At 38.8% G+C, this 574,039-nt stretch overlaps 33 protein-coding genes across 61 annotated transcripts in view; 11 read left to right on the top strand and 22 right to left on the bottom strand.

The window, feature by feature from the left end:
- Window positions 1–20,021: 20,021 nt before the first annotated feature.
- rps15a (ribosomal protein S15a) lies at window positions 20,022–23,000 on the bottom strand. The gene is made up of 5 exons (XM_057346034.1): window positions 22,934–23,000; window positions 22,171–22,308; window positions 21,930–22,009; window positions 21,385–21,470; window positions 20,022–20,154 (listed from the first exon to the last, which is right to left on the bottom strand). The coding sequence occupies exons 2-5, from the start codon at window positions 22,301–22,303 to the stop codon at window positions 20,061–20,063; spliced, it is 393 nt and encodes a 130-aa protein (XP_057202017.1). The 5' UTR covers window positions 22,304–22,308; window positions 22,934–23,000; the 3' UTR covers window positions 20,022–20,060.
- A 1,240-nt stretch (window positions 23,001–24,240) lies between these two features.
- lg11h17orf75 (linkage group 11 C17orf75 homolog) lies at window positions 24,241–30,190 on the top strand. Of its 2 annotated transcripts, XM_057346898.1 has the most exons (10): window positions 24,241–24,564; window positions 25,312–25,386; window positions 25,682–25,807; window positions 25,978–26,108; window positions 26,274–26,329; window positions 26,432–26,551; window positions 26,737–26,801; window positions 26,878–27,017; window positions 27,102–27,205; window positions 27,335–30,190. In XM_057346898.1, exons 1-10 carry the CDS (start codon window positions 24,416–24,418, stop codon window positions 27,548–27,550), a joined length of 1,182 nt encoding a protein of 393 aa, XP_057202881.1. In that variant the 5' UTR covers window positions 24,241–24,415; the 3' UTR covers window positions 27,551–30,190. The 2 variants fall into 2 exon arrangements, with proteins under 2 accessions (XP_057202881.1, XP_057202882.1); XM_057346899.1 differs by lacking the exon at window positions 25,312–25,386.
- Window positions 30,191–30,915: 725 nt separating this feature from the next.
- On the bottom strand, window positions 30,916–35,331 carry LOC130562086 (uncharacterized). Of its 5 annotated transcripts, none has more exons than XR_008963899.1 (8): window positions 35,100–35,324; window positions 34,798–34,864; window positions 34,551–34,628; window positions 34,111–34,143; window positions 33,900–33,986; window positions 33,242–33,339; window positions 33,029–33,144; window positions 30,916–32,657 (listed from the first exon to the last, which is right to left on the bottom strand). XR_008963899.1 is itself a non-coding variant. In XM_057346901.1 (8 exons), coding segments are annotated over exons 1-8 (582 nt in total). In that variant the 5' UTR covers window positions 35,169–35,320; the 3' UTR covers window positions 30,916–32,308. The 5 variants fall into 5 exon arrangements, 2 of the variants coding, with proteins under 2 accessions (XP_057202884.1, XP_057202883.1); XM_057346901.1 differs by lacking the exon at window positions 34,798–34,864 and having other exon boundaries at window positions 30,916–32,310; window positions 32,559–32,657; window positions 35,100–35,320; XR_008963898.1 differs by having other exon boundaries at window positions 34,111–34,628; window positions 35,100–35,331.
- Window positions 35,332–35,418: 87 nt separating this feature from the next.
- Window positions 35,419–46,991, bottom strand: rhot1a (ras homolog family member T1a). The gene is made up of 21 exons (XM_057346330.1): window positions 46,623–46,991; window positions 45,711–45,769; window positions 45,511–45,592; window positions 45,355–45,398; window positions 45,219–45,272; window positions 45,079–45,131; window positions 44,786–44,894; window positions 44,180–44,281; window positions 43,882–43,980; window positions 43,674–43,782; window positions 43,415–43,535; window positions 43,200–43,284; window positions 42,434–42,579; window positions 42,252–42,352; window positions 42,032–42,162; window positions 41,754–41,837; window positions 41,161–41,283; window positions 40,805–41,007; window positions 39,712–39,834; window positions 37,218–37,364; window positions 35,419–36,452 (listed from the first exon to the last, which is right to left on the bottom strand). Exons 1-21 carry the CDS (start codon window positions 46,657–46,659, stop codon window positions 36,335–36,337), a joined length of 2,130 nt encoding a protein of 709 aa, XP_057202313.1. The 5' UTR covers window positions 46,660–46,991; the 3' UTR covers window positions 35,419–36,334.
- Window positions 46,992–47,631: 640 nt separating this feature from the next.
- adap2 (ArfGAP with dual PH domains 2) lies at window positions 47,632–52,309 on the bottom strand. 2 transcript variants are annotated; one of them, XM_057346179.1, is made up of 11 exons: window positions 51,929–52,309; window positions 51,205–51,335; window positions 51,011–51,102; window positions 50,474–50,556; window positions 50,115–50,224; window positions 49,812–49,961; window positions 49,614–49,697; window positions 49,049–49,111; window positions 48,714–48,791; window positions 48,397–48,643; window positions 47,632–48,298 (listed from the first exon to the last, which is right to left on the bottom strand). In XM_057346179.1, exons 1-11 carry the CDS (start codon window positions 52,014–52,016, stop codon window positions 48,270–48,272), a joined length of 1,155 nt encoding a protein of 384 aa, XP_057202162.1. In that variant the 5' UTR covers window positions 52,017–52,309; the 3' UTR covers window positions 47,632–48,269. The 2 variants fall into 2 exon arrangements, with proteins under 2 accessions (XP_057202162.1, XP_057202163.1); XM_057346180.1 differs by having other exon boundaries at window positions 48,397–48,625.
- A 302-nt stretch (window positions 52,310–52,611) lies between these two features.
- On the bottom strand, window positions 52,612–63,839 carry atad5a (ATPase family AAA domain containing 5a). 3 transcript variants are annotated; one of them, XM_057345706.1, is made up of 24 exons: window positions 63,126–63,839; window positions 62,923–63,007; window positions 62,705–62,773; window positions 60,836–62,598; window positions 60,680–60,758; window positions 60,442–60,582; window positions 60,203–60,341; window positions 60,029–60,107; window positions 59,735–59,916; window positions 59,482–59,630; window positions 59,219–59,369; window positions 58,763–59,089; window positions 58,534–58,630; window positions 58,365–58,435; window positions 58,132–58,262; window positions 57,868–58,039; window positions 57,503–57,679; window positions 57,181–57,408; window positions 57,035–57,099; window positions 56,778–56,958; window positions 56,424–56,578; window positions 55,105–55,964; window positions 54,500–54,658; window positions 52,612–53,244 (listed from the first exon to the last, which is right to left on the bottom strand). In XM_057345706.1, the coding sequence occupies exons 3-24, from the start codon at window positions 62,753–62,755 to the stop codon at window positions 53,166–53,168; spliced, it is 5,436 nt and encodes a 1,811-aa protein (XP_057201689.1). In that variant the 5' UTR covers window positions 62,756–62,773; window positions 62,923–63,007; window positions 63,126–63,839; the 3' UTR covers window positions 52,612–53,165. The 3 variants fall into 3 exon arrangements, with proteins under 3 accessions (XP_057201689.1, XP_057201688.1, XP_057201687.1); XM_057345705.1 differs by having other exon boundaries at window positions 62,923–63,003; XM_057345704.1 differs by having other exon boundaries at window positions 62,923–62,969.
- Window positions 63,840–64,029: 190 nt separating this feature from the next.
- On the top strand, window positions 64,030–67,425 carry ppp4ca (protein phosphatase 4, catalytic subunit a). 2 transcript variants are annotated; one of them, XM_057345708.1, is made up of 9 exons: window positions 64,030–64,149; window positions 64,588–64,908; window positions 65,057–65,108; window positions 65,210–65,260; window positions 65,377–65,478; window positions 65,613–65,786; window positions 65,875–66,001; window positions 66,124–66,313; window positions 66,454–67,425. In XM_057345708.1, exons 2-9 carry the CDS (start codon window positions 64,799–64,801, stop codon window positions 66,581–66,583), a joined length of 936 nt encoding a protein of 311 aa, XP_057201691.1. In that variant the 5' UTR covers window positions 64,030–64,149; window positions 64,588–64,798; the 3' UTR covers window positions 66,584–67,425. The 2 variants fall into 2 exon arrangements, with proteins under 2 accessions (XP_057201691.1, XP_057201690.1); XM_057345707.1 differs by having other exon boundaries at window positions 64,049–64,908.
- A 9,200-nt stretch (window positions 67,426–76,625) lies between these two features.
- On the bottom strand, window positions 76,626–79,101 carry nudt9 (nudix (nucleoside diphosphate linked moiety X)-type motif 9). The gene is made up of 8 exons (XM_057346210.1): window positions 78,954–79,101; window positions 78,481–78,714; window positions 78,204–78,293; window positions 78,021–78,107; window positions 77,752–77,863; window positions 77,418–77,564; window positions 77,236–77,320; window positions 76,626–77,142 (listed from the first exon to the last, which is right to left on the bottom strand). The coding sequence occupies exons 1-8, from the start codon at window positions 79,043–79,045 to the stop codon at window positions 76,997–76,999; spliced, it is 993 nt and encodes a 330-aa protein (XP_057202193.1). The 5' UTR covers window positions 79,046–79,101; the 3' UTR covers window positions 76,626–76,996.
- An 882-nt stretch (window positions 79,102–79,983) lies between these two features.
- mapk3 (mitogen-activated protein kinase 3) lies at window positions 79,984–87,590 on the top strand. Its single transcript, XM_057345956.1, has 9 exons — window positions 79,984–80,433; window positions 81,953–82,135; window positions 82,542–82,731; window positions 83,043–83,159; window positions 83,249–83,363; window positions 84,091–84,222; window positions 84,593–84,702; window positions 84,823–84,951; window positions 85,129–87,590. The coding sequence occupies exons 1-8, from the start codon at window positions 80,222–80,224 to the stop codon at window positions 84,940–84,942; spliced, it is 1,179 nt and encodes a 392-aa protein (XP_057201939.1). The 5' UTR covers window positions 79,984–80,221; the 3' UTR covers window positions 84,943–84,951; window positions 85,129–87,590.
- Window positions 87,591–88,914: 1,324 nt separating this feature from the next.
- On the top strand, window positions 88,915–95,393 carry gdpd3a (glycerophosphodiester phosphodiesterase domain containing 3a). Of its 2 annotated transcripts, XM_057346450.1 has the most exons (12): window positions 88,915–89,007; window positions 89,146–89,374; window positions 91,949–92,116; window positions 92,436–92,478; window positions 92,593–92,728; window positions 92,957–93,002; window positions 93,084–93,202; window positions 94,270–94,359; window positions 94,468–94,601; window positions 94,703–94,762; window positions 94,877–94,928; window positions 95,040–95,393. In XM_057346450.1, the coding sequence occupies exons 3-12, from the start codon at window positions 91,969–91,971 to the stop codon at window positions 95,157–95,159; spliced, it is 948 nt and encodes a 315-aa protein (XP_057202433.1). In that variant the 5' UTR covers window positions 88,915–89,007; window positions 89,146–89,374; window positions 91,949–91,968; the 3' UTR covers window positions 95,160–95,393. The 2 variants fall into 2 exon arrangements, with proteins under 2 accessions (XP_057202433.1, XP_057202432.1); XM_057346449.1 differs by having other exon boundaries at window positions 88,929–89,374.
- Window positions 95,394–96,171: 778 nt separating this feature from the next.
- Window positions 96,172–98,901, top strand: ypel3 (yippee-like 3). The gene is made up of 5 exons (XM_057346451.1): window positions 96,172–96,505; window positions 97,286–97,404; window positions 97,494–97,537; window positions 97,632–97,740; window positions 97,823–98,901. Exons 2-5 carry the CDS (start codon window positions 97,288–97,290, stop codon window positions 97,910–97,912), a joined length of 360 nt encoding a protein of 119 aa, XP_057202434.1. The 5' UTR covers window positions 96,172–96,505; window positions 97,286–97,287; the 3' UTR covers window positions 97,913–98,901.
- Window positions 98,902–99,508: 607 nt separating this feature from the next.
- Window positions 99,509–104,841, top strand: si:ch211-11k18.4 (uncharacterized). 4 transcript variants are annotated; one of them, XM_057345908.1, is made up of 14 exons: window positions 99,734–99,850; window positions 100,694–100,804; window positions 100,898–101,031; window positions 101,385–101,496; window positions 101,667–101,760; window positions 101,845–101,899; window positions 101,979–102,119; window positions 102,525–102,685; window positions 102,780–102,878; window positions 102,972–103,117; window positions 103,330–103,501; window positions 103,581–103,693; window positions 103,835–103,919; window positions 104,015–104,841. In XM_057345908.1, the coding sequence occupies exons 3-14, from the start codon at window positions 100,914–100,916 to the stop codon at window positions 104,069–104,071; spliced, it is 1,353 nt and encodes a 450-aa protein (XP_057201891.1). In that variant the 5' UTR covers window positions 99,734–99,850; window positions 100,694–100,804; window positions 100,898–100,913; the 3' UTR covers window positions 104,072–104,841. The 4 variants fall into 4 exon arrangements, with proteins under 4 accessions (XP_057201892.1, XP_057201893.1, XP_057201890.1 ...); XM_057345909.1 differs by lacking the exons at window positions 99,734–99,850; window positions 100,694–100,804 and adding an exon at window positions 99,509–99,672; XM_057345910.1 differs by lacking the exon at window positions 100,694–100,804 and having other exon boundaries at window positions 99,720–99,850.
- Window positions 104,842–105,458: 617 nt separating this feature from the next.
- On the top strand, window positions 105,459–111,090 carry rabep2 (rabaptin, RAB GTPase binding effector protein 2). Of its 4 annotated transcripts, none has more exons than XR_008963833.1 (13): window positions 105,459–105,856; window positions 106,454–106,618; window positions 106,850–106,938; window positions 107,078–107,446; window positions 107,528–107,623; window positions 107,951–108,049; window positions 108,154–108,273; window positions 108,358–108,436; window positions 108,610–108,621; window positions 108,884–108,939; window positions 109,343–109,523; window positions 109,841–109,939; window positions 110,034–110,048. XR_008963833.1 is itself a non-coding variant. In XM_057345853.1 (13 exons), exons 1-13 carry the CDS (start codon window positions 105,811–105,813, stop codon window positions 110,342–110,344), a joined length of 1,452 nt encoding a protein of 483 aa, XP_057201836.1. In that variant the 5' UTR covers window positions 105,545–105,810; the 3' UTR covers window positions 110,345–111,090. The 4 variants fall into 4 exon arrangements, 2 of the variants coding, with proteins under 2 accessions (XP_057201836.1, XP_057201837.1); XM_057345853.1 differs by lacking the exon at window positions 109,343–109,523 and adding an exon at window positions 110,240–111,090 and having other exon boundaries at window positions 105,545–105,856; window positions 110,034–110,150; XM_057345854.1 differs by lacking the exon at window positions 109,343–109,523 and adding an exon at window positions 110,240–111,088 and having other exon boundaries at window positions 105,552–105,856; window positions 106,457–106,618; window positions 110,034–110,150.
- A 54-nt stretch (window positions 111,091–111,144) lies between these two features.
- Window positions 111,145–122,057, bottom strand: atp2a1 (ATPase sarcoplasmic/endoplasmic reticulum Ca2+ transporting 1). Its single transcript, XM_057345852.1, has 24 exons — window positions 121,923–122,057; window positions 121,653–121,792; window positions 120,848–120,865; window positions 120,553–120,635; window positions 119,478–119,582; window positions 118,406–118,544; window positions 117,149–117,229; window positions 116,930–117,015; window positions 116,551–116,848; window positions 116,288–116,454; window positions 116,066–116,154; window positions 115,836–115,938; window positions 115,591–115,722; window positions 115,244–115,369; window positions 114,941–115,159; window positions 114,692–114,803; window positions 114,034–114,257; window positions 113,705–113,925; window positions 113,393–113,595; window positions 113,182–113,267; window positions 112,944–113,077; window positions 112,743–112,860; window positions 112,501–112,618; window positions 111,145–111,407 (listed from the first exon to the last, which is right to left on the bottom strand). Exons 2-24 carry the CDS (start codon window positions 121,768–121,770, stop codon window positions 111,370–111,372), a joined length of 3,018 nt encoding a protein of 1,005 aa, XP_057201835.1. The 5' UTR covers window positions 121,771–121,792; window positions 121,923–122,057; the 3' UTR covers window positions 111,145–111,369.
- An 8,261-nt stretch (window positions 122,058–130,318) lies between these two features.
- On the bottom strand, window positions 130,319–133,046 carry hsp70.3 (heat shock cognate 70-kd protein, tandem duplicate 3). Its single transcript, XM_057345491.1, has 2 exons — window positions 132,915–133,046; window positions 130,319–132,585 (listed from the first exon to the last, which is right to left on the bottom strand). Exon 2 carries the CDS (start codon window positions 132,560–132,562, stop codon window positions 130,634–130,636), a length of 1,929 nt encoding a protein of 642 aa, XP_057201474.1. The 5' UTR covers window positions 132,563–132,585; window positions 132,915–133,046; the 3' UTR covers window positions 130,319–130,633.
- Window positions 133,047–134,298: 1,252 nt separating this feature from the next.
- On the top strand, window positions 134,299–136,805 carry LOC130561288 (heat shock 70 kDa protein-like). The gene is made up of 2 exons (XM_057345506.1): window positions 134,299–134,429; window positions 134,599–136,805. The coding sequence occupies exon 2, from the start codon at window positions 134,614–134,616 to the stop codon at window positions 136,531–136,533; it is 1,920 nt and encodes a 639-aa protein (XP_057201489.1). The 5' UTR covers window positions 134,299–134,429; window positions 134,599–134,613; the 3' UTR covers window positions 136,534–136,805.
- Window positions 136,806–138,706: 1,901 nt separating this feature from the next.
- On the top strand, window positions 138,707–141,118 carry hsd17b1 (hydroxysteroid (17-beta) dehydrogenase 1). Its single transcript, XM_057346420.1, has 5 exons — window positions 138,707–139,357; window positions 139,582–139,761; window positions 139,942–140,035; window positions 140,143–140,323; window positions 140,812–141,118. Exons 1-5 carry the CDS (start codon window positions 139,207–139,209, stop codon window positions 140,983–140,985), a joined length of 780 nt encoding a protein of 259 aa, XP_057202403.1. The 5' UTR covers window positions 138,707–139,206; the 3' UTR covers window positions 140,986–141,118.
- Window positions 141,119–142,408: 1,290 nt separating this feature from the next.
- On the top strand, window positions 142,409–145,605 carry si:ch73-141c7.1 (coenzyme Q-binding protein COQ10 homolog, mitochondrial). The gene is made up of 5 exons (XM_057346185.1): window positions 142,409–142,633; window positions 143,913–144,065; window positions 144,156–144,348; window positions 144,495–144,596; window positions 145,101–145,605. Exons 1-5 carry the CDS (start codon window positions 142,536–142,538, stop codon window positions 145,233–145,235), a joined length of 681 nt encoding a protein of 226 aa, XP_057202168.1. The 5' UTR covers window positions 142,409–142,535; the 3' UTR covers window positions 145,236–145,605.
- A 6,655-nt stretch (window positions 145,606–152,260) lies between these two features.
- aclya (ATP citrate lyase a) lies at window positions 152,261–172,802 on the bottom strand. Its single transcript, XM_057346945.1, has 28 exons — window positions 172,639–172,802; window positions 165,602–165,781; window positions 163,976–164,098; window positions 163,133–163,195; window positions 162,728–162,918; window positions 161,029–161,108; window positions 159,634–159,764; window positions 159,172–159,290; window positions 158,304–158,440; window positions 158,159–158,220; window positions 157,933–158,050; window positions 157,696–157,850; window positions 157,276–157,369; window positions 156,928–157,066; window positions 156,648–156,816; window positions 156,414–156,518; window positions 156,123–156,319; window positions 155,886–155,967; window positions 155,657–155,767; window positions 155,204–155,331; window positions 155,013–155,106; window positions 154,769–154,923; window positions 154,195–154,345; window positions 153,958–154,101; window positions 153,721–153,834; window positions 153,549–153,631; window positions 153,370–153,446; window positions 152,261–153,296 (listed from the first exon to the last, which is right to left on the bottom strand). The coding sequence occupies exons 2-28, from the start codon at window positions 165,758–165,760 to the stop codon at window positions 153,202–153,204; spliced, it is 3,276 nt and encodes a 1,091-aa protein (XP_057202928.1). The 5' UTR covers window positions 165,761–165,781; window positions 172,639–172,802; the 3' UTR covers window positions 152,261–153,201.
- A 1,899-nt stretch (window positions 172,803–174,701) lies between these two features.
- LOC130561267 (outer dynein arm-docking complex subunit 4-like) lies at window positions 174,702–185,335 on the bottom strand. Its single transcript, XM_057345471.1, has 16 exons — window positions 185,204–185,335; window positions 184,946–185,077; window positions 183,918–184,118; window positions 183,780–183,881; window positions 183,529–183,676; window positions 183,199–183,423; window positions 182,833–182,961; window positions 182,604–182,682; window positions 182,412–182,498; window positions 182,121–182,317; window positions 181,823–181,923; window positions 181,511–181,522; window positions 179,598–179,661; window positions 176,753–177,439; window positions 176,546–176,673; window positions 174,702–176,356 (listed from the first exon to the last, which is right to left on the bottom strand). The coding sequence occupies exons 1-16, from the start codon at window positions 185,318–185,320 to the stop codon at window positions 175,889–175,891; spliced, it is 2,877 nt and encodes a 958-aa protein (XP_057201454.1). The 5' UTR covers window positions 185,321–185,335; the 3' UTR covers window positions 174,702–175,888.
- Window positions 185,336–185,581: 246 nt separating this feature from the next.
- Window positions 185,582–197,954, bottom strand: dnajc7 (DnaJ (Hsp40) homolog, subfamily C, member 7). Its single transcript, XM_057346111.1, is given in 15 exon segments — window positions 185,582–187,095; window positions 187,333–187,395; window positions 187,627–187,776; window positions 188,015–188,161; window positions 188,270–188,343; window positions 188,432–188,523; window positions 189,779–189,943; window positions 191,374–191,527; window positions 191,834–191,952; window positions 192,039–192,113; window positions 192,205–192,318; window positions 192,787–192,911; window positions 193,345–193,433; window positions 197,789–197,883; window positions 197,886–197,954. Coding segments are annotated over 15 exon segments (1,569 nt in total). The 3' UTR covers window positions 185,582–187,057.
- Window positions 197,955–198,637: 683 nt separating this feature from the next.
- Window positions 198,638–200,642, top strand: nkiras2 (NFKB inhibitor interacting Ras-like 2). Its single transcript, XM_057346112.1, has 4 exons — window positions 198,638–198,735; window positions 199,248–199,364; window positions 199,448–199,689; window positions 199,760–200,642. The coding sequence occupies exons 2-4, from the start codon at window positions 199,271–199,273 to the stop codon at window positions 200,000–200,002; spliced, it is 579 nt and encodes a 192-aa protein (XP_057202095.1). The 5' UTR covers window positions 198,638–198,735; window positions 199,248–199,270; the 3' UTR covers window positions 200,003–200,642.
- Window positions 200,643–201,945: 1,303 nt separating this feature from the next.
- On the bottom strand, window positions 201,946–272,732 carry znf385c (zinc finger protein 385C). 6 transcript variants are annotated; one of them, XM_057346658.1, is made up of 10 exons: window positions 272,071–272,732; window positions 250,477–250,740; window positions 217,663–217,829; window positions 216,497–216,607; window positions 213,448–213,676; window positions 207,137–207,424; window positions 206,873–207,060; window positions 206,203–206,301; window positions 206,017–206,106; window positions 201,946–205,836 (listed from the first exon to the last, which is right to left on the bottom strand). In XM_057346658.1, the coding sequence occupies exons 1-10, from the start codon at window positions 272,117–272,119 to the stop codon at window positions 205,609–205,611; spliced, it is 1,713 nt and encodes a 570-aa protein (XP_057202641.1). In that variant the 5' UTR covers window positions 272,120–272,732; the 3' UTR covers window positions 201,946–205,608. The 6 variants fall into 6 exon arrangements, with proteins under 6 accessions (XP_057202641.1, XP_057202640.1, XP_057202642.1 ...); XM_057346657.1 differs by having other exon boundaries at window positions 201,947–205,836; window positions 206,017–206,109; XM_057346659.1 differs by having other exon boundaries at window positions 201,947–205,836; window positions 206,017–206,109; window positions 217,687–217,829.
- A 9,200-nt stretch (window positions 272,733–281,932) lies between these two features.
- Window positions 281,933–289,325, bottom strand: dhx58 (DEXH (Asp-Glu-X-His) box polypeptide 58). Its single transcript, XM_057345783.1, has 12 exons — window positions 288,813–289,325; window positions 287,986–288,159; window positions 287,650–287,854; window positions 287,265–287,455; window positions 287,003–287,116; window positions 286,752–286,884; window positions 285,541–285,726; window positions 285,115–285,362; window positions 284,689–285,000; window positions 284,228–284,418; window positions 283,835–283,928; window positions 281,933–283,675 (listed from the first exon to the last, which is right to left on the bottom strand). The coding sequence occupies exons 2-12, from the start codon at window positions 288,157–288,159 to the stop codon at window positions 283,481–283,483; spliced, it is 2,043 nt and encodes a 680-aa protein (XP_057201766.1). The 5' UTR covers window positions 288,813–289,325; the 3' UTR covers window positions 281,933–283,480.
- A 108-nt stretch (window positions 289,326–289,433) lies between these two features.
- On the bottom strand, window positions 289,434–299,512 carry kat2a (K(lysine) acetyltransferase 2A). The gene is made up of 18 exons (XM_057345782.1): window positions 299,212–299,512; window positions 298,508–298,631; window positions 298,061–298,206; window positions 297,841–297,930; window positions 297,552–297,733; window positions 297,250–297,441; window positions 297,056–297,162; window positions 295,938–296,042; window positions 295,700–295,836; window positions 295,390–295,598; window positions 295,109–295,235; window positions 294,770–294,880; window positions 294,543–294,686; window positions 294,347–294,461; window positions 294,219–294,255; window positions 291,369–291,432; window positions 291,163–291,247; window positions 289,434–291,049 (listed from the first exon to the last, which is right to left on the bottom strand). The coding sequence occupies exons 1-18, from the start codon at window positions 299,428–299,430 to the stop codon at window positions 290,856–290,858; spliced, it is 2,388 nt and encodes a 795-aa protein (XP_057201765.1). The 5' UTR covers window positions 299,431–299,512; the 3' UTR covers window positions 289,434–290,855.
- A 533-nt stretch (window positions 299,513–300,045) lies between these two features.
- Window positions 300,046–310,870, bottom strand: rab5c (RAB5C, member RAS oncogene family). Its single transcript, XM_057346155.1, has 6 exons — window positions 310,744–310,870; window positions 306,502–306,856; window positions 303,667–303,818; window positions 302,369–302,491; window positions 302,196–302,289; window positions 300,046–301,984 (listed from the first exon to the last, which is right to left on the bottom strand). The coding sequence occupies exons 2-6, from the start codon at window positions 306,668–306,670 to the stop codon at window positions 301,857–301,859; spliced, it is 666 nt and encodes a 221-aa protein (XP_057202138.1). The 5' UTR covers window positions 306,671–306,856; window positions 310,744–310,870; the 3' UTR covers window positions 300,046–301,856.
- A 718-nt stretch (window positions 310,871–311,588) lies between these two features.
- Window positions 311,589–338,989, bottom strand: kcnh4a (potassium voltage-gated channel, subfamily H (eag-related), member 4a). The gene is made up of 16 exons (XM_057346630.1): window positions 338,252–338,989; window positions 331,768–332,001; window positions 330,811–330,942; window positions 330,229–330,353; window positions 328,596–328,857; window positions 327,664–327,821; window positions 327,348–327,555; window positions 326,342–326,536; window positions 324,583–324,782; window positions 320,022–320,271; window positions 319,578–319,777; window positions 317,080–317,118; window positions 315,940–316,289; window positions 315,773–315,858; window positions 315,046–315,122; window positions 311,589–314,837 (listed from the first exon to the last, which is right to left on the bottom strand). Exons 1-16 carry the CDS (start codon window positions 338,325–338,327, stop codon window positions 313,929–313,931), a joined length of 3,501 nt encoding a protein of 1,166 aa, XP_057202613.1. The 5' UTR covers window positions 338,328–338,989; the 3' UTR covers window positions 311,589–313,928.
- A 1,912-nt stretch (window positions 338,990–340,901) lies between these two features.
- hcrt (hypocretin (orexin) neuropeptide precursor) lies at window positions 340,902–342,686 on the bottom strand. Its single transcript, XM_057346631.1, is given in 3 exon segments — window positions 340,902–341,200; window positions 341,203–341,317; window positions 342,620–342,686. Coding segments are annotated over 3 exon segments (474 nt in total). The 5' UTR covers window positions 342,680–342,686.
- Window positions 342,687–343,405: 719 nt separating this feature from the next.
- Window positions 343,406–478,931, bottom strand: plcl5 (phospholipase C like 5). The gene is made up of 27 exons (XM_057345470.1): window positions 478,299–478,931; window positions 437,741–437,805; window positions 424,312–424,446; window positions 424,061–424,217; window positions 422,877–422,966; window positions 422,433–422,607; window positions 421,765–421,895; window positions 421,249–421,400; window positions 420,927–421,082; window positions 419,698–419,877; window positions 418,544–418,631; window positions 417,664–417,786; window positions 417,199–417,291; window positions 415,124–415,330; window positions 411,324–411,418; window positions 410,460–410,602; window positions 407,919–408,074; window positions 407,724–407,775; window positions 407,013–407,117; window positions 405,595–405,711; window positions 398,178–398,238; window positions 393,713–394,054; window positions 360,181–362,670; window positions 354,334–354,537; window positions 352,215–352,290; window positions 349,140–349,249; window positions 343,406–344,695 (listed from the first exon to the last, which is right to left on the bottom strand). The coding sequence occupies exons 3-27, from the start codon at window positions 424,437–424,439 to the stop codon at window positions 344,501–344,503; spliced, it is 5,826 nt and encodes a 1,941-aa protein (XP_057201453.1). The 5' UTR covers window positions 424,440–424,446; window positions 437,741–437,805; window positions 478,299–478,931; the 3' UTR covers window positions 343,406–344,500.
- A 1,453-nt stretch (window positions 478,932–480,384) lies between these two features.
- On the bottom strand, window positions 480,385–525,252 carry stat3 (signal transducer and activator of transcription 3 (acute-phase response factor)). 4 transcript variants are annotated; one of them, XM_057345748.1, is made up of 24 exons: window positions 525,016–525,252; window positions 505,928–506,061; window positions 501,432–501,675; window positions 501,207–501,299; window positions 500,593–500,674; window positions 500,398–500,498; window positions 500,119–500,270; window positions 499,890–500,048; window positions 499,696–499,788; window positions 499,546–499,605; window positions 499,437–499,466; window positions 496,761–496,854; window positions 496,550–496,597; window positions 496,386–496,469; window positions 495,787–495,885; window positions 495,556–495,691; window positions 495,103–495,155; window positions 494,901–494,995; window positions 494,648–494,787; window positions 494,203–494,421; window positions 492,054–492,096; window positions 491,212–491,271; window positions 482,489–482,589; window positions 480,385–482,333 (listed from the first exon to the last, which is right to left on the bottom strand). In XM_057345748.1, exons 2-24 carry the CDS (start codon window positions 506,053–506,055, stop codon window positions 482,230–482,232), a joined length of 2,418 nt encoding a protein of 805 aa, XP_057201731.1. In that variant the 5' UTR covers window positions 506,056–506,061; window positions 525,016–525,252; the 3' UTR covers window positions 480,385–482,229. The 4 variants fall into 4 exon arrangements, with proteins under 4 accessions (XP_057201731.1, XP_057201730.1, XP_057201732.1 ...); XM_057345747.1 differs by lacking the exon at window positions 525,016–525,252 and adding an exon at window positions 506,934–506,991; XM_057345749.1 differs by lacking the exons at window positions 491,212–491,271; window positions 525,016–525,252 and adding an exon at window positions 506,934–506,991.
- Window positions 525,253–528,209: 2,957 nt separating this feature from the next.
- On the bottom strand, window positions 528,210–540,239 carry cavin1a (caveolae associated protein 1a). Its single transcript, XM_057346199.1, has 2 exons — window positions 539,285–540,239; window positions 528,210–530,396 (listed from the first exon to the last, which is right to left on the bottom strand). The coding sequence occupies exons 1-2, from the start codon at window positions 539,837–539,839 to the stop codon at window positions 529,683–529,685; spliced, it is 1,269 nt and encodes a 422-aa protein (XP_057202182.1). The 5' UTR covers window positions 539,840–540,239; the 3' UTR covers window positions 528,210–529,682.
- Window positions 540,240–540,931: 692 nt separating this feature from the next.
- On the bottom strand, window positions 540,932–559,934 carry atp6v0a1a (ATPase H+ transporting V0 subunit a1a). Of its 4 annotated transcripts, XM_057345862.1 has the most exons (23): window positions 559,812–559,934; window positions 557,746–557,902; window positions 557,484–557,562; window positions 557,228–557,325; window positions 556,997–557,125; window positions 556,713–556,799; window positions 555,825–555,907; window positions 554,203–554,329; window positions 553,962–554,044; window positions 553,715–553,808; window positions 551,068–551,280; window positions 547,325–547,475; window positions 546,960–547,099; window positions 546,634–546,797; window positions 546,379–546,469; window positions 546,174–546,292; window positions 545,871–546,087; window positions 545,662–545,769; window positions 545,426–545,533; window positions 543,135–543,152; window positions 542,605–542,722; window positions 542,297–542,468; window positions 540,932–541,911 (listed from the first exon to the last, which is right to left on the bottom strand). In XM_057345862.1, exons 2-23 carry the CDS (start codon window positions 557,860–557,862, stop codon window positions 541,818–541,820), a joined length of 2,610 nt encoding a protein of 869 aa, XP_057201845.1. In that variant the 5' UTR covers window positions 557,863–557,902; window positions 559,812–559,934; the 3' UTR covers window positions 540,932–541,817. The 4 variants fall into 4 exon arrangements, with proteins under 4 accessions (XP_057201845.1, XP_057201846.1, XP_057201848.1 ...); XM_057345863.1 differs by lacking the exon at window positions 543,135–543,152; XM_057345865.1 differs by lacking the exon at window positions 556,713–556,799.
- A 6,994-nt stretch (window positions 559,935–566,928) lies between these two features.
- stk17al (serine/threonine kinase 17a like) overlaps window positions 566,929–574,039 on the bottom strand; it is a 15,082-nt gene continuing 7,971 nt past the window's right edge. For both annotated transcript variants that reach the window (XM_057346376.1, XM_057346375.1), the window contains 5 exons: window positions 572,087–572,231; window positions 570,621–570,747; window positions 570,008–570,056; window positions 569,205–569,384; window positions 566,929–568,587 (listed from right to left, as the gene is read on the bottom strand). In XM_057346376.1, coding sequence (XP_057202359.1) covers window positions 568,326–568,587; window positions 569,205–569,384; window positions 570,008–570,056; window positions 570,621–570,747; window positions 572,087–572,231 — 763 coding nt within the window. In that variant the 3' untranslated portion in view covers window positions 566,929–568,325. The remainder of the gene's footprint in view (window positions 568,588–569,204; window positions 569,385–570,007; window positions 570,057–570,620; window positions 570,748–572,086; window positions 572,232–574,039) is intronic.

Here is a 574,039-nt window from a genome sequence, read left to right as displayed (position 1 = left end):
GTCCCCCTAGGCTTATCTCAGGACTCCCTGCATCCTTCTATCCAGGATCAAAGGGCCACTTTTAACCCATCGATCTTGTGCTGCATCCACTGACTTGCTGAATAGGAAAAAAGATGGTTTAATTAGCAGCTACGTGGCACACACCTGTGTCACCTGCAGCATGGTATCACAGCTGGCCCCTTAACAGCATCTGGCTCTTACTACTTTGACAATGTGTACTGATGTAATCATGCAAAACTAAATGGCTACCGATATAGACACTTAACTGTTGCCACCTACACTAAATGTGTACAGCTTTAATGTTAGACTTTAAGAGACAGTCATTTTTTCACGCTCATATTTTCAGTGATAATTCCTATTACTATATCTTGTGTTTATCATTTTATTCTTTAAATGTGACACTGGACCACAAAATCTAAATGGTAATTTTTCGAAATTAAGATTTATATAATCTGAAAACTGAATAAATAAGGTTTCCATTGATGTATAGTTTGTTAGGATAGCACAGATTTACATTTGTGCGTTTGTCAGATGCTTCTATCCAAAGCGACTTACACTGCATTGACTATACATTTATTTCTGACTATGTGCAATCCCCTGGGATCCAACCTATGACCTTGGCGTTGATAGCGTCATGCTCCAACCACTGAGCCACAGGAAAGATGATACAACTATTTGAAAATCTGGAATCTGAGGGTGCAAAAAATCAAAATATTAAGAAAACCGGCTTTAAAGTTATCCATCAAAGGCGCTGTAGCAGGCCGTTGCTAAGAAGAAATAGGTTTGTTTTAACGCTCTCTATAGAAGGTATGCACGTGACGTCACTTTCCCACGTGAACGTGTCAAAACACGCTCCCTTGAGTGGCAAAACACTCAGCAAAATGGCTGCTTACAATATCAGGAAACGCAATTCCGCGCAACATATCAGTGTCCAAAACACCTGGTTCCTTTCTAAGTCGTAAGGAACACCGTCGAGTCCAACTGCTTTTAATTTCACCAAATAATTGTGTGTTTTTGTCCCGGTTTCTTTGTTTCTCCATTGAAAGCAGCCATTTTGTTTGTTTTAACTTTTACCACTCAAGAGAACGTGTCCTGGCACTCAAGGGGGCGTGTCCCGGCATGTTCACATGGGAAGTTGATGTCAGTGCATACCCCTCTACAGGCTTACCGCTGTAATGACGTTGTGAAGAGTAGACTTTACATAGATACCAAACTTGAGTGGGTAATTCCCAAAGAGACTGCAGCGTTTGTAGGCGTGTTTCCAGCCATTTTTGTTCACAATTTTGCTGCATCACTCACAAAAAGTTTTGGTATATTTACGGTACGGTTTAGCTTCATTGAAAATGACCTTAATTTAAAAATTAATATAAAGAAAAATATAAATTTTATTTGGACCCATACAATGTAGTGTTGGCTATTGGTCCAGGGTCACAATTGGAGACATTAAGACCAACTTTTTATGACCATGTTTACACTATTTTCACATTACAAAGAAACTGCACAATGCCTCTTCTGGGAACCACCAACTACCATAAAAAGAACAATAACCTTACAATTTGGTTATGGCATTTAAATGTCATCTGAATTGTCGTAATTTTACACAATACTGCTGGAAAAACCCCATAATTTTGCCATTCCTTAATTTCCGTAATTAAATTACCTAGACTCCTATGTTTAGTTAATGAACATAAATGAATTGACTGTAGTTAGGATGTTAAAACACAAACATTTACTGTGAAAATTACTGAAACGAGACAACAGAAACAAACTTGTGTATAGAATAGACTTCTGTATGGATTGACTGGTTGTCGCCATGAATATATTTGTATTTGTATGTAAGTGTTGTATTTGTTGTGTCATTGTGAGGCCGAAGATGAATTTCCACATGTGTGGACAAATTCAAAATATAGCCTGAGAGACTGGAATGGCATTAAGAACGAATAAAACAAACAAACCCCACTCAAGTGTTCATAAGTTCACTAAATTGATTCTTCACAGAAAGCCATTTAGCACAACAGACATCGGCGACGTGTCCCTGACATCCCTCATCCGTAGCTCTTGTCTCCCTCTCCGAGCACTGATGTGCGCCAAGTCGGACACGTCTCTAGACGCCCTGTCATAGCGTTTGCCGCTACAATCCCAAACCTCCATTAGGTTAGGTCGGAGCAGCTGTAACACAGCACACTAATGCACCAGCTCTCAGGAGGCTATTCCAACAGAAAGCCCATTGCTTTCAGCCTGCCATGTAAAAACGAGAAACAGGGGAGTAGACACCACTTTACCCCGCATGTATGTCTGGGTGCAAGGGCCGCTGCTAAATTTACTTGGCCTGATACACGAAGCAAAGCAGTTTTTCAGGTGACTCGGGTACACCCAAGTCCAAACACATTGATGTAGTAACAGTGGCCTCTTTCTCAAGATAAGCGGTGTTTGAAATTTGGGTCTTTTAATAAACACATCACTACATAGACATTTGTTTAGCTTTGAAGGACTGACATCTCTGATCACCTAAGTGACTTTGAAGTGAAGTTCAGAGGATCGACCACAGCGAGATTCACAATCCAGGTTTACGGGCCGGTTCTAAATGAGAGGCTGTTAAGGAGAACAGGCTTTAGGTTTAATCTCTTCGAAAGCAAGTCTGAGCATGTTTAGCTTCAGGTCCTCAACGGTGGTCGCTGGAAAAGAGCACTTCATTCAGACGCCAAGAGGAAGTCAGGGCAACCCCATAATCCCAGTCAACACTTAAAGCAAAGACAATGAGGCGTTCTCAGCCAAAAATCCAAAGACACAGAGCTTTTATCCAGGCCGATGGTGAACACTCAACCTTCAGTATGGCCACGTCTTGGTCTCACTTCAGGGTCTGGATGAAAGTTGAAAGGCGCAGCTCCAGGATGTGTTTCCACAATCCCTAACAATATCATCAGAGAGGCAGCAGACAGTGGGTCTCGGTTCTGGCTGCGTGCTCTGTGGAAGTGTGCGAATAGAGAGATAAAGGCATCGAGAAGATGAGAAGCTGAGCAAACTCCCAGCAGAGCCTTAGAACAACAGTGTCTTCGTGACAAACAATACAAATAAGGTTGACCAGCCATGTACAATCTCAAATCCCTCAGCAGAATGCCTGGCACACACAAACCCAGCTCGAGATAAGGGGGGCGGGTGGGTGAACACTGCTTATTTAACAATTTATCAACAGAGCAAATGTGGCATCACAGCAGCATCAATTAGAACGATATCAGGGTACAGATTGGCGCTTTGGCATAAGTAACAAGGTATTAACCATGATGCCTTGCTCCACCGGTCCAGCCAGTTGACATTGAGAATGGCTGCTTGTTTATGGCAAGGCCCGCTGTGAACTTAAAAGACATGCATTAGTCAGCAAGCTGCCGGGGAAACAGGGCAGATACGTTCCAGAAACAGCAGCTTGTTTTGTGAGGTAATGCAACTTTGTTCACCTTTACATCCGACAACGACACATTTTAAATTATGTGCTGTTTTTCTCGGGTGGCAGTGTACGTTGAACTGCGACTTTCAAACTGAAAGGAAATGTTCATTGCTATAGCAAAACAGGAAAGCTCTGTTGTTTCTGAGTTGAGCCCCTGCGGCATCTCTCCATGGAGTCGCAAAGCTTGAAGCCAAACATCTCTGAAAGCAGTAAAATGTATTTTCCACATATACATTTTCTTGTGTAAATACTTGTAAAGTGCACGGTGCCCCATTTTATGGCATGAGCTCCTCTCGGAAAATGACATTCCACAATGCACATTTAAAAAGGTGCTTCATGATGCCATAGAAAAACCATGATTCATAAGGAACATTAAACATCCAAAGAATCTTTCACAAAAGGTTCTTTGTAGTGGAAAAGAGTTCCAACACCAATACTACATTTCTCCACCGATACCGAGAACTGATTATTCAGAGTAATATCTGCTTAATATTTTTTAACTTTCTGAATGTTATTAATTCATATAATGACTATTAATAGAACATCAAACTTGTAATGTTTCTTAACATTTTCTATATACAGAGCACAAATTCGCTGCGTTTTCCTGTCCTCTTTTGATTGACAGGATATATCAGCCCTGATCATGCTCTGTTTTTAAACTCGGATGATAGATTATTGACTGATATATCGGTGCATCTCTAGTTCTTTAGATTAGGAAAAAGAAATGGTTCTTATAAGACCTTTATTGACACCCATCTATAGCATCTCTATGAAGAATTTTTTTAAGTGTAGTCAGACATTCATATTATTGTGCTTGTTCATATCTCTTAATCTCTTTCACACATTGAATGCATGACTTTGTGCAGTTCAACTTTGTCTTAGATGTTTCTCAAAAATAGACGTATATCTGACAGCTGTTGAATTGAGATAAAAAATACACATAGATGAGTAGAGAAACGTTTGAGGTCATAATAAAATGTGCTATGTGATTGCAGACTTTATTGACTGACGAATCTCAGCACAATTTAAGACGTGAGGCAAAGAGAGCCAGGAGAGAAATCTGAGAAGCAAGAAAATCTTCAATTGCTCTTCATCTATATTAAAATATTAAATATTCAAGAGCTCTCCCTTTGTGATTTTGCCTTGCTGTGTGAGCTAGAATGTCTTAACACGTGCCATCAAACGTTTCAACACATTTCAAATGTGTGATGCCGTGGTCACACTAGACTTTTCGCTCTATTGACTTCCATGTGATTGTGGCAAACCAGAAATCCTCATGTGAGGATGTTTTGCATTTCGGCAAGTACACAAGTGTTCCATTTAAAGGTGCTTTGTGTAATTGTTTTGGAGGATCTATTGACAGAAATGCAATATAATATACATAGCTATGTCTTCAGTCAGAGGTGTATTAAGACCTTGCATAATGAAGTGTTATGTTTTTATTATCTTAAAATGAGCAATTTCTATCTACATACACCGCAGGGTCCCCTTGCATGGAATTCGCCATGTTGTTTCTATAGTAGCCCTAAATGGACAAACTGCTCTACAGTGCACATTTTATAAAGACATGATCTCCTTCGTTAAAGAAGCAAAAACATATGACGACATCTTAGTTCTGTGACAGCCTCCGTAGTGCTTAGAAAGGGAGGTAGAGGGATGGAGTTAGCCATTGGTTGTAATTCGCAACCTCACCGCTAGATGTCGCCAAATTTCATACACTGGACCTTTAATGTGATGAGATCCTTTCAAATTACGTGTAAAATTACATCACACAAAACACTCCTTCATGATGCCAAATGAAACATTTTTTTGACTGAATGGTTCTATAAAGAAAGTTACGACTGATCTTTCCAGAAAATACAAGATGGAGGAAATATTAATAATAGCGATATTGCACACTCCCATATACACAGAGGCCTGCGTAGATGTTTTAAATGCTGAAAGTCTGTGAATGCAGCATAACCCTGTATTTTCTGTATATATATATACTGTGTATATATATATATATATATATATACATCAGTTGCTATTAGGAGACATTACACTCCGAGCTCTAACTGTCGCTCTCTCTCGGTGTGATATCTCTTGTCAGAACCAGTCAGCAGCACAGGCTGTTTTATAACAAACACCAGTGGCCAGGAGCCCAGAACCATACCTCATAACCCAAATGTGAGCGGCACCTCAGCTCCCAGTAATCCATACAGTAATGACACTAGATTTTTATTGAACCGCTGCGGTGCTCAACTGGTAAGCACAGATCCATCAATTCGGTCAGTGTGAAGCCCTCACAACTTATGGCCCTTAATTCAGCCACTGAAGGATTTACTAGACAACACTTGATTCATTGAGCAACGTTGATGCAAGTTTTAATTGAAGGTTCGAAAGCGCTATCATAGGCCGCAGTGCACAACATTACAAGCTGTAGCTGATTGACAGAAAGAACCCTTGATGTTTTGCACGCTGTCCCTTTTATTTCAGAGCGGTCTTTAAACTCATAAAGCAGCTATATAGTCTCTCACTCTCATTGTAGCAAGTAACAGCATTGAGCTAAGACTCTTTAAATGGCAGGAGATGAATGAGGGCTGGGATTGGTCCCCTGCTCCTACCATTATGTAGCAGGATTTATTAGCTTTTATCTATGTGCTTGTAATTAACCCTCCTTGTAGCAATCTGCGGTCCCAGTCCTATATAACCAGTGCTAGCAAATGTTCTAATTCCTCTCAGTCAACCCCGTGTGCCCAAAGTCATTATTCAGAAGGACTCACGGTATTAGCGTGGAGCCCCTGGGGCTCGTACCGAACCTGGATCCACTCTGTCATCCGCCTCTGAGATAGGGGACGTCATCACTACGTACAGACATATACTTGCTCTAAAGCTGTGGAAAACAGCATGGAGATGCAGGCGAGGACACCAACTAGTGTAACTAAAGAGAGTGTTCAAAATCAATACTGGGATACATCTCAGTGTGTGTTTAGTGAATCTGGGTGCTGTAGTCAACAGCAGATCTGGGATTTCGGCCTTGTATTGATTGTATCTTGTATAAATTGTCATCATTTAATCTCTCTCAAGTCATCAAAACCTGTATATGACTCTTTCCTCCGTGAAACACAAAAGAAGCTACTTTTTGGTTTTGTGTCCAATTGAAGTCAATGGGGTCCAATGTTGTTTGGTTACCAGCATTATACAAAATATCTTATGTTGTGTTCTGCAAAAGAAAGAAAGTCATACAGGTTAGGAATGACATGAGGATGAGGGGGTTGAGCTCGAGCTGAGCGTCGGGTTCGAGTCCGCTTTGAGGACAGCAAGCCAAGTTTGCTATCAATTAAGGCTGAATGGCCAGGCGAATACGTGAATAAAAAGAGGGCTTGTTTGGTCTTGAAGGGAAGTTCAAGCGTAAGGATGAGATTAAGTATCCTGAAACCATGATTTTGATCACAACATCGCTTTCAGATAATGGGAGCAAAGCAGTGTGGGCAGGCCTGTGTTATGGCACCATGAAGGGCAAGTGTTAGAGCCTTTAAACGAATCAAGCATTAATCATTAAAGAAAAGGACAAGACACCAATACACAAGGCCCCGGGGAAAGATTCTAGGCCTTTGCTTCTTAAATCACTGAGTTCACCTTTATTCCATAAAGGAAAATATGCACATGGAACAGCGGGCAATCTTGGTGCTCCATCAGAAAATTTAATATGCTGCTCAGAGCAAAGACAGTCACCTTGACAGTCACTTTTATTCAAAAGTAAACAATAATGAGAAAAAGATAGCTTAGGACACTTGATTCTTACACTCGTCCTTGATGGTTAATAACGTTACAATGCAGGCACCTGAATACACAGAGCTTTTCAATTCCTGTGCAATAGATCAGCTTGGCCGGTTTTCCAACCACACCGTCTGCACTTCACAGATATGTGACACGCCGCTTCTCCAAACCAGACAGCAATATCAAGCAGTGCAGGGTAACCACAGTTCCCATTGAATCAGCAGTCTAACACACACACAAAAACACACTGAATCCCTCATTAAGAACAAGGGGCATCTATTCTGCACAGCAAACTGGGTGTGTTTGGAAGGGAGCGTACTGGGACATGGCTGGTGTGGTTGGAGAGGGACGTCAGGGGGCTCAGATCCAGCGGTAATAGCGCTATACTGCGACTGGCCTTGGCCTGGAGCTCCATCAGCACCTGGCAGAGGGAGAACCACCACAGCCATGATCAATACACAACACCAGCAGCAGATGAGTTCATGCCTGGAACCCGTCGAGGTGTTCGCTTGCCTGTATGCCCACAGTGCCAGACAGCAAGAGCCCTGAGACATTTGCGATCAGCTTTCATGTGTCTCTGCTTGTAGACATTGTGTCACAAGACATACTTGATCCAAGAACAACACTTCTTCCAAAGGTATTATTGTGCATAAGCTTTAAAGGATTAGTATTTCATTTAGTTTTGTTTTGCAGATTTCTAGGCCAGTTAAACATCCCAGCATTTTGGGTTGGAACATTCAAGCATAGGTCAAATTACAACCCAATGGTTGGGTTCGGCCCTTTTTGACCCAATATGAAAATAACCCAGAATTGTTTGCTGTTCATTTTCAATAACACTAGTAAGAAAGTATTAAAGGTATTGTTATTTTTGAATTTTTTTTGAAAATATTTATCAATTATTTTGGAGTTTTGTCTGGAAAACACTTGTTTAGCACAGCCAGGATGCACTGTGGCACCTGCCCTGCACTATACCAAAAACATCTGATTCGCACATCCATGCATGCGGATACACAGCGCATCACTGCGGCAATCTGCTACAAGTCACCTGTTATGGCAGCATAATTGCTTGCTACTGTGCCAAGGCCTAATATGAGGCTCCCCTCAGTGCCGTTTTGAGACAGGTGGCTGAGATAACCATGACTCTTCTCTGTCACTCTGACTGACTCAATCATAGACATGCATTAAATGCAGGAACAACCATCCAGGCAGGACTTCACATCAGCATAACACATCAGGAATAAAACCCCTACTGACTGAGATCTCCCTGTTGGGGTTGAAGAGATTTTATTGAAAAAACGGTGTGCCATTTCTTTCTATGATTAAGGAAATGCATGCTTAATAAATAACTTTTTACTGACCTCAGTATGACCCGTGTCGTGATAAATATCATGGCTGTTGAAGTTATTTTCTTTTGGCTGAACGCATTAAAGAAACAGTTCTTCTGAAAATTAAAATTCTACCAGCCTTATTCTTTTGTTATTTAAAATCTTTCCAAATTTCTTTTGTGGAACACAAAAATGAACACTTCTTGTCTGACAGAAGTAAACAAGGGCCGGGGCTTTTAAGCTCTAACATTACATAATAAAAGCACGATAAAGTGTCATGCTCCACATGACCTGTGCATTAATGCACGATTTCTAAAAATTAACGTTAGCTTTGTGTGTGAATAAGACTGAAAATAACTGAAAAAGTAGTAACAATGTCCCATTCATGAGCGAACTATTTGAGCTGCATCTTTTCAATAAATTGGTTGATCTAGTTTAGTCTGGTAAACTAGGATCCAAAAGATGCAGACCAATTTGGTTCTCGAGTTCAAATCACTGACTCAATGATCCGATCACAGCCGTTCACAGCTCACTGGAGTGGAAGATTATCTCTGAATCATTTGATTTCTTACACAAAGCTATCCAGATAACACGGTAAGAATGTAAGAATACATTCATACATTTGACGCTTTTATCCAAAGGGATTAACTTCAATGTATACTTCTTATCAGTATGTGTGTTCCCTATCTTATCATATCTTAACCATAATTTTGCTCTTTTCTCTTTCCCAACCAACTATATGGATGACCTCTCGCTACAATGTGATGATAATAGGTCCTCCACAAGGCCTAACTGTTTGTGTAGCCCGATGCACTGCATTGTTTGCTTACGCATTGTTTTTCCATCAGGTTAAATGAAATTCAATATGGAAGTCAAATATGTGAGGATGCTCAGCCAAGCAAAAAAACACTTCCCATATTTGTTGAGGGAGGCCTATATTTCCCATAAACACACACACACATTTAAAGCTACTGGGTACAGCTGCAGACTCGGGCTGTGGAATGGATACAAATGGACCGGAGGGGAGCATGGCCGGCACAGGAGTGTCTGAGCGCAACGCGTCTGGCAGTGCCTTCAGCAGCTGCTCTTCTACCTCCTCATGTGAAACAGTTCCACGACAATGGCCTCGGTTTCCCAACTCAAGCTAATGATAAACACGCCGGCATCTGGGAGGTTTGATAGCATTTCCTAGCAGTGTCGTCTGCAGAGATGTAGAGATGCCAGTGGCAGCATTGAAGGAAAGAAGGGGAGAGAAATAATAGAACCAGCTGCTAAAACATAGACGCTTCTTGGAGTTCAGCAGGATTATGTACAGAGATGTTAATAAATTGGAACACATGCTCAATTCACAATACAGCACGAGGTGAAAGTACTAAGATCTCAGCAGTCTAAGCAATGTATGTTCCACAGATCATAAAAGTCTAGTTGTTTGTGTACACAATAAAAATCATTGGTGATTGATCATTTGGGCTGATCTTTCATTGTGACCTTGGCCTGTACCTGGATCCATCTCTCTCTTGTTTGCCGACTGCCACAGACACATGTGAATGATGTAATGAAGTCATCTCCCTCAGCCCAGCAGCCAGCCTGTGCTTTAATTAGTAACTAATCAAGTCAATCTGGTAACAACCAACAGGGAGCAGGTCGGTCTACATGCGCAAACCAGTTAGCTTCCCAGCGTTCTTCTGTCCCAGCGATAATATTTACTGACCGCTCTCCTTGCAGCATGGGTTTAGATTACTCTAATTACTTAGGCTTTAGACGGCATTAGTGAAATGCAATCTCCAGTGTATGGGCTGTACAGAACCGCTGGCTTGGAAGTGTAAAACCATAGGATGCAATAAGCTTAGCGCTGCTCTATGATCTAGAACGCAGGGGAACGGATAAAGTAAACACAAATTCACAAACTTCCCCAGGGAGATACAGCTGAGACAAGAACAACATGCTCTTTAATCGTCCAGCTTTTATGAAATTACTTATACTGATAGCATGGAAATATTATATAATAAGCTAAAACCATGGAGACGTTTTAGAAGATTTCTTCAAACAAGACACACAGCTGTAATGCACTCTAACAAAATAAATAAAAAACCTTGCTGGAAAACAAAAGGCAGCTAAAAGCAGCTGTGTACCAGCTTGGCCAAACTGGAAGCCCAGCTTGACCAGTTTAAACCAGCTAAGACCTTCCAACCAGCCCTCAGTCTTCTAATTTCTAACACACCGTTTTGTAGCCTAATATGTAGGCCTAATATATAACCAGGGTGTCATTTTGTTGACCATTATTTATTTATCCACCTAAATCTGAGAGCAGCAGACGGTCTGATAACACGAGCATTTGATCAACACTGAGTAAAGGATTCACTTTGGCCCATTCCGACATTACGATGTTAATACCGCTATCAGCCCGACTAATCTTAATTGGGGTTTTAAGCCTTTCAAACATGGCTAGAGAGCACTGATACATTAAGTTAGGATGGTGTCTTGTGGTATTTCAACAGAAAAAACACTACTGCCCCCAGGCCTTCAGATGAAGAACTGAATCCTATTGATGCATGAAAGGATGTTTATTTTTTTATCTGAAACCAAGGTCAGTATTGTAGATACACTACATGTAGAACTTATACCAACATTTCAGATACATTATTTATTTGTTTGTTCATTTGGAGTAGATACTGCTCATGATGTTTCTCTGTCATTCACTGCTCTCTTTGTTTGAGTTGATGATGCAAGTATAAGCGCTATGATTGCATTTAGCAATAGAAAGAAATAGTATGTAGAAAGAAATAGTATATCCTACTCAACATATATATCCTAATTTTCTTTACGTTATTTCCCAACATCGTTTTTTTTTCTTTAAAGCTCATGATACAAATTATTTTAACAATACTTAATTTGTATTAACCCTGCTGAGAAAATAGAAACCAGCACAGATAGTTTAGTGGTTTCCATTAAAACCATTAAAATGAGCCATTAGCTTTTTCTATTAAAACCATTACAAAATGTCTTTATCCCATCTGCCAGATAACATCCCAACAATAGAATCCATCACATATCAGTATATACCATTATAGTTTTCATTAAAACCAATACAACTCCCATTAACCACTAAATCCATTAAATTCTCTCTGGTGTTTTGAGAAGGGTTCTATTGTTTTTCCAGCAATGAAATGTATCTTTGAAGTCAACTGCACATGAAAAAGTACTGCAGTACCTATTCACTATAGTAGAAGACCTATACTGTACACTCTAAAAAGTGCTGGGTTGTTTTTGACCCATGCTGGGTAAATATTGGATATTGGAATTACCCAGTGCTGTGTTTTTTCAACCAAGCTGATGGGTTGTTTACTCTCATGGTTGGGTAAAGACAACCCAGCAATTGGGTTATTTTAACCCAGCAGTGTGTTGTGTCCAATATTTACCCAGCATGGGTCAAAAACAACTCAGCACTTTGAGTGAAGACCCAGAGTGTGGTGTTTTTAACTTTACCATAAAGTATATTACAGTATTTACTACAGTTTATTAATTTACTAGTTATCTCTACAGACTACTGTGTCACGGTATGGCAGGAAAGAACCCAAGCGCAGGCAGGCAGTGAAGGGGTTAACAGATAATTTATTAAACAAAACAAAGGAACAAAACAAAACACCCACGATGGGGAATAACTGAACTAAGGCAGGGAACAAACAGGATCACACTCGACAAGAACAATACAAAAACAACAAACTGATATAACTCACTTAGACTTGACTTGACTTGACTTGACTTGACTTGACTTGACTTGACTTGACTTGACTTGACTTGACAACACAGAGCACACAACGTCATACACGAGGCACAGAACAGACGTAGTACAATCCACGAGCAACAAGACAAAGAAACATGAGGGTATATATAGGGATTGACAAACGAGGGATAACGACATGGGGCAGGTGTGAGACATTAAACACTTAGGGAAGGATAACGAGGAAACGAGATGGCGGGAACAGAGACGAGACACTGGAAAAACACATGAGAGGCATAAACATCTCATGGTCTTCCCACATAAAACCCAAGAACTCTGCCCCGATCCCACCACACGACTAGAATTTCATAAACAAGACGGTGGGACCGTGACAGAGCCCCCCCCTTAATGAACACCTCCAGGTGTTCACCAAGGGGTGACTAACAAGACCTGACAGACTGGACCAAAGACAGAAACCAGACAAACATGGTGAACAAGACAAGGGGTAGACAGGACAACAAGACTACAGGACTGGGGTGGCATAACAAAAATAACAAACATGGGAGGGGGGGTGGGGCAAAACAAGAGTTCATAGGGGGAGTCCAAAAGGGTTGGGGGGAAAGTCCCAGTCCCCGGCTGCGCTCGAGGGCGCTGAGTCCTGGGGGACTTAGGAGGAGTCCGGGGGGAACAGTCTTGTGACAGGCTTGACGCCGGCTGGAAGGCCGGCTGGACATGGCTTGACGCCGGCTGGAAGGCCGGCTGGACATGGCTTGACGCCGGCTGGAAGGCCGGCTGGACATGGCTTGACGCCGGCTGGAAGGCCGGCTGGACATGGCTTGACGCCGGCTGGAAGGCCGGCTGGACATGGCTTGACGCCGGCTGGAAGGCCGGCTGGACATGGCTTGACGCCGGCTGGAAGGCCGGCTGGACATGGCTTGACGCCGGCTGGAAGGCCGGCTGGACATGGCTTGACGCCGGCTGGAAGGCCGGCTGGACATGGCTTGACGCCGGCTGAAGGCCGGCTGGACAGGCTTGACGCCGGCTGGAAGGCCGGCTGGACAGGGCTTGACGCCGGCTGGACAGGCTTGACGCGGCTGGAGGCCGGCTGGACGGGCTGACGCCGGCTGGAGCCGGCTGGACGGCTGGACGCCGGCGGATCACCGGCTGGACGGGCTGACCCGGCTGGACGCCGGCTGGATCACCGGACTGGACGCCGGCTGGATCACCGGACTGGACGCCGGCTGGACACCGGACTGGACGCCGGCTGGATCACCGGACTGGACGCCGGCTGGATCACCGGACTGGACGCCGGCTGGATCACGGACTGGACGCCGGCTGGATCACCGGACTGGACGCCGGCTGGACGTACCGGTACTGACCGACGCACGCGGCTGGACCTGACCGGACTGGACGCTGCGGCTGGATCGACGCGGACTGGACGCCGGCTGGACTCGACGACGCGGCTGGACACGACTGGACGCCGGCTGGATCACCGACTGGACGCCGGCTGGACACCGACTGGACGCCGGCTGGATCACCGACTGGACGCCGGCTGGATCACCGACTGGACGCCGGCTGGATCACCGACTGGACGCCGGCTGGATCACCGACTGGACGCCGGCTGGATCACCGACTGGACGCCGGCTGGACACCGACTGGACGCCGGCTGGACACCGACTGGACGCCGGCTGGATCACCGACTGGACGCCGGCTGGACACCGACTGGACGCCGGCTGGATCACCGACTGGACGCCGGCTGGATCACCGACTGGACGCCGGCTGGATCACCGACTGGACGCCGGCTGGATCACCGACTGGACGCCGGCTGGATCACCGACTGGACGCCGGCTGGACACCCGACTGGACGCCGGCTGGACACCGACTGGACGCGGCTGGATCACCGGACTGGACGCGGCTGGATCACCGGACTGGACGCCGGCTGCACCGGACTGGACGCCGGCTGATCACCGGCTGGACGCCGGCTGCACCGGCCGGTAAGGACGGACGCTGCCCGCCGTCTGCCTCTTCTTCTTACGCCTAGACCACGGCTGGTGGTCGGGTGATGGAAGGAGGTAAACGGCACGGCTGGCTCCGGCTGGGACTCTCGGAGTGGGTTCCCCAAGACTCCCTCCTTCCTCGCCTACCTCGTAGGCTGACGGGTGGGGAGGCTGCAGGGTTGAGGAGAGCGGTGTGGCATAGCCCACGACTCCGAGCTGCAGGGTCTGGCCCTCCGGGATGTCGCCAGCCCCGTAGAAGACCCCGCCACGGACAGTCCCCTGGACTCCTCGCGATCCATCGCGATCTGGAGCTGGTCTACGAAGCCCAGGGGCCTCAACCTGCGCATCTCCGCAGGCTCAAAGGGTTCGTCGAGGCAGCTGTTGAAGATAACCTTCAACTCCGCCTCGTCGAACCCTGAGTGGCGCGCAGTGGAGAGGAAGTCCATGGCGAAGGTCTTGACGGGGATGCCTTTCTGGCGAAAGCCGAACAAGGTGTGAGCCTGGCGGCTCCTAAACGCCTCGTCAGTCTCCTCCATGCTGCCCGCTGGGTTCGGTGTGGGCTGTTGGATTCTGTCACGGTATGGCAGGAAAGAACCCAAGCGCAGGCAGGCAGTGAAGGGGTTAACAGATAATTTATTAAACAAAACAAAGGAACAAAACAAAACACCCACGATGGGGAATAACTGAACTAAGGCAGGGAACAAACAGGATCACACTCGACAAGAACAATACAAAAACAACAAACTGATATAACTCACTTAGACTTGACTTGACTTGACTTGACTTGACTTGACTTGACTTGACTTGACTTGACTTGACTTGACAACACAGAGCACACTGTCACAACGTCATACACGAGGCACAGAACAGACGTAGTACAATCCACGAGCAACAAGACAAAGAAACATGAGGGTATATATAGGGATTGACAAACGAGGGATAACGACATGGGGCAGGTGTGAGACATTAAACACTTAGGGAAGGATAACGAGGAAACGAGATGGCGGGAACAGAGACGAGACACTGGAAAAACACATGAGAGGCATAAACATCTCATGGTCTTCCCACATAAAACCCAAGAACTCTGCCCCGATCCCACCACACGACTAGAATTTCATAAACAAGACGGTGGGACCGTGACACTACTGTATATAAATAAAGTGAAGAAATGAATATAGTATAAGTATAGTATAGTAGAAATATAATATACTATATACAATTTATTCAAGTAAATACTAACGTGCACTATAGTGTTTTTATGCACTCAAAAAAATCTGGGTTATTTTCAATCTAGCGTTGGCTCAGAAAAGGACAATCCCAACTTTAAATTAACCCAGAAAATGTTTATATTTGACCCAACAATGGGTTTGAGTTTAAACAATCCAGTATGAATATAATAAATCTAATAAATATACAAAATGAACAGTGTTACACATAGCATCGATAATATACATAAATGAAAATGACTACATTGAAATAAAACAGCGCCAGGTCTATAGTCTAGTTTTTTCCTTTCTTAAGTTAATGTGTGATGCGTTTACTGTATTGAGATCATGAGGTGATGCAAGAGCATGGGAATCTTTCAGCCTATTTAAAAAACGGCATCTTGTTACCAGTCCTTTGAAGCCATCAAGATGTTTTCTCGCAACTACAACACACAAATGCCTTTTCAAGACAGAAAGCCGTTTTAAACAAACAGAAAGCGCAGTGCTTGCTTCTTCATAGACGAGAGGCTGTTTATTCACACACACGTCTCAGAAAAACAACGCATTGCAACTCCGGGCCCAAGTTTTCTCAAGTCAACAGAGCACACTCTGTTCAGCTCTCACAGGCTGCCCACGTCCCAAACATCACCTTGGATCCAGACGGGCCCTGTGCCTTAGTAAACAGCTCTATTCCCAGCCAATTCGTTCTCACCTCCAACGTGCGAATGTGCGAGGCTGCGTTAGAAAAAAATCACCTTGCTTCATTCATAAATGATGATGATTAGCTCCTGGTTTGATTTCAGCCTTTCAGAGATGAACAGGAGGGTCGGCTGCCCTTCCACTGCCATTGCGCTAATTGACTCATCAGTGGCGTGCTTGGCCTGGCCAAACCGGCCATTTCAGCTAATGCTGACAATATGGTTCACTGACAGGCGGGAGGGCCAGCCTTCTGTCCGCTGCGTGGTCTCTACGGGGCGTCTGCTCTCTCATCACGCTCGGAGAGAGTCTGGTGGTAGTGCTGTGCTTAAAGAGAATATTGATCTGAGTGAGTGATTTATGACCGGCTTTTAAGCATGTAGGTAAATATGAAGCAACTGCGTATTTCGATATGGGAATACTGTATGCCACAAGACACAAGAGTCGTTTTCCTTAAATTGCCAAGGTTTTGGGACATGATCTGGTCAGGTTCTTTAATGGAGGTTTTCAGCAGCCACGCATTTGATCACAAAACCAGCTCCGTTTTCATGATAGAAAGGTCTGATAAGCTTTCTCGATAAGTTGTAGCTGAAAAGCAACTATTCAGGAAGTCAGAGACAGGGTGCGATTGCAGAGCTATAATAATCTATTTACGGTGACTGTTTGTGCACACGCTGCAGGTTGTCCAACACTTTGCGTCTCTGTCTCTCCTTGTGTTGTTCTAATTACTAGTGTTGTCACTGACAGAGATTGCAATATGTCGGCTAGAATATTATCCCTATTCTAGGCTTACACCGCATTAAACACTCCTGTTTTTCTATAGGGTCATATGCTATAAATATGATTTTTGCAGCACAGGACATACTAACAATGTAGTATAGTATATAGAAGAACATTACTAACGTTACTAATGAATCCGGCTAATTTAGAAAGATTCAAAAGAACAAAAACTTGCACTTCTTAGTTCCTACTCCTAAAATGACTTATTTCACCATCCATACAGTCACAAACCAATACACTTTTACAACATTTGACCAACTATTATAGGCTGCAAACTTCAGAAGCACAAAATGAGGCACTACTAATAGAATTATAATGATAATGATTATGATCATTAGAGTTTTGATTAAACTATTTTTATTATTGTAGCATGACATTGCATAGCCTAATACAGAAGACCTTACCATATGTTAACATTCTGAACTTTATGACAATAGATTATTCCAAAGTTCTGTCCTTTAATAGAGCTCTATGAGATGAATAAGCAGCCCGTGCTAATACGATTTAAATTTTTAAAGAGATAGTTTCCCCAAAATGAACATTCTTCCATTTACTCATCGTCATGCCCTTTCAAATCTGCAGAACGAAGTCATGCAAGTTTGGAACAGAATGAGGGTGAGTAATTGATGACAAATTGTTCTTTTTTGGGTAAACTTAAGCAAGCAATAGCTTGCAGAGAACCATTCAGCACATTTCTATAAGGGATACTATCAACAATGTGCACAGTATCAGTAAATATTTACTTTTTCATGCAAACATTTGCCTGTGCAACAGGCCCCACATTCTATAGTTTTCCCAGAATCTGAATAAGCTTTTTATTACGTAGCTAATGCACGCACAGAGGATATGAATCAGGGAAATTTGAATCATAGAGCATTAAGTTTGATTAATGGTGTAATTATGAGCGTTAAATGGTGACTGACATGTTTCGGGGCGGACCGTTCACCTCCGCATCAGCAGGGCATTGTGAAAAACCATTAAACCATCACCGTGTAGCCCACTCAAAGGAACAGCTGTAGGCCGGTGCTCATTACAGCAGCGGCATCTGCGAGATTCCGAGCAATACCCCATCTGAAAACTGAAAAGGTCCCGTCATGCGGAGACGCACGACCAAATGGACCCGAACAGCCAACATCTACGCTCATCAAATAAGCCCTTAGCCAGCAGGGGCAATGGCCTAGACCTGATTACTTGTCTTCGACAAGGGGCACGTCTGATATTACGGCTTCCATACTCGAAAGAAAAGTTATTATAGATACCCGGGAGGAGGACAGGGTGACTGGATTTCATAAAGAAACTTGTTTTGTTTGTTGCATTACGAATCAGCTCTGAAACATTCCCATTATCATTTGCCACAGTTTTTAGTCATACAGAGCTGAAATGCCTGCCACTAATGCATCCCACCCCGAGAACAATGAAGCGAAGCTGAATCATTCTAAATGAACCATTTTCTAAAAGTATTGTGTCCAAGCGGATGCAGTGAATACAGATGTTGACCTGCTGTATACAGCCGTGGAAAGACCAGTGCAAATTTTATTTTATTTAGCATTTCATTGAATTGTGGCAATTCCAGTCAAGTGTCTGTTGGAGTTTTAACAAAATCAAACGTCAGGAGTGACAAAGTTATCCAACGGCAATGTGAAAGACTGACAACATAAGAATATTAATGTTGTATTGCTTAAAAGTGAATATGAACTTGTTTTCTTGGCAGAATTTGAGGTCTGAAAAAATACAGCGCATCTTTTCTGTTATTTTGACTTGTTTCTCCGGTTTTTATTTTCTGCAAATAAATGCAAAAGTCACAATATTTTTATTTGGGAGAAATTTTGTTAGTAGTTGTATAATGATATAGGCCTAATGAAACAATAATGATCATTTTACCTAAACAGACCCATAAATAGCAAATAAAACAGAAAATAATTTTGAAATTGTCGCTTAATTTTAACGCTGTTGTACTGTATATTACAATTGTTAGGCTTATTTTAAATCTCTGGTTTATATACTCTTGAGGTCAAATGCTTCCTGTGAAAAGACTTCACAGCAAAACCAGGTAAGAGGAAGAATAGAGGAACATAAAGATGTTTCGTCCGAAAACAAAATGGACCTCTCCTACATCATTTACCTACAGCCCTGAACAAGCACAACTTGAAATTTTTCATAGATCATGATCTACCATTATGAAAAAAATTCCAAGCCTCATTTTCAGTGCTCGACGATGGTATCGCCTGTATATTGACAAACATCCTTTATATTGAACAAAATAGTGTGCTATTAACAAAACTGTCAGCTTGCTGCGCAGTCTGAACTATGAAGACGCGAGTCTCATATCACAAAAAAGAAACATAGCGCCTCCTGCTGGTAGATATGGGCACCATCGCTCACCTTAAAGCTGCTTTTCATCAAACGAAGATTGCGATGATAATGCTCAGTCATACGAGTAAAAATATGCAATAGTTTTATCAGCAGTACAGTGAATTCATTAGAGTATATCCTTAGGTCCATCTCCACAGAAACCAATTGAACTAAAAAGCATGATTAGGTTCTCTGGATGTTTTCTCCAACACTTGGGTTCACAAGAAAGGTCTCCACTGAAAACCACTCAAACAATCCCTTGATACCATCTGAATGATTTTGTAACTAAACATTAAGAAATGTGTCAAACACTAACCCAAAGCAATGAACATATTTTTTGGTTTTAGAGCAAAACATCTGAGGGTGTAAAGCATCTGCTAAACCTTTACATAAGTCTTTATCTTCAGCACTGGTTGATTCACATACTTCACCTTAAACAAATCTTAAAGCACAAAAGGAGTTTTCCTCCCTCCTGGACTGGCTCAGAATTTAGCTCATCTGTCCAAACCACAGTCTAGTCAAAATGAGCCATGAATACTGCCCTAAAGAATGTGCAATTCAACATGAACCCCATTAACACACTTATTTCATTCCTCTTGCAGTTCTCAGACACTGAGAAATTACGCTAAGCACCTCAACCAAAATCACCTTTCTGCTGTCATTTCAGTTTCTCATGAATGTGGACAGCGTTATGTATTATGCAAGCGTCGTCTTCAAAAACAAAGCAGACAAACACAAACATGTCTTCCACTGTTTTTATTTTTCGTCAGCTTTACATGTTTAGAAAAAGAACCCAAGGATTTTTCCTCCCGTGTGTTTTCGCCTGGCCTCCTCGTGGTCCATGATGCCAGCTGAGGTTGTCAAAACAATGTATCTGTAGAGAACAAAAAAAAAGGACAAAAAACATGACGAACTGCCCAAGAAGGTGCTGCAATCTGAATGCATTTTATGCTAGGCCTTTCAAGACCGCTCTGGGCTCCATAGCAGACAAAGAAACCATTATCTTTCAGCTAGGGTTCTCATCACACACGTTACTTTCAGGCAAAATTTAAACAAAGTAGTGAAAAGCTGATATTTCAATGACAACACAATACTTCTGCACTGGCAACAAGATTTTAGCCTTTTAAGACAACACCATGGTTAAGAAATGATGCTTCCGGTAATATCTGATCTACATCTGAGAACCAAATTGATATGTAACTTATAAGGCCTTTTGACTGCCCGATTCCAATATCTAGAACATATTTCTCATGTCTGAAATCTACCGCAGATGTACAAATAATTCTTGCATGTCAGACTGTACCAACACGATCCCAACTGTGTCACACTGTGGGATCTCAGTTGTCTTTAATGTCAGACCGCACGCAATCAACCCCCATTAAAAATGGACACAGGTAAAAAGACTCGTCCAGAGTTTTGTGTCATATGTGGCAACTATGCAAAACTATGTCTCAAAACTGGCAGAACTTAAGCAGAGGAAAATGGTTGTTAATCGGCTGTTGGCAAACATTTCAAAGTCAAACTGCATTCAAACACTACAGATCTCGGTCTATAGGATTGTAGGAATCTTTTAGGATTCTCAAAATGTGTCTTAAGACAGCCAAGACGTGGGGGAAATTATACAGCCTGCACTCAGTTTAACAGTTGAACATTAAAAGCTCTTGTCAATAGGTGAATGAACCGAAATTGCAAAGCCAATTACAATTAGTGTTGATGATATTGATGATAGTTTTTTACTAATAAACAGCCATAACTGACATTTGTATCCCAATGAGAATTCATCTAGTAGACAATAGGGTGGATTTAGGTTTAAGTGACAGACTAAAATACATGTTTGAGCTGTTTTAAATAAGAAACAGCTTGCATTGACATCTTAAAATATTTCAGTGCTATTGCTTCGTCTCAGAAGGCACCCCAGCACCATTCTTTTGTAAGGCAGGTTTGTAAAAACACTTAATGTCAATTTAAGACCTTGTTTTAGCTTAATCTGAGACATGTCCATGTTTTATTACACGGTTAGGAAACAATGTTAAAAAGTCGAAGTAAACAACGCAACTGAAAAAAAATCTGGAGTCCAAACGAGTCGACACTGGTAGTCACTTACCCGAACTGTCTGGATGGGAGAAGGTTGTTCTGCCACTTCTCCAGATCCTTCAACTGCACATCAAAGCGTGGGCTGATGACACCACACTACAAAACAGATAACAGATTCAGAAAGTGAGCGTTTAACGCTGTATTAACATTCTCTAATCTTTCAACGTCATTTTAAATGTGCTCGTGAAGTAAACAGCATTTCTGCTATAAAGTACATTCTTACTACATATACAATGTTAACCCATTTATGAGAGACAAGGCATCTCCAAGACAATCTGACCAGACATTTACCTTTTCCGAAATTTTTTAAATGTACACCCAAACAGAATTAGTCTTTATCACTATGTATAACGTAATGCAAGTTTCTTTATAAAATTATGCTCCAGTCCAGCTGATTGACAGAAAGATGAAATTTGCTCAAGTTTTCACAAATGTTTGCCGTTTATAAAGACTGAGACATGATGTCTTGTAAATCACTACACTGTCAATCATGATTTTACCATGCATCTTAAAAATGCTGCACATTGTAGTGAAAGTGTGTCACACCACACTTACCTTGTTAATTCTCCCGTTGAGATTGACTACAATTTTGCCGGCTCTGTGATCATCAATGATCTCAAATTCCCCAATGTAACCTGCAAAGATCATGAGGGGCATGAGGAATTTGTCTTCAGAGATAATAGCCTCCCATCTCATGCGTGCCTCCAGACCAGATAATTTGTAAATATCATAAGAGACAACGGCAGAACGTAAATGGGCAGAAAGACAAACTCATAAACAAGTACTGAAAACTCACCATGCTTCATCATCACAGTAAGAAAGCGCACTATGACTTTGGAGCAGGGCCTGATGAGAACCTGGCGTTTTCCACGTTTCTCAGCATTGTTGATGCTTTTAAGCGCATCTGCGAGTACGTTCATGCGCACCATGATGCCTGTGGACAAAAATCATTTATCCTTTATCCTTCATATTGCAAATATATGCGTTAAGCAACCTTATTAACTGTCCCGCCGAACCAAAACGCTACGTCAAAAGCCAGTTAGGTCCGAGTCATTGGTAAAGTGTTGGAAGCAAGGTACAAAATATGTCTGATTATTAAACCACGTTTTCTCTGGAACGTGGTTAGGATTACATTTAATAGTCACTGGAAACTGTGTATTTTCCCGACAGCCAGTATGAAAGGTTAACGCGCTTGAACTCACTTGACAAGCTAGCAAATTCAGCTAACCGGGCATTTCTTTAACCTACAATTTTCTTCTTAATTTACATGTGAATTTTAAAATTAAACAGCGGACTGCTTGAGCACATTGGTTTGCCTCGAGTTATTTGTGGCTGTCCATAAGTAACACGGGCAAGCACTACTGAATGTTGGAGAGCTTGGGCAGCCGCGAATCTCAGGGAAATATAACTTTCACACAGAGAAGTTTAACCAAATGATTGAAAAGATTGACGATTTGGTTGTTCATACAAACACATTTCGGTCTACATGTAGATGATATACAAGGATGTCCATGATTTGAAACAGATTATTCAGGCATTGAAGGAATCCTGAGACTCACCGGTTCTGCAATATGGCGGAAAGAGGAAGGAAGAGGGTCGCGCGGTGCGATTAGGGAAAAATGTTTTCTCGCGATATTTTCGACGGGCGCTGTGCGTTGTGTCAGCGTGACCGCCCCCTAGCGTCTTGGCATTTCATGAGAAGCAGCAACAATTTTGAGATGACTGATGATTTCGCACACGTAAAACGCGCTGAGAAACGTTATTAATTTGATTAATCCTCGTTTTGTTGGCTTTAGCCGTCTTTATTGTTAATTTAAGTTATTAGTTGTATTACTATTTTCACTGCTTAATTGGATTGTTTATCTCTCTCTCTCTACACACACACGCACAATCAATAAATAAATATAAAAACACAAAAAACCTATGCTATTTTTTATTTATGAGAGGTTAGGGTGCCCCTTAAATTAGCGTTAATGTGTATCAAATAAATTATTTGTAATATTTATGTGTGTGTGTGTGCGCGTGTGTTTAAACGTCAAAACAGACACACAAGTTCAGAAAGTTGTTTATTCTGTCCATCATTTCAGATAATGGGAGATGATTTCAAAAGACTACTAAGGGTAAAGGTTGACAAAAGCATTCAATGCTTTGACGTTAGAAAACAGTCTTAACACAGATGAAGGCATAAGGGGAGCTAACGGATCTAGTCTATGAAGCATGTCCATTTTGCTGGTTCTTAAGCAAGAGATCCATGTAGGCACCCTCAATCAGATCTTCTTCCTTTACTCCCAGGTCTAGCATCAGCTGATTTGCAATGGCCACTCCTTCCTCTGTGCTTTGATGTTCTTTCATCACCACCTCAAGCTCCATGAAATCTCCCAAACCTTCCACAGAATCAACATGCACCCTGGTCTGCCCCACCATATACAGCCTCCTCTCCTTCTTCACTTGCCCCACTTGTCCCAAAGCATCCGTCAAAACGTTGACAAGTCCTTGTGGATCGTCGGTAGGGCTTATAGAGTAGTTTGACAACTTTGGTCCCTCTCTGTCGGGCCTCTCATAGAATATGAGCTGTCCTCTTCCATCCTGAAAGTCTCTGAGTTTCAGTCGTCCTACTGGGATTCTGAAAAACGTGTCCTGCTGGCGAATCACAGTCCCATCGGATCCGCTCAGCTCCTTTGCACGCTCCGTGAGGTGACACAGATCACGCACAACTGCTTTAATCTCTACGTTTGACGGCATGTCTAACAAATATGCATACAACAGTGGAGTACAGTATGTATTAGGTGCGAATGGCACGCGGAGTTTGGCGCCCTTGCGTAAAATACTCGACAGCGCATGCGCAGTGTCATTTGACCCACTGCATGACACATATCAACAATCACTTACTAGCATTTCAATGGGTTCTGTATCTGTAACTAAATAATCGCATAGCTGCAGTGGGTTAACATCTTTCAGTTAACGGACATATAGTTGTTATCGTAGCATATAATCCGTACCAGATACAAGCGTCGACAGTCTGCTTTCGGCTTTACAGAGACATGTTTACATCACAAACATCCTCGTTTCAAGAGTCCATAGACGTGGATGAAAGAGATGGAGACTTCGACAACGAAGAGATCGCCGGATACAGCCAGAAAATACAACAGATTAACAGTTACTATGCTATATATTACTACCAGAGCACAAGGTAAAGTGGCTTTCACTCATATTTAGTTTCCTTGCTGGAGATAATGTAAGATAACGTTTTGCTAAGTAACGTTGAGCCTTCTAGGTGCAGTATTTTGCGTTTTGTGCATGACATTAACTGTTATATCCGTTGAATGTGTGGATAAATGGACATGGCATAAATTACCTCTTGTAATTTAATTCAAAAACGTATTAGACAAATCAATCACGATTCAGTATTGTGCTAAACTGAAATAAATTCGCACTCTGCATTATGGAAGACGAATATGACTTGGGTATGTAATGTTAGGCTATAAATAAATGTAGAAATACAGACATAATACAAACAAAAGATAATGTATGGACATGTAGGAATACATTTAAATCAATAATTTAATTATTCCAAATGTATATACAACATATATCTGTTTATACATTTATTTCTACATTTTTTCTTTTTATTCATTTGTTTATTAATGCATTTCTAGTTATTTATTTCTTAAATCGTTTTTAATCCTCCACCGTGAACAAAGGTCAAACAATAAGTATCTTTCAGTTGTATTTTATTATTGTCTTCATGATTATGTTATTAATAAGTCTTTTTAATGATGTACTATATTCTTCTCTTTTTGATGAATCTATGTACTTGGTTTATGAATACTGTGAACATAGTCTTTATCATGTTTATACATCCACCCTTGTGATAATCCCAGGAGATGATTTTTTTTGCTACGTATTAAAGCATTAAACGCATTATTGAACTACCCAGATCTGAGGCTTCTGGAGAAAGTGTGGCGTGGAACCAGAGGAGGTCAGACTCAACTACAAGTCAGGATGACTTTAGGTAAAGAGGGTCCTTCATCTGTCAGTCATTTGCTGACTTCGGTCTTGGCATTGGTCACTCAGGATACTGTGTCTGTCTTTTCATCGTGTTGGCTTGTTCCATTATGACTTCGCTGATGTGTCTATAATCTCAATTCTCTGATCTTTCCGCTAGTGTGAATCTCTGCAAGGGGCTGCTGGTGATTCTGTGAACATCATTGCTTCATGAACTGCTTATCTGTCTGCTTGCTCGCTTTTGTCCTTCCTTGTTGATATTGTGGTTGGTATACTTTGTAACACATTTTTCACTTTTACAGTCTTACCCTATTGGACTCCAGTTTGGCACCGGAGGCGGAGCCAGAACTGCGGAGCTATATCTCTCGCAGGTTGAGCAAGGGTGCTCTGCTGGGGGGTATGGGCAACATTGCCACTGTGGAACTAAGGTACCTCATATCTAGCTTGCAAACTTTATGTCAAAGTATTAGTGCTCAATTTTGATGGATTCAAATATTTGTAATTTCTTGCTGTGTTACCAATACAGACCAACTGTGCGAAATTAAATGTCTTTTGTATTTTGTTTGTTTTTTGCATGTGTTGTTTTTGTATTTTAAAGCCTCTCTGAGCAAGCAGTGGGCTGCTACTGCTGTCTGTTGGAGCAAGAGAAATCTCCTCAACAGCCTGAGGCGGATGGCAATGGCTGGGTGGTGTGTCTTCTAGGAGGATCAGAGAAGGGCCTGAATACATATCCTTAAATTATAAATGACTGATCGTCAAATGCAGAAACAGCCTAAACTGTTTGGTGATGAAAGTTTTAGATCTGAGTTTAATCTAACAGTTGAAACACTGATGTAATATATAGACTAGCTTTGCAACCCTCCCCATATTATTCTTCCTTAACCCTACAAACATTCAGAATTGAGCTGGACAAGTATGTGCAGGGTCTGCAGGGCAGTTTGACTCCAGAGGTGAGAAAACAACATACATTGTGACCTCAGTCCAGTGCCTAGTTGGTCATATACAGTATGTTGAATAGGTGATGTGACACTGTGGGTAACTCCTGGTTACAGATGGAGAATTTGGAGACCGATTTGAGACCTTACCTGAGCTGCTGGTATGAAGAGGCGGTGATGCATATTCACAGAGTGGTTCAGCTGTTGCAACCAAACATCGGCTACCTTCTGCATGCTGTAAGTGACCGCTACACCACACAAACGATAAAAGTCTGATTTGAAAACAAAATAAACAGTGTGGCATTTCCCCTGGAGGATAATGTTACTTTACCTGGGTTTGCATGGCCGGCTTGGGTTTTGGTCAGCATGACGAATGGGTGTACCATACTAGTCGATCACTGATAAGGAGTATCTGTCTACAGGCTTTGAGTCACAAGCTAGTAGAAGTCACAGGGGCCGATGAGAGGACAAAAGCAGATGTAGCAAGGTAAGTGAAAGCTTTATATTTTCAGTGTTTAAACAGTGATATAGTTTGTAATTGTGATGTCAGTGTTGTGTGTTAGATTTATTAAAGCAGCAAGCCTGCAGGGTCTAGTCCAGGAGGACACCACCACTGCTTCTCTGTGTAAGGCCATGTCAGAGGAATCCCACACCAATCTGATCATCGACTTCTCCACTACCCCACCCGCACTTACCAACGCAGGTCGGCATCATCCACTTCCCCTCATTCCACAGTCTTTCTTTATTTATGTGTTCATGTGATACTGTTGTATTGTGACTTCTGCAGTCAGTAACCGGTTCTGTGATGACTGGATCCAGGCTTTCCTCAATGCTGCTGAGCGCTTTAACCCTTTCCTCCTTCGCCAGATCTTGGAGAACTTCAAACTGAAGGTTGTTGCTTTGCTTGTGTGTTACAGTAACTTCCTGTTTTAAAACAGACTTTCATGGTCGTGGAAAATCTTAAACTGTAGGTAATATTAAAATGAGCATTTTCTGCACCCACCATGTGTATCTATGCAGGCCATTCAGGACATGAACAACCTGAAGCGTTTTATTCGCCAGGCTGAAATGAGTCACTATGCTCTCTTTCGCTGCTGTCTCTTCCTTCAAAACTGTGGAAATGGGAATGTGCTGCTTCAGAACGCACGAGCCGAGCACAGCAGCCTTCCCGAAGCCTGTGGAATCATAAACGTCCTGGAGGAGTTTCTCGGTGAGCAGGCACAGGGCACACTGTAATGACACTTCTAGGCCTGCAGAGGACCAACTGTCTGAGATAATTTTGTAAGCACTCACCCCCTGAATTTCCTAATTCAGCTCCCGTAATTAAAGCTAGCTGTGAGGTCATAGATTTGCAATTTCAATTTAACACTAAATATAGTCCATTTTTATACATTCATGATTATTTATTTATTATTCAAATTATTTTGCTGTGATGTGCTGCTGTATGTTGATTTAGGTGCTTTAATTTCACTGAATTGTGAATAATTAGAAACAGATCCTGTAAAATGGACCAACTAAAATACTATGTGGTCAAGCTTATTTGAAGTTATTTTGTCTTGGTTAATGTGTATGTAAATATAATACTACTGTTTATATGTGATACATGATTCTAATATGTAATAATCATTTGCATAGTGGACTTTTGAAAAACTTGGATATTTGTGCTAAAATAGATTCAGCAGTTCTGCACATTAATCGCATAATCCTGATACTCTGCATGAGCCTATATTAACATTTAACACTTAATGATGAAAACGGCACATTTCAGTGGAAATAACATGCCACAAAGTGTTAGCAAGTGCTAATATTTATAACTTATTTTACTTGATGTCTGAGGCTTCAGATGTATTTTTTAAATGCATTTGTTTACCAAAGACAGACAAGAACTCAGAATCTTTAATCTTATTAATATGCTACCAAATTAATTGCATTAATACTGAAAAAATTGTAAATGTAATGAACAAAATTTTGTGTTGCGTTCAAAAATAAGTTATGGTGAATACTGATAAGGTGTGAAGTACAGTAATGTGTATGTATTTGCTTAAGAAATGTGTTTCCTGAAATTCCCTTATGATTTGGCCTGACTGTGGATCATTTGTTCCAGCATTTAATATAAGAATCTCAAAAACTTGTTTAATACTCTGTGCATTATGTCAGCTCTGTGCATTTATACAGCTAACCTTAATTTATGATGGTAATACAGTAATTAAACTAAATAAGTTTACATTTGGAAGTACTTGTTGCATCCTTGCGCCCAATTTAAGTTTATAAGAGACTTGTGGATGTATGTTTAGCATTTTTGGGCTGTCATATAATGACCACCAGAGGGCAGTGCAGGAGCGATGGGACATAAAAAGGTAGGAGGCTGCTTGAGCTTGGGACTTTTGAGGGTTTTTTTTCACACAAGTTTAGGCCTGTTGTATCGTACACTAGGACAACTCTTTTTTTTTTATTAAATGCAAGTAATTACACACAGACTTTGTATTTATCAAGCTGAAGCAACCCAAATTATGGACGTTTTTTCCACACTAATATACACTAAACACACTAATATACACTAAACATACAATCATATAAAACTAGTTACAATGCATTGATGATCAGCTTGAAAATGAATGATTAAGTAATAGCATAATAATTAAAATTACTCATTTAACTTCCCTCAAAACATTTTCTTAAGACACTAAACAACTTGTTAGCAAAATGTGATTTCAAAGTACCTTTTGTAATTTTCTATATCAACAAAATGAGTGCCTTCCAGCAAGTTGCAATTAAATCTATATTCTTCCTGAATTAACTTGTCTATCTAAACATCCACGTATATCTAAAAATTCCAAGTATCATATGAACAATCACAATATCAAAGTTAACAAAAATAGAATCTAACATACATTTCCAAAACAGGCCTGGTGCAGATATGCTAAACATATTGTTCATATCATAACATAGACAAATGTCTCCCTTTAATAGAAATCAAAATATCACTTTGAAACCTTGATGTCAAAGGCTACAACTCCATGAAAAGAAAACCCCAGCTAGGTGGTCACATTTTCAAAACTTTGCATACACAGCACTTTTCCTTTGGAGCCATTTTTTGGGATTATACTGTATACTTTATCAGGCTCCCCTTCATCTAACTCTTCCTCAGAACTGCGAGTCTGGAACCGAGCAAGATCCTCACAAATGCATTCCAGGGCAATTCTGATGCTGTTGTTCATTCCTTTTAAAAGACAATGAAACTTCTGCCAGTGGTGTAAAGTATTGGAGTAAATGTACTTAGTTACTTTACTTAAGTATCTTTTTGGCTACTTTGTAGTTGTACTGAGTATTAAAGATATTAGCAACTTTTACTCTCTACTTAACTACATTTTTGAACAAGTATATGTACTCTTTACTCCACTACATTTGTAATGACTAATGCAATTACACATTACATTTTGCATGCCACCTATCTTATAATTAATATTGCCATTCACAGGGCATTGAAGGTACTACAATCTTGTGGATTTTGCCATAACTTACAAAAACTTGTCAACATGGCTTCTTTATATGAATATGAGTGCAGTATCAGGTAGATGTCAATCGCTGGCGGTTTATACACGGTTAGCCCTTACCCGCTATTTCTACAGTAATATATTGGCAACACTGTTGCCAGCTAGTTGCTGTAGGTCACACATCTACAAAAGCTCTTATTTTTAAAACTAACTCTTCCTAAATGTGCTCTAAACATGTTTGCTCAAAATTTGACCATGTGGTGGGACTATTGCCATGAAGTGATGTAAACCAGTAAAAAGAATGTATAGTATTTCAATTTTCAAAAGTGCTCTCACACTATATAGACAAAATATTAACCTATAGAATGAGTCGGACACAGAGAAATGAACAATCCACATATGAATCTCAACAATGGTGACAATCAACTGAACAGCTTCATGCTGCAATGCATGCTGGGTACATAGTACAAAACTCATTCATGATTGTTTGTCACCATTGATGAGGTTTGTATGTCAAGTGTCTAACTGTGTCTCAATTGCAAAGAAAGATTTTCTGACAGAGATCTTTCCATTATAACATGTAATCACTTTACCAAACATATCTTAATAAATCTTAAATGCTATATTATTATTATTTAATGATTGAATTCTTTCAGATGTATCTTCAGTTACTAAGCAAACATAAAGTTGCGGTTCCTGTAAAGTCCCTTTCAGTGTTATTGTATAAGTGTACATTTTAAAGCTACAAGAAAGTCAAAGAGTCCAACCAAAGCAAACACTGATCGCCATAATGGTGACTTAAAACATAATTGAACCACTATGAACTAGAGTTAAATCTCAATAAGATCTTACACAGATGACAGAAATAAAGTGAAAGTGGTGTCTGTAATATGTGAAGATGTTATTGATGTTTGTGTTTAATTCTCCTCTGGTGAAATCTTGACAGATTTATTGTGTTCATCTGTTATTTACACTTGTTCATCTAAGACTGTGTGACTTAAGTGCGTTAATAGATTCTTTATTAATGTATCTTCAAACAGCCATTGCAGTAGTTTACTGTAAAACACCTACAGTAACTAGCAGGCAACAGTGTTGCCAATATATTACTGTAGAAATGGCAGGTAAGGGCTAACAGTGTATGTGAAATGAGGACATGACTGCAGCTGGCGATGAGGCCCAAACCAGCATGTCCAGTGCAAAAAGGCTTTGACTTTTTAATTCTACTTAACATTATTTTATTTATCTGTTATATTGAAGAGACCTTTTTGAAGGACTTTGGTTTACTTATGAGCACTTGAGCTTAAATGAGACTTGGGTGTTTGTAATGACGTAGGTTATGGTGTCGACCATGATTTGTTGCATTTTGAGGTGTTCAGTCTTATTATGATTTAAGAAAATAAATGCGATTGCTCTCCTCACAAATCAACTGTTTCTAGTTTTTCACTGACATGTCTCTTAAGTGTTGGGGACTAGTGCTGCTTTGAGCCTACATTCAGTATGAGTAAAATACTCAAGTACTGTTCAAATCAGATACTCGAAGACTTTTACTGAAGTCGTTTTGGAATTGGTAACTTGTAACTTGTAATGGAGTAATTTTCACTGCAAGGTATCTGTACTTTTACTTAAGTATGGTTTTCAGGTACTCTTTACACCTCTGACTTCTGCCAAGGTTTCTGGACTTCCTCGGGTATGTGAGCAGTAAGAAGGTAATCCATTAATTTAGATTTGTCATTAGCAAAAACGTCTACACGTGAAAGGAGCTCAAGCAATCGACATCCAATGTCAACTTCTCCAAAATATGAATTATTTAAGCACTCTGTCTGTGACTCTGGACAGTTTTCCGAGGCTCTAAAAGCATTGATGCCTTTTAGAGCTGTATCAATGATATCAGCAACGTCCTCTGGTTTAATGGGATCCTTTTCAAGAACAATGTCATGTTTGTGATAGAACCACTTTTTGTACACTTGTCCCACTGTGTCAAGTATGTATATGTGTTGTGGGAGATGAGACGTTACACATTCAGCCCATGAGCTTCCTCAAACCTTTTATTTTCATTAAGTCGTGCAAGTTGTTGTGCAACAAAAGCATCCTCTTCAAAACACTCGTAAGCTCCCTTTAAAAGGTCTACAGCTTTCTCTAGAGTCTCTTCCACACATGCTCTATTAAGGGAGAAAACCAACTGTCATTTGAATCCCCCTTGCTTTTTTTGGTCCGCTTGATAAACCGATCTCTGACACACTTTTTAAATTCATCTTGATCAAATCAATACAATACAATCGTATTATATTGTATTGTCATTGTGTTGAATGTCTGTACTAGAAGCTTCCAACACCAAAGAAAATTCCTTGTGTGTGCAAGCACACTTGGCAATAAAGCTCTTCTGATTCTGATCTGTGGTCAAACAGCATTTTGTTTTGAAGCAGGTTCATTGCTATGGCACTCTGGGGCTGATGGCTGGATAGCTGCTTCAGAATCTCCTCAGCCACCAATTGATGAATGATCCTAAACGAGTCAATGTTTGTTTCACTAGATTTGAGCTGAATGAAAAAAAACCAAGCTTGTTCACATAAATAACTTTCAAATGCATGGTTAGGGTTAGCTGGCCAATTGCTAGGTTGTGTGTTATAGAGGGTTTTGTCAGTATCTGCAACCAATCATTAATAAATCATCATCATGCAAAGGCAAAGCAAATCAAATGCAGCTATTTTAACAAACTGTTAATATTCTTAATGAAGAAAAAATATACAGACATTTTCGAGGTGGGAGAATGTCATAGTCTGTCAGTAAAATCTCTTCAGTGCTCATCTCCATTTCATTGTCAGTGTGCAGACTTTCTTTGTCATCAGTATCTGAGAAGAACCCAGTGAGAAATGTATCTATAAACGTTTCATTGAGAACATATCAGGGGAATTTATAGGTATCTGAAAATGTTTTTTTTCTGCTCGGCTTCATTTATTATCAACAGAAAACATTGTGATGTCAAAACAAATTACATACAGTATCACGGTTCACAAAAAAAGCTGCTCCATGAATCACAATGCCAAAGAAGAACCATTTTGACTACCAAAATTACCCTTTAACATCCGAAGAACCTTTCTATTTGCAAAAAGTTCTTTAGATTATACAAATTTAATAAAGAAATGGTTCTTTGGGGAACCAAAATGGTTATTCTAGGCATAACTGTGAAGAACCCAAAGAAAGTGGAATGATGAATACTTACTACTTCTAAAGGAATGGAATGACTCTTGATCAAAAGAGAGACATCTGTTGCCTCTTGCATAAGTGTCTTCAGACAGGCAAGGTTGCGTTTCAGATTTATTATCTGAAATTTGCTCCCTAATCTCAATTATACACACAAACGCACGTCATTTAAAACATTATATCTCACGTAAAAACCCTTATTGAAAAGAATTGTTTTGCAGGAAAGCATTACCCATCAGGTACAGGTCTGGTTCTATTGGGCCCATTGTGTATCATGGCTTTCCACAACTGGTCCATCCACAGCTGTCTAACATCAGCTGTATCTGCAGCCTGTTTAATTGTTCACATGTAGTTTTTTTATCTCAATATATTTTATATATTTATCTCAATTTGTAGAACATTTTGCTAACAACACCAAGGTCATTTTTCTGGTTGATTACCAGGAAAACACATACACATACTGTAAGTGTGCACTGTATGTCTCTTTATATAAAAGCATCTGCCAAATGTGTATATGTTTATGTAAAAATGGTTAAAACAACTGATTTTACCATTGCAATCAGTGCATTTGATCGTGTTTGGTTGTATTCAGATTGCAGAGTAATCTAAAGTGACTCATAACGGATTCAAGCAATACATTTGACCATATGTGCTTCGTGAGAATCAAACAAATGACCTCTAACAACTGAGGTACAAAACAAGCACCCAAATTTTTAAGTACAAAAGGTGAAGGTTTGTGTCATAAGAGCAATGTATGTTCCTTTTTGAAACAGTCATAATTGTTCTTGTGGGGGCTTTAGTTTCAACAAAATAACCTTATTTATTGACCACATCCTCAAACACAAATTACAGTCACTCTATTGATGAAAGTGTCAGGTTGGGAAACTCACCAGCATTTTCTTCTTCCCATTTTTCATTGTCATCTCAAAAAGATAGCGCTTATTCTCTGGCCCGCTTACCTTGTGCACAGACTGCACCTGTTAAACACCATACAAACAACTCTTAAACTGCAATGAAACATTCCCAATTATAGACAATTATTGCTTATCTGCCCAGAAAATAACAAAGATGACAGACAGATGATACACAGATGAGATTTACCTCATATATGTAATACTGTCCCCTGAGATCTAACTGTGGGAGGAAAGAAACAATAGCTTAAAGACCAGGGCTGCGTTTCCCAAAAGCATCGTAACCTCAAGTTGATCTTAGAACAAATAGTCACCAATGGAGCTACGATCAACGTAGGCTTACGATGCTTTTGGGAAACACAGCCCAGAACTACAACACCATTCTTACACAATGAACGGGACAATGGTTCATTGAAGCCCAAATCAAAGCTTTCTAAACAAGATAACTTTTGTTTGAACTAGGAGCTATTTGTATGGGTTTATATTGAGACTCAACACAAAAGTCATTTAGTCTGCCTTGTCATCAGTTGAGCTATAGGAACTAAATATAATAAACATCATATTAACTGATTCATATTATTAATTTATGATATGACAGATTAAGAGATTATCCAACACTGACATACTTACGGCGCATCCATGTTTCTTTGTGTAGAAAAACAGAGTTGTATTGTAAAGTCTGAACCAGTAAGTCACCCACCGAAGCTTCTAAGAAAAAATAAGCAGTCACATATAGACATATTAATGCTGATATATTACCCAAGCATATCCAAGTCAACAAGGTATAGGTATGAACTGTAAAATGAAATACATGGAGTACTAACAGCATTGTTATCATATTTATATTGTACCTGACTATTTTAAAAGGATAGTTCACCTAAAAATGAAAATCCTTCCATCCTCTACTCGCCCTCATGTCATTCCAAACCTGTATGACTTTCTATCTGCAGAACATAAAATATATTTTAAAGACCGTTGTTGGTAACCAAACAACCTTGACTTCCATTGAATGGACATAAAACCACAGAGACATTACTGGAAATATTTTCTTTTGTTGTTCCACATAAGAGTCATATACAGATTTTGAACGACATGAGAGTGAATAAATTACATAATTTTGTTACAAACATTTTGTTGTATGTAAACAAGCCTCGCATTGAAGAGTCAATATGTACGTACCATTTTGTCCTTGCGTTTCTTTAGAAAGCCCTGGCAGATGGGGGTCGGCACCCCCCCTCCAGTCGACATGCTCAGCTCAGATGTCAAAGTGCTCACACTTCACCATAGACAAATTAACATCACAACTTCCTCTGAAACGGTCATATCCTCACTTCTGACTGTTAATGTAATAAAGAAGCATTGTCCTCCATCATTTCAATGGCAAAATAAGGGGGAGGTGTTTGTTTTACAGTTCTCACATTCTTATTCACTAGATAGCCTACACATAACCAACCTATTTACAAGAGTTAAGTCACACAAATCTGACACATTTATTCAACACCATTATTTATTGTAAATGTTTGAAAATTCACAAGTGCAACAGTTCCAGTTTCAACATGGACAATTGCACTGAAAGTTACATATGCATAAGAGCCGAAACATTGGCGCAAAACAGTGTTTTAGTGACTTTGTGTCTACACGATTGTTAGATGGGCAGAAATAATGAGTAGTATATAATGTAGTAAGCAGGTCCTATTGGTCTGATAGCGCATCCATCATATCACTTAATATAACAGAACTGAACTCAATTGTGCGAATTTCTCGTGCATGATCTTAATAAATGCATAAAGTAAACAGGAAAACCATAACTTATCAAAATAAAAACCAAATATTGCATAAAAATAACCCCTTGTTCACGCAATGGCAAAGAAAACATAACTAATAAATTAATACAGCTGTAGGAGGAAAATGACCTTTACATGAGACATGGCTTTGTTTCAGTGCTTCTCTCTAAAGCATGACTGCATTTCTATGCGCACAGTTCAAATATGATTTTTCTCACTAACTACAGGTAATCTTAATATATATACATATATAAACATAGTGTTCAACCATCAGTAAACCCTGCCTTTCTGCTGTGTCTTTCCAATATAGGTCACACCCAACTAATACTGACCTGACATCATTGTGCATAAATTAAAAACTGTCCAAAGAGCAGAGGACCCAGTTACAGCTCCTGTCAGACGGTAAATGTCCCGTTTCACCACATGACTGATGAGGGGAGTTTCTATAACACTTCATGGAAGGAGACACATGGCTTACGGAAGGCAGTTTGCTATTAAACTATACAAAATGTAGCTAACTATAACTATTTAGTATTTTGTCAAGAGGGAAATTATGCAGGAATGGGAGATTATGGGTAATGTAGTTTATCAGGGGTGGACTTGGATGTTGTAGCATGCCGGTTGCGTCGATCATCGCTGCTTGAGTAGAGCTTTGTACATGGCGAAGCCAAGGACAGCGAACACGGTGGCACCAACGCTGGCCCTCAACCAAAATGTAGAGTTCTTCAGGTCAGCTTGGGTCATGTGTCTGTAAAACAATGGGATGTGTTAATATGACAGAACATAATGACAAAACAATGGCATTTCTCTTTGCCAAGAGTAAAGACAGTCTTTTAAAAATGTGCAGGCTTATAGATCACTCTATAGAATTAACTACCAGAGCTAGTGCAGAATGACATAACCAAGACTAAAACATAAGATTTTGAGCAAAACTCAGTTTGTTTTGTCTTTTAGACATCCCATAATATATTGTGCAAAGGTAGATGAACTGAAATAGGACAGCAGGGGGCAGCATGGGAATGTGCAGAGAGAGCAACTTAAGAACAAAATGGTGAACATGTTTAAGACGGTTGCTTTGATGAGCAAGTCATGAATAAAAGAGATGATACAAGAACAAGTGGCCTTAAAACGGATTTCCAGAGAGTGCAACACTACACACAGCATGACAGTGTCCACAGAAATATAAAGCTTCATCAAAGCCATACTGTGACCTTGTCTGTGTCAAACCCATGAGAGATATAATATAGATGAATATGAATTCAAAACATTGGTAAAAGGAAATATGTGATACGGCATTTACAAACTAACAAATAAATGACTTGAGGATATATTGAAGAATTTGTGTCTTGGTTACGCAACACACACCTGTCAGCAGACGTTTGGGTAAGAAAAATAAGAGATGAATAAATTTGTTGAACCATCTTGACCAAAAACCATACAAACAGATTCAATAGACACAAGTCATTTTGCATTTGACTTTCCACTTGTGATACCTGGGGAGGGGGGTCTTTACCTGTCACAAACGGACACAAACGGGTCAACAGATGACTCCATGTAGACCGAGTCCTCTACAAAGCTGACCTCATGAACCTGATGAACGAGGCTGGACTCCTCGTCAGCCAATAGAAACATGCCCACGTCTTGTATAAAGGGTCTCAACCTTACACACATGCACACAGCACGGCAATTAAACCAAACACCCGACAAGATCACACCCCACTGCCCACCACATGCGGTAAACATACGGCTTCCTGATAAATAAAACAACTGCATTTTTAGTGTGAAGTCACTAAAATAATTCTAACTACAAAATTCATTTCATAACGTTTTGAATGCATTATGAGTTTAAACATGAATTCAGAATAATGGATCAATCTTGCACCCTGGATATTCTCTGCTAAATTATGGTTTGGTTAGAACTTGGTGGCATGCCACTTTTCTTAGGATAACCTAAAAAAAACTATTGTAAAATGTGATCAAAATTCCCAAAAGTCCCTTTGAACCGAAGTTGCGATAGTTTTTACTTCCGTATTCTGACGCATTTCGAAGTGAAACGGAATTTCGAATGAGAAAAAATTGTGGGTGCGGCTTGTTTTTTTACTGCGATTTGATTGGATGTCTACATACAGCCGTAGCATTTTAAAATGGAGCTGGGAGCAGACTGACAGCTGAAGGGGCCATATAAACTTACATCATTTGCGATAGATAGTCACAAGAGGGCGGAAGTGCATTTTCAGATTTTAACTGAAGATTATGAGGGCACATGAATTTTTAAAAGAGAATGACTTACACTGACAAGCTATTTACAAAAAACACTGCAATGTTTCATGAACAAATAGGAATTGTAATTTTTAATTTCACTGGGACTTTAAAGACTGACTGGAGCTTCAGTCAACTGTCACTGAGGCTGTCAGTCCATCACACTCGGTTTAACATTTTTTCAGCACAATGTAGATTCTTAATCAACATGAGGGTGACTGAATTTAAATGATATAAACTATCCCTTTAATATTAAGACAATACAGACAATGTCTCAAACTCAGATGTAGAAGTACAAATCATATGAAATGCTATCCATCAAAGCCTCAAACAATAATGTTATGAAAAGCGTGTGCATTTTAGATGAAACACTACTAGCAACAACAGGTTAGACACGTTAGCCCTTCAAACAAAGCCATAAGCCCATACAATTTAAGCCCCTTTGATGTCATATCATTGCATATGACTGGTTAGTGCCAGTTAGTCTGTTTGTGTCATATACGTCATCTAACCCTAAGAAACATAAGCTGGTTACAGATAGAGGGACAGAAATGTCAGACTGTTAACATGATGTAAAGAGATGCAAAGCAAAGACAATAAGGGCCAACCAAACAAATGAAAAGGAACACCTATTGAGGGACAGAACAAAACATGAATTCACATATTAAAATCAATGACTGAACGGATTGATTACAAAATGAAACTTAATTTAATCAAATTACCATGCACTATGAGATAAAAAAATTAGAAATTGACATGCTTTACAGAAAAGTATACAAAATAAAAAGCATATTTCAGGATATTTTAGGTTAATGTCACTCGTTGGTTTAATATATACACCCATGCATTCTTCTGATGTTACATTATGATCAAAAATAGGATTAGAAGGTAAGATTAAAGGGCAAGAATAAGATAAACTGATTAATATGAAAAAAGATTCAGGGAAAAATGTAACCAGAAAGGAGAAGTCCTATAATCCTTACGGCCACATTTGTCCTTGAAGCAGGGATGAGTAAATTAGTGCCGATTTACAGATTGCATATCCACCTCATATCCACCAACCGGCCAATAAAATAAAGGGTTAAACATAACATTACATTCCAAGTACCATAATAAAAAAAATATAGAAAATTCAAAGTGAAGAGTGGATGGTGAATATAAGAGCTCAGATGTTAGAAGGAGCAACATGCAGGTATAAAATAAAACATTTTCAAGCATGACTGAATGACTCCGGAGACAGCCTACTTTGATGTAAGTTGGCAGGGTTGAAGTTTGAGCACAAATGCAGAATTTAGTCAGCGCTTTGCCAAATGGAACCAGTAAGACTGGTTGGATCGATTTGAGATGGAGTGACTGAGGCTAAAATGAAAAGGCACAAGCATTGCCACATTGCAAATGTTAGATTCAAACGCACGCATTAATGAATACAAGCTGTTATTATGCCAAATGTTTGGGAGTTGTGGACAAAGCTTCAGTCAAATGGTACATTTGCCTTTTCAAATATTTTTGAGACAAACCAATTTGAGACAAAATTCAGAAATTTAAAATTCTCTGGTAACATGAAAGAAAAACATGTACACCAAAAGAAATCCACAATATTTCGATACATCCCCTCTGTGGATATGCAACGTAAAACTGTCAGGCCAGGACAACGAGTAAAGAGGAAAGAAAGGCGTGTTAGGAAGCCAAAGTTACAGAATGCCCTGCAGAGAGGGGGAATGGGGGGTAATAGGGCTATACTTAGAAACCTTGTCAGAACAGCACTGTAGAGTTTGGCCTTTACCGAGCGGACCAGCTCAGAGTTGAGGAGGTTGTGACAGATGCAAAAGGTACACCTGTTGCAGGTGCACATGCAGCGTAACTTGGCGTGGCTGCAGAAACACACACAGACAGGAAGAGTGAGTGTCATGTGACGCATTTCCGCAAGAGCTGGATCCCAAACGTTTTGCCATCCCCTCCTCACAGGTGAGGGCAAGGTGGACTTGGAGATGGAGGGGTGCAGGAAGGTAAGCACAACAAATAACATTGAAAACGCTTGCATGTGTGTATGAAACAGTACTGATAACTGCCTCTTTTGGAAAAACTTTACCGACAAGCAGGAAGAGCACATGAAATTGAGAACACGTAAAAGGAAAGATTTAAAGGAAAGATTTAAAGGAAAGATTGCAAAAACCTGGCACAACACAGGAAGCTTGTATGGCACTAAGTTTGCAGTTCTTTCCTAAGAATTGATTTCACAAACTGTATGTTTACCACTAATGCCTATTTACCAAAGGAGCACACAGAGATGACCATGCGAAGTCTTTCTGTAAAGTTTGGCTTCATCTAGTTGAACCACTCAACCCAATGTTTCTACACACAAACCTAGGAAAGAACCCAATCCACTGCTGACATCCTCAATAGCCCGTAAACAAAATATAGGTTACATGAAATTGTTATGCACTTACTACAATGAAGCTTTTTGAAATAACTGAGTGATCTGATTTCCAAGCCGCTGCATTGAACACAATAGCGGCAGCAACTAGACTGACGTGTGTGAAAGAGACAGCCAATCACAATCTAACAGGTGCAGAAGACCAAAGGGCTGATTGGTTATGCAAAAAAGGGCTTTTCACACGGCGTGTAACCCCGGGTTATCTTCATTCTAAACCCTGTTTTTATTGATTTAAACTGGTCATGCGCTGTATTTGTCCAATCAGGACATGACACGTCAGACTACAAACACACACACACTCTCTTACCCTGGCTAAATTTAAAACGTGAAATAGGTAACCCAGGGATTAGAATGTCCAGGGTTAATTATTTTAAGTGCGAAAAGCCCTGAAGTCTGGTTGTACTCACGGATACATGGCCATGGTGGTAAGTTTGGTGTATATGTCTTTGCTGGGTGCATCAGCTGTGTTAGAGGTAAACAGCTGCGGTGGATGAAGTTTGTGTTTCCGGCAGAAATCTAGTGGCGTCAGGCCGTAGTACTGACGGGTTTCGTGCAAGTCTGATTTAGCAGCAATAATCACACATGGTGTCTTGCTGTCGATGAAGTGTTTCTGTGAATGAATACAAAAGCAAATAAACCCTAAACAAGCACAACAGAAACATTTTTTGACTGTCTACCAAAGTGATGTACATACAGTATGCCAATTTCCAACCCTGAATGCAAGTCGTAGTGTACTAATGAATAAGTTAAAAAAATCTCTTACCTTGTAGACTTTAGCACAGTACTCAAAAGAGCGAGGATTGCTGATGTCATACACCAGGCAAACAACATCACATGCCAGATCAGCCTCTGAGAGGAACTCAAAGTCTGGAAGCACCTCATGAAGCTGAGAGAGAGAAAACGGTTATCATCAGTGGCCAGACGTTAAAGGAACGGTTCACCCCAAAATAAAAATTTGTTGTTCCAAATCTGTATAAATGTCTTTATTCTGATGAACACAGAGAAACGTATTTGGAAAAATGCTTATTACCAAACAGTTCTTGGCCACTACCATAGTAGGAACAATTGCTTTCTACATTTATTTGTTCTGTTGAACACAAAAGAAGATTTTTTTTGAGGAATCTAGGAAAGCAAACGTTCTGGAGCTCTAATTTTTCCTACTACGGTTATCAATGGTGGCCAAGAACTGTTTGGTTACAAGCATTCTTCCAAATTTCTTTCTCTGTGTTCATCAGAACAAAGAAGTTCATACAGACTCAAGGGTGAGTAAATGATGACAGAATTTTAATTTTTGGGTGAACCATCCCTTTAAGGCATCTTTACATTTGCTTACAACATAAAAGGGCTTTGACTTACGAGCAAGTACTTTTCTTGTCCATAAACGTAAGTGGTACTGATGGCATAGTAAGACTTGTGGTCTTCTCTTATCCTATTTTGACGCTGGAACATAAATGAGAGATTTCAATCAACATTTCGATGATTAAAAACAAACACTAGCGACGCTAAGGTCATGGGTTTGATCCCCAGGGAAAGCATGTATGCATGTGTTAGGATGTATAACTTGAATGCACTGCAAGCTTTGGATAATCTGTCAAATGCATACATGTAAAAATATATACAAGTAATATGCTCACCGCCAGGTTCCTGCCCAGGAAGGCCTGCAGAAAACCACTTTTACCGCTGCCTCGGGCTCCTACCACGTTGCAGTGGAACACGCTGCGCTGCGTCTGTTTCTTCTGCAGGTCAATGCGTTTATTCCTGGTGACTGCACAAGGGAATGTTGATAACGTTTAACATGCATTACACCCAGAACATACAGCGTGATTGAGAAAAGCAAAGCAAAAACATTCTCACCTGTAATAGCTGATGCTTGTGACTCCTGTTCTTGAATAATGGAATAGCCAAGGTAACCCAGGTACTCTAAGCAGCGCTGCACATCCAGGTAAGTTGTTAATCTAGAAGTACAATTTTTTTGATCATATAGTTGAACATCACATGGCCGATTATTTCCCTGACTGTTTCTATATAGTACTCACGTCCACTGGGACAGGTAGCCTTGGTAAGTGATCCAGCCCTGCTCATTGGTGCACACGGTGTTGTTGACATCAGGCCCCCAGGGCATGTAGGGAAAGACCTTGAACAGATCCTTCAGCTCATCTGGAGACAGGGCACAGTCTCGATCCTAACACAAACACAATTGTATCAGAGAAGATATTAGGAAGAATGCTTGTAAACAAACAGTTCTTGGCCACCATTAACTACCATAGTAGGAAAAACTGCTTTATAAATTTCTTTGTTCTGTTGAACACAAAAGAAGACCTTTTAAGAATGTAGGTAAGCAAACAGTTCTGGGTCACTTTGGACTACCATTGTCATTTTTCCTTCTATGGTAGTCAATGGTGGCCAAGAACTGTTTGGTGACAAGCATTCTCCCAAATCTATTTCCTACGTTCATCAGAACAAAGAAATTTATACAGATTTGGAACAACTCGAGGGTGAGTAAATGATGACAGTAAATGATTTCATTTTCGGGTGAACAGTCCCTTTAACTAATAATACATTATAGTACTATTTGGGCAAAATCATACCTGTTTTTAAACACAAGAACACATCATGTGTGAACAGACACTAATGTGTTCATCTACAGGGCGGTGTTGTAAAACACACCCTCAGATTACGTAACTAAACAAACACCTGTACAAATGGCAGTTCAATTCTCTATTCAAACTACCATAAACTGACTGGAGTTACATAACTATCCAGCAGTCAGCTGTCAGCCGAATAGTGTTTTGCTGAACTCACTTTGTCATGCTTGTCAAAAACGCTCTGGAGAAAGAGGTAGGCGTTGTGGTTCAGTTCTGTGGTGCAGTCCGGAGGTATTTTTAACCTAGGAAAAGAGATTCACCACATTGACCTGGTTAGAATATCGCTATTTTAGACCATGGATTCATATTTCTTGACAAAAACAGGCCAGCACAACAGTGACAAATGTGAAAAAGTTTGGATTTGGGACTAACATTGGAAACAGATATTCTTGGGTGAGCTCCAGGTCATCATCATAACCGAACCGCCTCAGCACGGTCCACGTTGTCTCGTGCCTTCCTCTCTGAATAAACAGTGTATGAAGAAACAAGAAGCCTGGAAAATAAAGAACACACAATAAATCAGAGACACACACACACACAGCCAGCCACATGCAAGCCATCACAGTTCACTCATGAAGTTGCAAAGTCACAGCATCTGAGATACAAGAAATGGCCTCTGTAATCTGCTCACCCTTTAGTGTGAGGCCGTTGTCCTTCACACCATCTGACATGTTTTTCCGCACAACATTCTTCACATCTTCCAGGGCTTGAAGTGCCAGGGGGATGTTAAAACAGGTTCTCTGGAAGGTAGAAGAACCCATGATGTCTGAGCACATTGTCTTTATTAACAAATTGCTTTGGAAGCATTTGAAAAAAACACAACTAGATGCTGCTGTTACCTGGAAGAAATTAAGCTCGTTGTCATTCAGAATTCCATCATTGTCCAGATCTGATATTTTGAAAATGCGAGTAAGTGCTTTGACGCAAGATGGCTTCATCTGAGCAGACAAAAAAGAAACTTGTTACAACCAAAAACGCCACTGCAATCTGGGATTTTGATTCAGAGATCCGAACAATGTTGCAAATCTTCTGCTACAAAAACACACTTTTTAAATCATAATGAAATAATTGGTGGCCAGAATAACAAGTGAAATAGCTTTAGAGTTAACCTGAGGTGACGCGAGCTTCATCTCTTACCTCTTTCTCCTCAGGTGAGTACAGAGGTCCAGTGGGGTGCAGAACAGCTTTCTGGGCGTAGTAGAACAACTCTGAGATGTTCTTCAGGTTTTTGGCTGAACACTAAGAAACAATTAAGTCTTAAAATTAACATCATAAAAACATAGCTGCTGTTGGTCTAATATATAGGTTTCAGGAATACATACTTAACTGTACGTCTTTAACACACTCAAGAACTGACTTTTTCAGCTTTTCTCTTTTACGACTCTTGTATGATAAGGGTTGCATTTTAAAACAAATGTCATTTTTTTCCAATTCTTTTCACTATAAAGGTGGCAAAACTAAAATTTAAACACTGAACCGGTCATTTTAAACTTCACAAGACTGAAGTAACGCACATCAAGTTAATCTTGTTTGTGAACTCAAGATTGATTTGATTTACATTCAACTTGTAGTGGAAGATCTCACTCTCCTTTTAGACTGAAAGCAACGGCACTAGTACAGGTGGAATGGTAGACAGACACATGACCCACTGAGTCACCATGATACTATTACACTTCTGCACACGCTCAGACACTGGAGCACTGAGAGGCATGTACAACACACATCTGCGTCATTATTTCTCACCTCTACACAGGTCTCAATCTCAGAGTACTGGTTCATGATGGGCAGGATGGTCTCCATGCTGCTGTGCTCCACCAGGTCAGATTTATTCCCCACCAGAATCAAAGGTACTCTGTAACATTATTGGGGGAAAGTTAAAATAACTAATAAATAACCGATACAATAATATAATAAATAGACTATATTTCATTTTGCACAAACAGATTACACTGTACATATAATAATACATAAAAGGAAGTTCAAAAGCATCCCACTCTAAAGACCTAAGGCCTCATTGAGCCTGGCAAGCCACACACCTGCTGTCCTTATCTGTTCGCTCATTGATGAGGGGAATCCAGTGACTTGTCACCTACAGGGATGCCAATATAAGACACATCAGAACACCATTCAAACTCAATCTTTGTGTTTGGTATATAGGACCATCTACAAGACCTACCTTCTCGATTGACTTCTTGTTGTTAACTGAATAGACTATGCAAATAACATTAGCCTGTATGAACAGAGAAAATAAGGAGATGAATAAAAAGCAATTGATAAAACTAAGTCACAATGGAGACTAAAATCAGCCCCACCTTTGAAATTTCTTGGTAAAGCTGCTCATCCGTCTGTTCTGCTTCTGTAGAATCAAAAATACACCATTAAAGGGGAAAAGGAGAACTGGGTGTAAATCAGCCCAAGTGATGGTTGCATATTAACCACCTCTCATCCAAGAGAATAAATATCATTACCTGAATAGTCGACGATATGAGTGGGGACTCTCTCAGGCGTAACATCAGCAGGAATGGTGATCTCTTCGGCTCTAAGAGGAACCTGCAATGAAATCACACACAGCGCATGGGGAATTATATGGGCATCGGAAAATCAAGCATGAAAGAAAAAACTAAACACATTAACTGTGTGTATACAAATATTAGGTTGGGAAAGGTACCTCATCGGGGAATTCCTCACTGACAAGTGACATGATCAGGGAAGTCTTCCCCACTTTGGCTGTGAAGAGAAAGCAATCAACCGTGACCGCTGTGATCTAATCCTATTAATAGCACCAAGCAATTTCCAGAAACGAGGCTGGATTTAAGATTTAAGTGGCCACACAAATAGACTAAGACACAAAATATTCGGTATAGCTGTTTTATGACTTAGTGGATGGTATTCTTATCTGAGCCTCCACACTTAAAGGGATAGTTCATCCAAAAATTTGGATGAAAAGCCATCATTTACTCACCCTCATGTAATTTCTAATCATACCTGTACAAATGACTTAGTTCCAATGAAAACAAAGAGAGATATTTGGAAGAATGTTAGCTAATTTCAGTTCCACGACATCATTGACTACCAAAGTAGGAAGAATTAAATGGTAGTCAGAGGTGCTCGAGAACTCTTTGTTTTCCTAAATTCTTCAAAATATCTGGCAGCAGTCTGGAAGCCTGTGAGAGTCTCTCTGTTAAACTGTTATAAAAAAAACTCTGATAAACAGAGGTGAAATTCACTTAACATTAAGACACACCCACACCATTAATGTCTCTAATTTGCTCAGTTATGATTTAAAACAGTAACTAATATACTATTTAGTTCAGTTACACCCGAAGCACAGACTTGCAGATTATAACGTTTGACTTTACGTACAGTGCAGTGCCGTAAAGCTAAGGGTATAAGTTACATGGACTTCTTTGCATAAAAATGGGTGATTGCTTTGTTATGTAGTAATTACACTGGCATTTAATGTAGAAGAGATTTGTATCAATTAACGTAATAAATAAGAAATAAATATTTGATAAATTAGAGGCAGGCAAATCAAGTCGGATACTGCAGCAAACTGGAATCCGTGAATTTATTCACTTACGCTCTCCGACAAGTAATATCCTCACGTCCTTTCTCATCGTTGCCAGTTTAATTTGCTCAGGATAAAAAATGAATCAATCCTTTGGCTTGGATCATTGATATCGTTGCTGATGTATGTAACAGGGCAGGCCTGCGCACTATTGGCGCGCTGTGTAGGACAAAACGGACGGAGAAACTTCAGTCTGTCTCAATCAGAAAAATCACGCGAGTTCACCCATAAATGTGAATTATGCCATTTAAACAAACAGATTCAATGTAGATAAAGGTACCGCTCGTTCTCAGATTCCGTTCATGACATTTCTTGGTTTACATTTCCAGCGCACGCCAGGGGCGGCTGACCTCCAATAACCGGTAACTACGGAACGCAGCGATGGACAATCTCGAATCTACTCGCGCTCGATATCTTGTGTTTACCGCTCGTGTTAAAGGCGCCATACCGCCGCCTGTAGGACTGGAGAAAATATACGCACCTTTTACCTTCTGTAACTTGCATTGGATTGTAATTATAAGATTTGGCAGTCTAATATTTCATTTCTCAGTTGAGCCAGTTTTGCTGCTTAAGTTATAACAAACATTTATTTTACAACTATAAGAATAAAACACTAATAATTCAAGTTTAATACCACTGGCATACTTGAAGTACAGACTTCTTTTGTAAAAGAATGGCATCTGAAATGAAAACTAAAAGACTTTCAAATCAGATTTGAAAGTATTTTAGTTTTCATTTTATTCAATTTAAAAAATGTCCCAACATTTCCGTAATTCGGGTTGTAACTGGTTTACTTTATGTTACGTAATTTGAAATTTTCAATACAAATATTTTAAAATATAAATAATATTTCCACATCTATAAACAGAACTAAAAAACAGAAAGCATTACGTTAATAGTATAGATTATTAGTATACAGTTTAATAAGCTATTTTTAGGTATATGTTATATAAATGAACAATTTATACCAGAATTATGTTAATTTAATAAATCATTAAAAGTTTTACCTTTTTAATTTAAATAGTCAATGTTTATTAAACAAAATGACTAAGTTAGACAACAAAAACAGCCAAACTTAGACACATTTCAGTTATAAGCCCATGTGTTCATATGCATAATTTCCAGAACTCTTACATGTTCTTCCTTTCTCCTTTACCATTAGTGCACATGGTAATGCACAATAATCCTTGCTTATGAACTTTCATTCTGTGTATCGATAAGACACAGTACAGTTCAATCTAAGCAAGTCTTAATCAGTTCTCTCAGGTGTAGATGTCGTGGGCCTAAGATGTGCTTCAGGTCATGGCTTCTTTCAGGATCCCTTGTTATATCAAGAGAGCCAAGATCCATCTTCAGACAGAAGTCCACCTCATCAAGCAGAATCAACCACTTGTTTGTCCCCCAGACCCACTGTTATCTTCTCTGACTTTCTGTCAGTTACAGCAATGTCTTCCCTTTAAATTATTGTCTGTTGTTTTTGATTTTTTTATCCAAAAGTTAGCAGTCATATTCTGCCCAAGGTTCCCTTTGAGTAAATGATGTCTGGGACCATCCAAGATCAACTGTCTAACCCTAGATTTCTAAACAAGGTTGATCAAAATAGATTCAGGGACAGATTCCAATCATACGTTGTGCTCTGAGTCCCATTCATCTTCAAATTCATCTCCGTCTCCGGATATTGGCTTCAGCTGAAAAGTGGTGTTGTAAAAGAGTGTTAGTTTTTTCTTCAACCATGTTTTACAGTCTTCTGTTGTATTTGATTAGTAGATCTGATGTAGAATCTTACTGGTGTAATCCTGTGGCAGCATGGGTTTCGAAATGACTTTTTTCAAGGCCTCCACCCACTCCTTTTGTTCGCGCTCTTGCTCACACATAAAGACGAATTGTCGATCTGGCGTCTCCACAATTACCCCACATTTCCATTTGTTGCCTCTCGTCCCTTTAGGCACACACTCTCTCACTGAATACCCATGATGCTCTGAGCCAATGAAAACAACCCCAAGCTCACCAGCATCCTTTGGAAAGAAAACAAACTGGTAAAAGTGTTTTTATATAATCCCAAATTTATTACACAGTTTTTAGGCAGATCTGTTCGATTCATACCAGCTGTGTTTTAAAATAGAGTAGTTTTCTGTCCAGGTAATCCAAGATAAACCATCTTTTCTTGAATGGCTCTCGTTGCTGTTCAACATATATAAACACACAAAGAGTCATTGTCTTTTCTATTTCTAATCTATTTTCAAGTTTTAAATAATACACATAAACAGAAGGAAATTTACAGAACTACACATGGGTCTCAAAAATATCAACCTTTTTGTAAATATGTTAGAATTGTAGTATTTTTTATTTACTAGAGCTAAACCAGCCCAAGAGAACAAGTAAAACATGAAAAAAGTTTTAGATAGTAAATGTTGCAATTTGTGTTAGAAAACTCTTACCAGTGGGCCAGTCTTTTCCATGTAACCCTCTTTTAGATAGTTTCTGGTGATCCGTGGTTTTATCTTAAAACATCAAAATATTGTTAAAGGATCTTGTAGGTAACAAAAGAGCAAAGAATTTCATACTCTGACAAAAACATATTGTTAAATTTGTAGATTGGTATAGTTTTAGTATTTTGAAGTAAACGCGAGTGGTCGTATACCATGGACAGTACAATATAGTCCTAGACCTTTGACCAGAAAGCTGCACATACCTAACCACTAAAACAAATGTTTTCTAGGTTATAGAATTCAGAAACTCACAAAACCTGTTGTGGTGTTTGTCATTTGTTTGAAGATCCTTTGTTTAAAATGTGAGGGAAGAGAGGCCATAAGCTGTTTATGGTTTTAGGAAGTAAAAGCACTTGGAAAAGGGGAAACTGGTATAACTTCCTTTTTATGTAGCAATGTAGGCACATTTTCAACAGGAGAAGAAGCTTTTTTTCACAAGATAATCATATTCAAAATTGTAAGCATTGAGATGGGGCTATATTAACCAAAAGACAGTAATTCAAAATGTACTTACATCTTCATCACTAGCTGTAGGAAAGGCCGTCTTCAGGTAGGTGTGGCGAATAGCTCTAATTGCATTAAACCAATTGACAATTTCCTTAAATGAAAGAATTACAAAAACAAACAACCTTTTTAGAAAACTGAAAGTAACTGAAAAACTGAAAAGCGTCCAATACTTTGACAAAAACCATAATGGACTAAAGGTGCTCACCTTTCCATTTTTATGGTAAACAAAAAGATTTCGGGTGTGATCGTCCACACAGTAGGTGATTTGAAGGCCATGAGCATGTCCTATCTTCACAGGCTGGAATGTTGCATTGAGGTCCTTCACAGAGATGATGGCCTTTGGCCCTTTAGATTCCTGAAAAGCAGAGATACTAAATGACATTCTAGCTACTGTTTAGCTGTGCACCTAAACATTTATTACATTACTTTATCAATTGTTGTATTATTTAAAGATGCTACAAAAAGAGATTTCCTAGAAGAATTGCTCAAGAAAAGAATTGCTCCTCACATCATCCTTGTAGTACTTCAGGGTAAAATCGTGCACAGAAAGAACAAACTTCCTCTCAAGAAACTGTCCTTTATCCTTCCCCTTCTTCCACAACATGCCCTTATATACACCTAAAATCAAGCAAAATAATGTTATGGAAAGATTCTTATTATCATTAATATTCGCAGAGGAACATTTACAAAGGCCATAAATAAAAATCTTCAAAAGTTAGTTCTGATTCTCCGTTCCGGTGGAGTTGTTATATTGTTTAGTTGTGAGGAAATATGTGGGTTATTTCAGAATTACGTTAGCCGTGCAAAAGTCATGGGTTTGAAACCCAGGGCATATTGTTAAATAATCTAAATATAAAACTGGACTACCTGCTGTGTAGGGTCTTTCTTTATTTTGCTCTGTAAACTCCGTTCTTTCGTATTTGGCCCGAATCCATTGTTCTTTCAGTACCCTACATACACACAGAAAGCAAAAATATAAACTAATAACAAGGTAAATCACACAGCAAATTTGGCAGAGTTAAATTTATGTGGTTGAGGATCCAGGCCTTTAATGTGCAAGCTTGGAAAATGGATGGAAGGTTCAAAGGATAGGTTTAGCAAGTATATAGTCAACTGATGCACGTGCAACACAGACTATTAAGAGGACAATGCATATAATTAAAGGTCTATGCCTTCAATACCAGAAAGCCCTTTGCTTGAATCAGTAGTTCCTCTTACAGTGACCAACAATAGTACATAGCCATTTTCACTGCCAGTGAGATGTTTGCATGATCAGCCCTTTTTATTCAAACTTCCCAAAACATAGATCTGCTCCATTATGTTACAGATGTAGTTTTATGTAAGTGTTTCTGTACTGAAATCAGTTGGTTTAAATGTTCAGTGTGCAGAAGCTGGACTACTTACTCGCAATCTTCTGTCCGGGGTTGATAATAAAAGACTGGGATACATTTCTCATAGAAGTTTTTGGCAGCACCGTTTCCATTGGCCTTCATGAACTTCTCAGGAATTTACATAAGGAGCAAAACATAGAGAGATGAGGGATCATACCCATGAAATAATCATACTTATTAATCATAAATCATTGAATATGCCCAAACCTGCACAAGCTCATCATCCCAGAAGTCTAAGCGTATGGACTTGATACGACTCACACTCGGAAGATTGCGATGAGTTCCTGAACAATTCAGACACACAAATATTCCCAGCGTATATGAAGCCCAGTCTGGATCTTAAAATGGTAACAGGGACAAAGAAACTTACAATTTACAAATGAAAACTCCATCTGAATCAGCTCAAACAATAACCCTATTTGAGTCACATAATGAATAAACTGAAATACTCATTTTACATTTAGGTTTTTTAACATCCCTACAAGGATTGGTTTACAAATGTGCCATAAAATCAATAAGCAATTGCTGAAACTTTGTCATGTTTTCTTATCACTGTACTTACTCTAACTGTACGTGTAGTAATAATCTGGTAGAAATAACTCTAATTGTATTAAAGGAATATAGAAAAACGTGTAATTTAAATTACAGGTGTGGTTGAAAGTTCGTTAAAAAAACTGCCATTGATGTTTAACAGTTACTACGGCCTCACTACAAATAGCTATATAATTATGTATGTAGTTTGATCATCTCATCCCGTCAATGTTTACCAAGATGACAGACCAAATATTTCTCAACCCTCTCAAAATTATTTAGTGAACACACAATTTATAGAAGGACGCTTTGTACGTTGCACTTTTATTTTGCATTTCCCAACAACAGTAAAGACGTATTCACAGTGGATGTTGCTGACAATAGATGTGACTGCACTCACCTGGCGCTCCGCAATCCGCACAGTTGCTGTTCTCTGGAAGCTTTGCCAACTCTAGAAGCGTCTTTTTGTTCTTTTCCCGATTTGCCATAAGCGAAATAGTTTTAGAAACATATATTTAGTACTGTTTCCCGTTTTTACACGTAGTTTTATTACAGAGAAAGTGGTCTCGCTGTATTTTAAGAACAGTCGATCGTCTGTGTGGTGGTTCAGTCCCACTCGAATGCACGTCAGCTCGAACTCGGCGAGTTGCAGCGGTGCCAGAGGATGAAACGACACGATCTTCCGCAAGAATTGAATTACAAACAATTACAGTGTTTACTTCCTGCATAAAACAACAACATCAAGAGCAATACGTATGTTTGAGAACTTCATTAAATAAAATAAAAGTTAGTTTAAACGGGAGTAATCAAGGTAAAAAAAAGCATCCGAGTGCACACGCCCACTGTCATCTATTTTTAAATACGAGGTTGTGCTACATTTCATGACGACTTTCGCAACGGGTTACAATTCACTTCATAGTAATAGTAATAAGTGACACATAGACTTTAGCAGTGAGATAAATTTGGTTGCACTTTTTTTTTTAACAATACATGCATTTACTATACAGTAAGTACTTAATATGGGTTTGGGCTAGCACCTAAAGATTAAGCACATACTAAGTACATATAGAACAGGACTGTAAAATAAAGTGCTACCATAAATTTGCAACAAGTGTTAAACTTCATTGTTCACCCTGTTATCACATACAAAAAAAGAACGTTATGTTGAAAAGTGCGTTTGACTAGGTTATAAAATGTTTATGTACAGTATATACTGTATAATGTCCAGGACTCAAATGAAAACTGCACAATTTAAAAGACTTTGTAAGTGAAAAACTGGATTCATGACTTGTAGTTGCATTTACACCAATGATCAAAACCAATGTAAGCTCCATGTCTTTTGAACCACATAAAGTGATGAAATATACAGGGCACCCAAGTCCACATTTTCATAGGACCATTATGTTTTTCAGCTTCACAGACCAAAATGCTTGCTGGCAAATAGCAAATTTATTACTTAAAACATTCTGAAAATGACAAAACGATTATCTTTATAACGAGCCACAGCAAATTTATTAAAAAAAAGTACAAATGTCCACAAGACAACATAAAACCACACACTTCATCGGAGTATATATTACTGTACAAATGTATATTAACCAGCAGTCCTTAACTGGCCGCTTAAAGAGGTGTGTAATTTAAGGAAACTCTGAGGCCAGACACTCCATGGTGCTTTTAGGAAGAGTGAAGTGAATACTATCCAAATAGTGCAAGAATCTGAAAAAGAGAAAACATGACACATTCAATTTTGACATTAAATATAAACACTCCACGGTCATAGATGTGCAAGCATAAAGAAATACGTTTAGAAAAGGACTAATCCACCATCAGTCATTTCTGACCTCTTCTATATTTAAGCTTTGCAAACCCACATCCTGTCCCTTCAATGCATTGCATGTAGTGCAGTGCACTTTGACCATATTTAGTTTACAACCACAAAGCAGTATCTTTTTAGTGACTCTTTCAACTTAACCCCAAATGCTGTTTCTAATCTGAAATGTGCCCATTGTGCAGATGGTGTTTCCTCATCAGTGTTTTAACTGTGTGGAATCTGAATAACTGGAAGTGATTTCACTTCTACAGGGGTTCTAACAAAGAGCAGACTGTAGATATATATATAGAGCAGGACCTCTGTTCGCAACATGGGTGTGCCCATTTCTTGTTGGTTTGTAAAAGAATGTGGAGTCAACTATTTAAAATCAGCTAGCAATGGAATGCCGTTTAGGTCTGTGAAACCTGTCTAAGGTAAACAAATGTACACGTATTCCTATAAGTAGATTATTTTAGACATGAAAAAGGTTTGTGTCAGAAAACATGCATTTATGCATGGAAGTAGATACATATCTATGTCAGTTTTTTATTCCAAATAAACTAGGAGACTAATAAAAAAACTGAGCTGTTTGATAAAACTGTCATTATTGTTATCATGCATGATTTACTAATTTTTTCGATTTCAAAACGGAATTCTTCTGCCTCAATGTGCCAGTACATATAGCACAATGCAGGTTTGAATAACCTTGTTAGTGCCCCACCTAGTGGACATTTCAAGTCTGATTCTGCTCAGAAAACAAATTATGCCTTCATAATAAAGCAGTCATGTAATTTTTCATATTTGGAAGAATAAGTAGTAACCAAACAGATCTCATCCACTATAAACTCCCACAGTATTCTGATCTGTTTGGTTACTGACATTATTCCAAATATCTTTTTTGGTCTAGCAGAACAAAGAAATTTATACAGGTTTGGAACATTCTGATGGCAAGTAAATGATGACAGAATTTTCAGTTTTGGGTGAACTGTCCCTTTAACACTTTATTGGTTTGATATAAATGGTGACTAATAATAATTATTTATGGCAAAAAGTAAAAATCACGAAATATGGAGATACGAGGTTTCAGAAGGACAGCAGCCATATCTGCATGTAAGCCATATGCATTGCAGATGGTTTGTAAATGTGGTTTCGAAATCTCACCTGCGTTTGATCTTCCCCTGCTCCTTCAGTCTCTCTGACTTACAGATGGCACGTAGAGAGGGCATGTAGTCCAGGGAAACGGCTGTTCGGTTCCCCAGAACTCCAGCCGATCTGCTGGACAGCACTGACCGCATCACCTCACTTCTCCTCTCCATCACCCTGCACCAAACATGATAAACTCATCTTACTAATCATTTAAATGTTGGCTGTCATCATGATGTTATGAAGAAGAATTGAAAACAAGCCCTCTAGTCATTTCAAACCTGTTTGACTTTGTTCCGCAAAAGACAAAATAAGCTATTTTGAAGAAAGCTGGTAACCGAACATCAGCGGCACCCAATGACTTCTATTTTATGGACGCAGAAACCAATGCAAGTGAATGGGGGCCAGTTAACAACATTCTTCAAAATGTATTTTTTGTGTTCTGCGGATGAAAATAAGTCATACAGGTTTAAAAATACAAGACGGTGAGAAACTTATGACAGAATTTCCGTTTTTGGGTGAACTATCACTTAAAAGACCCCAGGTTGAGTATAAATAAGCCAATTGGTCTCTACGATGAACCAGGTCTCTAGGAAATAACTACAGTGAAGCTGTATTCTCACCTTGCTTCGCAGGGTGTGGTTTGAGCAAGGCTGAAACTTTGCCTGTGTGGAGCCACAGGAAGGCTGAGCTCTACCTCTGCCTCTCTTCTGATGTCCTCTTCCAGTTTCTGTGCTTTATCCCATGCTTTAGAGACAGCAGCCCTGCACCGTCTAAAGCTCAAATGCCCGAGCACAGCATGGATTTCCTCTCCACTCACCCCATTCACCTGACTTCCACACTCTAACCGAACATCATCGGTCATCCCACTTTTGACCTCTGCACCGGTCCAGCAAAAGTCCTGTGGTCTGCAGGATCCCTCCGTCTGCAAGGGCTGGCAATGAAGCGACGAGTCCAGAAAGGACATATGGTCCATGTACTCTGCTAAGCTGCCTAAACACTGCAACACTGGCTCGCTCTTCTTTCTCTCAGCTTCAGATAACACAGCGCGCCTCTGTTTCACTGGAACACCTTCAGACACGTGTGACAAAGACTGATCTGCTTGTTTTTTCTTAGTCTTTTGAACAAAAGCTCTGCTGGGTTTCGACAGAGAGAGGAAGTCATCTGAATCCGAGTCGGAATGGAAAACGCCTTTATTGCCCATGCCAAGCTTCTTTCTCCCCTTCATTCTGGAGGACACTTTTAGAGGACTACAGTCATCAGAGCGCTCTTCCAGAACATCTGGTCTCACAGTCTGGGGTAAGTGCTCAGGTTGAGGTTGTGTGTTTGGTGCTGGTTGTGATCTGATGGTGGATGGCAGTAAGGGATGGGTGGGCAGAGGTAGAAGACTCTCCATATTTGAATAAAGAAGATTTACCCCCCTTCTGTGGACCTCTGAGAGAAGATCCCAGCATTTAATGCTTTCAAGTACTGAAGACTCGTTCTGTAAAACAGGAATTGATTGATCAAGAACCAATTCTTGAAATGAACATATTTCAATTTTAATACATTTAAAGGGACAGTTCACCCAAAAATAAAGTTTGTAACCAAACAGTTCTTTGCCACTATTAACTATCATCGTTGGAAAAATGACAATGGTAGTCCAAAGTGCCCCAGAACTGTTTGCTTCCTACATTCTTCAAAATATCTTCTTTTGTGTTCAACAGAACAAAGAAATTTATAAAGCAGTTTTTCCTACTATGGTAGTCAATGATGGCCTATTTGGAACAACTCAAGTCGAGGGGTGAGTAAATGATGACAGAATATTTATTTTTGGGTGAACTGTTCCTTTAAGTGCCCTGGTATCTCAAACAACCTCAATAGATAGATTTATATTAAAATGTTACGTTATACACGTCTATGGAACCATGGATATGTTTATTATAAAGACAAAAACACCTACCTTAAGCAACAATTCTTCAACATTTTCTGTTTCCAAATTCCAGATCCCCAACAAACTTTCTGTGCAAGCACTGTGGCAGGGTGGTAAACCATCCCCACACAGATCCTCACTTTTCACAGACTGATGACTGTCACTCTGAACATTACATATGACATCTATGGGGTGAAATGAGATGCACTTTATGTATATTTGTATTGTGTATTTGCATAATTAAGATAATTTAGACAGCCGAATACACAAAAAAAATCTGCTATATACTAAAAGGGGTTCCCCTTTGATTACGAGCCAAGAACCACTTTTAGTGCTATATAGCAGCTTTTCTTAGAGTTCTCTTTACGCATAAAATGTGTTTACCTGAGGTAGGTAGAGGCTTTTGAATCTGCTTTCCACCACCACTGCAGGCCCAGAACTGCAGGTGCAGGAGGCTTTGACGAATATCACACCTGTTCCAGTCCAGCAGAGAGGATACATCCCTAACATCTGTTCTCATGTTTTCTGCCAGACACAGCAGCTGCAGGTAACTGGACACATCTGCCTGAAAAAGCCCACAGATTAGACCACCATAAACAAGACGTGACAACATGCTCTCTTCTAAAGAGAAAGAAATTTACCACTGAAGGAGCTTTAAAATGGATCTCTTCAAAGTACCCATCAAAAGTAGCACCGAAAGTCAGATCTGCAAGAAAAAGCAAAGGTCTCATGATAACGGATTCATTTTTTACAAACTTATCCTGTCATTTATAGCAACTACACTTACCGCTGGTTGTCAAAATGACTGGTCTCTTGGTCGTGGCATTGAAGGTTTTTATTGCAGCCAGGAACCCAGTGTCTTCGTCGAAAATGATGTCCACCTCCTCGAATAAAATGAGGGATGTGGCAGCCCTCTTGCCCTGGTCTTCAGCAGAGATCTTAGTGCTCGCTGGTGTAGGACAAGAACCCTCTGTGCCTTTTTTGACGGTCTCCTTCTTTGGACATGTTTTTAACCCTAATAAAAGAAACATTGCACGAACCTCAAAAGATTAAAATAAAGCCTTTAAACATTTTCGTATTACCCGATAAATCTAAATTACTATTGTTACCAGTTTGTGCTTTCTTGTCCTGGTTGTTTGCTTCTTTGCTGGCAGGTCTTGCACCTGCTTTAAAGAAACTGGCCAGAGATGTAGGGGCTAATCCTCCTCTCCTCAATGGATTACTTTGAGGAGACTGAGGAGGCTTCCTGGGGGATGATACAACCCTTCTGGGCGAGTTTACCTTTCCTGTGATTCAAAGAGCAATGAGGCAAAAATTCACACCACACATTTTCTACCTAATAAAACATAAAAAGATCTACAACTTTGTTTATCTACAACTTTGAATTTTTTTAATTCTCTGGTTCAGATCAGGGTTGTATCTAAAATCTCCAGAGGATTAGACCCCTGTGTTAAAAAGTAGGAGGAGCAATTACTTGGAGAGGCTCCAGGTTTGGTGTTGATGCTTGTGCTGCTATAATTGCTGAAGTAGGATGGTTTTTGGGAGTTGACACCCTGGATGTCCACTTGGTGGGACTGAGTGGCTTCCTTCAGCTGTGACAAGATCTGGCGGCCACTTCTTTGAGAAGAGGAGTTCACCTCAAAAACCTTGAGAGAGAGAACAGGCTGCTTGAGTAACATACCACTTTTTGGAAGATTGTAGTCTCAAATGTAGTAACGCTAGACTTGATGTATCAGACCTTGAAGCCCAGCTCTTGAGCACAGGCATAGACTGCAGCAGTCTTGCCCACACCAGTGGGTCCAGTGATAAGCAGCGTGTTACACAGAAGATCTTCCATCTCCTCCAATCCCTCACCCATGAGCCAGGACTCTGGATACACACACAACTGGATGGTTAGGACTGCCTCATGCTTTCTGAATGTGTTGTGTATAGCAACTCTACAAATGTGCTGCTACACATTAAACTTTGTACCGTTAGCATCATCATCTTGCTGCTTTCTCTTCTCCTCTCGGTCAGCTCTCAGTTTCCACTCTTTTAGCCAGCTGAAAGCAAAACATTAAACAAACATGTTTATTAGTTAATTGGAATTTTGGAGTAAACGTTTATAACAATAACAATGGTATTCATTTTAAGGCAAGACCTGTGTAGCTTCCGGACGGATTCCATATTTCCAATTACATCACAGGAATGCTGTGGCTGATATTTCTCTGTCCAAAGCACATCCTCCTTTACTGCATCTACAAAACCAAACATGTATAAGATATTCCTTTAGAAAACAAACAAACTATCTAAAGATTGTTTTAAGGTTGCTAACAGTTCACACTTGACTGAAATGACAACTGTCTTTTCTCTTTAAACTAATTTGTCACCTTCTGTGCCGACAGCTCCTGGGGAGACACTCTGGTTCCTCACGGGCGATGTCACCTTTGCAGGCTTGGCTTCTTTATTCTGCTTCTGTCGCTGTAATCGACCTCTTCGACTTCTTCTAGAAAGCAGCGGTTCAGTAACATCCGGTGATGCGCGAGATGCAGAGCTGTCTGGCGAGTCAATGAAGATGTGCTCTTCATCTGTGTGACTGGACTTTGTTTTTTTCCCCACTTTGCCCGTTCCCTCTCCTTCATCTACACGCTTCCGTTTCCTTCCGATGCCATTAGATGACTCGGAGGGACAGAACGGTTTAGCCTGGCCTACAGGATCTACAAGGAATCACAATGCATTCAGTAAACATGCAGGCACTCACTCATAAGAAAAATCTATAAAATATTCAAGTGATAAGCAATCTTTTGTTAATATGGGCAACATTTTTGAATGTGTTCTTCACTTACCTAGGGCTGAGGCCTGGAGCTTGTAGTCTTCACGTCTCTTAACAAAACGCATAAATAACCTTTGGTGAGGAAAAGGGGGATTGGAAAACTTTATCTCCTCCAAAAGTTGCTGTCTGACAGACTCGGGCATCTCTTTCCAACAAAAAGAAACCTAAATGTGACACAGGTAAAAAAACATACTTAAACAAGTTTCAATATATTTGATAAAAAAAATACACAAAAGCAAATGTTAACCTTCAAAACAACATAAACAGGCTACAAACCCGCTGGTCAAATGTTTTCTTAGCAGGAACTGTAGTATAACTCAAGGACCTCTCCACAGACATCAGTGGTATAGATGGCAAATCATAAGACTCCTTTAAACACACCAGGAAGGGATTTGTAGGCCACTGGAGGTTCCAGATAGAACAATCTGATGAGAAAATAGAAATTTATAAATGTTCAAATATAGAGTACAACAATCTCAAACCCACACAAACTTACAACTTAAAATAAGAATGAAACCTTGAATCTTACCTGCAGCCCTCTGTTGGACATGAACCACTGTTAGAAATGAAGCACAGGCCTGACTGTAAGTCTCTCGACTGGCTGCGGTCTTTGCAATCTGCTTTTTGAAAGACTCTGGAAGGCCACTCTTCAAAAACTCTATCTTTGCTCTGAACTGTTCATCATCCTGTGAGGCCTCAGATGCCTCTTGACTGACAGGGTAAAGTTTGAAGACGTTTATGCATTTATTAAAACATTTTAAAACTGCAGATATAATTTGTGGACAAAAGATTTGTCGGCTGTTATTTATTATTATTATAATACCTGCTGTCGTCAAAGATAGAGATGACAGTTGACAGTCTCTGAGCCTTTTTCTCAATACACAGAGGGGCCGGTTTACCACCTAAAAAAAACAAAAAAACATCTAGCATCTTTTTCCACACATCTTTAATGTACTGTTGACTTGATAATTTTCTTATTAGCCAAAACGTCATTCACCTGTAGGTGTCTTGCAAGCTTTGCTCTGAGATGTACCTTTACCCAAAACCTCATTTAAACTACGAAGCTTCTGGCTTTTGCCACTTTCCTGTGTAGTGACTGGAGTGCTTTTACTTTCATCCAAAAATACAACAGAGTCCTGAGAATAAAGCAAAAGTGAGCATCACTTTCATGAATGGAATGGGAGAACAGCTTTCTAGATTAACAGCAGTGTACACAAGACACGTGTGATTTCATACCTCATTCTCACAGTAATTTACACTTCTTGTAGAGCGTCGTAGAGTTTCCTTCTTAGTAGTGTCCTTTTTGCTTTGCTGGAGGGCTTTGGCTTTCTCCACCAGCTTCTTAGCTTGTTTTCTTTTCTTATATGCATTCAGTTCCTAGGAAACATTTTGAGCAAGTAATTTTAACCGGGTATTGTCTGTGGATTACAAAATAAAAATAAATCTTCTTTCCATCACAAAAAGTGTTACTTACCCGTGATGAGAGAGGGCTTGATATTTCAAAGTCTCCAGCTTTAGTGGCAGATGATGGAAACACTCTGGTGATTATCATCCTGTAAGCAGATAAAAGTGAATTACATGAGACAATGAAACACAAAAGAAACATTTCAGGGAGACTGCAGAATTTTACCTGATGGGGCTGCCTTTCATATCTGGTGGGCACAGCATTTCCGCTCTATAAATGCCCTTTTTGTGCCTTTGAACCTTTGGAGTTGAGACCAGGGAGGGTGTATGAGTCACATCATCCTTCACTTTACTTGTTTGCCTTCTGTTCCGGGACGTTGAATTTGTGTTGAGCTCAGCGGCAGACTGCTTATGTGAAAGATCTCTGGTTGACCTCCTCAGCTCTCTGACAGTCTGTTTGTTGCTTTCATCATCAGCTGGGCTACTTTCCTTTTCATCCTCCATCTCTTTGATAAGTTCCTTGGGTTTATCAGTCTCAACTGGTACCTCTTTATCCATCTTAGCTGGTCTCTTTTTCCCTGCCTTCCTAAGTCGCTTATTTTTTTCGCCAGAACAGTTTTTCTGTTCTTCATTCTGCTCGGAGCTGGTCACAGGTTTGTTCTCCAGAGATGTGTCTTCTTGCTCCTTTTCCACTGCCTCAGGAACTGTCTCTTGAGCCTGGTTCTGTTTGCTTTGGCCTTTGTTGGGTTTGCTTTTAAACCCATCAAGGCTAGGTTGTTTGAAAGCATTCATAAACTGTTTTCTCTCTGCCTCAGTGCTTTTCGGATTGGGGGAAGACTCCAATACATCAAGTACCAAATCTTCTTCAAGAAGAACAACATTAGATTTCTTTTTGCGGTCAGGCACTACATCTTGTTTAACTTCTGGGTTAAGAATAGCCAAAGTTTTGTCCTCTTTTGCTTGACTTTTTCTGTTTCTACTAAAAATCCTTGCCACTTTTAAATCCTTGGCAACCTTGACCAACTCATGTTTGGGGGAAATGGAATGCACCTCAGCCTGGACCGTGAGAGTTCGAGGAGAGACCTGTAGAGGAACAACTTCATCTTGTTGTTCCTCTGTAATCTTATCATTACAGAGATTAATTATAGCTGATGCCTCAGGAACAACGCAGTCAGAACTGGAAACGGCGTTTCCCTCAACCTGCTTTTGGCTCTCATTAAACACAAAGTCTTCAAATGATATTGTGACAGTGCTGGTACTATGAGTGGATATCTTATCCGCACATCCCTCAGGTTTTGCATCACATATAGGCTGATCAGAATCCTGAACACTACCTGCACAATGCTTTGCCTCTTCACAGCCACTCTTTGCCTTTCGGTTTCTTCTCAAGCCAGATTTCTTGTTTTTACCCTTCTCCTCCTCAAGAGCTTCAGGAGCAGGATTCCCACAATCTTTCTTCCTGTTTTGGTTTAATAGGTACTTTTGTTCAGAGCTTTCTACTGAATCTTTTGTGGCGTTTGGATCAGTCTTTGCCGGAATTTTCCTTATACCTGATTCTTTATCTGAAGAGACATCATGTCCAGTTTTATCCTGAAGGGCAGAAGCATCACAACCCTTGGTACTTTCCTTTATAGCAGAGTCTTTACGGTCATCTATCAAGATAACATCGTCGGTGGCAGCCACTTTCTCATCCTCATCTTTGGACTTCTTCATCTCCTTGGTCCTCCTGGTTCGCTTCAGACCTTTCGATCGTAAAGGCTTGCCGGGAATTCCATGTCCACCAACTTGCTCTGAAGGTTGCAGGGAATTCTCTTTAGCTACCTGAGAGCAGCTTTTTATTTCTTGAGCAGGTGAGGTCCTCTTAAAGTAGTCCATAATGTTGTTGGTTCGTGGTGGCGAGAAGGGTTTTTCCACCGGCTTGGGCGCAAAGTAACTTGCAATAGTCTTGACAGGTGGTGCTACTGCATCTTTCCTTAATTCCTTGCATGGCTGGAGGCAAAGATCAAAATAAGCAAAGTGTCAAAAATAATTCACCTCCTTCAAATAACTTGCATACAATGCATTGCTATATGAGCGAAATGACAATGACAAATACCTGACTCTCAAAATCCTCCATGACAGCTGCCATAGCAACAGCCCCAGTCATCGTTTTACCCCTAAAAACCTTGAGGCATCAGATAAAAAAACAAGTTTAGAGTATAAATAAGCACAAAAATAGTCACGTAATTCATGGTTATATTTTCATGTTTACATTGGACCAGGCGTGTTTGCACAATGTAAGAGAAAAGGTAAGGAACTCATTCAGGCACTCACCTATTCTTGTGTTTCCTTCGGGGATGCGTTGCAACATAATCCGACAACTTTCAAAGTAAAAAGTGGACAGCGAATTAAAACCTATCTGAGCAGAACAATGGTGTTTAGCAAATACTATCTAACAACACATTTCCTAAACATCGACACACATGCCAAAACAAGCATAACACGTTGCATTAGCCAAACATCAAAACCCGACTTACTTAAAAATATTCTTTTGGTAATCAAACGTTCATTGGAGGAGTTTATTCAAAGTCCATATTCTGTAATAATGTACGTTTCTGTTGAGTTGAATTGTTTTCTGCAAATGGCGCCAAATATCGTCGGTCTTTCGCCGCGCCGGTTCCACCAATCACAGCTCGTGTCGTCATAGACGCTGAAGCAGGAAAAGAGCGTTTTCGGACAACATTGGATTTCAAAATAGTACCGTGCTTTCTGTGATGTTTACTTGCTTTCCGTCAACTTGACTTTTTTGGTTCGGTGATCAAATCAAAGTCAATGAATTTAAAGTCTACAACAAAACATGAAAAAAGTGTAGACATAATAATGGAAAATAAGGAAATAAATGGAAAAAAAAATTATATACAGAAAATTATAAAATAAAAAAGATATGCTCCTCTTTGACTTATTTATGTACATTAATGTTAACATTGTGGTATGTTCCACAATGTCTCTTGATTAACGTGATCTTTTAATAAATACTCAGACTGTCAAAAACGGCAATATCTTGAAATTAAACCGACTAGGTTAAAGTTTCAATGCAAATGATCAAAGTTCGAGATTTTTTGTATTAAGAACAGTTAACGGTGTGGAAAAATGCAGACGGGCTCTGGGAACCCTTATTTTGAAAGCAAGCGAGAACTGCCTATCAGCCGCACTCTAATGAGATTCTTAAGGAAGATAGATTTGTTTAATAGAATTGAGGTGCTGTTTTTTCCTTTCTTTCTTTTCTTTGTTTCTAATTATTTGTATTAGCATTTTTGATAATCACTTTAAATAATCTCTCTGTGTAACCACCCATCAACGGTCCACACTCCAGCCCAGTAGGTGGCGGGAATGCACCGAATGTTTGTTTGCCACCCGCCATAAACGCAAAACGAAGAAGAACAAGAAGCTTCCCATCCGTTTGTATGCGTCTGTGTTCACACTTGCAGGCCGGCGCCTTTTCAATTTACCATCTACAAAAGAAGCAGCCGATGCCCAAAAGAATTACGTATAAAGTGCAAGGTATCTTATATGCATTTACAAATAGATTTCAATATATGAACCATAATCCTGAAATTAGACGTACTCTCATGAGACTCGAGCAAACCCAGCGCAGCATGATTAGCAACTGTGCTAACCGCTTTGTTTGTACACCTTTTAAAAGTCTGTCAGCCATTTAAATGCATGAAATATGCTCGTTTTGCAATGACGTCGTATTATATTCATCATTTGCTCAAGTTAACAAAGTTCGTTAAATTGGTGATTTACTTGCGCCTAAGACTTGGCTAAATTTACCTGATTTCATGTTACCTTAATGTTTGGTATGTAACGTTACAGAACTCCGTACATTCGTAAACCAACCATGATACAGTGATCCTAGATGTATGTTGTATTTAATTCTTATTTTTAACTATTTTTATTTTGTGATCATTTAAAGTTTGTTGTTCCCTTCTTTTGCAGTTTTTTATTTGTCTAGACATTTTTGGGAACCATCTTGGTGTGTGTAAGCATGTGCACGACCTCGTAGCCTTTTCATTTCTTGGGAGAGTGAATGCATGAATGAATGAATGAATGAATGAGTGAGAGTGTGTGGTCTCTGTGAGACTAGCAAAGCCAGTGAGAGGGGTTGGCATCAGCCTCACATTGAGGAGTATTGTTGTGAAGTGTATGCATGTGTGTCATCATGGGGGACGTCATTGACCTGGACAGACAGATCGAGCAACTCAGACGCTGTGAACTTATCAAGGAAAATGAAGTCAAGGCATTATGTGCCAAAGCAAGGTAATACTGATAATACTTGATCCTTAGTCATTCGAGATTAAAGCTACCCCATTATGAAGGTTTTTTGGCTTTACATTTTCACAGAATAGCTATGCATAACCCATGGGTATTGTTAATAGTGGTTATTGTGTATTTGTCTCCATTATAGGGAGATCCTGGTTGAAGAGAGTAATGTTCAGAGGGTAGATTCCCCAGTCACAGTGAGTATTTTTATATAAAGCTATCCACTTATTTCCATGCTGTGTTTTATAGGGTTGTGTTATTTTAAAACCAACCCACAATTTTGTTTGGTGCTTTGCAGGTATGTGGTGATATACATGGCCAGTTCTACGATCTAAAAGAGCTTTTCAGGGTAAGTGAAGTCATGTACAGTACATTACAACTTGCATTTGTGGGGCCAGAAAGACTAACATTTAGAAAACATTACATTGAACTGTATTCCCTGAATATCATCATCTGTTTCTGCAGGTGGGAGGTGAAGTTCCAGAGACAAACTACCTCTTCATGGGAGACTTTGTGGACAGAGGCTTCTACAGTGTGGAGACGTTTCTATTGCTGCTAGCATTAAAGGTGCAGAACTGATTTGTTTTTATCTGGCTACAGCCCTTGGACAATAGAGAATCAGAGATAATCTTGCACTACTAAAATAAATTTAAGTCAACGTTGTTTCCCTTATTCTCAGTCTTTTATATAAATACTTTCAGGTGCGATACCCTGACCGGATAACACTAATAAGAGGGAATCACGAGTCAAGGCAGATCACCCAAGTCTATGGCTTTTATGACGAATGTCTTAGAAAATATGGCTCTGTTACAGTATGGAGGTACTGCACAGAGATCTTTGACTACCTGTCTCTCTCTGCCATTGTTGATGGCAAGGTGAGTTCTCTTGTTTTTCAGTTCATGTCTACTTTAATTTATTAATGGTATAAACTTTGGAAGTACTAACCTGAGTTTTTATTCCTAGGTATTCTGTGTGCATGGTGGCCTTTCCCCATCCATTCAAACTTTGGATCAGATCAGGACCATTGACCGAAAACAAGAAGTACCTCATGATGGACCCATGTGTGACCTACTGTGGTCTGACCCAGAGGGTGAGACTCACTTTTTTTGTCATTCTTAATAAACATATGTATGCATATGATCTCTAGTAATAATCTACTTGTTGAGACATATAAAATATTGTCATACAAAGCTAAGATTTTTTTTTGTCTAGACACCACAGGGTGGGGTGTAAGTCCACGTGGAGCTGGGTATCTGTTTGGTAGTGATGTGGTAGCACAGTTTAATGCAGCCAATGATATCAGCATGATCTGCAGAGCTCATCAGCTGGTTATGGAGGGCTACAAGTGGCATTTCAATGAGACCGTGTTGACAGTGTGGTCTGCTCCCAATTACTGTTATAGGTGGGTTAATTTTTAGTCTTTATTTGGTCACACAACATTTGTGCGTGAAAATGGCAATTTACATGTGAATATGCACATATTTTACAGAAATTGATGTCTACCCAGGTATTTTTGTCATTACATTATTATTATTTTCTTAGGTGTGGTAATGTGGCAGCCATTTTGGAACTTGATGAACATCTCCAGAGGGAGTTTATCATATTTGAAGCTGCTCCTCAGGAAACCAGAGGCATCCCCTCAAAGAAACCAGTGGCAGACTACTTTCTTTGACCTTTCGGATTGGAAGCATCTGAAATAGCTTTTAATTTTTTGAACTAAATTTTATCTGCACAACATTAAGTACTTCTGTGAATGGACCAGTTGCGGCATTTACTGCCTGTTTCTAATTTTCTTTCACATTATTCCTCACAAACTTGTTTCTTACATCTTGTAAAATGTAAGTATTGAGACTCTCCCTATTTGTGTGATAGTTTTGTATTTTTGAACTTTGATATTTTTTCCAACTAAACAATAAAATGTTTGGATTTATATATGTGCATACGAATATCTATGCAAAAATGTGTATACTCATAAACGTACTTCTCAATTTATGGTTGGATAATGATGCAGAAAATAAAGTTCTTTAGATTTAAACATCTGAAAGTGATTATAGTCAGTTCACTATCACTATTATCATTACACATATGTAACAGCACAGCAGAGATCTTAAGTATTTACCTATGGCACTGGACAGCACCACCTTTTAAGATATCAGATGTTTCCTTGGCAAATGACAAACCTGGGGCCCATTCGTCATACCTTGCTTACTACATCCAAGATCAAATGAAACATCCGAGATAGCCTAATCATGATCTGGATAATTTGGTTCGTCGAAAGCACCTGTTGTTGATGATTAGTATATCTGGATTAAATTGTCTGGGATCATTGCAAGCTCACAAACTGTTTGGAAAGGCAGCATACAGTATATCGATAGAAGAACCAGTGATCAGCAGTGCTGCTATTGGCTGGTTGTTACGTCAAAAGACATAGTTACGTCCATATTATTTTTGGAAGATTATGACAAATTTTAAAACTTTTTTTAAAATGTCAGGAACACTTCAAACGATGCACAGACAGATTATTTTCAGAGATATTTATTACATTTTAAAGTTGTAAACTGAAGTTGTTTTTTAGTTGTTTTTATAATCAGTTGTTTTTATAAAAGTTGTTTTTATAAATAAAGTGGTTAATTGCAATGGGATGGTGTTTTCCCCCCACAAAATAACGTGTTTTATACCCAGTACTCGAGTTGATGGGGGATGAGGGGGGATGGCATCCCCTCTGAATTAAAGATGATCAAAATCATCCCCCTTCCCATCCCCTGTTATTTTATTAAAGAATGTGTAAATATTACCAGTGGTAATTTACCACTATTTCAACATTTAGTTTTTGCGAATATTGAATATGCTAAAATACCGTGGAGTTGGGGAACGTGCACATAATGACACGACGATTTGTTTTAAATTGACGTCACACCAGTCAGTGACATAGCAGCGCAGGTGCCGGTGATTTCAGCATCCTGGCCAAGCGACATGGACAGCTTGACCTGAGGGACTTCGGCTTTAAGAGGGCAAGAAGTAGCACTGAAGGTAAGTCAAGAGTCAGGAATACTTTTGATACGTCACCAAAGGCGGAATCTCTGGACAGAGGCGATACAAACAGAGGTTTGGAGTGCTCTAGTACTTATGTCTTTTTTGTTTGTTTTTCCTGTTTTAAGCTACTCTTCTTTAATCACTTTTACCAGGGACGAATTGCTTAACATTAAGCTATGCCCTTCTATCAATCTTTTCCCTAATTTTGAAAATTCAGACGTCTTACTGGACATTTTACTCGGAGGAGCGGCAGCTCTGTACAAACGCTCTAAAAGACGCAAGCGGGGAAAGCGAGCGGGTGCGCTCGTCAGACTCCGACGACGCGGATTTAGGACCCCGCTGCCGAGTATACACCTGGCGAATGTCCGCTCCCTTACCAACAAAACGGACGAAATACTCTTACTCACCAGGACAAACAAAGATTTTTCCAACTCCGCTGCGCTGTGTTTCACAGAAACATGGCTCAATGACACCATACCGGACAGCGCGTTACATCTGCCGGGTTTTCAGCTGTTCAGAGCGGATCGCATTGCCGAGTCAACAGGGAAGACACGTGGTGGTGGATTATGTTTTTATATAAACGAAGGTTGGTGCAGAGATATAACAACACTGAAGAAGATGTGCTTTTCGTACTTAGAAGCGTTCTCTATCAACTGCAAACCTTTTTATTCGCCACGCGAGTTTTCCTCATTTATTCTCGTGAATGTTTACATTCCTCCACATGCTTGTGCGAGCGCGGCGCTGCAACAGCTGGCGGATTACATCACTGACACGGAGCAGCAACACCCGGATTCTCTTATTATTATTATTGGGGACTTTAACAGAGCAAACCTCTCCCGTGAGCTGCCAAAATACAGGCAGCATATCACATGCCCCACCAGAGACAGCAACATTCTGGATCACTGTTACACCACAATACGGGATGCATACCACTCTGTTCCCAGAGCAGCTCTGGGTCTCTCTGATCATTGCCTGGTTCATCTTCTTCCGACCTACAGACAGAAGCTTAAATCTGCCAAGCCTGTAGCAAGAACAGCAAAGAGATGGAGCAGCGAAACAGAGCGGGCCTTACAAGCCTGTTTCGACTGCACGGATTGGAGTGTCTTTGAAGCTGCAGCCACTGATCTGGATGAGTTAACTGACACAGTGACATCCTACATCAGCTTCTGTGAGGACATGTGTATTCCCACCAGGACTCGCTTAACATACAACAATGACAAACCATGGTTTACAATGAAACTGAGACAGCTTCGTCAGGCCAAAGAAGATGCTTACAGAAGTGGGGACAAAGTCTTGTATAATCAGGCCAAAAACACACTGACAAAGGAGATAAGAGCAGCTAAGAGAAGCTACTCTGAAAAGCTGAAGAACCAGTTTTCAGCCAACGACCCTGCATCGGTGTGGAAAGGCCTGAAAGACATTACCAACTACAAGCCATCATCCCCTCAGTCTGTGGGTAATCAACGACTGGCTGACGACCTGAACGACTTCTATTGTCGTTTTGAAATGCAGAGTCTCACCCTTCACACCCGCCCTGACCCTATCTCTGCTATACCATTAACACCTCCTCTTGACATTCAACCTGCACTTAAGATCTGCGAAGAGGATGTTTGCCAGCTTTTCCGCAAACAAAAGATCAGAAAAGCACCAGGCCCAGACAATGTCTCACCCTCCTGCCTGAAAGTCTGTGCGGAGCAGCTGTCGCCCATCTTCACTAATATTTTTAACAGATCTTTGGAGCAGTGTGAAGTCCCTTCATGCTTCAAACGCTCCACCATCATCCCTGTACAGAAGAAACCCAAAATATCTGGACTTAATGACTACAGGCCTGTTGCTTTAACATCTGTGGTCATGAAGTCATTTGAGAGACTTGTACTGGCCCACCTGAAGGACATCACCAGACCACTTCTTGATCCCCTCCAGTTTGCTTACCGAGCAAACAGGTCTGTGGACGATGCAGTAAACATGGGACTGCATTACATCCTACAACACCTAGACAGACCAGGGACTTACGTCAGGATCCTGTTTGTAGACTTCAGCTCGGCCTTCAACACCATAATCCCAGACCTCCTCCTGCCCAAGCTTACCCAGCTCTCTGTGCCAACCTCTACCTGTCAGTGGATTATTAACTTCCTGTCGAACAGGCAGCAGCTAGTGAGGTTGGGAAAATTTAAATCCAGCACATGTACCATCAGCACCGGAGCTCCTCAAGGATGTGTTCTTTCTCCACTGCTATATTCACTCTACACAAACGAATGCACCTCTACAGACCCTTCTGTCAAACTCCTGAAGTTTGCAGATGACACCACAGTCATTGGCCTTATTCAAGACGGTGATGAATCTGCCTACAGAAAGGAGGTTGCTCAGCTGGCTGCCTGGTGTAGTCAAAACAACCTAGAGCTGAATGCATTCAAGACAGTGGAGATGATAGTGGATTTCAGAAGGAACCCTCCATCACTTCCTCCCCTCACCATCCTGGACAGCACTGTGGATACTGTGGAGTCATTCAGGTTCCTGGGCTCCACCATCTCTCAGGACCTGAAGTGGGAGTCCCACATAGACTCCATTGTAAAGAAGGCCCAGCAGAGGTTATACTTCCTCCGTCAATTGAGGAAGTTCAACCTACCACAGGAGCTACTGACCCAGTTCTACTCAGTGGTCATCGAATCTGTTCTGTGCACTTCAATTACTGTTTGGTATGGCTCGGCCACCAAATCAGACCTACGAAGACTACAACGGACAGTTCGTAGTGCTGAGAAAATTATTGGTGCTCCTCTGCCCACACTTCAGGACCTGTACGATTCCAGAGTGAAAAACAGGGCAAGAAAAATCATCATTGACTCCACACACCCAGCACACAAACTCTTTGATCTGCTGCCCTCTGGCCGGCGCTTTAGAGCACCAAACACCAGGACTTCCAGACACAGAAGCAGCTTCTTCCCCCAGGCAATCTCCCTCCTAAACAGATAACTGCTCCTTAAGAGCAATATTCCACTTCCACTACTCCTATAGTGTGCACTATAGTGCCTTATTATATCTACATCTTATGTATACATGTATATAACACTACCTCTACTTACTAAATTATCCATTTGCACAAGTGTACATACAATCTGTTAATATGTTTATTCTACTATATACTACCCTGTACAATGTCTCTTATATGTTATTATCCCCCATTTTCTGTAAAATAGTCTTTATTTTATATATGCACAATTTAGAATGTTTTAGACTGTAAATCGTATTATATTGTATTGTCATTGTGTTGAATGTCTGTACTAGAAGCTTCCAACACCAAAGAAAATTCCTTGTGTGTGCAAGCACACTTGGCAATAAAGCTCTTCTGATTCTGATTCTGATTCTGATAACAACACAGTTAACGATGTTAGTTAGTTTGGAGCTTTTTTTCTTGTTAGTTAACGCCAGCTAGCTAGCTAACGTCAGGTTAGACTTTACGTTCACAAAGTTAATGTTAGATTTGGTTTCTGTTTCACCTGGAATATCTTACTGCAGGGTTTCCCACAGCACTTTACAGCGGCCGCCTAAGCAACACACGCCCGCCTCCTTAACTAGCCTAAGTAGAAAAAAAAATGTTTATTAGCGTTATCCGCCATGTTAATCTGTCATGTCCGATCAGCGGCATGTGGTGGAATGTCATCGCGCTATCTATCATCGTTCGCCAAACATTCTACGACATATAAATGGCAAGTGCAAGGAAAGCCATTACTTTTCCTTGCATGAAACTAAAGACTAACAAAACTAACACATTTTCTGGGGGAAACATTTCTCTAATTGAATATGGGCTAGGTGACTGGGTTCAGAATTGTTGCAATATTCTGAATAAATAAACTATGATCCGCAAATAAATATAGAGAGTTTCACAAACATTTTTTAAATCCACATATGCACAAAAAGCGATATTTGGCACTAAATATAGAAGGAATGCGGTTATAATATAGCAAACCACGCTATTGAATTATAAAAAAGCCAATATCACTGCAAGGAAAATTCCTTCACCGTGACAGCGCTACGTTCCCGACTACATTACAGTACATTACACGTCACATGTCTTTAGGATGTGTGTGAAAGCACGCACAGGTTCCAGAAATTCACTGGCAGTATGAACCAAAATCAACCGATCCCGTCATCCCGGGACACATCTTCCGCATATTTTCCGGGATCTCTGTATGAAAAGGGCTTTACTGAAATGCCATGTAATATCCAGTGCCTTTTGTGCATTTGTATGGAGAACCCATTAATTTGTACAATTAGCTTCAATTCATTTTTATTTGGCAATTTCATATTGTGCTTCATACTTTTTTCATCGAAGAGAAAAGTTGTGTTGCCTCCCTTGCGTTCTTATTGCCCCCGTTGTTTTTTATTTGCCAATAAATAAATGAAATAAACAGTATTTTGAAGATGTCCTATGTGTCATTTAAAAGGCAGCAATATATACATAATTATAACCCAACAATATTGATTTATTTAGCACCAGGAAAAATGGAGACGTATATCGTATAACACGCTATATAAGAGCACTGCCACAACCCTTTTTATTAACTACAGTAAATTGATTACCTGCAGTTGTATACCAATATTTACTATGGTAAGGTTCGAAAACACGCATTTTACTAGGCCTACATCGTTTACTTTTGGGGTTGCTGTGTGAATTTGAGAATATATTGTGTGCACAAGAAAATATTCAAAGGATCGACATCCTTTGTTGTGGCAAGAGTTAAGACCGTATACAGAACAGTTTAACCACAGCAGAGATCATTCAGGAATGGGATAAACAGAGATGACTGATTAAATTACGTTTTATTTTGAATTATGAATGACATAGAAATTTACAGTGCTGATGATTTCCCCCACGTTAATTCTGCCATCGTTATACTGGTAGTAGCCTACACCGACAGCTGCAGTGCGCATTGCAATGCAAACGCTGCGCACCTTGAAACTCCACGCCACGCTGAGTGTGCGGCGCGAACTAGCTGTTTACCCATGCAGTATCTGGGAAACAGATTATATTTTATCGAATGCCAAAATCGGAATTTATCACTTTGGTACATAAAGACAATAAAACGGCTGGCTTGCAGCAGACCAAATCAGTCCTCAGTCACCGGGATTGTCCACCCCAGTCCGTGCACGCTGTTATCAAGTCATAAACATATCAGTCGTTTGTTACTAACATAAGGACAATGCATAGAAACACAAGCAATCATTACTGAGTAGTATAAAGAAGAGGCCATTCACATTTCTTAGTATATCCCGCATTTTAGACCGGCTCTAGCCGCCATGTTAGCTCCCTGAATCTTAGTGCAGAACAAAACGTGATTGGCTGAAGTTAGAACGTGCCCTATTGGACAACGAAAGCGGAAGTTACCCGATTGGCCTGCGTAGATAGTGGGCGGAGTCCACCTATTTGTGGATTGTGTGCACGTCTTGACGTTAGAAATGTTTCAAAATCCACAAATGCACAGAAAGCGATCTACAAATGTGCAGAAAGCGATCCCCAAATGTGCAGAAAGTGATCTACAAATAAATGCCATTGAAATAAAGTTGTAAATATTTTTTATTTGCAAATCTCATTGTATTTATTTGTGAATTCCATTTCTTTTTGTGGAACGTCTAACATGTATTTATGGTTTGCTTTTTGTGCATATGTGGATTTAAAAAATGTTTGTGAAACTCTCTATATTTATTTGCGGATCATAGTTTATTTATTCAGAATATTGCAACAATTCTGATCCCATAGGTGACTGCCCTCTTATTTTATAAAAAAAACCTAACTTGACAGTAGGCTACTTGACTGTCTGCTCATTCTAACAAAACCCCTTTTTTGTCTTTTGTTTGGCCACCTCAAGTTTAAGAAATGTCAGGTGGTGCTATGTATTTGTATTATATGTATTATTTTCAGATTTTGTAAATGGTACATTTGTTTAATCCATTTGTTCTTGCACTTCAATTATAATGGACTTGACTTGAGAGGACTCATGTTCATTTACAATGTTTTGTGAGGTTTTGTTTCAACATTTAATAGATGTATGAAGTTGCATTTGCACCCTGTGGGAAAATGTGTCCTCTGTATTTACCCCAACTATGTAGGAGCAGTGGTAGCCATGCCAGCCTGGGGACCAACTCCAATTCTGAGGTGCCTTGGTCAAGATCAATGACAGGAGTATCTGATATAATATATCAATAGCATGCATGTTGTTTTAGAGTAATATAATATAATAATTATCTTTGTGCTTAAACAATAATCAAAAGGGAACACCGTTGGTCTCCCACCATATGCGCTGTCATCAGCACAAATGATCTGTCCCTAAACAAAGTTAAATCCAATCCACCATCCCCCCTGATTTTTTTTTACAACTCAAGGACTGTTTATACCCATTAGTGTTCACTGCATAGGATACTGAGGAAAGTGTCTGGAGGACTGTCCATTTCTTAAACTCCGTAGCAGTTGCAGGAGTCCACACCATCTGAAAGGCATACATCTGCCAAGTCTGCACAAAGATGGGGAAAATATAATTTTGCTGTGCTATTTTATTGCTTTTAATGTATTGTGAATTATTGATTTCTCTCCACGAAAGGCACAAGGCGCATCCATGTATAACTTTTTTTAAGCCTTTAAAGGTTGAATATATGCAAAAAAGCCAAAACTTCAGTACATTGACCTTAACAATATAAAGAATACAAACCTAAAACTGGAGATTTAGAAATGATTTCTAGATTGTTTACTGACCTAATATCTCTTATTGCAGGTAAAAGATGGCACTGATACCTGCCTATTATCAATGGAGATTAAAAATAAAATGCATGTGGGCCTAAGCATGTTTGTGTTGTTTTTTTTTATTTAAGAATAATAAAGAAATGGTATTCCAAAAGTTACATCTCATGAAGCTCAGTCTAAGTGTAGTGGTTTTTGGATCATCATCAGGCTGCACCTCCATCACAGGTCTCCTCTATTTTCCTCTATATTCTAAATCCTTAATTTCTATCAGTTTCCCAAAGGTCATTTCATGATCCTGTCCTGGCTAGAGCTGCAGTGTGACGGGTTTGGGTCAGGGAATGAGTCTTCAAACATAGTCCTATCGTAAATGTGACTGTTGACTCGTGCAGATTCAGGTCATTTTGCTTCAGTGCTGGTGATACTGTAGGTGCACATTAGGTCACACACCATCTAAGAGATTTAGTCAGTCAGCTTCCTTGTTGATTCAATTCGTTTTTGCTTAATACCATTACTAATATTTAAATTAATATTACCTGTAAATATTATAATTTATTTTCAGAAATTAACCTGAGGCCTATGGTGCAGTCTATGACATCAATCAAGATGCATACAATGCTCCGTGACATGATCATGACTGCAGAATCTTTAGTTCCCTTATATAATATTTATTGGTAGAAAAAACAATGTTACAAGCTGGGGTTTTAAGAGATTGAAATACTGCAAATGGCAGGACAGACTGCATTTTTATAAATTCCCTGCATCATATATATACATGTGCACTGTCTGTGCTTTTATATATATTTAATATGAAGGTCCAACAAATTAATATGGCAAATATCTCCTCCACAAGAAAAAAACCCCTATTTTATTTATTCATTAATTTATTTTATTTTGGTCCTCACTGAACACTTTTCAAAGTAAATAAAAATTGTTCTAAATATATTATATTATATAAATATATTATATATTGTTCTAAAAGCAAAACATTGCGTTAATTACATGTTAAATTTGCAAAGCTCTTTCTATTAATCCTGTACCTTGCGCAACATGTTTGCTTTTGTATGAATGAAGCCAATTTTACTGCGACATGGCCGCGATCTAATCCTGTTTTAAATCAAATCCAGCTAACTGAGTTAGCGAGGTACGAAGAACGGGCCCCAGGTGATCAGAAGCCTTGCTCCATAAAACAATCCAGTTTTTGTTAGTCTGACTCATCAGCTGGTTCTGTTCCATAATACAAATTCAATACAGTTCAGATTCATCTTATGCTGGGAAACTGCCTAGCCCTGGGTAAGCTAAAGCCAGGTGCACACTGGAAAATGTTTGCCATCAGATACATTCTACCTATGACATAAAACTTGCATGTGTCTACTTTTTAAAAGGCTGTACTGACTCATTTAGCACAGTCCGGCAAAAATCCAACAGTGTGCACCCAGCTTAAGCCTAGTTGTTGCTTATCCAGAGTTCCACTAACAGTAATCGCTGGGAATGCAATTGTATTACAGCTGAATCTCTGGCATGCCATAGAATTCTTTGACTATGAACCACGATCAGTACAAAAATGGAAGAATATAAACTGATCAAATAAATGATAGGCTACAGTGTTAATCCAATGTGTGTTTAGTTATGTTATGTGAAATTTCTTTTAAAAAAGCATTTAAATTATTTTTATTGTGATTTAAACTACCTCAATTGAAAATCAAATAATACGTTTGTGTAATTATATTAGGTCACAATTGCTGTTTTAGTTCATCTAATGTGACAACTCGCATTTTGTATTGTCCTCCTCAGATTTCTTTCAGATTTTCATGTGTATACCACTGAGAACCATATTCAGCCACACTGTAACAAAGCACCACTATAACATTTTTCCTCAAAACGTGTAGAGCAAAACATAGTTCTAATTATTAAAGTATGGCAAAATGTAAAACAATACACAGAATGTGTTTAAGAGGGTTTATTCCATTGGTTATTACAACGAGTTTTACTCAGTAGTGTGCATATCGATTTTATTTAACTACTTCAATGTTATTAGTATGCGTTTGTTTCAAGTATTCATGCTTTATAATTTAAGAAAGTGCTCAGAAAAATCAGGTTAACGGTTGTTCTGTTGGAATGCATGTTTTGGCAATGTTGTTACATTTCATGTTAACAAACAGTATGCCTGCACAAGGACATGCTTTGAACAAACTGATTTTCCCACTTTGTCGTGTTCTCCCCACACTTAATTTATTGTATATTCTTGCTGTAATTCTTCATATTGTTCTCCTTTAAAATAAGATTTCTCATCATGAATTAGGACAGAAAGGCACTTTGCTGTTACCAATGGGCATTTCTTTCCTTAGCAACTGTCTCCAAAAAATGTAAGTGACTTGCATAAAGTGTCAGCGAGGAGTCGATGTCAATCCAACTCACTTGACCTGCATCATCTCCTGCCTGCAGTGGCAGCTCACTTACACTATTGCCTGGATGAAGATAAATGAAACATCCAAGTTAGAATGGCATATTTTATTAATCCAACACTATACTATCATCATTATACCATTTTTGATAATTACCCGATTCATCATGAAAGTTGACAGCAACTGTCTCCATCCAAGAGTTGTCTGTGTTTCTTGGATCGTCTACATAACCTTTATATACCTATACAAAAAAGATGTGCGATGATGTTATGACATGGCAGAAATTGATTTTCTCGATTGTCATTTCTCTGAAGTTACCACAATTTACACAGTCTCACTTGAAGACCATCTGAGTCGAACAGCTCTGTAATCCGCTTTTGGATCTTTTCCTTCTCACTTGGAGATGCCTGCAGAGTGTTCAGTGCCTCCTCTGAGAATTCCCGCTGCAATGTTTGAGAAACACGCTCTCCAGGGTCCACCATACCCTAAACACACAGTAACAAAGATAATATTCAATGTACTAGGCATACATATGTGTAAATGTGTACGCTGAGTGTGGTTTTAAAGCTTTATAGACATTGTCAGGTTTTACAATGTATTTTAAAATTTGGTGACTGAAATGATCCCTTTGAAAATGTTGTAGACACTGCAAGAAATCTAGATTATACTCACCCCTGGGATGGCCCATTCCCCACAATCTACCCGCTTGATGGACACAAACTGCAGCACGGGACGTTGAGAGTTGGTGTTGTTGACACACTGTCCAACTGAATCTGTCTTCCATCTGTAGGAAGCCACGGGAAAGAGGTTTTGTGTCTGAAAGTACTTGAATCACATTTTGCAACAAATGCCTTGCATACCCAATTGCACGAAAGATATGGAATTATGTTAAAAGGTGACGTGACAGATATGTTTTCGTTTATTATGACAAGTTTTAGTACCTGGTAACAATAGGGTCAGCAGCATGGTTAGGACCCCACCTGCCTAGTAGTCCTCTGCCTTCTAGGCCAGTCCTTCCATGTGGATTACTGAGGATGATTCATGAGATTTAAAGAAAAAAATAGCAAGCCTTTCAAATTTTATGTGTATATGGAATGATGATCACATTTTAATATCTGCCTTACAGTGGTTTGCCATTCTGTATACGATATGGGTCCTTGTGGCTTCTTCGGTCTACAGATCCATCCAAAGAATTGAACTGTGGGGAAAATTCACTATGGGAGGAGTAAACAGTCTAAATTAAAACTTTATAAATTCATTTTTTAAATAAAAATCAACAAGTCAATCACTGTCATAAATGTCTTATGTACCTCTGGTACAAATGAATCTGAATTCACGCCACAGAAAATAACATTTAAAAAAAGTTAACTGCAGTGTGTTTCCACATAAGTTTTTACTCACACAATCTCTGGGTCAGCCCAAACAGGTTTTTTAAGCACAAATGGGGCGGTATAGTTAACAGGGCTATACTGGGGCCAGTCTGTCTCCCAGTCCACCTTGTCATCAGGGACTGGAAAGCGGGTTGTGTGTGAGCCAGGATATACTGGGCAACGAGCCTTTATGTGCGTGGCAGAAGGCATGTATACAGATCTGTATGCACACAGACTAGGAATGCGACTAATGGGGTTGGTCCGGCTGAAAAGAATAAAATATTACAAATTTAACAAGACAGTGATGCAAGTAATTAAGAAATATACTTTCACAGCTGTCAATAGAAAGTCTCTATCACTTTATCTATAATTAAGATACAGAGAAAAACAAAAACAGCAGGTTTTACTAACGTTAGATCTAGAAGAGGCGCAGATATATTTTGAATACATTTCACGTTGTGATAATTTGAATATTACTAAATTGTAATTTATGTATGTACATACCAGATTCCACTTGTAACAACAGTGTACGGGAGCCCGATGATACTAAGCGCTATATGCACCGATGCAACCCAGTTACGGGAAACTGCTTTCATTACAAATCAATAAGCAGTCCAAAACGGCAGTAACTAGGAAGTGAGCGAAAGCTTCCCTGCCCTCTTCAGTGACGCAATTCATGCGACTTGCTGTGTAGGGAACTCGGAAACTTCCCACCTGAATTCTGGAAATGATGCTGAGTTCAAGACACCTCGGATTTAGGATATTTCCAACCTCAAGCCAGAAATAATTAATGAAACAGCGCTCTACTAATGTTAACAGATGCGTGTCATGTTTTAATGCTACTAAATCATTAGTAAGATTAATGTTTTAATGTTACTAAACATTTTTAATGTTACTAAATCAAGACTTGCATGATTTACTTCCTTGTTTGTGGTGGGAAATATCGCAAGTCTCGAACTGTTCTTTCGAAGACCCGTGGTGCCTCGTAGAGCGCAGGCGCGTACTCGTTTCACTGGTGGTTTCATGCATAGACAAATGTCCATGGTTTTAATGTATCAAGTTGTGTTTTTGTGTCTTGTGCGCTCGCGTGTGCAAACACGCATCTTTCGGTCTCTCAGTTTCACCAATCTGCGATTATACCATATTCTGTAATTAATACAATGACACAAAATATTTTCTAATTTTCCAGTTTTGTATAATTTATATAATCAATAATAATTAATTATTTAATTTATATAATCTATGCAATGCAAACTTGTTAAAAGCATTATAAAAATGTATTTAAATTATTCTAAGATACTGTGATGTTGCTAAAATGATGCAGGTGAAGCTCCATCCACAACAAGGACAGAATCAGCAGCATTTCAACATATTACGCAAGATATAACAAATACACAGCTTGCTCCAACATAAAAACTGTAAATCACACTAGAGGGGCCTGCTACCGTGATCGTGGGAGGAATTCCGCACACCCACTCGAGCGTTTTTCCACTGCCGCGTGAATGCGCCTGCATGCGCGCGCCTCCGCCCCTAAATGTTGTACGGGGGAAATGCGCGTTCGCGCTCGCTATACGTTTACATGCACGCTCGTTCCGCACTTCTTGCGTCCTACCTAAGGGGGCCTTGACAGACTCCTCTTCGATTGTCAGGAAAGCGCAACGTCCAACAGCAGTTTTTGCTATTTGATAAACCTGTAGTTCAACTAAAGGCAAACACAAACCCCGTCCTCCCTGAACAATTGTGCAGAAACGACTGATCTGAGGACAGAAACGATGGCGGAATCGGGCAGCAGCGCGGTAGCGGCCGGAGCCGCGAGCTCGATTAGCAGCGCCGCCGGTGCTGGAGTAGCCGTCGCGCCCGCGGGAGCGAATGGAGCCGCGGGATCCAAGCCTGGCCTTGAATCGGTTAAGGGACAAAATTTTGACGTTGGCCCCCGTTACACCGATCTTCAGTACATCGGAGAGGGGGCCTACGGGATGGTCTGGTAAGAGGAAACGGGTCGTTTTTGCGAGCGCACACTTTGGTGGAGATGCTGTTGAATTAGGGCGAGATTTAGTGAACTGTTAATGATCAGATCTTCGTACTAAAGCAAAAATGGGTGTCAATTCACTGAAAGGTTTTGTCATTACGCATTCCTTATTCAAACACAGAAGAGAAAATATGTTTTACGTTTCAAAAGCAACAGAATGATTTGCCATGATCAACAAGTTTCCTTCTTGCATATCCTTGAATCAGGGTTGGCAGCAGACTGCGAGTAATATATTGGATTAAATCCCATTTCTCCAGCACTGGCTGTGTCTCAAAACCTAGTGAGCTGCCTGAAAAGAATAGTATTTTTGCGCTTCATACGTACGTTTTATTTAACGTTACCCAACAATGTTGTTTAGGTAGCAGTTCACGTTGGTTTTAAAAGACAGACGCTGCCTTTAAAATACACCGATCCATAAACCGAGAAAACTCGCTTGGTTCAGAGAGATCAGATCGTGATTTTTGCAGTGTGCTTATGTTTGTTTTGTTAAATTTGTGGGCTGAAACGGCATGCTAGGACTGGTAGCTTTAACGCTAGTTAAATCTCAAATCCTGACATCTCACTCTGGGCTCGTAAAACAGGCGTGGTTACGTTGCGGCCAAATGTAGATTAGGCAGAGCGGCAAAATAATGCGTGCTTTTGTAGAGACCCGTGCTTTAAGATATCAATGCCAACTGCTAACGACATGTGAAAATGGGCGTTTAAATAATGGTAAACAGAGTATGTAATGTGCTTCAGACCCGAGATCACCGGGCTCTGTCCATCCCCATAATGACTGTCAAGTTTTGTTGGAGGATGTAAACAATCCGCCCGAATAATATAAATTTCGGCCTTCTATGGATATCGTTGCTTTGGGAAAGCAGACACCTCAAAAATCCTGTGCATTATTATTATTATTTATATTCATTAAATATTTTATATATTTAAAATATTTTTAAATATATATTGTTTTGGTCATGTTTTGTTTATTGCACGTCATTATTTTATTGGACATTTAAAATTCATCGGACCAACATTATAAAAGAGGTGCTAAGACGAAAGATTTGATTTTGTATCATGAAGTATTTTATTGTTTTACCTAGAGAAAAATGTTACAGACATTATACCACTAAGTGCATCCATGCATGTAAATATAAGCTATCTGTTTGTTATAGCTGATATGTCCATGGTTTTACGTTGATTCAAAATTCACTGATACATCAGTGCATCTCTAAACAAATAAAGAATGAGATATTGCATTTTGCATTAATTATTGTCATTAGTATTCAGTCTTCTTTTTATTGTTATCTTTGACCGCTTAAAGCAGGTGCAGATAAATGTCTGAGAAAAACAAAGCTGTTTGGAATGTCTCTGACCTGTTTTTATTATTGTTAATAGCCTTTTTGCATTTGTCAGTATTTCACAGTCTTCAAGAATTTTCATTTTTATACTTTACTCAATCTTCTTACTGTCTCTCTTTTTTTGCTGCCTGCAGCTCAGCTTTTGATAATGTGAATAAGATTCGAGTGGCTATTAAGAAGATCAGTCCATTTGAACACCAGACTTACTGTCAGCGCACCCTGAGGGAGATCAAAATCCTGCTGCGGTTCCGTCATGAGAACATCATCGGCATCAATGACATCCTGAGAGCACGGCACATTGACTGTATGAGGGATGTGTATCCTTAAACCACATTGGGCTGGATTATTGCATATGTAGTTTGGAGAACTAGCTGTGAACCTATGACATTTGTAAACGGTCAATATCTAAAATTTACAGATGATGAAATATAATTTAATTATAACATAATATAAATGTAAAATTGTCAAAACAGGAACTTTGCATTATCACAAAATTTGAAAGGGTGGTATCACTTGTGTTTATCAGCCAAACAGATGTTTAGTGATCAACATAGCCATAACATTGATATCAATGTTTCTATTATTATTACTATGGACTATAGACATCCTGCACAGGTGGCCAGTGTGATTCTGTCTTTTCCAAGTTGATTTGTTTATACAAACACATTTCTTACTTAGTTGGTTTATTCTGTGAGTTGCTGTAGTTCTTTAACTGCGTTTCAGCTATATCGTACAGGACCTGATGGAGACGGACCTTTACAAATTGCTGAAGACACAGCAACTCAGCAACGATCATATCTGCTACTTTTTGTACCAGATCTTACGAGGGCTGAAATACATTCATTCTGCCAATGTGCTGCACAGAGACCTGAAGCCCTCCAACCTTCTCATCAACACCACCTGTGACCTCAAGGTCAGAATCGCAGCTTGATTTTTCCCAGGAATGTATCCAAATTGGGACTAAACTCTATCCAAACCGTGTAATGAGAGGTTGAAAGTCTATAACAGATTAAATGTGATTTTGTTAAACAGCACTAAAACAAATCTCACATATTTCAATATTGCAAACCAAGCATCAGTACTGCACTGCACTTAGTTCATATGGTCTTCTGACAGATTATAGTAATTTAAGGATAGAAAAGTGAAGCTATTTAGACTTGATAAAGAGATTAAGGTATTTCTATACTGTGTGTCTTTGTAAAATAAATTCTTTCTCATTCTTAGATCTGTGACTTTGGGCTGGCACGGATAGCCGACCCTGAGCATGACCATACCGGGTTTCTTACAGAATATGTGGCTACTCGCTGGTACCGTGCCCCTGAGATCATGCTCAACTCCAAGGTATGTTTACTATTGTGTTTGTGCATCTTCAGCATTTAAAAAATCCTCTTTGTGTGTATTTTAATGTGTGCTTTGTGTCTTGCTTATAGGGTTACACTAAGTCCATTGATATTTGGTCAGTGGGTTGCATCTTGGCTGAGATGTTGTCAAACAGACCCATCTTCCCTGGCAAGCACTATCTGGACCAGCTTAACCACATATTGGGTAAGAATGTATCTTAGTCATGCCCTCATGTTCCCAGAACTGGACATTGCTGTGTTGAACTTGTTCTGCCATCCCTGTTTTATATGATCTGCTCTGTGAATGGCTGGATCAGTTTACCCTATGTGATATTATGAGTATGTGCTGATAATATCAAACATGCTGAAGACTCTGATCGTGATATTGTACTGCTCATACTCAATTAGAGAGGTCTTTTTTTTGGCTGCAATATCATAGCTTAGACATTGACAGTACTTCTAGCCGTGGTGCAGGTTTAATCCAACCTACATGAATTCCTAGAATGTAGTCTAGCATAAAAAGGACACTGAACCATGTAAATAATTTCAGAAATTGCCTTCAGCGAGGAAGGTCTTGTATTATGACCCAGCAGCGCAGTGTAAACTAAGAGGAACAACTCTTTGAAAATAACCTTCATCTGCAATGCCATTATCAGCTACCAGCCTTGAGTCTAAAGTTCAGAAATAATATCACATAGTATACTTTTAACATGGTTGTCTGATATTTCAAAATTGCTGGTGGTTAGCCTGTGCGCTCCCATTATACTCAATGATATACGTATAATAATAAAACATTCTCCATCCATCCATTCATTTAAATAAATGATGAGAACATGAGTACCGTCTCCTTTAAAGCAAACAGGGCTGATTTTTTGTGCATCTTGACCTGATGCATAGTTTGAATATTCTGTTACTCTTCCACGACTTGCCAGGTATTTTGGGCTCTCCCTCTCAAGAGGATCTGAACTGCATCATCAACATGAAGGCCAGGAACTACCTCCAGTCTTTACCCCAGAAACCGAAGATCCCATGGAACAAGCTATTCCCCAAAGCGGACAACAAAGGTGAACACTCACGTTAGGATGTTTAGTGTTACTGAAGTGAAATGACATGCATGTATGTAAGGTCTGACAGTAGCTGTCTCAAGTGTGCGCACATGCAGGCGTGTGGGTGTATTGTGGGTGTGAGCAAATGGTCTTGCTGCATTGTGCAAGGGTGTTTAAATGAAACATGAAGCCTGAACAAAATGAAATTACTACTGTATTTTGTCTTATTATACTCTTTGGCTTATACTCTACTGCTCTGTTTCTGTGTCTATGGATTAGAGTTTTGTATCGTGCTCGTTTCATCGGTTACATGCCTGTATAGGTGAATAAGCTTGTAATTTATTTTCAGCATGGTAGTTTAAAACTTCTGTGTTTGTTGCCTTTTTAGCTCTGGATTTGTTGGACCGCATGTTAACCTTTAACCCGAACAAACGTATAACTGTGGAAGAAGCACTGGCCCACCCTTACCTGGAGCAGTACTATGACCCCTCTGATGAGGTATCTCTCCCTTTCAAACTCCAATCTCTTGACTTTATCGGTCTCACACCCCACCAATCGGTCATCTGTACAATGCCATAACTGTCAGTTAACAGCATTTCACATTGTTTGCACATTTAGCCGGTGGCTGAGGAACCCTTCAATTTCAAAACGGAGCTGGATGACCTTCCTAAAGAAAAGCTCAAAGAGCTAATCTTCGAGGAGACTGCACGCTTCCAAGCCAACTACCAGGGCTCCTGAGAGGGGCAGGTAAGAATCACGTACAGCAGTCATAACAAAAATGGATGTAATGCTTGTTGCTGAATGTACATTTACTTAGTCATGATTCCTGTTGTAAATTTTTATACATATTTTCTAATAGATAATGACATTATCTGGTTTTAAAAAGTGATGCAAATTTTTTTTAAATAAAACTTGTTTTTTCAGCCTTCACACAGAACGATCAAGCAGAGCGGAGTCTCAGATAAAGACAACTCTAGACAACCTGCGAACACATATACATACATATAAACATTAAAAAAAAATCAAGATAAAAAGAGGAAAAATGTACATGTAAAACTTTCAGCTTTCTTTCACCTGTACATCTCTTGCTGGGAAGCTGTGCGCTATTTCAGGCATATAACCTCTTATCATAATGCCATTAATGGGGCTGTCAGGCTCACTATTGTTATTGCATACTGCACACAGCTCCTACTCTCTCAAACAATTGCATCTTTCACTCTTTCTATCAGTACTCGGCTTCTCCTTAGTTCGTTGTCTTTGTTTCTATCCGTCTCTTTCTCTTCATGTCTCTCTAGAGGGTGTCTTTTTACTGGGCTGTGTTGTTCTGGGTGTTTCTCATTCAAACAGAGAGAGAGAGAGAGAGAGAGAAAATCTTGACGATGGGCACTGGACTGGTGTGTGTATATAAGTGATTTTGAATTTCTTTGGAGTATTGTAAGTTGGACATCTGTTTGTACACTGTAATTTGAACGTTACGATTGGTTGCGAAATGTGTTTTGTAATGTTGGGAATTTATATTTGAATATCTTATACAGTCATTACTCGTGTTTTTTTTATTCATTCCCTGACAGGTGTTGTTGCATTTAATGAGCTTGGATGTTTCCTTTTACCTTCTTTTTTTCTATTGAGAGAAAGAAGTCTTGGTATGATCCTAGGTGATAAGTGTGTTGGCGATGAGAGGAAAGTGAGCAAGATATGGATTAATAACCCCGTTATCATCTGCTGTAAAATATCATATTCTACTGTGGAAAATGTAAACTTTCTTGCCAATGTTTTTGGAAAATTAAGCCATCAGTATCATTTTTTTAAGCTGGCTTTCTCTTTCATCTGTTCAATTTTCTCTCGTACATCTGATGGAGGATCTTTGGTGTGCAGACCTTCATCACGTATTCTTTTTCCTTTTATGGATTTCTTTGTGAATGACATTAGTTGTCATTGGTTACCATGTTCCAAGGCTACTGTTGCCATGATTCCTTTTTGATAAGTCACACATGGTTCCCCTCGATCTGGCTTAGTGCAACGTCCCCTACGCTATGTTGAGACTGTTCTTTCTTCAACCTCTTGTTCTGAATTGTGGAATCATAGCCAACGCTTTCAGAGCCATAGCACATGTTTTCCTCATTCCTGCCCTGTGATGTCAGAAATTTTCAAAGGGCTTTTCCGCAGGGCTTGCTGACCTCATGCCTCTCTTGCTTGTGATTGGCTATCCTTGTTTATTTAGTCTCTTGATTGGCTGACTTTGCATGCAATGCATCACATGTAAAATCTGATTTGCTACATTTACCTCGGTTCCCTCCACATCCTTTATCATACTCACTTTTCCTTCTTAAAAGTTTTTGGCCAATCGTGGAATAAGAAAGCATGTTGAAGTGAGAAGACTTAAAATGGCACAGTGTGCTGCTTTTTTGCATAAATGCAGGGTGTGAGTTGCATAAATTTATACCCCCCCTCAGTGTAAAACTCAATTGACACAAGACACAAGGTTCACCTCCATTACGTTACTTTAGCCAATCAGTGCACCTGCACTTTGTGTCTCATGACCAAACATTTTGTTTCCGCTTTCAGTTTGATCTATTCCTGTATCCAGTTTCCTCCTTTCTTTCTATTTCTTACTACGCTTTCATCTTTCTTGATCTTAGTTTCCCATACAACTAAATAGGGTGAAGTGTAACAGGCAATGGTGGTTGGTTTCATGCCATGTCTACATCTGCTTTTTCCAACCAGAAGCTGCTTCTCTCTGCTCCCTCAAGGAAGGGAGATCATCCAATTCTGTGACCTGAGGGAAACATTTCATTACCAAGGAAAGGGTTATTATTTATATTACTGTATTGTCAATGGCAATGATATGCTCATTATGAATGGGACCATTGGGACTGTCAGCAGTCTCTCACAGAAATACACTCACACACAGACACATACATTGAACTGATATGCACTCAACACATTTGTATTTTTCAGATATATATATATACCTGCACGCATACAGTATATGATTTAAAAAGCCTACAAAGGAGGCAGATATCATAATGTCCTTTTTAATGGCTGTTATTATGATTTTTGTTGGTGTTATATTGGTGAGGTTTTTTATTTTAAAAACTAAAAAGGGATTTAAAACATTTGTCCTTTTTAAAGTATATTTTGCATTTCTTTTGTTTTTTGCTTTGGGTGTGAAAAATAATTGGCTGTTCACTCTTTCTGAAGTCTATTTTTCCCTGAATCTTGTAAGGAGTTATTTTAAGTGATGATTAAACAATATGAGTAGATTCTCAAGAGAAATGAGCTATGGATGGTTATAGTCTATGTATATGCTTATGGGTATAATAAATTAAACGATTAACAAAAACAGAATTATATACATATATTAAATAAAATTCCTGATACTGTAAGTCTTTAATGTGTGGTCATTCTTTTTTCTTGTTGCCTGCTTTTGCTTTTTTAGCAAGAATAAAAAATAAAAGGTTCTAAAATAAAATTGTCTGCATGTCAAATTGAAATAAAATGTCTCGTTCACAAGTGTTTTTCATCTTACTGCATAACTGTGCATATGGTAAAAAAACCTGCCGAAATTTTAGTTTAAATTTTAATATATGATCGTCATAAGCTTCGTCTTTTTATATGTAATCCTATTAACTAGTTGTGACATTGTTCCAAACTAGTAAATAGCTAAGAGGGCTCATTTCCATTTGTGCCTTTTGGCAAACCTGTAAGCTTACACTTGCAGTAACACTTGCCTTCAGTCATATTCTCATGATTTAGTTATTGCAACACTCTCTTATGATTGAATGTTGTTTCATATAAAGGGAGCGGTAATGACAAAACCTACTTCATTTGTCTTGGCAATAGAAAAACAAAACATTCGTGACAAGCATAAGCATAGCCTTGGCAACCTTTCCAGGAAATTGATCGTCAGTTATTTTATGGCTAGTGATTTGACTTTCCAGACTCAATTACACAACTAACTTTTCCAAAATTTCCAGAACTCTTGCTTTATATGAACTATTACCTTCTCTCTCCTCTCAAACGAGTTGTCTGTCGGACCACTCCCCGATTCCAAAAACAAGTTCCAGCATGTGTTTAGAAATCTTCTGCGACGCATTCCACTCTTAAAGACATAATGAACTGAGTAGGTTTCAAGTGTGCTTGCATAGTTATAATTTACGTGCAAAACAAAAAAATTATGTTAATTGTACCATTAGTAATTAATTCATTTTAGTGAGATTAACTGGATGCGGTGTGATAAAACCATTTAACCAAGACTATACGAATTAAAGGGAATATCTGACTCTTGCTTTTATTCCTCATCTGACTCTGTTCTCTTTGTTTGTTAGATAACACGCTTTCAGCAATTCTATACAAAACAAGAACAATAGGATGGAAAAATGTGCTGCTGACAGGCTGAACTGACACTGTTGCTGTTGTTTCATGCACATGTGCTACAGTGGGTTTATATTTCTCCCATCACAACCTTTTGTGAAACATTAAAATGTGTGAGAACATGAATACATGCCAAACATGAACTCACATTCAACAAAAACATTTGCTGTCTCCATGGTGTAGCCTGTTCTATGTCTCCCCTCTAGACACGCACAAGTTGTTTCATGTAAACAAAACATCTGTACTGAGTTACAGTATTGTACAAGTTATCTTGAAAAAGGTGTTAAGGTGTCAGTTGCAAGGTATGTTAAACACCCTCACTGACTTCGACAAAAGGGAGGGCAAAGTTTGTGTCACAGAGAGAACAGCTACCAATGACTAACTGACTGTCCAAACTTAGTAATATGTACACATGAGAGCAAGAAAGAGGTAATTCTTGTTTTTTCACATGTATCTTCATTGGATTTGCTTTGAGGTTATATGATTTTGCAACGTGTTTCTCATTTCAGTCAATGTACTTTTTCTTTTGAATTACATGATCATTGCAACATTTCTTACTATAAAAAGGTGATATGAGGCTAAGTCAAAGAGAGGAAAGGGAGTGGCTGAGTTATAGGCTAAGGTAAACTGCAGAGGTGTGAAATAGAAGTGAAGAGGAAAATATAGGGGATTGTCATATATGGTTGAAGAAGCATTCGGAGGACAGGTGCTTTGGAAGTCAACTTAGATCTGCTTCTGGATCCAAACCTAAATTACATTTCTCAAGACAGCAGGAAGGTGACGGAACACTATACTGGTAAGTTTAATCATTTACTTTTATTCAGAAATCATACTTTGCAGAAACAGAGAAAATGCTAAGGGGGATACTCATGATATCGAGTTGAAAAATAAACCGTACATGTGTCTGATGTGAGAGCAAAAATGTAGAAAACAAAGTGTTAATAATATATTATTAATATTTGTAATATAAATTAGCATAAGATATACAGTGCCTTCCTTGCAAAAGTATTCATCCCCCTTCATTTTATTCACATTTTGTTATGTTGCTGCCTTATCTTAAACTACTTTTAAAAATATATATATATATTAATCTACACTCCATGCACAATAATGCCAAAACAAAAAACAGATTTGTGACTTAGAACTTTGCAAATGTATTAAAAATAAAAAAAAGTAAAGTACGTTGCATAAGTACCCTTAACTCAATAGTTGGTTAAAGCACCTTTACAGACTCAAATCTTTTTGGGTATATGTGACAAGCTTTACACATCTGCATTTGGCAATTTTCTGTCATTCTTCTCCTCAGATCCTCTCAAACTCTGTCAGGTTGCATGTAGATCATCAGTAGACTGGCATTTTCAGATTTATACAGAGATGTTAAGTTGGGTTCAAGCCCAAGCACTAGCTGGACCACTCAAGGACATAGACAGAGTTGTCCATAAGCCACTCTTGCATTGTTTTAGCTGTGTGCTTAGGATCATTGTGATGTTGGGAAATGAACCTTCTGCCCCGTCCGAGGTTCTGAATGTTCTGGGCTAGGTTTTCATGATCATTATCTCTGTATTTTGTGCCGTTAAGCTTTTCTTCTACTCTGACAAATGCAACAGTCCCTGTAGCTGAAAAACACCTCCACATCATGATGCCGTTTCCACCACACTTTACTGTTGAGATGGTATTGTACAGGTGTTGAGCAGTGCCTGGTTTTCTCCAGACATGATGCATGAATCTGAGATTCATCAGACCAGAATATATTGTTTCTGACAGTTTGAAAGATTCGTTGAAAGGTACGTTTTTGCATATTTCAAGTTTCCATGTGTCTTCACTGAGCAAAGGCTTCATGGCCACTAAGCCATAAAGCCCAGATCAGTGGAGTGTTGCAGTGATGTTTGTCCTTAAGTTTCTCCCATCTCCATATATGATCATGGAGCTCAACCAGAGAAATATTGCTCGTTTACGTCCTTCGTTGTCCTTCTCAGTTGCTGAAAGGTTGATAAATTGTTTTGTTTTCTCACGTATTGATTATTGTAATGCACTTCTTGCTGGAGTATCTAAAACCTCAATTAGCAAACTACAATATGTAAAAAACTCTGCGGCTAGAATTCTATCTGGGGCCAAGTCCGGTGATCATATTTCCCCTGTTTTAGAGTTTTTACACTGGCTCCCTGTCAAATACCGTATTGATTTTAAAATCCTTATGTTAACTTTTAAGGCATTGCATGACCTGGCTCCTCAAGTCTGATCTGTTAATTCCTTACAAACCATGTCCAAATCTACGCTCTTCTCAGTGTGGTCTTTTAGATGTTCCCAAGACACAGCTCGGCTCCATGGGTGATAGAGCATTTTCTGCTTATGCTCCTAAGATCTGGAACTCTCTCCCGATTAACATCAGGGAGGCAAACTCACTAGCCACTTTCAAATCTCTTCTTAAAACATTTTATTTCAATACTGCTTTTACTTGACTGGATCTTTTGTTTGTTTTATACAGTATTTTATTGTGCTGTTTTATTAATGTGTGATGTATTGTTTTGATTTTTGTGAAGCGCTTTGAGAAAGAAACTTTTAATGGCGCTATATAAAATAAATGTATTATTATTATTATTATTCTTGGTCACCGCTCTAACCAAGACCCTTCTCCATCGATGGCTCAGTTTGGACAGGAGGTCAGCACAAGTAAGAGATCTGGTGGTTTCAAACCTCTTTTATTAAGGATAAATGGAGGCTACATGCTTCTGTGAACCTTCAATACAGCAGATTTTTTTCAGAAGTCTTCCCCAGATCTGTGCCTTGATACAATCCTGTCTCAGAGCTCTACTGGCCGTTCTTTTGACCTCATGTCTTGGTTTTAACTTTGATATGCATTTTCAGCTGTTGCACCTTTTATTGAGAGGTACAGTATGTGCCATTCCAAATCATACTTATTCAATTGAATTTGCCACAGGTTAACTCCACTCGAAGTGTAGAAAGATCAATAAGCAAAACGAATGCTTCTGAGCTAAATTTCAAGTGTCCCAGAAAAGGGTATGAATACTTATGCAATGTACTTATTTCAGTTTTTAATTTTTAATAAATTTGCAAAGTTATCCCAAATCTGTTTTTTGTTTTGTCATCATTGTGCATGGAGTGTAGATTAAAGTATTTTTTTTATTTAAAGTAGTTTAAGATAAGGCAGCAACATAACAAAATGTGAATAAAATGAAGGGGGATGAATACTTTTGCAAGGCGCTGTATTTATCTTCATTTTTCAAATTTTTGTTGTCACACCATAGGACACATGGTTTATTTGTCAACTACCCATATGTTTGTATTACTGGGTATATGCATACATCATTATACTTGTAATCCTCAATATATTTTTTTTCTGTTTTGGCAGTCATCTGCTGCACTCAGTCTATGGGAATCATGGCAAGTTACTTGTACTACCTGCTCCCAGCAGTAGGGGGCTATGCTCTCACGTCACTCTACTTTCTGGCGAACCCTCATATTCTTCATAAGAAAAAGAAGACGGCTTTCTACAGTACCCACATTTCTCATAGAGGAGGTACGGTATCAGGTCTTTGGTTTCAATACACAAATTTACAAAAATTTCAAAAACTATTTATCACCTTTGAAAGTTTGAAATGATCATTGAGTTTGGTTACTTGATATAATTGATAACAACTGCAGGCTTTAATAATATGTTTAGGACCAGGTCAGAAATGTGTTACTTTGTTTGCATGTTGCATGATTGTGGGTTATATCCATTCATAAACATGTCAGTGCAAACCAATAGATGATTATGGAATGTTTATGACAGCGAGTTTGAATGCTTTTCTCTTTATGTTTGTATATTAAGTGTTAAGTTTGCTCTGTGTCCTCAGGCTGTGGTGAAAGGATTGAGAACACTATGGAGGCCTTTACACAGTGAGTGGGAAGCTGTTCTTGAATCAGAGCTCATCTCTCAGTGCTTCTGGACCAAACAGATCAATATCATACTCTGTTTTGTTTATGATTTTCTGTTTAAAATGTTTCTCTCAGTGCTGTTGACATGGGCACCGAGATGCTGGAGCTGGACTGTCACTTGACGAAAGATGGTCATGTGGTGGTGTCACATGATGAAGAACTCCTGAGGCAGACTGGGCACGACGTTTCCATCTCCTCCTTAAACCTGGAGGTAAGAGGTCAAGGTTAACATACTCTCCTGCAGTTCTACCTACTCTTTAAGAAAACTTTTGTAATTATAATTCTTGCTAAGTTGATTATGCATCCTGCTTCCTTCCTACTTTTACCTCTATTTTACCACATTCAAATCTATTCAGTTGTATTTCACAGATTTTCCCATATAAGCGTTTTGATTTAAGGATGTTTTTAGTTTTCAAAAATGTTATTATTCTTTTTTCAGGACTTGCCACTTTATAAAGAGACACTCGAGGTTACCTTCAGGACAGGTATGCCAATACAAATGACACTGCAAAATAATGTTTTTATTCATTAAAAAACAAAGATGCCATTGTAACCCTCTTCTACAGGTCACTACAGCACTGGGTCAGAGAGAAACATTGCTTTATTAGAGGATGTGTTCCGCAGATTTCCTCACATGCCTGTGAACATTGAAGTGAAAGAGGATAACTGTGCACTAATTGGGAAGGTATAGGAGCACACATCATACCATCATCTTTCTTCTAAGTGTGTTTATATTAAAGATGCAGTTTGTAATTTTTTTGCAGTAAAATATCCAAAAAAAACACTAGGCTAGTGTTATATATTTTGTTCATTTGAGTACTTACAATCTCAAATGTTTCCAATTATTTGTAAATCGTGAGAAAATTGTCATTTTAACCAGTGACACGGGGGTGTGTCTGGCAGTCGCCTATCAATGGCGTCACATCTGCGTTACCAATGACACTAGATGGTAAGTCTGCAACCTTTAGTCAAAAAAATCGCGGAATGCAGGAAGCAGACTAGAGGCTGTTACATGATTGGCTGAGATGCCTCACATGATTCATATAAGCCGTTATGCTTTCTCCAGACCTGGCATCTCCCTAATAACCCAGTCTATGGCATTACCCTCGGTTTCCGCTTTTACTGCCGTAGAAACCATGGCAACACAGTCTCGTGGACAAATGTGAAAGTATTAGTTTGTAGCGTCTATCAAGCAACTATCTTGTCGGTCTATCAGTCGTTATGGAGCACAATTATTCTTCACTTTTTGCAGCTGGTTCTGTCAACAAAGACATTTTTACTAGACAGAGACGCTGATCTTGCATGTGTTTTACTAGACAGATGAGCAACTGTTTAGATTCCTTTACTGACAGAAAACGTGTGATTATTATTTCGATCAACAGGGTTAGTCTTATTGTTTGAATGTCTTTTTATTAATTTAGCACGAGTGTCATGTGTATATTTACTGAACAAGCAGTAATCGTTTTTAGATCATATGAATAAATTGTAATACATTAATTTTATGAATTACATCTAATTCATTATAATGAAATAAAATCACGTCATCAAACGCAACATTTATTGCGTGATTTCTTATTCACGTCTGATTGATTATTAGCAGTGGAGTTGAAGACGACAGTTCCCATTATTACACATTCCTTCACAGCGTCATCAAGCTACGCCGTTGTTGTTGTTTTGAACATATCTGTTTTGAATGTGCGCTCTCTAGCGGCGGATTTTACAAATTGTGCCTTTAAATTCACTGTGTCTCAGATTTCTGATCTTGTGAAGAAATACAACAGAGAAGGCCTCTCAGTTTGGGCGTCTATGGAATCCACCATCATAGCCCACTGTCGCAAAGTGGTGTGTGAATTTACCTTTCTTGATTCAAGCAGTAACATCAGACAGGTATACTTGTTATCTAACTATTTTCCTTTCCTAATACTTGGCTATTTCATTGTGCTTTGGTAGAACCCCTCCATGCCCTATGTGTTCACTCTAAAGCGAGGTTTACTGCTGCTATTCTTGTATTTTACCGGCCTTCTACCATTTGTCCCACTGGGAGAAAGTTTTGTGCAGTTCTACTTGCCACAAATCATTAACAGGTCTGTGTGTTCCACCTTATGTCATTTTGTGTTATTTGTATGTTAATGACACAGATAATTAAAACACTGCTGTCTCACTAAATTGACATCCTTCCATGCAGAACATTCACACCAGACATGTGGATTCTGAAAAACAGTTTTGTGGTCTTCTTAATTGACAGGTAATTTAAGCAATTTTAACAATTAACAGTACTTAATAGTGCTATCAAACTAAAACAACGTTTCAGTTTATTACAGTTTTTAGTACTTTATTGTGTTCTTTCTGTTTGTGGCAGACTGACTATGCGAAAAGGGATGTTCAAGCACCTTAGAGAAAGAGGAATTCAGGTTTGTGGCCATATGATAGGCTACAACCTTTCGTTTTTAGGTGTGAAACTACCCTCACGGGCAGAATGTTAAATGTAGTAGCCTATAAACAATGTGTCCGTCTCTCTTTAGATTCATCTCTTTGTGTGTAATGAAGAACAGGATATTGAGGCTGCATTTTCTCTGGGAGCAACAGGAGTCATGAGCGACTATCCCTCCCTGTTGTCAAACTATATTAAAACGCGAAAATAAGCCACGTGATGAAAGTACAACAGCATACAGAGCATATACTCCACCCTTTTAGTCAAACACTCAAATACTGTTTGCCTTTAAACATGAGGTCGTTTCTTACTTACAATGCCTACAATACTTAGCGATAAATCAAACCATGGTCTACTAACACAAGATTTACTGCATTCCTCATACAGTATGAGAGTTATATATAAGTGGGAACACATGAAAAATAAATAGACAATATAAAAAACGATTGTTGTGAGTTTTTCTTTGGTCCTAGCTTGATGACTCCAGCATTGCATGTTTATTATGGTTTTCAATCAGTAGGTGTCATTTTAGTTCCTCCCGTCTCATGCTTGAAAACAAACACAATCCTTGTTTTCTAAAGCTGTGCAAAGTCCAAATGTGGCCATCAGCTGTACCAAACTGGAATATTCAGGAAGTTAGTGACAATTAAACGCTATATTATACAATGCAACTCACTACATGGCTTAACTATCCCTGTGTTTAGACGTATGATTTAAAGCAATACAATATATTTTAATGTAAACCTTTCATGCAGGATGACAACAGTTTTGTGATGTTTTAGATACCCAAATTGGGTATCTAATTTACATGTAAAACGTCAAGGGGCGCAAAATCACCAACCCTTTTTAATCAAGTGATAAGACTGAGAAAACCAAGACACGATGCCTTTTTTGTTTTTAATCTGAAACGTTAACGGAACCATAAACGTCAAGGTAACGTAAAGCACAATTTTATTAGGATTGTTCGACTTGATGCGGCGCCGCAAGATCCGATAGGCGGATGACATCAAAGAACCGCGAGATCGATTCGAAAGCAATTTTTTTTATCGCTCTCGCGGTACTTTGATGTCATCAGTTCTTGCGGCGCTGCATCAAGTCGAACAAGCCTAATGGGTGACCTATTTCCAGAAGTCGCTTTCTATATTCTGATTGGTGGGCCGTGGTTTGTTTTGAACCACGTGATGTTTAAGAAACTTCCTCGCAAAATACTGTAAACAAATCTACGAATATTTTTTCGGTTGCGACATATCCTGAACTGAGTGGTCTGCTTAAATTAGGAAAAATTACGAAGTCTTAGCTCGAGATTGCACGTATTTACATTAGTGCAGAGCAGCTGGACGGACAAAAGGAGGACGGAAGTGTTGGAAAAGCGCAACGTGCCGCGCGTTTGTTTGTTTGTTTGAGAGGTCTAGATTATTTAGTGAATGCTCAGGCGCGTGTGAAAGCGGGATAGTGACAAACGGTTAGAGGTTTTCTCATGCCTTTGCGTTGACCACGCTTCTCTTCTGGTGACAATACTGCGGTTGCATTTGTCTCGGAGAAATAATTTGTGTTTAGGTAAGTCCGTTTTCATTCCCTCGGTATTTCTACATATTGCGTGAATGAACACGTTTGAAACATCTGATCTCGGCGCTGGCTGCAAAGAATAAACTGCGGTGAACAAGTCAGTACTATTTGCGAACATAAAATGTCCGTGTAGTGTTGGCTAATGTAAAGCGTTATTTTCATGTTACCAGCAGCATTTGGTGTTAATTTGTAGCTGCTTTGTGGGCCGCAGTTGTTGTATTCCATATGAACTAAACGAATCGTAAGAAAATCTGTGTAGATAATTTACGTTTATCCTAATATTTCACATTCAAATTTTTAATGACGGCATGACTTAGTTATCAATTATATCTCACCCTTGTTTACTCTCGTGCCAGTCGTGCCATATATGGGAGTTAACTACAGTCTGGGCAGCCAAGCAAAGTAGGTCATTTGAATGTTTCCTTTTCCTGGTAGATCACAGAAGCAAGAATGAGAACTCTTAAATGCGACATTATAAAACGCAAGTAGATCACGCGCAACATAAACATCAGCGCATTTAACCTGCTATGAAGTTCATGCAACATTATTTGCAGACGGTGTCAACGCCATTTCTTTTCCATGTAAACTATGCGTGACGATTTGGCAACCCTGCTGTGGGCTCTTTTGGTTGTCGATGCTGCTTCAACGTTAGCCTTGTGATTTCATGATTTTCTGGTCAAATTTAAACAGGAGTCGGGGAGGTGGGAGGGCAAGGTTTGTTATTCTTGCTGATATGGTCGGACACTGATTTTTTTTGTGTCATTTTCAAAGACATGGTGAAGCAAACCAAGGCCAAAACTTTCCAAGCCTATCTGGATTCCTGTCATCGGCGCTATAGCTGTGTCCACTGCCGTGCACACCTGGCTAACCATGATGACCTCATTTCTAAGGTGAAAGCATCTTGTTTGATACTGATAGATTTGTGAACATCATGCTTTTTGCGTTAAAGGCTCAAAAATGGTTCTTGCTCTTTTTTCAGTCCTTCCAGGGGAGTCAGGGACGTGCATATCTCTTCAATTCTGTGTATGTAGCACACCTTGTATGTAAAATGTATCCCAGAAATCAGATTTAATTTCCTTAAATAAAAAGATGTTTAACTGTCATTTTGTGATTTTAGGGTTAACGTAGGTTGTGGCCCAGCAGAGGAAAGGTTGTTGCTGACTGGACTTCATGCTGTGGCTGATATTTACTGTGAGAATTGCCACACCACGCTGGGCTGGAAATATGTAAGCAGCAAAAAATACAACAGGATACCAAAATTACTTTATTTGTACTGTTACTATATGTAATCTTTTTTTCTCCCTATAGGAGCAGGCATTTGAGTTAAGTCAGAAGTATAAGGAGGGGAAGTTTATAATTGAATTGTCTCACATGATTAAGGATAATGGATGGGACTGAAGCCCTTAGCCTTTGCTTTAATTTACTGCCACCTGCTTGCAGCTTCTCCGAGAACAGCATGAGATATGCTTCCTTTTAAATGTCCATCTATGTCTACATTACTATTGCGAGCGCCTTCCTTCATGCGGATATCCCAATGCACCAGGTTTTCACAGGGGATGGGGAGCCTGCCCTGGGGTGTGTGTGTGTGTGTGTGTTAGTCTATTTGGAAGTTTGAGAAAAAAAACTGCTTGAATTATCCACCACTTAAATCCTGTTTCAAAGAACTCTTTAATTTTGTTGGGATTTGGACATAAACCCTCAAACTCCTGATTAAGTGCAATTCACAAGGTATGGATCAAATATGATCAAAACGATAAGGTCCAATACCTTTTTATTCAGTTCATTTTTACTTTACAGAACGAGGTCTTTGTGTACAAAGTCGAACGAGAGCCAAATTTAGAGTTAAATTATTTTACTGTTGTTTGTAAATGATGTACTGGGTTTTATATGTGAGAACTTTGTTTAAAGAGGATTATGTGCAATATACGTGTTGGAGAGCAAGAGTTTGCAAAAAAGGATGATTATTCATGCCTCCAAATTCTGTCATTTTGGTTGAATTCATCTTTTAATTTACCAAGCCATTGACAAAATCCCAACAAATGAACATCTGCTGTGTGTGAGTGTGAGTGTGAACTGCAGGCTGTAGAGATAGTCCACGGCTAACTTGACATTGACACTTCAAATACAGCTTGTAAACGCATTTAAGATGTAATGGGATATTCTTTTTTATATGTCTGTCTTGTTTTGTTGCATTTCGTCCATGATAAATGTTGTAAATATAATCTAACATTGAGCAGCATGTACAGAGACATTTATCTGATCATGTTAGAGCAGGCATAAAAATGTGTTTGATTATGTAGCAAAATATTTCTTTGAATGCTAAACTGTTAAGTGTATTACATTAACCTGAATTCTTTACATTAAAGTATATGGGGTAAATAAAAACAGTGACACTGTGTTTAGTTTTTTTCTAAATGTTTTTAGATTGGTTAATCATTTTTACTTAGTATTTTTTTAATTTGTCAACATTAAAGTGATAGTTCACCCAAAAATAAAAAAATCTGTGATCATTTACTCACCCTCTTGTCATTTCAAACCTGTATGACTTACAATAGAAGTGAATGGGTTCCAGTGCTGTTCGGTTACCAACTTTCTTCAAAATATATTCTTTTGTGCTGTTGTGCGAAAGAACGAAATCCAAAGGTTTGAAATGGCAAGAGGGTGAGTAAATGATGACAGTTTTGGGTGAACTATTACTTGTTTAACATTGTCGTTACCAGTGTTGGGCAGTAAAGCGTTACTGTAGGTTGATTCCTTTTTTGGTAACGGAGTAATTAACGCGTTATAATTCCTAAAATATTAATTAGATTCTAGTTCCAAGCCCAGGTAACTATACATTACAGCTGCATTACATCGTTGCCGTTGTATTGTTTTATCATTTAAATTGTAAAAAGCGAAATAGCTTTTTCAAAGTCTGGATGCCTGCCTGTCGCACCCGCGACGTCATAAAACTGAAACGCGCCTGCGCGGAAAGTACTACCAAAGCCACTCCATGGAAAGCACTACCAAAGCCACTCCATGGAAAGCCTGCCACCTTAAGCTAAAAACTCGCAACGGACGATGCTATCGCCGCGCGGAACACAGGCAAGGAGACTAGACACCAGATATGATTGGCTGAGGTGCCTCTCGTGATCGATGTTAGCCTTTATGCTCCAATTGTAAGTATTGCAGACCCATACATCTCCCTATCACAAGACAATCTTGGTACTACCAGTGAAAACAAACTCAGCATGGAGAGAGAAACGTATGCGTTCTGTAGCTGGAAATACAATCGTTATTTTGAGTTTATTTCTGTCAAAGGCAAGAACATTGTTGTGCATTGTCGGTCATGTGGAGGTAAGCAAAACCCTCTCTCCCGCGAAAAACAACCTGAAAGGGCAGTACAGCACGGTTAAACTTCTGGAGAAAGTAACGTCACCGGGCACGGAGAGCAATGAATCAACTTCTACTGTCGAGTGCCAGGCTGCTATTAGCAACATGTTATGTTTTGTCAGACTAGTTTTTACTGCTCTAACGCTGTTATATTTGGTAAATGACGAAGAAATCATCAAAGAAATATGCAGAAGCACTAGTTAAGATATACACGTTATAAGAAACTAAGGCGAGACTTTTTACATTATGGAGTATGCAGGTTTACAAATACTAGTTAACATGAAAAAATGTTTTAAGTAAAAATGTCACAGAGTTGAATTATTATTATTATTTATGACAGGCTTTAGTATGGAATAAGCAGAATGTATTAAAATAATTAAAGACGAGATAGAGTAGAGTATGCACTTCCCAATAAAGTTTAGTCTTGAGAAGGCTAAAGAGGTTATTTTGTGTTTTTGAGGGGTGGCGGGTAGTAATGTAACGAGTGATGTAACGAGTAGTGTAACTAATTACTTTTGAAATAAAGAAATCAGACCAGGAACTTGATTACTTTTAAAAGGAGTAATCAGTAATTTAATTACATTTCCAGAGTAACTTGCCCTACACTGGTCGTTACATAAGAAAAAAAATGGACAACACAACTAACGTTAGCATATCTAACGTTAATTGTGGTGAGGATTAGTCTGCATATTATGTTGTGAGATTTCCACCAAAACAAACTAAAGATATGGTAAAGATAAAACAAACGTTTGTTTAAACAAGCCGGAAATAAGCAACAGCCTTCCTTTTAACAATTTAACGCTTCAGCGCTAGATTGTCAGGGCATGAAAAAGACTACAACTCCCACGACACTTTGCGGCACGGGTGACGTGGCCAGCGTTTCTCAACAGACCGGGGCGATTTGAACTTCATTTAGATGTGAGCGATACTCCAAATTCACCGTTTCTGGTTCATTTTTGAGTTGATTTTTGTACGTGATACATACTTAAATAACACGCTTCTTTATTACAGTCCGTAATTTTACACGATGTCCGGGAAAATCAAAAGCAGGAATGCTGCAAATGCCGACTCAATAGCGGGCAGTGTGTCGTGCGACGAGCGCATCTTACGGGACTGCCATCAAATGTACATTGATACTGACAGCGGTAAGAGACAGGATACAGTTTATTTTATGTTAATGAGATGCTGTTTATTTATATAAGTAAAATGTGTAATTGTTCTGCCTCTATCAGTGGGCTTGAGGTGCTAACTGTAGCCGTCAAGCTAAATTGCCTACCGGTTGATAGGTCAACTATTTACTTCAGGAGGCCAGAGGCAAAATCACATTTTTTTCGCATATAATGTGCCATAGTGTCTAATCAATTAAAAAGTCACGTGTGCTATTAAACCTAACGCACAAAGGAGTGTATGTCAGTTATGTATAAAGATGTGTTTAAAATTAGCTACACTTTTCGTCCAGTCAAGTATGTCTAAAAACACTCATCGCTTTGTCATTTAGGACTCATAGCAATCGCTCAGTCGGTTGGAGTGACCCTGCTGCCTCCCCGCAAAAAAATAAATGTGATGTTGATGGGCAATCACTCAGCTGGCAAGAGCAGCTTTATCAACTGGTAAGCGAATATACATAAATTACGAGAGAGAGAGCGAGATTGTTAAATCAGTATTGTCCATTAGAACAGTTCAGTAAAGTCATATGACTCCATTCATCCAGGCTTTGAAGTGTTTTCACAATGCATTCATTCAAACGGTTTTCCAAAAAAAAAGAAATGATGCTTTGCAGGTATGTAGAGGAGCATATCCAAAGGACAGGGGTTGCTATAGAGACACAGGGCTTCAGCTTTGTTACAAGTGGGCGAAAGAGAGAATCGCTCACGGTAAATCTATAGGAAAATATAAATATTTTGTGTGGTGTTTTAATTTATTTTGCAATATTTATAAAACAACTGTTTTGTGTTTAGGGAAATGCAACGCTCCATCTTTACCCTCACTTCAAACCACTACAGGAATTTAAAGGTTTGTTCTGCCTGTTCTGCAGATTTGTATGATAAACTTTCTTGTATAAGTGTCTGAAACGTGTCCATCTCCTTTTCAGGAGTGTCAGAGTATCTTAGCACTGAGATTTGTACTTCGCGACAGAAACGTTTCAGCTTGGTGACTTTTGTTGATACTCCTGGACTGGTGGATGGAGATATGAAGTACCCATTTGATGTGGACCAAGCTATCCTGTGGCTCGGTGTGTATGTTCTTAAAGGGATACTTCACCCAAAAAAGATTGTTCCAAACCTGTATAAATGTCTTTGTTTTGCTGAACACACAGGAAGAAATTTGGAAGAATGTCAGATCTCATCCACCATTTACTGCCATAGTAGGGAAAATAAATACTATGGGAGTCGATGGGGGATGAGATTGGACAATATTCCAGATATCTTCCTGTGTGTTCAGGTCATGGCCATGCACTTTTTAAGCATGTTGCATTATATTAAGTCATCCATTTTATTTAGTATTTATGTGTTCACAATACATATTCTAAGCGATCATGAACATAGTGTTTTCTTGGCTATGCATTTCACAGTATTGCAGATGTTCCCCTAAAATCATGAAATTCACACGTACATTTAAGAATACATCCTTATTCCAGGTGAACTGTGTGACCTGATCCTGGTCTTCTTTGACCCGATGGGACAGGCTTTATGCAAGCGCACACTCAACATTGTAGAGAATCTGAATGAGCAGCAAGGCGACCGTCTTCGTTTTTATCTTAGTAAAGCTGATGAGGCTGGTGGAGAGTCTGATCGACAAGTAAAACTATTTCTGTTCTATTTCTATTGGCTTGACCTCTTGTATACATTCACATGCCATAATTAACCAATTTCTTTGTAACTGGTTATTTCAGAGAGTAATGATGCAGATTGTACAGGAGCTTTGCAAGCGTCCGGGACTCAACAAGTGTGGTTTTGACATGCCGACCATCTATGTGCCCAACCCAAATAAGGTACAACCACAAACCACTTAGCCTGCAGTGTCCTTGAATTTGTTCAACTTTCCACCCTTGGTCTACTTTCTAACATGCTTTCTCTTATAACAGCCCAGCCGGTGTGTCAATCAGATTGAGGAGGCATGTCGCACTATAGAGAAGACCATTAACCAGACAGTGCAAAACACACTTAACTCACTGGAAAAGGACTGTAAACTTATTACTGAGGCCATCACAGACACGCTTTATAATGACAGGTAGTGCAAACTAGCTACTTTGTTAGTATTTCTTTATAGATAAATCAAGATAGAGTTCTTATTGGGAAAATTAAACATAATTAATAAAGTAAACATTTGTTGGTGATATGTTTCCATTCAACAAGGCCTTAATCCATTGATACTTGTGGATGGACTGGTATCTATGGTGTGCATATAATATACTTTTTTCCTTTCTTTCTTTCTAACTCTAGGCAATGCAGTATAGAAAACCGCCGGGCACGTTTTAAGGGCTGTGTGTGGGGGATGCTTGGTTTCACCGTGCCCCTGCTACTGCTTATTTTCCTGGTGCTTGGCACCCTCTCCAGAGAAATCTTGGAGCTCATGCTGGGTGATAAAGGCACAGAGGCTCTCTCTTTATATGTGGTAAGTGCGCATCTGCAGAGATACATGCACATGTGCCATTGTCTGTAGATACTGATGTAATGTGTATTTGTATCTTCAGGCTCCTGCAGTGAAAGTGTTTGAGTCGCTGTCAGCGCAAGTTCAGTTGTACAGCTGTGTTGCACTGGTGCTGTTGTCCTTTATCTTCCTTCTCCTTGCCCGCTTCTCTTTCAGGTGAAATGAACAGATTGTTATGAATTCATACATGTACACACTTGCAGCTTAAAGGGATCTATTTGCTTATGTCATTGGTAAGATGCCTTTCATCACAATTTTCCTTGTGGTTTTCTTCTTATTTATCTTTTCTAAACTTAGGACTAAACCTACACTCTCTGGCAAACAAAAAAGACAGCTTCAAGAAAAACTGGAATATGTCCAGGAAGTAGTCAAGACCAAAAAGGTAGGGTGTGAATTTGGGTTGAGAGGCCTATTTAAAGACTGCTGTTGATGATTCACTGATGGTTTATGAAGTGATTGCTTTTGGTGTTTTTACAGAAAAATCTCTATGAGGAGTACCTGCGCCAGAGTGTGGGTGATCAGGACATGAACTGAGACAGCAGAAGACTTCAGACATGTGGATAGAAGGAACAATACAAGATCCAAAAGTACACCACTAAACTGCCTTTAACCTTTCCTATACTGTAGAGGACACACCTAAGATATCATATTTGCACTTAGTTACAAGCAACAGCGTGTACCTCCTAGCTCTTAGAATTCTTCTCACATTTCGCACTAAACTATGGAACTGTGGACCAATACTGTTTTATTCTTAGTCTTGTCATTGCAATATAATAATGGTGGTGTACTGGTAAATTGAAGGAGCAGATTATGACATCAGACCTAATGCTCTGCATCGTCCTCTTGTTGGGCACTAGCAGTTTTTAAAGTTATCCAAACATTTTTCTACTTGGTACCTGAAATGTTCCATGTTGTGTGGTAAATTACCACAATGATTGAGGAGTGAGGATCTTTTTGTATTTGACATGACTAATGACTCAACGCTATGTATTTAAAGGAGTTGTTCACCTTCTAAATGAAAATTCTCATCATTTACCGCTTGTCATTTCAAACCTTCTGCAAAACACAAAACATATTTAAAAAAAATTAAAAACATTCTTCAAAATGTCTTGTGTTCTGCGGAAGAAAGAAAGTCATACAGGTTTGAAATGACAAGAGGGTGAGTAAATGATGACAGAATTTTGCTTTAGAAGGTGAACTACTCCTTTAGAACATTAGACATTAGAAATATTGTTACTGCTTTGTGTACCATGGTTTCCTACGTATTTTTTTTTTGTCAACTGTTATAATAAAATATAAATGTATGTTTGCCTCATGGTTTTACTTGATTCAGAAAGTGTCTTGGATTAAGCCAAAGGGCATGACAGATTCTTATCTAGGCCATAGTTAACATCTAAATCCTCACTGGAAGTTTATCTGAAATCATTGTACTGATCTGGAGGAAATGCTTTCACTGCAGCTCTATGACAAAATGCTGAATTGTTTTACTGTAGTGCATTTTCTTTTTTCCTTTGAGTTGGGTAGTGTTGTCTTACCCTTTGTTGAGTATTTCCTATATCTTTTATAAAAACTTAAGACCACTTGTGGATCCTCTTTTGTGAGGCTATGCAGATTTGCTGCATGTAATTTACCTCCGTAAATCCTCACCAAAGCTGAGCTTCAACTGCACAACAAATGCGTGCTAAAATATCAATACATGTTAAAATAATGTGTTTGAATAAAGAACAAAGACATGGGTTTTCGGACATTACTTCTGGCTACTACTTTCATTCAATAAAATGACCACTAGGCCGCAGTATGGTGACGAATATCCGGTTCGGTCTTTACTTCATTAATATGACAATCAAATAAATAAACGTGACGCATCAAAAAGTACCATATAATGGTAACAGTTGTAACGTAGAAATAATTGTTAACAATGGGATTTTTAGTAGAAAAATCTTTAAAACCATCTATTTGCATTCCGCTACCGAAATAATCAATGGACGAAAGATCGTTCTCATCACTCAGTCGGCATTTATACATGCTGTCTAGGTAGGTGGCTCGCTAGGTTTCGTGACACAGACTCTGTGTATGTGGCTCTCTCTCGAGAGTGGTTAGGTAACATCCTCTGGATTAAACCGGGGAAAGTTGTTTCCTGAACTCTTGGTGCAGTTTGTAGGTTTGTTGAAGGCCAACCCTGCTGCGGCTCAGACAGGAAAAGGAAGACGGATGCGGGCGAAGGGAAGAATACCGAAACGAAAGGATCTCATCGAGCCAAATGACGTTAAGCCATGGAAGTGTCGGAGACGCCAGCATCGCGCTGCGAAGACAACAACGGTATGAACAACGAACAGATGTTAAACTGCACATTGTTTTGTTTAAATATCGAGGTCTGTGTAGATATAACTAACACATTTGAGCAGTCAGTCCGAGATCGTTTCGATTAACGTGAAAATAAAACGTGAGGTAAACTGAGCTAAGCTAAATACGACCAAGTTGCTCCCAAAACAGCCACAATCAACAGACAGCATTTAATCGTGGAAACGATGACTAATCAAGAATTATTACGGGCATGCTTTAACGCTTTATTGCTAACTTCTGATGTTAAAAGACAAAAACAAAATGCAACACAAGCGATCAACAGCTGTCGTTTCTACCTCTGTGATTAATACTTCGTTTTGTAATGTCATGTGTCCGTTTTTGCAGTCTGACACATGCACAGAACAAGTACTCCTATTTCTGACCCTTCTTCAGACTTTAATGGAGAATTTCATAAAGCAGAGAGTTATTCTTGATCTAATCTGTCATGCACCTTATTATATTAAAATGGTTCATTTATGTGTTAAAGAAAGTGAATTAGAAAGCAAACAGGATTATGAAAGAGTTTGAGAGGTCCTTCTGTTTCGTTTGAGAAGTCCTTCTGTTTCCCCTCAGCAGGATCTGAAGAAGATCTCCAGACCCAACTAATCGAGTGCAGAGCTCAGCTGGAACACTGGCAGGGTGTGGCCAGGATCTGCGAGCTCAGCAAAGAGGAGGAGTTGCAGGAACTGCAGAAACAATGTGACCAGGAGATTCAGTCATTGCAGGAGGCCCTGAGAGGTAAGACGAGAGAAAGGGAGAGGTCAAAGGTGTAATGTACAGTGAACTAAGATCAAGACTAATGGTGATGGTCCAGTCTTGTTTGGAGGGGCCACAAGCATCATGCAACCTGTTTTACATACATAATGTGAGAAAATGATTTGTGACAATGCAAAAAAAGTTATCAGTGCCCTGATAAATTATTCACATTCTGCACAGTAAAGCCAGGAACATGTATTTTTACCATTTCAGAAACCGCTGCTCAGTATGAAGCCAGGATATCTGTTCTTCAGTCTGAGCGTGCCCAGTGGAGAAAAGCTGCTCTGCTCCATGACAGCAAGGTTTGTAGGCATTGAGTGTTTTTGTGTTATGAATCATTGTTTTCATTTTGAATGTAGTTCATTTGAAGGTTATATGGTTAAGTTCCTCTCTCACTTTTCCTCTCTCTTAATTCACATCCTCATTTCTTCGTGCATGTAGGGTGGCTTTAAAAAGGGCAAAGGGGAGGCTTCCTTTCCCCCCAATGAAGCACTACAGGGCGGCTCTTCACCTCCACGGGGCAGTGACCCTGAGAGCGCGGGCTCAGACTCTGATCCACTGGAGCTGCTGTCAGAGATATCAGATACAGAGACAACTGGATTCATGATGGACTATTTCCCCCCTCACTGTGACTCTGCCTCCCTCTCATCGTTCTCACTGGACACACCCTCTTTGCCCAGGCATCCGCCCCCTCAGGATGACACCGCCTCTATTGTTTCCACAGGAACGCTGGTGCCTGAAGCGATCTACCTGCCACCACCAGGGCACAGGCTGGTCTCGCATGTGGACTGGGACAAACTGCAAGCACAGGTCAGTATGTTTCATACTTCAACTGTTGTATGTTGTGAGTAGATAGAGGTCATTGACATCAATGCAACGTGGTGTTTTCAGCTTGAAGAGCTCAACGAGGAGGTGACAGAGCTTAGAAAGCAGAAAGCTGAGCTGGAGAGAGAACTCGGTGTGCAAAGCGTAGAGACCCAAAAACAGGTACAGAAACTGTCTTAAAGCAAAAACCCTGCTCCCAGTCAGCTCGAGGTTCAGAGCTCTTTGTAAGAAGAAACACTGTACTTTATGCACTTTTACATTTACATTTATTCATTTGGCAGACGCTTTTATCCAAAGCGACTTATAAGTAGGAGAGCATATAAACATTTTGTCAACACGACAACACTTTTGAGCAGTTGTCAGTGGATAGTTAACCTGAAAATTCAAGGAGATTCTCCAGTATGACTTCATGTTCTTCTAAATGCCTGAACATGCAAGAAAAGCATTGCTATACTGTTACCCCTTACATGTGTTTGTGTTTGCTTTCAGTTGTCAGTGCTTCAGTCTCAGGTGCAAACATCTGAAGCCCTCCTCCAAGACCTACAGAAATCTTTTAGCCAGTCGCAAAGTGCCGTTCAGAGCAGATTGGTGAGTAGCAGATGAACGGTCCAATCACAGATCAGCATTAGCTGATAATATTAGACTTGATTATGACCACGTATAATTTGCATTATTGCTTTTTCACCTCCTAGGCAGAGCTGTCTTACTCTCAGAAGAGAGTTTGTAATGAGCTCTCCAAGTTGAAAGGTGAAGATAGTGAGATTGATGAAAGTACTGAAGATACCCTGTCCTCCCTCAGTCCAACATTACAGGTACAACCCACTATGAGTGTATGTTTACTAGTGGATTCCACTAAAGAGTGCACGAGTGGACTGAGTTTGCGTTTCTATATGCAGGCGGCTCACTGTGAGGAGAGGCTTCGTATTGAAATCGTGAACCTACAGGAACAGCTGGAGACACGCACGGAAGAGAGTGGTCTGTCAATATCTTACCAATATTATTCTCACGTTACTCACTGTATACAGATGGAATAAATTCTACTTTAAGTTCTTGTAGACAATATAGCCTTGTATTGTTTTGTCTCTGCAATGACCATGTGCTTCTTACGTCTTTATCCTTTTTTTTTTACTCCATGTTTGTTCCTCCAGATGTTGTAGAAGGTAAGTCATTTATACTTTTGTACATGTATACAATGCATCTAATAATCTGGTTATTAGGTGCATGTAATGTAAGGGGTTGAGGTACTTTGGAGGTCAGCAATCTTTTTGCCATACCCAAAAAAGCTTTGTGATGTAATAAATCATACAGATTATCACTTCAGTGTTTACTTTCGTTAGTGTACCAGCTTTTCCAACTATATTGCATCTAATGAATATTATGCCATAAATGTTGATGTTTAAAATCAGTCTCTCTGTCCGTCAGTCAAGCTTGCAAGTCTGAAAGTAGAGACGGACCGCATTCAGAGCCAAAAAGAAAAGGTATGCGTGCTTTTATTTATCTTTTTTTTTACATTTTTGCTTGTGGAACTAGCTGGCTTTGTACAAGTCTCTTTTGCTAGTTCTAAGTTCTTGAGTAAGGTGCTCAAAATAAAAAAAAAATGTTATATGAATTTTTGCAATTGTACCGATGGCTTTTTCAGCTTTCTTATTGATGAAATATATGCAAATAAATGAAATAAAAAACAATACTTCTTATAAGATGATAAATGGACAGAGCTTGTAGAATGTAGCTTGATGCAGTTTAAAATGTTAAAGGGGTCATTTTACGCAGCTAAAACGAATATTATTGTTTGCTTTAGATGTATTACAATGTGTATACACGATTTAAGGTTAAAAAACGCTGTATTTTCCACATACCGTGCATGTTTGTATCTCCTCTTAGCCCCGCCTCTCTGAAACGCGAGGATATTTTACAAAGCTCATCGCTCTGAAAAGCGAGGTGTGCTATGATTGGCCAGTTCACTACTGCGTAGTGATTGGTGGAATACTGCAATTGTGTGACGGAAATGTAACGCCTCTTACCATATTCGGAACATCAGGTTTCAAAGCAATTGTGCTGACAGGTACGCCCACATTACTTGCATGTAGATTTGGGCGGTTTTAGTCAAATCACTCCACGAGCTGACGTCAAGTTGTGGGGGTGTGGTTACACGAGGTGTTTCAGGCAGGTCTGGGTGAGCATTCGCTTCTAGATAAAATACATCTTTTGTTCCGACACTTAAATGTTTGCAATTTCATGTGTCTAATACATGCATGGGCAACTTATAACACACAAAAGACAAAGAAAAACACGTACTTCCGGCGAATGACTCTTTAACTGTGTAGTATGCATTAGTTAATATTTGATTTAAAACACAGCCATTGTTGCATCTGTCTGTAGTTGGATGCTGAGCTGCAGGAGTGTCGCATAGAGGTACAAGGTCTGCGGGTGGCGCTCTCTCACCTTCAGAAAGAAAATAAAACACTCATCCATGAGAAGGTAAATGTGTGGTGGGGTATACGTCTTTGAAATTGTTTGTGTAGTTCATGATATTTGTTCATGTTATTTATCGTCATTTCCCTCTATCTTTCAGACTGTGTTGCAACAGCAGTGTTTAGAGTTGCGCAGTCAGGTGATCAGTCTGCGCACTCAGCTAGACACCAGTCAGACTGTACAGAAGGATTTTGTCCAGCTGTCGCAGTCACTGCAGGTACTGCACTGATCTAGGATCGGCAATAAATTCCTAAATAAAAAAAGCTGTATGTAGTTTTTTTACTTCCTTTTTCTTTGAATTCTCAGGTGAAACTGGAGCAGATTCGTCAAGCCGAGTCATTGAACCAGGTCAAGTACATTTTAGGGGAGGTGATTGAAGAAGATACGGATTCAAATACAGATGCCACATGAAACGATAAAAGAACAGGTGACTTTTTGCAGACCAAAGTGAAGAGACTGGTGGGTAGATAGGAGGTCATCAGAAACGACTAAGCTGAGATGGGCTACCCTCACAGTGAAATGATGAACTAAAAGGCCAGTCCTGCGCTCCTGGGTCAACAAAAGCTTCTAATGAACTCAAACCATGTTGAATCTGGTTTTGCTAATACCTGAATAGTGTGAAATGTTAATACACTGACTACTGTCTATACTAGACTTAATGATATTGCAGTGTCATTTTTATCACCATGATATAATGTTGGCTTTCCTAAAGCACACGGACTGATATATTACTTATAGTCAGCTTTCACCAGCAAAATGAAGAAAGAAAATACTGTAATGGTTGTCCATTCAGTTATTGGTATGAGCCAGTGAGCAGTATAAGATCATTTTTATGTTAATGAGCTAATAAAACAGTAAGGGGTGGTTTCCCGGACAGGGTTTAAGCGTAGTCCCAGACTAATTTAAATGTTAAAGGTGTCTTGATCAAAAACAACTTGCTCTGACATATCTTAAAATATATCAGTGGGATTGTTTTGTCTCAAGATGCACATCAGTAATGTTTTTTTGTAAAGTATGTTTTTAAAAATGACTTAAATATTCTAATTTAACTAAGGCCTAGTCCTGGTTTAAAATAATCCCGGAAACCGCCCTTATGTGTGTTTGACTGGTCGTAATACATTTTAATACATGTAATGAATGAAACAAACCTGAGTGTTGTGTGTGATTGAAATAGCATAAGAAGAAATAACAAAGAAATGTAAAAGACCACACTCTTAAATACACATCTTTATTTTAAGAATAGCATTATCATTAGAATATACTGTTCATCACAATATTTATTAAATTAAGCCTTAATACATATACATAACACTTAAATATTTTTTTCCTTTCTTTTGTAATGTTGCACATTTATATGCGTGGTTTTCACTGATTCACTCCTGGCATTTTTCTTTTTCTTTTGGAGTGTTGATGTACTTCCTCATATCTTCTGTTTTTCAGTCCCACTTTTTGGACACTAGATTATCGTCTTTCTCTGTTGAAGAAAGTAGGTGAAATGAGATGGGATCTGTTCATATAATTCCTAAAATAAAAGTTTACAAAGGTAAAACAATCCAGGTAACACAATGACAGGACTTTCAAATGTAACTAAATAGAAATATTTTAAAACACTGATAGTGAATATTTTTCTAAACACTCTGTGTAAACCAAATCTAGTCAGTCTCTTTAAAATCATCGAAATCTGATAAGTACTGTTTGTGTTTTTTTAAATCATGGTATCAGATGTTTTTGATCAGTCAGGTTATCTGATATCAGTCTTGCTGTCAGGCAGCATAAGCATCAGGCGCTATTGTAGTATTTACACACCCATGCATATGTGTTTGAAACCACTTGCTCATATACAATTCTATATACTAATTTAATAAATGCAGTGAATTCAGATGCAGCTCCTATTCTATATTTGTGATGTGACCGTCACATAACATCCCATATCATACAAATACCATTTGAAAATGATCTGACTATTCAAACTGCAAATTTCCGCATTTCCAAAAACCGGTTCTAATGATCTATAATTTCAAACCACATATGATTGAAACAACTACTCAAATTAGAATCGTGTGCAGAAATGAACATTTGTTTTCTTTCTAAACACAATGTCAATCAGTTTTCTTCAGTGTCAAAGAACAGCACAGTTTTCAGACAGACAAACATGAAAGGGAGACGGGCCAGGACAGACAGTTAGGATTGTGGGATACCTGGTTTTGTTACAGGAATATGGAAGGGTGCAGAATTAGGCTGGAATGAGATAAAGAGGGGTTGAGCAAGGGGTTGATTAAGGAGTGAGCAGAGGGACTATTAAGGAAGATGAATATTTAAAATAGGAAAATACAGTATAAGGAAATATAAAAAGAGAGGAGGTCAACAAAAGAGAACAGCAAAGGGAAATTGGAATTAATAACGTGCTATAAAAATTAAGTGTTTTAAATTTGTTACTTTACCAAAACAATGTTTTAATATAGTTAATATACTTTAATAAATTGCTGTTAAAAATACAAATGGTAAAAGAAACGAAAAGAAAATTTGAAATTGGGCATTTATGTGTATGAAGTTAAAGAGTTTCTTACGCTCCAGGTAGTTGCGAGCGACAAACTTGAGCAGCTCGTCAATTAAGATGACAGGAAGGGAAAGCTTTAGTACAACGATCCACTGGTCCACGTTGAGATGGGTTAGCTTGAAGATCATCTATTTGAGAGGAAGACACCAAAAACAGATTAGCAGTGTGTTAAGAACTGAGGTAAAAAATACAAAATTAAAGCTCTTCATGTAACAAATAAAGCTCTGGTTGCTGGATGGATGTGGTACTTACGGGCAGAGGGTCAACGTAGATGATCATGAAGTGCAAAGACATGGAGAGAGTCATGGCTCCCACCAGCCACAGGTTGCTCCATGGAGGCATACGCAGCAGAGATTGATTCTCGGACAAGCTGCACACACGTTACCATAAGCAATATCAAACAGCTATTTGCATATTTTTAGATGTTGAATTATATGGAGCACAGGTACCCACCTGTTGAGGGCATTGCACATCTCGATGGTGACCAGCACAGACAGAGCCATGGTCATGGGTGGAGCGGCTTCAAACACATGACATTCAATGCCGGCAAAGTCTTCATTGTCTTCTGTGCACTGCATGAAGTGGGACTGAGAGACAGAGAATTGTTTATAACATTATTGCCTTATTGCGGCATATATTGAATTGTAGCATAAGCTACACTCGGATGCATTAGCAGATGTTAAATTCTAACCAGCTGGTAGAAGGAGACCATTGGGCCTTCGTCACAGTACAGGAACCACCAGGCAGCAGCGCCAACGGTTGCAGCTCCAACATAACCTAAGAAACAGAGATGTCTTTGCCGATGTGAACTAAATTTGGATAATCTTATAGTGTTAACTAAACCTATGTATATAAAGAATATACATTGTTTCTGGAGTTTTATATCAGATGAGTTAGCATACCTCCAATGGCCATGTATCTGAAGAAGAGCCATCCAGAGATGAGGGGTTCCTTAGGAGAGCGAGGAGCCTTGCCCATGATGTCCAGATCGGGTGGGTTGAAGCCCAGAGCAGTGGCAGGGAGACCATCAGTTACCAAGTTTACCCAGAGCAGCTGAACTGGGATCAGAGCCTCAGGCAGGCCAAGAGCAGCAGTCAGGAAGATACTGAAGAAGACGGAGAAAATCTAGTTTAGGGGTAAACTAGATTCCCTAAAGGCAGAGCTACGTAAGATTTAAGAATTTATGTGTGTGTGTGAGGGACCGATTGTCTCACCACACAACCTCGCCGACGTTGGATGAAATGAGGTAGCGGATGAACTGCTTCATGTTGTTGTAAATGGCTCTTCCCTCCTCGACAGCGGCCACAATGGAGGAGAAGTTGTCATCAGCCAGGACCATCTCAGAGGCTGACTTGGCAACAGCAGTGCCAGAGCCCATGGCAATGCCAATCTCTGCCTTCTTCAGAGCAGGAGCATCATTCACACCATCACCAGTCTGATGGAGGTCAAGAAAAAGGAAGGATTTTTACACATAAAATGGTAAGCATTAAGGTTACATTTGGTCTACATTTGGTTCTCGTGTCATCTGCTCTGTTTCTCTTACCATGGCAGTGATCTCATCAAATCCCTGAAGGAACTCGACAATCTTGCTCTTGTGTGAGGGCTCAACACGGGCATAACAACAGGCCTTACGCACAGCTTCTCTCTGCTGGGGCAATGGCAGGTCATCAAACTCACGGCCTGTGAAGGCACGGCCAGTCACGTCCTCATCGTCACTGAAGATGCCAATACGACGGCAGATAGCCACGGCGGTTCCCTTGTTGTCACCTGTTGGAAAGCAGTTTCGATTATACTACGTAAGGTTTACAAGCTTTGTGCCAGCCGAGTAACATTGTGTACATGTAGGTAAAGCTAACTCTACAGTTACAGACCACTTCGCAAAATGTAAAACCTGGTGACTTTTAACACTGGTTCATTTAACATTTTGATTTAGTTAAAAATTCTGTTGGTTATATTTTGCTCAAGCCTTTGTGTAGTGTTAAAAACTGAAATAGGAAGTTATTCTGGACCAGTGTTGGACCAGTGTTTTTACATCTTCTGAAGTGGTTTATAAAATACAGAGCTGAAAGTATAATATCATGACTACTGACACTATGTAGTGTGTCCATATACAAACACTGAATAATGCAAGTGCGAGTGTCAAGAATAAGATTAAAAAGAGTGTGTATGATAGTTTGGAGTTGGAGATGAACATGACTTACCAGTGATCATGATCACACGGATACCAGCAGCCCTGCAGAGCTCAATGGAGCCAACAACCTCTTTACGAGGGGGATCCAACATACCAACACAACCCACAAAGGTGAGGTCAGTCTGTGAATAAAGAAGAAAAAGTAAATGAGTAATGTTTTATCTTTGTGCAGCGCCTCTGTCATTGTTCACTTTAAAATACTAATAACTGCTTATCTTGATGATGTCAAGTTAGTTGGGTTCTTTCACATTTTAAATACCTCATAGTCAGCAAACTTGGTGGCGTCTTCCAGATTCATCTCCTCTGGTTTCAGAGGGTTGTCACAGGTTGCCAGAGCCAGACAACGCAGGGTATCACGGCCAGTTCCCCATTCCTTGATGACAGACATGATCTTATCCTTAACTGGTCCAGTCAGGGGGACACGGGTGGTGCCAACACGCACATAGGCACACCTGTCAATCACACCCTCAGGAGCACCCTACAACAGAATAGTGATTTTGTGCTTTAGATTCTATTTAAAGGGATCTTATTTTTCTTAGGAAGCTTTTAGGGTGGTCCTGACCTTGATAAACATCTTGTTTCCAACAGGGGCCTTGGAGGCCTTGGCGGGGGAGCAGTAGACGGACATGGACTTCCTGTCACGGGAGAATTCAAGAGTGAATTCTTTCTTCATCAGATGCTTGACGACCTAGGAAACCAAAAGAAGGTGAATATGCTAAAATGTCCAACACGGAATTATAAAATTGTAACCAAAAGGACAGAGCTATTGCAAAGTATCCAACCAAAATCTTTCCTTTAAAGAATGGTCTCTATTTACATTGGAGATTTCTTATGGCATTGCAATTAATTTCAAGGATTGCAATGAAATTGACCCACATGAACTTACCGGTGAAACACTGAGATACTTACAGAGCAGCATGCGTTGGCCCTCTCCACCTTGGACAGACCACGGACATCGGTGTTGAACACGTTCATCTTTTCAACCAGGCAGCACAGGGCAGTCTCTGTGGCCTCACCGACCTTCTCATAGATTCCTTTAGACTGAACAAGTCGTCATAATGAAAACCAAGAGAGAACAATTAGTTATTTCTCCACAGACTGAGAAACTAGGACAATGAGGGCTTGAGATAGAAACAGATGAAAGATTTGTTTACCTCATTGTAGTCCAAAGAGGAGTCATTGCACAAGGCGCAAATGGTTGCCAGTTCAACAAGGCCGTCGTACTGGCCGCACTTGACAGGAAGTCCACCCTTAGTACTACAAGGCGAACATAAAAGTTTTGGTTTAGTTTGCTTTATATAAAAACATCATAAAAGTCTGTGGTAGGTGCTTATTTATATACTGTGGTGAGTGTGTATTATGTGTTTAGTATGGCTTTACTTACACGTCTCCCTCTGGGGTGTACTTGGAGCCAGAGATGTCATACTGGTCAAGGGTCACAGACTCACCTTCCACCCTCTCAATGACAAACATCTAGAAATGAAGAGAGTGATGCTTAAACCAGTGTAGAATGGTTGTAGTGAAAGACTGCAATACATTTGTCTTGAAATGTGTCTTAAAAATTTGTCCATGTGACTGTGTGTAACTCCGTGACCGTCTCACAAACCTTTGTAACACACATCTGGTTGGTGGTGAGGGTGCCAGTCTTGTCTGAGCAGATGACAGAAGTGCAGCCCAGAGTTTCTACAGAGGGGAGAGAGCGGACAATGGCGTTTTTCTTAGCCATGCGGCGGGTTCCCAGGGCCAGGCAGGTAGTGATGACAGCAGGCAGACCTGTTCAGAAAGAAAAGACAGAAACTGAGGTTAGTTTAAAAAAAAAAAAAGTTTAGGCATCTGCCAAAAGCAGACATGTAATTTTTGAATTCTCACCCTCAGGGATGGCAGCCACAGCGAGGGCCACAGCGATCTTGAAGTAGTACACGGCACCGCGGATCCAAGAGCCTCCGTGGACGGGGTCATTGAAGTGTCCGATGTTGATGAGCCAGACAGCCACGCAGATGAGGGAGATGACTTTGGAGAGCTGCTCGCTGAACTCATCCAGCTTCTGCTGCAGGGGGGTTTTTTCCTGCTCGGTGGCAGCCATCTGGTCACGGATCTTACCAATCTCAGTGGAGACGCTGGTGGCGACCACAACTCCGATGGCTTTGCCAGCAGCGATGTTTGTGCCCTGGAAAAGAGAGAGGTTGGTTCACTCTTTTTCGTACTTTTGAGACAGTGGAGGCAAAAGTAAATATAAAATAAAACTCACAGAGAAAAGCATGTTCTTCTTGTCCTGGTTGACAGCCCTGAGGTCAGGAACGGCGTCTGTGTGTTTGATTACGCTTACGGACTCACCTGAAATAAACAGAATATAGAGATTGAGTAAATGAAAGTTACTGAGATATTTTCTTATCTTTTTTAAGAAAACTAAGACATAAAATATATGTCTGAATTTGTGGTAATTGCCAGTATTAGTTCAGAGACTAACCAGTGAGGATAGACTGGTCCACACGCAGGGTTGTGGAGCGGATGGCAGTGATTCTGATATCAGCAGGGACTTTATCACCAACTACACACAAAAAACAGTGTTAAACAGGCATACATCTAACATACACAAAAGATTTCAAACTTTCAAAGAGACACTAAGAATTGACAATATTGATACTAAATATTTTTTTAAATATTAAAAATATTGTTTTTGACTGGTTAAAATGAATCAAAAGTCTTAAAAGAGCACATTTATCATTCTTAATGTGTTTTTTTTATATATAATTTATCATTTTCAAATCTCTTAAAGGGATAGTTTACCCAAAAAATGAACATTTTGTCATCATTTACTCACCCTTGTCATATCAAACATTTTCAACTTCAAATTCTTTCTGTTCCGCAGAACACAAAAGAAGATATTTTGAAGAAAGTTGGTAACTGAAAAGCACCGGCACCCATTCACTTCCTTTGTATGGACACAAAGCCAATGCCAATGGGTGTCAGTTAACAACGTTCTTCAAAATATCTTCTTTCGTGTTCTGCGGAACAAAGAAAGTATAAAAAAGTGGGTGACAGATGATGACAGAATTTCAATTTTTTTTAAATGATGACAGAATTTCCATTTTTGGGTGAACTATGAAATGGTATTTTTTTAGTTTTTATAATGTGATAATTCACCAATCCACTCAATAATGTGTATTAGTATTTCAATAAAAAAATGAAGAGACGGCTCATGAAACGCATGCATGTAAAAGAATACACAGAGAGCAAGGACAAGTTGCCCTCCAGCAAGCTGTAAACAAGTGGCTCGGAAAGAAAAAATTAGTGATGAGGAAGGAACAGGTGGAAGAGTAGAGAAATAGAAAGAGCGAGGGGGAGAGCAAGTAGAAGACAGGTGCTGGGTTGTATTTATATACAAGCTTTTCTTTGCCTGCGCTCTCTCGGGTTCTTTGGGCTTTTCTGATCCTATTACTCCATATTCTTGCTCCAACTGTAACGCACAGCTCATCGTTTCCTTAAAAGGACGCTCACACGTCCTCAAGGTCAGAAGACCCATATAGTCCCGTCCTGTCACACGCAACACGTGTCTTGTTACTTATTTCGCTTGGACATTGTGTCCACACAGTTTAACAGTTGGCTTGAAGGTTTCGCTTACTCTGCATTTCTGTTCTCTGAGCATTGTGCTATTCTGGTGTCCTAGAGCATTATGGGATTGTTCAGTGCTACAAATGTTCTACTGACACACTTTAATCATCACCTGACACTTCCACAATGTCTCCAGGAACGATCTCTCTGGCTTTAATCATCTGTACGCTCTTTCTGTCAGAGCGGTAGACTTTTCCCATCTCGGGCTCGTATTCCTTCAGAGCCTCGATGGCACTCTCTGCATTGCGCTCCTGTGGAAACAAATGTCTACATCAGTGTCCGTTCCCCATAGGACTTTACACCTTGTAGACCCTCTCCTTCAAAGGGTCTGCATACTTTCCAAATGACTGCTGTCCCGCGGACCCTCGATGAAACCTGATCAGCCTCTCATATTTTTGCTCACGGGTCGCATAACATGTCTGTGCTCTGCATCTTTTGAGGCCCTTGGGGTCAATAACCTTTAACCTCTGATGTAGTTTCCACTGCGCTGGTATGAGTTCTACTCATTGTTCATTTTTATAGTTGCCTCAAGAAATGTGTTCGTTGGTACACATTTGAAATTGTATGTGGTTTCCCCTCCCGATCCCATGCAACAACAGACATAGAAAGACTGAGACATAGAAAACATTTGAATTTTGAACTGTTTTTATTAGGTGTGTCAAAATATACCAGTATTGACAATAACTATGATACTATATAACACAATATTGTGTTAATTCTTCACATAATAATTGTAAATAACTGTTTAAAGTTTTGCCTTAAAGGAATAGTTCACCCAATGACTTGACTGTAGTCATTTTTATTCCTACTATGGAAAGTCAATGAGGAACATTTTTTGGGTGAACTATTCTTTTAAGAGACACTATGAGGCATTGGCCAAGAAAAAAGGGTAAACCCAAAATAAATATTATTAAAGATTAAATTCACTGATAATATTATTTATTTATTAAAAACCATAGATCTTGCGATAATATCGTTATCCTGAATTCTTTTGGGCACGTGTAGTAAAAAATGTATATCACGACAGCCCTAATTTATATATTGTTTTATTGTTTGTGAAATGTTTTGCTTCTGTGAAATTTGTGTTTTTGTTCTGCATATTCAATTATACTGAATATGAGTTTAATATAATATAAAATTCACATAATTCTTTTAATGTATAATAATATAATGTTTATATTCACCTGCCACACTCCGACCACAGCGTTGGCAATAAGGATAAGAAGGATGACAAAAGGCTCGACAAAGGCAGTGATGGTTTCCTCGCCTTCCTCAAACCAGGCCAGAACCTGATGGACAGAGAGAGCCAAGTGAGTTAGAGTCATAAAGATACACATAAGTCAATAAAGAATAGGTTTATTAAAAATTCTAATCCACTGATTATGAAACAGATTGTTTTATAGACAATAAATCAGCGTGTGTGTGTTTTCTCTTGTCATATTTTATAAAGTGCCTCCCTTCTTCATCTGGACATGAGTTATGGTACAGCTGATCCTCTTCTAGTAATTCTCACATGTGTGCACACATCTCTCGATTAATGGCACGTTAACACCCGCTGTTTGTCATTCTCTCCTTCACCTTCTCTGTCACTCCACTGAACTGTATTTCATTCCATCCATCTCTGACCTTTGTGTGGATTCGGTTTCTTGGACTGGCTTAAGACCACCTTAAAATAACACTCTTCCTCTCTCTGTCTCACTCTCTTGTTCTTTCACTCTTTCTTTCCTTGTCCTTGCTCCTCTTCAGAGCTTTTTTCCTGGCCTTCTATGGCCATAATGGCAGGTGTGATGTCACAGGGCTGAACAAAACAGCTGAACTAATGCCGTCTGCTTCATTTTTTTCCAAAACGGATTTAAAAAGCAAAGAAAGAAGGAAAGAAAGAGATAAAGAGATTCATGCATTATGCAAGTGGTGTGTACTCAAGTTTCAAGAGCTACATTTCGGTATCATTTTTTGCAAACACTGTTCAGAGTATGTTCCATACTTCCCGGCATAGTTAACAGCTGGAGTATACCCCTTATATACCCTAAAGGGTTACTGAAGGGTAAATGTTTAACTTGATTGACAGGGACGGATGGGAATGTGGAAAATGTGGCCCTGTCCTTCACATTCGTGTTATTAAGCACTGTATGCACCCTCAAACGAAACCATGTACCCTTTAGAGAATATCACAGCTATTACGGGTCAACCTTTGACCTGCGGCCTTGTGCCCGTCTTACGCTTCAGATAAAAAAAATAGTGCATTGAGCATCTACTTACAAAAGAGATGCAGGCAGCTAACAGCAGGATCCTGACCAAGAGATCTTCAAACTGCTCTACCACCAGCTCCCAGATGCTTTTACCTGAGAAATAAAGAGTTTTTTAAGAGTTCATGGGTGCCCTTGTTTTTTTTAGTTCAGTCAACCCACGTAACCGTTCAGCAAACATGGCCATTCAAGAAATTAAAGTAACTACATAAAGATTTGAATGCTTCTTAAGTCATTTTTCATTATTTGTAAAGTAATTCTAGATGTCTTTATACAATGAGCTATGAAGCAGTAAATTGAAAACTCACCCTCCTCGGCGGGCAGCTCTGTGATTGGTCAGTTGGGTCCCATTGGCAAGATCATTAGAGAAGATGAGGGCAAACAGAACTGTTAGAATCATCCATCAATACTTTCGTCACAATCATCATGACACCAATTTACACTGATAAAGACAGATTTTATGAAATAAAACTTTTATTATTAGTCAATGACTGTACAATATTTTACAAACTAAAATGAGCTGAATTTATGTATGTGTACTTAAGTGATTAGACAGTAATGCAATCTACAGATTTTCTGTTTGACCTTGTAGGTTAAAAATGGCCCCTGTTTGTCAGCTGTTACATTTTGTTGTACTTTCTCTTCTACTAATTTTATATCCCTTTCTTTTTATATCCCTTTCTCTTCAATGTTCTACTTCTGCATTCACAACTTCATGTCATTGTCAGTTTGCAGTTTTGCAGAGTGCTGTAACTGCTTAATATGTGCAATATGAACAATATGCTTGGTTTACACGCAAGTATTAAACACATACCGGGAGTGTTTAACATTGTGCTGCTCTCCTCTGTGCACAAATATGCAAATACTCCATCTTTTCGAATAAATCTGAATTCATTAATCTTGTCATCTAAATCTGTTTTTCAAAAATATTTGACAACATTTACTTTCTAAACACTTGTTTGACAAAATATGTCACTATATTTGTATGTATATATGCATGTAATTCATCCACCCATTCTATCATTGTAATAACATATATATCTATTAGCTAAGTCTCTCCATCTTTCCACCAGTCCTGTTCAAGCCTCCGTCCGTGCGTCCAGGTTTCCTCACCATTGAATCCGTACTTGGCCTGGTTTTTCTTCACCTGGTCTGGGCTAAGGCCTGTGCTCTCACTCACGCTGAAATAGGCCAGGCATTCCGCCGGCTCCTTAGAGTGTGCGTTCTCCATTCTGCCTGCTCAACAGGGGAGGCTTCAAGAAAACAACAAAACGAATGTAGGTAAGTCGAATTCCCAGGGAAAATCCTCTTTTAAGGTTTTTCAAATGAAACTGTGAAACCTATGATCCCGTTAAACTACAAAAAAGTAAAGGAAGTACCTACCAACACTTTTTAAAAGTGTAGGATAGGGACTTAACAGATCGTCCCCTGATTATCTCTCCCCTCTCGCTGCCTCTCTCTCTCTCCTCTCTCTGGAGCGCAGGGCTGACAAAAAGTGCAAACTTCCACCCATCACCGTAGAGTTTTATAAAGACACCGGAGAGACCATCGCCTAGGTCACACCCCGGGGAGGCCCCCTATTGGCTGAGAATAGACGAATATAGTAAGGAAGGGGCGTGGCCTCGTGAGAGAGGAAGGGGTGTGATTGGAGCAATTGGACAACAACTGCAGTGGGGGTGAACAGCCTTGAAAGCCGGGTTGAAATTGGGGGCTGTTTTTGGAACATAACATGCACCAACAGGAGGACGGAGGTGGTGAATGGGGAATTGGGGTGTTGGTATGGTGGGGGGGGTGTTTGGTTGAATGATAGCTCAAATTGTTTAGGGATGTTGCTGATGTAAGGGATGGCCAAGTGGTTGGGTTTTTAGAAGGATTAAAAACTTTTCGGATTTTATATTTTATATATTTTTATTTTGTATACACTCCATTAAAAGGGTCTTTATGATGTGAATGTATAGAATATGAGAATATAGACTATAAGTGTCTCAGTCTTCATTCCTCGGAGAGGATTAGCACCAGGATGAGCAGCTATGGAAAACGTGTGTGAGGGTAAGACAGTACTTCAAACACGGTAGATGTGCTGTAAAATAGTCAGAGGATTAATTATCTAGAGACTGTAAAGAAGAAGAGAGAGAGAGTGAGAGAAAGAAGGCTAAGTTAAGGTAGAGATGGTGAGAAATAGAGACAAATGTAATAGCATACTGATAAAAGTATTAAAAGAGTCTGCAGAGCGTTTATAGATATTTATCTTCTTGACAGAGTTTGAATAAATGGACGGAGATTAATATTTATTGCCCCTCCAAATCATGGAAGAAAACCAGCCTAATGTTTACTCCAGCATCACGAGTTTGCAAACGTCAAGAAAAATAATAAGCAAATGATACATTAAGAATCATTCTATATGCCGATAATGCCTTTTTTTACACAAACATTCATTTCGTCGCTGTCCTTGCAAAACCCGAATGTCCAAATTCACTGCTTTTTCAAGAAAGGGAAAAACACTGGACTTTTTAACTGATTAAATACTGTGTTGTCAAAGTTGACAAGCACCTTAATACTTTTTATTGGTTAAATATTGGCAAAACCCAGTGACAAACATAAAGGGTGACTAATAATAATGATTTATGGCAAAAAAGAAAAATCACAAAATATGGAGATACAAGGTTTCAGAAGGACAGCAGTGATGTTTTGTTTTTAGTACTATAAAATGTCGTATCCGATATAGTTTTGCTGCTTGTTTTTTGGTCCTTTTTATGTCCAGGATACCTCTCAGGATTGCCACTGTTGCCCTCTCAAAAAACAACAAAACAAGTGTATGATGCCCTTGTGCTTATTCTTGTTGTAAGATGTCGCAAAATATATAGAAATGTACTAAACATAACGTGCTATCAGACGAGAGATACACTAAGTAAATACCCAGTAACATTATTTTCCTTCAGCCACTCCTCTTATTCACATCTCATGTTCATTAATTTCTTACATGATGTGCCACCCCGTTTTACTTCTCATTGCCTTGTGTTTTTTTTTCAGATGCTGTTTTGTACTTTGCCCTTTGACCTTTGGATTATGTGTGTTGGCCTATCACAGTAAATCCTCTGACAGCAGTAACATTAACAACGGCCCATCAGATATTCTGCTAATCCATCCATTACACACTGCAATATTTTCTCACATTCATACTTTTATGTTCAACACATTTTATCATATTAAAATCATTATTAAGCACTCCACAGTAAAGAATGACTTTCTACCTATAGTTCAGTTGTACTCGATTTACCTGACCCATCACAAAATATTTTCAACCGATGTTCTCTGTTTACCATTTTCTGCGCCTTCTAGCAAAATGTACGCACATTTTCACACTTTCCACGCTTGCGCTATTGTTATCTAGATGTTACAATAGCACTACTCCCGGTTATAAATTTCTGTGGGGGGGGGCTAGTGGTCCTTTTAGTTCTTGTGTAACTGTAGATTGAGCAGCAGTTGTGGGTGTCTTGTATAAATAGATTGGTGTGACGCAGACCAGCAGCGGCTCAACCCGATTGTTGGATTTTTGTGTTTATTTCAGGGATGGTTGACAGGAGGTGACCCTCACAGGATTACTGCACATATTTAGTCATTCCAACACGTTGTAAGTTGTACGGTCACAACTGACACCCAGGCTCCAGAACTCCTGTTTTTGCCTTGGTCTCAATGTCATTTTTTAGATATTTTCCACTTCTGACTCTGAATTGAACTCTGACCTTCTGCCCACTTTTTGACCTCAGCTCTTTCAGGTGGCATTGTGTGTCACGGGCCTGTCACTGAGCAGACTGTCTCCCGATGCTGCTGGCATATCTGCACTCATGTTGCAGTGCAGTTCACATTGCTGCAGAGCATTGGGGCACAAAAATGCGGTGGATGATTTCTTACCCATCACAGATATTGGTTTGCGCTTCTCTGCTTGTTACGCATGACATTGCAAATTATTTATATTTAAGAAGTTCCAAGAGTGTGATTGATGGGGTATTGACATGTGAATAATCTCTTTAAATCTAACTAAAGATCTAAGTAATTTGATCAATGCTCAGTGCATCATTAAAAAATATACAGTATGTGAAAGAATATTTAATTTTGCTACTTTATTATTTAAAGGGACTCTGTGATAATTTAGTTGCACTCGAGTTGTTCCAAATCTGAATAAAATTCTTTGTTCTGATGAACACAGAGAAAGATATTTGGAAGAATGCTTGTAACCGTACAGTTCCTGGCCACCATTGACTACCATTGTAGGACAAATTACAATGGTAGTCAAAAGTGCCCCAGAACTACTATATTCTTCAAAGTATCTTCTTTTGTGTTGAACAGAACAAAGAAATCCTATTATGGTAGTCAATAGTGGCCAAGAACTGTTTGGTTACAAAAATGTTTGATTTGAAAAATAAGGTAAGGCTATTTTTCCAGACACTCCTTAGAACAGAGGTGGGGAACCTTGATCCTGGAGGGCCACTGTCCTGCAGAGTTTAGCTCCAACCAGCTCAAACACACACCTGTGGTGAAGTTTCTAGTTATCCTGAAGACTTTAATGAGCTGGTTCAGGTGTGTTTGATTAGGTTGGAGATAAACACTGCAGGACAGTGGCCCTCCAGGATCAAGGTTCCCCACCCCTGCTTTAGAACGTCTGACGTTGGGCTATGAGGAGATAGGACACGTGGAACTGACAGCTTTGTGCAGGAAGACGGAAGAAATAACATTCCTCAGTTTTGTGAGGATATTTATCCTATAGGTGAAGAGAACAGAGAGAAGAATGAAAGTAGTAAAAGAAATATGAAGAGACAGAGCAGGAGTAAAAAAAATAATTTAAGGTAAAACAGATAATAGACACCAATAAAGGGGGTATTTAGGAAGAGGAAAAAAGCTTGGCAATATTTGACAGGGGTTCTGGATGGTCAAATTATTACTTGGACCATTCTTTCTCTCCTGTGCATTCGTCCACTTATGGAAAGATTTAATCACACGAATGACCCCGTCATAAACACATTTCATACGCATCCTCAAACACAGAGACAGATTTGATTTTAAGTTGCATATGCACATTTACAGTATGTCACGTTTGTGTGCGTGTGCTAAACAAGTGTGTGACAGGTGTTGAAGGAATGGTGTTAAACTTTCAACACTGTCCCTATTCTTAGGTATTTGAATTTGTGGCACCAAAGTAACGCATGCTCCTGTGTTCCAGTCTATAATGACTTTAATGACACCTCTACGTACAAATTCACGCAGCATGTGAATACATACTGGGTTATCTGTTACAATCATAAAAAAGTAAACATCTGCAGTGTTTACTTCAGTCATGCGAGGATATCCTCCCACCCCTTTTGTCCCTTGTATATAATTATTATTAAATGTAAAGTCCAAGTAGTCCACAGATAGTGAATGAGCCTGGAGCTTCAGTCCTTCTTCGTTATTCACGATCAGCCAAATCTGTTGACAATCGATATTACTGAAGAATCATATTAGCAATTGAACTTATGAAATACATTCATTCATATATAATACAATTATATATAAATGAATCAACCTAATGTCATTTCATAAGATTAAAATGAGCAACTATACAGTTCTGGTAATATTTAAATGTAATATTAAGTAATCCTTGGTGTAAAGAACATTTTTATATAAGCCATTTTGAACCCATTTTATTTCATATATTTTCAGACTTCACCAATTGTTGTAACAGATACAAACATTATTTATTCAGCCTGAAGATGTCCGTTAAGAAAACACTTATCAGCTTTTGCAGTCAAGAAACATTTCTGAGATGACCGCTTCTAGCAGCCACTAATAGCAAGGATTGTCCTTGGGTATTCTTGAAGTAAAGACGGGCAGAGGATACCCCAAAGAAAGCCCCACTGCCACTAACACTCCGACTGACTCTCTCTCTCTCTTTCAAGTTATTTTTAGATGAGCTTTTTTGCTCTGCTTCAGGCTTTAGCCTTACAAGGCCCATCCGATAGTACAGTTGCTGAGCAACTCTTCATGTTTTTGTCGAAGTGAAGGGGTCCATCGAATCAACCCCAGTGCTTCCGTAGCAACTAATCGTGATGATCATCCCATAAGCATCAGTTTGATCATCAGCAGTATAAGTAACACCTTCAGTGTCGTATAGATGATGCACCTGTTAGTAGATGTGATGTCACATAGACACCGTAATGATTTTTAAAGGGATACTTCACCCCAAAATTTAAATTGTGTCACCATTTACTCACCTTCGAGTTGTTCCAAATCTATATAAATTTCTTTGTTCTGAAGACCACAGAGAAAGATATTTGGAAGAATGCTTATAACCAAACAGTTCTTGCCCCCCATTGACTCCCATAGTAGGAATTAAAACTACTTGTTCTGTTGAACACAAAATAAGACATTTTGAAGAATGTAGGACAGCAAACGGTTCTGGGGCACTTTTGACTACCATTGTATTTTTTCCTACTATGATAGTCAATGAGGGGCAAAATCTGTCTGGTAATAAGCAATCTTCCAAATATCTTTCTCTGTGCTCATCAGAAGAAAGAAATTTATACAGCTTTGGAACAATTTGAAGGTGAGTAAATTATGACAGAATTTTCATTTTTGGGTGAAGTATCCCTTTAATATTGTACATTTAAAAATGTATACATTTTACTGCTTTGACTCTGTTTTTCAGAAACTTTCAACATTTCACAAAACTAAGAAAAAACTATTTTCTTTATGGTCAAATGTGATGCTACCTGAATTCTTGGAGTAATTTTGGCATGTAAGAGAAGAAATCTGACAGACGGGGGTCTTAGTGGCAGCTGTCACAGGCTTTTTTACAGTAACACTGTTGATTGGTTGGTAGGTATGAAGTCACACACTCACACATACACGCAGCTTTATCTCTCATCGACACAATCCTTTTAGACTATAAAGGCAATTTTTCTTTTATCTTTGCAGAAATTAAAATATATTCTCTGTAACTGTTACCATTTTGTAGCCGGGAAAAAAAATGAGTAGAAGCGAGAGTAGAACAGTGTATTCAAGGACATCATGTGAATTCATTTTTATCACTATGTTCCCTGGGTGTCGAAACCATGAAATTGCTGTAGTTAGTGCATTGCTCTGTTAAACCTGTTAGCCCTCAGCTGCAATCACTTTCACCACAGATGAATCTTTGTGAGAGAGTTTGTAGAAATAGAAGCCATTTGTTGTTGTGCACACGGTCATAGGGATGTGCAGGATGTCATGTGTGCTATTTGGGTACAAGATTGGGTAAATTCATTATATAGTTTGAGGGACATGTTTTTGATTGCCTCACAGCACAGTGGAGATGCATGTGCCTGATATCAACATAATTGCCTTGATGAACATCTTACTCATTATATCTCAGCAGTAGCTGTTAGAACAACAGTGATGGGATTAGAGAATGCGTTATTAATTATGTTGTTTTTATTAAATGAATGAATGATTTTATTTAATGTCTTATTACAATATTGACAACATTCATTAAATGATTTTCCAAAATGATTTAAAAAAAAATCTCATGAATTTGGAAGCTTAAAAAAGGTAATTCACACCAGGCTAATTTTAGTGTTGAAGATCTTTGTCCATTTATTGTTCATTTATTGTATTGGCACATTGCCATGGTGGGCAGTTTCACCTGTGCCCTCTGTTTTGTCTTAATCTAGGGATGTATTCAAGGTCAAACAAATTTACCACTAGAGGACCATGCAGAAAAAAATATTTCCCGTGCCACTCTCTGACACTTGATCAGTGAAATGCGATATGAGCAGCAAAGCAGCGGCCACCTCATGCGATTCTGTAGGTCTTTGCAATGTGTGCTGAAATCTCTCAACATTCAATATCCCCTAAGTAAGTGCAGATGATGTACTCTGTTCTCTGTATGTGTGTGTTGTATAATGGTGTGTTCCAAATAAAGAAGCCAGATAATTAGTGATGGTGGAGTGATAGGATGGAATGTCTGTTTATCGAAAGCTGAAGAAGATTATGATGTCACAGTGTCTTTTTTCAATGGACTCACGCCAGCCCCCCAAAACAACAACAGACAGAAGAGTCTGGCACTTGTGGTTGCCTGTTTTACACTGTTGTGGTGAACCCTGCTGTTTGTGTCAAGAACTACACTCCAAATGCATAGGATTTAAAGCCCAAGCCATTAGTGCTATACACACTTGTCTCTAAAACCCACTGTATTGACACGGCCAGAAACCTGGGACCCCTTTATCTTCACTCGCGAATACAGACTTATGTACCCGCCAGATCCCTACGCTCTGCAAATGAAAGACGTCTTGTAGTGCCATCCCAAAAAGGGAAAAAATCACTCTCACATGATCTGTTCCGCATTTGTGGTATGATCTGCCCGCTGCTACAAGATCAGCAGATTCTGTATGCATCTTTAAGAATCGGCTGAAAACACATCTGTTCCGTCAGCACCTGACCAATTAGTTCTGACTTCTATCTTTTTTCTACTCTTTCAATCCATAAAAAACCTCAGCTTTGTATACTGTGGTAGGCTAAATGAGACTAGTTTTACTGCGCTCATGCTTTTTGTTGTTCCAATTGCTTCCATTGTTTACCTCATTTGTAAGGCGCTTTGGACCAACAGTCCTTAATAAAAGTTTATAGGGAAATAAGATGTTAAATTGCAGAATAAAGAACAATGTTCTCATTGCCATATTACTGTAGAAAAACAAAAGTATGGGTTTGGTGAAAGGCTAGTCTTTATTTACTTTTTGTGCAGTTTATCGTTTACTCGTGTCCAATGTACAGTATAGGTACGTATATGTAAAATAACACAATGGAAGATTTAGCTGGTTTCCGGAAGGTGAAGGTTCCCTGAGGTTTTCATGTCCCTCCATCCAGGGGTCTCTGTAAATAACCTTTCTACATGTACTTAATTTACTCTTTGGTGTTCTTTTGACAGCGTCGGGGAAACTCTCTCCGTTAAAGAATTTTCTGAAAATTATATAGTGAATATCAACATTTAAAATGAAAACATGTTCTTTGCTCTCCTGCTTACTAGCTGGAACAGTGTAACATTCAAGCGTGTGTCGCTGCAAAACAAAGCCCTCAGTAAAATGACGTGACCCTTTGAGTCTTGCTGCGTGTGGATGGGTTTTTCTGCATGGTGTTTCATTTTGTGTGCCAAATTGCGAAAGAGTGGTTCAAGGAGCATGACATCATTTTCACACATGGATTGGCCACCACAGAGTCCAGACCTTAACCCCATAGAGAATCTTTGGGATGTGCTGGAGAAGACTGCGCAGCGGTCCGACTCTCCCATCATCAATACAAGATCTTGGCGAAACATTAATGCAACTCTGGACGGGAATAAATATTGTGACATTGCAGAAGCTTATCGAAATGATGCCACGGCGAATGCGTGCCGTAATCAAAGCTAAAGGCGATCCAACGAAATATTATAGTGTGTGACTTCTTTTTACACGGGCAGTGTATATGTCCAATATATACTACTTGAAAAATGGTAGAAGATAGTGGATTCTTCTTTCTATTAATCTTAATGGTTAAAGGCTTATGCTTTTTAGTTTGTGCCTACATGAATTCTTTAAAAAAAACCTTTTTAATGGATAAGTTGGAACCGCCAAACATGTAGAAAAAGCAGCCAACAAGTTGGCCAGTTGTTTTGCTATTATTTTATGAACGTGGAAAATTGAGAAGATCAGGTTGATTATACGCAGTTAAATGTTTATTAAAGTAGAACTGTGTGCAGTACAGTTTTGTTAAATTAAAAAAACAGCACAACTACATAATTTAAAATGTATATTTACTTTATTTACATCACCTTGCAAGGACAGTTATCAACATGTAACTGTAACAAAATATAAAAAAAACATCACATTAACAAGATTTAACATTACAAATTCCAAAGGTTAGAGTTACATAATTTTACATTTTAAAAATATCGTAAACTTAAATCTTAAAATACTTATCATTAAATAATACATTTCAATATTAGGTTTGATCCAAAAAAAATTTGGTGAACATTGGAAAAAAAAGTAAACCTGCAACACAATGAGAACTATAAAAAAGCCAAGGAGATTTTAGTCTTTCATTCACTTTTTTTAATCCACCTCTTCAATAGTTGGCCCCTGGGAACCGGCCCCTGAACCGGCCTGTGCCTGAGCTCCACAGCCTCCAGCTGGCATTCCTCCCTGGTATAGTTTAGCAATGATTGGGTTGCAGACTTTCTCCAGCTCTTTCAACTGATGTTCATACTCCTCTTTATCAGCCAGCTGGTTGTTCTCTAGCCAGGTGATGGTTTCGTTGCATTTCTCAATGACTTTCTTCTTGTCATCCTCACTGATTTTGCCTTTGAGGTTCTCATCCTCCACACTTTTCTTCATGTTGAAGGCATAAGACTCCAGCGAGTTCTTGGCAGCAATCTTCTCTCTTTGCAGATCATCTTCAGCTTTGTATTTGTCAGCTTCCTGCACCATTCTCTCAATCTCTTCTTTGCTCAGTCGGCCCTTGTCATTGGTGATGGTGATCTTGTTCTCTTTGCCGGTGCTTTTGTCCACAGCTGACACATTCAGGATTCCATTAGCATCTATGTCGAAGGTCACTTCAATCTGAGGGACTCCACGTGGTGCAGGTGGAATTCCTGTCAGCTCAAACTTCCCCAGCAGGTTGTTGTCTTTTGTCATGGCTCTCTCTCCCTCATACACCTGGATCAGGACACCGGGCTGATTATCTGAGTAGGTGGTGAAGGTCTGAGTTTGTTTGGTGGGGATGGTGGTGTTGCGTTTGATGAGGGCAGTCATGACTCCTCCTGCTGTTTCAATACCCAGAGATAGAGGAGCAACATCCAGCAGCAACAGATCTTGAACATTTCCTGATGTGTCACCCATAAGGATGGCGGCTTGCACAGCAGCACCATAAGCCACAGCCTCATCTGGGTTGATGCTTTTGTTCAGTTCTCTTCCATTGAAGAAATCTTGCAGAAGTTTCTGGATTTTAGGAATTCTTGTTGAGCCCCCAACTAGAACGATGTCATGAATCTGAGACTTGTCCATCTTGGCATCTCTCAGAGCTTTCTCCACGGGATCCAGAGTTCCCCTGAAGAGGTCTGAGCACAGCTCTTCAAACCTTGCTCTGGTGATGGATGTGTAGAAGTCAATGCCCTCATACAGGGAGTCGATCTCAATGCTGGCCTGAGAGCTGGAGGACACGGTTCTCTTGGCTCTCTCACAAGCTGTACGGAGCCTCCTCAGCGCTCTCTTATTCTGACTGATGTCCTTCTTGTGTTTTCTCTTGAATTCTTCCACAAAGTGATTCACCATGCGGTTATCAAAGTCCTCCCCACCCAGGTGTGTGTCTCCAGCTGTGGCTTTCACTTCAAAGATGCCATCTTCAATGGTCAGGATGGACACATCAAATGTGCCTCCACCCAGGTCGAAGATCAGGACGTTGCGCTCTGCACCTTTGCCTTTATCCAGCCCGTAGGCAATGGCAGCAGCTGTGGGCTCGTTGATGATTCGGAGAACATTCAGGCCAGCGATTACTCCGGCATCTTTAGTGGCCTGCCTCTGGGAGTCATTGAAGTAGGCAGGAACTGTGACAACCGCATTGGTCACCTTCTGTCCCAGGTAAGCCTCTGCAATCTCCTTCATCTTCACCAGCACCATAGAGGAAATTTCTTCAGGATTAAATGTTTTGTTTTCTGCCTTGTATTCAACTTGAACCTTTGGCTTTCCTCCATCGTTGACGACTTGGAAGGACCAATGCTTCATGTCAGACTGCACAACTGGATCGTCAAACTTTCTGCCGATCAGCCTCTTCGCATCAAACACTGTGTTGTTTGGGTTCATGGCCACCTGGTTTTTAGCTGCATCTCCAATGAGCCTCTCTGTGTCTGTGAAGGCAACATAGCTGGGTGTTGTTCTGTTGCCCTGGTCATTGGCGATGATCTCCACTTTTCCATGCTGAAACACCCCCACACAGGAGTAAGTGGTGCCCAGGTCAATTCCAATAGCAACTCCTTTTGCAGACATGTTTGATTCTAATTTATGGTAACCTGTAATCACCAAAATAAATACAAAATCACTACAACGTATAACATTCATTCTGCCAAAAAGGGAATATTTGATTTAGGCTATTTATTTATATCATATTCATCATCACACACAATTAGGCACGTTTTATGTGTCAGATTGAAGCTTTGCATGTTTTCTGGTTGCTACACAAATAGAAAATAGACTAAACTAATTGATTCATTATTAATTCATTATAATAACATTTAAGAAATATTATTGAAAACAATACATTTACTAAATAATACATTTAAACTGATAAAACGTTTAGTTTAAATTATTTCAGTTAAATATTTAGTATTATTCAACTTACCTTAAATGAATTATTTCTCTTCTAATTTGGAAATTGTGTCTCGTTGAACGCTTGCGCTCTCTCTTCTACTGCGAGTTAGAAATATACCAAACTAGAGCCCCGGGTGCACTTTATATTCCCCAGCTTGGCGCTCTTGAAGTTTCTCGAAAGCTCTGGCGAGTCAAACCAATCATAACGAGGAACAGTCCAGCGGCTCCTCCCACAAGGCAGCCTCATCTTGTAGTAGGCAACTTCCAGATGGAAATTTCTCGCGTTTTCTTTAATACGGAGACCTTTTGACTTGTAAACCAGTAAACATCTAAATAGGTTATAGGGTGCTTTTAAACGTTCAGAAAATATGTGATCCTGCATGTGAAAACCCAGATAAAGCAGGCTTATTTTTTGCGATTTACTGTTTTGTACATAAAAGCATCCTATAGGCTACAATGTAGAAAATATAACCTAGACATTTCATATTGATTCAGTAAGGCCATGTCAAAAGTCTGAAATTATAGTGAAAATAGTGGTTGAAATCAAACTTTGATGCTCTTAATCGTAATAAGATTATAAGACTTTAGCCTGGTTTCACAGACAGGGCCGCACATTTTTCAGTATTCGTTTGTAATCTTTATAAATTGTAATGATTCCCATTTAAAATCAACATTGATACAAATAGGCTACTAAAAAATCCTTCTTTGGATATTACTTGTGTTAAACTTCTGTGTTTTATTAATATCTCATTGTCATTATACCAAGGCAGAGATTATAATAAAAATAATATTATAATATTTGTCATTTAAAAGAAATGAAAACAAATCAGAGGGGAAAAAAAACAGGAAAACGCCTCTTGTTTACACTTTATATACATTCAGTGTCACTGCTAAAATATGTTTTGGTAGAATGTGAGGTTTCCTTTTTATAACTTCATTTCTGTTCGTCGAATTTTTTCCATTCTGTTATATATGCATACTTTATAAATATTTACAATATGTAGGAATGGGTTTCCCCTAACATTAACAAATAAGTAGACGATTCTGGAACACTGGAGACGTTTCAAGTATGTCGTTTTTCTGCCCCATTGCCAGTAGGGGTCGCTGTTACGTGCATTATGATAAAGGGACTATTTTCTTCCATTGTAGTCATCATTACCCAGAACTTCTTAAATGTTTTTCACGCCATTTATACCGCGCCTTTTAAGTTCAGGTTGTGCCCATAAATGTGTTTTAATAATGCAAATGTAAAATCAGAACAGCACCGAGAAGCGCCTAGAATGTTCTCGCAGATGCTTTGGCGGTGACGGGCCGGCTGACGTAGGCGCGTAAGTTCGGAGTCTTCTGATTGGTCAGATTCTCAGGACGTTTCTAGAATTTAGGAGAGTTTGAATGGGAGAGCGCTGCGCTGTATTTAAAAGCCACTGATGTGTGGTCGATGTTAAACCACAGAACACGAGCCTGCCTGACAAGAAGAAAAAGTTTACTATTAGTCTGACCTTTTATCGCGACAAGATTTATTTTATTATTTTCAAGAATCTGTTTGGTAAGTTTACCAATATTTATTCTCACTTAGCCTACACTAAGACATAAATGGAATTACTTAACGATGTGTCGATATTACATTTATTTGGATGACATTAACAGAAACACTTCATTTGTCATTGATAATTTATATCAGAATAAGAGCTAAATCTCACTCTTATTTCATACAGAAAACTCTGATTAAAATGGCATCCACAAAAGGAGTTGCTATTGGAATTGACCTGGGCACCACTTACTCCTGTGTGGGGGTGTTTCAGCATGGAAAAGTGGAGATCATCGCCAATGACCAGGGCAACAGAACAACACCCAGCTATGTTGCCTTCACAGACACAGAGAGGCTCATTGGAGATGCAGCTAAAAACCAGGTGGCCATGAACCCAAACAACACAGTGTTTGATGCGAAGAGGCTGATCGGCAGAAAGTTTGACGATCCAGTTGTGCAGTCTGACATGAAGCATTGGTCCTTCCAAGTCGTCAACGATGGAGGAAAGCCAAAGGTTCAAGTTGAATACAAGGCAGAAAACAAAACATTTAATCCTGAAGAAATTTCCTCTATGGTGCTGGTGAAGATGAAGGAGATTGCAGAGGCTTACCTGGGACAGAAGGTGACCAATGCGGTTGTCACAGTTCCTGCCTACTTCAATGACTCCCAGAGGCAGGCCACTAAAGATGCCGGAGTAATCGCTGGCCTGAATGTTCTCCGAATCATCAACGAGCCCACAGCTGCTGCCATTGCCTACGGGCTGGATAAAGGCAAAGGTGCAGAGCGCAACGTCCTGATCTTCGACCTGGGTGGAGGCACATTTGATGTGTCCATCCTGACCATTGAAGATGGCATCTTTGAAGTGAAAGCCACAGCTGGAGACACACACCTGGGTGGGGAGGACTTTGATAACCGCATGGTGAATCACTTTGTGGAAGAATTCAAGAGAAAACACAAGAAGGACATCAGTCAGAATAAGAGAGCGCTGAGGAGGCTCCGTACAGCTTGTGAGAGAGCCAAGAGAACCGTGTCCTCCAGCTCTCAGGCCAGCATTGAGATCGACTCCCTGTATGAGGGCATTGACTTCTACACATCCATCACCAGAGCAAGGTTTGAAGAGCTGTGCTCAGACCTCTTCAGGGGAACTCTGGATCCCGTGGAGAAAGCTCTGAGAGATGCCAAGATGGACAAGTCTCAGATTCATGACATCGTTCTAGTTGGGGGCTCAACAAGAATTCCTAAAATCCAGAAACTTCTGCAAGATTTCTTCAATGGAAGAGAACTGAACAAAAGCATCAACCCAGATGAGGCTGTGGCTTATGGTGCTGCTGTGCAAGCCGCCATCCTTATGGGTGACACATCAGGAAATGTTCAAGATCTGTTGCTGCTGGATGTTGCTCCTCTATCTCTGGGTATTGAAACAGCAGGAGGAGTCATGACTGCCCTCATCAAACGCAACACCACCATCCCCACCAAACAAACTCAGACCTTCACCACCTACTCAGATAATCAGCCCGGTGTCCTGATCCAGGTGTATGAGGGAGAGAGAGCCATGACAAAAGACAACAACCTGCTGGGGAAGTTTGAGCTGACAGGAATTCCACCTGCACCACGTGGAGTCCCTCAGATTGAAGTGACCTTCGACATAGATGCTAATGGAATCCTGAATGTGTCAGCTGTGGACAAAAGCACCGGCAAAGAGAACAAGATCACCATCACCAATGACAAGGGCCGACTGAGCAAAGAAGAGATTGAGAGAATGGTGCAGGAAGCTGACAAATACAAAGCTGAAGATGATCTGCAAAGAGAGAAGATTGCTGCCAAGAACTCGCTGGAGTCTTATGCCTTCAACATGAAGAAAAGTGTGGAGGATGAGAACCTCAAAGGCAAAATCAGTGAGGATGACAAGAAGAAAGTCATTGAGAAATGCAACGAAACCATCACCTGGCTAGAGAACAACCAGCTGGCTGATAAAGAGGAGTATGAACATCAGTTGAAAGAGCTGGAGAAAGTCTGCAACCCAATCATTGCTAAACTATACCAGGGAGGAATGCCAGCTGGAGGCTGTGGAGCTCAGGCACAGGCCGGTTCCCAGGGGCCAACTATTGAAGAGGTGGATTAAGTGAGAACATGACTTGTTACGTTTTTGAGACCCAAATTAAAAAAGTATTTTTTTAAAGACCTATGTGGAATGATTAACATTTAATGATTTATATTCACAACCTTTGAAAAAAGAACTTTTAATTTGTCAGTGCTACTTAGTTTTATTTTTCCCTTTCTTTTTTTATTTACTCTTAAATCACTGTGATTTATTTATTAAAATAATTTGTGTATTGTTTTATATACAAATATTGTTTGTGCATTTAATGAATGCTGTTAATAAAGGTTTTTAAATAAAATCTGAATGGCACTTGGTCTCATTCATAAGTTATCATTATGCTCTTTTGTCAAAAATAAATTGTAGTGACCTCAATTTTAAAGGGATAGTTCACCCCAAAATGAAAATTCTTTAATGAATTACTCACTCTCTAGTTGTTCCAAACCTGTAAACATTTCTTTGTTTGGTTGAACACTGAGAAAGATATTTGGATGAATGCTTGTAACCAAACTGTTCTTGAACTGCATTGACTATAGTAGGAAAAATTGCAATGGTAGTCAAAAGTTCTCCAGAACATTTTGGTGTCTTACATTCTTCAAAATATCAAACAGAAGAAAGTAATTTTTCCTTCTATGGTAGTCAATGGGATCCAAGAACTGTTTGGTTACTGACATTCTTCCAAATATCTTTCTCTGTGTTTATAAGAACAAAGAAATGTATACAGATTTGCAACAACGTAAAGGTGAGTAAATGATGACAGAATTTTTATTTCTGGGTGAAATTCCCTTTAAGGTGTGTCCCTTTAAGCACATGCTACAATATAAACTTGTCAGTCCCTCGTAGTCTGGTACAACATTTTCCTAATGGTTTATTAATAAAATCTTATTACACAGGTCATTTGAATGCTTGATTCTGATTCGCCAGTCGCGACATTCCAAGGGTTGTTATTTTCAAATAACACATCAGACACATTTTCAAATAACATATTTCAAATAACAACCGCTCAAAACTATAATAACACCCTGTAACCCGGATGCTGCAAATCATTTTGAGAGGGGCAGTTTAATATTACAAAAAAATTAATTATAAATATGTCTTTTAATAACATATATGACATTATATTTACAAATGATTAAACCAATTTACCTGTTCGTGACGTTTGAACGTCTTTTCTTACTTTAAAACCGAAACTAAACGGCTTTTCCTCGCGGAAGGTCTGCATTCGGTAAAAATGAGCTAATAAAATATTTCAAATTCACATTTTATGTCCAGTTTTTTTCTCATGTGGCAAGTAGCCGTGTAATAAGCGGGATAATGTACAAGCAGCCGGTTGTTATCGCGAAATGAGCCCCTTGTGTGATACAACCTGATCACACTGTCGGGGCTTAATTCTGCCATAACCACCGGCTGCCTGTACATTATCCCTTACTTAAAAATCTCTTAAACATTATTAATTAAAAAAACAAATGCCCAAATAAAGTGTTAACACCCTGAATAAATGTTACTTTTGTAGTGTTGGAAAAGTTATGTTAATGAAGACAAATTATAAAATTGGTTTTAAGTACAGAAACATCTTTTTGAAAATCTTCTTGATGTTACAGCATCAATGAAGTAGTGAAATGACCCTCTTCAAAATCACTATTTCACAAATCAGAAACTTGAAAGTTTCTGTAAGTTTCTAGCATTTTCTAGATGTTTTAAGCCTAGAGTCCAAAACCCCAATTTCTACAAACTCTTTTTGTGCAAATTATAATATTGCGTAGTCTTAAAGCTCGTAACAAGAGCAATATCAAGCAATGGAGGAGGGTCATTGATTTTTCTAAATTGTAGTAACAACTTAGTTTTAGGCTATAGAGAAATTGTATAGGCCAATATAAACTTTATGTTTACTTCTGCAGTAATATTAAACAATCTCTGTTAATATGTTTTATTTAAAAAAGTGAATTACACAAAAACATGTTAATTGTAAGCAGTACTACTGTAATGTCACAGTTTATCTATCCGTTAATATATGTTGTTCTTTGATGTTAAACTGTAAACTGAACATTAGGCAGTGCAACAGTCGCCTGCCTTTGTATCTTCAACTTTCAACTATTTTTCTTTTTAAATAGATTTTCTCTATTATATGTCAAATAAATCATAAAAATTATTTTACTAGACATTTCTGTCATATATTTACATTTACATTTATGCATTTGGCAGATATATTGGTTAATATTTGCTTCAAAAGTGCGTACCATGTGCATTCCACTTTGGTGAAGCCACACCTGCAGAGTAAAAATCTGTGTGAAACCAGAATGTTTACCTCTAGCTGGCCTTGTGATAATGAAAAAGCTAAAACATTCATTTAAGTCTGAGACACAGCAGGTTAGAACTACATAACTTTTAACTCTACAGCAGCAACACAGCACATATCTCTTTAGGGTTGAGGACTGTTGCTTTACAGCCCCAATGGAACCAAAAGTAGTTCTCATAACTGGTTGCTCCTCGGGTATTGGACTCAGCCTTGCTGTGCACCTTGCATCCAATCCTTCCAAAGAATTCAAAGGTAATTGATACAACAGAAATGTTTAGCACATATTTGAATTGCATGTATTTCTGAAAATTGTGAATGTGGAAAGTATGTTCAATCATATACTGTACGCAAGTATTTATATTATTCTATGATCATTTTTGTGTTATTTAGTCTATGCTACAATGCGGAACCTGGACAAAAAGCAGCGTCTGTTGGAGACTGTGAGAGGACTTCATAAAGACACTATGGTCATACTACAGATGGACGTGACAGATCAGCAGTCCATACTTGATGCTAAGAGGAAAGTTACAGAGGACAGAATCGACGTACTGGGTAAAAAAAGACACAGAATGTAAACATCAGAACAGACATTGGAATAAAGATTAAAATTCATGCTACTGCAACCCATGTGCATGGTTTCTGTCACAGAGGTCTTTTGGCTCCTTATAAATGAAAAGTATAATTATACACCCAGACATTCTGACCCAACTGTTTGTTGAAACATTCCTGTTTAATGTATTTAACAATACACTTCTTTTCGGATGTCTTGGTGATAGTTTGCAATGCAGGTGTAGGTTTGATGGGACCCCTGGAGACCCACTCAATAGACACTATACGTGGAGTCCTGGAGGTCAACCTGCTGGGCACCATTCGCACCATACAGACCTTCCTACCAGACATGAAAAGAAGAAGACATGGGAGAATCCTTGTGACTGGTAGCATGGGAGGACTACAGGGTATGTGAGAACAGACAGAGGTTTTAATTAAGACATGGTTTAGGACATGCATACACAGTTCTTTTAACATCTAAGTTTATAAGAAATATTGTGCATTGTTATTGTGTTAGTTTAGTGGTTTAAGCTTTGGGCTGGGAGCTACAGTAATGCTGACCTATATTATCTACATACTGTACTCAGGTTTGCCATTCAACGATGTCTACTGTGCTAGTAAATTTGCAGTAGAGGGCGCTTGTGAGAGCCTGGCCATTCTGCTTCAACATTTCAATATTCAGTGAGTATTTTTATGTGTGTGAGGACACCCCATGTGGCATGTTTTATTATTTTTTTATGCCCTTTGAACCACAAAATACTCCTACTAAAACATGTCCTGTTATGCAGTGTGAGCCTCATTGAATGTGGACCAGTCAACACAGACTTCTACACGAACCTGAGGAGAACAGAGCTCAGTGATGATGAGCTGGAGATTGATGCATACACACGCAGCCTGTATGAGGAGTATCTGAAGCACTGCCAGTCTGTGTTCCAGAATGCTGCTCAGGACACTGATGACATCATACAGGTGCACTACAAGTTAACACTGGCATTAGGCCTGCATGTCCTTTTAGCTGAGAGTGAATGAGATTAAAAGAGTCCAATCAGAAAAAGATATCAAACCAAGGTATCAAACCAAATAAGTGATGTAGTTTTTTTCTGTCTCCTTCAGACTATTATATATTTTTGCAAATTATTGTTGCAACTTTTAAACAACAAAGGTTGTTATCACAATTATGAACTACAGTATTTTGACAACAAAAAGGTTTCCAAATACTTGAATTTTAAACAATTTATTGTTTTGTAAGATCTTATTTAATGAACTAAGATTCATAGATATGCAAGTCATTTGTAAGTATGGTCCAGTGTTTTGGGGGCCACTGTATAAATTAATTTATCATTATTCTTCATTAATCATTATTCCTCTTAGTTGCTATTATCTCAAATATTTTAATTTAAGTACTTTAAAATAATGAATATTGTGCATGTATAATAAATACTATGTACTGTTTTTAGGTGTATCTGGAGGCAATCCAAGCACAGACTCCATTGCTCAGATATTACACTAACACAGCCCTGTTACCCATGAGCAACCTGAAACTCTCGTCCTTGGATGGCTCGCAGTACATCAGAGCAATGAGCAAGGTCATCTTTTCTCCACCTAATCCAAATACTGATGCACAGATATAAAGTGTCATGGAGAACAATTATATTTGAAAGTAATTGGCAAAATAAGTCATAATCTGAAAGATGTGTACTGGATATCAAACACACTCAATGAAAAAATGAAATAAAAGCTGTGGTATTTTACCTACTATACTGAGACAGTATGACTCATTATTGAACTCTGTACAGAATTTAATCTCAAGGACTGTGGACTGAATGTCCCTTCACCCGCCATAACCATCAGGGTTTCACATTTTGTCCTATTTGTTCACTACAACCACAGAACAGTGAGGACAGAGCACTATGCAAGGTCATTTTTCTGAGTGCTTGATGTTGGGACACTGTGAGAGGCAAATGCAAGTTACTGATGTCGCAGGTTTGACATATATTTGCGTGCAATACAGTATGTACAGTATATGTCTGGTTTTAGTTAACTACGCTTATTAGGAAGTGTTCAATGGGATAAACTCTTACAAGACTTTGTAAAGACAATCACATAACCAACTTAAGCCACTTAACACAAGCTCCAGTCAACTAGTTACAGGTGTGTCATTGACTGTGACCATGAGGCATGTGTTCGCCATCCTAATTTTATCCTCCCTGCATACTGTGTACCACACCTCCAACTCATCTGTATTTGTGGACTATCATCTAACTGTGAGAGATTTTCTCCATTCAGACCATATTGACCATTGAAAGTTTATGGCTGTGAAGTTTTAGACATTACACAACAGAAGCAAATAATTCTCCCTTTGACCCAGTAAAGCCTTTTGCAATCCTGTTCTGTCCTTAACCAGGTGATATCATTTTAATTTCAACATTTCCCATACTAATATAACTTTAATTCTGTATTTTATTATTTTAATATTCCTGTATCTAGACATTGACACTGTTGACTCAGGTTCAAGAAGCACAATTGTGCTCTGTTTTCCCTCCTGCTGAGTTAAAAAATGTCCCTGAAGACAACAATAATGTATACAATAATATGTATATAAACACACCGTGATTTCAGTTTTGTATATGAGCAAAAAGAAAAGGGAGGGTATATTTATAACTTTTGAGGTTTGTTGAAGAACTTTGTACAATAATGTACAATTGTCTGTACAATAGGCCCTAAATGTTGTTGCTAAATCACTTTCTCTTCTCAGAACATAAATCACATAATTTACATTTATGCATTTGGCAGACAACTTACATCGCATTATACTGTACATTTGTTTTCTAAGCATGTGCAACCCCTGGGATCGAACCCATGACCTTGGCGTTGCTAGCGCCATGCTCTAAACACTGAGGTACAGGAAAGGATTTCCCAGTTCCCGATGAGAAACTGAAATCCTTTGGTGAAACCTTTGCTCGTGACGTCAAATTTGTAATGTTAAGGGTGAGGCACCTGCCCTGGAGCCGGTGTCTAAACCCCGCCCCTCAAGCAATGCGTCACTACAGCTCCCGCTCTAGTAGGCAACCGCTTTACTATCGTTCACAGTTAAAGCCGAGCCGCCGGTTACAGTCAAAGACCTGTGTAAAGATCATTTTTGGAGAAGCTTTAGTGGTTTTACAAGCTTGGAAGAGCACAAATGGCAAAGAAGGCGACTTCGCTTTTCCTCCGGGCGCTGGAGATGTCGGAGGGACAGTCGTGTAATATTATGAGGAGAAACTCTAATGCCACTATCAGGTATGAGCGCATCAGTAGATTCATTCGAAGTAACGTTAGTGTTCTGTAGTTTAGTTTAGCGATTATAGTTAAATGGGCCATATTTAGGAGTAACTGGGAGTTTGGTACGTTTTTCCTTTTAATATCTATTAGGCCTAACATCTAAAATTTAAATTACTTTTACTTTTGGTTTCTCATTTGATAACTAACAATTATGCATGGTGTTAATTTAAAATAACTCAAACAGGTTGCCATGGTAATACCATGACTGTTGTGTTGTTTTGTGGGTAGTTGTAAACTGTGTAAATGGTAAACAAAAGCAGAAAAGCTGATGCTGGAGTAAAATACATTAACACGGCAGTGAGAAGTCACGAGACGGAGAAGAATGCAGCTGCGCAAACGCAGCACATTTCTTCACTTCTTCCAGAGTGTTAAAACTCTCTCTCATGATGCTGTAACTTCACTAGAGCACAAACTTTATCAAGTAATTTTATTTATAGAGCTTTTTCTAAACTATCGCGTTATAGTCTTCTGCGTTTGAATAATGCAGTGCCCCCGCGCATGCCCGGCTGGCAGTGTGCCATACAACTGGGTATAATGACAAGACCTCTTGATCGATTCTTCACTGTTTACTAGAAAAGACGTCATTTTATTGATCGATTCTTCACTGTTTACTAGAAAAGACGTCATTTTATCGGGTCAACACTCAGATATGGCGAAAACAAGTGTGTCATAAACAGTGTTGGGCAAGTTACTCTGAAAAAGTAATTAACTACTAATTACATATTCAACAGTGTAAATAGATTACTGTACAGATTACTCTCTCCGAAAAGTATTTAATTACTTATTACTAATTACTTTCTATATCCTACATCAACCTTGATTTGTTAAGTGATTCAAGGATAGACATGAAACGGCTCTTTTAATTCATTCAAATAAATAATATAAAACTACATAAAGTAGTATTATTAACTGACCAAAGTATTACAAACGTGAGAATAATACATTAAAGCACGGATTTTAAAGTTAGACTTTGAATTTTGATGTCAATTCCACTATTGCACACACAAATATTACACAAAGTATTTAGATTAATTACATCAGAAGTAACTGTAATTAAATTACAGGAAAAAATAGAGTAATCCCTTACTTTACCTTTTCCAAAGGAAAAGTAATTTAATTACAGTAACTAATTACTTAGTAACTAGTTACACCCAACACTGGTCATAAATGTGGTTATAATCTAAAGTAATTCTGCCATTGATAAATTAATAACAGAACTTCTGTATGTTTTCTTCAGACATTTGAGCTCTTGTGGTATCTTGGATACAAGGCGGGCAAGCTTACCTCCTCCCACAGCATCTTCTCAGGTGGTGCCCACCCGAAACTTCATTAATTTATCAGCCCCTCTCATAACACGGAGGATGGATTACTCAGAGAGCCGGAACCTTGGGTATGTACACACTATAGAAAAATACAAAGCTCAAACTCAATTATATTCTCATCCAACAGTATCATAAACGTAAGAATATTGTCCTACTAGCTACTCGCCTGAGCAGATGTACAACGTTGTAGCCAATGTAGACCAGTACCAGCAGTTTGTACCTTGGTGCAAGAAGTCAAAGGTCACGAGGGGAAGAAACGGTGACATACGAGCTCAGCTTGAAATTGGGTTCCCCCCAATAGTGGAACGCTACACCTCTGAGGTCACAGTTATCCCGAACCACCAAGTCAGAGTAAGTCTGTAAACCATTAAAAAATGTAAATAAAATGGTGTATTTTGTCATATTTGCCTGTTCTAAGCTTTTACATCATGCTTTAAGATTAATTTTGATCAAGTGTGCTGTCTATGCCCTCTGTCTAAAATGTGTATGTGTTTCAGGCGGTGTGCACAGACGGGACGCTCTTCAGTCACCTTGAGACATTATGGCGATTCACTCCTGGTGCTGCAGGCCAAGCTGACTCCTGCAATGTGGAGTTCTTTGTAAGTACTTTACCCAAATAGTTGGCAAGTTCTGTCATAAACCAGTAATTAACCTTTTGTACACTTCACATGTGTATTCACCCTGAACTTCTTACTCTGTTTGGGATTAATACCCTGTTCAAAGGTAGCACAGGTATTACACCAGATTAGTGGCTATTTTTACCACATGGTGGTTGTCTTCCGGTCTTTAAATAGCCGGTAACAGAGACAGACATGATAACCTTTTATAGTTTTGAAAGGAACTTCATGACCTAAATGTCACAGGATTAGAGATGGAGACTGGCAACAGGGATTTGGGGAGATTAATGGACTCATTGATTTAAAAAAAAGGGAAAAAAAAGAGGAAGTCAATACAAAACCCTTGCTGAACTAAAAATGTAAATATTTTGTACGTTAGTACATAAGGTACATAAGAACTTTTTTCACAACATATTAGATTCAAAAAATGTTTTATTGAAACATGCTCATGCTCATTTTACCATAATTGTGTGTTCTCCATTACAGGTGACATTTGAGTTCAAATCACTGCTCCACTCACAGTTAGCAACAATATTTTTCGATGAGGTGGTCAAACAGATGGTCAATGCTTTTGGGGCACGAGCAGCCAAGCTCTATGGCACCAGCTCCCATCGACTGTAGACCACATGCAAGAGAGCAACCTGAGAACTGTCTTCAGATCCTTTGTTTAAATAGACACATCGCATTCATAGCAACCACATACATTGTTACAATGTATGAGCTCTGGAGATGAGCAAATTCCTTTTTAATCCAGTTTCTTGGATTGTGGACTTTTAAAACCAGCACCTATACCAGTTGCATATTTATTGAAATCATGATATAGTTTATTAACATAAATGTATATATAATTTTTTATATTTGCGGAATGATATAAGTAAATACATGAGCATGTATGATGATATTATGGAATGATGAATGTATTATTTTTTGACCAAAGGTAAAAAACAGTTTTAAATTAAGGATGCATTTTTCAAACTTGTAATAAAGGAAATAATATATTTTCTTATCATCTACCATTGATGTATTTGTTTACTAAATGTGTATGATAAACTGTCATATAGATGTTTCAGCGGCAACAACATAAACGTTATGTGGCCCAAACTTAACTTCGGTAGACCTCCACAAATAATCAATAACTGTTGAGTATTTTAAATTTAATACAATTAATATACAAGTAAAATAGTCATATAAATTAATTATAAAATGTTATATAACCAAACACAGACCGTAAGTTAACTTCTGGCCAGGCGCGTGTCAAAAAAACCCATATATAATCTAAGTAGAATGAAATATCATTTATTACATGCATCAAAAGGCCAGTCCATCATACAGTTACGTAATTCTAATTTTTAGCATATTTTGATTGTTTTTCATTATTAAACATTTTCTTCTAAATATATCTACCTCAGGTGCTAAGGGTTCAAACATTTTACACTTTACATTGGCAATACATTTCACCGCCTCACCATCATGCTCAAACTTCTTTAGTGTGAAGTCTTGAAGCTGCATGTTCCAAGAAGCCCACATGATTTCAGGATCTCTAACATAAATCCTGACTGAGTGCCAAAGACCACACCTCTATTTCTCTAAACAGCCAATCCCTCTCCATTACTTCAGTTCACCACCAATCACAGATGAGCTGAGGGCACCTCAGTGAAGAAACACATTTTTTTCTCCCCAGCAGCCTCAAGTGCAAAAGCGTCTAACAAGATCCAGAGCAGCAGTTTGTTGTATAGCACTATTTAAAATCTGTCTTAAAGTTTATTTGACACAATGATAAAAGTCTAGCTAAAGCTGCTGATATGATCTGTGCAGAGTTTTAATCTATATAATTTGCATTATGTTTTCCCCTAATATCCATGATTTATAATTAAAGGCAAAGATGCTATTCAGTTCCAGCATTAAATAACAATACACAAAGAATGCTAAAAAGTATATTATTTGCTCATGTGATTACGTTTGCTGGCAAAGACTGCAGAGAAATCCCAGCACATGATAGCTGAGCCTGTAACTCACAACCTCATTCAAGCTGGCATTTAACTGATGCTATTTCTGTGCGTTAAAAGTAACACTTTGAAAAAGTAGATAAGGTGACCAGTCTGTCACCACTACTAAATGAAACACTGACAAATGTCTGGTTTTGTAGATATAATAATGAACACTTCCACGACGATGCTTTTATTTGGTTTTTAAAGCCAAAGTTGGTAATGCTTTATAAGGACAACATAAATAATGTGAATGATGCTGATGTTGTGGGTGGTTACCAGGTTATTGGCATGCCAGTGCAAAGATGTGGAGGGACATCTATGTCATTGCTAAGGGCTGATTGCCTGCTGGCAAGTCTAAAAAGGGCACCCATGCGTCACCTGTAGATTGCTCGGAGTGTTTGCAAATGGCAAATGACTTCCTCTATCATTAATTTGTAGTGGGTCTGTGAATGACGCGACTCAGCGCTGCCCTCTGACGGTCTGGTAGAGCACATACTCGTACTGCGCATGTGTCGAACTCGGACGTCCGCGCGTAATCCGTGATGAGTATGCTCAAGAAGCTGTGCGTTTGTGCGCGAGACGGACACGGATGCGGAAAGTCAAGTATACCTGGGGTATAGCTTTCGATACTGAAAAATATTGTCAAATGATATTCTGTAAAACTGGCCAAAGAAAAAATGGTATACCAACTTTTACTTGCAAGCAGTAAGGATGCTCTAAATGCGGTCTGTAGACTTAGACTGTTTCTCAATTCCAAGAAAGCAAAGAACGGAATGTGTTCTCGTGGAGACCGGTCTTGCGAGGCAGCCTCGGAAGAACGAATTTGGATGGACGCGCCGCAGTGACTTCAAGCGGGTTAATCGCGAGATTGCGATTTTTTCCTAGTATGGCGAGGGAAATGACAACGGACCGATTGGCGTCAGACCGGTTATATCAATTAACACTAATAACAGAAACGCTAGTTTTGCCTTTTTATATTGGACCTAAATTGGATAATAAAACAAGCAGACTGACTAGGAGACATTTAAGCAGGACTTCAAAGGACGTTTCATAGAAGCGTTTCACGCACGCACACACACGTCTGGTTTACTATCCCCGTGGGGACAGTCCATAGGCGTAATGTTTTTTATACGGTACAAACTGTATATTCTATCCCCTATCCCTAAACCTAAAGATCATAGAAAACGTTTAGCATTTTTAGATTTTTAAAAAATATTGTTCTGTACAATTTATTAGCTTTTTTGCCCATGAGGACCTCAATTTTGGTCCCCACGGTGACACGAGTCCCCATGTGTTGGTGTGCATTCAGGTTTAGGTCCCCACCGGGATATACAAACATGAACACACACACACGCACGCACACACAATATCAGTGTGTTACACAGAACAGCTTTCACAGCCGATGTTAAAGTTATGGAAGCTGTTATTTGACCGTTGGTTATCTTAGAATGTGTGTAGCTGAATTCTTATTACCAGCTGTGATGAAAGTGAAAGTAAATAATCACGCAGCTCAGTCAAATGTTTACAATCTCTGATAACCAAACACTACTCCAGCGGCTCTTCCTCTTCTCTAAGGAAGTCCTCGCCCCTTTTTTGGCATATAGAGGGTATGCACGTGTCGTCACTTTCCCACGTGAGTACGCCGGGCCTGCTTGAGTGGTAAAACACTGGGCAAAATGAATGGTTACAATATCATTAAACGCAATTCCGCGCAACATTTCAGTGTCTAAGAACACCTGATTCCTTTGTAATTAATAAGGTAGTCGTAAGGATCACCGTCGAGTCCAGCTGCTTGTAGTTTCAGCAAATAATTGCGTGTTTTAGTTTTAGCTCAACAACTCGGAATAGTGACATCATTTATCTGGGAAGTATAGGACTGTAGTCTGATTCCAGCCGTTCTCTGTAGTCCGTGAAAAGCGAATTCTATTAAAGCCAATATCTCGCTTGGCATTGAACTTTGAGCTTTATCATTTTGCAGATATTGTTTATGCTCTAACAGCAACATTACACACTAACTAAAGTTTGAAAATTGGCATCACTGGGAATGGCCGCTTTAAATGCTGCCTTCGGAGTCATTGGAATTGGAATCCAATGTTTGCTTTATTTCCTGTCTCCTGAGATACGTCCATCAGGTCGATTTTTGAAGGCAGCATAGATGTATCCTTCGCTGCCTTCAATGTCCCACAATTCTATGCATGTGCTCACTTGGGGAATGTGATTGGTCGAGCAGGGTTGAGTTAAAAAAAATAAAATGGTGGCCAAGAAAGGGGCTAGAGCAAAGTTTTTTGTGTAAATAAAGTTCTATTTTCTCTTTTTACAACCTTTGATTGCTTTTCTAGTGAGAAATTAGTATTGTAGTTTTAAAATATTCGATTAGTTATCACAAAGGCGTGCCGCCCTCGGTTTATATTTCAAACAGAACTCCGTTACGCTGCCTCTGAAGGCTGTCCGAATGTTTTTTCTGAGCTGCCTTCATGCCTAAACGCTGCCTCCGAAGGCATTGCCTCATGAGACAGCGAGGCAACAAGTCAGCAAGTTTAGTCAACAAGTCAACAAGCAGTCAACAAGCAGCATGCATCCGAAATATAGAGCAGCTTTTGCCAGAGGGGAACTGGAATCCCCTGGTTGGGCCTGGGTTCTCCTGAGTTTTTTTTTTCTCCATTTGAGTTTTGGGTTCCTCGCCACCGTTTGCATACTGTTTTGCACTATTTGCCTGGCTGGGGGGGCTGCTTTAGAATTTTAAAGTTTTACTTAATATTGCATATAGGAATTTATAGTCTCTTTAATATTTGACCTGTGTTTCTCTTTCCTTTATTTTAAATGTGTGCTTTTCACTGTGCATGTGTGTGCGTGCATGTCTGTGTGTGAGTGTGTGTGTGTGCGTCCATGTGTGTGCGCATTTGTGCGTGTGTCTATGTCTATGTGTGTTAGTACGTGTGCATATTGTGTGTGTGGAGTGTTTTTTATATGTGGGTGTGTCTGTCTTCTGTGTTTTCACATTTTTCTTGTTTTTACATGTATAACTTTAAATGTTTTGCTTATAGTCAATATGTCTCATGTACAGCTGCTTTGTAACAATGAAAACTGTAAAAAGCGCTATATAAATAAAGTTGAGTTGACATAGAGCTTGTTAATCGACTTCACGCCACGTTGAATGTTGCGCCATATTGGGAGGATGGCTGGTTGTGCGTTCAATGCAGTGTTTTGTTTTTCTTGTTTGATTAGGAAATATAACTATGGTAGGTCAATCTTGCCATGTTAAAAACTGCAATAGCATTACGCAGAGTCATTCAGGAAAAGCCCATGGTTCTTTCACTTTCGATTTCTCCATATATCAAACAAAACAAGTAACGGTACATATTAAAACAATAATAGCAGTGGAGTATTAACCTTCCAAGATGGCGTCGCCACTGCAACATGCAACATAGGGCGTGACGTCAGCTTCACATTCTCTATAGGCAAAAAACAAAAAGTGCTAATATAAGCTCATGGCGAACTATAAAACTAGCAGAAAACCACGACCCTAACCTTTATCTTCTTAACGAAATCCCACATGGCCAGTCAGTGATTCATTTTTCATAATTTACTCAAATATTGATGTCGGAGATTCCGTAAGCCTGGAGACTGTAGTGTATACTGTGAGTTAATAAATCCTCCATTTAAATATGCGATGTGAGTAAAGAGTGTTCATTACCAGCTGTTTAAGCTGTAGCCCCGCTTGAAATGAATAGATGCTTGGACCCGGAAACGGTATTCCTTACGTCACCACTTAACAACCGAATTGGAACGGACTTGACATTTTCTTGATGACGTAGAGTGAGAACACGAGGACACAAGACCGCTGAAGAACGCAATCGGCCTAACTTGCAATATACTGTACCTGGTCAACACTTACTGTAGTACCTGCACTTACTGTAGACCAGAATGATGAGCCATCCAATCCTAAAAATTCATATAGGCCTACAAAAATTTAGTTCAGTGACGCATATATTTTCAGTTTTTACCATGCTTTAGAACAGCTGTCAAGTCTTTAAAACAGTCAGAACTTGAGCACAATATGCTGTGAAGCTTACAATGATACATAAATGGCAAAATATAGATAGATATGACTATATCATAATGTTATAGTTCAGATTCATATAATATATCTCAGATATAGGAAAATCTGGTTAACAAACGAATGCACGAAAAAATACTAAAGAGCACTAAACTCCAAAAAATACTGACCACAAATAGTTGGGGAGAGTGGGGTAAGATGAGCCAGTGGGTAAGTCGATCCACCCACTGTATCTCAGTGACTGAACACTTTTGTTGTCATTTGACCACACATTTTGGAATCACCCGTTATTTCTGCCAGAATGTGAAGCACATGGGCGAGTTGGACAGCATAAATTGACTTAAAAACTTTTTTTGGCTTGTCAAAGTAAAATTTTTGCATATCAGCTGTAATGGCTGGTACATCAAAGCAAATATATCCAGGGCTAAAAACATTTATGATGCATGTTGGTGATATACCAACATATAAAACCATGCAAATAATTTGGCTAAATAGTAGCCTGAATTTGTAATCTAGCTAGTTTCTTCCAAAGTGGCAGCTATGGGGCAAAGTGAGCACATGCTGGGTTAAATTGAACCAATGTCGACACATAGTTAACTTCAATTTCTCATTTTTAAACCCCGTCTAATTTCAATGAAACTTAAGTCACAAATGGCCTTGCATATTTGGCATTAAAAAGCACTGTATAATGCCAAGAATCTACAAAAACAGACATAGTGAGGGCAGAAATTCATTTATTTTTAATCAACAAACTCTCTGTTTAGTCTGTTTTTGGAAGGTTACAACTTTGGTGTTTCACAAGACAAGTTATTTCAGAAATGCAAACCGAAAGATATTGCTAATTAAAGATATTGAAATGTAAAGTTGTATTTGGTTATTTTTATTTAAGTTAGCTTAAAATAACTATTAGTATTTGTAAGGGAAAATAATGATTGACTTAATTTTTTAGAAGGTAAATCTCTGAAAACATGGTCTTTATTCAAATTCAGTTGCATGCTTTTCAGCAGTAGCCTAGCGATTCCAAAAATAACAGAATCGCAAACTTAGCCTATGTCACACCAAATAAGAGATAAGGGAAATTATAGACAAGCAGATTTACTATTAGCTTCAACTTAGCATCGTATTTAGAAATAAATCACAAATAAAAGCAATTCCTTCTACTGACTGAAAAATAACTGCAAAACTTTTATAAAAATCTGACATTTAGTAACTAAAAAAGACATTTGAAAAGGATAAATACCTTTTAAATGTTATCATCCGTTCATGTTCAACTGTAGCAGAGAATGAACACAAAAAAACGTGTGTTTTTCTTACAGCTGAGGAGCAATGATGCAAGAATGGCGACGATGGTTATGACATCACATAACAAAAACTGTCAATTGTCACAAGTTTTTGTTATTTGTAAACACCGCCAATGTGAATTCTGTTTCACAGACCTTGTCTTATATCTATGTGTCAGTTTTAGGGATGATTTTTAACAGATACAGTGTGTAACGCATTGAAATACATTGATGTGTGCTCACGTCTCTTTTCACCACGGGTGTGTTTGCATCCCTGTTTTTGTTGCATATATACATCAAGCCAACATTAAAAGAGTTAGCCAATATTGAATTTAGTCTTTATTATCATTAACTACATGAAACAATACACAACTAATGAATATGACTTATACAATAGCCTTCAGTTTATTAGTCATCACAGCTGAGCTTGGGTGAAATATAAATGTGAAAAAAAGAAAATAAATAAGAGTAATCAAATTTTGGTTTTAACTAACAAATTAAAAACTGTGCTGCATTGTTAAACAGCAGATGGACTGTAAACATTGCTGAACGTCATGGCACTCTGCACTTTTACAAATAGTGTTAATGTCCAAAATATGTGTCTGATTTGTATACATTAAAAATAGATATATTTCTATCCTGCATATTAATTTGATAAAATACGTAAATCACATGAAGCTGTTGCTTGCTATTATGCAAAGCAAGTCATTATTGCACTATTTTTAGATGGCACTATTCACAAAATATTAGTCAAAATAGCCTGGCTATTATATAGTTACTTTAGTGTTATATGATTCTGTAAGTTATGAGATTGTGTAAGTACTTATATTTATTAACTTGGTTACATACATGTCTGAGTAAAAGACAAGGCTGTACGTTTTTTTTTAGCCACCAGGCGTTTAATATCTAATTTAGTTTCCCTTTAAAGCTTACAAAGTAGGCAGGCTAACATGAAAATTCGATTGTGTCTGTTTTTTAAATATACATGAGACACATTTATTACAGAGATGTGGAATGTATTAGAGCGATTTCACAGTTAAATGACTTTGCAAGAGAAAATCAATGCTATGTAATTTATGTTATTGGCAAGCTTCAGTTAATAGCAAGACAGTAATTCAGTTTGCCACACTTTCAGACACAACAAACATTCTGACACATTCACAGGACTACATATACACATTTACACACGTAAAAATGATTTAAGTTCAAGAGTGACTTCATTTTATGACACTAAGTGAGATGAACCGCAATGCTTTCCATCATTACATGGTCATATGCTCCGGAAGAACATAAGAAATGTCATCCCAAGGATGGCGGTACAAACCCTGTTTCAACCTCTTCTGGTCTAGATAATGACCTGCAGACAAAAATAAATGGTTAAATTATTTATTCATACACCTGCCTGAGAGATGTAATGAACAAACACAGACCTATGAATCCCATGCTGCGGCCCAGGACAAAGATTCCATTCAGTGCCCCGATCTCCACAAACTCATCCGCCTCATCGCTGTTCAAAGGAGGAAGCAAGAGTTGTTAACATTGACAGTTAAGGATTTCTCTTATAATGTTTGTTTTAAGTCCAAAAATAATGTTTCCCTGTTTTACTGACCGAGTGAAGCCACCACAGTTCCTCAACAAATCCACGAAAGCCACTCCAATAAAACCATCCACGTTCAGGATGAGGTTTGGTTTCTGATTGAGATACAGACATAGACATTTTACTACAGTAGTAGTGCAGTAGTACCTGATGCACAGATGTAGAGACATAGAGGTGATTGTACCTTTGAGGTGGTGATCTTCTCGACCTCCAAAGCATAATCCAGCACCTGAGTGGCGGGGAAATGCTGCTTCACAAAGTCTTTGAGGATCTGCACTCGCATGTCAGGATTATTGATCTGAAAATCAGATCAGATGGTAAAACTATTAAACCAACATTGCAAAATATGTTGTCAAACTATGTCTTGAAAGATTTAAGAACAATCCCACCAGCTATAACGGAGGTGCGATTATCCACTTACAGATTTCACTCGGTGTCCGATGCCCATAATGAGTTTGCCGTCTTTCTTCATTTTGTTGACAAATTCCATCGGCAACATGCCACTGTCAAACGCCTTGCTGAACTGCTTAGCAGCTGCGTCCAGGGCACCTCCAAAACGATCACCCTAGAAAAAACCCCAAAGCCACAGATACAGTGGTTTTCACTGACACCCTTCTGATGTTAACACTGTTAGGCCATGAGTGTGTAGTAATCTTACGATTGTGAGGAGTCCTGAGGTAAGGCTGGAGATCAAGTCTTTACCCGCACGAGCACACACTATGGTGTTATGAGCTCCGGAGACAGCAGGGCCGTGATCGGCCGTCACCATCAGACACATCTCAATGAACTGACATGCGTAGCGCGGCAGCCTGCAAACACACACATGAAAATATAAAAAAAGACTCAAGAATAAGAGGTGTAATAAATTGGTAATCTCATATCAAGAGCATGTCTGGGTCTCATATGTAAATTATATTTTTCATAAAGATAATGAAGCTTCCGTTTGAAAAAAGATTTTTAGTTACATGACTTCATGATCCTTATTACATAATTACACGACATGTTATAATTATGATAATTATTAAAATATAATTATATTTGCATAATACTGGTCAAATATTTAACCCATGAAAAGTATTAAAACAGCTTGCTAACTTTGACAACACAGCATTTAATTATTTAAACAATACTGTATTTTCTTCTATTTCCTAAAAAAATTGCAGTTTTGGAAATACAATGTTTACACTCGACAGCAATAATAACGGCGAGTCACCCAATAAATGAACACGCACCTCCTCTGGAACCAGAGCAGGCCGAGAGTTCCACCCAGCCCAATCTCAGATTTAAAGACCTCAGTAATGGGCATGCCTGCGTAAATGAGTTCCTGTCCTCTTTCATCACAGATACTGGTCATGAAGGATGCTGGTTTACGGATCAGACCCAGCTCCTGCAGACAAAAGAAGATGCAGATAATGTTTAGGCACAAGCCGGAATCTTGCAAGATGTCTTCCACACGCATGATGTTCATATACTCACACGAGCCCAAGAGTAATCCATCGGCACTGTAGGGGGCGGCAACTCTTTAGCAGGCACAATCACACCCTTGGCCACCAGATTATCATACACGGATCTACAGGGTAGACACACATGTGGTTATAAAGGCCACATGATGTTTGTCAATTCAGGTACACAAACAAAGCTACAGTTCTATAGTATAATTCACATACTTGATGACATCGCCCAGCTTATCAAAGCTCCTAGGCACAAAAGCTCCTGCTTCTTCCAGTGCTTTGTTCTTGGCCACTGCAGTCTCAGACTCCTGGTTAGCACAAGCTCCAGCGTGGCCAAACTGAACCTAAAGGCACGAACAAACCTTCAATTACATGTATTCATTTAGAAGACACTTTTATCCAAAGCGACTTAAAACTAAGGGAGCATTTAACATTTGAAATTAGGAGTCAACAATAAGTGCAGCACACAAAGCTACATTTACAAGTAGGAGTAGCACTGAAGCTAACATCATAAAATGTTAAATAATGGAAAGTTAAGGGTTAAGTACATAAAAACCAGAGAGGAACAGAATGGGTGAATTGAGTGATTTGGTGCCTCGTAGTGATCAAAAGGTCAAACTTATTTGCTTGTCTAAACAAATTAAGATGTTATTAGAGAGTGAAACACACCTCAGATGAGAAAAGGGTGGCACAGGTCCCGATGCACCAGCAGACCACAGGTTTGGTGATCCTGCCCTCTATAATGCTATTACAAATCTTGTACTCCTCGGTTCCTCCAATCTACAATCAAAGAGAAGATTAACTAAGAGGATACATTTATGCATGTGGCAGAAACTTCAGAAAAATCACACTAGGAAATTTGATCCGGACTAAGAACAGATTAATGGACTTTACGCACCTCTCCAAGAACAACGATCATCTTCACTCCTGGTGTGTCCTGATACCTTAATACGTGATCCATGAACACAGAGCCTGGATACCTACACAAAGCACATTTAGATTAAAAATAGCTTGACTTTTTTATTACATGCAAAAATCACTGAATAGACATTACACAAAGTTGTCTATATTGTGTGTATTACTGTATCACTTAAAAGCAATAAATCAGCATCTCTAGTTTATAACACACACACACCTGTCTCCTCCTATGGCGACTCCTTCATACACTCCATCCGTAGTTCGTGAGATGATGTTGTTGAGCTCATTGGACATTCCACCAGAGCGAGAGACGTAGGCCACACTGCCTGGCCTGTACAGCCTAGATGCCAGGATGTTATCCAGCATTCCTCCAGTGTTACCAATCTTAAAACAGCCTGGTTTAATACCGCCAACCTACATAAACACACACATTCAAGTTACAGATGCAGGGCATTTACCATCCCTCATTCGCTATATCATCCTAGTCAATAAACACACACACACATACCGTGGCAGGACCAATGATGGTGACTCCCTTCTCATCAGCCGTTTTGATGATCTTGCGAGTCAAGGCCTCTGGGATACCCTCAGCTATGATGGCTATGGTGTGGATCTGTATGAAAAACACACAATTACATCATCACAATAGATTAACAACCAGACAACTTTGGGTTCTGAAGATTAATCTGAAGTTTACGGCATGGTAAAGGTATATAAGCATCCTCCATGACTGATCTCAGACCTGTGGGTACTGCATGGTCTCCAAGGTGCTGTCATAGGCAGAGCGGAGAGAGGCAAAGTTGATGAGCACGTCCACCTCTGGATGTTTCTTCATGGCGTCAGACATGTTCTTATAGACTGGCAACAGGATCTCCTTATGACCCCAGTAAAACTTCTGTTTGTGGTCTCCTCTGATTGTAAAGATATGCATTGTTAATATAGTATACAGTACGTAGGTCATAGTATACTGCACATGCGCATTGCATATAGTGGCTCCTGATTAAACAACTAAAATGACTCACGTAAAGGGGTAAACCATAGCTGCCACAGATGGCTCCTCCCGTGAGCACACGTAATCGAAGTCCAGCATGCCTTGCACCGCCCTTGTCTGCATCCCCCACACTATGGTCTTGGTGAGCTTACTGAACAGAGTGCTTTTGGCTAGATGATCCAAATGAAAGACAGAAGAACATAGAGAAGTCAAATAAGATATATAAAAACATAAATAAGTGATAAAACACCTTTTTTTGTTTAGTATAACAAACTGATTTTGTGTAGACTGTAGTTCCACTACACTCATTGGCCTGCAGGGGGCACCCCAAAGAACAGGTATCAACTCTTACTGCAATTTTACAATATGTGTTGTTTACCTGGTGCAAGTCCTGCTTGTTTTTTCTGAGATGGTGAGACTTCTGCTCCAGAATTGGCCTCGGAAAAAGAGGCGGATCTGCTGGATGCGGGAGTCTGAAAGGATGAGATAAAAAAGAAATCAAGAGAGAAAGTGAGAAAAGGAAAGACACACCATAGATCAATCCAAGAGTTAACCTTAGGGATTAACATTATGTTGCATTAAATATTATATTTGAATGTGTCAGTCGTACCTGAGCATTTTGCAGGAATTTATTATTTATGATCTGTCAACAAGATAATAACTTTATGACCTGATCTCTACACACTATAGCAAAGGACTCAACAGACATTCTGGATCATCTCTTATAACGGAAGCTTAAGGCGACGAGTGGTTTAATGCAAGTGCACTCAGAATATCACACACACACACAATGACTTACAGTGGTGTTGGCACTCGAGTTGAGCAGGAAGTTGGCCGTGTGGGCGGCAGCACGAGGTTGTGTATCGATTGGCCGTTGACCTAGCGCCATTCCAACAATAGCTGTCATGTGGGTCTCAGTGCCAAAGACGTGAATAGGAATACCGGTGGTCTTTCCTGCCATGCAAACACATACAGTACATAAGAGAGTTATTTGTCAAGGATTTGATTTCTCATACATGAACGTGCACACACTCACCAACTTCCCCCATGACTCGCAAACCTTCCTGGTAGTTCGGACCACCGCGCCGGACAAATATAGTCACCTCATGCTCTTTCAGTGGATCCTGATAATCTTTGATGGCCCTGACGATACCCTAATATGCACAGAAAGAGCCACACAAACACACAACAGAACTGTTACAAAACAAATGCTAATGCAGATATCAAACACAGATGGACATGTCAAACTGACTGACTCCAACCTTGAATGTTGCCGCCACATTAGTGAAGTTAGCGATGCTCCCTCCAATGATCAGAACTTTACCTACACAGAAATAAACAACACATCAGAATCATCAGTACAGTACATACAGGCATAGAGGGACGGAAAAAAGTTCTTGGACGTACCATCAAGGTGTTTCTCACGGGTCATGAGTGACAGGATGGTTTTGGCATAGTCGTAGGTCTGCTGTTCACTAGGAGCGCCTGAATATTCGCCGTAGTTGGCCAGTTCATTGACTCCGCCCAGATCACAGATTGTGTCACTATGAAAGAATAATAATAATCCATGTTATTCAACGTTAAACTGCTGGGCGACTCCTAAAATTATATTGTATTAATACCAACTATATTTCTAAATATTGCTTTGACTTTATTAAATTATACTTGATTTTATTGATTTAAAACGCTTCCAGGACAAGAAATTACATTTTTAACATTTCTTAAAATGTTCCAAGTTTTTTTTATTTGTTTGAACCTTCCACCAGGTACATTCCACCAGGAAAGTGCATGACTATGAAATACCAATGAAATTGTATTAGAGTAAACCGAGCACAGCAAATGATCCATTAAATCTAAAATCTGTTTGATTTGAGTTTACAATTTGTGCATCAAAGAGAAAAATGTTGGACTTCTGGATTCTTTTTATTACTCTCAAAGGAAAGCACCACATGCACACACATTCTAATTAGTCTCCCAATGTTTTCTCTCGCTCCATCTCCTCCCTCCATCCAGAAAGAGGGATGGAGACAGACAGATGCAGTAGTGGTAGATAACAGTCATCGGGGAGGGATGGCTAATGCCGTCACAGGGATTATGACTTAAACAAGAATCTGCTTCATCTTCCAGCCCATAAAGCCAAACACTTTCCTTTTTAATGGCTTCTCTAAGATTTAGTATATGCTAAGCTTCATAAACCTCTCAGTGTATTAAGTCTTCATTTTAACACACTGAAATCACAAACTTCATATGCAAACTAGAGAATGCTGATTGGTACCTGTACACGACAGAAGCCCCGCCCCCTGCCACCATGGTCCAGATTCTTCCACGTGGATTGAGGAGAGTGAGTTTGAGGCTGGCACCGCTCTTAGCATCCAAATCCGCTATGTACGCTTCCTAAAAGGTGGTTACAAAAACGTTTATGTATGATAGTAAACGTAAGACAAAAATCCACCATGCTGTTCAAACCACACACACAAAACACAATGTCATAAATGAATCATAAAGGCCCGTCTCCAAATAATTATTTTTGAAGGGGAAATGTAAGTATGACAACACAGCAGAATCAGAGACACAAGCTTCCTCTGATGAGTCAGCAAAAACAAAACAAGAGGACAGATATTCTTTTAAGAAAGTAAGAAAATAAGCACTTGGCATGCATTAGCATGACTATTTCTGTATTGTAAATGTACAAGATAACGTGAGTCTTTATGTGTGAGATATTGATTGGTCCATTTACCTCCGGATAAGCTTCTCTGCCAAAGGGAGGAGGAAACTCCACATCACCCCATTTGGCCTTACACAAGTAATCAGCGGTAGCATCGATTTTAGCAGCCATGTCCAGCACATACACACCATCCTTAGTGACAACTAGAAGGAAAAAGATCACATGTTCATACTACAGAATAAAGCAATATGCCACAGAACAACATGCGATCAGACTATGGATGATTAATGTTTTTAAACACAACATGAAGCAGAACTCCCAAAACTCCCTTAAACGCTTTTATAAATCAGTTGATATAATAATATTTATTATGCAAGCAATAAGGTACGAAAGACAAAGTTTCCATTAGGGGTATAGCTAACAGGCCCTATTTTTACAATACAGTGCAAATACACTGTAAGGATTCTGCATGTTCACACTGGGATCGCCTAGCAAGAGGTCTGTGCACCTGGGTTTGTGAACGTGTATGCAGAAAATTGTAAGAAACACAGTTGACACAGAAGCAGATGCTGTAGAGCACACAGAGACTTTTAATTAATGTCATGTGAAACACTTCCTGCCACCATCAAACAGCATGTGAAATCATGTTCATTCATTAGAAACTGAAAGGAAATAGTTTCATAATTTACTCATCTCTATGCCATCCCAGATGTAAGATTTGCATTCTTCAGTTTCACTTTTCACTTTATATACTATATAGGTCCCAAAATGTTGAAGGTCCAAAAATCACATACATTCATAATAAACAGCATTATTAAAGTATTTCAAATCTGACATATCTTTTGTAAGTGTATAATATATAAAATATGACGTTATCAGTGTGCCATCATAACGGAATGTGGTGCTTGTTTTGGTTTCAATTTAGGGAAATATCAAAATATTGTTTCTCACACACCCATCGTTTTGCTTTAAAAGACATTTATTAACACTCTTGAGTTATCACTATTGTGAGATATGTACAGAATGTGCTTTTTTGGGACAGATCATTTTTATATAATAAATAAATTGTGTTTAACTGAAGATATTTCATATACATCTGGGATGGAAATGAGGCCAAGTAAATTATGATATATTTGTTTGGGTAAACTAATCCTTTAATAATCCAACAATTATAATAATAATTTCCTTAAAGAAACATTAGTTTATCTGACATCTAGTTGAATTTGAGCTAAGTCTTATATAGTATAGATATATAATACAGAAAACAAACCCATGAGCTAATAAATCCTGGAAAATCATTTTAATGCAGGATTAGTCATTCAAGTCTAATGAGAGGGTAAAACATTTATGGGCTTAAACATTTGTCAAAGTTTCCCTGTGCCGTGAAAAGAAGTGAGTCAGAAGTTTTGGTGAACTTAAAACTACCACATAACAGCTGAGGTGGGATGGGCTGGTTTTGAAACTTACCAAGAGGGTTGATTTCCAAGTATGTAAAATACAAGTCCTCGTACAGGTTGAACAAGCCCACCAAGAAACTAGACAACATCCTGAAGAGAAAAAAAAACTTTCAGCTGCATATTCTCACAATCAGTATATGAAGGTTTTTTATTTAGAAAAAAATAGGTATTTTCTTTATTATATTATTAGTATAAGTGTATTACGAAATGCAATGACAATGCATATTTTTCCTGTGTGCTACTATAAATAGCTTTACCCAGGCCTAATGTCATTATAAACTGACAAAACCACATTCCACAATACAGAACAAGCTAAATAATCCTGTCATGCAAGATCATCACTGTCTGCACACACCCAAAAGGTGATGGTGCGTTGAAATTAAACCAAACAAACGAAAACAATAAAACTGGACTGCAGATTAAATAGACTGTGTGGTAATGACAGCCAATTTAGCAGCAGAATCTGTCACGGTTCAAGTTTCAACAGCTGGTATTTGGAGCACTGAGGGAAGACAGAGAGACGGAAGGGAGGAGAGACTGAGAGCACATCATCTGTCATCTGCGCCATAAAAAAATAGAAATAAATAAACAGTGATGGCTCACAGTCCAGAGCACACCAATTACCCACGAGAAACCACGAGCGGTCTCCAGTGAATCAGTCTGACAGCTTCAACTTGTGGGAGGACAGTGAATCAGTAAATTCACTCGCAAACAAACATTTATCTTGTGCTGTTTTTCCACACTTTCTAATGATGTGTGTGTGTCTGACTAAGAAAATGAAATAAAAAGACAAGGAAGGTAGGTATGAAATGAGAGAGAAGGAGAGAGAGAAATACTGGCCACAATGTGCTGCCAAACAATCTCCAAGTCAATCTCAATGTCAGCCAAGACTGTGTGTGTGTGTGTGTGTGTGTGTGTGTGTGTGTGTGTGTGTGTGTGTGTGTCTCCCGTCAAAAAGACAGATAGGTGTTTATATGCGTGATCTGAATAATACTGAGGGTGGAGAGCGAGGAAGAGAAAAGATTGAATTAGTGTAATGGACCAAAGAGCCTTTAGCTGCATGCTTCCAGCAAAATGCATAACTAGGAGCGTCTAGCTTGTTTGTCCACTATCTCTCTCTTGAGCTCTACTATTCAGTGTCATTATGAACGTAATATGTTGAAAGAAGAATATTCCACAAAGACTACTTCTAACAAGTTCTTAAAACATCAAAAATACAACACACCGAAAGAATGATTCTCAAACAAATGAGTCTTACGATTCTTTGTAATAGAAACATCAAAAAGAGTCATCTAAAGCCGATGAGTTATACGTTTTAACTCAGTGAATCAGTCTGAATGACTCCATCTCCAACGAACACAGTTGTATTATGTATGAGTTTAACATGCCAGTGAAAAATTGTTCCATCATCTACAGGTTTATAAACTGAGATAGATGAAAGATCTTTATGGAAATAGAATTAAGTGCCATCAGAATCAAAAACTGAATAATTAATGTCCTTACGATTCCTATTCTTACATATACCAAGACCAAAATATTTGACAAGCTGTCACCTCCATATACACTCCTTTTCTAACGGTCCGTAAGAAATGCTTCTCTGAGAAGTTGGCAGCATTCATACAGAAACATCAGGTATACAGTATTAGATCAAATTAACACACAACACCACCACTATTTTGTCAAATCTCAGTCCGATTCATCTCACTCACTCTTTCTTGTCTGCAGGAGCGTGTTTGAGGAGTTCACTCTTTACTGCGTCAGGGCTGATTTTCTCATCCACTCCCACCAGGAGTTTCAGGGCCTTGGAGTCCACATCTCCCACATCCACACCCCCCTCGTGATGGAAGAGCATGTAATCGCCCTCACGTGTGGCGTAGATGCACATGTAAAACTCCTCCTCCTGCCAAGACATATGTTCATTCAGAGTTATTTTTCTGTTCAGTTATGAAAACTATACACTTTTCAGATGAACAATATCATAATAAAAAGATTAAATCATGTAAATAATAAGCAATGTATTTCTCCTGAAGAGAGAACTAACATTTAACCTTCTTTTGAAGTAATGTGTCTATAGACTGAACAAAAGAGATTGTTTTATACACATTTATACTCACTTGCTTATGGGGAACAAAAGGCTCAATCAGGAAGTTCTTCAGAATGCCTTTAGCCTTCCCCACCTGCGAGACACAGAGATTTTGAAAGCTTGTATGTTGTGTTTGTACTGTATGATGTCCTTAAAAGCAAAACTTCAGAAACTGCCTTCAGTCTAGAAGCTTTCAATGAGAAACACACAATGAAAAGCAGAATTATATAAGAGACATAAGAAAAGGAGGCTAGAGGACGGAAAATGTTCAGCCAGTGGAAATGCTTTGTGTTGAGAAGTGACTGGCCCCGCGCGCTGCTCAGGAACCCTCTAAGAATATCAAAAGATTTGACATGCATCGCCACAACCAAATACACAAACACACACATACACAGCAATCTCATTTGTGGTGCAGTCACAACAGTGGGCCAATAGGCCAGATGACAGAAATCAAGTAGAGAGAAGAAAGGCGAGGTGACATTTCTGCGCGGAAAAGAAAAACAGAGAATAATGACAAGGTGAAGCATTACTGTGGTGGAGGCCCTGCAGACAGACAGCAACAATATAAATAAATAAAAATGACGACAGAAGAATAGTGTGTGACTATAACTAAGCCTTTAATGGAACAATGCAATCTTGTTTTTGCCTGCTAGGTCACAGGAGGTCTGAAGTCTGGTTGCATTTTTCTCTCTCACTTTCTCTCAGCAATAGCTTGTTAAATGTGTTTAGGCCCGGAGGCAACAAATGTGTACTGGAGTATTAGATGAATGGATGAATTGTACACACACCAGATAAATGTGTTCGCTCGTTTCCACAGGGACAACCATGTCAGCAAAATAGAAAGCTAGTGCTGAAGAAGCGTGTGTGTCCTCACCGTTGTCTCCTTCATAAGGCGAGGTTTAAGCCATTCCTTCACACCATTCAGATCCAGGTTCACACCGACCAAGCCCAGCTTCCCTCTGCGTTTGATCAGCTGATCGGGCTTTACAACCAATTTCTGGATGGAAACATGATAAACAACACAATTTTATCTTTTATAACTTTAAGTATTGTACAGTATTACAGTCAAGACACAAATGAACAGCTGGCAAATTTTAGTCATTTTAATTAAAAGTGTGTAACAAAAGTTTAGAACATAGACTGGTCCAAAGTTCTTCTTTAATGTAGAACATTGGAGATTAGATACAAAAAAAACAGGATTTAGATAAGGATTTGCTCATTTTAATGAATGCCTTCCTAAAATAATACATACTCTAAAATTTGAAGTCACTTATTCATTTAGTAGAATCTTAGAATAATATTGACCTCATTAGTAAGTTAAAATAACTATAAATTGGCATCTTTATTTAGCCACCCTTTGCCTAAAATTTGCAAAAATACTCCTGGCTATTTATCAACTAGTTCTCTTAACCATTTTATTAACTAGGTCTCTAGGGTCTTATTGGCTGTTTTTTCTTTAATAATCGTATTAATAACCTAAACAGAACTATATAAGGCAGTGTATGAGAGAGAGAGAGAGAGAGAGAGAGAGAGAGAGAGAACGAGAGAGAACGAGAGAGAACGAGAGAGAACGAGAGAGAACGAGAACGACAGAGAGAGAGAGAGAGAGAGAGAGAGAGAGAAAGAGAACAAGAGAGAGAGAGAGAGAGAACGAAAGAGAGTGCAAAAGAGAGAAAGAGAGTGCAAAAGAGAGAAAGAGAGTGCAAAAGAGAGAGAACGAGAGAGAGACAGAGAGAGCGAGAGAGAGAACGAGAGAACGAGAGAGAGAGAGAACGAGAGAGAGAGAGAACGAGAGAGAGAGAGAACGAGAGAGAGAGAGAACGAGAGAGAGAGAGAACGAGAGAACGAGAGAGAACGAGAGAACGAGAGAGAACGAGAGAGAGAGAGAAAGAGAGAGAGAGAGAGAGAGAGAGAGAGAGAGAGAGAGAGAGAGAGAGAGAGAGAGAGACACGAGGCGGAGGAGACGAGCAAATGGGAGAGAGATGGAGGAGATGACGAGAACGGGATGACGAGAGAGAGATCGAAAGAACCATGAGAGAGACGAAGCAGAGAGTTGAGGAACGAACGAGAGAGAGACGAGAACGAGAGATGCAGATTGCGGCCTCGGGAGCATAGAGAACGGTCAACGAGAGAGATATAGAGCCTCGATTCGCTGTGAGAGAGAGAGAGAGAGAGAGAGAGAGAGAGAGAGAGAGAGAGAGAGAGAGAGAGAACGAGAGAGAGAGAGAACGAGAGAGAGAGAGAGATGAGTCATATCTAATATCATTACCCTTTGGGCTCCTCCATAAAGGTGATTAAGAGTGCTTTTACAGCAGATGCTGAGAGACGGAACTGTCCCTGTACTGTCATTGGAGAAATTCTGATCTCCTCACTTCAGCCCTTTAATTAAACGTCTAGTAAAGCATTCTCTGCCCTCAATATCTCTCCATGTGATTACCTGTATTCATTTATACAGTATATAAAAATAACTGAGGGTTGGCTCTAGAACTGTTATTGTTACCTCTGTCAGAAGCCAGGGATGATCCTGAACCAGACGCTGCCAGTCGGTTTCTGCCGTCACATTGGCATAGCGGAACCGGTTCTGTACAGTGGCTGTTGTGCAAATGTGCTTGTAGAGGAACTCCTTCCCCGTCTGCTCTGAGATGGCTTTCGCTGACATGGTGCTAGATCACACAAATCACTGCAGAAAAAGAGAGACAGTGACGTTCTATTACCATAGGCCATAGGAGACCTCAGATGAAAGAATGAAGGACAGCATTATACATTTTTACAGGTGTGTGCAAAATCTTAATAAAAATAAATAGGAGTCGTGTTTTATGTTGTCCATTTTTAAAACATCCTGACAGTCTCACAGCTCGAAAGGCCACATAAAGCTGATTTACAACTCACTGATATATTCTCAAAATGCAAATTGGTGGAATGCTATATACGGGCTGTATAAACAATAAAAAGGTCAAATGAAAGAACATGTAGTCAAGTTTTTTCATCTCTTTTTCTTTTTTGTTTAAAGACATCAGCATTAGCACAGACATCAGTGAATTACTGCTAACTGGCGAATTAATGTTTACAAATCTGCACAACCAATCATTTACCCTCGGCTTATTACATTTGTCCTTTAGTTTACCCCTTGTCTCCTTGCCGTTACTTGAATCAGGGAAGGCGGCTAAAAATAGAGTCGATGCTTTGATTTGATTAGCACTAGACTTTGTGCTCTGCTAGAGGCCAATGACTCTTCTAGTCTGATTGATAAATGACATATGTGACCAGCAGTGCTCAGCCGTGGTCACGTGACACGTCTGAATATATTTATTTCATAACAACACAATCAAACTTATAAAACTTCCACAATCCCAAAAACTGTATGAAGGAATAAAAGCAGTCTTCATATCCATCAACAAGACCTGCTCCTATACAGCACACGAGTGCTTTTGTGACTGACAGGCTGAGGCCTCACTCTGAGCCGTGTCGGGATGTGCAATACAAGTGAAGTACCGTGCTGTCAGAGGGGTCACTGAACAACCTTATAAACCAGCCTTCAAAGAATAGAGAGAAACCTGAATGCAAAAGAAGATATTTTGAAGAATGTTGTTAACTGGCCACCATTCACTTCAATTGGTTTTGTGTCAATGCAATTGAAGTGAATGGGGGCCAGCGCTGTTCGGTTACCAAATTTCATCAAAATATCTTCCTTTGTGTTCTGTGGAAGAAAGTAAGTCACACATGTTTGAAATGACAAGACGGTAAACAAATAAATGACAGAATTTATGGGTGAATCATCATTTTAAATTAGACTAGCATTAAGGGGCGGTTTCCCGGACAGGGATTATTTTAAATCACGACTAGGCCTTAGTTAAATTAGGATACTTAAGTCATTGTAAAAACATAATTTACAAAAAAAAACATTACTGTGTGCACTGTAACTATGCTGATATATTTTAAGATGTGTCAGTGTAAGTTGTTTTTGATCAAGACACCTCTGATGTTTAAATTAGTCTAGGACTAGGTTTAAGACTTGTCCGGGAAACTGCCCCTTAGTGACCACGTTTACATGGACAACAATAATCCGATATTAACACGATTAAGACAATACTCTGATTAAGAATGGACCATGCAAACAGAGCTTTTTGTTTAGCTTAATCCGTCTAAACTCATAATCGTAGTAAGCACAAATCGAATTAAGACCGGTGGAGTACTCCTATTTTAGTCGCATTATCGAAGTGCGGTATAGACATGTAACTGTTACACAGCTTAATCGCACTATACGCCCTTTTCACATGACGTCACGCATCTTCCGTTCTGCCACGAAGCAGTGTATCATTTCTTCCGTTAGCACTCCAGTTCATAAGGTGGCGGTAATGCACCTATAAACTGGTTTGCCAACCGCCAGTAAAACTCAAGAAGAAGAAGTTACTTCCGCTAGCGCCTCAGAATGGAGTTTACCAGGTGGGTAGTAACGCGCTACATTTACTTCGTTACATTTACTTGAGTAACATTTTGGAAAATATGTACTTTTTAAGTAAAATTAAAAGTGTGTAATTTTACTCTTACTTGAGTAAATTTGTAATCGAAAATCTGTACTTTTACTTCGTTACATAACTTACATTGCGTGACGTTCCTTCGTTCCTTCATTTTAAAATATGATTTTTAAAACGCGTTGTTTATTTCAAGGTTGTCGTCTCTTTTTACGGGCATTCCCGAGTGATCGATTCTTTTGAGTCGATTCTTTTGAAAGCATTAATTGAACAATGGGCAAAACCACTTGAATAGGCTAATGAATCAGTTCAAATGATTTGTTCAGTTCGCAGCACGATCTGAATCATCTGAAGCAGGATTACGCACTCCTCGTAGCGCGAAATTTAAGAACACGCAGAACACAAAGAGCGTTGGATGAAGTGGATATGAATCTATATCTATACAATCAAAACTGCAAATGTGTCATATTGTTTGCCAGCAATGATAAATGCCCGCCATATGCGCGCACCCGCGCGACCTGTTCGTCAGACACCGCAACATGCGCGTTACCTGTCAGACACAGAGACGCGGGCTTGCAGAAATATACATTTGAAGAACAGAAGGAAGAAAACGTGTTGATGGGCGTGTGGTTCACTGTTTACTGTTTGTTTACAAGTAAGAGCGTTTCACAACACACACGTGACACAACACGAGAAAACATGAGCTTTGTTCAAAAATGTGTATTTCATTTAAGAGAGCACTGCAGATGATCTAGATCATCTTAGGAAATGCTCTGAGTTTAGTTCATGCTTTAGTTTGACATGGTCTATTATTCTAAATAAGTTGTGTAAACTACATTGACATCAGGACTAGATGAAATTTACAGAAATGCTTGTCTCTTCTGTGTTTGTCTATTCTTTAGAATGTCTCTCTAGTATATTGCAAAGATATCTGCTTATGATAATTAAAAATATTGATTAAAATGTAATATTAAAATATTGGCGTTAATATTAATTTTATGTAGTAGACCTATATAATCAGATACAAAGTAACTAAGTAACTAGCTACTTGAGTAGTTTTTTCATTGCATACTTTTTTACTTTTACTCAAGTAAAAGTAAAAGTCACTATTAAAATTTACTTGAGTAACAATTTCTCTAGTTACTTGTACTTTTACTTGAGTAAAGATTTTGGCTACTCTACCCACCTCTGGTGGCTTGCACATCTGCCACAAATACGTCTAGATGATGTACAACGTCTTGCAGACAAATTTTCGCTAACGACAAGATCAAAGCTAGAGAAAGGATACAAATTCTTCGTTGAACAGTACCTGTTTGATTATGAAGGTAAGTGTTTTGTTTTCTTTTTGTGTTAGTGAAGGTGCTAGGATAAGTACTTGAATACGTGTTCTGTCCATTTTTTTCTCACTGTTGTTAAATTCCAGCGCGACGGCAAAACGGAAGTTCTTCTTCTTTTTCTTCTTGTTTGTTGCAAGACGGATGTTATGATACACTGCTTTGCAAAAAGGCGGAAGTTAAGTAACGTCATTGTGAAAAGGGCGTATTACCGGCATGTAGGAACTTTCGCGGCACTTTGCGACAGGTTACACATAGGGATGCACCAGCTCATGTACTCGTACTCGTAATGACACACCGATACCAAAGGCCGATACCTCACGTGACATACATAGAGCCCTATGATTTCCGCAATGCGGAAAACGCGGACGGAATCGAGGAATCCAGGCATTTCCTAACAAGAAATTAGCGCTTACCAGCTAACGTAACAGTTAACGAAATATTCAGATACTGTTTAAATATGTATTCTGCTTGTTTTGCGTTACCGTGTGTGAAAGAGTGGTGCGGTTGCGTGTACTGAACGCATTGTGCTTGTGGAGCTCTCAGCGCTAGCGTTTCACTGCACGAGGACACGAACACATAAACAAACACCATTTGCGGCGATCCGTCAAAATAAAAGTCCGGTTGACTTGAACAAGTTATAATACACTCACATTTTACCACACCACCCCCCTTATTTTTTTTAAATAATTTGACCACAGAGTATATTGTTTACTTTAGTAAACTGAAGTAAACGTGCTAGTAAAATTGTGCTACTTATCATAAAAAATGGAACTTGATTAAAAAAAAGTACTTAAATTTAAGTAGACCTAAAAACAAAAGAAAAAAGAAAATGTACCAGTAAGATACTGGTTTATTAACATTATTGTACATTATACAGGCATCGGTTATAGGTATCGGCGAGTACCAGAAAAAAATATCGGTAATCATACTTTAAAAAATGGTATCGGTGCATCCCTAGTTACACACATGCACGGCAGTGGACAGCCATTTCGTTTTACGGCAAACAACATGGCTTCAAGCAAGAAAGCACATTTTTGGTCCGAATGGGAAACAAGAAAGAAACACCAAAAACTGTATGTGGTACCATGGCGAAGACGAACTGTTTGTTGATACATAAAATTATGGAGGGAACGTCGAACAGCGTCACTTAGGGACGTAATGACGTATGCCATTAATTGAACTATGTAGTGTAACATGTAAAACGGGAACATTGAAGGTATATTCTTAAAGCAACTCATGTAAACACCTTCATCATAATATTATTTTACTCAGAATAAGGCAAATAATTTTATTACTGACGTCCATGTAAACGTGGTCAGTGTCTAAAATGCCTTAGTGTTTCCCCCCATTTTCCTTCTCTAATTAAAATTGATGTGGAACGGTGTGTGGACACGTACAGAATATTCACCCGAGCAATTTACTAATGAACAGAGAGGACGGCTCCAACCCCCAAACCCTTCCTCCACATTTTCTATTCACCTTAAGATTTTTTCAGTTTTCTATTGAATACATTTTTGTTTAAGCTAAAATAATTTGACTGTTTCATGAAAGGTGGCCAAACTAACCACGTACTAAGGTGGGGTGTTGTCACCAGCATTCTTTAGGCATATTGCATTGTTTTAACAAAAGGCAAGCTCCTTTTGAACTTAGGCCATTTAAAACTGTTTGCTGAAAGAAAGCAATACTTGAGCATCCAGTTCAGCAGAACCAGAAAATCATATAAGTATAGAAAAAACACTGTAAATACAAACTAGAACACAAAGATGTTTTCTACACTTAGCACTGTCTGAGTTTTATTCCAAATTAAATGTATAAAGTTGAGACTCGCAGCCAAACTCCCATTCTCCGTCACACACTTTATCATTCAACATGTAGACATCTACAATTCACATCTCACTGATCTTCAGCATCACAGCAAACATTCACACAAAAAAGATGAGTCACTGATTAGGCTCCAATGGTCTTACATGCCAGCAGGACGAAACACTGATGCAACACTATAATAGACATATAACTGGACTTGTGAAATCAGCAATAAAGCCAAATAGAGATAATAGTACATCTACTAAAATAAACAGATATTCAAAGTGCAGAATAAATGCATCATAAAGCATTTTAAGTGGTTACACGCATATCCACAATTTCCATTTTTAACCTCAATTACACAACAGTTTATTTTCATCCTTTAATCTGATACGGGCCATTTCAAGAGTGCAAATATTTAGTAATACAGCACTGAGACAGTTCACGGTTTGGTTAACTTAATCTAAAATCTAAAGACTAAAATCACATTCATCCTCGTATTGAGTATGACAGCTGTTTAGTTTGTGTGATGGCGATCTTTCAAATTAGATAGTTAAACAGTTCTCCATCACACTTAATGGCCTGTGTAGACATCTACATTTGCATCCCAGTCCTTACAAAACATAATATGGGGTAAACTAAACGTATCTTGGTTTATCCACTAACGTCATAAAAAAAAACTAAAACCACAAAAGCTTTAAAAGACTTTAAAAATGAATAATAATTCATTATACTTTTACAGTGGTAACAATAGCTAGTAGCATTTGTCTAGTAGCCAAAGACAAATGATGGGGGAAGAACAAGGTGGTTTGTGAACACTAACAAGGGACGGTCATTTCATTTTTTCGATTACGGAGAGCACTGCTTAGTGTTTTAGTATTGATCTTACTGCCATACAAAGCGACAACCCTGATCTCAGGACAGTACACACGAGCGGCTGGTACAATGGTTTGCGTCACAACAGTGAAACAGCTGATTTATTTCTGCGTTTCCCTGACTCCCATAAGAGTAGCAGTATTTGAGCATGAGAGCATCCATCACTTCAGACTGATGCTGTGATGGGCGGGGTCCAAACTAAACATATCGATCTTATAACACTGTGTGCAAGAAAGCAACACATTTATCGGGCACATCGACTGCTTCAATCTTTCCGTTTCCTTTCTCTGATGATGCTGATATGATAACACCAGCTGTAAAGGACACGATGGTCCCAAAATCGCTATTAGCCTCATATCCCACTAAAGTTTAGGAAGCGCAGGGTGATGACGTCATACATGCTGATCTCCATCCTTATTGATTATGCTGGTTTATTTAAAAATCAGCACCAAATTACTTTCATATTAATATCCATCATCTTTCATTTAACGTGATTTGAGTCTAGTAGTTAGTCACATTAAAAACTGAATCTAAAGCTGTTTTGTAGTGAAAGATGCAGAATAATAATAAAATGCTTTGCCTCAACAAAGCAACAACAAACAACAGGAAAGCACCAAGAAATGCAAATGTTATAATAAAATATTAAATTCATGCGTTTTCTTGCTGTGTTTTGTTTTTTAAAACGTAAACATGCACCTTAATGTTACACTTCCGTATACGTGAAAGGTGTTAAGTTAAACAGAACCAGTCATTCGTTCACATCGTATGTAACGTTAAGGACCGGTAGAACCTGTCTCCATGCAAGAGATCTGTCACGGGCAACCGATTTAATAATTAAAAGAACAATTAATAACAACATGTTTACACAATCTACGTCACGATTCGTTAACGTACATACAACAAAAGAGTAATGTACTTTTCATATGTTTTCTTAATACGCGCAATGCTAAACTGACTACCGTAACCCGAGAGACTGTTCAGAATTTTCTTTAATTCACTCTTTATTTAGTAACGTTACTAATAAACTGAACGTCACAAAGGGTGCTTACCAGTGTATGAAGTGATTCAGAAGAACGAGTATTCTTCTCTCACAAGCCGCTTTCAATGTGTTGACAGCTGAGATGTGGTTGCGAGAGACACTTTTTCCTCCACGCAGCGTGCTCGTTCACTATATTGACTAATTTTTGCGGTCGTTCCTGTTTTCTCTGCGTCGACATCTGACGATGGCCTTGGCTGATCTCTTCCATCTCTGATTGGCTCTCGCCATCCGATGTTTTTCGTGACCACGCCTACTCCAACGGTGGACGATTCATCGCATTAGAGTTTGATTGGTTCGTTTCGTTGGTTTGGCCAATCAGACGGCACCTTTAGACTGTTTCTAGTCCGTTTATAAACGAAAATATCGTCCCATAATAAAGTACAGAGACTGACCTGAATGTGCTATGTGGACCTAGTTTTGAAAGCGTTGATTTCTAAAAATGAATTGCTACAATCTTTGTACAATGTTGCCAGACAAGTAAACAATCAGAGATAATAATTACATCACAGTGCACTTACCATACTTCAATTGTAGTAGGCCTATACAAATCTAATATACATGTTTTCTTTATTCAATGGCGTTATAACCTAAAAACAAGAAAAGACAAGCCTAAAACAAATTATAAGCAGCAACCCTTTTCATAAAATAAGATTTACATCTGCAAGCAAAGACAGAAAGATTAATCAGTCATACCCAAATTCAAAGGCTTTCTAAACAAGGTTATTCTCTCCCTCCGGTGCAAGAGTTCTTTTGCACAAGACATTTAAAATTAAATTAGCGCTTTACAATCTAGCCAGATAAAATCAGAGGGATGTTACATGCTTTCTGTCTCTCGCTTATGAAATATCATGCGGATGGAAGTCTTGGCCTTTGAAAAGGGCATTGCAGCTCTGTCTATTGCTAATGCACTGGCTGGCTCCTCTATCCACAGCAGCATCAGTTAATGGGTGTAGGGAACTGCAGCCAAGAGACATGACTCAACCTGAATTTAGAAAAAAGACAGTATAGGCTTCAAACAGAAGCACTGGCATCGTTCCACTGATAACTAAATGAGACCAGTAGTTGAAGTGTAGGCCATAGGGACATTTTTTCAGTTAATGGTAAAAAAGCAAGAACATTTATGTATAGTGTAAAACATTATGAAATATTTAATTTACAACACAAGCTTCCATACACTCCCTTAAGCACATGTGAAAGTATGAGATTTCATCATCTTGGCTCAAAATGATTGCCTGAAAACATTAAAGCAAGGTGACACAAACGCAGTTCACCTTCAACATGAAAATTCTGTCATCATTTACATTTACACATGTCCTCTTGTCTTTTCAAACCTGTATGACTTGTCTTGACTGATTCTTCTGCAGAACATAAAAGAAGATATTTTGAAGAATGTTGTTAACAGCGACTCATTCGCTTGTGTTCTGTAGAAGAAATAAAGTCATACAGGTTTGAAATGACAAGAGAACATGAAGGCTAAATGATGACAGAATTTTCATTTTGAAGGTGAACTACTCCTTTAACATGCCACAGTCTGCTCTTGTCAAAGACTGATAAATGTTTTTGGGAGTATATTTAACTGAGACTCAAGCAAAATACAAAAATCTTCATTGCTTAGTCATTTCCGATATCAGTAGACGGGTTGAAAAACGATTTCACAATTGTTAGTGGTGACAGTCGCCCCCTTCTGGCCAAGAGGAACAATGATTCAAGCATCCTTGAGTGCCTGGGAATAGTTCACCCACAAATAAAAACTCTGGCATCATTTACTCACCCTCAAGTTGTTACAAACCTGCATAAATGTATTTGTTCTGTTGAACACAAAAGAAGATATTTTAAAGAATGTGGGGAAACTACACAGTTTTACTTTCTGTAAATAAGAAAACAGGAAAGAGCCAAGAAATCAATGATCTGTAGTTAAACTCTTAGATTGTGAATGTTTTCACATTAGGAGTAAGCATGCAATCACCTATTTGAAACTAATGTGATTACTCCCCTACCGGATGAATAAATTCAAAAGTGTGAAAAAAAATCAACTCGACACTCCAAAAAAAATAAACACAAAAGACATGGTCATCAGAGCCAAGCACATTCTTTATTAAGTGTACAAAAACAAATGAAAAACATGGCAAGTGCAAAAATATAGCGCCTTGATATCAGAGACCCAAGATAAGCATGGCTTCAGCCATCTACAAAGCTACAGATAAGGAAGGCACCAGATCGATGCTTGTCACAGTATTTAGAGCGCACATTTTGCAGAACTGATATGAAAGAGAGAGAGTAAATGTACTAGCGCATGTGAATACACTTGTTTTATGAAGGAGCTGATTGTATCAACTAATCCACTAATCTAATCAGAAATATGGGCTACACTGGTTTGACAACACTGTAAATTGGAAGAAAGCTCAGAGAGAGAACATTCAGACACAAAACCATCCCACAGAATGTATGCAGCATTATTTGATTAGAAAAAAACCTTGGTGAATTTTATGTGATTGCAAAGAAGAAAACAATGTAAAAATGTTGGCATGCACGCACAGACTCGGAAAAGACAATCAGAACAGACAATATCAGTGATTCGAGATAACAACGGTGCAGCGTGTATTTTTTATTTTTCATCGTACCAGCCCCACAAAAGCAGAAGAGAGTGGGGGACAGTGAAAAATAACACGCTAAACTAACAGAGTCACACTCTAAACCCTAGCAAAGTCCCTTTGATGAACAATCAAAACTACCGATTGTTTTTCCTCAGAGTTAGAAGATCTAAAAGGTGTCTAAATCTTCTAATATTACAAAGAAAGTCTCAAACCGAGTCTGAATACAAGAATCGACTACAAGCAGTTTATTTAAACCAGCAAAGTTGTGCTAAATCTAAGTGCTCTATAATAATGTCAAGTGTAGGGAAGACCATTCGTGAATGCACTTGTGTAAAGGGAACACGGGGATGGTGTGGTGGCCAAAGCCACATGAACTAGCACCTAACGCAGAGTGAATCCAGCAAAGTGATCCGTAACCTTAAGGCAGATACAAAGGCCTCTGAGCTCGTGTTGCCAGGCAAAGGAAAAGGCACCAGCAGGCTGCTTTGGAACGTCTGGTGTCACACCGCTGGCCAAATCATCTCAAGCCATCCCCGTGCATACACTAAAGCTGCAAAACCCACACGCATTTCACCTACACGCATGCAAAAATTGACATCATTCACAGCTAGGGCCCTCAGGAAATGTCTCTTCCTCTTCCCCTCTCTTCTCTTCTCTTCGCTTCGCTCACAGAATGGTACACTTTTTCTTCTTCTTGTCTCCGTCCTTTTTGCCCTGGTCATTGGTAGGTTTGTCTTCGGAGAAGCTAGAGAATTTGGTGTCTGCTGTAATTGCTTCCCTCAGGGCGAGGAACCAACGGCCCTCACCGAGGTAAGACAATGTACCCAGCTCCATCTCAACTTGGGTGCCCTCCTTACCCTCTTTCTGCAGAGCCAGGATCTCCAGCAGATCGATACCGGTCTGAACGGCTTCCACACCTGCTGAGCAGCCTAACGTGACGTGGGCGCGGCTGCCGGCTGGGAGAGCCTCAATGCTGGGCAGAAGGGCTTCGGGAGCCCCGGTTTTGTCTCCCCCTTCAGGCCACAGCTTCATCTGCGTTTCGGTCAATGCCACACGCGCCCCAAACGTGCGAGGGGTCACTATGAGAGCAGTGACGGAAATCTCATCAGACTTATCGAAAGAATCTTTGACCACCTAGGGGAAATAAAATAAAAGCAAATGTAGGGATGTACAATTTATCAGAATTGGACGATATTAGCGTTTCGCCATCTGTTTAAATTGGTCAACCATCCAAGCAAATAATATAATAAAAGTCTTTAAAAATAAGTCTGCCAAATGTGAAAGAAAATAATGTGTATGATTTAAAAAATGAGGAAAACAGACCTGTAGCTCTGCATATTCCTCTGCCCCCTCAGCCTTGCCGTAGTCACAAAACTTTGTAGTGCAATGGAGAGGAGCTGTAGTCTGAAAGTACTGCTCAAGATCAACTTCTTTCTCTGCCTCGCCAGTAACTAGAAAAAAACAAATAAACATTGTATTTACAAAAACACAAACACTGTAGACAAGCATGCGTTTACACAGTCCACTCACATTCACTGATGTGTTGTTTGAAGGCGTCCAGAGTGTCCAGTGTCTTGAGAAAGTCCATGGTGGCACACTTTATCCGCTCCTCTTCCTCTGGAAGCAGAAACCAGCCAAAGAACAGAGGCAGCCCTTGTTCTTTCTGCTCAATCTCTGCCTCTTTTGGAACCTCAGCTTCAGCTCCCTCTGATGCTTGTACCTTTTCTTCCTCTTTCTTCGTCTCCCCACCTTTATCAAGCTCTTCATCCACAGCAGCGGGTTTGGATTGTGCCTCTTTAGCAGGCTCCTCCTTTTGCTTAGCTTCCACCTCTTTCACGGCTTCTTCCTCCTGTTTCTCAGGTTCAGAATTCACTTGTGGTTCTGCATTAGATACCTGCTTTTCTGGCTCGGGTGATTTCGGTGCAGATTCTTCCACCTCAGGTTTCCCAGCAGCTGGAGTTTTCTCTGGAGCCACTTCAAGTTTCACTTCAGATTCTGTCACTTTGTCCTTTTCTGGCACGTCTGCAGCACAATGCTCTATCGCTGGGGTCTTCTCTGGCGCCTCCTGCTCAGGGGCTGTTTCTAAAGGTGCCGCAGCCATTTCTTCAGATTTAGGCTCCTCTTTCTTTTGCTCTGTCGCCACTTCCTGTGTCTCAGCAACAGCCGCTGGAACTTCCTGATTCTGTTCGGCTTCCATTGCTATACAGCAGGCTGTTTCTGAAAAACAAACCAATTCAAGAGTGAGAGTCTGAATGCATTTTATAAGAGACTTCCGCCAGTTTTAAAACTAAACCTTTCATGCCATGTCAACTTTGTGTATAAAAAATAAAGATGCAATTTTCAACTATCAAGATATCAATTATCAACATATTAGATAAAAATGCTAAAAACATTTTAGTATATTAAAAAAACAAACATTTTTTAAAAAGACTGATCGAAAAAGACTTATTCGTCAGGTGAAATTGTAATAGCGCAATTTGAAGCTGCATTGAAACTGTATGACCATCAACACAATAGTCACTGTTGAACTGCATTATATGGGGAAAAAATGATTGAATGTTAATTTATTTTGGGAAAAAAGACAGGCCTTGTTTTGACAGTGGGGTGAGTGAATAATTCAGAAATGTTTCTTTTTTTTGGTGAAGTAATCTTTTAAATTACAGACTGCTCCAGTCCATTTAAAGTAAATATAGTTTCAAAGAAGCTGATTTGCATGTCTATTACAGAAGGCAAAGCAAGCAACACCTTAAGCATACGTCAGTTCGAAAAACATTTCCACTTCGGCTGTTGAAAATGTAAAAAATACCCACAATACTTACAAGGAATTTTTTTTACAGTCCACAGCTGCATATTTCACTTTCACTCTAATTTAAAAACCACTGCTCCGTTTAAACCAATAGAGACCTAAATTCATGTGAAATAAAATGCCACTGTGCAATCCCAGAGAAATCTGAGAAGCCATTTATCTGCCAATGTAAGAGCGGTTTCTCTCTGGCTCACACATTACTCCCTTATTTTTAGTGGTCAAGCCCCAAAGCGACAAAGACTCCTATTGTATCTATTAGTAACCCAAAGAAAATCGGCATAACTCATGACTTCAAGATCTTCTGATATAGTATCTTTCAGATTTCCTAACGATAAGCAGAAGCTGTTTAAATAAATGTTAGGAGTCATAAGATGTGTCTTGTAAATAATACGATGTCAAAGGCAATGCATTTATTGCGAAACCAACTACACGCTGTCATCTCTTCATCGACCCACCTCTGTTCCCCATTTTAACAGCACTATGCAAATCTTTACAGCTTAATCAAATAAAAAAAAGACTTCACATCACAGAGGCAAAAGAATTCAGGTTACAATTTAACCACATGGGTTAAAAAGTGACCTAACCAATAACCATATGAAAAATAACAACACTAAATAACAAAATTCACTGCTCAGTAATTTGATTTCAGAATAACAAGCACGGTACTCATTTAAACTTGGAGACAGTCCAGACTCTTGAAAAAGTGTGAAAAAGCAGAAGTGGAGCTCAGCAGGAAGGTCAATAACAGTAGTCGTGGGACAGCAGCACCTGCACATCATTTGGGCCACTTCTTCGAGGCTCTGTCTCAAAGCCATGGCAGCTGCCTACCTAGGCAGCATTTATGCATCGTGCAGAATCTTAAGAATCAAACTCGTTTCGAGTCGGGTCAACACCTCTCTAGGTAGGCAGCCCATTAGGTTTTGGGATGTAACGTTGGCCTTTGTATGACCAAATAAGATTCGGACACGCCATCTAATCTATGAAGACAAAGGAAACCCAAAACGAGCAATGTATTCACTCTGACAGCGATAACAGTGAAGAGCTATAATAAAGCAGAAGCTGCGATGGGCCGCATTTTTTACACGCGTACTTTATTTAAATACATTATATACACAAATTCAGTAAAATTCTAAGCGCTGATGTAACGTAAACTGAAATGGGGCCTTGTAACAACGGATATAAAAACGCTCGAGCCCGTGAAGTCCGTTGAAAATCGTCTGATCGTGAACTCCGTTAATTACGGCTAACAATGCAAAGGCAGGGATCCGGGGAGTGGCAGTGCCCAGCCACGCTGCATGCAGACAAAACAAATCAGCGTGGCAATGCCATGCATAGCGGGGAAAGGAAACACATACCAGAAATACAACCGTTTATGTTCAAAATAAATATTTTTTCTCGTAAAGTCAGATCAAGATTATTCGCACAACCAAACCTATTGATTCTAAACGTGCTTTACAAGATTAAAAGTATTAAAGGAAAAAACTCACAATGTGAATGAAACTTACTTGGTTACAACGTTAGCAGATGTTTGTAAAGCTGTCACCGATCGGGGCTGAGGTTCAAACAGACGTCCAGCCAAATTCCACGTTTCTCCTGAGCTGCGCAGAAACCCCGCCTGACCGAGCAGTGAGCACTAGCAGTAATCAGGAAACAAAACGGAAACCACTGGCACTTGAACACGCTCACTGCGTGCACGAGTGCGCGGGCACTGAAGGGAGAAGGGAGAGGCAGACAGTACAGAACCGAGGCAAATTTTAAGCGCGCTCCCGTTACTCGTTGTGCACGTCAGACACCGGAATGTGACCACACTATAACGTTAACCCGTGTGGCTGGATGATAATAGTTACAAAAGTTCCTACATTATGGCAGTAATTACTTTGTTACTTAAAAATACATATTTAAAAAATCTGTATTTTTAAATCAGGAAGACCTGGTAACAAACACATAGGCCTAATGAATTGTTTTCAACATGATTGGGATGCATTACAGGAATACGTGCAGAGTTATCAAAATGATTGACTCCACTAAAATAAAATAAAAAACAGTTTTGAATAGACTGTGATGCCAGATTAAATTGAAGATTTTAATACTTCACACAAATGGACGTCTCTGTCATGTTTTAAAGGATACATGAAAATAAACAAATTATTCATTGCTAAAGTATAAAATAGAGGATCTGTAGAACCCCTTTATTTTTCTGATTATATTTTTACAGGTCTGTTTTATAAGAGCATACCAAGACAGATTTTTAACAGCTGCAGTAAGCAGGTTGTATCTTGTTGGTATCTGTGAGGCACACGTGAAGTGTATGGGGGGTTTTTATGCATCCTGAGACATTGCACTAACAAGTTCTACAGATAAAATTAACTGTTTCAGAGTATCTGCTTAGAGTTCAGCTCAAATGCAGGTTTACTGCAGCTGTTTTCTCACATTTACTGGTGGTGAGTTTGTGTAATTGGCAAATACAACCCACACAAACACACTGTGACACACAAATTGGCAGTTCTTCGTGGTTACATAACCTGTCACGACACATACTGGTGTCGAATTTTGTTCCTAATTTGACCGATTGTTACTTTATAATCTATAACTTTAAAATGTGTGTAAATCTAACTGAAGATGAACGTATGCGGGATATTGTTTTTGAATCCATGTTTGGATTATAAATTATACTTCTCTATATCAACACAAGGCCTGCTGTGTTCACAGCGTGTGTGTTTATTGCAAAACATTAAACGGTGTCAGGGCAACATCCTTTGTACACTGGCATCACAAATATCAAGCATAATTTGTTTTAACTCCTGTGACAGTTTATTTATGTAAAACTATGCAAAACATTTATATTGAAACTCCTTAAAGGTAAAGTGTAACTTTATTAGCAAGATACTTTCTGCTATCTCAACGCAGTAACAAAATAAGACACACGTGGGTTTACCTTCAGCAAAAGTGTAAACATTGTGGCTATGTTCAAATTAGCCAAACAACATGTCACCATCCAGTTCAACAAATAAGTTTGGGGTGGAAACAATATGCTTTTATAGTTAACTAAAAGTAAGGCCAAATCACAAAAGGCATCACACTTCTTACAAGCGGAATTATTTTGAGGGTACATATCATCTTGAATATATATATTCACAGTTAGTATAACACTTCCTTCCTCTAACACACTTTCTGATCAGGTCATGAGAAGGCGGTAGGGGGTGTGGGCCAAAGTTATATATTTATATAAGTTATATAAATATTTTTTATTTTTGCTAATCACCTTGATGCCGCGGAAGTCACACAAATGACACAATTCACCTTTCAACAGTGATAACCAACTTGGATCCAACACAAAATTCCTTAAGCAGACTGGCTGGATATACAGTATGTGTGCTAGTAAGTATGCATTAGTCCTGACTTGTCTTGGGAGTGAATTTATTTGATTGTAGCCTTATTATTCAGTGGGGTTTCTCGTCTTAATGAGCCATTTTAAGTCTTGCCTCCCGGAGAGCCTGCAGGGCCAGAAATTGAGGAATTGATTAAAGTGAATCAATATAATATCACATGAGGCACACAAGGACATAAGACATCTGATGAAAGAAAGGAAACGCCCAGGAATCAAGTGGCAGACAGAGAAATTAAAATAATAAATAGATGAATGTTTTGCTCAGGCATCTACACAGAAACAACAGCATACATCACATATTTTAGAAACTAATTATATTGCAGTTTAAACAAAACTACAGAAAGCAAGAGGCAGAAGAATAGTGAGATAGATATTAAGAGGGATGAACAGGAATGTCTGTGTTGACCTTCTGGATGGCTTCTCTGGCAGAGTCATCCTGCAGCAGTTTTGCCCGGTCTAGTGCCTTCTCGAAGTTTACAACACTAGCCTTGTAATTACCCAGCTTTACTGTGAGAGAGAGAGAGATATATTCCCAAATGATCTAATCGTAGAGTGCAGCATAGATCAGATTTACAAAATGAACGCATCAACTCTTATTGATTCTGAGCATTGTGGGAAATGAGATTACTCATCGTCACGTCACAGAGTGCTTTAAACCCTTTTCTTCCTGGGTTTCTGTAGTTTCTAGTGTAGTTCAAACTCACATTCTGCCTGTGCCACGAGCACACTCGCGTTGAGCTGCCATTTCTCATCGCCGATGTCATCAGCGGCCTCAAAAGAGTGCAATCCATAGCATCTCGCCTCAGTGTAACGCTTCAGCTCCAGGTAACAGCGGCCGATCTCATGAAACAACCAGGCTTTCTCCAATCCACCACACGCTAGAGGTACCTTCTTCTCCCAGCTACATGCACACATACATAAACAGGCACATACATTATACCCAATGACCATTACAATAAGACCATTAAAAATTAATTAACATAAGATGTACTTACACCTCTATGGCCTGCTCAAACTTGCCAATGCGTGCGTATACACGCCCGATGTTGTCCAGAGCTCTGGATTTGCTGTCCGTCAGGTCGCTATAAAACAAAACACAATCCAAACACCAGGGTGTGATGTATGGATGTTATTAACAAATAAAAAATGCCAGACATGCTTATTTCCTGCTCTCAATGGTATCTCACCCTTGCCTTGCCAGCTCCAGGTCCTTCTTATGATGATTCAAAGCCTTGTCCATATTCCCAAGATCCATCAGGGCATTGCCTGAATGAAGCATGAGAGAGAGAGAGAGAGAGAGAGAGAGAGAGAGAGAGAGAGAGAGATGGAAAGACATTAAGTTTATAATTTGCAACTGTAGTTATAGGTTAAATGATATTTTATGCAATAGGAAGATCTGATTCAAGATCAGTTTACCAATGCAGCTGTGCAGATTCCCAAGCACTTCTCTTTTATTGGGCAGGACCTCTTCTGACCACCCGTGCACTGCCTTTAATACCTCACGGGACTTTTTCAGGCTCTTCTCTGGATTGCCTGCACTTAAGCCTATGAACAATTCCATTTAAATACCAACAATTATGATCATAATTCTGCCTCTACAGGTTGTTCCGGATTCACTTTTTTTCTATAATAAGAGTACAATGTGTCACTTGAGATGAGAAATGTTTGATACATGCGGTTAATATCCATATATTGTTTGCATGTATAAACAGTATCATGCTAAATGTTTCAGGAACTTTAAGCTATGAACTTTGACCTCTCTAAGACTCTGTGAGGGTTCACCTGCATCGATCTCCTCCAGGCTGGCAAGGACATAGTAGGTGGGGTCCGAGGGGGGCTTGTGCAGGGCACTGTTCCATTGTTGCTGCATCAGTTTTCTCTCCCGCTGGCGTGCGTAGATGGGCTTCTGCTGCCTCCAGAACTCCGTCCGGGTGTCCAGATATGAGATACAACCTTCGATCAGATCCTGCACGTGCTCTCCAGTGCGTATCTTACCTTTAATGAGATCTATATGGGAACAGACAACAATACACTGTGAATATACATCAAAACATACGCAAATTAGCATCTTAATTTTGATCTGAAATATCTTTTTTTTTTGAAGACACACACCCTCATCCTGGAGAAGTTTTTCTAAGTATTCTTTGTCGCTGTACAGCTCTCCCAAAAGCTGCTTGGTTGTTTTTTCACTTTTGGCTATTTTCCAGCCATGCGGTTTGGGTTCCTTCTTACGAGGATTAATCTGATGTATGGGATGAACCTTTAGGAGCATATCAAACAAACAAATACACATTATTAACTATATATATTTACCTAACTGAACACAGCAGTCAAAATGGTGGGGTAAGAGAGACCCAACTCACCCCATTATGCTTGTCTCCTTTAGTCTGTAGCTTCACAGAGGAAGGACCTTTTGGGTTATCGTGAGAGAGATTGTTGATGTATTTTGAAATCAAGAAGTAATTCTTAGATAAGAAAATGACTTTGCTGATTTATCAGACCTCTGCAGTTTTCGAGCATGTTGTGTGTGGTTTTTCTAAAGACTTACTGCCCACTGAATTGTAAATGGCCTCTTGAGCTTTCTGGATTCCCAGCCTGAACTCTTGCAGATCTGGTCGTAACTTATGGCCTCTGTGATAGTAGACCAAAGCAAACTCAAAATCACCCATAGTATACAGGGCCACTGCCTTCTGATACAGACCCTGCAGGAAACACATAGTCTTAAAGGGACAGTTCACCTAACCTAAAGATGAAAACTCCTTCATCATTTATTAACGCTCATGTCTTTTCAAATCTGTATTCTTTCTTCTGCAGAACACAAAAGAATATATTGAAGAAGGTTCAACAACCAAACAATTTTGGACCCCTTTAGCTTTGTATCGTATGGACACAAAATCACTTTTTGGGAAATTATTATCTTTTGTGTTTCACAGAATAAGGGCTAATATGCATGTTTTGAACAACATGAGGGTGAATAACTGATGAGATTTTTTTTATTAAACAATCCCTTTAAGTTACCAGCCACAAAAACTATTTAATCTGATGATGGAGAGGACAGAATCCGTGAGGCAACCACAAAAAGAACCGAGCATCCACATTTTTTTTTACTAAATAATAAACGTATAGATTTCATAATAAAGGCTCTCAAGTGGCTCTCAACCTTTTTGACTTCAATATTTATAGTAAAAAAAGTTGAGATCCAGTGCCTGGCATGACTAGAAAACTATATATTCATTATAAAAACAAAGACTACATATTTTGATATTTAGTTGTTTTAACTTATTTTAGGACCCCCTGGCTGAGAAACACTGCTTTAGACCATGATAAACCTAGTACAGATCAATGTTATTGGTAACTGACAGGAATGAGAGGGCAGATTGTAATCAGACAAGGTACTATGACGCCACCTACAGGACATTTAGCTGAATGGCACCAAAAAGTATTTCAGATCTTTCGGTTAAGGTAAGGTAATATCAGATCTATATAAAAAACAGTTTTACCTTTGTATAACAGAAAAAGTAAGTCGCACCTTAAAAAAGTCTTTGTTATCTTTGAGTGAAGTCTCGGCATCTCTCAGCGCGTTCTCTGCATCGCCTAGTTTCACATAACACCTGGACCTGGCGACCAGACAGGTCTTATCATCCGGCTGCAAACTCAAAGCCTAGCGAAAAACACAGTCGACTATCACGCAGTCTGATGGACATAACGGTCTCATTTATGATGGCTGGCAATAAACCAACCATTAGATAATCGTGTTGAACAGAGCGACCCCGGTAGGTTAACTTACCGTAGAAAAGCTCTCAATGGCTTTGGCATTCTGTCCCTTATGAAACAGCTGCTCTCCTTCTGCCATATAGGTGGTGAATGAACTCTTCGGTCCTTCTCGATCACCGTTTTCGGACATTTTTGTCGTACTTTTATTCTAGAGTCTGAACCGTTCAGTACACATCGACTTTCTAGTTTAGGACCGTCCCGTCCTCTGTATCCTAGCAACGGGCCTAACAAATCCCAGAGGAACCAATGAACTGCGAGGCAATTACAGAAATGAAAATTTTCATGTATATTACTTTGAATTAGTTTAGCATTTTAAAAAATATATAAAAAATATGGCCTTTTGTCAAAATCGTTTTTGTGTATTAAAGAGATACAGGGAGTAAACATCCGGTGAAGGGGAAACAAAGAGGCTTACTTTATTTACATGGCTTTAAAAACGGTCCATAGTCAAGACTGTTCTTGCAGAGTGAGCAATGTAAGCATGGACATGTCTTTTCAATACACCGGAGAGCTTTCAAAATAAAGGTAATCCAGAACAAAGGCTCAATCATTACACGTGGCTACACAGTAAACTGTCATGCCAAATACAGCACGAGAATGTTCCATGTTCGAAGAACATTAAAGGCTTTAGTTGAAATGGTAGAGATCACCGAACATGGCTCACTGACCGCACCTGAAATTTACACACATCCATATTACACACACACTGTGGAAATTAAGCCACATATAACCAGATCAAATTAGTACTCTTAACTGAGAAATGAATTCAAGATTTTTGTCACTGGGGTTAAATCATGGGAGTGCTGATCCTGGTGTATTTAAAGATCATCCATCCGTCCAAAGCTCACGTCAGCAAATTTACAATAAATATACATATCAAAAAAGTGAATGTATCTCCGTTAAAAAAAGTCAAAGTATCAACACAAAAGAAACACTTACATTCCAGTAAAATGTACAACGCAGCGAGGGGTTGAATGGCAACATTTAACAAATGAACTTTACAGAGAAGGGTGTGGCCAACAGGTGCTCGAATGCCAAAACTCCACCCTTCTCTCGCTTAACCTTTGTATGCAGTAGTCAAACTATTCATTTGTGTGCCCGAATCAATGAAACAGAACAGGGAACAACGAACCAGCATTATTATTCTTATGAGCCTCAGCATGACGCGCTGCATTTACATAGTAATTGTTTGCTGAAGTCTTTAAGTAAATTGTTTTACAATGTTGCATAAATATAATCTGTTGAATTATTACTTTATACAGGTTTTAACAATCCACATGTCTCTAGCAGTAATCATTTCCTGTATTACTCCATGGTTTTAACCAACATGCTTTGGATACAGATGGACCAGTTTGTGATCAGTAAGCTTGAGGGATTGAGTGAGAGTAAAATGAGATCTGAGTCTTCTCAGAATGCTCAAAATACTCAGTTTTAAGAAGAAACGATGGATTTGTCGAAGACAGGTTTGCACCTTAATAAAACACTTCACCTACACTCACCCCGCCCCACCCCACCCAACAAATCATCTTATTTTGTGGTCAAGGCTTTTCAAAACAAATATATTGGCATCTTCATTTCTTTTGAATGTGGAAAAAGGGGTTAATTTTGGATGATACAGTGTTAAAAAAAAAACAGTTTTACAAGGGCCAAAACAGACACAGTGCATCATGTTTGTCTGGTACAGAATGGTTATGCCCCTGCCGTTGCTGTCTTTGTGCAAAAGCAGTAAAACAAGTCAATGGCACAGATGCAGTCGAACTGTGGGGCCGAAGGCCTGTTGCACCAGAGAGCAGGGATGAAGATGAGTAAACCGGTTTCTGGGGGATTCGGTTGTGGAACTACTGCATACATACTGGAAGTTGCCAAGTTAACCAAACTGGAAGAAGAAATTCCCAGGTCCAGATGCTGCAAGAAAGACAAAAAAGAAAAATTACACTGAAGAAATGTATTAAACATAGTAATAAAAAATGCTGTGAACTTTGTGAAGCCATGCACGTTTAAATAAGTGAGGTAATGTACAGTCAGCTCAACCTGTTATTTCGCAATAAAGGTCAGCTGACTGTACACTATCCCTTGTGCGGTGTTAATGTGAATAAAGGATGATTGAATAAAAAATAAGAATTGTTGCCTTACATGAATTACCTTCAAAGCTAAAGCCACCAGGACTTCCAAAGAATGCTTTGAAGATGTTGTTGGCATCAAGGTCTGGAAGAGACGCACAGAAAGACAGATGATTGATTACCGGATTAAAATGATTAATTAGATGTTGACTATATTTATTATTATTATCTGTACACAGGCTTACGTAGTACAAAATTACATCTGCAAACCCGAATTACAGTAAAAAACCTGTATCATCAATCTAGGCAAAGCCTTAATACAGGGTGAAATGCTGTTCTGAATGTATGAGAAACTGAATGTGTGCAGTAAACAAACCCATGTTCATGTCATCATCCTCCAGATCATGACCGCTGTCATAGCGAGATTTCTTCTTGGGGTCGGACAGCACGGTAAAGGCCTCCCCAACCTCCTTAAACTTCTTCTCCTCCTCCTTCTGCACCTCAGCACTCGCTCCGCTGTGTCGGTCTGTAAAAAGCAGACATCGTTCTAGTGAACCATGCGTCAGACACACCTATGAACTGACATGTTCGTGACATCATCGTGCATTATGTCAGCCTTCAAGATGAATGTTACGGGAATGTGAGGACATGAATCATGACTGATTCATGAACGAAAATAAGTTTTTGACTTGTCAACAAAGCCAAAAGGACAAAGCACCAAAATTACAATTTTAGAAACACTGCTGATAAACGCTATTTCTGACCTGGATGGTGCATAAGGGCACGTTTACGGTAAGCCTTCTTGATTGCATCTTCTGTGGCATTTTTATCCACCCCTAGAACTTTGTAATAATCTTTCCTCTTGCTTTTCTTCAGCTCTAACTGAGCGTTCTTCAACAGGTTCTTGTGTTCTGCAACACACCGCAGATGAAAGATTTGACACATTAAAATGTTCCAGGTTCAATATGATGTTATTAGACACAGAGATATGAATAGAATGTGTCGGGTGTATTACGCACCTTTAGTCTTTTCTGTTTGATAAACCTTCTCATAGTCTCTGACGGCCTCTTCATACTGCTCCGTGTCCATGTAACTAAGGTAACAAGCATCCCATGGTTTAACACTTCGACCAAAGACAAATGATTCTTGAATCATATGTACCGTGTGTAATGCACACTTACCACTGGGCTCTTCTCAAATAAGCCTTAATATAGGACTCGTCCAGTTTAATAGCCTTTGTACAGTCTTCAATGGCCTGATCCAGTTTATGTAACTGAAGACACATGTGAGAGAGCAAGACATCATGCAAAAGTGCCAAATGACAAAAATAAGATATTAACACATCAGTTTCAGAACTACCGCGGTTACATCCCAAACTTACTCTATACACGTACACTATGTACATCTGGTGAATAAAGTATAGGTGCAGATGTAAATAGGGATAAAACTTATCTACACTATCCACCAAATAGTGTAAGGGTAAACTCTGCTTCGTCTTCCCTATCATTACCAACACAGGAGCCCCTCAGGGAAGTACTATCTCCCCAGTTTTATTCACTCTCTATACAAATGAATGTATGGGTATATCATCTGATGTTTTCACAGTTAAATATGCAGATGATACAGCAATTGTTGGTTTGATCACTGAAGATGAAGTGGAGTATGGTAGATGTGTGGATGAGTTTGTTGATTGGAGTCAATCCAGTGTCCTTCAGTTAAACACCAGTAAAACCAACCAGATATTTGATTTCAGAACAGGCGGTGATACATACCAACATATAACTGTCAATGGTGAGCGCATTGAAGTAGTAGATGAATACAAATATTTGGGGACAGTAATTGATGCAAAATTGACATGGGGTGCAAATACAGGGGCCATTTATAAGAAAGTGCTGCAATGATTATACTGTATTTCATGCGTAAGCTTCGGCAGTTTGGTGTGGATACACATATACTGGTTCTTTTCTATCGCTCATTGTGGAGAGTATTTCGACTTCATTGCTTGGTATTTTTCATTGTCTGTAGTAAATAAAAACAAATTGAATAAGATTGTAAATATGGCAAGTAAATTGCAGGATTGCAACAACAACATGCTATGACAATATTATGTGAATCTCAGGTCGGGAGGAAAAGCCATATAATTCTCTTTATGGTGAATACGAGTTGTTACCATATGGTCGAAGATGTAGGGTACCGTTGCTACAGACTGCCCGTGCACAAAGATCTTTTATATTCTCCAGTATAGCCTTGTTAAATAAATCTCTGTGATGCCACAGGTGTCTCTGTACTCCTGTGTGATTTTGCTGTTGTGAATGGGATGTTTGGTGTTTAATGTTGGTTGTATTTGTAATGTGTTGTTATATGTTAGCCTGTAGTTGACAATTGTTGTTGTTGACTGCAGGGCAACACAGATACACGATTTTTCGAGAGGACAACTAACAATTATGTTTCTTTATCTACCATGACATAATTAAACATGAATTACTGTAAATACAGAAATCCAACATATTTGAAACCTTGCATCTAACCTTGGATCCAACAGTGGCTCGGTTGCAGTAGAGCTTAGCGTTGGTTTTAATGTTGTTTGGGTCGATGGTCAGGGCTTCAGAGTAGAGGTTATAAGCTTCTTCATAGCTGCCCTCTTTAAACGCCTTGTTCCCTTCTTCTTTCTTTGCCTTCAGAGCTTTAGCATTCTATAAAAGAGAAGCAATCAGTCAGAAAAATTAAAATTACACTGTATAAAAAAACTGAAATAAAAAAGCCTGTATAATCTATTTATATACAGAAAGTGTCAAATCTGCTAAGGGGTAGTTAACGGAAAGTCATATAAAAATGTATTGTCTTTTAAAAGGAAAAATGAAACATTTCATCAAACTTTGATTACTGCTTTTATCTTTTAAACAACTAATGCCAAGTTCACGCTACATGATTTAAAGCCCGATTTGCAAGACGTTGAGCTCGCCGACAGGTCGGGCTGTGATCGGGGGCAAAACAGCGTACGATTAATGTTTGCCAATTATGTAGTGTGAACGCGCCACTGATGCCTCGCAGACGTCAGACAAATATCTAGCATGATAAATATCTGGAGCTGTCGTCTGACTCGACATCATGTGATGTCAAGTGACGCGACGAGCCACAGCCAATGACAGCAAGCCATGGGTTGAGGTCACCAGAACTGCCCCTGTATGCTGATCCATTCTTTCACCCATATCCTTTGTTTTTTCCTTTTTCTAGGTTTTTACGAGCGGATCATCAAGCAAACAGCTTGAAGCGCAAATTTCTTTCCGACGTCCATTTTCACATAAACAATTCCCGCATTGCATGTTTTCCATTCCACTTCTCGCATTTTATCTTGACAAAATGTGGTTCGGGGACCGGATTGAGTCGCTGGGTGACAGAATTGTTCACAGCTCGTGTAGTGTGTCACATCCTGTTGCAGATCATTTACGTAGTGTGAACAGGTTAACAACTTAAAGACTCCAGACTTCACAGAGAGCAAGTCATGTTGTCTGAACAGCTCAGCGATCGGCCGACGTTTAAAGTTGTGTAATGTGAACTTTGCTTAAGATAGCGCTCAAGATCATCCAGGAAATGCATGCACTCCCTGGACCTCGGCTGCTCGTAAATGTATTGTGCGTGTTCATTTTTGACAGAAGTCGGCGTTGTAATATTCAATTTACGTTGATTTGAAAACAGATTGATCATGAATTTTTTTCTTAGTTGGCAAGTATTCAGTGAAGAGATTAATGCCATAAATCTGCTATTTTGATATTTTTAGCTTTAATATTCTAACCATAAGCCAGCTTTTAACATTTAGAGGTGATTCAGACGTGACGTGTTTGATTTTTGGGTAATTATAAAATGCTTTTTTACTTTCTTGACAGAATTACGTTATTTTTGGAAATAATGCTCATATATGTATATGCAATAAAGTTACTCAAAGATGGACACGGTTGTGACATTCAGCCATCACAAATTGGTTTTGATGCACCAAGTTGTTTTGGCCCCTTTAAATTTAAACCCATGAAAATACACTTGCTATTTAAACAGTGTGAAATCTAGTACATTTTGTTCCATCTACCCTTAGCAGATCTTCATTCTCTTTATATTTGTTCAATCTTACTCTGCAGGCTAGACGGGCTTTTTCATGGTCTGGTGCCATGCGGAGTGCTTGAATGAAGAACTGCACAGCTTTATCGATACAATCTTCATAGTACAGACATAATCCCCGCACATACAGGGCATCACCGTTTGTGGAGTCCATCCGCAAAATGTCACTAAAGGTAAAGAGCAAGAGTGAGACGTATATGGATTTTTCATTGGTCAATACTGATCAAAGAACAGTGGTCAAAAGCTAAAATATTACTAAAATGTAAAAGTTCCAGGCAGTTATACCAACAAAGTAACCAATAATGCATAAACAATTACTTGGCTATACTAATAAAGCCAATAACAACTGAGTTTCCTTATATAGAAGAGAAAATTAACAATACTGACATTTACTATCGATTATGTTCAAATGGAATACATATAAGTAGAATTTTGGTTGAGTAACAGTTCCCATAATAGTGTGGCGCGGTTACCTAGCAACAGATTGGGCCTCTGGATAACGTCCTAGCAGTGCCAGACATTCAGCTTTAAGCACCTTGAACCTGTGACATGCAGATGCAGACTCCAGTGCCCGATCCATACAGAAAACCACCTGCACAGAGACAAACAGTTGCAAGTCCGATCTGTACAGATCTGTCTGATCTTCAGATCGTTTTTATGGGTCTTGAAGATACTCACCATCCTAAAGTCTCGCTTTTCAAAGCTAATCTCAGCCATTCGCTCGAACTCCAGGATGGATTCTGCATTCTTCATCTGCAACAGACACGGGAGGTCAATCGGATGTTTTTCAAGAATTTACAGGCAATTATTCATGCCTGCCATAGTTTATTTATGCTATCTGTACCTCCTGTTGGGCCTGGCTGTTGTCTGGTTCCAGGTCTAGAATCTTCTGGAAGCAGCGGCCGGCGGCCATTGCGTTGCCGAGCAGCAGGTGGCATTTGCCCTCACGCATGTGACCCTGCGGATCAAAACGATCATGAGCGACTGACACAAACGCCTAAAAAAAAATGTGTGATTACGAAGATCCGTGATTTCACTTCCAACATCAATAATAAACAAATCCAGATGTATAAGATGGCTGGCACCAGGCATGGGTACAGTCAGAGAATCAATGCTGCAAGTGGAGGCATGTTTTAAAAACACTACAGCTAGCTTTTGTCCTGCGATGCAAATGTTGTGGTAATGCAGGTCTCATTGCACAGAGATATTTTACCCTGATTACAAGGTGTGCAGAATCTAGCATGTCACCCATGCAAATTTAGGTCGAACAAAGAATAAGACAAGCTGGACCCCTTCAGTTGTATTTGGAAGACAACATTTCAGAACAGGTGCACTACTTTGACGCTAGAGACAATTTTATAAAAAGGTGGTGTTTTTTTGTCATTTGTAACATCAAAAGTACTTGATCATTCGCTTGAGGTCTAACCTTCATGAAGGTGTTGTCTAGTCGCACGGCCAGCTGGGAGTCCTCCAATGCCTCTCTGTAGCGGCTCAGCATCATCAATGTGGCTGCACGGTTGCCATAGTAGCTGACATTTTTTGGACACAGGTCTGGTAAAAGGACATAAACAAAAGGTGACAACAGACGTAATGCCACACAGATGTAAAAAGAAAAGAGGAACTCTGGGAAGAACGCAGAAAGCCTTTTATTAATGGTTATTTTTATCACTGCCGGAATAGAAAAAGGTCACCAAAACCTTTTTAAAGCATGGTCACCGTGACAAAAGCTTATTTTAGATACTTCAAGAAAACTCTGTAGGGAAAGGGTGCTCTGGAGCGAAAATTTCTCCAACATGACTATTCAATTTCTCAGGGCAATATATGATTCAGAGGATCGTAGGAACAAACCAGTGACAAAGGAAATCCAAAAGACTTCTATAGAGAGGCAGAGATAGAGCGCAAACCAGACAGAAAGATTGTGTGGGAAGGGACAGAAAGGCACAAACTACATCAACAGTCTAACAGACTTTTAAGGGGTTCTTACCGATGGCTTTGGTGTAGAAGTTGAATGCTTCAGCATAGTCCTTCTTGACATAGTAGGCATTACCCTGTTCTTTAAAGCCTTCAGCTTCCCTACAGATTCATAACACAAACACACAAAAATGATACATCTCGATATAGAAGAACAGAAACATCGTGAAAAAGTTTACATGTGACAAGGCTCAAAAATCAAACTAAAGAGACAGTTCAACCAAAAACTAAATCTGTCATCATTTACTCACTCTCGAGTTGGTACAAATCTGTATACATTTCTTTGTTCTTATGACGCTCTGAACAGTTCTTGGCCACCATTACCTACCATAGTAGGAAAATGACAATGGTAGTAAGTACCCCAGAACTGTTTGCGTTCCTACATTCTTCAAAATATATTTTGTGCTCTTCAGATCAAAAAGAAATTTGTCCTACTATGGTAGTCTTTCTTCCAAAGATGCCTACCTTTTGGAACAGCTCTAACATCTGGAACCTGCCTGCCTACCGTGCCTCAAAATGCTGCCTACGTACGGTTTGGATCAGAGAACTTGAATCAAACGCTGCTCCCACACACAACTACCTTCTGTGCTAGTTCACATATGGCACAACATCTTTTTTATGTCTTCACAAAAATAGCCCATAGCCTGTAGATTAGAAGATGTTGCTAGACTGCAGTTCTGCATGTGCAGCTCATATTTCAAAACTCCAAATCATCCCACTCAAGAACTGGACCCACAACTCAGGAAGAAACCGTGTCTACATAGGTGTAAACAATTTTCCAACACACAACATGTCCGTTAAGGTGTCTGGGGGAAGGGTATACCGGCAGTACAGGCTGCTAAACATAGAACGTTCACTACCACCAGTGCGGGTCAAATTTAAAACAACCATACGTACTGTAACTCCACCACACACATGTGGATCAGAAGACAGCTCGCAGACATACAGGGTCATTTGGGATTGTGTATTGTGGGAAACAACGAAGGGCAGCAAATGTTTAGAAAGTGACAGCCAAGCGTCCCATTATTAACTTTAGTCATTTATTATTTTCATCATGTTATCTATTTATTCATTCATTCGTTATCATTTTACATGGAAACACATGTACCAACCAAGATGCACATGGCAAAAAATTACATGAAAATAGAATGACATTACAACAAAAGTAGAACGGGCCAACTTCAACTCTGAGGGTTCTGGGTATAACAAGATTTTGGGTAATGAGTAAAACTACAGCACTGATTCTGATTGGCCGATCAAAGCATCCTGCAGTCCCCAGATTCACATTGTTTTCAGTAACTTCTAAACAATATGCTGTTTCCCCAGTCTCAAAAGCCTTTGTCCCACAAAATAAGCTGAGGTAGATGAGATACCAACATTATATAGCATGAAAAACCTTTAAATTGTTATACAATGTCCACCATGTTGATGTTAAGCTACAAGCCAGTATGCAAAATACATGTTCTGCATGTCTTTTATTTACTGTAATACATTCGTGTTATATGAGCCATAAAAAAAAACATACTGGACATCCACTACACAAACCTGAAAATTCTCACATTCAGTCACAGTTAAGGCATGTCAGGATCAGCAACTCTGCATGATCCAGTTTTATTCCACAACACAGCCACTGAGGTCATCACACAAACTCCTATTAAAGGTCTCGAAATCCCGCCTAAAGTCAAGAGGAGACTGTGCCTTTTCGGTTGCAGCACCCCATCTCTGGAAAGACCTGCCACTGGAAATCAGATGTTGTGCATCACTAGATCATTTTAAAGTACTTTTAAGAGGACATCTACTTGCTTGGGCATTTGGTGTGAGTTTGTTTTAAATGAACCGAACCCAGTTCACTTAAAGGGATACTTCAGGAAAGAAACAAAATTTCCCCATATTTTACTCACCCCTCAAGGCATCCTCACTGAATATGACTTTCTTCTTGGAAAATAATGCAGTGCAGTTGAAGTTATAATACCACGAATCATTTTACTTCCAAGCGGTAGAATGGGATTGAATGGTGGTCAATTTTTTGAAGCTCAAAAAAGTGCATCCAGCGATCAAAGAACTGCTCGACACGGCTCTGTGGTCTTAACAAAGGTCTTCTGAAGCGAATCGATGCATTTGTTTAAAAGAAATATCCATATTGACAGCGCTATTAACGTTAACGTCTAGCTTCCGTATTTTTGCGTGTGATCTTATTGCGCTTCACCAAATAAATTAAAGCGGTCATATGACACAGCTAAAACAATTATTATTGTTTGTTTTAGATGTAATGCAATGTGAATACACAATTTAAGGTTGAAAAACGCTGTACTTCCACATACCGTGCATGTTTGTATTAGGGCTGCACGATATAGCGAAAAATTATCGTTACCTTGATAATAGTATGCGATATCCATATCGCAGAGAGTTGCGATAAATTAAATTTGTTTCATGTGTCAATCATTTGTGTGTTGCATGCTTAGATTGTCCAAATTGGACCAATCAGAAGGGGCATTACTATCTTTATACCCGCCAAGTAGGTGCTATTATACTATTGGCTAGATCGCAGGCCCAAAGGTGAACCTAGCAGCTCAAAGCAGAGAGCGGAGAATAAATATGGCAGGAATAGAGACGAGCGAGGAAAATGACGGCGCCTGCTGCACTATATTAAGTGCACTATGGGCAGCATAATATTATTTAAGTATGCAGATGCACTACAGCTCCCCCTAGTGTCTTCTATAGAGATGTGCAATAATTGCGATGATCTGAAACCATCGTGATGAGACGATTATTTAATAATCGTGACAGCCCTAGCGAACACAACCGTATTAAGGACTCAAATACAGGATTGACAACAGTATTCTGGTGCTGTATGAACGTGGCCTTGGATTGTTCACATATACACGCTGAACTGCTCCGAGAGCGTTTGGAGGGCTCAAACAAACTAGGTGTGAAACACCCTTAGTGCTTTGTCATGTTGTTTTATGCCGTCTTAATTTTGGTCATTCTATTTTATATGTTGTCTTTCTGGAAAGCACTTTGGTCAACATGAGTTGTTTTTATATATGCTATATAAATAAACAAACAAACAAATAAATATCACACGGCTGGTGATGGCGTCTTTATCTCTGGAACATTCCCCATCTGTGTGGTTATGCAAATATAGAATTTTGCTCAGTTCTATGCAATGACGTCACACACACCCTCCTTAGAGTGAAGAAGGCTGGTTTGTTCTGATGGGAACGGGATTTGAATGGTGTGAATCACACAGAGAGCAGGTAAATGAGTCATGACCTGACACAGATTGTCTAGATCAATGTCCAGCCTGAAGATGTTTCTATGAGTTATACTAATTATGCCTAAATTACACACATTTACAGTATTTAGTTCCTGTTGGTGTTAGTGGCGCAAAGGTCATGGGTTTCAATCCCAGGGAACAAGCAAACTGATAAAACGTATACACCGCCTGCCCTGAAAGTCACTTTGTTTAAATGCGCGTGTAAATAAAGACACAGGGGTATTTTGGCATAGAGCGAGTCTGTAACATTACAGTAGTGTGAGTGACAGGTAATACAGTAATTAAACTTTACACGAGGTGAGAAAAGTCAAGTCAGACACGCGGGTCACATCCTCGCGAGTCCGTTTACAGTTCGGTAACCGGACGCGACGAGTCAACGTGGATGAACGTTTTACGTCATGTACTCGCCTACAGAAACTGAATATAAACTGAAAGTTCCAGAAGGGGACTACACAACCAAATAGTTAACTCAGTTTTACATATTGCCCATGCGTTAAAAGGGGAACCCCTCACTCGAATGACATCTAATTTTGACGCTTTACGTTTTCCATAGCTTGCAAGTATTACAAATACCTGCCCCACTTTAGAGGTAGCGGTCCCAAATACAAGATATATAGGCGACCAACCCTAACAGCACGTCATTTCCCCTATAGACCATTTCTCTTTATGCGTGTGCGCGCGCTACATTGTAGTCACTGCGCATTCGTATCAAGCGAAACGATACCAATGTTTCTATTCCTCGGCGCAACAAAGCATCACCGGTGTGAAACCGGATGGTTCGGTTGTCACGCGCGTATATGGAACCGTATCACGTCTATGAACTAAGCGCGCTGATGTCACACTTCAACCTAATTCTCACCATAAAACTGTGTCACGGCAAACAGCACAGCTGTCGTAAGAGCACGAGGCACGACACCCTTGAACATCACATTATAAGGTCAGCGCTAACGTAATGTGTATACGAATAAAAACCATGTTCACCGAAAGGCACCTCAGTAGCAAATAAACGGCTGCATGGCACACTAGGCCATCGACACCCCTTGATTTTCAAGTTATGCGGCAATCACCATACCGAGGGTCCTTAGACGTTCATAAGACCATTTGGAGCTTCCCTAAAACGCAGCTGGGATACGGGTGGGTCAGTCGGTTTAAGATTAAGGTGCTTTCTGTTTTCAGTTACCTCTCTAACTCCTCGTCACTGGTTACGTCCATCTCTTGATCCACGGAGGAGTCGTAGTCAACAGTCGCCATTTTGCTGTAGAGAGGCGGAGGATGAGAAACGAGGCATGTGAGCCTTTCATACTGCCCTCAGCTCCGCCTTCCGCGGGCGTGCGCAACATGCCCATTTTAGGTTAACGGATGCGAGACCCTACAAAAGAGTGTGCAGAAAGACTATGCAGTTTAAACTAAACCATATTTTATAGTTAAATTAAACCTTCCAGTTAATTACACGTTCATATCGCTATGAATACTACCGTTTTAATACAATGCGACAGTATTATTTTTACATTAAGTAATGTTAATATGCATCATGGCAGCAAATTATTTGTGTATTTTATAACGTCCCTGTTTTTTTAATAGTTTCTCTAATGTTGTGTTAAATGCATTTTCTGTCATGCTTGTTTATTTACTGCTTTTTATGTCTCTACTGTTTGTGCTATTTTTTCGGTAAAGCTGCTTTGCAACTATGCAAAATTGTGAAAAGCGCTATAGAAAGGAATTGAATTTTTATCTGAATCTGTATTAATTGAATCTGACTTAATTAACACATTACATCAAACCCTTTTTAATGTAAAAATGTTTTATTTATGGGTCAATATGATACATTTTTGAAGACTTCACATTCTCTCACGCTCTTCATTTTTTTATTTTAGACTACAGCGTAATTTGGTATTCATATATTGGCTTTGATATATAGCCCATTGTGTTACGCCGGTCTATTGTATGTTTAGATTTATTTGTTTTAATAAAATATGAAATTGTTAGACATGGCTTGAAATTGAAACTGAACTTGTTTTGCATGGGCTTGTCCTCCCGTTAGATGAGGGCGCACTGAAGCTCAGCGGAAACGGTGTCGTGTTTCGTCGAAGGCTGATGGCATTTGCCATAAACAGGAAGTGCGTTTGGGTGAGTACATCTTAGCTTCTTTAAACGTTTTCTTGAATTATTTTTGTTTTAAAATGGTTTTTAACATACAAATTCTATAAAATATGACTAAGTCAATGTATAGTAGTTTGACGATCTCTGACAGTAATGACAGGGTGATAAAATAATGCTTTAAAGACGCTGCAGGTGTATGCAAACCAGTAGCCCGTCATGTGATTTTATTATTATAGTTTACCAAAACTGTGACAATGATGAATGAATAATGCCTTTTTGTTAAAAGAGAGAAGTCCAGGGCTTTTATAGTCTTAAAACATCATATAACGTTACTATGTTGAATAAAGACACATTTTATACGTTATGTTACTGATTTATGCCTTATTGTCACACGTAACTGACGTTGTTGATGTGTTATGTTAGTTTCAATGTGAGAGCCTTATACAGGCTCATATATTTGTTAAAAATATGTATGCTTTCTTCAGACTGTGTTTTCTTTAAACCCACGTTTTGTCCCTGTGTGTGTTTATTTTATGAAGACTGTGAGCGGTTGTTCCTGATCATGGGCAAGAGCTGTAAGGTGGTAGTGTGCGGCCAAGGGTCAGTGGGTAAAACTGCTGTTTTAGAGCAGTTACTGTATGCCAACCATGTTGTAGGTAAGTATTTTGACAGCACGTACCTGAAAGAAGTTTCAAAGTGTCCCACAACTGATTAAATTTACATACCACTTTATTTTCAGGTTCTGAAACCATGGAGACGCTGGAGGACATTTACATAGGGTCTGTGGAGACGGACCGCGGCACCCGAGAGCAGGTGCGGTTTTATGACACGCGAGGGCTGCGTGATGGTCAGGAGTTCCCGCGGCAATACTTCAGCTTCGCAGACGGATTCGTGCTCGTCTACAGCATTGACAGCAAAGAGTCCTTCAAACGCATGGAGCTCTTGAAGAAAGAGATCGACCGCTGCCGTGACAAAAAAGAGGTTTGTTTCCTTGTTAAAGTTACTCGCAAGGTTAAACCATGCATGTAAATATATGTTTATCTCGTCACAGGTGACGATTGTTGTTCTGGGTAATAAGTTTGACCTGCAAGATCAGAGGAGAGTGGACAGTGAGGCGGCTCAGCAGTGGGCACGGCAGGAGAAGGTCAGGCTGTGGGAGGTGTCAGTGACCGACAGACGAACACTTATTGAGCCTTTCGTTCATTTGGCCAGTAAAATGACCCAACCTCAGAGCAAATCCACCTTCCCTCTCAGCCGCAACAAGAACAAGGGCAGTGGCTCCCAGGACAGCTAGAGATGGAGAATGAAATAAACAGGAGTGGGGAGAAGCAAATATTAGACGAAAGAGATCCGAGTGAAAATATGGAGCAAGAAAGATCTCTAAAGAGAGAAATATTAATGGAAGAAGACACAGAATCTTTAAAAAAATATTTGTTTCAATGTGGACTGCCACAATATTAAAAGAAAGATACACATGTTTGGAACAATGTATAAAGTTACTGCAATTATTTACAATTATCAAGTTGTTTATGAACATATGGCTTAGGTTTTTTTGTGTAATAATTATACCACACTGAAATATGTACCTCTGCAGTTACATAGTTGTTACGTTTTATGTAAAAAGCAGCAAGGGTCACTTAAATTCATTGCAGACAATGTATTTTGCATGATGTTGCCATTATGACTGCTACTGTTAAGTCTTAAGTTGCAATCTGTGTGAATGTGAGTTTTTCTTCATTTCTAGGATTTTATATTTTTACTTATTCAAAACAGACATTCCAATCAACAAAATGTTTACTGTTTTATATCACAAGAACATATTTCTGTGTCAAAACGAGTCTGTGAGATTCTAAGTATCACCACTGTGCCATTGTACTGTTTGCCCTCATGACACTGCATTTCAGTTACATCTTTATAAAGCTTGTGTCATCATATTCTAGAATGTTATTTTGCAAAATGTTATTTTAAAGCTAACTCGCACTGCTCCAACAAACACAAAGCCTACAGTTGTTGCATTGTACCCTTTTAATACTTGGTGGTGTTTTTTGGGAAGTGTGAGCATGGCAGTTTGTAAACTTTGGAAAGATTGTTGGTGTATGTTTAACTTAGCTTTTATAATGATACATATTATCTCATCCTTTTGAAATGTAAATTATTTACGTACGTTTAGCCGTTGATGCTACAGTTGCTATTATTTCTGCTTGAAAAAGTTGTGATTTATTGCTTTAAATATTTAGCTGATATGGGTTGGCACTGGTTTGCGTAGACTTTTGTTTTAATGCATTAATGTATTTTCCCTACAAAGCATTATTTACTGTATGATTGTCATATTATTAAAGATTTTTGTCTGGCATTGCACATTTCTTTTATAATTTATTTAATTATCCCTATGACCTCTGTTTGTTACAACAAAGTGCCAGGAAATTATCTGTTAATTTTACAGACATTTCTGTTCATTCTAAAACAATGTCATGCTAAATTCAAAATCCAGATAAAACAGCTGCAATCTATCAATATGGAGAATTCCTTCATATTATTACAGATTTATCAAAAATCATTTTAATGTTCTATAAGGACAACATACACGGTTCATACACAGCACAGAGCTTGTCTTACAAGTAGATGAGGACATGACAGCAGGGGCAGAAGTGGCTTTATTTGCCATTTATCTCTCTTTTCACGGTGTGGATATTTCATTTAGTTCATGGCTAAATCTACAGTGACCTTATAATAGAGGGTGATCCGCTTCTGTCAGGCAGAGAATGTGTCTCTGTATGTGATTAACAATTTGTCTGAAGTTAATGGTTAGTTTAAGCTATCCTAATCCTCCCTTTAAAAATGGTTCATTTATTGCATTGCCGAAAAAAGCACTAGACTAGACTAGACACCAGCACCTATTATTGGTTTAGTTGCTAGTAATATGTTTTTTTAACAACTTGTGTGATATTTGACAACTCATAAAAAGTAAGCGACTAGAAATTTTAAAATGTTTAGTAATAGTCAACATATTAACAACAGAGCCCCACAGCATTCAAAATTGTAATTTGTTAAACATATTCTAGTAAAATGTTAGTGACAAAAAATAAATACGTATATATTACTTTTATAAAGCTATTTGTAGGTTTTCAAGAAGGCGAAAATAGCCATTCATCATTTGTGAAAATAGCCAAAATAAATTGAGTGTGCACCTGTTTGCTCGCTTCAGCCTTCTTGCAGTACTCTTTATAAACACAGGGTGGCACCCGATCATTAATATCGCGCGACATAATAAAAACGACTAAACCTAAACTACCGTGTGTGTATCATCGAGTGTGTCGGACAGACAGCTTTACAAATTATGGACTGTAGCACGTTTGGTGAGTTTACAAGTTTACGTGAGTTTCGACGTGTTTGTAATTAAGCAATACGCCATTGCAAGCTGTCAAGCTCCCGTCAATAAGCAGCACCACAATCCCATAAAAGAAAAGCCAGAGCGCTGAGGTGGAAGATCTAATCGATTTATTTCTCTCTCTCATTCTCTGCTTTATTTCGTTTTCACGCATTCATACACACCCTGTACAGAGAAATAGCAAATGAGTCAGAAAACAAAAACCCTATGAAAATACGTTTCTCTTTGTGTCAGATGACAGTTCGGTGCAGTCACAAACAAACAAAAAATGCATCGAGTACAGCGAACAAGTATGATGTCTGTCAATATTTAAATTACGGAATACTGGCCATGTCCCTTTTTAGAAGCATTATTTAAATGTTCTCATTTTGGTTCATGCCTTTAAAACATCTAGCTGGATTTGACACAATTTACATATTTTTCTGTAGAACAGTCACGCGCGCGCACGCTCACACACACTTGCACACGCGGCTCCATGAGTTTGTAACAGATGCATATTTATGGGAGAAATACTTGTGTGCTTTTTGATCACGATGTGTTTCTATGATTGTATGTTTTTCCGTGTAAGAAAAAAATACTATTGAAAAAATAATATGGCATTTAGGCATTATCATAGTAGAGTTTGGCACAAAGCAGAAAGAAAGATGTGTGTGTCTGTGTGTGAATGGTCAAATTGTCCTGAAGCACAGTGGACGTATGTGGAAGAAATTAAAAATGCCATCCACTTGTCTTGTCACCACTGGCAACGGATGTTTCCAGGAGTGCCCTGTGACACAGCAAATGTTCCATTACATCAGATGCCCAAGAAAAAAAGTCAAATGAAGCCGTTTCCAGTGTTATTGTGATTGTGAGAAGAACTCGCCAAACAATAAGAGGAAAAACGTACAAGACAGACTGAGGGAGAGAAACTAAGTTATCTTCCTATTTTCTTAAAAATGCTCCAGTATCCGCAATTATTGCTTAAAGACTGAATTTCACTACACTGAAACAAACAAAGCCCCTAACAAACAAAATAATATAAAGATATTTTTGAACTGTTACGTTATGAACGATGTGAAACTACTAACTTGCCAGTCACACTTATATCGTAACCAAACATATGGACCTCATGACACATCTAGAAATGGAATAATTGTGTCAGTGGTGCCTCAAGAAACCAATATTCACTGAGATAATGTTATTTGTCATTCACATTTTGTCTTTCTATGGATCTTCTAGCTATGGAGGATGGATTGGTGTGATGTTCAGGAGTTATCAAAACGCACGTCCACACAAACAAACAAATCATGGAGTCCACGCAAAGTCTCTGTTTTAAAGTGTCCTCAGGAAAAGTCAGAATTTGTCCATGTTGTGCCTCTTGCAGCTTGGTTTCAATATGGCTGTTGTTGGTTAGCTCTGTTCAAGGCCCCAGGCTTCATTCCCGAAGGGCGATTCCTCGTCTGGAAAGCAAGAGCCCTGAGTGGGCATGAGACTCACCCATGACCAAGACTGTGACGCCCTTATCTGGGTGTTTAGGGTCTCAAACGGCCCGTTTTTAGCATTATATTCCGTCCCCTCAAAATCCTCTCAAAGCACTTACAATTTGACATGAAAACTACATAAACTTATCTACTTCAGATTAGATTATCTGCTTATTTCTGTTGAAATGGCAACAAAAGTATTAACTTCATCAAGAAGAGATCGTTCTTATCATCACATTAATTACAATAACCAGATAAAGCATCTACATTAAACATTTCATAAAATTCTACATATTTACTCTAATTCTTAGTGAATATATTATAAATGTTATTGACTCATAGATCACTTTTAAAAGATGTATTCATAAAATATTTACAAAAAAAGCTCTGTGGACACATTGAAAGAAAAACAGACGAACGATGGCTTTAGTGAAACAACATAGACTCAACATCAACACCTATTTGCTATTATAAGGTCTGGAGATCCACCCAAGACCATCAGATGACCATCCTGGGTCAATAATCTGTTCTTGACAGATTTGTAACAGTTTGTATGCTTGTAGTCAGTTTTCGATTAGGGCTGTTATTAGTTTAAAACATTTAATTGCATATAGGCCTATCAATATTTGCTGGAAACCAGAAGTAAATAAAGATGATTCAAAGACACAGCGGCAGACATTGCAAAAAGTGCCTTAGAAAGTCAATGTTTTGATCGTTTCATTTCCCTATCGTTGAATATAAGCCTGTCGCACGTTTTCATTTTGATATTTTTATACACAATACACTGTGTATTCTTGTAACATTATTGCACCAAAAATCCCTTTCTATAGTATTAATATATTCACCAACCGCTATTAAAGTCATTATGTGTTGGCAATGGCTCATCTCAGCCACTAAACCGGTGAACGCTTCCAGAAACAAACCCCTAATGTTTTCCTTCTGTTGAATAGAAACAAAGGAGCAATGAACTCATGACAGGTTCAGGATCATTTACACACACATACAACAAACAAATAACATGCTGTGGCTTTAGATCTCAATCGAGATGGAACACGGAGATTTTGACAGGCACGCTGACCTTTGTCAGGCCGTAATGAGGGACTACTGAGGACGAAATATGCAGACATAAAAGGCCACGTCAAATTGTGACTCGACCATAATCATCTCATCTGAAACTGTGTGTGTAAGTGTGTGAGCATCTGCAATCTCGAATCATCTAATCTATGCATCAACACTGAGAAAATTGGGACTGATTGAGAGCGAGCGAAGAATTAGAGCGTTGCTGTGCTACAAAATTGTCACCTTCTCCTATTAGACTCACACTCGGTATTACTGTGTGATTACCCATGACAGTGAGCTTTAGCAGCTGTAAACCGACAGACCGATGAGGTTTGTGTTTGTAAGGAAAGCCGGTCAGATGAGGTTACTCGAAACGTGTGAACACAGACCAAGGACATGTGGAATGCCGTGAAAACAGACATTTGAAAAAGAATTAAAAAAATGCATCAAGTAAAGGGATGTTTGCATTTCCTCACTAAACGTACAGCTAGAGCAGTTATAGGTCTCTAACATTGGCTTTCTCTACTAAATTATAGAAGAAAAACCTGATTAATATCTGTATAATGATAAATATCTAAAGCAAAGCTAAATATCCATTTCATAGAGATTCTTTTTCATCGCCTTAGCAGCCGTTCCTAGGACAGCGTGTCCTGTCAATCAAACGTTTATCTGCATAGTGGGCTGGTGTTTGCGCTGAAGCCCCTCCCAATAACGGGTCTTGCTTCCGTCTATAATATCTCATGCGTTCCCTCTCTCTCTCTTTCTATATATCACACACTCTCTCCCTTTGCTGCATAGTTCAAGAGTGACCCATATAGGGCACAGTCTTTGAGGGTTATAGGGAACATTAATGGAGTGTGTTTTTTTTTTTAATCTGCGTGTGTATCTTGGAGAGAGTAGGGGCACGAGATTGTACAGAGACTGTCGGTGCTGTGAATAGATCGTAAGACTAAGATCGTAAGATCTTAATAAGATCGTAAGAAGCTTGGGTACTCAATAAGGTGAAAAAATAATGGGAGTGTGCGTGGCTCTCAGAGGTCCAGGCGCCGGTCGAAAGAGGGCGGGGCCGAGGATTGGCGTCTGAATGAAAGCCGTGCCCGCTGGGTGACGGAGAGCGAGCGGATTGGCTGCGACGGTGCAGATGGTGGGCGGAGTTAAGTGGGTGGGCAAAAAGTTGGCGGTTAGATTTTTTGTCAAGTGCTTCTGTAGAATCAGCTTAGTCTGAGAGAAAGATAGAGAAAGACAGAGAGATGATCAATTACAATGCATGACAAAAAAGCCACAACGTTTTATTTAAGCGAAAGCATGAAAAAAGAAATTCTGAAATTCTCCAAACAGGAAGCTAACGTAACACACATTGCAACCGTGAGCTGCTGATTGGCCTAAAGGTCTGTCACTCACCTGTGAGGTCAGAGAGGACAGATTGCATTGGGTGATGACTTTCTTCATTGCAGACACTGCACTGCTCGCATAACCATTCCACCTGATGCTCTGCTGTGAGAGATCAACAGTGCTCAGTTGCTATAATTCAGTGTGTGCGTGTGCGTGTATGTGTGTGTGTGTGTGTATTTGTTTGTGTGTGTTCACCGATGCTGCTGAGGAAGGCTGGCTCTTGGCGTGAGGGTTGAACTTGGGCTTAGGGGGCTTCCCAGCCAGTCTATCCTTATGCCTTCGACTGTTCATGTGCTAGACAGAACAAATAAATACAGAGATTATTATATAATGATTTAAAATGAGTTTTTCAATCCTGATATCATGACAAGTTTGTTACACAATGTCCTTCTACAAGTTTTAACGAGACAATTCATACATCAGCATTTTCTCTCTTTTTAGTCTCTCAACAGGCTGTTCTTGTTCACTTTACACTGTAGCGGGTTAAGGGAAGCATGAAATACCATTAAATGTCATGTTCTGCAGGCCTGAGTGGACACAAGACCACCAACACACATGCACAGTCTCACTCATCAAACTATACATATAGACCAATTTGCAAGCTGTAAACACTGGTCCAGAAGCACTTTTGGTTTTTCAAAAATCATGTTTTTTTATTGTGTTATGTTTTTATTGTGTTTTATTGGGTTAGTTAGCTGTATTATTACTTACTTTATTATTATAAAAAACATGATTTTTGAATATAAAGAAACTTCATTTGTTTTTGCAAATGAAGTCTTCATATATAATTAAATGTTAATTTAATTTATAATAATTATTCTATTGTGTCATGTGTATGCAGGTGTAAATGTTTGTTGATTGTTACCTGGCTCAGCTGAGTCTCAGAGTTCACATGAATCTCGCAAACTTCACAGTAGAAGCTCTTGCTGGCTACGCCCACACTTCCCTTACTGGCCAATCGCTTGCTTTTACATGAGGTACGGGATGACATTGCTTTTCCTCGCCGTCTTGGCAAAACACTTTGTCCTTCCATCATCAGTTTATGCTTGGTGCCTAGCAAACAAGTAGAACGTTATTCACGATATGTCAACACACACAAACACACACACGCACGCATACAGATACACACCACTGTTATGAGCCTCCATCTGAGTGGTGGAATTGACTGTAACTTTGCAGATGGGACAGTGCAGGTGTTGTTTGGTCTTTTTGGGGTCCTTCTCAGCCTGTGTTTCTCCTGTAGGGCTGTCCTGCTCGCTGGTGACAACAGAGGCATCCGGCGGGCTATCTGTATGCTGCGATTGAGGGGAAGAGTCGGACAGGTCTGCAGATGACACCTCTGATGTAGGCGTTAAGACCACGGAACTGGAGTGAGCATTGTCCACCCTTATGACAGAGTCTGAGTCAAAGACCGCAGCTGCAGAGAGAGAGAGAGAGAGAGAGAGAGAGAAGAGAGAGAGAGAGAGAGAGAGAGAGAGAGAGAGAGAGAGAGAGAGAGAGTCAATCTGCTATATATACTGTATGTATATAGAGTGATATTTTTAGTGGTTGAGCTTTATTTAACTTTCAGACACTAAACTCTAAGCCTTTTGAGTGTCTTTTCAGTGTACAGTGGTACAAAAATGCAACTTCACAACTTCAGTACACACAGGCAAAAAAGCTTACAACGGACTATCTAGGACAGTGGTTCTCAAACTTTTTTGTTGTAAGGCCCCCTTTGTGTAGAGTGCATTGCTTTGCGGCCCCCCAAATAAAGACTTATAATCTTGAACTTAAAATATTCAGTTAAACAATGCTAAAACATCAGTTCTTTTGGTTGGTGGCGTTGTTTTTCTGATGTTTGATTGCACAAAATTTATGATAAATATCTATATTTCTAAAATGCCACAAAATCTGTGGCCCCCCTGGAACCATCTTGGGCCCCCAGTTTGAGAACCAGTGATCTAGGAGACAGCTGCAACTAGTAAGCCAACAGTGGAGCACCATTATTACGTAAGCATTAAACCATCCTTTCCGCCCAAACATCTGAACGTCTGCTGGCTGTAATTTAGCAACAGGCTCAACTCCAAATTGATAGAAATGTGCAGCACACAGGAATACAAACACACACACATACACGTTCAAACTGTTGTTGTCAATGTAACATTATTCAGACTGAGATTTTTATAGACTGATGTTCATGTTTTGAACCTCTAACCCTTTATTTATATCTGCCTTTGAAACTTAAGTGCTGTGTCCTTCTCTTTGATCTGTTAAAACAGAAGAGCAGGGCCGTAGCAGCCTGGGCAGAAAAAAATTATATGAAGAGCTCCATCAGTTTCTGTAAACACAAAGAAATAAACAAGTCTGGGAAAAGGCATTTAAAGAGCAAGTTTACCCAAAAACAAAAATTCGGTCATCATTTACTCATTCTTAATTTGTTCCAAATCTGCATACATTTCTTTGTTCTGATGAACACAGAGAAAGATATTTGGAAGAATGCTTGCAACCAACCAACCATTGACTTCCATAGTAGGAAAAATGACAATGGTAGTCAAAAGTGCCACAGAACTATTTGCTTCCCTACATTCTGCCAAATATCTTCTTTTGTGTTTAACAGAACTTTAAAGAAATATATAAAGCAAATTTCCCTACTGCTTTTAAACTCAGATTGTTCTAAGATGATTGTACCAGTAAGTTTACTGTAAATCAGTCTGCATAAAAGCAGCAGCCAAATGACAAATTAGTAGCAAACAAGCATAGCCTGGACCACTGATGGCATTTTGCAGTCAAATCTAATTTTTTATGTTCTATATGTCTAGAGGCAAACATGAGCGGGATTCACTTCTACATGACATGTAATGTACGCAATAGCTGTGAATTTATGAAGCATCTGAGAGAACTGAACTGACCTTTACACTGACTGTATTGTTTCTAATGTCATAGCTTTGTTTGAGTAATTTAACAGGGTTTTAACATGTGAAATGGCTTTGTGTGCGTGTCTGTGTAGAGCAAAGCCCAAATCATATTCACAATCTTTTTACATGTGTGTGATCATGTTGAATTCCCTTCTCCGGAGACACTAGTAAACTGATCCTTGTGTGCCTCATTGAGATTTACATTATACCAATTTCCCTAAAAGGGGATTTCTTAAGGGATACAAGTGCATTAAACCAAACTGAAACGTGTGTAGATCAGAGATGTGTGTGAGTGCGAGCACATGTGTGTTTGTGAGTGTGGGAGGTTTTGCTTCACACCAAAAAATGTGCGAAAGTTAATGAAATGGAGAGAATTGCCTTGGGTAACAGCCATCTCTCTGTGGAGTGTGTGTGTCTTGTATTGGGCTCATATAACTGATCCTTATGGACTAATGTGATCCAGGCAAGGGTGTCATATACGGATGGGATGGGTCATTGCCATGGCTCATTTTGCCTATAATTCTTCATTTCAAGGCAACCTGTTTCCCACATCTTTCATTGTCGATCATGGCATTTTGTAGATCAGTGAATAAATGCATGAATTAACAATTCATGTATGAATTGGTGGTCTACAGGTTACTGTAGTGTATACAGGTGTGTATACACGATTTAAGGTTCAAAAACGCTGTATTTTCCACATACCGTGCATGTTTGTATCTCCTCTTTGCTCCGCCTCTCTGAACACGCAGATTTTTTACAAAGCTCATCGCTCTGAAAAGCGAGGTGTGCTATGATTGGCCAGTTAACCAGTGCGTAGTGATTGGTCGAATACTGCAAGCGTGTGATGGAAATGTAACGCCTCTTACCATATTTGGAGCATCAGGTTCCAAAGCAATTGTACTGACAGGTACGCCCACCTTACTTGCGTAAACATTTGGGCGGTCTTAGTCAACTCATACCACGAACTGACGTAGATTTGTGGGGGTGTGGTTACACGAGGCGTTTCAGGCAGGTCTGGGTGAGCATTCGCTTTTAGATAGAATGCATCTTTTGTTCCTACACTTTCATTTTTGCAATTTTACGTGTCTAATACATGCATGGGCAACTTATAACACACCAAAGACACAGAAAAACATGTATTCGCACCATATGACCCCTTTAAGTCTGACCACCATATATGGAAGGTCATATACTGTTTCCGGGTTCAAACGCTCAATAAGATGCGATAGGCAAACGACAAAAAATGTTAATATACGCTCAAGGCGAGCTGTAAAACTAGCAGAAAACCACGATCCTAACCTTTATCTTCATAACGAAATCCCACATGGCCAGTCAGTGATTCATTTTTCATAATTTACTCAAATATTGATGTCGGAGATTCCGTAAGCCTGGAGACTGTAGTGTATACTGTGAGTTAATAAATCCTCCATTTAAATATGCGATGTGAGTAAAGAGTGTTCATTACCAGCTGTTTAAGCTGTAGCCCCACTTGAAATGAATAGATGCTTGGACCCGGAAACGGTATTCCTTACGTCACCACTTAACAACCGAATAAGGCAAAGGTTAGGGATTGCATCTTTATACTTTTTCTTCTGCTTGTATTTTGCCTTCATAAATGATTTTAGATCTGCTAAAGCATCTAATAAATGATGAAATGTTAATGATCTGAACATTGCCTAATTAATATTCATAAGCTTTAGTTTTTGCCAATTTGTGATGTCACAACCAGTACATATGCATCCAAGTTCAATTCTCCCCACCTCTTCTCAAACAAAAGTGATGCCTATGAATCACACTTTTGAAATTCTTCCGTTTTGGACAGCTCACTTACAGAAAGGAGGACAGGATTGAACATGCTGGCTATTTTCATACACCAGACTGAGTCATAATATCATTAAAATGCAGAAAATGTTTGTTCATACTAGATCTACGAGCTCATGATGAAAACCATTCGTGACACCGAGAGCATTTAAAGCATGTTTCAACAGCAGCTATACAAAGGACACCTCTAGAAATTTCCAGACCCCCTCCCATCTCCCCCTGTCCATTTTCTGCATCTCATGACTGTTAACAACAGCTGACAAGCTTGTAGAGTTGTGATTGGCCCCTGCAGCTGTGAGCTTAATAACGGTACAGTGCTAATTTCATCATGCAATCAGCTCAAATTGTGTGTGTGCGCTTTAGCATGAGAGGATTTCAAAATCCATCGAGTGATTAGCTCTGACTCTCGTGTGTGAATGTGTATGAGATGAGAGTGGCTTCGAGAGTGTGTTATCTATTAAATGACAGCGTTAACCCATCGGCGAGCAAAATCCCACAATGTGTCTGACTGATGCACTGAATGTATGCATGAATTAGACATTATTTACCTTAGCTCGCTAGTCAGGTGGGCAACCAACAAACTATACTACCATAAACAATAAGTGAGGTTTACTAGCTTATGTGGAATGTTTTCTATAAACCAGGTCCAGGGGTTCTCAACCTTTTTGACTCCAAGGTCCCCCCATTATATTCAAAAAGGCCCCCCTCCCACTCTCAAAAACTCATTTTTTTTACCCAATAAAATATTTTAGAGCTTGTCATTAACTGGAAATTGTACATGTTTATTCATTATGAAAATGGCCAAATAATAAGAAATATCTTTATTTTTTATTTTTTTAAATTGTTTAAAATACATGTAAAACATTAGTATTTTGTTGTTTAAACATGAGTATGAACGTTTTCTTTGCAGTATTCAACATCTCCAAAAATTGTAGCTTTTGTTATTGTGAGGTTTTAATTTTCTGTAAATAAATGCAAATAAAAACTATTTTCTTTTGGAATTGGGGATAAATGTTGTGACTAGTTCACTAATAAAACGAAAATTATAATTTTACTTAAACATGCACCTAGAAATAGTAAATACATTTTTTTAAACAGCTACAGTTTATGGTTATATACCACCATTGTAAAATTTATTTCCACATCTTAGAATAACAGTAAACTCATATAGGGAATAACACAAATAAAACTTAAAAATTAAGAATATTGCATAAAAATATTGAATATTTCATTTTATCACATAACTCCGTGAATTTGGTTGATATCTCTTTATTATTCAGCCAAAGCCATCCATTTCCAAACCATTTTTTAAAATATTTTAGATTTATAACGAAATAAATTAATATGTTGGTACAAGTTTTGTCCACAAACCTAATTTCAGACATTTAAGTATACACCTTCAAATGAAAAGATTTCTAAGGTCGAGAGAAACATTTTACTCAAGTGACCCTTAACTTTTAAAGGGTAATATATTACATATTTTACATATTATAACGTACAAGTATCTCTAGTATGAAGAGCGTGCTGGCATGTGCGAGCGCTAATTCAAACACAAAAACTTTGAGACAAAATTGCAACGGCTAATCTTCTCACTCTCCATCTCTGTAGCTTTTTAAAAATCTCTCTCTTATCTAATCTCTTTTCTTCCTCTCTTATTCGGCACTCTCTCTGTTGTGTCGCTATGAATGGGGGCCGAATATTAAAATGCAATTTGATGAGCTTGGCGTTCTCTCTCTCTCTTTTTGCCTTCTCTGTTCACTTTCATTTGTTCTCTCTCTCTCTTTCACGTTATCACTCTAGGTCTCGTTCCATGAGGATGGGAAGTCTCCTTTTCTCCCTCTCTCTATTTTTTTATTTCATATCCTTTGGGCCCACATTCTGTTTGCCTTTCAAATCATATTCTATAGAGTTTGGGCAGAAGAGAAGAATAGACAGTTTCAAATGATGAAATGGTAAGATTATTGGAGACCGAAGGCTCCGAGCTCTCGGGTGCATGGCTTGTTGTTCAGTACTCTGTTTCAATGCAGCACTTTCCTGTGACAAGTCCTCCACTCAGAACTAAAATCGTGTCAATCCACAGGATGAATGGATTTTTGAACTCTACAAATAGCTTAGCCAGGTGAGCCAAAAAATGTGCTTTGCAGGGCACGTCTACATTACCTGTGTTAAAGGAGCAATGTGGAGATTTAGCGGCATCTAATGGTGAGGTTGTAAATTGCAACCAATGGCTCATTCCACCTCTCCCCCTGCCTTTCGAAGCACTACGGTGGCTGCACAGAACTAACGAACTTACGAAAAGAGGCACATCCATCAGCGCTCGAATCAGTTTGATGAAATTCGACCATCTGTAGTAATAGTTCATAGTTTATGTATAACAACAAGTAAAGTAATGAGTAAATAGCTATAAAATAATATTATGTTAGACTGTGCTCTTTTGTGTTGTCATTATGCGCGTTTGGGTAGAATAGGTGCATGTGCGCATTTGCAACGTTTGTATACTTTAACCACCTCTGAGGATAGTGGGGGTCTCGAGTCACTGGCACTATTATTTTGGGGGTCGCGGGCTGAAAAGTTTGGCAACTTCTGTTCTAAGGTAATAAAAATATAACGCTTCATTAGGTCTTTATACACCTCTGAAGACATAGTTACGTAGATTTGCATTTCTGTCCACATATACGCATTACAGATCACTTGCACACTTATCATCTGTGAGTTCACTTACATCCCTCCGCAGCGCTGTCATTGGGCTGGACAGGAAGTGCGTCCTGACCACTTGTTTTCAGTCTGTCGCTGTCTCTCTCCCTGTCCCTCTCTCGATCCTTCTCTCGCTCTCTTTCTCGGTTATGATGTGCACTGTCGAGTTGTCGTCTCTGCTGTTTGTTCTTATGAGCCTCTAAAGCCTTCAGCTTACGAGCATGTTTATGGCCTTTATAATGAGCTTCAGCCTGATTCTAAAGAGAGAAATGACGAGACAGAGTGATTTACAGGTAAACACAAACATGCAGACATATACACTGGCAGTCAAAGATCTGGATACATTCTCATGACCTTTATAAAAAGTTCTTTACAAACCAAAGAATTAAATGATATGTTATTTTAAGAATAAAGGCTAAATGCTGTACAATATATATTTAGTAATAAAAAGGTTTTGATATGCTTAACATTTTATTGGTCTGTATACAAATAGCCGATTGTTCCATTTGTGTGATTTCATAGTTTTGGCAACTGTTTTTTAAAAAACATGCAAAACAGTAATAATAAAGAATGACAAGGTGTAGTACAGTTACACAGCAGAGAGATAGTGATTGTATTGTATTAAATGATTTAAAAATAACACACACACAGACTAATCTTGTAGTTTAACACAACACCTCCTCATAGTTAAAAACATAAAAGTTTGTCAACTTCAGCAATCCTCTGAAGCTCTAATCCAGATTTTTGCACAACACTATTAATTCAGCGTGTAATTAATGTGAACATAAGTTGATGACACGCTGCGCTGTGAATCCCTCACTGCACATTGAGGTCATTAAAAAAGCGATTTGATTGAAAAAAACGACACCGACACATTCTGTTGAAAAGCATACAGGCATGATTTAAAAAACTGAACTGAAAAAGTTAAAAACACAGTTTTCAGCTCACGAGTCAAATCTGAGGTTCAGTTCATCAAGCAAATATCAGGCTAATATCAGAAGAAATAAATGAGTTTGTGGGCTGGCGGGGAGTGATCAACCCGCTCAAATCCTCTTAAGTGCTTAGCAAATGACCCTCATTCAGGGCTGAGGGGACAACACTGTGTCTGCTTCAAACTGCTGCGGTGGAGGGCTGTTTACACAAACCCCTACCCACACATACATATTATTCGCACATACAGTATTCACACATGAGCACGTTGATATGTTTCTGAAACTTTCCTGGTGTTGCTGTTGGACTGTGTTACTTCGCACCATTTGGTGTCGCATTCCAAGAAATAATATTATTATTCTTCCGTTTGAAACCAAATTTTTTAAGAGTCACTGTACACCTCCATTAGAAAAAGCCCTCGGATTCACACACAGAGTTTCCCCTCCACTATAAAATGTGAATCAAAGATAAAATTCAATTCATTCAAATGGTACATTTCACTAGCTTATAAATCAAATCTGTAGAGAGAGAGACAGAGACGAGAAAGAGAGACAGAGTGAGAGAGATACAGACATAAAAATAGAGACTTGTATGGTGAACCACGAGCAGTAGGGAATTAATGAGAAATTGATAGACTTTCAGATGTCTTACTGAGCAAACGCTGTTGGGTTTCTTTCTGCAACATATCTGGGCTAAAAATGCCCTGAACAGCAGTAAAAACTCAAAAGCGGAGCTAGAAACGACATCCTTATTCAATAGTTTTCCTCTAGTTTGTCAATAGGCTACAGCAGGAGGACAAATGCACAATGATTAGGTGCATTACACATGTTTATTTTTGTGGATAAAATATGGTAAAATGGTTTTAGGGATGTATACTGTTTCTGAAATATGACCTTGTTTGTACTTTATGTGTTAATGTTTTGCAGCTAAATGTGGAATAAAAGCATTTGGGGCATGCTAAAATACACAACATAGTAACTATGATGCAAAACACCTACAACAACACATTGTATTACTGCACAACACTCAAAAAAGATCAATTATTAAACATAGTTTACATGACAGACATTTGTCTATCTTATACCAGGTTCTCTTTTTTTGTTAGAACAGCCTTTGAAACAACAATTCTGATCATTTATGACAGTTACCAGGCACATAAAACTAATGAATAATGAATAACGCAAATTAAAATATTTTTTAGCGGAATAGGAAAAAAACTAAGTAAAAAACATGAACCCTATTTATTATTTTGTGGAGTAATAAAAACAAGTCAACTTTTATTATTGAAAAGAAATACACTTAATGAAATTTTTGCTTGAATTGTTATATGCTAGTGTAGCAAAAAAAATATACAGTATATATATTTTAGATATTGTATTTTTAATTTGTTTCAACAAGATTGAATGAACAGTTTCCTCAAAATGTAATTTCTGTTACATATTACATTTTTGTACACATTAAATAGGACGCACATGCCATGCATATATAAGCTTGCTCTGATTTCTCAAACATATCACCTTGGTAGTGCAAATACACTCCTTATTCACACTCACTTCTTAAGCTGTATGTTGAATAATTTACATAAAGTAACCATTGAACTGCCAACTAACTACACTACTTCTTTGGGAAGGCTACTTTGTACAAGTAAAAATGTATAACCATGAAAGCAGTATAAACTTTTGTCTAAAAGACAAGACGAGACAGTAGTCTTTTGCTTCGTGGTAGAGACTATTGCTTCCGTCGTCTTGCTTCCATCTTCTGCAGTCAAACAGGAGGTTTTGGTAAACAACGGAATTAAATTATGACAGAATTTATGCTTCACTTATACATCACTGATTCTGACATGTGGTGTTAGTGTATTGCTTAATTTTAGGGTTTGGGTTAAAGTTAGTCTGGAGTAATTCTACCTTGCAATAGACATCAATGGGAAGTCCCTCTTTAGATAGCTACGTACTGTTTAGCGTGTTGACAAAAATGTTATATGCTCTCCTACTTGTAAGTCGCTTTGGATAAAAGCGGCTACCAAATGAATAAATGTGTGTGAGAAAATGAGAAAGAAAGAAGAAAGGGCCAAACTAGAGTGTGATGCTCGCTGTCTATCATCACAACTGCACACGTACGTACACACACACTCCGTACACACTAACCGTGGAGTTGAAGCGCAGGTGGCAGATATTGCACGAGATGACCTGTTTTTTCTTTAAGGACTGAGGAACACCAAACGTGTGGTTTATCACTGCCTTCTGCACAGGGTCCATCTGATGGAAGGGGAGGGAGAACGTCATGTTCAAACGGTTACCACAATAGTCATTTATACAAATGGCAAGTTCTTACTATCCTATTTAATTGACTTCCTCTCATTCAAACACCAGGCCGTCTGCACATTCCTTCCAGAGCAACCCTAAACCCTGACGCCCGGTTACTTTCCCATGACACCCTTCGCCAAGGGAACCAACGCCACATCACAATGACTCTGCAGCTGGCCGCACGTCTATTTGTTTTAGGGCCTCAAGAATGTTCTTGTTGTTCATCCGCAGTCATCCCTGACCAGCTGGGACACTGCCAGGTCAATATGTGTGTGTGTCTGTGCCTGATAAAGTCACCCATTGTTTAGCATTGGTACCGGAGTAGATCAAAAGATAAGTGTGATATTACAGCAGGAATGTAGAAGAGGCAAGAGGAGATGAGAAAAGAGAAGAAAGAGATGTGAATAGAATAGAAGAAATGTAGATGAGAGAAGAAAGAAGAATAGCAGTAAGGAAAGATTGGAGGTAGAGAACGGTCACTGACTTTGCTAAAGAGACAGTTGCATTTATCACTCCAGTGCAAACACACACACACGCACACAGATCATATCACAGAAGAAACCTGTATCCGCTTGTAAATCTATCAACAGACGTATATACTGTACATGATAAAATTTCACCCACAGTGTCTGGGATATCTTATGTTATTATGAACAGCCGAGCAGTAAACAAACACAATAAACAAAATGGTACATATACTGTATGTGTGTGTGTGTGTCAGTAATGCAGATATGAGAAGAAAGAGAACTCTGTTACACCTGATGCTTCTAAAACTATATCCTCAGAGTCTGAAACTAAATCTAGATTCTAATCTCAACCAATGCTTGAGTTACTTGATACTCCTCTGTTGTGCACTCCTCTGCACAACGTTTCAAAGTACCTGCACTGTTCTTAGCATTTACAGCTGACATTTGCGACCCAACATAATGGCTTTCAAATGATCAGAGTCAACCTTTAATGATGGCACATCTGGGAAAGTGAGGTTTGGAAAAGTTTTGGAAACTCACTGTGTTAAAGTTGGGGAAACTCACTGTGTTAAAGTTGGGGAAGAGGCTGAGAGGGGAGGAGCCACTGAGCCGGAAGGGCAGGAAGTGTTTCAGGTCCAGAGGTGACTGGAATGGGCGACCCTGAACCGGTAATGAGGCCAGCAGGGGGCTTCCCTGAGCAGCCGTACCTGAGGGCACAAACAACCAATCACATATAAGAGAATGATGCATAAAAAAACAAATGCCTAAGACAAAACAGTAGTCCATCACATTATAATCTACGAGGAGAAGGTAGATGCTTAAATAGTCAATTCATTCAGGTACTGCAATAGGATTTAATGAGATTAAAGTCATCATTATTCTGAAAAAGCATTGATTCAGTACATTCAGATCAGTACATCACTTATTCAGAATCAATGAAAGTTAACACAGCATGAAATTGAGTTCTAAACAAAGCTTTGGGAAGCTTCTCATTCATCCAGTCCTGTCATTAATAACCAGGGCTGGAAACGGGGGAGCGTGGGGTTTGTTGCGTTCATGCACATTCAACACATTACCTTTGTACAAAATAACACCTTTATGACATGATAATTATTTACCAAAATAATCAGATTTAAAGTGGAAGTTCACCCAGAAAAGTACTAAGCACTTCTTCGTCTCCTGCATGTAAACACAGAGTTGCACTTCTGCGTTGTGAGTCAGAGCGCCGGCATCCAATAGGGGCAAACCCCATGCGGCGTTCGGCGCACAAACCTGTCTACTTTTGAAGTGCTCTCATCCAAGAAGAAGACGAAGAAGAAGTGCTCTCGTGAACGCGCGCCATACACTGACAAGATAGAGGAGAATATATTGATTAAAGTCGGTATTTTGGTTTGTTTTTCGCACATAAAGCATTCTCGTCGCTTCAAAAAAATTCAACTGAGCCACTATGCGCGGGTAGACCAATTTAACGATGTCTTCAGTCCTTTTCTGGACCTTGGCAAAAACTGACACCATGATGTCTATGAGGAGGCCTGGAAATCTCTCGGATGTCACCTAAATATCTCGCCGGAGGTTCTCTAAACATGTTTAACGTCATGTGGGTGAGTAAAAAATCACACAGTTGATTTTTGGGTGAACTTCCACTTTAAGGTCTTTGCACATACAGTCGTTATTTCGTATTCGTTATCCTAAAAATTTGTGGCGCACAGAAACCTTGCACACTGAGTCCGATGCGTATTAATTAATCAGTTTCGAAAAAAATCGCAAAACAATACAGCCTGACCCTGCGTTCGCTCTGCCTCTCTCCTTATCTCTCCTTTCATCCCTTGCTTCTCTCCATTGACAGTACCTCGCTATAGGTTGTCCTCACTCTCTCTGCCTGCATTTTCTTGCATACCTGTCAACACTCCCGTTTTTCACATCCATCTGCTGCCATCCATGCGTTTTGTTATTTCTCCTGTGAAACGCCAGTATTTTAGTTTCTCCCGTGAACGCAATGTTATCAAGCTGTTCCGCAATCATATGCTCACCTGCCACTTTGTAATCCGCACTTTGTTTCTCATACAGTACTAAGGTGTTGCAAGACAAAGGGGATTCAGACGCCATCCTGGATTTTGGCGCTCGCTTGTACGGTGTCTCTGAATTGTCAAAACACCTTTCAATATGCTTGCTACGGATACGAAAAATGCAGATAATCGAACCCGGTCCTAATTTTTTTATGACGGACAAAAATATTGGAGGCAGTGTGTAAATGTGATTGACACAACGTGAGGTCATATTTATTTTTTAACGTGCGAAAATTTCGGACGCAAATTTCGGGCTCAATGTGCGATGACCTTAACTCTGTATTAATTCATTCATTTTGTGCGGATTTCATTCTCTGCAGTGGAGATATATCTGTTGCTATCATAGCTGCTGTCCTACTGAAACCTCGTATCAACATATTTCGTGATATTTATTCCTTCTCAACTTTGACAACACAGTATATATTCATTTTAAAAGTACAGTGTTTTTTTTTCCATTTCCTGAAAAACAGCGAATTTGGACATACAAGGTTTTAGAAGGACACTCTCACTGGCTCGTTGGCCAATAATTGGTATCGGTCGATTTTCACACTATCTGCCGATAGTTTAAAAACAGCCGATGATCAGGGCTGATATATCCTGTCAATCCAAAACCTTGGATGTCCAAATTTGCTGTTTTTCGGGGAAATGGAAAAAAACGCTGTTCTTTTAAAATGATTCAAAACTGTGTTGTCAAAGTTGTCAAGCACTTTTTGATACTTTTTATTGGTTAAATATTTGCTAAACCCAGTGACAAACATAAAGAGTGACTAAAAATAATGATTTATGGCAAAAAATAAAAATCACAAAATATGGCGATACAAGGTTTCAGAAGGACAGCAGTGATATAGAAAATTTTAAGAAACATAAAAAATCTGCAGATATCACTCTGAATAACTGGTATCGGTGGAGAAATTTAGAATTAGTGCATCTCTAGTTATTCATAATTTGTTATTTGTAAACAGCCTAAACTTCACTATTGTTTATTTTCAAAATGGTGTACACTGAAACTGAAACACACCGTAATGCTACAGGTCAGTAACCTACATTCATTTAAATTAGGCTATTACTTTTATCATCTTTGATGAAACTTGTCCTACTGACCTCTAGTTGAGTCATTACTCTAACCACAAGAGTGCTGATATGGATAGATAATGATAAAGATGGTGAGCAAAGGGTATTGATCACAACATTAATAATATACTGTACACACACAAACATACTCTTGATCTCAGAATTATTGGCTCTTAACTGGACCATATCAGCCTTGTACAAAATAATAGACACCATGGGATACGGGATTTTTAATGGTGTGTGTGTCTGCAGGGATATCATGTTTCTAATGGAGCAGGGATGTAGAGGTTTCTCATTTTCCAGTTGGCTGAATCTGAAATCCGGGAGCGTATAGATACTTACCCTACCACAAAGATCAATCAGTGTAGTGTGTACACACAGATGTGCACACACACACGCACGCAGGTCTGATATCAGTCATTTAACTCTATGTCAAACTGTCACATTTCTCTGTGTGTGTGTGATAGAAAGAGTAGACGGAAACCAGACAATTTATTAGATAGAGAAAACACACAACCAGCACCGTAAAGGAACAGTTGACCCAAAAATGAAAGTTCTGTCATCATTTACTCGCCCTTGAGTTCCAAATCTGTGTAAATGTCTTTGTTTAGATGAACACAGAGAATTATAATATTTTTGGAAGAATGCTTGTAACAAAACCAGTTCTTGGCCACCATTGACTACCATAGTAAGAAAAATTGCTTTGTAAATGTCTTTGTTCTGTTGAACACAAAATAAGATATTTTAAGGAATGTAGGAAAGCAAACAGTTCTGGGGCATTTTTGACTACCATTGTCATTTTTTCCTACTATGAAATTTATCCAGATTTGGAAGAACTCGAGGGTGAGTAAATGAAGACAGAATTTTTATTATTGGGTGAACTGTCCCTTTAATACACACCAATGCACAGACATGCTAAAAACAGTTAGGACTGGGTCCTGTTCGAGCATAAAGGTGTATATAAGAAAATACAGTACAGGAGATGTGTATAAGAAATGCAAGCTAATTACGTGAACTGTTCCTTTATATTCTTTTTTTATGGTTAAAAAACCAACCTATTTTGAAGGTATACACAGCTGTGCTGACGTACCAAATAAATTATTGTGTGCAAGTGTGCAATCTGTCTAACCAAAAATGGCAATCATAAAAAAAAACACATTCACGTACAGAATGTGACAAGCATTTGTTCAGCCTAAAACACAAAGCATTGACTTGAGGTGGCACAGGGTATTTGACTGTAGTGGACCACAACACACTGAGCAAAGATCTTTTTTCAATCTCCTTCCTGACAACATTTGAAAGGCGTAATTATGATTTCCAGAGAGCTGTAATTAACAGAATCCACAGCTCTTGCGTCTGTGTCTATCTCTCGCCATGTTTCTCTTGCCCTCAAACACACAAACACTGCTGTGTCCAGCTGGCCTCTCTTTTTATATTTCTGTCACATCACATATTTCTTTCTCTTTTGCTCTTTTGTTTCAAACCCCACCATCCTGTAAACTCCAGTATGTGTATATACTCTTATACTGTACATGTTTGAATATAAATATAAATGAGTCGAAAAGTCTGAGATCACCAAAAAAGTTTCTGTTTAGCAATTTCCAAATTTTTACAATTTGTTGATATTCTTAGCATGAGATTTATAGACCACTTCGGAAAATGTAAACAACGCTGGTCCAACGCTGGCTTCGTGTTTCAGTTTTTTAGCACTGCACAAACTTTTGAACAGAATACAGCCAACAGAATATTTATAACCAAATCAAAATGTTACCAGTATTTACATCTTGAGAAGTCGTCTATAAGAGATGAGATGTCTTTATTATCTCAATTATTTCTCCTAGACATCAATGAGATTTGGAGAGCAATATGTAAACTCTTCCCTAAGTCTCCTGTGTCTCAGGTATTTCTCCAGAGAAAAAGACAAAAAAATCTCACAACTGTCTTCATTTGAGTTTTAGAAAAGATCTCAACAATGTCCTAAACTCACAGCTCAGATTTGCTAAGTCTATAGTCAAATGTCAACATTATTATATATTTCTATATCAAAAATATGAACATTTTTCAATCTTATCAAATTTACCAAAATCCAAATTTATGTTAATATTGTACCCATAGTTAATTATCCTTTTTTAAACTTCTCAGCAATTTCTTTAGAAACAACTAAGTTGACGCTAAAATGCACTGATAACTGATCTCTGATCTGTAAAAGAGCACCTTCTAAGCATTAAAAATTTTCCTCTAGGAATATTTAGCACATTTTTGGCACAGAATTGAAAAACGACAGGCATTTTAAAATGTACCTTAGTTTTTGTCCTCTTTTTGCTATAATGACAGCATGCACTCGAGCTTGCCATGGGCTTTTGTGCAAACTGTGATGCACATTATCACAGCACGATCTGACAACGTTCTACAGAGCATCCCATGTGCTTCAGTGCAACCAAGAAAAAGGAGTTAATAGGGTCATTATTTGATAAGAGACCAAAAAACAGTACAGAACCATAAATATTTCTTCATTTTACGTCAGGTTTAAATAAGAAGAATCACAAATTTCCATGGAACCATTTATTTTGAATACATGCTTGTATGGGAGTGTGTGTGTTTACAGGGTTGGATGGAGGCATTGTCGATTGTCGCTCTTTCCATTTACATAACAGACATGCCCACAGCATGTACCACACACACACACACACACACGCACACACACATACACACACACACACACACACACACACACACACACACACACACACACACACGCACACGCACACACACACAACCTAAGCTCAGTGTCACACACACAAACGTACAAACAAGCCCTGTGGCAGTGGTGCCCTGCCTGAGTCCATCTTGAGATGAAACAGAGTGTGACAGCCAAGTCTGTGTGTTTGTGTGTGCGTATGCCCATGTATATATCTTTTTATTTCTGCTTGCGTATCCTTATGTGTGTGTGATGCGAGATGTGAGATGATGTGACAGAGAGAAAGCTGCATTTTGCGCTGTTGAGATGAAGAACACGCACGCGATGATGGTGGTAAGCTGCAGTGTGGCCATCAGCTCTCGCTGGATCTTTTTAAAAGCTCATAAAAATTCAGTTCAAGCCTGTTCAGCCAATCAGTTCAGAGAGAGTTTTGAACTGGACCAGCTCTGTTCACGTTTGATGTCTCAGTGGTGGACCGGAGGAACTATCAGATGCTACAAAACAGTTTGAAAAATAACCACTTTTAAAGGACATCTTTGTGACATTTTTAATTTTTGGTGTTCCTAATCTGTATACATTTCTTTGTTCTGATGAACACAGAAATAGATATTTGGAAGAATGCTTGGAGCCAAACAGTTCTTGGCCACCATTGAATACCATACATGACAATGGTAGTCAAAAGTGCCCCAGAACTGTTTGCTTATATATATTCTTTAAAATATCTTCTTTTGTGTTCAACAGAACAAAGACATTTATACAGTAATATAGCAGTTTTTCCTACTATGGTAGTCAATGGTGGCCAAGAAATGCTTGGTTACCTGGTTTATACAGATTTGAAACAACTTGGTGAGTAAATGAAGACAGAATTTTACTTTTGGGGTGAACTGTTCCTTTAATTAACAATATGCAGATTGACTGTTTGCTGTATTCAGATACAATGACAGAGTATCTGACAGAGTGCATGAGTTTAACACACTAAATGACAGAGAGTGCCAATCATTGCATTCCTCAGGTCCCTCTGATTCTCCCTTTAAAGTCCCCATGAACTGGAAGTTGCTATAGTTTTTACTTCCGTATTTTGACGCATTTCCAAGTGAAATGGAATTTCGAATGAGAAAAATAGTGTCCGTGGCTTTCGTATTTGTCTGCGATTTGATTAGATGTATAAAAATAGCGGTTGCATTTTGAAATGGAGCTGGCAGCAGACTGACAGTTGAAGGGGAGGAGTTAACGGATGCTCCGCCCAAGGCGTCTAACTTATGTAATTTATGGATAGTCATTAGAGGACCGAAGTGCATTTTCAGATTTTAACTGAAGTTTATGAGTGCACATGAATTTTAAAAAGAGAATGACCCACATTGATAAACTAAACTAAACTATTTACAATAAATGCTGCAATATTTCATGAAAAAAACCATTGTAATTTTTTATTTCACTGGGACTTTAAAGAGTAAAAATAAAAAAACTGCAGTTAGGTCCTCCATCTTGCAGTAAGGTTTCACAAAAAACACATTTCAATCAAGTCCTCAGCATCTCTTTTTCATCTCTACACCAAAAAAAAAACACATTTCGAAACCTCGAAACTGTCGAAACCTCTTCAACTCACTCTTTTTATTATTTCCTTTCATTCTGATATGTACCTATTTACCTACCTCTTTTGTTTGCTCTCTATTTTCTTCTCCCTGTTCTTTTTAAGAGAACAATCCTAAAGGAGGAGTGTGTCGTTTTTGATTAGACGTAACAGCGCATGAAGAACATAATGATTGAGGAAATGATGGAATGATTGTAGGCTCCACTGCAGCCGTGTGTGTCAGATGGACAGAAATAAGCAGAATTAATTAGTTGGAGCAGGAGGAGTCTTCCAGAACGCTGAGGTCACCCAACATTGACCTTTAAAAAATCAGGACATCTGATTGGCTGATGATGCAGATGAAATATAATTAACTTAATATGCACAAATCATATTAGGTGAAGAAAAAGTAAAAATGAAGGAGATATTATTTCATCCTCCTTGTCTTGTCTTTTGTTTTGTCTATTGTTATTTAGTGTATTTTGTCTGTTATTTTTCAGTTCACCTGCCAACTTATGGAATCAAGTGTGTAAATGGGCAATTCTTAAAATATGCTAAAAATGGCTATTTTTTAGAAAGAAAAATCCTTACTATTAAACCCAGTTTTAAAGGCTCCAAGAAAGAGAGATGGACTGTTCCACATCAAAAATAAAAGTCACAATATTTTTTTTACAAAAATAAGAAACACATTTACTATACAATCTTTTATATTTTTAACCAAACATCACACAAACCAATGTTTTGACATTTGTTATAATGTCTTGATTTTTTTCTAAATATGCTTTGGATATTATCTTCTTTCAATAACTTTTTTTTTCTTCTACATAGGTAAATGCATTTTAGTATGGTTGTAGGAATGCCAAGGTCATGGGCCAAGGTCATGGGTTTGAATCCCATGTCAAAACGTATACCTTGACTGTACTGTATATTGGATTAAAACATCTGTCAAGTGCATTGACTGTAACTATAGTATACAATCATACTAGCATAATTTTATTGCCTTACAGTAACAAGCGTTCTCTTCAACCTCCTTCAGTCAAAATTTTCCAGAAAGATTTTGCTTGGTAATTAAACAAGGCAGGCGGATATTATTTGTGTTGCCTGCATTGTGAATGTACTGCTGATGTAACGCTGGACGGGCTGCTACTGAATCAGAATCGAAAAAGTGTTAGCAGGCCCAAAGAAGACAATAAACGACGTGATTAAATGATAAGATCAGAAGGCGGAGCGTCTGAGCGTGACTAGGAACCTAAAGCAAAGAGAGCTGTGCAGCCCCGAAAAATATTTAGCCTTTCTGAATAACAGACATCATAAACTCTACATACAATTTAAAATCATATAAATATGAGTAATATGAACACCAACGTGATTACAGTCATGGTAGAAATGCACATTAGCACATGCAGATACAAACACACTCCTGTATGCTGCAGTAAGTGCAGTTAGATACAGAACGGTGGGGCAAAAATACTCCCAATCAAACAAGTAAAAAAATAAAAATAAAGTAAGGAACTTTCTATATGGAGAGTTCATTTACTTCCATCCACTCCATTCAATAACTGCAGCCTATCAACAACTAACATATTTTACACCTATAATGTCAAATAAAGGCTCTTAACTAGGTGTGTAAGTGTGTGCATTCCAGAAAGAGAGAGGGAGGGAGAGAGAGCATCATCAAAACCAATGGTGCAAAGCGGGTAACCCATCTGCCACAAAGGAACAATAAAGCCTAAGGCTTCTCTGTGTGTTTGTGTGTGTGTGTGTGTGTGTGTGTGTGTGTGCGTGTGTGAGAGAGTGTGTGTGTGTGTGTGTGTGTGTGTGTGTGTGTGTGTGTGTTAAACACCCTGAGGGTGCACAATGATAAATTACTCCTTTTTTCTTTCCCCCCCAGAGATGCAGGCTGAAAGAAGGAGGGTGGGAGGTTTGGAACACGACCGCAGATTGATAAAGAGCAGGAATTGCAGGACATTATTATAAAATCAAAGCATCACACAGATTCAATTCGTCTGTTACGCTTCTGTGAGGCACAGCAGCACGTGGAACAAGCCACCATGCAGATGAGGAAAAACACAAGGAAAGCGAAAGTAGAGGAAGTGTGTTTTTATTTGACTACAGGCTGAATATATGCAGAAAGAGAGAAAGAGAGAGAGAGAGAGAGAGAGAGAGAGCACTTGCTGTTTTCTTATCTCAATCAGACCGCGTGTTTGTGTGTGTGCTGGGAGAGAGTGGAACTGATAGTGACAGTTAAATCTTGCCAAAGGCTGTGCAGTTGTTACACTGATAAGACAATGTTTCTTTAAAATGAGTTTTGCTCTTTTGAACAGCAGAAAATCTTCAAAAAAATCTGTATACTCGGGAAAATATGCCAATTGCATCAGTACAAATTGTAATTAATAAGCCAATCGTTATCCATAGATGATTATTTAATAATGATTATTATTGATATGAATAATTATGATCAAATATTGTATTATTAGAAAATATTTATTATTATTAGCATTAATAAAACAAATGTAGTTGTTTGGGTGTTGTTAATGTCAATGTTTTGATGTTGTTTTATTATTTAATTTTTACAGATTCTTTTGTTATTTAGTGGGGTCCAAATGTCTGGGACCACCAGTAAAAATTTGTACATGGGATTTTTTTATCAGCATTACAATTTAAGTGAATAGATAAAATGGACAACTTTTTCTGCCACCCCTTTTTAATGACTGTATGTTGTTGTCATTGTTTGACTGTACATGGAAATCTGACCATTTGTACAAGAAAAGTTAAATATTCAAAGTTAAACACACTTATATAATTTTTTTGACACATCTTTCTATCTTTCAACACACGCACGCCAGGCCCGGCTCCAGACATGAGATGAAAGGTGGGCCAAGTGATTTTCCAGGTGGGCGGAGGGGGGGGGGTAACTTTCAGCATTAACTTTCTGCTCATTTTAGAGAATTCTGTCACAAACTCACCCATGTCCAGTCCATGTGTTATTGATTTTTCATGAGCTAAAAGTACAAGTTTTTTTTCTCACGCAACAAGTAACAAAATATTACGAATTCCTGGTTAATGCATTTTTAAACATGTAGTAACTAAATATGGCAGAGTTTCAGGAGAGACAACCAAGAGTGAATCCACAATACACATTTTTGTCAAACGGGTAGGGTCGGGTACGAAATTAAATTAGTGGTGCTGTCGGATGTCGGGACGGGTGTTCTTTTAATTACTGCGGGTGCGGGTTTATCAAACAGGACCTGTGCTGGACTCTGTCGCAGAGTGGCTGAGAGAGAGAGAGAGTCGCACCAAGTCCGTTCACTGCAATGGAACAGTTTTTTCACAGCAACAGCAGTTCACAGATCCTCTCTCTCAACGACTCTGGATGGAGACAGGGTGGGCAAAGCTTCTAATAAGGTGGGCAAAGCCCACCCTGGCCCCCCCGTGGAGCCAGGCCTGACGCACACATGCACGCAAATCCACAACACAGATAATGACAGCTCAATCAGGGCCACTTATGAAGTGATGCAGAGTGACAGATGCTTAGTGGAGTTCATTTCCTGTTTAAATGAAGTCATTTCCTGTGTCAGTAGCTACTTCAGAGCAGTGACCTCAAAATAAACATCACTTATTACACGCATAAACACCAAAGAAAAGAAAAGTGTACGCATGCACGTCTTTTACTCTGAGAGAGAGAGATTAGACACGTCTGCCATTAATTCAGACAGAGACTGCAGCGGTGAGATAAGGCAAAGTGGTTTTAAAATCTCATTATTCAACCCGCATACGTCTGTTACTAAGAATGTGACTGCGAAACGCATAAATGTACATTCTAATGTAAGCCGAAAATGGCGGCACATATATCAGGCAGACAGAGGGCTAAGAAATATAGCGATTGTTATATGTATCTCTTGTCCTTTCTGTCTCGAACAGCATCGAGCCTCATTACTAAGCAGGTGCTCTTTATCTTTTTGCATATCTATTTATCGGATGAATAGGCGCAGCACCTCTTGAAGGGCATAGTGTCATTGAAATGTCCCTTCCCACTCTCCCCGTTTCCTGTGAGCGTGTGAATGTGCTTTTAGAGGCTGCTTTCGCATTTTATCAGAGACTCTGGCAAACAATTTGGGTGCAGTATTTGGCAGCAGTGGTCTGTAATTGTTTTAAATAAGCCTCATGCGTCATGCCAAATAATGGCAGCTCAATGAAGACATTAATCTACATAAGCACATCTTTGCGACTTCATTTGCCGTCCCCCCCTGTGACATCAGCCGCCCGCCACTACAAATGGTCCCTGTGGTCCCTCTGCTAACTGAAGACGCGTCGAGTTATTAACTGCTTTGGGGAGTTAACTGAGGATCGGCAAAAGGATAACACTTTTGACATTAATTCCTTCATCGTTCTCTCCTTTCTTCTGTTCTGATCTCTGGAACTGTGGTGAATGCAAAAAAAAAGCTTCTTTTTTCCGGTCTGAGCTGCATAAATGGGTAAAATTACAGTGATGATGATGGGTGCGCGCGGCTGTATTCGCTGCCTGGCCTGTCAGTGCTGTGGTGTCATTCGGTGCGTAGATACTGCATTATGCAGGATTCATCCAGACAAATACGTAAAAGACCTCAGCAGGACAACAAAACAGCCGTGAGGAATTCAAAACAAGGCCGATACACACAAGTATGGCTGTATCAACTGATTTAATTGGTATTTGTCTCTTTTTAAGAATAAGGTAGACTTTGGTGTCACAATTACCTTTTAAAAAAGCATCAGATGCCCAAAATATCATACTTTTTTTGTTGTATATTAGGAACTAACTGTTATCTAACATTAACACGAATTAAAAGTCTGTCTCTCCCTATGCTAATAATGATGATTCTGACACCTCAGAGGTCCTGACTGTATCTTGACAAAATAAAATCATAGTTTACAAAAAAATATAAAAATATTTTTATAAAAATATAACACCTGAAAAATAACATTATTTTGATATATTCTTCAGTATGATGATAAGACAAATAATCTAATTTCTTATTTCCCCATTGCATTCATCAAGCTCAACCCATGGTATTAAAAATATGAAATAAATACCAGGTTTTTAAACTGTAAATCGGTAGTTGACAAATAGACCGTAAGCTACCATGTGTCCTAAAGTGTAACATTGCAAAAATGTTCAAAACAAAGCGTTAACAATATATTATTTTATTTAATATTATTCATATTTATATTTACAATATAAAATAGCATAAAAGAGATTTATCTTCATTGCTAGTTTTTTTCTGCTGTCACACCATTTATTTGTCTACCCATGTCCCAAAAATTTTTCACAAAATGGAGAAAAGCTGCAAACATCAAATAAACTAAATACATAAAAAACACAATAATACTACTATGAAGGTATTCTGAAGGTCAAGTGCCTCCTTTCACTGACCATTTTTTCCACTTCATTTCTTATAGTTTCAGGCCCTTTTTTGTAGTATCCTATTGGTGGCAAGCGACGTTTGAGTAATTTACATTTACATTACATTTCATTTTGATGATTAATCGGCAAGTAATCACGACAGCCCTTCTCAAACAGTTATGCATGTACATAGATCTATAGAAACACACATGCATATGTGCAAACACACAAACACACTGTCAAGGTGATGCATGGACTTCACCTTCAGGCAGTAGATTTAGGCCGACAGAGCACATCAGAGCCAATACAATGCACACACACACACACGCACGCACGCACGCACGCACGCACGCACGCACGCACGCACGCACGCACGCGCACGCACGCACGCACACACACACACACACACACACACACACACACACACACACACACACACACACACACACTCAACATCAGTTTCCTTTTCATTCTCTCTATTGTTCTGTAGCCTTGGTGTATCTCAGAGGAAACATATTCCCCACGGTGTTAAGTGAAATGACCTTATGTGTAACAGAGTCTCGCTCTAAGCAGTAATATTCTTTATCTTTTCACTTGCTCTCTGTAACACATATACATGCTTTAAAACACATCAACCATTGATAAGATTTGATTGCATAACTAGCACACATTGATCTTTATTTGCTTTATCAATACAGAAATAAGCCAATCAACCGATCTACAGACAAAGAGGCTAATGGGCTTATCTGACTTAAACCACAGAAAATACACTAGACAATATCATCAATATACAGTATATATATTTATCAATATCTTAAAGCCATATTCTAACAGCTGTAAACTTCATAAAGAAAGGCTAACCAATTAACCTTTAAAGAAACAGTTCACGCATAAATTAACATTCATTCATAGCTTATTTAACCCTAAACCGTTCCAAACCGTTCTCTCATATACTTTCTCATATGAAAAATAACAAGCAAAAGCATAGTAGTCCATACTAAGGCTTGGTGATACACCAATAAAAATGTTTTAAATATACTACACAGATTTCCAGATCTGATGTATTTGCTCTAATAAATTTTAAACAGATCAATTTATTTTATTTTTTTTACAAAAAATTTTAAATGCCACAAAGAGACAATTTTTTTATTGGCAGCAATATCACTGCAGTATATTGACTAGTCCTGGTGTTACATACTTCAACTCCCCTAAAGTCATATAAAAATGATGCAAGAGGGACGTGTATCACTCTTTGCTAAATCTTAATATTCCAAACGTGGCTCACAAATCTAATTTACATAACCACAATGAATTTTTATCAAGTGGGTAACATGTAAATTGGAACTTTTTATATTTAGTAACTAGACATAAAGAGCCCATCATTGACCTGATAAGAGGAGAGTTTAACAGCTCATAGGAGAGAAGAGGAGAGGAGGCGAGAGAAGAGGTAGAGAGAACAAAGTTGAACAGTCCAGAAGAGAGCAGGAAAAGAGGAGAGAGGAGCAGAGGAGAGCAAAGGAGAAGCCCATGGGCAGCACTGACCTTCTCTGTGTTAGCCTAAAGACAGGATTACCTCCCCAGACTCCTGTTTCCCTCCGTTAGAAACCATGGGTGTGATGCTGTTTCTAGGCCACCGAACACACCTCCAGCATCCCACAGTGCACCCATGTATCAGAGAGTCCAACACAACAAAACAATGCTGTGTGTGTGTATGTGTGCGCGTGTGTGTGTGCGCGAACATATGACAAAGTGTGAGAGTCTGCCTTACCATTGTTTCCCCCCCTCATTTTTTCTCTCTGGGGACATTTGTAGTCGAAATAGCTGGCCTTCCAAAATCCCCAAATTACCCCCAATCAACCCTGCCCTTTTTCTTTCAGATCCATCTGTGTGTGTGTCAGAGGAGGGGGGGTGTCAGGTTTTGCCAACAGTACATCATAGAAAACCCCAAAATCCTTTGCTAGTAGAATATAAGCTAAAACATTTTTTTTACACATGTAAGTTTAGGGAATAGAAAAACACACAGATCTGATTGGACACAACATCTCTTTAAAAGAGCCCTGCTGGGAACATTAACACCAGCACGAGTCACATTAAAACCTGCTTCTGCCCCTAATGACCTCCCCTAATGTCTCACTCTCTGATCACTTTCAGTCAATACAAAGTAGAGATAGTGCTCACATGCCAAAGTGACCTTCCCAGCAGTGACGGGGGAACTGAATGACCAGTCGGCCTGGAGGACAAGGAGCGGGGTACCTATTTTTGTCATGTGGGCATAAGCTGGTCCTGCGGTTTCTCTGTTGCCTCCTTTGGGCTCAGTTCCCACAGTGAAACTGTGGTACCAAAATGGCTTCCACAGCAGAGAGGATGTGAGAGGAAAAAAACAATTTGGTGCTGCTGTGAAGATTTGCTTCACAGCGAGAAAGAACTGACTGAAGAAAAAAGAGAAATAACTAACAAAGAAGTACTGGCAGCAACGTCTCTAAATGTACTAAAAATCACCAATGTAATTGTGAACAGCTCTATATGACTTCTAGGCTGACAAAGTAACATTTCATACAATAATGTGTTTTTGCTCTGTAAGATTAACAGATTTCATGTTTACTGCTAAGAAACATGAAATCTACATTCTTATTGTAAGGAGGGGGGAAATTATATTAAAGATTTTTTTCAATACCATAAATGTTCACACTGCATGACAAATAACACTGCAATGTTGTCGTGTGAAATCACAGCGTAAACAGCTCTAGACTCTAATAACAGCAGACACGGAACAGCCCGTGCTTTTTGGCCAAACAAAAAGGCTCTCTATCTGTGAGTCATTTAGTGTGTTTAAGTTCACTGACATCAGGTTTTCATGTTTTTTGGAGGGCAGAGTTTTGAAAAAAGGGCATGTGTTAAATTCATAAAAGGTTAAATCTTTTTTCAACTACCCTAAATATTCTATGTACTTATGTGTATATTCATATGGCCTTTTCGTCTTAAACATTTTTCCAAAAAAAGCCTTTTCAGCTTTTATAACAGTGAAGAGATGGCGAGAAACCATACAGGGCAAGAGAGGGAAAAGACCATGGGCTAAAACTCGAACTCAGGTCACCCAAAGCGCTACTGTGTAATATGTCAACACGCACCCCACTTGACTTTGCCAACTTGAACGTCTTACTGTCAACTTTAATTTATCCACTCCATTCTAAAATGTGATCACTCTAGCAAGGAAAAGTTACATCTTCGCTGTAGCAGAACACAATTACTCTACTTCAGCAGGTGTGTGAGAGTCTAGACACAAACACACAAAGACATACAAGGCAGACACTATTGTTGTGGTAGAGGTAGAGGAAAAACTTAAATCACAAAATCGCTTGTTTGTGCGCACATGGGCGTATACACACACACACATTCTCTTAAGCTGAAAAAAGCCAATCTACTGCGGATGAAAGACATTCCTTATCAACTCCCTCATAAAAGAACAGGAATAGAAGGTATTTACCCAGAAAAGGAGACTAAAGAAAAAGAAAAGCAAGTTGTGTGGGTAGAAAGATTAAGGGGGGGTTGCAGAAGCACTGAGCTGCTTCAAAGAGCTCAACTGTCACTGTCTAATCAGAGAAAGAGAGAGAGAGAGTTTCCAATATATGTACAGAACATTACATTATTATATCCCTTTATTCTGCTACTTAAATGTATTAACTGTTTCTATATATTTACATACATTATAAACCACTTTAATGTTGCACTACATACAACACACTTTATTTTATTTTATTACTATAATTATCTTTCTTTTCGTTTGTATACATACTTGCACTATTTGTATGCAGCCCAGCAGCAAATGCTTTGGCAACATGAATGTACACTTTGTCATGCCAATAAAGCACACTTAAATTGAAAAATTTAAATTGAGAGAGAGAGAGAGAGAGAGAGAGAGAGAGAGAGAGAGAGAGGAGAACATTGACCATCATCAGTTTTCTGTCCCTTTCAGGTAAATACAAACACAAACAAAAATCTCTGCTCATCCTGTATCCCCCCACCCCATGGGTCATGGAGTCAAGTGCAAGGTGAGTTGGTGCTTAACAACATAAAAGCTCAGCGTATTGACAAAGACCCTCTTCAATGTACACACAGTCACTCACAAGCAGTTTTCATAAACATTTTAACACACCTACTGTAGTTGGTCATTTTTTTGTCTCTGTAACCCCTGCAGAGAGCATATGCATTACCTCTTGTCAATGTCACACAAACACGCACATACACACAAACGCATCAGATGTACTGACAGGCCAATCAAGCTCATGCCGTCATTTCATTTGAATGATTTACCCTGTCACTCATTTGCTGTTCTACAGGGAGCCGACACACACACTCTCATTTACACACACACACTGCGTCACTAAATACACGAGAGCTCAAAATGAATATAACCTCCATTAATGAGGGGGAGGCTCAAAACCCAAAATGTTACTAATGGAGAAGGCTTTCAGATGGTTTGTTGTGGGCGCCAGTATAATATGATGCTTCAGTGCACCGCATCATGTGTTCATGGGCTGATAAATGTGGCGGTAAATATATGTGTCACGAAGGCCATGCTGCAGGAGACAGAGAATACGTTTTCAACGGAGCATGGACGAAAAATGAAAGAGTGACGTGGTGTTCGAATTTCTAAGGCGCCGATGTTGATGAGAAATGAAACGGCGTAATGTCTGCGGCAAAACATCCGTTATGGAAGCTCTGCAGGTTTTTATGGCATGGTGCAGGAATTTGGTGCAGAGCATTCACACATCTCTATCTAAACACCGAAAATGATCAAATGTTTAGTAATTAATACAATTCCATTAACTTACAAAAAAAGGACTCATTTTAGATGAGTAAATATAAACATTTTCTTGATATCTGAGTCATCAAGAACATTCATGAAAATGGAATTACAAACATTTCCATTGCAGCAAGATTCCTAGTAAGAAAGCATGTTTGCGAATAAAATGTGTCTTACTTTCTGCAGTGTTTTAGTGGAGTCTTCCTAGAGAGTGCCGTAGTAATACGCAACTGGCAAAGAGCATTTCTTTAAAAGGATGGCATTACCGCATTCCCCGCACTTACAAACACACAGGCTGGGGCGCTGCCACGACAACTGAAACCATGACAGTGAGAAGGGGGTTGAGAAAACAGTGCCAAAAAAGCCATTGAGCACGGTCTGACATCGGTCCAGAGAGGACACATGCAAATTCAAGCCCCTTTATAATTACAAATGAGAATGTACAAGACAAAAATATGTTTTTAATTAGCAGCTTGAAGCAATGGGCATTTAAAACACACACACACATACACACATAAATGTTGCATCCTACGCCCAAAAAGAACAGAAATGAAGTACTGACCAGTCACATTAACACTGTTAAATTAAAGTCAAAGTGTAGTCAATTCAAGTTAAAGGGCAATTTAAATAATTAGGTTAAAACTTCATGGCTCAAGGGCATGACCTCAGACCCAGCCACTCCTGTACCCATATAAGCAAGTTACTCAACATGAGTGTTGAGTAATGCACAATTAACATGCAGACAAATACAATTGATGATAATTGTGTGATGCTTTTAGACAAGCTGTGAGTGAAGGAGGAGACATTTCATGCTGCAGAAAGCGTTTGGTCCTTTTTTCCTGTCCTCTTTGTCTTTCTGGGAAATGCACGATTTATCATGGATTCTGTGTAACTGTATTTGTGTAACGGAGTGTTCTTTAGCCTAGTCTGTGTTGCTAAGCCGACAGAGCATTGGTATTCAGCTAATATTCAGAGAAATTAAAAACGAGGAGGAGAGAAAAAGATTAAAAATTTCTTGCTTCTGTTTAATTGACTTTTTTTTATATAGGCTTAAATCGGGCAAAATATTCTAACTATAAGCCTCTAAAATTGAAAAATACTTTTCGAACAAAGAGACAATAAATGTAGCCTAATATAAAGACAAATTTTGATTTAAAAATTACAAACGGTAAGTCACACAGTAAATGTATAATTTCGTTAATACACTACAATTAAAAACAAAACATTTAGGCTAATTAAAAAGCACAAATCAGAAACGACTCGAAGCAAAAAGGACACCCTAAAATGGAAAATGCAGCGTGATGAAATAGCCTACAAAAACAAACATTTTCGATCCTAACGAAATTCATGAGCTAAGAAAAATAGAAAACTCAAACGATTTCCTTAAATGAGCTGCGATATTGATAAAGCATTTTCAGAGCGAGCAGAATCAATCCTTTATCATTTTTAATTTTCCGCTCCGCTGCCTGTGAAGAACATCAGGTGCTTCGAAAGAGAACATGCCCTCAAAAAGGAAGAATTTTTAAAGAATAAATTCTTTAAAATATTATTATTGTTTTTACAAATTTTGCAATAATAATTTAAAAATAAGATAAATTGTGCTTTTTATTTGTGCACATTTAAAAACAGCGGTGGTGTATAGTGACCTCGTTTACACCCTTCTTTATTGCCAAAAATCTATCCTCACACAATAAAATGTGCATAATAAAATACCACGTATTTTACAAGTCCTAAAATGATGAAACGTCTGCAATGATATATGAAATGCGTCTATCTGTCAAAGAGTAACAGTGAGATAGAGAGGAGGAGAGAAAAAGAGAGAGAAAGTTTTTTTAAATGTCATTCCAGTGCGCTCGTCCGTGAGATCAGCAAAAATAAACACAATTCTCTGTATTTTATCTCTTTTTCTCCTCGTGTATTGTCTCTGTGCATCGGTCTATCACACTACAGGGGTCAACGGTGTTAAAATGATGTTTTGATGACTACGGCACCTGCTACTGATTAAACTCACAGAACGTTTCCCCAAAACAAACAAAAAAACATGCAGAACTTGAAAGTGATTTTTAAAAGGGGTTTCTGCAGGTGTTGCCTGGACCAAACGCCATTCTGGTTAACTGGCAGACATGTTCAAGGCCCTTTGATGGCACGCGTACAACAGTCGCACGCGCATCTGGCAGCGTCTCCCGCCACCAAATCTGACATCCACCTCTGTAACGATGCGCGCTCATCTGCTTCTGGAAACCTCTACATTGTGCGCAGTTAATTTGTATGGTGAGTTTTGTTCATCGTCACAAATATTTAAATTAAGCAACACAAATGCTCCCAGACTTAAATCTTTGCGCGTGCCGGTGCGAAGACCTGGAGGACTTTGGGCACGAGACGCAACCTCAGTCTTCTGAGCAAATCCAGCGCGTCCATATTAACGCATTTAAAAATATATCACACACACGGTGCCACAATACAAACAAATAAAAAATATATCCATCCTGTATGACTTACCGATCAGCATGCTGTGAAATGGTATCCTCGGTTCCAAAGAAAAAACCAACCAGCAAAAAAACACCGCAGGTTAACCAAAAGGTTTAATGAATACCCTCCGACACTTGGATACGTATTTTTACCCTCAAACTGGTCACTCTTCGATGTGTCTCACTCTTTTTTGTCCAAGAGTTAAGTGATGTGTCAGGTGTCTGCGGCGCGAAGGAACGCAAAATACGCTCGCCACTCACGCGCTCAGTGCTCCGCTGATCTGCGCGCCCCCGTCAGGGAAAGGAAAGAAGGCGGGAGAGTGCGACCGTCAGTCTTTTACCCCGTCTACTCCCCCCACCACCACCACCACCTCATCCCTCTCGCTCTTTTCGCTGCCTGCCGCTTAACCTCAACGAACGGCACAGATGGGAAAATTAGCTGGTGCTATTTTCTCCTTTCATGGTCCTTGATTTCGACTAAATAATTCTGTGTGCGCGCGCGTATGAGGGGGTTCATCTCCGACAATGCTAGATAATTTAGCAGACAATGAAGCCTTTACTGAAACGGCTAAGGGAAACCATAATATATAAACAGAACAGAGTGGTTTTAAAAATTTCAGGACGCTCGAAATGTTTCGTTTTATTAGGGTCGTGGGGTCAGCATTACTGAATATCACCCAACTTCCTGACCAGGAGTGAAGAGAACATAACAATTAAGCAGTGTGGTCTGTGAAAGAGCTAGTGTGGAACAGACACATTTAGATAACAAAATAGTTTTTTAAGATATCTGCTAGGTTGCACTTATTACAGCATAGCATCTCTGTCAATGTTCTGGGCCATTAGGACCCCCATCTGAGCACCACCTACTGGTGCCATAAACACTTCTCCCACTTCTAGCGTGCGTTTCCTCTGGAGCTTTCTCAGCATCAGTGGGGGGTTGCAGTGGTCACTTGCTGTACCGCAGAGCGCCCAGTACTGCATGATGTGACAGACAATTGCCATATGAAGAAAAAAACAACATTTTTTTAACACCTTTGAAATGTGTCATTTACTTCAGCACAATGTTACTAACATTTGTTACATCATTCACAGACAAGGATAATTTAAGCATGTACTGTGATAATTCCTCTCATAACATATGTTATGTAATATTGTAAATATGGCACAAACAGGGATGAAATGAATGCCAGTTCTGTGTGCATATGTGTACGTGTTAGAGTTTTCTCAGCCTGAAGCTCTAAACACTGAGACATCAGCAGATACAGCAGAGACAGCTGTGCCCTCTTCCTGTCAAAATACTTCCGCCATTCATCCACACAAACCACTCAGGGTAATCAGTGTTTGTACGTGTAGGTAAGTGAAAAATATAGTCAAATCAAATTAATAATTAAAACACTGATAACAGTATTAGTTGAATAGTTAATCCAAAATATGACACAGATTTCACATCATGGCATTTGGTATGGAGACAGTCGTGAACCAATTAAATTTGTTCAAAAATGAACATTCTGTCATCATTTACTAAATTTCCAGTTGTTCCAAATCTGTATCAATTTCTTTGTTCTGATGAACACAAAGAAAGATATTTGGAATAATGCTTATAACCAAACAGAGCTTGCCCCCCATTGACTCCCATAGTGGAAAAATACAATGAGTCAAAAGTGCCCCAGAACGGTTTGCTAAAAAAAATGATAAAGTAATTGTTCCTGGGGCAAGATCTGTTTGGCTACAAGCATTCTTCCAAATATCTTTCTCTGTGTTCATCAGAACAAAAGAAATTAATACAGATTTGGAACAACTCGAAGTTTGGGCATAAGAGCAAATAATGAAAAAAATAGTTTTGGGTAAAAAAACGTCTTTACATTACAAAATAATGTATTAGCCTCGTTGGACCTGTAGCTACAAAAACAAATTAAAGGGGTCATATGGCGCGAATACGTGTTTTTCTGTGTCTTTGGTGTGTTATAAGTTGCCCATGCATGTATTAGACAAGTAAAATTGCAAAAATGAAAGTGTCAGAACAAAAGATGCATTCTATCTAAAAGCGAATGCTCACCAGACCTGCCTGAAACGCCTCGTGTAACCACATCCCCACAAATCTACATCAGTTCGTGGTATGATTAGACAAAGACCGCCCAAATGTATACAAAGGTGACAGACAATTGCCTGTCAGTTGTCAGACACACTTGTCAGTACAATTGCTTTGGAACCTGACGTTCCAAATATGGTAAGAGGCGTTACATTTCCGTCACACGCTTGCAGTATTCCACCAATCACTACACACTGGTTAACTGGCCAATCATAGCACACCTCGCTTTTCAGAGCGATGAGCTTTGTAAAAAATCTGCGCGTTTCAGAGAGGCGGGGCAAAGAGGAGGTACAAACATACACGGTATGTGGAAATACAGCATTTTTTAACCTTAAATCATGTATACACATTGCATTACATTTAAAACCGCCGTGTAATATGACCCCTTTAAATAAAGAAAGTATAGAAGTCTAAACTGCTCCTGAATCATTTGAATAATTCAGCAATTAGTCTATAACCCTTCAGTATCCCAGAGTGCAACGGGGCGTATTACAGGAGATGATGGGCAGGTGAGGAAGGATGTGATTTACTCCTCCAGTAACGTTGAGAGTCTATTACAGCTTCAGCATCATGACCTCAGCGCGACACTCCGTGAAAATCCTTTCAGCAGAAAACATAGCTAATGTAAATAATGCAGCCTGTCAGTCAACTCTGTCATTCAGCACAAAGCATGTGTGTTATATGAGCTATTTTGAATGTATTTAAATAGTATTTACCGCTGTGAGCGAGCCTTTGTTATCTCGCTTCCTTTCCTAATATACCTATTAATCCAGATGGCTCATATGAGCACATGGGTGCGTCGCAGTGCCTGGTCATGCTAGTTCTCCATCTGCCTAATTCCACCACAAACATGCGTGCATGGGTTCGAGCATATAATCGATATAATATCTGATTATATTGGACAGAAAGAAAGGCAGCTTGAATTTTTGCTTGATAATATCTTGAAATGAAGTACAGCAAATGATTATATTGAAATTAGCAGCAGATTTGAATGACAACTAATATAAAACATGTTTAAGTAATGGAGTGAATGTGCACAGACAGAAGTGACAGATTTAGAAATGCAGAAAATGTGGAGACAAACGCCATAAGAAAAGAAAAAGAATAATGGAAAGAATATGCGTGAGAAAGAATTTTCACACACCTAACCTGGAAAATCAAACTACAAAACTTACTAGCAACCTAAAGCAACATCAGCCCACACTACTGGCAGTCTTGCTGCATGACATTATGGAATAAGGACAGGGGACTGGAGGGTGGGGGATTACAAAAGAGAGAGTGAAGAAATATGTGTTCACGGAGACAGAATGGAAAGAATGGAGTTTGAGTCTTAAGCCCATTGCACATTGAGTCCGAAATTTGCGTCCGAAATTTCCGCACGTTAAAATATAAATACGACTTTACGTTGTGTCAATCACATTTACACACTGCCTCCGATATTTTCGTCCGTCATAAAAACATTCGGACCGGGTTCGATTTTATGCGTTTTTCGCATCCGTCAAGCATTTTGAGTGGCCTTTTTTAACAATTCAGAGACACCGTACAAACAAGAGCCAAATACGAAAAACGCATACGAAAATTTCGGACTGTATGTGCAAAGACCTTTACACACCTTGTAAGGAGAAAAGGAGAGGAAAATAGACTGGAAAATTTGTAGAAATAAAAAAGGACATAAAGCAAAGGAAACACTGAGCGCAAAGGTGGGACAGAGAAAGCATGATATAAATTATGCTATAACTTCTGAAAGAGATAGACTTTGTGTGTGTGTGCGTGTGTGTGTGTGTGTGTGTGTGTGTGTGTGCGTGTAAGTGCGTTCATGTTTGTATATCCCGGGGGGGACCTAAACCTCAATGCACACCAACTCAATGAGGACTTGTGTCACCGTGGGGACCAAAATTGAGGTCCCCATGGGCAAAAAAGCTTATAAATTGTACAGAACAATATTTTTTTTAAATATAAAAATGCAAAAAGTTGTCTATGATCTTTAGGTTTAGGGGTTGGGTTAGGGATAGGGGATAAAATATACAGTTTGTACAGTATAAAAAACATTACGCCTATGGACTGTCCCCACGGAGATAATAAACCAGACTGATGTGTGTGTGTGTGTGTGTGTGTGTGTGTGTGTGTGTGTGTGTGTGTGTGTGTGTGTGTGTGTGTGTGTGTGTGTGTGCGACGGCGTGCATGTTTGAATGAGAGAGATTTGTCACAGTCATGCGCAACATTACCCCACTTTGATTAGACTCTAAGATACACACATACACATACAGTACACAAGCACACACAGATAGGCTTGTCTGCCAACACAGTGTCATACGGTGCTCGAGGTTGCTTCCTGCACATCATTTCCTGTGCCGGGCTGTCACTGCCAATCAGAGCACTGAAGGGATCTGATACTGACAAGACCTGACAGAGGAAACACACACACACACACTGACACAAACACACGCACATCAACAACAACGACACACTCAAAATCATCACAAACACTCTTGGACACAAACAAATACACATCAACAATACACTCAAACAGCCAACAAACACACACCAGCAAAAACATACTCAAAATGACAGAAATGACCTCTTAACACATACAAACATTCATAAGAGAACACACTTATTACTAATACAACACAAATATCAAAACACATTTAAAATAAAAGTAAATTGTTTTTATTTTGCCGCAGACAGATGCATTTGTGTGTGTTGGGATGGAAAATAAATACACAGCCTGATTTTTAGTCGGACTGTTAAAAAAAAATATTATATAGATATAAAATATTTTTAAAATACATCTTATTGGATGTACATTATATATAGAGATTTTAATATTATTTGATAAAGCAATATAAGATAACACATGATGAGTATTGTGTGCTGTTGCGTAGATCTGTTTTCTAGCATTCAAATGTACATCCCATAATACGAGTGTCACAATTAATCTGAAATGATTTGCTGAGAGGGTTAAAACTGAATATCTCACTGCAGCATATTAGCAAACACATATACTCCAGTGACCTGCGCTCAATGTCACACACACACACACTGGACCCCTCTTTGTTCTGGGGCAGCATCTGTTTGGTCTGATAAAGGGATTAGAACATCCATTCCCCTGACCAGCCAATAGGGTTGAACCACACTGAGAATACGTTTGTGTGTGTGTGAGGCCATCAGAGGAAACTACAAGTGTGCGGTACACAAAATTGTTTTCCTTCCGTTTTGTGTGTGTGTATAAATCCAGATCGTTCTGTTTTTCGCCTGAATGAGAGAAATTATGAAATCCTAATTACACGCTACAGACATCACCCCAAGCAAGGCCTCAGTCACACAAACGCTGCTTAAAAAACAGCCGACCATCAAAACACACACTTTCTCAACATGACTCAACTATAATTCTCTCTCTGGTCTTCTCTCTTCATCAGCATGAAAAGAGTTGTTGCAAAGTTACAACAGGACACTGTGTAATTGGGAAAATAATTCAATGTCAAGACACGCACACACACACAAACAAACTCTAGCACTGATGCGTAATAGAGTGGCGTGAGGGGGTTGTTTGTGATTTGCTCCCTGTCAGTTCAGGCCATTGTGGGAAGGGTTGCTGACACGACACATTATGCCCCTGTGATTTAAAACACTGATGATGACGATGATGTTGATGATAACGGCCATATTGCTGATGATGTCAGAGCCTGCTTAACGATACAATACCCCTGTGTTTAAAGTGGCCGAATATGCTTTCGGATCTGATTTTTGGTAATAAATACTCATCCTCGCTCTCTTTCTATTTTACTCTCGGCTCCTGTCGTTCTGCCATATTTTATCATTAACAGCAGCTACCGGAGCAGCCAACCGGAAAATTTCCATCATGAAACACTAACTCATCTGCATATTACAGCCCCATTCGCTCACCAACCGTGAATAAATTAATTCATGAATAGCAATGAAAGTCCTGCCGTCTTTCGCTTCCTGAACTGAACGGTTCCGTTAGTGAAGTGTTACGCTGTTATATGACCTCATGCTTGAATGTGCTCGAAGGTTGGATCTATTCACTTACAGTGTGTGTGTCTTAGAGGTTAACATGTCAGACTTCTTGTTTTACATATCGGATGGCATAAGCATGATGTTAGTCATTTTTGTTAGGTTGTCAAAATGTTTTTGTTTTTTTTGTGCAGAGAACATTATGCACGTTGATTACAGGGATAAATGAAAATTCTGTCATCATTTACTCACCCTCAAGATGTTCCAAACCTGTGTAAATTACTTTGTTCTGCTGAACACAAAGGAAGATATTTGGAAGAATGTTAGTCATTTTCAGTTCTGGGACATCATTGACTACCATAGTAGGAAAAATTACAATGGCAATCAAAGGTGCCCCAGAACTGTTTGCTTTCCTACATTCTTCAAAATATCTTCTTTTGTGTTCAACAGAAAAAAATGTATACAGTGTTTTTCTACTGTGGTAGTGAAACTGAAACTGAACTGGAAATTACTAACATTCTTCCAAATATCTTCCTTTGTGTTGAACAGAACAAAGAAATGTATACAGGTTTGGAACAACTTGGAACGGCGAGTAAATGGTGACAGGCTTTTTTAACATAGCTCTGTCATTTTTGATGATGTCAGCGGTATACATTTTTAACAACAGTTCACACTTAAAAGACTGAGGTAAATTGACAAGCAACTATGGCAAAGAATAGATTTCAGAGAACTAACAAAAGAACATGTGAAGGGTAAAATGATCAAAAAATGGTGACCTGGTAAGTTGGTAGGAAAGAGAAAAGAGAAAGAAAGGAGAGAGAGAGAGAGAGAGAGAGAGAGAAAGAAAGAGAGAGAAAGAGAGAAAGAGGGAGAGAGAAAGAAAGAGAGAGAGAGAGAGAGAGAGAGAGAAAGAGAGAGAGAGAGAGAGAGAGAGAGAGAGAGAGAGAGAGAGAGAGAGAGAGAGAGAGAGAGAGAGAGAGAGNAAGAGAGAGAGAGAGAGAGAAAGAAAGAGAGAGAGAGAGAGAGAGAGAGAAAGAAAGAAAGAGAGAGAGAGAGAGAGAAAGAAAGAGAGAGAGAGAGAGAGAGAGAGAGAGTATGTTGGAATGGCAGAAAAAAAACGCAGCTGTGGAGACACACTCAAGCAGAAAATGTTAGCCTTTAATACATCACACACACGCACACACACTATAATCCAATACCTCACGCTACATTAGAGGAGACCAGAGAGAAAGAGCATGAAAGACAGAGAAAGACAAACACAGGAGGGCAACAAACATGCAAAAATCAAATACACAACACAAGAGATGAAGCATTGTACCAAAAAGACCAGCAAGTGTTGACACATCACAGGTGCAATTATGTGAAATTGTTTTCTGACAACAGACGACATGGACCATAATGATGGTGAGATCACATCTCTGACTCTGACTCTGAATACACTAAAGCAACTAGAAATAAACATCTTTAAAAAAATGTTTTAGTGTAGGATTTAATAAAACTTTTACACGGTAACTGCAAAAAAAGAGACCTTTTATCTAAAATACATTTACAACACAACACAACACCACTAACATGCATCAAGAACAACATTTATATATTAAAGGAAAATTGCTAAAATGAAAAGAACGCTTGCACAGCAGATGTACTATGTAGCACTATTTAACGTGTGTGTTTCTATCTGTCTGCTTTCAGGGCAGCCTGAGGGAAGACTGCTAATCTCAGCAGGCATATTACCTAGAATACCCATGATGCACCTGTCTGGGGCTGGAGGGGGGGGGGGTGTTGAGATAAGGGGAATGACAGATAAGAATGAGGTAAAATGAAGAAAAAGAGCAGTTGAAAAAGAAAAGAGGAAATACGTTTCTGAAGAGAGATGAGGTGAGATGGTCTGTTGGCTAAATTGGACCGTTAATGACTGCGGACACAGGCAGATGCTCGGAGGGCCACACAAACATGTATACACACAGTACATTTTTTTATAGCAAATGTTCATATGCACACAGTCCCGAAACAGACCCACTGAAATTAGCCAGATGGAACAAAAATGAAAGATTGACATGATATTCCTGCATGAGTACATTCATTTTACGCTCCTCATGGGTTGGGAGTGTGTGTGTGTGCGCAGCCATGCTGATTTTCAGAGTTTGAGGACAGGGGCCTAGAGGAGTTAACAGAAGGTGAGCAGTGATAAGACTATGTGTGTGTGTGGGAAGGGTAAACCCTACGGTATGGGGACAAAATGTCCCCACAAAGATGGCAATATCCAAAACCCTTGTCCTTGTGGGGACATTTTTTTTGTCCCCATGAGGAAACAATCTTATAAATCATACAGAATTAACTTTTTTGAAAATCTAAAAGAGCAGAAACTTGTGTGTGATTGTTAGGTTTAGGGGGTGGGTTAGGGGTAGGGAATACGATATACAGTTTGTACAGTATAAAAACCATTGCGTCTATGGAATGTCCCCATAAAACATGGAAACCCAACATGTGTGCGCGCGTGTGTGTGTGTGTTGCGGTAAATTAAGTTCCAGGCTTTTGCATTTCCATCCTGACATGAAATACACACCTAACACAGGTGTACACACACATTAATCATTTTATTTCTTCTAAAATAGATTTTCAGGCCATAGGTGTTTTAAAATGTTATATCTTAATTCTACAATGTTTTGTCTGTTATTAAAGCTGCTGTGCATAATATTGCACTAACAGCATCCTAAAGATATCAAACAAATACTGACAGTTTCCAAATGGCTTTCCTAAAAATACCTACAGCCCCACCACCTGTATTTTATTGGTGTGACAAACAGGAAGTCTTGCCCCAAGGTCATGCCATTGGTTGAGCCAGAGGACCACTCAAGCAAACAAAGCAACGTTTAAAGCGCTTCAGAGCCACAGTGCTTGAAGTCTTTGAAGAAGCCATTTGTTTTATTAAACAAATCTGAGGTATAGCTGTATCTATTTATATGGTTGTGTGTACTGTAAATAATGTGTAATAAAAATGGAAATTTATAGCATGCTTGATTTTAGGAATAACTGCAAATACATTTGTATATATTTATATTTAATTTTAAAACAATGAACATCATTCTGTAAAATAAAAGATTGAATACCAGTTCTCTGTTTCTATAGTATTGTGGACAGAGAGAAAACGACAAATTAATATCAGGCGAAACTGAAAAGACAAAGCCTACGTGAGAGAGAGAGAGAGAGAGAGAGAGAGAGAGAGAGAGAGAGAGAGAGAGAGAGAGAGAGAGAGAGAGAGAGGGAGAGAGAGAGAGAGAGAGAGAGAGAGAGAGAGAGAGAGAGAGAGAGAGAGAGAGAGAGAGAGAGAGAGAGAGAGAGAGAGAGAGAGAGAGAAAGAGAGAAAGAGAGAGAGAGAGAGAGAAAGAAAGAGAGAGAGAGAGAGAGAGAGAGAAAGAAAGAAAGAGAGAGAGAGAGAGAGAAAGAAAGAGAGAGAGAGAGAGAGAGAGAGAGAGTATGTTGGAATGGCAGAAAAAAAACGCAGCTGTGGAGACACACTCAAGCAGAAAATGTTAGCCTTTAATACATCACACACACGCACACACACTATAATCCAATACCTCACGCTACATTAGAGGAGACCAGAGAGAAAGAGCATGAAAGACAGAGAAAGACAAACACAGGAGGGCAACAAACATGCAAAAATCAAATACACAACACAAGAGATGAAGCATTGTACCAAAAAGACCAGCAAGTGTTGACACATCACAGGTGCAATTATGTGAAATTGTTTTCTGACAACAGACGACATGGACCATAATGATGGTGAGATCACATCTCTGACTCTGACTCTGAATACACTAAAGCAACTAGAAATAAACATCTTTAAAAAAATGTTTTAGTGTAGGATTTAATAAAACTTTTACACGGTAACTGCAAAAAAAGAGACCTTTTATCTAAAATACATTTACAACACAACACAACACCACTAACATGCATCAAGAACAACATTTATATATTAAAGGAAAATTGCTAAAATGAAAAGAACGCTTGCACAGCAGATGTACTATGTAGCACTATTTAACGTGTGTGTTTCTATCTGTCTGCTTTCAGGGCAGCCTGAGGGAAGACTGCTAATCTCAGCAGGCATATTACCTAGAATACCCATGATGCACCTGTCTGGGGCTGGAGGGGGGGGGGGTGTTGAGATAAGGGGAATGACAGATAAGAATGAGGTAAAATGAAGAAAAAGAGCAGTTGAAAAAGAAAAGAGGAAATACGTTTCTGAAGAGAGATGAGGTGAGATGGTCTGTTGGCTAAATTGGACCGTTAATGACTGCGGACACAGGCAGATGCTCGGAGGGCCACACAAACATGTATACACACAGTACATTTTTTTATAGCAAATGTTCATATGCACACAGTCCCGAAACAGACCCACTGAAATTAGCCAGATGGAACAAAAATGAAAGATTGACATGATATTCCTGCATGAGTACATTCATTTTACGCTCCTCATGGGTTGGGAGTGTGTGTGTGTGCGCAGCCATGCTGATTTTCAGAGTTTGAGGACAGGGGCCTAGAGGAGTTAACAGAAGGTGAGCAGTGATAAGACTATGTGTGTGTGTGGGAAGGGTAAACCCTACGGTATGGGGACAAAATGTCCCCACAAAGATGGCAATATCCAAAACCCTTGTCCTTGTGGGGACATTTTTTTTGTCCCCATGAGGAAACAATCTTATAAATCATACAGAATTAACTTTTTTGAAAATCTAAAAGAGCAGAAACTTGTGTGTGATTGTTAGGTTTAGGGGGTGGGTTAGGGGTAGGGAATACGATATACAGTTTGTACAGTATAAAAACCATTGCGTCTATGGAATGTCCCCATAAAAAATGGAAACCCAACATGTGTGCGCGCGTGTGTGTGTGTGTTGCGGTAAATTAAGTTCCAGGCTTTTGCATTTCCATCCTGACATGAAATACACACCTAACACAGGTGTACACACACATTAATCATTTTATTTCTTCTAAAATAGATTTTCAGGCCATAGGTGTTTTAAAATGTTATATCTTAATTCTACAATGTTTTGTCTGTTATTAAAGCTGCTGTGCATAATATTGCACTAACAGCATCCTAAAGATATCAAACAAATACTGACAGTTTCCAAATGGCTTTCCTAAAAATACCTACAGCCCCACCACCTGTATTTTATTGGTGTGACAAACAGGAAGTCTTGCCCCAAGGTCATGCCATTGGTTGAGCCAGAGGACCACTCAAGCAAACAAAGCAACGTTTAAAGCGCTTCAGAGCCACAGTGCTTGAAGTCTTTGAAGAAGCCATTTGTTTTATTAAACAAATCTGAGGTATAGCTGTATCTATTTATATGGTTGTGTGTACTGTAAATAATGTGTAATAAAAATGGAAATTTATAGCATGCTTGATTTTAGGAATAACTGCAAATACATTTGTATATATTTATATTTAATTTTAAAACAATGAACATCATTCTGTAAAATAAAAGATTGAATACCAGTTCTCTGTTTCTATAGTATTGTGGACAGAGAGAAAACGACAAATTAATATCAGGCGAAACTGAAAAGACAAAGCCTACGTATGAGGATGCATATGTGTGTGCTTTTTGTTACTAATGCTTCAGGCATTGTCGTCCGCTCATGGGAAAGGTTGTCCAGTCTAATTTGACTTCTATTATACTGTCAAACACCAGCGGAATGGCTAATCAATGAGCTTTTATATCTTTGTGTTTGAACGCAAACACAGATAGCCCCTCGCTCACAAACGACTTACACAAAAGGCATCTGCATAGAGCTATGCCATTTAGACTCCTGCTTTAAGCCTGACACTTACACAAACAGAGCACAAAATCTGCTTTGAGACTGTAAGTGGCTGTACCCCCGTTGCTGAAGGGGGCGTCACCATGTCGAGCATTTCCATGGTGAACATGTTCGGTTGCTATGTAATTATGGTCTATTTGTATGAGAGCCTGCACCTGAAGTGGATCTGACTGCTGCTCATATGATTGGACATGCATGCGCGTGTCTTTATGTCTAAGAATCAACAGCATGGAAGTTAGCTTTAATTTTGCATTTGCATTAGAAGAGAAAATTGTGTATGGGGGGATGGATTTGTGTGTGTGTGGCTAAGCATGCATGTGAAAATAAATAAACTATGGTAATATTTAAATATTGCCCACATTAATAATAATTTATTTGTTCAGCCACCCCTAATCACATGATTCAACCCGACTCCGTCCATGTCTGAATTTGTCATGTGTTTTGCGAGATAACATAACACAATACCATCCAACAGACCCCCGCAGCTAGCTGACGTCTTGAAATTCTCCTGTAATTATCCCAAGCCCGCTGTCTAGACGCACAGCCCTGTCTTTACCTCCATCACTACAACAATCAGCATCACACGGGCCTCTAAAATGCTCCTTCCTGACCTATCAGCTGGGCTTAAAAGCTGCATCTCCATGGTAACATAAAAGCGAGTAGAGTCAAAAAAGATATTAACTGCAGATGGACACAATGAGGTCTAAGGGTATGAATTACACGACAATGTCTATCAGACCCCTGCTGACAACATGAAGGTGGTCGACTGTGCCTTTGAAGGTCCTTTTAATACGAAATTTGTGTGTTTTGTACACGCATGTACATTCGGCAACACTCTTGCCATGTCAAGGTTTTCTGTGTTTTTTGTTGTGTGACAAGATACAAACTTTGAATTTTTTGGATGATAATTTCTACAAATGTAACACTAATAATAGAAAATAGTAGTGTTTTGCGTTTCTAAACAAGGTGGGTGGTGTGATTTAGCCAAGTAGGACATGAACATGCATGAAAATCCTTTATTTGCTTTGAGGCAACATTCATATTAAACAATCAATCAAAAACAATCCTTTAACCTTAAATCAAAAGGAAATGATCTGAAATTTGATAGGCTCATATGAATGTTGTCCTACTTCTGTAAATCACGTAAGTAAAATGCACAAGAACATAAGGATCCCAGAAGAACATGCTCTTGGATTTACATCCTATTGCTGGTCTATGCACAACCCTGCATCAACCAATCAGTATCTTTAAATTGCTGCAAACCACGCCCATAAAATCAAATGGCACTGATTATTAGTTGATAAAGCCAGGTTGGCCCAGATCAGGTTGATGCTGTTGGCCATGAAAAGATGCTGATTCAAGAACATAGCCTTTGGGCTAAATTTTAAAGCAACACCAGAGAGCGACACATAATCATACCTGTATTACTGTTGTTTATGTGTTTGAGCCGCTTCTGGTGTGTTTTGCCATTGTAGTGTATCTGTGCTTGTGCTGCGGAGTTCAGCTGAATGTTGCACACTTCACAGAGCGTGTACGACCTGTGTTTGCGCTCCCGCTTTGGACGATGGTTAGCAGGTGGGGCATCCTGTCTCGTAAACTCCACCCCATCAGAGGACACGCCCCTATGTCCGGTCTGTTCAGTTAGTGTTTCTTCTTCAGTGGGGCTAAATGGCCGTTTCATTCCTAGAGAGACAGAAAAAGAGAAAAATACTGATAAAATGAAATAAAAGACATGTATGGACTGAAAGCCCTGTAGTCTGTAAGGATGAAAGTGTCTGTCAAATGCATAGATGTAAATGTAAATAGAGAAGTGTTTTATTTAAAATATTTCAGGCAAGCAGACATAAAAGCTGAAACATCTTAAATGATACACTTTCAACATTTTAAAAAATGATAAAATAATAGATCGTTTCTGATAAAATCTATTACCATTTGTCTAATAATTATTGTATAACTCTTAAGCATGCATGATATTACAGTATGTATCATGGCAGTATGGAATTTGTTCTTTACATTTTTTTTAGAAGAATAGAAACTGAAAATAAAATAAATAAAAGATACAACAACAAAATCTAAAAGATTTCTGGCCTTATAAATATTAATATAGTTGAAAACAAAACAAATTTGTGTATCATAAGCATAAGCATCGTAAGCATCTCTTCGGACTTCCACTAGGAGGCGATATTTAACAACAATGTCCTCACACAACAGAACTCCTGCATGTGAATGCAGGTCAAAAAAATCTTCTTTTCTCTGTGAAAACAATATTTTTGTTTCCTTAAAAATGAAATTTTCTTTACATCAATGTATTTTATAAATAGGTTTGATGACAACAAGCGTAGTCTACCTAAGAATACTCCATCTGGACTTGTCCATCAAACACAAACATACACTAGAGCTTTTATAAACACATAATATGAATGAACAGAGTCACACGGGCTCTATTGATCCTGCAACACGTTCTTTAAACACCCCTCCCTATAACCAGAACACAAATACACATCTGTCTCTGCTGTATGAACTCACCTCATCTAACTCACCACACCCACAAACTATGATTGGTTAAAAGTGAAATAAAAACAATTAAGCAAAAATGTTAAATATCACTCCCTAGTCAGCAAGCTTAAAAAATACTCACTGCACCGACTGTGCAACGGCTTTTTCTTCTAAATGTGATTCAAAAATAGCTTGTTACAGTAATAGTGAGTTTCATAGTTATTCATAACTATTATTCATAAGTTGAGTTAGTTGAGCTCTTTACTGTACTATTGACATCATGGAACAAGGAACTCCTGTTGGTCTAAGTTCAGCAGCTGAAAAGAGCTCTGAAGTAACGCTGTCCTCTCGACACACAGCTGAAGGTGTGGCTGGGGAGACACGCTGCTCGTGTCCTGTTACACATATACACACTTCTGTCTTCCATCCGAGCCTCCCCAGGAGACCATATCAATCAGTGCACTGATATCCTGCCGAAAGACTCTGATGTACAGACACGCGTGTGTATTTCCGTCACATACACATTGACAAAGGCACAAACAGCGGGACAGATGAGAGTGGACCCAACTGAGAGCGTGGTGAAGAAACAAATGAGAAGTGGGAGAAACTGATATACGTGGAGGAAGTCTGGAAGTTGTTTAGAGCACCAAAAATATTCTGTCCAGCTAAAACTTAAAGTGATCTCATCACCAGAGCCGAGTGACCTCTTGGGCCCGATGGCGCTGCTATTTAAATCGCTATTTGTTTTTCACATCGGCACATTCGCATTGCAATTGAAAGTGATTTACATTTTAGAATATAAAACCTTTCCTTGATGTGGCAACAGAGGAGATAAACAGGACAATAATGAATCCAAATTAAAAAGGAAGGTGAAAGAGGAAAAATATTAAGTAATTCCTAAAGAGTAACATTTTTGTTATATAGCATATACATTTACTATAGTTATACTATAGAGCTTGTTAATCGACGTCACGCCGCGTTGACTGTTGCGCCATCTTGGGAGGATGGCTTTTAGTGCGTTCAATTCAGTGTTTTGTTTTTCTTGTTTGATTAGGAAATATAACTATGGTAGGTCGGTTTTGCTGTGTTAAAAACTGCAAGAGTCGTTCAGGAAAAGCCCATGGATCTTTCACTTTCGATTTCTCCATATATCAAACAAAACAAGTAACGGTGCATATCAAAACAATAATATCGAGTGGAGTATTATCCTTCCAAGATGGCGGCGCCACCGCAACATGCAACATAGGGGGTGACGTCAGCTTCACATTCTCTATAGATGGTTTCAAAGCAACAACACAAACAAATGTTACTGCGCATGCACGCTTTTGTGGCCCAAACTTAACATTAAAAAAATTGTTCTTTTTTCTGAAAACAAGCAAAATAAAAAACAAGTAAATTACATAAAATAGCAAGTTAAAAGTATGTCTTGTCAGGATTATTTTGGATTACCAGTAGAAGAACCGTTACTTGGCTAAATTTAAATGCGACAAAGTTACATGATCCATTCAACAAATTGTTTATTTAATAAAATCAACATACAATAAAATTAAACAAATTGTTAAGCCTATTGAATACAATTATTATACAATAAAAAAGTAATATAAGTTAATATTAATATAAATTGATTAAAATATAATAGTTATATTACTAGCCACTAATCAGACCGATAAACAAATACAAACTGGAAGTTAACTTCGGGCCAGGTGCATGCGTCCAATGAAGCCGTCTATATAATAATATATATTTATAATATAAAGTATATATGCTCTCCTGATGTAGGCTATACATTACATTGTGGTTTACATTACAATGTTAATAAATATATAATATAATATAAAAAAATAAAAAATGAATGAATGACCTCAAACAATAATATGGAACACAAATGGGTGACGCCTCATCATATTTCCTGGTTGTTTCCCTGCCTTTTCCACATCATTTCCTGTTCTCTTTCTTCACTCAACACAAATACTGTACAATCACAAAAGACATCAAAACACATAAATCATTAAGTCTCTCATCTTCCTTCTCTGTATTTTCACGTCTTATTCCTTCAGTTGATTTTTAGATTCCATTGTCACATCAAACTCTGAAAGGTTTGTCTGACTTCAGCCGTAAACACCACTTTCATTTCAGCCAAATCAAACGTAAGTGCTCAGAATTGGTGAAAAACAAAACCAGATTGAGCCTTTAGAGTACAGCCGTAATGTTCTACTATCAGACAAAATGAAAACATGTCAGCTAAAATGCAATCTCTGTCAACTGTTCTGGACTCTTATGTTTATGTTCTGACATTGCTAGCTACTGGCTTTGTATGTTCACCGGAATCTGTAATTGGCAGGCAAGAGTACTGGAATAATGAGTTTTCTGTGGGTTTTCCAATAAAGTGTTTCGAGACAACCCTCAGGACCGGGATCACCAGACGCACTCTTGCTAATAAGTTTGCTGAGGGGGCCGCGAGCACCACGAAAGAAGCTGTGTGTGTGTTTGCTCAGGCCATGCTGTGTGTGTCTGTGTGTAAAAACATGTGTATGTTCAACATCTGCTCATAACTCTGATTCAGTTAATCACTTATATATTATGAGAATACTGTATGTTTAACCTAATATAGCTTATGTATTGCTTTCTATTTTAAACCATAGTTGTAGGTCTAAATCTGATTTGTCAACCAGGTTCAACATGTTTACGAATTATTTATGAGGAAGAGATGTGTTGATGTTTTTATCAACCTGTGCATTCCCTAGGAATCAAACCCATGACCCTGGAGTCACAATACCAGTTGAGCTACAGGAACGCAACAGGAGAGCAAGTTATTTCATTTTGATGAAAGAACACGATCCAGCGTGAGACACTCGGTTCCAGTTATTCTAACAGATGCTGTGTAGATCACAGAGGTTCATAACAGCACGATCTGTCCAGGTCTCCTTTCCCTGAGCATTACAGCACCTCAGAACATCATTATAAATTCAGAATTATGCAGGTGAAGTCAAATCACAGCGGATAGCAAACTCACACTGAAGGAGACGGCCGGCTGATGGTATGCATTAGCATAACTAAACATCAACTCGCTCTCTTTCTCATACTTTCTCACTGACAGCGACATTGCTTTCTAAAACAGTGCCATATTTTCAAGAGGGGAAAGAGTTGGGGCTGTGCTTCATGTGTCTCAGTGATAAGTGAGTCTCCATGAGGGTGAGGACATCAGGAGACTGCTAAAACAAATGTGAGCATTATGAATAGTGCTGGGGAACTGTTGTACAAATGATTTTTATGAAATACAGTTTGATTTAATGCAACACATTTATTGTTATAACGTGAAATGAAATCCCTTATTATGACAAAGTCAATTAACATTCAGATACCACTCTAGAAACGAACATTAAACTAGCCTTAGTGAAACCTCAGTTCTCCTTAAGTTGAACCTCACGCAAACATTGGAATACTTTTTCCTTTAAAACCTCACAGAGAGGTGATATGTACTGTCAACACCTGTAAAATGGCACAAGGCATCATACTCGTCGAAAACAATGCACCAACTGACTTGGACCATCTGCTTAGGTGTAAAACTGTTGACAATCACCCAATGAACACATATGCACGCAGACACACACACACACACACACACACTTAGCAGGTCAATCAGGTCATCGATATGTGTCCGTGTTCAAACCAGCTGAAGTCTGAATATATATGAGAAAAGAAAGCTTTACACACACATACACACAAAAAATACTCTCTCATTCATGCATACACCCCCGATGATACATATTATGCACACACTTTGAAAGCAGGTTAATAACAGAAAAAGCACATGAAAACCATCATTACACGGCCATTAACCAATTATTCTAGCTTGGGAACAGTGAAGAGCAAAGAGAGCACAACGGTTATGACGTCTAGAGTTGTGATGGACACTCAATACAGAGCAACACACACAGCCCAACATGGAAAAACTACCAGGTAACACACATGCTGATACTGATTTTTGGTGTCAGGTTTGAATCTATCCTGCATCATCTTGACTTATTAATTGTTATTTTAAACATATACTTCACAGATCAGGTGGAGTGAATGGAGCCTGACAGAATCGGTCTTACACAAAATCTATTTTTGTCAAATAACACTTTATCCTCTGATGTTCTCTGTTCTTCAAATGCACCACAACAGAGCAGGTATTTGAAACCCAATTTTACTTTTTAGAAAAGGGGCTACATTTCCTACAGTCCCTTCAAAGGTCACCAAAATACAAGTGATTGAGACACGCAATTCAATACAACATGACATTTGCAAAACGTTGCAACTCTGAAGTTGAGGGTCCAGGCCAGTTTGATGCTCAAATCCCAAGTGACATTACAGTTTAGAGGAAGAGGAATCATGAATGTGATAGGGTTCAAAGAGGGCCCGACCACCTTATTTTAACTTGAACTTCTATTAGGGACATTTAAGTAGGTGTTTTGGCTTAACAAGTAGATCCCAAGAGATCTATCAACTCATCCCTCTAAAGTCCACCTTAAATGTCTTATCCATTAAATGTCTTAGACATTTGTCATTACTGCATAAGTGATTCCAAGTTTTTCATGCCTGGGGAAAGGTGTGTAATAGTCTCAACTCCATTAAGTGGAGGGATTGAAATGGATTTTGTGGCTCACCAGCTTTCCACAATGATTCCACAGCAACGACATCAGTTTAAAAATATAACCATCAAACAAAGCAGTACACTTACTCAGTAGCACAATTCTCTGTAGATGGTTTAAATGTTACCTTCAATATAGTATATGAACTCAAGCGATGCTTTATTAAAAAGTCCTATGTTGGCAGGACAGGCAGGCTATTTGCAGCCACACACACATACATACGCAGACACACACAAACATAACAAAGCGCTTCCAAGACAAGCATATACGTTGGTTTGATGGTTGCTAACTCTACGGGCAAACTAAAGAGGCCCTTTCAATAACCTCTTACTACTGTTACTCCATCCATCTGTACATCAATGCATGTGTGTGTGGAGGGCAAGAGGGTTAGATGAGAAACCCGGGGGCTTAGTGAGTAACTAAAAACGTTTTCCATCACATTTGTACTTACTTTAGCTCTAATCCATTCCGATTTACCCTGTCAATCATGACAAAAATACACCTGACAAGCTACAGCACACACACACTGACCAATAAAATGATATGTTAGGTGAACTACATCATTTAAAGATATATTTTTGGAGTTTTTTTGAGAGACAGTTGTTGTAGAGAGGACAGGAAGCGAAGTGGATGAGAGAGAGGGGGTAGGGTCAGGAAAGGACCACGAGGCGGGATTCGAGCTCGGGTCGCCCAGGACGCACCGGCACCATTTGTCGGAGCACAAACCTCTCGACCACCTGGCTCCGATGAACTACATCATTTTATAAATATATAATTTTTATTTCTCAAATATACAGTGTCAACTTTGGATGTATAAAAGGCAGCCATGTTGATCTTCCTGTTCGTAGTCCTGTGTGATGACACATTTTGAATCAACTTTATTTAAAGCCTTTATAGTTGCAGCGAGGATCAAAGCTCAGAGACCAAACGCACATTCCAGGAATGACGGACCACATTTCCAGGCACAGTTAGTCCAGCCGACAGGTCAAAGACAACAACGCCAGTCATCTCTTAAATAGCTGTCCATTTATTTTATGTGCATGTATTAAGATGCATTTAATAAACAATGCGTGCCAACATACAAATCTTTAGATTACTTTCACTGCCAGAGACTACAGTACAGTAGAGTATTCTTATTAAAAGTACTCCACAGAAAGTAAAGCTAACGAAAATAAAATGATTACTTAAATTTGACTAGTTATTTAAAACTTAATCCATGTGTAATTCACTAACAAATTTCCAACTACTCCAAAATACAACTGTATTTAGTTAAATTAAAAGTACTAAAGTGTGTTTTGTTAGCAAAGAATGAATGAGCAATCTGCTGAGCAAGTCTCAATCTTTCCACTTACACACAGAAGCAGCATTCTGATATACAGAGGTGTAATTGTGAGCTGTATGCCAGGTGTTTGTATAGTAAAATTGAGCTGGCTGTATAAACATGCGTGACTGAAAACACTCCCTGTGTATGTGTACCCATTTAACTATATTTTGGAGACACATTTGTACTACATTTACCCCAAACTAAATTTTGGAGACAAGTGTTCTCACAAATATAGTAATTAGGCTGTGTATTGGCAAGTGCCTCCCGATACGATACATCACGATAGATGGGTCACGATACAATATATTGCTAAGTATATCGATACGATACACATTTGCGATATATTGCAATACTTTAAATAGAAAATGTAAAAAGTAGAGCTAGAAATACAACATGCTGTGCACCACCGGGGGTTTTCTAGGATTAGTGTAAAAACGTCCGTTACCTCTGCAGAGTGGCCATGATGTGCGATGCATGGACCTTTAGATCAGAGGTTTGGGTTCTCAAACTGTGGCTTGCGCCCCTCAAGTGGGTAGCACAGGGGAATAAGGTGGCTCACGCAAGTCACTTGGCTGTTGTGGTGCATTACAGTTAAAACACTGAACATGGGCAGTATAAAACCTCTGGTTCATCCGTGCTGTAAATGCGCTGGTGTCACATCCGTGAAAGCACAATAAATGTCATTGTTACTTTTCTTAATAAACTTTTTGTCTAATGCACTGCAGTAGCCAAGTGACTTGTGTCATGACTTGCGAAGCCTACAAACAGCATTATTTTATATAACTCATTACTCCATGACTTATTTTTGAAAACCAAAGCACACCCACACATCAGCTCTGAGAGCTCGAAGCGTTCGCCATGCTCGCATCCACTTACTTTTGGCCGTATGTATATGACATGATTTTAAAAAATGTATAGATAGTAGAGGCATCACTATCGAAGAAAAAAAATATTGCGATAGTTACATGTATCGATATTTTTGCACAGCCCTAATAGTATTAGACATATGAAAAACATTCTTGTACTGTCATACTGAAGTGTTCCTCGCAATTGAAAAGGCTCATACAATGTAAATAGACTAAATCATGGTTTGCTTACAACAGGTTTACATGAGGGTTAGGTTTAGGTGCACAGTACAGTAAATGTAATTATCGTAATAACTATTGGGATGATAAGAGGTCCTCACTAATATAAATCAGGTCTCTCTCTGTGACCATTCTGAAGGGGTTATGGGGGTATAGACCACTTTGCAAGATGTACACAAAAGTCCAGATCCACTTCCAGTTTCGTTTTTATTAATCTTAAATATATAATGCAATTATGATTAAAGATATTTGTATAAGGAATTTCTTTTGGAACAGCGTTGGACCAGCATTGTCTACGTTTCCCAAAGTGGTATATTAAACCTAGTTTGTGCTATGCTAAGCTTGTCTGTCTCTCCACCAGTTTCTGTGCCCAGTTTGTTCTCCTTATTGTTAGCACTTTGTAAGCTTGTTTGCTCTTCAAAATAATGTTGTACAGATTGTAAGCAAGAGTCACCTTAGATCTGTGTGCGTGTGTGTTTATGTTTTCAAGCGTTGATACGTACGGGATAAAGTCTGGGTAAAACCATGGGGTGTTAATTAGACCCAGAGGGCAAAAGTAACTGTTGTCACACTCTAAAAGCACACCACACATGCACACACACACACGCACGCACACGCACGCACGCACACACACACACACACACACACACACACACACACACACACACACACACACACACACACACACGCACACGCACACACGCACGCGCACACGCACACACACACACACACACACACACACACACACACACACACACACACACACAAAGCAGTACAACATCCAATCTAAAAGAAAGTAAATCAATTGAAGTAGCAAACTGCAGAAAAAAGGACTGAATAATTGTCTGCTGAGTGCAGAGGGCCACATTTGTCCACATTCCTGCGGCCCATAAACACTGTGAGGACGAACAGAGCTCCCAGAGGAGCCTTGGCAACCCAAAACAGTTTAAGAGCAAACAGGTGCCAGGATGAGACGTGCTCGACGAGAGGACACAAGTCACCCCGACACACAAAACAACACAGACTTGTCACGACTGCCCACCTGCTTGCATTTTCCACAACACTGAGCTCCTCAGAATATTTTAATGAACCTATATTTATGACATGCTCTCTCTCACACACATACACTTAGCGAGGGTGAATCCTTACAGCTTTGAATAATTTTGGGCCATTTCACATGCAGGGACCCTCTTAGCATGTGTTTACGTGCTCTTTCACACGTTACATATTCATCAGTGCACTTTACACACACTCGCACCACCCGAGCACTCAGACAGTGAGAAGCAAGGGTGATGATGTGCTACCGCGGAGGAAACAAAACTGCACTCTATGTGACAGATGTGCAATGTATTTGAAGAAAAACACGAATATACAGAATGAGAGATGACGTTGGTAGGTATTTAAGGTCACTCGATCACACTGGATACTGTGATACATGTGTGGTTCACACATGACCTCTTATTACAGGAAAGCCTACATGTGTGAATGTGAAGAAACTGGACGACTAAGTGAACAGTCACGTATTCGGGTCAGTTTCACAGAGGATGTGCAATGGTTAAAGGAATTTACTAAGAACACTCATAATCACACACAAACATTGCAGCTACTTTCACTATGTGTGTGTAAGGGTCACAGCTACGTCTGGCATAGTTTCGAACCTGAATGTCAGTAATGAGAAATGGTGGAGCAGTGTGTGTGTGTGTGTGTGTGTGTGTGTGTGTGTGTGTGTGTGTGTGTGTGTTGTGTGTGATGTGTGTGTGTGTGTGTGTGTGTGTGTGTGTGTGTGTGTGTGTGTGTGTGTGTGTGTGTGTGTGTGTGTGATATTACCCTTCAGGTAGAGCAGTGGGGGGTAAACAGCCAAAGCGACTCACTTGCCAGGTTAAAGAGAACATTAGAGAGAGAGAGAGAGAGAAGTGAGAGAGAGAGAGAGCACTGGAGGGCCGGAGAAATCTCTAGAGGTTACAGAACCTTTCTACACTGTTCTCTGCCATTAGACAGCAGTGACAATCTGGGAATGACTGTTTCCATGTGTCTGTGTATTCAAACAACACCCACTCGGCGTGTGCTTACATCATCCGTATTCAGAGTAAGCTGAAGAGCTCAATCTTCTCATCAGCTGTATCTGAAGTGAATCACACGTCACATTTCACTGAAGGAGATTATGTGTGCCAAGGTCAAAGACAAGCAGAAAGAATAATTAAAAGAGCATTTAATAGGACATTCTGATGCTATTTAAGGATGACGAAAAAAGAAAGAGTGAGAGAAAGAGAGGGAAGAGGTAAAAAGTGTGTGTAGGTGGGTGGGTTTACAAAACCTAAAAATCTAGACGCTAGCTAAATCTGTCACAGATGCTGACGTGTGACATTCAAATCAAACACATACAAATCGTCTACTAAAAAGAAAGACTTTTAGTAACTATAGTGCATCTTTTAAAGGGGTCAAATGACACGGATAAAATGAATTTTATCGTATGTTTTACATGTAATGCAATGTGTATACACGATTTAAGGTTAAAAAAATGCTGTATTTTCCACATACCATGCATGTTTGTATCTCCTCTTTGCCCCGCCTGTCTGAAACGCGCAGATTTGTTACAAAGCTCATCGCTCTGAAAAGCGAGGTGTGCTATGATTGGCCAGTTAACCAGTGCGTAGTGATTGGTCGAGTACTGCAAGCGTGTGACGTTAATGTAACGCCTCTTACCATGTTCGGAACATCATGTTCCCCAGCAATTGTACTGACAGGTGATAAAATGTCATCGGTACTTTCCTTATCAATTCGAGCCCGAATCTGATCCGGAAAATGAAGATGATCAAGCCGATACATCAACTTTGCCAGCGCGACTTGAGCAGGATGTAAAGGACTGGTAAAGTTTTTAAGAAATATATTATGTTAAATAGTTAAAAACTATAGTGAACTGTTTTACCTTTTATATATGACATTATAAAGATTTGCCGTTAGTGATCAACCAGTGTTACGCCATGTCTCGTTGCGACTCAACAAAGACAATAAACCCCATTATAAACACGACAAGACACCCTAGTCCATCAGCTGGTGTCGCGTTTAGCCATTTAAAGCTGTGAAGAAACGGAAATTTTGACCTTAAATTAGGTTGCCCCCCATTAACTCCATTATGGAGGAAGATCCGGAAATGTTTTCCTCAACAACCTTGGATTAGTTTCTACAGAAAAAATAAAGACATGGACGTCTTGGATGACATGAGTGTGAGTGAATAATGTAAAGTGAACTTCTACTTGAATTTGTCCATTACCACCACAGTGGTAAAAAACTGCCACCATCACAACCCTATTGGTACATGATTTTCAGGGAAAAAGAGAACTAATGGTTGCCTTGAATATTTTCAAATAAAAGCAGTTGACCACTTTTTGCCTTTTGTTTCAGTCTCTGACGATTTTATATTAATATTTAAATATCGGCCAATATATCGTTTATCGGCTTCCATTGTTAAAGAATTATCGTTATCGGCTAAAATTTACATATCGGTGCATCCCTAATTTACATGATGTTTTGTTTTTTAGGTTGTGAACATTTTGGGACTTCTTTTAGAAAACAAAAAAGGTTCTATCCACAAAGTCAAATAGAATTTGGAAGCTCAATTTCTCAAACCTGCTCTGAATGCAGAAAGAGCCTTTTTAATTCAAGGGTAGCGAAATATAAAATGTATATATAAAAACTGTGACAGAATTCATAAAATAAAAGTTTAATAATTTGTTTAGATATTATAATTGCAAAGTTTTCAGTTAGGGAATGGCATAAAAATAGCATGAGGCCTATCCTGTTATTTGGTATGAAAACCATTAAGTGTATGAGAGAGGTGTGTGAGTGTATGAGTTTGGGTTGGTAAAGTGCTTTACTGTATGTAATAAAGCTCAATAAAACGAAAGGAAGGAGGCGGGAATCGGCGAAGATTCAAAACATTTAATCAAAAATAAATACACCAAAAATACAAAAGTAACAAGCCAGCAGTCGTCCGCGAGGGGACATAAACAAAACTTAACTAATGTCCGGGCCCGGTCCTCTCTCGCCGTATTCTCCTGCCGTTCGCATGCTCTCGTTTATTTGATTTGTTTAGTAATATGCCAGTCATTTTATTTTTCATTTAAAGATTGTTCATTGGTCTAGCATGATTTAATAGTGCCGCCTTTTGTAAGGAACAATGTCGTTTAATTGGCTAAACTATCCGTCAGTCATGTTGGTGTTTCATGATTGGTTATTGGTGGATCCTTCCTATCTGTGACGTTTACCGCTGTTGAAATAGCTGATAAGCGCTATCGCAGTGCCGTGCTAAAAAGAAAACAAAAAAACTGAGAGACAATAACACAAAAGAAAAGCGTTTAGTAAAATGAAAATAACGACTAGATTTCTTACACTGTGGCACCAAAGCCTGATTTTCAGGCAGAGAATCCAGAGGACAACCACCTGCTGGAGGCATAAAGTAAGTTACCTGTCAACACTCCTGTTTTGGCCGTGAGTCTACCGTTCTTCAAGCCCACCCTGCCGTTTTATTATTTCTCCCGTGAAAATACAGTTTTTCAGTTATTTCCCCCAGAAAGTGGTCGTGAACGGACTGACGGGAACCGGAAAGCGTTGGGGAATGGCCCCAGGGAACCCCCGGGATGCGATCGCGGGTCTCCCATATTTTGGTACCCAAATGTTGACAGGTGAAACAGCTGGAGCTGTGTGCGACATTTAAGTATTTTTTAATGTATACTGTTTAAACGGCAATAATGGTTTTTAATAGTTTTACATGCTTGTCATGTTCGTTTAAATATTACTGTAGTCTTTATCTTATGTTTCACATTAGGTTTACAGTATATTTTCTAACACACAATATTAAACGTGCAACAATGTTACCCTACATTTTTGGAATGTACTTACATTAAGTGCAAATATCCCGTCTTGATAGCCATTAATGACCATACAGTATCTATCCATCAAAGAATGTAATGTTGTAGTTAATATTAAACATTCTAGCTAAAAAAATGTCCAACAATACTTCGCCGTTTGTTAATCTTTGTTATTTTCAGCATTTACCTAATATTTTTTAAAACATTGAACATGCACCATGGACTAACATGAACAACTGTATTTGTCATTAACTAACAATAAACAAGTTTAATAAACGCTGAAAACTGTATTGCTCATTGTTGGTTTCATGTTAAAGCGGGGGTTCCCAAATTTCCAATTCGACAGGTATAATCTCTCAAGATCCACCAGAAATATAGAGAAAACACACACACACATTCGCTCTTTTTTAGTAAGAATGCCTCCACTGTCAAAGCAAGAACTATAAACGTGTAAACCAAGTCACTCGAAAAAAAAAGCGTTTCCTAATGATAACAAACACATGTAGCAAATTATTCTATTTAAACAGTAGGGGGGCCCGAAATCGACTCAAGCCCAGGGGCCCCCACCTCCCTAAGTCCGGCCCTGCCCAGCACCCATACCTCCTCCGCACCAAACTCGGCTTGCCATCTACAAACACACACAGCGTGGTCTTGTTCTGAGCGTTGGCTCTAAGTGTGTGCTATAGGCATCAGGAATATTATTCATCAGGTTAAGGGAAAATTTCACTCGTTGACCAAACACACACAGACACACATACACCACAAAGGCAGAAACGTCCACACAAGCATCTATTCATCCTCTCATGGGCTGATGTGTACATTCATAGCAGCTCTCCCGCTCAGAGTATGAATCACTCAGTGTTGCCATGTGTCCAGGGCTCAATCTTTAGACACCCACTGCGGATTCTTCTCGGCTGTGTACCGACATCGCTAAACCACCCAAAAAAGGCTGATGGAAAACACAATTCACCTTCCTAAGAAAATCATCTTTGACTCAAGACTGACAAATAGATCAGGAGAGAAAAGTAAAAATAGACAGCAAGAAGAAGAGACAAGGCGAGATAAGGGGATATAAAATCAAGAGTCTGCCTCCTCAGTGTGAGTCAGCCTGGTCCCGACGTCACAATCTCCTCCAGATCCATTCAGAGCTCCAGAACACCGGAGGGGCTCTCGCTCTCTGCGTACCCGCCACACAGGCACGCTGCCCGAGGAGAAAGGAGTGGGTCACACGAGGAGACCCGGAGCAGAAACTTGACGTGGGTGAGGGGATTGTGGATGTCTGTGTATGTTTTTGTCCTTGAAAGACTCATTACTGTTCTGCAACACACACAGACAAACACGCAAAGAGAAGGAAAGGAACTTTGATGTTTTCTATGACACTATGGTGACGGTCTATTCATCCATCCTTTTAACTGTCCATTCATTCATTTACTAGCAGGTATGCATCCATGTGCGTGCAAATACAGATATAGACGTAAAGAGTTTGAATGCACATGTATGGCAGAATAGTGAGAGTAACATTCAGAGAAAGCGTGTGCAGAGATTAGTGTGAGTGCAAAACACTCAGCCCTAATCTCATCTTTAATCAGAGAAACCAGGAGGAGAGATGCTGTGTGTGAGCCATTAGAGAAAGCGAGAGAAACACAACGAGGATGGTCTGAAGGGTTCATACAGGAGACCTGAAGATGGAAGCGGGCAACAAAACTACAGCAAATTGGAAGGTTCAAGATGCTCTTTGATCATGACACAACTAAATAACCTTTATAACAATCATTCTCTGCTTTTCTATCTCTCTCTCAAAGGCACAGTGCTTCAACATGCTAACACAGTTGATTCTGAAGTTCGTGTGACAGCCTCTTAACCATGAAAAAGCATCTTGGATCAAGAATCCAAAATGACTGTTGTGTGCAAGTGTGATAAAAATAATCCAACACCTATCATTTCTCTCAGTCCACAGGGATGCTGGGTTGTCGTGCCAGTTTCAATGACCGTGATGCATTCCCTCTCTCACACAACACATATACATACACACAAGCATGATAATGGCTGTTTTAAGAAGCTCTTTAGTCTTTATACTAAGACAGAGTTCAAATGAAGGCTGGCCTTTCAGCTCAGCGTCTGCTTCTTGTGTCTCAACAGCACAATAAAGCTCATTAAACCTCATCAGACAATGCATGGCTGCGGCTATAGGTTGCTAATACCAGATCTGAAAATTTGTGAGTCATGGTGAGATTTGAAGAGTTGACTTAAATTGACAAATAAATGAGTGATTCTTCCGATTCAACAACCTTTACAAGAATTCTATTCAAATGACTAGAATCAAGTAGAGTACAGAGTAAATTTGTATTTTCTGAAAGATATTAGTTTTTGCAAGGCAATAAAATACACTAATAGTGCAAATGTTTGGGACAATTTATGTTTTAGATCTGTGCAAATTAAAAGCACATAAGAGTAACTTTAAAATGTGTCATTTTGAATATATACCAATAAATAGCAGCAAGTAAACAATAGATCAATCACAAATGTACACTTTTATCTTTATAAAAGCGGTTGAAAGCAGACTGCAGAAATGATCTTAAAAATGAATTGAACAGTTGTGTGTAGATCAGGCTAAATTAACAGCAAAAACTGTGCCGAATAAGAAAAGTGGAATGTTTGAGGCAAATGAATACAGTGCTGCCACGCAAGCTCTAATAAAAGACTATTAAATCAAAAACTATGGACTAGAATTTCTTCATGATGCATTTTTTTTTCAAATGCTTCGAGCTCATGAAGCATTTGAATTCTGTCATCAAGCAAAGTGTTTAGGTGACCATGTGACATCCCTCAGCATCACGCTAGTTTCAAGAAAAAACTTAGGAATCATTTGATCATTGCTGCTACAGGAAACAGCTTGCCTTTTTTTTAGCTTTAAAATACGGTAATGCACCATATGCCCCAAACATGATTATCAATATTGTAAATTACATTACATTACATTTTAAAACACATTTCAGTTGCAGCTAATGAGGATAGCACTTCTTTTCTCCAGATAAACATCTGTGGTGTCTTCTTGGCATTTACAGGCTCGCACACAAACATACACATTACACAGCTCACCTTGAAACACTTTGTGAGGAGTTCTTGCTTAACACTTCACTTTCCTTGAAAGCAAGGAAAGCTAAAAAAGCTGGTTCTCACACACGCAAATACTGTAGGTAGGCCTATAACTACTTCTTGCTAAAAGGCAAACAGTGCCCTCATTTATGTTGAGGAACCCTGGGAAGCAAATTTCCAGTCTGTTCCTGAATGTACACTCCACCTCTGTGTGTGTCTGTACAGTGTGAGCCTACACAGAATCTCTGTGTAGTCCTGAGAAGGCCATTAAAGCACATGAATCACTCTGAGTACAGTACAGTAGTGACCAAAAGTGATGTCCGGAGGACATATTTAAAATATGAGTTTTACACAAAATGGTGAAAATATATGCCCAAGGTAGCCTCCTTAAATTCTTCTCAGTGTTATGCTGGAACTCTACAGCAAAATCGCCAGTGTTAAAAAAGGTCAAATTAACACTCACAGTGTATATATAATCCACATTGTTAAAAAAAGTCAAATTAACACTCACAGTGTATATATAATCCACATTGTTAAAAAAGGTCAAATTAACACTCACAGTGTATATATAATCCACACTCTCATAGTGTGGATTATACTGTATATACACTGTGAGAGTTAATTTGACATTTTTTAACACTGGCGATTTTGCGGACACAACGTTTAATTTATGTTTAATAATATAATAGAAACATTTAAGGACAAAAAGGCTTTACAAAACTGGACATAATTTTTGGCCACTATTTTGCTGTGTGTTTGTCATTGTCAGATCTCTTGTACAATGAAAATATACTGGCCACACCTTCTGACACTCAACATACATTCAATGTGAAATGGAAAAGAAACTGTATGCTGGCAACAGCTCGGCAATATTTTATAATCTTGACATTTTTACTCAATCATTTTAATAAATAAAAAAAACTATTTTTATACACTTATTTTATAAAAAATTTGAACAAAGTCAAACTCTAAAACCACATTTTTCTACTAACGATAAAATCTAAGATGCTATTAAAATACGCATGAGTCAACACTGTTATACTTTTATTTTAAAACAAGGAAAGATCACAACACTAGACTAACAACACACTCTTTAGCAAACTTAAAATCAAATGTAAAGCACATTAAAATATTCATTTTGACAAATTTGCTTAAACTTATAGGGTAAAATGAATCATCTCGTATAAAATGTAAGTATTTAATACATCACACAGTGCATTTTTAAATCATCATATAACACACTGTTTGATTTGTGTCTGATATGTGTGTGCGTTATACAATAGGAACGAGAAAGGCAGCGCTAGTCACCGGCTGTCAGGTGAAGAGAAACGGGAGAGGTCACAGTGCTGAAACATTAACCCTCCAGACCCCCGGGGACCCGCTGAGGAGAGGCAAGACCCCGCTGACCGTGGCCCAGAGTCGAGCGCTCACTGCGGGGAACACCGACAGTGTGATGAGAGCCCCAGAGGCGCACTTCAGAAGAGGGCAGGTTGCATGCCCTTGGGGCCCTAGACAGCTGTCAGACACCATAACATACACAGTACCGAAGCACATATACCAGGACACGCTTATACACAGGGGAAAAGTGTAGCAGGGAGTATCATAGGTGGAGCTACAGAGAGAGCGAGATGACAGGGGTTGTCTCACTTGACCGTTCTGTCACCTATAGTGAGGAAAGCCACCAAGACAGACTGGAATGTAGAGATACAGGCGTGAACATATTATAGAGACATATATCAGGTCATTCAAACATAATTACCCTACTTATCTAAATTCACCTAAGGAAATAAATAAAAATCGCTCTTTTGTTTCTAAAACACATTACAGCTGAGCTAAGTGGAGTCTGTATAGATCAATAGAGCTCAGACTGACAATAAACTTCTTGCATTAAACTCTGCGCAAACAGCTGAGCAGATTTACTGATGCTATTTGAAATGTGTTAAAACAAAAATAGTAAGAGTAACGACATTGTAAAGATTCACATGTAAAAGCCATCCTAAATTACATACCAAGATGTTTAAACTAGCAAAAAGCCAAAGTGTAAAGGGATCATAAGCACATTCAAAATCTGTCATAATGCATTTTTACATGGCCATTTCCATCCAGCCTCTGACCTTCTGATATTTTTTAGGGTGTTTTGTGTGCTTTAACTTTAAGATACATGTAAATGATCTCTATTATAGGCTAAGCTTCACGTACAGATTTTAATGCTTCACACTATTATTTATCTATGGCCAAGTTGATGAATACTAAATTGGCATTGGTGGCCTATTTTTGTAGCTTAGTTTCCATTAATGAGTTAGGTGGTTCTGAACGTTAGATTACATTGACACAGTACACCTAATCCAAATAAAACAACAGTAAACAATTTCTATATAATTTGGAATATACCCTTCATGAATAGGCATCGAAACTGTACAGCACAACAAAAGCTCTCTCCTCTCCTTCACACCTCTCGTATCTCTCCGTCACCAGCTTTCTCACTGCCATGAAAATAGAATGATTGAAGAGGTATTGAATGATCAGGAGAGAGTGATGAGCTGAGAAGAGCAAATGACAAAACAGAAAAAATCCTATATATAAAAGCAAAGCATTCTGCTGTAACAGTTTACATACCAATACAGCTATTATCCAACACAACAGGTGTCTTCTCATGCCCTTCAAAATGAAACAGACACTCACGACTAAACTAAACACATCAAACCTTACTATTGGATTATTAAGCTTTCCAATTTAGGTTCTTTTTTACATAAATTCATTCGATTTAACCCACAATACACAATTCACCATTGCGCAGGCTGTCCTTCATTTTGAATCCCGTTTACACATATATTCAAGCACTGTCCATCTGTAATCGGATCGCTCGAGATGAATCTTGATACCAGGTGTAAACAGGGTCACACACAGACAAAGCTTAATAATAAGGACAACACCCGACATAGCAACAATACCGTAAAATCGTGAAGGCTTGCGTCTCTCACCTTCCCACCAACACAAACAGAGTAAGAAGCACATCATTGAAAAATAACACATTTAAAAACATTTTCTTACCTACTGAGAAAGTAAATGTTCACACAGAGGTACTGGCAACCTTCCCAGTCTAGATGTTAGACTCTTACAACTGTAACTGGTTTATTAGACTTTGTTTATAATAAGATAACAAATATGTAAAAAATGACTTGAGTGTGTGAATATGAAAAAGTTAAAACAATTACCTGTGTTAAATATATAAAATCGCACGATGTCTAAATAGGCCTAAATGTGAATTTAAATGTTTTCTTCAACCATTCATCAAAACAGCTTTTGTTGGGAAGAAGCCAATGAAACTCTGTGGTGATTTACTATTTCAGGAAGCAACAGAACGATCAGTTTAGACTGTGATAGTTTTTGATACATTGCCACTTTCAGTATTGTTTGAATGAAGATAAAGAAGCATCCCATATAAAGAAACACAGGCAGAATGTCTTAACATAAACAAGCATGTCAATGATATATTACAAAAATAGATGGGTTGCTATATGTTTTTGGGTGTAGTTAAACATTGACTGGAGGAGAATATAAGAAATTTAAGCATTGGAAACAGAATTACCTATTGTAATGTACCGCCTTTCCGTTCTATAGTCTAAAATCTGGCATACAACACACAGCATCCCTTATGTACAAGTGCCAACTTAATAAAAGGACATTTACAATTTCTTGCCAGAAAAAAAATCACATTGAAGGAACTACAGGAACATTTATTTATAAATCATTTCAGTGCAAGTTCTGATGAAATGGGTGTTATCCGAAGAGGAAAAACGAAGTGCAATTATAGTTCAGAACACAAGAACATGGGCAGGATGTAACTGCAAGTAACGCAACATTGCTAGCCAAGGAGTAAGGAGTTCAAGCGAAAAAGCTATTCAATAAACACAGATTGTTTGAATAAAGATTTGAGAATCAACACAAGAAACCTCTGAAGTAAAAAAGCTCATAATTTGGGTTATATGCTCCACTATAATTCTGAGCAAAGATCATATTATTGGCCTTTATCCTGAAGCTACGGTCTTGGGAGTACAGAGCAAATCACTTCCCCTCTTAGATCACATTATAGTATTTATTATGAGTCACAAAGCTCTAGCGGAAGAGGTGTTTTATATTATTTAGAGTTATTGTGAGACAGTACTTTGAGTCTGTGCCAAAGGCCACACTTTAAACTATACAGTTTTCTTGATGTGTAACAAGGCTTTTCAAATAGACTTTTATTCAACAACATGCGTTACATGAAACAATCCTAAGGCTTAGTATGTATAACGAAAGCCGGAAGAAAAACAGACATTAAAGATGTCAGGTAGGCTATTAAAAATGTCTTAAAATTGACTCAGACTCAGCGAGGATGAATGTCTGTGCATCATCTCTCAGCTGGCCTAGAGACAAGCAGCGTGGGAACACAAGTCAAAACCCTACTCCTGTGGGTGAGCATCTTAGATTTGCTCACCTGCACTGTTATGCAGTACAACATTTACCTCTCCCACTGTAAAAGGTGGCAAATCCCTATTAGGGAATGTGTAAAGGAACAGTTCATAACAAAAACGGCACTTTAAAGACACTAATAATGATGATGATTTCTTAAAAGGTGTGGGGTTATGCATAATATCATGTGTATTTAAATTATGCAAATAAAAGAGCATTTAAAGCGAGAAAGATAATTGCAAATGAGAGCATCAGTCTTGATCCTCAACAGCTGACAGCCCAAAGGTTTCCTGCATTTACCAGATGCCACTTCCTCCCGAAAAACAGAAAACAAACGCTTAAACGATGCTTAGATAACATTACTGGAATCAAATAATTGATATGATAGCAGTTTTTCGTTGTTCTATGGTTAAATGATTAAAATTAATTTTAAAAATACCAAATAAAACCTTAAAAGGTGGATAATAAAATAAAATAATTATTTAACTATGCTTATTTTTCTCATGTAATGATGTGGTGCTGAAGTCCTCCAATGGGCTATACTTGTTCTAAACTACATAAAAAGAAAAAAACGTCAACTTTGGGGTACATTCATCATAGCGGGCAGCACTTTGTCTGAGGCAATGAGATTGTGTGCGCGCTCACAGTGCGTTTCATTCAGCTTTCATCCATTTTTAGGATGCCAGCGGAGTATTTCATATTTGACAGCAAAGTAAACATGATAAACCGCAAGAGCCATAGCAGCAATGCTTTATCACACAACTCGGTGTCCTTGCATACTGAATCAATTTTCGCTTTCATCCGAAATCATTTCTTTCACCAACATCCCTGTTATCCATTTTCCCCATTTTTCTCTTCGGAACTGATAGCGAGTTCCTGCGAGATAACTTCACGGGTCGTGAGCAGGTATTTGATCGATTACACAATTTGACTGATGTGTTAGCCTGACAGATGACTTCAACACGCCAAAGCCGCATCCAAACTTATATAGACAAACACCTGCGCGTTTTCATCTAAAATGAGGGTCACCATGAAAGTATATTGAACGGGTTACTTACCGGTAGCGTTTCTTTTGTTAGTCTCTCCGTGGTCCTCTGAGCCCAACATTACAACAGTACCTTACGCTCCCCGGTGTGCACGAGCTGCACTGAACTGATACTGAGCACCTCGCGCAGCGGAATGGTCACCGGTGCGTCAGTGCACGCGCTGGCTAACCACTCAACGCTCCTCTCATTCACTAATAAGACTTTCCTTCAGAGGAGAACTTTTCAGACTTTTCTTCTTTCTTAAAGACTAAAACACAACATTAGTTGCAACACAGAAAAAAAACTTTCCCTGAGTCATATCTTAAAGCGTACGCAAAACAATGAGAAGCATTCAAGTATTGTTCATTTTCAGGTTTTGCTGCGTGTTTCACCCGTTAAAGAGGAGGTCAAGCTATAGCTCAATTAACCGAACGTACGGCAGGACTATAAATTACCGACCCATCAAATCTGTCAGCCCCCAGACAGATAACTCCTCCCGCACAGCGGTCTGTTCCCATAAATAAAAGCGCATTAAATAGGAGTCCTATCAACACGACCTATGTGCCTGGCGTCCGAACCACACAGTTTCTTCAAAGTTCCCACTTCAAGGACAGCAAGACAAGCGCGAAGTGTGCGTTAATCCCACAAACTATATCCTAGTCCACTCCGCGGATACACACCATGCTTCCCCTGCAACAGCGTCATGAGCCGACTGTATCTGATGACCGGAGTGACAGCGGCTTCACATAGAGCTGCCAGAAACTTTCACGACTGCCAGTCATCACAATGTCAACATTGTTGTTAACTAGAATCTGATCCTGTTGGATCAGGTCTGCTAAGTTAACCATTATTGTTTCGTGATTTTGTTGATCGGTTAGCTACGACACATTTAAAATTTGTTATTGCTTGGTCAATGAACTAATTCATTCAGGTTTGAAAACTTTCAAAGCTTGCGTTACACCACTCCAGCTCGTTGCGTTAAATGCTGCCAATGTTCTCTTTACTTCCTGTCTCCCGAGAAACCTCCATCAGGTCCATTTTGGAAGGCCGCATGGATCCGTGCGGGGTATGTGATTGGTCGAGCAGGGTCGAGTTCGATGGCGGTCAAGAAAGCGGCTGGAGCAGTTTTTGTGTAAATACAATTCTATTTTCTCTTTTTACAACTTTGGGATTGCATTAGTATTGTAGTTTTAACATTCGATATGTTATCACAAAGGTGCCCTCTGTTTATATTTCAAATAGAATTCTGTTACGCGGCCTCTGAAGGCTGTCCGAATGTGCCCAAACACTGCCCCCGAAGTCATTGCCTGCAACAAGTCGCATGCCTTTCGGACGCAGCGTACAGCTAGCCTTCGATCTAACGCACAACCTAACAAGTAGCAAACGCTACAGGTATTAAATCACACATTTATTTAGCCACCCAAATGAGGACATACCATTATGTCCAATAACACTAATCCAAATCGTAACCCTGACATATAACTTTTTGATTATTTACTTTTTTATATTGTGTTTTACAAAAATTGCCATGCCCTCATAGGACATATTTGTCTGATTTAGATCACATCTGGGAATAAAATTGTCCCCAAAGGTATGGGCCATATACACCCACACACTTTTTGCTTTTATATGCTGCTAGCACTTTACTGACACACACACAGACACACACACACAACAACATATACACACAGATACACCGTCAGCAAAATCAAAACATATCCAATCAGTCTTGGCTTTCAAAGCCAATTCACAGTTTCCATTTGAATCACCTGGTTTCCATGGTAACAGGCAGTAAAGTGCACATCATGCTTTCAAACAGTAGGGACTTTCAAATTTAGTGTTGAATGGAGCTTTTTAAGGGACTGTGAAAAGATTAAATTTAATATATTGAGAGCAGTGAAAGAATGAATGAAAAACAATAGCAGCTGAAGTCCAGCGCTGTGTGGGTTGAACAAGACTTTGTACCGGTCTGATATAAAAGAGGTCTGTTAAATAGTTTGATGAGAAAGATAGAGTGTTTTGGTTGCCTTTCTAAAAGTTACTTTTGCAAAACAAGAACACTTATATTCTGTTCCATCTTTATTCTCAGTGCATAAAACTGTATAGTCTACACACACTCCATAAAAACTTCATTATTTTATGTTCAGTTAGAATATTACAGGAAATGATTACATTTATTCACTATTCAGTAAGTCATTTCATACGTCCATTGGTCTTGATTGAACACATCATTTACCACAGACATATGCAAAACTCTAATTGAGACTTCATCAAATATATGCATCCCCTCTGGCTTTCCTTCATTCTTTCCTTTCAATTTCATTGTTGTTTTTACTATCCTTCACTCTTATGTCATTTCTCAGTGTCCTTTTCCGAGAGGAGTAATCAGCAAGAGAGCAAACTGATGCCATGTTTTTTCCTGCATACACTCCATTTCATCTCTTAGGAAAAGAGGGGCGAGAGGCATGATTTATTTTCCTCATACTGTAAGCTCGAAGTATCACTATCCCCCCCGAACTCAAGCCACTAACTGGTTGATTCAGTGGACCAGAATTAATGTAAACACTTATGACCCAAGACATCATTAAACCACTCAAGTCAAGAGGAATCCTACACAGTAAAATCGCCAGTGTAAAAAAGGTCAAATTAACTCTCACAGTGTATATATAATCCACACTTTGCACAGTGTATATATAATCCACACTCTCAAAGTGTGGATTATATATACACTGTGAGTGTTAATTTGATTTTTTTTAACACTGGCGATTTTACTGTGTATCATGCAGACGTATGTTCTACAGTACACTGTAAGATATTGCCAGCAATTAATTTCTTACTATAAAACATTATATTAATATTCTACATGAACACAGCAGATTTCAATTGACAAAAACTGTAATTTTTTTACCATTGCCATTACGGTGATTAGTATTATATAATAGTTTTTCAATAATTAAGAGAGAGGCTTGCATTTGTTGTTTTGGTGAGTTTACTGGATGTTGTGTCTGGTGAGTCAGTCTGGCATGCACAAACACCAACATTCACAAAACGCAACAATGGTGGTAGCTAAATTGTTTAGATAAATAAAAAAGTAGACTAAAATGACCCCACAAAAAAAGTGTCCAGCACTTTTTTGCCCTTCAAATATTTTTGCTTAAATTATTTGACTGAATGTAACCTATAATCGGACATGTACAAATGTTGTCTTGTCTGTATAAAAGTGTCATGTCTATTAATGCGTTGGCAGCGTAAACACATGTTTTCATGCCAATAAAGTTTTTTTTTTAATTGGAACCTGCAGGGATCTATTTCCCAGGTGTGAGAGATCGTAGGCAGAACACACTTCAAACACATTTGACTCTGTTAATGAAGTAGATGAAGAGTATTTGATTAATAATTTGTTCTGGGGAGCTGTCCTCCAGCCCAATAGACTGCAGACCATTCATTTCATTGAGTGTGAGCCTCTTAATTATTTTGAATTTAATCAATAAACCATTAAGGTGTACAGAGTGTAATCGAAAGACCCGGGTCACCTTCACACCCGACTGATCGTCTCATGAATGAATATGCCGGTCCTGTTCAGGCGTTAATAAACCAAAGATATCGCTTTCAAAAATCACTTCATTATTTCGTTGATCGGTACGAGATACAAGGTGCAGTGCGTGTCAAAACAGTATGAAAATGAATCGATATTATGATAATGTCAGCAGCCTTTCTCGAAAACACATTGTAGTTGCCATGATTATTTCTTCACTTGTGCGATGTTTATTTCACCAAATGCACTATTATTTCTGAATAGATTTTTCAGTCAGGTCACTAATTGAATAGAGGTGACTGACCCGTTTGAGGTACAAAAGGGCCCTCTGTTATCATTTAGGTGTTTCAGCATCTTAATTAGGCAACTGTTTAATTAATGCAACGATCAGTTTGATAATGCATGCTTTTTATTCTCTAAAGCTAACCAGACCCAAGAGACATTTTCAGTAAGCAAGGATCTTGTTTATCGTTAAACAAGTTGTATCCAGCATATTATGACCGTGACGTTGTTATTTTGACTTTCAGAATGGCAAATTGTAGTTATTGTAGAAGGGATGCCAGTAGTGACATCAGCACATTAAATCAATCTCTCTGGATGCTTTTACCAACTGCCTACACAAAAAAAGCCAAAAAGGGTCTTGACTGATGACAGGATTTTTTAATGTAATGGAAATTGAAATATTTAAATTTGTTAACCACTCTGACACTATTGCTTATATTATAAATTACAGACCAAACCCCTGTAGTTTTCTACAATCAGTGTTGTACCAACACTACGGTTGAATTGCCCGTGTCTTTGTGTGTGTGTGTGAGAAGGAAGTGAGTCACTGGTGAGCGCTTATACGGGTGTGGGAGTAAGTGCAGTGAGAACAACTTAATTCCACTTGTCGACACACACACATACGCCCATTTATTTAAAGCCATTATTAGACTATTTCTCCAGCTTTATATTCAGTGTCAATAATAAATAATTCCTAAAACTACAACATAAAATATCCACCCATGTGCCCTGCTGTAACATACGAACTCTCAGAATGTCTCACTTATGTGTGTATGAATTATTTGCTCATTGTATCCACAACTATCTGAACACTATAATAAGAAACAACTTTGCAACGGTTACAGCATATGCTATTCATTCCATTATTTCTTTTCGTTTGACGGCGGTTATATACTTAGAAACAAGATCCATTGGACACTATCCTACATCCGCAGTTCATGCAGATAACATGCATGTACAGGTAGTAAAATGTCTGTTCAAAGAAATGGGTGTTGATCCTGATGTCTCTTCAGGGTCATTACAAGTGAAGTTTCTGAAAGATGTGATGGTGGAGAGGCTCTTCAAATGACCCAGACCAGAGGAGGGAGGCTGAATGTCACCCAGAGATGATGTGCTTTTTGCAAGATACTCAAATGGTAAGAGCCCTTGACAAGAGGCCTGAAGAGGTGTAGCCGAGTGGCTTTACCTAATCCACCCACACAAAGCACATTTCAACTTTACAGCACCCCGAAAGAAAACAAACTCACATTTATGTACACGTATACTGTACTGTATTATATTTGACATACGTGCACACAAGCACAATTACAAACTTCCATTGCACCACAAATATCATATACATGCACGAGATGTCCCATAAATGCTTTGCCAACCTGTAAACAGACATGTCTACAAACATCAATCATTATTCTTTTTGAAAATGTGTACTTTTCAATTTAAAGTTTTTCTCAATTACAGTCTTTTTGAAGGTCTGCTTTGCATCTTGCAACCACCACTTCCCAGTTAATGTAATGTAAAACTAAGTGAATCTTTTCATACAATGTTTATACATTTAGACCAATCATAGAAATGTGATAAATCAGCACACATTCAGGCATATGCATATAATTATGTCAGCTCAATCTTTTTCTTCATACACGTCTGCCAGAAAGACTCTGGAGACAATTAAAAATTTATTAAAAAAAAAAAAAAAAAAAATCTATTAGACAACTGATCGGCACAGCCAACCCCCCTGGGGTTAATGGACAGGGACCACACTGGCGGTGGTGGGAGGACGGGGGTGAATATCAGTGACTTCAACTGCAAAGCAGACAAAGAGTAAGTGGTGATCTTATATACTCCGAGTGTTAGATGATGATTGGTTAGATGATGTTTGGTTAGGTCTATACCTAGTAAGTGACGTGATATTAGAGTCTTGACTTGCGCTGAAGCTTACATTTCTCTGATACTGACTTTTTATATAGTCAACAAAACACACAAAGCATTCATAGGAAATGAGCCGGGTCCTAATTTTGGCACTCTGAACTTTGGGTTGATACAATCTGGGGCAGGCAAAAACCACATCCTTTCGCAATGCTCCAATCACGGTGACCACTCCCCACAGCCAGGAATTTAAGGAATAATATCAGGGCTGGATCCTCTAAGCACCCTGACTGCCAAGACATTAGGAAGTGTGCCAGTATGAGGGTCTGTCATTACCTCTAAACAATGAACTGTCCCAATCCACCTGCAGCACTTTTAACCCTTTGCGCTGCTTCTGTTGCCAAAGACCCAAGATCCAAGATTACAACTATAGTTCATCACCCAAGCATTTCAATTTATTGCCTCAAAAGGCACATTTCCAACTGCAGTAGTCACATGCACCAAGAAACTAGTCATCTAAACCTAATTTCATCCTTTAATCCCCCATCATCATTCTCTCAGGTTTTCATTTTCAATCTAAACGGCCCAGAAAAGCTTTAATCCTCCACCGCTCTGCTGATTGAAAAGCAGCGGCGGCACATTGACGTTAATGGTATGTTGACATAAGCGACTGCTCGCATTAAACTCTGGTCGTAAGAGGTGGAGCAAGTCCTTTAATGCCACGACAAATACGTCAGTAAACAAACCCGAGAGAATGACACTTTAATACAAAAACGTGCAGTTTTTTCTGGCAGGAAGAAATGGCTTGGATCGCGTCTCTTAAAGCGGTGTGGTGACTGGGGTGGGGTGGAAGTGGCCACTTTAAGCTTCGACTGAAACAGTGGGTCACTTGTTTGATACAAGAGTGCTCAGTTAAAATGTTTCAGTCTTTAAACTAAATGACTGTTTAACGAGGGAAAAACTCTGTTTGTTTCCACCTCTTCTATGTCCGTACAACCCCTGCACACATTCCTCCACCCATGTCACCTGCTTCACACTTCTATCCTGCCCTTTTATTGGCTTACATTGGTTAGTGAAGGTTACCTGTGCCTGCAGGGCAGTGTGTGTTATGTGTCGAAGTGTGTAAGACAGACAGAAAAAGTGTGTGTCTCACTCCATTTGCAGCTACATAAATAGCCATTTCCCGCCAGAGCAAACCCACTTTCCCACCACCCACCTTACACACGGGTCCCAACAGGCACACCATCGTGCACACACTCTGGAAAACTAGACTGTAGCAGACAAAAAAGTTATTATTAAACATTATCACAGATTCACACAGGGTCTAAGGTGGCCTGCTGAAAAGTATGTCATTCAAACCACATACACATAAAAGCATTACGCCATGACAAGTTTCATCAAAGCAAAATGAAACATACCTGATGCGTACATTTACAGAGACAAAAGGAACAGACGAGTGAGACAAACTGGAAAATTATAAGCATCTTGTCTAAGCGTACGGCGTTTAGACTGTTTTTTCGTATTTGTAATGACGAAACAGTTCGTTTCGATCTCAGCTGACATCAAGACATTTTATTTTTCAGCCCCTCCCCTCCAGGCACCTAGCTGGCCCCACTTTGAGACACCCATTTCATACAATGTCATTAATTCCTGATGGATAAAATCTTCTTCTTTACACTGAATGAATCGTGTATCCGTATGTCAAATTACAAAAGAAATATAGGTTAGGAATAACACTTCGTATTGCCTTTCCTCACAGCCAACAAAGCGTAATTTAACCAATGTGACGTGTGTAAATGTGCATGTAGATTGGAATATATTGTCCAAACATATATAAACATGTCTTTGTTTCCAATATTTTTTTCATGTGTATCATTCATTGAATTACATCCTTTCTACACGCATATTTCTGTGTTTTCTCACACACGCACAGACTGTAACACACATGCTAACACACCCCATCACACCTGCCTGTTTGTCAAGAGCTGGCCTGCACAAAAGCCAGATCGAGGTTGATTGAACACCGCAGATGTGAAATTACCCATACCCCATTTGGGCCAATTTCCTTGTCTTTTACTGGCTATCTGAAGAGAGTCAACACATCCATTCAGTTTCATCTTTACACACACACACACACACTCTCATACACTGTTGTGTCTCTCTCTCTCGCTGACGACTGTCTCTCCATTGTAGAAACAGGCCAGTCTACCTGATCATTAACACGCAGCGTCTTATCAAAGAAAATTGGAAGCCTATTAACTATAGAATAGAGAGAATAAAAGAAAACAAGATTGACAGGGTGTTTTTCATACCGGGCGGACAAAAGGAGAAGAGAGAGGGGGAGCGAGACAAAGAGATGCTGGACAGACAGATGGCGCGAAGGAAAGATGGATAGAGAGTATGACTGAACCGGTAATGACGGAAGCAGACGAATGAGTGACAGAGAGTGACGGCGTCCGAGTTGATTCTTTTCTCGTCCAACCTTGTTTACAACACTACACTACACTACATACTATCCCGCAGCATGTCGTTAGTGTGATATATATATGGACTTCAAATATTTGTCTTTACAAGCTGGACACAAACAGCAAAGCACACGCGTCCCAGAATAGTTCAGCTTCTGGGTATCCGTAATTAAAAGACGGTCTTCAGCCCCGACGAGTACAAGAATTTCAGAATTTCAAATTTGCTTTATGAGGCGATTCTGTATTTCTATCCGAAGTTGTTTTATAAATAAATTTTGAACTGACCATAAGCACTGGGTAAGACGCTTGGTTTCTATTACAGACTCTTTGTTGGACTAAAAGGAATGCCTCACAGTTTCTATATGCGTGCCGAGTCATTTTAACAGACAGCAGTTTTAGTTTTATCTCCATTTTTAGTTTTGTCTCCTTGGCAGAGTCCATTTATCCATCTCGATTCCTCCATCATCTCTTTCGCACCTGGGTCTCTACAGACACACATGCACATACAGATGAGGAAGAGTTACACATACAGACAGACCCAAACACCCCTACTGTCTGAACCCTGGACTGATTAATCCTGTCTGATAAGGCCAGTCCAGAGCTTACAACAACAACAACATCTGTGCTACGTGCGAGTATTGTGTGTAAGTACTTGTCTGTGTAGGTTTAGGTTTGACACAAAAGTGCCCCTTTATTTAGCCCCCCTGAGAATCTTTGATTATGTGATCTGTCTTTGTTTCTGATGAATAGAGTGGCAATTTCACATTGAATCGCTCTTTAACAGCTATTAAAAATGTCCACTCGGCATTATGTTTGATGTGAGTGCTGCAGCTGCAGTTTTGGTGTGTTCCTCAAAGCTATTGTATCTTTCAGTGTACAATATAACAAAAAACGGGTTGGAAATGACACATGTAATAAATGACAAAATACACAGGCAGTATTCATGTAGTTTAAGGGATAATTCATCCAAAAAAACAAAATCCTGCTAAAAATTATATTAACCTTTACATGCTTTAAAACCTTTTTAAATGTGATACTGTATATGAAACACAAAAGCAGATATTTTGAGAAATGTCTACAAAGCCATTGTGTCCATACAATGGAAGTCAGTGGGGGCCAATGTTGTTTCTTCAAAATATCTTCTTTTGTGTTCTGCAGAAAGAAAGTCATACAGGTTTGGTTTCATGTTTGGGTAAGCTATCTCTTTAATCTATATTTAATATGGTATAGAATCGCCATAACAATGCCAGGGTCACGTTTGATTCCCAGTGAATGCAAAATGCAAAAAAAATTCTGACGTCATTTAAAAACATCAAAAAATGTCTGACCCATTAAGATTCCCAAATTCATTCATAAAAATTCATTCATAAAGTGATGTTCTCACACACTAACAGGAAAATACACTCAGAGACATAACTGAAATAATAGCCTAAGATACATAAAGGAGAACGTGTTGCAGAGGTTAAGGCATATTTAGGCGAGTATGTGCGTTTCAACTCCTTCTCTGATGGAATTTTAACAATGACTTTGAATGTCCTTGCTAAGGCCTGTCTGTGTACATGAGCAAGCATGTGTATGTGTGTGTGTTTTGTTCTGCGGGTATTGTGCGTGCTGTGGGCGTTGAGGCAGTGATCCATGCAAAACCACACTGGCACAACATTCCTCTTTATGTCAAGTCCCTGTCTGCCTCTTTTGCTCTGATTACATGAAATATTACATTTACACAAGAATATTTGGTCAGAGGGAAATTGGTGGTTATCTAGTTTGCAGAAACTGATTCTCTACAGAGTAACGTCTTATTTATTTAATAACTGTATAAAGAGCAAAGATTTCCACTGATAATATCCACAATTCCATTATTAAGGCCAAATTTACATATAACCCAAACGGATGTATTTTGTGCCTTGAAGACCGTGACACAATCCTAATCCAAATGCATGAATTAAATTATATGCATTATGCAGACATATGTATGATTTTTATCATTTCAGGTCACATTTCGGTTATGGGTCACCATAAATGACAAATAGGTCACTTTCACTTTCACTTTCACTTCACTATCACTATATGGCATTCACAAATGCTGTGATTGTTCAACACATCAATTTTATACAATTATATGCATATGCTGAATTTATATGCTGTCGTTGGTAAACACATAAATATTGACATGTAATATAATTTGAAAAAAGTTAAAAAATGACGTTTCTGAAATGAAATCATTTAAAAAGTCTCAAACGCAATGTCTGAATTGAAGAAAAATGGTCCAATAGTACACAAATAATAATAAACGAAAGCTAAATTTAAATGGGGGAAAAACAGAGATGAACACGTACATTAACTCGAGTGAACGAGAGTCAATTAACATTGAAGAAAACCAGGACTGCATGGCGCCATCTAGCGACCAATACACTGTACTGACTCATACAAATAAATAAAACACACGCATATGTATACCACCTGTAAAACTGCCACACATACTCAATTAACGTCGTTAATTGTATTTTATTTGATAGATTTCACACATGTTTATAATATGACTGTAATAAACATGGCATTCTTAATATTAAAAGGTTTAAAAATACATTTTCTTCGGTAAGATTTTTTTCATAATGCGACCTAAAAGCTGTGATAAGACAGACATATATTATATATTTTTTTTTTAAATAGGCTTCAAAGTTTTTATCTTTCCATTACATAAAAGCTTTCAGAAATATATGAAAATTTTCACACAATCTCAGGCCGATGGGCAAGAGCTCAAAAAGTGTCATGAGGTGTCTGAAATGCACATTCCATGCATAAACAAAAATGTAAACAATAATGAATAATCAAAGTGCATCACTGCCCTGATCCCAGAAATGGACACAACAATAAGCATGATGAAACGGATAATAAGACTACCTTCAAGCGTTAATACACATGCACAAACAAACACGTAACTACTATACCGACTTTAAAAACAGTTTTAAAATTGCAGATATATCTATAGACAATGTTCAAAATGGAAATAAGAATACATGATTTAAAATGTCGCCAGTCCACAAACCTTCAAGAAACAACTGAAAACACCTGTTCCCTACTCACTTGACTAACACCTAATTGACAATTTTGAGTCTAAGTTTAATAAAAAAAACTTCTATATTGTTTATTGTCCTAGCTACAGCTGCTGTTTAATTGAAAACATGGCTTTGTAATCTACTATTGTTCTGTCCTCAGACAAAACGTTAAAGGCTCTCTCATTTGTAAGTGGCTTTGGTTAAAACGCTCTCTTAAATAAATAAATAAATGTAATGACGTGTCAGTCGTCTAGGTCCAGGTCAGATAAATGGTCTTCCACGTACTTAGTAAAGTCAAACTCTTCCACTTTGAACTCAACTTTACTCCACTTCTTCTTGGGTGAGCATTTGCCTTGAGGAGTGCTCATGGAAAAACTCTGTATTTTCAAACAAGGGAGTATTGCCCCTTTCTTGAATTTAATCTCCATTCCCCAGTGCTGAGAGAGAGAGAGAGAGAGAGAGAGAGAGAGAGAGAGAGAGAGAGAGAGAGAGAGTAGTAAAGTAGGACAGTGTGCCTAAAGACTTACCACTGTTTTTAGCTGAATACACTTACAAGCACAATGTGTAATGTTTTAGCATAAGAAGATAATCTGTACCTCTCCACAACGTCTGCATTCAATAACCCTTCCAGGCTCCCAATCTTCAAACTGTCTCTCCAGATGCACCGGCCCACCTACTTTATAATACCTCCTATATAACACAAAGACACACACAAAGTTATGAAACTTCCCAATGTTCTGTCATTAACATCCGGTAAATGGCACAAAAGGAAATTGCTAATTATGTTTCAGTAGTTCTAGTAAGCAAGTGTCTAAGAGCAAAGTAACAAAATATGTACTGTATTTACTTATTTACTCCAAGCTGACTTTCCTCTAAATTGATTGAACAAACAGGCCAAGCTATTGCAAGAAGTCAAGTTTTTTTAAAAACATTTCTGGATCTATATTACAGACTTTAGATACTTTTCTTCCTGAGAAAGGATAACTCACTCAAAATGAGGATTGGTGTTAACACGGTGTGAATTCTCTATTTGTCTGATATCTTTTCCGTAGCAAACAGGAGTAAAGCACCCTTTACACTGAAACTGCACTTCAGCAGGATTGTAGCGCTGCTCTTTTTTCCCCCTGTTCTTCTCAGCCTGCATCCGAGCCAAAACATCCGTTTTTTGAATCTCAAAGATCTGACAACAAAAAAGCGTTCAGACAAGCCAAAGCATATAGTTTTAATGCATGTACACATCTGCAAAGAGATTAATGATGAACACAGAGAAAGATATTTGGAAGAATGCTTGTAACAGTTCTTGGCCACCATTGACTAACCATAGTATTGTATTATACAGATTTGGAGCAACTCGAAGGTGAGTAAATGTTGACAGAATTTTCATTTTTGGGTGAAGTATCCCTTTAAGTGTTTGAAAGAATGAAAAAAAAACAAAATTTAAAGTGCACACCTTTATTCTGAACTCCCTGGGATTCATGCTTTGCACTTGGTTAATAGCTTTTCCGGTCAGTTCTTCTAGGTACTCATTGGTGAGTTCCCTGCGTAGTTCACGCCCCCCTTCTGTAGCCACCACAGAGTAGACGCTGTTCTCAGCACGGGCCCGCCCACTGGCCTGCTGCTGAGCGATTTCATTGGTCAACAGCCCGTAACGTACAACCACGTTACATTCTTTGATGTCAAGTCCTTCTTCAGCTACACTGGTGGATACTAGGAGGTTGAGTTCTCCATCTCGAAATGCTTTGATTGTCTCCTTTTGTTTCCTCTAAGTCATACACAGGACACAAACACACAAAAATGTTATGTACAACCTTTTCATTTTATATGTAAAAAACATATTCCAACTGTATTTTCTGGCATAAAGTGCGTCTAAAACTACCTGGGTCATGTGGTTTGCCCCTACGCCCGCTCCGGTAAGAATGCCAGCACAGATGTTTGCCCTCCGCAGCTCAGGGTTACAGCTCACCCACTCATGAAGACAGTGGGTTCCCTTGCGGGTCTTTGAGAAGATGATACCGCGAGAACTTTGGTCCTTAAACTGTTCTAGCAGCGTGTGCTCCAACTTGGCCAGTTTGGGGTTTTCGTAGAGAGGGGTTGATGCCAGCTGCTTTAGTTCTACACGGTTTTCTGCACGGAAACAAAGGAACTGTCAGGTTACGTTTCTCGTATCATTTATGATCATCACAAATTAATGACATCATCCATTTCATCATATCATTTCTTTTTCCACAAAAAGTGTTATTTTTGGTTAAACTATTCCTTTAAGAGCATCATTATAATGAGTATCACGGTAAAGAATGCACACCTTCAAAAAGTCCCATGAGAAAATAGTAAGTGACATCCAGCAAGTTGTTTTCTCTTGACTTGTAGTAGTCATCTAGAAGCCGGAACGCATCCACCATGCGAACAGTGTCATTGATGAGGAGAGCATCATTGTATTGCCGCAAATGCAGAGCACACTGAGCTATCAGCCTGTTCTCCTGATGTACACCTAAAACAAAAAAACAACACAGTCACGCGATTGTCACCTTTATATAGATACTTACACAATGAGAACCAAAAATCAAGCATTCTGCATTAGTTCAGGCAGGCCTTGTAGTCAAGCTCTGCTATCAGCTGATTCAAACCAGCTGATCTGCTACGCACTCAATCGGGCACCCTACTTAAATACAGCTTCACTCAAGTTCACTCTGTTTGCCACCCACCACCTCCCCAGCTCCTCCTTTAACTTCTGTTTAAAGGGATACTTCACCCAAAAATGAAAATTCTGTCATCATTTACTCACATTCGAGTTGTTCCAAATCAGTGTAAATTTATTTGTTCTGATGAACACAGAGAAAGATATTTGGAAGAATGCTTATAACCAGACAGATTTTGTCCCCCATTGACTTCCATAGTAGGAAAAATTACAATGGTAGTCAAAAGTGCCCCAGAATTGTTTGCTGTCCTACATTCTTCAAAATATCTTCTTTTGTGGTCAACAGAACAAAAAAAAGATAAAGTAAGTTTTCCTACTATGGGAGTCAATGGGGGGCAAGATCTGTTTGGTTATCAGCATTCTTCCAAATATCTTTCTTTGTGTTCATTAGAACAAAGAAATGTATACATATTTGGAACAACTCGAAGGTGAGTAAATGATGACACAGTTTTCATTTTTGGGTGAAGTATCCCTTTAACTGAATGTCATTCTGCTCTGTTCTCACAGGGTTTTTTTGAGCTGCTCTCCCAGTCTTAAACCCGGAGGGTCGCCCCAGTAGCTGCCGCTGCTTCCCTGTCATAACTTTTCATGGAGCTCATGAAAAGAATGGTGAACTTAGAACAGAGCCATACCACCAAATGTAAATTTAGCAAATCATGCCAATAAAAGTTTATTCTGCCTTAAATTTGTCGTTGTAATTTTTGACTTAAAAGGTCCTAACTGATATTTACATTTTATGAACACACTGAATATTAATTCATGTTTTCTTAGTAATGCAAAGTTATATTGTGATCTTTGTATTGCTAATGACCTCTAACCTGTTTGGTGTAGATCCACCACATCATTTTCATATTCCTGGGTGCCCTTCTCACGCAGACCCGCACTCGCCGTTGACGGCATGAACTCGTGAATCATTGACATCATTGACTTCAGATGGTCCCCAAACGGGTCCTGACGCACATAAACAAACATACTGAATACTACATGTGTGCAGCGAAACCATATACTGTAGTACTGCAGTATCAGATTAAGAGTAAAGTCAAATCTAAATGCACACAGAAGACAGTACCAGAGCTCTTTTTTCAACAATGTCATATTGCTTCATGGGTCTGGGGACGACTTTTTGCAGCACTGGTTTGTAATTCTTGGTGGACACAATGACAGAATCCAGATTGGCACAGATCTGAAAACAACAGAGTGAAAATAAATTACATTTTGAATGTTATACAAAGTTGTTGTTTATATTTACGTGTGCATGCAGACAGACAAGCACACACACACACACACACACACACACACACACACACACACACACACACACACACACACACCTGCTGGACATGTTCCACAGCTTTATCCAGTGTCCTATTTCCTCCAGTACCAGGTGATGCTGTAAGACCCAAAACCTGAGGCAAATTTCCCCCCTTTCTCAATTTCTTTTCGACATAGCGGCCCATGATTTTGTTATAAACGGCATCCTTATGTGTGTGGTGGCATTCGTCTATGACCAGCAGGGTGAAGTCTGGAGACAAATGGAGACTACTGTTTAAACCTGGGATCTGCATTCAAGCCGATAAGTTTTAGTTTCATTCATTTATAAAAACATTAAAAGATATCCACATTCAGGCACATTTAATCACTGATGGCGTTTCCTATTACATTTATGTGCCTATGTGTACAGTATGTCATGAGGTGCCAGGCAAAAACTGGCGGTACCTGTGAGCTCCACGTGTTTCTCCTCATCCTTGTTGGTCAGGGCATTCTCCAGGATCTGAGCAGTGCAGATCACAACATCTGATTTCTTGACCACATGTCCGAAGAAGTCTTTCTCATCGCTGTCCCCGCTAATGGCCATGATCCTATAATCTTTCCCAAGATAAGGACTGAATTCTTTCTCAAAGTGCTGGTCTACCAGGTGCACCTGGGAACATGTACAATAGTATACAGTAATAGAAACTTGAAAACATGAAATAACAGAATATAGGGTGAGAAAGATAAAAATGTCCAGCAGTATTATTCACAGACCCAGTGTGATAACTAATCCAGCTTTACCTTGTTGACAAGCACCGCCACTTTAGCATTGGCTTTGGTCTCGAGGTGTTTCTTGGTGACGTAGACCGCAGCCCGGGTTTTCCCTCCACCTGTAGGGAGCCAGATGATGCTGTTCTCTCCTCTCAGAGCCGTCTGCACCACCTCATCCTGATACACTCGTAGCTTAATCTCCATCTACATTACACACAGTCAGAAGAAACAGTTGTTATTAAAGACAGCTGAAAAACATTAAAGGGATAGTTCACCCAAAATATGGACAGATATTTGGGAGTTTTTCAGTTCTGGAACATCACTGACTACCATTGCATGAAAAACTTGTCAAAGGTGCCCCAGAACCGAGAAAATTGTGTTCAACAGAACAAAATATATATATTTTTTCTACTATGGTTGTGGATGATGTCCCAGAACTGAAAACTGCTAACATTCTTCCAAATATCTTTCTTTGTGTTCAACAGAACAAAGAAATGTATACAGGTTTGAAACAACCTGAGGGGGAGTAAATGATGACAGAATTTTCATTTTGGGTGAACTTCCCCTTTAACAATGCGTATTCAGTCTCCATTGAGATGTGCATGATGAGCACCTTATTAACTAGATCTTTTTATTTTACACATTTTAGAAATATATGTGAAGTGCTCATTTAACCAATAATCGGTGTTTTTACGACACAATACACCTTAACACGAGATTGACTGTAGTTGATTTACAGGTCAACAAATAATTACGGCACAATTACAACACTTGAAAAGCTTAAATAAACTAAGATAGGCTACTATTTATACTAGGTACTATATATACTATTTACTATGTATTCTGTATTTACTCACCTGTGCTGCTGTCACTCGACTGCTGAAGATCAGTATGTTACTTTCGAGTGGTGCTCTTTAAAGCCTTCGCATGACCAGCCCTCCGTTCAGAAAACCGAAAGCGAAAACGGAGAAAGGGCCCAATAGGAGAAGATTAGCAACATACGGCAATAGCTGAACTAGATTCAACGACAGCGGATGTAAATAGGACTGCGGAAAATAAAACGATTTCTCAAACTTTTTGCATCAACATCAGAATAAGGGAATGTGCTCTACATTTGCATCAGGTCTTTGATCGATCAACTGAACAGCAGTGTGGACAGATTAGATAAACTTTGACTCATGAGGGGAACGCATACACGCAAGGGGAGAGACCTTAGTGGGGCCCCACTTCACAATGTCAGTGACGTTAGGAAATCAAAACTTAAAAGACTGCTGTGTAATAAACCAGCAGGTCACGTTCGGGTTTGTCAATATGAAAAAAGTAGAAACTTAACTGACAACTACACTCCAGTTTTTGACCCCCTTTAAGTTTTGCTCTTTATAAATGACAGTTAATTAAGGTTTCAATTCTATTTCATGCTATATGATAATAACCAAAGCTGTTTAAATCAACATAATTCCACACAATACCAGACCAAATATAAATAAAAACTTTATTTCCAAAAAACATTAACAGAACTATAGAAACAAAGTAGTTTACATGCATTTAATGTAACCACATTAACTCACGCACACCTGCCTGTCCCCAAATGAGAAGTGTCCCATAGTATACAAAGAACATGAAACAAAGCAAGCAAAAATCAAGAACCCTGATAATACAACATTGCATCAGTTTCTCCAAGTCATGGTCCAAGTATGTGGCCAAAACATAACTTGCTGTCATCTGCATGAACAGTAAACTTGCAGAAAACACACAGTACTGGAAAAATACTACACAGTTCAACATAAAGGTTTGTGTAACTGTCCCCTCTGAGTATGTCAGGTAGTAGCAGATACTTTATATGTCTGTAAAACTATCGTGATTATGGGTAAATCAATATTGAATTGTGTGACTTTGCTTCATAATGCCTGAGAAAGCTATAAATGAATTGGAACGAGTTTGTTGGTCCCAGATGGGATGTTCACTGGTTACAAAAATGACACTGAATTTCAAACCAAAGAACACCTTTATAAATTCACAACCACAGAAAACATCAACAGATGTTTACGCCTGCTGTCAAGACACTGCAAATTCTCAAATAAGAAAAATATGTTTTGCAAACAAAGATGAACACTTCACCAACAGCACTAACAAACTGGCAGACAGAAGCAACTGCCAAGAGGAATAAAGTACTGACTACTTTTACTTAAAAGCCATCTGTCACGGAAGGAGCTATAAAACACTTCAGCAAGAAACAGTGTCATTTCTCCCTCCAAAAAAGCTGGAGCTTTCACTTCAACGATGAAAGAAACTAAAAGAAACTAAAAGTTTAAGTAAATATTGTCCTCATGTTTTCAGACATGTACTGAATAGGCACATCATGTATGATGACCAACCGGCTATTTCGAATAAACAGCTTTGGCTGAGAATGGTGGCATCACAGTGACATGTCAACTGTAACATCATCAATGGCCAAATCTTGTCCGTCTTTGGCTGCAGCATCTCGGGTGAGGAGAGTTGTGCGAAGCGAAACGTGTTATGCAATGAAACCATGCAAAACTCGTGATGTGCATGAGTCATGTGTTGTTGAGGAAAACTGGCTACAGTTACTTCTACCTAAGCGTAACACCCACATCAAACACATTTTCAGTTTCCATTCTCCCTCAAAGCATTGGCACTGCAGAGTCCAACCATACACACACGCTAACGTAACCTCGAGTTTTAAAACGTTACTGTAGGGAAAGAACGTCACTGTTGGGAAAGAACATCAAAGATACAAAAGGAAACCGAAATTGAAAGCAGCACATTTGAACAGGTTTGGATGAGTAAAGGTGTGAAAAATTGTTTATAAGCGTGTCCGTGTGTAAAATCACATTCTCTACTGTTCCTAACTGGTCCCTTATTGTTGGATCGGAGGCCTGTCACTTATCAATAAGCCCTGCTTCCTTTAGTTTGAAGTAGAAAAATTTCTCCAGCGTGTTGGCACACTTGCAGTACTCGCTGTCTGGAGGGTTGTACTCTCTGCAGTTTGTGATCACTCTCTGCAGGTCGGCGATAAACAGCTTTTTCGTCACATAATATCGGTTCTTTAGACGCTCGGTCATGGTTTTCAGGTCTGAGGAGGAAAGGTTTATTCAAATGTTAAGTTACAACTTTATAAAGTTCTACTGATAACTTCAGAATATTTACATATGGAGTACCAAATATGCAAATTACATGAAAACCCACCAATGGGAAAGCGGATGACCTCGTAATAGTCAGGGGCTTCAGATTTCTTCACAGGCTCCATGAAGGGCCAAGCATCAGGATGTGTCTGTTAAACACACACACAAACACACACACACACACACACAGTTAAGGACATGATGAATGTATAAACTAAGAAATTATTCAGTGTGTAAATTAGCATTTGTGTGTGACAAAACAATTCTTACTTTAATCTGTGCAAGTAGATTCTTCAGCATATTGTAGAGCAGGTCTGGATCTTTCAGTTCTTTACTGCAGAAGGACCACACGCATACCCATACACAACATTAGGATACACTAGAACATGTCAACAATGAGATCATACACACACACTCCTAACCAGCAACTGCGCAAGTCCTCTAGTTCACAAGACACAAAACTGCATTAGCAGTGCAAAGGTCATGGGATTAAATCTGAGGAAACACATACACTATTAAGTTGCACATCTCTCATCAGTATAAGTCACATTGAATAAGTGTCTGACAAAACCATAAATGTAAATATCCACATCATGGACCATACGAAAAGATATTGTGGAGGTTTTGAATTGTACAGTCAAACCTACATTTATTCAGACACCTTCAACATTTCTCGCATTATCAGTTTATTCACTATAGTTTCGAAAATGGTAATAAAATGTGACAAGAACTTCGTTAAACTGTCAGAAAAAAATTAATCTTGGTAAGTGTCAGATAACGTTGATAGAACTGTATGTAATGGATTAGGTTGAATAGCCGTCAGCTGTTAAATTTAAGTACACTCCAATTTTGGGCAACCAGTTACCAAGCAATGCTTAATTTTGTTCAGTATGTGGTGTAAAAAGGTCGAATTAGAGATTGAAGAAAAAACACTTAAAGATCGGGTAACAGGCTATTTCATACATTCGGACTTCTTTACACACTGTTAAACGTGCTGGCTTCTCATGCTTAACATGGTCAATTTGTTCAAAAACGAGTTGGACGTATGAAGTAGTATTTCTGTGCTTGATACACTCCCCCAGCACTCAAACTTGTTTCAGAAAGTTTTTTATAAGTCCCTGTTTCGTAACAGGTATTTTATACCTTTTATTGGGCAATTCTCCTGGAAAAGCACGGCCACGGCAAGGCGAAAGAAATAGACCGCCCACACGCCAACCGATGAGCGATAGGAAGACCCGCTTATCACGATTGGCTGTGCTGTGTCAAGATTGGCTGCACTGTGGGCCTGCAGCTGCAGCTCGTTACTCTTGCGATAGTGAGAGAAGTTGAGGTGTGTTTGTTTGTTCATGGTATTTCAATGATGCATGTTATATAAACGGTGGATATTAGGGCTGCAGCTATCGATTATTTTAGTAATCGAGTATTCTACTGATTTTTCCATCGATTAATCGGGTATTCGGATAATAAGTACTTTTTCTTTATTAAAGAGCAATACTAAATATACAAGAGAAAATAAGACGGGTCTATTAAAATGAACAACTCATTTGTTTCCTTTTTAGAAAAATTAACATATTTATTGCTGAAATTGCATACATTCATATCTGTGAAATCTAAACCCATTTAGTACATTCCATTGCCATATTACATTCAAAATGCAATATAGGCCTAATACAAATGTATAAATAAGAAACATTAATAAAAATAGAAAGAATAATTTCAAAGGGAAACAACTAACTTCAGCTTATGCGTGATGCATTTAGTTTATCTAAATTAGTTTTAGTTTATTTTTTACTATTAAATGGTAATATATTTGTCCACATAAAAATACCGGACTTTTATTTTGGCAGGTCGTCGGAAGACGCTTATTTTTTAGTGTGTTAGCTTCACTCAGTAAAATGTTCTGAAATAAACTCCCAGAGCAACTCTGAAGATGAAGTTCATGTCCTCATAAAGTTCATTCACTCAGACACGCAGAACAGACAGATGAAATGTGTAAATAACAGGATTCAGCATCCACTAACGTTAGTCCGCATCTAGTTTAATGGACTCAATGCAGCCGGAAAACAAGTTTCACTCGCAAAATAGACTAAAACTAAGTAAAATAGCAGTTCACCATTTCAATAAGCTATCACTTATTCATCAGCATGAGACATACGTGTGAGCGTGTGAACAGACTAAAATGCGTGTGTCTCACGGTGAATGCGGGAGACTTGAGAGGCCTGTAACATAAATAGAGTTTAGCGGGCTGTGCGTCAGTAATAACGGTCCGTGGGGAAACGCAGCGCTCCGTGTGTACTGTAGTTAAATGGATTAAACGAGGCTTCGAGGCAACAAAAATTGCCTCGATGATTTTTTGTATTCGAATTACTCGAGTTACTCAAGGAATCGTTTCAGCCCTAGTGGATATAACGCTGGATTTGGAGATCGTTTGAAACTGATAGATGGTGCGGTCCCAGTGCTAAAAGATGCCGGACATGAACTGCAAACGCTAAGTCAAACTAAGTCACATGTCTGTGTTTTGTTGGCAATCGGCGTGTACGTGCATAATGTAAAAAACGCAAAGGGATTAATGTGATGATGTATTGTTTGCTCGTGCTGTAGTTCCATCCCCCTGTCTGCCTCCAGCAGCTCGTCTTTTTCCAGAAATAATCGTACAGCTGTATCTGTCTTTTTATAAAATTGATCAAACTAAATACTCTTGAAGTATGCAATACTACTGTATAGGTTCTCAAGATTTATATGAGATTGGCAGAAACTGCGTGTTACCAGATCTTTAAGCAAAACATGGTCAGGTCAAGTGACTGAATAATTTTTTGTCCCAAATATTTACCAATTTCACTGGTAGTCCACGGTATGAAGAATTTTTGGGTATAATATGTCACAGTCTACATTATTTTGCTATCCTCACTTTCATAAATGAACTACGATGTCCTGCACCCACTAGTAAAAAAAATCAAAAAATGATGGTGTCTGAATAATTTTTGGTTTGACTGTATAGTTTAAGACATCTGGTAAGGCATCACGGTCACATCGTGCAGCATTTTCGCATTCATAGTTGCGTCTCATCTGGTTAGAACTTGGAGTAAGGTTTCATAATAAGTATTTAAAATCCCTCCTGACCTTTTCTCCTTAGCACTGGGTTTCCAACCAGTCTCTCCTAAAACAAAATGAATGAGACTGTGAGTGACAAGAGAATAAAGAAATTTTGTGGTTGAATTATTTGTATATATACACACACTCAGACTTACTGATGCCTGGTATACTCTCCACAGGAATCTGTCGCACTCCTTCTTTAAAGCAGGTGAGTCCCGGATAAACCTTCCTGATCTGATTCTGTTTCCTCTCAATGAGTTTTTTGATTATCTATAGCAGAGAAGCACAGATACAGATACCATTGCATAATTCTTACTCGACATGTTTCCTAGTAAATTTGTGCGCTCTTACTTCTTTCTGCCTCTTTATGATGTGTGAGAGTTCTGTGTAAGGAATTCTGGGATTGAGCTCGCACTCCATCAGCGTGGCTCCCTCGTAGTCTTTGATGTAACCGAGATAACGAGTCTTCGGCACTTTGATGTCTTTGGAGAAGCCCTGCCAGCCACACAGGTTTGAACAGATGATGTGCAATGGAAAAAATGGACAGGAGAGGTTTATGGAGGGGATAGACTCTGTACCTGTTTCTTGAAGTAACCGATGGCGTATTCATCAGCATAGGTGAGAAAGTACAGGATGCCATGTTTAATGTGATACTCCTTAAGATGATTCATCAAGTGTGTGCCATAGCCCTAAACACACAAACACACCAAAAATAATAAAGCACATCACATAAATGAAAACAATATATGTGCTATACAAATAATATTTGTAAACAGTCTTGCACATGAGAAACACTCAAAGTTGATAGTCAACCACAATAATAACCACAAAAATACATTGCGTACATATTCTGTGACAGTCTACCCTTTGCAAGAGAATCAAAGTGGTCATGTAGCTTCGATTGTGTGTCTCCATACCTTGACCTGCTCATTTGAAGTGACCGCACAGAAGACAATCTCTGTGAATCCCTGAGTGGGGAACATCCTGAAGCAGACGCCTCCGATCACACGGCCGTCTTTAATCAGAGCCAAAGTCTTGTGCTTTCTGCGGCCACACAGAGGTCATGAGATCAACAGAGCACATCATTACACAGAATCTACAACCTGTCTCCTTTTAACAATGATGAACAGGCAGCTACGGTTTGGGGAATACAGTGGAATAAAAGGGAGGGAGAGGTCAAAGGTCGCTGCGAACTTACGGGTCAAATACAAGTCGCGTGATGTACTCTTTGGGCATGCGGGGAAGTTGGTGGGAGAAAACATTCTGAAGGCCCACGAGCCACATTAGAATCTTCTTATTGGACTTCTGAGAGAGAGAGTTACCAATGACATGGAACTCAATGATGCCTCGCCTCTCCTCCAGACGGGCCGTCTCATCACGAGCTGCGTTGGCTGACAAAAGACTGGTCTGAAAAAACAAACCAAAATACAGAATTTGTACCTAAATCATTTTAGTATGATACATTTGTAAATTAAGTAGTCCATTAGAACGAAGGGATGAAATCTGACCTCTGGTCCCAGCATTGCAGCGGGGTCTGTTATGGTCTTCATGACCTCATTGACCAGCTCCATGGGAATGTCGCCCATCACTCGGATCCGCTTGGCATCCTCCAGAGTCAAAGCTTCTGGAAGCTTGCGCTTCTCTCCTAAGACATCAATGAAGATTTGATTTGAGATCATGCAACATAATGTTATGGCAAATTACATTCTTAATCATTTGCAATTAATTTCAATCAAATGATCTCACCTGTTATGGGTTCAGAGGAGGTCGAGTCCAATCCAGACCCTGCATGAGCAGAACCACTGCTGCACTTACTGAGAGGAGAACCAGACACTGCCACAGGACTGAGCACTGAGAGAGAGAGAGATCATTGATCTAACTAGATCTTCTGCAAAACCAAATCCATTCCAATCCATTAGTCACCAGGATCTGGTTAGTGTGAAAGCATTTTTATGATCTGATATGCGGTTCATCCTTTTAAAGCTGTGGGTTGGGTTACCAGTGTGGTTCTGTCTTAGTCTTTTCATAGAAAGTGAACTGCTATTGACAGCTACAGTTACCACTCGTATTCACATCAGCACTTATGTAAATGACACCAACAAACAGTTCAATACAATCAGAGCAAGTGTGAACATGCACCCAATCTCCCCGTCCTTGCAGTGATAGCTCACCCCCCAAAAAATCATTATTTACTCACCCTCTTGTCATTTCAAACCTTTATGACTTTCTTTTTTCCGCAGAACACAAAAGAAGATATTTCGAAGAATGTTGTAAACTGGCCCCATTCACTTGCATTGGTTTTGTGTCCATACAATAGAAGTGAACGGGGGCCAGTGCTGTTTAGTTACCAACTTTCTTCAAAATATCTTCATTTCGTGTTCTGCGGAAGAAGTAGGGCTGTCGCGATAAACCGTGATTTATGCACAGCTTTTGAGTGAAGTACGGGAAAATGTTGCTGCATCCGAAAGCCAGAGGGCGCTCTCGTGCGGAAACTCCAAATACGCACTGCAGAAGAAGACATCTGGACATCTTTTTATCACTGTTACTCAAGCCTGATCAGGTATTTTTATGATAATAAAGTATATTTATAATGATCATGTTTGACGGGTGTTGCTTTTTCAAATGCACATTATAAGCGACTCAAACTCGCACTGCTTTTAGCTCGAGCAGCATTTCCTACTGATCCCAGAGCCGTGCTTCACGGACAAGCTATGCATTAAAAAAAATATCGACACATTGCATATCGCAGCCAGCTTGATTTCAATAGGATTTAGTGGTATCGCGATAAATTATCGTGCAGCCCTAGGAAGAAGTCATACAGGTTTGAAATGACAAAAGGGTGAACTGACCCTTTAAAATCATACCAGTCTGATGGCCCAGCTGCGTCCCCTCTGATGCCGGCATGGTGAAATCAGCCTCCCAAATAGGTGAATTCTCTCCATAGATCTCTTCTTCCAACATGGAGAGAAACCTTATACACATACACACAATTAAGCCATGTGAAAGTGAGGAAGTGATGACGAGGGGCGTGCGACATTGAGACAGTCAAGTATCTCACTTGGGGAAGTGTGTGAGGATCAGGGTGCGCTTCTCTGGTGGCAGCTTGTCTTTCTCCACTCTGAATTTCTCCAGTAACTGTCTTCGCGTGATGGTGAAGATGGACTTGAGCAGACTGCGGCCGAACACCTGACACGTCTCATACCGCGGCAAACTGTCATTACTCTGAGGAACATGACAGTAACACAGCCACCTGCAACACGCACATGCAAATTTGCACGCCACAATTATACGAAAAAATCCATATTAATTCAAACATACAGTTCGTTCCCAGAAATCACAATAGAAAACAAAGTCGCACACCTGGTATAATCCACTTTGTAAGCGGCGGCATCCTCTTTCTGAGCTCTCTGACGGAACTGTGACGGCGTCTCCAGCTTCCAGTAGTTCAGACAGAGCAGAAACATCTTACTGAGCTCATACATCGTCTGTCTCTCTTTAGGAGCCAAATGACTAAATTTATACTGAACGAAGTTCAACACCCCCTGAGAGAAACAAGAGCGGAAATAATTTTAGGTTTACAGAGTGAAGCATCAATCACACATAAATAATGACCTGATGTTATTGACTATGCCCTCTCATCCTCCCCCACCTGTTCTATGTTGGGTTTTTCAAAAGGAGGGCTACCAAGAGATCCTTCTACCACCGGCTTCCCCATCTGCAGGATACACTTCCTCAGCAACTAATGAACAAATTGAAAACAGTCAACAAACGCAGCCACAATGTTACCAAATAATTCACCAAAAGAGCTAAAACCAAGATCCACTGATGAAGAAAAGGAGGAGACGGCATGAGGGCTAGTGTTTGCCTACCTTGAACAAATAAAAGTAGACTTGCTTGGTGTCTGTGTCTTCCTCTTTATGAACAGACATGAAAAGATTCTCCACGTCCACCACCATCCCCAACAACCTGTTGATCTCCTCTTCAGACACGTTCTCTAGATGAGACACGTGTTCCGCTACAGACACAAGCATGCATGAGAAAAATGTAAACGTCACATAAAGCAATGGTAAAAATAAACTATGGAAATATCTAATGTCATTTATCCGTCCAACTATACTGGTGCTTATACAGCACTTCTCAAGTTCACATGCAAGCTACATTACATGCACACTATACTTTTAGGGATTAGGTGACATGTTTTCATATTATATTAGGACTTGCATATTTATTAGGCACACCTAGTTTAAAAAAATACACCGTTCTGCATCCACGATAGTGTGTTGGTAACAGAACAGGTGTAGATTTATTTCTCTTACCCAAGGAGTGGCCACAGCTTCGACAGATCTCTGTCAGACTGGCCGCATGCTGCTGGAGCTCCATACGAGCGGCGGTGGGTGGATTAGGGTTCTTCCACCCATTACACTTGCAAGAATCATTAGCCTGAAGTCAGATAACACAGCTGAGATGTAACATCCAGACCACAGTTAACCTCGAGTAGTGATTATCATCAAAACACGACATTTATTGATTTAATAGTTCAGTGATTTACGCCACACAGAATCTGTCTCTTCCCTTTAATAAAATACATACATTCTAATGGACTTGCATTAGTTTTAACAAAAACTATAATGGTGGGGTCTGGGGGGGGTCTTGGTAATGTGTTGGGTTTTTTATTGCTGGGACAACTCTATTAAATATTGCAAGAATAATGCCACAGACAAATGAATTTTGAAATGGTTTAATAGTACACAGCTAATGGTTCAAAATGGTACTTGCAATGAATATTCGATTTGTATTTTTTAGCAGTGCACAAAATACTGCCCTGATATCCAGCTCTATTCTACAAAACAGAATCTCCTTTAATCGTAAACATTCAACCATCTCGTACTAATTCGTTCAAATTAAGACGTGCATGTCACGTGTGATTGCAACGTTAATAGTTGACAGGTTGTTATTAACGCAATGGGACGTGACAGGCCCGGATACTCGCTCTATTGTGATGGGTCGAGCCCTAGTTTACCTTGCAGGAAGAAAACACTCCGAGTTTCTCCAGCTTCTTCGCCCTCGGAAACGCACGGACTTGCGCTTTCTTCTGGCTGGACCACTGTTGTTGACTCAGGCCCGGTCGGGCTGGGTCACTGCTCCCGGCTCCGGGATTCGAGTTGGACCCTGCCGGCCCGCTGGTCTGGGCTTGATGAAGCCGGGGCTGCGCGGAGGTTTGTGCCGCCGGGTCCGCCATATCAGCAGCCTCGCGTTCCCGTAATGATCACAGCAGCGCTTACTTCCACCCCGCGAGACGAATCAATAAAGTTTTTTGACGGGTTTCGGTGCGCATGCGCGTTGTCAGAGAATGCTGGGAGATGAAGTACTACACGCAATAGAACAGACTTCAGTGTTGTTGAATTACTATTGTTTCCACCAGTGGGCATTAAACACTACAGATATTTAATGTCACATTAAAACAACTGTTTACAAACTAGCTAATGATAAAAACCGTTTAGAGTTATTTAAAAAGGGCTTTTGATCTGTAGATAACCAAAGGGCTAGCGAAACATCCCTTACGAAAACTTTACTACAGTTAAAATTGAAAAACCATGGTTTTACAACAGTTAAAACCAAAAAAACATGGTAACTGTAGTAAAACAATGGTTATCACAAAATAACCATGGTTTTGAAAACCATGTTTTTTGTAAAAACGATAGTTCACCATGGTTTTGCTTAAGTAATCAATGCACCAAAAACCCATGGTTACTACACTTGTACCACAAAAAAAACCATGGTTAATTTTCGTAAGGGATGCAATATCCCCAACACAATTTTCTGTTGTTAAACATATATTATGCACATTTGCAAAGACAACACAATAAACATGATGTATACCTTCCCCTCCTTTATTGGTAAAATTACAAGGTCTATTAGGTTTGTGTATTTTTTCATTGATTTGTCCATTTTCTCCCTCATTCTTCAGACCCCGCTTTGGACAACTGTCTCACTGTTCACATTTGTTGTACTAGGTCACAGGTGATGCTGAAAATGCCTGTTGTAAGAGAGTCCTTCAACATGAAACAAGAAGGAATGGACAGAAAAATATTGACTGACAGGACAAAGACCCAGTGCACTCAAGCAGACCATATGTGACCCTGGATCACAAAACCAGTCTTAAGTAGCACGGGAACATTTTTTGTAAAAGACAAAAATACATTGTGTGGGTCAAAATTATCAATTTTTCTTTTATGCCAAAAATCATTAGGATATTAAGTAAAGATCATGTTCCATGAAGATATTTTGTAAATTTCCTACCTTAAATATATAAAAACTTTATTTTTGTGAGTGGATGGTCTGCCACAGTGCCCCTGATTAACAACTTCAAAAGCCAATTTTCTCAATATTTTGATTTTTTTGCGCTCTCAGATTCCTCAGTTTTAAACGGTTGTATCTCAGCCAGATATTGTCCTATTCTAACAACTCATATATCTACAGAAAGTTTATTTATTCAGCTTTCAGATTATGTAAAAATCTCAATTTCGAAAAATTGACCCATAAGACTGGTTTTGTTGTCCAGGGTCACATATGTACAAGAAAACAAATTCTTACAAAGGTGCTGAATTGAAATGGCTAATGATTGGGGTCTTATTTGCAGAAAACAATTATAAAAAAAACATACAAATACAGCAACATTATCCTTTTCCCCCTTTAATAATTGTGTCAATAAACATGATTTTGGTAGGTGGCGTCCAATTTTGCCTTAATGTCATTCATATGCATTTAATCCATATCGCAATGATTCAAGAATGTTTTCATTAATGCAAAGGACAAAAAACAAACAAGACAATGGAATTATACCACCTGTTAATGCACTATAGATATACAAGTTGATATATGTAACTGATTAGAAAAGAAGTCTAGCCTATCAAATCATACACTTGTTTCATTTGTGCTGTAGTAGTGGATGTCTGAGAGACTAATACAATAAAAATAATACAGAATCTATAGAAGAGCTGGACACAGATGGAAAATAATAGCCTTTTCTCTCGTTCTCCAATCTTTCCTTCTTTATCTGACATGGTTACACTAGGAAGGAAGGATGTGATCAAGAGAAGCCAGAGAACGATGAGGTGTAACTCAATACTGGCAGTATGCATCCACCGAACGGAAGTGCAAGTTTAAATAGCGGACTGACCACTAAATTTTTCATACAAACATGAGCGAATTTCAGGATAGGGAATTCAAGAGCTTGGACTTGCAGACTTGTTTCCCCTCCAGCAGCAGTTTGGATCTTCTCTCATGAAGAGAGACTACCAAAGCTTTTGTTTAAGTGCGATCGGTTGGAACTGATCAGTTGTTTTTTTCATATTTCGTCCGAAATTCTATACAAGACAAAACGAATGGCTCTGAAAATCATAGATGGCAGAAACATGTCATGTGTTTGTGTGTCTGTATGAACTGCTAAGAGGGAAAACTTGTCAAAACATTAAGAGTATCAATGGGTATCAATGGCCCCTTTTCCATTTCCGAAGCAGAAACTGCTGGCCTGTCTGTTGCAGTCTAACGGGCCATAGTTTAGAGCTTGGTCATAAGTGAGTGGATTTCGCACTATGGGTTCATACTGTGTTTGTGTGCCTGTATCAGTCCTTGGGTGCATCTGCCAGCTAATTGGTCCAATGTTTAGTTCCCGCCTCCACAGCACTGGCCAGTTCTGCCCTGAGGTGCTGTCTCCTGTAAGTCAACACCTCCCCTAGCACGTCCGCCACTCCCTGCTCCACCCTGTGGTTCGTTCTTCGGGAGCTTCTTGGCTAAACACAGAAAATTGAGACGTAAACAAAAAGAATCACATAAGCATCAGTCACACATATATCTGTATACATCTGTATAAACAAATAAAGAAAATTGTGACCATAGCCGTAAATCAAGGTTTTACGTAAATAATGACTTGAATTTAAAGACTTAAAACTAAAAGCAGCATTTGCTTGAGAGGGCGTGACCATGCGGCAGCACCGATCGTACCGATAGCCATGAAGATCTCGTTCACGTTCATGGCGGTCTTCGCTGAGGTCTCCATGAACAGTAGGCTGTTGTCATCTGCGTATGATTGTGCCTCCTATAAAAGCATACAGATGTGTTAGAAACATTCAGGAGCTGTTAAACAGAGGCCATCTCACATTCACACACACATGTACCTGAAAGTCAACAGCTCTCTTGTTGGCCAGATCTGCCTTGTTACCAGCCAAAGCAATGACAATGTTTGGGCTTGCCTGACGCTGCAGTTCCTTCACCCAGTTTTTTGCTCTAGTGAATGTGTCCTAAAGAGAAAACAGTAGTAGAGTAATTGAATAAACAAAAGACCTGGGGCTGGATTCACAAAACATTCTTAAGAAGAAAAATCTTCGTAACTCCCATATTTTTTCTTCAATTCCAATTTAAGAATAAAGTTAAGAATGTTTTGTATTCCCGAAAAAACTTCTTAAGACCGTTCTTAATTTTTTTTCTCAAGATTGATTTACAAAGCATATGTCATTTTATTAATATATTAAAAATGAAAACTTCTTAAGATGGAAAATTCTTACACACTTCCTATAAATTATCTTTAAGAGGAATCTTATATGTTGTCTTAAGAACAGTTTTGTGAATACAGCCCCTGGCTTACAGTAGATCAACTAAAGCTACTGATCTTTAAAGGTTTTAAAAATTATGGACACAACTGATTTATAACAGGAACAATACACTGTAACATACAGTTTATTGTTCACTACGCTTTTTATACAAGCAATTAAACATTTATATTTAGTTTCTCTTGTGCTTTAAATATTAGAAGAAATATAGGAAGAGTTGCAAGAATTTTGAAAGCGTAAAGGGACAGTTCACCAAAAAAAAACATCCTGTCATCAAAATTCTGTTAACAGAACAAAGAAATTTATAAAGCAATTTTTCCTACAATGGTAGTCAATGGTGAACTGTTTGGTTACAAGCATTCTTCCAAATATCTTTCTTTGTTTTCATCACAACAAAGAAATGTATACAGATTTGGAACAACTTAAGAGTGAGTAAATGAATACAGTGAATACCAAAAATGAAAAAAATTTCATTTTTGGGTGAACTGTTGCTTTAAACCAAAAAATGCTTAAACTCTATGTTGGTGGTTCTAAAGCTTGAAGAGAAAGAAATGCATCCCCACTAAGCCGCATGACTTTGAGCAAAAGTCTGACTGCATCCGGCAGAATAATAATTAACCTCAGCAGTCAGTCAGGTGAAACCTTATTATTCAGACCTTACCCTTCTGCCGAACACAGCCTGTGATGTCAGCCTTTATTAGTGCATGTGCGCATGATGCAGTACTGGCAAAAGTCACATTGCAGCTAAGGCTTATATAGCTCTCATGGTGAATGATTGCCTCTTCAACTTTTCACAACTCTACAACTGCTTTATCTGCAGTCTTTGAGTTAACAGCTCTAATTTAGTTCAAATTCATGATGCTTACTGTGTTAGTAATGTCATAGACGACGATGGCTGCTTGGGCACCTCTGTAGTACATAGGGGCCAGGCTGTGGTATCGCTCCTGTCCGGCTGTGTCCCAAATCTCAAACTTTACTGTTGTATCATCCAGGCAGACTGTCTGTGTGAGGAAAGCAGCTAGAAAGGAAAGAGAAACAAAGAAATGTTTATGACATAATGATAAGGTGTATCAATTACGTTAAACATTACACTTTAAGCACTTCCTTAATTCTGGGTGTTATAAATCTCAGCGGAACATGTGGAGGAAGAATGAGAAGAAAGATGCAACAAGAAAACTACAAAGTGAAAGGAATGGAGAGAAATGGCGAAAAATATGTATTGATTGGAAAATGTGAAACATCTGCATGTTTAGTCAGCAGTGCTTGCTAAGAATAAGTGTCATCATTACTATTGCTCATATTGCTAATGCAGTTTTTCCAAAACTCATTCGCATTGCATCATGTGCTCCAATCTTTCAGCTTCTTGGGCATAGATGTGCTTTTACTAAGAGATCAGACTGATGGATGCTGAAACATGTAAATAAAAATTCAACAGGCCTTTATTGCAAAAGGTCTCTTGGCAACCTAGCATTGTGGCATCAACATCTGCATTTAATACAGCAAAAATGTACAAATCCAGCAGACATATTAGGGCTCACACAAAGGAAGTGTGTGAAAATTCAAAAAAGGAAAAACCAAGCAAGTTTCTAATCCCTGTGTGCCGAGTCAGATCCCCAGGTCACATGTTTGAAGCTCACATAAATTTTTCCAGTGCATCGAGCACAGTGACCTTTCACCAGCTCGCTGATGACAGGATGATGGCATCAGAAGAAAAAAGCTACCGGGATAAAAAGTGCTGAGGATTTCCTTATTCTCAGACCTGTGTAAGCATGTTGTATCCTGCCTGTACCAAATGTCCCCTGCAGCATTTTCCTTTCACTCTTGTGTTATTCTAGAAACTCCAAATTCTTACTTAAATTAATAGTTCTTTCATCATTTACTGACCCCCATGTCATTCCAAACCTGTATGACTTTCTTTCTTCGGCAGAACACAAAAGATATTTTAAAGAACGTTGGTAACCAAACCTTCATTGGACCCCACTGACTTCCATTGTATGGACACAAAACCACTAAGCCATTTCTCAGAAATATCTTCTTTTGTGTCATACAAAAGGTTTTAAATTAAACCAATCCTATTCACTAAAAATCTCTAAAATGGATCACAACACACACAGGAAACCCCATTGTTGATCATTTCCCTTTCCTTAGACGCCAAACTGCTTCCTCTTCCTTAGTCCTAAATCCATATTTAAAACTGCGTAATGTTTCTAGCTGTACTTGATGCGTAGGTATATAGTGTGTGTGTGCACGTGTTTGATTATGAGATCTGTGCACACGTGACCTTGCGTTTTACAGAGCAGTACAACCCATGTGGTAGTCAGGTGATTACAGTAAGAACCTGCTTTTCCTCTTTTGATTTGGCGCAGCACTCAAACCATAGAACACAAACTGAGATAAAATATTGTCTAGACCTTGGAGCACGATCAATGTCACTACAATTTGATAATGTAGCCTTATTTTTAGGAGCCTTATTGTACAATTCTGAATCCCTTTTTTCTATATGACGTAGCCATGGTTCCTATCACCAAAAATGTTTGTGATATTTTTTGCTACTATACGTTTTTAAGACATCCTCTGTAAATGATGTATGCATGTCAGTACTGTTACAGAACATTCAACAGTCATTCATATGTATTTGTGGGAGGCGATATGTTAATAAAATACACATAGTGCAGTAGATATGACTGCTCTATTCTGGGATCAACGTGAGACACAGACACACCATATCTTTAGAGGCATTAGCGGAGGCTAGGTTTGGGCGATGTCTACCAAAGTGGCATTGGACAATGCCTACAGTGAAACATCGCGATGGACGATGACATCGGGGGAGGTATATCGTATATCAGTTTGCTAGATGTCCATCTTCCAAAACATTAAAGAGAATTGTATCAGAGCTCCAGGCTGCGACCAAATCGCATTTTGCGACCAGTTTTCAAGACAGCGTGAGCATTTTTACAAGTACTCGCGCATGTACGACCTGCAAATTTTGAATTTCTTCCAGTTGTTATTTAATGTGGAAAGACCACATTAAATGAGGTCTTGAGCCCACCAGTGTAGGCTGTGTGTGTGTGTGATTAGTCACTGATGTTTCCTGCTGCCATTGCAGACGTGACCAGTTCAGGTCGTCATTGACAAGTTCACACACACACACACACACACACACACACACACACACACACACACACACACACACACACACACACACACACACACGCGCACACACACACACGCACGCACACACACGCACACACACACGCGCACACACACGCGCACACACGCGCACACACGCGCACACACGCGCACACACACACACACACAGCGTGAGCACTTTCTACGTCAGTCTCACAAGCACATGCGCTGCGCAGCTACCAAATCATACTCGACCACGGATAAATGCAAATGGCCGAGCTTGATGTGCTATACGCGTACGTAAATGGATGTGCGGACAACCGCAGACCCTCCTGATGACGAAACTTGCATCATGCAGGGGAATCACGATGCCGGCCCAACATCGTGATGGCTGTGAGCCATCGGCGATGGCCAATGTCATCGTCTAAAGGTCCAACCCTAGAGGAGCCATGCCTTTTTTTGTTTTCTTTAAAAAAACATAGTCATTACAGATGCGTTGATAAACCACGGTGCCAATGCATGCCAAACCGAACGTTTCATCTTTTTACTGAAAATCGCACACTCTTTCTCACCTCCAATGGTGCTCTCCTGGTACTCGTGAAACTGGCCCTTGACAAAGCGCAGCACCAGACTGGACTTGCCCACGGCAGACTCTCCAAGCAAGACCAGCTTAAACTGGCAGATTTTGTTCCCGACGGGGGCGGCACCGTTGGTCCGCGCTGGTCCACCTCGCCCCGCCATGCCGACAGGCCGGACACAGTAGAGATGAGGGCTGTATGAGGGACTGGATCTGAGAAGGTAGAAGGTCCTGAACCAGGTTCAACTGAGCTCAGAGGATGACAGGATGAAGAGGGATAAAAGCGAGAGAGAATCAGGCTGAGAAAGGGAGAGAACGACAAAGAGATGACCCCCGGTGGATGAATAAACCTGGAGAAAAAGCAGAGAAAAAAAAGTTAAAAACACATTGAACAGATAAAAATAGACATTATAGGTTGTCAAAGGAGACGAAACAAACAAACAAAAAAAAAGGCCATCATACCACACTGCCCATTAACCAGCCATCCCACGATGCACCAGAACCAGTAGCCGCATCAAATTCAGCAATTACAGATAAAAGCATCAAAACGAAACATACCCAATAAATATCAGTGTCATCATGTCACACACACACTAACCTACATCCTAAATAACCAGCACTTATCAGTGATGCCTAACTACCTCTACAATATCGACCGATAAGATGCCGTAAACAGGTCAGGACCCAAGTTGTAATTTCAGCCTGTTGTTTTTTTGATAAGTGAATATTTGTTTGTGACACACAAACCCACATTCAGATCTGCAAAACAAGCTCTGGATGTCAGACTGTAGCTGCACATGTTTGTTATACTTTCACACCAAAAGAAGGGAAACCGTATTAACCGCACACTTATTTTTGTCTAGAAATGGTACAGTAATTAAGTTCATTAGAAACATTTGTGGGCTCTTTAAAGTCAAATACTGACAGCAGACTTACAAAAGGTCATCAACATAACAGAGCAATAATGTAACTGCTAAAAATGAAGACAGAAGAACAATAGATAGAAAAACAAAACTCATGCTGAGGTCATTATTTCAGCTTATTAAAGATGGAGGAAGATTTCCTTCCAGCAGTAGCAGACAGTGGGAGTACGGAAAAATAGATGCTTCTAAACGGATGGATGGAGCTCCATTCTCAGCAGGAGAAGGTATTGAGGCCTCTAAAATTAGGGATGGGAATCAAAAACATTGCTTTAAAAAACAGAATACCTTCACTTCCATCCTTTCCATTTATTCAGAGTAAAATGACTAAAACACAATAACAACATGTGGGCAACATCTACACAACATTTAACAGTGTGAAGGGCCTAAAGGTCAATCAGAGCAGTAGTAAAGAAGTATTTATGGGGTTGGAGATGTCACTGCCAACATCAGGTCTTGAGGTCTAAGCCGAAGCATGTGACAGGGGTTAACTTAACAATGTCTCACACACAGCATTTCTGCAAACTTTATAGATTCAACACACCTTTTACTTAAAATGGGTAAAACCTAACTAGAAATGTGCAAATGTCTGCAAGAGAGATTCATGCACTTACTCTCGCAATGAGGCCAGGATAAGATCCAACTTTGGGATAATGGCAACAGACAGGAAGAGCGGAAAGAGAGAGCATGTTTATGAAATATTAATGTAATATTCATACGTGGTGCCTCACCGCTTCTTACATTGGCCTGGTTTTAATAAAAAACAACATTAACAAAATTAAGGCTCTATATTAAAACAAATTTGTTGTAGCATTTTACTGAATAAGACTTCGTATTTGCCTGGCATAGCACCAGTTTATTCTGAAACTATGAGCAAACTGAATTCCAAAAAACCTCTCCAAAGAATGCTGCTGTAATCTCACCTACCGCTCTTACAATATTCTCATTACTATCAGAATTAACGCGATTCATTTCCTGTCTGACATGTGTCGTTCTGAAGTGCTGGCAGCAGCATTCCAATTATTGTGGCTCACTTCCTTTTTATGTAAAATGGCATCATTCTCCAGGAGGGAAAAGGGAAATACTTTCCAGAAAAAAGGAAATCACACACATCAACATGAGACTGTACTCAGATCGTTCAATAAAAGACAGGGTATGAGTGTGTGCGTACAGTCTGTATATCTAAGAAGTCGTTGTCCTTTTGAAGAGCAAATATATAGATAGGACACACCCATGCCCTGCCCAGAAGCCTGCCGGGGGTTAACTGATGCCTTCAACAGCTGCCTTCATTAATAATACAACCTAACAGACGCTATTATGTGCATCTTACAACAATAATAAAAACCTCATTACATTTATGTGCACGTAATTCGTAAGTCAACGGCTTTTGCAAACTCTCTGTCTGTTTGCGCAGGCAAATGATCATTATAGTAATCCATTTGTGCTCCAATTGTTCCTGTTCATTAGAGCTGCTTCATTTTCTAAGCAGCATCAATTCAAACATTTCATCTTTAGTTCAGCAGGTCTGGGTTATTCAGACACAGTAGGCGGTTCGTACTTTCCACTAAACGTTTCCACCTATCGCCGGGGTCATAAACATTCCTGTAAGCGTTTGGTCATGTAGCAGATAGGGTTCTTTCAGACAGGCAGGGAACATGATCAGTTTATAACAACATAAAGGTCATAATCATAAACAGAGAACAGAAGTAGAAAGAGATCACATATTTGATTGTGGAAGTATCCTCGATCACAAGACACTCTTGGTATGAGTGAGTCATTAAGCAATATTTAGTTATTATATTTGACGTTGGGCATTAGAATCTAATAAACATTTTAATTTGAGTGTTTTAATACACATTCTTAATGAAATACAAGGCCTCAAGCTGTTGCAAGGCATGCTGGGAAAAGACACTATGCTCTTCGGAGCAGAACCAGGAGAGGAAAGCAATACTCTGTACTTGTTTGCTTGCCTCCGGTGACAGCCAAAACAAGAAAGCACAATTGATTAAGTGAAATTCGATAAAAGTTCAATGCAGTTTGAACGATAAGCGACATGTTCACCTATACTGAGCAATGCGTTTATTGTACCACTACAAAATGTACGTATAGATAACCCAACTACAAAGATAGAATATAGCTATGTCTATGTGCTCTATCATATACAGTACAATCATGACATTGTAAAACAGCTTGAAGAACGCAGGTTTCAATGGTCATGTGTGTCTCTAGTGAACAAAAGTTCACTATATTTTGCACAGGACAGTGAATAGGAGTACACTTAAAAACGTCAGCATATCAAAGGTTAACATTCAGTCATGACAATAACACTGAACCAGTGCACGATGAGTGTGTGAAAAAAAGGAAGATCACATTGTCAACAATAGAGATAATATGTTTTTACTCTAAGTTACTCTAAACGTTTTTTTTAACCGTCAGCTCTTGAGAGACTATGCATATGTAATATTGCCATTCTTATAATTCATCAGCAAGTTCACATATCAGCATATGCGCGCTCATAACTCATCGAGCTGACCTGTCAATCAAACCTTAAGTTACCACCAGCTGAACTACAGGGGAAAGAAACGCCTTTGACGTCCAACCTTTGACCTTAGAGTATGTACTGGATTCAATTTAGATTCACAGATAAAGTCCGTCACAAACGATTGACCCCCAATGGAACAATTGGTCTCGTCATCGTTTTATTTCTGGGCTGCGGTCAAGACCGAAATCCACGCAGGCATGTATTGACTTCCTGAGAAGTCTGAAGTCTTTCACTTCTAATTTGTCCCACCCACGAGCTTTGACCACAAGCATTCTACTGAAAGTCGGTTAACCTGCTGCATTGACATTAACGGACATAGTGCTACATACTTGTATAAACACGTAGATTAACGTTTGGAGAAGTAACACAACCGGCGATGCGCATCACGACTAAAGTTATCAGTTTTGAAAAAGCCACGACAACTACGAAGCTCCGCTGTTGATGATAAAACTTCAGAGCTGCTGATCGGGAATCAGATCAAAGACTCGAAAACAGACCTTCATTGACACATACTGTATTGTATAATGTAGCGTGCACACGCACACTGAAGCCTCTTTGATCAACGTTTTGATGTAAGATACGTATCTTAAATTACATACAAAGTGAAACATATAGACAAAGAGGCCTGAATTATTCAATTATTATGTCGTCCAGAGGAGCGGCTCAGGCAGCATCAGCTAACGTTAACAGCCCTGACAGTTCGTCCGTATCAGTAAACAACGACAAACTGACAATAACCTCAGTCAGATCGACACCAGCATCAGACAGCGGTTACCTTGAGATGGGAGTGCTGCTTGCTCTCTCCTTGAAATCCCTGGGTGACAGTCTGAGAGAAAATTCACCTCCTTCAGCCTGAAACGTCTCCCGTCGACGGGCCTTGGCCTTCACTTCCGCTTTGAGGAATTAACTTCCGTAATCCGCCTTCTTCTGACGGGGCTGGGCTTGTTTTTAACAGACGTTTTGGTGACCAATAAAATAGGCGATTTCTGCAGTTAGGGAATTATTTTTTTATTAAAAACGTTTAAATGATACATAATAGCGTATAGTGTCTCCGCATAACGTTATATTGTATTTTTAATTACGCAGTTTTTTGTAAAAGGCAAGGAATATAACATTAAACTTGAACTTTTTCATTTAACGTTATGTATTTATAACAAAAAGATGCTGTCAGCAACACTGCTCCAATAAATGTTCACGTTTTTACATCATGATCTGAGAGTAAGTCTATCAGCTGTAATTACCAAATTGGATATGTTTTAAGTATGTCGTCCAGCTAAATAATTATTATAATAATTAAGTATTATATAAATACAATTTATAAAATATTTTAAATACATTTGCTGTAAATATTTAATAATTTATAAAGAAAAAGTGGCCCCCATTGAAGAATCACCCATATATGCCTTTATTTGTACATATACACTTATCAAAAACGTTATTCACTTAATGAATTATAAAAAGAAATATTCCGTTTTTTCTCTTTGTCTATATTAACTACTATAAATAAAAAAACTAAATATAGATCATTCTTATATTTATGATAGCCTAAATATTAAACAAGATATAAGATAATAAATATATATAAGATAATAAATAAGATAATACAATTTAGTTGTTATGGGGTACTCTGTAAAATTGTCATGGAAAATAACTGACTCTTGTTCGTTGTCAAACCAAATAACAGGCTCTAAGTGTAAAATCAGCACTGCATGTGCCTCAAAGTCATGTAGTAAACAATTATCGCCAAGCCGGGGCGCTACAGGCTAGCCGCTAGTCAATTAAACATTAAATGGTTTATATTTCATTTCGGTGTGTTAACGTGGTTTTCATCTGTCAGCAGTAGTATGAACTATATAAGACCCACAGAATAGTTTAATTACGATTAATTTTGTCTGCGCTTCAAAGAGGCCGTAAACGTTTTCATCCAATGTCATTTTTCTTTATTTAGCTCGTAGTCGCATACTGGTATTTAAATCTGATATTTTCTACAATGCTTTAGATTCAACAAAACCTGCTAATTATCGCAGCGGTATATGTGCAGCAATCAGTGAGCAGCGTGTCATTAAGGTTGTGTGGAGGCGGAGAGCGCACATATTCTGCTTTAATAACTGCGCAAAAGTTACACACCGACAACCGTTTCCACTCATTATCTAGGAAATATTAAGTTTATAATAATAAAGTTTAAAGCTTAGGACCACATTCTATATTTTAGGTCTTCTAGAACTAATTATTAGAAGCCCTAGTTTTCAGTCCTGATGGACTGTCTATCTCTATAAATGTACCTTTGGGCTGTTATTTCCCCTCAATAATAGGCTATACTTTATGTCTGGATCTTTGCCTGTGATAGATTTTTAATCATTTTTAATAATAAATTAATCTGAGATATTTGAGCAGGCCAAATCAACGCCCACTGACTGCCCCATCCGCCAACAACATTATATAAAAACACCATAAGAGATGCAGAGATATACTGTAGATACTTCATAATTTGTTGACATACATCAGAGCGTCCTGGGGAGGGACTGAGAGATAACAGGTTGTTAGTATTAAGATTATCCCTCAATCGAGCAGTGTGTGGGTAGCCTCCTGCGGCTAATGATGTGTCTGGAGCCCTGATGTAGACAGAAAGAGAGAGGGCGAGAGAAAGAGAGAGATATAGTGGGCGTACAGAGATAAAGAGAGCCTAAGAGAGATCTGTGCAACACAGCAGTATTAGTATATGTTGTATAAACTTGTTTGGACTGTGTCTTTGGAGGTTGAGCATGTGAACTGTATATTTATCACGTTGACATCGTACAGTTTCTGTGATGAACTTTTTAGCAAACAAACAATATCAACAAGCTCTTTACGTGGTATTTTGTAGCCTAAAGATTTATTGTTTAACCTTTGAATAGCCCACGGGAGAGAAACTATATGGATTTCTTTCGTGAGGAATCAATAAGTAATTCCTCCTGAAGTTCTGGTTTCAGTAGTACATCTTAAAAATCGCAGCTACAGTAGCCTATCTGCCGCAAAGGAGCCTAATTAACTGCCAATACAATCTGTTATGTTATTTAAGTCCAGACAGCCTGCTTCTCAAGTAATTGGCCAATCAAATCTACTCCATTAAATAAGCAATGGCTGGCAAACAAGTTTATGGTTTATTCTCCGAGGATGACATTGTCAACAGGCAAATGTTTTCTTCTTTTTTTTTTTACAATTGCATGGCTTTTCATTTAGGCTCAGATGAGAGATTTATTTAACAATACCAGTATAAAAGAGGCCCATTTTGCAAGAGAAAGTCTTTAAAAATGATATTTGAAGTGAGAGAACTAAATGAATATAAATCATGTGCATGAATCAATATATTTTTTCAGACGCTCAGCCACAAAAATAAATCCATATCATTATCATTACATATTTTACACATGCTTTTAAACATATAAACTGAGATCAAAGTAATGCACTTTTGAAATGTGTCTGGGTAATAAAGATACATTTATCTGTTTCAAGTTTTTTAAACGTAGAGCTTCAAAATCGGGCTCTGACAAAAACGCAGCGTGACAACAGAGCCTGGAAATTCTGGCACTTTGTGATGCATGACTCAGTCCCGGGGGACAGTGTACAAAACCTACACAGTGAAATTGCCAATGTAAAACCAAGCCCTGTGGAGCAACATAAAACTAACAGTTGGAACAGACTGCACGCGTAGCCTAAATACAAACAGGGGTAATGACTCATTCAGACAAGTTCCACTGTAATTGTGGAGTTTTCATTTATCTTAAAACAATAGTCTTGGTCAAAACTCAGAACCCACAGCCGCAAACCACCAATTTGCCACTGCAATATATCTAATATAACCCATATACACAGCATGGCAAATGCGCTGTATTTGTCCTAAGCGAAGGCAGTAACCATGCAGTAGACAAAGACACTGTTAACGTTAGCATGTACATGCATCTTCATCCAGGATTAGCTACGTCACTCCTTAGCAGGTCCATGTTCTGATTTTTCCTTTTCTCCAGTAGATGCTAAAATGGGATTAAGTACGTGAAAAGGACTTGACCCCACCAGGTCATTCTGTCTGGGTCCCGTGGGGAAATGCAGCATATTTGTACTACAAATCCCAGCATGCATAAGTGAACTGACAGCTATGAGAGGTTGTGATGGGCCTGTTGGTGTAATGGATGAATGGATCGGCGTGGGAGCTCTGGAATGCTGGCACGTTAGGTCAGAGGTCATCTGTAAACTCAGAGAAGGATGAGATTGACTCTGGACGCTATAGCTGCATAGAGGCAACGTGTTGCTAGGGGTAACAGTGGAACCTCCACTTCTAACCTGAGGAACCAATCCACTGGCGGGAAAAGCTGAAGCCAAGCCCAGGAGAGACCCTCCAGTACGGGGACCCTGATGTCTTAGATATGGTGAATTGGGTGTGGTCTTAGAAGTCTGACAGGGGATTGGCTGACTCTCTACGCCCAGGGTGGCAACCCTTTCCTGGTCAGGGCAGCATGGAAAATGGGTGTAGGTTGAGTGGGGATTAGGCGTTTGATGAAGGAGTTCAATGTCCCCTTCCTGCCCCAAAACAGAGCCTCTTTCCTGGGCATGGCTTTCACCGCAAGTGCACGTGTGCCTGGATCCTAAAGAATCTCTCAGAGAGGTGTCCGGTTGTAAACAGGCACCAGCAGACATGTTATAGCCCAGCCGAGATGACCAGTCGGTTGTAGAGGAGGCCACGTTGGTAAAGTTGGATGACGTGTGACAGCTGTAAGAGCTGAAGGGGGCAAGAGAGGAAGTGAAGTGAGATGGGGTCACGTGGCTGTGCAGGAACTGCATCATTTCATGAAGCTCCTTGGTCAGCGAGGACACTTCCTGGTTCAGGTGGTTCATCTGCAAAGCAAGAAATAAGATTAAATCGAATACTTAAATAAATGTATAATATACGTATAAATAATAAATCAACCAAAATATGATTATAAATTAAAGTAATAAATTATAATAGCCTATAATAAATTATAAGATTTAATAAGAATGATTAACAACTGAAATGATATGGCTATAATGTGTTGTGATATTTTTAGTGTGTGTGTCCTGATACCTCTGCATTGAGCTGACGGAGACTCTGTCTGACTTCCTCTGTCTCAAGCAGCAAGTTTGCGCCCACCTGAAATGGGTCTAAAAGGACAAAAAAAGTAGTAAACTCACGTAAGTCCCCTATGTGGAAAATAATATTAACATATGGGCAGATTCTTATTTCTTATTATGGTCATCATTTACTAACCCCCGAGTTGTTCCAAATCTGTATTTTGAATCTATTTTGAACAAAGCTTGTAACCAAACAATTCTTGGCCACCACTGACTACCATAGTAGGAAATATTACAATGGGTAGTCAAAAGTGCCGCAGAACTGTTTGCTTTCCTACATTCTTCAAAATATCTTCAAAGAACAAATAATTTTTCCTACTATGGTAGTCAATGGTGGCCAAGATCTGTTTGATTACAAGCATTCTTCCAAATATCTCTATTTGTGCTCATCAGAACAAAAAAACAATAATACAGATTTGGAACAACTTGAGGGTGAGTAAATGATGACAGAATTTCCGTTTTTGGGTGAACTGTTCCTTTAATGTAATTGTAGCCACTAAATGTGCAATGTGTGTTTACATTTTTAGATATTTCAGAAACCATGAAAATTTAATTTGCTTTGATAATTGTTTTTGCAAGCTCACTATCAATTGACTATTTCTATCAACCAAAAACACACATTTGATTTAAAACAAGTCTAGTTTGCACTAAGTCTCATATTAAACAACCATTCCCCTCACCTTTGACCTCTGTGTTAGGAGACTGGTCACTATGCTCAACGTTGAAATGAAACGCATGTTCATTATCCTCAATGCCATCAACAACCCTACAGGACGGACATGAGGACATTAGCTTTTCAATGATCAATATCTGCCCTATAACATATGAAGTTCTAGTTTCTCATTACCTTGGGCTCAGGTCCAGTGGACTGACACAGTTCAGAGCAGGAATAAGAAGTTTGGCTGGCCTGTGGCAGGAGTTCTTTTCTGTTCGAGGAGCGGGCACAGTGCCAACAGACAGGTCCTCATTGAGTGGCATCTGAGGAGAGGGGCTTTGTACCCGGGAGCTCTGAATGGGGGACCTGCAGAGCCGGAGCATACTGAGGTTTCGAAATTCCTCCCCCAGCATGGCACTAAGATTAGGTTGTGATGAAGGACCACCAAACCCAGAGAGCAGGGGTTTCCGGCCCATGTCCTGTCCGGATTCTTCTTGCTCAGTCTCCACAATGAACGGCAGCTTTGAATCGTCAAAGCGTTCCTAGCGGGAGAGACAAGGACACAGAGAAAAGATAAATGTCACTCTTTTAAAATGACTAAAGCCAGTGGTGGAAATGAGTTAGATTCAGCAGGGGTCATTCACTAGTTGGGGACATTTTTCATATTTTTTAACCATAGATGCATAAATTCTCTAAGGCCAAATGATCTGAGTCACGCTACCCACATTAATTTTATAACAATATATTCTTACTGTATGTCAATGGTTTATTTGTGTTTCTTTTCATTTCCCCTGTAATATTTTTAAGGAGAAACATCTGAAAAAGTCCCTACATAAATAAACCATAACTCAGACTTCTAAACTTTCACACTTCTCAGCAACCTCTGAGCACTAAAATGTCTTCCGTGCTGCCTCGTAATCCCACTGAGACCCGTTGCTCCCTTCCTCTGCTTGCGTGATGTAAGAACACAATTATTAACGAGTCATTGTTCCGTGTCATTATGTTCTTCAGAGTTTTTGTGTCCGTGTATGTGTTCTGTGTGACTGTACTGATCATTAGGACAGCTGGCAATGCATTCAGGCGCTGGGGTCAGTGCCACAAACAGATTGCTAATTCACCTGTTAAAGACACATCCAGATGAGCTTCCGTCTGCCAGCTCTGATGTCTCTCACACACAGCGGCGGGCAGTGACGCTAATAATTGGGAGCTTATGTAACATGGCTTTTTGATCAATACGGGCATTTCGGTTCATGCGTGTGTGTGATGTTAAGGGATTATACGAACAAAAACATGAAAATAACAGATAGCACAAAAAGTGTTCAATGGTGTTACCTGTGGGAGTCGTGTTGAGCGTGTAAATCTGGCTTGGCCCTGTTGAGAAACAAGAAAATCGTATTACTGTAAATAATTCAAGCTCAAAAAGCTCATTGAGCATCTTGTATTAAACAATTGGAGTATGTGGCCATTGCAAAATTAAAGGGGCAGTTCACCTAAAAATTAAAATCATTTAATCACCCTCGTGATGTTCTAAATCTGTATACATTTCTGATTTCTGATGAACACAGAGAAAGATATTTGGAAGAATGCTTGTAACCAAACAGTTCTTGGCCACCATTGACTACCATAGTAGGAAAAATGACAATGGTAGTCAAAAGTGCCCCAGAACGGTTTGCTCTTCTACATTATTCAATATCATTTGTGTTCAACAGGACAAAGTATTGTTACCTACTATGGTAGTCAATGGTGGCCAAGAACTCTTTGGTGACAAGCATTCTTCTAAATATCTTTCTCTGTGTTTATCAGAAAAAAGAAATTGATATAGATTTGGAATAACTTGAGGGTGAGTAAATGATGACAGAATTTTCATTTTAGGGTGAACTGTTCCTTTAAATATTTACTGTGAATATGTGTATCAATATGTGCTACCTCTATGTACAATAAAACATTGTTGCTGTCCTTCTGAAACCTTGTTTCTTCTTGTACCTTGTATCTGTATTTCGATTTTTATTTTACCATAAATCATTATGTTAGTCATGTTTTTCTTATGTTTTTCACTGGGTTTTGCAAATATCTAACCAATAAAAAGTATTAAAAAGTGCTTGTCAACTTTGACAACATATTTCGTTTTTCAGTATTTAATCATTTAAAAGTACAGTGTTTTTTTTTTTCAAAAACAGCGAATTTGGACATCCAAGGTTTTGGAAGGACAGCAACAATATATTACAAATCAAGAAAGTAACATAGGCAATAATAATCCAAGTTCAAATTAATTTAAAGATTGGGTAACACACGCAGTTTCTGCCAATCTCATAACAATCTTGAGTACCTATACAGTAGTATTGCATAAGTCGTATCTTCGAAGAGTATTTAATTTGATCAAATTTATAAAAGAGAGATACAGCTGTACGATTATTTCTGGAAAAAGACGAGCTGCTGGAGGCAGGCAGGGGGACGGAACTACAGCACGAGCACACAATACATCATCACATTAATCCCTTCGTGTTTTTTACATTATGCATATACGCCGATTGACTTGCTGCGTGCAGTTCATGTCTGGCATCTTTTACCACTGGGACCGCGCCATCTATCAGTTTCAAACGATCTCCAAATCCAGCTTTATATCAAACGTTTATATGATACCCATCACTGAAATGCCATGAACAAACAAACACACCTAAACTTCTCTCACTATTGCAAGAGTAACGAGCTGCAGCTGCAGGCCCACAGTGCAGCCAATCTTGACACAGCGCAGCCACACTGCAAAAAATGACTTTCTTACTTAGTCTTTTTTTCTTGTTTTCCAGTAAAAATGTCTAAACATTCTTGAATCAAGAAGCATTTTCTTGATGAGCAAAATGACCTAAGAAAATAAGTCTAGTTTTTAGTAAAAAAAATTAAATTTCAGTGAATTTGTGCTTAAAACGAGCAAAAAAATCTGCCAATGGGGAAAGAAAAATAATCTTGAATTAAGGTTTACCTTTTTGTTAGTCACTCAATTCAAGATTATTTTTCTTACCCCATTGGCAGATTTTTTTGCTTGTAATTTCATACTTTTTGACTAAAAACAAGACTTATTTTCTTAGGTCATTTTGCTCATCAAGAAAATGCTTCTTGATTCAAGAATGTTTTTACTGGAAAACAAGAAAAAAAGACTAAGTAAGAAAGTCATTTTTTGCAGTGCAATCTTGATAAGCGGGTCTTCCTATAGCTCGTCGGTTGGCACGTGGGCGGGCTATTTCTTTCGCCTTGCCGTGGGAGTGCTTTTCCGGGAGAATTGCCCAATAAAACGAATCAGTTACGAAACAGGGATCCAGACTTATAAAAAACGTTCCGAAACAAGTTTGAGTGCTGAGGGAGTGTATCAAGCACAGAAATACTACATCACACGTCCAACTTGTTTTTTAACAAGTTGACCATGTCAAGCATGAGAAGCCAGCACTTTTAACAGTGTAAAAAAGTCAGAATGCATGAAACAGCATGTTACCCCATCTTAAAAATGAGAAGAAGAATATCACAAAGTGCTATAAGAGATATTGGTTGCCTGAAAGGACAGTCAGTTGCAGTTTAGGGGTCATTATACAGTACAAATAATTCTAAACTCAGAATGCGGCAAATGGCTGGTCAGAATCAAGTAGTTTAGTATCTATTTTTCATACTTGAATTTGAATATTTGACAGATATGAAATGTATACATGTGACTGAGTGCTTCACATATATGATGTAGAATTGCATAATATACTGCATAAACTTGTACTGAACAGGCAAATCTTGTACAACTGTGTGTGCTATGGTTACACTTTATTTTCTGCCAGTCTTGAAAGACAGTTTACCTCTCTGAGGTTGTAGGTGAGATTGTGATGTATATCCTCATTGAAGCGGCTGCTGTATTCTGGGTAGAGTTCGAGAACCTCCTGAAGAGCTCTTACACTGATGTACTGTAGGTCACAGTAGGTCAGAGCTTTCACATCTGCATTAGCCTTGATCACCTGATCCTTCCCCGGCAGGTCTGCACCAATCAGGTCTCCTTTACCTTTAAGCCAATCATATCAGGTGCATCTATGTCAACTCTCTTGTTGTCTAGGTGTTTTAAAAAACATTTAAATGAATTCCCTATTTTACCCTTAAAGTCACACAGCCCTTTTTTCAATCAATTTGAGTGCTTTGTCAGTCTGAGCTGATACTGACTAATATATCAAGTTTATTAAAAGGAAAGGCTCAGATTGTCTGCAGGAAGTTGGTTGGATTTGAAGTCTGACAAGATGAGAAGAACATACCCAGTATGGCCAGCACCATGCCGTCCTTCAACACTTCTAGAGACCCCGAGCAGACAAAGTGTTGAGCATGCAGGGCGTCTCCATGGCGAATAAGATACTCGCCAGGCGCACAGAACGACGTCTTAATGTGCAGAGATAGGGAACGTAGACACCCCCTACTGGCTGAGGAGAAGAGGGGAAGCTGCAGAATATCTTTGTTGAGGTGCATGGCGATGTCTGCACGCAGCTCGTCTGGGAAGTCATGTAAAAGCTAAGGGCGAAAAGATAAACAAATGGACCACATTATTAAAAACCATCTTCATAATCAAATTAGATTTTTCAATTGAATTGAACTAAATGTTCTATGCTCCATTCCCCTAACACCATGTCTACACCGGACGCGCCAAGTCCGGTGTGGACAAAATTTAAAATTATAATGGGTTCTAATGCGTTCTATTGTATCTTGTCGCATCGGGCCACATTAGGTGTATACACGGTGTTACATCAATAGCAAGTAGCATATCATGGTTCATATCTGCACACTAAAAGCTTTTGACATAAAAAAAAGAGGGATAATTTCTTTAATATGCCTCACCCCAATTTTGCTGTTTCATTGGAAAATACTGAATACATAAATAAATCAACACGAAAGAGAAAAAAGAGAAAAGATTTCATTTTCTTAGATGAAGAACTAGATGAGGTAATCCCCCTAAAGAGATAAGATTATCTCTATCAATATGCCGTACCAGCAACTGCTGTCTAAAGGGTGTAAGAGTTCCTGTGAACCGTGCTTTTAGTGTTTCACAATCACTGCATAAATTAAATAAATTAAAAGCGTGACAGAGTGCAAATGAGCTAGGTCCCACTAGTCACTCGTTGTTTTTCTCTGCACACCTAAGATTTTCCCACTGCTGTTTTTATCAAATATGGGTCTCTCCATTGTGAGCCATCCAGTGGCGGAGCCAGAGGGGGTCCAAGGTGGCACTGACACCCCTGACATCCAATTGGCCACCCTGGGTGCCACCCCAAAATTTGATTCGCTACTTACTGTATGTTGATTGACATCTGATTTCACCTCTCGTTGAACAAAGCTTTTATTTTGGCGGCAGTGCTTGCACATGACATCACTGAACACGAAAGTCAAGCGAGTCGGCATTTATCGCTATCTTTACTTTGTTTCGAACAGAAAAAAATAAAGACTGACGAAAGATAGAAAAGAAGCAAATGGTTCGCTGCAATTTGCTAAACAAATGTAATATTAAAACGTACACGCTTTTGCTTGCTAGCCATTTCAAGTCAAACTCAGCCAGGTATGTTTTTTTGTTGAACCATACCATTAATGTGCTATATACCTACTTTCTAACCTTACACTTTTAAATGTTGAATAAATGTAAAGTTTTCACAGCGTTTTCTAACCTTAGATAAATATAAACAGTGTTGGGAGAGATCCCCTTTTTCCTTTAACATTCTAAACAGGTGTACTTCATACAAACTTTAGAAATACACAAGAAGGAAGCATCGTGTTTTAAATAAGTTTCACTGTTTAGCCTTGGATTTAGGATTCCTAAACAACTTCTCATTGTGTAAATTAACGTTAGGCTCCATTAAAGCGGTAGTCCGCAAGTTTTTTGGAGTAAAAATTAGCTAAAACCAATTATTGAGCTAGTACATGAAAGAACGGTGTTTAAAACTGTGTCACTACCCTTGCTGGATTCACCACGGAACGCTTGTAATAATGGTTTGTAATTTGCCCTGTCGGGTCGACTTTTCCGGAGATCCTTATATGGTGTCTTTCGTCTGCGCGTCATTTCGTCACATTCGTACACAGAACGAAGAGGATCCGGCTGCTAGCCAGCTCGTGGATGCTGCGAGTGACAGGCGATTTGTAGCGTGTACTCACAACCGCTGGGTAGGATTTCATACAACGTTTAGTATTATTTATGGCGGCGTTTAGTACTTTTACTTTTAAACGCCAAGCAGTGTTGACATCTGGGGATTCATCATTTGTGAAAAACAAGAACGAACGAACTGAAGACGGTTTACAAAGAAACAGGGAATGTGATCGGACTCGTGCGAAAAGTAATATGGGCAAGGCATTTCAAAGGTGACGGGAACTCCGTGATCTGAAAGGATTGTAAACGGATGTAGACATCGCTTTATGTCTTCTGAACAGGTAAGACAAATTTTTAATATTTCAATAGATAACACAAAAACCGTAGCGCACTTGTTGTGTTAATATAGACGGGTACAGTTTCATCGGTTGTTCTTTCTCTCTTTATGTTCATTATGATAAATGTAATTTAAGACCTATTCGCCCGGGATTAGTATTATCTGGGGACCTCGTGTGATTTAGAAATTACCTCCCCACATCTGTATTTCATTAGCACGGACAAGTGAAGCCTGTTTAAATTTTACTCAAATTTACGGACTTATATCCCGGATATGATGGCAAGGCTTTGCATATAGTATATAATATAGTTGTATGGTGCACAATGATTTATGACCGTGCCTGTCAGCATTTGAGAGCCGCGTTCGGGGATCTTCTGTCCGGTTCGCGTTACGGGAGCTTCCATAAGAAATAACAAAATGACCCAGCACCCGAAATAATATCAAAACACTTCAACACAGCCTCCATTTGCGCTATTTGTGTCTGTTTATGTTCTTATTTGTTTCGTGTTATATCATCTTCCATGTTATCTGTGTTTATTATGCGCTACTGATGTACAGTGAAGATTCTCACCGCTGCACTGTCACAGGCCACGACTCAAAACATCAGACTCATCCGCGCAGTTGAGCAGCGCCGAATCACAACTCACGCAAAGAAATATCTCCGCACATCACCTGCAGTAGCAATTACAAACTGAGATGGCGACAAAGAGGCCAAAGAGGCTTTTACCTCTGTTAAAGCGCCACGGACTGCCGCTTTAACAGAGGTTCCCAACATACATTGTTTACATCAGGGTCGGAAATGAACAGAGGCTTTGGAATAAAATGACAACAAGGTGAAAAAAACTGCTCTCCAAATTCAAGATAAAAGAGGAAAAGCAGTCCCTGCATAATTAAAAACTAGCGAAGACAGTCGCAATCTAAATTAGATGAGGGGAAAATGAACGAATGTGGATGACAGCGTTTTTGCTATGCTACAACTTTGAGCATTTTTCATACTTGAATTTGAATATTTGACAGATATGAAATGTATGTGACTGAGTGCTTCTATCACATATATAATGTAAAATTGCATAATATACTGCATAAGCTTGTACTGAACATGCAAATCTTGTACAACTGTGTGTGCTATGGTTACACTTTATTTTCTGCCTGTCCTGTAAAACAGATGTGATGTTGATGTTGAAGCGGCTGCTGTATTCTGGGTAGAGTTCGAAAACCTCCTGAAGAGCTCTTACACTGATGTACTGTAGGTCACAGCAGGTCAGAGCTTTCACATCTGCATTAGCCTTGATCACCTGATCCTTCCCCTAATTCATTGTATGAATATACTGGCCAATCAGAGGCGTTTAAATGACGGTGAAGAAGAGCTGTGTTGAAGTGCGCCATGCTCAAAAAGTTTATGATTAACAACCGCGTACAGATGCGATGTAAGAAAGAGATTCATTAGAGTAGTCAGACTCTTTACTGTATTACCTGAAGCCATTGAGTGTTTTAGTGATGTTGGATGTTCTTTGTTTGTTTTCTATATAGTATATTTCCCATTTGAGAATAACTGATTTTTATGTTCCTTACAGAATCAAAACAGCGATAAAATAATTCATAAACGCTTCTCAGCTTGTTTTGAAGCGTGTATTCTAATATCTGAAAGTAATAATCAAGATTACAACATCAAGGGCAATAATCAGCATCAATGATTTTGTTTTAATCTTGTAGTCCTATGGAATGAGTGTATGTTTTATCAGATATATGCTGCTCTGATCCACATCAGTTTAAAGACACATCTGGTGCTGCTTTGTTTCTGTTTAAATTAAACAAGTTATCAGGGTTAAACTATGTTTTCAACAATTTCATTATTTATATATTTTATAATTCATTTCATCTACATACTTTTAGAATTACTTTAATCTCATTACTTTTTGCAATTGTTTTGTATACATTTGTCACATTTGTGACAAACTCTGGGAAGTTAATTGTCACTTGTACCTCTTATCAGAAATCCTAGGATTTATTTATATATAATTCGATGCCAGGTCAGGGTTACATACACATTTTATGAAGTAGCCTTGGCCGCCCGATATATAAAACTCTAGCTCCGCCACTGGAGCCATCCAATTTCTATTGCTACATTGACTTAATAATGACAGTGTTCAGTAACAGTGCTATAATTATGCCATTAAAAGATGTGACCCAGATTTGTGCTTATGGATTGTGCTCCATCTGATAATGGTGGTGTGTTATCAAACTGTGATTAGAGCTTTTATTCAGAGAAGTCTACGTATGTTTTTGTTTTGTGAAAACATACATTTTATTCAACTAAAGCATGAGCCACAAAAAGTTTAAATTATTTGAAAATGGTCTCCCAACTTTATAAAGTTGTCAGGTTGGGCAGCTGGTTCTGTTCAAAGGGTCTCACCTCATTGGCATTGATGCCGTTGTTGACAGACCAGGTGGTCTGGAAGTACTCCAGCATGCGCTGTTTCAGCTGCTGGGGCAGGCGGTGCACGCGGATGAAGTCTTTCAGATCCTTCATGCGCGTGTGGTAGAGGGAACGGCGAGAGTACATGCGCTGGATGATGGCTGTCACATTCCCAAACACCACCGCATGCATCAGCGCTGTGGGTGATAACAAGATAGATGACTGCTTATTAAACAGCATGAAAGTGCTAACCAGTGTTCTCTCAACTCTTTGCGTTGTGTAGCAATTTTATAAAATATAAAAATGATATATACTTATATTTATAAATAAATATAACTGGGGGCTTCCAAATGTGGCAATATGAACTTAAATTCTCTATATTTTCATGGATACGCTCTAGGAGTGTAACGGTTCTCGGTAAATAATTGAACCGCACGGTTCTCCACCAACGGTTCAGCACACGGTCCAACGCGCTTGGACCGCGGTTCATCTTAAATCTGACGACGCATTTATAATGTGGTTCGTTAAAAATGATAATGCATAAAACAGACTGACAAAGTTCAGCTAATGTATGTTTGTCGATGGATACACATTTAATACCTAAAACAAATAAAATAACGTAGACAAATTTCAATTGACGTATGCTGTAATATGACCAGTCATTTATGCTTTCATCACCCGGTGTTGTGAGCGCGCGAGTGCAGGTGAGACCTGAACAGCACATGTTGCTGTTTAAACTAAACTCATTCAAGCCTTGCCAATTTAAACATTTAAGTGCAAGATGATGCAGAAGAAAACTCACTTGCGCGCTGTGAGAAGATCCGAAGCGCGCATAAGGAAAGTCTCAGACATGGCGCAAATATTGAGTTGTCTTTGAAGCGCTTAAACGGACAAATTCACACACGAAGTAGGTCAACATGCCTATCTTGTCGAGTATCTTAACAAACATAATAGGTTATGTCCTAAGTGAACGGACGAAACGGACAAAAAACAATGCATGTGTACAGTATCAGTGTTCTGGATGTGTTTCATTCCTCTTAAAGCGACAGCAGCATATTCCTGCTGTCTGTTAAAAGTCAAGGAAATCACTCACTGCTTGTGACTCAATAGCTTCTGTAATTTCAATTATGATTCGTCTTTATTTAATTTGTACATATGCAATGTTATGTTTTATTTGATTACTTTAATCCATTTCTACCTTAAAAGGTATATACAGTATCTTATTTAATTTTCTGCTTTGCTCTGTTGTTTTATTGGTGCTGTTACTTGTAGCTTGATTATTTGTTCTTATTTTTATTTGTCTGTAGTCCCTTTTCCCTGAACATAGCACAAATCGAACCGAACCGAAACCGTGACTCTAAAACCGTGACACAGACCGAACCGTGAGTAATTTGAACCGTTTCACCCCTAATACGCTCTCACAAATGAGTCAAATGCCGACAAATAAAATGCTGCAGATTCATTTAGCCCCCTGACTGAAGATATCTCTTGCTTGTTTCAGAGATTTTTGAGTCTGCTGAAAGTTTTTTTCTGTGAGGAACATAATAAATGCACAGCTCGGAGGGAACAATAGTGTCACGTATAATTAGCCCGTCTGAATCATCTCAGTAAACAATATGTTCTACATACTGAAATTGGAAACCAAACTTTCCTAAACAAGACATTTATTTCAAATGGATGCAAAGTTTCCAAAAACAGGCGACCTCAAAACAAGCTAATTATACATTAGGTCTGAAATATGAGCCGTTGAACACACCCCCGATAAGCATGGTGCAGATGGAGAAGATCTTCTCAGCGTCTGTGTTGGCACAGACGTTTCCGAATCCAACGCTAGTCAGACTGCTCAACGTGAAGTACAGAGAAGCAATGTAGGCGCTGCGCAACGAAGGGCCACCAACTGTACCATTGGTGTACGGAGTCTCCAGACGCTTCCCCAACTCTTGCAGCCAACCTAAAAAAAAAAAACAGAAAACGAGAACGAGAAAGGAAAGATATTAATTTAGGGGACTAAAATTGTATTTGCTTCTGAGAGAAGCTACAGTAATGAATTATGGATGGCGATGATTGCTGGCAGTAGGCCAATATGCATGCAATGTCTGCATTGATTTTGTAATCAATTCACAGATGCAAATGAGGTATTAAGGGGACATATGGCGCGAATACTTGTTTTTATGTGTCTTTGTTGTGTTATAAGTTGCCCGCCCATGCATGTATTAGACACGTAAAATTGCAAATATTAAAGTGTCGGAACAAAAGATGCATCTCAAAGCGAATGCTCACCCAGACCTGCCTGAAATGCCTCGTGTAACCACACCCCCACAAATCCACGTCAGTTCGTGGTATGAGTTGATTAAGACCGCCCAAATGTATACGCAAGTAAGGTGGGCGTACCTGTCAGTACAATTGCTTTGGAACCTGATGTTCCAAATATGGTAAGAGGCGTTACATTTCCGTCACACGATTGCAGTATTCGACCAATCACTACGCACTGGTTAACTGGCCAATCATAGCACACCTCGCTTTTCAGACTGATGAGCTTTGTAAAAAATCTGCGCGTTTCAGAGAGGCGGGGCAAAGAGGAGATACAAACATGCAAGGTATGTGGAAAATACAGCGTTTTTGAACCTTAAATCGTGTATACACATTGCATTACATCTACAACAAACGATAATATTCGTTTTAGCCGTGTCATATGACCCCTTTAAAGTAAAATACCAGTTTCATCATCTTGCATCTTGTCTTTACACCAAACATTCACTCACCGATGTCCCAGGTTAGGGGGTCATTGCTGGCAAGCTCTTTGCGACCAATGACGTACCAAACGCAGGCCAGCCAGTGTGCCAGCAGGGCAAACACAGACATTAACAAAGTAAGAACCACGGCGCTGTACTGAGAATAACCATCCAACTTTTGCAGCAAGCGCAGCAGACGGAGTAATCGCACAGTTTTCAATAAGTGGACGAGGGAAGTCTGTAAAACACACCCGTACAAAGGGTCCAAATTGAACATTTACCAAGCATCCAGCACAGTTTGTATAGCATAAAGTTGTAAGTGCACAGATTTAATGTGACTTCTCACCACTGAGATGTTGAATAAATAGAGCAGGTCAAATGGCAGGGCAGCTATGAGATCCAGAATGAACCAGGTGGTGCAGTAGTGAAGACAGATGGAGCGAGAATCATAAACCACCTGACCCGCGGGCCCAACGTAGGTGGTTCTGAAATTCAGGACGATGTCTATGGAAATAAAAAAAAACACTTACAGTCTTTTATTGCACACGCACAACACATGCAAAAAAAAAAGCATAGAGCCATTTTACAAATATGATGTGTCGGCAACCAACATCAGAAATAAAAAAAATCTTCGAAACATCTTTTCCCTAATCAAAAACGAATATTGACTATGCACGTACGAATATTACAAACATGCTAATTGGTGTGATGGAGTACATACTGGACTTCCATAAATATTCATGCCACCTGTTGTCCTAATCCTCAATAATTATTACACGGTACATTTAGTCCCATCATCCAGTTATTTTACAACCTCTGTGCGGCGCATGTGGTTTATTAAATTACTGTCACAGTGGGGCGTCTGCACCTTTTTATCGAAAAGAGATTTCCTTTTTTCAAGCATGTATAAAATCCAGATTACACTGGGAGTGTGTACACGGAAGGGATTTAAAGGGCGGTGCGAGTAGAAGGAGGTCTTCACCCCACTAACATGTTTAAAAAGAGAAAGCTTTTTGAACTCCGACAGATGCTAAGAAGTTAACACTATTTAAAAACAGAACAGCAAAAAAGGTGAAAATAAAGCAAAAAGCGACAAAAAGGGGAATGAAAATGGGTTCTTTGGCCATCCAGGTAATTTTCCAATTCACATTCTACACTGGTGCTTGCTGTTCAAAGGTCGTGAGTTCAATCTTCAGGAAAAATGTTTACTGATGAACTGTGAACCATGAGTGCAAATTGCGATGGATGAAATTGACATTTTGTAACTGTTGCACACACCGAGGATGAAAAGCATCTCCACAGCTATGTCGCTGGCGAGGGTGGTTCTGGAGGCGGAGTTACAGTCTGGGTTGTCATGTTCGCTGTCGTCAGGAGCGGAGAAGCAGACGTTGTAGGGGACGGTCACAGCCACGTAAAATGTTGCAAGGAGGATCAACCAATCCCACAAGGCTTTGCACACACTGTAATGGAGCAAGATGAAACGAGACTTCTGAACCGACGCCACCTTGTACTCCGGTAGGGTTGGCTGTGAAAAAACATGCTGTAAAAGAAATAAAAAGATACCAGATCCTGAAATGATCAACCCAAATTATAGAACAGAAGTCTGTATTACTAAAGTCACTTGTTTTCGCATGCAAGCAAGTCACTTCTCAGCGGTTTTTAAGTGCTGTTTACTTGAGTGCAATTTTCCTCCGTAATTCGTCTTTTTAGTCTGTAGTATTCCGACTGATTCTCATCATAGTTGATCCAAAAATCTTTCACCGAATCTTTAGTGTGAATATGGGGCACGCTGTGCTCTGCCTTTGTGACTGGGGTTTTAAATTAACTGTCGACCCGCAGGCCCAATGTGCACACGCATGCAGTCACCTCATTAAATGGAAGACTTTGCAGATTATCACGTGAACAAATCTCCTAGAACGTGAGGTTAATTAAAATGAACAGATGCAGGCGAGCACCACTCGCTACGAGTCACATAAACCAATCTCTCCAGCTCCTGTCTTCAAAGAAACAACATGAATTTTAAAGGTGAATGGAGCTTTGGAAGCAAATCCTGTGAAGTCACCATCACTTTGCAATTCAAAGAAGCGTGCACTTGAAGTCGTGCTCCACATCTGCAGGAGTGAAAATTTAAATGTGTGCTTAGTCATTTGCGTTAAAGACATTTAAAACACCTGCAACAAATCAAAAGGTTTCATTTATTTTCCCTATGGCTTTTTAATTGCTGCAGATAGGAATGCTCATTGACTCTCCACCTGTAGCATTCAAAATGAAAAATTTGTAAAAATGAGTGAGACATTCTGAGAAGGTGAAGCCACAGCCCATAATGTCGCGGAACAAGAACATTTAACATTTGCTTTGAAATGGCACAGCTACTCTGAATGGTAGAATGTGCTAAAAATATAATTGTCTTAATTTTGTCAGGTCAGAATGAATTTTGTTTTTGATGCAAATATTAAATCTGAATTTTGTCAGGTCAGATATCAGTGAAGCACAGGTGACTTCATTTGCAAACCTGTTTACAAACAACTTAGTAAAAGTTTTGAAAATCAGTTGTAGCTTAAGAGGCTTAAAATCAAATCATGGTTTTCCATGTGTGAAACATACTTTTTCTATACAAATTTAAAAAATGGCATATTCTTTAAACTTACACGAGTAACAAGAATAAAATATTGTCGCTGTTGCACTGAAACTTTGTATCAACATTTTTTATGTTTGTCTATGGGTTTGAAAATGTGTAACCAATTAAAAGTTTTAAATAGAACTTTGCCAAGACAATGTTTAATGCTTGAAAAAATGTGTGTTGAAAAAAGTGGTCATTTTGGAGATGAGTTATCAGTCCGACAGCGACAACATTCTGATTTACTATACAGAAAAACAAGTGAGAATGACTTTGGGTTTCATTTTTACTTACATTAGGCAGCTTCCTTTTGCTCCTATTGGTGAACTGACAGGTCAGGTGGTACAGAACGCTACGGCCTCGCTCACGAGCTTGACTCAGATGGGTTCCACCAGACTTCCTGCTTTGAGTGCCATCCTCTGACACATCAAATTAACATATTATTTAAGAATCTGGCTATAAACTCTCAAAATAACATGTCAAACCTTGAAGAAAAGATCATTTGAATCTAGGGATGTAACAATATCAAAATCTCACTGTACGATAATACCTCGGTATAAAGTTCATGATGATGACTTGGAAACGTGCCATAAGCATCCTCTTTTCTTTATCCTCTTATCATAACTGTTGCTTAGAGGTACGAGTTATAGTATGAGATAAGATAAAATAAAATAATTGCACCAGATGGACCTTGCCAAAGGTAACATCTATTCTTTTTTCTAACATTCTCTATGTTAGGCCCGGAAGACTTATCGTTTCATACAGTCATGTGACCATGATAATATTCAGACAATTGTGCTATAGCGATAACACGATATCGATAATATTGTTACATCCCCATTAGAATCAAACAATGGCTCACTGCCATCCATTTACCTTCTGTGTTAGAGCAGGGATGTGATTTGCCGTACGAGTCAGTGATATTTTTAAAGGACAAGAGAAACAGAACCACTTCTCCTTTCTCATTTTTAATAGGCACGATGTCCAACAGACACCAGAACGACGTTCCTGGAGTCAAAGAAGTTATACCATGAGTGCTTTTATACACGGGCAGCCCACTCTCTAAATGAGAGGTCGCTGAGTAACTTCATAATGCAGTGCTGAGTATGTGTCACATGAGTACAAATAACCTATTCGTTTCTTTTCAGTCTCAAGTTTAGAAATCTAACTCGAATAGGTGACCAAGTAAATGTATGAAGACCGCAATGTGACCAAACTGACACATTAAAGGAAAAGTTAACCAAAAAATGACCATTCTGTCATGATTTACCCTCGTGCTGTGTCATGATTTTCTTTCTTCTGTGGAACACAATAGGAGAAATTTAGCAGAAAGGACTGAGGTGCTCTTTGCTTGACAGTCACCATTTATTTTCATTGTACAGGAATGAACAACTAGGATGTTCTGCTATACAGTAAAAAGCTAATTTTGTTTTACACACAAAGCAAGTCATATGAGTTTTGAAAAGACATGAGGGTAAGTAAATGTCAGAATTTCACATTGCATCCAATATACATTAGAAGGCAAAGTGATGTCCAACATTGAAATATTGACATCTTTGTTCAAATATATGATTTAGGAAGTAATAAAATAGTTTTTTGTGTATGTTTGGAGTTAGAGTTCAAGAAAATGGCTACAAAATATTACTACAAGCCAGAATCAACGAAATATCGTTAACGGATATTGCACTTTTTAGCATAAAGCTTTATTTAAAAAACATTCTATGCCATTTTTGTATATTCGAATAAAACCCTGATATTAATTACATTACAATTAAAAATATTTTCAAGGATCAGTGTGCCTTTAACCAAATTATTTATTTTAACCGTCTTTACCGTGCTTCCTGTAATATTGAACCTCCGTCTGGAACTCCCTCTGTCCCTCTAAAGTTTTCTCCACCTGTTGGGTCACTCTCTCACTTGTTTCCGGTCCGTGCAGGAAGTGACACGTGCATGTCTTCTTCATGACTTCGGTGCGTGCAAACCCGGTGAGGTCACAGAACCCATCTGAACAGTACACAATAGGGTACCCTCGACTTCCCTGAGCATTGCCCAGCAGGAAGTTACTGTCTGTAGACACCAAACATAGACACACAAAAGTAAGCAAATTAAAAAAGAATAGTGTTACAATTCATTAAAACGGTATTACCATCATCCTATGGAAGGCTGTATGTCACAATACAGTACTCTACCTCCCTCCCTCCCTCTTTCTTTTGGTAAGACTCATTATCATGGTAATTATAGGCTTCCTGTTTTATTCCCAATGCTTTGGATCGGTGGCTGAAAACTAAAGGAACTGTGTATTGTTTCCATAGTAACGCTGCTATCCATTTCACCTAAATTGTGCAGATTATATAAGAATTGATTGACTGTGGGTGTCTGTGTACTGTATGTGTGAAAGAGTCTTAGGATGGCCTTTGGCTCTCAATGCTAAATATATCAATCGCAGCTAATTATCTTGGACCCCAAGCTGGCAGACCCCTTTCCCACAATACACCAGTCAATTGGTGAATACAGGAGCTATCAATACACCAAAACCTAGTATACTAGAAAATAACCTCTTAAAACACAAATTAATGTTTTTCCAGCGACCCCACACACCCTTCGGTCAACCATGCAGATTAACCGTATTGAATAAAGCTTTATGAAAATCAATCACTGAACAAGGCAAAACAGACAAGTGACTAGTATCATGTTACATATTACATATCTTTCATAATTATTGTTTTGGGGAATATATTTCATCCATCCATCAATTGTTCAATTAACCCCCATTTTCACTTGTTTGTGGAAGAATCAATAGGGTGCAGTGGCGCAGCAAAACTAAATAAAGTGATTCCTGATCCACCGGTCTGGACATCAACCTCAGTACACAAAACACCCCCCATAGTGAGCCGGTTTCTGTGCTACTCACTTAATGAATAAACAGATGAATGACTGTATAATAGAGAATGAAGCGATTTATGTTCCCAAAATGAGCAAATAAAACAGTTGAGGGGTTCATGTTTCATACACTCAGTGAATACCATACATTTAACAAAGGAACTTTTAGTTTAGAGTTTAGATCTGTTGATGTTATTTTTGAAATAACAATATTGCGTGTATGCTTTCAAGGTGCATTTTATTAATTTCGTGTTCTCTGGGAATCAAAATCAGACCTGCAATAAAGCTAAATATTCAGGTCAATTTGTATGTGCTCTTGTCTGACCATTTTTAGTGTTCATCATTATCACAGGCTGAAATCTGTCTACGGTATCAGATAAGCTGGAAAGAATGTTGTGCATTATAGTCATCTCGAAGTAAAAACAAAAGTATGCCTAATATCACCCTGTAGATCTACATCAAGCCCAAAAAAGGCCATACTCAAACACAGCAGAATAAAAATCTGGTGTTTTGTGGTTTGTGCATTCTAGAAAGAAGGAGTGGTGATACTAAAACTATTCAGGCTCATATGATTTCCATACGTACACAAAAACATCCTTTGCTAATTACATTTCAAATGAAAACTTGTATTTTTATACACCAATACTACAATAAACTATACGAGAAAAATTAAATTGAATAGATGTTGATACCTGGCATCAAATACCTATTTTGGTCCTTGGGAATTACGCTGGATTAACGTTTTATTGACAATTGGATGAAATAAAAAATAAACATGTAAAGTATATACATACAAAGAATATCTAAAAGCACTTTTGGTAACAAAACTGTAAAAATAAACAGTATCATAAAACGATCGAGCTTTACACTCTGAAAAATAGACTTCAGGTGATTTGGATTATGCATTTAACAACAACTAGTCACATTTTTCATAATTCTACAAAGGAAAAGTGGAATAAAAACCCAAAATAAATAAAGAAGTTCATGAACTGTGTGTGTGTGTGTGTGTGTGTGTGTGTGTGTGCGTGTGTGTGTGTGTGTTTAAAAATGCATATCTACCCAATTAAATGCCCATGACTGTTAATGTCACGACACGTGACAGTTTTAAAAGTTATAGATATTGATATTTTTATCACTGTATGCTGTGGTTTTAAGACAAGATGTTCTCAGTATCAGTTGCTATGGAAATATATAAAAAGATAATAAAAAAATATATGTCAATGTGCCTATTTCTGCTGCTGAGGTAACCAGGAGACAGTGCCTACAGTTTATTTTTAAAATGAACTGTGAAAGCAAGTTCATATCAACGCAAACTAGACAAAACACTCAGAAAGAAATAGGTTTTTAGATATATTTAATGTTGCATTTATTTTCAGAGCATCTTGTACCAGAGTGACTAATGTGCACAAATCACATTACTGCCAAACACCTGAACAGAAAAAATACAACACTGCCAGATGAAAGCTGCTAAAAACAGCAGACAAAATATGGCGAAGAATTCTGTTGCTAAGGTAATATGCAACATGCTACTGTACATACACTGTATAGTGCATACAAGAATACATGAGTTGAGGTGAAGCTATGTACAAATGTGTGTCACATTCATATTAATCCATATTCATGAGTAAAATACTTTCTCAGGGATTGAATGCAACTATACGAGTATTCACCAAAAGCCTTCAAACCCTTGAAAAGCCTCGACAAATTTGCCATTTGGTTTATGTCTGCATTTAGGTTTATGAACCCTAGTATTGACTTATTGAAAGGTCCAAATGCCGCAATGCACGTGCACACTTCCATACAATCTTTAATAACATGCTAAAAGGGCGATTAAGACTTAAAATGAATGCTTATGTTCATTCTAAGGCGAGAGGCTGAAAAACAACCTTAGTTTCTCGCAACACGACAACTAGACACACGGCTGGAGGCCAAATCACAGCCAGGCTGACATTCAGACTACAGCACAATCTCTTTGTAAATTATAAAACAACCGTTTTAATAAGACTGAAAAAAGCACATTCCATTCTATTAAAATCTGGTTCAGGCAATTAAAATTATTATGATGAAGAGGGAGACACACATAGAGAGAGAGAGAGAGACACACGTCACGTCTGTCACTCACACATGCACATACTGTCACTGATTTAAGCGATGATGGGGATGGTGTGACACGATATTAAGAGGTCATTTATTAAAGTGATAGAGCAAATGGTCAGCGTGACATTTCATGGTGTGAAAATCTGTCCCTGACAACAGCAGAAAGAATGATTCATGTGACTGGCTGTGCTGAGAGTTGTGAACATTGATTTGTTGAAGAGCATTCACACAGGCTGAGATTTTAATTTCACGTTCGATCCCAGTGAAAAACTTTATTGCTTAGGGTTTTCTTTTATTCCACAGATGTTTCTCCAACATAAAAATATTACAATTGTTGACAGTAGAGAGCTATAAAAAGTAACACTGATAATACTGTAGTTGTGGTCTTTTATAAATAAGATTCAATTTGTTTTGAGCTCATATTGATTGAAATCTCTGGTTTTTCAATTTATTTCTACTTTCAGATTTTTTGTTTTAGTGTCTGAGCTATTCAGATATTTTTGAAATGTCTTATGAAACCCCAGGAGACAAATTTGTAATGTGAACTAAGAAAAAAATCTGAGAAGCAACAGACCTCAGCAAGTGCGCGTTTAATCCCATTGTTGTCCAAATCTGCCAGCGACAGCAGCGACATGATCTCATTCATTTTTAATGGGAGCTTGGCACCTTCCAGGATGTGAACGTGTCCATCAAGGCAACGTTTAAAACGAATCTAACTTCACAAACAATGAGCGACTTTCAGAGCTCACATCATCCATCTCACCAGTTACTTCAGCGGACAGAATATTAGGTAACTTTCTTGTTGTGGGTGAGTTTCTGATTTTATACGACCAGTCTCAGATCATATAAAAGGATGATGTTAAAAAAGATGATACTCATTCCTAATTGATATGACGTAGTTTATATTAAACATTTGAAGTGATATAAAGCTGATTTAAGGTCAATATAAAATGAAACAACATCCAACAGCGGCGACAGTTTTATCTGTTACTATGACAACCAGAATGCCTCCTTATGACCTCATAGAAGACATGAGCATCCTGTTGCTGCTGGTGTGAACGCAGCTTAAGAGAAACAATTGAGAGAAGCAACCGATTCATCAACGGATCAAAAAGACCTTGTGTTTAGAATCCTTACGATGAAACTTATTGTTGTGAATAAAAGCGCACAGAAAGTGAAAGCTTTTTGCTTATTTCACATGATGTAGTTACAAATATTTGTTATAAGTTGTTGTGTTGATGCTGTCATTTAGGGCTGTCACGATTATTAAATAATCGTCTCATCGCGATTGTTTGACCTCATCGCGATGATTTCGGATCATCGCAATTATCGCACATCTCTATAGAAGACGCTAGGGGGAGCTGTAGTGCATCTGCATATTGCATATTTTAGTGTATATATTGTTATTAAAGCATGGTAATACTTGTAAAATGTACCACCACAACACAATCACTTAAAAAAAAAACTAAAACATATACAAATTACCTGCAGTACAATTTAATATTATTTAAGCAAATCTCAGTGTGAAAACCAGTCTACCAAAATTTCATTAACACACAAGTAAAATTTTACTGTAGTCTTGCAAGTGAGAAAAAAACAGACTAGAAGCTTTTCTATGACTGATAGTATTTTAATGGTGGCTTCAATTCACACCTGATCAATTTACTTCATTTACAAGTATTTGGTGGTTGTATTATTGACAGGTAAAAGCCTAAACCTTAAATATATGATGACCCAATTTTTTCCGATGTATTTCCAAGAAAAAAACATAGTCTTGTATTCAGAACAATATGGTCGTTTCAATCGCTGAATCAAAAATGAATGAGAATTAAATGTCAAAGCTCAAAAACAGACAATTAATCGTCATAATCGCCGAAGGCCCAAAACAGACAATTAATCGTCATAATCGCAATGATTTATTAGACAATTAATCGTCAATCAAATTTAATAATCGTGACAGCCCTACTGTCATTATCTTGTATTTATTGGTTTGTTTTATTAGCCTGATCACAGAGCAGTAGTGAAAAGGTGAAAAGCAAACTCTCCAGAGATCCAATTAGCAGACTCCTTACAGACCGACCAGGAAGCAGACTGACACCAGATGCTCGGTTTCACATGTGATATGAGGGTGGCTGAGAGGCTTTGAGCTCTCATTAGGGAAGTACAGGGAGCTTGCGGACTGTCTGAAGGTAAAATAATGTGTGCGGTTCCTATAGCTCAAAGGGTGAATCATACTGCTAGCAACGCAAAGATTATGGGTTTGATCTTAGGAAACAAGCAAAACGGATTAGATGTAAACCTTACACTGTCACGTTGGAAAAAACAGAACCTAATGTGCTGTATTGATGGATTACCCTCTTCCTGCTAAAAACATACTGACTTTTTGACACAGTACAGGTTGAACACTCGCACACTGTCAATGACAAATACTCATGGTTTAGTCATCGCGGCACTCTGTGTTTTCTAAGCAGATATCAAGGCTGTAAAAGGTCAGAAAAGGTGGACCACTTATATAAAACAATCCCTCTCCATCTTTTGTTTTCTGAGTTTGAACCATATTATACAGTGAAACTCCCACGCTACTGAGCAGTGTTCCTATAATGAATAACACTTCTTGATTTTTTTACAAGAAGCTTTTGTGCACATGCACAAACACTCAAATTCAGCAGTTGAACTATAATTTACATGCACAGCAAGAGGTCTCCATGAGTTCCGGAACAACACAAGATGTTATGATACACATATTTAAGCAGAATATTTGTGATAAGAGGAAACAAACAGCTCAGCATCGCTCATCTGAACCACAGACACTAAAATGACAGAATTTCAACTTTTTCAATCAGAGCAACATTTCAGATAGATTTACTGGCTTCATAAAGTATAGTATTTATGGTAAATCAACAGCAATTATATTTTCAAAACAAGCATCAAATAATATAACTTCCATGATTAGTCATTAGAAGAGCTATATTGTTTTTATATGCATATTAAAATATTCTTTAGAAGTGTTACTCCTAAATTAAATATTACACTATTACGTCACAAAAACTTTAACAGTCAGTGTTGCAGGCAAAAGGTATAAAGAAGAATATGTAGACAAAAAGTACATCTTTTTTTGTATACACGAAAAGTATCTTAATAACACAAACTCTTATAATTATGCATATTAAAACAATTATCAGCAAATTACCCCTGTCACTATATACTGTATATAAATATATATATTTATTTACAGTATAATATATATATATATATATATATATTAGAGAGATAGAGGCAGATAGATAGATTTCTGTTATACAGTCTAAAACCTGCAGAACAAACCATGACAAGTACTCACGTGTGCCATCAAAACGCTTGGCAATGGTGTCGAGAAAGGTGTTTTGAGGGGCCAAGAGCCCTTTCATCACTGGCATGGTGACTGATCCTTAGATATCCATCACATAAAGCAATAAAGAGAGTGCCAGAGAAAGTAGAGATCAATGCAATAAAAGACCCCCCAGAGGAGGAGATTTCTGGAAGAGAAGTAAGGCGTGTTGGTTCAGATGAGTTGAAAAACGCTTTTTGTTAAGAACCGTAACTGGAATGCCTTTTGCAAAATTCACATTATTTACTTGAATCCTCCGTTTCTCAGCTCTAAAGACCATTGCATGTTCAACAGCAATCGGATGCTACAACTGTAGTTTGGAAGGATGCATTCTTGTCGATGCAGTTTTTGTCCAGGTGCTTAAGTTTGGTGCTCACGCTCTACAGCCCATCAATTTGTGATGTCACCCTGCACTGTCACGGCTCTTCTGCGCTCTCTTTCTCAACAGCGGTTCAATATACAGGCTTCATTTCTTTTCTTCATTGCTTGGGATCCTATTCTGTCCATCCTATTCAATGTCTTCTATCAATTCTTCAGCCTGTCCACACCTTTTCTTTTAAAATTCCTTTTCTTTGTTTGGTTTTTGGGTTGTCCTAATATAAGGTCAAAAGATGCTCTGCATTCTTCCATGTCCTCTCTCAGTCAGGTGCACAATCTCTACTACATCTCTCCTCTTACGGTTACTCCACTGTCCCTCCCTCTTTCTCTCTGTTCCCATTTCCATCCTCTCTCTTTCTGTCTGTGCCTCTCTCCCACTCTCTTTCAAAACCCAGAAGCACGGGAGAACAATGAAAACAAAATCTACAGATGTACATTTGAGAGCGTTGTGACCATACACATTGTTTTTTTTAAGATAAAAAACAGTATCTTTCATAATCCCAAATGAGAATTTTCACTTTTTTAATAATCTGTGTTTAGCCTCAGAATGCAAAAATTGTGAATGTGGTTAAATATGTGTTTGTGACATGACAATCTGTCCGTAAGCCTGTAGAAACATCTTCTGCAAGTAACCATAGTCCTAATATAGCACATGTAGCACTCTAGTGACTGAGAGACAGTTATAGAGATTGCAATGGGAGCATTACTTTGTGCTAAAGCCACAAATAAAAAAGACTTTAAGGGCTGAAGTGGGTTTAAAGGGAAAGTTGCATTACCAGAAGCATGAAAAGAACGTGGAGAGAGAGAAATGGTGTGAAAGGGAGAGCAGACCAGCCATCTGTGCTCGACAGATATTTACATATATTACCAGACAAAGGCAACCTCTCACACAACAGACACACAGTGGAATCTCTATAGAGGTAAAATCTGAAAGGAAACATCTCTGGGTCAATGCTTATTGGCAGGGGTGTATGAACAATGCGAAAATGTGTTTTTCCAAAGGCAGCGGGGGTGGGAGCATTAAGGCACGAGTCATGAAAAGCACTTATTATCTCCAAAAAGTGGGTTAGGTTGGGTTAGGTTGTCACATATGAATTGTAAATGTTGGCCAAAACAATTGTATGATTTTGGTTACGTTGTGAATTACATTATTTCATAACAAAATCCATAATATTACTGTCTGAAAATCTAGCATAGTCTAAAATAGGTCTGCAATAGTCTGTGTAATACATCCAGAGACTGTGTTTAATTTATATCCATTTATTTTTTCCTTATTTCTAGATTTAGTTTTTGTCTAATGTCTCCAAAGTTTGTGCTAAAATGTATTTTAATAATAAAATACAATGCTAATAAATAATATGATATAATTACTCAATTAGTCAATATTGTATAATAAATAACACTTTGAAATAAAATCGCCCTAGAAACAAATGTATTGCATGATATAAAATATTACACTATAGGCTATATATACAGTAATACCTTTAAAGAGTATTGCATTTTTCAGTTTGCTGTTAATAAATTGCAGGTTCCCATTTTGAAACATTCAATGTGTGAAACTATATTTTCCTTATTTAAAGAGATAGTTCATTATTAAGCTATGACCTCTTGTCATTTCAAACCTGTATGACTTTCTTTCTTCTGCAGAACACAAAAGAAGATATTTTCAAGAATGTCGGTAACTGAACAACGGTGGTACCCATTGACTTGCATTGGTTTTGTGTCCATACAATAGAAGTGAATGGGTACCGCCTTTGTAGTTTGTTCGGTTACCAACATTCTTCAAAATCTTTTATTTTTATTTTTGGGTGAGCTATCCCTTCAATTGTTTAGTTAGTCTATTCAACACTTCAAAACCATGTATCGACAAACTGAGCATTTTTTGACAAATTTTTACTGGAAGAGAAACTATACCGGTTTCCTCTCAACCTTATATAGCAGTTTATTTTTTACCTTTCATATAGTCTCAAATATTTCCTGACCCCAAAAAACTTTATTATCAGGTCAATGTAATTTTACTATATTTATATCGCCTGCCCTCTGCTGACCACATAAGACACTACACACAACTGAAACCTCCAGTTACTTTTTATAAACTAAGATAATGATACTGCCCTCTCCATGAATATAATAAAATGCCCAACGTTATCAATTGAGTTATTTTTCTTGTCCATTTATTAGTGAGAAAACTAATCACATGTCATTATTATTATAAACATAATTTTGGTGAAAACCCCGACAAGTGTCATCGCTTCTCATTTGCGTCCACATAAACTGTGTCTTCTCGTACCGTGGGGATCAGATATTTCAGAGGGCGCTCCAGGCCGAGGCTCACGGGCGTGCTCGCCGTCACTCCGGCGTGCAAGAGCGACCTGTGCTCGTCGTCCCCGAACCTCTTTCCCATAGTCAGGATTCCCGCCGCTTGATTCCGCGAACCATGCAGGAGCTGCTGCAGGCGGGCTTGGACGCGTCTCTCGCCCACCTTGCGTTTACCGAGTGTAAGAATCCCGGCAGCGGCGTCGTTGTTTAAACGGCTGAAATTTGTCCCGCGCGGCATAACAGCTCGTAGAGTTTACACGACCTGGACCCTCGCGCACAACAGGTGGCCACGCCCCCCGCTTCACGCGCCAGCAGCGCTATGAGCAGCAGTAGCTGAAATTTCTGTTATAGAGAGGAATAAAATGGTGAAAGTTGATACATGACTATGAGACATAAAATCTTTCAATAATTACGAAGCATAATGACGCAACTGTTTGTTTGTGTTCGTTTATATTATTTTATAAATTCCTACATTCGTATTGTTCCTTTAGCAAGTGACTTACAAATAGGATTTAAAGGGATAGTTCACACAAAAATGAAAATTCTGTCATGAATTACTCTCTCTCTAGTGGTTCCAAACTTGTTTACATTTCTTTGTTTGGTTGAACAAAGAGAAAAATATTTGGATGAATGCTTGTAACCAAACAGTTCTTGGCTACCCCATTGACTACCATAGAGGGAAAATGACAAAAGTGCCCCAGAACTGTTTGCTGTCCTACATTCTTAAACATATCTTATTTTGTGTTCAACAGAACAAGAAAATTATAAAGTAATTTTTCCCACTATTGCAGTCAATGGGATCCAAGAACTGTTTGGTTACACGCATTCTTCCAAATATCTTTCTCTGTTTATACAGATTTGGAACAACTCGAAGGTGGGTAAATGATTACAGAATTGTTATTTTTGGGTGAACTATCCCTTTAAAATTTTGTCCTAGGACAATGATAACACTAATCTACACTAATCTTCCTGTGGCTTAGTGGTAACAGCATGGCACTAACAATGCAAAGGTCATGGGTTCGATCCCAGGGGATTTCACATAGTCAGAAACAAAATGTATAATACAATGCAATGTAAGTCGCTTTGGATAAAAGCGTCTGCCAAATGCGTAAATGTAAATGTTATCCCTGCATGAGATACAATGAAAAATACAAAATATTTAGTCAACCTTGTTTATTTCAAAAGTTCTGAGTAATAATCATTACGAGCCAACAGATGTTGAACCAATACTAACTTGGATAATAGTAAGTATTTTTAGAAAAATAAATGTTTTTCTGACTTTCACAGTTAACCTTTAATTAAATTTGCTTTCTGTTTAGTTTACTGACAGTTTGAAGCAATTTTGAAAGGTTAATTTATGAATAAAGCTAAACACCTGATTGTATAATTTTGTGTTAAAATTCATTATAATTGCAAATCAGATTGTATTGCCAGATGCACCCTTAATACCATTACATTTAGCCTATGCTTTTATCCAAAGCGACTTACAAGAATTAGAAAACGATAGTGTAATACATCATAGGGAGGCAATAATACAATAAGTATTTCTGCCAGGTGGCGAAGCTTACATGATTTTTGTCTCACAAAATTGTTTACAATTATTGCTAAAGAGAAAACTACCTGACAGTCTCTTATTGGTCTTACCTTGGCTGTGCAGTCCATGCGCTTGACTTCTGTCCCAGTCTTGTTGTAGACAAATGGCATATGGCTGGTGGACTTACTCCTCTTACTCCAGTGAGCTCGGATCACTGTTTTTATACTCTCCTCTTTACTCTAAGGTTAATTATAACCATGAAATGACTGACAAAGGAGACCCACATGACCCAAAAAACCACGTTTCTCATGAGGCTGGATTATGATATTATCATTAACGGTATCTAGGATTGCCGTATCCAGGTATTTGAATAGAGTTCTTCAAGACTATTGTGAATGGCCAGACAAAGCTTCATTAGCAAATGCCAACAGAATGAGTGTATGAGAAGGCCTCAATGTAACTTGCCGAAAAGATGACGACGGAGCGCAAAAAGACTGAATGGGACAAGATGGCTTTATTTGAAGGTCACCGTGCAGTCGGAGTTAATGATGGCCCAGTTTACACCACAAGATGGGCTCATTAATGCGGCTTGCATTATGTGTTATGGATTGCGTGAATAATGAGTAATTCTCATCGCATTACAAAAATAATATGTTTGGTGGTTGTGAACGGGTCACAGGAAATGGAAGTACATCTTGCAAAGACAACTACAAGAGACTTCCAATAGCCTACATGGAGGAATTTAAAACTTAATAAAAAACATACATCTGGCATGTCAACGCAAATATAAGTGCTATCATAAAACTCCCTGTAGTTGTTTTTGCCCTCAAAACTAAATATGACTTATAACAAAACAGATGCAGTGTATAAAAATGACTTGGACACATTTCTGATGTCATTCGGCTTTTATGTAACATCCAAATGTTATTTGACAATAATATGACAGTAAATACCCAAACAATATTTCCCACCCTCATCCCCAAGCATTCACATTTCCTGTTCCTATGAACAACGTCTACAGAATGACACCTGTCGATGGAATCTGCAAATATAAAATAACCTCCATTTTACTGAACACCTACCCACAATATTAACAGCAGTAATAACAATATTCGGAATATTCATAAACAGTGTGTATTATTGGGTGTGAGGTGTTCGTAATGAGATGGTAAAGTGTCCTTTACAGTTTTTAAACGATTCTTTACTTATTGAAATATTTATTTGCTTGAAAGATCAGCTGAGATCTATGTATTCCCAGAGGTTCTCCCAGTTGAGTTGGTCTAAATGGGACATTCCAGTTTCCAGTTTAGCAACAAGATACATATTTTCCTTATTCCAAATACATCATGTACGCATCACACATACATACGCGCACGCACGCACGCACACACTAGATACCCCTAGACAACTGCCCCTTTCAAGACAAAGCTGATGGATTTTAGATGAGCCAGATCTAAAATAATAAAATGTGCAGAGGGGCCAGCAGGGGGAGTAAGAGAGCTCACCAAGTCTTGAGATCAATTATGTTTATCTATTGTTGCCTGTCTTTATTAATGCCTTTCTTCACATTTACATTGTTTTTCTTTATTTTGTTTCCTGAAGTTTTAACTGAGAGCTCAAAGTGCTTTACTTATCAGTGAAGTATTACTTTATGTCTGGCAAGGTTAAAAACTACTCAATTGTTGAATATAATTGAGTTTGGGCCTTGTATTTGACTAGCAGATGTCTGATCTGATAGCCTGACGCATTCACAGTTTCTAGAGCAGCCGGACCCCTACAATCCATCACAATCCTAAAAACTTCATGGTGGGGAAGCAAATTTAAGACCTGATGCATCACACAGCTGGGAAGCAGCAAAGCACACAGAATGAGACCATCTCCCGTGTCATTAAACATCTTGACCCACCTGACTCTCTTAACCTGAGACCACCTGCTTCCCAAATACAGATAAACAGAGAAAACCACACATACACTCTCTCTCTTTCTGTGTCTCAGTGCAGGGTGGTGTTGTCGGTCTCATTCTCATGGATGGTGTGGAGGGGGCGTGGGTGGGGCGGCAGCAGGGGCGAGGCAGGGGAAGTTGAGGCTCCGTTCTTGGCTAGGCCACACGAGTGAGCAGCACAGTGAATCTGTCGCAAAGTGTCCAGTGCTTCTCCTTTCGCGTGCTTTAAAAGGTCCGCTTGGCCCTAAGAGAAGGAAGAAGAGAGGTTTAACTAACATCAATGCTCTCAGCTAGGTGCACGTTAAGAAAGTCATGCAACTCGCAAGAATTCCAGTTGTTTCTGCAAAAACCGAAAAAGCCAGACTATTTATGACTTATTATGTCAAGTTGATAAAGTCATGAAATGTAAGTTGCTATCGTCTTTTTTCCTATCTTGATGTATATTTGAGTGAAACGGCTTCTGAAATGAGAAGAAACGTAGGCAGGACTAGATTGGACATTTGCTAACAAAATGGAGGCAGATTTGAATCTTTTCAGCGACATGTTGCTATAGGGGAGGGGCAGAAATGAGTCCCTGATAGCTCCGCCCCACGTTAAACTCATGACAGGAAGAGAAGTTATTTCAAGGGGGATTTACGTTTTTTGATTAAAGATCATGAATACACATGAATTAAAAAAAATCAACTGCACAGATAAATCACTTATCACAAAATGCAATATTCCATGGAAAAACATTTTGATTTCACGGTGACTTTTTTAAAATCAAAATGAACAGCGATTGTAATTCTAATGTAACTTAATAATGATAAAAAAATGACACGAGGATGAGTAAATGATGACAGAATTTTCATTTTGGGCTGAACTAATAATCCAGTCTAGAGGTCACAAATGCATACAGTAAACTACCTTTTCTGCATCAGGAATGGATGGAAAATCAGGAGGGGCACTGACCAAACTGGCAGGACGAGATGTGCCAATAAATTTGAAACAAATATTTCATAACCCCCTTTAAGACTGCAGTACGATTAAAAATAAAATAATGAGGATTAGTCTGTTTCTTTTACCACAACATGCAGTGCATTAATCCAGCCTGCAGGGTTCAGTCTAACACAAGATAACAGACTGCACAGAACTGGCAGCACTGCATGTACAACCACAGGATTGGGTAGATCAGGCAGCCATAAATCACCACACTCTCCTTCATCTCGCACTCTCTCTCTATCTGGAAACATCCCATAGGAAAACATATGAAGGGGACAGTCGAGTGGTAGAGGACGGGAGGAGGGAGAGGTATCGGTCAGTGTCCCTGAAAAGAGTGCCAGGAAATGTAAAATCGTTTTATGTACAGTATATGTGTTGAAGGTACATTTTGAAGGTAACTTGTATACGCTAATACAAAAGCCGCATAATTTCCAAATCACACACACACATCTGTTTCTATTGTGATGGGGACTTTCCACTGACCTCCTTTCTTTCTATACTGAGCTAATGATATTTTTTAACCTTGTTTCTTGATTGCTGTAAATCTGAACTTTATACATTCATTCTCTTCTCTTTGTGTACTTGCTATAGCCAAAACATTAAAGAATTCAATTTTATTTTCTTACAAACTCAAAACAAGTTCGTTCACACAAAGCCACTGCTTGTCAGCATCATTTATGATGCATACATACAGGCAGGCATGGTGGAGAACTGCGTCATGTGGTCACTGAGCGTTCCTAATGGAAGACAAGAGTGAAACAGACAAACTAATTTAACTCAATGTGACGACAACTCCCAAGGTGAGCCCTGCAGCATCAGCTGCACTGCGTTATTCCTGCTCAGACTGCAGTCATGCACCTTAACCTGCCTGATCTGAAATAGACAGATGTGAGGAATTTTGGCAACTGGATGATTTTTCTGCATCCACTCCAGAACGTGCATCCTTTGAGAACACCTGCAGAGCCAGAGAAACTCCTTGACCTGGATAGAGGAGTCTTTTGCCATAAATAAATGATATATTTTCAAATGGATGAATTATGCATATGGGCATGACGCATATAGACTCTTAGGCTGAGGGTAGATGAGAGGCCATGACAACTGCAGAGAGACATGGTGGAACATACTTTATACAGTTTGGATGAAGTGTTTCCGCGTATCGGCCGGGTGAGAGTTTGATGTCATTTCCTGGATTGAGTCGGGACCATAGACTGTATAAAATATGGACGTATAGTGTCCGTGACGTCACCCGTAGGTTTGTGAAGAGTAAAAATGAAGCCTAAAGTAGGCGGAGCCGGTCGTCGCCATCTTGGCATCCTGTCATCGCACGTCACTCCCGGATAATCGTAAATGGGCAAAGAGGCGGGACGTGGTTGGAACTGAGGCGCCCGGTTGGCTGAAACCACTTGTCACTCAAGTGGCCACGCAACTATTTTGCAGAATTTTAAGGCTTAATATAAGTTAAACGGGTGAGTTATAAAAAAAAATCACCCTCCTCACAGTTGTCATGAAGGGTAAAATGACCTATATAGACCAAAATAATTTTTTGTACCAGGCTGTAAACATGTTTTTTTTGTGCTGTAAAGTTGGCCATTTTAACATGGGGCTCAATGAGATTCTGCTCTGTTTTGGAGCCAGCCTCTAGCGGCCAGTCGATGAATTGCAGTTTTAGTCACTTCTGTGTTGGTTTCACGAGAGAGACCGGAAGATTGCCCCTTGGTCGGGACTTGTCAAACTCGGCCAAATGTGTTCAAGCTGTAGATGGGCCAAACTGCTCTCCCAGTACAATGAAAGCACTGAAAAAGACCTTTGAAAGGGCATGTGCTCAAGACTTTCTGATCGGCCGTGAACGCCTTGGGCATCAAAAAAGGGCACTTTGGGCAGGGGAAGTTGCTCGAGCACCCTCCAGCCCCCTCTTTGTACGTGCCTGGTATTCATGTTTTAGTCTGAAATTGATCGCTTTAGTATTTTCAAGTAAATGAACCCATGCACACTGGCCACACAAATAGGTCTGTGTAAGATACACTTTCCATGGCGTTTTAGGCCTCTTTAGTGCTTTAGTCTTGAGTCATCTGATTTAATTAAGACTTAATACAACCCACACCCCCCCCCACACACCTGTGCTGCGTACCTGATCTTCAGTGACACACAAACCTGCTTTCAAAATAAGAGTCGATTCTAAACTGACCCCCAACACACAACAATCTACACAAAGATCTTCAATCCTCGTCCTGTAAACATTCATCAAGAACAAATCACCACTGACACCAGTCTGTAATGTTGTTCAGCAATATCCCACAAGACAAAATACTATAGTACATACTGTAGTACATACTTCAGTTTTTAACACTACACTAAACGTTTGATCAGAATACACCCAACAGAACATTTAAAACAATCAAAATGTTAAGCGAATATCTTTAATATTTTATTATATATGTAAGATTAAAAACAATAATAGTACTAAATAAATTAGAAAGTGGAAGTGCTCTGGACCACTGTTTACACCTTGCGAAGTGGTCTATAGTATACTGTACCAATTATAGTATACCATAGTATCATTTCTATAATACTCTATAGTACACTACAGTATGCTACAGTTTACTATAGAACTGAAAATACAATATCTATTTTTTTCATGTCAGATGATGCTTTAACACCATGAGATCTCCTAATCTTGGTTAGTCTTCCCTCTGTGAGCTTTTTATCTTTGTTTACATTAGTACGGACACAAATCAATCTGTTACAAAACATGGCAGTTTAGCGAATCTTATCTGATCATAAACACCATAAATATACGTGCCTCCAGAGAGAGAGAGAGAGAGAGAGAGAGAGAGAAAGAGTGAGATAAAAGTTAGAGACTTTACTGTATGGGGAAAGAGATGCAAAAAAAGAAAGAAAAGCGAGATCTTTTATGTCATAACAAGTTAACAAGACTACACATCAAATTATCTGATGATGTTGTTAGCAACCTGCACAAATTAATTACCATAGTATTGAGAGGTAAATGGGGCCGGCTTGAAGGCCTCTGGGCGTCACTGCTGATTAATTCCCTCCTTTACCTGCTATATATTAGCTGACAGCTGTTATTGAGAAGCTTCCAAATGCTGCATACTAAACCACGCTTGGTACCAATCTATGAGCACTTTTCCACCATCGCGCCGAACCGTTCTAAGCACAGTCTGAAATGGTTACAGTTATGTTTCCACGTGAGCCTAGTTCGACACGGCACGATTACAAACTGTTCTCGGCTCGGAATCGCGTTAATGAATGCTCGCAGAGGCGTTTTAGCTCAGTCTCTTTTGTTACCAAGGCAGCGCGTGATGCGTTTGTGTTTAAATGTAAAAAAATTCCGTTATCAGCCCTGCGTTGGAAAATGAAACCATTTACGTACGGCTGGCATGGATCGGCATGGAGTGGAATGATTAAGCAACACGAACGATTTGGAACGATGGTGGAAAAGCGCTCTGTGAGGTAAAAAAGCACAGGTAATAAAGATCCAATACTGAGAACTATACCATATTTGGCAACACATTTTTTATGCATTTGTCCACATTCAACATCTTCAAATTCCTCAAAAAATGATTGCTGAATGTATTACCAAATAAGGCTGGCGTTTCAGCGTCACCCTCATGATTCATGTTTAGCATGAAGACATGTCATGTTGTAAGAAGCCAATCTATTTCTGGCTAGATGGGTGACATACAAACCTTCAGCACAGTGATGTTCCAAGCGTAACTCTCCATGGCTTTCTGCAACTTTCTTCCTTTCAGGCCTTCTCTTGCCCCGATCCGATGCAGATCCTCGTGAAAGTCCAACCCTGTGGAAACAGCCACTGTTAAAGCCACATTTCACTCCTAGCCAGTGCAACATGAACCTGAAGATGGTTGTTTTTTATATTAAAAAGCGGTTTTATTCTGACAAGTTGCCACGGGGCAATCAAATCAAAATGGTGTGACTCACTCAATATATGATTCAGAACAGACATTCACAGAGATTAGAATATATGGATGGACAGATAAGATGGACGGATGAGAGAGTACAGATAGATGAATAAATGGAAAAGCAGCATGTGCGTGTGGATGTTTGGATATATAAATGAACACGAAGCCATAATTTGTACAGTAGTCCTTGAGTCACTAAAGTAGAACAGCGTGTATCATGCTGCAATCCATCAAATCGATGTTTTCAAAGCACAAAATATACATAAATAAGTGCAAAAGCAGTCAATCCCTCACTGAAATAGCACTGTGCCAATACAATAATGCATCAGATGACAATGTACTGTGTGTACCAATGTATTTAGATGCTTAAATTGTTCTTCAATGAACCCATTGGTACTACCATGTTACATGTTGACAACACCATGATACTTATAGGGAACATTTCCAAAAACATCAGCGTTCACCGTGTATGTCCATAAACACTGGTGTGCTGTCTAAACGTTGGTGCCATTTTTATTAGCAACTTTCCAACAAATATCTAAATCTAATGTGTTTACCTTAAAGGGATAGTTCACCCAAAATCAAAATTCTTTCATTATGTACTCACCTTCCTGTCAATCCAAACCTGTATGACTTTCTTCTGCAGAACACAAAATATGTTTTGAAGAATGCTGGTAACCAAACATCACTGGCTTCTATTGACTTATATGGGCAAAAAACGCTTGCGACATTTCTCAAAATATCTTTTGTGGTCCACAGATGAAAGAGTCATGTACAGGTGTTGAACGACAAGATGAAGAATAAATAATGACTTTTTTAATTGAATGATGCCATTTAATAAAAAAGCAAAACACTTTTAATCTGTGTCACAATGGTCTCTCTGTAAACCGTAAAACTAGTTTCCCACATTCTGTTTCCTTTGACCTTTAACTCATTTTCACACTCCCTCTAAAAAAAACACCCACATGTGACACAGGAATGTGTCCTAAACTCAATGCTCGATGTGTGCCTCAACTGGACAGAGCTATGCTGGTTCTCAACAATTCAGACATATGGTGTCTGGGCACTAAAGTCTGGAGGTGTCAAAATGTTCACAACCCCTGCCCTCTTCACCCCTCTCCCAGCTGGGATTCAGTCCAAGTCTTCTGATCTCCACAGCCGAAGCCAATATGTACCAAGTGCCAACAGACACTGCACCCTCAAAGCATGCAGCTCATACACACACTTATATCATCTGTAGTTACTCAACACTTGCATTATTTTCTTCAGTCCCTGTGGCTTCGGCGGCAAATGAGGACAGTTGTACTTACTCCAAGTTTATCGGCTTACTGTGTCACTTCTGACAGCACGGTTATCAAAATAAGTTCATCGGAAACTGCACATCTTCAAGGTCATGCGAAATTAGGAGCCCAAGGAGGGGACAGAACAGAAAACTAGCCTAATGAAAAAAGCAATATGGATGCAAATAACAACAGATGCATGCATCAATTCCACACAGTTCCTTAATGTGGTTGCTATGGCGATGTAAACATATGATGAATGACTGGCTCCTGAATGGATGATTGGATGTGACATGTTGTCGTGTGGAGCGGAGTCTGAGGTGTTATGATGAGGGCAGAGAAAAAAACAGGGATAAAAAATAGGATTAGGAGAAACAAGGATTAAAGGATGAAAGAAACAGGATTGAGTGACTGTGAGTTACACAAGTATTCAAAAGCTCGCTCAAAGAGCAAATGATACAATATGTGACTCATTCCAAACTATTAACTGCATGCAGAAGATTTTAATGAATATCAACTGAATGGATGTATTCAGTTATATATACATATGAGGATTTATGTGACTATACTCTGTAACCCTGTTTTGAGGGTTAAAGGAGTAGTTCACCTCAAAAAGAAAATTCTGTCACCATTTACGCACCTCCTTGTCATTTCAAACCTGTATGACTTCTTTTCTTCAGCAAAACACAAAAGAAGCTGTTTAAAAAAATATTGGTAACCAAAAACCGTTGGCCCCCATTCACTTCTATTGTATGGACAGCCATACAATATGTTTCCATGCTTACAAAACCATGGGACACAAGAATCATGTGAGCAAAAATGGTTATTTGTACTTCTCGGTTCTTCCTTTCTGTCTTTCACTCCATCACAATGATCATAATCACATTTAATTAGCAGAGCCGGACCGAAGTGTTTATTAGAATGGAGAGGAGCTGGACAAGCCTACCGGCACTTTTAACTCTCTCTCTCTCTCTCTCTGTGTCAAAGAGCTGCCCCCTCCCTTCACCCTGTTAATTAAGGGTCCGATCAACAGCTGTGACACTCAGCTGGACAAGTCCAGATCTGAATGAGGGAAAGACGGAGAGAATGTGAGAGACTGTGAGTGAAACGTGTTTATTTTTGAGTGAAAACCAGTGAGAGCGAGAAGGTCATTAGCAGAGGCATGATTCAACAGCGCAAAATAGATGGACAGAGGTGGAAGAACAGAAGATGAGAAAGAGGAGTGGGCGAGGAGACGGCGCTATAGCAAAGCCAACCTTGGTTATTTACTGATACTCTCTCTCACTCTATAGCTGAATTCTCAGTTAAATGGACAGTTCATACAAAAATTAACCTGACAGTGAAAGGTCAAGACAATGTTCATTAAGTAAAAAAAGCACTGCGGTCAGATTTTTTACTCGCTCGCTCCCTCGCATGCCTTCCTTTATTAATCAATCCTTCTTCCAAAACATACATCAAAACACAACCATGCAGTATGTAGCTCCAATTAACTTCAGCTACCAAAATCATTTGAAACAAGTTTGCAGAGTGTACAGTACACGGTATGGTAGTATAGCTGTACCTGCTCGCTGTGCTTGTGTGAGTTTGGAGTACACGCCATCGGCTGATTCGATCAGCGTGCGACTCGTCTGGATCATCTGTAACCAACAACAGGAAACAGGAAGTCAGGTCTCAACAGGAAGTAAGACTTCCAGATCAGGCATGCCCTCCCCAGAGAAACTCAATCTCACAAGCATATACAGTACGTGCACTAAGTAATAAGCTGTATCGACTGAAGAGCGATTGAGTTTCATTACATTGGCTAGACAAGACAGTAAATGTACATCCCGCTATAAAGACATGCGCATGGAAGCCGTTGCTCATTCTGTTATTGCTAATAGGACAAACACACTATATGAAAAGTTTGGTTCCAAAAATTCAGTTTTTAAAAATTTTCAAAAATCATGTTTTTATTGTGTTAGTTAGCTGTATTTTTTGAGTTATTATGGCTTAAATCAAAACAAACCAACTGCAGTTTGATTAATTTGATGAAACAGTTTTTGATTAATTGGAGTGCATAATAAAAAAAACATGATTTTTGAAAAATGTTAGTACCAAATATTAATATATAGTTATATAGGATATGCAAATGTTAAAGGAACAGTTCACCCCAAAAAATACATCGACTCACCATTCCAAACCTGTATGAAAATAGTTTTTAATGGGTATCGGTTTGCTTTGTTGGTAAAGTTCAATATACTATTTCTAGGTACGTGTTTAGGGATAGTTCACCCAAAAATATAAATTCTGTCATCATTGACTCACCTTCGAGTTGTTCCAAATTTGTATAAATTCCTTTGTTATGATGAACACAGAGAAAGATAATTGGAAGAATGCTTGTAACTAAACAGTTCTTGGACCCCATTGACTACCATAGTAGGAACAATTACTTTATATTTCTTTGATCTGTTGAACACAAAAGAAGATATTTTGTAGAAAGTAGGAAAGCAAACAGTTCTGAGGCACTTTTCACTACCATTGTCATTTTTCCTACTATGGTAGTCAATGGTGTACAAGCATTCGTCCAAATATCTTTCTCTGTGTTGAACCAAACAAATTTATTTAACATTTACATAACATTTATACAGGTTTGGAACAACTAGAGAGTGAGTAATTCATGCCAGAATTTTCATTTTTGGGGGAACTATCCCTTTAAGTAAAATTATCAGTTTTGTTTCATTCTGTGAACTAGCAACAACATTTTTCCCAAATTCCAAATGAAAATTTTATTTGCATGTTTTTAAAACGAGACAAACTGGTCAACATAACAAAAAGATGCAATGTTTGCAGCTCTTCAATACTGCAAAGAAAACAAGTTCATCTTCATGTTTAAACTACACATATGATGGAACAAGCCAAAATTTTTCATAAATTTCGTGTGCCTTGGTATTCTCTCAGTCTTTCACATTGCTGTAAGTTGACTTATGTCATTCCTGAGGTTTGCGTCTGTTGAAATTCAAGAGACACTGGAAAGTTTCAAAAGTGGAAAATCTAAGATATCTTTTCTGGGCTTGGGAAGCTGACATTAAAACACATTAAGACACAAAACACACCCACTCATCCTCCCAGTACATCATGCACTCATTATATATGAGCATGTCTACTCAAATCAAAACGCAATAGAGCGATGAAGAGCAAAAGCCACGGCAAGGTCTGACAGAGCAGCTTTAGAGGGCATGATGCCACTCCAAACACACAATAATCATTCACAAAATCATTCACTACATCTGTTGAGTAAAGATTCATTATATGGAAAGAAAAAAAAAACAAGAAAGAGCTGAGCATGTTCTATAGACAGTTTCATTGGATGCACGCATATGGCCCTAAGTTAACTTCCGGTATGCGTTTGGTTATAATATAACAATTTATATGTAATTTCTATTTCTATTCATATTAATATATTTTTATTAAAATTAATAGAACAATTTATTGTATATGTAATTTTTATTAATAGTAATTCATATTCATATTTTATTGAAAATGAATTGTGTCAAATCAAAATCAAAACTACTCAACAACAGTTATTGATTTTTTGCGGAGGTCTACCGGAAAGTAAGTTTGGGCCACATAACGTTTATGTTGTTACCATTAAAACCATCTATAATATACCGATAGCACTGCGCTACAGAATGTTACCATACCGTGTCATAAGCGGTGAGCACTTTACGCAGCAGCTCTGGAACGGGGCCCTGAGCTTCCATGATGGGGTAGGCCTCGCTCAGATCTAACGTCACGTGTAGCGTTCGCTCGCTGTTCATCAACCAGGACGACACCGTCAAGATACACTGCTTCATGTTAGCTGCCGGAGTCAAGCCGCAAAGCTCCTTGAAAGACACCATTGCATTCTGTGAAAAATATTAACAGAGGAATTTAGCTCAGGTGAAGTGACCTTTGTGAAGAGTGTAGGTTGGTTTTGATTGGATGCACATTCAATATAAATGCGAGGCACGTATCAAGTCTAGCTGACTTTTTGCTTCTTACTGCTAACCTTCCTGAAGACTGGTAACAGTGGTACAATAATAGCATCAGGAGAATTGTGCCGACTTTTGCCAATAAAGTGCAAACTAAAAGCCTGACATAGAAAAGATGAACAAATTACACTGATTTAAATATGCTTAATACAGAGAAGTTTAGCTGTCCCATAACATTTTTAAACTCTCACAAAACTTGTTTTTGGGCATGATGAAGTCTGATGTTGTGTTTGTGTATTTGCATCACAAGCTTATAAAGTAAACACCTGAGGGGATTTGATTCATGAGTAAGAGGGTGGAAATTAAATTTACATGTAGTGCCATTACAAATCTATTTTTCGGTTTGGGGACGTCCCCACTAGACGCAATATGATTTGCTATTCTCTTGGGACATTTTGAAAGTATCAAAACATGCCACCCCACACATATACACACTCCCACTTATCTTATAGGTAAGATGAGCTGCTTGACTTGCTTAAACATAAAAGCTGTTTAAGAACCAACCTGGACAATTTGTTCATATAAGAATGCTACCGCTACAGAGACACAAATAAACTGCGGCCTCTCTATTATTTTGTCCAATACACTTTCTTTTTTCTCTATTCATCATTCATTTTCTAGTTTAATGACCTCTTCGCTCCATGATCTAAATACCATAATTGAATTCACACAGAAGCGGCGATGCCGAGGCCAGGAGAGCGCGGGAATGAGCTGCTTCCGGCACGCGCTCAGATAATGTGTTCCAGACACTTCGTCCTGTGTTTGTGAAAGGGCTGTTTGAGATAGATCAGGAAGAGAAGGGTCATGCTAACTGAGGACTAATAGGACTAATCCCCAAAACAGTAAAAAATAGCAAAATGTGATACTAGATTTGGATACTAGTAAATCATTGAAAATAACAGATTTCCCTAATTCCACTGACAGACATCCACAAAGCTCTACAGTATACTTTTATTGTCAACAATTATCTACTTTGCTTTCAGTGTTATTTTTCTAAAACGTTTAGTAGAAACATTGGTGAGCTATAATGGTGCGTTCTCTGAGTAATAAACAGCTCTTCAGGGAGAGCACCTGTAAGTTAGAAGCAGAAGTACATTATCATGAAACCCTACAGATGCTTTTACACAGAGTCAGCATTGATTTATTACTCTTGTTCAGTCATAAATCTGTCGCAGTCCAGCCATGAAACACTCATATTTACCCATTAAATATTGCCATACGAAACTAATTCATCCACTTATACACATTGCTGTTTAGACAGAATTATGTAGCTCTTTCTACAAGAGGCATGTTATGTTTGTCCAAAGTGCTAAGTTATGTTTTAAAGTGTGCATGTCTTACTTTCTGAAAGATCACCTGCTTGTGATAGCATTAAATATTAAGAATTAAACATTTAGCATTTGCACACGAGCCACAATTTTAACTGGCTTTGTGAGACTAAAGTAGTTCATGATCCGATTTAATCCATGATCTAATTATCTGCTTGTTGTGTGTGTGTGTGTTAAAGTTCTTTCTTTAGTGTGACATTGCGGCTGCAGCGGGGTGACAGATCACTCTACACGACTGCACTTCCTGTGGGATTTCTGTGACACCATGGAGACTATAAAGACCATTCTGTTTGACTATATGAAGGAGGGTGGGGGTGAGAAAGTGACAAATACAAGAGTGAAAGAAAGCAGCAGAAATGTAGATGTTGTAAAAACATCAATTTGTGTGATTATTTCTCGTACATAATGAACTTTTAAAAAAAAGTTAAAGTTGGAAATAAAAAATCAATATAAAACACACACACACACGTTTAATCTCTTCAGCTCTGGTGTATTTCGCATTTTTACATGGATTTAAAAGAGTGCCCTCCCACAAACATTGGAGCAAATAGATAGATTTTACAGAAAACCCTTGAAATTTGATCAATTTTACATTTATTCTGTGTTGTGTTACTCTAAAGTGTTAGATTGGTGAAATATACAGTGATATTCTTGAGTGAGAGATCTCATTTCATCAATGTTTTGTGAGTTTGTGAGGAAGGGGGTTTTGGGAAGATGAATTCAGACCTTATGTCCTTTGATGCAAATTAGTTGGGACTGGTAAGAAAGCTGGTATTTACTTTCATCATTTTATTTTCATGTATAAAACTAGCTACATTTTATGCTAGTTTATTTGATTTCAGATAATAGTTTAGCAAATCTCAAATCTCAGTCACAACGAAAAACTTATTTTTGTGTCTAGTGCTTCAAAACAATATCATACTACCCCATTGTTCACAAGTGGTAAAATGTTACACATGTATAAAATCACCTCATGCTGTATACATTAAGCTGCTCTGCTCTCCTCATTGTCAAATTCAACATGAGGTAAAAAAACATAACACATAACGCATTAAAAACCTACACACACTCTGGAGTGTCTCAACGGCTTTCTTTATGCATTTCCTGTTTACAAGCTTTAGGGTAAAGCCCATTGCACATTGAGTCCGAAATTTGCATCCGAAATTTCCGCATGTTAAAAAATAAATACGACCTCACGTTGTGTCAATCACATTTACACACTGCCTCCGATATTTTCGTCCGTCATAAAAAAATTCGGACCGGGTTCGATTTTCTGCGTTTTTCGCATCCGTCAAGCATTTTGAGTGGCCTTTTTTCAGAACAAACAAGAGCCAAATACAAAAAAATGCATACGAAAATTTCGGACTGTATGTGCAAAGACCTTTAAAAGAGTGTTTTTCTGCACCTCTGCTGCCCTCCTCCTCAGTGCATAATATAGGCCTAAATCAGTTTCTTTTTTACTCTAATCAGGAATCAGTGCTGCAGACACATGTACATCATATCACATTCTATTCACCTTGTATAAACGTTTATCCCTCAAACTGTGCAAATAATACAATGGCAAAATTGGCAATTAACAATTATCCATAAACTGTAAATTGGCAGCACTAACACAGTTAGCTAAAGACTTAACACCAAAGTTTTCTGTGATGTATTTATCATATGTAAATCCATAATGAAATGACTGTTGTTATGGTTACCATCTCGAGTAAAAATAAACTACTGGGCCCGTATTCTTAAAGCTTCTAAGAATCCTCTCAGAAAGCTCTTAATTTAGCATTAAAACTTCTACGTAGGAGTCTTAGCTTAAAAGTGATTCAGGACCAATCTGAGAGCAACTCTGCGCAAGGAAAAGACAAAAACGTTTATCTCAGTGAGGAGGCGGGGATGACCCCGTTGCTATGTATGACACAGTCTTTTAAAGACTGTGATTGGTTGGTTGGCCAAGAAGGAAAGAGCGCTTTTAAGTATAGGGTCATTAGTTTGAATTGCACATGTATTTTTTCCTGTTTTAAGGTACTCAAGCACACACACACACACACACACACACACACACACACACACACACACATGCACGCACTATATATATATACAGTATATAATTTATATATTTTTTTACCATGCTGTTAATGTCAACGTATTTGATAGAAAATGAACAGTGACACAATAAGTTTCTGTAAGTGTGTGTGTGATCACTATAGAAGGTTGTGACAGAACCAAATCATCTCTGCTGCATACCTGCATTTCTCCAGTTGCTAAATATGTTAATGTAGTTATTTTTTCTATTTCGGGTGCTATTTCATTTCTGTTAGCGTGTCTCTACTAGAATCGGTCACAAACATGAACCCTGCACGATCTAATGTGTTGTGTCTTATTAACTCACTGCCATTCAATTCAATGTAATTTATTTTATAGCGCTTTTACAATTTGTATTGCATCAAAGCAGCTATACAAGAAAACCAAAACCAAGATAATCAAAAGTTGAACACACAAAAAACAATAAAAAATCAGATAAACCTTAAAAGTAATATGGAAATTGTCATGCATTGCAACACATTTCTCACTTTTCGTTTTTCATCCATTTTCTCTGCTGCTAAAGAAACTCTTAAGTCTCTTAAAAGTCCTCCTCGCTACTCCTAAAATTTTGGACCTTAAGAGCTCTTTTAAGGGTTAAGATGCTTTATGAATTACTTTTTTCTTTACTATGACCTTTTCTGTCATTTTAAGGGGAATCGCCCACATAGAATTCTGTCACTAGGAGCAACTCTTTGCGCTAAGATTTTTCATGAATACGGGCCCTGGCTTTTACTTTATGGTGGATGAAACTTTTGAAAAGCGGGTTTAGATCTCAACAGATTTCCAATAAATGGTCTGTTGTTTTGCATTCGCAGAGCCGAGAAAAGAAACAAAACAAGACAATCGCAGTACGCAAACGTAGATGTGTGAACTATAGCAGAAAAGCAATTCTGGCAAATGAATTTAACACAATTACACACACTAACAAACACATTTCAGGATAAGAGGAGAGATAAAGAGCAGTAGGAAAGCTCAAGCAGGCCATATGTCTTCTGTCTCTAATTATCTAATGGGATGTCCTTTGAGGCTTTAGTCTTCTTAAATTAGGACCATGTGCTAGAGGACGTTACATCTGCTAAGCAAGAGTCATTTGAAATCAATATAGCAGCTTGCACTCATCTTTCATGTCATGAATTGGATTGATGTATTGTCCTCCTAATCTCATAATTTTACCCTTTTACTAGCATTCAATGACAAAGTGCGGTTGGTTTGAATACTAGAAACTTCTGTGCAGATAAGAACAAACAAAAAATATATTTTTTTGTAAATAATTTCAAAGTTCTTCTAAATTGAAAGTTTATATACCTGGTTTTGCTGATCTTAAGGCATTTCGACACTGACAAGTTAAGGTGGGGATGCTGTCAATTGTAGTAAACAGCAACTACATGCGACTCTTACTATGGTATTTGGAAGTAAGACTATAGTAACCACAAATGTACCATTCATCAGTTGTATAATTTAGCCATGACATTTTAGAAAAACTACAGTAATACAAATGGTAATCAATCCACCAACTACACAAATGACTACACTTTTACTATAATAAAAGCATGGCTAATTTTCCTAAAAAAAATTGGGCCTTCAAAATGTGAAACGCTGCATTTTTACTTTTACTTTGTTTTCAGGACATTTCTAAGGTAATGTTTAGAGTGTCAATGTTAAGTCTGTATATAGTGTTGCTATAATCTTCATTACATCCCCCTTACCTGTATTGAACTGCATACAGGGCCACGGCAGCTTACAAGACTAAAAGTGGCAGCTGACCTTCACATGACATTGCAAGCAAATTTCCCATTTAATCCAAAACACACACCTTGCTTCAACACTAAAAACAAGAGAGATGCTACTGTATGCTACTGTATGCCACTGTAAGTTTGATCAGAATGCAAATACAGCATCTACAGTTTGTACACTAACTAATATAATAAACATATTTTGTTTTTAACAGGGGGACAGCTATAGCACGTAATGCACTTTGTCACAAACACTAAATATTGTCCGTCCTAACATGCATAATAATATAATTCATTCAGCATATAAGCAGCACATACTCTAAAGTGCTCAAAAATTGTATTTCTCACATCAAAAGCACTGACCCTTGTGAAGTCCATACCTGTACGTTTTCCCGTACGTCTGTTGCTTCCCGCAGAGGTTGCGTTGATGCCCTGAAGAGCTCATCCACCACTTTGATCCCTGTGGTCTTAGTAGAGGTGTATTCCCTTGCCTTGCGGCCCTTTCTCACAGAGAGACCCTTCTTATGAGCCTTGCCCCCACCTCGTCTGTTTGTAATGGCGACGTGAACAAACAGTGTAGTATTGGGCAGAAACTCCCCCGTAAGTGACTGCAGTGGAACGTGTCTGTAACCAGGAAGCAGACACTCAAAAGGAATGGTGTACTGGCCAATAAATTCATCGCCGATGTAGTCGTCATCAAGGACGACGAAACGCAAAGCAGCCAATTCCGGAAGGTTGATCTGGAACTCAAAGCTTTCATCAAAGATGGGATTGTCACCATTTTGTGAGACAGTTTTAGTGCGTTGCTCTGCGCAGTCTGCAGGAATCCCATGGATCTCCACGTATATGTACGGCTCTACCACGTCGCCTTTAGCAGCAGAACCACGTGGCTTTGGTAGGTTTTGACCGCTGATAACCTTGATGTGGAGGAGCTGGGCTGAGACTCCAGGAAGCGAGTCACGGGCATTGGCACTGAAATATGACACTTCCTCTCGCATTATGGCCGGACGCAGGACGTAGCCGCAGTTGCCGTTTTGCCTAAACCAGCCGAGGTTCAAATCCATCATCAGCCCTGGAGTCTGATAATTCATGGCCACAATTTGGCAACCGCACTTCCAAAAATCTTGAGGATTCATGTTGCTGGCATCGATGCGCATAGGCGTGGGGTACACCCGTGACAGAAATCGTTTATTATAAGCCACAAAGTCTTCAGGAAACTCATTGGCAAAGCGGTTGGCATCAACCTCATTGAAAGAGCAGATCTCCCAATGCTTCTGTTCCCGTTTAGACGTCTCGAAATCGCGGAACTGTACAGACTTGCAAAGGCTCACCAGATCCGACAGTTCCTTACAGAGCCGTAATCGTTTGCAGCCAATTCCGTTGAGCTGGTCTCTATTGTCTACACCCAGCATTCTCCTCGACATCTCAAATCCTTCTTCTTCATCTGTCACCTCCCCCTCAGAGTCTTGCGAGCCTGGAGGCAGACGCTTCCCTTTGATAAGAATTTTTCCTTTGAGTTTCTCCGGGGAGGGCCAGTAGAGGTCTTCTACATTGGGAGGCTCTGAGTGCAGTTTGTCCCCAAGGATCTTCTTCATGTGTTGAGCCATGACCCTCTGCTGGGGGACGCTGCAGTGTGTCACAAGACAGAGGATCAGCGGAAACTCTGAGCTCTCAAAGGCGTACTGGTTAATGACATCCAGAACTTGACAGAATGCCAGCTGGGAGGCAACCGAACTACCGACGTAGACCACGGGCTCACAGTCTGGCCCGTCCCAGACGACCACCTCCAGGCTTCGACAGCCCATGCGTAGCACGCGTACATAACTGCTGAGGTCTGACGAGCCCCAATAGTGGTCCTCCAAAAGTGAGGCATTATGGGAAGAGTTGATATAGTAGTGTGAAAGGGGCTGCGTCATGTCCTGACAAACATGTTTGTGCTGCGGGTCAAAAATGTGGCACTCGGATGACAGGAGGTAGTGTGTAAAGCCATCTATGGACAAGTAGCCGTTGTTACGTCCTTCAATGGAGGGTTCGTACCTACGCACAATCTCCCGACACATTTCCTCTGTGACTCCCTCCACTCCCTGCTCCACCTCCACAAATAACATCAAGTCCTTAGAGTCCAGGTACTCTTTGTTGCTGGAAAACTGTACCAACAAGAAAAATATCTCAGAGCGTGTGCACAGTTCACAGTAGGCCTCTACAAACGTGTCTAAATCTATTCCTTCACCATAGCAGTCCTTGGCCTTTTGTATCTCTTTGAACTTAAGCTCAATGCGAGACTCCCGCATGCCAGGATTGAGACCCTTGATGATTTGCGTGGCTCGGAAGAGATCAATGTGTCCTTGCCTTTCTGGATCAGCCAACTCAAACACTGAACCGATCCAGGACGTTCTTACACTGGGTTGACTGGGCTCAACCACACCCACCATGTGTCGCCCATACGAGACCAGGTACCGCAGTCCCATCACCCAGGTGCAAACCACGTCTGCTGTGCTTGCGACCAGATCCAGGGATTCATAGTTGTCTCCGTATATTATTGAGAACGCGCACTCATCAGGGAACTGATCAGAGAGTCCGTTACTGCGTAGGACAGGTGTTTTCTTTCCCAGTCTAACCTCTTTGATGGTTTTGATCTCGAGCTTGGCCTTCTCAGAGTCTTTCTTCGATGGTTCCCAGCGAAGCCAGTGCATATCTGGGTCCAACAGGAAGTAACGATTGTACATGCGAGAATTGGAGCGAACTTTCTTCATCTCGCAGCCTTCCATCATGAAAGCCATGCAGGCAGCTGTGCTGTTCATCTTACGGTCGTTTGGCATAGAGCTGAAGGAGACCGTCTTCTTTCTTGCCTCTCTCTGCTTAGAGCCATCCTGCAGAAAAAATCACAAAGTATGATGAGTATACATAGGTACATAATCATAAAAACAAATATTACGTACATACAGTATAGTGATTTCTCAATTATAAAAGCTTAATGAAGAAAATAAATTAGAGTTTTGGGATTCAATTTTTATTAGCAATTTAAAAAAAGACAAGTGTTAAAATATACACATTCAATCATTCCTTTTGTTTCGAGAAAGACAAATGTAGACATTATCAATCCCTAAGGGGGAAGTCAAATTTAAACCTCACAACCACAAATACACATTAGTGCAAACAAATAGCGTGTTGTGAGGCAGTAAGTATGGAAAGCATGAACCAAAGTGAATTTTAACAGCTAACAGCTATGGAATAAATGTAAGAAAACATGCATAGCTAAAATGCTAACTACCTTAGCTGTATGACAACTAAAGTGCCCATATTACCACAGGTCAGTGTAATCCATCACACAGCAATCAATATAAACAGACAGGAGAGAGTAGCCAATGGCAGATAAGCCACTTAAATCAAGCTTTTAACATATAGCCTCTGATAAAGACAATTCTGTGACCTTTTGTAAGAACTAATTAAAGAGACAACACAGCAGTTATTTTCAAATGATCAAAGGCTGATTTACATTTATGCAGTAGACAGATGCTTTTTTTTCAAAGTGATTTTAGTCTACAAGGTTACCTTGTACATGATGTAAAAACAGGTTACATGATGTAAAAACGTATGCCTTTAATGCACTAAAGGTATCTTGGTACTCCACAATACTATAGTTGAACCACAGGAACTGTACTCTCTGGATTTGTTCCTTGTTACCACACTTATACCAGTGAAAGCAGCATGCACAGACACAAGATCTGAGATGTGAAGATGTTCACTGCCAAAGAAAACATCAAAACAGATCTGATTACTTGATCTAAATATGAACTCCTGCTCTGAAGCCTCTCCAAGTCAAGCCCACATTTGCACATGTAGAGAGAAATATTGTACCAAGGGAGTCTTCAGCCAAATCAAAACTATATCAAGCGCATATGTACCCACATTGAATGGAGAGAGATCTATTATGACACCTGGGTCTTGAGTATACACACATGCGGATTAAGAAAATCGTAGATATTTTCTGCTGACCGAAAATATAGAAACTCTAAAACGAGTCCTTCATTTTATACATCTGCATCTGACATGTAATAGCAAAGAGAAAATCAAGTTCATGGCTGTGAAAATAAAGAAAAGGCTACTCGCTATTCATAAAAAATTTTTAGTAACAAAAAATACCGTTGGCTAAGCGACCTACAAATATCAAACTTACAGTCATCTCTGAATATTAAGCTTAGATAGAAGAAAGTATTTTATGACATATTGAAAATGATAATAAGATTTAACAACGATGTGCGCACATGACCTCAAACAAAATACACAGTGAATGGACAAGATGTTTTTTAGGTGACATCCTGTAAAAGGTGCTTTTCATTTCCTGTAATTTGGATTATTGGATGGGCATTGCTGAACAGGAAGCCGTGTGAACATTATTGGAAGCGGATCTTGAGGGTCGTCTTTGTATAAGCCGTGTGTTTCATAACACAGCTGTATTTGCACAGAACCGCTGAAGGCTGTCGACATTCAGACTGCTCCTGAACGACAGTGTCAGGGTGTTAAAGAGTGTCACCATGTGAGGAGGATGATGGGGAGAGAGAGAGAGAGAGAGAGAGGTCTTGGGTGAGAGTGCATAAATTGACAGAGAATATTTACAGAGTGACCTTTGTCATTCACAAGGATAACAGAACACATCTCAGCACAAACCAACACACACGACACATGAGGAGGAGTATGACTGGCCTCACTTACAGTTAGTAACGGTGTGTGTGTGTGTGTGTGTGTGTGTGTGTGTGTGTGTGTGTGTGTGTGTGTGTGTGCGTGCGTGCGTGCGTGTGTGTGTGTGTCTGTGTGCTACAATATCAAACAAGCTGATCTGTGCCCATCACAAAAAAACGTCTAGTTTTCCTCAGCAATTTTATTTAAAGGAGTCATATGGCGCGAATATGTGTTTTTCTGTGTCTTTGGTGTGTTATAAGTTGCCCATGCATGTATTAGACACGTAAAATTGCACAAATGAAAGTGTGGGAACAAAAGATGCATTCTATCTTAAAGCGAATGCTCACCCAGACCTGCCTGAAACGCCTCGTGTAACCACACTTCACTTCGTAATATGACTTGACTTAAGACCGCCCAAATCTAAATGCAAGTAAGGTGGGCGTACCTGTAAATCTCATTGTATCGTCACTGTCGCAGTCATGTCGCTGAGATGCTGTGTGTTTCGTTGCGAAAAGAAAGACTCTTTGTTTGCCCTGCCAAAAGATGAGACAACTAAAAACTAATGCTTGTTTCTATCTCACACAAACTCTGTATGATGTATATGGTTGTTTGTTTATAGTCTTTATAACCTCGTATATAAAAGGTAAAACAGTTAGATATATTTTTTAACTATTTAACATAATATTTTTTTAATAAAACCTTACCAGTCCTTTACATCCTGCTCAAGTCGCGCTGGCAAAGTTGATGTATCGGCTTGATCATCATTTTCCGTATCAGATTCGGGCTCGAATTGATAAGGAAAGTACCGATGACATTTTATCACCTGTCAGTACAATTGCTTTGGAACCTGATGTTCCAAATATGGTAAGAGGCGTAACATTTCCGTCAACGCTTGCAGTATTCGACCAATCACTACGCACTGGTTAACTGGCCAATCATAGCACACCTCGCTTTTCAGAGCGAAGAGCTTTGTAAAAAATCAGCGCGTTTCAGAGAGGAGGGGCAAAGAGGAGATACAAACATGCACGGTATGTGGAAAATACAGTGTTTTTGAACCTTAAATCGTGTATACACATTGCATTACATCTAAAACAAACGATAATATTCATTTTAGCCGTATCATTTGACCGCTTTAAGTGTCTTTTAAAGTAGGGATGCACCGAATGTTCGGCCACCGAATATATTCGGCCGAAAATAGCAAAAAACGCATGTTCGGTATTCGGCCGAATATGTGAAATGGCCGAATAATTTTACCGAACATGACTCGAGAAACGATCAACTAGCAACCAGCGCAGAGAGAGAGAGAGAGAGAGAGAGAGAGAGAGACGTGCGCTTTATTAATGCCGCAAACATTTTGGCAGTGTGTGTGTGGAGCATTTTAAGGTGTCAGAGAAAGACAAGCACGGGACTTGCCGCACGGAAGTAAATTTCCGAATGAAAGCGTCTTTACCGGTCGGTAACTTGTGGCTATTTCAGACGGGAGCGGGCTGTCTGACAGTAGCCCCGCCGCTCGCGACATCCTTTGACATCATACAGTGGTCGCGCGCACACAGTTCCCTGTACTAAACAACTTGTCAAAGTATGTTCTGTGCATCCCGGCCACGAGTGCACCAGAGAACAGTCAGCTTTTGTGGGCGGAGTTTGCAGGAGAGACGTGAACTGATTGGTTGTCAGTCAGCATCAGTCAGAATAGCTTGCGTTCGATGTTTTTTTTTCTTACAATCATTTTGCAACGTAGCCTATAATAATCCAACAGTTTTAGTTTATTCGTATTTTTAGTTTATAGGCCTAATGTGGAATGACACTTTTTAATGAAGTGTTTTGTTGTAGGGGTACAGAGTAACTTACATTACATTCTTTTACCAGTCAGTTATAGGCCTAATTAATATAGGCTATTAAATTTTTTGTTTTAATGTATTTTGTTTTGCTCAATTTTATATTAAGTTGTATTGTATTTTATTGAAAAGCAAGACAAATTTTTAAAAGCAAATTTTGACTATTCAGTTTGTGCAATAGTGAAAAAATAGCTTAATAAATAGAAGAAATGCAAAAACCATATTCGGTGTTCGGTATTATTCGGCCTTCGGCCAAGTGTTTCACATCATGTTCGGCTTCGGCCAAGAATGTTAGATTCGGTGCATCCCTATTTAAATGTATATAAATTATGTATCAATTTAAATGAACCACCAACAAAAAGTTGAATTGAAAAGTTTGAGAACCACTGTTGTAATTTTAAGCCTTATAAGTTCATTACAATTCTGTTTAGTGATATGACCTGAACATTTGACATGACCAAATGTATGGAATAAATGTTGACTAACAGACAGGATGGCTCCTAGTGCCTCGTATTCTATGTCTTTGTTTGTTTTTCCTGTTTTAAGCTACTCTTCTTTAATCACTTTTACCAGGGACGAATTGCTTAACATTAAGCAATGCCCTTCTATCAATCTTTTCCCTAATTTTGAAAATTCAGACGTCTTACTGGACATTTTACTCGGAGGAGCGGCAGCTCTGTACAAACGCTCTAAAAGACGCAAGCGGGGAAAGCGAGCGGGTGCGCTCGTCAGACTCCGACGACGCGGATTTAGGACCCCGCTGCCGAGTATACACCTGGCGAATGTCCGCTCCCTTACCAACAAAACGGACGAAATACTCTTACTCACCAGGACAAACAAAGATTTTTCCAACTCCGCTGCGCTGTGTTTCACAGAAACATGGCTCAATGACACCATACCGGACAGCGCGTTACATCTGCCGGGTTTTCAGCTGTTCAGAGCGGATCGCATTGCCGAGTCAACAGGGAAGACCGTGGTGGTGGATTATGTTTTTATATAAACGAAGGTTGGTGCAGAGATATAACAACACTGAAGAAGATGTGCTTTTCGTACTTAGAAGCGTTCTCTATCAACTGCAAACCTTTTTATTCGCCACGCGAGTTTTCCTCATTTATTCTCGTGAATGTTTACATTCCTCCACATGCTTGTGCGAGCGCGGCGCTGCAACAGCTGGCGGATTACATCACTGACACGGAGCAGCAACACCCGGATTCTCTTATTATTATTATTGGGGACTTTAACAGAGCAAACCTCTCCCGTGAGCTGCCAAAATACAGGCAGCATATCACATGCCCCACCAGAGACAGCAACATTCTGGATCACTGTTACACCACAATACGGGATGCATACCACTCTGTTCCCAGAGCAGCTCTGGGTCTCTCTGATCATTGCCTGGTTCATCTTCTTCCGACCTACAGACAGAAGCTTAAATCTGCCAAGCCTGTAGCAAGAACAGCAAAGAGATGGAGCAGCGAAACAGAGCGGGCCTTACAAGCCTGTTTCGACTGCACGGATTGGAGTGTCTTTGAAGCTGCAGCCACTGATCTGGATGAGTTAACTGACACAGTGACATCCTACATCAGCTTCTGTGAGGACATGTGTATTCCCACCAGGACTCGCTTAACATACAACAATGACAAACCATGGTTTACAATGAAACTGAGACAGCTTCGTCAGGCCAAAGAAGATGCTTACAGAAGTGGGGACAAAGTCTTGTATAATCAGGCCAAAAACACACTGACAAAGGAGATAAGAGCAGCTAAGAGAAGCTACTCTGAAAAGCTGAAGAACCAGTTTTCAGCCAACGACCCTGCATCGGTGTGGAAAGGCCTGAAAGACATTACCAACTACAAGCCATCATCCCCTCAGTCTATGGGTAATCAACGACTGGCTGACGACCTGAACGACTTCTATTGTCGTTTTGAAATGCAGAGTCTCACCCTTCACACCCGCCCTGACCCTATCTCTGCTATACCATTAACACCTCCTCTTGACACTCAACCTGCACTTAAGATCTGCGAAGAGGATGTTTGCCAGCTTTTCCGCAAACAAAAGATCAGAAAAGCACCAGGCCCAGACAATGTCTCACCCTCCTGCCTGAAAGTCTGTGCGGAGCAGCTGTCGCCCATCTTCACTAATATTTTTAACAGATCTTTGGAGCAGTGTGAAGTCCCTTCATGCTTCAAACGCTCCACCATCATCCCTGTACAGAAGAAACCCAAAATATCTGGACTTAATGACTACAGGCCTGTTGCTTTAACATCTGTGGTCATGAAGTCATTTGAGAGACTTGTACTGGCCCACCTGAAGGACATCACCAGACCACTTCTTGATCCCCTCCAGTTTGCTTACCGAGCAAACAGGTCTGTGGACGATGCAGTAAACATGGGACTGCATTACATCCTACAACACCTAGACAGACCAGGGACTTACGTCAGGATCCTGTTTGTAGACTTCAGCTCGGCCTTCAACACCATAATCCCAGACCTCCTCCTGCCCAAGCTTACCCAGCTCTCTGTGCCAACCTCTACCTGTCAGTGGATTATTAACTTCCTGTCGAACAGGCAGCAGCTAGTGAGGTTGGGAAAATTTAAATCCAGCACATGTACCATCAGCACCGGAGCTCCTCAAGGATGTGTTCTTTCTCCACTGCTATATTCACTCTACACAAACGAATGCACCTCTACAGACCCTTCTGTCAAACTCCTGAAGTTTGCAGATGACACCACAGTCATTGGCCTTATTCAAGACGGTGATGAATCTGCCTACAGAAAGGAGGTTGCTCAGCTGGCTGCCTGGTGTAGTCAAAACAACCTAGAGCTGAATGCATTCAAGACAGTGGAGATGATAGTGGATTTCAGAAGGAACCCTCCATCACTTCCTCCCCTCACCATCCTGGACAGCACTGTGGATACTGTGGAGTCATTCAGGTTCCTGGGCTCCACCATCTCTCAGGACCTGAAGTGGGAGTCCCACATAGACTCCATTGTAAAGAAGGCCCAGCAGAGGTTATACTTCCTCCGTCAATTGAGGAAGTTCAACCTACCACAGGAGCTACTGACCCAGTTCTACTCAGTGGTCATCGAATCTGTTCTGTGCACTTCAATTACTGTTTGGTATGGCTCGGCCACCAAATCAGACCTACGAAGACTACAACGGACAGTTCGTAGTGCTGAGAAAATTATTGGTGCTCCTCTGCCCACACTTCAGGACCTGTACGATTCCAGAGTGAAAAACAGGGCAAGAAAAATCATCATTGACTCCACACACCCAGCACACAAACTCTTTGATCTGCTGCCCTCTGGCCGGCGCTTTAGAGCACAACACCAGGACTTCCAGACACAGAAGCAGCTTCTTCCCCCAGGCAATCTCCCTCCTAAACAGATAACTGCTCCTTAAGAGCAATATTCCACTTCCACTACTCCTATAGTGTGCACTATAGTGCCTTATTATATCTACATCTTATGTATACATGTATATAACACTACCTCTACTTACTAAATTATCCATTTGCACAAGTGTACATACAATCTGTTAATATGTTTATTCTACTATATACTACCCTGTACAATGTCTCTTATATGTTATTATCCCCCATTTTCTGTAAAATAGTCTTTATTTTATATATGCACAATTTAGAATGTTTTAGACTGTAAATCGTATTATATTGTATTGTCATTGTGTTAAATGTCTGTACTAGAAGCTTCCAACACCAAAGAAAATTCCTTGTGTGTGCAAGCACACTTGGCAATAAAGCTCTTCTGATTCTGATTCTGATATCTCGGCATTGATTTGATATGACAAAAAAAATAAGAAGAAAAATAAGCGTTTCTGCATTTATAGCTTTATATCTGCGCTTTGAAAAACATGGCAATGATAAAAAATCAACAATTTAATAGAATTACTTTGTATGAATATTATTTTGTGTGTGTGTGTGTGTGTGTGCATTTGCCATTGAATTATTTAATTAAAACCAGATATTGCTCTCGAATCAAAAGTTCAAAAATGTTAATTTATCATGCCTTCCCATCCTAAAGGACATTAAAAACAGCAAATATAAGCCCAAGTTATTGATGTCTGCACTTTGAAATGACATTGATAATGTTGCAGTCACACACATACACAACAGCAAAGTGAGAAGACACACAACTGACCCTCGCACAGGAGCTGCTTAGATTGAAAAACTTTTGAAACGATTAAACACACAGACAGATGCCCATACATGTGACCACCCACTCATAAAACACTGAATGTAAAGTGTTCATAGAATGAAGTGATGTGTGCATGCTGGAGCAAGAGGGCTCTTTCTGGTGTTATCCAATACTCACTCACATTCTTGGCTCACGTTTTAGGAAATATTTTAATATTTTTCCAGCTTGGGCACGTCCTTTCTCCACAGAGACCAATTAGAGCATCGCCTGTGAGGTCTTTGAAGCTCAATCACATGTATTGTGTCTGTGTGCATTAATGTATGTGCATAACGCTTATCAATATGTGCAAAATCTTTCAGTTTCTCATTAGGTGTCTGTAAATGTTCAAGCTCTGGTGTGAATCTTTTCTAGACTGCAATGGGTATTATTTATCCATTCCATAATACACACGCTAGCAGTTTCTCTCGCTCTCTCTCTTCTCTCTCTCTCTCTCTCTCTCTCTCTCCCTCTTTCATTGTGTGTTTTAACTGTTTTTCCTATTGTTTGTTGGAAATCTTTGTGCTGCTGCAGCTTTTATCCTCCATTAGAGGCAGATGCTGTTTCTTTGTTGAAACTAAAATGTTTTGCCAAGCCAACCGATAACTTACAGGACATATATGTGAATTGTGAACTGCTTTCCACAACATTATGAGCAATTTGTCTTCTTGTTACCAATAAAAAAGGCACTTGTTACAGATGTTTTACCTGTGCATACTGGAATAGAAACCTGAGAGTGAAAATAATATTTTATAAAAAGTTGCACCTGTAAATCTTTTCAAAGCCTTTGTACACTGGCCCACATACAGACATGCACATCACATCACACCACACGAAAATGTAACATAAATGTGCCAAATTTCTATGTTGTAACACTAAAAAAGAGGGAAACTAGAGAAACATATTACTAGATTTAACAGTTGTTTATTATAAATAATATGTAAAAGATATGTACAGGTTAGTTACATTTACATTCATTTAGCAGATGTTTTTATTCAAAGCCACCTGCCAATGAGAGATCATTTAACATTCTGTCTATATTTAGTCTGATTAGGATCTTGTATCATCGTGAAGGAGTTTATGTAAAGATAATGACTAGCTCTGAGTGTACATTATCCCACTTATCACACAACTAAATAGATATAAAGAGATAAATTGGCATGAACTACTGATTTGTGACTCACTTCTGCAATTGATCAGAATCACAAGAGAATTCCGGAGAGATGTGCAATTATTTATAATGTTATAATAAATATCTATCCGTGTGTGCTAGTATTATTATTAATGATTAAAAAGTTAAAATGTTACAGCAAACTTAATCAACTACAATTAGACTGAGGAAACGAAACACGATCCGAGACTGCGGACCAACTGAAAGCAAGAGAGGAAGAGAGAGCTAGAAACAAAGAGACGAAAGGGAGAGAGCTTGTGTTCAGTAGCCTATACTTTTTAAAACAGACAATGTGATTTTTTTAGAAATGTCACAATCTGTAGTTCACCTTAAATATTTCAGATCATGTGTTACAGTATATCGAAGATAAGCTCTGCTTTTCTTTCAGTATATTCTACAGTTTCAACCACCGCCTGAACATGGCGTTCGCATAGCAATCTTTGAATTTCAATGTTGCTGAGTTCTTGTATCCAGGTGAGTGAAAATCAAGAGCCAGTGCTTGAAATGAGACAGAAACTCAATCTATACATAAGACTGATCTCATGCACCACGGCCCATTTTTCATCTGATTCTCTGCTTAAAGTTGCAGATCCATTCTGGTTAGAGGAAAACAGCTGTACAGGTCAGACGCTATTTAATTCCTCATATATCATCTGACTGCAGCTGACAAGCAAAATACAAACCAATTTGCCTGCCGGCAGACAAACTTCTAATACACTGCTACGTGTGTGTGTGTGTGTGTGTGTGTGTTCATGTTTGTATATCCCGGTGGGGACCTAAACCTGAATACACACCAACACATGGGGACTCGTGTCACCGTGGGGACCAAAATTGAGGTCCCCAGGGGCAACAAAGCTAATAAATTGTACAGAACAATATTTTTTACAAATCTAAAAATACAAAAAGTGTTCTATGATCTTTAGGTTTAGGGATAGGGTTAGGGATAGGGGATAAAATATACAGTTTGTACAGTATAAAAACATTACGCCTATGGACTGTCCCCACGGGGATAGTCAACCAAAGCCTGTGTGTGCCTGTGTGTGTGTGTGTGTGTGTGTGTGTGTGTGTGTGTGTGTGTGTGTGTGTGCGTATTGGCTTAGAGACAAATAATAGCCTTGTCTATCTATTTCCCACCTCTATGCATAGTTCTCAGTATCTCTGATTTTATTATTAATAATAATTAGGCCCGGTTTCACAGACACGGTTTAGCTTAAGCCAGCACTATGCCTTAGTTGAATTAAGATATTTATGTTGCTTGTAAAAAAATGCATTAGAAGAATACATTACTGGTGTGCATCTTGAGACAAAACAATGGCACTAACACATTTTAAGATATTTCTGGGCAAGTTATATTCAGTTATGACAGGTCAAACATTCATTTAAGTCTGGGACTAGCCTTAAGCCTTGTCTGTGAAACCGGGCCTTAGTGTTTTAAGCAGGTTTTGAATGTTGTCTTACATTTTAACCTTGTCTTTAATATCTGTAATGCTGTTTGAGTAAACTACGCTCCTAAATCGCTGTTGAAACACACACACAAACACATAACCTGAGTGTGGGGGAGCCGGAGCGTGGGATAATTGACAGCTGTGGCTTGCAGGCACCTGAGTGGGAGTACTGAAGTGGGATTTTACGGTGAGAACTACTTTGTTTTCAAAAGTAGAAAAATGAAAGTAAAAAAAAAGAAAAATGAAAGCATCTGTGCTTTATTTAGCACAAGACTCTTGATTTGTTTCTAGTACGTGAGGGTTCCTCTGGCGCGTGACGCAGACCGCCCCTGCAATGGCATAACCCACGCAATTCTATTAATACTCCCAATACGGGTGCGCTGCCATAAGGCTGTTCACTAGATAAGCACCCCAAGACTTTGGATCTCTCCTGACGCTCCAGCAGACCAGAACTTCCGACCTCAAAGCAAAATCCTTTGTCTTTTTGCATATGCTGCCAAAATCCCTCTAGGGTATGCTTCATATTGTTTCTCACCACGCAGTGCACAATACATGGCAATAAACTGACTTTGATTTAAATTTAACTGATAGACTGAGTAAACCGGCATTTGAGCTGTCTGTTGTGGTCCTTTGCATTTGCACTCAAGATATCAAATGTTTATGAAACACTGAAATCACCAACAATTGAATGACTGGTCTAAATGGAGTTTAGTATCTCAGTTTAAAGAGATACTGTACCATACAGTTTTATGTGTGTCATGTCTTTAAACAGCACAGCGTCCGCATACAGTAAAGGTGACCTTCCTATTACCCAGAATGAACAGTGGCTGTGTATCAAGGCCACCTACCCAGTGGAAGTAGGGCGCTGGGCAGCCCTTTGACCCATTTGCACTTCCTTCAGGAGAAGACTGAGAGGAGACCCGGTAAGTACCTTTGCAGGCGCAGAAACAGCCCCTCACCTTGTTTCCCATGGGGTCGACACTAGAGAACAAACAGCACAAAGTCTATCTGTCCTGAATTCCGTTTTGCAGTTTCCATTACAGCGGTGTATGCGAGCGGAGATCCCAGGTTCAGATTAATGAATCATGGATACCCACAGTAACATTTGGGATACAGAGAACACAATCCACCACTCATTTATATACAGGGGGGTATAAAAGTCTGTGACCACACTGAAATTCTAGATTTTAATTTAAAACACATATTTCCTAACTTCCTTTGAAGCACTTTTTGGAACATAGCACAAGCATAGATCATCATCATTTAAAGGGATAGTTCACCCAAAAATGTTAATTCTTTCATAGTTTATTCATTCAAGTAATTTCAAACCTACATGACTTTCTTTCCTCTGCAGAACACGAAAGACGATCTTTTGAAGAATGATGGTAATCAAACAACATTGGCCCCTATTGACTTCCACTGTATGGACACAAAACCACTGAGACATTTCTCAAAATATCTGCTTTTGTGTTCCACAGAAGAAAGAGTCACATACAGGTTTTGGATGACATATGGGTGATTAAATGAGAATTAAATGTTTTAACAACCCCTTTAAAGAACAAATGATGCATAAGAAATATTAAGAATGACTCCTGTTATTTTTAACTTTTAACGTAAATAGTTATTACATTAATATGTATGGACCCCTGAGTGTATGTGTGTGTATGGCTACACACAGCTTCTGTGTATCCCTATGCATGGGTTACATAGAATGGGGTTTTCCAGCCTCTCATTTAGACAGCACGCTAACAGCTGTGTTTGTGAAAAAAATCACAATTGAAATAAACAGGTCCTCAACAAGGCCTTTGTTTAACAGAGTCAAAAGCAGCAATTTCCCTTCCACTCAGTATAACAACAAAATCACACACACACACACACGCACGCACGCACGCATGCACACACACACACACACACACACAATATGAATCATATGGCACAGAGAGCAGAGCAAAGCTCTCTTGCAACACTAAAGCCAAAGAAACACTGTGTGAGTTGCATCAGTTAGCAGGTCTCATTGTCAAAACAAGATTCCACTCTGTGAAAAAAACACACAAAAACACACAGAAATAGAGAGGGACCGCAAAGAGAAAGAAACGCTGGTATAACGCTAAGAGCCAGAGACGAACCCGAACAAAGGACTCTCTCCCATTCACACGGGCTCACACAGTGAAGCACAGCATTAGTTAGAGCTCTCTAGGGACCTGTTTGTGCTTGAAAAGATAAACGGCCGTACGTGACTAATAAACAGCAGAAGTGGATGGGTTTAGAATGTTTATGATGAGGTGTGTGTCGAGTGGAGAGCTGCGTTCAGAGAGGCTGTACAAAATTAGCAAACGCAAACTTGTGCACCCCTCTGCCGCCACCATCATTCTTCTCAATTGAATGAAGAGTGAGGATGAGTAGAAAACATGTTCTGGAACATTCCACTATTCAACCTAACACTTCATCACGTAAGGGATAATGTACAGGCAGCCGGTTGTTATCACAGAAATAAGCCCTGACAGAGTGATCTTGTATCACACAAGGGGCTTATTTCGCGATACCAGCTGCTTGTACATTATCCCGCTTATTACACGGCTCGGCTACTTGCCACATGAGAAAAAAACTGGACATGAAATGTGAATTTAAAATATTTTATGAGCTCATTTTTACCGAATGCAGACCTTCCGCAAGGAAAAGCCGTTTACTTTAGAAACGACGTTCAAATGTCACGAACATTCAATTTGGTTGAATTATTTGTAAATATAATGTCATATATGTTATTAAAAGACATACTTATATTTCATTTTGTGTAATATTAAACTGCACCTGTCAAAATGATTTGCAGCATCCGGGTTACTGGGTGTTATTATCTGAGAATAACAACCCTTGGAATGTCGCAACTTGCCAATCAGAATCAAGCATTCCAGAGCGCCGTGTAATAACTGGGAATAACGAACCTGCAAATGTCGTGACTGGCCAATCAGAATCAAGCATAACGAACCGTGTAATACTGCAATATTAATGTGTCGATAAAATATAATTGTACGCTACAACACACACACTGCTACAGTAGTTGAGTTACAAAAATGTTTTAGCCCCAAAGACAGGCTTGAAATTGTCGAAATAATGCAAATGTGCACATTGCAATGAATGGGTTGCTGAATGATTTTCCAAAAGTTTTGTGGAGTCAAAGTTTTAGGTCGATAAATAGAGGAGTGACTGAAATGTGAATGCTACTTGGGATATGTTGTAGCGAAGATGTTCAGAAGTGATGCCTTCTTTTCCCAAAAAGAATTTGAAACCTTCTTTCTCTGTCTTTTTTCATTATCATCTCATTTAAAACGTATATGTGGAACACAAAAGAAGCTTTGAGAAATGTCTCAGTGGTTTTGTGTCCGTACAACGGAAGTCAATGGGGGCCCAAATTGTTTGGCCACATTCTTTAAATATCTTCTTTAGTGTCCTGCAGAAGAAAGAAACTCATACAGATTTGAAATAACATGAGGGTGGAAAAATAGAAATAGATTTGAAAATAAAATAGATTTGACAAATTTAAAGCGTTATCGTTATTATATATTCCACATCACATTATTTAGCAAGTTATATAATAGAGACCATGAACACTTGATGTTCTTTTATTGGATATTCCCTGTAGCACAAAAGTAACAAGTATGTGCCAAAACAAACTTTAATACCAACCCTCAAGTTTTTTTTTGCTCAGAGTACACAGACTGTATTTATATTACCGTCAGAGTTTATCCAGGGAAAGCATTGAAGGAGGAGACAGAAAGAGACAAGTGAGTGTGGGAGATGGTTGTGGGTGATTGTGTGGAGGTGTTGTATTCTAAAGCTTTGAGTTGCTGCCAGGCTTGCACTGAAAACAAATGCACTCTTCTCTTTCTCCACACGGATCGACCTCTTCTCTCTACACCACAGACAAAACTGCCTACAGCTGCGAGCTCTCACCCTCTCCCACATACACACACTCACACACACACATCAGAGTAATGCTGTAGAAATCATATCACTTGCTCTATTTGCTTATTTATTTGCCAGAGGTCTTTTTCTGTCAGGACTCTGGGGGGGGGGCTGTGGGTATTTTTAAATGGACAGGTTTGGTCCAATAACTGCACACAAACCCTCCCATTAGTTTCTTTGCTTTAATTACACAAATTTTAGTAGAAAATACACAAACGCTACTACGTTTTTATTCATAACTGGAATAAATGTATGTATATTAAATCGCATTATCGCCAATCAGGGACGTAGCTACATGGTGGCCATGGGTGGCCACGGCTACCCCTGAATGATGGATGGCCACCTATCTGGCCACCTCTGTTGTGCGAAGCAGTTTTAAGATGTGTGTCGGAGTTTACGGAGTGCTGCGCAGATCATTTAGTGTATGCACTGAAAGTAACGTGAGAACATTACTCTCGCGTTAATATGATGTCATACGCTGACGCACTGAGGCAAACAGTCTGAGCGCTATAGCTGAACAGCGGCTAACCGCTTTGTGACAGTGTACTGTCTGTGTACCATGGAAGTTCATCGCGAGCAGACAATAGGGGCTGGCTGAATGATCAGATCAGTAAAATCAGTCTTTTTTAACTGGATTTCATTAATTAATTACATTTTCGTGAAAGTTTAAGTTGGGGTACTGCAATGTTTATTTTCTATAAAAAAATGCTAACTTATAGCTGACAGCTAGCAAATTATTTTAAAATAATGTTAGCACATGAAAGAATTGCGTTCTTTGTGTATGTTTTTGACCAGCAAACTATGTGTAATGAAGAATTGGTGTAAATTACAGTACAGGATTTTTTGGTCACCCTAATAAAATCACTGGGTCTTACCTGGCCACCTCTAAAAAAAAAGTTCTGGCTACACCCCTGTCGCCAATAACCAAGTGGGTTGTGTGTCAACATGCAACAGCACTGGCCCCCATTCACTTCTATTGTATAGACACAAAACCAACGCAAGTGAATGGGTGCCGGTTTACAACATTCTTCAAAATATCTTCTTTTGTGTTCTGCGGAAGAAAGAAAGTCAAACAGGTTTGAAATGACAAGAGGGTGAGTAAATGACGACAGAAACTATCACTTTAACCTTTCTTTAGGAATCCTGCTGTCCTGTATCAGAACTGTTTCTATATCTTTCTGTCATATTTTCCACACATGGTCATCTGTGAATTTGCAGGTGGATGCAGGAAGACTCATCTGTAATGTTTTAAAACCGGACCTGGCTGAGGTTTATTTGAGTAGAACAGTAGCATTGATTAATGGCAGGAAGATGCTCCGCACTAATGTTCTCCAAACATTCCAATAGCTTCCCCTCTAATGTCCTCCAAACGTTTAAGTGACATTCAAGTGAAGCAGTAATAAAAGAAAAGATAAAAAAAGGAATCAGAGAATGGATGATAAATCAATGCAGGAGTAATGGCGAAGCCTCCTAAATTCCTCTTGCGATCCCTAAATATTGCTCTTTCTTTCACCTATATCACAAACCAACAACAGTGTGATGTTAATCTCTAATCTGCACCCAATGGCTTTATGACAACTATGAAAACAATTCCAAAACATGCACAAATGCAAATGTCCATCTCTGCACTGACATTTCACGCATCTCTTTCTGGTTTTGCCAGTAATCAGTCATAATCAACAATCTGTTCATCTTTGTTGGGAACCATCTGCCATTACATCCAAATGACTAAAATGAGTGCAACCTTAGGCTTTCGTTATGAACGTTTCTATGAGTGACGACGACATGCACATAGAGTAAACATGCACATAAATCCTATAAGGACGTGTGACTAGGATTAAATTAAGGGAATGTTTCAGTATGGCCTTGGCATTACTTTTAAAAGCAATTCACATACTATATATTATTACTACAAATTCTAAACCACCGGCCAACAGACCGTACTAGGGACGCAACCATATTTAATTGTTTACAGATTAAAGCAAGGCTGTGATTAAGTGCTAAAGTCAACACATCTAATTTCCACCACCCATCGAAATTCCACCAATTTCCATGTTTTTGTCACAAATGCATCTGAAAAGACATATTTTCAACACTGCGGCTAACAGAATACCAACATTACAATCCACTGAGCTGTTCTGAATTGTATGTCTGTCCCTCACATTAAAAGACATAAATGACTGAAAAGGACAGAACACTTGAAGGCTAAATTAAAGAAAATCTGTCCCTGTCTCTGTTGACAAAAAATGGAGGTTGGACATATTGCTAGAAGAACACATTTTAAACTAAATCACCTTACTAGTTTACAACGACAAATTTTATCCTTAAACTCTGAGATGCTCACACATAAACATGACACTCATGGTTACTTTGCCATCTAAATGAGGACATATGCGGCCATTTAACGCTTTTACACCACAGGTGAACCCTAACTAGATAACAGGCTTCTAACAGAAAACATTTTTGCATCTTTACAATAAAACAGTAAAAACATTATTTGTTTTATTTATGGATCAGTTGTCCCAATGAGAATTTCCACTAAGGTCCTCAAAAGGAGGCTGTGTGAGATTAAGTACATCTAAGTAAAAACACACACACTTAAAGTCCCAGTGAAATGAAAAATTCTTATTTTTTCATGAAATATTGCAGCGTTTATAGTAAATAGCTTATCAATGTGGGTCATTTTCTTTTTTAAATTCATGTACCCTCATAATCTTCAGTTAAAATCTGAAAATGCACTTCCGCACTGAAATGACTATCCATCTCAAATGACGTTAACTACGGCTTGGCCGGAGAGCATCCGTTAACTCCTCCCCTTCAACTGTCAGTCTGCTGCCAGTTTCATTTCAAAATCAATGCAACAGCTGTTTTTACACATCCAATCCATTCGCAGTGAAAAACGCAAGCCACGCCCACTAATTTTCTCCTTTGAAATTCCTTTTCACTCGGAAATGTGTCAGAATACGGACGTAAAAACGATCGCAACTTCCGGTCCACGGGGACTTTAATTACCACATCGGCACACTAAATGACTCCAGGAGTCAGACAGTAGTCTCTCTGCTAATTGTGCATGCTGGTATTGACACTCAGTTGGGTTATTAACCGTTTGACATTGGCAACTAGCAAACCAAACGAATGCTGAACTCTTTACAAAAACAAATCAAGCACTTGATTATCTCATAATACCAGTGTCAAGTATTGTTAATATCAGCATACTTGTGTTTTGTTTACTAACACAATCTTTACAATGGTCTGACTCTGCACACAGCAGCTACATCATTACAGCCAGTACTGTACTTTATAATAACATACATTTACTTACATAAGATTTCATTAGTAAACATTTTACTTTAACAACCAATAAGGCAGTATTACAATTTGATACAAGATGAAGCAAACAACCTAGGATCAATTTGTATTTCATGTTGACTTGAATTGACAAGGTTCTTGAAGACATTCACTCTTCAGGCATTGATCAGGTACAAAAGGACACTGACTTCATTCTAGTAAGAGCAGAGGCTTCATTGTCCTGCAATAAATTACCCACTGACAAAAAGAGGCCATGGAGAGAAGGGACACAGGAAATCCTCATCAGCTCTCAATCTCATTAAAGTGTTAAGCACTAATCAGGAATGCCAGGCAAGAATGCTTTAGAACGGGACGAGTGATGGATGGAAGACTACAGACACTGCCTCTCTCTCTCTCTCTCTCTCTCTCTCTCTCTCTCTCTCACACACACACTCAGTCTTAGCAAGCTGCCTACCAAGACTGCATTTCTGACTTTTACTTTTGGAGCGTTTATATGACGTATGCCTATGATGTAATGTAGTAGCCTACTTTCACTAACTAAAATGAAAAACACGGAACTAAAAGGATAACTTGAACGTACTGTTGATTTGGATAAAAAAACATCTGCCAAATGCATACATGTAAATGAATAAAAACTAAAACGGTCACAGCATCTCTACCCAACATCTACAGGAGCAAATGATTTGCCTTCAAAATGAGCTGAGTTAAGTTATTTCTTAAAAACGCATTAATAAATCCTGATCAACTAAATGAATTTGGTATTCAGTCATTTCTTTTATATTTTACACATTATCCGTGTATTTCTTTTATAGGGCATCAAAGATAGACTGCAAGGTAAACTGATGTCAGTCTTTCAAACAGATTGTGTAGCCTTCTTTCTATTATTCACGCAACAGCGTGCAGAGGAAGTACAGGAAAGGCCGGTTGCTAGGCAATATGATGATGCCTTTAAAAAAGCGGTTGGCATGGCAAGGTCAAGGACTCCTCCCTCAGACTTTCCCCTTGTTCCTCCCAGCTTTACAAGTACAAAGGCAAAGTGCAACAGAACCAGACTTCACCTACGTGCACAGCACAGGATATTCTGCACTTGATCACTTCCGACTTTGCGCATCTAGATTAACTATAGACCCAGTTATTGATATTGAAGATGTATTTTTCCTTCTTTAAAAGTGTCATAGGAAACAATGTAATTAGGCGATTCTTGACTTTACAAAAAGGCAACGGTTGGAACAGATACCATCTTATCGTTCCTCTTAACAATGGCAGATGTGAAGGTGGTTTAGTGAACCTGTTTTCTGAAAGCAATCAAAGCAGAAGTGACACACTTCATCTATAAGTTTTGATTTCACTGTGCATTGTGCAGGACATCCTGAAATACCCTAAAGGTGAAAAAAATTATACTGTGAGCATGCATATTTGTGCATGAATGTATTTATATGTGCATGTGTGAGTTTATCTAATAAGTGTAGACGGTTTCATCAGACGCACTTCTGGTCTGTGTTTGTTGATCGGTCTGGCTATTTTTTTATTTATATTATAATTTATATTAATATTAATGTATAATAATATGTTATTGTATAATAATTGTATTAAATAAACAATTTGTTGAATAGGTTGTGTAACTTTGTTGCATTAAAGTTTAGCTAACAAAGCATTTAAGTAAGCCAAGTAATAATGGCTAGATATTCTTTTAACTTGCTAGCTAATGTAATTTACTAGTTATTTCTTTTGCTTGTTATCAGAAATGATCTACAGGGAGTCTATTCTTTGCGGATGTTTCCCAGAAGTTAAGTTTGGGTCACAAAACCATCTCTTAGACTGTAAATCGTATTATATTGTATTGTCATTGTGTTAAATGTCTGTACTAGAAGCTTCCAACACCAAAGAAAATTCCTTGTGTGTGCAAGCACACTTGGCAATAAAGCTCTTCTGATTCTGATTCTGATTCTGATTCTATGTGATCTACTCGCACTGCAACCGTTTACCGCATCTTGTCTGATTTCCTGTGTCTTCTGTTCATCTTTCATATCAAATACACTCTCTCACATGCCACATCTATTATTGGCTCCTATTAGAGCCATGGGTACTTTGCTAAAAAAAAAAAAAAAAAAAAATTTTTTTTTCGCAAAATCATTTATGATCGATGGAAATCAAAGTTGACGTGTGAGGTGTCTCTCTAATCTGATTTAACTGTATTTATTATCGAATGACCATTTGCAAATCCTCATTTGTTGAAGTGACAAACTCTTTCTCCCTCTCTGTTTTCTCATCTTCTCTCCTGCTCAATTCTCTCCATGTACAAATGACATCTGTCCGAACGTGAATATTCATCACTTACAAACTAAGGAGAAGATTAAACAGATGGTGCGTTTGTGTGCCAAAGGAGGGCCTTGTAACAGGTCACCATTATTATTTTCATTCCACACACTACAGATAAATCATTGGGATAAATGAAAGCAAATTTATAACAAATGAGGTGGGTGTGCGTATACAAGTTTGACCACACTTTCATATTTTTTATAACGTCCTCACATACAGTGGCATATGCCAAACATCGACTCGTGAGGACCGCTCAGCCACGTTTTTCAGGTCAGAAGTATAACAGGCTGCTGTGGGGCCATGACACTGACATAATATACAGTATATACAGTGGCAAAACAAAAAAGATTGGTAACACTTCAGTATAGGGGGCAATTCTCACTACTAGTTGTTATTAGCATGCCTATTATTGGCATATTGGCTGTTTATTAGTACTTATAAAGCACATGTTCTGCAAGACCATACTCTACATCCCTAATCCTACCCAATCCCTAAACCTAATAACTACCTTACTAACTATTAATAAACCACAAATTAAGAGTTAATGGTTTGTTAATAGCGAGAATTGCCCCCTATACTGAAGTGTGACCAAAAGATTAAATGGAAATTAAAAACTAAGAAAGGGACCATATTAAAATAAATATAAAAAGCGCAGATAAATAAACATACACAATTTGGTTATGTTCTCTCTCAGGGACCCTCTTTATAAAAATTGCAGTCATTTTCAGAAGAGATGGGATGGTGTCATACATCTTTTGCTTTATAAATTGTCATTCAGCTGCTTGTGCCTCAGAGAATCTATTTCAAACACCCACAAAATGTGTGAGTGCGTGCGTGTGTGTGCATGCGTGCGCCTGTGCGTGTGTGTGTGTGTGTGTGTGTACAAGCACTAGATCAGTGGTTCTCAAACTGGGGGCCGTGGCCTCCTGGGGGGCCCCAAGATGGATCCAGGGGGCCACAGATTTTGTGGCATTTTATGAAATATAGAAATTTATCATAGATTTTATGCAATCAAACATCAGAAAAATGACACCACCAACCAAAAGAATTGAGGTTCCAGCATTGTATAACTGAATGTTTTTGGTTTAATTAAAATTCTAAGGTTATACGTCTTTATATGGGGGGCCGCAAAGCGGTGAACTTAACACAAAGGGGGCCTTACAACGAAAAAGTTTGAGAACCACTGCACTAGATACAATTCAAGCGGGTCTGTATGACTGTTGTTCACTCCAGTGAGATCACAAAATAACAAACACATTATCAACAAGCATAAACACAGCACACAATCACATACACAAATATGCCTGCGGTCATCATCCCCATCAACAAAACCTCAACTTCTCCACTTTTCACACAAAAACACACTACAGAACGAGCTGTTTGGATATGCAACGGAATGCAGCAAAGATGCCCAAGGATACCACTACACTACACACACACACACACACACACACACACACACACACACACACACACACACACACACACACACACACATTCCCTACAGAAGCTTGACAGGGGGCCGATGAGGCGAGGCTGTTCTGACTCATGCAACAAACAGAGAAAAACAAAACAACAAACTGTCTCATTCAGAAATAAGAGGCAGGACAGGCCAGCTGAAATAATCAGTTCCATTTCGTACTGCTTCCTTTCTTCAATTATTTTCTGTTCTTTTTATTGTGACAAAACAATTGCCTTGCACAATATCTGTCATCCAAAAAACCTCCTTTTGTCAGGTTAATATTTTGCGTGTTACCGTGTGGCGGGGACATTTGAGAGCCAGTCCAATTAGCTTCAATGATTCAACTTTTGAACCAATCACGATACTCATTCCACTCTATTCGAAATGTGTAGATAAATGAGAGCAATGGCCTTTTTCAAAGTGAGAGAATATACTGTAAGAATGAACAAATCGTTGCTGTCCTTCTGACTGTCCAAAATCGCTGTTTTTCAGGAAATGGCAGAAACACTGTACTTTTTAAATGATTAAATACTGTGTTGTCAAAGTTGACAAGCACTTTTTAATACGTTTTAAGAGCTCGATATTTGAAAAACCCAGTGACACATCAAGGGTGAGAATAATAATGATTAAAAAAACATGTTTCAAAGGTTTCAGGAAGCAAGGGGAGACATCGCATTACCACATAAAGGTGGTAGCATCTCCAAAGTCACATACGCTCATCAACATTACACAGAGGATTGATGTGGTTGATGTTCAGTATGACGTTAACATTACATGCTCAAATGCTTAGTTTGTGTTGTGTGTGCATGTGTGCGTGCGTGTCATTCTCATTAAGGGCAATGTTTTGGAAATGGAAATAAAAGCACTAATGGAATGGTGACCAATCACTGCCCTCTCCCTCTCTCGCTCTCTCTCAGTGAACGGTTCTGTAGATTCAAATGCAAGTCTTTAAAGATCTCATGAATCCCATTGGGGTCTCGTGGGTGGCTTTTAGTCCCTATCTATCAGCTTTGAGGCCATGTGATATGGGACTGTTGTTGGTCTCAATGATGTAGGCAAAACCTGACCCAAAAGATAGAGGTGATAGGATGCAGAAGTTTCAATACAGAGTGGATATGGATAGCTGACAAATATACCATGTGTTTAGAATATAAAATAACATAGGAAAGATTTATCTTCATTGTTTGTTTTTTCTCTAAAGTTTTGATGTCATACCATAGGACACATTACAGTATATTTGTCAACTACCCATATACAGTATACTGTTAAAAAGCAAGTGTTTTCTCTGAGCACTCAAAGCCACACAGTTAACCAAAGACTGTATGCTTCAGTGTGTTCAATATTAATGTCCTGCCTCTAAAATACATCTCCGATTTGTAAAATCATAAAACATATCATATTTGTAATTCATAGCAAATATCCTTAAATGAGTGCAAATGAATCCCTGAATCTAAAATTGGAATAATTGATATAAACACACCACCAAAGACCTAGCAGAGTGGTGTGCTGTCAGAAAATTTCAGACACCTGCCTCTGATCTGCCAAAACAGCATCTTGTTCCTGCATCGCATCTTACTGTGGCACAGAAGTATGGGGATTTTTAGAACCGTCCTGAGATCAGAACCGGGACAGTTCAGTTTTAGACTCCAAGGCTACAGTGAAATGATTTTACTGAACTGCTGGAGAGAAGCACACATATGTAAACATGGCTCATAGCGCAGCGATTTCTCCAAAAACCCTAAGCAACAGATTGAATCAACATGACAGCCAAAAACAAGGATGCTATTTTTATTCGCACAAGACCAAATCCTACGCACACAAATGCGTGCGCACATGGCCGAATACACACCGTACACACCTCCTCCACTTTCATGGCACAAGTTGCCATAGTATCAAAGCCATCTGTGTACCACCAGTACTGGCACCTCGCGTAAAGAGACAGAGGGAGAGATGGGAAAAAGTTGGCTCTACCATGTCAGAAAAGCACGGAGCTTATCTACAGCACATTACAATACTCATTTAAAACTTTAATGCAGATGACTTATCGGAAAGCTGACAGGTTTATGAGATCATTTTGTTTATTTAGATTATTTGTCAAGATTTTTGACAAGCTGATCATCATGATGATTGATTTGTGAGGTTAAACACTGGGACTCTTGGCCTTGGCAAATGACGCATAACAACTGCTTCTAGAGTATTTTTCTAATAAAAATATACACTATTGAAATATTTTGCAACACTTTTTCATCAGGTGAATATTTTGACTTCATTATTCTGTATGGTTGCATGCTCCCTTGCTATGAGACGTTTGAACATCCTACAGGTGTTTTTTAATCTCATTAGTTGTTAAGGTTGATTTCTGTTTTTACTTCAACAGATGAGGGAACTGAAAAGTCTAATATGATCATATGATCAGTTGTTATATGAAAATTCTTGTCATCATGTCTTGTCATTTCAAACCTTTCTTTTCTCCGCAGAACACACAAAATTTTTTTTTGAAGAAAGTTGGTATCCCGCACCTATTCACTTTTATGGTATGGAGTTGGACACAAACCCAATGCAAGTGAATGGGTGCCACTTAACACCATTCTTCTAAATATCTCCTATTGTGTTCTGCAGAAGAAAATCATGCAGGTTTGGAATGCACATTTGAGTTAAGGATGACATGCCTTTTTTTTGTTATGTAAACTACGCACGATAATATGACTTCCATAACGCAAAAAAGCACTACCTCAAATGCAAACGAAGCTATAAACAGACATTAAAGAGATCTACAGGTAGCCTACAGGCAAGGATAAACTGTTTTCCCAAGCATGCAAAAACCACAAACACATAATGCATTAACACAAACTGCAATGTGCTGATAACTACTCTCATTTCCTGTTTTTTTTCTTCGTTTTTGAGACCCAGCCAACTTCCTCAACGCCTCATGCGCTCATCCAGGCGAGACTTTGTCATGTGACAGAAGCATGGGGACAAAATGCAGAAGCACTGAGCTGTCAAAGTAAACAAACCAATCAGTCAGAATATTAGCTGGGGTTTTAATAAAAGAGGATACATCTGTTCTTTACAGGGACTTTCTCGCTCTCTCTTTCATGCTGTTTATTTACTAAAACCTTACTTTCCTTTCACTTTTTCTGTTAAAACTTTGAACTGGATGAACAGATACAATTATGAACGCATGTTAGAACCATTAGACTGATTAATAATTTACAAAGATTAAAAACGATTTAAAACACTTGCAGAGGCAAAAGTCTAACTTTATTAGCTACATTAAAGGGATAGTTCACCCAAAAAAATAGATAAATAAAAAAGAGATATTGATAATTGTTGGTAGCGTCATTAATTTTAATCAGTTACTAATCCAACACTGGCACAAAAAAGCAACTGAGAAAAGATACTGAAGATGCAAAATCTATTTTGGCTAAATGTATAAATTTACCTGCTCGAAATAATCCTGATCAGCCGCATCATTCAAACAACCAATCAGCTTCGAGTATCTAATCTAGTGATCTGCTCCATTAACGGCCCACTATATTTGAATGTCTATTATCAGAATAGTACCATGTTGTTCTATAGTGGATTCCCACTGTGTCCATCATAAACTCAACATTCATCACCTCACACTGCTGGTGGAGGAGATGACAGATGTGTGCTCAGCCTGACAACAATGGCTGTAAACAGCTCCTGCCTCTTCAGTGAAGTCATAGTGGTGATTTGAAGTGTGTGATGTACTCGGATTTAGACAGAGGGTCTCTCGAAGACAGCGCCAGAAACTGGGCCTGCCGCCAACTGCCCTACCTGCTGCCAGGAGGGGTTTGGAAAGAAAGAGAAAACTGGTTTCTTGAATTACCTTCCATTCTTGCTGGTAACAAATAGTGTAAGGGCACAATGATCAGACATTTCAATGGAAAGAGGTGATATCTCATCTACTTCTATCCTGATAAAAAGATAGGAACACAGACAAGAGCAAAAAGACTGCAGTACTGGAGGTGTAAACCAAGTGAATTTATTTCTATGGCACTTCTCATAACGTGTTCTTAAAAATTTAAGCGAGGCTTAAATTTAGGCTTTTTCCGTTAGTCATTTCAACTACCTATTTTAAATTTGCTGTAAAATTACTTATTTGCTCATTTTGATGAGGTGGAGTAAAAACATAAAAAATAAAACAGTAAGGTGAAATGACTTGCAAAGCCAATTTGTCTGTACCTTTCTTAACATTTTATTGAAATATATTATACAATTTTTTTTATAAAATATGCAAACATGCAAATAAATATATCAGCAAAAAGACCAAATCTAAGTGCTCAGACTGTTAATAACCCCTAAGGGCCATCACAAACTTAGGTTTGCCCACAATAACGATTAGGGATGTAACGATTCACCGTGAGCCGGTTGAAAATCGGTTATAATGTGTGACGATTCAAATCGGTTGAGGTGTGAACTGAATCGCAATACATTTTTTGAACAGCAGGGGCCGCTATTTTCACTGCAAATCTAAACGTGGACATGCTGATATTTCTTAAATGCAAAAATATCCAAGAAAAGCTCAGACAGTATTAGTTTGTTAATATTAAAGAGACTTTTTCTATTATTAATTTGTTATAAAATTGCAATTTAGTTTTGTTATTTGAAATAAAACATTATTTTATTATACAAAGAAACGTGAAGCATTTAAGAAATAATGCAAGGGAATTTGTTCATTTCTAATTTGTTTCAACTCATTTTGTAAAAATAAATCGTGAGTAAATCGTGAATAAATCGCATCGCTCCCAAAACTAATAGTAAGCCAAACCTTCATCCCCTGGCTCCAATAATGGTCTACTTACACTTAAAATGTACTTCTCCAATACCAGCAAAATATGCATTTAATACGAATTGCAGCTAAAAGTTTCATGCTAATGTGAGTTCTTTCGGACAACATCCAGCTAACACACACCAGATGCAGGCAGCATGAGTGAGAAAAACAGTGTCATTGGAACACTGTCTCATGCTTCAGCTGCAGCCAAAGTATCCCATTTCATCACAGCCGCTCGGACTTCTGGATATCAGACTGAACGTAGAAGTTTCTGGATGACAGAACCGTTTCCTGGGGGGGGTTAGGGGTTGCGAGGAAACACTTCGATGGGGGTTGAGGAGGGGGGCTGAGAGGAAAAAGAGAGAGAGAGAGAAAGAAGGGTCCCAACTGCAATCTGGGACACATGAGGTCATTTCTGGGAAGAGGAGAGACATCATGCCCAGATTTCACACTATTCACAACAACTCAACTCAACTCAACTTTATTTATATAGCGCTTTTTACAATTTTCATTGTTACAAAGCAGCTGTACATAAGACATATTGACTATAAGCAAACCAATTAAAGTTGTACCTGCAAAAACAAGAACAAGGTGAAAACAAAGAAGACAGACACACCCACATACAAAACACTCCACACACACAATATGCACATGTACTAACACACATGTCTGGTTTACTATCTCCGTGGGGACAGTCCATAGGCGTAATGAGTTGTATACTGTACAAACTGTATATTTTATCCCCTATCCCTAAACCTAAAGATCATAGAACACTTTTTGCATTTTTAGGTTTAAAAAAAATATTGTTCTGTACAATTTATAAGCTTTTTTGCTGATGGTGACACGAGTCCCCATGTGTTGGTGTGCATTCAGGTTTAGGTCCCCACCGGGATATACAAACATGAACACACACACACACACACACGCACAGTGAGAGCACACATTTAAGATAAAGGAGAGAGAAGCACAGGTCAAATATAACAGACTATAAATTTCTATATGCAATATTAATTAAGTAAAACTTTAAAATTCTAAAGCAGCCCCCCCGGCCAGGCAGATGCAAAACAGTATGCAAACGGTGGCAAGGAACCCAAAACTCTAATAGAGAAAAAAAAACTCAGGAAAACCCAGGCCCAACCAGGGGATTCCAGTTCCCCTCTGGCAAAAGCTACTGCCTTTGCACAAGCTCCAGAGAGCTTGCACAAGGCTAAATAAAATAAATAAATTTACTAATAAGGTAAATTATAGTTTAAGATTATCATTAATAATCTAATAGCATTTGAAAATCTTTTTTACAACACACATAGATGCACTCTCTCTCTCTCCCTCTATGAATATAAGAAAACTGGTGTGCTGATGATGCATAAATGGGAAGATGTGAGAAAAAAGTGTAATATATAATGTATGTTTGTGTAATAAATATAAACCAATGAGTATTTTTAACTTGTCTATCTACTGTAATCATTGTTTAATTTAGGTTACTCCTAATTTAACACCTATATATCCTGGCCAGTACATTTTTAAAGTTCCATCAGTGTGAGAATTGATTTCTTTTAAAGTACAAAGAATTCTATATGATCCAATATAACAGTATGCATAATAATCGGAAAATAACACAAAAGTAAATTCCAGGCTATCCATTCAAAACGTTTCATTTAACATACACACAAACACACATATGTAAAAACAATTATGTACAAATACCCCACACAAAAATATCACACACACAGATACAAAACATGTGAATTGATTATAAAACTATGATTATTTTGAGACCCATCAAACAACACATCTGTTTGGTCATAAAAAACTCCATGACTAAACAAAACTTCAGACGTCTCTGCAAGGCGTATGTGTGAACTCCAGAGAGCAGTGACCCAGATTCCCATCATAGTCTATGTGTGTCTTCCAAATGTCACTTTCGTATGAAATTTTTACTCAAGTTGTACATGGACTGAGACGCTTTACAATGTTGAAGCCAAACCTCATTACATGTAGAGCAGGTGAGGTGACGCTCTGGATAAATAGCGCAGTCCTATGACTGAAGTTCATGTCACGTTTATCAGAGGCTGATACACACATACTCCTCTAATAATTCTAATCTAAAACTAATCACGACCCGTAGAAAAACACAAGACAAGACTGACAACGAAGAAATATCTACTAGCACCATCTTTCTGTCTGCTGCTCCTGAGGCTTTTTAATGAAATTATAAAATCCTCAAATACATTTTTGCTATAAACAGTTGCCATCCAAACTGTATTATTATATTATGATACTAATGGAACTACTTACATTTAATATTGTAACATCCCAGAGGAAATTTGTATTGTTCAGAGGTTACTCTCTCATAGCTCAGGAAAGTTAATGGATTTATGATTCATTTCGGTATCGACTTTATCTCAGATGTTTCTCTTAAAACCTCTTTAGTAGAAAATAATAGACACATAAGACACCATTTTTGATTGTTGTGGAATAATACAATGAATGTGGACAGAGTTGCTGTCCTGGAGAAAGAAAAAAATGATTTCCTATGAAAGGAGATGTAATAAAAATATAGCCTATACAGCCATTATCCTGTCACTTCTCAATGTCATAATTAACATCTGATCAACACCAACTCAATCATAAACATCAGTTTTGCTATTGGTAATGGCACAATCAGCAAATGTCACATTTGTTTGTATCCCCGGGCTGACTTCACCTCTATTAGTTTGCCAATATACAGATGAGTATACTTTGCTACAATCCGAATATTTTTTTTCCATTTGTCGTTTGACATTTGCACAGTTTAACAGCATTTGATTTGATTAAATGCTCCTGTGTTCACGCAACCAAACAAACAACAACCCTCAGTCCCACATGCAAACATTTTTGTTCAATTTCTCTCTCTGTCATCGAATTATGGATAAAAACCACCCATCGCTATTCACTGGGTAAAAAAATGGTGAACTGATTACAAACATAATTGTGACAAAAAATTCTCCCCTCTTTTCTTCTAATATGTATTTTACAAATGTTTAAACTTTGTATCAGTACTTTACATGCTTTTGCATCGCTGTACTCACCTTTTTAAGTCACTTTGGATGAAAGCATCTGCTAAACGTCATTTGTTTTTCAAGCATACATGCCACTAATGCAGGCTTGTTTTTAGTGTGATGTCAGAATCAGAAGCATGACACATTCATGATGACAGACATCTCTGAGGGTACCGCTGTCAATCATAATTCCTGCAGCCTGCTGCTGTCTGTCACCTCTCTGAACACATTACAGCGATGGGTCAAGCTGGTTGATTAATCATCCAACAACCAACTAGCCCTTTAGTGAGGATCACTATTTAGTGTGCTGACCATTAAATCCTCTTTGAATGTTGCACTTTAAATTCATCTGCACATTTGATGGACTACTACGGCTGTTGCATCGTGTCTCGGGCCTTTTTCGAAGGATGCTCAAAAAAAAAACACATAAGAAGAGGTGAGAAGAAGTAAAGCAAGACAGATTCTGCTCTCCTGTGCTATGGCCCTAGGCACTTTGTGTTGAGGATCTGTCGTAGCAAGTCAAACTATGTTGACTGCCATTACTAGTCTTAAAATGAGGTCACCTACCCACAAACTACACGACGCGACACGACAGCACCTGGCAAAACTCTAATCCAGAGTGGGAAATCATCCTTAAATCGGGATACGATATATAAATGGGACTCGCCATATGATTACACTTGAAGAGTAAATTTGTGTTTACAGAATTACAGATGTACGTGTGTTTACTTCTGAGCTGCTGAACCTATCACAAAAGAAAAAAAATCCACAGATTATCCTCAAATGCTGTTTTTTTGTCACACCGGCCCTTGTATGGCTGCCAAGACACCTACACAGTCACATAGGAATTTAATAAAGCGAGGGAACGGGAGAGTACCACGGTGTTTTGTGTCAGTTGCTAAGCAAAAGGAATCAACCCAAAGACAATTCAACATTCAACTCCTCATTAATCTCAAAAAGCTGCAATAACACACAACAACACATCAACTAAATCCACCCCCACTCCAGCTGAGGTTTGTTTTGTGTCTTCACCTCATCAGAGGGCGATTCGGACATGTTGTCCTCAAACTGTCACCGTTTTTTCTCTTTTCCTTCTTCATCCAAAAATTGACGTTACAAGTTCTGCGATTTCAAACGCTGTTTTGTTTTGACATGTTAGCCGCTTCATGACATATTGTTTACTTCACTGTCAGATGTCAACTAATCGAATACATGGGTTTATTGATCCAACGCAAAGATCATGTGCCTGGTGTTGACGTCTGTTAAAATCCATCAATTTCCTGGGGTCAGACTCAAATGAGCCTATTCTGCAACCTTTAATGAATAACTTTTTCAAATTATGAAACAATTGGACAGCTGTCCTTCAGTCAGTCGATTGATGTGCACTTTGCTATTCAGCTATCCTTTATTAACGAGGGAATTTATGATTCAAGCAGAATGTGGGTCATATGGGCACCCCCGACAAACATTTGCCCCCTGTCTGTGTTCTTAAACGGTACGACTGTGCCTCAAAACCTAGTCCTGAGCACTCCTAGACAGCATTGTTAGTCAGGATGTCCATTGACATTGCACATAATGTTCAAACATCAACAACAAAAAAGAATCAATTTTGTTTCTACAGCAGTGATTGGTTGCATTGGGAAGCATGCGGGATTTAAATCGCTGCAGTGCTCTAGAAGTCAATCACGAAGTGATAACACTCACTAACCTTCATAATACCGCAAGGTGGATTCCCGGTGCCCGGGCACCTCTCTGCAGAACTGTCACGACTCCGTGTACCGATCCGTGGACTGCTGTGTTCCCTGTACCGTCCGTTAGAGTACAATCCCTCGGCCCCGTACACCGGGTGGCCGGCGGCGAAGGCAGCCGCGGAAACGTCCAGGTATGTGCGCGTCCTCGTGGTGTAGGTGTCGCCGATGCTCAGCGATGCCGCCGCCGCTGCCGCCGTCTCCGCCGCCACGTCCCGGGTCGGAGTGGTCGCGAGCTCGTACAAGGGTCCCGCCAAAGATTCAGAAGCCTGGGGCTTAGCCATCGTCAACTCTCCCGGTAGCTACGCCGAACAACTCACCATTAAAGTGAGTGAGTCTGTGATTTTAGGAGCCCGCCGTGAGGCAAACAGCCATTTGAGCCCCGTACGTGCCCGTGGGCGCGAGAGAAACCGTAAGATCCATGAAAGGAGACGGCACCGCGCGTGCTCTACCAGCCGGGGTGTTGAATAGATTGTGCGGGCGGATGGATTCAAACTCCCTTCTCCTCCCTCCCCCTCTCTCTCTCTCTCTCTCTCTCTCTCTCTCTCTCTCTCTCTCTCTCTCTCTCTCTCTCCTCCACCCCCCTCTCTCTCTCTCCTCCACTGGCTCGGGTTCTAGCAGAAAATAAAGCACACAGATGGCGCTCGCACCGTGTTCCGCCGGCTGTCAGCAGTGGGCGTCCGTAACTACCGAGAAAATGCAGGCTTATGAGGGCCAATTAGCCTCGTTCTGTCCGATGATCGCCAGACGCCCGGTAAGCAGCGAGAGAAGGATTTCCGCTCTCTCACTTCATTGTCTGTATGCGTTCACTCGTGTACCAGCCCTCCAAGCGACTGTCCCATCACAGATGACTGAAGATGTTTTGTGACCGGATAAAAGGCTCGTTTGGAAAGTCAAGTCTTGCCACCTGATTTGCAAACTTTCTACATCTCACATAACCAGAAGCCATAGACAAAATCATATTTACATAACCATGTCAAGCCGTGTCTTGCTGAAACCTGATGAAGAACAAATGCATGTGTGCTTGCAAATAACAAAGAAAAACATAATTGCATATATAAATCATTTAAGTACTGCAACATTTTATCAGAGCCATATAAGGGATAGTTCACCCAAAAATATAAATTCTTTCATCATTTAATCATCCTAAAGTTGTTTCAAATCTGTATTTCTTGTTCTGATGAACACAGAAAAAGATTTGGAAGAATGCTTGTAACCAAACAGTTTTGCCCGCCATTACCTAGGTATGGTAGTCAAAAGTGCCCCAGAACTGTTTACTTTCCTACATTCTTCAAAATATCTTCTTTTGTGTTCAACAGAACAAAGAAATTTATAAAGCAAATTTTTCCCGCTATGTAGGGAATCAATGGTGGTTAAGGATTTTTTGGTTATAATTGAATTCTTCCAAATATCTTTCTCTGTGTTCATCAGAGCAAAGACATTTATACAGATTTGCAACAGCTCCAAGGTGAGTAATTGATGACAGAATTTTTGTTTATAAAGTTGGTCAACTTTAAGCCTGTTTTATCAGTGGGTTTGTCTCTTCCATAAAAAAGTTGTACCGGGCCTCTGCCATATTCTGAGATCAATGAAATGCCTCTGAAAATTATAGGTCATTTTGACTACATGATAGATTTTCTTGCACAAGATTGTATGCATTGCATATTGGCAGTTTGTCAGAATCAAAAAACAAACACAGCTATCATCCACACACAAGCTAATGTCGGTACGAACCCACAGAAGGGGGAAATATTATACTGTCAAATTATATCCCCCCAGAAAAGCCAAATCACATTAGCTGGTGATGGCATGATAGAAATCATATGCTGCTCTGCCCAAACAGCCATTAGCATGATTCATCATTTCCAGACTGCAGCAATCAAATGCCAAGCTGGGACATTAAAACCAGACAAGAGTAACAGCCCAGAACCGGGCCATTAACAGCCGTCCGGAGTTGACCGGACCTCTGCTGCAGCTTGTGCCCTGCCATACTGCATGCTAATCGTGCCACCAGCTTTCACCATTCAGAGAGATCTGATGCTGGTGTGCTTTAGATGATACGAGTATTTATATCATTTATAATATAGTTTTTGGTGTATCATCTATATTTTGCAAAAACACAATCTGTTTCCAGAGCTTCACATATGATGTTTTTTCGTAATCCTTTGGCAAGACCTCATTCTGACTGTACTGTCGAAACTTTCTTGAAAACTGTGTGACCGATGAGGAAACGCCTCAAAAACTGAAGCCCTTAATTCTCTCAGCAAGATCAGCAGATGCCATCAAAACACTGCCTGGAAGCAGTTTCGTGAGAATCTGTTTGCTGGCCTGAGTTGCTGTAATGGTTCTTTTCACAATGAAGCCCTTCTTTTCAAATAAGGATAAAAAATGCTTCAGTTTCATCCACTTTTTTCTTTTTTGTGTTGATTGAGGACAAGTAGCCTTGCCGCAACCCCAAATGTCCTTGGAGATGCCCCGCCCCAGTTGGTCATGAGCAGAGCACTGATTCGTTAGTTCTCTGGAAAATACATGATTTATTGAATGGTATTGTGGTCTGTGTGTGTTTGACAGAGCAACACAGAGAGAATCCTGAATAGGGATTAAAACAAGGAGATGGGGGGGACCTTCCCGTATCTCAGAGAGAAATGGTGAATGAAAAAAGTAAAATAATATATTTCCCATTAGAGATTCCTCCAGCCGCAGTTCAGGAGTGTAGGAGAGAGAGAGGACAAACAGGGGATGAGAGGCTTTTATGAGCATAACTTTATGTCAACTGCTACTTAAAATACATTATTCAGAAAAGAGAGAAAGAGAGAGATTTAATTCAAAACCCATCAGAATGAATTCGTTGAAACATGGTAAAAAGTAAGATAGCAGACGCTGATTGCTTTGATCTCTTGTTTGGTAAATCATGGGTTTTTAATTATTCACCATCCATCCTCTGATTCAAAAACACATCTCATACTGTCTCCACCCTGAGCCCAGCATGCAAAGATTCATTCAAAACATAATACTAAAGATTTACATATGAAAATATTGCGATCAAAAGCATTATTACTTTACAAATTCATTCCACAGGCTGCAAATAAGATTACGTGGCAATCATAAGAATACTTTAAAAATCAAGCTAATGGGTTTTTATAGAAAACTTTATAGTCAAAAGAGATTAAAAAGACAATTACTGCCTTTTCAAAAGTTATTAGTATATAATCTCATACTATGAATTGTAAGTATAGTAGCTACAACAGTGGTTCTTAACCTGGGTGGGGGGGCCCAAGATGGTTCCAGGGGGCCACAGATTTTGTGGCATTTTATGAAATATAGAAATTTGTCATATATTTTATGCAAACAAACATCAGAAAAATAACACCAGCAACCAAAAGAATTGATGTCCCAGCATTGTATAACTGAATATGTTTTTGGTTTAATTAAAATTCTAAGTTTATGATTTTTTAAGTCTTTATTTGGGGGGCCGCAAAGCGGTGCACTCTACACAAAGGGGACCTTACAGCGAAAATGTTTGAGAACCACTGAGCTACAGTATACTGTGGGCCACTAATGAAAAGCAAAAGTGTAAAACAGAAAGATGAAAAGGAAAACGTGTGTTGTTTCCTGTAAGCAACTGCTTTTCTTGTAAGCCTGTCATCCATTCATCACAGAATGAGGAATCGAAAGCCACTTCAGACTCTTACAAAAAAAAGAATTCAGAAAAAAATAGCTCGTGAACGCATATATGTTATCTTTTTAAACGTTATAAAGAAAATTGTGAAAAGTTGCCTACACGAATATAACATAAGGGATGAGAACAATGACGGCGCAATACAGGTCAGTGCGGACTGCTGGAGAAACCCAATAAATATGATAAAATTGCTGTCAGCTAGTGATCAGCGCCATCTTGTGGTAAAAAATGAAATTGCAGACCTGCCAACCTGTACTCATTTTGCGTAGCCGGTACGCATTTTGACCTCAAAGTACGCTGGTACGATTTGTCACTCTAAACTACGCAAAAACCTGATGACGCCTCTGCTGCGTGCAGTACTCAAAACAAGCAACAGAAAAAAGAAGAATATGTCCAATCATAGCACTGAGTTCTTCCCCCAAATGGAAAGCTGCGATGATTGACACGTCCTATGGCCTATCAATCAATAACAAGAGTCAGCAAATCGGCAGAACCACAAAATCCCGCGTGATCCCCTTCCACACACACGTTCTGACGCATTGTTTTAAACGAAGAGTCAAGACGTCTTCTGAGCTCTAAGGTAAACGGATCGGGTGGATGTGGAAAGTTGAAATATTGAATTAGCTTAATCCTATGCAGTCGATGATCTCGCGGGCTCATTTGATAACGTGCACTTGCCCGCAAGATGCGCTAACATTATTTCTGATTTATAAATGAGCGCTCACGAAAAGTTACCATGATTTTACCAAGTACCATAGGCGCCGATTGCGCTGGTGGATTCTCACACTCAATAACGTGCACTTATATCTGCGAGAGAGCATCAAGTTTTGGTCACATAAAAACGGCGTGCCGGCGCCGTTCTCTTTCAGTAAAGCGAATCCGCGTGACAGCGGAGCGGATTGAATGCGCTCTGCAAAATCGAGCTCTCGATAATTGTCAATAAAATAAAACGTCATATGCAAACTTTTGAGATTAATAATTATAAACGTGAATAAATAAGTAAAGTAAATTATGGCAGGCTGGCAAAAAATGTAAGTGCATGTGTGCAGCATAGAAAGTTACCAAGAGGTGTTTGTTTGTGCGTGTGCGTGTGCGTGCGCGTGGCTGGAATGGGGACTAACTGCCACATGGAAAACTTTGCTGATGCTCTGCTCAGAAAGGCCAAATCAGCGACCTATGAAACAAAGCAGTCAAGAGCAAGTGCCACTGCAAGTAAATGTGATTGATATACATCAAGGGTATCTCACTGAAGATTATTTACACACACAATATACACAAATGTTTCCTAAATTTAAATACATGTGTTCAATAAGAAAAGTTATTTTCAAAAATGTGACTGATGCATTTTTCACAACCAATATGTTATATGTTAAAAACCTGTGTTCTGTCTCTTCGGCTGATGGTACTCAAAAAAATATTCCAAGGTTGGCAGGTCTGAAATTGTGTGCGGGCGTGTAAAAATGATACGACTTACGTATTGAGCGTCAAACTTAAAAACGCACTAGTAAAGCTGAATTCAGTTTTGTTTAAAACGTACTTAATGTGCATTGTTTTAGGCAACTTTACAAAAAAAAACATTTAGAGAAAATCTTGAGAAAATTTTAGTCCCTGATACTTGTCAAGTGTATAGAATATAATGTAAAATATAAACCTGTGTCTGAGCAAAATAATTTTTTCTTGTATATTTTTAATCTAACCTAAAGTGAAATCCATCCATGGGGTCTTAACAAAAGCATTAAAATCACACTAGTAATTACGTTTCACAATGCACTGGGAACTAAAAATAAATATAACCCTATCACAGGTAAATGTCTTGTCTCCCGTGATTGAATTTTGCGAGTCACTGAATTTATTTGCTTATTTGCCTCACAATAAATTAGCCCTCCATTAGGTCCGGCAGCGGATCACCTGACTAACCAAACTTACGCTCCATTCATTAGTGCAGTGAACACTTGACATACGGCTTTCCTATACACGGGTTTATTAAGCACAGGTTTCTGTCTCCAAGCAACAGATGAGCTGTTTCCTCGAGCAATTTTCTTTTCACAATTAGACACATAAAACATCTGACGGTCAATTTGAATGAATTATAGACATTTCTCTGGGAGGACAGATTGTACAGAATACTGCAGTGCTTTACGCTGTTCATTTTGGTCAATAATTCATTCGCTTAATGGTGCTGCGGATCAAAAGCCATAGAAATGCTTTAACAAACTTTCACCAAAAGAGGGAGGAAATGCACTTCACGTCTGTAGCCTACTGTCTGAAACGAAAACAAAACGTCAGGAAGTAAAATGAACCATGCCCACATAAAATAGTGAACCTATAGCGATGATTCTAGGTCCGTGTAACGCTTTGCAGTTCTTTTTTCAATTTTCACCATCAAAATTAATCAAATGAAAATTGGTTTCAAACTTTCATTTTCATGGGTACTTCACAAATAGATAATTGTCTCTCAGTTTCATTTTCAATTATACGTGTTTGGGTAATTGCTTCAGAATTTCAGATTTTCGAACAAACACAAAAATTACCTGTTTTTCTAATTTTACATGTATGTGCTTGCGGTTGCCGCTGGATCGTACCATTATCGCCGGTGGTAGGGGTTTACAGTGCGTACTACTGTTTATATCAGATCACCGTTACCTTTGCACGTTAACCACATTGTCTGGACAATGAGAGAGTGGAGTGCGCTTGATTGATATGAAAGTGTGATCCGTCGGTTGGTAGAATGTCCATGTAGAAAACATGTCGCTTTCACGGTTAATGTGTAATTATTATGAGACGTCATATTATCCCTTTATAACAAGAAAATATATCATTTAAATGCCATATTATCTCAGGGATGTCATTTCCACTGGGGACATGTCCCCCTCACTTTTCAAAATCCCGTTCGTGTTCCTCTCACTTTCAAATGTGTTTGTAATGATTTTTTAACCACACGTCATCGCCATGGAGACGTATCGGAACGAGCAGGACACAGAGAGTCTGCCAATAGCATCCAAAGTTGCGAATTTAGCTTATGCGCAAAATTGGAATATCGCATAAAACATTTTCAAATAAGCACCGTTTCCATCCAAATAGTCAACCGCCACTTCCTAATAAACTGCCACTAAATATCAGTAAGAAAAGTAAGAGAAGCCACTGAATATAATGATTTTCATATAGAATAATACTTGCGCAAGCAGACGATTACGAAACACAATAAATGCGGTGCTTTTGTGGATGCCTGCTGTTTGGGAAACACAGTCGTGACAGTTCTAAGAGGCAATTACAGGCCTACTTTGACGACTTTGCTCAGGCATTTAAGAATGACCGTAACAACATTTCTCATGCTGTGTAACAAGATCAGTTCTCTGGTTAGTCAGGTTACGCCGTCTCATAGTGCAGTTACGTGGCTTTTTGGAGGAATTTATTCGGCAAATGCGTTTCCTTCTCCCATTATTCGCATTAACCCTTTTTCGCAAAACTGAAAAACCCCCTCAAGCGAGCGTAAAAACATTTTGCGAATTAAGGGTTTTTAATTCGAAATTTGGCGTTTCCATCACTCGTTTCTGATGCGAAACTTCAAAATGCGAATAAAACCAGAGTGATGGAAACCCGCGTTGCGTGCTTCGCGTGCACACTCTAAAAAAAGATCACTGAAAGATTGTTTTCATTCACGTGGTTTTGATTTGAATTGAATAGAAACCTGTTTTTGCATGGTCGTTGTTTCGGTAGGCTATAAGCTGTTTCCTTATAATGGACGTCTGTGGGGAAGAAACGCGCAACGCATCATTCATTACTTTTTTTGTTTAATAAGGACTCGTTCTTTTAACAGCAGTGTTTATGACAAGGCTTGACAGAAACGTGGGGTTCCCTGGTCGTTTTTTAGGTACGTTAAACCTTGTTAATAAGCATTTTAGAAAGTCATCCTCGTCTCATTCCGACCGCAGATTCAGGTTTACAAGCAAAGTTTTCCTCCGTTTCTCAGTCAATACTCGCATTTGTCCCTTCATGAACATCCACTTTTGCTACACAATAAAAACACATTTTGGTTTAATCAATTTAAACAATCAAAAAAATAGGTATTTTAAACGCAAAACATAGGTATTTTGAATTTGTGATGGGATTCAAATCAAAAACATTTCCCTCCATTTTGTGTCCCCCCACTTCTCAAACCAAGGTTACACTTGTATTATTCCGTCAAAACGAGAAAATATATTGTTTTAACGACATATGATCTCGTTATTATGACACAATTGAGTGGAAAAAAATGTATTTGGCAGCAATACGCCACCCTACGTAATATCTCGGGCTGCGACTGATACAAGTTATCCATCACTTAAGCCGTGTGTCCACCGAAGCGTTTACGCCTGCGGCCGGCGTGTTTTTTCAATTGTTTTCAACGGTAACGCCGCGCTTTTAAAAAAAGCCATCAGTTGACGTTTTTTTTTCCGCTCAGCGCAGGTGCTATGCGTTTTTCCCACGATCAGCGCCGTTCGACTGGGCGACCAGAGTTGAAAAATGCTCAACTTTGGGCAGAACGCTGCGACTGCGGCGGGCGTTTACAGACGAGTTGCTGCCTCGGTGGACACAACCCCTTATACTTTTTGTGCGTGCACTCACTGCACTTGCTGCCCGGCCGTTCCCATGACATACAGATCAGCAGCATTGCCATCTACTGACTAAAACCAAAACGGCAACCGATGTCGAATAGATGAATGATTACAGACCAGACTGTAGTGTTAGTAAAACTATATTTAATACATGTGTAATACATAAGGGAGATAAATATGATTAGATAAACCGTAGGCCTTTCATAACGCGACAGCGCTGTGGGTCCGTGGGCGGCTGTAGACTACACCCCTATCACCGGCGATAATGGTAAGATCCAGCGGCAAGCGCAAGCATTAAATGTAAAATTAGAAAAACAAGTAATTTTTGTGTTTGTTCGAAAATTAAAAATTCTGAAGCAATTACCCAAACACGTATAATTACAAATGAAACTGAGAGACAATTATCCATTTGTGAAGTACTCATGAAAATTGAAAATAAAAGTTTGAAACCAATTTTCATTTGATTAATTTTGATGGTGAAAATTGAAAAAAGAACTGCAAAGACATGGACCATTCTACAGTAGTATAGCATATTAGCCTACCCTAGTAGCCTAGTCTGTAGTTAGTACATTAATAAAACACTACTCTACTTTAGAATTTTATTCTACTTTAGGAAATCCGGTATACTACTTTCATGTGAATATTATTCTAGCAGAAGGGTATAAGCCAGAATTGATTACCATTTCTATTACCATTCAATGATTAATTCAATGTTGAATTGAATACGTTTTTTTTACTACAAAGTACAAACATCGTGTGAGACCATGGTAAATTTGTGATGGTTACTATGTTTTAGCCCTACTACAAATACTGCAGTCAACATGGTTTATATCCTTAAAGAAAAATACACGAGTATTATATTGTGACTCTTTATACACAGCAGTATTTGTGAATCACCATCTCTCTCACACACACACACACACGCTAATTATTGTGCCTGTCATTACCTGTCAATTTTTAAAAACTGTCTACTTGATTTTGTGAGTGTTCCCATATGAGAACATGAACAATAACAAACAGTCCTATGATGTGGTTTTGGCACTGAAACGAACATAACATGTATAACAATCATCAAACCAATTATTAATGGTTTTGTGACCCTATGGGAATTTTTGGTATGAACGTATAATTGGCAGTTGTCATGCTGACAAAAATAGTTTCATAACATTCCGAATTATCCAGAGGCGTGTTACTTTTATATACAGAATGAACTGCATATCTGACTTGGGTTTGTTACTGTATATTGAAAAAACATTACAGTAAGGGAACCTTAAACATCTTAAAAAAAAAACAGCTCAGAGAACTGCTTCACAGCTTTAACTGTCCAAAACTTGGACACCACGGGATTTGGTTTTCAGTTAAAAAGGCATAATTTGTGCTTCACGGACTTGAAGATGTCTGTTTCACAAACCGCTAAAAAGATCATACCGAGAAACTATAATGGCAAATGGTTAGTTTTTTAAATATCAAGATGCAAGGAAGGAGATTCTCAAAGGAGAAAATAAACTTGCTCATACAAATTCCCATTGGAGCCCAAATTATAAAAAAACCTTTATTGTCAATTCCATTTTTCTTTTCTACAGCCAAACCAAAAAACAGAGGACGAACACAAAACAAGCTCACACGCACACATTGACACCAACAGTGTGACAAAGTTTACACAACATGACAGATCATTTAGAAAAAAGGGACAATAAAAATCACACAACTTCCTATTGTTTGTGTTTCTGCTGTCCGTTTCTGCAAAGAAAGAGAAGAGCGAGAGAGGACAAAAGGAAACTTAAGAAACCAAGATCCAACCAAACCACTGATTATGATACAGGCCTATTTCATTCATAGATTTGCAGGTAACAAATTAAAGTTCACCATAACACTCACATGATATTCCAAATCTTCAAGCCATACAAGATCTTTGTGTGAAAAACAGACACACATTGAGTCTTTATTCACTGAAATCCTGTTCCACCGAATGCTAAAAATAACCCATTTTGCTTTCCATGAAAAAAAAAGAAACGGTTTTGGGTTTTGAAAGACATGAGGGTGAGTGAATGATGACAGAATTTTATTTCTGGCTTAACAGTTCCTTTAAGCACACATTGTCACTTTTAGTTTCAATGTGAAAGCTCGGATGAGAAAGACAACGAAACTACAGCGCGACAAAATGTACGTCCTATTGCTTTCCCCTCTGATTAATGGCTGAAGTTTTTGGGCATAGCAGAAACTGATTTCAGGTTATAAGGGCCTTCAACTACCGACATGAGACACAGAAAAGCTACACATCGCATTAAGCTTCCACAATAATAAAATAGAAATATGTTAACTAAAAATAAATTCATATATACTGATATATGCACTTTTGCTGGTTAGTTTTAATAAGAATTTGTATTTTACATCAAGTGTGTGTCAATGTCCTGAGTGGGCAAGGCTTCATGTAAGGAAATGTGTGAACATGCACGTCGATAACAAGTAACATCAAGAAAGGCCAGCATAGGAGCAGCATGTGTAACCATGACAACGGGGGCTCTTGTTTTGCACGTTCAGAGAGAAGCACGAGGACAGATGAGGTCAATGCACCTGTTGTATTGACGAGAGACGTACAGAGAAAGAAAGAGAACGTAATGGTCAGACCTGCAGAAAAACGCCAACAAATGTCTCCAAGCCTGGGCAACCCTTCTAAAACCAGCACAGGCTGGACTGAGATGCTTATTTTTTTGCAGGATGTGTAGTGTAGCGTAATCGGAGAGGGCGATTTGGTTAGCTGACCTCTCTTTGCCTCCTGTGTGTTTCTGTTGCATTTAAACCTTTACAGCGCTCCCCAATGCAGGGGATGAATGAGAGCAGACGTGTATGTGTTTCTCAGAATCTCTGAGTGACAGGTCGTGTGTTGCTGGTTTAGGGGATGTGTGCGTTTCGGGCTAAAAACAGACAGTAAGGATTTAACAAGACCCATTCAACCTGGGGATGCCCGCATGGGTGCACCGAATATTTTCAGCCTTGCAACCTAAACACTCTTTAGTGTACAGAAGCATTACATTGCAAATGACGTTGTAACAATGATGCCATCTTCTGCAAGAAAGCATTTGTGTAAGAGAGCAAAGGACAATACGCATTTACTTTAGATGCTATCCTTGTATATCTTTAGACAGATATCTGAACACCTCCCAAATAAAATGACAGTTTTTTCAAAACAATAAGTTCCTTACAGTAGTACATTTCGTTTCGAGGGTCTTGCAGATTTGCCTGCGAAAGTTACATTTGGAGAAAAAAAGAAATGATTACATGCATTTGCTGCTTTTTTCTACAATACTGTTTGGTGGTATTTTATTATAGGAAGGCTCACAGTATATCATTATTTCATTAGCTTCTTTCTCTTTTTGTAAAAACAACGTAACAAAGAGGTAAACTGAAAAAAAGAGACAAGAAACAAAAATAACAGACGGAGAGAAAAAAGCGAAAGTCACAAAGACCCACATAAAAACAAGACAAAGGAGGAGAAAGTGTGTCGAATTAAAACAGACAACATTATTTAGAGATAGAAGTCACAGAGTGAAGGTCAAGAGGTCATGACTGCTGGCCACTCCACTGGCCCTCCATTGGTCGACGGAGCAGTTCCTCCACGTGTCTCGCTACATCCATGGTGTCATCCAGATCGAAATCGCCATCAGCGTCCAGCATGGGGTCACCACTGAGAGAGACGATGAGTTAGGTCACATGTGACTTTAAACACCCCATTTTATCACTTTTATAGTAGGGGAGACCGGGGCAAGTTGTCACACATATGAATATGAACGTGCATTTCTGTATGGACACAAACCTTGAAGGCTTGGCTTTAGAAAAGCTATTAAACATCTCCACCATTATCACCCCCAAAAAAGAACATTTTTTGACAAGTTGTCACACGGGGATCATGTGTTTCTTTTTAAGCAAAATTTACAGTACTCAAGATCACAGAAAAACATCCATCCATTAGCCAGCAAGTAGTTGCATTTATAAATTGTATTGATAGTATTTAAGCCACATGACACAACTTGTATAAAATGTGACAACTGGCCCCAACCTGAGATACAGTATGAAAGATACCATTGTCCTATAACACCGCTTAATCTTTGAGTCTCCCTTCATTATACAGTTGACCCTTACCTTAATGTGTGCGAGTGTAGTTTTATTGTGTTCACTTGTCTACCCAACAGCTAAAGTAAAACATATAATAATATTGGAATTTTAGTTTTAAGGACAGAATTCACAAAATATTTAATGACATGGGTTTAAGACCAACATTGGACATTGGACTAAAAATCTTTATCATTAAAATGCAGAGGTGTACAGTACTTAAGTATTTTACTCTCAGGGATCAAGTACCTTTACTTTTTTTACTTTGGAAATAATTTACTTCCATACATTGTAAAGCATGGCATATATCATGTTTTTTACTCAACTACATTTGACAAATACATGACAATTTTAACATTAAAAAAGTACATTAATTCAAAGTACTTACTTTTACTCAAGTAATTTACTCAAAAATCGTTTCACTTGAGTAAAAGTAAGATAGTATATTTGTAATGCTCTTAAGTATTAAAGGTAAAAAAGCATGTAAAAATGTATTTTTTGAAATACAATAGTAGTGGAGTAAACTATATATGTATGCTTCGTAATGTAGTGAAGTAAAATTTTCCCAAAGTAAAAACACTCTGATAAATGTACTCAAGTAAAATATAATCCCTTGTGACAACTAGCCCCGGTCTCCCCAATACAGCAGATTTAAAATGCTTGTGTAGTTTATGTATGATCAAATATGGTGACTTCGCATTTTCTGTGCCGGCTCGGGGGCAAAGCCTTGATTCTAAATGTATAAAAACATGTTAAAACGTGTTAGAATGCTACACAAAGACTGATCACTGTAACCATAATCCAGTAAGCCATACATTTAATAAACAAACCCACATGTGCAGAAGACGGATCATAAACACAAGTCTGTGTACTCACATGGGAGGATAGAGACTGTAGTTCGGCTGGTGATTGACAGCTGGAGATGCCGCATGGTCCATGTAGGTGGGATTTGCTGCGGGGTCGGGATTAGGTGTTGCAAACCTGTAGGTACACAAAACAAATAGCCAATCAGTTCATATCACTTATGTTTATGGCAGATGTGTAAATATGGGATCAAGGTCTAAATGTTGTCAGACCCTCCTCCCTGTGTCATGTCTTGTCATCCATTCCAAATAAAAAAAAATGGAAAGGACAAAAAAGGCGTTTAACCTCACCGACACGAATTCGATCAGCTCTTCAGGGTATTACAAAAGCTCTTAAAATGAAGAACGAGTTTGATAATCGCTCTTGTAAATGCTGCTGAGAAGAACTAAATGATCAGACTCTGATGATGTATAACTCCCTGCTGAGTCTGACCGGAGCGGACTCCGTGCTAATAAAACTGACGGGTCGTCCACCTATGGACAATAATGCGGCTAATGAGGCTAACAGAGCTGAGTATATGCTGAAGGGTGGAATGAGACCAACGAGTCTAAGGTTTCAGTGGCAACCCATCACTTCTTGCTGAGCCGGTCCAGTGCTAATATGCTAGCATGCAATTAAGTTCACAGCTCGGAGATGATGGGTTATTTCCCTGCATATAATCAAAGATGTAAAGACCTCCACCGAGAGGTCGAGAAACCTCAGTGTGTGTGCACGTCTACTTACTCGGGTACTACTTGTTTGATCTGTGGTTTCACGTATCCATCCACCGCTTTAGCTAAAGGGGTAGAAGAAATAAACAGATTGGTAAGTGAGTTTAGATTACTCCTAAACTATTCCTCATTGCACAGCTTGAATATGTTTGTCAGTAGTGGCGTTTAGACATTCAGACATAGAAGCATGGAGAGAAATGGAGCTTACACAGTGGAGGGGTGTAGTATTTGGAGAAGACCTCGTCTTTGGGCCGGTCAGGAAAGAGGAACAGCAGATGGTTCAGGTCGCTGATGCGATCGGCCAACGAGCGGATGGAGAAGTCTTTGGTTGTGTACGGCATGAGGTTCCACACCATTCTTTCCCCTGCGAAAAATACACACACAGACATTTTCGGAAGTTTTGGAATAGTTTTAAAGGACCAGCGGATACAAAGTTATTTACTCCTCATGCCGCTTCAAACCTAACATGACTTTCTCTCGTTCCAAGGAACGAAAAAGGAGAAATTTGAATGAATAAGCAATTAAAATGAATAAGGAATGGGGCTTGAAAGCTTAACAGAATTTCAAAGCGCTATTACAGCGTTGAAAAGACTTGTGTGCTACATTCCAGGCTTTCTAAAGCTTTTTTGTCCAACAGAAAAAAATCACTCGTATTTAGAAGAAAATGAGGGTCAGCATATGACAAAACATGGTTTTTGGATGAACTACTGTATTTTTCTAAAGTGCTGTAATGTTTTTTAAAAACATTTAAAAAGCATAAAAAGCGCAACAAATTTAAGAAATATCAGTTCTACAGGGATGCTTCAGATTCAATTCAGGTTACGCTCTATTTACAGCTTTTCTGACAAAATAGGTCAAATATTTTTTGACTAAATAATACATTTATTTGCAAAACAGTAATTTATTCCACCTTCCAACATGATGATAAAAAAAAGTCGGTAACCGAACAGCGCCGGCACCCAATCACTTCTATTGTATGGACACCAAGTGAATTTAACAACTTAACAACATTCTTTAAAATATTTTCTCTTGTGTTTTGCCGAAGTAAGAAAGTCATACAGGTTTTTAATGACAAAAGGATGAGTAAATGATGACAGAATTTTTCACTTTAATGTGCTTACTGAACCTGAAATTCTCCTCTTAGTATACGAATATCCCAAATCATCAAGATCTGGGCCCGTATTTATCAAGCTTCTGATAATTACTCTGCTAAGAATTGACTAAATCTTAAGTGTCAGGCTTAGAGATGATTTACGAAGCTTTGCTGTGCCGCAAAAGGGATATTGGATGACGACATTGGCATGGACCAATCACTGAATAGATTTCCTTATTTAAGAATATTCTCTGATACATTCACGTTGCATGGTGAAATTCCTAAAAGGAGGTTATATTTAACACACATATGACAATAAAGACTTTTCAAGAGAATACATTATGATATAGACATTGGAAATGAAAGTTAAACACGCTTCCACCATTTCCACCATTGCCCATTTTAAACCGGTGCTGAAATTTGTTTTTATTTGCTTTAGTCAAGTGGTTTTGCATTAAATACAATGCTATTTTCGGTATAAATCTTTCTTGCGTGTGAAATCACATGCACATACCATTGAGAACAAAATACAGCATAACGAGAACGCGCAACATGATGATCCATAGAGCAAAACTCGAATGCGTGCAGCATGTTTTGCTCTTTGTGCGCCTTTTATCTTGCACACAAAGAAGTTTGTTAAATACAGTATATAAATCTGATTATGAAAAATGATGTGGAGATGTTGTTTCATTAATAAATGCCTTTCGCAAATTCATACTTTAAAAAAGTGCCACCCGCAATTACGCCTATCCAGGGGAGTACCGAATTTATGCGTGTATAATGTGGAATGATAAAGTTCCTCAGTGCCATCACAAGCCCCTAGTGGCAACTCCTAAGCACTTGAGAGATCTCTCGAGCTGTCGTAAATATCTAGGCGAGTAAGAGTGATTCTTAGCTTTAAGAAATTTGATAACTTGCTTTTATACTTAAATTTAGAAGTAGGAGTAAATTTGTGACCCTGGGTCTTATGGGTCAATTTTTCGAAATTAAGATTTTTACATAATCTTAAAGCTGAATAAATAAACTTTCTATAGATATATGAGTTGTTAGAATAGGACAATATCTGGATGAGATACAACCGTTTAAAACTCTGGAATCTGAGAGCGCAAAAAAATCAAAATATTGAGAAAATTGCCTTTGAAATTGTTAATCAGGGGCACTGTGGCAGACCATCCACTCACAAAAATAAAGTTTTTAAATATTTAAGGTAGGAAATTTACAAAATAACTTCATGGAACATGATCTTTACTTAATATCCTAATGATTTTTGGCATAAAAGAAAAATCGATAATTTTGACCCACACAATGTATTTTTGTCTTTTACTAAAAATGTTCCCGTGCTACTTAAGACTGGTTTTGTGATCCAGGGTCACATTTCATGAATTCTCAGCACTTAAGACTAAAATGGCACTTTGAGAAGCTTGATAAATACGGGCCCGGAAATGTGCATTTAATCGAAATTAATCCTACAGTGCTGCGATTCATGTTGTAGTACAGTGTGGATGCATGCAACTACTTCATGCAAACTAACAGTTATTACTGCATCCACTAGAAAGCAACAGGATAGCTTTTTTGACTAAGACAAAATATTGTGAAGTGAAATTATGCTACTGCTGTGCGCCAACTAACAGCAGTGAAGTGACAAAAACATTTTACCTGCTTTGTTTGGGTTCTCCGCCACCCAGGCTATGGTGATGCCACCTATTTCTGAGTCACTGAAGCGCAACAGGAAGGTTCCGTTGGGTTTGGACATCAGCATGTCCTGAGCCTGCTGCTTATTCACAAAACCAAGAATCGCCCTGCCGTGCACACATGACCACAAACACACAAAGGCAAAGAAGCTGTTAACTAAGTGTACTGTACAGTTTTTCAGTAATTTGTAGAAAGACTCCAGCAAAGAATCCAACTAAATCCAACAATATGTGTTTAATGTAGTGGTTTATTTCTCGGATCCGAAGGAGACACGTTCAAAAGAGAGACTTGACTCTAGAGTGTTAGGGTTGCCTTTTAAAAAGGCTCCTTAACTAAAAGCTCATGTAACTTTGATGGACTCTAGCAGCCTTTGTAAGCAGTTGCCAGTCACTGGGAACTCTTATAAAAAGCTTTTCAACTGGAAACAATAGGAAACGCTTTTATACGTTTATCAAAAGAACATTTCATTCTTTAGAAAACCATCTCTGCTGGTGCTTTCTGTGTATTTTGGGAATTGCAGGTTGCAGGGGATTCATAATTTTTTGTTGTTGAGCATAAAACAGATGTCATGAATGAAAATAAAACACATTATGGCTTTCAGAAGATTATAACAAATAAAAATACTATTAGAATAATTACTAATATTCATGAAATGTCATTTTTTTCTTCTATTGCGGTTGAGTGTAAAAATAAATGGTTTCTTTTCTTTCTTATGAATTGATTTTTAAAGAGATATAAACATGTGGCATTAATGGCATTAGTGTAAGATACGTGTTTGTGGATGACGTTTATATGTGTACGTATTTCTGCACATGGCAATCATCTTACCCATCATTCCAGTGAGGCTTCAGATGTTTTTTAGTGAGCTCCATGACACCATCAAACCACTGCCAAAATGTGAAGTTTCGTCCTGGTAAACTCTCCTAGAATGACAAGCAATAATACAGGTTTTACATGTTATATTTTCGCTGCTTATTGTTTTTTTAACAACTTCAAAGTTCTAAAAACCTGCAGCCTTCAAAAACAAATCAGCTTTTCTTTTTAATTATTTATTAGTGGCTCTTCCCAGCATGCACTGGGGCATTAATCATTACTACGGTTGCAATGTCTGGCCATTTGCCAGTTTCAGTTAGGCTGTTTTACATGATGTTGTTGTCAGGTTTAATAACTTGTTGACAGACGCAAAGGTTAAGATCAGAAGGTGTGAGGAAACGCACTGGGTAAAGAGAAGGTTGAGGGCTTATGAAACGTCTGAAGGAGAGCTTGATCTTAGTCCATTCAGTTTTTAATCACTGAGCCAGAAGCAAAGTCACAGTACTCGGGAGTGAAGATAGCAAGCGTTCCTCTCAACTGCTTTCTCTAATTACTCTCGCTTTGAACAGGGTGTACTTTATCCTGACCATAACATCGCTTTCAACACTTGACGTAAACACAGATAGACACTCACGAACACCATTTGTTGGATCTACACATTATATACCAGAACCAAATGTTCACAGACAGATGCATTGATGAGTCTATCCACAAACAGCCAACCATTTACATGTGTTGAATAAGAAAACACAGGTAAGTATCTCTTAAGCTGTCAAGAACTCGTTACGTCACATTTATTGTGCATGAAGGCTATTCTTAAGACTCACAAGTACTTTTTGCATTGCATTGAGACATTATGATGATGAATCTAAACCGTCTCAACTGTTTGGTAGAACATCATTTAGGAATTTATTATTTGTGAATACATGGCACCAGTTTAGAGGAGGTCGATATATTTTTGTGCTAGAATCTGTTATTCTACGTATTGAAATAAAAAGATAAAATAAAAATAGTAATTTAAATACATACAATTATTTTAATTATCCAAAATAAAATATGCATAAATTTAGTGCAACTACCATGACATATGGTACAATAATTATTATTATAACTTTTTGAATTGTATAAATAAAATATTTTTTTAATACACTGCAGTAATTTTAATAATAAGTTGGTAATACATTTAAAGCAATAAATAATTTGAAAACTAAAAATATAAAAATTTTAACTAAAAATGAAAAATGTATTTTTTTATTTAATAAAAACAGTCATTTTAATAACCCCAAATTATTTTAATTATCTAAAATAAAATTTGCATATATTTCGTGCAACTACCTCTGAGTATGTATGTTACAGAGCCCTTTTAGGGACATGGGGTGGAAAAGTATGAAAGGGAAGAGAAAAATATTTTTTAAAGCTTTTGCGTTCTCTCGCAAACATATTTGCGTTATCTCGCAAAACTTTAGCGTTCTCTCGCAAACATATTTGCGTTATCTCGCAAAACATTAGGGCTGCAACAACTGATCGATAAAATCGATAATAATCGATAATGAAATTCGTTGTCAACGAATTTCATTATCGATTAGTTGGTCTGTGATGTCACGCAGTTATAAATCAAGCGCGTCTTCTCCCTTTTAAAATGACCATTTTAGATGTGTCTCTCCGTGGATGCGTCTCTCCGTGCTGCGCGAGGTGCACAGTTTTAAAGTCACATGTGTCTCTCAGTGCAGCGCGAGGTGCGCAGTTTTAAAGTCAGACGTGTATCTCCATGGTTGCGTCTCTCCGTGCGGCACAAGTTGCGCAGTTTTAAAGTCAGACGTGTCTCTCGGTGCATGCGTCTCTCCATGCAGCGCAAGGTGCGCAGTTTTAAAGTCAGAAGTGTTTTGCATGCATCTCTTCAAGCTGCGCAGTTTTAAAGTTTAAAAGGGAGAGGTGTTTAAATGACAAAATTAAAGATTATATTAGTAAAACCCAATTTGTGGCGTTTGCACTTTGCAAAGTACATATTAGGCTAAATACACTGATTTGGTGGTTTATTTAGTTCAGAGGTAAGTAACGAAGTACATTTACTTGAGAACTGTACTTAAGTACACTTTTTGAGTATTTGTATTTAAGTATTACTTTTTACTGTACTTCACTACATTTGAATGACAAATATCTCACTTTTCATGGCACAAAAAATGATTTCCTTGGCCGACCCTCCCATCGCTCCCACGTTTGGGAGAGACTATTGTCAGTTGCTTCTAATATGACACCTGAATCAACTCACCAGGTGTGTTAATTATGGAGACATTCACAACATTTTGGGAGAAGGCTAATGAGTTCAGTTGTGTATACTTTTCCCATATCTGATTTACTTATCATAAGCAAAAGATGTAATTACATTTACATCCGATTAATCGATTAATCGGAAAAACAAAACAATCGCCCAACTAATCGAATATCAAAATAATCGTTAGTTGCAGCCCTACAAAATATTCAAAAGTCCTGTTGTCCCGCTCAGTACATTAACAATGGAGCGGTTCAGAGTAGATTCCCGGACAAATAACTCGTGAGCTAAACGTTGTTATAACACAAATAACACATAATTCCTTAGACAATGATCTACAACCTAGTCTTCCTCAAAACGAGAATATAAATTGATCTCTATATGAGCAGGCGACATGGACAAGTCCAAAGAAACCGTCTGCAAAGTGACTGTAAATCCGAAAAGCGTTACTACAAAGTTTACACATTAATGCTCTCCTGCTGAATTTAAACTGGTTTTAGTTATACTACAGTATGTAGCACTGAAGTTAATGACTATTTTTCGTAGCCTAATGATCTTCGGGTTTTGCACTTTACAGACGATCCCTTTGGTCTTGTCTCAGCCAGCTCCCACCTGAGATCAATACAAGGCTCGATTTGTGAAAAAAATTAAGTTAAAATTCATTGTTTACGTTACATAGAATGAGGTGTCATTTGTGTTATAAGAACGTTTAGCTCAAGAGTTATTGGTCCGGGAATCTGTGACTATAGACCAATGTTTATGTACGGAGCTAGTCTTAAATTCTGCCAGCAGGACATTAAACATGAAGTGTTTGCGAGGGATGCAAAAGTTTTGCGAGATAATGCAAACATGTTTGCGAGAGAACGCAAAAGTTTTGCGAGATAACGCAAAACCTTTAAAAAAATATTTTCTCTTCCCTCTCATATTTTTTCCACCCCATGTCTCTAAAGGGGCTCCGTAGTATGTGACTATTGTTATAAATGAGTTTTAAAGTATAAATAAACTAAACCTGAATTCCAAAGGCTTTAGTTGTGTACACACAAGCTTTATGCTCAATGTACCAGATCCGCACAGGGCCGTTTCAAAGGCAGCCACAGCCTTAGGCTTGCACATCAAAAGCTCTCTGATCAAACCTCACTTCCTGAATAACCATTAACTAATGCAATAGACGAGAAACGATGTCGATCGCTACGCATTCCGCCCCAGGTTAACGGGATCACTATATGATATTAAGGCAACAAAGTCGGAGCGATGAGCGGCTGGTTAGGATTTAACCAATCTTGTAAGACCATTGTTCGACTGGCTGTTGGGTGACCAGCCAGAGGTCACAGGCAAGGTCAAAACCATTGTTACAAACTAACAGGCCATGTTGCGTTCAGCATTACGGCACTAAAATGATTACCTGAAAAAAAATACAAGCTGAACTAAAAATCATCTAAATATAAGACTACTGTATATAAAAAAAATAAAAAGCTTCAAAATATTTAAAATAATTAAACTGAAAAAAAAACTTGAATAACCTATGATGAGTAGTGGATTGTCTCACCCTGTTAAACTGTGACCAGGTCATGGTCATGTTGCGGTAGTCCTCAGGGTTGATGCCGGAGTTGCTAAAGGCTTTCTGAGCAAGGAAGACCAGGTTCTCCTCAGACAGACCTCGGTTTGATTGTACCTCCGCTTTGTACTTCATATTCAGAGCTTCACACAGCTGCGGCCACAACACTTTGTCAGGCACAATGAAGGGCACCCGTCCCTAAAAGAGGACAAGAAAATTAGGACCACCTTACGAAAACTCTGTCCATTAACCTTTTCGAGACTTGAATGCTGGGCCAGTTTCACTTTGGTTCATGAGTTTTTACAGAAAGAATAAAGAGGATTTTATGAAACTTTAGAGTGAGATTACATCAGCTCTTGGCTAGGACTCCTTCACCTGTCAAGAACCAACACATCTCGACACATTGAAGTCACCCAGAAAACTCACTATGCCAATTCATTTATGACTCATAATGATGGCTAAAGGAATCATAAAGGCATAATTCAACTGAAATGAAAATGATGTTCTTTGTGCACTCATGTCTACAGAAACCCCTAAGACTTTCTTTATGTGAAACATAAAAAGAGTTACTTAAAACAGAACATTCAGCTCTTTTCCATACAATGAAAGTGAATGTTCAGTAAATGAATAGCTTTTGAATAGCTTCAGACGACTCGGTTGGATCTTAGGAAAAGGTTTTAACCTATTAAAGACCTTCAGACATTCTGCAAAACAACTCCTTTGGTGTTGAGAACAGGCTTGCGAGTCAATGACAGTGACATGGGAGTCAATGACAGAATTTTCATTTTTGCAAGTTTTTGCTGATTTGACCATTTAATTTTGACTTGTGGAAAAGCACTTTGGGCATTTTTTCTTTTTCTTTTCTCAAAGTGACTCCAAAGACACCATGTCTATGTTTTTTGCAACAACAACTCCGTAGCAAAAATCTGACAGATGTTCAGAAACATGAGTCATATGCCACCTGCCATCCAATCAACACCCACGCTAATAAACATGACAGTTTTATTTGTTTGTTGTGAGGAGATGTGCTGGTGAGTGAGCAGAATTAAGCAGATGTACATGCATATTTTGAAAAATTAGTGTTGTTTGGGCTTTATCAAATCTTTACTGTATGTGTCGCCACATGATCAGGTTCACAGGAATTTGTTCCTGTGACTTTCATGTGATATTGCTATAAAACGCTGCCGTGATCTTATTACAGGGTCACCCCGGAGCGACCGGGATTAAGTGCTTTGCTCATACAGAAGGCACAATGGTGATAGCTCATGACTAGAGCCACACAGTTTAAAACCTGCCCTGACACCTGCGCATTTACATTTACATTTACATTTGGCGGATGCTTTTATCCAAAGCGACTTACACTGCATTATACTATTCATTTGTTTCTGAGTATGTGCAATCCCTGGGATCGCACCCATGACCTTGGCGTTGCTAGCGCCATGCTCTAACCACTGAGCTACAGGTAAGCTGTATTAAATATAGTTAAATATTTCAAAAAGTTGTATTATGCTTTCAGCTGCCCATAAAACAAATAAGCAGACACTTTGAATACACTTTGCATTTAAGAGTGCATTTAAAGGGACAGTTCACCCAAAACCACCATTGACTACCATAGTAGGAAAAATGACAATGGTAGTCAAAAGTGCCCCAGAACTGTTTGCTTTCCTACATTCTTCAATATATCTTATTTTGTGTTTAACAGAACAAAGAAATTTATAAAGCAAGTTTTCCTACTATTGTAGTCAATGGTGGCCAAGAACTGTTTGGTTACAAGCATTCTTCCAAATATCTTTCTCTGTGTTCATCAGAACAAAGAAATGTATACAGATTTGGAACAACTCGAGGATGAGAAAATGAAGACAGAATTTTCATTTTTAGGCAAAGTGTTCCTGGGGTTGAACCCGTGACCCTGGTGTTGCAAGTGCGCTCTGACAGTTACAAGTTAAAAGTTCAATATTTCACACAGATTTGTCTAAAGATTTGCAAGATCTGCCCTGCTCCTTGCCAGAATCAAACCAGTTGGCTACTTGCCCACCCAAAACACACAGATGCTATCTGAAACTAACCGGTTCAGCAAATGCATTGTCCCACAGAACGGTGGCTGTTGCATTGTTGTCTTGACTTCCATGGACGATCACCACTACAGGCAAAGACAGAGTCTGGGAACAAGACATGCAGGTTAGAAAAACCAATGAAAGGCGTAATTGGCCGATACTTTAAGAAAAGTAATGTCATCATAAATAACTATAATTATTTATCTGAGTACTGTCAAAAGTACAAAACATTCCTTTCAACAGAATAGACTGGAAACAACACTAGTTGCATATTATGCACATTTCTCACATTGCTAACATGTCTTGTGCTTTGGTGGATCAGTGTGTTTAATGTAAATGTGTGTACGTGTGTTATGGATGAGTGCCAAGGACATAGTCGTATTAAAAAGGGGGGGCACCTTTTTATGTGGTTATAAACAAATATCGTTGTGTGTTCAATAGTAAGTAGCTTATATGCTAAACAAATCCATCTCTCACCTTAACCTGAAATACCAGCTCATTTCCCCCAACGCTAAACTGTGACTCAAATAAAATGGTGAATTTCTCTTCGGTAACAGACTCCGCCCCTCGCCGGTCTGAGCGCCTGATCCGCTTCAGAGACTACAGGATAAATGATAAAGTCAGAGAAAGAAATTGGCTTTAACAGGCTTTAATTTGTTACTTCAGATGTGTCATGACTGCACGTACAGTATCTAAAGTTTGTCGATTCTTAAACCAAGCCAAGTTTATTTGCATAGTGCTTCACAGTACAAAGGGTTTCAAAGGAGATTAGAGAACTGCGCGGTGTGTCACAATGTTTTCAAGGGGGCTTAAAAACTTTCCTACTACGGTGAGAGACAAAGAGTCGTGTGGCAAAGAAATGGCGAAGAACATAAATAAAAAACCTTGAGAAAAACCAGACCCAGTTGTGGAGCCAAACCTCATGTAGGAGGTGAATGAATAGCAAAATATCAATTGGAATTCGTTGCAAAGAGATAAGTAATCCAAATAAAACGAAAAATGGCTCTGTAAAGTTAGAGAAAAGCACATTTTCAATTCTCCCCAAACCCTCTTTGGTGCTACTTTTATTGTCGTGTCTGTAATAAAAATGCACCATTTTGCACCACAAAATGACAATTTGACATTACAGAATGTGAAACCACCACATTCATTGACCGTGCTAACAAATGCTTCTAAGTAATGGCGGACCTGTTGCTCGGCTATGCAGAGAGTGAACTGTGAATAAATGTACTGTAAATGGTGTCTGACAGCGTACTTCCATATAATTTACTCCACTCGGCACAATGCACAGTGGTCTTGCTCCTAAAAGACCTCCAGTCTAAAGTGAGAAGCTCTCAGACGGACACACGCCGCTTACCATGTTTCTAAAGTGTGCGCTAAGGGTGCCTGTGGTCTGGTGGTACTCCATCACACAGTTGTTATTTAAGATCTCTCCGCTGCTGTCACTGTAAAACAGAGGAGGTTACATGAAATGATATGATTTATAGAAGTGCATTGCAATTGGTAAAACATGAAAAACATACAATGTAAACAAACAAACAAAAAAAAACGATGCACACTTACATCTGTTATTAACGTCAAAGGTCGTGCATTCAGTTAAACTCAGACACAGATTAAGGTAAGTATAAGTTTTACAAATATGGCAGATAGACCTTGGGCATGTTGCGTAACATATAGAAACAAATATAAATATGCAACGTGAAAAAATGGATCCAGACTACACTACTTGTTCACTTGACAATTGCCAATGATTTGGCATCCTGCTGGACTTCTGCAGTTCAAGATAATATTGATAAGTTTCAATGTTTGGTTACGCTTGTTTTAGTCACAATTTTCATTTGGGTCGTGAAAACCAAATGATAACTACAGTACGAATTAATAGCCGTGAACATCGATCAAAGGATCTACACTATCGGTCCAGTTTTACTCAATCATATTTTTTCCACATTTCAGAAAAAAGCTCTGAGAATCATGCTGCGACTAAAAAATCTCAACAAAAAATTATTTTATATTTTAGCATCTTCAGTGTAGTCACCTTTTGCTTAGAATTTGCAGAAATGTTCTCTTTCTGTTCTCTTCTCATTGAGGTTTCACCCTGAGATGCATTTTATACAGTATTGAAGGCATTCTAATTTATTCTGTGACTACTCTTTCTTCATTATTCAGTCAAAGTCATCCATTTCAAAAACATTTTTATGAAATACAATTTTAGTTTGTAATGAAAAGTTGCACAATTATACGTTTGCCAACGAAACTAATTTCTGACATTCAATCATACACCTTCAGATCAAAACCTTAAGAAGACAATAAGAAACATGTGCTTGTAAACATGGGTGAGTGAATGAATGTGTGTGTGATGTGATGTCAGAGGTGTAGCCTGTTCAGTACCTGATGAAACATGTGCTTTGTGAATCGAGTCCTGTTTGCACATCCAGATTTAGTAATTCAATGAATCATCAACACAGGGCTTCCTAAACATAACCTGTATGTGTCTGCGCCGGTTCCACTCACTTTCTGGTGTTCTCGTTCTTCAGCAGGGCTTTGGCCTGCTGCTCGCTGATGATGGTGGCTTTGACCTGTGGCGGGTTCATGTGTACGTTGAGTTTGCCGCCCACCAGCAAACGCACAGTCGCCGCAAATTTCGTTTGCGTTTTCAGCACCTGGGGAGGCTGATTCTCAATAATGAAGGTACTGGAGAAACAACACGAACATATAAACTCAATGCTTGCCAACGTAAAAAACACCAACACCTTTTCATAGAAGCTCTCCACACACATTAAAAAAACGTATTCCTAATTTTTATTTTGAAGATGCACAGTGGGTTTGAGTAATATTAGTTAAAGACATAATCCGTTTAGAAAGCTTGGTAAATACAGTACACACACACATCATCCAGTTATACATGTAAGAGTGATGAAAATAAATTCAGGCACTGATGGTTTTTAAAAGCAGCACAGCTCCCATTAAGCTCAATGTTCCAGTGACTACATGGCCTGAGGCACCACGCACACTTGAATGAACCCCTGCGTTCTTCCCCTGTGGTAAAAGAGAGAAGTTTGTGGACATTCCCTTGTGTATCACATTAGATGAATCTCTCAGACACGGCCTCTGTTGAAATTGCTCACAAATTCAGACAAGCAGGGTGAGTAATGCATCACCCCTCATTTATTTAGCACTGGGAGATGTTTGTCATTGGCTTGTGATGTTCATCGTTCTCACAAATTGTGAAACACTGTAACGTTAACATTTGTTTTGTGTTTTTTAAGTGGCAGATTCTTTTTATTGTGAATACATATTGAAAATTTATAGAAACACAAAAACACACATAAAAGGACGGCATTGTATTTCTTTATATGTACTGTGTGGCTGGAGATGCACTATGAGGTCATCAATGAAATTCTAACAATGTCTAGAAATGGACAGCACTTATACGCACATACACAGCAAGGGCGTTGGTTGCGTCTCTGCCCTTTGCAACCACCAATCTCTGTAGCCGTCTTGTAAATCACTCCCATTAACTGTCAACCAACAGTGTTGTCCGAATTCTGAGTGGACAATTTTTCAGAGTGCATAGTGGGTAAAATAGTGCGCTAATGTACATTTGCCATTGCTACAGTACCCATAATCCCATGTGAAAAGGACTGAAAATATAATCATTGAGTTCTTATATTCCTGCTGAGCACTTCCCAGCACCACTCTCTCTCTCTCGAACACACACACACACACACACACACACACACCTGGTGACTAAAGCTGAGATGATATCAGTGATGGTGCTGTTGAGTTCGGTGAGCAGCTCTTCGATGGGGCCTGGAATGGGCAGCTGCTGTCTCAGGTGCTCCGCCCTCCGGATCTGCTGACGATTCTGCCAAATGGTTTCAGCTAGCTTCTCGCACCTGTGCATGTGGACACACACACATACTCTGAAATAACAAAAGCAGAAAGATCTGCTCCCTGCATTTGTTGTGTGTGGGTGTGTGATGTAAACGCGCATGTTTTGTGCAAAACGCACATGCTTATCATCGTTTACATAACTGTCTTAGCGTGCGTGTGTGTGTGTACCATGACTGTAGTATGTCCAGTCCTCCCTCGGGGGGCCCGCCGTTGCCAGCCAACTGTTGACGTCTCTTCCACTGAATCAGCTCATCGTCAAGAATCACCGTCTGCTGTTTCCGTAGCAATGACAACGTCTTCTGGTGTTTCTCTGCCAGGCCCTGAGCGCACACAAACGCGTGTAAGCTCATATAACATCACACAGACATGACACATATGACCTTGACTTAGTAAAAGAACTGCATTCTTCTCGAGTCCTAAATCAGGTCTGTGCATACTGTGAGCTTAAAATAAACTTGCTTTGATCAATTATAAAGCGCTAAGGAGAAGTGAGCTACTGAATATGACTTGACTCTTGTTCAAGCTGTTTTACATAAGGAAGTGGATCATATCATGCAGATTTGTATTGAAAAGAACTTTGTTTTTGTGCTTTGTGTGGATCATATTGAGGCTCTATCGAGAAACTCTTTCTTTTCAAAAACTTTTTTATTGAAGGTATTGTGCGTGTTGTTGGCATGCATGTACCAGTCTGTATTTCTGCAGGGTATTGGCCTCTCGGGTCAGCCAGGCCTCTACTGTGGCTCTCTTGCTGAGCAGACTGGGCTCTCGTAACTGTCGGTCTGCTGGGGGCAGCGTGGCCAGGCTCGATAACTGGGCTGCATGTAACACAGAAGAAATTTTCGTCCACAAACATGAGCTTTACTAATAAAACATCAATATTCCTGTATATTTACTGGTTCAAGAGCCGTCTGTGCAAATTGGGGTGTGATGCTATCTACCAGCTATCTAGGATTTTCTTGCCAACTTTTTTTGAATATAAAAATCTTTGTAAAGAAGTTACAAGCACGCCAAGGCTAAGAAAAAAAGCAAATAGCTAGTGACTCATTTTAACGAGCTATTAGTAATATCAAATAAATGACAACTCCCAAACATTTAGCTTACAGCCAAACAAAGAATCAAGAATTATTATATAGGTATTACTGGCCCAGAATTGTGCAAAACAATTTAATAAAACAAATTGATCATTGGTTTACTGTTTGTGCAAAAGTAAAAGGTGACTTGACCTGAACGCTAGGAGGCAAAATTAGACTTGCTATCGACTTTAATCCATGTATGTTTAGTATAAAGCTGTGCCTATATTTTTGCTATATGATGACTTTGTGTTTCGTGTCACTGGTTAAGTGTGTACATACCCTGTATTCTGAGGCTCTCCTGGTACTGTATAATGAAGTACTCTTGGTTGTGCTGTAGTTTTCGGAGGTCATTCTCTGTGTCCTGCGTCAATATTCGGAGCTCCTCAAACACCTGATTTATCTGATGGTACTTCTGAGACATGCTGTCCATCAGCCCGCCTACTGGTGAGCTCGACTGCTAATCACAACCACAGACACATACTGTATGAATGACAACCAGTCTGGCACCTCACGGTCAAGAGTTTCACTGAAATGTGTTTTCTTTTTAATATTCTCGACCGCAAATGCTTAGTTAAAAAAAACAAAAGCTCTCATACTGGCATATTGTCAAAAAACTGCGAGGACATCTGGATGATGATGACTCTGATGAATATTTTTTCATAGTTAATTCAAATGAACTGTCAATTGACTCAAGCTTTCCAACAACACTGTGGGTTCACTTACATTCGTAGCCTCTCTCACAAGCCTTTGCTCTGTGTACAGAATGTGTTTGATGCATCTCACCAGCTCGAGGGGGCAGCGATCATATGCGCTCTGCAAACACACACGCAATCAGGTTTAGATAAACACACGCCTCTATCTACCATCTTTTGTTTTAATTGAACACATGCTAGTACATCCCACGACACTAATGACAGTAAACACAGAGGCTGCGTCTGTATTTTCCTGACTGTCCTGTTCTCTTTAAAACACTTTTTTTATTATGAATTGATATGTCCCACAAACACATGTAATTTGTGTCGAACACAAGCATTCATTTTATAAGGTCTCTTTACAATCTACAGTATTCTACAGTGATGTGCCTGTGGGCCATCCCTCTTCAGCTGGCGGAGGGAGTGGAACTTTTTGTACTGATAATTCAAGACACCTGTTAAGAACTTTAAAAGGTTGGAGCTTCCTGAAGAATGGGGCTCATTTTGTCTTTGTTTTGTTTTGGGTTGTCCCTTCGTTTCGTTTATTTATTTTGTTTATGGATTAGTTTACTTATGTGCTTGCTTATTTTTGGTTTGTGATAATTATGTCCTTTATTTATCTTATTTCGAATGGAACCTTTTTTATTTAATTATGTCTTTTAATGTTTATTTCGTTAATAAATACTTTCTGCTTTAAATTGTGCTCGTAGTCTCCATCATTTGCCACGGCTTTGAGCCGGCCGTGACAATATGTATCATATAGAACCCATATCTTAATAGGAAATTGACTGTAGTATAACCAGTGTATGCCATTTATTTTATTACTGGAATAATGCAGATTTTTTCAAATTATTTTATTAAAAATGGTGAGAGTTTCACCTGTTACAAGTTCAGATCATGTGTTATTCGCTCTTTGGTATATTTTCTATGTGATCATTTTCTTATGTATGTTCTTTTGGAGTGTACTGTTGCTATTTCAAGAGGTAACATATTGTCATAAAGTTCAAAAGAAATGGCTTAGCAATACAATTTTCCACTGGGTGGGTCTTCACACATATTTCTATGTGTGTGCGTAAAAACCTTTATACAGAAGCTTATAGGCGTGTTTAAATGAAGAATCTGGCATGTTAATCAAGCAATTATTTTTTATTTTGAACTTGTCCAACCTGAATTGCACACAAGAACCAGTAGAACCACAATGTATGTGCGTGTAACCTTTAGCTGTGAAGCATAATGTCCTAATTTGATCTTTAGCAAGAATCCGTCTTCCCCCACTTGATGCTCAGCTTTCTTTTGTAGTTCCTGGATCAGGCTGTCCAATAAACGCTTTGCTTTAATCTCCTCCTGAGGGTTCTCTAAATCTATTGCATCCCTGAGAGTGAAAACACATACACCCATAATAGCACTGATAAATTACACAAATGGCAAAATGACAGGGGTAGTTCAAATTCAGTGACGTCACATACCAGAGTTGGCTCTCTATCCACTGGGACAGGTAGTGTCGCACTTCTATGGGGAAGTGTTGTCCGTAGAGAGACTGCATCTGGTGCAGAGCATCTCCCTGCAGCTGCTGGGCCTGGATCCATACTGCCATATTCTCTCTGAGTGTGTGAGACAGAGAGAGAGAGCGAGAAATGGGTGAATATAAGCAATGTCAATAACAAGAATTTTTAGCATTGTAATATTATTCATCACTTTATCACATTATATTCAATCAACTGAATCGCAAACAAATATATTTTTAAACGTTCTCATGTTATCATCCACATACATTCATCATTAAAGTAATCCAAATGGGTTAATATAAATATATACAGTATATATATTCTGAACCAAAACAATACTTTGTGAGAGAAACTGATTAATATTTTGAGCTACAGTATATGTGGGTTGACATGAGGATGAGTAAACTATGAATGAAACATTTTGTTATTTCAGAATTATTCCTTTAAGCGCAAATCTCTCTCTACATATCAATACCATAATGCAAAAAAACTCAAATATAAAACATCAGGCTCCATTATGGTAAAAATGTGCAATGGGAGCTTAATATTATTTCAGCAAAATATTTATTAATAAAAAACATTCTTTTTTTCGATTATCTGTGATGAACCCATATTGACAGTCTAACACGACCCATATCATGCGTGCGGTTTTCAGTTTGAGAACTTTGAAAACTTCCTGAACAATACAGATGATGGTGGGAAACAAATCTCTGTGGGCTGTTATGTCACATTAACTCTTTTCACTCTTCATGGGTTTCCAAGAAAGCATCTGTACACATTTAATGGACTTGTTATGTCAACAGAGCCAATTTTTTGGCACTGTCTGTACGTGTGCATGTGAGATGACAGAAGAAAGAGGAAGGAAACCAATTAGGGGATGCTCATTTCAGTAAATTTCCCTTACCGAGAACCGACGCTCGTAACCGAACATTAACCGTTAACTGATAAGAATTAATATTAAATTGGAATTAAATAAAAATACCTGCTGCGTCTCATTTCAAAGGCTGCGTCCTCCGGAGGTCGTGTTTTTCGGCCGCATACGCCTTCGCATGCGACATCCGGAGGACGCAGACTTCGAAATCAGGCACAGTCAGCTACAGTCGATATGGGTCTGTGACGTCAACAAGAAATACAAAAAAAAATTCATAGATTTATTTGTACATGCAAACAGCAGCATAACGAAGGCTGAATGCTCTGTGTCGTGCATTACAGACATATATGACCAGGACCAGTGCTTTCCGGAAGAGCGACCAGCTCTTTATTTCATGGGCGCCCCCTCACATTGGCTTGTGGACGCTATAGCATTGGCATATGAATCGTAGGGAGTGCAGCCCCCAGGAAACATCAGAGCTATTTTGAGCAGGGGGTGCTGTGATTCTTTTTTTGCCAGGGCAGAAGTTATGACTGTGCCATGGGCAAGCCGCTTAAGTTTAATGTTAATAAATAACGGAGGCAAAAATTAACGTTAGTTGCTGCCGAGAATAAAGAAGGATGCAAGTGTACATAAACGCATGTTATATGTATGCCTATAGCCAAAGCACATTCTGTTGAACGAAACTAGCTGCGCGGCGGCAGCTTAACCACCCAAACATCAACCTATAATAAACCATGGGTAAACGCGATTAAACAACTGCATGCTGCACGGCGACAGCACATAGAAATCAACCAGTAACGTTACACATTCTGTCTGTAGACCTATTAGCCACAAAGAAAAAACTGTCTTACATTACTGCTGTCCTGCACACAAAACTCCGAAAGTGGCCTTTCTTTCTGTGTTGACGCTGATGTAGTATTGCATGAGGACATTAATGTTGGGTAAAAAAAGTCTGAAATTCGTTTTTGCGCCATTTGGACAAGACCGCTCGTGACACTTGACTTTCACTAACGCCGTGATGTCATGAGACACTTGTGTTGTCACTGTAACAGTAACGTTATTAATGTTTTCAATGGATATAAGTGAAAAGACACATTAATATTTATTTTGATAAAACATTTTTTGTGTCTATTTACACGGAGTACAAATAGCCCGCCCAAGGCAGCAATTTTACACTAACCGAAAATAGCTGTATTTTCTTTGGATTAAGTAGAAATAGTAGTTAGATGCTATTGATACTTATTCATAGTGACACATAACGTTACTATTTGCACCTCAGTATTGTTGTGCATTAAACATTATGCAATAACAACAGAGCGTAAATCATTATATTTATAAAAATTATTAAAATGATGGCAACTTATTGACATATTAAAGCCCTACACCCCTAACATTACCCTAAACATAAACTTTATGAATAAAAAGGAAGTTTAAGTCTTAAATAAATTTTATTGAAAACAAATGCCTTTATGATCTGTAATGTGATAGAAAAAGATATAAGAGCGATTTCAGCAAGAGTTGGACTAGAAGACCTGTTTCCCGTGCCACGCTATACAGATTCGACACCTTACGCCACTGAAATCGCTGTTTGAAATGGCGTCGTTCTTACACTTTCTCTATTCCAATCACATATTGGTGGGCGGACCTAGTGCAAATACTCTCTGCCTTTATTTATTTATTTTTCACACTGTTTCAGTTTTTAGTTCGCTCGACGCCATGGGGTGCTGCAGCCAGACTTGGTGCATTTGGATGCTTCTGCAGAGGTCAGGTACGGATGCCCTTCCCATAGGTTGATCTCTCCACTCGATGTTTCGGAGAACCGGGCTCATGAGAGTAACCTATTGTTTGCGTGATCGGATTTTAATAGGTCTCAAAAACGTTTCGGAGGCTGTCTGCACGCTCCGTGAGGTAACATGTGTGCCATATTTTTCTTTCACCATACAGAAAACAAAAAAACATGTATGATTTAATAGTTATTTAACAACGTATTATTGAATAATTATTATTATTACTACTACTATTTAAAAAATATTATCAATATTATTTAACTTAAAAAATAATAAACATATCTTTTAAATGTAGAAAGGCAGAGCGCAAATGGAAGACAGATAAATCTCACATCTCATTTCAGTTATTTAAAGATAGTTTGTCATCTTATCAGTCTGCTGCAAAATCTGCAAAGGCTTCTTATTTCTCTGACTTAATTTTAAAATACCAATCCACTCCTTAAGTGCTTTTTTCAACTATTAACTCTGTTATTACTGAAAACATGTAAAATCTAAAATTTGAGACCCAAAGTAAACTCTCTCCATACTGTACTTTCTCAGCTCTCTCTGCATCCTGTCTCTTGGGATGTATTTGAACCCATTGGTAATATCAAACTGTCTTTTTTCCCTTATGACACTACACATCCTAAATTTTTAAAATGAATCGCTGACACTGTTGGGCCAGGCCTGTTGTCTTTTGTCAATAAGTGTCTTTCAACTGGCTCTGTTCCTGCTACTCTTAAAGTAGCTACTGTCACTCCACTTCTCAAGAAGCCTTCACTAGACACTTCTATTCTTAACAACTTTCGTCCCATTTCTGTCCTGCCTTTTATTTCAAGGTTTTGTAAAAAATTGTGTTTGACCAACTGCAGTTCTTTCTAAAACATAACTGTATTACGGAAAATGTTCAGTCTGGTTTTAAGCCTGCTCATAGTACGGAAACAGCCCTTCTCAGAGTATGAAATGATATTCTTTTAGCTACAGATTCTGGGGATTCTGTGGTCCTGGTTCTGTTAGATCTTTCAGCAGCTTTCGATACCGTGGACCACTCTATTTTAATATCTCGACTAGAGTCTGATTTGGGCATAAAAGGGACGGTCCAAAGTGGTTTCAGTCATTTTTATCTGACAGAAAATTCTCTGTCAAACTAGGCAACTTCTCTTCCTCCACTGCTCAACTCACATGTGGCCTTCCTCAAGGCTCGATATTGGCGCCCTCCCTATTCTCTCTCTGGGCTCCATTTTTAGACGGCATGGGGTGTCCTTTCATTTTTATGCTGACGATACCCAGATTTATCTACCTATTAACAGGAACGATCCTTCAGCTCTGAGTACCCTACTACGGTGCATAGATGAGGTTAAAATCTGGCTAGGTCAATTTTTTTTACGTTAAATGAAGATAAACAGAGGTGATTGTTTTTAGCCCATCTGCTCATTCTCAGGCTTCCATCCTAGATCTGGGCAGCTTATCATCCTTCAGATCTTCTCGTGTGCGCAATATGGGTGTCCACTTTGAAGAGTCATTAAAATTAGACGAGCATATCTCGCTTGAAAACTTGTTTGATTTGGCCTACCAATAACCCACTTTTATTAAATTTTATTTTGTATTTTTATGCTTATTTTCTGCGCTCTCTGAATGCTGATCTGTTTTCCTCTGGTCTGTAATTTAATTGTTTTATTTTTCTTTCAGTTTATGTGTTTTTTAGGGGTGTCCCCGACTAAGAATTTACATAGTCGAATCAGAATTGTCACGTCTCGACTATAGTCGACTGATAGTCGAATCAGACGTCTGCGTGTGTTTGTGTGTGTGCGCGTGCCCATGCATGTGTGGATGACACCAGGTGGTTAAGGGTACAGCGCAACATTGATGCACCAAAAAACAATCAAACATTAATTTACAGAAATTGTTTAGAACAGAATATACCTTTATAATAAATAAACGAAATAAGCCAGAATCAAGTCACAATGTGCAAAATAAATGTGTTTAGGCAAAATTTCTGAAATGCAGGGGAACATAATTTTGAAAACACAAGCCACAAATACTAAAATTAATTTTCCTTAAACATCACGTAACAATGAGGTGCCATACAATACTAGACCAGATCTTGCCTCAAAACTATTTTTAAAACTAGACCTACTCGATAATAATTAATTATTTTTTACAAACGGGAATACATTACCAATGAACTACCAATAAAGTTACTTTATTTACCGCATGTAAAAGAGGAATGCAATAAAGCATCTTACCATTTAAACAGTCAAAAAGTCCCTTTCACCTTATTTCCTGCGAACTCTTTGTCTGTCCCCCTGACACGCACGATTGCTTTCAGTTCCAAAAGTTTGCGTACTTACTATATATGCAGGGTTTTTCCTGCATAGAGAAATTGGAGGCGGCCGACTCCGTCAAATGTCGTGCCGCCTCAGGCTCTCGCCTGAGAGCCAAGAGATGCTGCGTGCATTTATCAGACTGTCATTTGTAACTGCAGTTGCGACATTACGCCACAATGGAGGCGCTGTATGGAGTTATAATGGACCCAAAACTCACGCGCATGGAATCCACGCGCATAATGATAACCACGCGCGGAAAGCTGCCCCGCGAGGGCACATTTAAACTCCGCGAGTGAGCAGAACAGTATCCGCAAGCGGAAAAGAATCCTCGCGCGGGCGCATTTCTGCTCCGCGAGCAAAAACTCAGTCAGCGAGCAGAGGCTTTGACGAGCGCGCACGCGATTCTCTCTATGCTCTCGCAACTGCTCAACACTTGCTCGCTCGTTGAGTTGACTTCTGAGACTTTGGAGGTAGGACAATGCATGTTAAAAGTTACCAATCACTCCGCTCATTTGATTGGTAACTTTTAACATGCACTCACCTACATGCAGTCACCTAAAGATTACATGTCTTACTACCGAATGATTAGTGTATTACCTTGCCTTAGCTATGTGTTAGTATTTTAAGAAGTGACATTTTGATTTCTTACATCTGTCAACAAAAATTATGCTATATAATATAGCAGTTAAACTTACATGTCATGTGTGACCTATTTAAAACATACTATAATAATATAATTAAATGTCTCCTGTAGTCATTAAATTTGAGTTATCTAATATCTGTTTACTGGCATAGCCCGTTTTAATATTTTCAAAACAAATAAAGCAAAACAAATAAATTATTTAAATTAAATTTTAGAGAGTACATCATATTGTAATTAATAATAACTTGTGCTTTGAGTTATACTGTTGTAGCCATTTATTAATTCTCATTTTAGAACAATTTCATGAAAATTATTAACAATACAAAAGCAATTATGAATACACATACCAAACTATTTATTTCTAACTTCCTGTCAAGATGCCAAATATGTAGATCCAAAGCCAAGGGCACACATAACACTGTAACCCAAGTTTAAAAACGGAAAAAAGTATCGTGTTATGCCAAATTAAGACGCCTGTACAACGGGTAAGATACATGTCGGAGACTGTAGGTGAGTGCATGTTAAAAGTGACCAATCAAAGGATCGGAGAAGTCTGCCATTGTCCAGCCTCCAAAGTCTCAGAAGTCAACTCAACGAGCGAGCAAGTGTTGAGCAGTTGCGAGAGCATAGAGAGAATCGCGCGCGCGCTCGTCACAGCCTCTGCTTTGAATTTTTGCTCGCGGAGCAGAAATGCGCTCGCGCGAGGATTCTTTTCCGATTGCGGATACTGTTCTGCTCGCTCGCGGAGTTTAAATGAGCCCTCGCGGAGCAGCTTTCCGCGCGTGGTTATCATTATGCGCGTTTGCATCGAGCGTGCATGCGCGGATTCCATGCGCGTGAGTTTTGGGTCCATTTAAACTCCATAGCGCTGTTTCATTATCAGCACACAGTCTTGTGGCTGTTTTAAATTGTGCTCTATAAATGAATGAACTTGAAATTAACTTGAACTAAATTGTTTGACTGATAGTATTAACCCATTTACGGTTAAACGGTCAATATGAACATCCCTAAAACCGATGAGTCGGAATCTCATGCTCACATGTCAGACAAACGGAGACACTCGCAGATGCCCTCATGTTTTACAGATTCAAGCTCACTTCGACATGTTCTGAAGTTTTGTTTCAGAGGCCAGATTATAAAATGGATTTCATGTTGCAAGACAACCCAGTAACAAAAATTGAGCATAAAGTAAATAAAAATGTCCTTAAAATAAAATAATAAAATGTATTGTTAGTAATACAACAATAAACTTCAAATACATGCTACATTATTAACGTATTTTGATTTCATAGTTTTAGTCTTTTAAACGTTACATATTTCTTTCATTATTTTGGGTCCTTCTGTTGTTTTCCATGTGTACTGAAAGCTTCTGTAACCAAAGACAGATTAGGTACGCGTGAGCATACTTAGCTATACTTGATTCTGAAAGTGAATAATTGAATCTGCAGTCGTATGATCCCACCAGTTTAAGCTTACCAAATACTGTGTCTTCTCAGATATCCATTTCATGCTTTGGTAAAAATAATACGTATCAGGACGTAAATCTAAGCATATACAGTACTAATACAGACTTCAATTGATATTAATTTGAAGGTGTTAAGGAGAGTTGTCACTTCAAACGGAAGACAAGTGAGTTTACAGCTCGCCACTTCCTGACCTGTTGCATTGTTTGTGTGTGTGTGCTCGTACGTATGAGCGTGTGTACTTCCAAGCAGGGAAACAGACATACATAAGAAGGCTACACATCTACACAGACACACCAAAACCACAGACTTCTAGTTAGCGTACCACACACATACACGACAATACACTCAAAAGGGCAGACACAAAGCCACTCATTGCCAGTCAACTAACCGCAAAGACAAACACTTGATTTCCAGTTGATGTGATGAATTGAAAAAAATGGTGTGATTTGGTGAACTGCAGAAATCAGGTCACAAACGTCTTGTTCATGTTATGAATTATAATTCACCCCAGCAGACCTCTGTAACCAGCTTTACACATCTCATGCTGACTAGCCAAAATTCAAGGCAATATTTTAAGAATTTTCTAGAAGTACAATGTACTTATAATGTAGCAGCGGGCAAGTACATAACTATGTAAATCAAAACATGATTTTACAGTAGTCTATAATAGGTTGTACAATTTATTGTCTATTCCCAACACAAAGCTTTTTGAATTGTTACTAGGGATGCAACGATTATAGATTTTGTTGGTACGATTATAGTCTGAGGAATAATCACGGTTGTACGATTATGATGATTATTATATACAGTATATACTTTCCCGCCACAAAAATTAATAAATAAATAATAATGTCTAGTTATTAGTTTGTTTTATTTATGCAATCTTAATAAATAAGCTCATAATACCATAAAACTATAAGTCTAACTCTAATAATAATAATGGAGAGTTTGTGATGCGTGCAGCTCTGGCTTTTCCTCGCACCGGAGAGATTTTGTAATGTGCGGGCTTTGAGTTTTCCGCACACGAGAGAGATTGTGATGCTCGCGGCTCTGGCTGTTCCTCGCGCCAGAGAGAGTTTGTAATGTGCGGGCTATGAGTTTTACGCGCACTAGAGCGACTGTGATGCATGCGGCTCGGGCTTTTCCTGCGCGTGAGGATTTAAAACCAGCGCACGAGTTGTTCCCTTTTGGCAGTTAAGTAATAACAGCGCTATTATATATAATAAAAGCCCAACTGTCACCGCTACAGCCTTGATTGTGAATGTAGAGTACCCCAAAGAGTACCCCAAAATTTCCCAAATTTTCTGTCGTGGTACGTGACACAGAGCGGGAGCAGAAAGACGCTTGTAAGTCTCTCACTCTCTCTGCTGTAGGGTCCTCCGGTCTGCTGCACTACAGTTCCCATACCAGACAGCGATGCAGCTGATCAGCACGCTCTCAATGGTTCCCCTGTAGAAAGTGGTGAGGATGGGTGGAGGGAGACTTGCTCTTTTCAGCCGGAGGAGAAAGTGTAGGTGCTGTTGTGCCTTCTTAGAGAGTGACATGGTGTTGGTGGTCCAGGTAAGATCCTCTGTGATGTGCACCCACAGGAATTTAGTGCTGCTGACTCTCTTCACAGTTGAGCTGTCGATGGTCAGTGGGGGGTGGTCAACAGAGTTTCTCCTGAAGTCCATCACAACCTCCTTTGTCTTCCCCACATTGAGGGACAGGTTGTTATTTCCACACCATTCAGCCAGCGGTGCCACATCCTCTCTGTAGTGCATTTCATCGTTGTTGCTGATGAGACTTACCACCGTTGTGTCATCAGCGAACTTGATGATGTGGTTGGAGCTGAACTTGGCAGTGCAGTCATGGGTCAGCAGCGTGAAGAGCAGCGGGCTGAGCACACAGCCCTGTGGGGCACCTGTGCTCAGTGTGGTAGTGCTCGAGGTGTTGTGGCCGACACGAACTGACTGAGGTCTTCCGGTTAGAAAGTCCAGGATCCAATTACAGAGGGAGTTGTTAAGGCCCAGCACGTTTAGGTTGTTGAAGAGCTGTTGTGGGATTATTGTGTTGAATGCTAAACTGAAGTCAATGAACAGCATTCAAACATAGGAGTCTTTATTTTCTAGGTGGGTAAAATGCCAGGTGAAGGGTGGAGGAAATTGCATAATCCGTAGAGCGGTTTGGATGGTATGCAAACTGGAGCGGATCGAGTGTGTTAGGGAGGCTGGTTTTCATGTTGTGCATGACTAACCTCTCAAAGCACTTCATTATGATTGGAGTCAGTGCTATGGGACGGTAGTCATTTAGACAGGACACAGGTGATTTCTTTGGTACCGGTATGATTGTTGTGGATTTGAAACATGTGGGGACGATTGCCTGGCTCAGCGACGTGTTGAAGATATCTGTTAGGACATCTGTCAGCTGTGCAGCATATAGTCTCTCAGTACACGGCCAGGTATGTTGTCAGAACCCGCAGCCTTGCGTGGGTTAATCCTAGATAGGGTCTTCCATACATCGGCTGGGGACAGACAGAGCGCCTGGTCGTAGGGAGGTGTCGGCAGTTTTTGTGCAGGTGTGTCATTCTGCATTTCAAACCATGAATAAAAGTGGTTGAGTGCATCTGGGAGGGATGTGTCATTGTCACAGGCCTGTGGCGGGGGCTTGGGGCTTGTAGTCGGTGATGGTCTGAAAGGCTTGCCACAGGCTCCGTGTGTCTCTGCTGTCTGTGAAGTGGTTGTTGATTTTTTGAGCATATGACCGTTTTGCATTTTTGATGTCACAGGACAGATTGGCTCTTGCTGTTTTGAGGGCTGCTTTATCTCCTGATCTGAATGTTTCATTCCTGGTCTTTAGCAGCCCATGAACCTCTGCTGTCATCCACGGCTTCTGGTTTGCATGTGTGGTGATGGTCTTGGTGACCAATCACCAGTTCATCAAGAGAACAGCTGGATATAATAAATCCCCCAAATAAGTAATTTACAGAGCCCTCTTTACAGTGCACTACAGAAAAGTGTTTTGTGTCCACTATTACTGCTAACTTGAAAAACATGGAAAAACATGTTCTTTAGTTTGAAAACAGCTGGTAAATAAAACGTTTTTGTATTAGGCTGGATTAGAATTGGAGGACGAGGTGTAAAGACAAATATTCACAGCTCTATTAATTTGAGTGTTTTTTCATATGATTTTCTATGGTGGTCATTAAGTGGTACTTGGAACAACTAATTTTGTTAAAGGTTGTACTTGATCTAAAAAATTTGAGAACCTTTGATCTAGTGTGTGTCGTGCTCTGATAAGCACGGCTCTTCAAGCTGGTGCAATGCTGGTGCGTTCCATTTGGCAGTAAGTGGACTGCGAAGTGAACTTCACAGGGTGTTCGCCATCTTAGGTGAGATTCCAATCCGAAGGGTGCGAACATGCTCAGTTCGAAGGGCACTGCGAATGTCGCAGGGAATCAGGGAACATTGATCCATCACTTCGCCGGAAATGGAAAATCACACAACTGCCATTGCGTGCCATGTCACGAGTCAGAAAAACAATGGACGAGTTTACGTATGCCTTTTGTGCATTGTGAAAGTTTATTTAATTATTGTTAATTATATAAAATACTGTGGTTGGCTTCACGTAAATATGTTATTTTACTTTTTGTAGCATTGCTATTATGTAGGCTACACACTCGAGATATTTATACTTTATAGTGCAATTATAAAAAGTTTTCCAAAGCATCCATTTTGCTATTATTATACAAACTAATGTAAAAGTAGTAAGCAGCAGCAGTTATTTTTTTATGGTATGTTTTTTACCTCAGGAATATTTACGGCTGTACCACATAGGGAAAAAAGCGAAATGAGACCGACGCGACCATGGATTAAAAACACATCTTCACATAGCTGACCAAATTAAAATTTATTTCTATATTGCATAACAGTAGAGTTTCAAATAATCAAAGCTGCATCAGTCAAATAATACATACAAGCATAAACAAAAGTTAAGATTATATTGATTAGATACATAATGTGTGTTACGTTTATGTATATTTCTTTTAAATTTAAAAGTAAAGTTACAATATTTATTTATAATATAATCTATGTAACCGTGCTGTTGCCTTTCTTTGATGACGTTGCAGAGCATTCCAATTAAGCGTTTTTTTTTGTCAGTGAAGTCCATTTCATCGGATATCCAATGCTCAGGGAGTAGGGAGCAGTGAACACTGCATGGGAACCCTATCAAATGGAACTCAGCTCAAGTTTTCATTTTGTGCAAGTTGCAACATTTCCGTACTGTGCAACAGAAACACGTGGTGTAACGGAGCCTTTACGGTTCGTTTTTAAGCACGGTTAATAGTGAAAGACTGTAATCGCTGCATACCTAATTGTTACCCAGGAATACATGGACTGATACTGCTTTGGAAAATTGTCCTTTTACAAGAGGACACTTATCCCTGCTTCCCATTTACATTTAACTACCTTGTTCTCATGGGACGAAACTGCAGATTAAGCTGTGATTCCATCACAATGTGAATTCTCCAGAATCCACAAAGTCTATCTAAACTTGTTTCTCCAAGGTCTCATTAAGAAATACACATAACTAGGGATGCACCGATATGTAAATTTTGGCCGATAACGATTACCGATAATTCATGAACATTGGAAATTTTGGCCGATATACAGTACACCTAAATATTAATATAACATTTTCTGAGACTGAGACATTCTTTTTTTCCCCTGAAAATCATGTACCAAGCCTACTTTACACTAATTCAAGATTCTTTAACTTTTAAACTTTTCTGGTATAATGTTTATTTAATAAACAAACGAAAGATGTTCTTCCAGAGCAACCCAGAAAGGTGTTCTCAATAGCCACAAGTCCAACAGGTCTCAAGACAGAAAGCATTCAGACAGCAGTCGGCTTCAAACAAATTGCTTTTGTACCTATAATTTACACATTTATAAATATCTACATACTACATGAGCAATGTTTTGCTGAAATGTTGCCACTGACAGTTGATGCATGAAATGTGTTCAATCTTGATCTACAGGTGCCGAGAACATACACTGCCTACAGCCACTGAATGAGGTCCAGAGAGTTCACACGCAAACAGTTCATCTCGCTGCACAAATAATCCGATGAAATCCTTTGATGAATTGTTTCATAAACTGTGATTCATACATAGAAAAGGTTTGATAAAACAGTGCTGAGATTCAATGTATTTTGGTCATCAAGGTTTGAAATGACAAGACGGAGAATAAATTATCACAGAATGTTCATTTTTGGGTGAACTTTAAATGCATTAAAATCACTTTAAATGCATTGTGATTTACTAATTCATGCATTTTCTGTCCTTTTCCTTTTTTTTATTAAACATTTATATTTAATTTGTTTTGATTCTATTCCTTTACAGCGTTACCTTTCATTCTTTATTTTCAAATGTTCTTTAAATTGAGCTTTGTGTCTTATACTCTTTCCTTTCTGTTTATAGTGGTTTTGAAATACTCTGATATGAAATGTGCTATATAAATAATTTAAATGATTATAAAATAAATTATTATAGCTATAATATACATATAGTTGAACGGATACAGCTTATAGATACAGATTACTTCAAAGCTAATAAACATACACTACAACCCACAACAATTTGATTTCATATGGACACGAACTGCCTGGTGTCTGCCATGAATAAGTCCTTGAGCAGGACTGTGGGCCACAGACCCATGAGGGCGACTAAAAAATGATCAATTATCTTACATACAGTATACAGTATTTCTCAAACACTTAAACGTCCCCCTCTAGGGAGAAGATATATAATCCTCTTACTAAATCAAAATTGTATGTTTTATTGCCACAGCTGTAAGCATTGAAAGAAGGAAAATGCCTGATTAAAAGAGGGAAGAGGTGGATTGTGGGAGTATTTGTATTTAAGCATTTTTAATTACAGTATGTGTTGTCTAGGTCTGTGAATCTGTGTGAGTTTATTGTAGGTTACAATGTGTGCCATTATAAAAAGAAAAGAATAGAATAGTGGGGAACTATTGCAATTGATAAAAGGGTTAAAAATGAATTAGCTACTTGCCAAACCAGCCAATAACAGGTGAACATTTACCAGCCAAAATAATTAGTAGTGATTTTGATTAAATAAATAAGTTTTTCCAAGGACAACCCAGACAACTCTACTCAGCTCTACTAAACCCGTCATCATGTTTAAAAAACAACCTAATTATATTTACACCACCAGCTAATGGTTATGAGACAATATATAGAATCACAACACAATACTCAACACATCAGATTAAACAAGATAACACACACATGCAGATGTCCTTAAAGTTTACCTCTTATTTCAAGCTCTCTGTTACCATCTAAGAACAGGAACGTCTGGAGAGGAAACCCAGGAAACCTGCAAGTATGACAGAGAGAGAATAGCAATATCAGTGGCATTAATATACACACAAATTGCATTTAAACAATGGCATGAAGCCTTTGTCTCAATTAAATGACTTTTTCAAGTAATACTACTACAACTAAATAAACAATAAATAAATAAATCAAAGAAATAAGCAGTGAAGAAGTTCCTGTTTATTTACAATGTTTATCAGGAGATGTAATATACAGACATTTTTAGTATCTGAACATTGCTAGCATGAATACGAGTTTTTATAACTTGAAATTTTTAGCGGTACAAACTGATCATGTGTGGTAAGAAGAATGCAAGTGTTTGTTAAGGTCAGCAAGATTAAAACTTCCCTTCAGTCTGCCGTTACATTCACAGAGAGTGGATGTAACAGTGGGGAGGGAAGTGAGAGAGAGAAAGAGAGAGAGAGAGAGAGAGAGAGAGGAATATCACTCCACTGACAGTTGAAGCATGAAATGTGTTCAGTCTTGATCTACGAGTGCTGAGCACAGCCCACAGCCACCAAATGAGGAACCAGAGAGTCCAGAGAGTTCAGTCTCTCACACACGTGCACGCCACACACACGCGAGCTAAATGAGGACATGCTGTATCATAGACCTCTTTGTTGTATATAAAGCAAAAATTGCTATTATCTAACCAACACCCTAGTAAAGCTAAAGTACAAAAACAAACCCACACACATATTCGGGCTATAAAGTATGGACACAGCAGTTTTCCATGATTTGCAACTGTCTAGTCAGTTGCAGGTGGTGTTAGGGGAGGGACATTCTTATTCAAGAGAGTATCTAATGTTGCGCAATGAGAGTCATCAAAAGAGAAAAATGCACATTTTAAATGTGAATATCTACTGATAGTACTGATATCTACATTATATTTGTATTTATAGTTATTCATTCTTGGTGTGGACATGCCCACTTTTGCAACCAATCTGAGGTACAATAGCATACAGAAGGCTTCAAAGCTACTGTGAAAGATATAGGCCTATGACTCAAATTTGAAGTTATAGGTTTTTAATATATGTCTTTTTTAGATGTTTGGCTTTAGAATCAGAAATTTGCTTTGGTTTGGTTTTAGAACGTTTACTATTAAGTAAGACTATGACTAAATTAAAATGAAAAAAAAAAGTACTCCGTAATAAATATGGTACCTTTAAAAAATGATGATTAAAGAAAAACTCCAGCAAAACACAAGCTCGTTGCATCGAGTATAAAACAACAGATTTGCAACACAACCGACTTCAGAAAACCAGGATTACACCCCACGGGGAGGATTACGTAATCTCACAGGGACCACTCTCTGTTTTGACAGAGGTCATGGTAAAATAAGAGGGAATTCATGTTGAAAAGCATGCGCGGCAGATGTTAATGAGGCGAGCAGGGGAAGTATGTGTATGATCTGATGCGATAGCGCTGAGAGGAAAAGACAAATAAAAACATTTGTGTGTGTGAATGTTAAAGATCATACAAACATCAATTTAGATTTGTATGCAATCTTATATGGTGGCATGTTTATGATGAGTGAACTGGCATAAAAACTAATAAAAATAGGCTGCTAGATCAGACAGAAATACTTTTCTATTCTAATATACTGTACAATAACAAATAAAGAAATAATGATATTTTAATTTAGTAGAGAACTGATTTAAATAAACTGCATATAGATGTGTAATGTACATTAGAAAAATAATGCTAGAATCAATTTCCAACATGTCAGGCGGAAACTAGATTTTTGTGCATTCATTTAAGACCAAACCTGGACAGAATCGGCAGCCTTTTTTGAATTTCTTGCTCTTGCAGTCTATTTAAGGGTGAAGATATATCAATGTTTGTACACGTCTGCAGTTAGTCCATTTATGTAGAAGCCTATGTATCTGAAAATACAAGAATTTATAATTCTTGTGACAAAATGTTAAAGAAATGTGTTGCATCACCTCATTTGAATGTAACTACACTGAACAAGCCGCAAAAATCCTTTTTTGAGAGAATTTTTATTAGAGGGCAATGTTCAAGTGGACACACACACCGTCTGGGTGTGTGTAGTTGTGTTTATTTGTGGCCGCACAAAGACAACCCCTGGGCTGTCAGTCACACTATACAAACACTTTTAAGCAGATATCCAAAAGCACATTCCAAACTCTCTCAATCCCTCCAGCTATAAAGGCCAATATGATGAACTGACGCCAGATGAATCCTCCCTCCATTTCCCCGCAGGCTCGCACTAGCTTTTACTTTAGGGGATGAATAAAAGCATATTTATGGCAGGTGAGGACATAAGAGTACCGACAGCAGGGAGGAACTGGTGTTAGCTGACCTTACACAACACAAACAACCTACTAAACTAATACTAAACAGCTAAACTGTTTGCCTTCTGAAACCATTGAGAAAAATTAATAGTGACTAATAGTGAGTAAGAATAGAACAATGGGGAATCAATAAAAGAACTTCTGCATGCTTAAAATATTATTGGTGTTCATCGACAAAACAAAGACACTGATACGCTGTCTGTGATCTGTGAAATTTGTTTTCAGCTAAAACATGCATTTTAGTCGTGGAATTCCCCATGTTGTTTCTACAGTAGCCCTAAATGGACAAACCGCACTACAGAGCGCTTTTCGTAAATACAATATCTCCTTCGGCAAAGAAGCGAAAACGTGACATCTTATTTCTGTGTCAGTCGCCATAGTGATTCAAACGGGATGGGTGGAGTAAACCGCTGGTTGCAATGCGCAACCTCACCACTAGATGCCGCTAAATTCTATACATTAGACCTTTATTATGAAACTGTTACAATACAACATTCTCTGATGAATTTAAATCGCATTTACACGTATAATCCATTCTGCGCTATCGTGCCTCTGGACCAGAACAAATCAGACTTGTGTTGCACACAATAGAAAGCATATTTATAATGTCTAAATCGTTCCCTATCCCATACATAGTGCACTATGTGCCATTCACCATATAGGAAATAGTAAATGTGCATCTCATTTCAGGAGCAGTTTCTTTTATACAAGGGGACAGGATGCTTCAGATTCTAAAGAGCATTTGATTAGACAGATTTGATGAGAAGCTGAAGTGCAAAATGATGTCATCAAACTTTTAGAGAGACTGTAAGTTTTGAAAGCTTATCTTGTCAGTTTAATTGTTGTCATTGTCTTGAAGCACAATAGCTTATCGATAAACGTAATATACTCGCATACTAAGTCACAAAAAATGTATTTTGATATCACAGTGACTTTACATTTATGACATTTACATTTAAGCACTCTGTCCAGCTGTCATGACTCGTCCTGTGTGAATGTCCCTTATGCTTCTTGTACTGTAGCAGCTTGCTACACAGCATCTCTACCCACACAAACTGAACCGAGCGAGTGTGACCAGCTGGTTTAACCTTGGATTGCAGACAAGAGAGTGAAAATACAGAGGAACTTAGCTCATGGACACAGAACGTACATTTTGCTTACAGTTGGGAAAACTCATCAAAACTCTGTATTCTTCAGAATGTCTGCATAGGGAGTTCAGTATTATTATTAATCTAAATCCTGATTAAAAGGTCAGTCTATCTGAGCAAACAGAGGCTGTGACTCAATGCTGTGTGAGTTCATGTGTGTGTGCTTGCATACCATCTGCCATTACATATCTGATCAAGTTAGACAAATGCTCTTCAGAGGCCCTCACCACATCTATAAATACCGCCGCCTCTAAATTCCACAAAACAATACATCCCGGATTGTATAATAGATTGATAACATGAAGATAATACGGGCATTTAACTCATTTCAGTGCATGTAACAACTGCAACCGACTTGCTCATCATAATCGGCATGCCTACCGCTAACCTTTAGTTGCCATGGTGACGAAGCATTTGAGAAAAGTGCATTAGGCCTAGAGGCTATCTGCCATTCACATTCACTAAGATGACACACTCACAAACAGAACGTTTATGTCTTTCTTTGTTCGGTTTGTTTACTTGTAATGATGTGCATTTTATTATACACTACACACGGTAGTGATGCGCGGGTCTTCTCATAACCCGCGAGTCGGGTTGGGGCGGGTAGAGAAATTGTCACTTTATTTGCGGGGCGGGTCATTAAAAACAAAATAAAAGAAACATGTATGTTGCGTGCAATTCCCTATAGCCTATATTTGGAATATATAGTTTCATATTTTATTAGGTTCTTTGATAAGGTTACAATACGTAGGCCTACGTAGCAACGTAACTTCCGCGATGTCCCCAAACCAAACACGTCACGAAAGCGCCAAGCAGTCTCCGCCGCCAGCCACAACAACAAAACAAACGGATAAATAAAAGTGAAGATGGAAGACGAGGAGCGGGAGAAATTGAGGTTGGGAATTTACATCATTAAGAGAAAAGAAGGTCAAGCTGCTAAATCGAATTTTTGGGGCCGGTTCTCAGAAATAGTTGCAGCAGGAGACAACAGTAGTAATGTTATATCGGCTACGTGAAGTGCAAGTTTCTATGGTTCATAAGCCTATGTTGTTGCCAGTTTACAGGGCGATGTAATCTAATGGCTGTTTCCAAGCACTTTTAAGTCTGAAATAAAGTCTGTTTTCATTTACGTTACAATGCCTAGTATGTCTATGTAATGGTCGCGGGTGCGGGGCGGGTTGTAAAAATAGATACAGTGGGGGGGCAAATAATTTCATGAAAGCGGGAGCCGCGGGTTGGAAAAAATCCTGACCCACGCATCACGTTTAACACAAATGCAAGGACACAATCTGACACAAATGCTTGCCGACACAAATGCTGGGCTGCTTTGAGCGAGGGAGAGAATAATTTTTGTTGGCTCATTAATCAAATGAGTAGAAAAATTCACTGAGAATTAAACACATTGACTATTTAGAACACAAAATTGTGACGGTGCAAATCCACTTAAAAAAAGTAAATCACAGTTATTCTTCAGGAAATGTTTAACATGAAAATGCTTAACATTAGATTTAGCTTGTTGCATTTATATTTTGAGTTCATCAAGTCACATGTTATGGTTTACGTTAAGCATTTCAAATTCTCCACCATGATCAAGACACCTATTGCAGTTTATTAAAGTGCAGCACCACGTGTCTGGATATAAACCCGGTTACATTGGCTCTTTATCATTTGGCAATCCTGTGAATTATCATTTGGCTTTCTGTGAATAAAAATAGCAACCTATTAATTGTGACAGACAAACAGCACATATTTTTCTATTATAAGTCACATCAACACTGAAAAGAAAGGTGTCTGCACTAACAATAACCAAAACCTAAATGTACCTATACACAGTGTATCAAGATTCCAGGGCAGATGGCATCTGGTGCGTGTATTATGAGGAGTCTTGCATGCTAAAACAAGGTACACAAATGCTAATAAAATGTTAATTTTGTGTGTGGGTGTATGGGCTTGTACATAGTCTGTGTGCTTGTGTGTGTGTGCGTAAAGCATTCATGCAGTAAACATGCTTTCCTTTCAGTCAAGCTTTATATATCATTTTAATCAAATAGCTCAGGGAAAAGCACTTTTTTGGTAACACACAAATGTATACAAACACACAAAGGATTTGTTGTGGTAAAAAGGTAAAATACCAGGAACGTGGCAGTGCAAAGGTTAAATGTTTGAGCTCCATGAATTCTAGGCCAGACAGACAGCACACACACACATTTTCTGCTATGTTTGAATGGCTTAGAATATTCTATGAAGTGATTACATCAAAGCAAACAAGACAACAAGTAAACAGAAGTGTCATTCGCTTTTTTTGTAAGTGCAGTTCGATGACATTTTTTCAGTCCCTATTACACAGACAGTAATGAAATTACTTTTAAATAAGGAAACTATAAGCGCATTATTCTAAATCACTTTAAGACATTCTTATAAATCTTGTTGGCTTATTGATTCCCGTGTGCTGTTCCCTAATTCATTAATGTCTTACTCTTTAGAGAGAACATGCACAATACGCTACACATGTGGGCGGCTCTCTTGAGCCCTATTATGACCAGGACCAAAGTGGCTGTAATGAGAACGTTCTGTCGTTCATTTAATTAGGATGAACTGTTTTCTAAAGACTTTGAAAAGAAGCTCTCTTAGACAGATTATCTTTGGGTATTAGCTTTAACTTTACATTTACATTTAGCAGACGCTTTTATCCAAAGCGACTTACAGAGAGTTCAGGGAGCAATAAGCGATATGTCATACAGGAATAATAATACAATAGGTGCTAATACAAAGTTACTAGTTTCAACAAAGGCCAGACCAATACCTGTTTTTTAAAAATATTTTTTATAACTTTAAACATAGGGCTGGGGTAAACGATTATTTATTAAATGATTAATCTGGCGATTATTATATCGATTAGTCGACTAATCTAACGACTAGTTGGTCGATTAATCTAACACTTATTTTCTGTTGCTTGATTAATAAAAACCATAATGTATCTCAAATAAATACCAAAAAAATCTATATAAATATCAAAAATCAATCTACTAATTGATCAATAATGATCAAATCAATCTATCAATCTAATAATGATCAAAAATCAATCTACTCTTAACCTCATTGCAGTGCTATGCTATGATTAGTTTATTTGAATGCTAACATGGCTATCTAGCAGCTGTGCACTTTGGTGGTGCTAGACTAACCAAGTAACCAAAGCATCTTAGCTCTCTGTGCAGTTTGTTCGTGCTAGGTTAGTAGCTAACGTTCACGTTAGCTAACGTCAGCTACTATAGATAGCTGTGTTCTGCAGCCGTAAGCTAGCTTCCATTCAAGCCAACATTAGATGATAACTAACGTTAGCTAAACACAGCTGTCTAGGCGCCAGTAGCTACCTAGCAAGAACAAACTGCACGGAGAGCTAAGATAGTTAGCTAGCACCACCGAAGTGCGCAGAGCTCAAGCTACACAACACACTACACAAACATGAAATTAATTTAGCCAACGTTAGTACTTACTTGTTATTGTCTCCTTCAAGAGTGACAATGGGGTGCCTCCGTTTCAGATGCTCCAACATTGCCGTTGTGCTGGTGTGGTATGCCAACACCATTTGGCAAAGAGCGCAAATAACGACACCTTTACGTTTGGGACTAAATTTGAAGTATTCCCATACCTTCGAAGATTTAGGGCGAGCTGTTTTTTTTAGGATTTTTTCTTTTATTGGGGCTTTGTTCGGAATTATGTGAGGAGGTTGCTGTTTCGTCCTCCATTCTGCAATGTTTTGGTGAGCTGTGGCGAAGCGTCGACGCAAAAATATTACGTCGCTGAATTTTTCTCTCATGGTACAAAAGACAAAGTGCTATGCGTTGGCTATTTAAAGGTCCAATGTGTAATTTTTAGAAAATCTATTGACAGAAATGCAATATAATATACATAATGTCTTCAGAGGTGTATAAAGACCTTTCATAATGAAGCGTTATGTTTTTATTACTTTAGAATGAGCTTTTAATATCTACATACACCACGGGTCCCCTTGCATGGAATTCACCATGTTGGTTCTACAAAAGCCCTAAACAGAGACACTGCACAGAGCATGTTTTGTAAATATGTTATCTCTTTCGGCAAAGAAACGAAAAAAATGAAGACATCTTAGCCCTGTGTCAGCCACTGTTGTGCTTCGAAAAGGAGGGGTGAGAGGTGGAGTCAGCCGTTTAAGTCGATGACCACTGCTACACTACTACTCTCTTTAGTCTTTATATTGTATGCAGTGCTTGTTGAGTAAAGAAAACGCACTACATATTCAAAGAATCAGTTCTTTATTTACCCAGTTGAATTGCAGCACTTAGTGATGGGAATTTTGATTAATTTGAGTGATTCGTTCTTTTTCAGTTCGTTCACCAAAATGATTCATTCAGACTCATTCACTGATTCGTTCAGTGACCATTTCGTCATATATTACATACATACGCCAGTAGTTGGCGAAAATGAGTGTCTTATATGTAGTACAAGTCATTTTAATAACTTGTTTGTTATAATTGTAATGTATATTACGCTACAGTATATCATACTCTTTTGTTTTGTATATTCATTGTTGCGAACGAGAGTGACTCACGTGCTGTATTGAGCGACTGACATGCTTTCTCTAATTCATTCGGTCAGCAGCTGATCAATGCCCGAAAATACATCACTAATTGTTCAATTTTTTTCACAATAGTTACTGTCAAAAACGACTTCTGCGTTAAAACGTTTTCATAATAAAAATACCTTTTGCCTCCCAAAAAAAAGTTTTTTTTATTAAGTAGAAAGATTTCCAAAAGCACGTTTCATAATAATAGGCTGAATTTCCGAATGACTCATATTAGAGAAAATGCGTATTTCCAAAGACCGATTTCACCACAGTTTTCATAATTAAAGAGAATATTTCACAAACATCAATCAACCGGGACTTGGGCGGGACTTCGCTAATTGGTTAATCCTTTCAGATCGATTACTCAGGTCTGGCGCTGTGACGTTTGTGTAAGAAATTAAACTTTTACATGCAGTCATGCATGACATTTTATGAAAAACTTAAACTTTCTACTTAAAAAAAACTTTTTTGGGGGAGGCAAAAAGTATTTTTTTCATGAAAACGTTTTAAAGCGGCCCTAACACACGCGGTTTCTGCCAATCTCATATTAATCTTGAGTACCTACAGTATAGAGTAGTTGCATACTTCGTATCTTCGAAGAGTATTTAGTTTGATCACATATGTAAAAGATCTTGTCTGAAGTTTAAAATCATTGGTGTACCCGTAAGCCAATCACATAACGTTTGGTTATGAAGTATGTTATGCGCCGGCTCAGCCGCCTCGAACTTCCGCTGTAAACACAGGTATGCGGCGAAAACAAAACCATCGAGCAAAATACCGGAGTGAAGATGGCTGTGAATGACTTTTGCAGATTATGTGAAGTAAATCTACGCATCCACGGTACAATGAGTGCATCTAAACTAATATTTGACAGTAGAGACAAACAAGAAAATATTTGCAGCCAACTGTCAAAGTTAGGTTTATTTCTGTTAAACACAGATCTTCGTTCATTTCGAGTCTGTTGGAAATTCTGCAACTTAATTGCAAGATTACAGCATGACATGGCAATATTCAAAGACTGAAAAAGGAGACACTGACCTGTCAGAAGGGTGCCAGTTCGAGCTCGACAGATAAAAGAGACCGAGATACACCCTCTAAAACTCCAAGGACCATAAAAAAGCTGAGGAAATCACCTCCATTCAAAATGTGAACCAAACACTCTTCTTGTTCAGACTTCAGTTGGCAAATGCCGGGAATATTCTCCACAACAGAGCGAATAGCATCCCGTGTCTCCATGTCCGCTGTCGTTTAAGATTTTGGTCCGTGTATCATCTGATCATATGATTATTCCATTCAATATAACAAACGGGGGAAAAAAACAGTCGATATTTCATTTTTCTGTATGCACAAAAATAAAAAAAAACTATGTTTTTCTTCTTATTTCAGCTTGAAACGGGAAATCCAATAAATAAATAAACCAAAACGAAATAATGACCATAATTAAAAAGTTTTTCTCATTTTTGGGTAATTTTGCACGGATTTCTGCGCGCGCTGTGGCACGGCAGTGCGCCTAGAGCTCTTCACGAATCTCGCGATTGATCAGTTATCATTTACAATGGCTTCACTCGAGCTGTACATGTTTCATATTCATCAAATGTTTATTAATAATATGACATATCACGAGATGTCGGAAAAGAGGCCATGCTCTCTGGGGAACACTGCAACATTATAATGGTCCCTCCGTGAGGTACAGGCTCTGGGCCCGGTTGCATAAAGCACCTTAAGTGTAATTTTCCCTTAAGTATACCTTAAGTTTTACTTAAGTTATTCTCCTATTGTCTTTGGTAAAGGAAAATCACCCCTTAAGTGTCATACTTAAGGGAAAAACTTAAGGTGCTTTATGCAACCGGGCCCTGGCATGTTACCTAAAAACAGTAGACTAATGCAAATAATCTACATAATGGAAATTATTCCCTAGGTAGACATATGCACATGACTACAATCATTTGGCAGTTTACTTGGTCAATTTAGCTAAAACTGATGTAATGTAATAGTGCAAATGACTACATAAAAACCTCACAGTTTCAACACAAACTGAACATCTTTTATGAATTACTCTATAGCAGGACAGTAGTTTTAGCTGGGGGAACCTAATGAACTCGGTTGAGTAAGGTTACTTAATTGTTTACTTAAATGTCACATATTAAAAGCAATAATGCTAACAAACTTCGACTGTAAGCTCTGGAAAGTATTGTATGTGAACGTTAGGCATTGTTCAATATATATTTTTGAAATATTTTCCACCGTCATGTCCTCCTCTCTCAGTGTGACTCTTTTAGTGGGAGTGAAAAGTACAAACAAGGCATATGCAAATGCATTCATTTCCATTTCGAGCTTCGCAAGTTCGCATGCACTTGATCCCGGTAAGCGGCTGCGCGCGCAGAAGACCCACATGTAAATGGTGCGTAAAACCGCACGTAATATTCTATATTCTTTTAGACTAACTGATGACACTGCATTTTGATGCACTCTGTATCATCATGATATTTCACGAGTTCTTTTGCCCTGTCTTTTATTGTTTTTAACTTTGGGTAAACGAAGAGCTCGTCACTGTTCGATTTTACACAGCTGTCCAATCACAGTGGAGAAGAGGCATGACAAACACTACATTGACCAACCATCATACACGGCATTTTCATATTCACTAATATTCTTTATTACTTTATTGCTCGAGGGAGAGATTTCAGTGAACGAGAAATATGAGTCAATGCATTTCGTGAACGAGAACGATTCGTTCACTTCAAAGATTCGTTCAAAAAGAACGATCCGTTCAGGAACGTAACATACTAGGCCAGCACTTAATTCTCAATGGCTTGGCTGGGGTTATGATGTTTTATTGACAGTTTGAGGATCCAATGAGGTTTAGTCATAAGCCTACTTTTTGGGGGGGGGTTGCAAAACCCACAGACGTGAAAGGTGACCAATGCATGGTAATGATTTACATAAACACACCCACAAACACACACATACATATCTCTGTATCTCTCTAGGAGGCTCATATTTAGAAGGACAATTTTGTTTTTGTAAACCACACTGAGTCTATTTTAATCTGGCAACCCAGCTGGTCTTTAGAGCAGCCGTAGCATGATTACATCAGTGAGGAATGCTGGTCAGGCGCTTGGAAAGGACATCAGTAATTTCAGGGATACACCTGTGAAACATTTTTGATCAGCTGAGACGTAATGAGGCCGAGATCTGGTTCAGGCGGTTCATCAGTGCACATTTCCTCTCAACAAAGAACTAACAGCACGTAATCTAACACTTGCAGTGGTTGTAGAGTGTGGCCTGCATGCCAATAATTACAGGCTCATGCCTCAGTTAGAGCAGGTCACTGCTGACTGGCCTCTAGCACCCGTGACTGCTGCAACGAGAGAAATGAGAGAGACATACATTCCTAGATTTAGAGCAGCTAATGCAGTAGGAAGATCAATATAAGGTGATAATATGGGCTAATAATCAGATGAGGGATAAGTAATCTACTCGGCTGTTAATCTTTACTGTTAATGTAAACCCGTTCAAGGGGAAATAAGACCTGATCAACCACTTGGGGTTTATTTTGCGTTATACCACGGGGCTGTGAAATGCTTGATTCTGATTGGCTCACGAAGGTTCTACAGGTGTGCATTATTTTTCAGTCAAACGCACACCTATGAAGTAGTTCCAGATCTGTCGACCGAATTACAGTTCGATATCACTGCGCCAAGTTTTAACCGTTATAACGGATTTATACTGTAGCTTAGTCCACCACAAACAACATGGAAGACGATTTAAATTTACCAGAAATAACTTTTAATATTTATGGAAAGTACGAAAATTTCGACAATTGGGCGAAAGCTGAACTTGACAGAACAGAAGATGAAAAAAAAAAGAAAGCGAACATCAAAGGAAGCCAGCATTAGCAAACGTCATAAAACGGTCACTGAAGAACAACTAGACGAGATTGAAGGTGAAAAACACAAAGAAAACACCAAAAAGACAACAGCTTGGGCAGTAAATGTTTTCAACGATTGGCTTAAAACAAAAAAATACGTCTGCTGAAGAGGTAGAAAGAGTGGGGGCAAACGCTTTAAACAACCACCTGCGAGCTTTCTATGCAACTGTGAGAACTGCGGCTGGCACGGAATACTCTGTATCAAGTTTTCTTGCTTTAAGGGGTGGTCTGAACCGTCATATTTCCACATACAACATCATTAGACAACCGGAATTCAAATCATCCAACGATGTATTCAAGGCCATCCTCAAAAAGTTTCGCAAGGCTGGGAAAGACTAGAGCTCTCATCATCCTCCCATCACCACTGCCGAAATAGAGCTCATTCGCAACTCTCCGCATCTGTCACCAGACACAGCAGCCGGGCTAGTTCGAAAAGTCTGGTTCGACATACAACTGAACCTGGCAAGGAGAGGTCGTGAAGGAAATCGAGACTTAACAACGCATTCATTCGTCATAAAAAAAGATGAAGATGGCATTGAATACGTTTGCTTGTCTCAACGCAGAAACAAAAAACCACAAAAATCCCACTGATCCTAACAAGGACTGCTTCAGAGGATTCATGTTTTCCAACCCCAGAAATCCACTTTGCCCCGTTAAAAGTTTTAAAAAGTACATCACAAAGTGCCCACCTGACGCCACGTCCTTCTACCTTCACCCACTGAGAGTCCCACAGGAAGAGCTTGACGGGAGAGAGTGCTGGTACTCCCATGAACCGATGGGTGTGAACTATCTCGGGAACATGCTGCCACGCATTAGCGAGTTAGTCGGCTTACCCAAAAGGTACACAAACCATCCCCTAAGAAGCACCGCAGTTCAAATGCTGTCAGAGGCAGGGCTGGAGAGCAGGCAGATCATGTCTGTCACAGGGCACAAGTGCGAAACAAGCCTAAGAAGCTACTGGGCACCTTCAGCAAAGGAACGAAAGAAATGGAGCTTGATCCTGTCGGATAACATTTCAGATGACACCAAAAACAAAGCCACAGATCACAGATCAGAAGCAACAAACATCACTGATCAGCACCCTGCGTTTGATCTGCCGTTTTCTATGTCCAACTTCACAATTAATGTAAACGTGCAGTTTAACCTTAACAAATAAAACAGAAATAAATAAACAAACTGAAAAGAATAAATAAACAATTGAACAGAAACCAGAACAATTAAATACCACATGAATTTATTTGTAGCCTAAATAAACATTGATTGCCTACATGTTCTGCTTTTTTCACCTCATGCAAAGAAATACTAAATTAATAAATAAACATAGATTGAATACTTGTTCCGTTTTTTTTACATCATGCTTATAACTATAAAAAACCAACAAAGTAATTGATACATTTTGACAAGCCTGCTTCTTCACAGGGTTTTGTCATTACTGCAAACACATGTGCATGCGCGCTCTCTCTCAAGCCTTTAAAATGACGTCTTGGAATTACCGGCAGCTTCGGATGAGAAAATAGTCCCCCACTCACAGTAGCATTATAAGCGCGGCAAACATAACAAATCTCTTGAAATAAAACACCTGAAAAATTACTTGTAATGTGGTAACCGTGGTATAAGCGGAATAATTGACTCCGGTCCGTTCAATTATCGAAAGTTAATGCACACCCGAGGTGTAACGGCCACTCCGCTTCGCATCGTGGCCGCATTACCACCTCGGGGTGTCCATTAACTTTCGATAATTGAATGGCCCGTCGTCAATTATTCCTTACATAACCAGTTAACTGTCCATTACGCCCCATATTTTGGCCTGTCGCGATCACAACTTTTTGTTTGCCGATATATTGTCTCCGAAATAATTGCGATAATCAATATTATTGTCATTTCATGACTATTTTAGGCCACTGATTACATAATTAATAAATAAAGAACACTTAGACATTGAACTTTGAATGTAAATAATAAGTGTAAATAGATATAAAAAAATGAAAAATAAATGGTAATTATAAAAAGTTTGCATCCTTGATTATGATTGGTTGATTTGTGTAATATGAGGTTATGATTTACGCATTAACGTTCATTTTAATGTAAACAAATAATCATACAAACACAATGGCAATATATCGCATTAGCAATAATGTGCTCATATTTCGCCGGCTAAGTAAATAAATTGACTATCACAACAGGCCTACCCATATTACATGAAATATCACAGAGTAAGTGGATTATGTGTCAAAAAGTTCACAAATGTTATGACACAATCTCACAGGAATTTGTAACTATTTTACAAGGTGGATAATTCGTAGGAATTCTTACAATCTCTTTTTTAATAATCAAACGTTTTGTATGATTCACATTGCACAAAATAGCCACGAATTCTCGGTCCATACTATAGACGTACAGCTGTTAAAAGTGAATAGAATATGATTGATTAATTAGTTGTATTTGCATTTTTCTTTATTTGTAATTCACAAATCTGCTAAGTGAATAAATGTAATCCAACAGTAATTAAAATTAAGACTTTTCTCTGGCTTTTTCAGTAAAACCACATATTGCTGTAATAAAAACATCCACAAAACTAAGTTTTACAGTACACTTCATCTAAATTCAGACAGGGGATTGAAAAGATTATCTAAAGTGTAGTATCTATACAAATCTAAGGCAAGGCAAGTTTATTTATATAGCACATTTCATACACAAGGGCAATTCAAAGTGCTTTACATAAAATGATTGACAAAGAGAAATAAGACGTATCTTTAAAATGCAAATTATTTAAGATCACAAATACAACTTTAGATTTTAAGAAACAATAAAACAGCAATACAATTGATTAAAAATGTGAGTGTATATATAAAAAGAATAAGAATAACAACAAAAAAATTAGAAATAGAAGTGCAGTTGATGTAAACCAGCACAGTGCTCAGGTTGTAAATGCACAGCTAAACAAGTGTGTTTTTAATCTGGATTTAAAAGTAGCTACTGTTGGTGAACATATGATGTCTTCTGGAAGCAGATTCCAGCTACGGGTGGCGTAATGGCTAAACGCTGACTCACCTTGTTTTGAGTGAACCCTTGTTATCTCTAACTGACTTGATCCTAATGATCTGAGAAGTCTGTTTGGTTTATATTCAATAAGCATATCTGATATGTATTTAGGTCCTAAGCTTTCAGTTTTAATGTTGCGAGTAACTGCATAAATCCAGCCTAGTTTGTTCGGTACCACTACTCATCTGCAAACACTGTTAAGACAAAGAAAAACAAAACGTAATGTTCACATAGCTGAGGTGTTAGTGTGTTAAACTAGCAACGGGAAGGTCATGAGTTCAGTTGAATGCATTTGCTAATAAGTGAACTCGATTGCTTGAATGCACTATAAACAGTTTTGGATAAAGGCATCTGCTAAATGCAAATAAGTAAAACTGACTGAGAGGTTTAGTTCTAGGCCTAAATAATAAAAAATCACAGTGTAAATAAAAAAATCTCATTGAATTTCAATTAATTCAAAACCCAGCATGCCGAGGTCTCCCTCTTCTTCTACGCTCTGAACAGGCTAAAGCAGCGAGAGACATCCTGCAGCTGAACCCTGACTGGTTTAACATAGGTCATGTATCACACTGCTGCCCTGATGTACGGACTGCCTGCCACCATATGCCCAGTCATCAAATTCCAGTCGCCCTTTAATCCAGCTACACTGAGACCCGTGATCCATTGGTACATCTATCACCCTGTAAATCACCCAGAATGCAACACCACCAACTGAGGACAGTGTACAGTGTGAAAGAACCTAGCATTCCAACTGCACGAAGCTAAAGACACATAATATCCTCCCTAAAATATTATTTAATTGAGGAATCTTTTATAATGAGTAAATTCATTTGAGGTTAAATAAATATGCCACAGGATTTTTACATTAAAAAACCCCATGCAATATCTGACCCTTTCTGTAAAAACCAGGCTGAAGTCTCAATCTATTAATAAAATGCCACTAATTTAACTATGTTTTCGATCTTTACTCAGTCAATAATATCAAGGTTATATTTTCACAGCATGTACAGGATGTTTTATGCAGAAAGTAATAAATCACAAAAAAAATGACTTCAGCTGGGTTTTCAGACAGGGTCACATGTATGTTTTCAACTGTGCCAAGAAATCCCTTGGATATACTGTACAGTGATATGTTTCTTAGGATAAATTTAGAAAACATTGCATTACAAGTTGTATAAATCCTTGACTGTGGCAAAAACTGGGCAATGCAGTTGTCACTCTGTAATTTTAGTTCAAAATGGTACAATTTTAGAGCTGTGCCAGATTCTGTGATGAAACAGATGCTCCTAGAGAATATAAGGGGTTTGTCCTTTTTGCAACAATCCATTTTACATGACGGTCACAATATTATGACTGTTTGTGTGAGCCCTTGGCATCATATCTTCCTCGGTCCAACACATAAGATTTAGACTGATAATTCCCCCATGTTAGAAAGGACAATGTTTTATATGTTTTTCTCAACAAAAAATAAACTCATGTCTAAACACGCAAACATCAGCTACATACATCACCCACTGAAAAACCTTGAAAATGGGACTTCCTTTCGCATTCCTCCTTAAAACTGTGAATATTCCCATGAATTCCTTGGATTACATGGATACTTAGAAGGTCATGGCACTATGACAAAAAAATCATGAGACAACATCTGCCAGCATTTTACAACCACACATTCAAATTCAGAGGCAGCTATTTAGTCATCTTCCACTATTTGTGGGACCATCACGTGGACTGATACTGATTTTTCAGGAATCCAATAGTGTGATAGTACTAAGATGAAACTTGGTAACTATGACTACATTAAAAGCATGTTTTGTGCAAAAATTATTTTATCATTTATTCGCCCTCATGTAATTTCAAACATGTTTGACTTTCTTTCATCTGCAGAACACAAGACATTTTAAGGAATGTCGAAAACCAAACAACACTGGCCCCTGCTGCCTTCCTCAAAGAGACATTTTTTAAAATATCTTCTTTTGTGTTCCAGATACAGGGTTTTGAACAACATAAGGGTGATAAAAGATGACTGAATTTTCATTTTTGGGTGAAGTCATTTCTCATGCTTAGTCAATAGATATAACTACCAAGAACATGTCAACAAAATCCCTAAAAAAATCTAATTTTAAATGTTACAGTGTGTCTACATCACTTTCATTAGAATCGCAAATATAATGCAGATTTTCCATCAGACTTCTTGTACATTGTTGGACCTGTCATTGGTAGGACAAATAGGCAGTCTCAGCCCAAACTCATTCCATTGTTTGGGTCAGTGTTGGTGTGTTAGAGATGTACAAACAAACAGATCAGTGTTTTGAAAGCACACATCCACTGTGTTTACACTTTACAAGGATATCAACCTAAAAATGGCTTACTTAGTCATCTCTACATAGGCTGATAAATGAGAAAGTAACATTACACACCTTGCCTTTAAATTTTTTAGACTGTGCAAGAGGAGCAAGCCAAAACCAAAGACACTTTGTCATATCAAGCTGATGTGCAATAATACGTTTGAGAGGGGTACTGTGTAATGGTATAGCTCGGCCAAACAAGTACATGAATTGCCCAATTTCCTTTGGGCAACAGATATTATACAAACGATCCTGCATTTCCCAATAAGTTCCTGACAGATCATTTGTTGAAGAAGACTCTTCTGCACTCAAGGCATGCAACACTACTACTGCTGCTCATAACAGGGAAACACCCACAACCCCCTAGTTACAACCTAGCAGTGCTTTATTAACCTGACAACGGTGGTACCAATTGACTTGCTTTGACAGTACAAGTCAGTTACCAACGTTCTTCAAAATATCTTTTTTGTGTTCTGCAGAAAAAGGAAATTCATACAGGTTTGAATTTACAAGAGAGTGAGTAAATGATGACAAAAATTTCATTTTAGGGTGAACTTACTTGTCTTAGAAGAACTTTGATTACATTTTCTTTAGAACGTGTAAAAATCTAGTGGCATCATCATAACACTTTCTTTATCTTTGCACTGTTAGAAAAGAACCACACTATAAAAATGCAGGGTTGTTTTTAACACATAGTTGGGTAAAGCACAGACAAAACCATATACCTATATACGGACAAGCATATGCTGGGTTGTTTTCAACCCATGGTTGGATAACAACAACCCATTATAGATTATACCGCACAAAAAAAGATAAGTAATTACAAAAACATACAATTTCCAAAGTTATGATTTCAAATCAATGCAAGCAATCTGTCCTTAGGCAGCATGCGAATGACATGAAGCATTCTCAAAACAACTTGCGTAAGATTCTTATTTTCACATGACCCTGCTCACTGCAAATAAAAAGCCCTTTTTTAGTAGGAACAAGGCACTGTTGCTCTCTGATCTAAACGAATATTAAAGGGGGGATGCAACGGTGTTTCATGCATTCTGACTTCTTTACATTGTTAAACATGCATACTTCTCATGCTTAACATGGTCAACGTATGACGTAGTATTTCTGTTCTTGATACACTCCCCCAGCACTCCAACTTGTTTCGGAAAGTTTTTTTAAAGTCAGGGATCCAATTCCTTTTATTGGGCAATTCTCCAGGAAAGTACGCCCACGGCAAGGCGAAAGAAATAGCCCGCCCACGCGCCAACCGCCGAGCGAGACCCGATTACCATCAAGACTGTCTGCGCTGCGTCAAGATTGGCTGCGCTGTGGGCCTGCAGCTGCAGCTCGTTTATCTTGCGATAGTGAAGTTTAGGTGCGCCTGTCTGTTCACGGCATTTCAGTGATGCCGGAAATAATCGTACAGCTGTATCTATCTTTTATAAATGTGATCCAACCAAATACTCTTCGAAGATACGAAGTATGCAAGATTAATATGAAATTGGCAGAAACTGCATGTGTTATGGCAACTTTAAGCATAAGCAAATGTTCTCAACAGAAGGAGCAAACCATTATTTCATAAAATAATATGACCATAGGATGTTATATTTAGCCAACCAAAAGAATCTGAGGTGCTCTTGTCATTTTGAACAATCAGGGTTTTTGCCAGCCTTTAGAGGAAGGATTTTGTAAACAGATGGTGGTCTAAATCAGCAGCTAAGTCTGGTGAAACAGCAGTTAACCTTACTTACAGCACCTCGATCTATATATTGATTACATTGCTTTGGTTCTACATTTATTGATTGTCGGCAATAGATTCCTGTTTTTTATTTGACCTGAATGGTCATCAGCAGAGTAAATCCTCCAAAGCTTTTTATATTTTCATTTGTAAAAAAAATGTACGTTTATATGTATATGTTATTGTGTGTACATTTATAACACTATGCTTTGTATTATATCACCTTAAAAAATAGTTAACGCTAATAGTTAGCGAGGGTGTTTCTTATAGCGTCTATGGAAGTCAAGGTAAATTTGACATCATTCTCTCTTTTGACTGCCGTTATCAGACAGTATTGTTGAACGTAATGAAAACACTACCGTTTAAATTTTCTCTTGCTATATGAGCAAATGAGAATGCAAAAAATATGCACAACAAACTATGACAACTTCCGCTGCTAAGAGAAACCCGAAAACGTGAAAAGGTCGATTGCCACTTTAAATCCCTTTGACACACACACATGGACACACATGAACACACACCTTGTTCTGATTACTCAGAGTTGATGTCAGGGTACTCGACAATATGCCTTCCAAGACCATCTGGCCAGGCTGCTGTTCCCAGGAATTTACACTGGAAAACCACTCACTAAGAACTTTAGAACAGAACATTTAGGTTCTGTTATGATTTTCATCATAAACCTTACTAAATAAAAAAATAAAATAAACATGTATGAAACTGAAGATTCATATACTGTTGTGTTTTTTTATTTCTAGTTGGTAGAGTTCTTGGGATCTAGATATCTTGTTGCCCTGCAAGTCTATTTACTCCACTTTATTCATCTTGCAAGATACATATACAGTATGGGTAGTTGACAAATAAACTGTATTTGTCCTATGGTGTGACAGCAAAATATTTGAAAACAAACTGTTAATAATATGTTATTTTATATGATTAAAAGAGATTGATCTTCATTGTTAGTATTTTTTTCTAAATCTTTGCTATGTCACACCGTAAGACACATGCGGTTTATTTGTCAACTACCCATATATAGAAACATGGCAGATATGCATAAATGAGCTTTGTCTGATAGAAAAAGGGGGTCCCAGGTCACTTCCTTTCCTTTCTCACCTGAAATGAACCTTATTAGAACACACACACAAGAGAATACGCTGACCGTTTAGCTACACCTAAAAAACACCCGTAGGATGTGGTAATAAGGGCCCATGACGTGATCCAATGTATACAAATCATGTCAAACTATTCATGCTTGCATAAATAGGCCAACAAGGACCTTCAAGAATACACTTCCTCTCTCTCCCACACACGCACAAATGCATCTGGTAACAAGGACCCATGAGGGTGAGGTGCTGGAGAGGATGTGGAGCTAACAGAGAAAGACATAATTAAGACTAATGAACAATGTTGTCTGGTCTCCTGCCTGGAGCTCTGCACAAAACGTAGTTAGAGCAAGAGCAATCTAAGCTTTCTTTCTCAAATACTTGCTTAACTGTTTAAACTCTTAAATTAAATGTCTGTTTAGCAAATTCTGAAGTAAAAAAGCATCCGTCAAACCTTGTGAACTGTATCTGACCTTCAACAAATTTAACTCCTGTCTTCGTGTTGTTGCCTAGTTGTAACTAGACCTAGTGTGACATTGCAATTGCATTTACTATTTATTTTGTGCGATGCTATTTAATTGTAAAAGATTTTGCCAAAGAGGTAACACATTCACCCTATTGGTAAATACATAAGTTGACATGATAGGCTGTTTGAAGATATCAAATGCCACACAGTTTACACAAGTTGAAATACTCTTTCCCTAGATTTAGCGACTTTTCCGACTCCTTTGGCGACTTTTGTTCAGAAGACGCATATAACGACAAACCTAGCATCTTTTTGGATAAACCGTTGCTTTCATTCAGTGGGAAAATGTCGTCAGTACTGCCCCGCTAGCACAAGGTCTCGCTTTCCTGGTGCAGGGAACGCCTCTCTCTGCGTCTGTGAGTGAGCGGCAGGGAGAAGCCAAAGACACTAGATGGAAAGCCTACAACCTTAAGCTAAAAAAGCGTAATGCCCCGTTCAGAGTACAATCGACAAAGCGACATGATTCCATTCATTTCAAAGGAGAGCTGGTGACTTCCGGCGACACGAGCAGTAGCAACCGTTGGCGACCGGACGGGGACACGACAAAGTTGAGAAATGTTTAACTGTATGCAAATGAGAAGCCATTTAAGGTGTGTGTGTGTGTGGTGATTTTATCAGACAATGTGTCTTGGTTATAAAACAGAACTGACAACAGAAACAGAAAATATGTAAATGACAACGGCTTTATTGGGCAATAAGCTGTATGTAATGTTAATAGAGAGTAGAATCGAATACGGGTCTGAAGTTGCAACTTTTGCTGCCTTCAGGCGCTCTCGGAAATTTGATAATTTCACCCCAGAAATAATTTATGGAACAGTGTTCTTTTGATGTAAAAAGATACTTGTGATGTTTTGATGCTAATAAATCATAATAAATCAATAAATCACGATTGCGGAAGTAACGAATGGATTTACTAACATTTAAAGTATTTAGTAATATTATTGTTACTAAATACTTTTAATGTTAGTAAATACATTTGTTACTTCTGCAATCGTGGTGGGAAATATCCCACTTCCGTGGTGTCTTGAACACAGTATTAAAACTACGTGATGACGTCACAAATATGTTAATTAGCGTGTGACTTCATCCATCGCCACAGTTTCACAAAATCCTTGCAGCAACACTGTAATTTTTTTTTTTTTTAAAGGTATACATTCCTAACACACTATTTAAGGGTGAAGAACATTATCATATATATAAGAACATATTTGCACACTATGTGTGAAATATTGAGGTTACAGTATCTACACTGTTGAGTGTTACCATTTTATTTAGAAATCGAACCCATTTACACTGCTAAACTACTTTTAGGGAAAAGATTTTGTGATTGAATATACTGCCATTTACCAGTCATTATATTTATTACAGTGACATACCGCACATTATTCCGAATATTAATACTAATACTGACAGCAAGACCACACATTCCAACCAGGTGTAACTTGTGCTCATTTAACACCATAAATTCAGTTATTCAAATCTGAATTTTCCCCCCAAAACACAAACACTACAGTTTTTTGTTTTTTTAACATGCATTCACATACAGTATTGAACACATACATGCACACACACACATGACCGTAAGCACAGATACAGAGATATACAGTACATGACCAGCACAGGTTATTCTGGTTTATCTGAAAGTAACTGTGAAAGCTAGATGGCACTTACACTTCAAGAATTCTCACTTGAATCCACTATATGTCCAAATGTCCTTTATTTTGAGTTAGAAAAGATAAAGATATATAGATTAAATACTAAGTTCAATATGCACGCATGAATAAACAAGCCCATATTATTATGATAGCACTGGTTCTTCAGGTTTGTCTTATAGTAAAAATTAGATGGATCCAGACTGATAATGTCATCTAAGTGCTAAAACAACATGTTTTTTAAACAATTCAATTCAATTTTATTTATATAGCGCATTTCACAATGTGGATTGTTCCAAAGCAGCTTTACAGGAGAAAAACAGAAAAATGTAAAACACAGCACATGGTGTTTATAGAGCAAGCAAGATCATTCTGGTATATAATATCTAATAAATACACACATGCAATTACAAAATAACAATGCGCACAATTTTTGTGAGCGTTCCCATGCTCAAGATAATACATATTTTTAAGAGTACAGGGTCCGTATTTATGAAAAATCTTGGCGCAAAGAGTTGCTCCTAGAGACAAAATTCTAAGAAAATTCTCAGAAATGTGGGCGTTTCCCCTTAAAATTACAGAAAAAAGTCATTCATAAAGCATCTTAACCCTTAAAAGAGCTCTTAAGGTCAAAAAGTTTAGGAGTTGCGAGGAGGACTTTTAAGAGACTTAAGAGTTTCTTTAGCAGCAGAGAAAATGGATGAAACACGAAAAGTAATGTTGCAATGAATGACAATTTCCGTATTACTTTCAAGGTTTATCAGATTTTTTATTGTTTTTGTGTGCGTGTTCAACTTTTGTTTTTCTTGGTTTTGGTTTTCTTGTACAGCTGCTATGATGCAATGCAAATTGTTAAAGCGCTATATTAAATTGAATTGAATGGCAGTGAGTTAATAAGACACAACACATTAGATCGTGCAGGGTTCATGTTTGTGACCGATCCTAGTAGAGACACGCTAACATCTCCAAGACAGTGCAGAAATGCCATAGCTCCAGAAATAGAAGTAATCATATTAACATACTTGGCAACTGGAGAAATGCAACTATGCAGCAGAGATGATTTGGTTCTGTCACAACGGTCACAATCTGATCACACAAACAATTACAGCACGTACAGAAACTTACTGTGTCACTGTTCATTTTCTATCAAATACGTTGGTATTAACAGCATGGAAAAATACAGTATATATATAATATATACATACACACGCCCACACATATACTGTGTACAGTATATATAGTGCATGTGTGTGCGTGAGTATAGTAAAACTGAAAAAAAGTATTTAAGCAATTTCAAATTAACGACCCCATACTTAACAGCGCCTTTTTTCTTCTTCTTGGCCAACCAACCAATCACAGTCTTTAAAAGACTGTGTCACACCCTTTCTCTATGTGCTTGGTGTGAGTCTGTGTGCGAGCTCTCGCCCTCCCTACGGTGCGGTGTGCATGCGTGAGTATTCTGTAGTTTTAACTCTATGTAACAGCAACAGTGTATTTTCTCATATTTCTGAATTGACGCCGAATTGTCTGCGCTATACGCAATCTACAATAAAACTATCACTAGCATTTAAAATAAAAAAAGCACTCATAACACCATATTGATGAGAAGAGCAACAGCCGTATAGGCTGCACGCTGCATGAGACAAACAAGTAAGCTCATATAGCCAAAATCACCTTACATATCCGCTCTTCAATGTAAATGTATGGTGATTTTGTCAGAAGATGTCGCGTTTATAAATCAGGATTTTAGCATTAGTTAAAGTAACAGCTGGTTGGATTAAACACAAGATGTTATTGCGTGTGCTTCTTTAGTCACTATTTTATACTCGTTTTATATATAATATGTGAAAATAGCATTCAGTTGTGTTAAAATACAATATAATGTGATCAGAGAGTAGAAGCGAAACAGATTTGAAGTGCCAAAATTAGACCAAACGAAACACTGCGTGATGACATCACAAATATGCTAATACGTCATCAGCGTCTCTCAAAGTGGGAAACACTGCACAGCCTCACTCCATCACTAAGCAGCTACTGACTACATTGAGCATCTGGATATACCAGCTTGTGTATGAACTACTCATTACAATATACAGTACATAATCACCTCTACACTGACACTTACACTGACTTGAGCGATGTGAAATCTATAATGTGCCTATTTTATATGAAATGGAGGCGTGTTTGTGCTGCAAAAAGTGACAGGGACTTTAAATAAGCACAAGGAAGAATATATCAAGTCACATAGCACCTGTTTAAACTCAAGATTGCTTAGTGATTGAGACGAAATATCACGTGCAAAAATGCCGCAACTGTTTTATGAATCCGTCCCACAATCCCACGTGTCACCATTAAATGTTTTTATGATTTCACACCCTCATGTGTCGGCTTAACACTGCACCACTATGTTAAAACAGTGCCGGATGAATCTCATTGGTCTTCATTTGATTTGGAAATTTCGAGGACTTTTGCTTTATTTTTGTCTCTTCCATTCCGATCTCAGCTCTCAGATAAACATAAAGGCATTTTTAACCATGAACCTTAACCTTTAGCAGTTTGTGATGTGCCAGGGGTCAGATAGCTGCTGATTCTCAGTTACCATCGCTGTCTCGCATCATAACCAGATCCCATATCAGACACACATTCCAGATTATTGGGTTCCGCCTGGTCTTTAAGGCCTGTACATGATCCGTAATGGAATCGAATCGACCACATGGGTCTCGAGACGTTTCAACTTTTTCATTTTATTAGACAGCACAGTGGAACACAAACAGGAAGTAACAGGAAGAGAGAAGACAACAGGATTGGGAAAGAGCATTGAGTGAGGACTCGAACTCTGTTCACTTTTAACAACACTAGTTGCTTTTACATGGACCAATGTAATCCGATTAAAAATCCAATCTGAATAAAAACGCTCCATATAAACACGTCAATCAGATTAAAAATGCCCAAACCGATTGAAATTTCAGTCGGATTGTAATGGGTGGTTTATGCAGTTTGTAATCCGCTTGATAGGACATGTAAACACTTGATCAGATTAAAAACCGAAGTAGGAAGTTGTGCGCATGTGCAAAGACGACGCTGGCTCATGCAGACGTAAGGGCGTATGACGCACAGAAAGGAGCAGCTGTTGCTAAAGAAACCAAAAATCATAAATCTGACAAAGCGGTACAAATATCCATATACTTGTCATCTCTAAATGAACATATTAATGTTTCTATGCATTTAAAATGTCTTTACTGTTTCCCTGAAGTGAGTTTTTAACCGCAATTTCTGAGTTCCTTTTTAAAACACGATACATTTGCAGATGTACAAACATACTGTAAGCTAAAATATCTAATCATAAAATTTCATTTATATTCGTAGTAGGCTACCGAACATTTCTTTTATTTATCATTTACTTACATGTGCTTTGGAAGGATTAACTGTTTTTACCATGGTAAGTCGCTGTAAAGACCTTGTTTCATTGATATGTAGACATTATTTTACGTTTATGAATTGTACATTATTATGCTGGTGTCTGTGACATAAAATAAACACATCTGTGCTTACAACATTGTTTGAGTAGCCGTTTTGTGAATATTACGATGATACCCACGTCCACCGCGCCCGTCTCTGTTTACCGTTAATGCTGATATATGAATCCGCATATTATCACTTCTAAAGTTCGGTACTAGCTGTTGCTAAACATTTATTTTAATTATTGTTTGCCTGCAGACGCTCTGGTGGGTCTTGGTAGTTTTGTCATGGTTTTATACCATGGTAAAACCGCATCGGATGTGCTCGTGCTTCATTGGCACGAGACATTACTCTGCCTTTATAAACTGTATATTTTTTTGTGCCATTTGTAAAATAAAAATATAGACAACATGTGCTTTAAAACACTGTTTTAGTGGGTATTTAGGTGAACACTTGTGCAGTGTGCGCATGTCAGCAGATTATATCGGATTTAAAGCTTGTCATGTAAACACGCACATCAATCAGATCACTTAATTTACATTTCATGTAAACACTACATTCAGATTGCGCAATCTGATTCAATTCAATCCGATGTGTCCATGTAAACGCAGCTAATGTGATACGTCAGAGTGGTATTACCTGGTATCACCTCACTAACCACTTCTGTTTCCAGCACACGCACAGCAGATTAAATCTAATACTGTAGAAATTAGTTCAATAAAACAACCCAGTTCCCTGATGGCCACCTATAAAGACCATGATATGTGTCTTGGCTCAAAAATCTTTTCAGTCAGGTTTGAGAATTTGACAATTACGGTCTGAAAAAGCAGAGGTTAATTTTATTGGTCGAAAGGTTTTAAGACTATTGTGACATCACAAACTCTCATCATTTACTCACCCTCAAGCTAGGGTTGGGCCAATAGACGAGTCCATCGCTGATGGCTGACAAACATCACGATTAGGGCTGAAACGATTCCTTGAGTAACTCGAGTTATTCAAATACAAAAAATCAGAGGCAATTTTTGTTGCTTCGAAGCTTTGTTTAATCCATTTAACTACAGTACACACGGAGCACTGCGTTTCCCCACGGACCATTATTACTAACGCACAGCCCGCTAAACTCTGTTCATGTTACAGGGCTCTCAAGTCTCACGCATTGTTTGAGTGAAGAAACAGACGTGCTAAAAACTAAGCGTCTTCCGACAACCTGCCAAAATAAAAGTCATAGGCTATATATTACTATTTAATAGTAAAAAAAGAAACTAAAACTAATTTAGATAAACTAAATGCATCATGCATAAGTGATATAGTTTTTCATGAATACTGTACATTAGAATTTGTGAAATTTTAAAGTAAACTTAAGTGTTCCACTGAAGGAACAGTGACATTTAAAAAGGTTAAAATGCTGCCATGCTATCTTATTAGATAATAGTGAAGCTCCAGATGAATGTCACTAAATACACTCAAAATGTTAATGGTTTTGTCTCACAAATGTGTCATTTGACTCCAAAAGTAATTTATTAATCTAACTGACTCATTTGGATAACTTTCATAAGTAGTGTACTGTATGTGGTTTTACAAGCTTTTTAAGTCCCATATAATGTAAGATGTTAACATAATGGCATTTTAATATAAAATTATTATTTTGTGTTCAGCTGAAGTCATCTGGGATGGCATCTGGGTGAGTGAATTTTTGAAAGTTATTTCATATTTGAGTGAACTTTTCCTTTAATTAGCCTATCAAGAGCTAGCATAGTAGACTCAAGAGCTGTGTCGGAATTCGCCCCCTATCTCCTATATAATGCACTATATCGGGTGTCAGCCATTTTGTAGTGTTGTTCGAATTCTGAGTAAAAAACTCATTCCCTACATTTGTTCACTACTTTTTACCCACAATGCATTCTGATTTTGAGTGTACATTCGATGTACACTCAATCACTCATATTTCCCATGATACAATGCGAATCAACCGTCTGATTGGAATCAGCTGGAGGAGAGTGACCGTTAATGCCACGAATGTACGTTTATGCACTTGTGTTTGTTCTTGTTGACAGTTATTTTCTACATTTGAGATTAAATGAATATTATATATAGCAGTGTTGTATTTTAAAAATATTAAGTAATGTTTTAAACGTAATAAATGTAATAGTAAATAAACGTGGCAAACATTTGTTTTTATTCCGAAATTGTTCACTCATTTTCATTCACTTCTACCCCATATAGTGGACTATTTAGCATTCGCTACATAGGGAACAGTGAATGAGTGAACAAGTGAGCGAATTCAGACGCAGCTAAGTAATCTTAATCAATAGTGCTAAACGCTAACACTCAGAGAAGGCTAGCTTGAGCCTTAGCAAGCAATCCGAGTACATTTTGAAGACATATAGTGTGTTGTTGCAAAGCTATGCAACTTCTTGATCAACGGTTCTTCACTGTTATGGGATAAACAGCAAAACTGCTTGCTATGTCGTTCCGCGAATCAATCAATAGCATGACTGAATGCAGGCCCCTGAAAACTGACAAGACCCTTGGATTGTGTGTGTGTCACAATTAAGAGTATCAGTATATACACACACCCACTATAACCCTCATGCAAATCATTTACCCAATTACCTGAGAAATGTATATTAGATTCCAACATTCCCACAAAACAAAAACACCACAAAACTGCACTACTTTAGAGAGTAATAATACAAGCTATCGGACAAAAACACAGTAAATATGCTCTACAGTGCCCCTGAAAGTAGTTCCATGGTCAGTTTGAACAAAAAACAAACAGTTTTAATCAGGACTGAGGACAGGGCAAACAAGCAAGCAAACAGCACCACTGCAAAGTCCTTCAATTAGGGGCAATAACACATTTGTTCTACCACTGATATCAGGTTTAGTGTATACATAAGCTAAATCACATTGAAAATATGTTTTCATTTAAAATTGTATTTAGAGCCATATGAGCCAGGGGCGAGTATAAACAAGACTATGACGGCCCACCACCGTCTAATTTGTTTCACCATAGTTTCAAATCGAACTGAAAACTTTTTGCACTTTTTATAATAACACAGCGATCTCTAACGTTGTTTGTGGCGTTGTTTCTGGATCTGATTCTGCAAAGCGTGCATCTGTCATTCAATAAGACCCTCTCGTCGCGTGCTCTCTCACACACACAGGCGCGCAAAAACCAGTGGTGTGGTGTTAGACTTTTTTCCTTCAGAATGCGATAGGACTAGCATCATTTTGGATAAACCTTAACTTTCAGTGAGTGGAAAACTTTCCCTGAGTCTTCTCCTTTCATGACCTAACAGCAGCTTAAAGTGTAAGTGAATAAATGAATTATTACAAAACAGCGTGTACAAGCACCTGCCATTGTTACTGACTGGACATGAACATTTGTCTGTAATTAGTATTTTATGTCTGACAACAGAAAAATTAAATATGTAAACGACTTCGGCTTTATTGGGTATTAAAATACAGTAAGTTCAAAGAACGCATGTAAGTCGCGATGACGTCACAAACATGCTAATTGCCACGTAATATCACCTAGCACCATAGTGATAGGTAAAAATAGATTATGACAGATTTTTTACGAGCAGCGCAACCTCTGTTTGCACATGTACATTAAGTGCACTTTTATAGTAAACACACATGGCCACACCCTGCCCACACTTTAAACTAAGACAGCGTTACATTTTTAATTGGTGGCTGATACTCTATCTATGTATTATGCAAAGTGACACAGTGTGTGATCTAAAGAACAGGTGCAACACACAAACATCCACCTACTGTCTACACAATCTGTTTAACCTGCTGTCTGCCGAATACAACATTCCTATGCGAGTTTAGTGCTTTAATGCATTTCGTTAATCAGACATGAGATACTTTACTGTGTTAAATAATTTATGTTTGATACTGCATGAACTCCTGCGTCTTATTCCTAAACATTCATTTTTAATGTCCACTTTTAATCTGAATAAAAGACAGGGATGAGACCACCACTCAACCCAGAGGTAAATCCGTCGTCTGACCAATCAGAGTTTGCGCAAGGTGGATGTCAATACAAAAGAGCTGATTGGCTGAGCCACAGAGTCACACAAAATACTGATTGGCTGCACAGAACAAAACTGTACTGTTTGTTGACTTGTTAATAGCAAGCAGAGAGAAAAAGTGACAGAGAAAAAGAGAGACAGAGTAAGATGTAGAAAAAAGATTAAACAATATGGGGTGGTTCGCAGACAGGGCTTAAAGTCCCTGTGAACCGGAAGTTGCGATCGTTTTATACTTCCATATTTTGACGCATTTCCGAGCGAAATGGAATTTCAAATGAGAAAAATAGCGGGCGTGGCTTTCGTCTTTCTCTGAGATTTGATTGGATGTATAAAAACAGCCATTGCATTTTGAAATGGAATTGGCAGCATAAGAATTGCACGATATATCATCCCAGCCATAATAAAGGGTTCCGTAAGCCAAGTACATACAGTAGATATAATTAAAGTAAAGCCAACAGTACAACGTTTGCTGTATTTTTGTGTATCCAGATTTGTGGCCTGGCCCTTTTTGCAGCTTAAACCAGCCAAGAACCATCTATTAAAAACTAGTCTGAATATTTTTTTAGTTTACATATTACATTAGGAATATTTACATCTCCATTTTTGATGAAACTTTTCCCAGTCCTCAAATACACACTCTTGATAGAAAGAAACCTTTTTCTCTTTTGAAATGGGATGCTAAATTCGTCTTGAGGTAACTCTGCCAAGCATGTGACTGCTTAATTCATATGTTTTACACTCAAGTCCCTGTAGGAGACACTCAAGACCATTCAACTTTAATACTTCTAGACAGAATCCTAGACAGTTCAGTTCTTCATTTTTATATGTAATAAGTGAAAAGTCAAAAATCTGTATCATTAGATTATAGGGCTGTGCAAAAATATCGATACATGTAACTATCGCAATATTTTTTTTTTCAATAGTGTATCGATAGTGATACCTCTACTATCGATATTTTTTTAAAATCATGTCATATACATACATACGGCCAAAAGTAAGTGGAAGCGAGCATGGCGAAAAATATAAGAACGCTTCAAGCTCTCAGAGCAGATGTGTGGGTGTGCTCTGGTTTTCAAAATAAGTCATGGAGTAATGAGTTCTATCAAATAATGCTGTTTGTAGGCTTCGCAAGTCATGACACAAGTCACTTGGCTACTGCAGTGCATTAGACAAAAAGTTTATTAAGAAAAGTAACAATGACATTTATTGTGCTTTCACGGATGTGACACCAGCACATTTACAGCACGGATGAAGCAGGGGTTTTATTCTGACCATGTTCAGTGTTTTAACTGTAATCAGGGCTCGACATTAACGCTTGTCCGGGACAAGTAAATGTTTTGTATGTGCAAGTGAGAGATAATTTTACTTGCCCGACCGGACAAGTAACTTGAAAAATGAACAGTGCGACATATATGTAGAATAATAAGAATATATGCATTAGCAGAGCTGCGTGTTTGTCGTGGTTGTGCTTGTTTGTGTGTGTGTTACAATAATCAATGGCGCACCGCACTGAGTCCACGCGGACGCGGAATCCTGTTTTAAATGTCATCTGGCTGTTCTGGTGTCTGAGTGAATTATGTGCACAGTTTAACATACAACACGAGTGATGGTCGAGTATTTATCTGTGCTGCACTGTATGAGGATATGAACACATGAACTTCATCTCCAGAGTTGCTCTGATAGTTTATTTTACGAGCGTTTTAGTGTTTGAGTGAAGCTATCTGCAAACAGTGTTGGGTGTAACTAGTTACTAAGTAATTAGTTACTGTAATTTAATTACTTTCCCCTTGAAAAGTAAAGTAAGGGATTACTCTTATTTTTTCTGTAATTTAATTAGTTACTTCTGATGTAATTAAACTAAATACTTTGTGTAATATGTGTGTGTGGAGAAGAGGAATTGACATCAAAATAAAGTCTAACTTTAAAATCCGTGCTTTAATGTATAATTCTCACATTTGTAATTAATAATAATACTTTATGTAGTTTTATATTATTTATTTGAATGAATTAAAAGAGCCGTTTCATGTCTATCCTTGAATCACTTAACTAATCAAGGTTGATGTAGGATATAGAAAGTAATTAGTAATAAGTAATTAAATACTTTTTGAAGAGAGTAACTTGTACAGTAATCTAATTACATTATCGAATGTGTAATTAGTAACTAGTAATTAATTACTTTTACAGAGTAACTTACCCAACACTGTCTGCAAACAAGCGTCTTCCCAAAGATCCGTCAAAATAAAAGTCCCGTTAAATTGAACACTCAGACAAAAAATACTGTAGTGTACTATTGAAAATTGAAGTGCCCTTGTAGTAAATTGATAAACACTGTATACTATAGTAAAGTTCAAAAGTTCAACGGCCCTAATTTATCCATCTGTATGTAACATTAATGTCTTTTGTCAGTTACCTGTCTATTCATGATGAACTACACTTGCACATTTCTGCCTGTGCTACCAAACTTTAAACCTCTCTAGCACCAGTGCTATGTGCAAAAAAAGTTAATTTTCAGCCTTAACACTAATAATAATTACTGCTTGCCTTTGTTTTATAGCAGTCACGGAGAGTAGGCCTATAACCAAATTCAGGCAGCCAAAGCGGACACTAGTTAATATGCTTAGAAGCAAACTTGACCAATATAAATCCGAAACAATTATATTGATTGTATTATATTATAATTCAAATGAAATATCATTTTTTTAAATCTTTGGACAAGTAATTTTTGTACTCGGACAAGTGAATGTCAAATTTACTTGTCCGAAGGACAACCACATGACAATGCTTAATGTCAAGCCCTGTGTAATGCACCACAACAGCCAAGTGACTTGCGTGAGCCACCTTATTCCCCTGTGCAACCCACTTGAGGGGCGCAATCCACAGTTTGAGAAGCCAAACCTCTGATCTAAAGGTCCATGCATCACACATCATGGCCACTCTGCAGAGGTAAGGGATGTTTTTACACTTATCCTTACAGAAAACCCCCGGTGGTGCACAGCATGTTGCATTTCTAGCTCTACTTTTGACATTTTCTATTGAAAGTATTGCAATATATCGCAAATGTGTATCATATCGTATAGAAATACACAGCAATATATTGTATCGTGACCCATCTATCGTGATATGTATCGTATCGGGAGGCACTTGCCAATACACAGCCCTATTAGATCATGAAATGCTCACCGCATGAGTATGAGGTTCGATCTGTGTTTCAGCCTGCTTATTACAAAAGCCTGTGGATCATCGCCTAGTCCACAGCTTTCATCGTCATCCTCAGCAGTTGTAAAAATTGTCTTGCGTTAAGTAAATCTCTTAAAGGCTCAAATGTTTTTTTTAAGTGACAGCCCACCAAAAAAATAGTGGCTGAGTCTCTATGTAAACACCTGCATTGATGTCAATTAAAGTACGTATGCAGTTGACATAATAATTACTTTTATTCCTATTAAATTATTACTAATAATAATTTTCCAAGGTAAATAATTTATTTTAGACATTTAAAAAGTGCATTCAAATAAAATTGTGGGATTATTCAGGTTGCTTGTGTGAAGCTATTTGTTGATTATGAATAAGTATGCCGAGCTCTGAACGGTTATCGGTTTGCTACCGTACTGTTAATTTCTTATACCTCTTCAATACATCTGCCTCGTGCTGCATTTCTCTCTCTTTCTACATGCTTGACGGGCACTGCTGGGTTTGGTAAGCCTGTAATAGGTTTAAGCTGGACAGAAACAAACCCCTTGCGGCTCCCGCACAAGCTTTATGGTCTGCCTCTCTATCAGTGATTTACTCTCCGAGAGAAGAGAGATAGAAGCAGAAACAAACAGACACAGCATGGTGGACGGTAAGCAGTCAGTAGAGATTTACTCATTCAAAACAAGTCTGAAACCGATCTACATGGCACACAGTGATGGCTGCAGCAGCATAAACAAACCAAAACAAGAATAGATAAAGATGGTGTGATAAAGAGGTGCACTGTTGCTAAGGATAAATGGCATCATATTTAAATGTTCTAGATGACATGCAAATATTCAAAGTAGCTAAAATGGGTCATCTGCAGTTGAGTAAACTGCACCCTTTCAACCAAAGTCAGACAATCTTATCACAGTTTGACTAATAACTTTGAGCCCCAACCCCAAATGATGTGTGTACGGCACAAGAAAGTAAGCACCAGAACACAAACCAATTGTATTATTCGCCTACAACATGCTTCATGCTTCGCCCTTCTCCAACTCAAAATAACATTGAGAATGCCTTGAGTAACCATAGTGACAGATAATGACAGCAGGCTAAATAAGACTTTACATTTCAGGGCTTGACATAAAGGACTGCCCAATGGCCCGGGGTCAGCATGGGAGATCCTCGGGACAGAGAACTGTCACTTGCCCGATCGGGCCAATGCTGTATCATCATGGGAAATTAAAATTTGTACGTTTTTAAGACTTGCCTATTTAAATATTTCCTAGAAGATGCAAAAGTAGACTGGATTTGGTTCTCACGTGCTGTTTGAGATACGAGAGCGGCCAGAATGCCGCATCAGACAACGTGCAAAATACTGAAATGAGGTCTCTTTTACGTCTTCTTGCTCTTAATCAGACATATCGACACAAAATTATGCCAAAATTACCAAGTATCCTTGTAAAAAGTAATCAATTATGTCTTACGGGAACAAAACGCGTGTTACATTATATAAGATCCGTGCATCTCTTAAAGGGGCAGCAGCATAATAAACGTCGCAGTTTTGTTCATAAAACAACAAAGAACAAAGACGAAAAACACTCACTGCTCTTCACTGATTACATTTTAACTTTAGTAAGGTTAAATCAATATTATATTTAATACAGTGAAGACTATAAAGTATTTACATAATTTTATTTCTGTACCTGATAACTACTATTATTTGACCAAACTAAAACAACTGAAATGCACTGGTTATTTGTATGTTTGCTTTACTACATTTATCTGTGCTATTGCACATACTTTGATTACTTGATCTTATTTTATTACTTACTGATTAGTTGTCTTCAACAATATTTGAAATTTTGAGTTATAGGCTAATAGTCTTATGGTGTCATACACATAATTATTAAGATTACATAGGTCAAAAAACAACAAACAAATAACTAGATATTATTGAATGCTTTTTTGTGGTGGGGCCAGTGAAAATTTTGGCAGGGCCAGTAAAAATTGGAATCACTTGCCCGACCGGGCCAGTAGAAAAAATCCTTAGCGTTGAGCCCTTCATTTATTTCTATCATACAACTGAGGCAACTCTCCTGCCTCTCTCTGATATTGCATATGAGTCAGTAAACCTTTTTATCCCATTCAAGTTCTCTCTGATCACACAATGGGCCTCATGTATAAAACTCAGCAAAGATCTCATCCTTAAGATGTGTGTACTGTGCAGTCAAAAGTGTCTGTACGGTGTGCACAAATTTATGTACATATTTCATATTTCAATTTATGAATGAAGGTTGACAGGTGTTGTTTACATGCTTTTGCCATACCTTGAGAGACATTGTGTACACTGAACTCATCCTCACAGTACACCATTTTCATTATGAATAGAGTTATCATTGAACATAACTGTTAAAAATATTATATGCAAATTCATTTATACATTTATATTATTAATACTTGTTTTTTAATGGGCTTACGAAAGCACAGACTGAGAACATCTAACAAACCAGAAATGCAGTGGGTGGGGACAACTTCACTAGAAATTACGTGAGCATTAGCATTAAAGATGAAACGCTTACCTCTTTTACAATAAACAGCTCTCATTTGAACGATGGCTAACATGCTTACGTAAACCACAACAGTTTCTCTCTTGCTCATCTAATGCTCAGTTATCTTTCTGTCTACCCAAGCAGTGCAGAGAGCTAGACTAGCAAGACTGGGAGGGACTCAAGGTCAGTGGCAAGATCGTGCGAAACACAAAACAAACAACTCATCAGATAATGTGTAACACGCATAAAGGGTCGAGTAAAAGGTAAAATTAGGAAGAGATCAGCGAAGAAGTCAAGAACAGAGTAAGACAATGGAGACGAGACAGAAAGTGAAAGTGCTATTTAAATATAGATTTAGAGGAAGTCAACAAGTAGAACACACACATGAAATCTTCTGATGCTGGTCAACGCAAAATATACCGTCAACACTTACGTTTTCAGTGTCTTACATCCTTAACAGTGGCATCAGTAAGGGTTTAGTTTCCCTTTGTTGACACAAACAACTTTTTTTCGTTTTTTTGCTTAATAAAAGTTTACTAAAATATAAAAAAACTTCACTGGTCGTTGTTAGCTAATATTTTTAACAATGTCATCAACTACAATCTTGTAAGTGTTATCAATATAATTAAAGTAGCCATTTTACCCATTATTTCCTTTTAAACCAAAAATGAAAGTTTTGTCATCATTTACTCACCCTCTTGTTTAGTTTAAACCGGTATGGCTTTCTTTCTTCTGCAGAACACAAAAGAAGATATTTTGAAGAAAGTTGGTAACCAAACAGCACTGGCCCCCATTCACTTCTATTGTATGGACACAAAACCAATGCAAAGTAAATGGGGGCCAGTTAACAACATTCTTTAAAATATCTTTTTTTTGTGTTTTGCACAAGAAAGTTAGTCATACAGGTTTGAAATGACAAGAGGGTGAGTAAATGATGACAGAATTTGTATTTTTGGGTGAACTATCACTTTAAACCCATTCAATGGATAGGACAACAGCCTATATGGGTGAAATGTCTAAACAACATCTTTCCTTAACTGTATGTATTATACATTAGTGATTCAATCAAATTCATTTAATCTGCTCAAATATGCCCACTTTGGGAATCACTGATGAGTTGATACACATTTCATAAGCAGTTCCGCAAAGACCCTTTCACGTCAGTTCATTCTGTGGCTCTTGACAGCATGTTTGCCAAACTCCTAAAATAAAACATATTTAATTTAACAATAAAATAAATTTTAAACTGTATCCAACAGCAATAGCTGTCATAAAGACTAAAGAAAGGACATTCAGGACTGGTTATTGGACACTCAAATATCTTTATCCATGTCTCTCATTTATAAAACACGTCTGGATACACTTAAAACACGTAACATGTAAATGTAAAGCTCCCTTATTAATGCACATGACTTACCAAGAAGAATACGTTTCTGAATTATCAGAGTCTCAAGAAACCACTCATCCACCTCCAGATGTCTCCTGCTTTCATTTCTGAATGAGAGGTTTGAACTTACCTAACAAACAATCTACAGTACGTGCACATTAGCCTATAGTTTACTCACTCACACACACACACACACCAATGAATAGCTTAGAATACAGAATTCCGGTTCAGATCAGGATTCCATGGCAAGGTGGATAATTCAATCTAGGATAACCTGCATTTAGGAGTGGTGTCATCTGGTGGATTATGTATAGCAGCCAAAAGATTTCCTTTAACAGCCATTCAAAAAGGAAGCTTTACTATTGTTAGACATTGCAATATTAGCTCAGTCTTGGTTAAATTATGCTTACATTAAAATAAAGCAAAACAAACCAAATGTTCTGACCTAGCTGTAAAGACCTTTGATTCCCCCTCACGAGGAAATCTTTCCAGGAAAGCACACAAATACACAACTACATTTAACCGACTAAAACACACAACACTGCCCTTTACTTCGATTTACCAGCTCCCTCTACTTTTGCTCTCTGTCAGTACACTGTGTGCTGGTCAAAATGTTGAATGTATGCCACGTATAGCAATCGCATCCCAGTCAACGCCCCCACATGCCATGTCAACTCAGACAAGGGAACATCAACCGCACAAACTTTGGCAGTGTAGGTCAAACTGGGTTATACACTTCAGCTAAACAAGAGTACAGTGTGCCAACTGACCTGAAGGTTTAAATTCACCTCTAGTTCATTTAAACGAATACTGATATTTCAAGTGATGTGAGATTCCCTTTTAATAGCCCACCATAATGCACATGCTCCTGATTTTTTTACAGGCTGAGCTGTCCAAACAAACTTGCCAAAATCAGGAACCAGATGACAGGTATTTGCAGTCACACAAACATTACACGACAAAGACCTTTTTGCTAGCACATTAGACATAATTACACACAATTCAGTATATACAGCAGGTCTGGCAATTAGCAATCAAAAAAGTTAACGTTCATACATTAAAACATACATTTTAATATAGGCCTATCCTGATAACAAAAAATAGGTCCGCTTAAGTCATATACAAATTCGTCTGTGCAAACAAATAGTGACAAAAGGCTATTTGTTTGCCCATTCATTGCCCACCAGTTTGTTTGTTTACTTTTAGTTTTTGTTGTTTACATGACCCAGCAGGTGTTTCAAAACTTGTGTGGTCTGAAGTAAACACATGCTAAATTACTGCCAACTGAAAACACATAATAAAATACAGGGTAAAATCAATGAATGACTGACGATGGTCAAGTGCATAAACGCTCTTCTTAAACAACTCTGGAGAACTGCATTTCTCCAGCCTGGACTGCAAACACAAACAGCCGTGTAGCTAACACAGAATGCAGGATCTGAGTGACACAGTGTACACCACCAAAGCTGCATTTAGACTGCTTCACTACAAATACTGTATATACAACTTATGACATCACAGTCTGATACAGTGTGCTGTGGCACTGGTAACATTTATACCATGGCGTTGATGTATAGATTTCAAGAGAATAATGTTTTACCGCAACAAACTGTGACTACGCAGATGGGCACCTCCTTGGCACACATTAATGAACAAACAGGAATGGGAAGTCAAGAGTCAAACGCCTTCCAGAAATCATGTAATGACTCATATCGCATTAATATATCTGTTAAACAGCATTGGTAATTAGTCGTGATACTTGCATTCAATTATTTCTGTGCTGATGCAGACAATGACTTTAATTCATTTTCCTGAGCGACTGCTTGAATGCATTAGAAAACATAACTGTAATTTGTCAGTAGAGTAAAGATTGGCTGTCGTGTTCAATATGTAACTTTTTATATTTGGTACATCTGACCAGTATACTTTATGGACCATTCAATTTGACCAATACAGTTATGTCTATACATGACTTCACAAAGTGCAACTGACATCTATCTCAGCAGTAGCGTTTTCGGCTCTGCGCATGCGAGCGAAAATTTCTATACGATTATAAATCAAGCAGAGCAGCACGATACATTAAAATGCATTAGTTGTGTACAACTTTACACAATCTCTAGTCTTGATTGTTGATAAAACGGGGGAGTTCATATTTACAACTAATTTTCACCTTGCTATCAAATGAAACCTGTGATTCATTCCCAAAAAGCTGACGCAAATCTTTAACAAATGAATGGCTTTAAATTAATATTAATATAACTGACCTATCATAAATAAACAAACATGTAATTGAAAGAAACCTCCTTTGCAAGCGCATATAACAAACCTGTATGCGCCACGTGCGCGCGCGAACAAACAGCCAAAACGAAAACACAAATATCTCGCATATATATTTGAACGCAAAAAAGCGCACGCACGCACACTGCTGAACGGAAACTAAACAGTGCATGCTGGGAGATAAAAGATTCTGCTGTGGAAGATAATATCAAAGGAGAGAACATGCCTTTAACTTTCTCACAAGGGCGATGTGTCGGATGTGCAACTGTCGTGTGTCAGGAACTAATAAAAAGATTTACGTAACGTTAGTTGCGGTATGTTAAAACGGGAGGTGCAAAAAGGTTCACATGCAATTCGCATAACGGTTAAAGCTCATCGAAATGTGAGCACGCACGCACATATTTATTGTTCTTGTTTATCTCGTTTTGTTTTTCATGGCTAACTGAATGAGACACCTCAAACGGAAGGACAGTTCATCATTCAACAAGAAGCATGACTTAAGTTTAATTTAAACCATCAGATGTGCATCGTGTCAATTATAAAACCCCACGACCGAGCTATTGTTGTGATTTCAATCATTAACTCTTCTAACGCATAAACTTTCACCCACTTTTACCATTTGACTCTCCTACGAAGAGCCCGAAAAACCCTACAGACAGCTCTGTGTCAACTCTGTGTACTATTGCACAAGTTATCTCCTCATAACGGTAAATTCAACAGCATGCTGAAAACTTTCGCTCGGATCGTGGATTTGTTTTCCTCTAAGCGATAAATATGTCAGAGTTAACTAACAAATGCGGACTGGTCAAACGTAAGACGACGAGCACACAGTAATGGAAGTATATGTGAGCTGGACTGTCCGTGAGTCTTGACAGCCGTTCTGAAGGGGGCTGGACTCTCTTGCCTGTTGATCCGATAAAAAACAGTGTGCGAGAGCTAGGGGCTTGCGAAACACCGGTGCCAAATGCGCACTGTGCGAACTAAAACAGGAACCCTCAAAATAAGATGTTCTGCCCCGTGTCACGAGATTCTAACATCAAGAGCATCGATAAAAAGCTATTACTCAACGCGAAAAGTGAAGGTTTCAACGCCGTGGACGTTTGTTTACTAAACTGTAGATAACTGTGCACTTCACACAACAACATTTGGCATCGACAAACTACACGTTAAGGCGCGCTGAAAGCCCTTAGATGCATGCAACGTACCTTGACCAGTCGTTAAAATCCGCTGTCGTTGCGCATAAAAGTAGAGCAAAGCTCCAGATAGCGTCCACGACCCAGAAAGGCAACCTTAGTGCCCCGTTAATCTCCAGCAGCAGTGGGCTACGCAGTTTTTCATGTGCTTCTACCCCTCCTCTCTCTCACTCTCAGCTCTCACTCACTCGCTTTAACCGCCCGCTTCCGGTGTTGTTTCGCTGGTGGGAGAGTCACGCCGTTTGTGCGAGGAAATGCATAAATTAAGATTGTTGGCTGTAGTCTTAGAAGAGTCTGCTTCCCTCGGCGTACTTTAATGGATGGATAATTATTCGTCGTCAGTAAACGGTTTTATTTGATAGGGGGTGGGACTGTAGAATATGAGGCCGTTAGCGGAGCGCGAGGACTGCTGATTGGGTTGACGAACGGTTGCGCGTGACTGTCGCTTGGATCGAGGAGATTCAACTCATGGACATAAAAGTTTTGTTTTTTATTGAAATAGTTTTGAATGAGTGTATTTACTCATTCAATGTTAATAACTGAGAAAATTACTTTTATTAATAACAAGCAGGGTTGTCTGGGCCCAAATGCATTAGAGCTTGCCAAATATGGATGTACGCTGGATACAGTTTCGATCTAGAATGAAGATGGGCGCAGCGCAGGTAACAATGTGGGCGTTTGCTTCTGTTTACGAAGATAACGTTAGTGGGTTTAGCCCAACACTTGACTCGGTGCAGTGCAGGAGCTGGAAAAGAGTAAAAGTACAGAAAAACGGCAGAATCCTCAGGGAGATCAACTTTTGACAGAGTGACGACCTCAGTTTCTCCCGAGCCACGTCATTCGTCATACTGTAATTGAAAATGTGTTAGCGGAGACAGCTTTGAAGAGCAGCGGTGAAAGCGCTAGATCTGGACACGAAGATAGCGAGAAAACAAAGATTAAATTATCAGCTACAGGACATCTGATTGGTCACTAACAAACAGCGTTACATAGCTTTATGCATACCTTACGAATTGAACGCATAGCCTATACATGACATTAAACATGGGTATTTGAATAAACTGAGCCAGTAGAATATTCATTAGCAGTAGGGTTAATCTTCCTGAACTTTAATGTAACAGGTGCATAAGTGCATTAGCTGCTAAACACATGCTAATTAAATGAGTATTTAATGCAGTCGCATCAATAGGACAATACTGACCCCTGCTGGTTAACTATGTACATTAAGGTACGGTTGTGGTAATTAAAATAACTTCTAAAGGGACATTTAAACCAAAAATAAAATAACAATTGGAACGATTTATTCACACTCATGTGGTTCAAAACCTGTCTGTCTGTGTAACACACAAAAAATATTTTGAGAAATGTCACAGTAGTTTTGTGTTCATAAAATGGAAGTCAATGAGGGTTGGTTGCAAACACTCTTTAGAATGTTCTTTTGTGTTCTGCAGAAGAAGGAACGTCATACGGGTTTGGAATGACACAAGAGTGAGTAAACGGCGAGAGAATTTTCATTTTTGTAATGTCAAGTGTTCTACAATTCTTTGTACCTCCCTTTAAAATAGAATATGATAAGCCCTAATGATATTTTAGGCCAGGGGGTCAATAATTGCTTATTGTCAAAATTATTTTGTAATGAAATTGTTTTGCAGGAAAACTACTGAGCAGAGAGAAAATAGCGGAAACAGATGCAGTGCAGATCCATCACAGCTCTTTAGGTGGAGCTGATTAACAACCCGCATTGGCAGACCTCCATCTGGCCAGGTGAAATCCCTGATTCAGCATATTCTCTCTCATTCCCAGAGAGACAGAAACGGGGGTGAGGGGATTCGTAGAATTGGAGGGCACAGTTTTAGTTGAGGTTAAATGGATATGTTTATCCACATTGATTAAAGTTTAAGAGGATTGAATAGAGTGTATGTCAAGATTCTGAGAACATCCACCTGTATAATGCGTGTTTTTACTGCCATAAAAATAATTTATTAGAATTAAAATTAAGCATCAGAGCAGTTAACCAGACAGGTGGAACAATGTACTAAAATGTACTACTAACGAAACAAAAACAAAGAAAAAAAGTCTCTCTTGTTTTCCACCATAATGAAAATATAATTAAAGGTGATTTATTCCCAGACTCTTCACTCACTCACAGTGTAAACATTTAAAAACATCATCACTCTAAACCTAACAAACAGCATGACGTCTCATCAAACAAACCCAGAAAAAGGAAAATGTGTAATGTCCACCGCACATTCTCTCTCTCACTGTTTGGTAACCTTTTGAGCAGAATAACTGGGGTGCGAGTAAAGACAGTTAGCCGAAGGCAGATAAACACTGTAATTACCCTATCAATAAAAGCAGATGCGATTTATTTGCGGGAATGACCTTTAAATATCCACTAAACTATAATCACTTAATTGTGTTCCACCGGCTCTCATACGGGTACTGTCTGTCCATTAATTCACAGTTACAGGAAACCATGGCAACCACAAGTTCTGATTTCTGTGTATGGTCAGTGTTGTCCTCGTCTTAATCATTTAATTATGATTCTCCACAGCAGAATCCCTTACATGACTCACCGTATGAATTCTGAAGCAAAAACTGCATGAAGAAGACAGAGCTAATAATTGTTTTTCATCAAGAATTCATTTTACAGTTAAGAGATATGCATAGTGCAGTATATTGATATAATAATATACACACTATAGTGGAAAGACGGATACAGAGAGTGAGAAACTTAGACAAACTGAGACATTAAAAAAACATAGTTATACAATGAGGAAACAGTCATTTTCATCATATTCCAGTTTGCAGCGCTACTTCGCTGGACAAAAATCACAGATCAGCAAGTGAAACAAAATTTGGAAAATCGCATGTGTACATGTGTGCGTAATTTTATTACAGTATAAGTCCTATTGGCTCAACGCAAAATTCGTCTTGCCATGTAATTTAGCATTAAAAAGGGAATATGGTGGAAAATCATATTTGCTCATCGGTGTAAAATATATAGTTATCTTCAACTCACTCCCCAATAACATCCAATAACAGAGTAAAAGTTTTTTTGCAGCATTAAAATACAGTATATTCATGTAAACCAGATAGAAGCTTAGAGAGAAACTTGACAGATGTGCATGCACAAACTTTACAAATGCTGATCTCACAGTACAGTAAGTCATACTGTACTTCCATAACAAGCCATTCTTTACTGAACATGTTCCAAGATCATGCCAAGTTGGCAGCTTTATATACTGCTTAACTGCAAAGTTTACTACCCTTTACACTAAATCCTCAAAATTAACGTAAAGAATGAAGAATTCACTTGTTTTATGCTATGCTTACAGCTCAAAAATATATTTTTTTGTTTACCAACACCAGTTATTCTCACTGCAATCCAAGTGAAAGTCTATTCCTATTAGCAATCATCTGGAAAATGATACACCTAATATACAGTCATGGCCAAATGTTTGCAAGCTATTTTATAATTGTTAAAATAGTCTTAAAAGAATTCACATTTACATTGAATACTAACATACTGGCAGGACTTATTTATCATCGACCCATCTGCATGATCACACAGCAGTAGGAATTTTTTACAAAAACACTTGCAAACTTACACCAAACAAATTTACAGGAAATTGTCTAACACAAAAGTTGCTGTTTAACAGATTTAAGAGAGAAAACACGTTTGTGTTGAATGCCTATAACATTTCGTTATTAAAACAGCCAATCACAACAATCCCAAAATATAAATCTGATTCAAAATAAAATCAACACTGATCAAATAAAACACCCTAAAATTGTTGATGTTTTGCACATATTTGGCTATGACTGTAAATACCAAAAAGAAACATAACTGGCATGGAGACAGGAAGCAGCTATAGCACATAAGCATATTATGTACACAACAATAATTTTTTTTAGATGAAAAAACTAAAATGTTGAAAAGCTAGACATTCCGACAGGTGTCCATTTCTGAGACTGAGGCCGGAAACGCTTCTCTCATGGGTGAAGGATGATCTGAGCTCAACTCCATGTCCAGAGTGAGGGATTCTGGGAAAAAATAACCCATATTCTAAAATGTATATTAACCCAAACAAATCAGTCACATGACCATAAAAATGTCTGGATGTGCAAAAAAAAGATTTTTATACACAAGTGTAGTAACTTTATGGCCTTTATTTACATATTATATACATGCATCTTACCAAGAGGTCCAGGGTTGGCCTCGGCCGCTTCATTGTGCATGAGAGAGTCAAGCGTGCGTGGGGACATTGGGAACAAATCACTTGTGTTGCCAGAGTTAGTCCTGAAAAAGAAAGCAACTGCACATTAGAAATGCCATACAAGCAAAAGATGACCAAACATCTTCAGAACATCCACCACCAAACCGATATCATGCGACAACACATGACTGTGCATCTGGCCACATGAGAAATGAACCCACACTCCAGGACACATGATTTGTCAAAACACAACACACCCAAAACGATGCACACAAACATTCCTTGCATGCAATAAATGTTCTCGGTAGGGGAATGATTTACCAGGGGGCAAAGTTGTTTCATGTACATTGCTTGATACTACAAATAACCATTTACGAAATTTGATCTGGTGAAGCAGGTTCACACTGTATTAGGACACGAAAACAAGCACTCAAAGTAGTTCTTGATTGCCAGAGTTGTTCTTGATGCTATTAAATCAGACACTCATGGAATAGAACTGTCCTTGTTCCACCTGTTTGTTAAGATGAGCTACTCTACAAACACTTTACCAAACTTTCATTTGCAAGCTTCACTGTTACAGTAATATGTAATATGCTAAATATTTTCCTATACAGTCAATCAGAATGCTCTCTACCGCCACGTTGAGTGCCGCCGTTGGGGAAGGGCGGCAGTTAAAAAAACATTTACAAGTGAAACTAGTTCGCGAAATTTCCGCCAGGAGGTGCAAAGGGAGAGTTTGCGCCTTCAGTACTTTACCACATGTACTGTGAAACAGTGAAATTCAATGTGATAAATTCATTAATACATGACAGGAGGCAACACATTAAAGATTAAAACAAGAGTTATTCACGTTAATAATATAACAAAAAAAGCGATATAGGCAGAGAATTGAGCCAAATGCAGGACATGTAGTAAAGTAATCATTAAATCATTAGAACAAAAATCATTAGAACAAACGTGTTATGATCACAGAGTTTCATATAAGGATCTTTTTTTCTGCCAGTCTAAAGCGACTGCATATGCCTGATAGTTATAAGAACACACTATTATAATTAAAAAAAAGAGTCTTTTCTGTCCTTATACGAGCAAACTCTTGAACCGTTTGATTGTTTTTAAAAAGTTCCATAACCACAGTTTAATACGTCCCTATTCGCGGGTAAGCTTTTATAATAAATGTATCTTTATTTAAGGATAATCTCGTTTCCACAACAGCACAAACGCAATGAAGTTCAATATTAAATTTTATAACATTAAACAGTCTTCATTTAACATATCACCAAGTAAAACAAAACAGTAAACATTTTGAACGTGCAACAGCGTATTTAAAGCCAATGTGGGCAGAACCTTTAATGTAGGACTAATATTCGTTTTCAAAGTGTACAATTGTCACCGGTGTGGACCAGAGGTGGACGAAGTACACAACTTCCTTACTTGAGTGAAAGTACAGATACTACTGGTCAAATATTACTCCACTACAAGTAAAAGTTGTAAAGACAGATTCTTACTTGAGTAAAAGTACAGAAGTACGTGCTTTTAAAAGTACTCAAGTATTAAAAGTAAATTTCCTTTATGTCAGTTGTGCATTGTTTTATTGTCGTATACCTTATGCCTCTGAAGCAACCTACTGAATACACTGAGTAGCTCACAGTATCAGTTGTATTAAAGGAGTAGTTCACTTCAAAATTTGCCCCCATTGACTTTCCATAGTAGTTTTTATTCCTACTATGGAAAGTCAATGGGGGCAAATTTTGCAGTGAGCAACTCCTTTAAGAGCTTTATATGTTTAGCACACATATGTTTAGTTTAGATATAATCCTGTATGATCATTTAGCCTAATTATCCTCATTAGCCCCCTAGGCCTATATGTATTTATGAGCAGTGTTCTTTTATTTTGTATATTCCCTTTACCAGTTTTAGCAGCAATTTACCAGTAAGTAGTAAGGTTCTTGTAAATAGTAAAGTGTAGAAGCCATGTGTTTGTTGGACTTATTACCATAATTTAACTACAAACATAAACTATAGCTAGTATAATAATGAATATAATGAAACTATGGTATGTTTAGTTGCTGTGGTTTTACTAAAGATTATTAATTGGAGTATGGTTCCTATATTTAGAAAATGGTAAATTTGTGGATACTGTGGTTTTAATGCAAATACCATCCCTGCTGAAAAAAAACAATGAATTTTTTAATTAGAATGAGATTTTTAAATTAAATTCCTCTTTGTAGTGTGTTTTGGGTTTTATTCCAATAGGATTTACCATCCCAGCAATAGAATCCATCACATACAAGTAGACAACATAGTATCCATAGTACAATTCCCATTTATAACCATTAAATCCATTACATTTTATGTTGTATTTTGGGCAGGGTTCTATTGTTTTTATTTCAACAGGAATACTTCAACTATAGTTACTTCAGTAAAAACATCATTCATTTTCCAAATCGCTTTAAATGATATAACAGCAGATCAGAAGTTAACAAGCACGTGTAGCTCAAGGTGTATGTGATGCTTATTTACCGTTTAGCCGTTATGCCGATCATTTTCATGACAATGTTTCAACGATCTTTGACTGATCGTAACCCACAGATGATTACACCACACTTTAACATGTGCCTTTTTCCTCTTTTAATGTTCTATTTGCCTTTTCAGAGCGCTATCAACGATGTAGCAGCGACTACGTTTACATTAGTTTAGCGGGGAAGATCCCAGAGTTGCCAGATTTGCGTTAAAAAAATCTGCCAAATGGCCATTCAAAGCTTGCCGGAAAACCGCGAGCTTAGAAAAACTGAAATACTTGGCAACAGTAAAAGGTCCTGGCAGATCGCAAGCCAGATAAATTGTGCACACAGGAAACCCCGCTGCATAGAAACCATTTTCTACTTTTGGACCTTTTTATAAATGTAGTGGAGTAAAAAGTATGATATTTGTCTTTCAAATGTAGTCAAGTTAAAGTACAAGTACTCAGAAAAAATAATACTCAAGTAAAGTACAGATACTCAAAAAGTGTACTTAAGTACAGTACTCAGGCAAATTTACTTCGTTACTGTCCACCTCTGGTGTGGACCGATTGGCGGTTCGAAGCTCGCTCGGAGCGGGTGTAAGTCCTGTGACAAGCAGCTAAACCAGAAATGAATGATACAAAGCGACAACAGAAGTCCTACACACTGTCTTTCAGCCAACACGTGAGGGCGAATGTGACACAATATCACTATTTTTAGGGTTCGAGCGCTAGAAACCTATTGTATTTGTCTGTTTTATTCTTCTTGTTATTATTATTATTCTGCCATAAAACTGATCGGGCAGCCCAAACCGTAAGGCCGAGACAGCTGAGACTCGGTCAGATGGTAGTAGTATTGCTCGCTACTCAGATACACGGAGTCAGCCAAATCGGTCCATAGGGGGCGATGCCAAACGCGTTTACGCTCGTAACCCCTAAACCGTTTGTCACACACCCAAGTGTTTTATATCAATGTAATCATTGGCTCAATAAAAACAAAATGTATATCTCCGATTTCATTTCCGATATGCAAATTTCCCCGCTAATTTGCATTTTATGCAAAACATACTTTTGCGAACTAGTCCTAGGTTTTTCGCTCGATCGGAACCAAACCAACGTTGATGAATTCTGTGGAGTGTAATTATCGAAAAAAAAGTTGAAATTTCGATTCAGCGTCGCAGGGGGGCGGCAAAAGTTCGAATTACAATAGACTCTATTGTAAGTAGAGTCTATTACAATAAATGGCCATAACTCGAAAACGATTTGAGATATCTTCATGGGGCTTGGAACATATGTGAAGACTGTCACTCCTAGTTTTGGATAGTATGACAATGCCCAAATGTCAAAAATCTCATGGGAAATGGCCGAAAAATGCGTTCGACATGGGTAATTTTTAGGCTTTTCTGAGTATAAATGCTTATAACTTCTAAACTAAATGAGATATCAACACCATATTTGACGTGTTGATCAAAGTTCACACTCTGAGGACCCACAAAAAAAAGAGTGTGGCTGCGCCACTCGATGGCCTTATAGCTGTTAAAAAACTTTTTGATGAACACAATTGTTGTAGTATATTGCCTTTTTTCGCTGTTGAAAAGACCTTCTTGTGTAATTATCATTACATGTTAAACTTTGTCATTGTAACACGGCTATTTTTAACGGGGTCGTTTCTTTAATGGATGTGACCGAATTAACCTGAAAAGCTGATTCTCCTCATGTGAACTATATGTGCATATGTGTGTATGTGCGAAGTCTCTATAAACCAATACTGACCGTACATGTCAATTATCTGGATGTGGGGATTATCGTCCATGTTGGGTGTGTTAATGTGCGAGTCCTGAGCCTACTCGACGATGGCAAACGTACCTTAGACGCCTTAGACTGCTCGAACCTGGTAATTGCTGCTTGCAGCTATATTTATAATGATAAATGAACGCGGACCGGAGAAAGTAAACTGCACAAGGCGAAAATGTAACATAAATTATTATTAATGAGCTAGAACAGAGGCCTGTGTGAAGACATGAACGAAAAAACATCATATTTGCCAAAATATGCAGTTTATAGACCGTTTCATCGTTATTAAATAAAAGTGTGACGAAATACTATTTTGACCTGCGTTTAAATGACAAGCATTGACATGTTTTAATTCTCTCCATGTCAGTAGGCTACAGGCTTTTAAAAACAGATTCCACTTCTCAGTTGACGGGGGATGGGGACTGGGAGAGGTGTGAATGTCTCGCTTTTTGAAAGAGCGGAGTTTAGAATTAATGTCTTACCTGCAGGGTGACAAATAAACGTAAGACGTTGTAACACTGATAAGAAACTTAACTCCAAACATCTTTGCCAAAATATGCTTTTTATAATCATAATGCTCCTAATTTACTTAACATATTCACACTATATAAAATCACACTTGAACAACATATTTCCGATCATTAATTAAACCTGATATCAATTATAGCATACATATAGTTTCCTAAGCTTAAACTGTGCTAGAAATCCCCTTTTAAATGCTGCTGCATGTGATATGTTTTGATATGTTTTGACAGACCACGCTTTCAGGACAATACAAGTCATGAACGGGGCTTGCGCACTTGCTGCGGCTGCCAAATTTAAAAGAACTTTAAAAAGCCTGACATTAATTAAAGCCTACTGCAGAGGCATTTCTTGATTTATGACAACATATCTCCAATATATGTGAATGTAGCCTACCAATATGCATGTGTGAATGTTTATAACTTAATCCTGGGTTAACATCGGAGAAACCCAGCTCTGTTTGCAGTGGTATTTATTCCATATGGGGGATATATGCTGATAATCCAATGATATTATAGAGCAAATTCGGTTTTAAAGGAAATATAGCTAAATCATGTTAGAGTTGGGTTTTGCCATTTTTTATGAATGACGCGCATCGCAATACACACGAACAAACACGCAAAGAGTTTTGCACAGGGACTCTCATCTCACTCGCAGTATTTCTCAATTTGCAAAAAACACAGAGCGAATACAAACATTAAAGCTCTGCATGCAACCCAGCATTAAATGAAAACATTCCTTATATATTGAAAATGATTCAAACCGAATAAAGCATTGATTGAATGCATAGAGCAAATTTAAAATGTAAACCCTTGTTAAATGAAATTAAGTATTTGAGTTTGACGCATCAACTCGCGCTGAGTGAAGATCTGTGAATAGACTGCCACTCAGCTGTAAACAAGAGTCAACACACATTAAAGAAGTACCACCGCGGAGACGGCGATGGTGGAAGGCTCATTCTGGTTGAGTACCTACTGTACATCTGAATAAATTATACTGCATGGTTAGGCTTTCAATTAACAATGTTGATTGAGAAAACTTTTGATGGGTGGTTTACTGATAACAGTAGTTTATACAAAATTCTAAACCGTGAGAGATGTGTGTATAAACAGTGGCACAAATGTAGAGATCATACAGGGATCATTCGCTCAACTGTTGTTGCTGTTAAATTATCTTCTTGTCTCATGTTTTTCCATATCTAGGTTGGGTTGTGCCTGATTTGATTCTCACGTGTGATTGGTGTAGACAGGTGATGGTACAGTATATAAATCTACTTATACAATACACATAGCTGCCATTCTAGCGAGACGCTGACTTCTGTAAATGGCCCCACTGTGGCTCTAGCTTTAACTATAATAGCTGTTGTTTTTTCAACATTATGGTTGAAGTTCATAATACACCGATATACAGACGTGCTCAAATTTGTTGGTACCCCTCTACAAAAAACGAGGAATGCACAATTTTCTCTGAAATAACTTGAAACTGACAAAAGTAATTGGCATCCACCATTGTTTATTCCATATTTAGTAGAATTTTTTGATGCAACATAATATTGTAAATAATAAAACAAATGAAAATGTCATGGACAAAAATGATGGGACCTCTAACCTAATATTTTGTTGCACAACCTTCAGGGGCAATCACTGCAAGCAAACGTTTTCTGTAGCTCTCAATGAGACTTCTGCACCTGTTAACAGGTAGTTTGGCCCACTCTTCCTGAGCAAACTGCTCCAGCGGTCTCAGGTTTGATGGGTGCCTTCTCCAGACTGCAGTTTCAGCTCTTTCCATAGATGTTCCATAGGATTCAGATCAGGACTCATAGAAGGCCACTTCAGAATAGTCCAATGTTTAGTTCTTTAGCTGTGTGTTTTGGGTCATTATCTTGTTGGAGGACCCATGACCTGCGACTGAGAAAGAGCTTTCTGACACTGGGCAGTACGTTTCGCTCCAGAATGCCTTGATAGTCTTGAGATTTCATTGTGTCCTGCACAGATTCAAGGCACCCTGTGCCAGATGCAGCAAAGCAGCTCCAAAACATAACCGAGCCTCCTCCATGTTTCACTGTAGGTATGGTGTTCACTATGAAAGCTTGTGTTTTTCGTCTGTGAACATAGAGCTGATGTGACTTGCCAAAAAGCTCCAGTTTTGACTCATCTGTCCAAAGGACATTTTCCCAGAAGGATTGTGGCTTGTCAATATGAATTTTAGCAAATTCCAGTCTGGCTTTTTTATGTTTTTCTTCCTCCTGGGTCTACTTCCATTGAGCCCACTTTTGCTCAAAAAGCGAAACCTTCACCTCTGAGTTCAGCTTGTATCTCATTGGCAGTTATCCTTGGTTCTTTTTCTACCATCCGCACTATCCTTCTGTTCAATCTGGGGTGGATTTTCCTCTTGCGGCCGTGTCCAGGGAGGTTGGCTACAATTCCATGGACCTTAAACTTCTTAACAATATTTGCAACTGTTGTCACAGGAACATCGAGCTGCTTGGAGATGGTCCTGTAGCCTTAACCTTTACCATGCTTGTCTATTATTTTCTTTCTGCGCTCCTCAGACAACTCTCTCCTTTGCTTTCTCTGGTCCATGTTCAGTGTGGTGCACACAATGATACCAAACAGCACAGTGACTACTTTTCTCTGTTTAAATAGGTGGAATGACTGATTACAAGATTGGATACATGTGTGATACTAATTAAAAAAAACAATTGTGTATTATCTTTTCTAAGGGGTACCAACAAATGTGTCCAGGCCATTTTAGAATATCTTTGGAGAATAAGCAATAATTCATCTCTTTCCACAGCTTCTTTGCTTTATTCTATGACATACCAAAGGCATGCAAATATACATGATACAATAGCTTTTAATTTCATCACTCTTCAGGAGAAATGAAGCATTATTTCAATGAGCTGTAAGGGTACAAACAAATTTGAGCACATCTGTATATACAGTAGTGTAACTACTGTAAACAGCATTATATATTCTGCACTATATCAGCATTAGAATAACTGTCGATGCCCATTCTTCTGGAGTTTTTTCTTATACATATAACGAGAAAGGTCAATATCTGTATATTTGTTTTTCTTTTTTATAATCAGATAAGACCAGTTTATTTATTGATAGTGCATCTTCTGTACAGGAAGTCTGATTTATCATGTTTTAGATAAGAGGGCAGTTCCGGTTTATGCTTCATCTTGATCTGAAGTCTCAGTTTTTTTTCAGTAAAAATTAGCCAAACGTTATTCAACACAAAGAGGGACCAAAATATTTTATATACCACATGCAAAGACTTTCTATTCAACTCCATCCCCTATAGAAAAACCTCCAAAATAAGAAAAAAAACAAAATAACCAAGTGAGAGACTGTGACTTTTGTGTAAAAAAACATAATATAGATGCTAAACCAAACATCCAACATTTAAATCTGTGTGAAAATACGTTTGGAATGACTCGAAGCAGTTTCCAGAAGAGCTAATGTGAGATTTAGAGACAAAACTATTCCAGCCCTTGAACTTTATAGGAGTTCCACTGAAATCCAAACATCCAGACATTTATGGATAAAGTAAAGTAAGTAACACTATCCCAACCGGGCACGACATTTCAGCAAATGTGTTATTTTTTCAAAATGTGTCACACGTTGTGGCCACATAAAATGAAAAAGCTTGAATTACATGAGAGTGTTAGTTTAGGGTGGTTATACAATACAATTTTCTATGTAGTGCCTGGTTAGGGTTAGGATGCGAAACAGAACCCTCAGTGAAGTTCTAGAGGTGTTAAAAGAAACAATCTATGTTAGCAGACAACTACAGGAGAGTGATGGACAACGAATGTTCACTCGCAGACAAAAGTCATTACCAGATGTCATTCACACACATACATCAGCTCCCTAATGCCTACCCAGGGAAGCAGTTCCCAAGCAGTTCACTGTCCGGGAAGTCCATGACGAATGAAGGACACCTATGAAGAGAGGTCAGTTTATATAGCCTGCCTAACACACTCACACACGTCCACCAGTACAAACACATTGAAAGTATTTGGGATTTGAGTCAAATAAGGACAGGTTTTATTCCATCAGAATCTTTTTATGTTGCAAAGCATGATACCTAAAGTGGGATGTGTACAGTTGTGCAGACATTTGGATGGGATACATTTTTATATGTTTAAAGATCACCATCACCAAGGAAAATGAACTACCTTATCAGATTGAATTACTAAAATAAAATATTCATGTATACATTAAGCTCTCTTATGCATTCTATGCATATTACAATAAATAATTGTCACACACAGTCTGAATCTCCAGTCAGTGTGTTAACATTTTTTTTAAATCTTGCTAAATGTATTTGCTAAAAACATTACAAGGCTACAAAGTGTTTACACAACAGATACCCACAAGTTATGTCGCTCTTACATGATGTACATGACAAAAGCAACTCTGCATTCCTGATTATGTAATAGAATGTTTTTTTTTAAGTCTATCTCCTTGGTTTCTCTTTCTCTCTCTCTTCCTGTGTTTGACTGTGGTTTAATAGATGATGGGAAGGGTCCTTGGAAGATTCAGTGGTAACATCCCTGATCCATGGTGTACACAGAACTGAGAGACGTATTTTGAAATTGCTCCTGTCTGAAGAACGACCAAAGATTTCCACGTTTACAAGAAGACAGAGAGAAAAGAGAGACTTCAGCTAGATCATTCACTCAAACACACATACTGAGAAACGGGGGGAAATGAAACTTACGGGGTGACACAGATGAACTTGGTCTTCAGGTACGGCTGAATTGCTGAAAGAACAACAAGAAATGTGTTATCAAACAGGGCACCACATGTAAAAAAAGACATGTATAGACTAAATGCACTGTAAGTCGCTTTGGATAAAAGCGTCTGCCAAATGCATGAATGTAAATGTTAATTTCTTTTAAAATTTCACAAAAAATGATGTAAAAATAATGTACTCATCCTCATGCTGTATCAAACATGTACCTACTTCCATGTTCAAAACAAAACCCTCCATAACAGCTTATCTTAAAGGGATATTTCACCCAAAAATTCATTTACTCACTCCCGGGTTGTTCCAAATCTGTATAAATTTCTTTGATCTGATGAACACAGAGAAAGATATTTGGAAGAATACTTGTAACCAAACAGTTCTTGGCCACCATAGTAGGAAGGAAAAATGACAATGGTAGTCAAAAGTGCCCCAGAACTGTTTGCTTTTCTACATTCTTCAAAATGTCTTCTTGTGTGTTCAACAGAACAAAGATATTTACAAAGACATTTTTCCTGGTAGTTAATGGTGGCCAAGACTTTAAGTCATCATTTAACAAAAATTCTTCACTGTTGCTACATTTAGCTAAGATGTGTCAAGGTGGGATATTTCTTGTCCTTTCTAGAGCTCATCTCTATTCACTTTAAGAGTAAAAAAGAGAAGTTGGACATTCTACAAAATAACTTTCTTTATTAGAGGGAAAAAAGCAGAAGTATTGTTGAGAAAATGTTATTTTTAGATTAACTGTTCCTATAAAAATGTCTAACTTGCTCAACACAAGAAAATGAAAACCACACCTAAGCAGTATCCTCAGAAAGAGAAAGTTCTAGTAAACCCCACCCATCTGGCATACTTCAATACAATTCTAATGCAAAAATAGCCGTCTCCAAAATAAATGAGAAGTAACAGGAGATTGTTGCTCAACAGACAGAACTGCTTTTAGGTTGGTTTCACATTTAGTTGGATTGCCTGGTCCGAACCCTAGTTCGATTGCTCCCCCCTCCCCCTGCCCCAGCTGGACTGCGTTCATATTTTTGGGGGGGTCCGAACCGCGGGTCGTTTGCATAATCAAGCCTGCAGCTGTTTACAGTGTCGGTTGTAACAACGACACAGGAGAAGGCTGCAAAATGCATAACATTGCTCGCTTTCCTTTTATACATTTAAGTTTTTGAACCGTTAGTTTTGTTTCCAAAGCTTCAGTACATAATAGGGATGCACCGATACCACTTTTTCCTTTGCCGATCCGATTCCGATACCTGAATTCTGAGTACCGGCCGATACCGATCCTGATCCGATACTAGCACTGTTTTTCTGATCAGCGTAGAATTGCATATAATTTTATCTTTTATTGCCAGAGGTGGATAGTACCTGTGCATTTTTACTTTCAAGTACATTTTAAAATATCTGTACTTTATCAGAGTGTTTTTACTTTGGAAAAAAATACTTCCCTACATTATAAAGCACATCATACTTTTTACTCCACTACATTTCATAAATAAATGTAGTTTTTAACCTTTTAATCCATGAGTACGTTAAAATCTACCACTTTCTTTTATTTAAGTATTTTTTACTTTTAAAAGTAGAAAAGTAGGATTTTTTAAAATGTAATTAAGTACTGTATTAAAGGTAAAAAACATATACAAATGTATTTATAAATTGGAGTATGATATATGCTTTACAATGTGGTCTCATAAAGTACTTAAAAAGTAAAATACTACCATCTCTGTTTATTGCACAAAACTATCACCGTATAAAAGTCTCCAATGCAGAGTGGAACAGACTCACTCATGCGCATCCTGGACACAGAATGATGTGCTTAATGCATGCGCTTCTACGTTATTTATAGTCATGCGCATTTTGGATGCAGAATGATGCGCTTAATGCACCCGCTTCACTCACGAGCATCCCGGACGCACCAAAAAGTGCTAATGTGAAACCACCCTTAAAGTCTAAACTTTGAGTATGCACATTTATGTCAGATAACTCTACAAACAGGAAATGATGTCATGCTCGAAGACGTCTGTTGTTAAATATATTGACGCGTCCAATAGAACACAAAATGGAGGATGACCGCCCTTTAATCCCATGCAAAAACGCATCTCATTCCATTAAAAACACTTACCACATCCAGGGTCAGGGAAGTCGGTTTCAGGCTGGGCCTCCGGGCGGCAGTACTTGCCGAACGCCTCCTCTTTGGGGATCTCTGGGTAGAGGTAAACCAACGGTGACACCAGGATGTTGGTGGCATCCATGATCTTATAGCCCATGATGATCTCAGCGAAGGACATGCTGTTGAGCTGCTGCTTCGTGTATGGTTCCACCGATTGGATCTGAGTCTTACCTGCGTATGCACAGAACCACAGTTAGAAACGCTTCGTCACATTTAAACACAAGCACGGGGAGGCAATTTACTGCGGATATCAATGTTGATTTGAATGTGCAGAATCACTAAAAGAATTAGTGATGGCACACACGGTACGCAGAACTACTGCCTATCTGGCATGCATTGTTGTGATTGGTTCAGGCCCAGAAACGTTCTGTAAATTGACAGTCCAAAATGCGCTCACCGCTGATGTCTTTCTCAACCCAGGTAAAGGTGATTCCTCCCTCTTTACTGCTTTCACTGAAGCGCAGCAGGAATGTCCCAGGAGGCTTTGGGCTCAAAATGGCTCGCTCTCTTTCCTTGCTGATGAAGCCCATAATATACCTAACATACACACATAAGAGCTTGTTGAAACTAAAAAAGCAGTGACTGATATACAGTACTCAACTATAAATATGACACATAAATGATGTTCAAAAGAGTGTAGTAGCTCTCACCCTTCATTCCACAGAGCCAAGATATATTTCTTCACAAGGTCAATAATATTATCCAGCCACACCCAGAACGAGAAACCTTTGCCTGCCATGTTCTCCTGCAACACACATAGAAGCACAACATGTTTCAGGTATTTCGATAGTAAACTGAATCAGCTAGTCTGGTGACTTGGTCTAAAATTAAAAGAGAATGGCATAAACGTACTTTGCAGAACTTGGCCCATGTGATCTGGCAACCGGAGTAGTTTACACACGGACCTGCACAAAAATGAGAACCCAAATAATTAAAAGTATATATACAGACACTAAAGATACCAAAGTCAACATAGTATGCTGATAAACATTTCTGACATCAAGAGGGACATAAATTCAGCTTAAATGTGTAGAATATATTATGTTGTCGAATTGATTTAAAATGAGAACTGTAAATCTATTTATAATCTATTTTATAAGAATCTATTATTTTATTTCAAAAATATTATTTATACAAGAATCCTATTATTTTATTTACATTCCTTAAAAGAAGAACAACTAAACCAAATATATGGCAAAAAAATGATATAATCATTTCTTATTTATTTACATCTATTATATTATATGCCATATAGACATATAGACAATATATCATTTCATATCATATAATATATAATACACATACCCAGCAGTTTCTCTGCAAGTGTGGTGAGCTGTTCAATGGTCAACCCTCTCTTAGTTGTGGAAGAAAACTGCCAGCTCAACACCTCAGCCACCTGATCCCACGTCCCTACTGGAGGTTTGGTGAAGAAATTCACATTCTGTGAAAACAGAGGGAGGGAATGAGAAGTCTTAGTCATGTGAATTCACTCAAACGCTTGCAGTAAGAACCGCTTGCTGTGGTTCCATATCAAACCTTGGGATGATTGGTCAGCATGTTGTACCACAGGATGGACGCCCACGCGTTTGGCATTTGACAGATATTAGAAATGACCACCACAGGGAGCGAGTGCGTCTGGAAGGAAGATAAAGACAAGCATTTATAATTCATCATAAATCCTGTTAGTTCTGGACAGAATGTTCAGGCAAAATTCTGATAGAGACCTGAGGTTACATCATTATTTCCCAAACCCCATGAGCAAACAGAGCCGGTTGTTTTAATAAGCCGGCTTAATTAACCCGCTGTCGTTGAGTTGGTATTTAATGTGACCCTGTTGTTTTTATCTACGGGAAAGTCATAATTTAGCACGTACGGCCGTATCGGTGTGTAATAGGCATGTAGGCAGCACTGTGTGCTAGGAGTTTTAATAAGACGCAGCACGCTCAAGGACCCGATTTATGGTTACATATTCACATCCTCTCACAAGTGGCACCATGGCGACGGCTTATCATATAACCTTACTGGCTTTGGCACAGTGAATCAATTTCCAGGAGCTGTGTGGTTTAAAGCCCACATCTCAGGGTTTAATATGATCACTTTTATGATAGAAATGTCATGTGTCTGCGTGTTTTTACCTCAAGGTCAATCTTTAGGCCTTGATGGTAGACTTCTGTCTCAAATGTGATCAGATGTAGTTCTTCAGTCACGATCAGTGAGGCCTGTAATTCAGGTGGTTGTGTTAAAGAAATGAAGGTTTTTTTAACTAGAAGCTCTGAATAATAACAAAAACTGCACTTACATCGCTGTTGGTTCGGCCTCCGTTCCCACACCTCTGCTCTCGTAGAGTCTAATAAAACAGGAAAACAAATGAAAAACGACATTCCCGTAACGCACTGCACTCAACGTAGACTCAAGATTCAATCTAATTCATAAGTGCAGCTTGTCCATGTATGTCATTTGGCATGATCTGTAGATTTACACAGCACATCAATGTTTTTGAGTGAACTCACCAGATGCTTGAACTCTGCGGACAGGCTGCCATTGTTGGATTCCTCCATGTTCATCACCTTAGTGTTGGTGCCAAGAATGTTGAACTTGCGTGAACTGGAGGAATAAGACGCTTTCATTGTTAAAAACAAGAGACTTGACAGTGGTTCTGAAATCAAATGTCACAGGGTGAAGTATAAATGGCCAATGCTAAAATAAACACTTTAAAAAGTTAAGTCAGGAGCTACTTCCATCTGATCTTAACCTTTACTATAATTTTGGTTGGTGTTATACTACTAATAATATTTTGTTCATGAATATAATAGGTTTATTTAAATGTTAGTAAATGGAGCATGTGCAGCATGTCACATTTTTTACGTTATTTGACAAAACATTGTTTACACTGTTAACGGTGACAATTAAGTTAATTTCAATTTAAGTGCCTATGCGGAAAGAATACTGTAGATGGAATGGTGGAATCCAGGCATTAAAATAAGTCTGGACAAATTATGATATGTAGTATACTATATTACTATAAACTGTAGTATACTATATTAATTACTTCAGTAAATGTGCTAGTAAAGGTACTTAACATACTACTACACTTTTTCGTAGACTGTTAAAGAGCCGTCAAATGATTAATCGCGATTAATCGCATCCAGAATAAAAGTTTGTGTTTACGTAATATATGTCTGTGTGCTGTGCATATTAACTTTGTATTTATAAAAACATAATAAAAATATAAAATATCACTGCAGCGCCCGGGAAGCAAGTGGGGGTAAGGCTCAAGGGCACCTCAGTCGTTACCCACCGGCCCTGAGAATCAAACTGGCAACCTTCTGGTCAGTCCGACTCTCTAACCATTAGGACACGGCTGCCCATGTATGTATATGTGTTTATAAATACAAAATTAATATAAACATACATATATTATGTAAAGACAAACTTTATTCTGGATGCGATTAATCGTTTGACAGCCCTACTGTTAAAAATATGTAGATTAAAGAAGATAAAGTTCAAAAACACTGTAGTATGTAGGATTTTCTTACCATTATTTAGTTTATGCTATAGTATACTCAAGCATTTTTTTCATGTGGGCAAATATATTAATATTGTATTGTAAAGCATAGAATAAAAAAACTCAAATGAAAGTGATTTTTGAAAAAAAATGCAATCTGGGAAAATTAGGTTTTAAAGGGCCCTACATCTACTCTGTAAAATCGCTTAAAGGTGCCATAGAACGGGAAGTGTATTTATCTAGGCATAGATGAATAATAAGAGGTCTGTACATGGAAATGACATATCGTGAGCCTCAAACACTCTTGTTTCCTCCTTGTGTAAATCTTGTGCATGCAAAAGACCACTGAAAACGAGGGCAATCCCAACATAACATCGACTGTGACGTTACAGTCGGGATGTACGCTCCCAACGTTGCATATACCCGTCCATATTCTAGGCCAGCCGGACGTGCACTGCCGAGTCATCTGAAGTTCTGCAGGTATTGTGAATAGGGTTGGGCGATTTCTACCAAATTAGCATCGGACAATGTCTACACTCTACAGTGAAACCTCGCAATAGACGATGACATCATTGTCTTCTTTAAATAAGCCGCGACGTTATGAAGTGAGGCGCGTTTAGGCACGAGCTGCGCAGAGACACGTCTTCTTCATACAGCGCGAGCTGGGCGGTTATCAAGTCAGGCGTGTGTCATCAGTGCAGTGTAAGCTTCTCAGGTATAAACTCATGCGCGTCTTCTTTATACAATGCGAGCTGCGCAGACTTAGTCTTTAAATGAAAAAAACTTCTTTATACAGTTATAAAGTCAGGCATGTCTGCGCAAGCTGAGCGTCTTCTGTAAACAGCGCGAGCTGCACAATTATAAAGTCAGGCGCGTCTGATCTGTATTGTGCGAGTTTATATGTCCCTTAGGCCTTGTTTATATTTGTTTACAATGCAATTTGACGCACAGAGCAGCGAGAGTCACGTGACAAAGGTGAAAGGGACAGCTTTTCGAACCTGGGACCACATCAAGCAGGCTTCGCTCAGCGTTTTGATACTGATTTAAGAAGGGGGAAATTCCGACTATATTTGCACGAAGACCCCTGCCGCAAGCAGTAAGTAGTGATTTTATACACTTCTTCCATTTCACGTCGGACAGTAGAGATCTGTTGGCTGTGAGCTAGGGCTCTCACTAAATCCTTGGTGTTTCGAGTCTGACGTCATCACGCAACAGTGCGCAACAGAGTTTTTTAGGCGATTTTAACAAACAAATGTAGTCTAGATGGTTAGAGTTAGGTTAGGGTTAGGTTAGGGTATGGGTTAGGGCAAAGGTTTCGTAAGACTTGAAACACCAAGGATTTAGTCAAAACCAAAAAGCCACGCCCACGGATCTGACTCGAAACACCAACGATTTAGTGAGAGCCGTGAGCTAGTGGCATGAGCTGCGCAGCGAAACAGCCAATCAGAGCAGAGCTTAAAATTAATATTCATGACCCTTTCAAATAAGGTAATAACAGACAGTTTCATTCTAGGGACAAATCCTAGGGTTGTAAATGGACATGTAAAACTGTTTCTGAATAATTTTTGCACTTAATAAAGCCACATACCTTCTATGTAGATATCAGAGAACAATTTAACATATTGTTTCAATCAAATCTTTGGCACCTTTAAGATGTAATAAATTTGACCTCAGAACTCACCCTCGAATGGCTGCCCCTTCGCCCGACTCCCTGCCGAACACAAGAGAAGAGAACATTAACTAGAAAAGAAGTCATTTCAATCTGATATGAGACATAAGACTGCACTTACTTGTCAATGCACACTTTGATTTTCAGCTGGTAATTCAACTCTGGAAATTTCACGAGTAACCTGAAAAAGAAGAGAACATGTTAGGTTGTGGTGTCTGTCCCTTCTTCAGAACGCTCCATTCTTTCACGCGACTCGTCTGTGTGTAAATACCTGACTTTGGTGGTAAACTGCACACCGGTTTTGATGACGAGAGGTCGGTCTGGGTGCATGGGCATACACGGCTGTCTCTCAACGACAAACGCACTGCAATGTGACGAGCAGATCACAAGAAGACACGTTCAGATCTTATGGCTGCTCATCAGTAGCAGATATGAGATGATAAAAAGGTCATGTGCTTTACAAACCTCTTCATAAGGTTGCGGAACAGATCTACGATCTTTTCCTCCAGAGCAGGGCGGTGCTGAATGATGGGATCTCCTTTATACGAGACCTTCTGCTGAAGCTCCTCCAACTTCTTGATCTGCTGTCTGATCTGCAGCTGTGACTCGGCCAATGAGGTGATCCTGAAAGGAAGGGCTCTTTAAAACAGAACTCAACAGCGTGTCAGGTTGTAAAGGGACAGCTCTCCCGTACCATGTCTCTAAACGGTCCAGGCAGATGTTGGGTGGTCCTCCGATGCAGGCGATCTGCTGTCTCCTCTTCCAGTCGGCCAGTTCTTCATCTGTCAGGTTCTTCTGCACGAAATCCATGGCAGAAAGCAGGCCAGCCATCTCGGTCACTATTTGCTGCAGAACAGACAGTAGGATTATGATGATGATCTTTCACCCCACAAGCTTCTGCTGTACAAATGATCTTGTTTATAATTCTGGAGTGACACTGCCGGGAGGCTTCTAGTCTTGGTCTGTGTCTTACCCTCCTCAGCTGATCTAATGCACTCAACATCTGCTCCAGCTGAGCCATCTTCTGCCTGGTAGCTGCTGCTTGGCTGTTTCCATTCAGGTCCTGGGACAATTCTGAAAAGTTTCACACAGAGAGAGTAATGTCACACATAATTCCTCGACTAGCGCATTTGAGAATTTTCAAAACATTTAACTTTGCTTGCCATACCTCCAGCACTTTTCAGAGTTTTGTAGTTGAAGTCAAAGTCGTCCTGGAGGTTCTCCAGCATCTTCATCTTCTGTTCCATGTCCTACACACACACACACACACACACACAAAAAGAGTTTTTGTCATGAATAATGGGCGTGTATGTGAGACAATATTTTTTTTTCACGCCAGTGTATCAATATATAATCATGTCCACTGGTGATTCTATTGGTGGGATGTAAAAAAATACCCAATATGGTCCACACCAAATTTTTTTTTTAAGTATTGCAATAAGTATCGTATTGAAATATATTGTATCGTGACGTATCTTTTGAGATATGTATCGTATCGCAGGGTCCTTGCCAATACACAGCCCTATTAAATTTTGCACACTTGTCAAAGCAAACAGCAACTTAAAAATAACTATTATTGTGTGTTATTATCCCAAAATATCTGAAAAAGGCTGCTGTTAGCTCAACTGGTAAAGCACTGTGTTTGCATCACAAAAGGTGGTGGGTTCAGTTCCCAGGGAACACACATGTGGATTAAATGTGTAACTTGAATGTAAGTCACTTTGAATAAAAGCATCTGCCAAAATGCATCAATGTAAATGTATAGTCACAATATTTACTAACCTGTACTCTTTTCCTAATGTCCTGCAGGTTGTGTTCCAATATCTGCTGTTTCTCGGTGACCACTGTGCCCGTGGGGTGAGCGACCTGACCGTCCTACATACATGAAAGAAAAAGGAATTGAATGGCTGCTTTAGAAGCTAAAGACAATGTGATCAGGCATCTCTTAAGTTTCGCAAATCTTTTGTATTGTACAATATTGTGTTCGTTCATGGATGTGCATGTGACCTGCTGTGCAGTGGTGGCTGTCTGCAGCAGCCGCTGCTCCTCCCACAGGCAGCGAGCGACGATGCGAGCGATCTCCATGGGCTTCTCCAGATACTTGCTCTGCAGGTGCTGTTTGATGCGCCGCAGGTTGTGCTGGTACAGGACGTTGTTCTCCTGCAGAAAGCGGCTGTACTGCTGATCGATCTCCCCCAGCAGGTTGTGGAACACCAGCGTGGCGTGCGACTCCTTGTTGGCTGCGTACGCCCTACGGCAGATGAGAGCAAACATGTTAGTAATGCATGGCTTATTCCATGCGTGAACTTGATCGATTGCTAGGCATCCACAACATATTTGAGTTATATGTATATTGTATATAAATAGTGTTCTAGAACAATAAATAGAGCTGACTTTTAAACAATAGTTATTGTAGACTGTGCTAATGTACCTGCAGCACATTACAGCGCTTCAATTATATAATGCAATAGGTGATAAATGTCTGTCTACAAAGTAAATGAATTGCTTTTCACTGGCTACATTAGTAAGCCAAGACTAGACTAGACTCTTTCCTTGAAATTTAAAGAGGGCAATTTTGTGTCATCTTCTTTTCTATGCATATTAGTCACACAGATGTTGAAATAGTTATGAGCTTCGAATTCCTGGAAGTTCTTAGCAGGCCTCTCTTGGGACTTGTTCTAATGATTGAAAGATTCAGAAATGATTTCACTTCTTGGAGTTTTCAGATCCTGCAAATGCTGCGAGTATTTTTAGCCTTCTACCAAACTCCACCCAAGCTTTCACAATCTTCGAGGAAAATGCCTGGAGACAACTTCCAACAAACTTTCTTAAATATATTTGCCGTACATCCAACCTTAAACGGACCGTTCGCCCAACGATGAAATGTTTTTTTGATCATTTTCTAAGCCTCATCATTCCAAACCTTCCACAAAACACTAAAGATATTTTGAAAAACGTTGGTAAGCAAACAACATTGACCCTCATTGACTTCCATCGTATGGAGACCACTGAAACATTTCTCAAAATATCTTCTTTTGTGTTCCACACAAGAAAGAGTCATATACAGACGGCTCGACATGGCTCTGTGGTCTTAACAATGTCTTCTGACAATAATCGATGCGTTTGTTTAAGAGAAATATCCATATTGACAGCGCTATTAATTTTAAAGTCTAGTTTCCGTTATCCCTCAGGCTGGGCGCACACTGATGCTTGCTTTCGTAAGTTCTGGTGACGAACGCGGTATTTTTCGGTTTGAGCCAATAGGACAGGGGTGTCGAACTCGATTTCATCCCGGGCCACATCAGTATTATGGTTGCTCTCAAAGGGCCGGTTGTAACTGTAAGACTATATAAATGTATCCACTCTTTTATCACACTGCATAATTACATCTGCACTTAATTACTCCTTTTGGTAATAACTCAATTAATACCTAGTTTTGACAGTAAAAGACCAGTAAAATAAAGTGTATTCAAGTGTACAACTATTGTACAGTTTATTAAAAAAAACAATTATATGTTTCTGTATGAACACATAGTCGGTCTGCATAGTGTTTCTTGACAAGCTAACATTTTTAAAGGCCTTTGTGGTCAGGGCACACTTGCTCACATATCTTCAGCATACACTGCTTTAAAAATGTACCTTCTGAAAAACACTTGGTAACTCGGGCGATTTCTTCAGCCACAATAAAGCTGGCTTTCACGGCTGCATCACTTTTTGCAGAAGCATTTGCAAACAAATTCTGCCAAAAATGTAAGTTTTTTTCAAGTCTTGTACCTTTTGTTGCTTTTCTTGGTGGCTAAGGTTAGCATACTTTGCTCTGTGTTTGGTTTCGAAGTGCCGACGTAAATTGTACTGTATTCTTTGAGCACAGCCACCCCTGTTGAAAAAAACAGTATATGCTGGGTTAGGTATGTTTTGATGCTGGTTGGACCATCTTAAACCAGCTATGGACCGCACATGACCAGCTAAAGACCAACTAAACCAACACAAACCAGCATCAAAACATACCAAACAAGCATATGCTGATTTTTTTAACAGGGATGGCCTCCTGGCAAAGACGACACAACGATTTGTTTCCATTAAGCACAAACATGTATTTGCTTTCCCATCCCTCTTGAAATAGCCTCCCCTCTGCATCAATTTTTCTTTGTTTGACACGATGTGTCTAATTAATATATATATATATATATATATATATATATATCATATCACTCACTTATTACACCGCTCGTTGGAATGCTTGATTCTGATTGGCCAGTCGCGACATTTGCAGGTTCGTTATTCCCAGATAACCTCTCAAAACTAATAACACAGGGTAACCCTGACGCAACAAATCATTTTGACAGGTTTTTTTTGACAAATTAAAAATAAATATGTCTTTTAACAACATATATGACATTATATTTACAAATTATTAAACCAAATTGAATGTTCGTGACATTTGAACGTTGTTTCTTACCTTAAAACCTAAAGTAAACAGCTTTTCCTGTTAGGTCTGCATTCAGTAAAAATGAGCTAATAAAATATTACAAATTCACATTTCATGTCAAGTTTTTTTCTCATGTGGTAAGTATCCCGCGTAATAAGCGGGATAATGTACAAGCAGCCGGCTGTTATCGCGAAATAAGCCCCTCCAGTGTGAAACAAGAAACAACCTGATCACACTGGAGGGGCTTATTTCTGCGATATATATGGACACTGCCACCTACTGGCTAGATGTCGTCATCGCGCAGGTAATAAAGTTGAGTTGCATTTTCAGGTCGTGGACATAAAATGTATAATAACAATACAATAATTTGTAAGCTCTCGCGGGCCACATAAAATGAGGGGGCGGGCCGGATTTGGCCCGCGGGCCTTGTATTTGACACATGTGCAATAGGACGTCACTCCTATATGCAGAAACATTTGTTACCGTCATTTGCCGGAAAGCAAGCATCAGTATGCTAAATGACTGCATTCAACTAACAACCAAAATATTTTATACTTTAATAGAACAACCCTGACATACAGCAACTTTAGTAATGTCTGCGCTTGATGCAGAATGCAGCGGTGATATTGTTTGAGGATTAGCAAAACTGCAAAAGTCAGGAAACAACATTCTGCATGTAATCTGTTTTATAGGCTGAAGAGATAAAACTCAGCTTCAATGCAACATCACACTCAACGTCAAGCAAATGTATTGGTCCAGTTTGAACTCATCTGCCCACTAGAAACATATCAAGTATTTCTTCCTCATTCTTCCCAAACAAATCAACGCATCTTAAAGTATGTCATGTACAGTAATGTTGCTTGGGACAAATATCATGTAATTTAATTTTAAACTATGCGAGTCGCACAGCAGGATTTTGAGCAGCACCCTGAGTCACAGCTAAGCATTGCCGATGGATGTCTCATGGAAACCTATGTCCGTTTCTTGAAGCTGCGACGTGACGCAATACTGTGGTTCTTGTCCTTTGTGTGCCCCCCTTTTAGACCGCATAAAAATGCCATGCTCAATTTAAAACAAGCCTCTTTTTGACATGTTTACGTGAACGAAATCTCAATTTCAATAAGTGTAAAACATTTAGCCATTAAACTAGTCAAGCTTTAGTGACTCAAGGGTTTTCGACTACTGCCCATCTTCACTGCCTGCAGTTACATCACTTTCTTTACTCGTTCTCTTTTCTATGTTTATTCAGCATGCTATAATACAGAAAGTAATCAGAAGACTGAAACCGGACATGAGTCAGTTGAGTGAGACATTTCAGATCCACAACAAAATGATTAAGAAGACTTACAGGCAAGTTATACTGACACAGCGTGATAATACAGAGAACTTTTGGCACAGTGTGTGTTATTCTTCGCTCAAGACTTTCCAGGAGCACTTTTACGGGCAGAGGCGTGACATCACAAGTGCAAAAGGGCAAAGTTGACCGGCATACTGAGAATAAGGAAGTGCGGCTCCAAACATGATGGATAGAAGTGGTCATGACTTCTCTACAAGATGTTAGAATTAAAGAAACAGTTCACCTTCATCATTCACTCGCTCTCAAGTTGTTCCAAATCTGTATAAATGTCTTTGTTCTGTTGAACACGAAAGCAGATATTTTGAAGAATGTAGGACAGCAAACAGTTCTGGGGCGCTTTTGACTACCATTGTCATTTTTCCTGCTATGGTAGTCAATGGAGGCCAAGAACTGTTTGGTTACAAGAGTTCTTCCAAATATCGTTGTGTTCATCATTTGGAAACCCACGAGGGTGAGTAAATGATGACAGAATTTGTATTTTTGAGTAAACTTTCCCTTTAACACCTTTTTAAAGTGATAATGAAGTGATGGGTATCTTTTCTTCTGATGTGAGAAACTGTTCCTTCTGAAATAGTTCTGTGAGAACTGAGAAGCGTTTGCTGTAACTCATGTCATGTCCCTGTGGCTTTCAATCTTTCGATTTGAGGTTGAGTAGCTTATGAAACAAATAAAACAACCATTGATGATGTCATATCCTGTCTACCGCTGACAACTCACCAATCCTGGCTCTCGATCCAGGGTGCCAAGAACTGCCGCAGCTCCATGGGGAAGCTGTCGCTGTACAGGTGATACAACTGCTCCAGGTAGCGCGTCTCTAACTGCTGTAACTGATTCCACTGGGCCATGTTGACCTACAGGAGAGAGAGTGAAAGATGAATGGATCAATTCAATCATCACTTCAAAACAAAAGAAAAAGAAACATAACAGGTCTTTCAGCCTGCCAAATTCTTTTCCTTACAGAAATAGCACCCTGTCGTGAGAGGAGGAAAAATATTAGTGAACTTCCTCATATGCGCTTCAAAACAAAGCCAAACAAAAGACTGCATTTAGACTGTACGTGCTATACTGTTTTTAGATTCATTTTGGTTTCATTTATATAATGTAGATGTTGTAAAAAGGGTCTTCATGGCAACATCATACTGTTTATACCAGACAAACATTAAAGATGTCAAAGAAGCGAAAGGAGCACGTCGAGGCCACAGAAATCAGTGGCAGTTTATCTTGAAGCATCGCGAACATCCGTTTAAAGAGGAAAACCTCAAAAGCCCATGAAGCCGGTCTCTCGGAGTATTACATCAAACAGCTACTGAACACACACACTGTCACGCATGCATACACAGCCACAAGCAGAGGTTTATGCTGACAAACAGAAAAATATCGGAAACTAAGCACGCTTTCATTGGACCCTTCTTCTCTCATGTTTGCCCACACAAATAACTGATATTTTGTAGATGGAAAGAAAGCGAGAGTAGAAAAGGGAAACACGTCCTGAGTTCCTCACAGATTCAACAAAATGTTCTTCATTTCGCTTCCTTTTCAACAAAACTCTTCCAAACACTGAGCTGTCTATCAGCCAGAACAGAACTGTCATTTGTTTCTGTATTGCATTTGCAGCATTCTTTATTTAATATTGTACGTTATTAAAGAGGTTGATACAACTGATCAGAAAACAGAATAATCAAATCTAACGCTAACCTAAAACAAAGCAAAGAAACAAACTTACGTAGTTCTCAACACAACGGGTAGCAACTGCGCTCGCCATGTCTGCCTGTTAAATGAGCAATGGGGAAGTGAGGGACTTGTTTCCCGTGCAGGTGTGATTTGATGTGGAGGGTTGGACTTGGACCCATAGATAGAAATACCCAGATGTCTACACTGCATAGATCGCATATATCTACACTGTAAACCCAAGTAAGATAACTCAAAACATTTGTGGAAACTGATTACCTCAAAACTTTTAAGTTGATAACTCAATTCTTTTGACTAAAGAACACTAAACACATAAGTATAGTAAACTCAAAAGAATTAATTTTGAGTAAACTTCATTTTTCATTATTTCATTTTACATTTCCTTGAGTTTCACTTATCAATGTTGTCATGAAGGGACAACAGCCAATTACAACTGTAGCATTACCGATGTAATGCCTTCAGATCAAACAATAACATTTTGAAAAGAGTCTGTTTTCCTCCTAAGCAAATGCTCTACTCGTCTGCACAATGGTAACCTCATTAAAATCACTAATGTTACAAAACTCTTTAAATAACAGTAGAACGGATCACTGAACATTTATAAGCTTCCTCCCATTGTTATTTTGATATAAACACATAAAATAACACTTTATTTTGAGATTTACTTCCATTATCCAGTCCACACAAAGCATGCTGGGAATCGCTCTGACGTCATTGGAAGACATAATTAAAAATGTTGAGTTAAGTGACTTCTTATTTTTGTGTCCCTGGAACTCAAAATATCACAAAAACACTTAAAAGTTGTAAGATACTTTTTCACAGTTTTGAGTACAGTTATCTTATTTTGAATGAGTAGATTATACCATTCGGCAATACAGTCATGTGCATGGTATGAACCATGGTACAATAATTGCTAGGACTATTTCACAATATATCACTGTATTGGTCTGCATTTGAACATTTTTAATTATTGCACAAACAAATTATGATTTAATTAAATTAAAGACAGCTGAATATAAAAAGTCGATTTGCCTATCTGCACTCTGTTGTTAAAAGACACACTGTACAAATGCAACTGGCCTCATGTACCATGCAGTAGAATTTAAGGAATCTTGGCAAAAATGACATGTGAGACATGAGCAAAACTTAAGGAGTCAAGGTCCAGGAGAACAGCTACAAAATTTTACCAGAAAATTTTTGTTTTGTCCAATAAATATCTTAGAAGTGTTTTGTCTATTTTGTACAACCTGATCACTCTTTACTATTTTATGAGGTGGCATATTCGTATGAATTTGTATGTTGTGAATCGTACAAAGCATACAATTCCTAGGAAAAAAAGCAATACTGAAGCCCCACCCCTAACCCTGCCCTTAAACCTAACGTCAATGGCGCATAAGCAAAACGTACAAATATGTACGAGTGAGATTGTACGAATTCATATGAATTGGCCAAAATTAGCCACATCGTAAAATAGTTACGATAGTTTTTGCAGTGATATTGTGTTGATTTTGTACCATACACTAGAGGTGCTCTGATTGATCGGTCGCCGATCACAATAATCACTTTGGGAAGTATGGTCGGCGGTCTCTATAAAGGCCGATCTAGAAAAGCCGATCAGATGACGCAAAATGCGCGAGACCTTTTTTTACGCGCTACGAAAATGGCTTCACCGGTCTGGAAATTCTACAAGGTTTGTGAAAAAGACAATACATTAGCAATCTGCAACGTGTGTACCAAGCAAATTCCACGAGGCGGGAAGCACCCAAAACCACCAACCTCATCAGACATTTGAAAGTTAGTCACGTAAAGGAGTGTGAGTAGTTTTCAAAGTTAGCTAGCGCTAAGAGAGAGCGGGACAGTTCAGCAGCTCAAGTGCCACTCTGCAGAGATCGCGTTAACTGAAAATTCTCCGTGATTTTTTTATCAGTGATGGAAAATCTGAAGGCAATCTGTAATTTTGACGGATTACAATAAAGGTGATTTGTAATTCCCAGTTTTATAATTTCCTTTCATCAGAATGTGATCGTTAACGGACTGAACGTGATTGTGAGCAGCAGGAGGTAGGCTATCGCGAAGGGATGTGTGTTTCCTATTCATTAGCTTACTCTCAAATGCCTGGTCAGTTTTACAAAACGCGAGTGTGGTCAGCAGAGCCTCGAGGTGCATATGCATCCGTCACTCCCTGCGTCCCGTGCACGCATACACACACAGACGCGCAGTGGTGCAGTCTTTACAGAGTTTTAAAATATATTTTTTTATTGATCTTATGTAATATTCTAATTTTTTTTAAAGTTTTCATTATCTGTAAGCCATAATCATCAAAATTTCAAGAAATAAAGGCTCGAAATATTTCACTCTATGTGTAATGAATCTATATAATATGGGTTTCACTTTCTGAAATGAGTGACAAAAAATATTGACCTTTTTCACGATATTCTAATTTTTTGAGATGTACCTGTGACCAAACCACAGCAGACCAAAGATGTAGATGACCAAACCACAGCTTAAGCTTAAGTTATAGTCGTGCGTAGGACCTACGCCGTAACCTACGGCGTAGCCTACGTACGTAGACGACGCCGTCGTGAACATTTATGGTTCTGCGTTGAGAGTATGCGTCGTACTGCAATTACACCGCCGAAATGCTAGTTGGCGCTTTGTGTTTTCCCGGGTTGCTCTTCTTCGCCGATGTTTTGTGTGTATGCTAGTGTTTGCAAGTGATGGAAGCTGATCGCATCTTAACGGAGTTGGAGCTGATCGAAGTAAAAAAACAGTTACTTTTAATTAAATCACTTAAACAAAAAGCTAGAAACCAGAGATGTCGATGCTCGCCATGTTGTTCTTTTGTGGACTCTGAACTTGCCAGAAGAAGACGCCAGAGAAGAAGATGCCAGAAATGCGTAGAAGGAAGTACGATGCTGCCAAACCGACCAATCACAACGCTTGCGGTCCGCGTAGGGTCCGCGTTGAGTTGACGCGTTGTTACATTTTTGGAGAGGTGCGCGTCAGGCTACGGCGTAGGGTACGCACAGGGTACATGGCTCTGCGTAGGCTACGCCGTAGGTCCTACGCAGAAGTAAAAATCGCCCATTACTCGTGAGTACAAAACACCTTTTACAGGCACCTGTCATTAGGGCTGTCACGATTATGAAATTTGACTGACGATTAATTGTCTAATAAATCATTGCGATTATGACAATTAATTGTCTGTTTTAGGGCTTTGGCGATTATGATGATTAATTGTCTGTTTTAGGGCTTTGACATTTAATTCTCATACATTTTTGATTCAGCGATTGAAACGACCATATTGTTCTGAATACAAGACTGTTTTTTTTCTTGGAAATACATCGGAAAAATTGGGTCATCATATATTTAAGGTTTAGGCTTTTACATTTCAATAATACAACCGCCAAATACTTGTAAATGAAGTAAATTGATCAGGTGTGAATTGAAGCCACCATTAAAATACTATCAGTCATAGAAAAGCTTCTAGTCAGTTTTTTTCTCACTTGCAAGACTACAGTAAAATTTTACTTGTGTGTTAATGACATTTTGGTAGACTGGTTTTCACACTGAGATTTGCTTAAATAATATTAAATTGTACTGCAGGTAATTTGTATATGTTTTAGTTTTTTTTTAAGTGATTGTGTTGTGGTGGTACATTTTACAAGTATTACCATGCTTTAGTAACAATATATACACTGAAATATGCAATATGCAGATGCACTACAGCTCCCCTTAGCGTCTTCTATAGAGATGTGCAATAATTGCGATGATCTGAAACTATCGCAATGAGACGATTATTTAATAATCGTGACAGCCCTACCTGTCATTGTTACTGATTGGACATTTGAACATAATCATTTGTCTGTAATTAGCCTATTATTTTATGTCTGACAACAGAAACATTAAATATATAAATGAAAAGTCCAAAATGAAAGTCTAGCGCAACCTCTGCTCAGCTGTTGGTAACAGATGTTTCAAAAGCATCAACCCTACTGCAAGGACAGTAAGAAGCATAAAGAGATATCACATAAAATAATGGAATGCATTTTCTTTGATCATCAGCCACTATATATTGTGGAAGACGAAGATTGTCTGTGACTCATGTCACAGGCTGCTATGTTTTATGTAAATATGTTGTTACTTGCCAATATTCAATTGTCAATTCATCAGACTTTCTCTTCTCTTAATTTGAATACTTGATGTACATTGTTGTTAAATATAGTTGAATAAATAATGCTACTGAGAAAGCTTCAAATAGCTGCTGTAATCGGTGATCGGTATCGGACGATACAGCTTTCAGTGATCGAGGATCGGCCCCAAAAATCCTGATCGGAGCACCCCTAACCATACACCTCATATTTTGATGGTTAAATCTAACTGTGGCGAGGGAGGCGGGACGAGAGCCGTGTGGGAATGACGCGAGGCCGGTGGTGCGAGTGATAATGAGTGTCAGCTGTGCGTTACACCGGTCTCGCATCCCTCACGGAGGAGCTCCGGAAGCATAAGTGGAACGACAGGAGTGTACGACGAGAGAGGACCGGGCCCGGACATGTGTTAAGTTTAGGGATGCTCATTTCGGTTAATTTCCCTAACCGAGAACCGACACTCGTTATCCGAACATTAACCGTTAACCGATAAGATTCTAATAATAAAAAATTCCAAAATTCCGTCCTCCGGAGGTCGCGTTTGTCCGCCGCATACGCCTTCGCATGCGACATCCGGAGGATGCAGACTTCGAAATGAGACACAGCTACAGTTGACGAGGGTCTGTGACACGTAAAATATACACAATTTTTTTCACAGATTTATTTTAACATGCAAACAGCAGCATAACGAATACATCAACAACAGCACCTGCATCACATTTTCACGAACCTGCGGCGTTTTGGACAATGGAGAAAATCTAAAATAATATAAATCCAAAGCATAAAATAAACAGGCAAGAAAAAAACTGAATTAAATAACAAATTATGACAAAACGAAAACACAGAAGAACTGGCAAAGTTTATTTCCGTCAGAAAGTTTTTTCATCAAATAAAAATAGCAGGCCTACCTCAATCCAAAGCTTGGAGTTTTTATTTAATAAAGTAACATGTTTACGTGTTGTGGTGACAGTCTGGAGCTTGTTGACAATTAGACCTGTGGCAGAAAACACCCTTTCAGATGGCACGGATGTCCCGGGAATGTAGAGATAACGCCTCGGGAAGCGTGTCACATTTGCTTTCCACCAGCCAGTCTTGGCTAAACATATATAAATCCGATCTGCTATACCACCAAAAATACAAAGATTATTTTTTACTTATTCATATTTCACATTCGTATTTTTACGTCACGTCTAAAAGAAGGGAGGGAAACCACTGGTCGCGCCGTTTTCTTCTCCTTTCCAAAGCGCACGGGCAGCCGATGCTAAGCATCCATGAGATACGTTTATGTAAAGGATAAATAGATGGCTAGCACCGAAATTCCCTTGCAGTAGCTCCGCTATTAGCTTTGCTGAGCCGTAGACACGCCAGGAAGACAGAGAATGTCACAGCGCATTGTGAACACGATTGTCCCGTGTCTACATTTAAAACAAAGAACTTGAGCAAGGCTGGCAGTGGCACTCCGTTTGGAGGAGTAAAGCCCTGACAGATGTGGCCTCAACAATCAGATGAATTACACGTGTCCAGTTTCGTCAAGTGATTTGCGTGATCGGATTTTAATCTGTCTCGAAAACGTTTCGGAGGGCATTTACACCTAGTCGCACGCGTCTGCACGCTCCGTGAGTTAATGCTTAGCATGTTTTTCTTTCACCATACAGAAAACTAAAAACATGTACGATTTAATAGTCATTTAAAAACGTATTATGAAATTATTTTGATTATTAAAAAAAATTATTAAACTTAAAATAAACATACCTTTTTAATCGTTTAACTGATAGTATTAACCGGTCAAAATTTTAACGGTCGGTTAACGGTTAACCGGTCAATATGAACATCCCTAGTTAAGTTTGTATTTATGTTCTTGTGGCCGGCAGTCGACCGTGAGGTGGCTGCCGGCCTTTTATTTCCGTGTTATTGTTTGTTTATTTTATTAAAGTTTTTGAATGTTCACCGGTTCCCGCCTCCTTACTTCCCTACTTTGAACTGTTACACTAACCTATACCATTTAATCTATTTATGCATTTGGCAGACGCTTTTATCCTAAGCGATTTACATTGCATTTGTATCCCTGGGATCGAACCCATGACCTTGGCGTTGCTAGCGCCATGCTCTAACCACTGAGCTACAGGAAAGCTTTATATAATATTTTAGCTATATAAAGCTTTCCTTTATATAATCTTTATTATAATATTTGCATTAACAGCAAATATTGTAAAAAAAAATTATAGCATATATTTCTAATTCATTATCTAATGATTTTACATTACATTAAAAATATAAATTAAAAAAGTATATATTAAAATATAAATAATGTGTACTGTATGTCTTACATTGAATATGAAGACTAAGACTAATGTTGTTTATTGAGCAATTTGAAAGAACTCCTTTACATTTATCTGTATTTCTTTATCTGTATATCTATATTTATCATATTATAAATGTTTTGGATTGCTAAATTCATTTACTGTATGCTGTCTAGCCATTCTATGATGGGCATTCAAATAATACTTATAAGAATGTTTTACAAACACCCCATTTAATGTTAATATATTTAATGCAGTGAGATTTATGAAAAATATCTTCGTTGTATCAGCCAGCCCTACGTAACACACAGAAACATAATAGTGTGTTACATAAACACAACAGGAAATATTTTAAAAGCATGCTTGTTTTTTAGGGACACTGCATATAAGATGACACCCATTATCTTGTATCATATGACCAAGTACCGTAAGTGTAGATAAAAAAAATTAAGGCTTGTGATCCACATTCTCCCAGAGGAGGATTAGGGTATCTCCCACCACCTGGCACCCATTCTCAACTTTCAACCGCATCAATGTTCCCAACAACAACAAAAAAATCCCCAAATCAGACCAGCATCTATCCGATTGTGAACTAAATGACAGCTGATCACTTACACAACGTGCCAAGAAAGATTCAAAACAATACCCGTCCACACAATGTTGGTTTGCCTTCTTCCTTTAACGTGTTAAGTAACCAGACTCACTTCAGACTTGAAAAAGTCGGACTCAAAATGCTGTGAGAAAATGCAAAAGACAATGAATCATATTTTGCTCTAGAACATCAGTGGTTTGGCAGCAAGAAGATCTGTCAGAGCATCTGAGGAGTCCCAGAGAGGATTGAGAAGCTAGAAGAAACTTTAGAGGAAGTTTAAACCGCAGCTCTCAAATGAGTAACCATGAAGGGGATGTATGCAAATAGAGGACAGATAAAAATCTCCTGTTATTGATAACACAAGAAGGTACACACAAGGGGACTCATTTATCAATCTAACGTAGAAACGAGCGCAGATCCGTGCGCAGAAATCATCTTACGACAGGGTTCACGTGTAATTCATCAAACATTCGTATGTCGGCAATCTCATCGTACGAATGATCGTACCTTGATAAATGCGGCGGCTGAAATCGATCGTAATTTACATATCACGCCCCTATAAATTCAGGTTGTAGACGCCTCGCCCCTAGATTTTGCAACATGGAGAAACGTAATCCGGCCAAAAGGAGAAACTGTTACGATTTAAATATGTAAACTTTAACCTTGAAAAGCGAAATCAGAAGTGAAAACAGTTTATAAAGAGATCACTGCTGCGGGCAACAGCGAACCGAACTCCAGCTGAGGTTTGTATTTTTTATTGGATATTTACGTTTTGTAAAAATGAACGCAAATAATTAATTATTATTGTTTCACTATTATTTTTACACTAAAAGTATTGTTGTTGCTTTAAATTACTTTGGTTGTAAAATGCATTTAAATTTAAATTAATCTGACTTCAGTCTTAAAGAACTGTGTTTGAGTAACAGTAAAGTGTTAATTTAAAAACGAATGTAGGTGTAAATTTTTGCGGCGCAATCAAATGTGTATTAAATGTGTAAGTGTTTTTTATTTTAAAAAATAATTTAGGTGAAGAGAAAATGGTCTGTGACGGAGGAGACATTTAAGCAAATCTTGCATTTCAGGATGCTTAAATGAAGCACACGCTGTTTTATGATTTTCTTAATTTATTTATTTTTCTCTTTCAGATCGATCAGAGGCAAGAACCAAAACAGCGGTCTTCTGTCCCCACAAACCGGCTTGGAGCCTGCCACACAAAGCCAGGCAATCTCAAGCTTTTACCCAGTGCGTGTCTTCCACCCCCAAAGCGAACATCACACAAATAAAAAACATTAAATCATGCGTTTTGTCTGCTTTTATTAGAATGCATATTTGTCAAACAAAGAAGCTATTGTCTTGCAAATAGGTAAACTAACCCATTCCATATAAATATATTGATTAGGCCTATCGTAGTTTTTAAAATGTTTTACTTTTAACTGTGCATTTTATCGTCGTAAATTATTTAAGTAGCCTAAAATTTCATTAAAGTTTTGTACACAAAAGCACCCGTTAACTAGGGCTGTCACGATTATTAAATAATCGTCTCATCGCGATTGTTTGACCTCATCGCGATGGTTTCAGATCATCGCAATTATTGCACATCTCTATAGAAGACACTAGGGGGAGCTGCAGTGCCTGCATATTGCATATTTTAGTGTATATATTGTTATTAAAGCATGGTAATACTTGTAAAATGTACCACCACAACACAATCACTTAAAAAAAAAAAAAAAACATATACAAATTACCTGCAGTACAATTTAATATTATTTAAGCAAATCTCAGTGTGAAAACCAGTCTACCAAAATTTCATTAACACACAAGTAAAATTTTATTGTAGTCAGAAAAAAACAGACTAGAAGCTTTTCTATGACTGATAGTATTTTAATGGTGGCTTCAATTCACACCTGATCAATTTACTTCATTTACAAGTATTTGGCGGTTGTATTATTGAAAGGTAAAAGCCTAAACCTTAAATATATGATGACCCAATTTTTTCCAATGTATTTCCAAGAAAAAAACATAGTCTTGTATTCAGAACAATATGGTCGTTTCAATCGCTGAATCAAAAATGTATGAGAATTACACGTCAATGCTCAAAAACAGACAATTAATCATCAAAGCCCTAAAACAGACAATTAATCGTCAAAGCCCTAAAACAGACAATTAATCGTCATAATCGCAATGATTTATTAGACAATTATTCGTCAGTCAAATTTCATAATCGTGACAGCCCTTCCATTAACCTTGTAATTTCAAGCATTTAAATAATCATATAATTAGGCTAGAAAAGAAAATACTTTATTAATGTAATGAAAATAAGAAATCGCATTGGAATCTTATTTACATTGTCATACTAAACGAAACAACGTAATCTATCTTTCTATTTGTCATTATTCCTTATCAGTGATCTAATGAGTTCTTAAAACTTGCGTACACGAGCTGAGACATGTCGTGAGATTTGATTGTAGCAACCGCTCACGTCCATTTTGATAAATGCCAAGTTTTGCGTGGAAACGACCGTACGTGCAGTTTTTGGTCGTACGCTCGTTTCATAAATGAGGCCCAAGGTGTTTAACTTACTACCAGCATCATTAGCTTGTAGTCACATCTGATATATGTAAAAAAACACTTTGTGAACAACTTCCTGATTAAACATTTTGACTGAAGATGACTAAAGATGATATTCCAACTTCAATAATGAAAATTCATTATAAGTTTCTGCAGCTAAACTGGTTGAACATAGCACTATCCACATCAAGGTAAGAAGTTTACATCACAGACGACACACAACGTAAATAAAATGCACCTTGAAAGCCCTTCAAATTCAAGTCGCTTTGGATTAAATGAAGAGGCCTTTGGTTTGAGATAAAAGACAAATGCATTCAGACATGCCGGTGACCTAGCCCCCATTACATGTACGTGAAAGTTGTAGGAGGACAGACGACATGTCGCTCTCTTGTTCTTTTCTGTGTTGCCCTGTCTCTCACCTCCTACCTTCCTCCTACGGCACACTCATTCAAAAGGATATCTGTAAACAAATGCATTGTCTTGCCTAGTATATTGTATTTCCGGCAAGTTTCCCTCGGGTCTGCATTTATCGTAACACCACAAAGGATAAGTTGGATGTCGTCAGTATGTAAAAAAAAAAGTGATATCTTCTCTGTTTGTTTGCTTATCCGACAGGGCAATGCTGCCACAACTGATAGCATCACTTTGGGGGTATCAAAACTAGAAAAACATATCAGGTAGCACAATGTAAAGTTTACTTTTAAAAATAAAGTTTCTTAAAAGTCTCTTTGTTAGGCTTGACTAAATCTTGCACAAAAAGTTGGATAAAGGTTTCTAGACTATAAAAAGGTACATTTTAAAAATGCTTGTTTTTTCAACGCATGGTTGCGTCAAAAACAGGTGAACCCAACCATTGAGCTGAATTAACTCAGAAAATACCCATATTTGACACGATCATGAGTTGAAACAACCTAGCACAGGTTGATCTATAACCCAACAGTTGGGTTTGTCCCTTTTTGACCCAACCATGGGTTAAAAATAACCCAACTTCTTTTAGAGTGTAGGTAAGAAATGGTTCTTTTAAAGGTTTCAAGGTTTTTGTAAGTGTCCTAATGTTGTATTAGAGTCCCCAACAACATGTTCAAATGCATCAAAGGTAAAAACCCAGAGCTATTTTCTTAAAATAAGCATTTAGTATCTATCCATTTCTCAAAGATCCCTAAACGATTCCTCTGAAGCTGTTCAAATGTTCCGCTTCTCTAAGCTCCTCCCTACCGCGAGTCCAGTGTGCTCCGATTGGCCAACTGGCCCAATCAGTTGTGATTGGTCTTTCTTCATACACTGCGTGTCAGAAACGAAATGCCCATTACCACAGTTCTTATCTCAGGAAGGTTTTTGTAAACAAAGACGCTGTGTGTAAAAATGGCATCAGTATTACCATATCACAAGTTTTTATCTTCATAAACTTATCTTCATAAACCATTCAGACTATTGTTTTCTGTTGATCTTTTTTCATCATAGCTGTGGGAGAACAACAACGGCTCTATCCAAAAGTTGATCATTACTTTGATTATACAGAGAGGAGTAACTGAGCAAGTTAGCGAGAGCTTCCAAAGATAATGCACACACCTTTGCATAATAAAATGATATAGTGCTGCAGTCCGTTTTTAAAATAATGACAAGCAAACCATTTTGTTTGAAGGGGATCGTGACCACAGCTAAACTTTGCACACTTGACAAAACAATAATGTGAGACACGTTAGCAAAGTGCTACCGTGACTAAACGATAAAGGGATACAGTTTGTACAATACTACGACAACAGTCTACAATAACCGCCACATTATTAGGTAAGAGTTGGATTATTAAAACTGTAACACTGTTAACTTATACGTTGTTTACCTGGAAACCTACAGCTGTACTAAATATACAACACGGATTAGCACAATTACTTTAACGTATATTGTAAGCACTCAATTTAACATGTACACATAACGTATTTGTCAAACTTACAGCTTGTGGTTCTGAGACGCTTGTTAGTCCAAATAAAGTTGGTATTGACTTATCTTTAAGGGTCTAGCGGCTGGCAAATCCCGCGTTGAACACGCCAAAATTTGAGAAGCAGTCGTCGGTAAAATGACGAGCACATTACACAAGGTTGGAATTGTACTGCAGTGGTATTGTGGGAAAAAAAATGTAACCACTTATCCTTCACATCGTCATCCTTTGGCAGCGAAAACAAAGTACATTTGCGTTCACAGCACAAAACACAGCGTCCCCTCGACATGTTGTATATGCAATACTACCTGAAGTGCTAGTGGGCAGGTCAGAGTGTTCCTGTTTCGCGGGAAGGCGGGGATTGTGCTGATGCATTACACTGTGACGTATCGATGTTACACTCAAAAGATTCGAAAACCTAACGATTTGTTTGGGCGGTTCGGAGTCGACTCCTTACTTTGGAAGCCAATATCTTAATTTATCATAGACTTTTTGGAATAACAACTTTGCAGATCATCAAAATTGAAGGAAAGCTACGTTACACACTGAAATGCCGGTAATTTTATGAGATTCATGAAACCTGCTCTTTAAGAACATTTCACTGAAACGTTCTTTGGGAACCATTTGGTTCTTCAATGGCACCCCTACAAAGAATCCTCTATAGCATCTAGATGTTTAAGTGTGTTGGTATTAAAGTTGCCAAGACAGCTAATTCCATGTCTGCTAAAACTGAAATCAGAATCATATTTAATTTGTGAAGACGGTTTGCACTTTGCCCCGCTCCTGAAATTGCAGTAAACATGCAAGATATATGACATGAAAAAAAGTCTTATAAATCACAAAACAAAAAAATAATAAAAACAGGTTGTTTTTGTGCAGCTGTTAAAGGCCAAATACTGTTCTTAAAGTGATAGTTCACCCAAAAATGAAAATTTTGTCATCATTTACTCACCCTCTTGTCATTTTAAACCTTTATGACTTTCTTTCTTCTGTAGAACATAAAAAATATTTTGATGAAAGTTGGTAAGCGAACAGCACTGGCCCCCATTCAGTTCTATTGTATGGACACGAAACCAATGCAAGTGAATGGGGGCCAGTTAAAGGTGTCATGAACTGGCCTTGTTTATTGTTTTATACTGTTGTATGAGGTCTACTTATGACGTTTGCATGGTTTTTACATTCAAAAACATCAAAATCAATAAGTAATAGGCTATTTTCTACTTGGGTTTTGAGGCCGACCTGTAACCGGAACTTGGTCACCACCTTAGCACCCTCTGAAGAACTTTGTCATTTATCTCGCCGTCAATCTGTAATAAATCATCAATAAGCGCATGAAATCTAAATGACACATAGTCATTTGATGCATGGTTATTGACTTCATTGGCTAAATGCTGTAACACTCTAGCTAATTGTGCGCCCGAAATAGTTACTTAATGTTATACACGAAGCAAACGATCAGTTAGTGACGTGACGTTAGTCCAAAACAAGTCAAGAGTAATCGATCAAACGCTTCAATCTACGCTGAACCAATAGTAGGCAAGACCAACCCATCTAATTATCATACAAGACACAGAAAAGTAAGAATAAATTCAAGAATAAATAAATAAAAGTGGAAATAAATACATGCGATAATAAATAAATATAAAAATAAATAAACGTATAAATAAATAAATGTAAAAATAAAAGGAAATGATAAATAAAATAATCTAAAAATAAATAATAATAATAATTAAAAATAATTAAAAAATGGACACAAAAAATAATAAATCAATTTAAAAAATGAAAAGAAAAGTTAAAGCTAAGATCAATAATAGCTAAAACGAATTATTTTGTTTTATCAAACCATTCATTCCTTTATTTATTTTCATATTATTACATTTATTCGTTTATATATTTATTTATTTATACATTTATTTATTTATTTATACTTTTTGCAGGTTTAGTCCTCCATACGCTGGGCCTGGTGTCAATAACAGTTGTAATTTCAGTAACAAGGGCGTTTTCAGTTCTGACACTTACAGGATGTTTGCTTGAATACGATTCCCTCTTATATAACAAAAGCTCGGGTTAAAATTGATGTCTTAATTCATGACTCCTTTAAAAACATTCTTCAAAATATCTTATATTGTGTTCTGCGGGAGAAAGAAAGTCATACAGGTTTGAAATGACAAGAGGGTGAGTAAATGATGACAGAATTTGGTTGTAGAGTATTTGCTTGGACCAGTAGCAGCATAAATGTGATTCTCAATGCGAGTCAGTCGTTGGCCAATAACAGCAGGGACAGTGGCCCGTACAGATCAAATAAAAAATATCTGCAATGCGACCAAACAAACCTTTCACTCTTGTAGACTAGGAATGACTCAGTTCTTTAAAAGTCTGGTTAAAATCTTCTAGGCCGAGCTCAGGACATAAATAAGTAATATCAGAAACAGCTGACATATGTGGCCTGCATTTCAATTTAACTAAGAGAGTTTCACATCATTATGCAGACCTGCAAAGCCTGGGAGACGTATCAAAAGCAAAATATGAAAGTATGTCAGACACGTCATAATCTAACTTTGATCTTTCATCAAATCAAAACGATAATGAATGCTTGTGCAGCAAAGCCCTTAACATTCACATACAATTCTTCTGCATATTAAGAATATTTAAACAAAAGGATCGTTTGTCACAATTAAAGGATATTTTGACCACCCGGCAGGAATAAAATGAGAAGCTAGACGGAGAAATTTTCAGATCTTGTTCTATAGTTTGCAATGTTAATTCTACAAATGTAATGCTTCTAATAAGATCTCATTTAAATTTATTGAAATCTACCATTTCAAAATCCTTATACTGTATAAATATTACGCAATTCTTGAAAGTGACATTTCCCATTAGACTGACGTGTAAGCTAGTAAGATTCATGCTTTCATTATAATGTAAAACCACAATAAAGCAGTACCAATTTGTCTTCATGTAGCAGCCAACATCTCTCTTTAGAGAATCCTGTTTATTTCCTCCCTCAACAAACCATCCCAAAGCTTTAAAGTTCAATGAGCGCAAGCAGACAGCCAGGTTCCAAAATGATGTGCTGATCACTAAGAAAAAAAGAAAAAGAACCTCATATGTTCAACATCTCCCAACCAATGAACCAATGCTGTATAAAAGGTTTCAACACTATTAAAGCTGCTACTATTTCGACAACCTCCAAGTCTGCTACGCAACCTCCAAAGTTACTACTGGGTGGCATCAAGTGGTAAAAGGAATGGCCACGGGATGCTAAATAAGTATCCATTTTTCTGCCGAGTTTAGCCCCAACTCTGATATAAAACACCTGAACAAGCTAATCAGCGTCTTTATGAATAGATGCGTTCAACTTAATGCGACGCTGCGCAAATCTATCAGCGTATGACATTTAAGTACCGCAATAGAGATTCAAGTGCAGATTGCTTGGTACGCATTTGAATCGCTATCGTGATACTTTAATGCGATATGCCAAACAATCTGCGCAGCCCAACATTAAGTTGAACGCGTCTGTTCCTGAAGTCACTGATTAGCCTCTTCAGGTGTTTTATCAGAGTTGGGGATAAACTCGGCAGGAAAATGGATCTCGCGGGCCAGAGTTGAGAACCCCTGGGCTAAACACAGTTTCAAAGCCAGTTTACGATGTTTTAGTGAGTTTTTATCCGGCAAGTTGACATGGGAGGATAGCCACCCCATCTACTGACAGACGTCGCAGCCTCTTGATGACTGAAATCACTGCCTTCTCATACATTGGATAAAAGTCAGGCTTTAAAAAATAGTTATGTTTGTATGAGTTCGTTGGACATTGGTGTGCACTGCACCGGGTTGCTGCTTTTGACACTGCGCTGTTAAATAGTTAAATAATCAATGGCGCAAACAAGCGTCTCATGTGCGTTTCGGGTTAAAGAACGTGTTTCTTAATGTGACCACTGAAACCAACAGACTGATGAAAATGCGGGACATTTTCTCAATATGTGACGTGTGGGACAAGGGGTGAAAATGCTGTGCGGTACAACGCAAAGGGTGGTCACCCTAAGTACAACTCACTTTATTGCTGTTACACCTTGTGTTATCGGAATAAATAAATTCAGAATCTGATGCATTTATAATTGCGGAAATGTTTTTGGTCTAATGTTGCTTTGATAAGACAAGAACTTACTAAGTATGTCTAACTTCCATGTTTACCTTAAAGGTCCAGTGTGTCATTTTTTTGGAGGATCTATTGACAGAAATGCAATATAATATACATAACTATGTCTTCAGAGTTAATGAAGCGTTACATTTTTATTACCTTAGTCTGAGCTATTTCTATCTACATACACCACGGGTCCCCTTGCATGGAATTCGCCATGTTGTTTCTACAATAGCCCTAAACGGACAAACTGCTCTACAGAGTGCATTTCATAAATACGTTATTTCCTTCGGTGAAAACGCGACGTCATCTTTGTACTGGAGAGCCACCATAGTGTTTTGAAAGGGAGGGGTGAAGTGAGCCATTGGTGCCACTAACATCTCCACATTGCTCCTTTAACGATCATTTCGTCAGATTTCAGGGGTTCGGCAAGCAAATGTTATGCTTGGCAATCTCCCTGTACTGAAGCAACAACAACTGCTACCGATGTCCCCACCCACATGTTTTCGACTCTGAAGGTTTGCCCTAAGCCACAAATAAAACCTTGGAGTTAACATTAACAACCAATCTGCTATGCTGAATGCTGCATGACAAATGTGAAACTGGGGGTGCCTTTGCTGATTGTACAAACTGGATCGAAAGCTGAGAACATCCCAATTCATTGACAATATGTCACACTCATACTCAAGCTCTGAGAAAGCACATCCTCCACCCACCAAATCTGCATTAGGACAAGAAAATACAACTGATCTGATCTTTATTAGATCAGTTTACACAGTAATGACGATCTGAGTCATTAGAAACCCAGAAAAACTTGATGTTGAGTCCATGAAAAAAGCTCACTACACCCTTCTCTGAAGTGCTCTATACGTGAGAAGAGATAGAGGAACTCTACTGCCTGACTCCACTAAAACCAATTTCTAAATGCACGGAGTCATTTGAAATGTCAGATTTTAATAAGACAGACATTTCTCACACAAAGGAGCTGATTTAGGAGCTGAAGTTATTATTACTGAAACACATAAGGAGTAGTAGGCGATAAAATTACCTGGAACTGTAGCTATTGTATGAATGTGAAATTAGTGTACATCCTGATAACTTAATAAACACGAAAACAAAAGAGGAAGCTTTTCAGATGTGGCACTAATTGAACATAACGGAACAAACACTAATAAAAGGAATGGAGTAATGTCCATTGTAATTATAGTAAATAATAGTTGTAAAAAGTATTGCAAGCATAACATAAGCATATATCATTTATTTATAAACCAAGCTTAATAAAACACATCTCCATGTCTCTAATGATGTTAAAACCCTTTTGATGCAAAAGCTTATGTATAAATGCAAGGAATTAGATTGCAGGCATATTTTTTGTGTATATGAATGAATTTCTTAACTTTTTGAAGTTTAAAGCAAAAATTGGAACTCAAAAATAGATATACTATGATAAATATGATCTATAATACTTCAACTTCAATTAGGAAGTTAAGTGGCGTTGTAATATTACGAAAGACTTCTAAAGCACATCCAATCAAATTGTACGCAGGTAGTTTAATTACGAAACGTGTCATAAAATAGTCTCGTCTGTGGTGTAAAAGCAAAACTCCCCTAATTTACATCAAAAACAGAAATGAAAAAGCGGTGACCAGCGGCAAAGGCTGGTGTGCCGCCGCTCTCCATCACGCCTCACACGAGGATTCCCTCGGCCATATACTGGAAGAGGTGACGTCATGGGGGAGAAGTGGGGAATTACCCGCTTGAGAAAAGACAGAATCCTCCGCACCTTCAGATAGAACTGAGATACCAACAGAAGTTACATTGGAAGCGAACCATATGTACTGACTGGCGAATCAGGACAACAAGCTACCGATTGTGTGTTGGAGATGTGGGCGTGTGTGAATGCAACGGCGAAGAGAGAGAGAGAGAGAGAGAGAGAGAGAGAGAGAGAGGGGGGCTATAAAATACGACAACATGATATGTCGTGCTCTTCAGGATAGAAGAGCTAAAACCAGAAAAACACAGCACATCAGGATGAAATCGTGACATCAGGCTTACGTCACCAAAACTGATTTAACTGTAAATGTTTCTTTCAACTTCTTATTGACTTAATTTAACTTAATATCAGACTAACACCGTTTATTTTTAACATTAGTCATGTACTACTGTCTGTTGTTCTCCGGACACAGCGATACATTGTTATAGTTTTATGTAACGGCTCAGCTGAAACATGTGTACGTTTATTTCCGTCATCAGCGCATCGCCTTCTCAGAAATGAACGGCAGCTTAGCACTTTAGTACAACATCACACAAGCATTTACGAACCTTGATATGGAACAGAAACAGCTGAACACATTTCAACTAAAAACATCCACAGAATTGCTCGATTGCGCTTCTAGACTGCCATAAAAAGAAGAGACGTTGCTGGATAACTTACCCCTCCTGTGTGTCGCTCAAGGGTTCTGAGAAAATGTGTCGATCTGTCCACAAGTCCCCTGCGGAAACAAGCGCCGTCGAAACGTTACCAAGTCGTCCGAAACGCCAGTAACTCGAGTTTAAAAGGTTTTTCGCTATTCTGAAAACGTCTTTTCTAACTTTTCTTGGACCACTAGCACGCAACCTACAGCACTCTATGCGAAAATGGGTTGCACATTTCCAGCTACTCTTTGATTGACAGGACTTTAGGACGCTTGTGAACGAGATCACGATTTTGACCAATAGCTGAACTCGAAGGACGCTAAGAAGGCGGGACAAACACCAAGCGAGTTTGAGAGCTTCTGTGTTTATGGCGCTGGCACGGTAGGCTGTTCCGACAGATGTGTCCTCCCTCCGAGCGCGCTGTTCTGAAAGCTAGCGCGGCGGGAGGGAGGGCGCATTTACGGAACAGCGCGGCTGGAAGTCATCTGAATTACTGGCAGCGCTGACGTCATATCAACTTTAATTCAGTGGATGTGAAAGGTGTAGCGTTGTGACGTCCGCCCCTAATCGATGAAATCCTTTTAATAACACTGTGACACGGGTGGAGAAGAAAAAATATTTAAATGATCTCAACGTAGTTTCGAGGTTATTATATTTTCATGTCAAGAGTTTTTTTTATTGACTCGAAGAATAATGTTGTATTGAAACGAGTTTAGGATGAAACCATTTTGTAAATCGGGGGGCCAAATGATAAGTTGGTTAAAGTGTTGTTTGACAAATTGAGTCTGAAACAAATGCATTTTTTGCAAAAAAGTACATGACTAAAACGTTATTGAATTAAACATTTTATTGAACTTAAACGCGTTTCCTTGAAATATAAAAACAATGTGTGCCCATATGTCATGCATTCAGTGTGTTCATACATAACAAATGGACTTCCAAGGAAACACCAGATGGTGTTTTCCGCAGATTCAAAGCTATGACAAGTGAAGTCTTTGTCGTTTCTGCTACATCTGCTCTTCAGTCACTAATGGTTAACCGAGGCTAATACTGTTTTAAAAAATCCTGAAACCCCACCTACTGCTATGAAAAGTGTAGTAGTGTGTGTGAAAATGAAATAAATGTGTGAGGACGTACATTTTTTAAGTCAGAGTACAGTTAGAAGTGTCATTTGGGACTTTTGTAGAAAACGTTATCGTCATTCGCCTATAAAACGAAAGAGGCAAGAAGCCATCCCAATGTGCATTTACTGTATGTCTTGCTAAAACGCAACTGATATCATTTAATGGGTTAATAGAGTCTCGGATAACCATTATGTATAATGTGCCCTCTCACATGCAGGGCACATATAATAACAGTCTTATTGTAGAAAAATCATGCAGGCTGTTAGTCATTACAGGCACTGCCTACTGCAATTCTGTCTTAACATTTAGCAAGGAAGAAAATTCACAACTAGCTCGTAGAAAAACAACATCACTCCTATGTCATAGTTGGTCCTTCCTGTGATTGTGAACATACAAGCGTCTGTTCTCATGGGATACTAACGGACAAAACAGACACATGCTGGTTTACTGTAAGAATTTATAGGCTATGAATTATGTGATGTGGCACTGAGATGTTTCATATCTTGTATTAAACATGTTTTTTATATCTCCATACAGACTGTAATCTATTGAAGTTATTATTTAAAAAAATGATTTTACCCACTCTATCATTTGAATATCAAGTAAGCACGATTCAATATTGTCTGATGTGTTGCTAAATCAAACATGTTAAATAGTAAAATAAGGTTTCCAAGTATTATTTGTGTTAAAATCATGTTGAAGCAGTTTCTGGTGCCTGCTGTTATCTTTTTAAATGGCTGCTGAACAGCTGAGAGCCTTGTCTGTAAAGAAATATCAGCAAATTTGGTTGTCACTGTCTGCTGTTCTTGTGTTGTGTCTTTTATCCAAGCTCCTTCTTTGTCTTCTGTTGTCGTCCGCTGCCGTTTTAGAAGAGCACTCTCCTTAATCAGATTCCTTCATTGATTACTTTAATGGATTCCCTCTACAACCAGCACACCACCACCAAGGACAGAGAGAGAGAGAGAGAGAGAGAGAGAGAGAGAGAGAGAGAGAGAGAGAGAGAGAGAGAGAGAGAGAGAGAGAGAGAGAGAGAGAGAGAGAGAGAGAGAGAGAGAGAGAGAGAGAGAGAGAGAGCTAGCTGCCTGCAGTCAGGGCTGGACTGGGAAGAAAAATTGGCCCTGGCACTTTTAGGCCTGCATCGACCCTCCACCGAATTTGTCTACCCGGGGGGGGATAGGGTGTGGATTTGCGTGCATACGTGTCTTTTGCATTCCTGTTGCATGCATTCGCATTTATAATACGTCCGTCTAAGCGGCCAACGCGTCCGTTCCAACCCCGTACGTTAGCGGCCCACCGGGAAAACGCCCGGTACGCCAGATGGCCAGTCCGCCGCTGCCTGCAGTAATGCAATATGCAGTAATACTGTCTGAATATGACACATCCAATCTAAAAACATGAAAATTTGAATCTTTTAATAATTTAATACTTTACTATATGTGACCCTGGATCACAAAACCAGTCTTAAGTAGCACGGGAACATTTTTAGTAAAAGACAAAAATACATTGTGTAGGTCAAAATTATCGATTTGTCTTTTATGCCAAAAATCATTAGGATATCAAGTAAAGATCATGTTCCATGAAGATATTTTGTAAATTTCCTACCTGAAATATATAAAAACTTTATTTGTGTGAGTGGATGGTCTGCCACAGTGCCCCTGATTAACAACTTTGAAGGCATATTTTGATTTTTTTGCGCTCTCAGATTCCAGAGTTTTAAACGGTTGTATCTCAGCCAGATATTGTCCTATTCTAACAACTCATATATCTATAGAACGTTTATTTATTCAGCTTTCAGATTATGTAAAAATCTCAATTTCGAAAAATTGACCCATTAGACTGGTTTTGTTGTCCAGGGTCACATATTGATAAAAATTTCATTTAGATGGATGCTTCAATTTTTTAACGTCATTAGGCATCTGACTTAGGCAACAAATACATAAATACAGTTCTCCTATCACATTGCTATTATGTTTCATGAGGTGTACGTTACTTTTGTACCATAGCAACCTTGTCTCCCTGTTACCAATGATTTATAACAAGCAGCACTTAGATCTCTAAGTAAACATCACATAAGGTTTTTTACTTCATTTTGCAGTTTTATTTGTTTAATAAAAGCAACGTGCACCTAATCATTTTATACAGCCACAAACCTCACAGGGCAACAAAGAACAACGTAGAGCTTCATTTAGCTTCATTCATTGAACTTTACATCTAGAAAACTATCGCTGTGAGAATGCTGCATTAACTTCATGTTTTTATAACATCAAGTCATCAACGTGATACAAAAACAATGTACTTAATTGTTTGTAAAAATGAAATGACATACATATGGCTATTCTGACGTGAAGTTACCCCAAGTACAACATTTAGTATTTGGGTTTAATATTCAAATACAGAAAATCAATGTTGAGCCAGACTACACAGCTCTGTAGTCTGACAGAGATCACTCAAATATGAGCAATACTTTTCCATAGGTCCCTGTTTATCTAATATTGCATTTGTGCACTGTATGTGTATGAAAAAGAAAATAAACAGACTTGCTGCGAGCATGTAAAACTGTATATGTACAAATACGATAATCATCCAAATACTGAATAAACCTCAGAATGAATATAACCAAAAATAACCTTTTCAAATCACATTGATATTCTGTTTGATCTAAGATGAAACATATTCACCATATGTGAAATTCAAGAATAACATCAAAATACACATTTAGACAAAGTCTGAGTCAGAGAATAAAGGATTTAACACATCACAATCACATTAGTAATAGTGACTAAACAGAAAACACCTTTCCATGATTGTGAAAACCTTCAGTATCAACAGAGAAAATGTCAGTTAGTCAACAGTTAATTCATTAATTCTTTACTTCCTTTCTTGTAATTGAATTCGTAGCGCTGTTTCACTTTCAAATCATTGCAACATTTCATTCTTTGCTCTATAAAGGTTCAGATAGATGCATGAGGGCTGCTGTTATGTCATACTCTTAAAATCAGAGGTCATGCGTATCAGAAGATATTACAAAGAATACAGCGTGTTCAAATATAGACACTTTAATATACATTTATAAATACTATCTAGCTTCACCTTGGTAGTGTTAAAATTTACAATTAGGTTAACATTATACATCATGTAATAGGACATTAAAGAGAGAATTTATGAAACATTTTTAATGACTGAACCCCCTCACACACACACACACTTTCAGCTTTGTGTTATTATATAACATTTCATGTTCATTAAGATCATGTCAAGACTATGAAAACTTCAAAATCACACCAAACAATTTCCTTAATCCTTTCAGAGACAAATGAACACAATAAAAAGTGATCTTTAGTCAGTTTTAGAAACTGATCATTGAAAAAAAGCACAATCTTGGGGTTTAGCCTAATATATAATAACAAACAAACAAAATGTTCAGCCAAAGGTCCAGTCTATTCCACATTGCCTTGCTTTTTTTATTCCGTCCTCAATCACGTCCCAGTTCCCTACATCCATTTATCCCTATTTATCACTAGACCTCCGCATCTTTTATCTTGAGCTTTTCCTCCGGCTCATCTTACTGGGTGGCTTTTTCTCTGGGCCTTACCGTATCCCGTAATACCAGCCGGGCGTGGTCAGCTGCCTCTAGCAAAGCATCCGTTTCCGGGCTGTCCAGATTCACCAGTTCACCTTCCTCCACCTTTGACACCAGGCCAACTCCTTCCTCCTCTTCAAGAATCTCCTGGACCTCCTCATCCTCCTCCACCTGCTCCTCACGCTCCGGTGTAGGCTCGATCTCACCCTCGCGGATCTTCTTCACGTGGAAGGTAAACGGCGGTACACGATAGGTGGTCGATTTGGAGCCGGTCTTCAACGACTTCTTCATCTTCTCCCTAGAGCTACGGATCTTCTCGCGGCGCTCTGTGTTGGCCGTCATCTTTGTTCCCAGCTTCCCCATCTTCTTCCCCAGGGTCTTCTTAGTCTTCTCCAGGTTCTCTCTGGTTCTTTGACGTGCTTTCTCCATGTTTTCTTTAGTTCTCAGTCTGGTTTTCTCAAGGTTCTCCTTGGTTCTCTGTCTGGTCTTTTCCATCTGCTCCTTGCTGAAGGCTTTTTTCAGCTCGTCGACCTTCTGGAGGCCGCTGCGTTTGATGCGCTCAGCACGAGGTTCTTCAGTGATCTTTTCATTCTCCACCTCCTCTTCAGCTTCCTCTCCACCTTCACTCAGCACCTGCTCTCCTTCCTCTCCAACAGCCACTGGCTTCTTAGTGCCTTTCACAGGTTTTTCCTTGTCCTATGAAAAAAGAGAGAGAAAAGCGAATATAAACAATAGCTCAATGTTCATCAGCACCAAAGTAAATAAAAACATTATTAGTATTTGCGTTTACGGGATGCTATCTTTTTCTTTTTAAACTGGGCTTTACTGTATTCAAGATCAAATTGAATTTAATTTCCGCTTATTTAGCTGAAAACCAGCCATGTATAAAACAAACAAAAAAATGTGTCAGATGAGCATTTATTGCTAAATAAACCCTTCAGTTTGTAATAAGGACCAGCTAAATGTACTTTACCCCTTTACATAGCCTACAGTAACCGTTTCATACAAATGAAACTAAATAAATCCCTAAAATAATTCAGACTTTCAATGTTTGTCTTCGAAAACAGAGAGGGGGTTGCATAAAAAACACCAAAAGCAAGTACGCAAAAATAAACATGTTTCATGATGAAATTCTGAATTCTCCCCTTGCCCATAACGCTTGAACTAAAACAATGGATTTTTTTAAAACCACTTGTTATTCCTGTCAGAGCTATCCTGACTAAACCAATGAATTTCCAATAAGGAAGTAATAAGCTACTTAATAAATGTGTTCTGACAATATAGCCAATTTGACTTTACTCCATCTTAAGACTTACAATTACTTCATATTGGCACCCCCCAAAACCTGTTCAGCTTGACTCTTCACAAAATGCTGTAACTCATCTAACCTCTGTGAGGGGCAATTACAATTTTTTATGGGTGAAGGGTCTTTGTAGTAAGATAACGAACTGATTTTTATGCAAAGATAGAGAATGTCAATGCAATTAGTTTCAAATTCAGGCCATTACAGAGTTTACAAATGAGAGGCGCACTCCCCCTAGCGGCCAATGTGAGGAGAAGGGTTACATGACACGCATTAAAGGGATAGTTCACCCAAAAAAGAAAATTCTGTCATCATTTACTTGTACAACTTGTATACATTTCTTTGTTCTGCTAAACACAAAGGAAGATATTTGGAAGAATGTCAGTAACCAACCAGATATCATCCCCCATCGACTCCCATGGAATTTAGCAGAACAAAGAAGTTTATACAGGTTTGGAACAACTTGAGGGTGAGTAAATGATGACAGAATTTTTATATTTCCTTGTAAAGTCGTCACCCCAAAAGTTACTTTACGTAATAACAATACTTAAAAAAAAATGTTTTGGCATTGCACAGCCTTTAAGAGTGAGATCTGTCATGCAGACGCCAAAAGGACCAAAGTCTTTTTGTGATATCGAACGTATTAAAACCACTAATTCACTGGAAAAAGGAAAAGCAGGTATGTTGTCATGTGGTGCAGAATAACAAGGCAGAGTACATTTAATCTTTTGATCACACCTAAGTAAGTTATAATGATTGCAGTGAGCTTGAATAAGTACAACCCGCCCTCTGGTGGTCAGAAGGAGAAATAGCCGCTTTGACAAATGAGATTATGGTTAGAAATATAAACAATATTCAGTGTATTTCACTAATTGGGGTACTAAAAGAACCTGTTATGCATTAAGCAAGACAATAATACTGTTGAATACTTTAATAAAAGCTTTTTGAAGAATTACCTTGAAAATCCAGTTATTCATATTGGGGTCTGTGGGCTGTCTGAGAATTGGGACCTGAGTCTGTAAATGGTGTAAACCTCTCGTTCTGACGAAGATTGTTTCCTTACAATTAACAATTGGACAGTTCTTTATATTAACATCATGCCTTCTCTCTGACTGTGTGCCAGTGGAAGTCCTTGTAAACTCGCCTCTATCCATAACTGGTTGTGAAGGTTGAATATGTGTGTGTGTGTGTGTGTGCGTGTGTGTTTATTTTAGATCAGCCTTTCCGCTCTCTGGATTCCATATCCCTCATTATCCGAACAGTAATCATTAGTATATGCCATAATGCCTAATCCTGAATCACTATTCCCTTCAGCACACTTACAGATGTTGTTACCATAGCAACCACACATCCACTGATTGATTCATAGGCTTTTTAAAGACAAGACCCGTACTGGAGACCTTCAGGTAATGTGGCTTTGTGCTCAGTGTAGAAGCCTCAGATGTCTATGTAGGTCGGGGGGGTTGGACAGTTGGCTAATAAAGATAACAGCCTAACTGAGCAGTCTCTGATGTTAGCACTAGTTTATGACTTGGCTGACTTTGGCGACCCCTGTTTGGTGGCTACTGTTTGTCTTAAAGTTATTTGAAATGTCAAACCTATTCGGATTTCGCCGGGCAGACGTTTTTGTCCTGAAGGAACTTGGGTTAATTGGGAAAGACACCAGTACAAATAAATCAGCAATAAACACTACATTGATTTAGCTGCCAGTGTGTCTGGTGCCATGTAACAACTTAAAAACCCTCTTATAAAAGCTTTGTTCTAAAGCCCATAATATATATAGAAGCATCACAACCATATCTATCAAAAGAGACAAATAATAACATGATTAACAGCTATCCATGGACATGGCACCATGACAACTGTTCCCAAGACAACAATAACACGTTTGAGGCAGCAGTCTGCATGACATATACGGCTAAACAGAACTGGTTTGTGATGAGTTGGCAACAGCTGTGTGTGTGTGACATGTTGAGGATGAGGTAAAGAGCAGCTGCTGGGTTCAGTTGGGTCCAGAACAGAGCAGATAGATCAGAACTCTCACTAAGAACCAAAAACTCAAACCTTTAGTAATTGTAATCGCTTGTTTACGGAGGGAACTGTAAAGAGACTATTCATCTCTTACTAAACGACAAGATATGTGTCTTATCTGTCAGGATGTGAGGTCTGTGCAGCTTTTGAATGAAAAATAAGCTTTGGAATTGCTACAGACAAACACAAGCATAGTGCACAAACACACACTGATACACTTGTTGAAGCCAATAATTCCAGGTTATCTCTCATTGGCTGGAAACTATATTACTCTCCAGGGGTTGAAACAGGAGACAGCAGTTAGTAATTAAGTAATGTAGGTTCTTCGACCTTTTACCTCCTCTGCTTCTGACCCAAAATTTTAAGGATGGGTAAAGAAATGATCCAGTTTGTGAAGCATTATATGATAAATGTGCTGTGTATATTATAACAATGAGGGTATGCATTACAGTGATGTTTTATGGGTGACGGGTGTTCTTAGGCACAATCCAGCAACACATATATAGACATTCCAGAAAACAGGAGCAACAGCATTTTGCGCAAAAGCAATAAATGTAAAAAGTTACTGCTTAAATGAACAATACAGAAATCAACAAATAACAAAACAAAGCAAATAAATACATGGAAATAATTACTATAGAATAGAATAGTGCATTATGAGTGGGAGTTACAGCAACTAAACATTTCCTAATTTCTAATAATTGCATGTCAATGGGTTTTGTTAGCCGATACAGTTTCTCCAATTATATAATAAGAGTAAATCTGTGATAATGTTAATGAGGTGATTACAGGCAGGTGTTCAAATCACAATTAAAGATGAAAGGATAAAATGAACAAATATGCAGGGGTGTGATTTACGGAAAACAAGTGTAAAGGGGAAGTGGGTACAAAGGGTAAAAGCTAAAGTATGCCAAAAAGAAAGACATCCTGCACACTGCAGCACAGGGTTGCTTCAGTGTCGAGTGTCGCTCTTGGCGATCTATATTTAATTATAACATATTCATCTGCAGCCCTGCCCCGTGCAAGCGATATGAAAGAATCTAGTTATTCCAGGACCTGAGAGAAAGCACTTGTGATACGCTATCAATGTTAAATTCGCCAATGTTAAAAAGGAGTTCATTTGACCCTTTACAACACTGGCGATTTTGCTGTGCATAAAACATCTCTATTACAAAAATACAGTCATTTCAAGTCTCATGTTTAACATGTTACCTGCTATAGGTCTACCAAAACGTTGGCTACCTTTAAAACCACGCACACACGCCCGCACAGGTGGCAACACATGCTGCATTTATATCAACCCATTCATCAAACTTCATATTCTGGCCTGGACTACACACACACGCTCACACTGAACACACACTGCCGTCTGTGTAAATCTGATACCCTGAATTCAGCGCAATAAATAGAGCGCAGGCCAGCATTGCAGCAGTAAGATCACGCAAACCCTATAAGTCACATCACCTAAACCCTTCTGCTCCCAACAGCCTCTCTCAGCATTAAAGACCCTCACGGCTGCGGAATATTTCCATCTGCATTGCTCTAAAAAGAGAAATTCCAGCGGTCATAGTTTCACTCAGTGGGGCTTCATTGAACGTCTGTCATCTCAACTATTTTGGCACTGACTATCAAAATTGAAATGTCAACTTATTTATACCTAAAAATATGAATATGTGTACACAAGTATCTCAATTTCTCCTACTCCCTACTTGTATACGCATACTGGCCTGTCACCTATAGCAGAAGTAAAGTTTTACTGGGGTAATTGATGTGGGTCTCAGGGGTCTGTGATTAGATATCTGATAAATGCCAGTAGTGTAACCTGCAGCCTCAGTGGACATTCCAGCAGAGATCTGTGAAACTGAGACTCCACAAGCAGTGAAACACACACACACACACACCTACATATGTCATATGTGAATATCTAGGCATACGTGTACAGTCGATTTTGTGCAAACATTTTCATATATTTATATGTGCAAATACCTACAGAATGTACAGATGTGTACACAGCTAAAAGGAACAGTTCACCCAAACAATTCTGTCATCATTTACTCAAATCTGTTTGCTGCACAAAGATATTTGGAAGAATGCTCGTAACCAAACAGTTCTTGGCCACCATTGACTACCATAGTAGGGGAAATGACACTGGTAGTCAAAGGTGCCCCAGAACTGTTTGCTTTCCTACATTCTTCAAAATATCTTCTTTCGTGTTCAACAGAACAAAGACATTTACAAAGCGATTTTTCTTACTATGGTAGTCAATGGTGGCCAAGAACTGTTTGGTTACAAGCATTCTTCTAAATATCTTTCTCTGTGTTCATCAGAACAAAGAAAATGATACAGATTTGGAACAACTCGAGGGTGAGTAAACGGTGACAGAATTGTCTTTTTTGGGTAAACTGTTCTTTTAAGTATTTGTAATTTGCCAGTTTGCTTATTCTTAGACAAGACACAAGTATTCCATGTGTGTGATCCATCTGGTGTATATTCTGTTTATTCCTAACACACCATAATGATCCTCATTACGCAAGAGGTGCCTAGAGAAATTATGGCAAACAGGTACCCGAGCCAACAGAACAACACTTTACAATAATAAATATATGACTTCAATCCTGCCCCTTCATTTCTATCGTGCAGTACCATGTGCGTTAAAAACATTAGAGACCTATTACATCACCCATGTTTTCCCCCGGCGGTCTCTCAGAGCAGCGCTGAAAGGAAATGACTAGTTAGTGGATCTAAATGCAGTAACGCTGGTACAGAGTAAACAACAGCAAAGTGCTAGAACACACTGACCCGACCTACCGCCCATCAGAGGATTCAGCCTCACTGCAGTAATGCAATACATGTTATGTACATTATTATAAATAATAACATTCTGCATAACATTTTTATGGCTTACCAGAATCACGCATGGGGTTTTAAATGATCATGGCAAAGAACGTGACTACAACATATTATTTTAATCATTCTCGTCATTTCAAACCTGAATGAATTTCTTTTTTCTGCAGAACACAAATGAAGATATTCTGAAGAACGTTGGTGATCAAAAAACATCGGCCCCCATTGACTTCCATTGTATGGACACAAAACCACATGAGACATTTCTCAGAATATCTTCCTTTGTGTTCCACAGAAGAAAGAGTCATATACAGGTTTTGAATGACATGAGGGTGAACAAATGATGACAGAATTTTTATTTTGGGGTGAACTATCCCATTAACTGATACAAGCACTAAAACATTGTTTCAACGCTATGCCGAATTAAACTGAATACTGCTAAAGCAGGTGCTGTTTCTATAACACTCTTTCTCTCTTACTTGACAGTCGTTTTGTTAAGCCAGCCTGCAGACGTTACCGCATTTCGTACTATAATTAGATGGTAAGGGAGAGTTTGGGGCGGGGGTCTCAGTGTGAGCTTCTGTCCATCCAGCGCTCCAGCACGCTCAAACCACATTTAACCTGCTCCACACAACTGCTATCCTATATAGCAGTGAAATATTACTCCACATACTGATGCAGGATTGGAGCTAAACACATGTTGGCACAGGTTATAGAGAACACACATTCACATCTGAAGTGTCTGGTGGTATTTTAAAAACAGCGAATAGTGAGTAATCTACAGACACACACGACTTAGTGAAGGGCTTTTCAACTTTGGTCCTGCAGGACCACTGTCATGCAAAGACTCCCTTAGTCAACCCTTAAAGGCACAGTGCACCCAAAAATGAAAATTCATTGCAAACCTATGACTCTTTTTTGCAGAACACTAAAGAATATTATATTCTTAGTTTGAGGAACGTTGATAACCAAACAACATTGGACCCCACTGACTTCCACTGCTTTGAAAAACGAAACCACTGAGACATTTCTCAAAATATCTTATTTTGTGTTCCACAAAGAAAAGAGTCATATACAGTTTTTAATATAAAATATTGTAAAATATTAACTATTATTTCTTAAGGTGCCTGCTCTCTTTGTACAGTAAGACTGACTCTCTTGATCTCAAGTTACACAGATCCTGACATTTACAGTAAGCACGTGTATGAAGGTTTAAAGCGCTCATCACCTGGAAAGCAATGTGTTTTAGTTTAAGCAACACGCTTGTGTAGAAACACCTTAACAAACCCAAAAAGCATATTTACATGCAATATAAATTATTACTATGGCAATACTTCCATTTCTGCAACCAGGAACATTCAACGACAATTTCAAATCACACTGTTTGTTTAAACTCAACTTCATCACCAGCAAAACTATGTTAAAGTGATAGTTCACCCCCCCAAAAAAATTCTGTCATCATTTACTCAACCTCAGAACACAAAAGAAGATATTTTGAAGAATGTTGTTAACTGGACCCCATTCACTTGCATTGGTTTTGTGTCCATACAATAGAAGTGAATGGGGACCAGTTCTGTTCGGTTACTTTCTTCAAAATATCTTTTTTTTGTTTTCTGCGGACGAAAGAAATTCATAAAGGTTTGAAATAATAGGGTGAGTAAACGATGACAGAATTTTCATTTTTGAGTGAACTGTCACTTTAACATTGTCCAAAGTTTTACAAGGGTCCATAATACGGTATATCATTCAACACAATCCACTGGTTTTGTGCACACTTCTGCAATTTTGATATATTTTTTTCCACATCACTTTTGGAGTGGTCAACTACACAGGCGAAACAAAACTTGGTTACTTTATTTGTGTTTTGGGACATGCATATGGCTCCTAGCCACATTTCTATATTTGTGCAATGTGCTGAACCAGCATTGTTCAGAAGTTGCTGTGAGGTTAGACAGAAACGTATTTAACCTCACAGGTCCATTTAGAAGCAGGCTGACACTTTATGACAGTGTGTGGGGAATTCAGGGCCAAGCCCTGCAGAGGAATCCATGTGTACTCCTAAAGTGGCCCAGACAGAAAGAACACAAATATACTCTCTCACATTCACAGACAAAAAGTTTTACACGCACCTTTATGTGATGCCTGCGATATAGGCCCACTGATATCCTGGGCTATCGCGATAACGAAATAGTTTTGAACAAATTAATGTAGGAAAATGCATTGGAAATGAATGCATCTGAAAACGCAACTCCAGATGATGTGAATGAGAGGAGCACATCTGTGGTGAGATTGTGAGATATCCTAGTCCACCTCACACACACACAAACCTTCAGGGTTTATGAGAAAGGAAAAGACCACCCAGCAGCTGGGGTCCGGCTTTCATAAGCATCCAGAATTAGTTCTAGTTGTACAGTAGATAGGTGGGGCAGTCCATTGGTTATAACTACACTCTTACAATAAAGGTGCTACACAATGCCATACAAGAACCATTTTTGGCTGTCATGGTTTGATTATTTATAGTGGAAGATAAAGCCACAATCACTCAAAACTTTATATCTCTTTGACTTCCATTAATACGCATACAAATGCGGTAGACCTGCCAAAGAAATTCACATATCGCTGCGTTCCAAAGGTCAATTTTGGAGGGTTAAAGGATCATTGGAGAACCAAAAATGGTTCTTCTATCTATAGCATCACTACAAAGAGGGACTTTTATTTTGAAATATGGTAGCCCACACATCTACATTATAACAACATTTTTGTGTCAAGGAATTTTAACACGTTTTTTTAACACATTACAAGTTATTTGTGTTGCTTTTGTTTTAAATAAATAAAAGGGACAACAAAAGGTCAAGTTTAAAGTAACACAAAAGGTGTTAATAATTCTGTCATCATTTACTCACCCTCATGTTATTTCAAACCTGTATGACTTTCTTTCTTCAGCAGACCACAACAGAAGATATTTAGAAGAATGTATCAGAACAGTGATGGTACCCATTCACCAATCCCACTTCCATTTAATGTATATTTATTAAATATGATTTCATTATTAAATTTCATGATTTCAGCTGCCAACTCTCAGTTTTGTTTAACTCATCATACCCAGTTCTCTTTCTATAAAATCCATGGCATTCCACAGTAAATAGCTAAAAAATTAAAAAATCCCCCAAAAAGTCTTGGACAAGATATACCTCTGGACAGTTGACTGAAAGTCTGTACGTTTTCCAGTAAAGAGTGATCCATGCAGCATCACGTTTGTGCCCTTGAGTGAGACATGAACTGGAGGTGTACAGGAAGTTAGTTAGAAGCGTTTGGTTAAGATTTGTGAGAAAACATTGAAAACCAGCTCTGGTTACCAGTAAGATTAGGTTTGCGATCACCAACACTAGCTCGGCCACATACTCACCTGAAAGATGAGGACTTTGAAGTTCTTCCTCTTCAGGAGCTCATGTTCATTGTTCTCCAGCTTTTTGATTTGTCCTGCCTGCTTGTCCAGTTCCGTGCGCACGCTTTTCACGTTGACGTTCACCTTCCGCACCTTGTCCAGCAGCTTGTTAACCGTCCCAGCAGTTCCCACGTGGCTCTTCGCCAGCTTAGTCAGGTCGGTCTGGATGCTGCTCATGTTCTTCTCCATGGTATCCTGCTTGGCCTCTAAACCAGTCTGAGTCTGCTGGATCTGGTCTACCACACCTATGATTTTATCAAGGAGTGCCAGAACCCTCATACCTGTAGCCTGGGCCTCTGACCTCTCAACTCCTCCACTGCCGCCTCCATCGAGACCCGGTCCCAGCATCAGGTCCACCTCAGATTCACTGTCATCAACATCGTCTCCATGTTTTGAGGTTAACACCTTGGTGGATTTGGCAGGTTTGGACGCAGGCACAACCAAGGCGAGCTCCTCGTCATCATCGGAGACTTCGGCGTAGACAGCACGCTCCAGTTTGAAGTCCGTGTCGGCCATGGTCAGGTTTCAAGTACACAACGATGAATACACACACACACGCTTACTTGCAGGCAGAGATTTGAAGTGCACACAAACGTGGTCCGGTGTGCAAGAAGGCAGTCCCAGGGTAAAAATAAAGAACTAAAAAAAGAACTGGTTGACAGCAGACACCCAACGATCAAAGGGGAACAACTTCCAAACTTCTTCGTCTCCGTACACCTGTACTACCTTCTACCACCAGGTACTACTCACTAAGTTTGCAGTAACGCCTCAAACTTTCCTCCCGTCCAGAAGTCTGGGACCTCAGCCAGTCAGTGGAAGGAGACTAGCTCGGGACCGAGGTGTGTGCAAGTAGGTATGTGCGTGTGACCGTGCACAAATGCCACAGCACCCTGTGAAGCCTGCCTGCCAGGGTTCCCTTTCCTCCCTTCGGCCAGCCCCCTGTGGACATCACTTACTGTAAAGCCACGCCCCAATGACCCTTTAAGGGGAGTCTCCACCCTCCCCAGAGCCTGGCAGGGGTATAGACGAACATACCCATCCACTCACTCACGCACGCAAGAGTATTAGACAAACAGCTCAAATGGATTTATGAGTCATAAGACTTAATCGGAGCCTGAAATTACGATCAAAGGTTTTGTCTTCCCGAACTTGTAAGTGTAAACACAATCACCAATTTCATTAATGATGAGCCACACCGGTACTTTCGGCACACTTACATTTAAAGTTGATAAATATTATTTTATTGGTATTTACATAAAGAAAATAACTGTAGCTGTAATATCTGTATCGCACTGTAGAGTGCGCTCATGAGTTTATACCCTTGCAGAACCTATATGTTTACGTACTTTATTTTCACAGAGGTATTTTTTTTACCTAGTTCTGCCCTGATGAAGCTATTTGACATAAAGCGACATTTATTCAACAAAATAACACTGAAAAACATTGTAATTACATTCATATATTATCAGAAACATTACTTTCATCTTAAAATGTATTTTACCATTTATATTTAATTAATGTTTCCTATTACACATATAGAATAGCTATTTGTATTACATATGAAAGACAGCTATTTTAACTTAAAAATAAGAAAAACAAAATCATCCGTTCCGGTCCACCACTTTCTCTTTATTGACAAATAAAATAGAGAAATCACAATTAGCTCCGCCGACTGCTTCTACTTGGTCTAATAAATGTATCAAAGACTCACTGGACTGCATTTGACATCTAGCACACCAACACATCTTCTTTAGGAGCCAGTGCATGGGCATGTACACAACCAAACAAACATGAAACTGAGCACTGCAGCGAACAGATTAACATGAAGAAAAACAGCAAAACAATTAAAGCCTAAATAAAACTCATGGCAACACTAATTTTGTAAGTGTTGATTTGTGAAATTTGCTGATGTGTGATAAATCCGGTTTATTCATGGCATTATCTAGAATATTCATTCAGATATGACTGATGACATAATCATCTCTGTATGACAGGAGCTCAGTGGACAAAGTCTCATTGCATAATAAGTGTTGTATAGATGTATTCAAGGAACAAATAAAGGGTAAAAGATAAATAAAAAAAACAAATAACTAATAATTTAAGGGACTAGGAAAAAGAGACTCGGGATGTACAAATTTATGAGGAATTGAAGACATCTGCATCCTCATTAATGTAAGCAAAACAAACATATATGCTGTAATTTGCTACGTGTGCATATGAAAAGTACATATAAGTGCACGAACTTAAGTTATGAAATCACGTGTAATTAAGTTATGAAATAAACATGTTACGCAATTCTAGCTCAGTCATTCACATGTAGTTAACCTGTAAATTATTCCATTTACATCCTGATGTAGAACACCTGAGAAATGCAGAGCCAATGTAGATTTTTATCACAATGTTCACAGAAATGATCAAATCTGGTTTTAATTTCCGATTGGCTCTCTTAGTTTAGGGGTGTTGCAGCTGGAAGAGAGGAAAAAGTGGGTGTGGTTTAGTCTTCAAACTTGCCCTCCAGAATGCTGTCGAAAGTGAAGGGCATAAACTTGAAGCCCTGTCCAGTGTAGAACTTATTCTGGAACTCCACCCTACAAACATTAAATGAGAATGAGGTCAGGGGCTAAAAGCATATGTCAACAAATTTCTGTCCGAGTTAAGCAGACAGAATCTGTATTCATTACACTGAACATGTCATGCAAATGTGGCCAAGTCGATCAATTATAAAAGTCATTGCTCACATGCACAATGTTTGTAATTAAAAAAAATATTTCCAGTCATTGTCAGCTATGCAATATAAACATTGGCGGTGGTTTATTTGGTTGAACACCACAGAAAATAATTTAGACTGCTCAGACAAAGTTTTTTCCTTAAAACTGTATTCAAGGTATACAAAATCAATTGCACGTTCCCTGAGAAATGAAGAAAAGTCAAACCATGATTTTGGTACGTTTTAAAAGGCATGTGTGCACTTACCAGTGCAACCTGAGGGCGTGCAAGAAGGCAGACAGTCCTTCCATGATCAAGAGAATACACACTGTCAGCGTAGCAAAGAAGGCAAAGATGAATGACAGGCCAATGAATCCACTAAAATTCCTAGAGGCCAAGCCAATGTGCATCACCATAGACCACAAGACCTCAGACAGCTCTGCAGGAAAACAAAACATTTGAAAAAGATCTTAGAAACTAAAAGATATTACAGTGCAAATTTATGTCTGCACAGTGCATATTGAGTGAACAGACATGCAAGGTTTTGATGGAATCAGTATTTGTGTTTTACTCACGGGCGTGAGCCAGACTCAGTGCCCAGAGCCGTAGATAAGAGGCTGTGTTTGAAATGCAGCCCAAGCAGTATTCTATAGTATGAATGGCCTGATGCACCGCTTCATCTGCAAAATTAAACTGACAAGAGAGAAAGAGACTAAAGAATCAGGCTGTAATCAGACAGCAGATCTAATCCCACTCCCAGATCACAGCATTATCAGCGGCCATGAATCGTGGCCCAAGAACACAATCATAGCCTGATCACCAAGAGAGTGCATCATTTGCTGCAATGTATCAGAATCACGCCTCATTTATGGCTCATTGGATTGTCTCCGTTTAATGATGGCAGCTACGAGAAGGGGAAATGAAAGAATCTTAGGAAGATTCTTAGAGAAGAGAACCTTCACCAAACACCCCCTAAAAGAGACTACCCAACACACATACACGCTAACACATACATACAGAAGCACAACAGCAGAGCAAGGGTAATGGCGCGCACACGCATTCGAAAAATGACACCAAACAAAACAAGAAGATGGTCTGCTCTTACCACTTCCTCTTCAGATTGCTTGAAAGGTAATCGGACACATGCGCAGACAGACACACATATAGGGTTAAAAAAGGTTTGACAAGAGTTAGAATCTGTTTAGGAGATAGTGAGGGGGAAAAAACAGAGAAGTTCACAGGAAATACAAAGATCGGATAACCAAATCGCTAACTGTGACATCACTGAAATATGCAGCGACCCAAACAGTTCGAACACTTAGAAATACTGTATATGAACATCACTGCATTAGATTTAAAAACAAAGATTAAATCAAGTTTAAAATGTTTTAAAGGAAGAAAGCACATTTCAATATTTTTACATTTTTTGTGGTTTATTTAGCCTAGTTGGAGTTTTGGGTTCCTCGTTAATATGTTAATATTATTTTAAATGTAACATTTTGCGTGAATTATTAGGAATTGATAGTCTGCTGCATAATATATTACCTGTGTTTCTCTTCTCTTATCTTCTGTCTCTCTCTCTCTCTCTCTCTGTGTGTGTGTGTGTGTGTCAGTGTGTGCATGTTATAGTTAACAGGTTTTCATGTACAGCTGCTTTGTAATGATGAAAATTGTAAAAAGCGTAATATAAATAAAAGTTGAGTTGAGTCGAATTACAGGTTTAAATGACTATCCAAACCAATAAACAGAATATCACCATTGGGGTGTCACAACATATCGGTATTGACAATAACCGTGCTATAAAAAAATACGAGTATAAATCATGATCAAAATCATGTTAATACTACACATATAATAATATTGTGAATAATTCAGCCCCACTTTATAGCCACGAACTCGCTCTCTAATCCTTACGCTTGAATTTTAGGTGCGATTTGTTTACCAAAAAGGATAAACCACACAATAAACAAATGGCTTTTGATAGCGTTATTTGTCCATAAAACAAACCAATAAATAGATAGTGTGGTAATATCACTACCGTGAATTATTTTAGCCACAAACTGGGGGCCCCAAGATGGATCGGGGGGGCACAGATTTTGTGGCATTTTATGAAATTTAGAAATTGATCATAAATTTTAGGCAATCAAACATAGAGAAATAAGACCACCAACCAAAATAATTGATGTTCTAGTATTGTATAACTGGGTAACACTTTACAACAAGGTGCTTTTAGTCAACATTAGTAAATACTTAGCAAACATTAGCTAAGTTATTCATGTTAGTTCAAGATGCATTAACTAATGTTAACAGTGACAACGTTTGATTTGAATAATGTATTAGTAAATGCTGAAATTAACATGAATTATTATTAATAAATGCTGTAGAAGTATCGTTCATTGTTAGTTCATGTTAGCTAATGCATTAACTAATTTTTAACAAATACCACCTTATTGTGAAGTGTTAACTATAACTGAATATGTTTATGGTTTAAATAAAATTCTAAGTTTAAGATTATAAATCTTTATTTGGGGTCCGCAAAGCAATGCACTGTACACAAAGGGGGCCTTACAACGAAAAAGTTTGAGAACCACTGGTTTAAAGTAACGAGGATTTTGGCCTTTGACGAGGACTCTTGCCCTTGAACCTCAAAACACCGCAAAAAATGTAATACATGCATTATTATAGATCTCAATATATATTAAAAAGGGAAGATATTTCAAGAGAAGACCATCTCAGGGTGGGAGTTTGTTTAGTGTTTTGACACTGGTTGCTGTGGGATACAGTGGTGGGGGGAAAGATACTGTAGCTCTTTTTAAAGGGGCTGACCCAGTTTAAATCAGATCTGGTATGCAGATCACAGATGCAGTGAGTCACAGAAAGGAATGCCCGCTGCAGACTGCTGACCCCACTGCCAACTGCGGCTGTTTTTGGTGCCCTGGTGGAGCTCGACACCGTGTGGGTGGTAACAGGATGGTGGCTCATAAAGCATTCTAAAGAAATCCACTTCAGTTATTGTCATAAATGAGTGTGTTATTCTCATGTGCAACAGACTAATGTGAGACTGCATAATGTAATGCCACGACTTCGACAAATGCAACAAAAATGTGTAATTCAAATTATAGAATAACTGAATATGAACTATGATATTTAAGTTTTAAATAACATGGTTATTAAAACAGGAACTATAAAAGCCTTGGAACCCAACAATCATGTTTAAAGTACACAATAGCCAATGCATTTAATTAGGTATCATCATCACTAACCCTAACCCTAACTTCTTTAATTTCACAGTTCTGAAAAGCTCGAGCTCAGAGCCAATACTGAAAACACATGCACCACCCATACGGTACTGAATACATGTGATGATAGAGAGAGACAAACAGGAAGTCCCCTCACCTCAGGCTCTTCTTCTACATTCTGGGCAAGCTGGTCATGTTGTATGATCCCAGCTTCATCCTCTGTGGGGCCGTTACCCACACGAATTCCCCCAAAATTCTGTGTTCCCTGTGAGGAAGCAGTCATATAGGTAAGCCACTGTTAAAACGTTTTAGCTAAGCCGCCATACAAGAATACAACATCTTTTGAGAGCTAATAAAAAAACGCTACTCCGAGCGTTGAAGACAAGTTCTTACCAGGTGTCTCCTCCAGAGGTGTTGCCTGCGCATAACTAGGGTCTTTACTATAAGCATGCACGGCACACAGGCGAGAGCTATGACAACTAACAGACACTGAATCGCCATCTAGTGTAACAGAGAGAGAAACAAAATTTCATTTGTTTTGTGCATAACCTCGCTTGCAAGACCTGTTAAAGTATTGATGACATCACAGTCTCCGTGTCTACCTGTCCCCTGTATAAAGGTTTGTTGGTGGGATCGTTGTAGTTGAAAAGGAACATGTTGATAAAGGCTATAAGAAGACTGGGGGCGTCTTTTGAGCTCCTGGCATCGTATGCCGTCCACTTGTAGAACACGAGCAACATCAGGTATCCAAACAGACTGCTCATGAAGACGATCTCAGGAATAAAGCCCAGGTAGATGTTCAGAGGCTTCTTAAAATACCTTCACCCCACACAAACAGACATAAGCATTTGAATATAGACGGCACATATAAAACAACATATTGAGGAGAATGGACGGCTGCGTACATGTGATTGAAGAGGCTGAGAGTAACTCCAAAAAGCATATGGATGACTCCCAGAATGATGGACATCTTCATCTTGAAGGAGTTTAGAAACGTCAGCTTATTGCTGGCAATGTTCCAGATCTGTGAGGTGAGAACATTTTTATCGGTTTCCATTTAAATATTAAAGGATTGAAGTCGTTTAGAAGAATTTTCTTGTAGGCGCTTACTGGGTCAATGCCGATGGGATAGGGTCCACCAAACACTCCTGGCACAGCAGGGTCTAACTGTAGCATCCTGTTTTCCTCTAAAGTCTTAAACCTGGAAGATAAAAGAATAAACATGCTTGTAAAGAGTAATGTGATCTGAATGATGGAAGTAATATCCTTTAAACTCAAATGAGCAGATGATTATGAAAAGACCTCAAAATAAACAAGATCTGGCTCTTACATCAAATGAATGGGTTCAAATGAACAACAACTCACGTCCAGTTGGCTCCTTTTTCTCCAAACATGGGTCTCACGCTCCAGCCAGAGCCGAAGACATTGAGAGATTTGGAGAAACAGTCATTGTAGATGATTCCAGTATACACAGAAAACACTCCCATCAGGAGAATAATGTACCGGCCAGCAAACACCATTTGAAACATCTACAAAGACAACAAATGTGTAATTGCTTCATAAATGAATGGACAATAGCATGGTTTAATGTTTTTGGATTATACTTCTTAATGATCTAATTATATTAACTAGTGAAACAACAATGAAACTGATGGGCGGATGAATAAATGAATGGGTGAACCAATGTATACCTCGTTTTCATTTTTCTGGGCGATTAACCGGCTCTCTCGTAGTACTAGATAGAGTGCAGCGCAGGTCATGAGGACACCGTGGCCCAAATCACCAAACATGACCGCAAACAGGAAGGGGAAGGTGATGATGGTGTATGGAGCTGAACACAAAAATGGAGAATGAGGAACTGATCTTGTTTTGTTGGTTTGTCTGTTTCCTAATGAGTTCTGAAATAACTAAAACGAGCTATAGGGGATCCCGTGATGCAACATATTGGGGTGCCGTGATGCAACATATTGCTCCCTTTACATGATGTATGTATGTATCTATCAATAGCTCATTTGTGCAAGTCTTGGGATGTTCAAAGTGTAGATGTCGGGGTTACCTGGGTTGATCTCGCGGTAGTTGCTAATGCCATAGGCATCAACGATGCTTTGAAAGCCAGAGGTGAACTTGTTGGTTTTGTTGAAGGTGGGTGGCGTCTGTTTGGTCTGCATTCTGTTTAGGATGGAAGGAACAGTGGATCCGCTTCTTTCCTGTATAAGAGTGGAATTTGCCATGCATGAAAATTAGCGCTCTAGATTAAATTGTTTTAAACTAGGGGTGTAACGATACACTCAGCTCACGATTTGGTACATATCTCGATGCTGGGTTCACGATACGATACGATACACATCTCGATAATTTCAAATAACATTTATTTTCAAAATATTAACAATTTCAGTAACTTATTTTGTTGCACATACAACTTAATAAAGAATTTTAATATTTTAAGGCTTAACTGAAATTAGAATTAAGATCAGTGTCAATTTTGACAGTAAATTTTGATTTAGTTTTAGTCATAGTCTTTTGATTAAATGCAATTTAGTTTTAGTCATCCCAATTTATTATAGTTTTAGTCTATTTTTAGTCGTCGAAATCTACATTATATTAGTCTACTAAAATCTATCTGGATTAACTCATTTAATTGGTGTAATTAAATGTTCCATACAAAGATTGAACTGTTTCGACATAATTTACTTTACCTTGGAATTAAATGAAACCAGGTCATTACCTTTATTTTTCAGAAAAGTTGAGTAACTACTGGATATACATTGTTGTAACATAGAGAATATTAGACCATGAACGACATGTAGCAGTTCATTCAGTCTCATTTTGACTCAATTGACTCGTTCGTTCAGTGAAGGGAGTGTTCATTCAGTACATTCAACCAATGTTGACCAATATCATTTCATTGTTATGCGGATGATACGCAAATTTATCTACCCATAAAACGCAATGATCCTGATACACGGAACTCCCTTTTTGATTGTTTGGATGAGGTAAAAATTTGGTTTTCCCCAAATTTTTTATTTTTAAATGAATCCAAAACTGAGGTTATAGTCTCTGGTCCGCCTGGAAATCGTGGAGGCAACAATATTGATCTGGACTATTTAGCTCCGTTTTCTCTACAATGCATCAAGAACTTAGGTGTTTTTTGGGATCATAGCCTTAACCTTGACAGGCAAATTAACGCAGTGATCAGCGATTGCTTTTTTCAATTGCGTCTTCTTTCTAAGATTAAACCTATTCTATCTACTAAATCTCTTGAGACTGCCGTTCATGCACTGATTACATCCCGACTGGATTATTGCAACTCCCTTTACATTGGTGCATCCAAATCTTCTATCCATCGCCTTCAATTGGTGCAAAATGCGGCTGCAAAATTTATTGCAGGGAAACGAAAGTCAGACCATGTGACTCCAATCTTAAAATCACTGCATTGGCTGCCTATCCATTTTAGATTGAGTTTTTAAAGCACTACACAACCTGGCACAGAGTTATTTGTCCGAGCTTCTCCATCCCTATATTCCAACACGATCTCTGAGGTCTGGGGCTCAGGGTCTTCTATCCACCCCGCGAGCACGGCTTAAGCAAAGGGGGGAAAGAGCATTTGCTATTGCTGGCCCCCGGCTCTGGAATGGCCTCCCTGCGTATATCAGATCAGCACAGTCTGTCCACGCTTTTAAATCTTCTTTAAAGGCGTACTATTTCGACTTGGCATTTGATTTAGTATGAATTTTGCTCTTGTATGCATTGTCTGTTTTGTTTTATTGTGATGAGTTGTTGCGTTTGAATGTCATGGTTTTAGGGTTTCATATATATATATATATATATATATATATTTTATATTATTGTCCATACTGTTCAGCACTTTGGTCAGCCTGGTTGCTGTTTTTAAATGTGCTTTAGAAATAAAACAAACTTGAAACCAACGAAATGCTCTGACAGAGCTCAAGCGCTATTGGCTCGTGTCTCTTTGAAGCTGCGCTGTCTTTGCTTGAGACAGTAATGAATGAGAAAAATCTTTCAAAAAGACATATTACATAAACTGTATTACATTTCTTCAATCATGCAGATCACATACTTGTTTTTTAACATGTCATTCGATCTTTTAATATACAGTACGACTCACTTCATCGCTTCTCTGATCGGAACAGCGCTGGTTTTTTGTTGTTGCTTTATGTTGCATATACGTTATGCAGCAGCTCACGTTAGCGGATAAACTAACATTGGCATTTAAAAACGTTTGTGCTGCCTTTGTAATGAGTTTCGGGGTGACTCGCCTGCCGTCACGCTTCAAGTTTGCTGAGTTTTAACGTCGCTTGTGAAGGAAAATATGACGCTTTATAAACCATTGGAGACACAGATTGTGTCTTGTGCTTCCCCTTCTCACAGAGACTTCTCTCTCTACCGCATATGTGAGATAAGCACACGTGACGCGCTGACGCAGAGTAGGTAGCATCTTGACCGCTGAACAAATAGAATTAAACATATCGTAAAATATCCCCATCTCTCTACGATGCGCATCGTAACATTTTTGCATCGCGAAATATCGTAATACGAAGTATCGTTACACCCCTATTTTAAACTTATCTTGATTTTATTTGTCTTTATTTAAAATGGCTACATTTTTTTACACTCACTGAGTTGAGTGGAGTTAAGACAGCTGGTATTAATAGCTTCTAGTTAAAGAAGGCACGAGGAAGAATACCACGTGTAAGGACCAGCACGCAAATACAATCCCTTACATTTCAGCGCACCGCCCACATGGCCTTTTAAATGCTACACACAAGAATCTGAGTTACTGTTTGTACAGAAGAAATCTACTGAACGATACTTTACAAGGGTTATAAGATGATTTCCAACAGGCTGCAAGAATCTATAATGAGTACTGTATTAACTATATTTAACCTTTATATTTTAAAGACAGACAGAGACAGACACATAGGAACAGAAGGTGAATGTGTGCAATCTAATCCTCTTAAACTGTGGTTATTACAGGGTTAACATTCTAATGACCTCTGACCTCTATACTACTACCTCTCACGTAATGAACTGCAGGTATTACACACTAACTCTGCCTTCATCGTGTAAGGTGCGAGAAAGACCAGAAGCATCTCTAACATGGACACATTCTGCTGTGAACAATGAGAATTTAAAATCCACTGCTGAAGAAATTATTCTTACTGCGTTAAATATGAAAAAGACTTCAGTTTCATTTAGATCCCATAAAAAATATGAAAGACAAGATGGACACTAGTTGGACCATATCTTGTCGATCTTTTCATCCATTTCTCCATCAGGGCACAGCAGAAGTGATGGACAGAGTCAATCTGTGGCGCTCTGAGAGGAGGGTAATGTTTCAGCTGCTCTTGACCACAGGGAAATGTAAACTTTCATCTGACAGCTCTCATGACTCAATGTAAAAGCATCTGGGCATTCCGTCCTAACACTCAGTCCCCTGTGTGCATGTGTACTGTATGTGTGTGTCACGAGATAATGGGAGCTCAAGTCATGTTCACAAAATGCGACTCACTGTATGTGATGATAAGAACAAAGAGGCCACTCCTTACAGACAACACATGCACGGCTGGAATTAGTGTGGAGGTACCAAAATGAACCTAATATAAACTGAACACAGCCCCCCATGTGAACTCCAAATACATTACCCGAAAAGTGACCTTACATCAACCATAATGTAGCTTTTAAACACAACGTGAAATAGTGCTGTGTCCCTTTTGTGTTTTCTGGGCAAACATTGAGATCTCAGATGGTTTATAGATACACTAACAATGGTGTCCTCACCGTGCCCCGTCGGAGTGCAAACTGAATGGAGTCTAGATCTGACACAGGGCACCAGATCTCAGCAATCAGACATTTCTGCGTGACATCGATGTTGCAGAGGTTCAGCGTGTGATAAATGGCCTTCATCTTCCTCACTTTGATGAACCACACACGCAAAGTCTTAGCAGCTGCCTGCAGCACTCGCTGCCTGTGATCCTCCGTTTGATTCAGGACCTGAAACACACAGCACAGGAAATGGAATGCTTACGACAGGAAGTGGAAGGAAATCAAATCAGAATCGACTTAGGTTGGCGTGAAGCGCTGTGATCCAACCAAGCAGATTTATAACACCTGGAGAGGGAACTATATATCTGCATGCTGTTGTATAAACGGGACAAATCCAGACACACCTGTTATAGTTAATACGCTTGTCAATCCCAAACACTCAAACAGCCGGTCTTTTTTTAGGTAAGGCGGATTTCTCAATCATTCAAGGCACCAGTATCACGTTGGCATGCTAGACAAGATACATTGCCAACCTCAATATCCAAGTATCCAAAACCCACACTCACCCACGCTGGAAACACCCAGACTCATTCACGCAGGCAATCGGACAGACTTGCACAATCCGGGATTGATGTAATCCTCAACAATGCCTTCAGTCTGTCTCACACACAGCACATTCTTGCGCACGAAGGCACAATACTAAAAGTGCATTCATTTCAGAGTAAGAAAAGGAGCGCAGGGACGTTAACAATTCATGACTGACGGACAGACACACAAAACACACACATAGTGACCATTTTTTATCACACCCCAGGGACAAACAGGACCGCTAATAGCTTGAAGTGAGTCAGTGACATGGAACTCAAAAGCAAGCGCTGTCCGTGCTCTGTCAGCACTCTGGGTTTGGATCTTCTCATTTACATTTGTTAAACAGTGAGAGCAAACGGATCCGTGTCTGTGTCACAAAACCAGTGAGTGTTGTGTACTTGATTTCAAAGTTATTTAACCAAATAGTATAGCTAACTATGGCCAAACTCTGTATCAGGTTAGCACGCAGCCTTCTGTGGCTTCTGTCCTAGGTTTTGAAATACAGCGTGTGTGATTTGACACACGCTGAGATGAGACAGAGTAAACCAGTGTAGCAGCAAACACGAAGGACAAACTCCCTGAAAATGTGGGTATGCACAGGGAGGAACACTCACAATGACTGCGGGAGGGTGGGTGAGAGAATGAGAAGACATTAACTGTGAGTCTCCTCTGCTTGAAAGGCGTCTCACACTGCTCTAAACCGGGGCGTTGTGATAAAATGACAAACAATACCGTCTTCATAGGATTTTCTTTCTAAACTGTCTTGGCTACATGTGCTGTTGACTGTTTTTGTCATATTTTATGGGTAGCCCCAGGGAATAAAAGCCTGAGATTATTAGTGTAAATAAAAGCAATTTTGCATTAATCGAATTTAATACAAACTATATTAAATCATCATAATAAAAATATGGACTATACAAGTTTGTACACAACCTGTGATTCATGCTATCCTCCCTTGATTCGAGAATGATACTTGTGTTTCAGCAAAATCTGACCTTGTGAAAGAAGTTACAAGATCACAAACTTACTTACTTTGTTACATTACGCTATTTCTGTGCTAACACACTTTTAATATTCTTTCTGTTTAAATTAGATTTTGCATCCAAAATGTTCAATGTCGATTCAACTTTTATACCCCTGTGACTCTGTATACATAAATGTGAATATAGTCACGGCTGGAGGGCGTTGTTTGGCATGACACTTGTATTACCATGCAGGAAGGCCTGATCACATCTAATGTGAGAACTGCCCCGCCTTGTGGTGAAAATGTGTGGGTGAATGGGCATCTGGGTGGGTGGGCAGGTATGGTCACTATGTAAATGTGTGTGAGGACAAACTCATCCAGTTTTCCTTACCAAATAAGGCACCGCGAGAGATTCTCTCAAAGACCCAGAGCTGTAACACCATCCGGCGGTCACTCGTAATGCCCACTCGTAGCCCCTAATATCTCTGACTCACTGAAGGAGATTCCCTCCACTTTATAAAATGACAAAGAGTGACTATGCCTTGACATAGTATCTGCAGGTAGATATGAACTTAGATATAGACAGATAGATGCAGAAACACACACAGCAGTTGTTCGACTGAAAGTCTAATCTAATTTGTTCATTAAAGCACTGGGATCTTGATCACTTTCATTGCCTGTAATTACATTATGCTCACTCGGCTGAAGTTTACAAAGTAAATAACATCAATTTATGTACTGTCAAATCAAATTCAGTCAAATCACTTCCACGCCAATATGTGGTTTTTAGTTTGCTGGCTTTCTTCTTCAAATTTGTGGGGCTTTTTTGATAGCAGTATCCCATTATATGTTTACATTTGGGCCCATTATCTGTTCACCTACCACACAGGGACAAACAAAAGAGAGACAACAGTCACACACACACACATACACTCAGAGAAGGACACACAGAGACGACAATCTGATAACAGCACTAAGTCAAGTGTGCACTCATCATCAATAACATTTCACACTAATCCACCTTCACTCTGTCCACACAACAAGGACAAATGAAACGTTTTTTTTTTATGGGGCCTGAGAGTTTGAGACTTCTGTGTTTGCATCTCTTACCATTTGGAGATCATCAATTCGAGAATTCACTCCAGCTGCCATTTCCTTTCTCTCTTGAGGGGTCTCGGGACAGGGGTACAGAGAAGCCCGAAACCTAACAAAGATCAGCACTGTAAGTTAAAGTCTGCCGGCTCATATCGACCACTAAATAAAATGAATGTATGACTTCAAAAGGCAAACATTTAGCAACCACAACCAATGTCACTGTGACAATTGTCTGCTATGATTGGCAGTGAAGTGCTCATACCCTTCACAAATCTTCTTCACTCTATTCTTCAGCTGGTCACCCTGGAAGAAAATGATGAACACAGACTTGTGCACATGGTCGCCCTAAGAAAAATTGAAAATAAATTCATTCAATTTGCAGTTTTAAAAAGAAAATGATGCGACATGAGCTGACATTTTACCTAGAATTTTACAAACGTTTAGAAAATACAGAAAATGCATGATCTTATTTAACCTTCACTGTGCAAAACAAGGGCACTTACTGTGGTGGGGTCCTCAAGTGAGTCTTCAATGTCTGCCTGCCGTAGGAACACGTTGCCACGGCAAACTCTCCACAGCATCCTCTCGAAGGTGGGAATCCTTTCTCTGCCTATCACACCCGCAACAAAACTGCAACCAGTGTCAAAGGTAAAAGTCAATGTGTATATTAGCATCACACTTCAAAGAAATGCATCTAATATAAGGATTACTAAAGCTTCTACTGTTTTAAAATTCACCCTTATTGTGAAAATGATGAATTTACTTTATTAAAATTACTTTAGGAGTTATCAGAGCTCTAAATACTGCGTGTAGGAATCTGCTCATCCACCGCCATACCACATGTGAAGGTTATATCAAGTAAGCATGACATTACTATATGAATTCCTCATTCGGGCTGTGACGGTTGCCGTAACAACCGCACCACCGCGATGGTAAAGTGCCATGACGGTGGCGAACTGCCACTGGCGGTAGTGCACGTCACTCTGACAAATATAGGTGTAATAAATATGAGAGTTGCGATAACGATTGCTAGTTGTAGCCTTTCAGTTGTGGATGGTTTTATTTAAAAGATTTTACATTAACAGAAATTATTGGCATATGTTTCCGTTGGTGCGTTCGAGCGCAGGCCTGCACGGCAAAACCCAGGTTATTCTGCAGGTTTTGCAATGGATCTTGTTGTGAAATGAACAGATACGTAAAATCAAAACTGGCTATGACCCGCTTGCTTAGTGTCGGAGCGCGCGCAGGTTTTGCCGCGGTTGCGGAGAGACATCTCTTCATTTGCGCTCCTGTGCACATCTTCTGAACGCGCATTTAGTGCAGCTGAACACATTTTAATCTGGACAATGTCAACAAGTAAGTTTCACATCAACGAGTCGGAAAACGTAAAGTTTTTATGGCAATCTGAATAGGAAAGCCAATGTAGGTTTAAACAGTTTGTTTCAAATGGAATTGTTAAGGACTGTAAGGGTTAATACGCCACTGACTGAAGTAACTGCAACAAGAGCTTTTTTATTTAGTATTTAGCTTTCTTATATCATTTAAGTTTTCATTATTTACTGATGTTTATTTAAATGTTTTATATGCTGTAGTGTACCATTACACTGATGGATTTGCGCGTTAAACATTGACGGATGTTTCATCCTCATTTATTTCAGATATCATATTTCAATTATTTAACAATTTCAAGTATTTAAATAAGGTCTATATTTCTCTTCCACTCGTCATGTGGTTGCTACATGCAAATATAATAATATAAATATTATATATATATATTTCTCAACCACCCCACCACCGCGGTCGATTTGTCTATTACCACCGCGGTGGTAAAAAACTGCCACCGTCACAGCCCTATTCCTCATTTCATATTAACTGTGTTCTGTTTACAGTACTTTAAACTGAATAAACGCTGGATTTGTTTAATATAGTATCGAACACATTCCAGTAGTAACAGATCAATGACACCATCAACATTAGCGGCAGTTACGTAACAAAATCTGTTAAGTCTGTATGTCTTACTAGTATAAACTGCAAACAAAGCTACCTTTCAGATGAACACATGACTAACATTTATACAATTTTAACCTGAAATATATCATGTCAAAGACACAGAGAAAGTACTGACCCAAGCCTGAGAGGAGCAGCGCGTCCAACCTCATTTGTGTCTATTAAGGTTGATGATTCTTCCAAAAGTGAAGGATCTTCCATCTGACAGAACGGGAAGAAATTAAGCTTTTCAATATTCTTATTCTTCTCTGATTTTAGATATCATTTAAAAAGAGCAATATGAGTGTTAGTGGTTTAAAGCCTAGAGTTTATAATTTAATTTCAGACTTATATTCTTTAGAAGATAAACAACAAGTCTAACACAGCCCTTGACCAACAATAGGATAAAGGGCAGATTATGTTATGGCTAAATATGTTATGGGTATATAAATTTAGCACAGATGGTGTAATTACTAAATAACTACCTTATGTTTTTGTTCACAGCATGCCTAAAGGGCAAAAGTTTAATTTCTTAACAGAGCAAGCATTATAAAATTAAATACAAGCTAATACATCACCAATTTAGAAAATGTGCATGAACACTTATTACAAGGAATAAACTGCCTTTACTCAAAGATAACTCATGAGTCTATCCTGGAGTTTCAACCTACAGTTGTTTACATAACTGACCCAGATCTTCAACCACTAACTCAAAGAAACCTCACACCACAAACCAATCGGTCACCCACCACCAGTCTCTGTGACATCCCGATCTTGTGTAAGTGTAAGGTGAATGATTAAAAGACAGTAAACAGCTTAACCGCTGACGCTCAAATCAAATGATCTTTTATGACATTACAATACAAAAATAACAATATTACGTTAAAGTCCAGATTAGTGTCAGAAAGCACAGAAATACACGGCCAAAGATCTCCCACAGGTTGATAGAGAAGAAACACCCTGATAGGGACTAATTGTCACAAACACAAAGGGTTGTTTTTTACGTTTACGAGTAACGTGTCAACACCTTGCTGAACTGGTCTTGGGAAGGGCAGTTTGACATCACCATCAGTGGCTGGGATGTGACGAGGAATTCAGAGAATGGCCTTTCAATCTGTTAGACATGCATCTGTCTTTGTCACATCATTGCAAACATGGTGGAAAAACACGTTTTGGTGCCTCTTTTGGCTTTGTTTGGTCACTGACTGGTGTTGATCATAATGTGAATTTAAATGAATACCACATTATAGTATTTGTTTCTGAATAACACCACAAGAAAAGGAGGAAACCCGTTTTGAAGAGATCACAAACCTCATCGAAAAACTGCTGTGTTCGCCTGAGGATGTGCTTGAGCTCCGTCAACTCCAGGAAGTTCTTCTTCAGGGCTTCCTGGTTGGTGTTGATCTCCTTCAACTCATTCTCCAGCTTTTCAAAAGTGGCCTATACAAGAAATGCCAAGTAGAATAACAATAAATAGGAAGTACAACACATAAATAAGAAAGGCAATAATAAAGAACTTCGTAAAGAGTTGTTTTTTTGTACCTCTAAGTCAATCATGTCTCGAGGAAAAGGGACCTCTGGGTTCTCCCCTGTGTCTACAACAGTTATGTTAGCCTTTCTAATCTCCTTCTCAACAAACCCTTAATAAAAAAGACAAACAAGTGAGATACAAAAGGGGCAGAAACAGTGAAGAAAAAGTGATGATCTCAATTGGATTGAACCAAAACACACGATGTTGTGTTGTCTTTCGCTTAGCGGCTATGTTTTGTAACCCAGCAATACTGACAAAACAACTCACTCAGTTTGCGGTCCATTTCCTCACAACGACGGACTTCATTTACAAACTTCCTCTGAAAAACGTTGACATCTGGGTTCAACTGTAATTCAAAGAAAGAGGAAAAAGGACATAGAGCCACTTTTGCTGATAAACTGCTTAGTTTACATGCTCTGGTAAAAAAAAACCCCAACCACATTCACACCCAAGATGCGCAAACCAGAAGTGAGTTTCACAGGGTGAAAAAACAGTCTAATCTTTTTAAATTCAACACAAAAGTACATACGTCTCTGAACTGCACCATGCCGATCTCCCCCAGCTCACTGACACAGCAGTAGGCTGACTCTGATTGTAGGAAGAGCTGGGCCAGGGTCATCTCCTCACTGCGAAACAGCTCCCCCATAATGCACTGCTTTCTTTCCAATGCACTAAGGGGAGAATATCTGGGGGAAGAGAGAGATCAATAAAATCAAAAACAATCAAACACAAGTCTAATAATAAACATAAACACAACAGAAAAAAACTCCTATATAGCAGATATTGTGCTTAGGTCACACAAGTCTTTTCTGCTTTCACAAAAAGGAGAACCACACAACAAGAGGGCCCTGACATACCAAACAAAAACTATTTACACAGAGACAGTTTCTACATCTTCTCTCATTAGTTAGTCTAATAAAACAATTTCCTAACTTTGCAGAAGCATCTTAGAGCACAAACAAATTTTTATCTTGAATTAACAATTTAACATTGAGAGATGATGCTAGAAGTAACAGCAGAACTTAGATAAAGTTTCATCAGACGTACGCGCTGGACCGAAGTTAACTTCCGATCTGTTTTTGTTGTAATATAACTATTTGTTTACTATTTAATTTATGTTAATAATAGTTCATATTAATATTCGATTGTATATTCATTTTAATATATGAATTTAAAACTATTCCACAGTTACAGATTCTTTGCGGAGGCAAAATCATCTCCTCAAATTCATCCCTATAGCATCATGCATTTTCAGCAATAATAGACACATGACCTATTGACTTCTCAGAAACAACAAGGCAATCTATTAAAAAAGCCTTATGAAAAAGTCCACTATCTCGTGCTCATAAGGGCACACGTGGAATTTTACGCTTCAGTGATGTTTCATCACTCTCTTAGCATGTGATGCCCTAACAGCTATGGGAAGAAGAGGTTGCCATCTCAGAACACACAGAAGTATTCAGCATTCACACAAAATGACCTGGACATAGCAGTACAACTGCATGAATGTAAATCTCAACTCTGCATTTCCCCTTAAAAATGCATCTGGCTCTATTAAAAGAGTTAACTGCACTGCTGTAGCACATTCTTTTAAAGGTCTCGCTGTGTAAAAGAAGTTTACGGTTCATTACAAACGAGTGTACAATGGACTCAGAGTGCAAAGACTGGATTATGGATTAAGATGCACCATGTGACTCTTTGTACCAAGTGTCACCAACGCAGAAGCAAACTGATACTTTCTTCTTTTCTAGTGGTCTATAGCTAGCAATGTGGTTCAATGGGTAATTCCACACGTGCTAAATAATGCAGCAAGATACTATTTCATTACTCTGTGTGCGTCCAGCCTTTTCCATTCTCATTACAGCCACCGCATCATCAGCACCATTAGGTAATATTACAGTGAATCTATGCCCTAGATACGTTTTATGACACGCAACGCATTTGAGTTGATCTAATAGTCATCAACCAATAAAACTAAAGGAGCCAGAGCAAAATAACACAACAGAATATGGATAGGCTTCATCTGCAAAAAAACAAAGGCAACTCCGTGGTGAAGCTATAAATATACAACCCATTACAACAGAATAGTCTATTACGTTAGCTACGTTACCTTGCAAACCTGCGAGCGATCAAAAATTTCTCATCTCTAATTCAAACTTTTATAATAAACAAAACAACTCAACGCAAAATAACTCCCCATTTAGGCCAGAGGGGTAAACACAAATACGATCTTATTAGCAAGTGTAACGTTAGCTGTCAACTCAAGTTTAGCTGTCAACAAGTAACAAAATAGCAAATAGCATAGCAAAATGGCACAACGTTCACTTCACATTAAAAAGACGACGTATCCTGTTTAAAAGTTCAGATTCACAACTTCTGTTGTATGAAAGCAAAATATTTTGGCTTAGCCGTCCCATCAACGACTTTAATAGCTAATGCTAAGAACACCGACAGGTTGTTACCTCAGTGGATTACGCCACTCAACGACACATCCCAAAACTGATAGAAAATGCGCTTTTTGACTCCTAAAAGCTTTCTTCCTTATATGATGGAAGAAAGCTGAAGCAACTTTAGAAAAAAAACAATATAACTTACAGCGCAGAAACTGATAAAAGTGAAGTCCTCTAGTCTCTAAATCCACTGCGTCGCGAGCATCAGCTGACCAGAACGAACACGACGTCATGAACGGCCCAACCTGGTCACGTGATCGTGGTTACCTGGCAGGGTGAGGGCTCTTCCCAAAACGAAAAGTTGCAAAGGCATTTATTAATCATCGATTTAAATTTGATAGAAAGCTCGTGTATTTTGTTACTGAAACGTATTGTTTTATACGTATATTAATCACATATCACAATGTTTAATAAAATGTGCTCTATTTTCCTGTCCAAAGTTTTGACCCAAAGTTTTACTCTCTCTGTTTTTAGGCTGACTCATCATGGTATCCGTTGTTTGCATCTTACCTTCTTATAAAACCACTTCCTTACTTCTGCAATTCAATGTGCTTGTCTTCATGCCATTTGATACACTGAAACTCCTGCCAATCAGAACTGCAAAATAAAATGTTTAAGTTTTCTACTAGCCTACCTTCTCACAGTAAATGTGTCAGTAAACATCTTCATGCATTTCAACATTTTGAAAGTTGTCTCCAGGAAACGTGTGAACAGTATTGTTACACATTTTTACTACATTACTGTTGTCTATAGTGATCGCATTTTTACTTTTAAGCTTTAGAACACTAGCAATCTAAAATTTTAAACATAGAGTTCTGCCTTACAGAGATACCAAAGAACCCTCTTCTTTGTTAAAAGTGTCACATATTTACTAATTATAAAGCAACAGGATTTCACACAGGGTCATGTGATCTTAAATGCCAAGAGGTCACTCTCTGTAGAATCTGTCACTGGCTCTTTAATGAGAGAGGAACTACACAGAAAGATGAGTGAATTTAGCACACAAGTGATAATGTGTATTTGACTTTCCATAGACAGTGTGGTGAGCTTGGAGCTATGTCTGGGTGTTTGTTAGTGCAGGCTATGCTGAGTGACATTGCCATCTGTTGGTTGCAAAAATAACTTAGTTTTAAAAATAAATGGAAAACATCCTCACCACGTCTGTTTCATGCTTATATGGAAATTAAGGACCACAAAAGCCAACTCTATACAACTCTATATGTGGGTTGGCATTTTAGATTATATCATTTTCATCATTCTGTAACATCCGAACAACAGCTGGTGCATTAAAAATATACTCATACTCATATACTGTAGTATATGACAAACTTTAAGTCTGGATATCTGTATTTGAATGAAAGCATACTGTATGTCAGAGACCGTAATCCTTCTTTACCAGTCTGTCAGGCAGAGATACCTACAGGTTTAACATGTGAAGCACTCCCTCTAGTGGCTGCTGCTCACACATGCAGTACACCCTCAGACCGCCAGAAGGCACAACAGAACCACACAAAAAACAAAAAAACCTGATCAGGGAAATGTTTTAAACATGCTTTTTTTCTTCTTTAAGAAGCACATTATTAAGTCAAAGTATTTCAAATAGGATTGCTTAAATGTATTTTAGGCATTTAAACATTCAAACATGCAGTAAGGAGATGAAAGCCATTTCACACGCTTTAAAATAGGGCACTATTTCTGTCTGATGCATATATTCTGGGTTGGCATTATGAAATATCTCATTGGCCTAGAACAAGCTAAATTTAACTGTGATGCATGAACAAATGCATTTTATTTTTAGACAAAGCTAGGGGTCTTAAACTCATTATACACTACATATTTCCATTGAGACCAGGGTCTATTATTCATTGAAAAAACAATATAAAAATCCAACAGGTTGTAAAATAAAGCATGCAAAAGCCACTTGAGGCAGAATTAACACAGATTCCTGGTGTGAGAAGTTACATTTCACTTCAACTCACAATTACAGTCAGAAATAATTCCCCTAACTGCCAGGAACTCTCCTCTCTTGCTAGAATTTTAGCTTGTATTATGTTTTCTTAAGAAATGATTGTGATTATGATAGCAGTCATAAATTGCTTTTAATGAACAAAATGTGAGCACGCCTTATCATATCATAGGAGTAACAAGTAATATAAACATAAACCAGGAGGTGCAGAAGGTTAAAACAGCTTCCACCTGAGAGATCTCAGACAAAAAAAAACATTTCAGAACTTATTTGAGCATGTTCTTTGGTTTTTCATAACTACAGTATAAATGCCAGGAAGTATAACACATGGATTTAGACTCAACAAAGGGAGACTATTCAAAAATACCTTCCCGCTTTTCAGTGTCAATTGTGCCGCCTCATATAGGCACCTCTTACTGCATAAGCCTCATAACATGTTTCATAACATCACCTCAGGCACTTTGAACTCAATGGTTCCCATGTGACAGAAACATGAGGTAAATCCGGTTTGTGTACGATAACATTTGATAACATTGCTACTACTAACATCATTATCTCTAAATATGGTTGGTTATTCTAGACTCTCATATGAATTGATCCTCGCTAATATAATAATAAACTGTGCATACAGTCTGGTCTATGGGCCTAATAGAATAGTTTACCCCAAAATGAATAATATGTTTACGGAACCAAAGTATTTAAAATAGGAATAAAAACAATGCATTATCTTGAATTTTCAGGCGATCCAAAAATCTGCCATTCAAGTTCTTTAGTTTAGTAGACTCACGCAATGATTTCAGATGGAGAGTCAGACCTGTCAGAAGAAATAATTGTGTGTAAAAATGTTCCTGCCTCATTTCCGAACATTACAACGTACATTCATTACATTCAGTACATAACACAGCTTAATCGTACATGCAGAGAGAGAGAGAGAAAGAGAAAGAGAAAGAGTGGTTGAAAAATTGTGTTTTCCCTAGGCTTAGAATTCCATTGATCCATTTTCCAAACTTCGTAGTGATTTAGTGCCCACTGGAGACAGGTTTACTCTAAGACTTGTATCTTCATTCACCTTAGGTCACTCATATTTCACCAAAACAACCACAAGAATACACCATAATTTCTTCTGATAGGCTGAAAAAGATAAAACGGTTATTTATGGACACATACACCTCTTGCACACAGGAATGAACTGGTTGGTGACTGTCATGTTTGTTTTTGTGAGATTGGAACATACCTAAGATGATCAACCTCCAGATAAAGGAGTATCAGATTCCACATGCTCACTTTCAAGGGATATAAATAAATAAACCCCATTAATGTCAAATCCTCTGGCAGAGTTACCGCATCAGTAGAGAATAGACAGACAGTTTGTGTTCCCTACATTGACGTATCTGGTTGCGGTTTATTTCATTCCTGGCATGTAGCATAATGTTATTTGCTTCTTTTCTCAGTTAAAGCATCATTCAGGACGAGCATAAGCCATTTTATGTGACAAATAAAACGTAATGACAATTATGAAACAATATGCTTTGTGTCTGTTTTATTTAGTTAATTGGTTTCTTTGTTTTTTTTTATTGATCTTGAAATGTTAAATATTGCAAGATCAATAAAAGATCAATTTGATAAAGATCAATTTGAAAAAGAATACCAAAATAACTATTTAAGAATCTTTATAGTTATACAACCAAAATTATAATTATTATAATCATAAAACCAAATTATACAACCTGTCGTTCTCTCAAGAAAAAGTTACATACTGAAAGGAGGGGTTAAAATGTGGTGGGCGGAGCCCTCCAATTTGATTAACAAGTACATTGACTTATCAAGCATGGTACATGGTCCAAGGTAATTCTGGGATAGAGGGGGTCTAAGGTAATGAAATGGGATACACCTTTCCTATCAGTGTTGTGACTGCCCCTCCCACAGTGATAACATTGTTTCTCACACACATCAGCCTGACCCGCCGTACCCCTTCAATTGTTCTCAAGATGGGAATGTGTCCGTTTATTTTTAATGGTGTATGATTTGGTTGATTATAGGGAGAAGTACAACAAAATGTGAAAAATTGGCAGAGACTTTCAAATCCTCCCATTCTTTCTGAACCCAGACAAGCACACACACATCAATAAAGCACTGAATAAATTGCATAACTTATTGGAGGAAGCTTGGAGTACAGACAAGTGACACAGATGAAAGATTACAAATGAAGTCTCTCGAACTCCTGGAGAAATAAAGTTCAGCTAAAAGTAATTCATATCCGTATGGATAAGCCACTGCAAAAGGTAAACTATAATTCTTTCTTTTAGCTGTCGTCATGTTACACAGCGACTCAGGGCATGAACTCATATTTAACAGATCATTACATTAAATAACATAACATAATACATATTTACAGGGGCGGACTGGAAAGCAAAATTGGCCCTGGATTATTCGGCCCCATCGGCCCTCCACCATTTCTGTCGATGGGGGGGTGTGTTTGATGGCATCGGCCCTCCACCATTTCTGTCGACGGGGGAGGTGTTGTATATAACGTGTCATTGTGTTACATGCATACGTGTCAGACTCGCTAATGCCTTTGCGTTGCGTCTGTCTGTCCGGCCCAAGAGGCCCAACGGGAAAAATTCCGGTACTCCAGATGGCCAGTCCGCTCCTGGTCACGGCCGTAGGCCGTCGGTGGGATGGCCGTTCTGGACTTTGACAGAATGTCCTACCGGTCAGTCCGCCCCTGCCTATTTACAGCACATATGGATTGTCTCAAGCATAATTTTGATATAAAGCTGTTAATGTCACACATTAAAATGTATTGCTGAGGTAAGGAAATGGCCAAGACAGACCTGAGTCCTTATGCCCAGTGTGTGCTTCAATCTTTTGTTAGCCGCTGGCCATTTTTGTTTTCAACTTGTAGAACGTAGAGAAAACAGACCAAAAATAGATGTACGTTTAACGGGAAAAACATGGGCGACCACAGGAGACCCAAAACGAGAACATTTTCAGAAGAGGTCGGTGTGAGTGTGTGTTTGGAAATACTGGAAGTTCTTGTGACTGTGGGGTGAAAGATAAAACTAGATTACAATTCATTTTTAGGATTTTGAAAAGAAAAGCAATACAAAGAAAAATACTGCTTTTTAATTATGAACAACATATCTAAAAGATGTATTTTACCAAAAGAACACCCCAATACTTTTGAGACATTAAATTATTTTTGAAGCATTTACAAATGAAACAAGTGAACACATGTCTATCCACTGAGTTATTTAATCTTTTAAAATAATAAAAAAATCTGCTGATAATAAGCTTCATAATAGTTTAAGATGACACGGCTGAAGAGAAACTTCGTTTATGTAGGAACCCGGACCACAAATCACTCCCCCCTTTGGTCAAAATAGAGGCAGCAGGAACCAGTCAAAACAGACTCCGAACGTTTGTTACACATTACATTCATTTCATGTTCAATAATCAGATAACATACGACCATTTAAAATCACTGACTGACATTTCATGCCTGCATGACAACCTCCTGCAACCCTGATAAAGAGGACATGATATTTACTCAGCTCAAAATCCTCTCATATGACTGCAGACACACAAGATTGTTTTCTTTACCCGATTCTCTGTTATCAGACATGAAATTTAATGACATTTCAAGCTTGGATTTGAAGAATATTGAAAACCGTTGGACATAAAGCAGGCATTTCTTTAAGAAGCAGATTTCCTCAAGCGGAACTTAGGGAAGAGGCTAGGGTAAACAAATTCATATTGCATGACCTCAAGATATACAATCTATAATCCTGCAAAATGTAAGTCGAAACATTCATTGCTTCACGCATGACAAAGGAAATGTGCACACTAGGCAGAAACATGAACCACCTTTTGTCTTTCAGTATTTGTTAATACGATCATCACAACCATCACATAGAATGTGATCATCAGGAAGATTCACTTTTCTCTCTTCTCTTGTTCAGTTTTCTGTGTCTCACCTTAATCAGCTCTAATGGGGTCAAGGGCGTAAAGGAATGTCCTGGTTATGCAACATCTCGGATCTGCCTGCAGGGAAAAGTCACGAAGGTTAGGAATGAGACTGTGAGAGAGGCGAGTTGTCACTAAGTGAAAAAGTCAAGGGAAAGAAAAACAGAGCTAGTGGTATGTATACACGAAGTGTAATATGCTAGCCATGAGAACACAAAGGTCGAGAATGTTTTTGACAATCTACCAAAAATATAATTGAAATAGATTTTTGGTCTATATGGAAAGATTTGGACATGCATTAAGGAACATTACCTGCCGAACTGGCAGACAACTATAGAACTTCTTTATTTCTGTATACTGCCATAAAACATTATGCTTTCATACAGTGTCCCTTAGTTATGTAAGGCCATAGTTGAGTGACTCTAACCGCTGATCCGATGACATTCCTCTTTGTTCTCATTTGTTTGGAATTCTTGATCTCCTTTCGGAACTTTTCCTTGTTACTCCGGCCCTCTGCTCTGGTGAGCTGAAGGCTAATATTAGAGATGACATTTCAGAATGAGTTCCAGTTACCCCCCATTATGTTAAAGTATGAGGACCAAAAACAAAACAAAGAAAACTTGCAGACTTAACAAAGACTGACCAAATGCTTAGTACATTTACAAAATGTAGTATAAACACTTGGTTTTATTTGAAAGATTGTTAAGAGCCGTTATTGCACTTGCAACCAACTAAAGGCAGGGAAAGGTTATTTGGCTTAAAAAGTTGACAAAAAAAGCAGCACAGCATCACTTGAAGGTGAAGACGAAGACGTCATCTTGCCTGAAAAATAGCAGTGTGTCCTTCCAACTCCTCTGTGAAATGGGAACTCCAGACAGCAGGGTGGGAGAGAGTGTGAGTGTGTGCGCAGGAAGAATGCTAACACCCAGAGGAAAAGCACATTAAAACAAGAATTATTGGCAGATATCAACGCTGTTTAACCTGTGTGTGTAGAAGAATGCATGGATATTGCACACTTAACCATTGCCTGGCATTCCTAAATGCATTCAGGCTAAAAAGGCATGAGGAAAAAATAGACTGAACAAAACATTTTTCCATTAGTTAACATGTTTTATGGCCATGAATATATTTATATACATCTTTACCAAGGCTTGCATTATTTCCTTGTGTTGCAAATTGAAACACTTCCTGTGAGAATCTTAAACAGATCAAACCTGTATATATCCATGACTGAAGTTTTTGTTTAAATATGCTAGATTTGCCAGTATATAGCTCTGATACATACACAAAATTAAACACAGAATTACACAAACAAAAGAGTCTCCATAAATTTAATACAAAAATGATCATTTATTTTCTTCAATATTTTGCCAGGCATGCCGATAATACATATATGCTGTCCATTTGGACACAAGTGCAAACCATTTAGAAGCACAACTGGTTAAAAAATCTAAATTAATATTACAATCTTTTTATTTTCTCATATTAATCATAAAATACAGTGACAGTAGAAAAATACTTTTTTTTACATAACATTCCATAAAACAAAAAATATACAATTAAATCGAAGACTTTTGTTGTTGTGCTCGGTTCTTCTCAAAATGCAAACATCTCCCACAACTATCCGAAATACACAAATCTAAAGACCTAAGTAGCCCCTCAAAATTCAACCACAAACAGCACTGGGTCACGAAACAAGTCCCAGTCCATTACTGACAAGTTGGAACATTTACTTCTTACCCATGATGCTCTACCAAACATTAAAACAACATACAGAAAATGTTCAAATAAAAAAGCTAATAATAGCCGATGAAAACACAACAATGGTACAAGACATTTGTGCAATTACAGCAAACTTGTTATAATGACTAAAAACAAAAAAGGTGGTTTTGTGGCACTCTGTGTGAGAAACGGAACAAAATGTGGATTGTGGGTACGCATGAGCATGCCATCTTGAACTACTTAATGTGCTTGTGGGGAGATTTGAATATAAACCTTTTTTCTTAGAACGTGCTAGAACAAGAGGTCTTTGCAAGTCAATTCTTTTTAAAGATCATTACAGAAACCGCCCCTAATGTTTGGTGCAAACTAACATTTGGATTTCATGCAACAGAAAATGAAAAACCTACTCTGCTGGGGAAGAGCCTCAAGGGTGAAGTTATATTAGACAGCGGTGTTCTTAAGATGGTTCTAATGGAAACAAATGAGAGGTGGGCTATAAGAAATAAATCTGAACTTCATTACATGAACTGAATCGATGAAGAACGATGATCAGCCTTCAGTCCCCTTTTTACAATGCAGTATGACTCCAACATAAGTTTAAGACCAAGTACAGAAAGCAGAGTAAGGTTCAAACCACACTGAAATAATAAACAGTCTATTGTGGTGCGTATTTTAGAGCCTTTATACAGCGCTTAAGTATCCTTTAGGGCTTACAAAAAGAAGTTCATATTGCTCATCCAAATTCGTCGTAGACACACGCGCATATCTCTGTGGTCATAAAGGAGGTCAAATCACATTCACACTCTGACAAACACAGACAACATTAGAAATAGACTTCATGCGCACATACAACGGTGTCGCAAACACCCGAGTAGACCGCTGCTGCCCAGTCCAAACCACGCCAAACCAGTTTGGCAGGATTCAAGTCTATCTGTCAATAGCACGGAAGAGCCTCATTGGCTGCAGAGATTCGCAGTCCTCAGATTGGGCAACAGTGTCTGTCACCTAACAGATGAGCTCTTGTTGTATCTCGGTACGGGACGGGAACGATTCAGAGAAACTAAAAGTGTCCCGACCCGTCTTCAGCTCCCCCTGGCCCGGGCAGGTTAGATATAATGGCATAACAAGCTCAGGGGAAGGGACGGGACTTTCAGGCTCGGATTCTGATTGGCTGGCTTCCTGCTCATCGAGTGGGGCGTCCACAGTGTGATGAATTTCACTGATCAACCACGGATGATTTAAACACTGTTCTGCTGTTGCTCGTTTTCTGCAGAAAAGAAAAAATGAGAAAACCTTTAGTTGACAACATTTAAAGAGATAAAGACTAAAAATGAAGACTTAAACAAGTTCTCATAAGCACTTGGTTTCTCCATCTCCAGGGTTTTTCCTTCCCCAAAATTACTCGCACTCAAAGGAATTTTTCCACAAAGCGCTCTTATTTTTCCTCTCCTGCATTCTCAGTACCCATAATCTACAGACTAAATTTTATGGGGTGCAGATTACAGTCCTGGATAGGAGTTGGCCGGTGGCTGCTATCATTTCCCACAGAGCCTCGATGGCGACAGATCCGAATGGCCATTAGTTACACCAACAGACCCAAAATGGCTTTCAATGTTCATCAGTTGCAGAAAAAACCCAGTGTGGGAAACCAGTAGGGCTGCAAGGATCATTTCACTGTATATTCTACACCAAGAAGCTATTACACTTTAATGAGAGATTAAAGCTCAAGATCAGACTCCCCGTTTATTATTTCACTGGGGCAGAGCCAAGTAGAATCACGTCATCACTCAGGTTATATAAGTTTGCCTCAACATGTCAGTCTAATTTCCTAGAGTTATTTAGCTTCAAAACTATAACGCTCACAATAAAGTCCCATTCCAATACCTGGGGTTTTTAACAAGCAGCGACCGGATGAAATCCACAGCGAGGTCTGAGATTCCCTCAAAGACATCCTGGGAATAGTCTACGTTGACCTGGGAGATGTTCAGGAAGGTCTCCTGCTTTTCTTCTCCCTGAAATGGCGACTCCCCCGTCAGCATGACGTAAGTCAGTACCCCGATACTCCTGCAGGGCAAAAGGGGAACGAAGATCAGTGCTTGGACACTACGATATGCAACTTACAGACACGGCAGGCTGTTTTCATTGTGCTGCTATGCGGTAGAGAAAGCGTTCTGGGTGGTTGCTTACTGGTCTGATGTTACATTAGGTCACGTTAGAAAAGGTGGCAAATGTTATAGAAAATAAAGTTAGATAGGATCAAAATTGGTTAAGGATTTACCGTTCAAAAACAAATACAGCAGAATGATCTAGAAAATTAGAATACGGTGCGTGACAAACACCCTTTACACAAAACAGATGCGTGAGAACCAACCGGGAAATATTCCAGGCGATGCTCTATCAAGACTATCAACAGGCTGTAAATGGATTGCGCATTTTGGATTTTACTTCACTGATAATAAGCTTTACTGACAGGCTTATTGTACTGCTGGATTACAGTAATACTGTCCTTTATTGCAAGTCATTCTGCTTTGATATGGCCCATTTAACCAGATGTCATCACAATGTAAAATGTAACTGGGCTAAATGGTCTTTACAAAACACTTCATGTGTGTGTCACACACTGTAACGTGTAGACACACTAACACACACACACACTGGACTCTGAACAGCCAATGAGCTCAACTTACCACATGTCAGTAGCTGTGCTGATGGGCTCATAGTTCAGAATTTCAGGAGCTGAAAGGACAGAGACATTTGTCAAACGTCTGATAGCGTTTCACGGAACTAGCGTATAGTACATCAATTTTCAGTTTCTTAGTAAGTAGTAATATCCCACTGCTGACACACATTTTCGGAAGGGGTCAGAAAACGGATAATGTTTTAACCTACGACATCATCCGAGGAGTGTTATTTTTTATACAAGAACGATTGGTTTTGAGGAATTGTATGTTTTTGGACTCAGTAAGTAGCCTACATAGGATTTATTACTTGCTAGGTATTCTAGGTATGACTTGCCAAGTCATCAATATTTTTATCCATTTTCCCAGAATAGCAAGATGATAAACTCAAATATTCAGCCCCAAGCCATCACAAATAGACTAAATGAAGTTTTAACATTCCATTACAGTTCAGAATAAGGGGTCTGCAACCGAGTGAACAGCCACCATCTCTACACAAGCTTTTACTTTAAAAGTTGACTTTGTTCTCCTTATACTGTGATGAGGAGCCTTCACCTTCACCCTGTTATTTGCTACTCTGCAGGGGGTTTTGAAGTTGGCAAATGAGAGACGACTGACTCACCCACATACTCAGGAGTTCCCAAGATCTCCCGGACCTCCGTCGTGCTGTCCACCCGCCGAGATAAGCCAAAATCAACGATACGGATATCGCCCAGAGGCTGAGCACTGGTCAACAGAACGTTCTGAGGCTAAAGAATCAAACAATGAAACATGAAAATCACTGTTTACCCCAGAACGGTTGAATTCATACAAAGTTACACACACTTGGGAACATTAATGTTGATAATTGCTTTCATTATTAACCAAATGCTTAATGTGAAGAGGTTTAACTCAAAATTACTTCAACCTTAAGCTCACACCCTATGAAATCATTTTAAATAAATGAGCATTTTTGTTTGGTCTCATATCCTAAAGCACAAAAACAAAAGGCGTGAAGCCAGATAAGAATGTTTCAAGTTCACACACCAGTGCATTAATAACCATTTTAATAATCACTGACCTTAAAAAAAATTGTTTATAGCGTTACCTGTATTAACAGGTCTGATTCGATGACTTGAGAACATTGGAAACTATAACACAAGTTGGGTTGTCATACAATCTTACAACATCTACAAACTTTTGATTTATGGTTTGCTACTTGCGTAAAGCTATAAAACGGCTCATCAGATTTCTGCGCTACTTTAGAAGACTCTGAATGAAGCTTAATTTTTGGGGACGATCCCTTTAAGAATCTTTCTACAGTATCAAATCGCTCCACACCTTCTCACCTTCTCTCTCTGTTCTTTGGCCTGAGGCCGGTCTCATAAACATCACAGAATAGAAAAGGTCTAATGGTGAGACAAGTCTTTAAAGAGCAAATAAAAGAAAGATGCCTGTGAATGGGTATAATTAAAAAGGGCTGACCTCCGTTTTGTGTTATGCAACAAATGTTATTAAACAAAAAAGAAATCAAAGCCAGGGGTTATTGTAGCCTAAACGGAAGACAAAATCTGAAAAGTATTACTTTTGTCTTTGTTATGCAAGCTTTCAAATGTACTTATCCGATACTACACAGATATGGTGCAGTGGTAGTTTATTAAATGAAAGACTGTGGGTATATGCATTTGTACATTGTTGTACATGATTTTACTGTGTTGTCTCACTTTGAGACATAACAGGCCACTAAGTAAATAGCCTGACTAGGAGATACACAGCAGAACATACTGTATATACATTGTTGAAGGGATAGTTCACCCAAAAATGAAAATTGTCTTGTCATTTCAAACCTGTATGACTTACTTCTGCAGAACACAAAAGATATTTTGAAGAAAGTTGGTAACCGAACAGCGCCGGCACCCATTCACTTCTATTGTATTGACACAAAACCAATGCAAGTCAATGGGTGCCGGTTACCAACATTCTTCGTGTTCTGTGGAAAAAATAAAGTCATACAAGTTTGAAATGACAAGAGGGCGAGTAAATGATGTGAAATGAGTAAATGATCACTTTTGGGTGAACCATCACTTTAATGACCAACTCAACTCTTACCTTCAAGTCCAGATGGACTACATTGTTTCGATGGAGACAGGCCACACCCATCAGAATCTGCCGGGCCAATCGGATTACATCTTTCTCTGTGAAGGCCTCATCGTTGTCAGCGACACACTGGTTAAATATTTCACCTCCAGCAGCACTGAGAGAGTGAGAAAGAGAGTGCGTCACAATCTAATCTAAAACCTTACATGGACAACAAACATGACAGAACGATGCTTTAGGGTTAATACGTTAACACTAGAAACCAAGATGTCGAAAACTATCCATGTTTCTGCTCTCCTGACTTTACATAAATGTATAAAGTGAATAACACACCATTGTTGTTCACCTGTAAAATTACCCGTAAAATTACCCAGAAAACAACAGCACACGGGCACACCTTCTCCATCGTGCAGGTGTTCGCTCCTCATTTTCATACACATTAAAATAGACATGATGTATCAGGCAAGAGGCCCAATTATTAAATTCGATGAGACTTCTGGGTACCAGCGGAGGGGTGGAAATTCAGCCTTGCGTAAGTGTGGTATGGGTTATGGTGACCACAACGATATGCAGGTAGATACTCCTTTGCGCAATGAAAGACGGAGAAAACCAGGTCCATGTGTAGTGGATTTAGGGCCGCACACACTTTTATACACCATGCTTTTACCTCGTAGATGTTCTGTATGTATTTGTGCAAGTGTGATCAGTTACATAACTGATGACACCAGCTGTACAAATAGAGGATTCTGGGTATTGCCAATCAGATGAGCCATGAGAGGCAAATACAAATGGGATATCGGGCCTCCTTTAATAAGATTCATCAAAACAACACAAGCCTTCTAATCGAATAAATCCTCCACTATCCTGTCACAAATTTCTAAGTAATACAAGCATAAACATACCCCCAAGAAATCTTTCCTACAGCCTTTTATGCAGGAAATGCATTGGCACATTGGTTTGTTGTGAGCTTGACAGGAAATTCAAAACATTTTAACAGTTGTTCCGGAGACTGACTTCGATTAATGAATTTCAGAGCGAATCAAACATGCACGCATGAGTTTATTCTTCAAACCATGCTTAACTGTACAAAAGCAGATCCAACCTTCCACTTCACTGCTTAACCCAGGGTTCAAGTTTTTAACCACCTGGCGAGTAAAAAAGGCCCTTAGAGGTTAAAAACATTGACAGCACTGCACGCCAGTTCACTTTTTGGTCTTCAGCCATAAGAATGTGGAGCGGAGGCAGAAATCCTTTATTCAAAGAACTTCGTTTTTAAAAAACAAAAACAAAACATGCTACCAAGACCACCAAGAGCTCAACTCCCACAGAGAAAAAGACTGAAACTTGGGCTAAAAATGTGAGCTATGCAGCCAGAAGATCAGAAACTAGATCTAAAAAGAACTTGTATCAACTGCCAGCAAGATTCTGCAAAAAACAGATGTCCTGTATCTCTCCGGCTTAACTGGGGGATTAACAATGAGCTGAAGCAGAGGCAGTTGGACACTGTTCATTTACATCAGTCAAAGGGACTTAAGAAGTCACTGAACACTGGCTGTCAGAGAACTGAGGGTGTTTGATCAGAAGCAGACAAGTGAAACAGATGATGAGGACTGGTGACAAGCAGTGTTACGTAAGAGCTGGTAAAAACATAAGACGATTAAAAACACCACCAGAGCACAAATAGTTTTTGTTATCTGAAGCTCACACTAGTCTGTGGCAAACTTGCCACAACAATGTGGGGGCTTGGCATGTCATTGCTATGTGGTTGCTAGGGTGTTCCAGATGGTTGCGGTGGTGTTTTGGTTGATAGCCAGGTTGTAACTACAAGTGCCCTAGTTAATTTGCTTACTGGTCCAAATCCACCCATCCTTAAAAACCAGCTCTGAAACATTAAAATAATCTCATTTCACACAAGCATATGTCCTAAGAAAGAACAGATTTGCATTTATGTAAGAGCAGGTCTTT

The sequence above is a fragment of the Triplophysa rosa genome, linkage group LG11, assembly GCF_024868665.1.
Source record: "Triplophysa rosa linkage group LG11, Trosa_1v2, whole genome shotgun sequence".
In the NCBI taxonomy this organism is placed as follows: Eukaryota; Metazoa; Chordata; class Actinopteri; order Cypriniformes; family Nemacheilidae; genus Triplophysa; species Triplophysa rosa.
Note: the sequence above shows the minus strand (reverse complement) of the source record. Positions and strands in the feature narration are given on the sequence as shown.

Coding starts and splice junctions, on each gene's coding strand:
- rps15a (XM_057346034.1), bottom strand. CDS start 22,303: ATGGTGCGCATGAACGTACTCGCAGATGCGCTTAAAAGCATCAACAAT. Junction 22,010..22,170: donor TACTGTGATGATGAAGCATG/GTGAGTTTTCAG, acceptor TGATCTTTGCAG/GTTACATTGGGGAATTTGAG. Junction 20,155..21,384: donor CTCCCATCCAGACAGTTCGG/GTAAGTGACTAC, acceptor TGTTCTCTACAG/ATACATTGTTTTGACAACCT.
- lg11h17orf75 (XM_057346898.1), top strand. CDS start 24,416: ATGTTTACATCACAAACATCCTCGTTTCAAGAGTCCATAGACGTGGAT. Junction 25,387..25,681: donor ACAAGTCAGGATGACTTTAG/GTAAAGAGGGTC, acceptor TCACTTTTACAG/TCTTACCCTATTGGACTCCA. Junction 27,018..27,101: donor ACCCGCACTTACCAACGCAG/GTCGGCATCATC, acceptor TGACTTCTGCAG/TCAGTAACCGGTTCTGTGAT.
- LOC130562086 (XM_057346900.1), bottom strand. CDS start 35,168: ATGTCGACTGGAGGGGGGGTGCCGACCCCCATCTGCCAGGGCTTTCTA. Junction 34,144..34,550: donor CAAAGAAACATGGATGCGCC/GTAAGTATGTCA, acceptor TTCCTCCCACAG/TTAGATCTCAGGGGACAGTA. Junction 32,658..33,028: donor ATTCCATTCCTTTAGAAGTA/GTAAGTATTCAT, acceptor GGTTCTTCTCAG/ATACTGATGACAAAGAAAGT.
- rhot1a (XM_057346330.1), bottom strand. CDS start 46,659: ATGAGAAAGGACGTGAGGATATTACTTGTCGGAGAGC. Junction 45,770..46,622: donor GATATTACTTGTCGGAGAGC/GTAAGTGAATAA, acceptor TTCTCTTCACAG/CCAAAGTGGGGAAGACTTCC. Junction 42,580..43,199: donor TTTTTGACAAGCATGACAAA/GTGAGTTCAGCA, acceptor TGTTTGTGTTAG/GATCGAGACTGTGCCCTGTC.
- adap2 (XM_057346179.1), bottom strand. CDS start 52,016: ATGGCAAATCGGGAAAAGAACAAAAAGACGCTTCTAGAGTTGGCAAAG. Junction 51,336..51,928: donor TGCGGATTGCGGAGCGCCAG/GTGAGTGCAGTC, acceptor TACCATTTTAAG/ATCCAGACTGGGCTTCATAT. Junction 48,792..49,048: donor TGGAAAAGACTGGCCCACTG/GTAAGAGTTTTC, acceptor TATGTTGAACAG/CAACGAGAGCCATTCAAGAA.
- atad5a (XM_057345706.1), bottom strand. CDS start 62,755: ATGACTGGGGCTGTTGCTATGGCAGCTGTCATGGAGGATTTTGAGAGT. Junction 58,263..58,364: donor GCAAGATGATGATGCTAACG/GTACAAAGTTTA, acceptor GTGTGTATCCAG/AGTCCTGGCTCATGGGTGAG. Junction 57,100..57,180: donor AGTCATTTTGACAACCAGCG/GTAAGTGTAGTT, acceptor TTTTTCTTGCAG/ATCTGACTTTCGGTGCTACT.
- ppp4ca (XM_057345708.1), top strand. CDS start 64,799: ATGTGTGTCATCATGGGGGACGTCATTGACCTGGACAGACAGATCGAG. Junction 65,479..65,612: donor TATTGCTGCTAGCATTAAAG/GTGCAGAACTGA, acceptor AAATACTTTCAG/GTGCGATACCCTGACCGGAT. Junction 66,314..66,453: donor GCTCCCAATTACTGTTATAG/GTGGGTTAATTT, acceptor TTATTTTCTTAG/GTGTGGTAATGTGGCAGCCA.
- nudt9 (XM_057346210.1), bottom strand. CDS start 79,045: ATGAAAGCAGTTTCCCGTAACTGGGTTGCATCGGTGCATATAGCGCTT. Junction 78,108..78,203: donor ATACAGAATGGCAAACCACT/GTAAGGCAGATA, acceptor AATCATCCTCAG/TAATCCACATGGAAGGACTG. Junction 77,864..78,020: donor GCTGACCCTATTGTTACCAG/GTACTAAAACTT, acceptor GGCTTCCTACAG/ATGGAAGACAGATTCAGTTG.
- mapk3 (XM_057345956.1), top strand. CDS start 80,222: ATGGCGGAATCGGGCAGCAGCGCGGTAGCGGCCGGAGCCGCGAGCTCG. Junction 84,223..84,592: donor CCCCAAAGCGGACAACAAAG/GTGAACACTCAC, acceptor TTGCCTTTTTAG/CTCTGGATTTGTTGGACCGC. Junction 84,703..84,822: donor ACTATGACCCCTCTGATGAG/GTATCTCTCCCT, acceptor TTGCACATTTAG/CCGGTGGCTGAGGAACCCTT.
- gdpd3a (XM_057346450.1), top strand. CDS start 91,969: ATGGGAATCATGGCAAGTTACTTGTACTACCTGCTCCCAGCAGTAGGG. Junction 92,117..92,435: donor CCACATTTCTCATAGAGGAG/GTACGGTATCAG, acceptor CTGTGTCCTCAG/GCTGTGGTGAAAGGATTGAG. Junction 94,602..94,702: donor TTGCCACAAATCATTAACAG/GTCTGTGTGTTC, acceptor CCTTCCATGCAG/AACATTCACACCAGACATGT.
- ypel3 (XM_057346451.1), top strand. CDS start 97,288: ATGGTGAAGCAAACCAAGGCCAAAACTTTCCAAGCCTATCTGGATTCC. Junction 97,405..97,493: donor ATGATGACCTCATTTCTAAG/GTGAAAGCATCT, acceptor CTCTTTTTTCAG/TCCTTCCAGGGGAGTCAGGG. Junction 97,741..97,822: donor CCACGCTGGGCTGGAAATAT/GTAAGCAGCAAA, acceptor TTCTCCCTATAG/GAGCAGGCATTTGAGTTAAG.
- si:ch211-11k18.4 (XM_057345909.1), top strand. CDS start 100,914: ATGTCCGGGAAAATCAAAAGCAGGAATGCTGCAAATGCCGACTCAATA. Junction 101,032..101,384: donor GTACATTGATACTGACAGCG/GTAAGAGACAGG, acceptor TTTGTCATTTAG/GACTCATAGCAATCGCTCAG. Junction 103,694..103,834: donor CTTGCCCGCTTCTCTTTCAG/GTGAAATGAACA, acceptor TTCTAAACTTAG/GACTAAACCTACACTCTCTG.
- rabep2 (XM_057345853.1), top strand. CDS start 105,811: ATGGAAGTGTCGGAGACGCCAGCATCGCGCTGCGAAGACAACAACG. Junction 105,857..106,453: donor GCGCTGCGAAGACAACAACG/GTATGAACAACG, acceptor GTTTCCCCTCAG/CAGGATCTGAAGAAGATCTC. Junction 108,274..108,357: donor CCCTCAGTCCAACATTACAG/GTACAACCCACT, acceptor TTCTATATGCAG/GCGGCTCACTGTGAGGAGAG.
- atp2a1 (XM_057345852.1), bottom strand. CDS start 121,770: ATGGAGAACGCACACTCTAAGGAGCCGGCGGAATGCCTGGCCTATTTC. Junction 114,804..114,940: donor CCAAGTTTGCTGACTATGAG/GTATTTAAAATG, acceptor CTTTATTCACAG/ACTGACCTCACCTTTGTGGG. Junction 112,861..112,943: donor ATGTGCAATGCCCTCAACAG/GTGGGTACCTGT, acceptor ACGTGTGTGCAG/CTTGTCCGAGAATCAATCTC.
- hsp70.3 (XM_057345491.1), bottom strand. CDS start 132,562: ATGTCTGCAAAAGGAGTTGCTATTGGAATTGACCTGGGCACCACTTAC.
- LOC130561288 (XM_057345506.1), top strand. CDS start 134,614: ATGGCATCCACAAAAGGAGTTGCTATTGGAATTGACCTGGGCACCACT.
- hsd17b1 (XM_057346420.1), top strand. CDS start 139,207: ATGCGGAACCTGGACAAAAAGCAGCGTCTGTTGGAGACTGTGAGAGGA. Junction 139,358..139,581: donor GGACAGAATCGACGTACTGG/GTAAAAAAAGAC, acceptor TCTTGGTGATAG/TTTGCAATGCAGGTGTAGGT. Junction 139,762..139,941: donor TAGCATGGGAGGACTACAGG/GTATGTGAGAAC, acceptor TACTGTACTCAG/GTTTGCCATTCAACGATGTC.
- si:ch73-141c7.1 (XM_057346185.1), top strand. CDS start 142,536: ATGGCAAAGAAGGCGACTTCGCTTTTCCTCCGGGCGCTGGAGATGTCG. Junction 142,634..143,912: donor AACTCTAATGCCACTATCAG/GTATGAGCGCAT, acceptor TGTTTTCTTCAG/ACATTTGAGCTCTTGTGGTA. Junction 144,066..144,155: donor TCAGAGAGCCGGAACCTTGG/GTATGTACACAC, acceptor TTGTCCTACTAG/CTACTCGCCTGAGCAGATGT.
- aclya (XM_057346945.1), bottom strand. CDS start 165,760: ATGTCAGCGAAAGCCATCTCAGAGCAGACGGGGAAGGAGTTCCTCTAC. Junction 155,768..155,885: donor TGATCGTTGTTCTTGGAGAG/GTGCGTAAAGTC, acceptor CTTTGATTGTAG/ATTGGAGGAACCGAGGAGTA. Junction 154,102..154,194: donor CCTCAGGACTCCTCACAATC/GTAAGATTACTA, acceptor GGTTTTTTCTAG/GGTGATCGTTTTGGAGGTGC.
- LOC130561267 (XM_057345471.1), bottom strand. CDS start 185,320: ATGTCCGAAAACGGTGATCGAGAAGGACCGAAGAGTTCATTCACCACC. Junction 181,924..182,120: donor GCTCGTGGCACAGGCAGAAT/GTGAGTTTGAAC, acceptor TCTCTCTCACAG/TAAAGCTGGGTAATTACAAG. Junction 176,357..176,545: donor AGGAATATGCAGAGCTACAG/GTCTGTTTTCCT, acceptor TATTTCCCCTAG/GTGGTCAAAGATTCTTTCGA.
- nkiras2 (XM_057346112.1), top strand. CDS start 199,271: ATGGGCAAGAGCTGTAAGGTGGTAGTGTGCGGCCAAGGGTCAGTGGGT. Junction 199,365..199,447: donor GTATGCCAACCATGTTGTAG/GTAAGTATTTTG, acceptor CTTTATTTTCAG/GTTCTGAAACCATGGAGACG. Junction 199,690..199,759: donor GCTGCCGTGACAAAAAAGAG/GTTTGTTTCCTT, acceptor ATCTCGTCACAG/GTGACGATTGTTGTTCTGGG.
- znf385c (XM_057346657.1), bottom strand. CDS start 272,119: ATGTTGGGCTCAGAGGACCACGGAGAGACTAACAAAAGAAACGCTACC. Junction 213,677..216,496: donor ACCTGCGCTTCAACTCCACG/GTTAGTGTGTAC, acceptor TTCTCTCTTTAG/AATCAGGCTGAAGCTCATTA. Junction 207,425..213,447: donor TGACAGCGCTGCGGAGGGAT/GTAAGTGAACTC, acceptor CTCTCTCTGCAG/CTGCGGTCTTTGACTCAGAC.
- dhx58 (XM_057345783.1), bottom strand. CDS start 288,159: ATGGAGATTAAGCTACGAGTGTATCAGGATGAGGTGGTGCAGACGGCT. Junction 287,855..287,985: donor TGGCGGTGCTTGTCAACAAG/GTAAAGCTGGAT, acceptor ACATGTTCCCAG/GTGCACCTGGTAGACCAGCA. Junction 285,363..285,540: donor TCTCATGGGACTTTTTGAAG/GTGTGCATTCTT, acceptor GTTTCCGTGCAG/AAAACCGTGTAGAACTAAAG.
- kat2a (XM_057345782.1), bottom strand. CDS start 299,430: ATGGCGGACCCGGCGGCACAAACCTCCGCGCAGCCCCGGCTTCATCAA. Junction 297,931..298,060: donor TCTACTTTTATTTGTTCAAG/GTAGGCAAACAC, acceptor TTTGTTCATTAG/TTGCTGAGGAAGTGTATCCT. Junction 294,687..294,769: donor TCGGTTACTTCAAGAAACAG/GTACAGAGTCTA, acceptor TGTGGCTGGCAG/GGCTTCTCCAAAGACATCAA.
- rab5c (XM_057346155.1), bottom strand. CDS start 306,670: ATGGCGGGGCGAGGTGGACCAGCGCGGACCAACGGTGCCGCCCCCGTC. Junction 302,492..303,666: donor TCTATGACATTACTAACACA/GTAAGCATCATG, acceptor TTTTCTCTTTAG/GACACATTCACTAGAGCAAA. Junction 302,290..302,368: donor AGAGAGCTGTTGACTTTCAG/GTACATGTGTGT, acceptor ATGCTTTTATAG/GAGGCACAATCATACGCAGA.
- kcnh4a (XM_057346630.1), bottom strand. CDS start 338,327: ATGCCAGTGATGAAAGGGCTCTTGGCCCCTCAAAACACCTTTCTCGAC. Junction 332,002..338,251: donor CAAGCGTTTTGATGGCACAC/GTGAGTACTTGT, acceptor TGGTGTCTACAG/ACAGTAACTTCCTGCTGGGC. Junction 317,119..319,577: donor TCACCTACAACCTCAGAGAG/GTAAACTGTCTT, acceptor GTTTCTCAACAG/GGCCAAGCCAGATTTACACG.
- plcl5 (XM_057345470.1), bottom strand. CDS start 424,439: ATGGCAGTATGGATCCAGGCCCAGCAGCTGCAGGGAGATGCTCTGCAC. Junction 422,608..422,876: donor TTGTGAGAGAGGCTACGAAT/GTAAGTGAACCC, acceptor TGTGATTAGCAG/TCGAGCTCACCAGTAGGCGG. Junction 398,239..405,594: donor GGCCAGTGGAGTGGCCAGCA/GTCATGACCTCT, acceptor GCTCTCTCGCAG/ATATAAGTGCACGTTATTGA.
- stat3 (XM_057345747.1), bottom strand. CDS start 506,972: ATGGCGAGCGCAGTTGCTACCCGTTGTGTTGAGAACTAC. Junction 500,049..500,118: donor CTGGACCGTTTAGAGACATG/GTACGGGAGAGC, acceptor CCTTCCTTTCAG/GATCACCTCATTGGCCGAGT. Junction 496,855..499,436: donor GAAGGGGCAGCCATTCGAGG/GTGAGTTCTGAG, acceptor TTATTCCTCCAG/TTCACGCAAGTTCAACATTC.
- cavin1a (XM_057346199.1), bottom strand. CDS start 539,839: ATGGCCGACACGGACTTCAAACTGGAGCGTGCTGTCTACGCCGAAGTC. Junction 530,397..539,284: donor TCAAAGTCCTCATCTTTCAG/GTGAGTATGTGG, acceptor CTTTTTTCATAG/GACAAGGAAAAACCTGTGAA.
- atp6v0a1a (XM_057345862.1), bottom strand. CDS start 557,862: ATGGGGGAGCTGTTTCGCAGTGAGGAGATGACCCTGGCCCAGCTCTTC. Junction 545,770..545,870: donor AACCTTTATACAGGGGACAG/GTAGACACGGAG, acceptor CTGTTACACTAG/ATGGCGATTCAGTGTCTGTT. Junction 545,534..545,661: donor ACCTCTGGAGGAGACACCTG/GTAAGAACTTGT, acceptor GCTTCCTCACAG/GGAACACAGAATTTTGGGGG.